Genomic DNA, 476243 nt, shown 5'->3' on the forward strand with positions numbered 1-476243 from the left:
TTCTCAGCTTTTACTTTAAAAACCTGCTATTAAAAATGAAATTATGTGAAATGAAAACACAACAATTGTCATGATTATAAGGGAGTAATCTGGAATGACTTTATAAAAGATGAACTGTGAGCCAGAAAAGTGTCTTTTCTCATAAATAAGGAGATCTGCAGGTGACAACTAGATTTGGTATATGCTTGCAAATAAGCATGGGCTAGTGAAGAAATAGCCAATGTGATCTATATTAAATCCACTGGGGTACAGTGATCTATATTAAATCCATTGTGTTATATAGGGAAGCAGCAGTTGTGTATGTTATAATTTTTGCTCTTTTACCATTAAAAAAAAAAAAGGCTTCCCACACCGCATTTTTTCCTTTTGTAAGAGAGATTCTAAGGTAAGGGGGAAAAAATGGCAAAATGTGTGCAAACTCAGATTAACCAGGAAAGAGGTTAGAATGCTCTTTCTTTACCACCAAAGCACTAAATAATTTCCAGGGTTAAAAACTGGGGGCTGTTGGGTGGCAGGATGGACAATCCAATCTAGAAAAGGAAAAATGTAAAACCCTGACAATAGGTCCAACAGAATGGTGTAGGGCAGGGGTTGACAAACATGCTCTGCACAAGGCCAGATATTAAATATTTTAAGTACGGTGGGCCACACAGTCTCTGTCCCAGCTACTGAGTTGTGTGATTGTCGAGTGAAAGCAGCCAGGCAATATGTAATGGATGAGCATGGCTGTGTTGCAATAAAATATTATTTTTGGATACTGAAATTTAAATTGTTTATGATTTTCTCATGGCACAAAATATTAATCGTCTTCTGGGTTTTTTCAACTATTTAAAAATATTAAAACAGGCAGTGGGCCCCATTTAACCCATGGGCCATAGTTTGCTGCCACCTGACGTAGAGACCTCAACATGGAAAGTTTTTAGATAATTAATGAAAGACCAAAGGAGAAATTAGCAATGTAAGAAAATGCAGTTTCATTACTTTGCTGGAGGGTTATTTTACAAACAATAGCTTGAACTACTAAGAAAGGGAGGATATAAAGCAAATGTAACCAAACGACATTTGCAGGTTTTAGTTTATACTATTTTCTAAGATATTCTACTGCGCCCCCCGACCTTTTCTGGCTTGTTGCAGATGTGTGTTGCCTCCACGAAGGATTGTCACAGCCACTAATACCAGAAACAAAGGATACAACTTTCAGACATAAAAGCTTAAAATCATTCGGAGCAGTTCTCACCCCTCACAATTTGCCTGGGTGGAAAGAGGAAGAAGTGATGGGAAATTCAAAGAATTTTATACTTTTCCCTGCATCTCTGAAAAGGAAGAGGAGGAAGGTGCACTCTGGGGATTGATGACTGAGGAGAGCCTGGAAGGTTCCATGGCTGCAGCAGGGATAGGTGGTTGCAGTGGCACTCTGCAAAGCTCACCCACCAAAAGCCTAGGAAGTCACATGGCGCCCTGGGAGGAGAGAGACTCTAACCATCTGACATAATGGATCAAGAGTGAGATTAGGTCTCTCCAAGCCTGTCAAATATAGTCTTGAAATCCAATCAGAAAAACAAGAGTTACATTCATCTTCCACATGTAAGTTTGTGGCATAAGAAACATATCCACTTTACTTACATAGTTCAACACTCAGCTCTCTGAGTGTTCCCAAGTCCTCAATGCTGTTGGGGTAACCATATCTCCATCACATACAGAGCAGGAAACTTAATTGCATATGCTGACATCTTCTAGAATGCTTCGAGTGAATGTTTTCCTATTATTTCCTGCTTCTGCTGAATTCTTGAGTTCTCTCAAGTCTAGCTTCTTCTGGCTGTTCTTTTTCGCCATCCCACATCATTCCCAAGGCAGAACACAACCTTTTCCCTTTATTTTCTCAAAATACCATGGAAAAAAGACACCTCCGTGTGGTATACTGCTTTCCACTGAAAATTCGCAGTTAACAGTGTAAGATGGGGGAGGAGGAAGAGGAATTTTACGCTGCAGCTATTCGGACACCCCTGTTTTTCAAACATCTTTGGCCACAACATGGCACTTCTCTCTGGCTGCCTTTTACCCAACTCTCTGTCACTTGGATACATTCTTTCTTCACCTCTTACTCCCCATTCTCTTCTCATTCCCTCCTCCCCTTTCACCCTTTTCCTTTTACGTTACCCATGGAAATTCTAAATAATTCTTCATTAATTCTTCATTAACAGAACAGTTTTGCTCTCTTGGTGTTGCCTGTAGAGTATCCCAGCTCGACCCACTATTAAAATAATGCTCTTCCTCTGCTACACGGATTAATATGACCCATTTCCTCAGCATGGAACTCTAAGAGAGTTATGTCTTCTCTGAAAGCTGAAATCAATTGCATAAGACTCTTCACTCTCTTGAATAGCAGAAATTGTAGGAAGAAACATCTCCATTCCCCTGATATCTCCACCCCCAATCATCAAGAATGGGTGGTGGAAGGGGCGCCTGGGTGACTCAGTTGATTAGGCGTCTGCCTTAGGCACAGGTCATGATCTCAGGGTCCTAGGATCAGTTGCATGGTGGGCTTCCTGCTCAGCAGGGAATCTGTTTCTCCCTTTCCCTCTGCCCCTCCTGCCCCCCTCTCTCATAAATAAATAAATAAATAAATAAATAAATAAATAAATAAATAAGAATGGAGGGGGGGTGGCTAAGTTAGTTTTTAGGAGCCAATCTTCAGTCCAATCCCATAGTGGAGAGAGGTACAGAGACCCTATCCACTTTTACAGATAGGTCTTGTTGTTTTTGTTGTTGTTGTCCTTGTTCTTTGTTATACTGCCCTCGTCTTGTCATTTTTAAAAACATTCCCACATGATCTGGGGCCATCATTGTCCTCTGCAGTAGTGATTCTGTTTCTGGTCTCTCAGAAGCTTCTCATGGACTGTGTGTGTGTGTGTGTGTGTGTGTGTGTACTGGGTGAAGGAGTTGTAGGGCACTGGGAAGATGTGGAGACAAGGATTCTCCTTACAATGTTATGGTCCAGGTTTAGGTTGTCCTCAGCCACTGCTGGCTTGGGTTTCCACTCTTTGTCTCTGATTAGCAAAATCCCTGCACGGGCTGTAATCATGTTCTAAGGCTGGGAAACACCACTGCCTTTTGTAAAGCTAGTGAAACACTCTAACAAGTGGATAAGAGCATGTTTCTAGAGCCAGACTACTTCAGGTCATATCTTGTTCTATGTGACCTTGAGCAAGTGGTCACCTTCTTCATGTCTCAGTTACCTTGTTGACAAAATGGAAATAAAAATAATACATATCTCAAAGGGCTCTTATGAGGAGTAAATGAATTAATACACGGCTCAGATAGTACCTGGCTCACAGTAAGTGATTTATAAATGTTTATACTTATTACATTTACAAAGAAGGTTTTGTGCTAATATTGACTTGGGTCTCCATGTTTTCAGAATCTCATTCTGCACTTCCATTTTAGCATAGATTTCAAAACATTCATACCACAGTCGATTGGCTTTAAACACAGGGACTACATGACTGCCTCTGAAAATCCACACTGAGGCTAGATGACTGCAGGAAAGAAATTAGATTTTATCTTGTTGATTATGGAACACCACCAAGCCTTTTCAAGTAGGAGAATGTTGTCACATTCGTTTTTATAAAGATAACCATTTTTTTAATACTGTGTAGGAGATGGTCTGCATGGAAAGAAACTGGAAATAGATTGATCAACTAGAAGTTACCAGTGTGTTCCACTAAGGGGATAAGGACATAAATTAGGTGTCAATGGCAACAGGGCTGCTGAAGAGAGTTTGGCATTTAGAAGGTAGAATCCATAGGACTTATGAAGAAGGAAATGAGGGATGAGAGAGATGAATGATGTCTGATAATGCCAAGCTTTGAAACTGGGTAAATGGATAAATAGTGGTTTTACCAACTCCTTATGTTCTCTCCAAGGGAAGAGGGGGAGAGAAGAGGAAGACACCATAATGACTTCAGTTGGAAGCTAGTGGGCTATTGGACAAACACTTTCTGGAGTTACAAAGACATTTAAGAGCTGGAGTTAAGTATTTGGGAATTGGTAAACACTAACATTCGGTGGACTAGCAGAGCAAGAATAGTCCACAAAGGAAAGATGGAAAACCCGGGGGGACACCCAGAGAACTAAGAGAGGTGTTTTATGAAAGCATATGAAAGAATACATTTTGAAGAAGAAGGAGCAGTCAGAATCAGTGAGAAACTACTATGAGGAAACATGCAACCTTGTTATGAGCAGTTGCAGTCAAAGGAAGGGGTCAGGAGTCACTGGCTTTGGCTGAAAAGCTAATAGGAAATGAGACCCTGGAGTCCGTGAGTGTAGATCACCCTCTTTACAAAGCTTGGTGGAAAGGGAAAGAGAGAAAAATGGAGGGTGGGTAGAGGCAGGAATAAGGGAAGTTTTCGTTTTCTAGGGTTTAAAAGAATCAAGCTTATTGGGCATAAAGGGGGCAAGACTGGAAGGAGGGGGGGACATTAAAAATGAGAAAGGGGAAGGTAATTATTTTATTTTTTTAAAGATTTTATTTATTTATTTGACAGAGAGACAGCCAGTGAGAGAAGGAACACAAGCAGGGGGAGTGGGAGAGGAAGAAGCAGGCTCCCAGAGGAAGAGCCCGACCTGGGGCTTGATCCCAGAACTCCGGGATCACCCCCTGAGCCGAAGGCAGATGCTTAACGACTGAGCCACCCAGGCACCCCAGGGGAAGGTAATTAAAGAAGAAAGGAGGGGCTGGGATTCAGAGCCCAGGTGGAAGGAATAGACTAAAACAAGAAGAGTTAATACCTACAGAAGCAACTCCCCGCAATGGGAGGCGGCATTGGAAGATATATACCCCAGGGCTCTGGTCACAGGAGGGGGAATTTCTGATGTGGGTTTCTCAGAGGCCCAGTTATCTAAGGCTATAGGTCATTCACGAGGCACCCTTTATTGGCCCTTCTCCCTGTTCCAACTGACTTCACTACTCCCTCACTTATGCTTCCTGGAATCACCACTCAAATAAACTACTTGCATTCAAATCTTTGTGTCATTCTTTGCTTCTGGGGAACCCCAGTTTCAATAGATTGTGAGTTAGAACATTATCTCAGACTTTCTAATTCCAGGTCTTGGGCTTTTTCAGCCAAATCATACTTTATCATGGCCCAAATTGAAGTTGTGCATTTTGCTTCTCTGTCTTTGTCCGTACCAGTCGTGCTATGTCATTGGATGAGGAGTCTAGCATAAGGACCTTCTCAGGAGAGATCTGTGGAAACAGTAGAAGCTGTCATCGTGTGTCACTCTCCTTCACTTCCATTGTTTCTGAATCTGACCCTTCATTTTGCGGGATAGGTGGATACATTATATCTGTGTCTAATCCTTCATCTATATCTAAAGTGACATCTACATTTTTATCTACATAAATGTCTATATCAAAATCTATATATATCCACATTGAATGAAAATAGATGTCAGCCAGGGCGGGACAGGCAGTTGAGATATGAATAGGAGCGAGGAGGTGGTAATGTATCGGAGTTCTTTATTGGTTTCTGGCTGGCTAATTTAGGCAAAAGTGAATTTATTGGAATTTACTGGAGAATGTGCGACTCACGAATCAAAAGATATCTGGGACATCAGGCTTCAGAATGAACGGGAGCTAGGGGAGCTATGGAAAGCCAAGTAACAGAAAGCAAGGAGCAGAGAAATTGCGTCATAACCTGAAGCGTCTGGCCACCATGCTGGTGCCTCTGCTCTTTCGGGGATGAATGGCTTTCCTTGGGTCTCTCCTTAAAGGTGCAAGATCTGTGGAGAAAGCACTGAACTTCCTCATCCTACTGCCCACCAGTGTCCCTGATGGGGTCAGAAAAGATCTAGCCATTTTGGCTCCTGCTTTGGAAGTGCTGAATTATTTTCTCCAAAAGTTATGGAGAAGCCTCAGCTAGAAATAGAACTGCTATTGGAAAGGAGGAATAGAAGCCAGGAGATAAAAGAAAAGAAAATGTCAACTGCAAATCTCATCAGGTAACAAGACAGGGCTATTAGCTGGGGCTGCTTACTGATTGCAGACGACATAGGACAGGTCGTTGGTAAGTGAATAACCGTAAGAACCTTATAATCTAGAATGCACAAGAATCCTTGGCTGTAATATGTATAATATAATATTTAAAGGACAAACTGAGAAATATGGGGAAAAATTGAACTAGGCTTTAGTAGTGGAATAAAATGATGGTAATTAAAATTACCTTAGAGCAGGAAAATAATTATTCACATTTTGCCGTGTTTGCAGATCAAAGTTGACTATCACAGACCTTCTGAGAAAAGCTTTCAGCAGGCTGAATGAGCACCATGGGCGAAGGCACAGAAGCGGAGAGTACAGCTTGTGTTTGGGAAATGGCACATATCCAGTCTGGCTGGGGTGTAGGGAACATGAGATTGTTCAGATATTTTCTTGTGGACCTGAATTCTTTTAAAAGCTGGACAAATCTTTTTAAGATAATTACCTGCTTTGCAAAACAGCTTTTAATTTTTACTTAGCCTTTATGATCAAATACTCAAAATCTGATGCTGGATCTCACTGATCGAAGTTCATACTCATATTTTGGCCTCTTGTTCTCTTTTATTTTTAGTAGTCACTAAAAGGAATTAAAGGGCAACTGACATATTTGTACACCAATGTTCATAGGCATTATTAACAACAGCTAAAAGGTGCAAACAACTCAAATGTCCATCATGGATGAATAGACCAAACGCGGTCTCTACTTATAATGGGATATTATTCATCCTTAAAAGGAAGGAAATTCTCACACATGCAACAACATCGATGAACCTGGAAGACATTGTGTGAAGTAAAATTAAGCACAAGATGACATATACTGACTGATTGCTCTTGTGTGACGTAGCCAGTGTAGTGAAATTCATAGAGACAGCGAGTCAAATGTGGTTGCCAGCATCTGTGGGTGAGGGGGAAGGGAGTTAATATTTAATGGGGACAGATTTTCAGTTTGGGAAGATGAAAAAATTTTAGAAATGGATGGTGGTACTGGTTGCACAACAATTTAAATGTAGTAATGCCACTGACCTATACACTTAAAAATGGTTAGAATGGAAAAAAAATGGTTATAATGGTAAATTTTATGCTGTGTATATTTTATCACGACTTTTTAAAAAGGCAACCAATAGTCTTTCTCACTGTGTCACCAAAAACGTTCAGCAATAGGAACTCTTTAAGGTATCTGGAATCTGTTTTCCTCCCCAAAGCCAATGAATAATTCTTGCAATTGCATCCACCGATGTAGTGGAAATGGTGAAACACCATCTTCAGATCCGCCCTTCATGCGAGAATTTGTGCCCTGTTACCTGGTGTGTGTGGTGAACAGTCAGGCGCTTTAGGGATCCCCTTGGCTGTGGAGAGCCACCTCCTGCCAAGGGCTCTCCTCTTCCTTGGGCAGCCCACACATAATGATCCATCCAGCTGGGGGTAAGGCCCCCCCCCCCAAAAAAAGAGGCAGGAAGAGTAATTTACATTTGTTTTGCTTCAAGTAAGGATAGCTTTCTTCTCTACACAATCTGACCCCTCAAGTCCTGGCTGCCTTAGTAACTCCCTGATGCTTTCTTTCAGATGGTATTTCAGTATCCCTCTAATCAATCCAATTATTTTTTAAAATCTTATCTAACTTTCCAATGTTGTGCTGCTACAAGCTCTTTCATGATAGATTAAAGCAGAGGTTTCTGTTGCCTTTCTTTATTGGAATGTGAAATTCTTGTTCTGCTAAAAGTATGAATGAGGGGCGCCTGGGTGGCACAGTGGTTAAGCGTCTGCCTTCAGCTCAGGGCGTGATCCCAGCGTTCTGGGATCGAGCCCCATATCAGGCTCCTCCACTATGAGCCTGCTTCTTCCTCTCCCACTCCCCCTGCTTGTGTTCCCTCTCTCGCTGGCTGTCTCTCTGTCTGTCAAACAAATAAATAAAATCTTTTAAAAAAAAAAGTATGAATGAATTTGGCAATGTTAGAAAATGATTTTAGGAGCAGAGTATTGTTTCCATCTATACTCACTGCTTCTCTACCTCACAAGTAATTATAGATTATTAAAAATCACTTTCTTCCTTCCCATCTAAATTACCAATATCTTTATAAAACTATTAATTGTCTGTGTGTATCTACTGCTGCCCCAATCTCTATCAATAAAATCACAGTCCTGATCTTGTTTCAAGAGAGAGGGAAATGAAAATTTTTTGCATGTCTTCTTTGTATTAGGCCCTATAGTAAGCACTGCATGTAAGTTACCAAGTTTGATCAAATTATCAAGTTTGAATATTTATAGTATATGCCACTACAGATACAGAATTTTATTGTTCCATGAATAATAAATGTTCCTGTGTGGTATGTACATGCTGGGTGCTATGGGTATAGAAATAGGAAAACAAGTCCCTGATTCCTCTTATGTGGAGAGAAACTCCAGTACACAATATAGTGATGTACAGTGTAAGACAAGTAAACACATAGGAGAGAATGTAGTCTAGGTGGATGGGGCTGGGGAAGAACAGGTTCCCAGGAGAGTCCTGTGTCCTTTCTAGAGGGTACATAGAAATTATTGTAATAGGCAAATAGAGGACTGGAATATACATATACACATACATATATATACTCTCAATAATAACAAAAGGGCACATATAATGTGGTTAATTCACTGGTGAAAATAGTCAAGGGACATGAGATATTAGGCTTGTCAGGCATCGTCATTGGACGAGACAATCTTCTACTAAACTGGATGGATCCTCCTTTCTTTATTCTTTAGATTCCTTGATTGGGTAGTAGAAGAATGGTGCATCCTGGGAGTCACTGCAACAGTCATGTTTGACAAGAATCTTTCCCCCAAATCCATCATCTGTGGGTAAGAGAGCAGAGGTATAGCCCAGAGGTGTGGGTGCTATATGTCTACGTAGACACTGGAATATAGGTGACTGGGCTAATTGGATTCTTTCTCCTAGAGATGTGGAATTTGTATAGAAAGACACAGCGGCTAAAGTTCCAGTGAAACTAAAACATTTTAAGAGCTGCCTGCTATAGAGTAAATTGAAGAATTCCTCTTGCTAAGGTTTTTAGAGCTGTCCTTATACTGCCTTCCCTCAGCTTGCTTGCAGCAGCCTGTTATTGATTCTGTTACTTACCTCAGCATCCCTCTAATAAATTAAAAAAAAAATTTTTTTTTTCTCAAGATGGCTGGATAAAGTTTATTTCTTTAGCTTGCAAGCAAAAACAAAACAAAACAAAAAACAAAAACCGACGTAAGTGAATTACTCTGAGATTGACCCTTAACATTTCATAACCTTTCATTGTTCGAGGTAGGGACAAGGGGTCTACTCTAAAAGTTCTAGAATTTTCCCTCACTATCTCTAAAAAGGAAGCAGGAGAAAAGCACTTCAATATCAGAGGATCACTTTAGTGTATACTCTTGGGTCATGCACATGTGAGTCAGGTCCCTATCCTTTGTTTTTGATGTAGTCTTAGTTATTGGTAAAGTAATCCAAGTATATTTTAAATGTAAAATTTCAAAAGTTTAATATGCCAGCTTCTGGTCTCAAATGTACATGCAGAAAAATAAGTTCATTGTAATGAGCCATGTGTGGGCTAACCAAAAAACGAATCAGAATGTGTGTGTTTTTGTACACAATGAACTTTTCTTTTTCCTCAGCAGATGTACAGTTATTTTGAAGTGAAAGCAAGGAGCAATATCTCAGGGCACTGTTTTTAGGTGGTCTTATCTTTTCTAAGAAAAAAACAATAAAAGGTGAATAAAAAATAAGGACAAATTTTATACATTTTTGTCAAATGTATATTTTTAATTCTCTGTTAGTGTCCAGAAATTTTGTCAGAACAGTTAAAAACCCTGGAAATTCCACTTTTAGATGTGGTCATAAAAGTATGAATTATCACGTGTTTTCCTATTAACTGGAGAATGTTTTAAGAGGAGATAATATTTAAGAATTTAAAACTTGGTGGGTAGAAAAAACACACATCGAGGTTGGATTTATGTGGATGAGTGAAAGAGATTTACAGCCAATTTATTAAAGAAAGCAGAGAAGTCACACTGTGGAGCAGAATGAAAAAAGACATCTTGTGTTACTGTCCATCTCTCCTATGTGTAAAGGCATATTTTAAAATGTGACTTGACTTAACATGAACTTCTGTTTTCTTTTTTCTCTTACATATTTTTCACAATATAGTTGAATTTCTTCTTCATGTGTTAAGTGTATAGAATCTGGTTTCTATTAGAAATTAACATTTATTTGGTTGCAGTTTTTTTAATGACGTGATCTTATGGGGAGATTCTTCTTTAATAAGAAAGATGTTATTTTTCAGAGGCATATAATATATGCAATTCTGAAGTTCTTGCATACACAATGAAAGAGGAACAAACATTCCTCAGCCAGAGCTCTTTGTATTCTTTGCAGGGGAAAAAATTGAATAAGAAAACGTCTTTTGCACTTTTCTGTGTTAGGGGACAAATTTAAACTTGATTAGATCCCAGAGGAAAGAAATTTCAGGTAGACAAGATACCTCTGAAAAGAAGAGTCATGAATAAGCTTTTCATTTTATCTTAACTAGTATGCAGGGAGGGCTGCTGTGCAATCTGAAGGTACACATTTCTGGGGATCTGTCAAATGTCTACCAATATTACTTTTTACATGCTTTGCGTAGCAGGCTTAAGGAGCGAGCAGTCCAGATTTGAGCAAAAGAACACAGGATTCTGGGACAGAGTTCTCCAGGAAACAACTGCATTGGGAAAATTCCTTCTCAGGGATTTGGGTTTCCTATCTGGGATCCTGTAACAGCTGGAGTTCAATCAGAAAAGCAGAGCCTCTAGAATATATCAGGGATGACCTTATGCAATTGTGGGGGCTGGTGAAGCAGTCTCTAAAAGCTCGTTTTTTCTTATATGTTGCTGGAACTTCAAGTATGCAGAACAGGTAAGTGGGAAGGACAGATGGCTGGCTGTAAGGGCAGCAGGAGCTGGAGCCCAGGAGAACGGACTGAAACTTCTATCAGTTCTTACTGCCTCTGACCTTGGTGATGTGTGTGTCCCATAGGAGCTGAACACTTTGGCATGAGCTGGAGGAAGATCCAGGGGAAGGCAGAGCAGTTATAGGCCTGACTGAAATCTTTTGCCAACAGGATGAGCCAACAGGTAGGTAACAGCACAGGAGAGCCACAAAGACAGCTGCCTTTGTTTCTGCCCTTCAAACCTACCAGGAGAATCTCAAGCGTGGCCGCCCCTAGGGAAACAAAGGAAAGGGAGTTCTGGGAAATGTAGTTTAGCCCCGCCACGCTGACACATTACAAAGCCTCCCCCACTTTTTTCTTGGTTGTTTTTCCTTGTCCTGCTCTTGATTGATTTTTGCCCTTATTTTTCTAGATCACATTGTCAGAGTCTTTCTCAGAAAGGCTATGTAAAGGCAGTTTTTCGGTTTGTTTTACTTCTTTCTTGTCTCAATTGTCTTTATTCTACCTTCACACTTGATTGCTAGCTTGGCCGTGTGGGGTCCTGATTCAGAAAATATGAATTCACTCCGAATTCCTAAGGCATTCTTTCTGTGGAAAAGCATGGTGCTATTCTGAGTCTCGGTTCTTTTTATGTGATTTCCTTCCTTCTGGAAGCTTTTTGTAACTTTTCACTAGATCACTGTTCAAAATTCCATCATGATGTGCCCAAGGAGTGGGCGCTTTTTGTCTTTTTTTTTTTTTTAATTCATTGTGCTGAACACTAAATAGGCTCTTTCAACTTCAACTCCTTCATTTCTGGGAATTATTTTTCTATTGTTTCTCTGAGAATTTGCTCTCCATCGTTTCCTGTGTGCTCTTTGAAAATTCTGTTGGGTTTGCATGCTTGACTCCCTAAATCAAACCTCTAATTTTCTTATTGATGCTCTCCTATTTTTCATATCCTTGTCTTTTTATTCTACCACCTGGAAGGTGTTCTTAAGTATATATTCAAATCCAATCAGTTAAATTTTGGGTTTTGGTTTTGGTTTTTAATTTCAACTATTTAATTTCTTTGGCGCCTCTCCCATCTCAACAAAACAAAATCTGTTCTTTACCCCCACTTCCCCTTATAGCAATAATACCCCTATTGCTCAGTCCCCCCTCACACCCTTTGCACTAGCTGGTCTCTGCCTGGACTGTTTCCTTCCTCTCCTGTTCCAGGTATCCCCATGCCTTACTTTCTTTCTTTTTTTTTTTTTTTAAAGATTTTATTTTTATTTATTCGACAGAGATAGAGACAGCCAGCGAGAGAGGGAACACAAGCAGGGGGAGTGGGAGAGGAAGAAGCAGGCTCATAGCAGAAGAGCCTGATGTGGGGCTCAATCCCATAATGCCAGGATCACGCCCTGAGCCAAAGGCAGACGCTCAACCGCCGTGCCACCCAGGCGCCCCCCCATGCCTTACTTTCAAGCCATTTCAGTGGAGCCTTCCCTGACCCACTCTATTTAAATTTGCATCTCCTTCCCCCACCCACTTCTTAGTCCTCTCCCCTGAGTTATTTTTCTTCACAGAATATAATAGACATCACTTTCTAACATATTGTATAATCTATTTATTTTGTTAAATGTTTACTTCCCCATCTCCCCTAGAATGTAAGCTCAATGAGGGCAGAGACTGGTCTGTTTTGCTCATTGCAGTTTCTCCAGCATCTAAAATACTGCCTGGCTCATAATAGACCCTCAATATTCCGTTCCTTGGTTCCTTCTTCCCCCTACCCTTGTTCTTAATGTCTGTTTTTCATATCGGAGTAATTCTTCCAGTGTCTGGTGATCCTTGGTTGTCTCTATGTGACGTGCCAAAAAAGTTTACCAAAAGCTAGCTTTATGTTCATGGATGGAGTTTGTGGACTGCTGAGTTTTAATATATTTTAATGGGAGAGCTGGCACATCTGTAGAAGGAACCACTATATTTTAGTATCATTAAATTTTTTTTTTCTATGTGGCCATTCCATTTCTCCCAAGAAGAATTCTTGTCTCCTGTCAAGAAATATAAAGCTGTCTGACAGCAATCTGGCTTGAAAAAGGTGGTTAGGCACACTATTTCTTTCTTTTTTTTTTTTTTTAAGATTTTATTTATTTATTTGACAGAGAGAGAGGCAGCGAGAGAGGGAACACAAGCAGGGGGAGAGGGAGAAGCAGGCTTCCCGCTGAGCAGGGAGCCCAATGTGGGGCTCCATCCCAGAACGCTAGGATCATGACCTGAGGCAGACACTTAATGACAGCCACCCAGGAGCCCCTGGGCACACTATTTCTATCCATATTTTAGCTCATTAAGGCTTAACTTCTCTGTTTATGGCTCCTGCCCAATATTCCTGATATCCACAAATGAAATGACTTTCCAAATCAGATTCTTGTAGGAATAAAAGATGGGCAAATGGTAAGTGGTAAATAAATAAAGGGTTATATGGGGTAAGAAAAGGCTATTGGGTCCAACTATACTTTGTATATTATTTCATCAATTCTGCTGCCCTCTCCCCATTTTCAGCCTTTACAATTGCCCTTGAATTTTGTGCTTCCTGTAAAACTTCTTCTAATAAGTTGTAGTCTCTTATCTTCTCATGTATCATTTCTGTTTGAATAGACAATGTAGATGAATGCCTTTTTATTTCTTTGTTATCATTTTAAAAGGATTTGGGGAGAGAGCACAGATAAAAGTGTGTGGTCAGTCCATCACATTTAACAAGGTTTTGGTAACAATTTTCTGTTTAGGTACAGGCAGATCCATATTGATCTTTGGGAGAAAACTTTTCTTTTTCTTGGTGGGTGACACCTTAATGAGCTCTTATTATACAAAGTACAGCCCATATTATATTCTAAAAGGGAAAATTTGTTGATGTAAAAAGCAAAATTTCTCTGCATACTCCCATAAATGGTTTTCTTTAATGTGGGCGTAGCTATATCACCAGTGCTTATGACTTGATTGGCTGGGAAGACAGAATTTTCCCCCTTCTTATGAAGAAGGAGAAGAATGAAGGATAGGACATGGTCAAGGATACTTCTGCACATGGGAGGTTACATAGCCCCTTCAATATGGGAGTAGTTTGGGTCCGTGGATGAGATGGGAGAAGGCTCATGGGGGACCTCTGTGGAGAAGAGAAAAGTCATCCTTACTATCCCTGTTTACATTTTCCTTGTCTGCATTATAATTTCCTGCCATTATCTCGAACTTTCAGAACAGTTTTGCCAACATCACAGCCTATTAAAAGCTTGTGTTGGGCTTTCAGAAAGGGGCTTATGACCAAGTCTAGGGTAGATTAGGGAAGAAGAAGGAGAAAGTAGCCTTTTCCCACAACCACCACCTCCATTTCAAAATCTACCTGGCGGCAACAGCAGCATTTCAAAAGACACCACCATGATCCCAGAACATTAGGAGCTGGCCAGGAAGAGAGCAACAATTTTTTTTACATAATAATATGGGTTTCCCCTTATATAATGTTATGTATCAATTATATCTCAACTTAGAATAAAGTTTTACTGGATAAAAAAGAATACTAATACGAGTTTTCCAACTTGATAATCAAAGCTTATATCAAACTTGATATCAAAGCTTACGTAGCTTACAGTAGCTTTGTCACTGCTTGCTTAGAGCACCAGAGGAGCTGTGAAGGGGTTCTTAACTTATCGGACTCTGTATCCAAGTCTCAGCTCGTTGACTCATCCATTACATGTATTTATCAATATTGCCTAGTTTTCCAGGAACTCCCCTAACTTTGATATAAAACTTTAATCCTCATTATGTTCTAGGGCCGTTCCATGTAGATAATAACAAACAAGCAAAAGAGAAGAATTTAGGGGCAACTGGGTGTTGCAGTTAAGCTTCCGACTCTTGATTTTGGCTCAGTCATGATCTCAGGGTTGCGGGATCGTGCCTTGCAATGGACTCTGAGCTCAGTGCGAGAGTCTCCTAGTCCCTCTGCTCCCCTCCAACCTCTCTGCTGCCCCCACCCCGCCCCTGCTTGCTCCCACACACACTCTCTTTCTCTCAAATAAATAAACAAAATCTTAAAAGAGAGAGAGAGAAGAATTTAAAAATGGGAGTGGATTTTAGGGATTATTTGATCTAATAGCTTTCTTTATTTTATAGATGAGAAAATTGAGGTTGAGAGAGCCGTGACAGCATGAATATCCACGCAGTTCTCTCGGTTTTTAGTAAATTGTTTCCACTTGTTTGACTATACCATTCATACTGACATGACATGGATTAATTAATTCTGGAGCTATTTACTTAGCATCCATTAATGTTAAGTTTTCACTACTTATATAGACAACAGAAATAGGGTGATTCACTATAACATTGGTTTAGCTTTACTAAATTTAAAATGCTTTTCTATAGAAATTTCTCAGACCTATGCTATGTGAGAACAAGTTTTGTGTTCTTTGAGGACTCTGCCTGAGATGATATCTAAACCAATATTTTAAGAAGTTTTATTACCTTCCCCAGAGGAGGCTCTGTTAGTTGCCTGGATGAAGACAGTTCTTGATGACCTCTTTGCTTGATACTTATAATATGCTCCACTCTAAATATTTCAGTAAAAGGCATGTTTTGAGTTTAAGATGTGATCATTGTATTGAGAGCACAAGATTTTGCAAGTTCTATAAAAGGTACATCTCCCTGAGTTGGGAGTAAGGTTGGAAAATATAACCATCAGAAATGTATGCTGGTAGCATACACGAACGGATGTAAGATCAGTTTTCTGAGTCTAGCTCACAATGGGGCTGAGAACAGACATGTTTGCTGCTTCAGCCTTGAATGGACTGGACATGGGGAGAGCTGGAATTAAACCTTCCCCCTGGGACCGGGTCAGGTATAGATAATGGGCAGGTGTCCGATCCAGCAGACACAATCCAGGGTTCAGAGTGTTTGGAAGACAATTGTGGTATAACTGATGTATGAATTGAGAGAGTTCTCTGAATAAAGTCTTTCCAGAGAAGAAGGAGAGAACTTGTCAGTGCTCATCTAATCCTGCCCAGGAGCCAGAGCGACCTGATCTTGGTGCAACTGTAGCTGTTGTCCATTGGAAATATTCTCAGGCCAGTTAAAGAAAGTATATCTAATTGCTTTACTTTGAAAAACAAACAAACAAACAAACAAAGCCTCTAAGATTATCCAATAGCCATTATTCATGTTCTTTGTGCACCCAAGCTGCTTTTGACTTGCTCTCCAGGCTGATTTTGCCCACCCGTGAGGAATCTTCTGTGCAAATTACTAAACAGATCGTCTAACTAAACAATTCTCTTTTTCTAAATTAATGTGTTAGCTTTTCTGTTTTATATGTCCCTTAGAAACTGTTGAATGTAAGTTAGTTCCCAGGAAAGGAATCACACTTCGGGTAAGTGCATAAAATCCAACTTGTAGACAGGCTAATTTGAGACGTCAGCCTTAATTATCTCACGATTCCGTTCAGTGAAGCTGTGTTAAAAACAAACAAACAAACAAACAACAACAACAACAACAACAACAAAACTCTGCCTTAAAGTATGCATGTCAACTCTTCTGTTTCTGGTCCATCTCCTCCAACACTGAATCCAACCTGCTCCTCTTACAGCATTTCCTCACACTTCTTTTCAGCCAGTGATCTCAGGTCCCATTCTCATTTTATAGGTTTGGTACAGTTGGGCAAGTTCACAAATTGACTTTTCCTGTTGACAATTCTTCCCCCATGTTCTATCAATATATCTGTGGACTAAAGGAGTAATATTTCTCCTGGGAAGCTCAGTGTCTGTCATGCTTTCAGAAAACATTGACCCTAGATTCTGTCCTTACTGTCTGATTAGCTTTTTCCAGATTTTTCTTTAGGCAATGAGTCGGGTCAAGTCCTCAATAGACAGCATTATCCATTTTTAATGGTGAAGAGCACAGATTCTCCACCTGACTATCTTTGAATCCTGGCTCCACCTCATGCTACTTGTGTGACCTTGGGCAAGTTACTCAAACCTTTGTGCCTTGGTTTCCTCATTTGTAAAATGGAGATGGTAACAATATCTGCTCATAGGGCTGTTGTGGCTGAATGAGTTTCTATATTTACCATGTCTGGCACATAAGTGTGCCACATGCGAGAGCCATTGTTATGGCTATTACTGTCCCTTCTCCGAGGAAGTGAGCACAGGGGGAAGGCAAAAGGGATACAAGGAAGAAAAATATAGGTTTGTATTTCAAAATATTTCATTTTACCACCAAGATAATTATCAAATCAGCCAAATAATCCCATACTTTTGTTTTTGATTTTTAATGCCAGCAGCTTGAAGTCTCTACAACTATGAATGTATAATTTCCACTCCCGTGTATGTAAATCATTTTGTCAGGGAGGAAGACTTTTCCCTTCAACCCCTCTATGTTCTTTGACTAGTCTAATAATTAAATTAACAGAAGACAGATTAACAGGAGAGAAACAAATTTTGTGTGTATGAGACCTAAAGACAGAGACCCCAAAAGCAGTCAGGCAGTTGAAGCTTGTATGCCATGATGAGCTAAGGAGAAGTGGGTAATGGTTTGGGGCATCAAAGGGGAAGACCAGAAGTCACAGGAAGTTGAGTAGAGCAAATGTTTGACAAACAAATGTTTGCTGTGCAATGCAGATATGTCTTTTCTTTTCATTTCTTTTCTTTTCTCTTAAAATATTTTATTTATTTATTTGAAACAGAGAGAGCATGCACAAGTGGGGTGGGGGAGCAGAGGGAGAGGAAGAAGCAGACACCCTGCTGAGCAGGGAGCCTGGGATCATGACCTGAGACAAGGCAGATGCTTAACCCACGGAGCCACCCAGGGGCACCCAGATATATCTTTCTGACAAAAAGTTCTCTTTGGTATTAGCTCCCTCCTGGAGACCCTCTAATTAAATTCTTTTAAGCAGTTAAAGGGAAGGTAAACAGCTCTTGTTTAGTTTGTTGAGCCTTGATATCTTCAGCTCAAAATAATCCACACGTCAAAGTGGCATATTTGGGAATCACGTATTCTGCGTCCCCCCAACTTCAACCTAATTGTTTGTCTTTCCAGTAAATCATCAGAATTAGCTTTTTCTTCATCAACTTAAAATTTCCGAGTGAATGGCAGGAAAATGTTTCATGGAAAGGTCAAACACTGGCAACACTTGGGTGCAGAAAACAACAAACAACAGAAAGAAAACACAACTTCTGTATTTTACTGGAATCTGAGTTAATAAATAGGGATCACAGAGTGAATAGCAAACAAAAGCTTCGGTTACATCAGAAGAAAGGATGAACCTGGATTTCCGGTCTGAAACTATTACTCAACCAGTGGAGCTAACAAGTCGAGCGTTACACATTCGAAAAACCTCTAGAGTTTAAACAAAAGGAACAACTCGTTCAGGGTATAAGTGATGTGTACAGATAAATTTCGTAATTTTGCACCTCAGGGAATTTTTGTTTTCCTTAAAGATCAGCTAAGCTGACCATTTCATCTTGGCAATTGTTAGTCACATTTTTTGTAACTAAGAAAAATCAGGCTTCTCTCCATATTGTAATTGAAATGACATTTTAACCCACATTTTTATAGGTAAAACTTTATTATCATGAGTACTATAAAGCAAACCTTTAACTGAAATTTGGTTTTACTTAATCTTCAAGTATTAAGCATTACCAAAGTTCAAGTACAAAAATTCTCCAGATGAGCACAAAAATAAGGGTTAAAAAAATCAGAGGTGTGTTTTCATGAATATAAATTATTAGATCTTTCATAAAAATTCATACAAATAGGAGAAAAAATATCTGAGTACTCTGATTTGTCATTGAATCTCCGTTTTTAGCTTTCCTTCCAGTTAAACTGATTTCCTCATTTATTTGTTTCTGGATTAAAGCCAGAATCAACATTGTCCCTATTTCGAATCAAATAACAGAGAAAATTACAAATTCTGAATGCAGTCAGAGAATCCTGGGAGGCCGTGTGGCAGGACCCCGTCTGAGCTGTGTCTCTGACACGTTTTTGACTTCAGGCAAGGTATTTAACATTTCTCTACTTTTGACATAATTGTAATAATGCTAGTTGATTTCATAGGTATAATATTACGCATAACTCAGGAAACAACCATGGGCCTTTAGGAGAAGTCAGGTTAATTAGAGAAAAGACCACCTCTGCAACTTGGAAAATAAACTTAGAATTATATCTCCTTTCCACTCCTAGCACATTTTGAATGATGGATGGGAATTCGATGTAGATAATAGGATTTGCAGTTTTAATATACAAGATAGAAAATAAAATGGACAATGTTAAAATTTCCATTTCAGAAGTAAAATCTTCAGAAATGCTTTTCTTTATTTCTATCTTTTGGGAATCAAACTTCTTTAGCTTTTTAAGGCTTTCACTGAGAGTAAATGCTTAAGATAAATAACAAGGATACTGTTATATTCCATTTTCAGAAAAAGGAAAAAAAATTTGAAAGAAAATGCCTAAAAGGAGCTCTAAGTCTGTGTTAATGGGTAAATTTTTAAGTAACGGTCTTACATTAAGGGTGTAGTTTCCATTCATGAATGCTAACTTACTAAATATGTTTCTTTTAATAGCTCTTTCTTATTTCTTTTATCTTGTATCCTTTCATGATAGCTTGCTTAAAACACCATTTAAAAAACTTTTTACATTAATATGTATTTTTGTTTTGTAATTGCTTTTAAAAGTTATGTATCAGCTATACAACATTTCAGTTTAAAACTTAATATTTCTGCCTTTAAATTTAATTCGCTATATGGGGCGCCTGGGTGGCACAGCGGTTGAGCATCTGCCTTCGGCTCGGGGCGTGATCCCAGTGTTATGGGATCGAGCCCCACATCAGGCTCCTCCGCTATGAGCCTGCTTCTTCCTCTCCCACTCCCCCTGCTTGTGTTCCCTCTCTCGCTGGCTGTCTCTCTGTCAAATAAATAAATAAAATCTTAAAAAAAAAATTCTTAAATTTAATTCGCTATCAACTAACTTAAAAAAGGTTTTAGTGGGGGAAGAAATTGGACTTTAAAGACTTAGAATAATTGATATCAAATAACACAGTATGTCAAAGAATAGCCATTTGAAAACTATTTTAATTTTACAAAAATTGAAAGTTTTGAAACAGCCTACAGCCTGAAACAAAAACATTATAAAAGAAATACAACTGCATAGTGAGGAATAATCTGATACGACTTTATCAGAAGCCAGATTTGCAAAATAATAATGGTTTACAATGATGAATGATGGAGACCAGACTCTAAAAGTATTTGAAATAGCCGATACCTAAACATTTCTCCTACATTGTAGAACATGTTTAGAATTACAATTACAATGGGTGGGGGGTTGCCTGGGGGATTTAGGCCATGATTTCAGCTCAGGTGATGATCTCAGGGTCCTAGGATGGAAGCCTGTGTCAGGCTCTGGGCTCAACGTGGAGTCTGCTTAAGATTCTCTCTTTCCGGGATAAAGAAAGGGGGGGTAATCAGAAGGGGGAATGAAACATGAGAGACTATGGACTATGAGAAACAAACTGAGGGCTTCAGAGGGGAGGGGGGTGGGGGAATGGGATAGACCGGTGATGGGTAGTAAGGAGGGCACGTATTGCATGGTGCACTGGGTGTTATACGCAACTAATGAATCATCGAGCCTTACATCGGAAACCGGGGATGTACTCTATGGTGACTGACATAATATAATAAAAAATCATTAAAATTAAAAAAAAAAAAAGATTCTCTCTTTCCCTCTTCCTCTTCCTGTATTCTCCCCCACCCCCCCAACCCACCTCACTCGTATGTGCACTCTCCCTCTCTCTCTCTCAAATACATAGATAAATCTTAAAAAAAAAAATAATTATAATTGGGCACTGAGGAATTTTAGATGACTTGAGATATTCTCAGGAATTATTCTAAAGATTATCAAATTAATATAATGACTTTAAAATATATATTTATAATGACATTTGGAAATGCCTTATTATTCAAGTAGCTGCCAGACTAGAGGGTGCCTCCTTTCTCTGGGAAGGATCAGATTTGATTATTTTAATCGCGATGAGATGGAAATTTCAGGACACCAAGAGACATAGCCTGCCAAAACATTTTATTGGACCTTTATTTTCTACCAAGCCTCATGTATAGCAGTATGTATACGTGTTATATAATCTCCCAGCATCTCCCAAAGCTCTTTCAACGTACACTGTCTCTTATACAAAAGCCAGAATCAGACATAGATGTAAGACCATAATTTGTTTTAAAGCTCTTTAAGTTTTTAAGAAAATTTATTCATTTCTGTAATAAAGCACTTGACCCCACAAATACAGAAGGGAACTTGATGAACCAAAGAAAACATACTCATTTCAACAGACAGCATAAAAGCAAAGTCTGGAAGGCACAAAAATTTCATGACTTGGAATTCTGGACTCCTGAATATTTTATCTGAGAGCTGGAAGTGGATTAAAGCAATGAAAATCTGATTACTATTACACAGGAAAAATGAGACGTTATTTTTACTACTGGAAAGATAAAGGAAAAATCCCAATCAATAACCCAGTAAAATATATTGGTTTATATTTTCAGTCAGAAGAACAATTTGAATCAGAGTCACAAATAAATGGTATTACATCATATTGTTACACTCATTTCCCAGGTTAATGTGAATATACTTAGTGAAAGTTAATTTTCTTCCTTTAGCTACATAATTTACCGTCTCTGAGCCTTGTTTCCTGGAGTGGTGATGATGTGTGGATGAGCTCACTTCCTTTATTATAGTTTGACCATGTGTAGTAGCCTCATGGAATAGTGTTTTCTTTTTTTTTTTTTTAAAGATTTTATTTATTTATTCGACAGAGACAGCCAGAGAGAGAGGGAACACAAGCAGGGGGAGTGGGAGAGGAAGAAGCAGGCTCATAGTGGAAGAGCCTGATGTGGGGCTCAATCCCATAACGCCGGGATCACGCCCTGAGCCAAAGGCAGACGCTTAACTGCTGTGCCACCCAGGCGCCCCTGGAATAGTGTTTTCTACTTCCAAAGTCTCTTCATGTGTTTTTTAAAAATATTTTTATTCTCCATCTTCATTTTCTTTTGCTTGCTTATTATAAACAATTATTCTTGCTTCTTATTTCCTGTAACACTAAAAAAATTTACATGTTTATGACTCTGCTATTGATTACTTGTTAAGAAATTTCGATCATGTGGAGGGGTAATTTTTTACTTTTTATGACTTGAACTTTATGACAAATTTAAAAATTACATAATAAATAACCATAAAGGTACAAATGAGATTTTAAAAAATAGCAGCAGAGCTATTGTAATTCTACTTGGGAAATATATTTATTACCAACTGAAAACTTTGAGTCAAACTAATAATTTATTATGAAATAAGTCTGATAATAGCTTTAGCCCATTAAGATAGCCTAATTTTAAATATGTTAGGTTTTAAGTTTTCAATTATTTCTTTTCTCTTGGGATTTTATAAATTCAAATATCTCTTTAAAACCAACATAAGCTAGCACACACCACAATGCCATATTTGCAAATCAATACAAACTTTACAAAAGCCATAGTTTATTAAATGTTCTCAGTCATTGCTGAAGGAGGGGAGATGATGGAGGGAATCTGATAGGGACATCTAATAAATTCAGCAGACAAAAAGAATTTGATCTCGGGCACCTGGGTAGCTCAGTTGGTTAAGCGTCTGCCTTGGGCTCAGGTCATGATCTCAGGGTCCTGGGATCGAGCCCCACATTGGGCTCCCTGCTCAGCAGGGAGTCTGTTTCTCCTTGTCACTCTGCTGCTCTCCCTTTTTGTGCTCTCTCCTGCTCAAATAAATACATAAAATTTTTTTTTTAAAAAGAATTTTGTCTCTAATAAATAACTGTAAAATTACAATAATGGATGCTGGGAAGCTCTAAAATTCTAACTTCAATTCATAAATGTTCTTTGCATCAATTCACCAAATATTTTGTCGAGTACCTGAACCAAGTTGAATCGTGCCCCGTAAGTGGTAAATTCGATCCTAACTCTCATTACCTGTGAATGTAACCATATTTGGAAATAAGGTCTTTGTCAATGGAATCAAGTTAAGATAAGGTCATATTGAATTAGGATGAGCCCCAATCCAATGAGCTGGTGTCCTTGTACAAAGATGGAAATTTAGACACAGGGATACACAGAGGGAAGACAGCTATGTGAATGTGCAAGCAGAGAGTAGAGCGCTGCTGCCACACACCAAGGGATGTCAACGATTTCTGGCAGCCACCAGATGCTAGAAGAGGCAAAGAAGTATTTTTTCCTAGAGGCTTTCAGAGGAAGCATGGCCATAGGACTCCTTAATTTCACACACCTATCCCCCAGAAATGTGACAGAATCACCTTCTGTTGCTTTAAGCCATCTGCCCTGTGGCAATTTGTTACAACAGCCCTGTGAAACTGATACAGTACCTTTCCACTAAGCACTGGGAAATAGCAGAAATAAAAAGGATTAAGTCCTTCATTTCATGGCACTTACATTGTAGACGGCAGTGGTGTGGGTAGACCATAAACATACATATAATATTTCATTATATTTGCATGTATTTTTCAATTTCTTTAGTGCCTAGCTGTCCTTTTCTTAATATATTAGGTTGAACCGTAAGAAATGACGTACATTTGAATGTTTTCGACCTACAAAAATGGCAATTTCATACACTTCAAAGTAATACGCATAATACATCTCTAGGCATTTGATTAGTTACTTTGTATGAGGGGAAACATACAACATTTGTCCTTTTGTGTCTGGCTTGTTTCACTTGACGTAAGGTCTTCAAGATTTATATTTTATTGTGTGTATATATGTCTTTCTGATCATCCATTCATCTGTGCATGGACATTTGGGTTGTTGTTCACACACCTTTTGTCTGTTGGAATAATGCTGCTATAGACATTGGTGTGCAAATAACTGTTCATATCCCTATTTTCAATTACATCTTTTTTTTACAGTATGAAGTTTTATTTATTTTTCTTTTTAAAAAGAGATTTAAAAATATATTTATTTAGACAAGTAATCTCTACACCCAATGTGGAGCTCAAACTCATGACTCTGAAGTCAAGAGTCACATACTCTTCTGAATGAGCCAGCCGGGCAACCCTAAAATTAGAATTTTTAAATCATAATTTTTTTTTAACGAACAGTAGAAATTTATTTCTCGCAGTTGTGGGGGTGGAAAGTCAAGATCAGGGTAACAGTATGGCTGTATTCTGGTGAGAATACTCTTCCAGGATGCCCACAGCCATTTTCTCCACTTATCTTTATTTATTTATTTTTTAAAATTTTTTTGTTATGGTGTACTATATTTTGGCTAACTGAACATAATTAAATTGTAATTTTATCACAATTTTATATAGTACTGAAAAATATGTTAAGTGAGAGAATTAGCAATAGTATTAAAGTCTAAGGACAATTACCGCTTCTATTTTGCAAAAAGGTAATTCAGAAGATGGGCAATGTAGCAGAAAACACTGCCCTTGAAGTATTTATGATTCAAGTATGGAAATACTACATATATTTTATAAACAATGAAGACAAGCTCAAGTCTTGCATAGAGAGCTTCTCCTTTTTGATGATCTTTAGAGAGCACCACTCATCATCTCAGCTTTTCCTAGGAAAGATCAGTCTTGTTTCCAATGAATTATTTTACTATTAATTATACTATTACTATTTTATTTATAATATTTATTAATTAATAATATTATTAATAAATTTATAGTGTATAATATATTGGTAATGCATAAATGTATAATTTAATGATATAATTTTATTAACGTTTATTAATAATAATTTGTGTATTAACAATTATTGAAATTTAGTACAGACAACAGTAGATACGTTGACAACCTATATTGTTTTCCCATGTGATTTATGGAGTACAGTCATTGAAAGTAATTCAATCTTTTCTTTTTTTGTCCCATTTTTTTCTGTCTTTCATTCTGACGGAGGAAAGGAAGAAACATGTTTTAGGGATTGTTGTATTTTTTAGGCCTTAACTGCCTATAATTACATTTAAATGAACAAGAGTATACCACTGGCATAGCTAAATCCGTAAACCTTACTCTAACACTGTTTGACTGCTATACCTAATTTGAAAGGTGGAAATGTCTCCATATCTAAATATATACAATATATCTAAAACAAATTGTTATAACTGTAGTAAGAATTTATTCTTCTGTCGGCTTTCTTTTTTCACAAAGAGACTCTTGACAGATGGACCAATGGTAATGACAGATCCTTCCAAGAACTCCTAGGTAAAAGAAACATGAGACTACCCCCACGATGGGAATGAAAATGTGTTTGTTTATAACATCAGATGCCTTGGGTTAGGGTACTCATTTCTATCTGAAATTTTGCTAGATTTGCAAATATCTCAACATCTGCAATGCAAAGTTGAGGACACTACTGTATTGTAAGTAAGGCTCTTTAGTGTAGTTTGTGTTGGCATCTTGAAGGAGATTACTTTGTCTTTCATGACAATAGTAAAAGCCATCTAGAAAAGTTTTAAAAATACAATTCCAAGATTACCTTATCAATTGGAAAATATTAATACATATACATTTGTATTCATCTCCTCAATTTGCTCATACTTCTCTGTTCTTTGGCAATTCTCTTCTCACTTCTCTCCCCTCTAAAAACTCGGAGGGGTCAACATTAAAATCATATCTCTCAGTAATCAGTCTTAATGTAAATGGTTTGAACCATCCCATAAAGCGCCACAGGGTTGCAGATTGGATAAAAAGAAATGACCCATCCATTTGCTGTCTACAAGAGACTCATTTCAAACCCAAAGATGCATTCAGACTGAGAGTAAGGGGATGGAGTACCATCTTTCATGCAAATGGACCTCAAAAGAAAGCTGGGGTAGCAATTCTCATATCAGATAAATTGGATTTTAAACTACAGACTATAGTTAGAGATGCAGAAGGGCACTATATTATTCTTAAGGGAAGTATTCAACAAGTGGATATGACAATTATAAATATATATGCCCCCAACAGGGGAGCAGCAAGATACACAAGCCAACTCTTAACCAGAATAAAGAGACATATAAATAAAAATACATTAATAGTAGGGGACCTCAACACTCCACTATCAGAAATAGACAGAACACCCTGGCAAAAACTAAGCAAAGAATCAAAGGCTTTGAATGCCATACTCGACGAGTTGGACCTCATAGATATATATAGAACACTACACCCCAGAACCAAAGAATACTCATTCTATTCTAATGCCCATGGAACATTCTCAAGAATAGACCATGTTCTGGGACACAAAACAGGTCTCAACCGATACCAAAAGATTGAAATTATCCCCTGCATATTCTCAGACCACAACGCTCTGAAATTGGAACTCAACCACAAGGAAAAATTTGGAAGAAACTCAAACACTTGGAGACTAAGAACCATCCTGCTCAGGAATGACTCGATAAACCAGGAAATCAAAAATCAAATTAAACAATTTATGGAGACCAATGAGAATGAAAATACAACAGTCCAAAACCTATGGGATACTGCAAAGGCAGTCCTAAGGGGGAAATACATAGCCATCCAAGCCTCACTCAAAAGAATAGAAAAATCTAAAATGCAGTTTTTATATTCTCACCTCAAGAAGCTGGAACAGCAACAGAGGGACAGGCCTAATCCACGCACGAGGAAGCAGTTGACCAAAATTAGAGCTGAAATCAATCAAGCAGAAACCAGAAGTACAGTAGAGCAGATCAACAGGACTAGAAGCTGGTTCTTTGAGAGAATCAATAAAATTGACAGACCACTGGCAAGACTTATCCAAAAGAAAAGAGAAAGGACCCAGATTATTAAAATTATGAATGAAAAAGGAGAGGTCACGACGAGCACCATTGAAATTGGAAGGATTATTAGAAATTTTTATCAACAGCTATATGCCAATAAACTAAGCAATCTGGAAGAGATGGAATCCTTCCTGGAAACCTATAAACTACCAAGATTGAAAAAGGAAGAAATTGATTTCTTAAACAGGCCAATTAATTATGAAGAAATTGAGTCAGTGATAAACAACCTTCCAAATAACAAAACTCCAGGCCTGGACGGTTTTCCTGGGGAATTCTACCAAACATTCAAAGAAGAAATAATACCTATTCTCCTAAAGCTATTTCAAAAAATAGAAACAGAAGGAAAGCTACCAAACTCATTCTATGAGGCCAATATTACCTTGATCCCCAAACCAGGCAAAGACCCCCTCAAAAAGGAGAATTACAGACCGATTTCCCTAATGAATATGGACGCCAAAATCCTCAACAAGATACTTGCTAATAGAATCCAACAGTACATTAAAAGGATTATCCATCACGATCAAGTGGGATTCATACCTGGGATGCAAGCGTGGTTCAATATTCGCAAATCAATCAGCGTGATACATCATATCAACAAGAAAAGACTCAGGAACCATATGATCCTCTCAATCGATGCCGAAAAAGCATTTGACAAAATACAGCATCCTTTCCTGATTAAAACCCTTCAGAGTGTAGGAATAGAAGGTACATTTCTCAATCTCATAAAAGCCATCTATGAAAAGCCTACTGCAAATATTATTCTCAATGGGGAAAAGCTGGAAGCCTTTCCCTTAAGATCAGGAACTCGACAAGGATGCCCACTCTCGCCACTATTATTCAACATAGTACTAGAAGTCCTTGCAACAGCAATCAGACGACAAAAAGGGATCAAAGGTATTCAAATTGGCAAAGAAGAAGTCAAAATGTCTCTCTTTGCAGATGACATGATACTCTATATGGAAAACCCAAAAGAAGCCACTCCCAAACTATTAGAAGTTATAGAGCAATTCAGTAACGTGGCAGGATACAAAATAAATGCTCAGAAATCAGTTGCATTTCTATACACGAATAACGAGACCGAAGAAAGAGAAATTAGGGAATCCATCCCATTTATAATAGCACCAAAAACCATACGTTACCTTGGAATTAACTTAACCAGAGACGTAAAGGACCTATATTCTAGAAACTATAAATCACTCTTAAAAGACATTGAGGAAGACATAAAAAGATGGAAAGATATTCCATGCTCATGGATCGGAAGAATTAACATAGTTAAAATGTCCATGCTACCCAGAGCAATCTACACTTTCAATGCTATCCCGATCAAAATACCAAGGACATTTTTCAAAGAACTGGAACAAACAGTCCTTAAATTTGTATGGAAACAGAAAAGGCCCCGAACCTCCAAGGAACTGTTGAAAAGGAAAAACAAAGCTGGGGGCATCACAATGCCGGATTTCGAGCTGTACTACAAAGCTGTGATCACAAAGACAGCATGGTACTGGCACAAAAACAGACACATAGACCAATGGAACAGAATAGAGAGCTCAGAAATGGACCCTCGGCTCTTTGGGCAACTAATATTTGATAAAGCAGGAAAAAACATCCGGTGGGAAAAAGACAGTCTCTTCAATAAATGGTGCTGGGACAATTGGACAGCTACATGCAAGAGAATGAAACTTGACCACTCTCTCACACCATACACAAAAATAAACTCCAAATGGATGAAAGACCTCGATGTGAGACAGGAATCCATCAAAATTCTAGAGGAGAACATAGGCAACAACCTCTACGACATCGGCCAAAGCAACCTTTTTCATGACACATCCCCAAAGGCAAGAGAAACAAAAGATAAAATGAATTTATGGGACTTCATCAAGATTAAAAGTTTCTGCACATCCAAGGAAACAGTCAGAAAAACTAAGAGGCAGCCCACGGAATGGGAGAATATATTTGCAATTGACACTACAGATAAAGGACTGGTATCCAAGATCTACAAAGAACTTCTCAAACTCAATACACGAGAAACAAATAAACAAATCAAAAAATGGGCAGAAGATATGAACAGACACTTTTCCAATGAAGACATACAAATGGCTAACAGACACATGAAAAAATGTTCAAAATCATTAGCCATCAAGGAAATTTAAATCAAAACCACACTGAGATACCACCTTACGCCAGTTAGAATGGCAAAAATAGACAAGGCAAGAAACAACAATTGCGGGAGAGGATGTGGAGAAAGGGGATCCCTCCTACATTGTTGGTGGGAATGCAAGTTGGTACAGCCACTCTGGAAAACAGTGTGGAGGTCCCTTAAAAAGTTAAAAATTGAGCTACCCTATGATCCAGCCATTGCACTACTGGGTATTTACCCCAAAGATACAGATGTAGTGAAGAGAAGGGCCATATGCACCCCAATGTTCATAGCAGCAATGTCCACAATAGCTAAATCGTGGAAGGAGCCGAGATGCCCTTCAACAGATGACTGGATTAAGAAGTTGTGGTCCATATATACAATGGAATATTACTCAGCTATCAGAAAGAACGAGTTCTCAACATTTGCTACAACATGGACAGCACTGGAGGAGATAATGCTAAGTGAAATAAGTCAAGCAGAGAAAGACAACTATCATATGATTTCTCTCATCTATGGAACATAAGAACTAGGATGATCGGTAGGGGAAGAAAGGGATAAAGAAAGGGGGGGTAATCAGAAGGGGGAATGAAACATGAGAGACTATGGACTATGAGAAACAAACTGAGGACTTCAGAGGGGAGGGGGGTGGGGGAATGGGATAGACCGGTGATGGGTAGTAAGGAGGGCACGTATTGCATGGTGCACTGGGTGTTATACACAACTAATGAATCATCGAGCCTTACATCGGAAACCGGGGATGTACTGTATGGTGACTAACATAATATAATAAAAAATCATTAAAAAAAAAAAAAAACTCGGAGGGGTGTCTTTTTTTTTTTTTTACATTGAAAACCATTTTAATGTCATAATTAAACCTAATTTTTTATATATTTTAATCTAAGCTAATATTTTATTTATTTATTTAGAGAGAGAGAAAGAGCGCGTGCACAGGCATGAGTGGGGGTGGGGTGGAGGAACAGAGAGAGAGAATCTTAAGCAGACTTGATGCCCAGTGCGGAGCCGACATGGGGCTCAATATCACCACCCTGAGACCATGATCTGACCTGAAATCATGAGTCGAACACTTAACCGACTGAGCCACCCAAATGCCCCAATATAAGCTAGTATTTTAAATGTAATTCAATATATTCAATACAAACTATATATAAAAGCATCTAGTGCACACCGCACCCGGCATTAAGCAGGCACCCCATAAATGTTTGAATTTTAAAGGGTTACTAAGATCACAGAGTAAAAGATCAGTTTTCCTAGACTAAGTTGCTATAAATGATATCATATGAATGTTTAAAAGGATGACTAGCTGAAAACTGGATCTCCAAATGCTTAGCAGAGCTTTTTGCAATGACTCATTGCATGTGTTCCTGTATTTGGTCTGACTGCTTCGCCCGCTTAGCTGTGTGATTTACACAGCACTCCACTTCTTTCTGTACATGTCGGTTATTTTGTTTACGATGTCAGATGAAAGCATTAGTTGTAACGGGTAAATTATACATCTTCATGGTAAATTGATTGCTATAGTTTCTCTCTCTCTGTTTTTTTTTAATTTGAGAGAAAGAAAGAGAAGATGAGCGGGGGAGAGGGAGTGGGGAGGGTAGAGAGAGACAGAATCTTAAGCAGGTTCCACACTCCGTGCAGAGCTGGACACAGGGCTCGATCTCATGACCCCGAGATCTTAACCTGAGCCGAAATCAAGAGTTGGACGCTTAACCAACTGAGCCACCCAGGCACCCTTATAAGTGTTTCTCTTTAGACTGTTAGGTAAATGCAGATACAGAAAGAAACTTAATATATACCTCCCTTCAGAGAGAACTCCTTTGAAAGAAACACGCAAAATTAAACCTATATCTCTCCTGTGTGCATGAATGAGGCTTGCCAACCGGTGGGCTTCTTTGGAGAATGATCAGGGAAGGACAAAGCTCTTCTGTTGGAGAATGGCCCAATGTTAGCCTCTGACGACCTTTTCTGTGAGCCTATTCATTCCTCCAGAGAGGAATCCCATGGTCTCTGGCCTGGAAGTGGTGGGAGGAGTAGACAGCGGGCTGCCTGGCTGCCAGGACAGAAGTATCCTTGTGTGTGTGTGTGTGTGTGTGTGTGTGTGTGTGTGTGTGTGTAGGTGGGGGAGGGATGTTTCAACCTGAAGAACAAAGTACTCTCCCCTGACCTCCCTTGTGCCTGTGGTCATGCTACCCAGAGCCTCTCTGGTTCAACCTTAGTGGAAAGCAAGCTTTGTTGTTTGATGGGGTGAGAGAAACAGTATTCATGGGCTGCTCCAGGTTTAGGTAAAAATCTGAACGTCAGCTTGTCACCTCCAACCCTGCCTTGAAGCTAGCGGATGCCTTCAGGCCTGCACCCAGCTGGGGTGTTGCAGTGCAGCTTAGCTTGCTTCGTGTGAGGCTCCCCTCTGCCGCAGCTTGTTCCCCAGTTTTAGCAGCCCTACCAGCTCCCCCAGGTGCTTTTTACATCCTACAAACGTGTTGATATCGCATGCCAGGTGTTTTCTCCACTACCTTTCTCATCAACCTTGTCAATTCATGTATTCTCCATTTTTCTTTACTCCTTTCTAGTGGGTTTTTGTGTGAGAGAGAAAATAAATTCATGTGTTCAATCCAACCAAAAGTCTCTACCCCCTTCCTAACGCTTATTTTCAAAAATACACTTAGCTCATTGTTTTTCCCTTGACCAGGATACACATAGAGAAGGCAGGAGGAAGTATTGTCACTGCAAACAGACAAGTTTTTTTGGCAAAGAAAGGACATTTTTCCCTTCTGAGAAATTTTTTCCTTCCCAGAGAAAATGTTCTGCAGAGACAACTAACCTTTTATTGGGGTCACTGTAACAAGTTAGATGCTAGATACAGCAGTTAACAAGGTAGGGTCTTGGCTTCAAAAATCTTATTCTAAGCAGTTAGAGAAAGACATGCAAAAAACTGACCACATGATAATTTCATTGCTTGGCACGGTGCCTGGAACAGAGCAGGCATGCAAACAATGTTTATCGTGTGGATAACTGCTATTTTGGTCTGTAAATATAGTATGGGTCACAGTGGAGGAAGTAATTAATTTTGTCTTGAGGGGTGGTCTGGCCAAGTTCAGTTTTTATATTTAATTACATATGGTTTCACATATACTTAATTTATATTGCCCATTTCCATTTTAATAGTGATTTTCATTTCTTGCTTGAAACATTGCCTCACCAAGGCCGCCATGTTTATTCTCCCACAGCGTGTAGCACAGTGCGGAGCAGATAGCTGATAAACAGTAAAGGCTTGCTAACGTGGCCATTCCCTCGGATTGTCTCTGCTTCAGGGCAGCTGTCTCCTCTCCTGTCAGGTTCACCTGATGCTCCTTTGGAGAAGTGCATGACTCAGGGACAGTTGAGTCACAGCCATGTTCAGGAGCGAGGCTGATGTTCACTGAAGAAGGCCAAGCGGGAGGGCCCGAGTTCATCTGTGCTGCCCATTTCCCTGAGTGTTGCAGTCCTATGTAGATCACGAGGCAGGCCTTGTGGAGTTCAGGTTAAGGGCATGGGCCATCAAGGTGGAAAGCCTTCTGCTCAATTGCTGTGTCTTCCATAAACCCGTTGTGTAATCTTAGGGAAGTGACTTAACCTCTTTGATCTATTCATTTGTATCATGAGGATAATAGTACTTGCCTTAGAGAGTTCCTTGAGAATTAAAGTACATGCTTATAAAATACACAACACAATTCTAGACTCATAGTAAAAAAAAAAAAGTCAGTCAGAAGTAAAATTATAGTTATATCTAGCAGACTCTTTATTATTCTCTGTAATGCATAAATTTCACATACTCTAAAAACTCACATTCTATTTTACAGTGCTTTGCAAGGTGGCCATGCCCGATATTTATCACTGAATTTAGGTGTCTTTCCCATTCTGTAACTGTTTTTGTTGGCCTCAGGAGGACTGAGAACTAACTACTTTGTTCTAATAGACTTAAAATTTTTTGTATATTACGTCAAATCATTGCTTCCCAAACTTTGCTGAACATTGGAATCAGCAATGTTTTAAAAATTCCATGCACTGAGGGCTTCAGAGGGGAAGGGGTGGGGGACTGGGATAGGCCAGTGATGGGTATTAAGGAGGGCACACGTTGCATGGTGCACTGGGTGTTATACACAAATAATGAATCATGTAACACTGCATCAAAAACTAAGGATATACTGTATGGTGACTAACGTAACATAATAAAAAATTTTATTAATAAAAAAAAAAAATCCATGCACTTGACTGCCACCTTTAGACATTCGATTGAATTCCTGGACATGGAGATTTTTTTAAAGGTCCCCAAGTGATCCTAAGGGGCAGTAAAGTTAGGAACCCCCTTTTTAATTACATAAAAATTGAGAAATAGATACATGAAAAGACCTAGTGGTCATAGGTTCTATAAGAATAAAAATAGGCTAACAAATAATTCAGTTGATTCCAGTTCGTTTCTGGAAACCATAGGTGTAAAATTTGTTTGAAGATTATGCAAATATTTCTGCCCTACTCGGCTCCTTAGCTTCTAAAATTTATGAAAAATCATCACTGGCAGCATACAGAAGTTATTTTGAGGATGAACAAAATTTTTCCTCAAGACTCATAATTCAAGAGTGATTTTATTTTATTTTATTTTATTTTGAGAGAAAGAAAGGATGCGCACAAGTGGGGTGTTGGGAGCAAGGGGAGAATGTGGAGGGCAGGGGAAGAGAGAATCCCAAGCAGGCTCCTCCACGCTCAGCACAGAGTCCAGAGTGGGGCTTGATCTCAAGACCTTGAGATCATGACCTGAGCCGAAATCAAAAGTTAGACCCTTAACCGACTGAGCCACCCAGGCACCCCTCAAGAGTGATTTTAAAAAAATCTCAATAAGTGGTAAAGTGAGTTTTCCTCTATGACTTTAAACAGAGCTTAAAGATTTATATCACCTTGGTAGCTTGCCTATCCATTAAGACATCAAGAAAAACAATGCTTATCACGTCCTAGAGTTGTAATTTTTTTCTTTTAAAAATAAAAGCAGTCTTCCATATGTAAAATGAGTTATTGTTCCTTAGGCACTTATCCTATGTCAGGGTATCTAAAAGTATTACATCAAAATTGCCACAGTCCTGTCAGGTAGAAATTACGATTTCCGTTTACAAATCAGGAGCATTTTAGTAGGTGGCCTGAGGGTGCACAATGAGAAGTGGCTCGGCCAAATCATGGCGCCAGGTCTTTGTGTTTACAGAGCCTTTGCTTCGTCTGCACAAGCAGTATGCTACCATTAGGACACTCGAGCAGAGGCAGAGTCCCTTCTCAATCCTACTTAAGGTAACAGAGAGCATCGTTCTGTGTGAGGGAAGTGTGGGAACATCCAGGAGAATTTCCTTGAAGACTCAGACTAGAGATGGAGCTGCGTCTGACAGCCCGGATCACGTTGGAGCCTGAACTCAACCCTGGTCTTGTGAAAAAATTCACAGTAAAGAAGTTTCTGAAATTTCTTTTGTTCTTGTAGTTGTTTCAGGGAGAAAAATGATGAAGATGTTCAGTTTCATCCTTGTCACCACCGTTCTGGTAATGGGCCGGGAGAGCTGGGTAAGCTCATTTATTTATGTATTTATAAAACCTGCTTTGACCTGAATTTTCTTTTATTTTGCAGAAAACCTTTAGTAATTTGTCACTGAAAAAATTAATGAGGGGAAAATATAAAAAAGGTTTGTGTAAGCACCTGGCACATAATAGGCACGTAGAAGTGATGTAATTTTTTCCCTCAAAGTAAAAACTAGTATTCCCAAGAAAGTAAAATCTTTTTTGAATTTACTGGGGCTATTTGGGTAGTTAAATAATGTTAGAAACTTAAAACGATCCATAGTAATTAAAATTGACCCGGGGCTTTCCCAGTATTGAGCTTTCCAATATTGAACACTATTAGTGTAAACTAAACAAATTATGTGAAAGTAATAACAATGAACTCATGCCTTCTTCCATTCATAAATAAAAGGGAGAAAATATTCATTTGCCCAAAGTTCTGGGGGAGAGAAAACTCCTAAATTTTAAATAAGCTCAATAGAACCACGCATGTGGTCTCATAATGATTGAAGATACCCACCCTGTACTTTCAGCTATTTTAAATCACACACTGCAATTTATATTTAACTAAATTTAACACTATCACAACCAATTTCCACCTATTAGAAAGCAGTACAGGATTCCGGACACCATGAAATGTTCTCGCTGTTAATTTTTTGAACTGGTGGGAATCAGGGAGCTAAGCAAATAACTCAATCAGAGAGGATAAATCACGGAGTGTTGAGGAGAATGCACCAAGAGCAAATTAGAAATGGTCCTCGAGCCAAGAGAGATGCAATGACTCAGACTTGGAAATGGGGAGAAGACCTGGACCACCACTTCCCCATTCTCTTGCTATGTGACTGCCAGTTTTGAGGCTGAATTTCTGTGTTTACAGCACAGGTCTTCACAGGAAGGAAGTGTACCTCTTTGTCCTAAATAGGGTGGGTGTCTAGCTGTGCTCTTCTGACCACCTAGCAGAGGGCCTGGAATGTAGTGGGTCCTCCTATTTATGGAATGAATACAAGGCAGTATATAAAGATAGGAACCGAAGGGCAATTTTAAATTGGGGAATCTATCTGATGGTTGTTTTAGGAAATGATGTGTATAAAGGTAGAAGTGGAAAGCAATCACACGTGAAAATTCAGAATTTTTCAAAAGTGAATATTTGTACTTATTACTGGAGATCATGACATAAGTTGCAAATAGAGACGTCAAGGTAAAAATGGAAAAATGGCAAAAACTGGTCTTTCGTCCTTTTTTCCCCACTCTACCTCTAGTAACTCTTCCAGCACCGAGGACTTTATTGAAGCTTCTGGTCTCAGTACCTCTTCCTTGGAGTCCCATCCCTGCAGCTCATCTTCCCAATTAATTCCCCGGCACGTTTGCTTTCCCTTTGGAAAGTTCTCAGAAGCCAGCTTAGAAAGGAGCTGATACTCTTTTGCATCCAATATTCTTATGTCTTTTGCCCTTTTAGAGAAGATAAACGCTTAACTGGAAAACTCAGGCTCCTCCCTTCCCTTTCTGAAGTAATTGCGGGAAAAACAAAAAATAAGCAAAAAGTTAAAGTGACTTCAGTAGAATTTGCACAGTAGGTGGGTGAGATCCTCAAGGATATGAGAGTCTAAACTAGCACCCCTTATAAAGGTGACCAAATGTCATCGGATTATAAGTATTCCATTAAAATTTTAAAACATTAATACCAGAAGGTCATTCAAAAGCTTTGTTTATTTTAGGGATTGACACACTAATAATGTGCAATGATGCCATTGAAACCTTACTGTCAGGAAAGCATTTAGGTGGCATCACAAAGAGACTGAGAGTAGGGATCTCGAACTGGATTTGAATCCTGACTCCTCCTACCTGCTGGAAAATTCCTGAGCAAGTTTCCTCATTAGGATTGAGCCAATTCCTCCCTCCTGGAATCATTACGAAGATCGAATGAGACAAGTCTAAAGCTCTTAGCATAGTCATTCAGATTATTTTATATTAATATATAATTTTTTAAGTTTAAACACTTTACCATAGCCATAATTACTTATTCTTCAAACAACAAATAGTATCAGAGCTTTCAAACACTTTCTGGTTAGAATAATATTCTGAAATGGGGGTTGGGGACAAAATTGAATCATTAATTTGCCCAACTAGTTAGGAGCATTTATTTCCCAATGAGAATGAGATGTACATCACTTTGCAGGCTCTTGAGAACTGCCTCCAGGAGCAGGCACGGCTCAGAGCCCAAGTGCACTTGCTTGAGACCCGGGTCAAACAGCAACAGGTGAAGATCACGCGGCTTTTGCATGAGAAGGAAATCCAGTTCCTTGATAACGGAGAGGAGAATAATGCCATTGACCTTGGAGGCAAGAGGCAATATGCAGGTTCGAACCTATTTTCCTTACGTGTTTCAGGAACTTATAGCATACACCCACGTGCAATGGTGGTGCTCATTATTTGGTACTTTCGGTTTTGCTAAAGAGCTTTTCCTATTCCAATAACAAGCAACATGAAACATTATACCAAATTTAAGTGTCTTCTACACATTTTATCCTTTTCTCCCTATAACCTCTGCAGGGGATATTTAATACCAATGCTAAATATCTCAGAATTTCTAGAATTTAATGAGAGATCAAAGACAATAGATTGTTTACTTGGTATGCAAATAACAGATGATACCTTGTGAAATTTTAGAGTCGAGTTTTGTTTTTATTTGTGTATCATTTCTTGTTACATTTATACAGTTTTCCCTTCTGAAACTGTTATGTGCTTTAGGGTAGTAAATAAGGTCATAGAATAAAGAGGCAGGGAAAGAAAAAGGATCATAATTATTTAGGGAAATACAAGAGCTGCATGTATATTTTATGGTTTGGTAATTTTCCTTTTGATTGGGTCAGTGTTTCCACCCAGAAACTAAATGATCTTAGACTGTCAACACATTGCACGTATCACTGCACGTAGCATTATTCCTTATAGAAAATCATGCACTCGCCTTCCTCCAAGCATCTTTTAAAGTAAACAAAGCATAGCTGTCAGAAAGGAGAATGCCATCTAGAGAACTTTGTTCCTATGTCTGCTCTAGCTTCTCCCATGATGTATTGTAATTTCTTTGTCCATGCATCTGTCCTGATCAATTAACCAGAAGCTTCGTGAGGCCTGGGATGATGTTTCATCATTCTTTCTTCCCTCTTGCCTATTCGAGTAACTGGAACATAATAGAGCCCCACATTTATGAATGAAAGCAAGGTAGTACTTAGAGATAGGAAGCGCTAGGTAAGCAAACGTAAGTTGGAAAATAGATCTGACGATAACTGAAAAACTGTAGAGGCTGAAGAGATTCCAGGCTGATGGAATAAAGACATCTTTACTTTGTGTTTCTAAATATACTCATCAGGGTAGGAGATAAGAATTGTGAGAGGGGGTGCCTGGGTGGCACAGCGGTTAAGCGTCTGCCTTCGGCTCAGGGCGTGATCCTGGCGTTAGGGGATCGAGCCCCACATCAGGCTCCTCCGCTATGAGCCTGCTTCTTCCTCTCCCACTCCCCCTGCTTGTGTTCCCTCTCTCACTGGCTGTCTCTCTCTGTCGAATAAATAAATAAATAAATCTTTAAAAAAAAAAAAAAAGAATTGTGAGAATCTTAGAAACTATGCTGCACCAAAATGCTCCCGTTTTCTTTCTTTACCGGGAACTTAATCTATTTCTGGTCAGACTTTTGTCCAGGGGCTCCTGACACTCTGTTGTCCAGCCACCTGATCCCTTACCCTTGATTCTTGGAGTCCAACTGCCCCTCCCCCATTTCGGGACCAGAAGGAGGCCTGCGGTAGAGGGATTGGCGTGAGGATGGCCCATGGCTCTGCGGCATGAAACAGAGAGGAACCAAGGCCAGCTCGGGTAAAAATGGGCTTGGGAAACAAAGGCACTGTCTGAAGCAATCTCAGGGCAAAGAACCAGGAACTAGAACGTAAGAAGAGAACCACGGTGATGATTAGGCAAGACTGAAAGAAGGCTCAGGAAAGCAATCGAACAAAAAGCAGAATCAGTAGAAATTCCTTGAAGACGGTGATTCTGAGCCAGGCCTACCCACTAGAATCAACTGGTGAACTTGTAAAATGCTGATGCCAATAAAAGAACCATGAAGAGTCTGAGATTTTACTCTCTTTGCAGCCTAACAAGTTAGCCTGTCACCGTTTCATGGACGCCGGCAGAAGAAAAGAGACTCCCGGGTCAGGAATCTTCATGTTCATACCAATATCCCTTGCTTGCAAATACCAAGGGAGCCCAGTGGAGTAATCCAGGTGGAGAATGTGCAGGCAGTGGGCTGTGACACAGCTGAGGAGCCCTGAGCTTAGGAAACATCAATCTTTTATTATGGGTTACAAGCAAATTGGCCCAGTCTTTCCTCCTTTGCAAGAGATGTTATTGTTATGGAAGTGGACAGAAACTAACCTGTCATCTGCTCTAGAGGGAGACACTGTCTCTATCTTCTAAGGCTGTTTACTATACAAATATCCCTGAAAAAATTAGTCCAGAACATGAACTCTGGTTGCAAAATGTGCTGAAAGGCAATGACCCATGGAAAACTGTATACATACAGTGCTAGGTTCCACTCCAATTAAATGAGAACCCCTACAGAACTGAAAAGGGGTTGTGCTTTTGCGGATGGGTGTGGATGAGATTGCTCAAGACCAGAATCAGGTCAGGCTTCTTCCCAAATTTCTTCTCACAGGCTGAGGAGAGATCAAGATTTCCCAGGGTCACCTAGTGGAAGGCTTTGCTTCTTTTCAGGTAGTAGGTAGGGTATGGCGGCAGTTCAATACCCTTTTCATTTGATGATGTTTGGGGTCAATTGTAATGTGGTCAGTTATCCACTTAGCAGGGTTTAGCTACCTATCCTGAGACTGTGGAAAATGTAAGATGCATATGTCAGGGTAGGATCTCAGTGAGTTAAGTAAGCCAATCATTGTTGATAATGGGGTCAATTCAGAAAAGGGGGGTAGCCAGAATAGCCAAATGGCCGTTTGATTGATGACTTTGTCTTATGGGCTGAGTTGTACCCCTCCCCCCATTAATATGTTGAAGTTCTAACCCCTAATGCCTGTGAATATGACTATTTGGAGACAGAGCCTTAGCAGAAGAGATTAAGTTACAATAAGGGCATTAGGATGGGCCTCACCAATCTAACTAGTATCCTTATAAGAAGAGACACCAGCGACACTGGCACACAGAGGAAAGACCATATGAGGATACAGCAAGAAAGTAGCCATCTGTACACCAAGAACAGAGGGTTCAGAAGAAACCAACACTGCTGGCACCTTATATGATTCCAGAAGTGGTACACGGCTAATCTCAAGGTCAAGGAACTTGTGTATGCAAGAGAAGTATCATTATTCCAAATTCCAAACTAAGCTCAAAACCCAGGGTATCTATTCAGATACAATCTGAGCAGGTTGTGAACACAAATTCAAGTGTCCAGTCATGTCAGGAAGCAGGTGATTGGATGTTTGTTACTAGCACTGTGCAACCAGTCATGGGAAGAATGATGTTCAGGAGCTAAAACTCCAATCCCTGTGTCAGGAGTGCTGGGTGGAGACCTTGGGAAAGTCACCAAGGAATAAGGCAGAAATCAGTTAGTAGGAAATGGAAATACCAAGGTCAGAGGAGGACCGACTGTATAAGCAGGAATTGGATGGAAGAGTCACATGGACAAACCATTATCGTGTGTGTGTGTGTGTGTGTGTGTGTGTGTGTGTGTGTCTGTCTGTCTGTCTTATAACATTATCGCACATAGAACAGATGATAGACATTTTCTGGTTTTGGATATAACATTAAAAAAAAAAACCCAGAAGTTAGTAGATCTGTGTCGTAATCTTCATGTATGGCAGAAGCATTGAACCTGGTTTCAAATTCCAACTGCCCATCTTGCTAGCTGTAGCTTTGGGGCAAGTTACTTAACCTTTATGGCCCTCATATTCCTCATCTGTGAAATGGAAATGATAAGAATGCTTCTTAGTTGTAAAGATTAAGAGTTAACGCAGGTAACATGATTACAATAGCATTTAGTACAAAAGAAGCGCTCAATGAATGTCAGCTCTCTATCCACATTATTATATACGCTCTCCCTTATTTTCACAGGAGCGAGCCTACTCACCCCACCCCTCAAGAATCCTGCCCTCCCCAAGGAACCAACACACTCTCTTCTTTTAAGTTTCCTTCTTAATGTTGCCTGACTGCGGAGGGGCAAAGGGGGGGGGGGCAGGGGGCGGGTAGAATGACTAGAGCAGGGCGAGCTCTAGCATTTCCCCGCATGCCCCTGAGTGGTGGCTGGGCTCATGCTGGCCTTTCATTGAGCTTAGCATGTGGGGACATCGTGTCTTTGGTTCTCCGCTTTGAGCTCAGCCACCATTGTGGGACAAGAGGGAAGTCTGTTTGGCAGGCTGTCATATCACTTCGTGAAGCTTAAACTTTCGGCCTTCCAATGTGGCTTGCTTTCTGCATGATCAGAGAAAGTATTCACCTCACCCAGTTTAGTGTAGTGTTTGTCAGAGGGCAGGAAATCTTGGCCTCGCTCTAGTATTATGTAAGTATCCAAAAATCCCTTTTTGTTTTTTAAACTCCCATGAGCACAGAGCTTTCTAAGCCTGTCCTTGCCTGCCTATTCTCCAGAGAGTTGAGTGGGTCGAAACATTTTGAAAATCATAGTTTGAAATACCTCGTTAATGTTTTACACCCTACATTGCTTGAACTTCCTGGTATCACAGTGTAAATCACATTTCCCCAAGGCAGGCTCCTTATTTCTAACTTATTTCTTATGAGCAATTTTGCTACTGGTGCTTTTTTGATGTTTTTTAACTTGTTGGGTGGTTTTTGTTCTGTTTTTTGCCTTTTTTTTTTTTTAAGTTGAAAGCTTTCCTCTGGATTTAAGCTGTGTTTGGTTTTTTCCTCTGGGAAGAAGGAAAAATTTTTTAAAAACACAAACAAACTTGCAGTTGGCATAAAATAGAAACAAATAGAAAATGTTGGCTGCAAATGCTATATTCACAAAGTTTTCCAGAGCAAAAAGTTATAGTTAATCATTTCCATATTTGCCTAGAAAATAGTCTGAAGCTTTGGAGTCTTTACTATTCAGCTCTTTGGTAGGAGATTATATGTAAGCAAAGCGCTCCTTCCTTAACAAGGTTAAAATCTGCTTACTTTAATGAAAAGTGTTGTACGACTTACTTGACCACAAAATGTAAGCTTTTGAACAACACAGAACTAATTTTAGGTAATGCTTTTCTTCTTGTTTAATTGCCAAAAAATGATTTTTTTTTTTAAAAGAATCCAGCAGGGCTAAAGAATGGGCTTCTGAATCTTAGAAATAAATATACAAATAAAGCCCAAATCATTACAAAGAGGAACATCTCAGCAATAGTATATGATTGGTCTCAACCTGGTGAAGGTTTTTGAAAGGGACGAAGTTCTTTATTTTCTTTTCTCTTCTAATTTCTATTGCCTATTCCACCAATTTAATGTGCAATATATTTTATTTGTAACAAAACAGAGTTGTAGAAAATTTGGCATCAAAACAATGAAAATGAAGAAAGAACTTTAAAATATGCTAACAAGATAGAATTATCCAATCAGGAACAGAATTTTTTTTTTAAAAGGAAGGAAATTAACAAAATGATAAGAGTAACACGTGAAAGTTGTAATGTTAAGTTATAGCGTTTTTTACTCAAAAATCTGTAACTAGGTATTCTTGAGACCATCTCTTTCTAGTGGCCTCTACTTCAACCAACCTTTAAACATAGCTCCTAGCCATGAAACAATAGTGAAGTCCATACTTGCCATATTCTCTAAGTGTGTACCTATCAGCCTAGATAAGACCCAGTGGCTATTAATTTATCCTACCCTCAAGTTATTTAAGAAATAGATATTACTTTTCGGTGACAAATTGGTACCTGTGTTTGCTTCAATAGTCGAAGAGATATCATGGCAAAGAAGAACATAGGGATAAAAGTAATAGCAGAAGCTTGCAGTTTTTAGCAAAAACATCTAAGAATGCATGGAGTGTTAGAAATTTCAGTGGGTTAGTAAAAAAAATCTGTTGAGACTGGGAGGTTATAAGAATCTAACAAGAAGATTACTATTTTGAATTCATCTCCAGATGTTCAGAATGATCTGTAATGTTTTAATCAAGATAACCCATATTAAATTATTTGTTTGAGGTTACATTTCTACTTTCATTTTAGCTTCCTAGGAGAGATAAGTTCTAATATTCTGTCATAGGAGGCTATAAGTTCCAATTAAATATACTGTAATTAACTGAACATATATAATTTTTAATTGTTTTCCACAAAAGTAGAAATGAGAAACCAAATTCCTATTTTATTTTCATGATCATGTCAAGGAGTCAGATGATAATTAAATACTAGGAAAGGAAATAAGACTTGCCTACTATTTACTGCAAGATGTCCAAGATGCAATTTTAAAAAGCTGATTATCTACACCATGTGTTTATCTGTCTCCATTAGTATTGAGTAATCTTATCCAGAAGCTCTCATGAGAGGGAAAAAAAAACACATAACAAGTGTTACATTACCTTGTTTTGCAAACAGACTGTTCGGAGATTTTTAATGATGGTTATAAGCGCAGTGGATTTTACAAAATCAAACCTCTCCAGAGCCCAACAATATTCTCCGTTTACTGTGACATGTCTGATGGAGGAGGATGGACTGTAATTCAGAGACGATCTGATGGCAGTGAGAACTTTAACAGGTGTGCTAATTATGACATAAGGGTTTATTTGGAGTAGTGTGTGTGAGATTCACAACAAGTTTAGCCTTTTTATTATATCCTGAGGTCTATAATTAGAATTTCACTCTCTAAGTAAGAATACCGAAAGTGCATTTACTAACTGAGAAAACGTTGGGGGTGGGGATGGTAGTTGGGAGGGGTGGGCACCTTGGTTGCTACAAAGGTCCTTTAGGATTTTGCTAAAATCAGTGTTCACTTTAAATTTTTTAGAGGCTGGAATGACTATGAAAATGGCTTTGGAAATTTTGTTCAGGAAAATGGTGAATATTGGCTGGGTAATAAAAATCTTCACTTATTGACCATACAAGGTAAGTTTTGCCTGTTACCAAATTCACTTGAAGTACAATTTAAAAAAAAACACTAAAATGTTTTTCCCGAAACCATAGGCAATGGAACCAACTCAGTAACTGCTGTGTTTTGCAGATGGCAATGATCCCTTTTGGGCAATAATCCCCTTTATACAATATGGCCACTTAAAAGTAGGACCAGAGGCAAAGAAACTAGATCTGCACTGGGAGTGGGAGATTTCTCATATATTTATTTTCTATTTCTGGAAAGGAAATGGAATGTCATCATCCTTCTTTTTTTAATGCCTCGAGTTCCTCAAAATATCTATACTGGGTCAGCTCTCTATTGCCATGATAGTAGTATGTAACGGGCCTCTTCTCGATTTACTGGTTTAAAGCCGCAACCATTTATTATTGCTCACAAATGTACAAGCTGGCTGGACAGTTTTGCTCATCTGGGCTGCTGATCTTGGCAGGGCTTGCTCATGGGTCTGTGACCAACTTCCTGGTCTGCGGAAGGCTGGCTGCTGTAGGTTGGCCTCAGATGGAATGATCTGGCTCTGCTCTATATGGTCTCGTCTTCCAGGTAGCCAGCCTGGAACTCTTCAGGCAGAGTTCCAAAAAAAGAGAGGGCAAGTACGAAAGTTGCTTGAGACCTAGCCTTAACAACCGGCACATGGTCATTTTCACTGCCTTCTTCTGGTAAAAGTAAATCACGAGACCAGCACAGTTTAAGGGAAAAGAAATGGACTTAATGGGAGGAGTTACAAAGTCACATTGCAAAGGTTGAGGTAAACAACTGGGGCATTGGGGCTGTTTTTGCAATCAAATACTGTAACAAATGTCCTTGCCTCCATCCCCCTCAGCTTTTATTTGGAAAAATTTCAAAGATACAGCAAAACTGAAAGAAGAGTCGACCTACCACCTAGATTCTACACTAACATTTTAACTGTTTTTATTATTTTAATCACATACCTATCCATCCATTGAGCCATTTTATTTTATTTTATTGACACATTTCAAATAGAAGACATCTGAACAATTTCCCCTGTGTCCTATGTCCTGCCTGGGTATCTTCTACTAGGGTTCAATATTTGTCTAAAATATCATTAGTTTGATGAATTTTCTAAGTTTCTTTTTCCCATGTTCATTTACTCCAGTTCATTGCCTTCCTTGCCTCAAGTGTAAGTCTGGGATTGTAGACAGCCTCATTCGGGTCTGATTCAGAATGTTTTATAAAAGGCAATTGTATTGCTCAAGAAAGCGTACTACTATACCACACCGGCAATGCATTAAACACAAAAGCAGGGGTTTGCTTGTTTCATCCAAGTTAAGGAAAGTGATTGGTGTTTCTATACTCATAATTCAAAGGTGAGATTATAATTATAGGGGTCTTTGAGACACCAGAATAATAGCTGGAGAGGATAGATAATCTAGAAGCCTGATGCTTTCTTTGCTTGTCCTTCTTGTGATCAATGCTCTAAATTTACATAAAATTTCCCTTCCTTCAATGTATTTATTTTCCTACTTTGGAGGGTTTTATGAAAGATAAAACACTTACCATACCTGCGCTTTTTTTGCACGTTAATATTTATCTGGTTTCTTATTGAAACTATGAAAACTCTAAGCAGTAACCCTTGGATCCTTCTAAATACATAACGTTCAAAAGTATTATCAAATTAATATTAAATGCTTATTTACTCAGATGCACGTCTCCAACACATCTCCTTCCCCTTCATGTTTTAACTGGTTTTCAGGCTCCTACTCTCATGACAGCAAAAATGTGTTTATCAGTCCCAGGTTTCACAACCAATATCACATTATCCCAAGGAAAACCCATGCCTTTGCAATTCTTTAATTGTGAGAGCACTTAAGGCTAGTGAATTTCCTCAGAAAATAGCCTTATCCCCATTACATAAGTTTTGACTGGAAATGTTTGCAATAACATTAATTTAGGAATGGTCTGTAATTGCATTTTTATTTACATGTTGACCATAAAGATATTAAGATGGTTACCTGAAACATTGAGTCTGACTTCGTATTTCTTCAAAAATGCGAAGTATTTATTAGGAGAGTTAACTTAGCCTGCCTTACTGCTCTATTCCACTTTACAGTCTTGGCTCAAATAAACTTTATTGCCTTTCCATAAGATTAGAGGGGTCTCTTCCAGAATCCCACATCAGAGAGCTCCATGGGAGGGAGAGTCTGTGGGGCTAGAGCGCCAGGGCCAACAGAAGTCCACACTCCTCCCCACTCGGTAAGAGCCAATCCAGCATTCCCTGCCCAAACAGCCCTGAGCTTGTTTCCAGGACCTGTTCATGCCTCTTTTCATCTACCCCCCTTGAGAAGATTGTGTTGCTGGTACACACACCCCTGGGCCTGAGGGGAGGTAAAGCGATAGCTTTTAGTATGGGTATAAATAGAGCTTAGATGTGCAGCCTGGAATGTCCACAAATGTGGACAAGACTCCTTTCTGTGCGTGATGGAGATAGAGATAGAGACAGGAAAAGAGGCAGACCATACACGAGACCTGTGTGATGGGGTCCAGAGGGTCTCTCCCCCTGGGCCTCCATGTTCTGGCTTGGAACCCCAAGGAGACTAAGATACTAAATTCAAACCTGGTCTTATAAGTCATTGTGAAATTTTATTTACCAAAGTAGGAGGATAGAACATATACTATCTAACATTTAGTTTGATTTATAACTTTCTGGTTCCTGACAAGAGTTCTGTTTTTCAAAAAAGAATAGTCTTGTGATTCACAAATGATGGGACAATGGAGAAAAGATCACTTGAAGATACCAACTAGTTCAATTATTATTTACTTTTAAGAGCAACATTCTTACTGAAAGTAAGAAAAAGAAGATAAATGTTTAAACTTCTTAAAACTTCTTGCATTGTTATATATATATATATATATATATTTTTTTTTTTTTTGAAAGAGAGAGAGACAGAGAGAAAGATTGAGAGAGCATGTGTGAGCAGAGGGAAGGGGAGAGGGGGAGATAGAATCCTAAGCAGACTCCCAGTATGGATCCCAATGTGGGACTTGATCTCATGACCTTGAGATCATGACCTAAGCTGAGATCCAGAGCCAGATGCTTAACCACTAAGCCACCAAGGCACCCCTCATTGATAGATTTCTTAATCTATTAACTAAATAATGACTTGTTTTCTGTTGTTCTTTGTCAAGTGAATTGCACTAGCTTTTACCTGGGATGGATCTGTAGAAAATTTCCACCTTTAATATTGTGTCTCTAGCTATTTTCAAGTAAAATACACAATAAAATGTTCATGTTGTAAATACAAGGGAGACACTGTTTGTTCTTTGAAAGCTGACTCATGGCTAAAGGAAATGGTTTAAGTAAAATAGAGCCATGAGTTGTTTTTAAACCTCTATAAATCAATGTCATCTCACACATCAGAAATATCCTATCATTTTTTGCTTGTTTTTTTTTTTTTTCAGGAGACTACACTTTAAAAATAGACCTTGGAGATTTTGAAAAAAATAGCCGTTATGCACAATATAAACTTTTCAAAGTTGGAGATGAAAAGGTACTCAAATTTTCTAATAAGTAACATCATGAATTAATGTGTAAAATATAAACCCTAAAGTCAGTGGAAACAAATAGATACAGTAGGACCTGTTCTTTTGTTTATTAAATAAACATATTATTAACATTAATTATCAACACTAAATTAACACATTAGAGTGACAACTGATAGGGGAAGTTTCCTCTTTTCCTCTAGAATTCCTATGAGCTGAATATCGGGGAATATTCTGGAACAGCAGGAGACTCCCTCGCAGGGAATCTTCATCCTGAGGTGCAATGGTGGGGTAGTCACCAAAGAATGAAATTCAGCACACGGGACAGAGATAATGACAACTATGAAGGAAACTGTGCAGAAGAAGATCAGTCTGGCTGGTGGTTTAACAGGTTTGCATTTTACAAACATAGTTGTGATGGCGTTGATAATATCTCACTGGTGGGCATTAATTATAACAGGTGAGGCAATGTTGTCTTCTTTATAATACCGGTATTATTATGTAATCATCCTTATTAGAATTCCTCAGTCATGAAGTATTTTTGAGGATTTGTTCATTGTGTGCATGAATAAGGCTTGAAAGGTGTTATAGAAATAAATCAAATTACTACTTATGTGAGGATTGCTTGCAAACTGAATTATGGGCAAGTTATCATAAATAGTTGGCCACAAATTGACATGAAAATATAGAGAGCATTTATACAGGAGAAATATTTTCAGCTTTCTAATAACCAGCTTGGTCTTTGCCTTCTCCTACCATATGAAATGACCATGTTATTTGTGTAATTTTTACTATGTAAAACTACTTTTCAATCACTGTGACTTGTATTAAATCATTGAATCCAAGCTCCTCCCAATACAGAAATTTCCTCTACAATATTCCTGACACCTAAGTCCACCCTCTTGCTGAATACTTCAGTGTTACTTTATCAGCTAGCTCATTACATTTTTTTAATTGAACTCAGTTTTTCCTTTTACTAACTTGCAATCGGTCTTCTTATATCTTGCCAGATTTTTTCCTCAGTAGTTAATAGAGCAACTGTAATTCCCTTTCAACAGAATCCTTCAGGCAATGGATGAGAGGATATTTATTGTATTCCTCGAGATTTTCTCGTCTCTAGGCCAGATACTCTTGACCCCTTTAACTGTTCTCCACCCAAGATGGTTTCCAGATAGCTCCCTTCGTTGTAATTACAAAGTTTAGGCAAGAAAGGAAACTTCATACAGTCTTCCTTAAAACTAACTTGATGGGTCTGCTATGTCTGCGAAGCAGATGTGCTCCAACTGGTAGGCAGTACGTAAGTTTTGAAAAGCTTTTCTCTTTAGAAAGCAAGGACCACCTCAAAATGTCTGGCCATTTTGATTTTCCATTATGGAATCTTCAGTAAGTTAGTGTTTCTGGAGTGTCAGATTTTCCATATTATTGAAAACGACCCATTAAGTTCCACCATCCCAATTTTAACTTTATTTTTGTGTTGTAAGTACTTTTAAAGCATTTTGCAGTCCTCTGTCTTATTAAGTGGAGGTCTACGAGGCAAGGCATATATTAATTTTCCCTGAAAGCATGAGAGTCTTCTCCAGGAACATCAGCTATTGTGACGTGCTGATTTTATTTTATTTTTTAACTTATTTTATTTTATTTTTAAACAAGGAAGCCCATTTGGAGGCTCCAGAATGGTGATTTTTTTTTTTAAATTTTATTTGTTTATTTGGCAGAGAGAGCGAGACAGCCACAGAGAGAGGAACACAAGCAGGGGGAGTGGGAGAGGAAGAAACAGGCTCCCAGCAGAGCAGGGAGCCTGATGCGGGGCTCGATCCCAGGACCCTGGGATCACGCCCTGAGCCAAAGGCAGAAGCTTAACATCTGAGCCACCCCGGCGCCCCTGTGACGTGCTGATTTTAGAGTTGTAGATTCTACGGAGAGACAGCTAGTTGTAGGTAGTGTGATGTGTCGAACTGAAACGAAGTGGTTGTAAAAACAGTATTTTCTCTGGATTTTGCTTTTTTAAAAGTTTGAGTCCATTTAATTTTTGGTCACTTGTGAAGGAACCGGAGCACTTAGAGCAATGAGAGAGGACGGGGAAACAAAGGTATCTTTCCTTCTTAGCAAACCAAAGAGGATGATAGTCTTTTCCCTAGTGGTTTTCTTGTGCTTTTAAAGGCCATCTTTGTCACCTTCTCTTCCTCCTCCTTTTTCCTCCCCTGTCCTTCTAAGTTAGCATTGTGTAAAAATTACCAGCATTATGTAAAACGTATCCATAATTCACTAAGTTGCAAGATCCCTTAATGTTTGATTTTGAACATGACCATGAACCTACCTCGTTGTCTGGCTGCCATGGTGTCTAAAGGACAACCAGCACATATATTAACATGGGCAAATAAATGATTTACTTGACTTTAGCTATAAGGGTTCAGAGATGACAAAGAAAGGCAATTTGGTAGCTGGGGCTGCCGAAGGGAACCCTTCATTATCGTTGAAGCCAAAGGAGATGAAAAGTCTGTACAGGTGGAAAATCAGTAAAGCTGGAGAAAAAGTCAATTGTTCCAGAAGCTCGGTGCTATTTCTACCATGCCTCCTATTCCTCTTGTTTAATCCTATCATCCTCTTCCTCCTTACCCTCTTTTTTTTTTTATCCTAAAGTCCTAACTTACATGAAATGTTGGCACTTCATAATTATCTCTCACCTGCAAGACATTCTTTCTCCACATAGCAAACCGGTCACTGAGTGTGGATGTCGTCTCTGCTTTGCTCATGCGAGTGCTCACAGCTACTTCTTCACCGACGGAGCCCCAGCCAACTCCTCACCTAGTTGCAAGTTCAGGCTATTTCAGAAACGGAAAGGTGTTGGAAAATTGGTGTTAGAATAACTAAGATTTTTTTATGCTGACCATGAAGTTAGTTTTCCTAATGGGATTCAAATCACAGACCCAATAAAAATTGTATATATAGTAGATGTCTCTAGGAAAACAGCGATAGACATATATTCTGAAGGCTCAGTTTAGGGTATTGTTTTTCTAACATTACTTTCCATACAGTTTTAAAGACACAGTAGGCCTTTGATACTTGCAGATTCAGCACACACGGCTTTAGTAATACCAAGTTAATTAGGAGACTGTCCGGGTGGGCAGCAAATCACTAAGCTGGTTAAGTGATCCACGCCAAAAGCTCAGCATCTATGGATAAATTACACGCTTTTTTTGATTCAGTAATTTAGGTACTTTCCATTGATTATTCAGAACTATCCCTTGTGAATGTTCTCCTTTGGTCTTATTATCTGCCATCTTTTCATTGGTTAATCAGTATGTAACAGCTCATTCTTAACATACACAGGAAATTATCACACACTCTTAGTTATACACATCAGGGACAAAATTTACAGATTCTAAAGGAGGAAGTGGGACATTTTAAAATTTATGATAAGCCAACCCACTTATCTAGATTGGAACAATATATGTTAAAAAATTAACTCGGCAACTCGGACGAATGATTATCAGTTAATTGCTGGGAAAACGTTACATGGTGGTGTAGGTTTTGTTTTCCTACCCTTGAGGTTAAAATAATGGACATGTTGGTGATTTTTAAAGGGGGAGGAAGGGAGTTTGCAGTACAAAAGCTATGTCTTGGCAGCAGATGGATGAACACGTAAGTGTAAATTACACAGGGAAGCTGGCAAGAGAGCGCCCTGCCACACCTGGGTTTGTGAACCCATATCACGCTTGCAAAGGCTGAAGGTTACAAGGTCGTGTTTTTGTTTGCTTGTTTTCCCTTTCTCTGTGTAAAAGCGATTAAGAACAGAAATGCTTCTTTTACAGGACCCTTCAGGTGACCTGGGTTGTATCCTAAGATTTGTTATGGCACTAAAATCCATCAGTTGAAAAAACCCATCTGTTGTAGAAATCTCCTGGCTTTTGGAAATTAATCAATATTCCCTTGTCTGAAAAATGGCAGGATTCATAGTCAAAATGTTTTTTATCGTTTGCTAGCCAATAGAAGGTTTTAGGAAGGCGACTTTTCTAGGCTGACTGTTTTGTGTTTATTTTTCTCCCCACTAGGTGTCACTCCGCAAACCTGAATGGCTTATACTACGCCGGCCCCTACACCGCTAAAACAGACAATGGGATTGTCTGGCATACCTGGCATGGATGGTGGTATTCTTTGAAATCTGTGGTTATGAAAATTAGGCCCAATGATTTTATTCCAAATATTGTTTAATTTTTCCCTGGTGGGCTTTCTTTCTGTAATTCATTTAGGTTTAACTTGATTTGAAAAATAGCACTTCTGAACATATACACGCTTACGTGACAATGGTAACTGTTACGTGTTCTGCTTTTCATTCCTACTTACCTTGATTACTTAATGCACTTTCAGTACAGCAAAAACGTGTATTCTTCAAATAAATGTAGATTATTGAATTCCTATGTGCAGAAGGTTATGATAAATGCTTATGTTGAACAAAAAATAAAAAGCACAGACTATATAACATGTCTTGGGTAAATATATAATAAATTAAGTATAAATGCAGTTGAAAACACACATGAAAAAAATCCAGTAAGTAACAGATTGCCAAATCAACTGCATAGACAATAAATATAAGTTAGGATTTCAACTCAGGTCTCTGACTACAGAGCTGGAACTCATAATCACGATTTAGGGTCTTAGTCCCTATAAAACATTACCCTGTATTTTTAGGATGTTTGTGTAGGTTAGACACTTCTTTTAGAAGCCTTGTTTTAATTCTTACACAAGTCCTGTGAGGTATTGTTATCCCCCCTGTAACAGAGGTGAACTTTCGTGGATCTGAGATTTTGTGACTGCTCAAACTTACAAGCTAATAAGCCAGGGAACGAGGACTCAACTCCAAATTCACTCAAATCTTATCCCAAATCCAATGTTTTGCTACCACGCTGCCGCTTATGCGGATAGAACTTGGATGAGTGAGGTGGAGGGAGAGAACCTTTCAAGCGAGAGGAAAAGTATGAATAAAGACAAGGTAGTCTAAAAAATATTTGAGCGCCAACTGTTCAAGCCCAAGTGAAGCTCATTTTTTAAAAGAAAGACATGCACAAACCATATAATCAGAAAAATATAAATAATTTTAAAAGCTGATTAGTATAAAGGAAAAATATGTTCCTGGGGAAGGTATAGCAGGAGACCTGACCAGGCTGGTGGGAGGAGATCGAAAAATCTTCCCGGAAGAATTAACTTTTTGAGTGGAGATTTTTAAGCTAGGTGTATGTGGGATATCATTGCAGGCTGAAGGAAACCTTGTATAAAGTACACAAAGTAGGAAAGTATGAGGGGAAAAAAAGCAGGTTAGACAGGCAATAGAGTTTAGCGATCCTTAAATCTTTAAACCAAGGATTCTGCCACCTGATAGCTGTGTAACCTTGGGTAAGCTACTTAACTTCTCTGAGCCTCAGCCATCTCATCTGTAAGATGAAGATTATGATAGTGCCTGCCTTACAAGTTTAGGTTGAGGATTATACAAGTATTTCAAACAATACCTCGCGCAGAGTAAGCAGTGAGGAAGACCTATGTGATTATTAAGCCACGTAGGCATTCAGGGACAATAATAACGGATATCTCGAATAAAAAATCTTAAGGTTAGTTGTACTTTATCCTCGAACCAGTGTTTCCCGAAGCAGTGCTTCTCAACCTTTAATGTCACACATATTACCCGGGGTCTTATTAAAATGTAGATTTTGATTTGGGGCTGGGGCCTAAGGTTCTGGTTTTTAACGAGGTTTTCAGGTGGTGCAGACGTTGCTGGTCTAGGGATCCTTTGAAAGCAACGATGTAGGAAACTGAGTTCTATGGGATCGTAATAATACAGGAAGAAAAGGGCTCTTTGATCAAATGAGTTTAGGAAATGATCTATTGAACAAAATTAAATAGAGTTCTTCTTTTTTATAGTCTACGGTGCATTCTGAAGCTCTAAGAGAGACATAATGTTGCATTTTTACACATAGTTAGGAGTGTGGTCAGCTCTGGGTATAAATCACCTGACATGGCAGTCCAAACAAACAGGGATGTGTTCGTCTTACTCAACAAGGACTTGAAGGTAGAACATTCTGTGCTCTGCAATGTGGAAGCTGGTATCTCTGCAAATCGCTTTGCTTTTCCCTCAGAATCACAGGTCGTTCACTGCCGTTCCTGCTTCAAGTCCGTGTCAAAAACAGGAAGAGGGGTGAAGGGTCAACATACTTTAATTGGCCAGACTTGTGTTACATGGTCACTCCATCTGGAAGTAAGATCACGAAACAGAATATTTAATTTTACAGTCTTTAGAACACACAGAGGAGTGTCTGCCGTGACTCCTGGATGCTCGTTTTTTTAACGCAGGCTTGTGGACACACTGTTTCATGCATCAAACTTCGGGAAGGTATAAATAATGGGGAACCAGTGCCAATTTTAAATATGGGCATTATTTGCTCAAGTAGTAGCCTGAAGAATTCATTCAATTAGGAGATCAAAAGAAGAAAAGCTTTTAAAAGAGGGGAAAAAATGATTCCACAGAAAAGCGGGAGGGTAGCTACGCAAGTATAATGTTACATGAATCTCAGGAGAATAGTTTTTCAATGCAGAAGGGATGATAAAAATTTTTTAATGCCATACAAAGATGAAAGAGAAAGCATTTAAATGAAAGACCACTGGATTTAGTGATAATGTTTTTTGTGTTTTTAATTTCAGTGGACTAGGGAGAGACTAGCCAGAAGCCAGAAAATAAAAGCAGTTAGAATAAAATAGATCATTTGAGGAGTTGAGATATAAAAGAGGGAAATAGGACTGACTGGTTTACCCGAAGCCAAGATATGAGGAAGACCCCAGTCTAAAATAATGTCCTCTGAAATATCACCACTAGGGAGTTATTTACTAGGCTTTATGACTTTTTAAATGCAAATATGCTTTTAATTTATAGCAACTGATACACGTTAAGGCCAATAAACCCATGAGTGCTTTTCGTGTTTTTGTTTTTATTTATTTATTTTTATTTTTTATTTTTTATTTTATTTTATTTTTTTTTTTTAAGATTTTATTTATTTATTTGACAGAGATAGAGATAGCCAGCGAGAGAGGGAACACAAGCAGGGGGAGTGGGAGAGGAAAAAGCAGGCTTCCAGCGGAGGAGCCTGATGTGGGGCTCGATCCCATAATGCCGGGATCAGGCCCTGAGCCGAAGGCAGACGCTTAACCGCTGTGCCACCCAGGTGCCCCTATTTATTTATTTTTAAAGATTTTATTTATTTATTTGACAGAGAGAGAGACAGCCAGAGAGAGAGAGGGAACACAAGCAGGGGGAGCGGGAGAGGAAGAAGCAGGCTCCCAGCGGAGGAGCCCGATGTGGGATTCCAACCCAGGACCCTGGGATCATGCCCTGGGCTAAAGGCAGATGCTTAACAACTGAGCCACCAGATGCCCCTGTTTTTGTTTTTAATAGAGCAAAGTATAGAGAAAATGCAAGAAGGCTGATTGCCTGACACGAGCAGAAGGGGTTTCTACCAAGAAACAAAAAAATATTTTTTAAAAAAGAGAGGTGCTATGTTCCTGAAACCTGAAAGTACCAACTTCACAAATTTGCCCAAGATCAAGAGTTTCAGAAAGGCTGTGAATCGTAAAATGAATATCCATCCATAAAGCCCAAAATCTCCTCTTTGGCCAGCACAAAATTAGTTGGGGAGAAAGACAAGTCAACCTATAGGAATCATACCAACTGATAAACAAGATGGTTTAACATTTGGCTGTTGCCCAAGATGATTACTGTCAGACCATTAGGAACTTGAATTTCACCTTTGCCATTTTTTTTAGGTGGCAAATTACATCTCCGTGCTGAGTGTTCTCCTCTCTAAAATGTGAATAATAATATAGTTGTCGTCTTGCGAGGATTAAATGAGCTAACATCGCGCTGGGCACATACAGTAGTCCTCCCGTCTCCACGGTTTCCATGGCTTCAGTTCCCTGCGGTCAACCACTGTCTAGAAGCAGATGATCCTCTCCTGAAGGATCGTCAGGTCACTAGCTGCCTAACAGCCATCACAACATCTAACCTCATCATGCAGGCATGTTATCATCTCACAGCATCTCAGGAAGAAGGCTGAGCACAGTACAGCAAGCTAGGTTGAGCGAGACCACATTCACATACCTTGTATTAAATTCTATTGTTATAATTGCTCCATGTTATTAATAATTGTTGTTAAGTTCCTACTGTGCCTAATTTACAAAGTACACTTTATCAAAGGTATGTACGTATTGGAAAAAAACAGTCCCCATAGGGCTGGGTCGTGTCCACAGTTTCAGGCATCTGCAGGGGGTCTTGGGACGCACGTATACCCCATGAATAAGGGGGAACAACTGTATGTAAATATTTACTATGATGTTGGTGATGATGGCAATGCTCATGAAAAACAGGAAGGTAAAAAGGAAGATGGAAATGGTGAGTGGGGGTGTTCTGTGACCTTCACCAAAGGTTGTAGGTGTGAGAAGAGAGGTGGTCAAAGGTTTTCCAGTGTAGATAGCATATAAAAGGAATTACGACTCTGGGAAAACCGTATCTTCGTGAGCTTAGCAGTCCAGGTTCTTAATATTACTGGGATTTAAAATCCTCAAAAAAGGAATACCTGGGTGGCTCAGTTGGTGAAGCTCCTGCCTTTGGCTCAGGTCATGATTCCAGGGTGCTGGGATCGAACCTCTCATCAGGCTCCCCGCCCTGCGGAGATCCTGCTTCTCCCTCTGCCTCTGCCTGCCGCTCCCTCTGCTGGTGCTCTCTCTCTCTGTCAAATAAATAAAATAAAATAAAATAAAATAAAATAAAATAAAATAAAATAAAATAAATAAAATAAAACAGATTTAAAAAATAAATAAAATAAAATAAAATCCTCAAAAAACCCCGCAAACAACAACAAACAAAAAATGAGGGGCCTAGTGGCTCAGTTGGTTAAGCATCTGACTCTTGATTTCAGCTCAGATCATGATCTCTGGGTCCTGGGATGGAGCTTGACATGGGCCCTGTGTCAAGCTCCGTGCTCAGTGGGGAGCCTGCTTGAGATTCTCCCTCTCCCTTGGCTTCTGCCCCTTCTCCTGCTCTCACTCTCTCTCAAGTAAATAATCTTTAAAATCCTCAAAAATTAGAGGTTGACACCTGTTATAGATACTGTCTTGTCCCATGGTCTCTAGAATGAGCCCAGGAGAACCTTAGATTTTGACGACGTGCCTCAAGCTCCTTGCAGGGAACAGAAGGTCTTCCCCTTTCTCCTTTCATTTGATGTGGCTCAATTTTTATCTATTGTATATTTTTGGGTTCCAGGCAACAATTCGTGATTTTTTTTGTTCGAAAAAAAAAAAAAGCTTTCATCTCTAAAGAATGGTTCAGACTTCTCCCTTCATTTTATTTATTTATTTATTTATTTATTTATTTATTTATTTATTTAAGATTTTACTTATTTATTTGACAGAGAGAGAGTGAGCACTAGTAGGGGGAGCAGCAGGCAGGGTAGAGGGAGAAGCTCGACATGGGGCTCGATCCCAGGACCCTGGCACCATGACCTGAGCCAAAGGCAGACGCTTAAAGACAGAGCCACCTAGGCACCCCCTCCCTACATTTTATAAATCAAGAAATTTCCTGCATTTTTCAGATGACAGGTATTTCTGAGAAGGACTCTGTTACTCCCCTGACTCAGATGAATTAACAAGCATTGTAAACCCAAGGCTGTACTCTGTGTTCTCACGAATGTTGGCATTTCATTTAGAATACTGCCTTAAAAAGCATATACACCCAGTAAAAACTATGCTCTATGGTGGGCAAGCCCAAGACAAGCTGCAACCTTTCAAAGAGGATAAAAGACGGAATTAAGCATTCAGTCATAACAAGCCAACCTCGTCTCACGGAGAAAATGACATAGGGTATTGTCTCCTTAACTCCTGGGGTGTTGGCACTGTTTGCAGTTTCTAGGCCTTTCTAATTATAGATGTGCTGTGTAATATTACCTCCACCCGTACCTATAACACTAACAATGTTCAGCACTTGGCATTATCAAAGACTTTTCCAGCTTGAACTAATTAATTCATACAATTCCAACCATCTGGGACAGATAGTATTATTACCCAGGTTTAACAGACACAGAAAATTTCAAAAGAGGTTTCTCCAAGGTCACATAGCAATCGGAACAGGGCCAAGAGTATATTTTAGAAGTACTCGCTTTTTACGTTCATTAGAAGGCCCAACATTACACAGTGTAGATTTAGGGGTAATTTGATTTCTTTTCTTCGGGGTGTTAGACAGATACTGTTTTGTTCGATACTAGCTCGCTTTTTGGTTTCTATTGTAGCTTGTCTCCCGAATAGAATGATTATACCCTAGGAATTACCATGCACGTCAAAATTCTTTGGAATACCAGGCAGTTTTGGAGCAATTAAAGGTAGCTAACATGAGCCAGCTATTTCAACCCTCTTCCTTTCTTCCTCTCTTGCACCTGTAGTATCTCTTTTCAGTTGAGTGATATTAGAACACAGAGCTCTTGCAATGTAAAATGAAACCTCGGGAAAGTCAGTTATAAAGGCTTCTCTGTCCTCTTCTGGGAGCCAACCAACTAATTCAGATTCTTGGGAAATCGCATATTCCTCAAAGAAGGTCCTTTAGAGATAATACCGGCTTTTTCATCACTAGTTTTAGACAGATTAAAAATAGCTCATGTTTCCCTAGTTATGAGAAAGTTAAATTTGAAACAATACTAAGTAACTCCTGGGTGGAAAATCACCACCCACTCCCTTGCAGCTTTTCTGCTGGTCTAAGAGCTGTGATTTGAAAGCACATTATATCCTCCTGTATTTTATACTCATGGTGAGGAGGCAGGAAATCATATACTTAGAAAAAAAATATATATATATATGTATACCTTTCCAAAAAGTCAAAAGCTGATAAACTTATATAGGCAATGATTATGCAAAGTAAGCAACGTCAAGTGAAAATTGTATCTTAAGAGCTCCATGTTGACTCGGACCAGTAAGACCAGCAAAGAAATTATTCTGAAAGTTTCCAGAATATGTAAGGAATTTGGTGAATATGATTAAGAACTTTTTCTAAATAGGGATCTTTCAAAACCCAAGTGCAAAGAACATCTGCATATTGTTTATATATGAGTCAGCATCTAGTAGGATGTGTAACTCAGCGGAACTGGGCGTTTGGAACGATAATGTGTTTTACGCTCAAGGCTGTTTTCAATATCAAGTTGGAGGTCTGGGCCACTTAATTTTTTTTAAAAAAGATTTTATTTATTTATTTGACAGAGATAGAGACAGCCAGCGAGAGAGGGGACACAAGCAGGGGGAGTGGGAGAGGAAGAAGCAGGCTCCCAGCAGAGGAGCCTGATGTGGGGCTCGATCCCATAACGCCAGGATCACGCCCTGAGCCGAAGGCAGACGCTTAACCACTGTGCCACCCAGGCGCCCCTGGGCCACTGAATTTTTAACAAGTTCCATGAATAAGTCTGATTCACCCCAAACTCTAAAGATCCTTGGTGGACGTCCTTCCTCAGCACTCTTCGCCTTCAGAGAAGCTGAGCAGTTTGATATATTAGTTTCAGCTGAAGGCTCATCTTCTAAGATTAACCTAAATGGAAGAAAAGTCTATGAGAAAAGTTCAGATCTATATTCTCACAGTTTTCGGAAACAGCAAGAGCAGCTATGCCGTGGCGATCACGGTACGCAGATGGCTCTCAGTGTGCTACCCCAGTTCTTGAGCTCCTCCTGACAGCAGGTGGCCTGAGGCGGGGTGCTGAGACAGCCGTAAGCTCTCCACACTCCTGCCTTCGGTCAGCACGCCTGGATCAGACGACCCGCCGAGGGGCGTGATGCCCGCTGTCCCTCTCCTTACGTCATAATTTAACAAAATACTAATACCTGGAGCTCACTGATGACTTTATTTTTTCATAAGAAAACATTTATCAAAGTTCAAACAGAGGTGACACACCTTTCTTTACACCATAGCAAGAGCCTATTTAGAGACTCAAACTTTTCCATGCTAGATGCAGGCCCAGAGGGATTTTTGTGGTTGTTGTTGTTAAGTGCGGGGCAGTCTATTTGGCCATTTTCAGTTATGCTTTTTTTTTTTTTCCCGTTATATCCGTAAATAAAACCTGTCCAAACACAGTCTTCCATACCAAGATGTGACAAGTCCTCAATAAATAATTCTTTCTGGGCCAGACAGGGCTTGAAAAGATAAAGATTTAAATATTTAAAAATAAAGATTTGTTCATTTTCCCTAAAAAATATTTTGTTCAAATTTCCTAAAGTAACAGGAAGAAAACATAAGAAGCCTTCTTCTGTATTAGGAGGGGATTTTGCACAGTGGTTGATGGAGAGTTTCCAGAGGTGGCTGGATATGAAGACACTCCTGTTTGCTTTTTTTTTTTTTTTACCACTGGTGTTTATTTGCAGGAAAGGGAGTACCAGACCTGAGGTCCTTCTGAGGGTGGCTATGAGCGGGGTTCTGTCATCTTGGTAAGACACTGAGGCCACTGTTTCCAGTACAGCTTGGGCCTCTTCTCCCTGCCTGTACAATGTGGGTCCTAGCACGGGGATTGCCTCTAATGGCCCACAGACAGCTTTGTGGGTCTGCTCCTACTACCTCATGGGTAGGATTGTACTAGCTTTGTTTACAGTTCAAAGTTACAGTGGCAAAGGACACCATCCATAGTCAATTTTCTTCACAGATCAAATCCTAGGAGAATCAAGGCTTTTCCTCTCCTGTCTTTGTCCCTTCCTCTGTAAGAGGCCAGCCTGGTGAACTCCCTAGACACTGACTGAGGCCTTCATGTTCCACCACTGCTTGACATTCTCTGCCACAGCTGCTCAGTCTTCAGGAAGGCTCCATGTGTGGGCCTGGTTCAATCACTAAGAGCTGGTCTTGGGTCCTTAGTCCTTTAGGTAGTTTCTCTCTTCTACCTTCTCAGATGTTGATTCACTGATGCCTCATAAGGTAATAGTAAGGAAGGCCTGGAATGTTTTCCCTTCCTTCTCAGGTAATGGAAATGCCCTTTAAGCAACAGCTTTATTTATTTTAGTTCTAACTTTACTGTTGGGAATTTCTGGACAGAAAGGAAGGGAGCATTGGCAGGATGCATCCTGTAAATCACATCAAAGACACGGACACCTCCTTTTGCAGTGTTCCATATCACCCTAGTGCACACGAGAGCTCGTTGTCAGAACTTGTTTCAACATTTTCTATTAATTACCATTTGAAAGTATTGCTCTCAAAGCTAAGCCGGAAACTGAATATCGACTTTGCAAAACTGAGTAGAATTTAAGGTCCTGAGGTAGCTGTTCCTCTGTGTTCAGTATAGCAGTTGTTATCAAAGAATACAAATTGACAAAATAAAATAAAATCACTAAAAAAGAGTATGAAGCGCCTATAAAAACACAAACAACATAAATAGAACATAAATAGAAATAATCTCCTAGACCCCCAGTGTTTAGTTTAAGCTCAGATTCATTGCAATCTCCTGAAAGCTATGCTTGTTCTCTAAAGAAGTTTTCTTGGTCCAGACTGTTGGATAACATGTAACTGCCAAGGGAGCAGAATTCCCTAAAAGTTTCCAGCATCAAATTTCCTTGGAGCAGGTCCGTACATAGCTCTAAAGCTTCTAAAGCCGATGACTTTGCCGTGGCGGGTGCTGACCGTCCGCTATAAGCCATCCACATCCTTACATAATGTTTCCAATGGTTGTACAGTTGGGAATATACATAGGGTATACCCTTGATAAGCATTTGGGTTTAATAAGCCCTTATCTTGATGCTGATTAGATCCAAGCTTTACAACCTTTCGGCTGGATGTTTCGGTATAAGCAGCACTCTAAGAAAGAAGATGGGCATATTCATCTCTGTGGCCTTTTTCTATCAAAATTTTCATGTGACATTATGGGACAGTGATCTTTGCTAACTACAGTTACCTTTAAAAAGCAGTATAAAATGATTGATTCAACGTTTATTTGGCAAATGCATTTTAGTAACAGATATGTTATTAGTCACTACAACAAAATAAGGAAAAATTAACCTATGCAGAGTTCATAGTCGAATGCAATAACACAATAAAATAATTAGAACAAATTAGAATAAAAACACAATAAAATAATTAGAATGCCTTTGTACTTTGTCTTACAAAAGTAGTCTGCACAAAATGCTATGGAACTTGCAAAGAATGAGCTACTAATTAGACCTGAATTGGGACAGTGAGTTGGATAGAATTAATACATGTTATTCACAAAGACAATGTAGCTACAAATATAAGCAAATATGACCTTGGGGTCCCTAATAGAAGCATAATATCTAGAATCAGAATAGTAGATATAGGTAGTGACTACTTTGAACCTATCCAACTATTTATGGAATATTGGGTTCAATTGGGGGCCAAAATTAGAAGGATATTAATAAACCATAAGCTGATTCAGAAGAAACCATCCACAGTGAATAAGATGAGTAATATTTAGCTCAACTGGTATATCCAGAGAGAACTTTAGGAGAAACATGCTAGCAGTAGGCATATATGTAAAAGATTTTTATGAAAAGATGTGTTATGCTTATTGCACAAGACCTCAAGAGTAAAATAAATAAATTGATTAAAATATATGATGGATGGAAGCTGAAAATATGCCAATTTTGGCTAACATTAAAAGACTATCCCAGAATCAGAGCTATATAAAAGATAAAATAATCTGCCTCTTGAGTTCATAAGATAACTCTCATCATGGGGTTTACTTAATTGAGGGTAGGAGTTTTATCGACAGTATTGCAAATGCACCCAAGCATTAGCTGGGTAGTTAAACCGAGTGACCTTTTTTCTGTCTCTCCCAAATCTTAGATTTTATGATTTGGAGTTGTGGTTTTAATATTACACATTATTTCCAAGGCATAACAAAGTAGATGAGTGTTCTTTTAATCTCTGCCTTTTGATTGTCTTATGACCAATGCATGACAGTAGTGGATGATAAATGAATCACTTAGCAAGTGACAGTCTTAACATGCTCTGCTAAGGTCTTGGTGATTAATAATGAGATCATTCTCTAACACCCAGAGTATCTTATGGTTCAAAACTTTGAGGGGAAATAAGCAAAAAAATGAAATCAGCATGTTGATGTTGAGCAAAGGCTGAGTTAAGGTGGAGAGAGAAACAGCACCAAGAGAGGCAAATCATGGAACGAAAGGTATAAAAACCCTTCAGCAAGAACAGGAATACAGTTGACACTTAACGTGGTGTTTACTAAGTGCCAGACGCTGTTCCTGGTACTTCATTTCTGCTTACACATCAATCCTCCAAACAGCCCTATGAACTAAGTTTTATAATAATCATCCCCTTTTGATGAGTGAAAAAACATAGGCACACAGAAATTAAATAATAATGCCTAAGATCACACAGCTAGTAGTTGATGAACTGGGATTTGAACCCAAGCTTCCCCGCTCTAGAATTCACACACTTAAAACCTATATAAAGAATCTCTAAGCTGAGGAGGAAGAAACAAGTCGTAGAGGAACAAAGAAGTAAGGGCAAGCATTAAAAAAAACAAAAATCTAAGGAAAAATGAACTAGTAATTCCAGTTCTTTAAATTCCACCTAAAAAAGGTAAATAACCATTATACACGAATGTTTTGTTTAAAATCAGGGAATATTTTCATAATGAAATTCTAGTTTTCCTCTGTTAGAATCGTTTTAACAAATTCACTTTTGACTGTCTTTGCACTTGCCAATTGCTACTCCTGGATCTGACCTAACACCACAACGATACAAGCCTGGAAGGATTTCCTTTGCAATTATCTACAGAGACAAAGGGAAAAAAGCACCTCTTTTAATTATCGGCTCTATACCAAAGCCCAAACTCAGCCAGGATGAATGAGAATTCAGGCACACTCAAATGCAGAGCAGTTAGAAAGGATCGTCTTTCACGTGGCTGGTGGTGGGGGGCAGTAGAAGAAAGGTACGCTATCCAAATGCTATTCCTCCGGGTAAGCATTAATCTGCACCTGCTCCTATGGGACAAGAGAATATAACATTCAGCCCTTTCTCTGAATCCTAGATATTTCTCTCCCATGAATTTGGTATAGGCAGTGTAGAGTGGGGTAAGAGCTCACAAAAAATCTCTACTATTTCTAATGTGCTGGCCTTGCAAAAAGTTTAAGCCATGCCATTATGCAGAAATTTTAGCTTCTCCCTCCTACCTACATGGCAGGATGCATCCTGGAACCTGAGGGTAGGAGTTGACTGAATTCTACCTTTACCAGTTACATTTGATGTGTCCCACATTAGTTTTACAGCACGCAGCATGATACACCAACGTGTTAACATTCATAGAGACATCACAAAATTTTTACTTTGGTAGATGTAATCTTTCAAGCAATTTCTAAAAGTCTGTTAACTGAAATCTTGTGGGATGTACCTTAATTAAGCCCTACCTAGAGCCACTGCAACAATAAGCAAATGAAAGTCCAAAGTAAAAACCCCATTGTTACCTCTAATTCAAGTCCAAATGTCCAATCTGTGTTACGTTCTGAGTGAAGAGGGCAGAAGGACGGGAAGGGAGAGAAGTGGCCCACAGGGAAGTCTAGGAAACATCTAAGGGCATCTGCGGGCCTTAACCATGTGTCATTTGTTTATACAACTTGTATTTTAGAATGTGGAAAACCATAAAATCTGACAGAAAACCCCTAATAAGAGTCAAAGCTAAGAATTTGTGGTCAATAGGGGCGCCATGTGGGAGAAGAGGGTGGGAATGATTCCACTTCCTCCTCCTCCAGATTCTGACTCACAAATTTAAAGTAATTAGAAACAATCATTACTCAATAGAAAAAATATTCACTGTATATTAGTTATTCAAAATTCTCCCCAGAAGCTCCAGTGAGGCATTACACATAATGCTATGGCTGAAGCGTGACAGCACCACGTCAATTCCATATTTTGCAAAGTCAACTGTGGATCCTTCTGACTAGGTTAATATTCAATCCTTTTTCAGTCTTTTAATCTTTCCAGAGCTAAAAATTATTTAGCGTGGCAAAGTATATTTCATAATGTTAATCAGAGAGATTGGTTTTGTTTTCCTTTTTATCGAGGGGTAACATATATCCCGTTAAGTGCATAAACCTTAATTGTACATCTTGATGAATTTTCATTTGTATTCGCCTGTGTCACAACCACCGAATTCAAGAGACGGCATATTCCAGCACCCCAAAAACTCTGTTATGCCTCTTCCAGTCAATTATCATTCCTCATCTTCCAACATTCAACACAATCACTATCTTAATTTCTATCACCATAGTTTTGCTTGTTCGTGAACATATAAAGTTATATGTGTGCATGTATACACATATATGTATATACACATATATGAACATGTGTGTATGTGTATATATACAAATACATAGACATACATACATAGAGAGAAACCAGTAGAGTAGGTACTAGTGTGCCTGGCTTCTTTAACTCAACATTTTGGCAGTGAGATTCACCCAATTTGTTGCATGCAAAGGTAGCTCATTCCATTTTATTGCTTGTAGGATATTCCATTGTATGAAGATACTACAACTCACTTATCTGTTCTGTTGGTGAGCCTTTGGTTTGTTTTCAGTTGGGTTTATTATGAATATATCTGCTATAAACATTCTTGGGACATTGCTAGGTATGCCTTCTGGTGGGCAAAAACATGAAATTTTCTTATGTATACACCGGGTTCATAAGATAGGTATATGTTTAGCTTTAATAAATGCTGACCGTTTTTCAAAGTGGTGTTTCAATTCAAATCTCTGCTAGCAACGTGTAAGAGTTCTACTTGCTCCATATCGTCACCGACAGTTGGTATCGTCAGGTGTTTTGTTGTTTTGTTTCTTTTTAACGTTAGCCGCTCTGATGGTTATGTAGAGGCATCTCGATCTGGTTTTTTTTTTTTTTTTTAAAGATTTTATTTATTTATTTGACAGAGATAGAGACAGCCAGCGAGAGAGGGAACACAAGCAGGAGGAGTGGGAGAGGAAGAAGCAGGCTCATAGCGGAGGAGCCTGATGTGGGGCTCGATCCCATAACGCCAGGATCACGCCCTGAGCCGAAGGCAGACGCTTAACCGCTGTGCCACCCAGGCGCCCCTCGATCTGGTTTTAATAAGACATTTTTCTGGGGACTAAGAGGCTGAACATCTTTCATATACATACACCATTATGATCTGTTGGATATCCTCTTTCAGAATATGCCTATTCAAGTCTTTTTCCCGTTTTAAAGTTCACATGTTTATCATTTTCCTGAAGACTTTGTATATTCTAGCTAGAAGATCTTTGTTGGGTGTAGGGTCAGCAAATATTTTCTCCCAACTTATAACTTGCCTTTTCACTCACTTAGTGCTTGTTTTTTGATGAATAATTCTTAAAGTTAACAAGTACAATTTATCAATCTTGTTTTTGTGTTTAGTGTTTCTTGTGACTATTTAAGAAATCTTGGCCTGTAGCCAGAGGATGATGAATTTCTGATTAAGTACAAGTATAAAAAGGATTATCCAATCATTCTGAAGCTACGGTGCTTGATTGTTTAGTGGTTATATTCTAAAAGATAACAATTTCTATGGAAAAACAAATGAGCTTATGAAGCATTCCCTTTGATTTTAGCTAGCTAAATGTGTAGAAATCATCTGACATTCTTGATAGTCACTTCCATGTCTCTGTCAAAAAGACAGGAGATAACAAGTGTTGGCAAAGATTTGGAGAAGAGGGAACGCTTGTGCACTGTTGGTGGGAATATAAATTATCACAGCCTCTGTGGAAAGCAGTATGGACATTCTTCAAAAATTAAAAACTAGAACTACCATACAATTTAGCAATCCTACTTCTGGGTATTTATCTAAAAAAACCAAAAACACTAATTTGAAAAGGTCTGTACATCCCTGTGTTAATTGCAGCATTATTTATAGTCAAGAGATGGAAACAACCTGTATCCAATGATGGATGAACGGATAAAGAACATGTGGTGTGTCTATGCGATGGAATATTTTTCAGCCATAAAAACAAAGGAAATTATGCCATTTGTGACAACATGGATAGAACTGGAGGGGATCATACTAAGTGAAATAAGTCGGATGGAGAAAGACAAATACTCGATGATTTCACTTATATGTGGAATCTAAAAAACCAAGGAAAACAAAAACCTGAGCTCATAGGCACAGAGAACGGATTGGTAGTTGCCAAAAGCAGAGGGTGGTGGGTGGGAGGACGAAATGGGGTAAGGAGGTCAGGAGGTACAAACTTTCAGTTATAAAATGGATAAGTCGTGGGGACGCGATGTACAGCGTAGTCACTGTACTTAATAATACTGTATTGCATGTTTGAAAGTTGCTAAGAGAGTAAATCTTAAAACTTTTTATCACAAGAAAAAAAATGTGTAACTATTTTTGGTGATAGATGTTAACTAGACCTATTATGGCAATCATTTTGTAATTTATACAATTATTGAATCGTTAAGGTTGTTGTACACCCGAAGCTAATATAATGTTATATTTCAATTATGCCTCAATTAAAAATGTTCGGAAAAAAAATTTACCAGAAGCTAGGAAAGAGTGTGATGCCCAACATAGAGATATTGCCTGGGCTTAACAGCCCTCTAGCCAATGATCTTATGGTACAGTACTACATTGTGCAATCGCCTATGAATATATGTTTTCCTTACATTCACAATAACTTGTATCACAGCAAAATATTAAAAAATAAAAAGAACCGAAGGCCATTTATATGTTGGAGAAGTTCCTTAACCTCTCTGGGCTTCAGTTGGCTGTTTGGAAATGGGGATGATGATAAGAGCACCTATCTCCTAAGGAGGTTGTGGAGCGTAAATGAACCCACCTAAAGCACTTAGTAGAGTCCCACGAATATCAGACATAGTTGTTACCATCATAGAACACCAAACCTGGGGTAGTTATAATGATGCCCACTTTTACTTTTATTTTCTTTTAAGATTTATTTCTTTATTGGGGGGTGCAGAAGGAGAGGGAGAGAGAATCTCAGGCAGACTCCACACTGAGCACGGAGCCCAAAAGGGGGCTTGATCTCATGACCCTGAGATCACGACCTGAGCCACAACCAAGAGGCAGACGCTTAACAGACTGATTCCCCCGGCACCCCTGTACCCAGTTTCAGATGAGGACACACTGTGAGGGAAGTTAAGCTTTTGACCTTAGCAGTAAATCTTGTCTTCAAGCCCACATCTGTATTTCGTGGGCTTTGGATTCACCATGTGAAAATGGTACATTGTTTACTGGACACTGAGCAGTGACAGACCTGAATTTGGGTAAAAATTAATGGGAAAAAAATGCAAGGGGTACCAAAACTTGTCACAACATTCTCTGAGGTATACTTTCTATGTCATTCACTGTTAGGAGAAACATTTAAACGAATCATCCCAAAGGGACTCTTATTTGTTTAAACTTGATGCAAACCTTGACCGCAGAGCAGTATCCTCTCCGCCATTGGGTTATTCACAATAAATAGCTCATTGCGGGCCTGGCGTTGCTGTGGGGATCACCGGGAAGACCTCACAGAAGCTAGGTGCCGAGACGCGTTATCTCTAGACCCTGTCACCGTGTAGACTTCTAAAGTTTTGCTTATGTTTTCTATAGCCTGATTTCTAAGTTATCACACGTTTTTATTTCTGCTTTGGAGCGTGAGGGGGTTTTCTACAGCACCGGTGACTCGTCGCTGATGGAACTGATAGGGCAGTGATTCTCAAAGTGTGTTCTCCAGACCAGCTGCTGCGTCACCTAGGAACTCGTTTGAGATGCAGATTCTTAGGCTCTATCCCAGAACCTGTGAATGAGAAACTCTAAAGTGTAAGGCCATGTCACGTTTTTTAACAAGCCCCCCCCCCCATGATTCTGATGCGTGCTAAAGTTTGGGAAGAATGTGCTGGAGAAGGATTACTAGCTTACCCACTTAACTGTGTGATGTAAGTTGACTTATTTATTAATAAATTGAACATCAAATCTCCAGAAACCATGCCAAGAATAATCATTTTGTTTGCAGTCATTTGATTTCGTTTGTTTATCTGCTTTTTGGACTACATAACTAACATGAATAAAATTTTAAAAAATACAAAAGAGCATACAAAGAAATCTCTCCGCTTTACTCTTTTGTCCTAGAGGTGAACCATGATGAAATTTGTTTTATATCTTTCCAGGGTTATTTTAAACATATTCTAGCAAATAGGTGTGTTCCTTCCTTGGTTTCTTTTCTGCACAAAGTATAAGACACTCTATACACTGCCCAAAGGCAGCCATCTTTAACAGCGCTCAATGTATATAGTTTCAACATTAACTTTTGTGGTCTTTTCCGTATTTTGTAAAAGAGGATGTGCTTTACAGAAACTTCTTAAATTAAAGATTTGTTTTACATTTATGTGCTTCCATTAAACAAATTCTAATGCTGTACACTAACAATATCTTTTTATTTGATTTTCAAATATCCCATTTAAATGATCAAATATATAGAATTATCATCACCAGATTTTATTTCTCCTACATTATATTCAAAAAGCTCAACCTTCTAGAAACGTCAAGGCTTCATCATGTATAACTGATTTAGTTTTCAGGTTTAGATTTGAACCATGTGTTACCGATTCGATAATGCTGGAATTTATTCCAAATTATGCTGGAGGCCACTTGCTTTTAACTTCCTATTTAGAATTATATTGAAACTCCTTTTTGAATTTACTTTTATTCCATTCTCCCATACCTGGCATAATGCCAATTCATTTTTTACTAAAACATGAAACCATATTCTCCGCCTTTATTCTTTTAGCAATATTGTAATCCTGACACTTGATCTCTGCAAGCAATTATCTGGTTTCTTCAATTCTCCTTTTAATATTCTTTGAAGGAGTCAAAATATTTAAAATAGCCCTCTGGTCTGCACCAAAACGTTCCCAGCTGTCTCAAAATATGAACCCAGTTATACCAAGGGACTTATCTCTTGAAAATAAAGCACGCAGGAATGGTTCTAAATTCCTTAACTTTGAATTCAAGGCCTCTAATATTCTGCCTTTTCAGAGATATCTCCCCTCAATCTCTCAGCTCAATAAAGATTGTGTCATTCTTAGTTTCTTGAATTTTGATGGTGTATTTCTCTTTCCATGGCCTCATGAAGGCCATTCCCCATGCTAGCCTGTCAACTTGTTTGCTACCCATATTTCAAGGTTCCACCATGTGACTGAGATGCCCTGAACCCCTAACAATACTACTGCTTCTTTGTAAGTGGGCATATTTTATCTCACTGGGCTTTATAACCACCTTCTGAGATAAAAGTTGTAAACGTCCTTACCCCATGTTACCAACAAGGAAATGGAGGCTTACACGGCTTAATCCTTCTTCTGGACTCTTCTGAGTTGACAAGCTGTTCCACACACTTGGCACTCACTCTACACTACCTCATAATATTATCTTTCTATGTGCATATGACTTGTCATCTCAGCTCAATTTCCTTAAAAGCACACACTTTATCGGACTGTCCTTGGGTTCTCCCCCCTGTGACTTAAACAGGAAAGGAACACAGTAAACATGAGTTGTTCGAATTATGAGGATCAAAGAATCCTAAAACTTTGAGCAAAAAGGGAGCCTTGCAAATCACTTAATGAGTACTTGTGTGTTTCAACAGGTTTGAGTTTACATAGCCCTGGAGGTAAGAGGTACAATGCCCCTCATTTTTATTAAAAGATTTGAGATTAAAATTACCTTAGTTTTAAATAAATGCTGACATAGGATGATATGAAATGTGAAATTTAAAGAAGTTTTAAGATGAATCATAAAATAGATTTTTAAGATGAAACATGAAACTTCAAAGAAACTCCAGAGAAATAGCAGAACTGTAATTGGCTGCTTCAGGCTATCCAGACTTTTAGGGGCTAACTTTTTTTTTCCTCTTCTGCAGTTGGTGTTATTTCCATTGAAAAAGTTGAGAAGCATGAAGTGTAATGTTAATTGAGGCCTGGAGAGGGTAAGCAAATTGCCCCAACTCACACATTAACTCAACCAATATTGATTCAGCATCTGTGGCTCGGTGGCAAACACCAGGGCTAAAATAATGAGCAAAACAGACAAGGACACCCACCTTATAAAGTTTGTATCTAAGTGTGGGTGGAGGGAAGAGAGAGTCATTAAATTAATATTCAGTGTGTGTAACCCGCATAACCAGCCACTCTCTTGGTTAGTGCAGTGGAACATATCAAGTAAAGACAACTCAAATCTATATTACAGCCTTTCCAGAAAATACCCAAGGGAGAGTCCGTTCTTATTGCACAACCAAACATCTGAAGCAACTTTTCCTGTATCTAACATTCTCAGTATGGCTTTCAGCAGCTGGTCACTGACAAAAAATTAACTTTCCCAATGTTCTTCCTGACCTTCAGCCTGAACGGCTCCTAGCGCTTTCACCTCACGCCTCATCTCTCTTCCCATCTGTTCTTTTCTTTTTAAAATTTATTTAAATTTAATTTAATTAACATATAGTACATTATTATTTTCAGAGGTGGAATTTAGTGATTCATCAATTGCATATAACACCCAATGCTCATCATATCACGTGCCCTCCTTAATGCCCATCACCCAGTACCCCCATCCCCCATCCCCCTCCCCTTCTGCAACCCTCAGTTTGTTTCCTATAGTTAAGAGTCTCTTATGGTTTGTCTCCCTCTCTGTTTTTGTCTTATTTTTCCTTCCCTTCTCCTATGTTCATTTGTTTCTTAAATTCCACATATGAGTGAAATTGTATGATATTTGTCTTTCTCTGACTGACTTATTTTGCTTAACATAATACCAGGTTGTTGCAAATGGCAAGATTTCATTCTTTTTGATGGTTGAGTAATATTCCATTATGTTGCAAATGGCAAGATTTCATTCTTTTTGATGGTTGAGTAATATTCCATTATGTATATAGTGGAATATTATATGTAATATAATGGAATATATATATATATAATATAATGGAATATATATATAATATAATGGAATTATATATAATATAATGGAATTATATATAATATAATGGAATAATATATAATATAATGGAATAATATATAATATAATGGAATATATATAATATAATGGAATTATATATAATATAATGGAATATATATAATATAATGGAATTATATATAATATAATGGAATATATATAATATAATGGAATTATATATAATATAATGGAATATATATAATATAATGGAATTATATATAATATAATGGAATATATATAATATAATGGAATTATATATAATATAATGGAATATATATAATATAATGGAATTATATATAATATAATGGAATATATATAATATAATGGAATTATATATAATATAATGGAATATATATAATATAATGGAATTATATATAATATAATGGAATATATATAATATAATGGAATTATATATAATATAATGGAATATATATAATATAATGGAATTATATATAATATAATGGAATATATATAATATAATGGAATTATATATAATATAATGGAATATATATATATATATCTCACATCTTCTTTATCCATTCATCCGTTGATGGACATCTTCTTCCCATCTAGTTTATCCTCAAAAATGAAGCTACCTTCTTATAAGAAATTTCAGTGGTGGTGGTGGCGGTGGTGGGAAAAAACATGCAATCTCATGACTTGATTTTTGTACCTGTCACTTTTTTAATCCACACAGCATGGTAAATGTCAAAGTGCAAAATACTTGACCTAGGCTGGGGAATTAGGGCAGACTTCTCTGAGAAAGGGACCCATTAAGCTGAGCTCAGACTGTTAAAGAAGTATTAACCAAGAAAAGGAGGTAAGAACATTCCAGGCTTAGGGATCACAGCCCGTGAAATGTCTTGGGGGGAAAAGCATGGAACTAACAACAGGCCATCGTGGCTAGAATACAAGGTAAGAGGGTGAGGGGAAGAGGCTGGAGCGGGAGGCAAGGTCCAGTTTTGCAGGGCCTGGGGACCATGTTTAGGATTCGGCCCATTTCTCTGAGAGCAGTGAGACATTATCAAAAGGAAGAAGGGCAAAAATGGGATCAGATGTTTATTTTGATGCAAAGAATTGATGGAAACGAGAGTTTCGGGAGATTTGCAGGAAACTCTAAGTAGACTTCTGGTGAATTTAAGTCATGCCAGAGTTGATGAAGAGAAGAGTAAAGATTCAGAAGCTTGGGGCACCTGTGTGGCTCAGTCAGTTAAGCATCCAACTCTTTATTTCAACTCAGGTCATGACCTCAGGGTTGTGAGATCCAGCCTCGCATCAGGCTCTGTGCTGAGTGTGGAGCCTGCTTAGGATTCGCTCTCTCCCTCTGCCTCTCCTTCTCTTTCTCTCTCTCCTTCTCTTTTTTTTTTTTTTTAAAGATTTTATTTATTTATTTGACAGAGATAGAGACAGCCAGCGAGAGAGGGAACATAAGCAGGGGGAGTGGGAGAGGGAGAAGCAGGCTCACAGCAGAGGAGCCTGACGTGGGGCTCGATCCCACAATGCCGGGATCACGCCCTGAGCCGAAGGCCGGCGCTTAACCGCTGTGCCACCCAGGCGCCCCTCTCTCTCCTTCTCTTAAAAAAAAAAAATCAGAAGCTCTTTGGGAAGAAATGGTCAGGACTTAGTGCTTGATTGGAAATGGGCGCTGAAGGAGAGAGATATCAAGGATAACGTCCAAGCTTCTGGCTTGGGCAACTAGATGGATAATAATAGATGTTGAAATAGGAAAATCTAGAAGACCAAATTTTGTGGAGAAATTTTAAAGGTTAAAATAGTTTGATGAGACAGAAAACAAAAATAGTGATTTGCTCCAGCAGTCACGAAGCTTCAGAATTGTTTACTTATTCTTGCTTGGTTTGCTTTTATCATTTCATGTCATCAATAACCACTTAAGAAACACATACCAAGCACTTTGAGTTTACTTGGCTATTTTTTTTTCATTGCTTCAAAGAATGATACACAGATAGTATCATTTAGTAAAATTGTAAGTAAGAAGCAGGTTTTGTTCTAAATTTCATATGTTGTACTGGGAAGGTAAGAAGCAGGTTTTGTTCTAAATTTCATATGTTGTACTGGGAAATGAAAGCATAAATATTATCTATGTTCACAAAAGGAGTAGAGAAGAGATGTTGGGCTGTCCGTAACTGTATAACAAATCACTCCAAGGCTTAGTGGCTTAAAACAACTATATTATTTTATTACTATTTTTCATGATCCTGGGGGTTGACTGGATGAATGTAGCTAATTCTTTAAAGTTTCCTGAGTCATACGTTTGGCTGGTAATATTTGGGCTTTTGACTGGAATACCCACATAAGGCAACATGTCAGCCTCTCCATGTGGCTAAGCTTCTGCACAGCCTGGGAGTTGGGTTCCACCAAGAGAACTGCCAGAAGCTGTATTGTCTATCACCCAACCTCAGAAGTCATCTAGCAACACTGCGATACTCACAGGCTTGCCTGGATTCAAGGTAAGGGAATGCAGTTCCCATCTCTCAGTGGGAGCAGTGACAACTTCACTGTAAGATGAGCACGGAGGGTGGGAGAAGTTTTTGTAGCCATCGTGGGAAATACAGTCTTCCACAAAGATAAATATCCTCTTCTCTACTGGCTAATATCTACAGCAGAACTTGGCACTAAATAAGTATTGGCTCAATGAATGAATAGGTAGTTAGAGAAAGATATACCATCTTCCAAAACTGATTCATGTTTATTACTTTTCACAATAAGCTACTTTTTATCTGGAATCTTTCTTCAGTATAGAGAGAAGTGAATGAATGCAAAAAAACTTAAAATTGAATAATACTATACAACTATTCGTTTAGCTTTGACATTTTTCTTCAAGATTTTAATTTCTATGAAATAATTCCTAAATTGTTTTAATTTCAAATATTTCATTTTGTTTTGTGGACAGAGAGTAGTTAAAATAGTGTTTCAGGCTTAATAATGGCACTCCATGTCTTAATGCGCCAAACCTGTGACTTCACCTTATATGGCAAAAGAGACTTTGCAGATGTTATTATGATAAGGATTTGGGGAGGAGGAGATTACCTGGAAGATCTCAGTAGGCCCTCATGCGATTTCAAGTTTTCTTGCAAGAGGGAAGCCGAGAGATATTGGACCACAGTAGAGGAAAAGCCAAGGCCACTGAGGTTGGATGAATGCAGCCAGGAGAAAAGGAGAGCCTGGAGCTCCTAGAAGCAAGAGAATCTTCCTATAGGCTCTAGATGGAACCACCCCCACTAACACCTTGACTCCAGCCCTTTAAGACTTAGTTTGCACTTTCAACCTCCAGACTATTGGAGAATAAAATTGTGTTGTTGTAAGCCATAGAGTTTGTGGCAATTTGTTACAGCAATAACAGAAAACTAATACTGTCAATAAACTAATGAAACGGAAGAAAAATAGTTTGCATTTCAAATAATTCAAACCTGTATGTTCTTCTGCTGACATAAATAGGCGATTGATATGGTAAATTAAAATGCTGAATGAGGGGCGCCTGGGTAGTGCAGTGGTTAAGCATCTGCCTTCAGCTCAGGGCGTGATCCCAGCATTCTGGGTTCGAGCCCCACATCAGGCTCCTCCGCTAGGAGCCTGCTTCTTCCTCTCCCACTCCCCCTGCTGTGTTCCCTCTCTCGCTGGCTGTCTCTCTCTGTCAAATAAATAAATAAATTCTTTAAAAAAAAAAAAAATAAATAAAATGCTGAATGAAGATTATGCATATTAAAGTGAGTACATGCGGTTGTAAAAATTTTTCTTTTGAGATGGCTGGTATAGTAATTAATCTTCATCCTTTTCAAGTTACAAGTTCCTGCCTTTAAAATCTTAGTTATAGTTTTAGTGACGTCTTGCCTATGTTCCAGCTCTAAGACTAAGATACATGGGCCAAGAGTTACATAAACGTAGATGACCACATTTTGCATAATGTTTTATTTTAAAATAATTTCAAACTTACAGAACAGTTGCCAGAATAATGCAAGAAACTTCTGTAACCCTTCACCATATTCACTCTCTCCATTTTGCCCCATTTGCATGCACACACTCTTTCTACACACACACACATACACACACACAATTTTTTGAACCATTTGAGAGAGTTGGAGATATTTTTCTCTTTTACCCGCAAATACTCATGTATATTTCCTAAGAATACAGACACTCCCTTTCATAACCACACTCAAAATTTCAAAATAAAGAAATTAAACTTTGATAAAATGCTATTATCTAACACAAAACGCATATTCAAATTTTGCCAGTTGCCCCCAGAGGATCCTTTCGTAGCTACAAGTTCTTCCATTCAAGCATCCAATCCAGTAACCCTCACCGCACTCACACACCACAGCTTGCAGATTCCCCTCCTGTGCGAGGCTTCCTTGGCCTCCCTGTCTCCCCTCACCGTGGCACTATTGACAAGTGCAGGCCAATTACTATGTACGGTTATCCCTTGGTTTGGGTTTGTCTGGGGTTTCTTCCTAGTTCGGGTGCACAATACAAAGTGCCTCAAAAAGTGTATCTCAGGGCATCAAATCAGGAGTCCCTTGATGTCAGGTGGTCTCAAAGTTGATGATGACCATTTTGAAGTTTTTTTTTTTTTAAGATTTTATTTATTGGACAGAGATAGAGACAGCCAGCGAGAGAGGGAACACAAGCAGGGGGAGTGGGAGAGGAAGAAGCAGGCTCATAGCGGAGGAGCCTGATGTGGGGCTCGATCCCAGAACGCCGGGACCACACCCTGAGCCGAAGGCAGACGCTTAACGACTGCGTTACCCAGGCGCCCCTGGACTCAAAACTTTCAACTTTATTCAGTAGGTTATAATCCCATTACTATGTTAATGTCCAGTTTACCCCAGTGCTGGTCAGTGGGAGCTACTTCAAGCCAAATTCTAAGTCCTTTTGATTTGTGCTCCTCTTATTTTGACCATACCTTTACAGAGACAATAAGATGTTCCTGACTCATCTTGCACTTTTCTTGCCCCAGTTTTGGAACCAGCGTTTCCCCAAGGAGTTCAGATTCTATTTAATGGATAAAAGGTAATTAGAAACAATGATCTGGGTAAGTGGTACGCTCTTTGCTAAAAGCTCTTCTGGGCCTTGTGAGTGGCCATATCTAGGAAATTATACGCACATGTACTTATCCAAATATATATATTTAGATTTCTTTCCACATCTGTAACTATCTGCGTCAGTAGCTTAGTCAGTTTGGGCTGCTCTAATACATTACCGTCTCAGCCTGTGTGGCTCAAACAACGGGCATTTATTTCTCACAGTTCTGAGGCTGGAAATCCAAGATTAGGATTGAGTTTTTGGTGAGAACTCTTCCTGGTTTACAGACATCTGTCTTCTTACTGTGTCTTCACGTGGCGAAGAGAGAGGTAGCTGGCTTTCTGGCTTTCTTATAAGAGTACTATTCTCGTTCATGAGGGCCGCATCATGATGACCTAATCACCTCCCCAACCCCAAAGCTCCACCTCCAGATATCATCATATAGGGATGAGAGTTTCAACAATGAATCTGGGGACAGATGCAAACATTCAGTCCACTATAACATATAAATAGATGTCTAGATATTAAAAACCACGACTTACTATTTGTATCTCCAATCCAATCCAGTACCACAGGGTACAGTTCATCCTTCCCCTTTCAATATTTCTAACTCCCTTCACCAAAAATGAGAAACCTGATTTTCATTATCCTCAATATATTTATACAGTTGCTCAAGTCTAGAAGACACAGAGAGCAGTTTTGGAATTGCTAGCCCACTGAGAAACGCAACCCTACTAGAGTTAATATTTGTTTTGGGTCCTCTATCTTTGAGGTAAAATTTCAATGCCACGAAATGCACAAATCTTAAGTGTACTGTCTTAATCAGTTAGGCCTGCTCTAACAAAGTATCATAAACCGGGTGGCTTATAAACAACAGAGACTTGTTTTTCACAGTTCTGGAGGGTCGAAATCCAAGATTAGAGAGCCAGCACGGTCAGGTCCTGGTGAGAGCCCTCTTTCTGCTTGCAGACTGACTTCACCCTGTATCCTCACATGGTGGAAAGAGGGTAAGAGCTGTCTGGGGTCTCTTTGATAAGGGTACTCATTCCATTCATGGAAGGCTCCACTCTCATGACCTAATTACCTGCCAACTGTTCTACCGCCTAACAGCATCACATCAAGGGTTAGAAGTTCAACATACAAGTTTTGGGGGAACACATTCATTCCATAACATACACGATTCGATGAGTTTGGACAAATGCATCCTCCCATATAATCCACACCCTTATCAAAATTTAGAGCATTTCCTTATACTTCTTCCTGATTATCACCTCACCAGAGACAAATGCTAGTTTTTCTAGTTTTGTTTTTTTTTAATCCTAGATGTATTTTTTCAGTACAGATTTTTTTAAACTATTCAAGAAATTCATATAGGTTTCATATGGTTCAGCAATTCCACTTCTGGGTATATACCCAAAGAAAATGAAAACACCAATTTGAAAAGATCTATGTACCCTATGTGCACTGCAGCATTGTTATTATAGCCACGATATGGAAGTGACCAAGTGTCCATGCACAGATGAATGAATAAAGAAAATGTGGTGCATACACATCTCTCCCTCTATCTATGCACACACACACACATAGATGTGTATATACACAATATATATGTGCATATATACACGTGCGTACATACACATAATGAAATACTACTTGGCTGTGAGAAAGAATAAAATCTTGCCATTTGTGACAACATGGATGGACCTAGAGACTACTATGTGAAGTGAAATAAGTCAGACAAGAAAAGACAAATATTGCATGATTTTACTTATATGTGGAATCTAAAAAAAACAAAATGAACAAACAAAGCTGAACGGAAACAGATTCATAAATACAGAGAACAAACTGGTGGTTGCTACTGGGGAGAAGGGAGGGGGATGAGTGACACAGGTGAAGGGTATTAAGAGGCACAAACTTTCAGTTATAAAATAAGTAAGTTACAGGGATGTAATGCACAGCATGGGGAATATAGTGAATAATATTGTAATAACTTCGTATAGGGACCGATAACTACCCTTATCATGGTGAGCATTTTGTAATGCCTATAAATGTTGAATCACTATGCTGTACACCTAAAACTAATATAATATTCTATGTCAACTATACGTCAATTTACAAACCATGGAAGTGGAATCATACAGTGATACTCTTCGTATCTAGGTTCTATTTTTCACTGAGCATAATGTCCAAGACTCATCTATGGTTTCAGGTGTTCTTTCCTTCTGGTTAATTTCCCAGTGTTTAAATCTACCACAATTTGCTTATCCGTTCACCTATTAATAAACATTTGGGTTGTTTTCAGTTTTTGATAGCAATGAGTGTTCTTGTTCATGCCTTTTTCATTCTTCTTTGGTAAAAATTTAGGAGTATAGTTTCTGAGTCATAGGATAGATGTATGTTTAACTTTAAAAGAAATTGCCAAATCTTTTCTAAGTGGTTGTACTATTTTGCAATTTTTGGGAGTTCCATCACATCTTGGCCAATATTTGGTATTTTCAGTGTTTTTAATTTTATCCATTCTAGTTGGGTATGGAATGGTAGCTCATTGCAGTTTTTTAAAAATTTTATTTTAATTCCAGTACAGTTAATATACAGTGTTATATTAGTTTCAGGTGTACAATATAGTGACTTAGAAATTCTATACATTACTCCTTGCTCATCATAAGTGTACTCTTAATTCCCAACACCTATTTCACCCATCCCCCCCACCTCCCCCCTGGTAACTGTCAGTTGGTTCTTTATAGTGAAGGGTCTGTTTTCTTGGTTTCTCTCTCTCTCTCTCTCTCTCTCTCTCGTCCTTTGCTTATTTATTATCGCAGTTTTAATTTACATTTCTCTGATGACCAATAATATTGAGCACTTTTTTTGACATTCATAAAACTTCCCTTGTCATGTGTCTCAAAGTTTTTTATCCACTTTTTTCTTGGATTTATGTCTTTTTTTTTTCATGTATTTATTTATTTGAGAGAGAGAGCAGGGGCACATGTGTGTACACCCGCGTGCACACACACTAGTGGGGGGGACAGAGGAGGAGGGAGAGGGACAAGCAGACTCTGCAGGCTGAGAGTGGAGCCATAATTGGGGCTCCATCTCGGGACCCTGAGATCATGACCTGAGCCAAAACCAAGTGTTGGATGCTCACCTGACTGAGCCACCCAGGTGCCACTTGGATTTATGTCTTTTTATTATTGAGTTGTGGCACTCATTTTAAAATTCTGAATACAAGTCCTTTGTCAGATATATGTTAACATACATTTCCCATTTTAAGTGTCTCTTGGTAAGAAGTTTTTAATTTTTAATTTTGAGGAAGTCTAATTCATCAGTTTTCTTCTATGGTTGTTTCTTTCTCTGTCCTGTCTAAGAAATCTTTCTCCCCCCAGGTTTTGGCAATATACTTATGTTTTCCCTTTAGAATCTCTGTAATTTATCCTTTATATTTAGGTTTGTGATTTATCTTGAACTAATGAGGTAGAGGTGGCAGTTCTTTTGTTTCCATGTCGATATTTAGTGTTCCAAATAATTTATTGAAGACTTCCTGTCCTCACTGAATTGCTTTGGTGCCATTATAAGTGTGACTTTATCATATAGTTTGAAATCCAGGAGGATGATAGCTCCAGTGTTGTTCCATTTTCTCAGGATTGCTTTGGCTATTTGGGGTATTTTGTGGTTCCACACAAATTTTAGGATTGTTTCTTCTGTTTCTGTGAATGGGCACCTTTGTCCAAAATGAAATAACCATATAGGTGTTGGTCAATTTCTGCTTTTTATTCCATTCCATTGATCTGTTCTGTTGCCAGTATTACACATCTTGATTACGATAACCTTATATTAAAAATTGAAGCTAAGTAGTTTAGCTCTTCCAGCTTTGTTCTTTTATTTCATTATATTTTGCCTATCCTAGGTCCTTTGCATTTCTAATAACTTTTAGAATCAGACTGTCACTTTTACCAAAACATCCGCTGAGATTATGGTTAGGATTGCAGTACATTTCTAGGTCAGTTTGGGAAGAATTGACATCTTAATATTGAGTCCTCCAAAACATGAACATGGTGTATCTCTACATTTATTTAGGTGTTATTTAATTGCTCTTATGAGTATTTATAATTTTTAGCATTGAAGTTTTGCATATCTTTTGTTAAATTTGTCCCTATTTTACATTTTAATGCTATTTTTAATGGAATTATTTTTTACTTTGATTTTTTAAATTGTTTACTGTTAGTACACAGAAATACCTTGAGTCTTTATATTCACCTTATATCCCGAAACTTGCTAAACTCACATTTAGTTTCAGTACCTTTTTTGTAAATTCCTTAAAATGTTTCATATAAACAATTATATTACCAGCAAATAGGAATCCGTTTCCTTCTCTCTCTCAATTTTTTAAAAATTTCCATTTCTTGTTTTACCAATAAAATAGAAGTAAAGGGAGAGTAGACATTTTTGCCTTGTTTCCATCCTTGGGAGAGGAGCAGTCATTCACCACTGAAAGGGTTCAAAACATGCTGCTTCCAAATACGTCACTTTGGCATAAGGATTATTTTGAACCGAAGGCAACTGCGAATCAACAGATGGAAGAAAAATCCTCTGCCCTCCCCTTTTGCCTAAGTGCAAGACATAAATTTCCCTTTATGAAGATATCATTGGCATAAACTTCTTCCCTCCCTCCCCTTGTCAACTCTTGAACGAGGATGAGGAGAGCAACTCTTATCACCAGCCATGGAGGGCGAGAATGGAGATGAGGTTGCATAAAATAATCCTTATCTCAAACTAGTTTCCCCCATATACATCCTAGTTACTTTCCCACAATTCATCAGCCCTAGAAGCCCAAACCTCCTTTCCTTTGTCTAGTCATTTCTCCACATTATTTTGCACCTTTGTTAAAATGGTACATAAGAGTCTAGCCACTTCTTTGAGTTTTCACTTCTTTTCTGTGATGCTCCCATACACATAAAAATGTGAAAATTGATGAAATGTGTAAGGCTTTTCTCCTGTAATCTGTCTTTTGTCAGTTGAATTTGCAGACCTCAGTCACTACCCGAAAGGGTAGAGGAAAAGTTGGGGTTTTTTGTTCCCTCCATCCTCGAGTGTGGTATTAGCTAAAGGGTTTTCATAAATGCCCTTTATCAAGCAGAGGAAGTTCCTTTCTATTCCCAGTTTGTTGAGAGTTCTGTCCTGAGTGTATCTGCTTTATCATGTGCCCCAAACTCTGTCCTTTAACTTTCTAAGCCATTAAGATTATATTTCTCTACTTGTGTTCTAGCCACTCTGCTTCACAGAAACTGGGCCGTGTCTTTAATGAAAAAGCCATGCATAGTAACCTTCTTTCAAGAATTGACTTCCCTCTAGTTTCTACCCGCTTCTGGTCCCTTTCCAGTACCTTCAATTAGACATCGTTTAATTTTTTTCTTAGCGTGTAATTGTTTTTCTCAGCAGGTCTGATCTGATACAAGCTACTCTGCCACTAACATAAGTGAAACTCCAAATGTTAAAAAGTATACTTTTATGTTCAGTGTAGTTGGGAAAGCCCTGAAAAATATGTCTTGTTCCATTGCTTATAGCTGACTGGGTTCCTAATCACTTGCGTATGCGTGAAGCAGAGAAGGAGAAGGAGAGCTCCCCTAGGAGGTCAGGGAATGACACTGGAAATGGTTTTGATTTCAAGTGCTTTGTGGACTCCTACTCTGTCCCCAGTTACTGAATGATTAGTTTAGGGAAGTGTACATTACGGACAAAGTTCGTCATTAAAATAATTTGTTGAAAATGTTAAGGGAATGGTGGTGATGGAGGAAAAGGTAGGATGTTTCATAGGTTACTTGCAATTTCAGATCACAACCAGAGTAAGAAAATGAGTTTATGAAGTCTAAATAATAAAATAACTGGTTAAAAGAGTAATGAAATGGGAGAAAATATTTTATATGAATTTCAAATCATTCTTACCTATTAGCTCTTTTAGGACAGGAACTACATTTTATACATTGTGTTACACTTTATACAGTGGACTTTTTAAAAGCACACAGAGAACATAGTATCCATTTAGTAGATATTTTGGGATTCGTTATGATAAAAGAAAATGACACATCTTAAACTTATAAAATGTTATATCTCGATTTCATCTCCATTAAACCGGAAAAAGGAAAATGATTATTACATGTACCCATGTATTTGTTTTCCATAATAATAATTGGCCTCTCTTAAATATTTATCACAACAAATACGTGATTAACATATTCGGGATTGTGGGGGGCACTATTTTATTTAAATCCACTTTATGGAAGATAAGACATACTGAACTAAAACCAAAGAGGGGCTCTTCACTGGAACATGGATAAATCTGTGATAACTGTCCCGTAAAAAAAGCACTGGGTCTGCTTGGACGGATTATATAAAGCACAAGTTCAGGTTTAAACCAGTTGTAAGTAAATCTTGATGAAAGGACTTCTCAGTTAAATAAAACTATTAAGTTCTTTCTCAAAGAAGGCAAAACTACACCTGAAGCCCTGGCTTTAGGTCTCGCCAAAGACTCCATTCTTCCCTGGTTGAATAACTTCCTTTTAAAACAATTAAAATCATGTCTGGTAAAAGAATGCAAAGTTATTCTGTTTCTTATTTTAATATTCTTGTAAATAGACAGCATTCAGCTACAGTTCAGTATCATTCAAGGTCTTCATTAATAATGAGAGTACAGACTAGATAAAAAAGATCTAAGTTCTAATATTCCACTTTTGAAGCAAGAAGAAAGAAAAATACTTGCCAGTCATGGAGTAAACCCAAGTATCTTTCAAAACTATTGAACCTACTGAAAGCTTTTCCTAAGGACAACCTACAATCGATACAAAAGGCACTGCGGAAAATGAATATTTAATGATCAAGAAGCCAATATGCTGAATGTGAGGAATAATGGCTTAGGAAAGTAGATAGAAGGATTTTATTACATTGGAGGATCAAATGAATAACAATTAGTCTAATGATGAAACCTTTTAAGTCTTTGCTTTATGGCTATTGTCCTGAAATTCTAGTCATGGGTTTATTATAAATCCTATTTTCATGGTCCACTAAGCTTCTCCACATGCACACAGATAATACGAACTCATTATTAATCCACAATAGGTCCATGAACCTAAGATTAAATTTAACATTATTATTATTATTATTATTAGGCTTATCGTTTTTACCTCGGGTACAAAACAGAAGACATACTGACAGCCTACAGTGTTTTTAAAAAGCTGTTTCAAAGACTTCCCAGCTTCCAGTTCACCTTGGTCACTGAATGAAGGGTAGGGAATAATTCATCAAGCCGCAACAGAGAAGTCTAACAGGTCAGGCTGACCTGGGAACAGTCAACCTACAAAAGGCTTGAAATCAACCCAATTGGAAAAATTTCCCCCTTTAAAAGCAATACTTTTGTTAGTCCATTCCCTTGGAGATGAAGTGGGCAGTCTTTTTATTCCATGAGGATTTTTTTCTAGAGGTTCTAACCTGTTTTTCAGAGGGATCCACTCAATTTCCTCGAAGCCTTAGGATTATCTGGGCCCAGTGTGTATGGTGTCTCTGTGCCAGTTGATGAGTTGGGGAATAAGGAGGGAGATGACTCCGTTGTGTGTGTGTGTGTGTGTGTGTGTGTGTGTGTGTGTGTGTGTGTGGTGGGGGAGGTAGCTATGAAAAAGCCTCTCTTTTGAATCCTAGAATATGCTTACTGTATTATTATTCTTTCCTTTCCCTAAGTAAGTTTTGTGAGAGGTATGTTTCTACTTTATCCTTTCAAATTCTATATTCAACAATTCATTGTTTTGACTTCTTGGAATGCTCTTGAAATTTTCAGTTCTTACTTTTCTTTTTTTCACACTAGAGAAATGAATGAGGATATTTACAAGAGATGTAAGGCCTAAAATTTGGGGGCAAGTTAAAGCAACTAGCCAATAGAAATCATCTAAACTATTTTTAAGGCACTGTCACTTTGGAACAGTTAAGCTAAGCTGTGTAACCTAGAGTAATTTATTTGACTACTCTGTGCCTCAATTTCTCTATCTATAAAATAGAGATATATAGAGTATTACAAAGATCAAATAAAATTAATAGATGTAAAAACACTCAGAACAATGCCTGGCAGAAGGCAAGTGTTCTATAAATATTACACATCATTATTGTAATTGTTGCATTTTCTTTTTAGAAAAATCTAATGAACAGTGTTATGCCATTTATGTCAATCAAAATCCTTTTCTGCTATAGGTCAATTTTATTTCTATATTTCTTTATAATTTTACAGTGTGATCATGGGTTCAAGTTCTTTTATTTTACTTTATTTCATACAAACATATCCATGCATTACATCTTCCAGTTACTTGTCATTCTAATTTGTATATGGTAATATATGATGGTTTTACTTATTTAAATATTTTTTGACATAATAACAAATTAAAAAAAATTTTTTTTAGCATTTGTACTAATGTTAATTCTCCCCATTACAGGTAATGCTTCATTGAAAATTTTGACATGTTAGTTTTCCTCCATCAAAAGAGAGGGAATGGGTAATGGGTCAAAGAACATGTTATAGATTACCCTGAAGGAAGATGTAGCCATTTTATATTTCTACCATTAATATATTAAGCATATGTTCTGCCTCTTCCAAAGACTTGTCAAGATCGGGTTTTATAATTTTAAGATTTCTTTCTTTAGTATGTTTGTCAGGGAGATTTCAAGTTGGGTGGGTTTGCCTTTTTTATTTTTTTCATTTTCAATACAACTGTAATTTTTGAAAAACATGATGATTTAGTTTAAAGTTTCTTGAATGTATACTTTTTGACCATTCATAAAGTGGAAAGTGATTTCTGACTTACACAACCATTGATTTTCTCGTATATTCTTTCTCTTGAGAGAAATCTATTATCAGATTCTGTCTGTAGTATATTTTCCTTTAGAAATTTTCCTTTATAATATTTTTATTTCATATTTTGTTGCATGGAAATTGAAAGTTCTGAAAACACATTCAATGAATCTATCATACTCCTGGTAATAACCTTCATTCATTTCTCCAGTGGTTAGAAGTACATGTTCTCTCCACAGCTGGGATAAATAAGGTACTCCTCAGTTTTTAAAAAATTATTTTATTCTTTGATACAGCTGGAATTTATTGTAGTGTTTGAGTCTCATGTGTTTATATATCTAAGTGGATTCCTTCCAACTTGTCAGCCAACAATTTGGAAGACAATGTATTAAGCGGTTGTCCTTTGCCCTATGTTTGTTTTGTCTCTGTTTTAGGTCAGGGTCATGTTTCAAAGTATGATAACTCAATTCCATATGATTTTGATCACTGTTGCAGTGTGTTAAGTTTTCCAACGAGGCTGGATCTAGGCTAGGCTGAATCTATCTTTATTACCTACGAACATGTTTTGATACTGTCATCCATTTACTTTTCACTAGTAATTCCCATAGGAATTTCAGTTGTCCTGCAATAAGTCTATATATTAAAATAAAAGATATTGATATCTTTACTTAGTTTCTCTAAATAAACATATGGCATAGTTCTTTAGTTATGTTTTTAAATTTTTTTCCATTAGGATTTATTAATAAAAAATACCCAGTGTTTCAAATCAAATTTATTCCAAGGTATTTAATGCATTTGTTAATATGGTAGGTTCTGTTTTCTAGTTGTGTATGATGACTAGTTTTTTTTTATTCCATTGAAATTTTACGTATGCAACCATGTAACATGCAACGTCAGATCCATTCACATTCTCTAGGTAGAGATAGTGGTGACAGGATTACCTTATTACATTTGTTTTTTGAGTAAATTGACTCAAGTGTGAACTGACTCTATTGTTTCTTTGTTAAGGATCTTTAACAACAGACTGTACAATTGATCCTGATCCTTTTCATCTAAAAATTACCATTAGAGTTAAAGTTGTGTATTATTTTTGATCTATGCGTTTGGAACTGAAGCACAAAAGCAGATCTAACATGGAACTAAGAAGAGTTGTTATCATTTATAAAGTGGGTATAAAGATATCTACTGAAGGAGCACCCAGGTGGCTCAGTCAGTTAAGCCTTCAGCTCAGGTCATGATCCCAGGGTCCTGGGATTGAGCCCTGTGTCAGGCCGGGCAGGGAGCCTTTTTCTCCCTCTCCCACTGCCTGCTGCTCCCCTGCTTATGATCTCTCTCCCTGCCAAATAAATAAAACCTTAAAAAAAGTACCTACTTAATAACCCAATTAAAAATGGGCAGAAGATATGAATAAACATTTTTCCAAAGAAATATAGAGATGGCCAGGGGCACCTGGGTGGCTCAGTCAGTTGAACACCTGTCTTCGGCTCAGGTCATGGTTCCAGGGTCCTGGGATCAAGTCTCACATCAGGCTCCTTGTTCAGTGGGGAGTCTGCTTCTCTTCAGCCTGCCGCTCCCCCTGCTTGTGCTCTCTCTCTCCCTTTGACAAATAAACAAATAAAATCTTTTAAAATGAAAGAAAGAAATATAGAGATGGCAATAAACACATGAAAAGATGCTTAACATCACCGATCCTCAGGCAACTGCAAATCAAAACTGTATGGTGACTAACATAACATAACATAACAAATAAATAAAATATTCTATATTTGCCCAAGTGAAAAATAATATCACCACTGTCAGATATCACAACGGTCAGAATGGCTAAAATCAATAACACAAGAAACAAGAGGTGTTGGCGAGGATGTGGAGAAAGGGGAACCCTCTTGCTCTGTTGATGGGAATGAAAACTAGTGCAGCCACTCTGGAAAACAGTATGGAGTTTCCCCGAAAAGTTAAAAATAGAAGTAACCTATGATCCAGCAATTGCACTACTTGGTATTTACCCAAAGAATACAAAAATGCTAATTCAAAGGAATAATGCACCCCAATGTTTATAGCAGCCTTATCTACAACAGCCAAATTATAGAAACAACCCAAGTGTCCATCAACTGATGAATGGATAAAGAGGATTATATATATATATATATATATAATGGAATATTACTCAGCCATAAAAAAGAATGGAATCTTGCCATTTGCTAGACATGGATAGAGCTAGAGTATAATGCTAAGTGAAATAAGTCCATCAGAGAAAGACAAATACCATATAATTTCACTCATATGTGGAATTTCAGAAACAAAACAAATGAGCAAAGGGGGATAAAAAGAGGGAGAGAGAGAGAGGCAAACCAGGAAATAGACTCTTAACTACAGAGAACAAACTGATGGTTACCAGAGGGCAGGTGGGCAGGGGGATGAGTGAAATAGGTGATGGGGAGTGTACTTGTGATGAGCATAGAGTGCTGTATGAAAGTGTTGAATCACAATTTTGTACACCTGGAACTAATATTACATAGTGTGTTAACTAACTAGAATTTAAATAAAAACTTAAAAATACCCTCTACTTAATAGGGTTGTTATGAGTATGAAAAATTAACATATGTAAAGTGTAAAATGCCTACATAATGCATGGTACACCATCAAGAGGTTGTGGTGATCATTAGATTGAGTCAAATGAAATAAGTATGGAAACTACTGGCAAAATATCTGTATACACATAATAGTCCTCAGATAAAAGCTGGTTGCCTTCTGCTTTTTTGCTTTTCTTTCTCCATGGTTCCCTTTTAGCATCCACAGGGGGTTTCTGCTAACCTGTCTAAACATTTTATTTGAGAGCGAGAGACAAATTCAGAGACAGGAAAAAAGATATAACATATGTTTAATGGGAGTACCTAAAAAAGAAAACCAAAGTAGGAAACAGAATAACTACCAAAAAAAACCAAAAACCAAACAAACCAAAAAAACCCCCAAACCAAACCAAACCAAACAAAAAACATACAAAAAAACCCCATAATCAAGGACACGTTCCTGAAATGGAAAAAAAAAAAAAGGAAACTTTGAAACTATTGAAGAGTTACACTAAACATTTATAAAAATTGACCCAGCACTAGCAATATCAATATATATTATAGTTAAACGAGATTTTAAAGGGAAAATATATTGTGGACATCCAGACAAAAAAATCCACTTATAAAGGAAAAAAATCAGATTTGTTATCAAACTTTTTGACAGCAATGATTTAGATGGAACAGAATGGACTGACACATTTAAGATACTCAAAGAAATAAAATATGAATTGAGGATTTTCAAGGATAAAGACTACATGCAAAATGCTATTGCCGTGCCCAAACTCAGGGATAGGGTTCACATGAGGACTTGCTGAAAAATTGACATTAGAACAAGCCTTAGATAGCCATAACATTGAGACATATAGACATATGAATTAGGGATAAACATTAAACACACAAATACACATAGGTATGGATATGTAGGTAGGTGTGTGTATGATAGTATAGCTGGACTAAATAAGGATGTGTGAGAGTACAATCTGTAATGGCAATGCACTTGACAATGTAGATAAAATACAACTATTAACAGCACGGAAAGATAATAGGAGTAGCAAATACAAAAAAAAATTAGTTGTTTTCAGTGATCTTATTAGCGCTGCTATTAATGGTGTTATGTTCTGGAGTCTTGTGTGTGCATCCTGTGTGATTAAGCAAATTAATAGTTGCATAATATTCTAATTCTGTCACCTCTTTTGTCCTTGGAAACCAAGATTCTCGGTGTGGAAAGATTACAAATAGTCTAGGTAAAGATATAGACAGTAGGTAACAGATACAGATAGAGAATATTGCCCACCTCTGTCCTAGAAATAGTGACTAACCTAGTATCAGTGAACTTCTTTAATACCCAGATTGTGGTCTAGGAATACCTTTTACCACTGAAAGAAACCAGATTCTTAGAGAAATGGCTAACTCCAAGTCTGGGTCAGGAAGTATACATGAGAATCCTGGAAAATATTGTCATCTCAGATAGTAAGGAAGTTCTTAAAGGTGACTAATATTATATGACAAGGCCTTAGGAGCCAACTTAAAGAGGTTCTCAAAGCCCAAAGATGAGAAAATTTATTAACTATAATGGATTGAAATACGTGAGTTCATAGCTGAAACAAAAACAGCGACCCATTTAGTTACCTCTGCAGGATTCCAGGGAAACAACTCATTATTCTATTAAAACTGGTAAACGCAGGGAAAGAACTGAGTATTTTTCCTATCTTTCCTATATGAAGTATTCCACTGGGTAATTATATAGTACAGGAAGGTATGTTTCTTGTTATAGAAATATTCCAGCTAGAAGTTCCAGGGTGGCTCAGTTGGTTAAGCATCTGCCTTCAGTTCAGGTCATGATCCCAGGGTCCTGGGATCGAGCCCCATGTTGGGCTCCCTGCTCAGGTGGAGCCTGCTTCTCCCTCTGACCCTCTCCCCCTGCTCATGCTCTCTCTCTCAAATAAATAAATAAAATCTTAAAAAAAAAAAAGAAATATTCCAGCTAATAGGTGATGACAAAATGACTGAATTATTAATACCATTCTTTTGCAAACTCTAATGAAATCATTATTTTTTTTTTATAGATACGGAATTACAAGCAGAATGGTTTAGAAGCCACTGATCTACTCACTTGAACAGTTTAGGCATGAACTGAAGGTTGAAATGAGGAGGGATGACAGGCCTTGGTATCCTGGAGGGAATGATGTCTTGGGAATGCAAGTCTGTCCATAGCCTCAAGTTCATAGGTCAATGGGAAGGGAAATGAGTCTGATCAGAAATTCCAAACATGAGCTCATACACAAATCATAAACACACGGATAATAAGTCCATATTTTATCCTTACAACATCCCCATGAGATCTAAAGAACTAATTTTATAAAAGAGAAACAGAGACCCAGACAAGTCAGGTCAATTAAAATATATCTAGGTGTCAAAACTAAATCTTCTAACTCTAATCTGTGTCCTCAATGTTGGATTGATAATGGTATTTTTTTGTTGTTTGTAGTAGATGTACATTCCTTTTTAAGATTTGTAGACAATACATTATTTTTCCTGAGTTAAACAACAAATAACATTTAGCTGTGGGTTTCTAGAGCAGATAGTCAAATTGTAAATTAGTGGGGATTAACCATAATATTGTAGGTACTCAAAAAGAGATCAGAAGTATACTTAACCAATATAGATAAATCTTTGGTGGTGTTCAATTACTGTCCTGGATCAGCAACCTGACTTCTCAGTGTTCTAGATACCCAAAGATAAGATTGTCTTACTTTCTGGTAAGTAATCAGGCACTGACTTAACAAAGTTGGCACACTGCGATGAGTTTTAGGCTAACATAGTTTAGCCCTACTCACTGTTTGGAGAAAATAATGATGATAATATTTTCATTGGCTCTTTTCTGAATTGCCAGCCTATGTTTAGAAGAGTGATTATACTCTGAGGAATGCTTGTGTAACAACATGAAGGCTAATTGCTGTTGTTCCTACCTAAGTCATGATTTGCAAGCATTTGTTAGAATCTAGAGGACTAAGCCCATTTGACTGCGTACCATTTGCAAGGGGGAAGATCTCAGTGTCAAGTATGGATCAGGAGCTATGAATCAAGACCAAAAGTTGCAGAAAGAATGCATGAAGAGTCCATCAGTAGGTCAGGCCTGGATGCTGGATACCAGTCACAACACATCAACATTGAACCCATTAGGCTTCATGGATATGCACTCTTTGCACTCTTTTTAGAGGATCGCTGATCAGTCAGCAGGGCCCAAGGGGGATGGAGGCAAAATGGAAGGCTTCCCTCAGCTCCCTAAGGGCAAGAGAACAAGGCCAGAGGCATAAATTAAAAGCAAAGTCAAAAAGTCTAAGTAGACTGTGATAGTCTCAAAGGTATGAGACTTCAAAGCCACAGACTCGTTATTATATTTGTCATGAAGCAATAAATAATTTGAAATTGAAAATACATCCCCTTTTTTAAGGGAAGACTCCATCTGATTGGAGCAAAGATTAACCGATTCCAAGTGTGACACAGTTATGATTCATTGTCAAGAGTAGATTACGCACACCAGTAGTTTCTTTAGTCATGGCATTTTAAGCACTCAAAGTAAACATTTGCAAAGTGGTTGCATAACAAACTGGTGGTGTTATATTTTTCTTAATTTCTTCCTGATATGAAAAGGTCAAAAGTAGAATTGCAGAACAAGTTGTTTGTGTGTGAGCTAAGATAATTTTGGCATCATGCTATAAGAATGGTTCCTTCTACAGAGTCTATAAATGGAATAGAAGGTCTGCTGCAGATGCCTGCCACAGTTTGGGAGGATGAGCGAGTTTCTCAGATGCTCTCAGGTCACTCTCATAAGAGGAAACTGTACTTCCCTATTATTGCTACGGCTCTGAACTTGCAACAGGAAACTTCTTTCTTGAGATACTTGATTTACAAATCTGATAGTTACCCTTCTGGAATATTGATGGGAAAGTCTACTCAAGTCTTCAAGTCCACTGGGAAGAAGGATGGATAATTAGAAACCCAGGAGTTATTTGTGAATAAATCAAGATCATTGGCTGCTCTCATGCTGTTTTCTTGCAATCATTGCTACAGGGAGTTAGTACATGTATTTGACCATGCATGTCCTACCATCTTGTCATGTCATGTGGCTATTTGCAATGTATGCTTTCTCTCAACAGAAATAAGAAACGGAGTCATCAACATATTACAAAATTCCAGCATTGTGGGTCTTCCTCACTTCTACAGTTCTTCAGCACCTATCAAATGGTTGGCTGACGAGAAAACTTCTGGAATGTTGTATAAAAACAACTGTGTCTCACTCTGAGCCAAAGGATTTGTGGACATGTTAGAATTTTACCATGAGCATATCTGACTTTCAAAAGCATATATGAAAAAACTGCTATATATACAAATGTCTATTTACAGTCAATCCTTGATCCATTGTGCTATTATAAGGCTTGATTGATATTGGCTTGGTCCCTGACTGGGTATATATTTCTGAATTGAATTTTATGATAATACTTTGGTTTTTATTCAAAGCCACTATGAAAAATAAGCACATGAACTTTCTTACAGTATTATGTACAATATATTGTTGTTTTCCATTCCAGATGTCTTGATCTGAAACATGGATGAAAAATTTTTCTCTTTGAAATTAGTGCTAAGAAGAGCTTTGCTTCCCTTCAAGAACTATCAGGCCCTTTTGGAAATAGCAGTTACATAACTGGTTGGGGTACTTGGCTACCAGGAAGCTCAGTGGTTTAATTTGGTTACTCAATGGTATGTTTACTCTCACCTGTATGTTTTCCCTTGGATCCTAGTATATACTTCTAAATATTTATTTTTTTAAATTTACTGTGCCTGTCTTTTGGAGTTATTCAAATCCCTCATTCAATGAAGTGCTGGTATAAGGAAATATAAATAAGTAAGAAATTTTTAAAAAGGGATCAAGTTTGGGAATAAAATAAAACGATGCCATGGAATTGCCATGGAATTACTTCCTCACTATTTAAACCAATGTACTGCAGTTTCCCCTTTGGGAATTAAGCCTGGAACTCTTTTCTTCGTTTCTGATTGAATGCAACTTTGGGAAAATTAGCTGAAAGCTCTACCCCAGGGAGATGTCAATGTTAATAAAATTCTAAGGCATTTGCTAAGTCATTATTTTCACCATAATCACAGCATGTTAGAATTTTATGTGCTGAATACTTTCTTTTTAAACTAGAGAAGAAATAGTTTGAAAGCGTCAATTAAGCATTTTTCTTTTTTCCCCATTAATGTATGAGAAATTTGACAATTTATTCGATCCGTAAGTGAAATTAGTAGGGAGAGAATTTTAGTCATTCTTGATGGCAAAACTTCAAGTAGTGAAACATTTTAAAATATTGGAATGGGTACTGTTATTTACATTGTTCGAAATTCAAAAAATACAAAATTATGTCTAGTGAAAAGCTTCTCTTCAAAGCCTGCCCTCCAGCTGTCCAGCTTCCTTCCCAAGATGCCACCAATCTTAGCAGTTTCTGATATGTCTTTTCAGAGATATTTTATGCTTATACAAACTTATATATATATATATGTATTTACATACAAGTGTATAATTATCCCCTTTTAATAGAAAATATAGCATACTATTAGATAATTGTTTTTCATTTTTAAAAAATTGTGCACATACTGTATCTTGGAGATCATTTCAGAAGAGTACAAAGAGCTTTCACTTTTTTTTAGTTTTTTAATTACTAGAACACAGAGCAGTACTTAACATTGCCACGTAACACATTGTTTAAATGAAAATTTTCTTTTAGTTTGTTTTTTTCTTTTTTTTTTAAGATTTTATCTATTTATTTGAGAAAAGCAAGAGAGAAAGAGAGAGCACAACCAGGGGGAGGGACAGAGGGAGAGAGAAGCAGACTCCCCTATGAGCAGGGAGCCTGATGTGGGTCTCGATCCCAGGACCCAGGGATCATGACCTGAGCCAAAGGCAGACGCTTAACCAACTGAGCCACCCAGGTGCCCCTCTTCATTATTTTCTTAAGCCTTCATGGGATGTTATTTATGGCTGTTTCATAACTTACCAGTCCTTTATTAATAAACATCTATATTTTTTCAACTTTTGTTATTATAAACAATGCTGAAATGGATAAGCTTATACACATCTACCGTTTCCTGTGTGTTGTAAGATGAATTCTTATGTGTAGACTTACTGGCTCAAAGGACGTGTGCATTTATAATCTTGTCGGGTAGTATGAATTGCCCTCAATGGAATCATTCTGATTTACATGCACATCTGCACTGTGACTGTTTCTCCACACTTTGTGAGCACACAGTGGTTATCAAACTTTCTCATCTTTGTGGTTCTGATAAATGAAAAAGTGTTTTCTCAATGTAGTTTTAATTTTCATTTTTCTAGTGTAGAAAAAAATTATGCTAATTTTTTTTTTTTTTTTTTTAAGGACAAAGGACCCCTAAGTTATGTGGAGTATTATCTGACCCTTAATACTGTTCCTGGAGTCTGTAGCAGGTTAACATTGGAGTTCAGAGATCAAGAACATGGCAACATGCCCAGAACCAAGATGGAAAGAAAAGTCAGCAGGCCCCATTTCAAGCATATTTGCCTTGACAAAGTCCCTGATGATGTCCCTAGAAGGTAACTTCTGTTTTTATGTGCATGCAATTAGAAGCTAAGTTTCAGATTCCCCAATGACCACGAAAGTTGCTTCTAATTACTTAGGAGAGGTGTTGTTTTTTTTTTTTCCCCTTTGCTTCGATCTATCACTTAGAAAAATGAAGTAAAACAGGTTCCATATTTATAGCTAAAACTAAGCCACACAATAGAACTGTAGGGGGTTGGACCGAATCATCTGGGTCACATGAGGGTTACAAAGATTAAATGATATGTTTAACACTAGGGCTATTCTGTTTAGGAAGAGGCATGTTGCTAATTAGCATATTTGCCTCTTGACTTGCAGTATAACTATATCAGTGCATTTGTTTTTTTTTGTTTTGTTTTGTTTTGGTGTTTGTGCGTAAGGGAGAATCGTTCAATGGTGTTTAGTGCTGTGTCTCTTTAAAAATAATCATATGCCTTTTAAAGTCACAGATATGTTAGTTACATGTCTGTCTTTGCAACAGGTACTTCAAAAGCAAGTTGGCACGCAATACAATAAAAAGACTAGATCATGAGTTAGGTCGGATGGGTTTGCACTACCTCTCACTAGCTGTGTGACCCTGAGTAAGTCCCTTGACCTTTCTGAGTTTCCATTTCTTCAGCTGAAATATGGAGATAATAATCTGACCTATTTACTCTGGGTCTTGTTGAGGAAATACTGGGACATTGTATGTGAAAGGGCTTTGCAACTGTAAACAGCAATACATCTATTAGTGGATCTAATGTTGCTAGCATAGAAAACTTAGTCAAATACAATATCCTCAGATTAATTCTCTGAAAAAGCCTCTCTTCAAAAAGCTTTTAGCAAATCCAAACCTGTTGATTATCTTTTTTTTTTTTTAATTTGGGCCCAGGTTGTCTGACACTTAATGGCTCAATAATCTTACATCTCTCGTAAGTGGAAAAGCATCTTCAGAGAAGCGTTGAATTAAAAATACGTCTATAGAAGAAAATATTTTATGAGCCTAAGAGACAGCTATGGGTGAAATTCGTTCAGTTTAGCAAAGAAGAAGGACTTCATTCGTGTTTAGAGAAAAGTGGGTCGGGCCTCGTTGATCTCCCTGGTGTTGTATTCTTTCCACTTATTCCAAGAGCTAACAGCTGGAGCTCATTTCTTTAACCTTTAATAGGTGTTTGCTAATAAACTTCTTAGTAGTACGAAGATAAAACAGACCAGGAGTCGGACACTTACAATCAGTGCTGGTTCCTAGCAAACCTCCGCCCTGATAATTCTGCAACCTCCCCACTCCCTACCCCCACTCCTGGCCCGCCCTCGCTGCAATGCCCCGCGGCTAGCTGGAAGCCGGAGAGCTCGCAGGGATAACACAGGGGGCAAGAGCCGGAGTAGGCAGAACTCCAATCGCCCTCGGGGACCTGCGTGGTCTAGGGACGCGCAGTTCAGCCAGGTGCGCCGGCAGCAGCCGCGGGGCGCCCCGTTGCACGTGGCAACAGGTGCAACTCAGTTCCGGGCTGACGCCGGGGGCGTGGGGCGCGTCTGCATTTAGCCCAGGAGCGTGCGGGGCTTCGGGACCCGGAACTTGGAGCGCCAGAGGAGGGAGCGAACTGGCTCGCCGAACCCGCCAACCTGCCGAGTAGAGCGGAGCGGAGCCCAGCGGAGCGCGGCGGGAGTCTCCTGGGCCTGCGTTCAGAGGTACAGTCACGCGCGTCTTTCAAGTTTCTCGGGGCGCAGCCCACCCCGCCCCCGAAGGCCGCCTGCCCTTTGTCTCCAGCAGCGAGGTGCAGGCTGGGGCAGCCTGGAGGGGGTGGCAGCGGGCGAGGGGGGCAGAGGCGGCAGAGCTTTTCTATTTACAAGTTTCCAGAACTCCCCGCCCTTGCTCCACCCCCAGCGGCTGGAGAGGCGGGGAGACTGGGGCGCCCGGGACTCCGGGTTCCCGCCTGGCAGCTGCAGCTGCCGCCGGCGTGCGGAGGTGGGGTGAGGGACGAGCCCTGTGTCCCCAGGTGCAGACGTTGCCCGCTGGGCACTGATTGCACCGCGGGTCTCCGGGGTGGGCCTGGAGAAACTCTGCCGGGGATCGGGAGGGCGCCGGGGCTCTCGGTCCCGGTTTCCCCAGCTCTGCGTCTCTGCTCCCGGGAGGAGGAGGAGGAGGAGGAGGAGGAGGAGCTGCGGGTAAGTGCGGAGTCGAGAAGACTCCCTCTGCCCAGCCTGTCCGCGGTGGAGATCTCGGGTGGGGGTGGTGGGGGTGGAGAGGACATCGTGAACGCGACCGTCATAGGGTGACGGAACTAGCTTTGAGGGAGGGGGCGGGTATTTCAGGGGCTTGGGTGCCAAGTTGTGGGAGAAGCGGGGAGACGACCCCAGTGGAGCGGAGGCTGCGGAGATCCGGTCTCACGTGGGGTCAACGCAGCTGGTGTGGCAGGGACGGATGCGGATCGCAGTAGCTGTCACCTTGAAAGTGACCGAAGGGGTTTACAGTAGGCTCAGACTGACGGGCAAATGCTTGCAGCCGGAAGCCGCTCACCAGATACTTGACCCGCCAGGGCCCAGTAGTCCCAGCCTTCTCGCGTTGCGGTTCGCTTGGGCCCATTCTCTGCATAAGCAGTCAGGGCTGAAATGTGGCGTTAACGAGGTTGCTGCAGTTCCCAAGGCCCTCTCGTCCCGTGCCTTACTACTTCCTGCGGCTTACTTGTGCTTTCCTAGCTCTCTAGAAAAATCCACTCCTAAGGAAAGACACCTGATTGACTACTACTCTCCAGTAATTATGGGACTTATTACCTTAATTTTTTTTTCTCCTTTTCGTTGTCAAGATGGACCGTTTGCAAATAACGAAGTGATTTGTGACTTTGATAATTTATTTTGGAGTAAGAATAGAGATTCGTTTAGCCCGCATAAAGTTTCACCTACTCTGTTAACTACTCTTGACTAGTAGTTTGTGTGCTAAGAAAGGAAATCCAGCGTGTTTTCTTTGAATAAAATCAAAGTCTTAGGCAAAACGTAGGGAATGGCAGGGTTTTTGTTTTGCCAGGTGATGGGATTTCAATCATCAGCACACTAAATCTCTGGCCCTGGCGTGGAGGGTGGGATGCCGGTGTTAGGAGTGGAGGGAAGGAGGAGAGAAACTGAAGGAGGGAGGGGAATAAAAAGGAAAGGAGTCACTGCTTCCTGGGAACCTATGACCTCCTTAAGGAGTCTAGATACACCCAGATAGCAGTGTGTGGTTAACCCGAAGAGAAACTGAAGAGTTTGGAAATGCAATATGGTAGACCAGCTTCTTTTTCAGGGATAATTAGGGCAGGAAATGATGGACAATTTAAATTGAACCAGCGATGCCTTATTTGCATAGTGCTTTGCAACGTGTAAGATGCTTTGTGTTTTTTTTCCCCTTCAATACAGTATTCCATAAGGAAAGTTATACAAAGAAATGATTAGGAATATTTATCCTTAAAAAATTAGTGGAAATGAGTTTAAAATAATATACATTATTTATTTATGCCAACTTTTCCCTCTTTTAAAAATCAGCATTATGGAGAAAATAGTGCTTGCGGAAGATCTGCACCTTTTAATTATGTATCAGTAATACATGGTTACGATTTTGGATTATTTCATAGGGTTATAAAATTCTAGCTAGATTTCTTTCTTGATAGTTCAGTTATTAGATGGAAGCACTTAGAAAGCATGCCATGTAATAGCCCTCCTCTGTTGGCCTTGTTCCATGTATGCTTGCTGTATAAAAATGCGTAGATTAAGGAAAAAGTATGAATTAAATAATTCCACCACCCAACTATAACCACAAAGTTTTCTTCGTGCTTGTTAATAGGTTTATTTTTTTACAGTTATGTATTTTATACAGATATACTGTTGCATGCTGATTTGATTGATTGATTGATTTTTATTATTTTTTTTCCCCTGCTTAACCTGTGAGGAAAAACCTTGGAGGAAAAAGTTCTCCAAGAGTGTTACTTTAGTGGCTACATAATATTACATTATATAGAGGTAACAAATTATTTATAAGCTGAACTTTTATTTCCAATTACTATTACATACATACTGTTGCAACAAATATCACTTATAAAACTTATCTACAGGGCTTATTTCCTTAGGATGCACTCCTTGAAATACAGTTTTTGGCTCAAAGATCTCTTGATACAGAGGGACCATTTGCTTTCCAAAAAATGTTTTACCAACTATGATCGCACCAACGCTCTGAGAGTAACTATGTTACTATATTCTTGTTAATATGGGGATCATTCCTAAAAGGAAAAATAATTCTTCCACCTTTGTAAGTGAATAGTGCTTTCTTGATACCTAAATTTCCAGTTCTTTAATTGCAAATCATGAATACCAAAAAAATTTAGTTATTTTTCATTTTTATTCCCTTTTTTGTGAATGTAGTACCAATTTTTTTTCTACTGGGATATTAGTATTTTTCTGTTTATAAGAATTTTTATGGATTGATAATAAACTCTTACCTTTCATATTGCAGTTTTCCCCCCATGACGTCTTGGCCTTACAAAGACCAATACCATGAGTTTTTAGTGGTTTTGACTTAGAGGTGTTCTATACTTTAATGTAGCCAAGTCTATTGACTTTCTCAAAAACAAAATTAACACTCTTGTAGCTTAAGAACTAGGTGACAGTGGCAGACTTTTAAAAGAATCTCCTCTCTCCTCCCCACCAATTCTGAGTAAGATTCCTTTCAAATCCATTACCAACAACCTCCATGTCCTGGAGTAGAGACCATTGCAAACCGGATTGGGTTTGTTGATAAGAAATAGTTGTGCCTAATGGCACATTAGGTATATACCATTAGGAACAACATTCTTCAAAATCAGAACAAAGTTTTAAATCCCAGGGGATAAAGATGTTTCAGAACTGGTGTTCTATGATTAGGTAAATACATGATTAGGCTTACTATACATTTATTTTTATTTGTAGTAGTAGTGTCTTGCCAGATTGTTTGTTCAATCATTATTACAGCTCATACTGAGTTGATGAGTCTTTTCTTGATGTCTAGACAGATGTATATGTAGTTTAAACTCTTCCCCAAATTTTCAACACTATTTACAGATGACACTATTTGAAATGGGGAGGGGGAGCTTCTGATTTCTCAAACTTGAGTTATCTTTCCATAGTATGGAAGGTTAAATATACCCCGAGGACTTTTAAAGGCCTTGCTGAGAGTGTTCTGCATCTTCTTAGGGCCCACAAATAAGCCACCAGACCATATATGAGCCCAGAGGATAAGGCCGGTGTGTGTTGCGTGTGTTTTAGGGCATGTAAAAGTGAGCCCAGACTTTGGAGGCAGGTGAGCCTACCAGGAGGTGACCTCCCCCACTTGCCTGGCAGGGACCTGGACAGTGGTGGCTGTGGCTCTCGGAGAGGTGAGGAATGACTGAGGATGAGTGATCCCATGTCACGGGAAAAGGATTAGGGCAGATGGGGTATGACTTCACCAGCCTGAAATTTTTTTTCAGAAAAGCCTACTTTAACCAGGGTTTCCCATACTTGACTTCAGGAAATCAGTTATAACTAGTAACTGATCTCGCCTGGCAACTACTTCTTCTAAAGACCTATTTTTCTGAATCAAGTTTATATAAGACTGCTCTGATGATAGGTTTCTTTTGTTCTTGTTTTTAAGAAATGACTGCTATTTTATTTGAAATCAGAAGTTATTACTCTTCTAAGTGGGCATTTATCCATGATAATAATGCTTGACTTTTTCTTATTCGCTTGGCTCAAGATGAAGAAGACTTTTCCATTTTGGGGATGACAGATTCGGGGGCTAATCTTTACTATGTAGATAAGTACAATAAAACTTCATTTTCATACACCATAAGGTATTTTGCCCTTTGTGATTGCCCTGGTGTATAATGTTTCCACAATCAAGGATGAGTGGGTTTGCTCAACAAATAGAGTGATAAACAAGGCTCAATCTAGAGGTGTTCGGTAAATAGCTTTTAAGTACTTCAGAATTCCATTTTCGCACATATATTTTTGATTCCAAAACAACCTTAGGCATTCATTAAAGCTGGTAGGTTTTCCATAGGCTGTGGAGTAAGCCTGATATTGAAGAGAAAATAGTTAAAGATAAACTGTATTTACATCTTGCTAATAGGCTCGTGTCTATGCTTATCAATGTTCTGTGTACATATTGCGTGAATAAAAGTAAAAATCACACCTCCTACCATTATTCTCACATAGAAGTTTTATTTCATTTTTGAAGTTGTAAAACTAAATGGGTTTGAAGTCGCTTAGTTTCTTTTGAGGAGACATGTTTACTTTTTAGTAGGTTGACTCCATTCTCTTTGGGCAGTGAAAGATCACGGGCAGGTTGTGAGCTTCCCAAACTAGCTGCAAAGGGCAAAGCAGTTGCTGGGAAATTACTTCCAGGTATCGTCCATTTTGCCGGAAATTGTACTGATTTCGTGTTTCAGTAAGAGTTGTGCTAAGTGGGAGGGCAGGTCTGGCTAGCTTCCTACCATGTGCACACAGCAAAAGCAAGAGCAGACTGGGAAGAAAATAGGCTGTGAAGACATCAGGCTTAGGGGTAGGATGCCATGGAAAGAGGGGTTTAAAGCCATCAAATTCCTTATTTTCACTCTTTTAAATTCTTGTAAATATTTGTACCTCGTCAATTTATATTTACACTCTGTAAAGAAAATGAAATTGGCACTGATGTTCGTGGGCCATTCAACCATGATTCAGCTGACCCTCCATGATTAAAACATTTCAGGACGTGTGTGTCCTAAATTGGCTTTGAGAAAGCATTCTTGAGAAGAGTAGGAAGGAGATGTGTAAAAATATATTCTTGTTTAAATAGATGTTTAAATACGAGTAGAGCTTATATAATGTCTGTGGCTGTGTTCACTGGAACAAAAATAGAAGCCTATATAGAGTCTTATACAAAAAAATAGAAGCCTCTGCTGGCCTTATATGTATATAGATACAAGCCATATAGGAGCTGACACTGAAACATGGACTTAGCCTTTCTCCCAACCTTTGTGTCCAGTCAATTGAGTTGCATTTCCCAGAATAACTACCAGTTAAATCACCTCATGCTACGCAAGCCTGTTTTTAGTTATATAGTAAACTGCTATACTCTAGTCCTCTTATCTTAGACAAATTATGGAATTGAATCATATGTGCATATTTCTACTAACCTAACTCAATAGACTGTAATTCAAACCAGGGTTCTGGAATTCCTACTTGTTGGTGAGGGAGTCAGAAGGATTGGAGAAATGAGAAATGGGTTAAAAAGGGTAAATTTTTCTATTTGCAAGAAAAATGTGCCTGCTTTATTAGATCTCCAATCTAGACTCTGTGTATAATGCAGTCATTTATGCAGAGCACATAGTTAGGATTATGTTTTCATGTTAAATGATAAATAAAAGGCATGAACAAGGATCCTTGCTGTTAGAATCTGAAGTTTGATAAGCCTCAGACCATGTATTGAGCCCTTCCTGTGGGCCAAATACTGCAAGGTAGTAGGGCACAGACGTGGGGAGAAAAATTGGCTCTGGTTTTCAGAGAAGTCAGCAGAAAAGTCCCGAAAGTACAATTTTGGAAATGGTAGTGTTGAGGGTCCTAGAAATATCCTTCCCAGATCATGAACATTGTGCCACATGTTAGAAATTCTACCTGCTACCTTGACCAAATTTTGGTAAAGCTAAGGCTGTTGTGACGTGTTTGGTTATCCAAAGACTCTTGGTTCTGAATCAGGGATCACGTTTCTCAGAATTGTCGCAAAGCAGGATGCTTAGCAACTGCAGTCTAATTTCGCTTGTATGCTCTGGATAATCCTCTTAGTGACCTCTTCCAACCTGTTTTTGTTAAAACTGGTAAACATCTTGAGGACAGGGCTGATACCTTATGTTGGGTACATTGCACTTTTATAATTATTTGTACCAGATGGAGCCTGGAATAAACTGTCTAGAGCACTAACGGCATTTGAGTTTGAAATTCTTTCCTCTGTCAGTCACAGCTACTAGAAGGTCTTTTAAGCCGGAGACGATAATTTACTTACTGCTTTGCTAGACTTTCCTCTGTCCTGGCCGTCATGCTCTTCCCCTCACTGTCTGTGATCGACTCAGCCAGCAGCGCGAGGCCGCTCCACCCGTGGCCCCATGTCCCTCCGAAAGCCGGTGCCCTTAGGCGTTAGGGTGACCTGGGGCTGGAAGGTGTGAGCCTCCTAGTCCTTCTGAGTTCTAATTTTGTTTTATTACGAAGTGACATTCTCAGAACATCTGCAAACCCATGTGCAAATACTTGTACAGAATTAATTCCACTTGTGCTAAGTTATGACATTCTCCATTTGTGCAGTCACAAGTTGACAATTTCTCAGATGGACTTGGGCTGTTTCTTGTTTAGAGAAATATGTATTTACGTTTTAAAAAGTAATTCAGATGCATTTTCAGTCTGGGATTGCTGTTTCTCTCTTTACATTTAATAAGATTTGTTCCAGAGTAGTTTTGTGTTTTTGTAGAACTTTTTGATGGCCCACAAGACTTGCTGGCTATTGAATATACGCTTGAGAGTTGACTTTTTATTTAATGCTTAAAAACTCTTGATAGTGCTTTATGGAGATACTAACGGCAACTATGCAAAGGAATTTACTAGTACATTTTACTTCCACTACAAGAGGAGTCGGTCTATCAATAAAACGCGAACGGAGATAGGGAAAATACTGCGTTTCCCTTTTCGTGAAAAACTTCAAATGATTTTAGATTGCAGGTATGACTGTTAGGTTACAAAATGGCTGTATCTTGTTATGCTGAACACTTAAAATTTGAAACCTTATAGGTACATAATCAAATGAAAATTATTTTCTACTTAAATAATGTAAGTACAAGCCTCCAGGACAGGGTAATGCTTCTTTCCCCCCTCTCCTTAATCTTGTTTTTATTAAGTTTGGAATAATAAGAGGTATTTCAACATTTGGCTAGATTTTGCTCACTCTGATGTCCAGTTTGAAATCTCAGAGACATACTTTGTTAATAGAAATGGAAAAAGTGTTACTGGTATCCAGTACGTTTGGTACAGGAATATAATGGGGAGTGTACAGACTTTAAAATATGACCCCGCTGGGTTCACGTCTGAGATCTTTGGCGTTAGCCACATGGATTCAGTAAGTTACTTTCTTCCTTTTGCACCCCTGTCCCCCCACAGGACCGTGGCGATAATAACCTGTTGCTTGGGGTTATTTCTCCACAGGGCCAAATATATGGCACCTTTTCTGATTCATGGCTGGGAAGTTTCATTTAATTTCCTCGGCTGAACTTTGAGAGGGCGGTTGCTGGGGTGTGCTGAGCGCTCTGCGGGGAATTAACTTCCAGGCACAGGAGCCTGATAACTTTCCTTCGTGCTTAAAAAGAATTGGTTTATACCAGTAACGGTTGAGAATATTTATTCTTGGACTCCAGCTTTGTTACCTTTTGTTTTCTGTGGAGTTCCAGTATAGGGAGTTGCTGATATTTTGTTATATTTGAGCTGTGTTTTTTTTCTTGTTTTTTTAAATCAAAATAGAGATGAAAAATCCAGAATTGCATCTCTGTGTATGTGTGTGTGTACACACGCGCACACACACGTGCACACACACACGTGCACACACACGTGCACACACACGTGCACACACGTGCACACACGTGCACACACACGTGCGCACACACACGTGCACACACACGTGCACACACACGCATACACACACATACACAGTGGTCTTTTATTAAGGTGCTTAAAAACATACATAATTGTATGTTTTTGGGTAGTGCCTTGTAAATAGGACATTAAGGACCTTTCTGTTCAGTTAGCACACCAACCTGTGAAGTAGAGGTCTATCCTATTATACATGAGGAAATTGACTGGAACAATTTGGATAAATGTTTTGTATTACGATGAGTTAAGTTATAGAACCAGGACTAGGACCCGGTCTTCTCTCTTGGTCTATACCACACTCCTGGTAGGCTACCGATACTTGACTATTTTTCATGCCCTAAAGAATAATCACTATTGCTAGGATTTTCTGCGTATGGGTGCTGAAGTGGGATCAAAAGCATCACTGGTTTGGGTATATAACATTTCAGATGACGTTGCTTGGAATTATGGCATGTTATTTTTCCATCTTCTAACTGCAGAACATAGAACGTTAAAGCCTGTAAGCCACTAAGATGAGAGGCACAAATGGAAAATTGATAGTTACAGACACTTCTGTGACATTTTACAGCTTTTACAGTGCTTCAAAGAGAACCGAGTAAGATCCTATCAGTCCTCTGAATCATTTGACTGCACAATAATACATTGTGAAATGTACACCCTTTACATTTAGCAGCCCAGGGTCATGTATGTTGAATAGGAACTAATACTTGTTTTTCTGAAGCCCTTTTTTTCTGTAGAAATACTGAATCCTATTTCCTTTTTTTAAGCTACATGGAGGCAGGTAATTCTTGGGCGGATGGGGTTAATCCCAGGTAGAAATTTAACTAGGAGGTGAGGCCTGGTGTCCATCACAACGAGGAAGAGAATGTCCCATAAAACCATAGTTACACCCTGAGTATCAGTCATGGTTTCTAGCCCTAAAGGTCAACAGTTCTGTATTACCAAAATGACTTCTAAGGAATGTACGGTGTTAGGATTTGACAAGTAGGCCATTTTAGCGAGGTTGGCTCTTTCTTCCTTTGGCTCTTTGGGCTGCCCTTGGAGTTAGATATATACATACACTGACCTTCTGTGAAAGAACTCTTACTTGCAGGTGGAAAGCCTAACACAGGTAATGATTTTCCAAGTAAAAGGTACAGGAAGTTGATGTTTAATGAGGGTTGGGAGATATGGTGTGAGATGCCAACTTGCGTAACCACACACACACATACTGACATTTTTCAACTGGTCTTGGCAGGATTCAGATGGAAAATTATTTCCTTTTAGCCAAGTGGACTTTGAGGAGATACGGCAACTGTCTGATTCTAAACAAGGAGCTGCTCATGGGCATTTAACACTTTCAGGGAGAGAATTCATTTTAGCTTAAAACTGTGCCTGTGTACGCAGTCTAGCCCCATTTCCCTCCAACAACCTGTGCTACCTTTTGGGTAATTCCTTTACCCAACTGTGTACAACTTAGAAGCAAAAGAATGCAGAGTCTTCACGTCAAGTTCTTTCTTCAGCCAAACTGCAGTCCCTGGTGGTCCTTGACAGGCATTACGTGTGAATGGTGGTATGGTTTTAGTTGTTTACTTTTACAGGGACAGCCCTTTCTGTATGGACTCAGTGGTCTCCTGGAACTCAGTCTTACTGTGTTTGACTCTCCTACTTCTTACCGATGGTCATGAAAAAGCTTAATTGATGATGGAATTCATATTGACAGGATGATGTAATCTTGACAAGAACAAGAATACAATTTTGTTCACCTCTCTATCAGGAGTACTTGGAATAGTGCTTTTATTAAGGTGCTTAAAAAGTGTTGAAGGAATTCTGACCTAGACTGAGCTAATATTTTAGATTCTCAGAGGTCTCTTGGTTTGAAACTGTGGGTACCGGGTATGTGGTCCTAAACTGCTTTTCAAAGTGATTGCTTACGTCTGGGGCTATAGTGCCCCGACAGGGTCGTGGGCAGAGACCTACTTCTCTAGGAGGGTCTAGGTGAATATAGGCAGGAGCTAACAGTAGAACGTAAAACTGCGTAAGTAAGGCAGGTTTGATGTCCACAAGGTCAGATCAAAATGGTGGTTGGTGCAGTCAGCATGCAAGATTTTCACTAGGGTAGGAAGGATTAGTTGGAAAGTAGATTATAGAACAAGAGCCAGGAAAAACGTCTTTAGGTCCGAAATGAGTTAATAGATGTGTTTGGGAACATACATACTGCTGTTTACTGGCCACATGAAATGTGAAAAGAACATTTTTTTTAAGATTTTATTTATTTGACAACACAAGCAGGGGGAGTGACAGGCAGAGGGAGAGGGAGAAGCAGGGTTCCCACTGAGCAGGGAGCCCAATGTGGGGCTCAATCCCAGGACCCTGAGATCATGACCTGAGCCAAAGGCAGATGCTTAACTGACTGAGCCACCTGGGTGCCTCCCAAATTTTTTAACTGATATAAAATTAAGTACCATGCAATGCACTTAGGTTAAGTGTATGAATAGGAGTCTTGATAAGTAATCTTCCTCTGTGCAACTGTTACCCCCTCACCACCACCCCCCGGTCCTAGAAAGTTGCCTCGACTGAATGAACAAGTTGCTAAGTTCTGGTCCTAAAGTGAGGATAATAATAAAGCTTGTTTCACAGGTTGTTGACTGTATTAACAGTAGCAACTAACAGTGTGTGTTAGAAAGTTTCCAAAAATTTCATTTAACCTTAAAACAACCTTACGAAATGGGTTGTTACCGTTGCATCAATTTTTACAGAGGAGGAGAATGAGGCCAAGAAGATTCGACTTGTCCAAGCAAGGCAGGTAGCCCAACAGCTGAGTAAATGAGGGCGCTCTCCATGAGTAATGCATGCCCTCCACGTGTGAGCAGTTCTACGGAGCTGGGTCTGTGGCTAGCAAATGTTGGGGGACCTTCTTGGCTATGGGAAGGAAGGGGGAAAGAGACCAAGAGTACACATTTAAACTGGGTTTTAATGTTGATTTTATTTATTAACTATGTTTCTTGGGCAAGACACTCCATGTCTGGGAAGACCTATAAATAGGAAAGAGGTGTAGAAAGTCATCATGGGACCTGTCTGTGCTATGGGGCTGTCACCGGGGAGGACATCTGTGAGAACATTTTGGGGACTTGGAAGTGCTCTGTGCTGATATCGTTTTCTCTGTAGAAGAGGTAGCGCCTGCTCCAGCATCCTGGCCTCACGCATGTCAGAGACTGTGGGCAGACAAGGAGGGATTGCAAATGTGTCAGAGAGACGTCCCCACTTGACAGTCTTGCTGGGCCGAACACTGTTTACACAGCATTTTCTGTCACAGGTCTCTTTGACATTCAAAGTCTTAGTTTTCCAGCTATTATATCAGCCACCCTCCACAATATTTTAAGTGTCCTTAGTGGCAAAATTAAAACCTGACTTTCTCATGTTGTCCCTCCAGATTTTTGGAGGGGCAGTGTTACTAGCTGATAGAATCTGAAAGGGTCCGAAACACCTGCCTGTTCCTCATCCTCAGTCCAAGCTTGCTCTTCTTCAGGGAGCTACACTCGATCATTCTCTCCATGTCCACACCAGTGGAGTCCACCCCTGGGGTTCCTTTAGGCTGGGCTCCACCTCTAATTTTGCAGTTTTTGTAGTTGTTTACTTGTACTTTCTTGTCTTAACTATTGGCTCTTTGAAGGCTCCTCAAACACAGGGACTGTGTTCACCATTGTGTCCCTAGCAGAGCAGCTGGTGCGTGGTAGGCAAGTAATCAATGTTTGTTAAATGAATGGAAGTTCTTGCAGTAAAAGGTCACTTCATGGCAGGGATACAGAAACAGGCAGGGTGGTACATGAAGAATGCGACCCCCCCCTTAGCTTTTCTGGGATGACTCGAGTACTGTTGTAGGGGGTTCCTCCTTTTGTAGCTAATTGGAGGTTCTGAATATTTAAAAAAAGAATTATCTCCTGCTTGAAAGTCTTTATTATTAAGGGAATAGTTGTAAAAAAAATTGGTAAGGTTTGGATAGCTAACTATATAACATCTTGCATTCATATAACGGTGGGAATAGAATTTTTCTAAACTGTAAGTGTGAATTAAGTTAAATCACACGGACATTTTAGGTATAAAAGTTAGAAAGATCTATCCCAAAGGAGAGATGTTACTTTGGTTAATATCTGATTAAAATACTTTTCGCAGGGGTCAGAATCATTTAGAGAAAGGCATGAGTAGATCCTAAAATTCTTTACTTTAAAAAACTGGACTGTTGAATTCCACAGATATTATTTGGGGGAGCATGAGTAAAACATTTCCCTCCCATTTCTTTTTCTTTCTTTCTTTTTTAAATTTAATTTATTTATATGACAGCCAGTGAAAGAGGGAACACAAGCAGGGGGGGAGGGGCAGGAAGAGAAGGCTCCCATCAGAGCAGGGAGCACGATGCAGGGCTCGATCCCAGGACCCTGGGATCACGCCCTGAGCTGAAGGCAGACACTTAACGACTGAGCCATCCAGGTGCCCCTTCCCTCCCTTTTCTAAGTTCAAATCCTCTTGCATCCATCTCTGCCTTTAAACTCAGGGCCAGCCGGTCATGCCACCAGAGCCCACCCATCTGTGCAAATGGGAGCAGTGGTCCTGGCTGTGGTCAGTTTGAGATTTCCAGACCATAACTGAGCCACATGTCGCCATTAAGGATGGAGTCCTCCTATTACTGAATTATTTGAGGATTTATGGCTGAGGGTAGTCACTTCTGAGTATTGAAGTAGTCACTTCTAAGTTTTGATTGACTTTGATGTGCCATTGATATTAAAGGCTGTTGCAGTCAGGCTGTGATATAATTGGTAGCCAGACTTGGATCCTTTTCATGAAGCTAAAGACTTTGCATTAAACACATTAATGCCTTGCAAATATAAAGCCAAACAAAGCCCAATTTGTGAATTTCCAAATTTTTCTATAGTATAACAGTATGCATATTCAATGTCTTTAAACAAATTATACAGTCTATTCCTCTAAGTCTATTGAGGACGGATTCTAAGATCCCATAGGCTCCCTCTTCCTATACTCCCTTCTGAGAAGAAAAAAAAAAAGTAGCTAATTTTGAAACAGAGAGATTTTGTTCTGCTTATGAGGTTAAGGGAGGGAACTTGGCTGGGCTTCTTGCTTCCTGAGATCATGCTATATTTCTTGGTTCTCCTGGCACATTCCCACATTCAGCCATCCTAGATCCCCAGAGTAGATGGAGAAGAGGACATGTGACAGAGGTGTGGTCACCTTGAGGGACAGAGATTCCCAATAAGCAGATGCCACAACCAGAATCAGTGAGTGAGTCTTTACTGGTTGGTTCCCCCTCTGAATCAAGCTTGTCTTCTTAAATACTAGAGCCCGTGTCTTGTCCTTAACATTTTCATGAGGTCTTCATTTGATGTTATCAGGAGACATCTGGAGAACAAACATTTTTGACACTGTCAATCTATGGGTTCAGAAAAGATGGACAGTTCTTTACAAAATCCAAGATGGGGGATGAATGAAGGCAATTAATTTTCATGTGACTTGATGCCCTTGGTGGAAAGGTACAAAATGAAATATATGAATGTGTTTTTTCCCTTTTTTTTTTTTTTTTGGATGTGCTCTCCCTTGAAATTTCAATATTCAAACCGAGTTTGAGGTTCTGATGTTTCATTTTAGTAGTGAGCTGGAGAAACCAACCAAACACTGAACTTGAAATTTGCCTTACTATAGTTGTCTTTAATAGAGGCATAGCAGTGATGGTGTAGAGTGCTAACTTCAGATATATTTGGTGTTTCTGGTGGGCCTGTACCAATTATAGACGTTATAGTGTGTGGTTATATTTATAAATAGCACAAGGAGACACTTACCTCCTATTATTATACCATCTTGGTATATTCTTTTTTTGAAAGGTGACTAAAATTTTCTTTGAACGTTTTTATCACTACCTACCTCTTCCCAAGGTCAGCAAATCCAAAATCTGTGTTGTTACTGGACATGACATTTGAGGAGGAGAAAAAAAAATCTCAACACTGAATTGCTTTAAATTTTCCAGCATATGGGTTAAAACTCTCATAAAAGTAGGAAATTTTAGCTTTTAAAAAATTTTATTTTATTTTTTTTCCCCAATGAAATTATGGGTACTATAGATTGCATGTCAGGAATGGGAATCCAGCCTTGGTTGGGCCAAGTGAGGGCAGGGGGTGGGTGGGGCTATAGAGGTCACGACCTCGCTGTGCTTGGGAGGGTGTCCTCCTTTGTAGCCCTTGGGAGATTCTTGCAGTGGAGTGTTGTTAATCCTACTGGGACTTGCCTGGCTTCTGAAGGGTTTCTCACTGTCTCATGATTACCTAGGGCCAAGTTAGGAATCAGAGGGGCCGCTGGCCTAAAAATAGTCACGGTTCGGGAGGAGGCACAGTGCCACTGCTCCGTTCTTGCTGCCAGAAGATGATGCCACAAGGAGACAGTCAAATGGGGAGTGTGTGTGTGTGTGTGTGTGTGTGTGTCTGAAGACAGGTGTGAAAAGTGTAGAGGAGCGTGAATGTTTTCTTTCTGGCTTCTATAGGGGGAGATAAACATTTTAGAGATTGACTTTCAAAAAACCTTAGAAACAGTAAAAGCAAATATGGGAGGTTATTCTTTTTATGATGCTGGACTTAGTGGGATATATTTCTAGATGTTTCTAATTTGTAAGAAAACATTTTGTATTTAATGTTGGTCACAGATTGTTGAGGAATGGAAACAGTGATGTGCCTTGTTTCCTATAGTGCCTGAGAACACAAAGTGAAGCATTGTTTGAAAATTTGAAGATGACAGGTCATTTAAACAATTTTATTTTTTACTTTAAAAAAAAATAGCCATTATTTCTCCTTTTTTAAATTATGTTAGTTACCATACAGTACGTCATTAGTTTTTAATGAAGCATGGGACAATTTTTTAATCCAAGTGTAGTTGACGTACATTATTAGGCTAGTTTCAGATGTACAACGGTGATTCAACGTTTATATATTACGAAGTGATCACAATAAATCTAGCTAACATCTGTCACTATGCAAAGTTGTTGCAATATTAACTATATTCCCTGTGCTGTACATTGCATTCCGCGTCTTCTTTTATAACTGAAAGTTTGTACCTTTTAACCCCTCTTCCCCATTTTACCTTTCTCCCTACCTTGCTCCCCTCTAGCAACCACCAGTTCTATGTATTTATGATTTTGTTTCAGTTTAGCTTTGTTTTTGTTTTTTAAATAACACATTTATGTGAAATCTTTATATTGTCTTGATCTGGTTTATTTCACTTAGTATAATACCCTCCAGTTCCAACTATATTGTCACAAATGGCAAGATTTCATCCTTTTTATGGCTAAGTAATATTCCATTGTGTATACCCCACACCTTCTTTATCAATTCATCTAATAATGGACACTTCTTCGGTTGTTTCCATATTTTGGCTATTGTAAGTATGCTGCAATAAATATAGGGGTGCATATATCTTTTCATTTGCTATTGTGAGTATGCTGCAATAAATATAGGGGTGCATATATCTTTTTTTTTTTCCTTTGGAAAAATACGCGGAAGTGGAATTGTTGGACCATATGGCAGCTCTCAATTTATTTTGAGGAACCTCCACGCTGTTTTCTATAGTAGCTACAGCATTTTGCTTTCCGACCAACAGTGCAGGAGGGTTCCCTTTTCTTTACATCCTCACTAACACTTACTATGTCTTCTTGATACTAGCTATTCTAACAGATGTGAGGTGATATCTTTTGGTTTTGATTTGCATTTCCCTATTGGTTATTGATGTTGCATCTTTTCACGTGTCTGTTGGCCATCTGTATATCTTCTTTGGAAAAATACCTATTCAGGTCCTTCGCCCATTTTTAAAATCGGATTGTTTGTTCTTTTGGTGCTGAGTTGTAGGAGTTCTTTATATATTTTGGATATTGATCCCTTATTGGATGTATCATTGCATATATCTTCTGCCATTCAACAGGTTGCCTTTTCATTTAGTTGATGGTTTCTTTTGCTGTGCAAAAGGTTTGTTAACTTGATGGGGTCCCACTTACTCCTTTTTGCTTCTGTTGCCCTGGTCTGAGGAGACAGATCCAAAAAAACATTGCTAAGGCTGATGTCAAAGAGATTACTGCCTATGTTTTCTTCTAGGATTTTTATGGCTTGAGGCCTTATGTTTCGGTCTTGAATCTATTTTGAGTTTATTTTTATGTATGGTGTAAGAAAGTGGTCCAGTTTCCTTCTTTCAGGTGTCCAGTTTTCCCAGCACCATTTTGAAGACTTTTTCCCCTTGTATGTTCTTGCCTTTTTTTGTCCTAGATTAATTAACCATACAAGTGTACATTTATTTCTGTGTGTGTGTGTGTGTGTGTGTGTGTGTATGAGAGAGAGAGAGAGAGAGAGAGAGAGAATGCCAAGCTGTTTTGATTACTATAGCTTTGTAGTATAGTTTGAAATCTGGTCTTGTTATGCCTTCAGCTTTGCAATATTGCTTTGGCTACTTGGGTTCCTTTGTAGTTCGATTAAAAATTTCAGGATTATTTGTTCTAGTTCTGGGAAAAAATGTTATTGGTATTTTGATAGGGATTGCATTGAATCTGTAGATTGCTTTGGGTTGTATGGACATTTTAACCATATTAATTCTTCCAAGCATGAGCACAGCATATCTTTCCATTTATTTGTGTCAACTTCAATTTTTTTTATCAGTGTCTTATTTCAGAGTACAGGTCTTTTACTTCCTTGATTAAATTTAATACTCCTCGGTATTTTATTTTTTATGCAGTTGTGGACCTATACATTTAAAACTGAAGTTTCTGGAAAGATTATTTAACATACTAACAACACTTTGGATACATTTGGTATACATTTCATGTTGAAGTCATACTGGTTAGGAGAAATTTCTGTAGATAATCTTTTCTAATGGTAGCTGTTTTCCGACTAGGTATGAGAGATTCAAAACTTAGTATTTATTTTCCAGTCTCCTTTTCTATTTAAGGTGAAACCAGATTACTTCAGATTTTTAAAATTTCTGTGGTCAAAAGATGAAGAGCTTTGTTTTCCCTCCCAGCCTCCAAGGTGACTGTGGAGGTCTGATCAGATAAGAGGCAGAGAGTATTTAGTTTGAACACATTGATTTAGGGATGGATGGTCATTGATTTTGTTTTGTTTTTGTTTTAAGGGATTCTTTCACTGCATCTGAGTGTTGATTACTAAATTTAAGCAATATTCTCTGATTTAGGGGTAACAGGAGGACTCTCTTGACTTTGAAGGTATTTCTTGTTACCTTCAGTGCAAAGGCTAATGTGTTGCTAATTGTTGTTCTATGTCAGTAGGTCCATTTTTTGTCTCATGAGGGCCCGGGGCTTTGAGAGGGGATTTGCAATGAGCTGAGAACTCACTCTGATTGCTTTGTGGAGAATGTGTTGTAAGGAGGCAAGAGGCTAATGATTTACTCAGTCCTTCAGGAGAGGGAGATGGGTGTCTTGAACCTGAAGTAATAGTGAAGGTGAGAAATAGTTGCATTTGGAATATATTTTGAAGGCGGTGCCTATGTTACTTGCTGATTCCCCTCTTGCCCTCTCATCTCATCAAGGCTGACCGCTAGGTTTTTGGCATGATCAGCGTGGGCGCATAGAGGCAGCTTTTATTGAGAGTAAGGAACACTGGGGCGAGAAAGAATTTGTGTGACTCTAGAAGCCTGGAGTTCTTTTAGATGCAGGAAGTTTGAGTTGCCCATTAGGTATGCAGATGCAAATGTTGAATTAACAGTTGGGTCTTCAAATCTGGAGCCTTGGCGAAAGATCCAGACAATGAGATGCTTGTGGGGCTTGCCATCAAACAGAATGTATTTAAAATCAGATGAATGTAGGAAGAGAAGGGAGTAAGAGACTTGGGCCATGAATTACTCCTAACATTAGGAGGTTGGTCAGAGAAGCCTGCAGAGGCATTTGCCAAGGAGCAGCCTGTGAGTTGAGGAGGATAAAGATAGGGGAGTGCCTCTGAAGTCAAGTGAAGGAGGTGTCTTGGGGCTCGAACCCTGCAGCGTGAAGAGTTTTGAATACCAGGCAGAGGACACTTTTGTTCACTTCTTGGTAAGTAAGTGTGTGTTTAGTGATCATTTAGAATCTTCATAAACTTGAGGAAACCATGGTAAATTCAGCCAAGATTAAAAACAAGTACAATACATCTCTTGAAAACACCAGGACATGAGATTTAATTACCCTTTTAGGCAGTCTTATGTCAGGGAACTGTGTACATTCTGTTCATCACTTTTGAAATATCAGCAGTGGATGGGGGAGCCATAATACTCTTGAGGGCCCCCCAAATCCACAGCATTTTTTTGTATCTGGCCACTACCCCTACTGCCGTTTTGAGAGCTTCATTTGCTTACTTAGGAAGCCCCATCCTACATCATATCAAAATAATAAAATATAACCACACTTCATATATTTAAACAGTTGAGTTGCTAGTGAGTTGTTAACTGTTGTTATTATTTTTTTTTTTAAGATTTTATTTATTTATGTGACAGAGAGACAGCGAGAGAGGGAACACAAGCAGGGGGAGTGGGAGAGGAAGAAGCAAGCTCATAGCAGAGGAGCCTGATGTGGGACTCGATCCCGGAACGCCGGGATCACGCCCTGAGCCGAAGGCAGACGCTTAACGACTGCGCTACCCAGGCGCCCCAACTGTTGTTATAATAGTACATCTAAAATCTTTCCCTGCGTTTCCTCTTCTCTGCTACTTATTCCTCAGGTCTCAGCTAAACACGTGACTGGCTCAGAGACCTTGACCCTATGATAGCAACCGGATTGCCTGTGCTTTCCTTCACTGACTACGATTTCTGTTTGTATCGTTGTTTTATTTTGTTCTCTCTGTAGTAACACCTACCAGAGTGTTGGGCATATGTGGGCACCTGATAAATGTGAATGAATGTCATCCAATGTTAGAAAACACGTGCCTCAGTAGCTTTGGTTTGGTTTCCAAGCTTAGTGTCCTTATTTTTAAGACTAACTGAGGTATCCTTACAGCAAAAATTGGCTTTTTAGGTGGGCAGTTCGTTGAACTTTGGCAAATATATCATCAGCCACCATCAAAAAAATAGAAATGTCTATCATGCGGTTTCTTTGTGTCCCTTTCAGCCTTCTCCCCTGACTCCCAGGCAAATGCTGATCACAGTCTGTCTTTATGGTTTTGTCCTTCCAGATACGATGGAAAGAGCATTACATGCCTTTTGTGATGGCATCTTTCACTTAGAGCAACATCTCAAACACACAGGCCGTTTGTATCAATGGTCTCCGAGTGGTATTTCATTATATGGACGTACTTCAGTTTTTCTTATTCAACCACTGATGATGGACATCTATGTTGTTTCTAGTTTTTGGCGATTTATTAGCTTTTTCTTCCTGGTTTTAATTAGTAGACAGGAAATTAAAACAGCATCAGTGACCCACAGCCCACGAACCCCTATTCATGTCTACTGTCTTCATTTTCCCATGTTTGTTCTAGACGTTTTGCATGGTTGTAATCCTAAAACACCCATTTTTCCTAGTTTTATAAACTGCATATTTTTTTTTAAAGATTTTATTTATTTATTTGACAGAGAGAGAGACAGCCAGCGAGAGAGGGAACACAAGCAGGGGGAGTGGGAGAGGAAGAAGCAGGCTCATAGCAGAGGAGCCTGATGTGGGGCTCGATCCCATAACGCCGGGATCACGCCCTGAGCCGAAGGCAGATGCTTAACGACTGCGCTGCTCAGGTGCCCCTAAACTGCATATTTTTTAAATGGTTGCATTTCATTGAGTCACTGTAATTTTCTAATCCGTTCCTTGGTGACATTCAGTTTGTTTCTAAGTCATCACAGTTGTAGAAAATGTGCTAACCATCATCTACAGTGTTCCTATGATAAATTCTTGGCAACAGTTTAAAACTCTTAATTGAAAGTAATAGAAATCAATTCAAGCTAACCGGGTTAAAAAATGGATAGGTGTTAAAAGGGTATGGAATATTTCTCAGAAGTTAATGTCAAGGACATTGTCTGGAACCAAGTCAGGTCGGTCATTCTTATTGTTCATTTCTGCTTCTCTTGGGGCTTGGGTAGCGTTCTCTCTGCAGAGACTTGTTTCCTCTGCTCATGAGCGCATGGCAGGAGGAGGCTAACTCCACAGTGCTGAGATTTATGTTTTCCAGTTCCAGGGACTTCCACAGACACACTGTGCCTCCCTAGCTATTTCAAATCCAAGTGGTGGGGGAGAGACAGTCTGACCCCATTTGAGATAGTCGTCCACACCAGGACGATTCACTGTTGTTCTTACAGTGGAGCCCACCTCAGTGAGTGAAAAGGAGACATTCTCTGAGAAAGGGGGTTGTTGTGAACTAAGCCTACACTCAGAGGTTCCCATTCAAAGTAAGATTACACAAAATCCATTTTATGACATTCAAGTTGCTTTTCAAAAGGGTAACTACAATATGGTCTCAGGAAAGAGTTGGGAGTATTACATGTATCTATTTTTTAATATTTGTTTTTACATATTAAAAATCATTTAGGTACCTGTTTCCACAGCTCGTATACTACGATTGGAACAATACAGAGGAAGATGAGCGTGACCCCTTCCCAAGGATAACACGCAACTTCATGAAGCATTTTGTCTTTTTATAAGCTAAGGCCTGGGATGTAATGTACAGCATAGTGATTATAATTGATGCTACTGTGTTGCGTGTTTAAAAATTGCTTAGAGAAAGATCTTAAAACTTCTCATCACAAGAAGTTGTTTACCTCTTCTTGGTTTTGATCCATCTCCTATTTAATGGCTAGCTAAGAAAATCTGATTTATTAGCATTTATTGAATGCTCGCTTTATGTTATGCATCGTGTTTGAGACTTCTGTAATACAAGGAAGTTCACGAGACGGCTCTTATTCTTGGAACCATGCAGCCAGGTTGAGATTTACTTAACCCTGGAGGAGTTTCTTATTAAGTGGTCCTTGAGTGGGAATGTTCCATATATAGGTAGTTGTGTCAGTCTGTCTGGAAGTAATATCCACACTGGTGCTAAATGGTTTGGAGGGCTCGTAGGAACCGCAGTACCTTGATTTAACTGCCTGTCTAGAAACCTGTTCCCAGGGTGTGTGACACATTGTGAGGTTATGTGTTTTGTGCTCACTTTGAGTTTTACGCTCTTCGCTGGAGCCCCCTAGGCTGGCCAGGCTGCTCTACCTGGAGTCTGCAGGACTCCCCCAGTGACTGCTGGCCACGGGTCCCACTGGCTGTCCTAGCGCCCCCTTCTTAATTTTATTTATTTATTCTTTATTTTTTTATTTTTTAAAGATTTTATTTATTTATTTGACAGAGATAGAGACAGCCAGCAAGAGAGGGAACACAAGCAGGGGGAGTGGGAGAGGAAGAAGCAGCCTCATAGCAGAGGAGCCTGATGTGGGGCTCGATCCCACAACGCCGGGATCACGCCCTGAGCCGAAGGCAGACGCTTAACCGCTGTGCCACCCAGGCGCCCCCCTTCTTAATTTTAAACAACTTCATCTAACACTCTTTGTCAGCAAATGCACTCTGGTTACTATCCTAATTGTACCCTTCTCTGAAATCCTTTATTTCGTGACTTTATGTTGGTACAATGAGAATTTAAATAAGATTTTCACAATGAAACTCACCAAGTTAAGGTGTCTGTTCACGTGTATAAGTGGATTCTTTGTATGTGATGGTCTAACTCAGAAGAGCTTCTCCCTGGCAGCCGGGTCGTGCCACGGTGGTCAGCATGATGATGCATGCTAGGGTGTAGACCCTTCTATTTGTGGGTTTAATATTTGAGATACCGGATAGTTATGAGGCAGCCCAAAATTTGAAGACACGTAATACTGTATTTTTCTCCTATTCTATAGATTAGGAAAGTTGAGGTTGCAATGAAGTTATGCTGTTAGCTCTAGTTCTTCTGGTTTGTGGTCTGTTTTTGGTTTGTTTGTGGTAAAATATACGTAACATAAAATTTACCATTTTAACCACTTTTAAGTACATAGATCAGTGGCATTAACTAAATTCATAATGTTGTGTAACCATCACCATGATCTAGTTCCAGAATTTTCCATCAATGCAAACAGAAACTTTGAACTCGTTAAAGGCTAATTTTCCATTCAATCTTCCCACCAGCCCCTGGTAAACACTATTCTACTGTCTGTATGAGTTTGCCTATCTTGGTACCCCAAGTAAGAAGACTGCTACCATATTTGTCCTTTTGGTCTGATTTATTTCATTTAGCGTGTTTTCAAAGTTCATCTGTTTGTAGCGTGAGTCAGAATTTCCTCCCCTTTTTATGGCTGAATAATATTCCATCATATTTATGTACCACATTTTATCTATTCATCTGTTGATGGACACTCAGATTGCTTCAGCCTTGTAGTTATTGTGAATAATGGTGATGTAAACATGGGTTTACACATATCTGTTCAAGCCCCTGCTTTCGGTCCTTTTGGGTATATACCTAGGAGCGGAATACAAGGTCATGTGGTAGTTCTATATTTAACTCTTTGAAGAGCCACCAGATCATTTTCCACAGCTGCTGCATCATTTTACATTCTGACTATGAATTTGAGTGCGTTCCAATTTCTTCACATCCTCACTAACATTTTGATAATAGCCAAGCTAATGGGTGTGAAATGGTATCTCATGGTTTTGATTTGCATTTCCCAGAAGACTTTTGATGTTGAGCATCTTTTCATGCACTTATCAGCCATTTGTACGCATTCTTAGGAGAAATGTCTTTTCAAGTCCTTTTTTTTTCACATGGTGTTAACATTTTGAATTAAATTTTCTGTTCCTTGGTTTCATTTCATTGTCCTAGATACTGGCTTTCTTATGTGTGTACTAAGATAGTTGGATTGAAAATGGGGAAGAAAGTTCTCTGCTTTGGTGGAAGATGTTAAGAAATGACAGATCTAAAAAAATTTTTTTTATTTTTATTTTTTAGAGATTTTATTTGTCAGAGGAGAGAGAGAGCACAAGCAGAAAGAGTTGCAGGCAGAGGGAGAAGCAGACTCCCTGCTTAGCAAGGAGCTGATGATGCAGGACTCGATCCCAGGACCCTGGGATCATGACCTGAGCCAAAGGCAGATGCTTAACCGACCGAGCCACCCATGTATCCCGACAGATTTTTTTTTTTTTTAAGATAGATTTATTTATTTGAGAGAGAGAGAGAGAGAGATAGTGTGTGTGTGTATGTAGGGAGGGGGCAGAAGGAGAAGAGAGAGAGAATCCCAAGCAGACTCCCCAGTGAGTATAGAGCCCAACATGGGGCTCAATCTCATGACCCTGAGATCAGACCTGAGCTGAAACCAAGAGTTGGACTCTTAACTGACTGTACTACCCAGGTGCCCCTGACAGATTTTATCTTTGAAGCAAAATTTTGCTCTTGGTGTTTTCAGGTGGGCTGTTTCCATACACAAGGAGTAGGCAGGAGACCACCTGTCTGACTGGAGTGAGGAAGGCCTGAAGTCTTATGTCTCATTTGGGATTGTAAAGGGAGGAGAAGGAAGAGGCAGGGTGGAAAATGAAATTCCTTCCTCTTTCATCTCTTTATGTTTTAGAAAAGCAGAGAACATTCTCTCATTTTTTTTCCACCCCTCTTCCTCTACTCTCTTCTGACTCCTGAGACTGGAGATGATGGCAGTAGAGTCAGGTAGCAAAGTAGCTTCTTTAATTCTCTTCTGTGACTGTGTTTTGTCCCCATTGACACAATGCCCTAACTGGTGTTCAGCTGCTTGGTCTCCATACATATATTAAGTGTTAGGGGAGTGTTTTTGTTACATTATAGATTAAATGGGCTTTAGTTTGGGGGCTAGCCTGGGAACCTAGTCATCATTAATCCCATCTCTCTAGGAAAATGAATTTTGACTTGGAATAAATTTCCAAATGAGCTTTGGAGGATAATGTGCTTGTAAGTTGAGGACTGCCTGTCCCAGCAGTGTAGCAAGGGGGTGTGATGAGGTGCTTGGGGTGGAGGGAGAACATGTATGTGCAGGGGCTGTGGACTGGGTCAGACCCTGGGCTTCGGAATGAGCATGTTAACGTCTGCATCCCACTTGCCTATTGTGTGCTTTGTGACTATGTTTCCATCTTAGAAATTGTAGCCGTTGATAACACGTGTGTTATGTGGGTATAGTATCTGAGTGCTGGTTGACTCAGAGTGATGGGGGAGACGTGGGAGTTTTTCCTCGAAGTGCCTGCTGCACGTGTGTGCTACGTCAAAGTGCAGCATCTTACCGAAGATTTCCTTTGTGCAGAGAGGCCCTGATGCAAGCACTGGGCCTTCTGACTTGCTTCCAGCGTCTTCAGAGCACGTCCAGGCGTCTGTGATAACTGGAGCCGGCTGAACTCTTGGTGAAGACCCTTCCCCCACCGCTGCACCTGGACTTGCTGGTCTCTGGCATCCTATAACGTTTTAAAAGTTGGGTTCAGAGATGTTAATTTCCAGTGATGTCTAATTCATTATTTCTGCTTCTGGGAGGACTTCTAGTCTTTCTGTATAGGATACCGTGTAACTTTTTTCCCTCTTGGGTTCTTACTGGCATGTCAGGGAATAAAGAGAGGTTAAGTTTCTCAACCCAAGTTAACTTTGTGAATCAAGTAGGGGAAAGGGGGGCAAGTTCCGAGTGTGTTTTGCACATGCCTAGGAAACTGGAAACATGATTTAGTTTCTGGTAGGTAGTTTGCCTTTCTCAGGAACGTATTTGTGGAGGTTGAATCTCTTTCTAATTCTCTAACATGGATTAAGCAGTCTTGTCATATAATCTTTGCATAGTTCCCACACCAATACTTTTTCAAGACCTGTGTTGATTTTTGTTGTTGTTGTTGTTTTCTTTCTACCTCTCTCCCTTTGATTATTTGTGACGATTGGCAGGTGGTTGTGCAGTTTCAGGAATTGGGAAAACTGCTATGGTGCTTTACCCCATTGAGTAACCAAATGTTTTCATGCCTAGATAATTTTTATCACTGACAGATACCGGGTTAAAAAATGTGGAACATAGGGTGTTTGGTTTGGGGCCTAGGTTCTCTTTGTAGAAAAATGTCATCTGTCTTGAGACCCAGTTGAGGACTGAATGTCCTGGCTCCTTATCTTAATTGGCATCAGCGATGGTGGCCACAGTGCTTCCCTCCTATGACATTAATGCAGATGACGCTGGCCTCAGGACCAGATGATTTTGTCTCAGCAGACGCACATGGCAGTCATAATTACAAATCACTATCTCCTTTGTGGTGTAGTCAGTGGGAGATAAAGAATAAGGGGGGTTCGGGTTTGGGTAATGCAAGTGAAATACTCTTGTTTTTGTTTGGAGCTTTGGGACACAGACTGCTTAATATGTTACATAGGTGTGGGATGTCTTTGGTCGTTTTTTTTTTTTTTTTTTTTTTTTAATGAGTTGTTTTCTGTAGGTTTGTCTCTAGTGTGTGCAGGTTTTCCTTTTAGTATATTTGATGTTCTCACTGCAGGATTTGTCTGTTACTCAATGCCATTTCCCCTAAGACAGTTGAATACACAGTGTTAAAGAGGATAAAAATTTGCTTATATCCTAAATGCACCATTAAAGAGCAGCTGAAAATAAGAGTTGTGATCCTGGTTGTGTCTCTAAGCAGCTGTATGAACTTGGAAGGCCTTAGGGCTCTAAGGGCACTGTTACCATCCTCTTTATTTTTTTAATTTTTTAAAATTGCATAATAAAATTGTATTTTAATGGAATGGTTTGGGCTCAAGATTCCTCCATAAACCATCCACTTTAATGTAAACGTACTGCTGCTGAGTTTCTTTTCTGTAGAATGTGGTGTGAACGGTGACCCCTAGAGTTGGGCCACAGAGGCACTCCTAGAAATCCTAACTTCCTCCCTAGACCACCCTATTCTCCTAGAATAAGGTTGCATAGAATGAACTAGATGCTCTGAGCACCGGAAGTGGTGTCCATCGTCAGTATTAGCCCCTCTTCCATGACTGGGCCCTGTTTCCAGGAGAATTGTAAAATTATTTTTGTTAAGAAAAGTAGTGTTTTATTTCCAGAGAATTGATATAATTGTTAACAATAGTATTGCTCTAGGAAAATGAATTTTGAATTAGAAAGCATTCCCAAATGAACTTGGGGAATCACCTGTTTCTCCGTTGGGGACTGCGCGCACCCCCTCCTCCACGCAGTAGAGCTCAGGGTTGTGTGTGACGTGCGTGGGGTTGAAGGAGGACACGTTAGTGCAGGGGCTGCGGCATGGGTCAGAGCGTGGGCTCCAGCACCAACAGGTTTGCACCCAGGTCCCACTATTGGAGTGTTTGACCTCATGTGTAGACTGCCTGCCTGCAAGACTTGCTGGCATTATTTCGGTTATCTGCATGGGACAGCCTGTTGTCGGGATTTAAAAGGCATTCATTTCAGGGGCCTGTATTGACTACGGGGAGAAGTCAGCTTCAGTGACTCCAGTTACTAGTAATGCTAAGAGCGGTTACACTGGCCCAAGATTTCTAAATCTTCCAATTTCACTTTCTCTGAAAGAAATGTTGATCCAAACAATGCAATCTGTAAAGAATGGGTTTTCCTCCACTGGAGTGTAAATATTTTTAATATTTTGGTATTTAGATAAGATTCCCAAGATGATTATAAATATTTAAATAATTACAAAGCAAATTTATATGTAAGTTCCTTATACATAAATCATCTCATAATCCGTGAGCACTCAGAATTTCCTGAGTTTAAAGGCTATGAAAATCGTCAGTTTTTAGTATAGGAGGTAATATTCCTACACTGATAGAAAATGAAAAATCAAATTGAACTTAGATCAATAAAGAGTATACCTTAAATCTGAATTCCTATTGTGATGTGGGTACATACTTAAGACGTTTCCTTCAAAACTTTTTTTTTTTTTTTTTTAAATTCAAGTCACTGGAATATTCTGGGTTCTTTAATTAAGAAGCAGTCACCCGGGGTGCCTGGGTGGCTCAGTCGTTAAGCGTCTGCCTTCGGCTCAGGGCGTGATCCTGGCGTTCCGGGATCGAGTCCCACATTGGGCTCCCTGCTCTGCTAGGAGCCTGCTTCTTCCTCTCCCACTCCTCCTCCTTGTGTTCCCTCTCTCGCTGGCTGTCTCTCTCTCTCTGTCAAGTAAATAAATAAAATCTTAAAAAAAAAAAAAAAAGAAACCAGTCACCCTAGGGGCGCCTGGGTGGCGCAATCACAATCGTTAAGCGTCTGCCTTCGGCTCAGGGCGTGATCCCTGCGTTCTGGGATCGAGCCCCACATCAGGCTCCTCCGCTAGGAGCCTGCTTCTTCCTCTCCCACTCACCCTGCTTGTGTTCCCTCTCTCGCTGGCTGTCTCTGTCAAATAAATAAAATCTTAAAAAAAAAAAAAAAAAAAAAGGCAGTCACCCAGCACCAGTGAATGCTGATTTAATCTGACAAGCTAAAGTCCCTCCTATTTGCAGAGATGGTCTGGATAGACCAGTAAGTTGCTTGCTGTACAGAACTTTGTGTTTGGTCTTCAGTCTTTCTGTAAGTGATGTACAATATAACCAAGAAACATCTGTGTACAAGTGTCCCCCCCCCCCCTTTAAGCTTCAGACAAGTCTGTGATGTTTTGTTGGCAAAGAGTCCAATGAAAATTCTTTAGTTTGTTGGTGGTGGTGGGGGGGAGACGTTACACTCAGCTGTGTTACTGCTGCAAGACCCAGCTGGTCTTTGAATAACCGTGGTCTCCTGAGAGGATTCATTGAATGGTCTGGTGTTTGGATTTCTTTTAGTCTACTTGCAGTTTCTGCTCTATGAAAAAGACAGTTTCTTATGTACAACCATGAAGTATTTTGTTTTGGGACAAATAACTTGAATCAGACCTCTCAATTTCCTAGCTGTTGATTTTGATGTTCTGAGGAATGTAGGTAAGTTACCTTAATATAACTGATTTAGGGCATTCAAATTAAGCAAAAACTTGAGTTAAGTTTTAGAAGTGATACTTTTTTTTAATAAGCCATTTTTAAAATTTTACATATTTTTCATCCTCTTAGATTTTGTGATATTAAAATATCCCTACTTCAGGATAAATCTGAGAATATGTAAAAATGCAAAGATTATTATGAACAAATGTGAATACACTCTTACCTATTTTTTTTGGAGAGGAAGAGAGTTAAGTCTGGTGTGCCGTGTTTTGTGCTTATGTTGCCAAATACCAAAACTCTAAGCAACATGTAAAAAAGTTTATATGTTGTTAAAATGGACTATGGTCATTTTATGGTTATGTCTGCAGTAGCATGGAGTGTGGTAGAAAATTATATGTACTTTAGTTTACTGTGTCATCTGAACTATCCAGATGGTTAGTTTTTTTGGTTGTAGCTTATGGATCATGCATAAGAATAAAGAATAAGTGAATGAGAGAGAATGGAAGGGAGGGGAAGAAGGAAACTTAGAACTACTTGAATATTTAAAATGCTTTGAGTATGTTTAACCTGGCAATTTGCCTTTTACACTATTTTAGCAACAAGGTGGGAGGATTGGGGGAATGCAACCTTGTTATTGATGTTGTCTTATGTTTAAAGAATACAGGATGTCCTGAAACATAGTTATTTGTAAAAGGCAAATGTTGAAACACTTGACTTAGTGAAATTACTAAGCTTGCAGGAATGCGGTGTTAAGAGTTTGTGAACGTGTAGGGTTGTCCACATGCTGGTTTTGAAGCTTTAGGAAATTCTGAAGCCAGAAAATCTTGAAATAAAAGTATTTTTGGAATAAAGTCCAGGAATCCGAATTCCTGAGGCTCCGTAGGTCAGTGAATTGGTTTTGTGTTGACTCTGGAGGTGGACTCTAGCTAGGTGCTTTTCTTCAGGGGTGGTGTCGTCGTAATCGGCTCGGGGCCTCACTCTCTCTACCACCCTGAGAGGCTTTTAATTGCATGGGGTGAATTATCTAAGACTGACTGCACTCTCTGGTTAATGGGGTAAGTCTGTTGGAATGCCAGTTCTCATAAAAATGCGACCATAGGCTTAAAATAAACTTTATTTCCCCACAAGATTTAATCAGAATATAAGTTGTTTTTTCTTTACTAGTGTAAAAATCATTATTTTTCCTTGGAGGAATTTTTTTTTTTTTTTTTTTTTTTTCTGGGATGTTAAACAGTTTTGAGTACTTTGCTATGCCATCTGGCCACCACCACTCCCTCTTACCCGCCGGTGGTCTCGAACTGGGGTAGTTTTCTTTGTGTTTTGGTTTGGTTTGGTTTGGTTTTGGAGATGAGGGGCTTATATCTACTTTTAGGATACTTGCAACATTCAATTGTTCCTACGAAGATATTCTAATTAGTGAAATGCAGGGCCTTAAGGATATTTTAAATACAAACCTCATGTGCTTTTGAGGATGGATGAGGAAAGAGAATGATGAATTTTTGAGGTAGTTTTAATTGTTTTACCGTGGCATACGCAACGTTTCTGTGATAGAGTTCATAGTTGAGTAGTATTTTCACGTAAAAACCCTTAAGTCTGGGTGTTTTAGAAAGAAGTGAATTACTTTTCCTTGGCTGACTAAACTAAATAGCATCTGTCTCTAAGCTTAATATTAATTTTAACCTAGACCTCATTTGTCCTTTGAGCTTTTATTATTGCTTGGAGTGGGAAAACAAAAACCTTTTAGCACCTTTTAGTTTAAACAAACTAAAGAAAAAAGCACAGAAAGCTCTTGGGTTTAAGCTTTTAGTATAAATTCCCTTTTGTGTCTACCTAACGTGATTACATACGCAGCTTTCCTGTACTGTCTGTTGTAGTTTCCTTCTTAAAATATTAATATAAGTGGAACAGTCTTTTGAAATCATGTTTTATTTAACACTCGTTTGTTGGGCACTTAATGTGTGCCAAGCTCTCTGTGGCTCCGTGCAGAAAACAGAGGTGAGCCCTTAAGCTTTGTCTGGCATGGCGTCTCCTCCCACCACTGTGTTCCGATCCATCCCAGCAATTTCTTGCCCTTGGTCTTTCCTCACTGGGACATCTTTCACACTTCAGCCAACCCAAAGTGTTCACATCCATTTTAACAGTGTTGGCAGACTCCCGTTGTTCCCAGAATAGACTGCAGAACCTTGAACTTACCCGCCTGCTGCCCTGGATCCCTCCCACAGCCACTTTGAGCTTCTTACTCTTTCCAATCAGTGTGGTCATTTCGGACATCAGCAGTACAATTCCTTCTGACAGAATTGCCTGTCTTTCCATCTCTACTTGATTCCACCCCCCCCCCCCCACTTCCTTTGGCACACGTAAATCTCCTCTCAGTCATGGTATGTTGGTTACCTCTCTTGTATATGGCACTCAGCTTGCTGCAAACACAAGCATTCCCACCTCAGTCCACAATAGCCCTGGCCCCTAACTGTGCTCTGGCACGTGGTAGACATCAAACACATGTTTCAACCAGTATCCCGGGTTATATTCATTTTGTAATTTGAATAGCGCACGATTTTTGATTGAATACAAACTTCAGTCCAAGTTCCAAAAGAACAACTGCCATTAATCACATGTAACATGGGAACCATTCAAGGAGTTTTCTTCATTGATAAGTAAAACCAGACTTAAAATGAGCTTGATTGATGATCTTTATGAAAACGAAAATTTTTTTTGTTATCAGAATGATTCACAGTGATCCATGAGCTTTCCTTAAGATCTATAAGCTTACCACCATAGTTGTCATAACTAGTGCATCTGGGGCTTAACTGCGAAAGGACTGTTTTCTTCCCTAGATCTAGCCAAGTACTTTCAGAAGATAGATCTGAGTTGAAGCCATCCTGGTTTCTAGAAAACCTCTATTAAGATGTAAATAGGTAATCACGGAGATCTAAGTACAAACCCATTCTCTTTTCAGTGAAGAGCAGTGATCTGTGAAGGGGGCCACTGGGTCTCTGGTGAGTGTGGCAGAGATGGCCATTAGCCTCTCAATCCCTATTTTTTCCCCTCTTTTATACTGATAGAATCTTGAGCAGGGTACAAGTAGCCTGTATTGGTGTCCTTTTCCCAGCCTGCCTTGTACACAGGTGTGGCCATGTGGTTGGGCTACGGACCCTGGAGAATAGTGTGCTGTTGGGGAAGTAGCTTCCATACTTGTTGCCTTTGCACCCTGCTCAACAAAATGCAGAGGGTGCTATTTTGGGCCATAGGTTGAGGTCATGCACAGCGGAGGAATGAGAAAGGTGGAGCTGGGGTTTCTGACAGCTGGGTCACTTAATCCTGGACAACCTATGCAGACGTCTTCGTGAGACAGAAATAAAGTTTGGTCTTTTGCCACTCCAGCTGAGGTTTGGTCTCCTGTGGCTAGACTTTGAATCCCAAATACTGTAGTATGCTTTATGACTTCGGACAGGGAGTGTCTAGACCGGAGAAGTAGGAACTGCCTAGAAACATGGTGCATTCTCTGGAGTTGTCAGAGATTTGGTTGATTACGGTCTAAGAGGATTTAATGTCGGATTAGTGTTAAGATTCCATGGATTGTTTTTAAGGCTTCCTCTAACCTGAGACTCATGACTTTGAAGTGTTCAGTTTTGTGTTAATGAATGACCGTATTTCATCATTTCTAAAATAGACGTTTCCACACGGGAATGTTTCTGATATTAGGATGTGTTTCGCATCCTAATATCAAGACAGCCTCTTAGCTTTGGCATATAATGACAGCAGAATTTGATATTGGACCTGATGGTCTGTAACCATCCCCCAAAGTAGCTAGAATTAGCCACAGAAAAATGTTGAAGCATGAATACTGGCTTAAAATGAGCAGGTTCCAGGATTCCTAGTCTGAGCAGTAGCTGAAGAAGTGCCTTGATTTAGGTTGGGGAAATGGCCACTTGCAGCTCAAGTTTGTAGTTTCTTAATGGAGCCCAGTTGGTGGTCTCTCTTGGCTTTTCCTAAGGTTCAGACCGAGAACAACTAAGCTGTTCACGATGTAAGGAGGAACTAAGAGCAGCCTGATTTGGTAAGATGATTCTCTCTGGAAGGAGGAAACAAGATAGGTAGTAAAGGTTTGAAATAATCCTTTTATATAATTCTTTAGTTTGTGTTATGCTCAGAGTTAAGACAAGTAGTGCTAGAGGGATTATAAAAAAGAACAGCTCATCCTTTACTCTCAGAAGCAGTCACTTTCCCTCTCCACTAATTATATTTACTTCTATATATTAAATAAAATATGACTGTAAGTATTGGCTCTGTGACCCAAGCAGTATACAATTTTATTTTTTTTTTGTATTTTTTCCCTGTTTGTTTTCTTTGAATATATGGGCAGAAATAGATCACATCCTCCAAAAGCACCCTCAGATTTCTCTCCGTTCTGTTTTTCAACTGTTTGAACTTTCCAGTGTTTACTAGTTCTGTGTTGTTCCCTTATTGGACCTCTGACTTCCTGGTGCTGTCTGGGCTGTTTGTCATCCAGGTGTAGGACACAGGGTCACCCAGGTGTTACCGGGGGATTCCTTTTTCCTTTGTCCTCTTGGATGACACTCATACCTGGTTTACTTCCTCATTCTGGTGGCTTTCATTCTTAAATTCCTGAGAAAGCGTGTAAGAGGTAAGACTGAGGTTTCTTTGCCTAAATATCCCTTTATCAACACTCCTATCTGATGCACAGTTTGGTTCCAGTCTGAAAATGCTTTTCTCTCAGAAATTTGAATATAATGCTCCATTGTCTTCCAGCTTTCCGGATTGTAGCAAAGTCTGTCATTCTGATATCTGGTCTTCCGCGTGTCCTTTTTTTTTTTTTTTGGCCTCTGGAATGTTTTTCAGCATAGCCACTAAAAGATGAGTACAAGACCAGACTGCTTCGCTTTGTCACTTCCTAGCTACTATCAAACTCTTATGCCTCAGGTTCTCTTGCGTACAATGAAGATAAAAGCACTTTATACCTCTCAGCAGTTGTTTGTGGATTATATGAGAATTCATGTGAAGCGCTTAGAAAAGCTTTTTGTGCGTAAGTTACATCTATTAGTTGTTACCATCTAGCTATTCTGCAGTGTCACAGTGATACACCGTGTCAGATCTCGTTCATTTATTGTGCAGAACAGACAGTGCACCTCTTTATTTTGGAGACTTTGTCCTTCGGCTCCGGGAAAAATTCTTGTATTATTTCTTTGGTTATTTCTTACCACGAAACTTTTTTTCCATGTTCAGTTAACACTATCAGTTGAATGCTGGATCTCTCGGATGAAGCCTTAATTAAAGGGGAAAAAAAAAAGCAAAAAAAAAAAAAAAGCGCCCTTCTTTTGTACTCCTTGGGCATGTGTGTCTTTAGCTTAAATTCTTAAACTATGTATTCTAAAAATTTACAGCTTTCATGTTAATTTCTGTACATTCTTATTCTCTGCTTATGTTACTTAAAACATCCTGTTTTTTCTTGAATATGATACACGTTTTCAAGATAGTAATGATCCACCTTGCCTGCCTTGCCTCCGTTTTCTCTGAGAATTTTTTTTTTCTTGTTTTCTTTCATACCAAAGAATGTCCTCAGATATTAAGTTGATGCTTGGCTTCCTTTTTAAGATTGAGTTCTCTGGACTCAATTTAGTTTTTGCCAAGAATGATGCTCTCATTTTGCCTATGGCTCTCAGCCTGATTATAAGCTTCTTGTGGAGTGGAGCACAGGAAGTAGGCTGGTAGTCCCACGATTCAGTATGCAGAAGAATTTCATTACATTTCCCTGTGTGCACCCCCGTGCCTCACCCTCAGCCTCCCCTAGATCTAGGAGCTCTAAATGTGGGATGTCTAATCAATTTCTTCTAAGATTATATAGCTGTTCACTGAGTGGGAATATTTGTCTAAATGTACAGGGTATTGGTAGGTACCTGGCGATAAGGGATGTCCAGTGGATCCGTGTAGAGAATTACAGGTGATCTCCCTGTAGAGGACCTGTTTCTCTCCACCTTCTGTTATTCATGTGTCCAAATTCCAGGGTCATTCTGGGGTTCTGCAGTTGTTTTGCCTTGCATCCTGTGGTATGTTCTCTGTGACCTTGTTTGACCTCTCTGTAAGTCATTCCTGCTTTCAAATATTGAGGTTTGTGATTAAAGTGTCATATAATATTGGATTCTTTTTGTTTCTTAGTTTTCTTCCTATGCAAGACAACAGATACTTAAATTTATTGTAATGACTTCAAATTAGGAAACTTAAGTATGCTTGCAGCATGTTGTTTTAACACTGTGGAAAGAAGTGGAAAGACGACCTTCCTGTTTTAGGAAGTCTAGGGAAAGGTGTTACTGTCCATTTTAGTTACAAAGTGAAACATTTTGGAAGTGCTATTTTGTTGATAACATTGTAACATAACTTCGTGTATCACTTTTGTATGACTCTGTGCATTGCACTCACTAAACAACCATCATACCCAAGGTTAAATTTGGCATTTGAATCCTCCATAGCCACTGGTGAGTTTTAAATGAAAAGAATTTGTTGAAACTTTGAGCGTAAGTGGGAGTCTGTTTTGATTTTTGTTGTTAAATTTGTACCCATTGAAATTCTAAACTCAAGTATTAGAACGTCTTCTTGCAAACATAATAAATCTTAAGGACCCAGGTTGTTGAGTGATTTTTCCTGGACCCCATGGGATATCAGGACCTCCAAGATTGGCTTAGACCAGTGAGAATGTACTCCTGAGCTGGGTGGCATCTTTTCCTAAATTACATGGACGGGACGGACACCTGTATGAACTCAGGTTTCTGTCAGCCGGGAAGAAGGGCAGGATGCATCATAGGTAAGCACCTAGTAGTGGCTGCTGTAGATCTGAAGTTCCGGGAGCTTGGAGGCATAGGAGCCCAAGGAAGGCTGTAGCCTCATGAAGAAGCTGAATGGAGGAATGGGGCCTGTTTGTGGCCCTCAGATGGGTGGGATTGATACATTTTCACATTTCTTCTGTGTCTAATCAAGGAAGGGGATTACTTGTGTACTGGGTGTACTTGTGCGTGGTACTCCGGGGACACTGAATCACCCATCAGTTGCCAAGTTTCTGATCTTGTCCTTAAAATTGCAGATACTGATAAGATTTGTTTTTGCTGGGACGCCTGGGTGGCTCAGTCCATTAAGCGTCTGCCTTCAGCCCAGGTCATGATCCCAGGGTCCTGGGATTGAGTCCTGCATCGGGCTCCTTACTAAGCAAGAAGCCTGCTTCTCTCTCTGCCTGCCGCTCCCCCTGCTTGTGCTCTCTCTGACAAATAAATAAAATCTTAAAAAAAATTGATTTTGCTAATAAAATGTGCTTTCAGTTTTATGGTCTTGAACATCTATACCAAACTTGTTGAATAAATTCATTAAAATGGTGCCTAGTGTCAACTATTCTCATATTGCCTCTAAAGTCAGAATTAGGCTTTTTTTCCCACAAATGCCAGCACTAATCTCTTCACTTACACTCTGTGATAAGATTATTATATAGTATAACTTTTGAGGATTGATGGGGGAGGATTTGTGAAAACCAGGAGCCAATTTTTAGTGATATTTTTCATGTTTGTTACTGGGTCATTTAGGAGTCTTGTGGTACCTGGTTTTATGATTGGGTGTCTTAATTAAGATAAATATTAATTGACTGTACCCAGAGAGTTGAAACTACACTGTTTTTGCACTGAGTAACTTTGCTGAGTCAAGAAATAAAAATGAAATAAAAAGAAATACATTCTTAAATGAGGGTATACTGCAGGGGATTGCTTAAGCTGATGCATTAGAGAAGGGACTAGAGCAAAGGTGAGCATACTGTGGCCTGAAGGTCAAATCTGGCCCACTGCCTGTGTTTTATTGTTTTGTTTTTGTTTGGTTTGTTTTTTTAGGTTGTTGACTGGAACATGCCCATGCTCATTCACTTACTCATGGTCTGGGGCTGCTTCCCCCCACCCCCCCCCCCCACCCCCAACACCTGAGTTGAAAGAATGCAACAGAGACTGTATGGAGCATAAAGCCTGACCTACTTACTGTTGGGCCCTTCCTGAAAATAGGTTGCCAACCCTTGGACTAGCTTAACATATGAAGATTTCGGAAGAAGCAAACTTAAGAGGATTTAAGAAAAAAAAAAATGGAACAAGGAGGTTTTTTCAGTGTGTAGAAGATGCGTTATCAATTACCGTTTGGGTATAATTTTCTTCCATATCAATGCAAGTACATAGAAATTACCTTTTTTCTTGGTTTTAGATGTTATTAGCTTGTATATCTGGACACTATCATATAAGAGGACAGGGCAAAGGGAATGAGCTACTCTATTTGTATGCACAAGAATTTGTAGATCTTACGGTTTTTTCATATTTAGGAAGTGCTGATTAGAGAATCTTTTGTTTTGCCAAAACAAGAGATGCTAAAATGATGGAGTTCTTGATGATTATTCCTTTCTTTCAAAGTAGTTATGCTATTATTTAAGAATATAAATTGTTTCTCTTCCCTGCCTTCCCCCCCAAAAAAACCTCTTAAAAATAGGCTCAAATACTAATTTAATTCTTGTACTCTGGGAGTGGAGTCCAGAATTGGTCATTCTGACTGGTGGACAATCGTCTTTTAAGCAGTGATTCAGGGACCCAGACTTCTTCCATCCTGTGGTTCCACTTGGTTCGTCTGTGTCAACCTACGTGAGGAGGGGAAACCTGGGAAGGAGTATATGTGAGTTTTATGGTCCAGCCCTAGAAGCGGTACATATGATGTCTGCTTACATTCTATTGGCTAGAACACATGGCGTTTACCTGGGAGAGAGGCAGGAAAACACTGTCCGTGTGCCAGGGGATAAAAGAAAAAAAAAAAGGAAATGGGTTTTGGTGACCAGCCAGTTTCTGCCACAATTACTGGTCAGTACAATCACCTCCCATTTTGAAAGCAATCAGATACCGGTGACAGAAGCCTTCACTTATTTTTTACCTTTTTTCCTTTTTCTTCCCTGAATCCGTGAGTCCCTGGTAAGTGATCTCCGCGGAAGTGGTGTAGTTTGCACGGAGGAGCTGGAATGTCGCTCGGGGCAGATCTTAGTGAAGAGCCTGTTTTGGTACGATGTGCCATATACTGAATATTGACATAATTCACCCATGTGAACCTTAAAAGTAAAACTGCCAGTTATTTTTACCAGCAAAAGGTGGGTCTGTTCGGGAATAAGAGAGAAACAAGCTGTGTCAAAACTGTAGGCAAGTCCAGGGAACAAAGGAAAGACACACTTTTTTAAGGAGAAAAGGGGTCCATTGGGAAGGCTGTTAACCGAATCAAAGTCCATTAGAGGCAACTGGGCATTCACAGTGCGGTGGCTTCTCCTTGGCTGACCTGTCGCCCCGGGAATGGGGAAAGCCGCTCTGCTTCTGGCTGGCGTAGTAGAGTGGTACGTGTGTGCACGGTCAAGTATGTCTTCCCGAAGGGTCTGTCTATGGCAGTAGGGCATGAGATCTCCCTCTACCAAAGCCTCCTGACTTCATCTTAGTGAGACTTCCCATTCCTGACTTTCCCACCTGTACTGGAAATTCATTCTTCTGCCACCTTAATGCTTGGCACAAGTATTTCCAGTTCTCCCACTGCTGGGCAAACTGTAAGATGGAGCTTTCCAGCACTGTTGGTTGAGTGTTGTCCTGTGGCCTGCTTTGGTGAACAGTGAGCCCAAGTAATGTGTGTCACTTTTAGAGCTTTAAGGAGCTTTAAGAGTGAGTGGGCACTTGGCTGTGGTCCTTTCCCAGTGTCTGGAGATGGTGGAAGTTTTTGTTGAGATGAAGTCTCCATCAGCCTGACTCTGTGGTTGACCATGGGTCTGAGCAGGGCTCCCTGCCAGAACCCCCGGCATTTGCATTAAGCCACCGAAGTTCCTGGCGGGTTTTGCGCTGCGCCTATCCTGACGGGGAGAGGGCTTCGTGCTTCAAGATCTTCACCCCTTTAGCATTTAAGGATCCAAACTAACCTCGTATTTATAATAAAAAAGGTAAATCTCTTTCTGCTTGTTAGTTACTACCCACGTAGGCATCTCCCAAGATAAAGATACTTTGGAATTTATACCAAGATTTTCACCTCCTTTCCCCCCCCCCCCACTGACCTTCATCTTTGAAATGAAGGACTTTTTAAATTTTTGCTGCCTTTACAAGTGATGAGAGAGCGAGCGAGCTCTGGAGGGAATCTATCTTATCACTACCTGTACAGCTGGGGTACAGGTGTGGGTGAGGGGAGCAAGGATGGAGATCCTCTCACCATCCGGGCAACATAGAGCAAGAAATCACTTTCTCTAAGGGGAGGGTGGAGAGTAATGACTGTCTCCACTCAGCCCATTAGAGGAAGGAGGATTTACCAGGGGCCGTGGCTGTAGCCAAGGAGATGTGCTTTCTGACCTTTAGGGCCCCATGTACAATGCTGGCTGTAGTTCTTGTAATTCTGGGGGAGATAGCAGTACTCCTGGGCAATAGTTATGTTCCCTTATGGGTTAAAATGTCATGTATAGGCTCTCTGGGATCCTAACAATTGTTTAAGTGTTTTTTTTTTAAATAATGGAAACTGTGTTCTGAATTCTAAACAACCAATTCATAAAAGGACTGGAACAATGCACTAATTTTCTACGAAGGGAGTTGTGCTAGTTTGTAACAAAGCACCACGAAATGGGTGGCCTAAAACAACAGAGATTTATTCTCACAGTTCTGAAGACTAGAAGTCCAAAATCAAGGTGTCAGCAGGGCTGTGCTCCCTCCGAAGCTTCTAGGGGAAGATGCTGCTTTGCCTCTTCCTCCCTCTTTTTAAGATTTTATGTATTCATGGGAGAGAGAGAGAGAGAGAGAGAGACAGAGAGAAGATGAGCAGGCAGGAGAGGGACAAGCAGACTCCCCGCTGAGCAGGGATCCTGTCGCGGGGCTCGATGCCAGGACCCCGAGATCATGACCTGAGCTGAAGGCAGCTGCTTAACTGACTGAGCCACCCAGGTGCCCCTACTCTCTTCCTTGCTCTTGGTAGGTCTGCACGTTCACTGGTTGTCAGCATGACTCCAGTCTCTGCCCTGCCTTCACGTGGCCACCTTCGGGGTGTGTCTGTGTCTTCCCAGGGTACTATTCTGTTTCTTCTCTTTGTATAAGGACTATAGTCCTACTGGATTAAGGCCCACCCCGCACCCTGATGAACTTATCTTAACTTGATTACATCAGTGAAGATCTTCTTTCCAAAAAAAGGTTACATCCATGAGTACTGTGGGTAGGATGTCAACGTATCTTTCTGGGAGATAACAGTTCAACCCATAGCAGGAGTTGAAAAATACCTTCTCCAGTATACTAAGTCCGTCCTGCTTCCCAGAGAGGAGGAAAATCCCTTAAATCATGATTTTTGTGAAATGGACTTAATTACAACCATAATGAAAAGATTAATTAAAAAATGGGCAAAGGACTTGAACAGACACTTCCCTAAAGAAGATAAGCAAATGACCCATAAGTACCTGAAAAGATACTCCACATCAGGAATCCTGAAGCAAACGTAAACCAAAACCACCAGGAGATCCCACCTCACAAACATTCGGGCAGCTATTTTCTTAAAAACAACAGCAACAACAGAAAAAACAAGTGTTGATGAAGATGTAAATAAATTGGAACTCTGCATTGCTGGTGGGGATATGCAGTGGTATAAATGCTGTGGAAAACAGTTGTGGTTCCTCAAAAAATTAAACATAGAATTACCATACGCTCTAGTAATTCCTTTTTGGGAATATACCCAAAAGAATTGTGAGCAGGGTTTTGGAGATAGCCATCCACTGATGTTCATAGCAACATTATTCACAATAGCCAAAGGGTGGAAGAAATCTAAGTATCCATCAGCTCACGAATGGATGAACAATGTGGCATATACATAATATTACTCAACCTTAAAATGGAAGGAAATACTGACACATGCTACAACATGGATGAACCTTGTGTTGAGTGAGATAAGACGGTCACAGAAGGACAAAATATTGTATGATTCCCCTAAACTGGTACCTAGCTGGAGCAGTCAGATTCATAGAGACAACAGCAGAATGGTGGTGGGTATGGGTGATGAGAGAATGGGAGGTTATTGTTTAATGGGTACAGAGTTTCATCTCAGATGAAAAATTCTAGAGATGGATGGTCATTAAACAGTATTGTTAATGTACCCTTAGATAGCATTAAGTACAAATAAAAAGAATCGTACACAGATTTTACCACAATAAAAAAGTAGACAGAAAATAGATTTAAGTTAAGAATTAAAAATAAAACTGTGTAAAACTCACTGACTTGTCTGGTAAGTAACACCCCTCTTCTCAATCTAGGTTCTGGACCAATGGAGAAATAGGACAGAGTAAGGTACCTGGCCTTTGAATAATCAAGTCATCTCTGTTGAAGGCTATTTGGGAGGTGAGGGCTTAGTGTGAGAGATCAAGGAGCTCCCTAACAGCACACCCCAGAATTTGGTCCTCCCAGTTAGCACGGGGCTGCTCTTGGAGGTGCGGAGTGCTCCTGTGCTCCCATGGTCCCCATGGGTTGACTCCTCCCCAACAAGATAGTGGGAGGAGCTCAGCCAAGCTTGTTCTGTTTATTGTTCTCAAATTTTCTAGTCAGATACATTACTGTACTTCTTTGGGCAGGATGAAAATGTCCGATCCAAGCACAGAATGATATACTGAACTCCTCCATTAAAAGAAGCATCAGGTTTGGGGGAAGAAGCCTTCACCTGCAACATCCCTACTTCTTGTTCTCTTAACATATCCTACTTGCAAGTTAGCCCATAGTTAACCCATGCCTCCTATTCAAGAGTTGCTGCCCAGTGGTTTCACTGTCCCTTTGGGTACTCTACTCAGACTTCTGCTGAGCAGTGGAGATACTGAAGGCTCTGGCAGTTCATAACCTCAATTCCAAGGCTGCTTGGTGCCCAGGGCTTAAGTTTGCTTTCCTCTTTTCAATCTCAAATGATCTACAGCCGTGTTGTCTTGCATAGCTTTTTAGAGGTGTGTAGTGAGATCCAATGACAAAGTTAAGGTGCCAGGAACATAGTGGTGCCTAAATTTGAACATAAACTTCTGTCATGTTCCCAGGGAAATATTAATTGTAGGATTGTCTAATTTTGCAAGGTCAAATATGTTAAAATCCAAAGAAGTTAAAAGTTCAAGGTAAAATTCTCTTGGCCCTTTCATACATTCATTAATTCAACAAATGCTTATTGAAAGCCCACTCTGGGTACTCTTCTAATCACCGGGGATATTTTGGTGCATAAACAGACACCCCCCCCCCACCTCCAGCCTCCCTCCCCCCACCAAAAAATCCTGCCTGCTCTCCTTGAGCTGACTTTCTAGAGACTTCAAGGCAAAAAAAAAAAAAAATAAATAAATCCAATTCCAAGAAGCATATCTTACCAGGTTCTGTCAGGCTAAAGTGTTCTTGAAGCCTGGTGGTGGTCTGATTGTTCTGGAAGCTGTAGGCCGGGGTGCTTCACAGGAAGGCTATCTTTGCATGGTTTCTGAAGTTGTGCTAGTTCTCAGCCCCCCCATGTGTGAAGAGGACACAGGTGATCACAGAACAGTCTTTTTCCCTTCCCTTTGCCCCCCAAATCACCACATTTTGAAAACAACCCAATCCCCTCCTACTGAAAGAGTAATGAAGGGTAAAATGACATTCTTAGAACAGAGTCGATTGTGTTCCCGAAGGCCGCCGTGCCGTGCCGTCTGGGCCCCTGCCTGGTGCCGTACCTTCACTCTTGCACAAGAAGCCGTTTTCAGGTTTCTGCCCCCAGAGCTAGTCCTCCTGCCTCTTGCTCTGGATGAACTTACATCTAAGCAACCCGACTCCTGAGGGAGATCGATCTCTAATATTTAACAATCTAGTCAAGTGCTTCTTGGGGACGTTTGTTGTGTTGCGGTGTGATTGTGTGTGTATGTGCACACGTACACAGTGTTGCAGTTCTTGAGTCCTTGGAAAATCCATGTGGATTCCAGCTTCTCCCGTCCACCACTACCTCCTTGTCCTCAAATAGAGTGGAATTGGGTGACTTACTAGCCTAGCATTGCCTATAAGACCTATTATTAACGATTGAAAGCTGGGAACATTCTAGTTTTCTAGGGCACACAGAAATCTACTTTGCCGTTTTAAGGCCATAAATACTGTGTTGACCACCAATGTCCTAAAGGATCTGTAAAGATGTTGTTGCCTAGAGTGTGGTTGTGTCTCTCACTGGTGCCTGCCTACCAGCTAGCTCTCTGCTGTCTTACTGGGCTCATGTGAAGCTTCTGCTCTCTGCCCCCACCTGCCAGGGGTAGTTCAAGGTATATCTGTGTGGCCTGCGCAAAAAGGCTGTCTGCTAAAAACCTGTGCTTGTGCCAAGGCCCACATGGCTTTAGTTTAGATGTGTAGCCCAGGACTTGTTTCCTTCCAGTTGGACTTGTGCAGTCCTCCTTCCATGGAAACGGCCCCTTACCTACGGACAGAGTTGCCATGAGCTGGAGTTTCCTACTCAGATCAAAAGGATGTATGGTCTTAAGCTTAAAGTTTCTTGCCCTGCCTGTGCTACTTAAAACCATCGTCCTCCCTGAAAAAGTGAGCTGGGTTGCAGGATAGAGGCTACAAACCGCCAGCGGTTAAAAACGTCTAACCTGTGCTTCGAACAAAAGTGCCATCTACCTTGGGGCGCCTGGGTGGCACAGCGGTTAAGCGTCTGCCTTCGGCTCAGGGCGTGATCCCGGCGTTATGGGATCGAGCCCCACATCAGGCTCTTCTGCTATGAGCCTGCTTCTTCCTCTCCCACTCCCCCTGCTTGTGTTCCCTCTCTCACTGGCTGTCTCTATCTCTGTCGAATAAATAAATAAATAAAATCTTTAAAAAAAAAAAAAAAAAAAAAAAAAAAGTGCCATCTACCTTGCTCATAGCAGAAGCCCAGATGACTCCACGAGAGTTTTGCTCTTGCAGACATTACTCCTTGTTGATTTCTCATGGTTTGTTGCCTCGTGTAATAGATTTACAGTTTTGAGAGGACCCAATAAAGAGTAACTCCTCTTGGGGCTGCCTGGGTGGCTCAGTCGGTTAAGTGTCTGACTTCGGCTCAGGTCGTGATCCCAGGGTCCTGGGGTCGAGCCCTGTGTGGGCCTCCCTGCTCATCAGGGGGTCTGCTTCTCCCTCGCCTCCCCCCCCCCAACTCCCTCGCTCGCTTTTGTGTGCCTTCTCTCTCTCTCTCTGTGTCTCAAAGAGCTTAAAAAAAAAAAAACAAACTCCTTTTCAAGAGTGCTAATTAGGAGTGGCTGAAGTGGTTTTTAAAATATATTCTCCTGAAATGGTTTGTGAAAAGCCACTGCCCCAAACCCCACATGCTTCCTTGGGTTGCTGCAGCCACCGCAGTCCTGTCCTTTCTGGATGGTTCTGTGGACCTCCCCTGTGATCCCACACCTGAAGGGTGAATGCCTGGCTCCCCAGGGCTCTGGCCTCCAGGACTGTGCTCTGGGGCTGCGGTCAGCACATGTTCAGGCTTGCCGGTTAACCTTTGTGAGGAATATTCATGACTTTTTTTTTCCTTTTGGGTTATGAGCCATTAAGAAATAAGAGAAAGAGTAAGGCACATATTATTATGGATGAGATTGTAGATGAATTCTAATTGCATATTCTATAATTATAGAATCTTAGCCATAATTATAGATGAATTGTAGATGAAAAGTAGTTTGATGGACAGGGCTATGTTTGAGACACACACTGAGCCATCACTGCAGAGCAATGCTCCTTTCCGCTGTGGGGACAGAGCCTGCTCCTGGGGCAGGAGAGTAGAGCTTGTGCTGTGGGTAGCAGGGTTGGGACTAGGGTCGGGTGAGGTGAGTGAGGCACTGGCCTCAAGTCGGGAGTGTAAGGGGCGCCAAGAAACCTTCAGTGATCAAGATAAAAAATATTTAGCATATTATTATAAACTGAATTGAACAAATGTATATATATTTTAATGAACTATATATAATATATATATAAAATATATATAAAAATATATTTAAAACAACTTACAGGGTAGGGTTGGTATTCCTGACTTTCCCTTTGCCTCAGGCTCCAGTATGATTTAAATGGGCACTGTTACTGATCGTCTTAAATTTAGTGCCAGAGATGAATGCCACTTACCTCACCCCATTCCTGGGCAAGGACTGAATCCATTAATCACTTTATTTCTCCTGGGTGGAGTGAGTAAAAGGACAGAACAGGGCAGGAACACTACACTAACTGAACTCCCTCCACATGTGGATTTAGAAGCAACTTTTTCCATGACTATAAAACTTCCTGATTTCCTATGGATGGGAATATTCACTCTCAGAGAGGAAAGGACAAAGCCGACATCAGGGTTCAGGGGTAAGGAACGTCTATCCACAGTTGGATGTGGCGGTAGCTGGCTCGGACAGTCCACGAATTGTATTGACAGACTCCACTAGACAGGCGTTCTTTTTTCAAAGCTGTCTGCGACGTCCTCGTGGCTCCACGGGTGGTCCGTGGACTGAGAGCTCCGCATCACCAAGGAGATGGAGAGAAATGCAGAATCTGAAGCCCCAACCCAGACCTACTGAGTGGATCTGCATTTTTCACAAAAGGCCCAGTTGTATGTAACGTCCAACTCCGTAGTGACGCTTCCATAGCCGACGTTTTGAAAGCCGTTAAGCCAACGCTAACTAGCCTCCTGCTTAAATGGCTTCCCTGGAAATCCTTATGCTCTTAGGAAACCGACTACTTGGTGTGCTTTTTCTTGGTTCTGACGGGTAAGATGTGCTTTACTAAATTCTGCTGGCGGAGATTGAGTTTGTCAGAAGGTAGGTTGCAGGAGCTAATTTAAGAATTCAAAATTAAACTGTGGAAAATGGTACTATGATGAGGTTTAGGGGTAAAACTTTTTTTTTTTTTTAATATTTTTTTATTATATTTTGTTAGTCACCATACAGTACATCCCCAGTTTCTGAAGTAAAGTTCGATGATTCATTAGTTGGTATAACACCCAGGGCACCATGCAATACGTGCCCTCCTCACTACCCATCACCAGCCTATCCCATTCCCCCACCCCTCTCCCCTCTGAGGCCCCCAGTTTTTTTCTCATAGTCCATAGTCTCTCATGCTTCATTTCCCCTTCTGATCACCCCCCCTTTCTTTATCCCTTTCTTCCCCTACCGATCTTCCCAGTTCTTATGTTCCATAGATGAGAGATATCATATGATAATTGTCTTTCTCTGCTTGACTTATTTTACTTAGCATCATCTCCTCCAGTGCCATCCATGTTGCAGCAAATGTTGAGAATTCGTTCTTTCTGATAGCTGAGTAATATTCCAGTGTATATATGGACCACAACTTCTTTTTTTTTTTTTTTTTAAAGATTTTATTTATTTATTTGACAGAGATAGAGACAGCCAGCGAGAGGGAACACAAGCAGGGGGAGTGGGAGAGGAAGAAGCAGGCTCATAACGGAGGAGCCTGATGTGGGGCTCGATCCCAGAACGCTGGGATCACGCCCTGAGCTGAAGGCAGACGCTTAACCGCTGTGCCACCCAGGCGCCCCTGGACCACAATTTCTTAATCCAGTCATCTGTTGAAGGACATCTCGGTTCCTTCCACGATTTGGCTATTGTGGACAATGCTGCTATGAACATTGGCGTGCATATGGCCCTTCTCTTCACTACGTCTGTATCTTTGGGGTAAATACCCAGTAGTGCAATGGCTGGGTATAGGGTCTCAATTTTTAACTTTTTAAGGGACCTCCACGCTGTTTTCCAGAGTGGCTGTACCAACTTGCATTCCCACCAACAATGTAGGAGGGATCCCCTTTCTCCACATCCTCTCCCGCAATTGTTGTCTCTTGCCTTGTCAATTTTTGCCATTCTAACTGGCGTAAGGTGGTATCTTAGTGTGGTTTTGATTTGAATTTCCCTGATGGCTAGTGATTTTGAACATTTTTTCATGTGTCTGTTAGCCATTTGTATGTCATCATTGGAAAAGTGTCTGTTCATATCTTCTGCCCATTTTATGATTTGTTTATTTGTTTCTTGTGTATTGAGTTTGAGAAGTTCTTTGTAGATCTTGGATACCAGTCTTTTATCTGTAGCATCATTTGCAAATATATTCTCCCATTCCGTGGGCTGCCTCTTAGTTTTTTTGACTGTTTCCTTGGCTGTGCAGAAGCTTTTTATCTTGATGAAGTCCCACAAGTTCAATTTATCTTTTGTTTCTCTTGCCTTTGGAGATGTGTCATGAAAAAGGTTGCTTTGGCCGATGTCGTATAGGTTGCTGCCTATGTTCTCCTCTAGGATTTTGATGGATTCTTCTCTCACATCGAGGTCTTTCATCCATTTGGAGTTTATTTTTGTATATGGTGTGAGAGAGTGGTCAAGTTTCATTCTTTTGCATGTAGCTGTCCAATTGTCCCAGCACCATTTATTGAAGAGACTGTCTTTTTTCCACCGGATGTTTTTTCCTGCTTTATCAAATATTAGTTGCCCAAAGAGCCGAGGGTCCATTTCTGGGTTTTCTATTCTGTTCCTTTGGTCTATGTGTCTGTTTTTGTGCCAGTACCATGCTGTCTTTGTGATCACAGCTTTGTAGTACAGCTCGAAATCTGGCATTGTGATGCCCCCAGCTTTGTTTTTCCTTTTCAGCAGTTCCTTGGCAATTCGGGGCCTTTTCTGGTTCCATACAAATTTAAGGACTATTTGTTCCAGTTCTTTGAAAAATGTCCTCGGTATTTTGATCGGGATAGCATTGAAAGTGTAGATTGCTCTGGGTAGCATGGACATTTTAACTATGTTAATTCTTCCGATCCATGAGCATGGAATATTTTTCCATCTTTTTGTGTCTTCCTCAATGCCTTCCAAGAGTGATTTATAGTTTCTAGAATATAGATCCTTTACATCTCTGGTTAAGTTAATTCCAAGGTAACGTATGGTTTTTGGTGCTATTGTAAATGGGATGGATTCCCTAATTTCTCTTTCTTCAGTCTCATTATTCGTGTATAGAAATGCAACTGATTTCTGAGCATTGATTTTGTATCCCGCCACATTACTGAATTGCTGTATAACTTCTAACAGATTGGGAGTGGATTCTTTTGGGTTTTCCATATAGAGTATCATGTCATCTGCGAAGAGAGACAGTTTGACTTCTTCTTTGCCGATTTGGATACCTTTGATCCCTTTTTGTTGTCTGACTGCCGTTGCCAGGACTTCTAGTACTATGTTGAATAATAGTGGCGAGAGTGGGCATCTAGGGGTAAAACTTTTAGCCCCTTGCATAGTTTGAACAGAAGGGAGAGTTTATGAAGGTGTCGGTAACACATGCTGATGATTTTTTGTTCGACTTCTTTATTTTTCACTTCAGAATAAAATAAAATTGGTAGCTCAGATATTGTACATATGCAATGTACAGTGTACTTTTCTGTTTTAAAATAAGTTCAAGACCCGGTAGCCTGTGGGTTTTGAAGCCTCGAGAGCTTTAGTGGTGTGATTTGTGATTTCATAGTAACTTTAAGAAGAGCTGATATGATCCTAGGATTTGAAAGCCATAACTTACAGCTGTGTTTGTATTCAACTCTGATGACTGGTTTGCCATATGTTGACAAATAAGGAGTAAAATTAAAGTTTTTTGTGGCTCTGAAGTACTGAAACTAGTTTTAACGTGTGGCTTCTGGAAACCTTCTTTATTTCGTAATTACCATATGAGGTAGCAAGTTTATCTGTACTAAATTCAAATTACCAGCTTAGACATTACGGGTAACAGGCAGATGTAGAAGATACCTACTGATATATAAGCCTCTCCTGAGTTTATAGTTTAGTCGGCGGATAAGCACACAACTATTGTATAACCTACTAGTAATGTTGTAGCCACCAATTTGGCTGAGTCATGCAGTTTGTCTTCCAGCTGGTTTTCTCACTTGTAAAATGAGGATGTTTGAACTAGATCTTTAAAATACTTCCTAGTATTAATATAATGACAGTGAATTCAGTTGTAAGGACTTAAAATGATGTCTTTTTAGGTACATCTGTTCAGTGTAATAACTGATGGCATTTCTACCTTTGGAGAGTAAACAATCATTCTTCTTACGCTAAGATTTAGAAAGTAATGTTATTTTTTCCGAAAGTGTTGAAATAGCTCGAATCTTACACTGGTAGTTCTTTTCAATGATCATTTCTTTTGGTACAGATGAATTTTTAATCTTACAAATCATTATAAAAATGTATATTTTGGTAAACTTTCTATTCAAGAGAAGCTAGTCTATCATGTTCTCAAACCTTATTATGTAGGGAATTTGTTCTCTCTCATCCAAAATGTTCTCTGAGAAAGATCTCTTTATTTTCCCGAATGTGGCATTCTTAAAAAGGAAACTTGATCATTCTACTTTGTTCTGGTAGACAGTTGTCTGAAAGACAACTTGAGAGATTAACTCTTTAGATGAGAATGATTTATTCCAACGTTTTTGCCTTTTTCTTTTTTAACTTTTGATTTTGCTTTAGTAAAAAATGTTGCCCAAATAGTAACTTTCAAGGTGTCACAAATGACATTGCAATTATAGACCTACACAGACATTACTTTATGGGTCAGGTGAGATATCAAAGAACATGAGTCCAGCATGTAGTAGAAACTTAGGTACTGTTCTTTAAGTGAGAGAGGAATGAAATTGGCCATCAGACAAAATGGCTAACTTTCAACTTTTCTGACGAAATTCCTGAGGGAATCCTGGTCAACCCTTTCCTGACCATGGCTTTATCTTCATAGTGATGACTTGAAACTATTTTTTTCTTTGGTGAATGTTGATCTTCCAACTATTTCTGGAACTGATAATCTTAAGACTTTTTTAGTATCCAAATCTTTGTACCACAAATTCTTTACTCTTAGCTACTAAGGTAGAAAACACTTCTGTAAACTTATTTCCTATTAAAACTCTCCTGAAGTACTTCTCAATGCATTTTGTGTGTGTGTGTGTGTCTCTCTCTCTCTCCCCGGATAGCTTTGCTCACCTAGTTTGGTGGTTTTTTGTGAATTAAAAAAAAAAAAAATCACAAATCCAAGTATACTAAGCAGTCATGTGAAAGTTGGAATGGTTGATGGGTTCTTTACGTTTTCCTTACTCTTCGAAAACTACTGACTTGTAAATCTAAAACATTTAAACTTTAGTGGAATTTCACAACCATTAGAAATATTTTTATACTATAATGACCTGGAAAAATACTTGAGAAAAGTGCTGAATAAAATACATGAACTTTAAAACTCAGGTCATATATTTACTATGCACATATGTCAATGTGTATATGTGTGTGTGTGTGTGTGTGTGTGTGTATATATATATATATATATATATATATATATATATATATATATATTATAAAGAATCTCCCCCTCCCCTTTCACCTAACAATTTGGCAAACTTTATCAAGAGCCTTTAAAAAAAATCATATTCTTGGTAACACTTGTATTTCTAGGAAGTTTTTCCAAGGAAATAATCACAGGTAGTCAAAGATTGCAAAAAAAAGTTTAGTGTTACTTATAAAGGAGAAAAACTGGGGAAAAAAAAAATCCCTGAATGTAGAATGTCTGTATCCCATTAAATATTTGTATTCTATTCATTTATTTAAAAAAATTGAAATGCCTTCACATATGAACCATTTATTCTGTTTTTATCAGAGTCCTTTTGTTTTTAAGAATTTTTTATGTGCTTTGGAAGAAGGAGCTCAGGTAGTAAGACTCCTTAATTGAACCTAATGACTGTGTCTATGTAGACAAATGACGTCTATGATTTCCAGTAAAAGCTTCTGTTTACAGTGCTCGTATTTTTTATACCAGAATCTCTTAAATGGATACTGACTTTCAGGAAAGAGACTGGTCTAACATATTTACTGCTTCTTGGAATTATATTCCACACACGTAAGTCTAAAAAATGAATAAATATACTTCTTGATTTAAATATTTAGTTTGAACATATTTTATACCCCAGGATTAAAAGAAATTAATTTGTGTCTCAGCAAAACTTTTATTAAGGTGGTAGCCACACAACTATTCAGTGATTTGTTTACTGACTTAAGAACTATGGTAGAAGTGGTCCCTGGGTGGCTCAGTTGGTTAAGCATCTGCCTTTGGCTCAGGTCGTGATCCCAGAATCCCGGATTTAAGCCCCAGTCAGGCTCCCTTCCTCTCTCTCTCTCTTTCTCAAGTAAAATCTTAAAAACAAAAAACTATGGTGGAAAAACAATAAGTAATTGATATTTTCCATCAGTATATAAGTCATACAGTCCTTGTTTTAGGATTCAGTTTCCTTTTGTGTGTGTGTGTGTGTGTGTGTGTGTGTGTGTGTGTGTGTACATGCATGCTATTGAGCTGAATATTGCAGCCTTTCTTTCTCCCTCCAGTAAAGGCTGTTTTCAGGATGCATGGCCAGAAACACACAGAGCACTGTTTGCGAATATGCAGATCCTGTCAGTTCTTCCATGGTTCCTATTCTCCCGGTTGTACTTAGGTCACTGAAGTCTGATTACAGAGAGAGGATTACAAAATGGAAAAGTGAGATCTCTTAATTCACAAATTTACAGGTTACAGAATGACATTCCCCCCCCCCCCATGTACGTTTTATTCTTTAGGATGGAACAGTGACCTCTGATTGACAGTTAATACCAGGATTAGAAAATCAATTCAAGTGAACATGTATTTCTGTGACTTATTTGCAGTCTTCTCTTGAGCACTTCAATTTGACCAAAAACATAATCAGCTTTTAGTTATTTGCAAAAATCCTTGATTTGAAAGCTTTCATGGGTTGTTTTCTGTGATTTTTGTAAGTGTACAATTCAGTATTTTTCAGTACTATATTTATAGTATTGTGCAACCATCACCATAATCTTACAACATTTTCATGACTCTCAAAAGAAACACCATCCTAATTAGCCATCACTGCTCATTCCCTTCCCTCTTACCCTTTCTCAGCTCTAGAGAATCTCTAATCTACTTTGTCTCTACAGATTTGCCCATTCTGGATATTTCATGTAAATATAATACATACTAGGTAGTCTTCTATGACAGGCTTTTTCCACTTAGTATAATATTCTTAAGTTGTAACACTGTATTCATGTTGGAGATGTATCAATACTCCATCTTTTTTTCTTGCTGATTGTTTATTCTGTTGTGTGGGTATACAACATTTTGTTATTTATTTACCAGTTAATTGATACTGACTTCTACTTGGCTATTCTGACTAATGCTTCTATTAATCATGTACTTTTGTACACGTGCTTGTGTGGGCATATGTTTTCATTTCTCTTTAGTAGGTACTTTAGCATAGAAATCCTGTGTCATGCAGTTTAACATTTTTAGGGACTTCCAATAGAGTACCACTTTATTAAGAATCAACAACTTTTTCCCCCCACACTTTGAAATGTTTGAGAAAGGGAATGAAAACAGGGCATTGGCATTTCTCTTTTCCCTAAGTCTTCATTGATCTTCAGCTCACTTGTGCGTTCGGCAGGTCTGTCTGGTAATCAGTCTCCACGGAAGTAATAAGGGGCACTTCTGAAAATGAAAAGGCATAATTACTAATTATGTTGGAACAATAGGCATAAATTGGGACTGTCCTCAGCTAATTAGCACCAATGGTTAAGCAACAAGAAGGAAAGGCTACTGTTCGATTGAGTTTCCTTTCCTTGTCTAGCAAATAAGAATCAATGCGAGTATGGAGGCGGTATCTCCGATGTGAAGTCAGTCACAGTCTCTGTCTTCTGCCCCATTCCCTCAAATGAAAAAGCGTCTTTGAAAGGAGGTGATACTTGAGCTAAAGATATCTTTACTCCTATCCACAGGTGTATGTTCCAAATATAAAAATAAAGTGATTGAAATTAATCAAGCAGTGACTTAGTAATTTTAATAATACTTACTTGAATTGGTCATTTTATTTTCTTCCAGGGAACAACAAATCATTACAACTTCAAAGCGTCTTAGAAACTTTCAGCTGTGCTAAAACTTAGGAGGGCAATTTTTCCTTTCCTCTCATTTAAAAGGATTTAAAGAAGAAATAAAATGGCAGAGGTTTAAAGTTAATATTCAGGATGAATGATGATAATTCAGATGAGAAGACAGAAGATGAACTGCAGTCCTTATTTATCAGTGATAAAAATGGAAACACATATGTATACAGCCAAAAATCACCACATACACAAAACTCTTCAACCAATAATGTGAACTGGAATTCTGCCAAGCCAGATGACATGGTGGTTGATTATGAAACCAGCTCTGCTGTGGACATTGATGAAAATCTCGCTTTAACCCCTCAGTGTGTGGAAGTACTCGATCACCAGAAGTCTTCAAGTGAGTTGATTGCTAAGGAGGTGTCCGATATCCATAAAGATTCCACACTTCAGTCTTGTGCACACGCTGTAAATACAGAGGAGCCCAAGTACCTGCCTAACAATTGTCATTCCCTAGAATCCTTTCAGGACCAGAGTCCTGAGACCTCTCTGCCTTTTGTGTGGAAACCCAACAATGACGATTGGCACTATCCAGACTACCCTACCACCTTGGAGCTAAACCAAACATTTGACATGACAGGCGGTCATGTTAACTGTACCTTTATAACACATCATGCCATTGAAAAGAGCCAGTCTTTGCGTACCTCTGAAAATCTGCCAAGTGGCAGGAGGAGTGGAAATCCATCTTTATCCTATTCCATTCATACATCTTCCCATTCTGATAACATACACGTGAGAGAAACAAATTACGACCAAGACAGCTTTGAAACTCCGCAAGCCACAGCAGCAGAGGCTCAAGACACAACTTACACAGCATTTTCTGATGTGATGCAAACTGATATTGTTGTTCCAGATACTGGCATTCAGTGTCCATATTCTTTAGGACAGGTCACCAGTGACTACACAGATGGGTCACAGCAAAGACTAGTTGGAGAAAAAGAGATACAAGCTCAAACACCAGTTTCTGAGGGCATGGATGTTCCCAATGGGTCTGTATTACAAGAGCTCTTTTGTTTATCTAAAGATGAACCAATTAGTGAGACACATTCACAGAGCTCATATGGGCAAGAGGAAGTGGGCCCAAATCTACGAGAAACAGTGTCCAATTGTCTTATAGATGATGAATGCCCTTTACTGGTGCCAGCTTTTGATAAAAATGAAGCCCAAGTGCTGAACCCAGAACATGAAGTCACTGTGGCTGAAGACACACAAAATGCCTCTAATGACAGGGATTTGGAAACCCAAAATCATACCATTGAATTGATACTGAGTAGCCCACCAGGACAAAAGATGGCTTCGTCAGTTGAATTGAGTTGGGATGCAAATGATATGGTCATTAGCACAAATAACCCAATTTGCATGTCAACGCCAGTCCTAGATTCCCCAAATGCAACCTTTTCTATTTCATCTACTGAAGCGACCAAGAAATGTAGTAAAGTGGAGAAGAGTCATCGAGAGCTTAGAAATTTACCAAACTTGAAGGGGGCACCTGTGAACATGTCTAAACCTAATCTAGGAAAATTGACAACTAAAGTGAATACCCCTGTAGGCAGCAAAATTAGAAAAACGGAAATTATAAGTTACCCAAGACCAAACTTCAAGAATGTCAAAGCAAAAGTTATGTCTAGACCAGTATTGCACTCCAAAGACCCTGCTTTATCAAAGGTCACACCCAGACCTCAGTTAACCAGTGCCTCATCACCCTCATCAGGGTCTTCCTCAAGACAGTTGACAGCTTTGAGCAAAACACCAAGGTCTGACTTGAATGCAGATACAAAAGCAGAAATCCTAATTAACAAGACGCATAAGCAGCAGTTTAATAAACTCATTACTAGCCAGGCTGTGCATGTTACAACTCATTCTAAAAATGCTTCACACAAGGTTCCAAGAACAACATCTGCCATGAAATCGAATCAGGAAGATGTTGACAAAGCAAGTTCTAATTCAGCATGTGAGACTGGGTCTGTGGCTACCTTTTTCCAGAAGATCAAAGACATACTCCCTGTTAAAATGGAAAGCACAGAATGTTTGGAAATAACCTATGCTTCCAGCATCAATAGGAATAGCCCTGAAAAGAAGGGTGAAAAAGAAAATGGGACATCTATGGAAAAACAAGAGCTAAAGAAGGAAATTATGAATGAGACCTTTGAATATGGTTCTCTGTTTTTGGTAAGTGAGATTTTTTGCTTGCTTCCGGGAAGGGTGGAGGAAGCTGAGAGATGTATTAGCAATCGATTAACACAAATAGTCAATAACATGGCAGACCTAGCTGTGCAGATTTGCTTTCAGGTGTTAATACATTGTTCAGTAATTCTTTGTCTTGTAAGTTGCATACGTTGGAGTGTTAATTGGTTACAATATAGAAAAACTGCATATGGGGGGAAATCAAATGCAGTATTTAATTGTGTACCAGGGTTCCTTTTAATAAGGAAAAAGAACAAGTTGCTTTAATATTGTGGCATCATAAGTTATTTGAAGTTAAATATCTGATTATATTTTACACTTACCAAAAAAAAAAAAAAGGGAGAAGGGTTTGTTTATGAACTTTAAAATGTTTTGGGCCACATTTAAGAAAGGGCAGGGCCAGGGAGAGCTGGTAAACCGTATCAACATAAAAATAACTCCTTCTCTTCTGGAGGAAGCTGCTCTGGGAAGTGGAGCCCTGTCCTGTGAAAAGAGGGGCTGGAGATTCTGCCTCTGATCAGCTAATGCGAATTTGGTGAAATGGTCTTTGATACCCAGAGGTGAAAGGGTTGGCCTAGTGGATGTCTGAGGTCTCTTGCAGCCCTAACCTATTGATTCCTGATATGTTAAAATAAACAAACCCCTTTTATTCATGTATGGTGAAAAAGCAGTCTGTTGTCTGTAGCACCTGTCACATATTTGACGTGTGTGTGGGGGAGGAAGAAACTAGACAGTTCCATTTAAGCAAGAAATTCACATGCAGTTTAAAGATTGTTTTTCTTTAAACATACCTATATTGTTGTCAATAGCATGAAGACAGACCATTCTTGGGCTTTGTGTCCTTGTCCCTGATTCTTGCAGTAGGGACTTAACATGTACTTCTGGGCCCACATAACGCTTTCCTTGGGCGTCTGTCCTCTGGGCCAGGAATGGAGCTGGGCACCAGGTAGGAAGGCAGATGTGAGACATCTGGGTTCTCTGTGGAGGGGGGAGTGAAGGGGTGTCTCATGTCTGAGGGGAAAGAAGCACGTAGGGTGGAGTGAAGGGTCGAAGGGCTGTTTTAGAAGCCTTTTTAGGGTGTGTTAGGCAATTGTTAGATCCTTTTAGGAGAAAAGTTAGGAAAGACTGGATATTCCTGAGGAATATCAGTTTAGAGATGTTTTGGCATTTCTAACTTTTTGGAGGGAACAGCGATACCCCACGATGATGTCTAAACTAATGCCATTGGCTCTTTCAAAACTCGGATTTTATTTTTAAGTTCTTTTCAAGTCAAATGTAGGGAACTTGTTTTATATCACTTATAATTTGATGTTTTGCCAAATGAAATGATAACCTCTGGTAATTCTAATCAACATTCTTAGTTTGGTGTTTATAGAGCTACATAAACATAACACATTTATTCCTCCTTGATTTACGGGAGGCTTTCATCATGTATCAATGTCTAACTACCAGGAAAGCGAGCATAAAGTTTCTCTAAAAAAAACATTTGCCATAAATATAAATCGGTTGTATAATTTTGAAGTTAAAAGCATTTGTGTGTGTTGAGTAAATATTAGGCTTTCGTTCTTCACACGGGAGACATAAAGCTGTTTTTCAGGCTCATGTTGAAGCCAGGTGATAGACTCATCGAGTTGAAATGAATCCCGTCCCAGGACATCTTGGGGAAGGAAGCACTTTTCATTTCTGGAATCTTGCTTAGGATTCCCATATTTTCAGCACAGACACTAATCAAATGGTATTAAAAACAAAACAAAACAAAAAAACACTTGGTTCTTTACCCATGTCTTAAATGCATTTCCCTCCAGTAGCACTGGTTCACCTCTTACACATTTTCACGTATCTTGCAGAAGGGACAGGGCCAACCATTGCAGACCACAGGCTCTGTGCTTACTGCGGAGAGCTGAGTGAGTGAACATTTGCTTCATGCTGACTCAGACTCCCATTTCTTGGTCAGTTAAGCAGTACCTAAAGGTTCTAAATCTGCCCTGGATCTGTGATGAGACAATACTGGAGGGACATTAATTTTCATTGTGCCCTGTTGGTCTGGGGCTAAATTAGGCCTTGAGTTTATGGAATTCTTTTTTTTTTTTTTTTTTTTTAAGATTTATTTATTTATTTTAGAGCAAGAGCATGTGCTCATGTGAGTGGGGGGAGGGACACAGGGAGAGGAAGAGAGAGAATCTCAAGGAGACTGTCCATGGCTCCTGCAGCCCCACGTATGACTGGATCTCCGTTCATGACCTGAGGCGATATCAAGAATCAGACACTTGGGGCGCCTGGGTGGCTCAGTCGTTAAGCGTCTGCCTTTAGCTCAGGGTGTGATCCCAGAGTCCTGGGATCGAGCCCCACATCAGGCTCCTCTGCTGGGAGCCTGCTTCTTCCTCTCCCACTCCCCCTGTGTTCCCTCTCTCGCTGGCTGTCTCTCTCTCTCTCTCTCTCTCTCTCTCAAATAAATAAATAAAATCTTTAAAAAAAGAATCAGACACTTAACCGACTGAGCTACCCAGGTGCCCCTGAGTTTACTGAATTCTTAAGTTGCCCACAATCTCACAGTTGTTGGGTCAGGGTTTATCCGAAATTTCAGAAAGGTTCTTATTTGGAGGAAGGAATCTGATTTTAATTTGATACAAGTTGAGTGAAGCCACCTGTTACAGAGGTTCTGTGTTGGTGATGGTGTGTTAGTTTGGTAAAGGGACAGTGAATCACCTTGATGCCTGCTCTGGACCACTTTGCTCAGGTTTTGTATGTATATGTCATTAAGTTTTTCCTGCAATATCCCGGTGCTGTATACATTGTCATTCACTCTTTCCAGTAACAACACGCCAGTTGTTAGCCACATTTAAAGACTTCAGAGAGGCTACTTAAAACACACACAGCTGGGAAGTAGGAAAATAGATTCAAACCAAGGGCTCCTGACCAGAATCCTGGCCCTTTCTGCTTCATACACCACAGGCTTTCAAAATTTTGCAGAATGTTGGCTTGAAAGGCAGAGTAAATCTGATTTAACCAGCTTACAAAAGTAAATCTTTAACAAAAGTGTGGTTTACTTTTTAAAAGATTTTCTCTGAGGGATTACCTTAACCGACTTTGGGGTAGAGGTAGATTTTGTGGTTTGTGTATAATCGCATGCTTTTTCTGGACAATTTGGGACAGTTCTCTTAGGATATTGCCTTATTATGTTTTTTTAAGTAACCCTGTAAATACTTTAAGTTTTTATTTTAATTCCAGTATGGCTAATACATGTTATATTAATTTCAGGTGTACAGTATAGTGACACAACAGTTCTATACATTACTCAGTATTCATCATGATATCTTAATCCCCTTCACCTATTTCACCCATCCCCCACCTCCCCTCTGGTAACCATCTGTTTGTTCTCTATAGTTAAGCATCTGTTTTTTGGTATGTCTCTCTCTCTCTTTTTTCCCCCCTTTGCTTTTTGTTTTGTATCTTAACTTCCACATATGAATGAAATCATATGGTATTTGTCTTTCTCTGACTGACTTATTTCACTTAGCATTATACTCTCTAGCTCCATCCATGTCATTGCAAATGGCAAGATCTCATTCTTTTTATGGCTGAGTAATGTTACATTGTATATATATACCACTTCTTTATCCATTCATCTGTTGATGGACACTTGGGCTTCCTCCTTAATTTGGTATTGTAGCTAGTGCTGCAGTAAACATAGGGATGCATCTGTCTCTTTAAATTAGTGTTTATGCATTTTTTTTGGGTAAATATCCAATAGTAGGATTACTGGATCATGGGGTAGTTCCATTTGAGGAACCTCCCTGCTGTTTCCAGAGTGGTTGTACCAGTTGGCATTCCCACCAACAGAGCACGATGGTTTCTTTTTCTCCACATCCTTGCCAGTGCTTCTTATTTCTTGTGTTGTTGATTGCAGCCATTGTGACAGGTGTGAGGTGATATCTCATTATGGTTTTGATTTGCATTTCCCTGATGATGAGTGATGTTGAGCATCTTTGCATGGGTCTGTTGGCTATCTGGATGTTTGTGGAGAATGTCTGTTCATGTGTTCTGCCCATTTTTTAGTTGGATTATTGGTTTTTTGGGTGTTGAGATTTATCAGTTCTTGATATATTTTGGATACTAACCCTTTATCAGATATGTCATTTGCAAATATCCTCCCATTCTGTAGGTTGCCTTTTAGTTGTGTTGATTGATTTCTTTGCTGTGCAGAAGCTTTTTATTTTGATGTAGACCCAATGGTTTGTTTTTGCTTTTATTTCCCTTGGTTTAGGAGACATATCTAGAAAAATATTGCTACTGCTGATGTCAGAGACCTTTCTGCCTCTGCCCTCTTCTAGACTTTTTATGGTTTCATGTCTCATATCTAGGTCTTTAATCCATTTTGAGTTCATTTTTTGTTTATGGTGAAATATTCTTTACTCCTTTGTTAAAGATTAATCGACTGTCATTGTGGGTTTATTTCTGGGCTCTTTATTTTATTGATCAGAGTGTGTCTATTTTATGCCAGTACCATACTGTTTTCATCACTACAGCTTTGTAATATAACTTGAAGTCTGGAGCTATGATACCACCAGTTTTGTTTTTTGTTGCAGGATTGCTTTAGGTATTTGGGGTCTTGTGGTTCCATACAAATTTTAGAATTGTTTGTTCTAGTTCTACTAAAAAAAAAAATGCTGTTGTGTGTCCCCCCCCCCCTTTTTTTTTAAAGGTAAATTTATTTGAGAGAAAGAAAGCATGAGCGGGGGCAGGGGGGCAGAGGGAGAGAGAATCTCAAGCAGACTCTGTGCTGAGCGAGGAGCCCAATGTGGGGCTTGATCCCGTGAATTTGAGATTGTGACCTGAGCCAAAACCAAGAGTCGAACACCTACCTGACTGCACCACCCAGGTGCCCTGCTATTGGTATTTTTTCATTAGTCTGTAGATTGCTTTGGGTAGTATACACATTTTAACAACATTTGTTCTTCCAATCCATGAGCATGGAATGTCTTTCCCTTTCTTTTTTCATTTTCAGTTTCTTTCATCAGTGTTTTATAGTTTCCAGAGTACAGGTCTTTCCCCTCTTTGGTTAGATTTATTCCTAGGTATTTTATTATTTTTGGTGCAATTGTAAATGTGGTTTTCTTAATTTCTGTTTCTGCTGCTTTATTAGTGTATAGAAATGAAACAGATTTCTGTACATTGATTTTTGTATCCTGCGACTTTACTAAATTCATTTATCAGTTCTAGTAGTTTTTTGGTGGAGTCTTTAGAGTTTTCTATATTTAGTATTCTGTCATCTGCAAATAGAGAAAGTTTTACTTCTTTCTTACAAATTGGATGCCTTTTATTTCTTGTCTGATTATTGTGGCTAGGATTTCCAGTACCACGTCAAGTAAAAGTGGTGAGAATGGACATCCTTGCCTTCTTCCTGACCTTTGGGGGGGGAAAGCTCTCAGTTTTTCACCATGGAGTTTGACGTTAGCTGTGGGTTTTTCATAGATGGCCTTTATTATATTGAGGTATATTCCCTCTAAACCTAGTTTGTTGAGGATGTTTTATCATGAATGGATATTGTACTTTGTCAAAAGCTTTTCCTGTGTCCACAGAAACAATGATATAGTTTTTATCCTTTCGCTTTTGTTTCCCTTTCTCTTCTTAATGTAATGTGTCATGTTGATTGATTTGTGAATATTGAACCACGTTGCATCCCAGCAATAAATCCCACTTGATTGTGGTGAATGATTTTTTAATGTATTACTGGATTTGGTTTGCTCGTATTTTGTTAAGGATTTTTGCATCTATCATTGTCAGAGATATTGGCGTGTAGTTCTCTTTCTCTCTCTGTCTCTCTCGTTTGTGTGTGTGTGTGTGTGTGTGTGTGTGTGTGTGTGTGTGTGTGTGTCTGGGTGTCTTTATCTGGTTTTGATATCAGGGTAGTGCCTCATAGGATGAATTTGGAAGTTTTCCTTCCTCTTCTAGTTTTTGGAACAGTTTGAGAAGAATAGGTGTTAACTCTTCTTTAAATGTGTGCTGGATTCACCTGTGAAGCCGTCTGGTCCCGGACTTTGTTGGGAGTTTTTTGATTAGTGATTCAGTTTCTTTGCTCGTCATTGGTGTGTTCAGATTTTCTAGTTCCTGCTTCAGTTTTGATAGGTTATATGTTTCTAGAAATTTATGTTTCTTCTAGGTTGTCCAATTTATTGGCATATAGTTTTACATAATTCAGAAATACAGTCTGTATTTCTGTGGTGTTGGTTTTTATTTCTCCTCTTTCATTAGTGGTTTTGTCTATTTGACTCCACTCTTTTTTGAGGACTCTGTCTAGAGGTTCGTCAATTTGATCATTTTAAAGAAATATCTCTTGGGCACCTGGGTGGCTCAGTCGGTTAAAGCATCTGTCTTTGGCTCGGGTCATGATTCCAGGGTCCTGGGATTGAGTCCCGCATTGGGCTCCTTGGCCAGGGGGAGCCTGCTTCTCCCTCTGCCTGCCGCTCCCCTGCTTGTGCGCTCTCTCAGTCAAATAAGGAAAATCTGCTTAAAAATTAAAAAAAAAAAAAAAAAGCTCTTGATCAGTTCTATTGGATTTTTTAGTTTCTGTATCATTTATTTACGCCCTAATCTTTATTTCCTTCCTTCTGCTGGTTTTGGGTTTCATTTAGTGTTCTTTTTCCAGCTCTTTCAGGTATAAGGTTAGGTTGTGAGGTTGTTTGAAATTTTTCTTGCTTCTTGAGATAGGCCTGTGTTGCTTTAAACTTCCCTATTTGAACAGCTTTTGCTGCATCTCAAAGATTTTGGACCATTGTGTGTTCATTTTCACTTGTTTCCGTGTAATGTATTTCTTCTTTGATTTCCTAGCTGACCCATTCATTGTTCAGTAGCATGTTATTTAACTTCCATGTGTTTGTGGTCTTTCCAGATTTTTTTCTTATGGCTAATTTCTAGTTTCATAGTGTTGTGGTCACACAAGATGGATGGTATGACTTCATTCTTTTTGAATTTGTTGAGACTTGTTTTTTGGCCTAATGTGATCTATTCTGGAGAATGTTCCATGTGCACTTGAAAAGAATGTGTAGTCTGCTGTTTTAGGGTGGAATGTTCTGAATATATATGTGTTAAGTCCATCTGTTGTATTATGTCATTCAAAGCCATTGTTTCCTTATGGATTTTCTGTTTGGATGATCTATCCATTGATGTAAGTGGGATGTTAAAGTCCCCTACTATTATTGTATTGGTATCCATTAGTTCCTTTGTTGGTTATTAAGTGCTTTATGTATTTGGGCGCTCCCTTGTTGGGTGCATAAATATTTACAGTTGTTATTTCTTCTTGTCGGATTGTCGCTTTTATTATATAGTGTCCTCCTTTGTCTCTTTAACAGTCTTTGTTTTAAAGTCTTTTTTTTTTTTTTTTCCATGAAAGGATTGCTACTCTGGCTTTTTCTTTTGACTTGCATTTGCATAATAAATGTTTCTCCGTCCCCTCACTTTCCATCTGCCTGTGTCTTTAGATCTCAAACGAGTTTCTTGTAGGCAGCATGTAGATAGGTGTTGTGTTTTTAATCAACTCGGTCATTCTGTGGATCTTAATTGGAGAGCTTGGTCCAGTTACATTCAGAGTTACTTTTGACAGATTTGTATTTATTGCCATTTCGTTATTTGTTTTGTGGTTGTTCTTGTAGTTTTTTCCTGCTATTTCACTTCCTCTCTTCCATGGTTTGCTGGGTTTCTTTAGTGATATACTTGGATTCTTTGTATATCTGTTTCTGGTTTGTTTGGATTTGCGGTAAACATTAGGTTTGTGTAGCATCCGCATATAGCAGTCTACACGAGATTGATGATCGCTTAAGTTCGAACCCACTCTTTACTCCTCTCACCACGTGTTAGGTATGTGATGTCATATTTTACAGCCTTTTATTTTGTGACTCCCTTGACTGTTTTTTAAAGAAATACTTATTTTTTTACTTATTTTATGTTTCCTACTTTTCATATATCTCACTTTTTTTCCCCACTCAATTCATTTTAGTGGTTCTTGTAGGACTGGTTTAGTGGCCATGAACCCCTTTACTTTTTATTTGTCTAAGAAGCTCTTTATCTCTTTCTATTCTGAATGATAGCTTTGCTGGATAGAATGTTCTTGGCTGCACATTTTTCCCTTTCAGCACTTTGAATATATCATGCCACTGCCTTCTGGCCTGCAAAGTTTTTGCTAAAAAAATCTGCTGATAGCCATATGGGGTTTACCTGGTGTGTAACTGTCTTTTCTCTTGTTGCTTTTAACATTGTGTATCACTGGGATGCCTGGGTGGCTCAGTTGGCTAAGCATCTGTCTTTGGGTGGGGTCATGATCTCGGGGCCCGGGGGTCGAGCCCCACATCAAGCTCCCTGCTCAGCGGGGAGCCTGCTTCTCCCTCTCCCTCTGCTCTTCCTCCTTGCTTTGTGCTCAGTCTCTTTCTCGGTCTCTCTCTCGGTCTCTCTCCCTCTCTCTCTCGGTCCCTCTCTCCCCCCCCGCCCCCCCCCCGTCTCTCCCCCCTCCCCTCGGTCTCTCCCCCTCCCCCGCCCTCTCTCTCGATCTCGCTCTCTCTCGATCTCTTGATATCTCTCTCTCTCTTGCTCTCTTTCTCTCTCTTGCTCTTTCTCTTGCTCTCTCTCTCTTGCTCTCTCTCGCTTGATCTCTCTCTCTCGATCTCTCTCTCGATCTCTCGATCTCTCTCGATCTCTCTCTCGATCTCTCTCTCCTGCTTGCTCTCTCTCTCTCTCTCTCTCTCTCTCTTTCTCAAATCTTTAAAAAAATGTTCTTTATCACTACTTTTTGCCACTTTAATTACTGTGCATCTTGGTTTGGGTCTACTTGGATTGATGTTTTTTTGTGGGAATCTCTGTACCTCCTAGGTCTGGATATCTGTTTCCTCCCCCAGATTAGGGAAGTTTTTACCTATTTCTTCAAATTTTCTGCCTTCTTTTTTCTTTTCTTCTGGGATCCCTATATTGTGAACGTTATTATACTCGATGGAGTCCCTGCGTTCCCTAAGTCTGTTCTCACTTTGCGTAATTGTTTTTCTCTCAGTTGATTGATTAGCTTTGGTAACTCTGTCTTTCAGGTCATTAATTCATCCTCTGCTTCCTCTAGCCTGCTCTTTATTCCACAAGTGTATTTTTAATTGCAGTTATTGTATTCTTCACCTCTAATAAGTTCTTTTTGTGTTAAGGCTCTCACTGATGTCGTCCAGTGTTGTCTCCAGTCCAGTGAGTATCTTCATGATCATTACTTTAAATTATTTATCAGGTCTATTACTTATCTCTGTTTTGTTTAGGTCTCTTGCTATGATTTCCCCTGTTTTTTCATATGAGACATAATCCTCTGTTGTCTCATTTTTGCCTAACTCTCTGGGTCTGTTTCTGTGTGTTGGAAAGCCAGATACATCTGTTGCTCTTGAAAGCAGTGGGCAGGGCCCACACTTTAAATAACAAGGTCATGTTGGTCCCCTTCACGGGGAGCTCTCCGCTGCCTCCAAGACCAGGCCTGCCTGCATTGCTTCATAAAGTGCATGCAGGTGGGGGCAGGGTGCTGCAAGCTGTTCCTTTGGGTCCTCTTCCACTGGGATCGTGTGGATCGTGTAGCCTCTGTGGAGACTGGAGGCCAGCCAGGGTAGCTCTGGGAAGTATGGAAAGTGAGGTCTTGGTGTCACAAGCTGTAGGTGCCATTCCTTCTCCACAGGGGACACTCAGCCATTGAGGACAATGGCGCTGCCCACGGCTGCTCCATGAAGTGCATCTGGGTAGGGGTGCAGATTTAACAAGGTGCATGTGTCTTCTGAGGGAGGTCGGTGATGTAGTCTTGGCGAGGTTTGGGTGGGCTTCCGAAGGAAGGAAACCACAGCAGCAGGACTGAGGTAGGCCCAGCTGGAGGGGGCAGGGCATGGTGTAAGCAAGTTTAGTAGTGAATGTTGGCTGTTTCCTGAAGTCAGCTTTGTGATTATGCTGGAGGTGGGGTAGGGAAATGGTGCCTGCCAGCTCCTTTGTTTCTGGAGAAGTCCCTCAGGGAACTCTGAGATTAGTAACTAACTTTCCCTCTTGTATATCCCAGAAAAATTTCAAACTGCTGCTTCTAAGCTATATGTCCTCAGGCCGTCTGTTCTGCTCTCTCTTTAAGGGTGAGGACTCAGCTTCCTATAGCCCTCTGGTCTCTCCCTGAGCAGCCTGCTGATTCTTAATGTTCCAGGCTTTAAGTTCTGCTGGTTGTAAGAACTCACAAAATCAGCCCCTCTGATTTTCAAAGCCAAATGCTATGGGGATTAGTCTTCCCCATGCAGGCTCCTTGGTGTGCTGGTCTGTTTCTTGCTCCTCTCGTGTGCTTACAGCTCCCTCCCTTCTGTATCCAGAATCTCTGTGTTTAGCTCTCCACCATGTCTCTGCCCTTCCTGCCCTCTTTAATGTGATCTCTTCTTCACATTCAGTTGTGGAGTTTGCGGTGCTAGTCTTCAAGCACTTTCTGGGTTATTTGCCCTGACGCGAGGGTTATTTATCTAGTAGGGTCTGTGGGATGACGTGAGTTTAGGGTCCTCCTACTCTACCATCTTCCCTGGAAATCTTGCTCTATTTAATTTTTAATTCACCTGGTGTGTGATTTCAACTGTCAGTAGCATGGGGCCTTACATGTCTATGTTGGAAATTATCTACTTGTGACTTATGAAAGAAAGAAGGGTACCAGTGGGAAATACGTGGCATAGATGTTAGGAGTATGTTTTTAGAGTTACATATACTTTCAGATTAGCTCCATCATTCATTGGGAGAATGATATCGGGCAAATAACCTAGTCTCTCTGAGACTCAGTTTTTCTTTGTGTAAAAGGGGAGAATACAAATACTGGCTTATAGTGTTGGAATTCTTCTTTGAATAAAGCTCGGGGTCTCGTTTCCTGTATGCAGAATGGGAATATTTATTGGCTGCCTACCGTGTACTATATATGATGGTGATTGTTGGGCTACAGAAAGGAAAGATACTACTGGTCAAACCTCATCCCTGGTGTGGTGGGTAATATTAGAAGACCAAAAGGGGGTGTTAAATATTAAGTTGGGAGCGTATATAAGCTATTGTGCTGCGGAAGGTGGGATGGTGTGACGGCAATGAGGAGCGTTGTCAAGGATGGATGCTAGGGGAGCTAGCACGTTAGCCACTAGTTGGGGCTCCAAGGGCAAGTATGAATGGGAAGGGTATTCTAGATAGAGGAACTAACCTATACAAAGATGAAGCACGAGAAGATATTCTCATTTAGGGGAACTAGTAGTGAGTATGATGGGATCCAGGAATGTAGAACTGTGAACATCAAGGAATAAGCTGAAGGAGATAGCGGGTGTTGCTAGATCCAAAAGGGCTGGGTGTGCCTTGTTAGGAGTTGACTTTATCTGGAAGACAGAGGGAAGGCTGCCTAACCTAGTTTGGCCTTTAAGGAGATTACCTAAGCAATGGAGTGAAACATGAATTGAAGTGGAAGCTGGTGAGCCCAGAAATCCTGAGAATGTAGTTTCAGTAATCCAGGGAAGAAATGATGCAGACTTGTGCTAAGGTGGATGCAAAAGGGAAAGAGGACTGTCAGGAGTTTAGGAAGTGAAAAAGGAAGCATCTAGAAATAGCTTTCATTGTTTATGTTGGGTGCCTGGATGTGTTGTGGTGAATGCGGGAAGAGGTAACTTTTGAGATGGGTGGGTAAAACGAGTTTAAAGTTAGAAACTGCTTCCTATTCTTCTGTAAAATGGGGTATGATAAAAGGAATAACTTCTGGGGTTATGAAGATTAAATGAGTGGAAACATGTATTTTGAACTTAAAGTATTATTCTGTAAGGGCTATATGTTGACCTGTAAAAACAATAGTAATGTGATTACTCTTGGCATTGCTAGGTAGAGGTGCCAGAAGGATGCCAAGCGGGCAGGTAAAGAAAGAAGCTAAATGCATGGGAAACGCAGGAGAGTGCTGGCTAGGGCACGTCAACTGCAGATAGAACAGGGTGTAGGTGGCGGCTGAAACAGTGGACAAGATCACCTAGGGAGAGCATATTGTAAGGAAAGGCCAGGGTCAAGTTTAGGACCCTTGGGACAACTAACATTGAGACGGATCCAGAGGAGGAATAACCAGATAGAAGGAAAACCAAGAACATGCTGTGTTGGAGAAATCAAAGAAAGATGGCGTCATCAGCATCAGATGCTGTAGGAAGGGCTACAGGGAACAGATTGAAAGCTGTAGCTTGACATTAGCTTGTGGCTCCGGTCATCTTGGGAATAGTTCCACTGATGGACACAAAAGACCGATCATGATGGACTGAAGAGTGAACTTTGGAGAGGTTTAATTCCTTCATACTAAAAATGAAAATTAAATATCCATCTGGCCTATCTGCATAGACAGAAATTGTTGCATTGACATAGCGCTACCGGAAGTGGTATGAGGAAGGTGTGATCTGGATTAAAATCTCAACTATTTTTTCGCAGGGCTCTGCTTCAAAAACTGCAGCCACATCAGGTAGGAATGTATCCAAGCCTGACTCCTCCAATTTGAGGAAAACACCTGGTTCAAAAGCCAAAGCGGGGCCTTCTGTTTCCTGTTTGAGGCGGAACAGTGACAGTAGAAATCTCAATTCTGATCGGGCCGTATCTCCACAGAGGATCAGGCGTGTGTCCAGTTCTGGTAAGAGTAAAAGAAATCAGTTGTGCCGTACAGCAGTTTGTGAATTATTTGGATGTCAAGTTAGGTCAGAAAGCAGAAAGACAGGTTTTGGTTGTAAAACTAACACATTCGTCACTACAACATTTAGGTTTTTGTGGATCAGCATGTTACATAGGAAAGGTAGAAAAAGAAGTCACAGACACAGCTCTGATCTTTGAGTAACATAAAGGCTGGTTGGACAAAGATAGGTGCATAAAGCAACTTCTAAGTTCTTAAGAAAAATAAACAATGGGTGTCTGTTATATACAAATAATTTCAAAATTAGAATTTTTAAAAATGTTTAAGTACTTAATAATACTCAAGCGTTATGTACTAGACTCATGGTGGGCCCTCACAGTGTGGAAGGAGATTAGTTTTTCCTTGAGTTTTACTGAAAGATGTATTATAACTTTTCAGGGATGTAAGAGTGACTAAGAAGTTAAACTTTGCTAAGATGAACTTTTATTTTTGTTGGTTTATATTTTAGAAGTAGTAGTTTCAAAGTCCTGTTAGGTTTATGAAATTTGAGTGCTCTAAGAGTAGCTGTTAAGTGTCTTACTAAAAATTTGGCAGATGGACAGACCTCTCTGGGTTACAGATCAGAACAGGAAATGGAAAAGTCAGCCTGTTTCGCAGAGACTAAGACAAAAACACTGCTAGCCATTCCAGTCGACTGAGAACACTCTGTGGGGAACACCCTTTATTTTAACAGGTACAACCTTGTGCAAATTAAAGGCATGCCCAATCAATTTAGAAGTAAGTTCCCTTATAAAAATAGTGACTACCATTGAATGGTCTGGAAAAAAAAAAGTATCTCTAGAGTGATGTGTCAACACATGTGAGAACATTTAGCCGCAACTAACAAAACCAAGCAGATCCCAGAGGATCTGGTTACTTCTCTACACCTTGATAGTTTCGGGTTTTATTTTCTAATTCTATTTTGAGGCCTCCTGCGTGAGAAGCCTGTCATGAGCAGACGTGTTTCAGGGATGATTTATTTAGATTCAGGCCTAGCATTAAGATCCTGAGGTTCTGAGGAGCAAAGCCAGGACGCAGTATGGGTGGAGAAAGAGGGATCTGCAGCACATTCCATTCCCATCCCTGGAGGAGCTGAGTGGGAAGAAAGAATTCGCTCCAAGTCGTCTTCATTGGGGAGAAAACCAGAAGAGGAGCAATGATCCTGGCTTTAGATATTGCCACAGTTAGGGAGTTGAGGCATAAGTGCGATCAAAGCTTTGGTTCTCAGTGTTGACAACAGGGTAAGGGGCGTGGTAGTTGCCGGATGATGGGGCGCTCCCTTCCTGTTGGGGTGTTAGGAGCACCTGCGGCTCGGTGGCGCCATAGAGCTATGGCCGCGGGCACCATGGCGTCTGGGTTAGGAGCCCTGCGTTCTGGTAATGCTCTGGCACCAATGAGCTGCGCACCCTGGGCTGCTTGTTTACCCACCCTGGGCCGCAGCCTTGCGTTGTGAAATGTGAGGGTTTGAGAATGTAAGGACCTGTGAACTTTTACAGTCCTTATCTTTCCAGGGGCAGGTTGGGGGCTTGCCTACCTTTCTGAGCAGTGGCTACTGCTAGTCAGATTCTCTGGACCGCAGGATGCTCAAAACCCAGAAAACCTGAAGGGCGCATACTCTCAGGAGACTAGGCCTGTACCCAGGGGGTGCAGTGGTCCCCGGCTCCCTGGGGCTCTGTTCTCAACGATTTCACTTAGCTGTTGTCAGTCGTGGTACAGGGGCGGATGGTCCTCCTTCCGATGCATTGTTACAAAGCCAGGAGTAGCCTCACACTAGATCGTAATGCCTAGATCATTCACCTCAATCCATCTCCTCTGAGTGTAGGCATTTTATCACCTCACATCGTCGTAGGAAGAGGGGTGAAGGTATTTTGAGGCAGACCACGTTCATATAACTTTTATTATAGTGTATTGTTATAATTGTCTTATTGTTGACCTCTTTCTGTGCCTCATTTATAAATTAAACTCGATCATAGGTATATATGTACAGGAAAAAAGCGGTACACATAGGGTTTGGTACGATCTGTAGTTTCAGGCATCCACTGGAGGCCTTGAAACGTATCCCCTGCGGATGGGAGGTTGGGGGGGGCAACTGTATTTTCAAAAATGTGATTCTTTTATGTAGTTGATCAGTTCCACCAAAGAGTTAAGCATTTTTAAAGTCCCTTTTCTGTGTACTATAGAATATCCTGCCTTAAGAGAAAAGTATGTCTGTTTACTCTTCATGAAAAGACAAGGACATTTATTGAGCTTTTATTAACCTGTATAAAGAAACTTGATAACCAAGTTATGTGTTCAGAGTTTTCAATCTGAGTTAAAAACTAAGTTTTCTTTTACCTGGTGGTCTTCTGTATAGAAATGGAAAAAAAAATTAACCAGAAACTTCATGGATTCACATTTGAGTTTTTATTTGAACTGTTGGAAGACTAACTTGACTATGCTGTATTAAAAAAACACACACACAAAAAAAAACAAAAAACAGCAACTAGCTTGTTTGGATGCTCACAATAAATCGAAAAGTGTTTGTTGTGGGGGACAGGAAATTCAATCACCACAGAGTTAAAAGTAGAGCAGAAGATCAAGGAGCAAAAACAATGTGCCCTCAGATCCCGGAGAGTGTGTTGCCATTTACCGTACAATGTGGTGTTTGTGCATTAGAAAATTGAAACCAAATGGACATCCTCTGTACTCTGTATACCAGGTTACTCTCCTGAAAGGTGAGCAGCAGGAATGTTCCAGCGGACAGGGGTTTTCAATAAATCCTTTCAGAGAACGAAGTAGAAAACCAGATCTGGACTTGAAATAGCCCTTTTCTTGAAGCTTCGCCCTGAGTATGAGAAAGAATTGTGATTCAGCCCAGTGGAGCTCTTGCATTGTCCTTATCAAAATCTGGAAATGGTAATGTACAGCATGACCATAGCTACCGCTGCTGTATGATCTCTATGACAGTTAAGAGAGTAAGTCCTCACAGTCCTCATCCCGAGGAAAAAAATGTTTTTGCTCTTTATTGTGCCTATATGAGATGATGGATGCCGATTAAACTTTGGCCACCACTGCACAGTATATATAAGTCAAGCCATTGTGCTGTACTCCTTAAACTTACACAGCGGGTATGCCAAACAGACCTCAATAAAACTGGAAAAATAACTTTAAAAAAAACCAGGAAATTTGTATGAAATCAGATTATGACTGATGACAACAAACCAGATTCAAAGTATCTTTGTTTAGAGTATGTGTGTGTTTTAACCACTCCAATTAAATAAGATGCGCTGGTGAGGAAAAGTAGGATAATAGTAATTATAATGCCAGTGATAGCAGCGCACCCTTACAAAATGCTTACCAAGTTTTAGGCTCCGTCTTAATCATTGCATAAGCGCATTTAATCCTCACAGTAGTTTTCTAAGGCTTATCCTCATTTTACAGGAAAACATTACATAGAAATTAAGTAATTTGTCAAGGTTACGTGGCTAGCAAGTGGCAAAGGTAGGATTCCGACCAGGCGGCAGGGCTCTGGAGCCCATTCCCTTAGCCTTCTCATTATCGGTCTGAAGAACTACTCTTGGGGCACTTGGGTGGCTCAGTCGGTTAAGTGTCTGCCTTCAGCTCAGGTCATGATCTCGGGGTCCTGGGATGGAGCCCCGCGTCAGGCTCCCTGCCCAGCGTGGAGTCTGCTTCTCCCCCGGCCTCTCTCTCTGCCCCTCCCCTCTGCCTGTGCATGGGTGCTCGCTCTCTCTCTCTCAAATAAATCTTAAAAAAAAGAAACAACCCTACTCTTAGTATGACTATGAGTTTTGGAAAATTAAAATTCTCACACTCAGCTGAGTGGTTTAGAAATTGTTGTTTCTCTTTTCAGGCCCTTGGCTTAAAGTTCTCTGTCAATTTACCATCATTTAAAAGATGTTGTTATATGGCTACTGCAAATTCTGCTGAGTAAATCACTGCATAGTTAAATACTTCATGATTCACTCAGGCCTCTTCAGACCTATCTGCCACCCTCTTCTGAAGGCGATACCAGTTCTTATCAGGTTTTAGATTATAAATGTGTGTTTTCCTTCGTACAAAGCTGTAATTGCCCTTCCGGTGACCAGGCTGAGCAAGGTAGGATTCCGGAAGTAGGCAGAATACACTCCCTGCCCTGCGGATCGTGTAACCTACCTGGGGAGGGCAATGCACGTTTATGGCGCAACCACAGAGCCGCACAAAAAGGGTGTGTAAAGGGTGTGGAAGAGGCCCCGAAGTGCTTTAGGACTCTGGGGAAAAAGAAGAATGTTCAGGGGTTGGTCTGATTATACCAGAACCTGAAGAAAGGCCTCATGAAAGAAATAGTCTTTCGTTTTTCTTCTGGAGAAAGAAAAATAACATTTCAAAAGGATAAACCTTTGCTTTAATTCAGTTTACTGTGGGTTAATAAAATAAATGCCTCTCAAACCAGGAGTACATCCCAAACTTGTAATGACTTGTCTAGCATTATAGGTTGCTGAGCTTTCTTGCTAAGCTGTTTTTTCCATAGTTGTTTTTTGTAAACAAATTTTGTCTATTTAGTGTTAAAGGGAATTTAAAATCATTTCAATTCACTGTTACATCCTTTTAGTCTTTTCTAGGTGAGAGTTTGAGAGAAATAGCTAGCAGAATTATGAGAAGGATACTCGCTATAAATTCTTAAAAACTAGAAATTATCCCCAATAACTTATTCTAAAAGCTAACTTTAATGTGTTGGTTTTGATGCTCCTATATTTGCATTTAATTAAAACACTTTTTAAAGAAGGTATCTCAAGTTTTGTTGGCATAACGATAATAGTCATAGGAGTGTTTTTGAGCACTGATGATGTGCTATGCTCTGTTCTAAGATTTTTAAATGCCTTATTTCATTTCCTCTCACAACTCATGAGGTGCATAGACGGGTATACTCATCCCACTTCTGCAGATGAGGAATTTGAAGTTTCGAAACCTTCAGTAACTCGCACAAAGTGACACAGTTCATAATTGGTGGAGACAGAAAACAGAACAGGCAGTCTCTATGCTCTTAGCCTCTATAAATATACCCAGGAGCCCAGCACACTGACTTCCTCACCTAACAAGTGTCTAGTGAGTGCCTGCCTGTTCTGGGAATGAAGACAGGTACAAAACAGACACACGCTTGCCCTCGCGGAGCTTGAATTCTAGTCAGGCACATCAGAAAATTAAGTAAATAAAATGTTTAGAATGTAAGATGATAAATGCTGAGGAAGAAAGGTGGTGAAGGGAGTTAGATCTTAATATCAGGTGGTTGAGAAAGGCCTCGCTGAGCAGGTGAGAAATGAGCCAGTGCCTGAAGGCTCAGAAGGAGGGAGCCATTAGGACATCAGATGCCAGGCCTTCCCAGGCAGAGCAAACCGTGAGTGCAACGATGGAGGTGAGGCAGCGTGGAGGGGGGTGCTTGAGGGACAGGGAGCTGCCTGGTGGTGCGGTGGGGGACCAGGGAGTAGGGATGAGGCCAACCAAGTGGGGTCTTACAGGCACCTGGGAGACAAGTGTCTTCTCTTTTACTCCTTCCTGACATGACCACTGTGTGTTCTCGATCATTTCCCAGGCATTCCACTCAGTTCTCACTTGGCAAGTAATTCTGGAGAAGATTATTTTATAGAATGACCCATGCATGAGGCTTCATAGGTCACTGTGCACTTTTCTCTTACTTTATGAATTCAAGAAAAGTTTTGAGAGCCAGCTATGGGCCAGGCACGCCACTAGATTCAGAGAATGTAAACATGATGAAATAATAGGTCCTTGTCGTGATCTCACTCATTGGAGGCTGAGCTGGAAAGGGGTGGTGAAGCACATCATTTGAATGTAAATTCTTCATTCTTCAAACTGCAGCTAACCTGTCCTGGCCTCTGTGACATTTTGCGTTTATTATGCTGTACTCTGATTATTTTTGTGCATGTCTGTCTCCTGAATTGTGAGGTCCATAAAGAGAGTCCAGGTCTTGGTTATTTTTATGTTTTTCGGGTCTCAGCTCAGTGTACCTGTTACACAACAGGTGTTTAAAAATGTTGTCTGGCCTGATTTGAATGGAGACTTCTGTGAAGTACTGTGTCCAGAGCGCAGAGAACACCCCTGACTGGGCCTAAGGGCAGACTGGAGAAGAGCGATGACATTTGAACTGGCCTTGGAATGTGCCTGTAGAAGTTTGCCAGACCTGGAGAGTTGCTGGCATTCCCAAGGGTGCAAATGGAGAGTTATGACAGGGTATGGTGCATGTGGAAACACTGAGGGCAGGTCGGCATGCCTCGAGCAGACCCAGTGTTGGGGTAAGTGCTGGATGGGCCCCCACGGTGGTTGAGGTAGATCTGCTCTTTTGTAGTCGAGATACAGACTTGTAAGAGTTGTACCAGTATGTGGGAAGAGGAAGCAGAGTGAAAATATTAAAAATGTTTTGGAGGAAGAGCGTCTGGTCAGCTTCTGTTGGCGGCGAACAGTCTCATGTGTCTCCTCAGTTTGCTTGTTGGGTGGCCATGAAGCAAGACAGAGAAATAGAGTAGTAAGCAGAGGTTCTCAGGAGATGGATGGGTGTAGTTGGGGGCATGCTGAATTTGAAGAGACCAAGAAGCCCCTCAAAGGGTGTGTGGTTGTTTGAGGTTTAAGACAGTCAGAATGTGTAGAGGGTAAGGAAGCCTGTAGGAAAAGAGCTGATAAAGATCAAAGCAGCGGGGATGGCTGGCGATTAGCTCACGGACACAGCGGAATGCACCCATTGCACAGACAAGGAAGTCTGAGAAATAAAGGAGATGCAGGAGTGTGTCCGTAGGGACCCATTCGGAGGTGGGATAAGGAATTTTGAGAGTCAGATGTCAGAGTAGCGGCTGTGGGTAATGGGCTGGGCAGCTTCTTCCTTTGTATCTGCCAGCTCACTTTTCTGAGGCTAGGTGGTGTCTCTGAAGTAAGTTTGTGCAAAATCCGTTCATTTGCTTATTTTTGGAACCTTAGAGAAGGACATAAACTTAAAACGATGATCAGTTTTGAGTCTCAGTGACCTCATTGCTCAGAGTAGCTCTGCTGCTGAACTTTGGCTTCTCATGAGCCCGGACGCTCACCAGGTGCCTTTTCCCACTGTGCTTAGGAGCCCTGTGAGTTCGAGGGGAGCTCCTTCACCACCAGATAAATGAATCTGTTGACAACCTATGAAGACCCTTGTTCATCTTTGTGTGGTAGCTGGGGAAAGGATGCAACCCTTCTAAGTCTTGAATTTATTATACCTTTAGTTGCGGGACACGTGTTCCCAGGCCCGTGACTGTGGAAGTTAATTTTGTCTCCACATGAAGCAGGACACATCTTTCAAACACACTTGCAGAGGCAGGTACGGACAGTATCACCACGAACACTGGGCTTCTGTGCAATTCAAGTCCTTGTGAGAACCTTGCTTTATGGGATGTTCTTGTTTCTCTGTCAAATTACCACCCTCTTAATACTTGCTGTGTTTTTGTTGTGACTCACCTGTACTACTGTGACTTTATTTCCACATTTCCTCTTGAGTTTAAGCAAATGGTGCTGGTTACACGGAGTTGTTTCTTGTGCCCTCCGAATACAACCTCGTCTTGGCGAACTCAAGGATGTGGATTCTCAAAGTCACATCTGGCGGTACATGAATGTAGAGGGTTACCGAAATTCTGTGTTCTGGAAGATAATTCATGCACGTGACAGTTTGGGAGTGTATACTGTGCAAGACATACTGAGGACCCAGAGGAATTGTGGGATGAGTAAGACATGGTGCTTGCCCTCAGCCATTACCCTCAACTAGGAGAGGTAATGAGTTCATCCCTCATCACAGGTGTCCTTAGGATACTTTAAAGAAAAAAAAAAACTGTAGGATCTCAGAAGAGGGTAAGATTACCAATACCAAAGTTTGCCGAAACTCTTTTTTGCTAGAATATAGGTAATTCTATAGTATGACCAAGGTACACCCTTACAAATGTCAGTACCAGTCTTGGTTTAGTGTTGATGCTTTCTGCTATTTTAATTTTTTCCATCAAGACCGCAGAACTACAACTAAGAAGAATACATCTGGGTTGAAATAATTTTTAGGACTTAGCTGATACACTAGGAAGTAGGAATGAAGGGACAGTTAGGGTTCAGAGTATGGAATATAGAGATTGAAGAGTGAGTCAGTAAAGGTAATTGGAAATACAGAAGAGGGTGGTGGGCATTAGGACCCAATCCATTGGTGTTCTGGCAGTCAAGGGGCAGATGAAGTCCAGACAGAGCCAGGTCTGTCAGTGTCAGGAAAGGAAAGGGAGAGGCATGGTCTCAGGCAAGGTAAACCTTATTTTACCCCTCTGGGATCTTGAAATTAACCAGTTAATTTGGAAGGCGCATCAGGTTTCTGCTGCCCCCTTTCCAGTAGGCTATTTTTTAAAAAAAGATTTAATTTATTTATTTTTGAAAGAGCGTACATATGCGAGTGTGGGAAAGCGTGGGGGAGGGGCAAAGAGAAAGGGGGAGAGAGAGTCCCAAGCAGACTCCCTGCTGAGTGTGGAACCCCACCTGGAGCTTGATCCCAGGACCTCGAGATCCTGACCTGAGCCAAAACCAACAGTAGGACAGTTAACTGACGGCGCCACCCAGGTGCTGCCTGCCCCCAGGAGGCTATTTTGAAAATATGACCCTTTCAGTAAAAAGTAGGAAAGAAAAAAAAATTCCCCTAATCTCATCAATGTCAAATAGTTTTTAACTTCATAATTAATAACTATTCAATGCCTTTTCTTTTTGCATTTTCTCATGTATGTGTGCTTAAATATATTTAATGGAGACAAACAGTTCCTACTGTTTCAGAAACCCCACACCTAACAGGCACTTAATGAGTTGATTGAATTTCCTGTTTCATTTAAAAGGTGTGGTGCCTACTTTCCTAGATTCTTACGTTCTTATTCTTTATATGATTTTCAATGACCTTATAATATTTCATCATCAAAACGTGCTGCCATATATTTCTTCAGACTTCTTTGAACATTAGGGGGTGTGTGTGTGTGTGTGTGTGTGTGTGTGTGTGTGTGGTGTGTTTTAAGATTTCTTTTAGAGAGCAAGAGAGTTAAGTGTGAGTGGGAAGGGCAGAAGGAGAGAGAATCTCAAGCTGACTCCATGCTGAGCACAGAGCCTGATGCAGGGCTCGATCTCCCGATCCTGAGATCACGACCTGAGCCAAAACCAAGAGTCAGACTCAACTGACCGCACCACCCAGGCGCCCCTTTGTTTTGTTTTTATAGTGTGTGAAAATTCTACACTGAAGAGCTTTGTACTTAAATAAGAGAGCTGGTCAGATAAATTCCTTGGATACATTCCTTTAGATGGAATCAGAGGGTGTGAGCATTTTTAAGACTTTTGATACATGTTGCCAAATTGCCCTTCAGAAACAGCATTCAAGTCGGAGCTCCTCCTCTGAGTGTGCAAAGGTGTTTTCCAACAGCCTTGCCAGTATTTTGACATTACTAACACTCTTCCCAAATATTTAATGTTGCAGAAAGTGCAAAACGGTATCTTATTTTAATCGGCATATGCTTGGCACTCAAATCTTTATTGAATAAGTATAGACTCGGGGATCAAAGTGCCGAGGTACAGAAGTGGATACAAGATCTAAACATGCCCTCCTTCAAGTTACAATCTGGTGGGAGAGACCGGTAATACAGAAGTAGAAGTATATAATAGGATGCTTGATCATTTAAAGTACTAAAGAGGGGAAAATACTAATGCAGAGAAGGGGGAATATGAAACGTTGGGGGTTGTTTTGGGAGAGAGAGAAAGAGAGAAATTTTGGTTAGTGGGACCAGGGAAAGGCAGCTTTTGAGTAAAGGCGAGAGGGCGTCAGTCACAGGAGTGTCTGGGGGAAAACCGTGCCAGGCAGAGTGGAGGAGAGCAAGTGGAACGACCCTGAGGTGGGGCTTTACTGCTGTGCTCTAGGAAAGCAAGGACTGAGGTGAGGAAAAGTTCAAACAGTGAGGTTTCACAGGTAGCAGAGAACCAGATCATGTACAGTCTTGAAAATCCTAAGGATTTTTGGCTTTTAACTAAAGTTAAGACTAAATTTTAAAAAGGTTAACTTTTTTAACATTTAACTAAATTTTTGACAGGGTTGCTTGGATACCTTTGTAGAGAATACATTGAATGGGGGTGAGGGCTGGTTCAGGGAGACCGGTGAGGAAGCATTGCTATAATCATGGCGAGAGATTGTGACTTCTTGGGCTGGGGTTGTGGTAGTGAAGAGAAGTCAGGTTCTAGATAGGCGTGTTAAAAGTGAGGTTGACAGGATTTGCTTAGATGCAGAGTCAGAGATGACTCTGTGCACTTTGTGGGTGAACAATGGAGGGATAATGTTGCCTTCCACTGAGATGGGGATAGATGGTCGTGGCACAGATGTTAGAAGATGGATATCAGGAACTAAGCTATAGAGATATTAAGTTGAAATGAATAACTTGTAAGTGAAGATGTTGAGTGGAAAGTAGGAGACACAAGTCTAGAGTCCATAGAAGTCTGGTCTATGGATACAGATTTGGGATTCATCAATATTTAGATGGTATTTAAAGCCACTAGACTGGATAAGACCACCAAGAGAGTATGCAGAAGACAACAGGTCAAGGGCACCACTGGGGAACTCCCTAGAGTACTCCAAAATACCCCTGGGGTACTCCTAAATTTTACAGGGCTAGGGAGATGAGGAAGAAACACACAGGAGACCAAAAAGAAACAGCCAGGAAGGCAGGAGGGAAGTCAGTCAAGAGTGTTGTTCTGGAAGCCAAGTAAAGAAAACCTTTCAAGGAGGAAGGAGGAATCAATTGCATCAGATGCTGAGAGAGAACATGGTAGTTAAGAATGCCATTGGGTTTAAACCAGTGGTTGTGTGTTTGTTTAATAGGAAGTCTAGAGGTGGTAGGTCTAGGTTTGGTGATTCAATAATGTCATCTTTCTGTCTTTCCACTCTTCCTGACTCAGCATGTTGTTTTGACAGTGACTTTTCAGTTGAAATGTGGTTGCTAGGAGTTCCAAGTGCCAAATCCTCCTGCTACTGTGTAAGAGGCTGAAGGTGAGGGACAGCATCCCAGAGATGAGGCCTTCTCCTGGCATGGGTGTCTGTCTTTATCGGGGAGGAAACGTCCTATTCAGCATCTTACCCCCTAGCACTCGTGTCTTTAAGTCTTATTGACGCAGACCAAGTTGCCTGGTCACTCCAACTTGAAGAAAGATTGGGAATGCAAGTATTAGGCTTTTTAAATCTTCCTATAGCATGTGAGCAATGGAAATGGGGATTAGGGATGACAGCTAGGGAGCCAGGAAAGACGCTAGACACAATAAGTTTAAACATTTTTAAAAATTGTATTGACTATTTTTATTTACTGTTAGAGCTTTCGCTCCCTTACATTTTGAGGCATATGATTCTTTGTTGATTTGATATTGTTCATTGTCCTTTGTCTTGTGTTTTATTATTTGCCTTTTTATTTTTTTGGGGGGGGATTTTTTAATTTTTCCATTCTTATCTGGTCAAATACATGTTTTCCTTTAATTTTTCCTGTGTTTTCATGCTGAAGACCTTCTCTATTGAAAGAGTTATGGTTAATTTGTATGGTTTTGTTCTAAACCCTTTATAATCCAATTTTATTTTTTTGTGGTGTGTGTGTGTGTGTGTGTGTGTGTATGGTAAGACTAGTGGCTAATACTTAGGTCACTTACGATGTGCCAGGTATTATTCTAAGCATTTTAAAAATAAAAACTTATTTAATCTTTAAAAGAGACATAAGGTGAATATCCCTATAATCTTGCGCATTGTTTCATATGAGAAGTATAGGCACAGAGAGGCAAAGTAAGCTGCTCACAGCCAGTGTGTGCTGGAGCTGGGTTTAAAACCTCGGCAGGCCGGCTCCGGATTGTCCACTTTTGATCACTACATCATACATACTGCTTCTCAAATGTTATTTTATTTTTTGAATTTGGTTATTTTAATACCACAAATGAATGTCTTATCTGAGAAAATCTCCCTTATCCTATTCTAAATTCTTATATTTCTAATATTTATATACCAGTTTATTAATCTGTCAATATAGTTTTATGCCAATAATAGACTATTTTTATTTTTTAATATCCTATAATAGCTAATAGCACAACTTCCTTTTTTTTTTTTTTTTTTAAAGGTTTTATTTATTTATTTGACAGAGGGGGAGACAGCCAGCAAGAGAGGGAACACAAGCAGGGGGAGTGGGAGAGGAAGAAGCAGGCTCCCAGCGGAGGAGCCTGATGCGGGGCTCGATCCCAGCACTCTGGGATCACGCCCTGAGCCGAAGGCAGACGCTTAACGACGGAGCCACCCAGGCGCCCCACAACTTCCTTTTTTTAAATGTGATAAATATGTTATATAAAATTTACCATTTTAACCATTTTTTAAGCGCATGTTCAGTGGTATAAAATAGATTCCTTTCGTTGTACAAGAGTCACCATCATCCCATTTCCAGAACTTTTTATTTTCTCCACCTGAACCTCTTGATCCATGAAACACTAGCTTCCCACTCTCCATCCACCCAGCCCCCTGGCAACCACCATTCTACCATCTGTCTCTGAATTTGACTACTCTAGTGCCTCACATTAGAAGAATCACACAATAGTAGTCCTTTCATGAGTGGCTCATGGAACGTCTTCAGGTTTCATCCATGTTGTAGCATGTGTCAGAATTTCTTTCCTTCTTAGGATGGAATAATATTTCATAATACATATGTTCCACATTTTGTTTATGCATTCACCTGTCAGTGGACAACTTGGGTTGCTTCTCCCTTTGGATATTATGAATAGCATTATGGACATAGGTGTGCAAATACCATATGCACATGGGTGTACAAAGATCCTCCTTTCATTTATTTTGGGTATATACCCAGAAGTGGAATTAGTGGATCGTATGCTAGTCTATTTTTATTCTGGGGTGGGGGGGAAGGCCATACCATTTTCCAGAGCAACTGCATCATTTTACTTTCTACCAGCAATGTGCAGTGTTCCAAGTTGTTCACATCCTAGCCAACACTTGTTATTTTCTGTTTTGTTTCTATAATGGCCATTCAAATGGGGGCGATGTGGTATCTTACTGTAGTTTCGATTTGCATCTCCTTAATGATGAATGATGTTGAACGTCTTTTCATGTTTCATTGGCCATTGTGTATTTTCTTTGGAGAAAGGTCTATTCAAGTACTTTGCCCATTTTTTTTGCCCCATTAATCAGAGTTTTCTGTTCTTCAGCTGTAGTCCTCTCATGTTTATGTTCAGAATTTTTGGCTATTTTTAGTTACTCTAAGCTAATTTAAATTGTTTTTTTGAAGTTCTCCCAAATCCCTCTTTAAAATAATCACATGTGGATTTAGATGGGAATGCCATTCAATTAATATATTAATTCAGGGAAGAACTACATGTATATTATCAAATCTTTGATGTTCCTCATTTAAAAAATTTTTCCATAATATCAGCACTTTTTGATTATTTATAGAAATAGTGTGTGTATGTGCATGTCTCCATGCACAACTACTTTTTATTGCTAAAGGATCTTTTTTCCCGTTTTTCCTGTTACATCAAAAAGCTATTGTTTTACAGTATCGATTTTGTAAGCAACTTACCAGGTTTATTTACATGGTTTTTAGACAATAACACTAGATATTGAAGCTAAATTTTCTTTTCTTTTTTTTTTTTTTTAAGATTTTATTTATTTATTCGACAGAGATAGAGACAGCCAGCGAGAGAGGGGACACAAGCAGGGGGAGTGGGAGAGGAAGAAGCAGGCTCATAGCGGAAGAGCCTGATGTGGGGCTCAATCCCAGAACACCGGGATCACGCACTGAGCCGAAGGCAGACGCTTAACCGCTGTGCCACCCAGGCGCCCCTGAAGCTAAATTTTCTAATAACTACATTAGAGTTAATGAGAAAAGTTGGTCCTTTTGGGCTAAGTAAAAATGAACCTGAAGCCACAGTTTTGAATATAATTTATTGCTCTCATAACATTATTATTTTTTTTATTCCTTTGGGTAGACTTATGTTAGCTTTATAATAATTCCCAGCTACTGTAGATAATTAATATAAAGGTCACTTTCTCTATAGAGTTGTGCTAGAAGAACCCAAGTTATATTATAGCTACAAACATATTCTTATGTTTTGTATTTTAACTGTGTCTATTTGGCATTTTCTCTTCCTGACTAGTTAATGGCCCTGCCTTATTGATACTTATTTTATTTTCTAAAATACAATAATTTATATTTTGAGCTATCTATATTAATGTGTAGTTTCTATATTCTAGCCTGGCCTCAGTAATGATTTCCTTGCCCAGTGAAAATCCCCACGGCCTCTAGCCCTGGCAAGTGCACTAACCTCTTAAGCTCTTCTCTGATTTCAGACTCGATTTCAAACTCTTCCCTGCTGGTCGCTGGCTGGTCAGTTATGCACACTGCCACAGCTTGATCAAGCCCCGGGGGCAAATGCCAAGAAAGCTGCAGTCCCCCGCCCTCTCCATCTTCCCACCACATCCCACCCAAAAAGGTTAAGGGCTGAAGTTCTTAGCCTGACCTTTCATGCCGTCCTGAACGGTAAACTGTCTACCTGTCCAGCCTCATCTTTTTCTTCCCCATGACGTCTGCACACCTAATAAGCCACACAAACCACAATCCTATTAAAAATTTTTAATGAGATACCACGTATTCTCTAGTATTCATAATTATTACTGGAAACATTTGGCAGCAATTTCTATAGTAAAATGTCACGTGTTTCTAGTACCCGATACATTTGTGCTTTGTGATTACCTTACTTTGCAGTTAACCTTACTATGTCGGCAAGTAAATACTTGTGTAGCATAACCCCTCCTGGCAATCCGTTGTCTAGATTTTTATTAAGATGATCTGTGCCTTCTAATATAGGTTTTGTGGGGGAGGGTTTTGTTGTTTGTGTGGGTTTTTTTTTTTTTTTTTTTTTTTTTGGTCAACTCCTTGAAACTTCTTCAGAACACTTTAATTTCATCAAATGTAAAGAAGAGCAGCTCATTTTGTTCAATGCAGAATAATCTCGTGACAAACATATTAAAGCTGAATATTCATCCTGGTCTAGTTCAGAGTTCAGAGAGAAGAACTTGCTTTGACGAGTAGCTGTTTCTGTGGCCTGGGAAACTGCTCTCATTACTTTGAAGGTGTTTTGCAAGCTTGTGGGACTCACCTTCTTTCCCAGCCTTTCCTTTAGGAACAGAAGAGGCCAGGCTGGAACTGAGAGAGGACACTACATACCTGTGAGTGCCCTGGGAGCTTTCTCCCGGACAATGAATCCTTTAACGTAAGTGTCAGAACAAAGGAGTACCATTCAAGAGTTCATTCTTCAGCTTTAATTTCCAGTCCTAGGAACACACCATTATGGTCCCATGAAGAACTTTCCAGTAGCAAAGGGACTGTGTTCACAATAACCATATAAAAGCATCAGTTAAGCCATTGATTTCTGTGTTGTTGTTTTTTTCTTAGTAAAATTAAAAGGAATGAAGTGCCTCTGCAAGCATTAGGTATTCAGGAATAAAAATGATTAGAAATACTTTAATTGTTGATCCAATTTATCCTTTCTTGGTTTATCTGTTTTGAACATCTGTGTGTGTGTGTGTGTGTGTGTGTGTGTGTGTGGTGGCAGCCATTCCACTCTTTTGTTGTTGTTGTTGTTATATGTTAGTCACCATACAGTACATCATTAGTTTTCGATGCAGTGTTCCATGATTCATTAGTTGCGTATAGCACCCAGTGCACCACGCAATACGTGCCCTCCTTACTACCCATCACCGGCCTATCCCAGTCCCCCACCCCCCTCCCGTCTGAAGCCCTCAGTTTCTCTCCCCGGGGCATCTTTCTTGGTTTCTTTATCTGTTTTGAACATCTTTATCTGATTAAATATTTGACTCCACTGACTTTAATAATATCTATTAGTGTTTTAATGTTTTATGTTAGCTTTTATGATAAAATATGCTTATTATAAAAAAATTCACATGGAGTAATAATCACACAAAGTGAGGGGGGAAGCATATGAAAGGTGAGGAGAAAATTGCCCGTTTCTGCCTTTTTCCTTCATTTTTCCTCTGTGTCCTACTGTGCTATATGTTTCTTAACAGCCTCATAAAATTCTGGTGTATCTTCTGGCATTTTTCAATATATAGGTAAGTATGAGCTTAAAAAATAGGGTAATGTTAATATCTTTTTTGCACTTAATCATTTTATTAGATCTTTAGTTTTACAAGGCATTCCTTAATGATGTTCTGCTGTTAAGTACAGTACATTTAATCGGGTTTTCCAAGGTGGGTATCCAAGTACATTGCTTGTTGATGAAGCCATACTTCAGACCCCAGTAGACTCTTTGTGTTACTGTCTAAGGCCAAGAGCAAATGCGATTCCTTCCATGTTTTCCCTAGACAAAAGGCGGTAATAATTACAGGGTCAAAACAAATCTGTTGTCTGTGTAAGATTAAGCTAACAGCAGAAGCTTAAAATAAACCACTGAGGCCAGTAAGTCATCGGCAGGTAGATCTTAAATCTTGATGGTTTACATCTGGGAGAGGTTTCATGCTGTGAAGCGAATGGGTAAATACTACGCTCAGAACTGTAAGAGCAGTCCTATAAGGATTTCCTTGTTTAAGAATTTGGTTCTCAGGTTACTCAGTCTCTCAGCCCAATATTGCCATGTCTTTTCATATTAGTTATGATGCATACGTTTTACTGCTTCTTTATATGAAGTCCAATTATGGGTACTTGAGGTCAACTTGGCTCTTCAGTTAAACATGAGGACTGTTGGGATGCCTGGGTGGCTCAGTCATTTAAGCACCTGCCTTCGGCTCAGGTTATGATCCCAGGACCCTGGGAATGAGTCCCATGTCAGGCTCCCTGCTCAGTGGGGAGACTGCTTCTCCCTCTCCCTCTGCCTCTCCCCCTGCTTGTGCACTCATGCGCACGCTCTCCCCCTCTCTCTGACAAATAAATAAAATCTTCAAAACAAAACAAAACAAAACATGAGTACTGTTGGTGAAACAGTGAAACACGTTGGTTGTATCTCCACTGTGTTTACATTGCTCTAGGGGAGTCCCCTTCTAGAAGGAGGAGCTCAGGTGGCCTCCAGACTGATGCTGCTTTCCTTCACCTGATGCTTCTGTTCTGTAGCCCAGTAGAGGGAGCTCTGGGCTGGTGGTAGTTTGCCTGCTTTCACTGCGTATGTGTGTGAGCCGAGGACTCACTGTCACTGCTCAGGTGTGTGAGCCGAGGAAGCCATTTAACTACCCAAGTAGCTCTCTCATCTGTGAGCTGGGAATAGTAATGGCAGTGCTTGGTTAGGATTGTTCTGAGTTTCAAAGGAGATAATTCTGTGGTGAAGGAGGCTCTGTTCAGTACCCTTAGTGCACAGGAGTCAGACTCATGGTCTAATGGGGAAGACATTTGCTAGAACTACAAGTTGCCATTAGGTGGAAGGGATGAGGCTGGGTGGGAGGGACAGCGAGCCTTGTGAATGGGGAAGGGCAGGTCAATCACAGGTGGACAGGGTGACCTTGCTTCTGATGCCCGGCTGTGTGTTGGAATCAGAAAGCGTGCAGGTCTGTAGTAATTCTGAGGCACACTGAGAAATGTCTATAAACCCACGATGCTGTCAGAAACAATGCTATCAAACATCCCTTTCTGAAAAACAAGTTGAGTTTCCAAACTTGTTTAGCCTTGACTGTACTGTGGTTGTAGCCCAGAAATATTCATCTGTTACTTGCTCAACCTTACTCATTGTTTCCGATTATGATGAAGACTCATCATGTTTTGCTGTCAAGGGGCCATAATTTAGTAACTGTATATTCCAAAAGATTGGTTTCTCTGTACCTCCAAAATCAAGTAAAACTGGTGGCTAAATGTGAGTTTAAAAATCAAATGAATATTTGAATATCTATTACTTGCTAATTATTATAAGGACTATAAAGAAAAATGTCTCCTTTTATCTAGTTTATAGACTGTTTGAAGAGTCCATTAATACTAACAAAGAACAAATAAGCTTGTAAAAATTAAGTGTTTAATGATTCAGTCTAGATGAGAGAAGGCATTATCAAAATTTATTTACTCCTGGCCTTTGAAAAAAATTTTAATAGCTATTACTATCTCTATAATTCTACATCTATTTTTTTCCAACTTGATTGAGGTCTAATTTGACATTAAAAGTGGAAAGACCTTTAAAATGTACATTGTGGTTATTTGATATACATTATAGAATGATTTTAGTTGTGGAATTAACGTATCCCTCACCTCACGTATTTCTCTTTTTTTGTTGAAGACATTCAAGTTCAGCTCTTAGCAAATTCCAATTATATAATGGTCTTATCAACTACAGTCACCATTTTACACTAGTTCCCCAGACCTTATTCTTCTTACAGCTAAACATTTGTCCCCTTCCACCAACTTCTCCTTATTTCCCACATCTTCCTCTTGGCCTTACAATAAAAATTCATTCCACTAATATTTATTAAACCTCAGTCCGTGCTAGACACTTGGGTAGGTCCTGAGGGACAGAATGGAATCAGGTCCTCTTCCTGTTCTCAGGGACCTTAGAGAGTAGTCCCAGAGCCCTACTGAAATAGATGTTGTCGTGGAATCAGGTGTCCATGTGGTAAAGGGAGGCGTGGTCCATGGTACACAGGGGAGGGTGCCCTGGCACAAGCAGTTTAACAAAGTAGGTCTGATTCTCAACAGTGCTTCTCCTGCTTATGTGTATTCAAATCACCAGGAGATTTTGTTAAAATGGAGGTTGTGATTCAGTAGCTCTGGGGTAGGGGCTACAAATGTGTGGCAAGGATTTGAAAGAACTGTCAGCTTTGTATTCACCAGGCAAGGTAGGGGACTAGATGGAAAAGATGCTAGTTCATTCACAAAGATGGATATAAGCAGAATAGGGTAAAAAGGCCTGGAGAAATAAAAATAAGGGGTGTGTGTGTGTGTGTGTGTGTGTATGGGAGCATGGCAAAGCATAATGGGGGAGAAGTTGATTGGAATCAATCCTAGGACTGCCATTTACACCTTTAAAATTAAATATTGAGAGGATTAAAAATAAGATCATTCTGCAGATAATGGGGAGTCAAAAATTTTAGACGGGGTCATGACCTTTTTTTTCACGTTCAGATCAACATCGTGGAAAGGGTGGAAGCACAGGACTTGAGTCTAATTCAGTGTTGAGGCAAACTATAAGGTGGTGAATGAGGATTTGTAGGATTTGGATTGAGAGGAAGAAGACCTCTTTGAAAAGAAGCGATGTGCCTCGTGAATTAGAATCGTACTTCCGGGTGACAGAGAGGAAACTGCATTGATTGGAGCCCAGCACACACCTGCGGAAAAGAACAGCATGTGAAAAGGAGTAATGGGAAACTTCACTAAAATGAAATCGGAAGGTTGGGCAGGCGGAGCTCCCTGCCCAATAACCAGTCTGTTGGGAGCAGTACCAACAAAAAGACTAACTTGAGAGCAGAGACTGCTTAATTTTCCCAACAGTGGGGAGGAAGGCTTCCTCCTACCTGCCCCCCTGCAACAACCTAGCCAATCAGACACCGTCACAACTCACCCAATGAAAAGCCACTATACTTCCAGCTCCCAGGTTACTCCAGTGGGCTTTTTTTTTTTTTTTTTTTTTTTTTTTTTTTTTTGCAACAGCCTTCCCAACTTCCCGCTGCCCTTGCCAATGTTGGACGGATTTGCGGAGGGCTTTGCCATAGCTTGCTGGTCTTGAGTTGGAGTTCTCTGCTATCCCCAAATAAACTCCTCTTTCACTAATAAACATAACTGGAAGTTTGATTTTTACAGTTAACAAGTACAAGGATAAGGCTGGAGATAAGAACTGCAATGTGGGTGACTTTACATGCCAGATCTAAGGAGCTTAACCTTGGTTTTTCTTTATTAAGATGAAATTTTTGTGAGCGAAATTACTGCACTCCTACAAAGCAATGAGCCGTACTTCCCAGAAATATTACTTCGCTCACTTATGGGGCCATTGGGGATATAGAACACCATCGTTTTTGTGTGAAGTTCTTTTTCAGCTCTTCATATTTTTCAGTGATGTAATGCCCGTAGTGTTGAGAGTCTTCATGTTAGATTATATGGGGATGTGGGGAAGAAGGGACAATGCCAATGCTTTGAGGCCAGGAAAAAGGAAAAATGGATTTATAATTAGCGTAAGGGAGGAGGGTATCAAAGTGTCAAAATTGAAACATTCAGCAAAGAATTTAAAATGTGAGGGGCATTGGTATGCAGAAAGAAGATAAGTCTTAGGAAAGTAAGTGAGAATTTGGGATTCATCCACATGGGCAAGGGTTTGAGTAAAATAAATGAAGAAGATTCTGCAGGAGAGATGGGTATGAAGAAAGTTGTAAAGATTGAACTTGGGAAATGCCCATAATCAGGTAGCAGGTGTGAGCATCAGGATTGTGTGATTTCAGATGTGCCAGAGATTATGAAGCATACATATTTCATTGCTAAATGGAAACACTTTTGCTGCAAGAAAGAGAAGTTTGAGTGACATTTAAATTTGGCAAATAAGGAGTCAAGATGAAGAGGAGATGGAAAAAATAACCCAGCGCCACCTGGTGGTAGGGATTAGGCATTAAAAAATTTTTTTTTCCTCCTCAAATTGAATCTTTCTGTTTTGGTTTTTAAATTTTCATCTTTCATAGGGTAGCCTAGTGTATGAATGGGTCAGTTTGCTTACCTTTTAATCAACGGTATGAGCGGAAATCAGAGCTTTGATTTTAACTTTGCCAGAAGCCCCTGTGTCACATGGATCTTTTGATCTGTCTGTCACGCAAGACCTGAGTTAATTACTCCAGCTTACGCGGTTACAGCTACCCTTCACATATCCTGATCATCATCCCTGCTCTTTTATCTCTAAGTCATCAAAAAAAAAATACAAAAACAAAAACAAAAACCCACATCTATGTGAAGATTGCATGATTCTGAATATTCAGTTTTTGCTTTGACTCAGTAGTGCAGAAGATGAAATTTCTAAGGTTAAAGCTTTCAAAACGAAGTAGAAACTTTTTTTTCCCTTTTAACCCCAAGGAAAACCTACGTCCTTGAAAAATGCACAGCCGTCTCGGGTGAATTTGCCTAGACCACTTCCTAAATCCAAACCATCTTTGAAAAGTTCCACGCTGAGGAGGACGGGAAGCGCCTCCTCTATTTCCAGCACCCACAGCGATCTGAGCACTTACAGCAATCATTGTAAGTTGGTCTTCCGTCACGCTTCTGGGATTGTTGCCACTGTAGGTATAAGAAAAGACTAATATGCTACAAATAATTATTAGAATTTTGATTCTGTGATTTAGGGGAAAATAGGAGCGCTGCTTTTCCTGTGGACTTTCTCAAAAAGTTTGGCAGGAAAAGCAAATTCTTCAAATGACATTCTTTCTTGTAGAATATGCTATGAAGCACTGAATATTTATGTGTCGAGGGTACCCGGTATTTTTTTGCATGGTGAATTCTGAAGTGTATCATTTGAAGCAATGGTGTTTTTTGGTGTTTAAGGAAGGAAAGCGATCTAAGGGCTGTTGGAACCCAACTGGAAATCAGAATAGAGAGAACTTCAGTGTGATTTGCTTTATAAAAGACTATATTTTGTAGATGTATGTTTTATAATCTTATATTTTGGATGCTAGAGTCAGTGTGATATGACTAGTATAACTTCAAGCCTAATTTTAAGTAATTCAAACTCAATATTTCTAAGGTTTTGAGTTCTGTTTTCTGTGTATAAAATGGGTGAATTAATTGAGCTATCTTTTTCATTTGAAAGACATATTTGGTCTTAGTATTTGATCATTTCCTTTCTAAATTGCCTCACAAAATAATTAACAGATGTATTAATTTGAACAGCTGCGGAGTGTCTCCTGTGTACAGGCACCGTGATAGAGGTTGTGAGGGATATGGGGTATAGAAGAAATGATCCTTATCTAAAAGGTAGTTGAAGAGGATATTGACCTGGATAACTAGAATACCATGTAAATAAGATTATTAAGCGTGGGGTGGAGAGGAGGACAGTTCTCTCTGCTTTAAGGAGGGATCATTTTGTTTCTTTCTGGTGCGGGAACAAGGGCAGAGTGGAGTCCTAGTTACTGAACCTTCTGGGTGTGGAGAGCAATTATAAGGTTGCCATACATTCTTTTTTTCTTTCTTTCTTTTTCCTTTCTCAATTAACTTCTGCCACTGCCCTGATTGTATATATGAGGTGAGCGAGTGAGGCTCAGAGAGGTTGTCACTGGTCCAAGGGCACTCAGCCAGCATGGGACAGAATTGAGAATGTGAATGTGTGGAGGGTAAGGCGTTGAATTAATGGCTGAATTAATGAGCACATTTCTGAGAGGTCACTTAGCAGCAGTCGCTTGGCTCACGTGATACTAAGTAGCTGTGTCCTGGGAGGCTGGGAATATTAAAATGTGTTACTTAAAAAGTTTTATTATCTGGTTATTATTTCGTTTTTCAAGTTGTGGCATAAAATAAGAAAGATTCGCCTGTAGCCAGGAATGCTCTCTCAGTTTGAAAAGCAAATTCACACGTGTCGTATTTTAAGGCTATTTCCCTTGCAGCTTTCTCTGCTTGCGGTGTGAATTTTAAAAACAAGCTGCCAACGCAGCATCACCCGCGAGCTCTCAGAGGGCCGTGTAGCAACGGAATTTGTGACACTTGGAAGCAGACACGTTCTGTAGTGCCGCTCTCCAGCCTTTTCCATTGACAGCCATGTTGACTTGGCCACCGTTTCAGGACCGTGCCTGACTCTCCTAAGGAGGTTGTAAAATGCCTTTGTCCGTTCCTTTTTGTCTCGTAACAAAGGAGTTTACGGTATACCCGCAGAGCCCGTCTAGTGGGCGATGTGTCCCCGTTGCAGATTAAGCATTCAAATCAATGAGTCTTTTCTTAGTTTGATTTGCTAGCTGGTTTAATCTGTTCTGTGTAGTGCCTTGGAGCTTACGGATTTTTTTTTTCTCCCTCCCTTCTAATTCACTAAGAGCAAGCATGAGGGATAGGAGAGTGAACATGGCTGCAGTTTTTCCTGCTTAAGATTGCTTTGACCTTTTTAAATGACTGTACCAGGAGGATTTCGCAGTTGTACAGAGACGGATATTTCTTCAAAAATATTTATCAATTCTACACTCACCCCACCGGCTGGTTCAGAGAGGCACTATGATGCGACCTTATTGACACTGCTGGTCCTGGGATCCTACAGCCTTTGTATAGTTCCTTTGTTAGCCACGCTTACTGGGAAAAGAAGTAGGTCGACGATTTCTGGTTTGATTCTTTTCTTTGTAAGCATGCTTAAATTTTATTCAATAAATTGATTTAGCATCTCTTGATTGTTTTTATAATTTGTAATTTGTTGATCGTAATATTGGCATATTTACATTTAAGTTGTGAATGGTTCTAAATAGAGTCAATTTTATTCTGTATTTTCTGTGTTTTCAGACTTAATATAATTCACTAGCGTTGTCGATATGCCGGGTACATGAAATTACCTTATTATTAAAGACGATTTGGTCTCATTTCTGATTAAATAACCAGTATTTTTGTGTATGCAGCTTATAGTTGTGTGAGTATAGAAAAGTATTTTCCTAGAATTAAAACATCACTTGATTATTTTATTCATTATATTCAAAGACATTGAAGATGCGTACCTTTTAAAGATGACCTTAAAACATGAAAAAATCATTTTGAGCTGAATTTTTTTCCTATTTCTGATAATGATAGGTCATGTGAGGAAATAATCTTTTGATCACCGTTTGGATTCATACTGAGTTAAGCATTTAAACCCCTTTCAGGAATGTGTTCTAGATTTGCTGCTCATTTCTTTGTGATGTGATATTGCTAGTGACAACGTTTAAGAACTTCTGAGGTTGCATAGTACTGTTGTAAAATTAGCTGCTGGTTTTTGGTACTTTGGAATCCTATAGAAATAACATCGAGTTTTAAGACAAATGACTAAATTAAGGCTTTTGAGACAATAAATTTCTCTTGGAGCTTTTGGCGGGTTCTTTCTGTGTGCTTTTCTATGCATAAAAAAATTAAAAGTTAAGATAGTGATTTTCTTTTGGATATTAGCCTGAAACGTTGCACAGTAGCCTCTATGTCAGCTATTCTCACGTATAGAGATTAAACATTCATAAGCTCTTTCAGATTCCGCTAAGGTCCAATTTTTAAGATCATCGGATGAAAACGTATATTGTAGGTCTTGAATAGGGTTGAAGGTTTGAGGGGCATTGTGTAAGTGTGGAAGGAAGCCTTTAGTGAGTGTATAATTTTGCCCCCTTACCGAATGTGAAATCCAAAGGCTTCCTTCTTCCCAGTTAGCCACACACACACTACTGTGGTTTTTTTTTGAGACACATATGGCGAGGGGGGAAATGCAAGAGGTGCACACCAAAGCTGTTTGTACTCTTTTGGAATTTAGGAGAACAGGGGGGCAGCTCAAGAATTGGAGTATTCTTTACCTTCGCCATCATGGCCAGCCCTGGCTCAGCCAGTGTGATACACAGAAAAGGGCGTTCACCTCAGATTCAGCCTAGTTGTCCTGCCGACTCCTGGGAAGGCTGATGATCTTCCTCTCTTAGCCTCAGGATCCTCCCGTGGTGAATGGGAGGGCAGTACTACATCATCCTTATCCTCGCAGCAACACCTGTTTTTTTCTTTTTTTTTTTTTTAATATTTTATTTATTTGACAGAGATAGAGACAGCCAGCGAGAGAGGGAACACAAGCAGGGGGAGTGGGAGAGGAAGAAGCAGGCTCATAGCGGACGAGCCTGATGTGGGGCTCGATCCCATAACGCCGGGATCACGCCCTGAGCTGAAGGCAGACGCTTAACCGCTGTGCCACCCAGGCGCCCCAGCAACACCTGTTTCTGACCACTTCGATTTCCTGCACTACAGTGAGATAGCGTCTAATGGTTTGGAAGGTGGGTGTTTGAGTTGTTGAAGTGGTTAAGCTGATAGAAGGGTTCCTTTTATTTACCCACAGTCTGATGGCAAGTGAGTATTGTCTCACCTGCCAACACCGGTCAGTTGGTCAGAAGTACCTGGAGTCGATTGTTGAAAGGTTTTCCGGTTGCTTCCAGGTTCGGAGCAAAAGTTTGTGTTTGACTAGTGATGTCTGCCATAGGTGAGGAAGGGGATGAGAGGCCGTGGATATACTCTCGCCCCGTATCACACGCTTAATACTCACGTACATCCAAATAGACTATTAAAGAAGAAAATGCTATTATCTAGACTAGCAGTAATTTCGTTTTCATTTTTGCAGTCTTTTTCTGGGGTATATAGGAGACATTCTTGTTACTACACAGTTGAGTAACTTTGCTTTTGGAATTTGGAAGTGTAGACTTCAGTAAGCGACTTGATTTCAAGCCAGGCGGGCAGACGATCTGGCACTGGGTAGCGTTACACAGATGGACAAAAAAAAAAAAAATTTCAGAAATAAGCAGAATGACATAAATCAATAAACAAAACGAAAACTAATGTTAGCCCAATGCTAGAATGTAGTATGAAATGTTAGTTTTCAAATAGGTCTGGAATAGTGAAAAGCCCTTCTGTAATAAGAAAATAATTTCTTCTGCCTAGGCTTCTCTGAGAATCTCTTCGTATTCTCTTCAGATTCCATTATCTCTCTAACTCTCTTTTATTTGAATCACACTTGGATCATGGAGAAATGAAACTAAGGATTCCAGAGAATCTATTATTCTGGCATAATTGAGGCCACTAGGACCAAGGATCACAACAGAACAGGAGCGATTTTAAATTGTTATTATAGCTGCTGGGACCTGGGCGAGCACATGTGGGATGTCACGTATTGACTCTACAGACTGTCGCTCAGGGGTCGTGGCCCTGTGGCACTGTGCTGAGGAGGATTTTGAGGACGCTTGTGGCTTCAGTGGGACTATAACTGAAAAAACCCACAGCTCTTCCCTCCTGTAGTGGAAAAAGCCAGTCCTTCCTTCTGTGTGTCTCCTTGACTCTCACACCGCTGCCCCACTCACGACACTTCACTCTGGTTACCAGATGTGTGGCGGTTTCTGTCACAATAAGCCATTCCTTGGGACACCAGCTGGGTGGTCTGCAATCCTAATATTGTCTATTGGAGAGGGCAGCAGATCCCACAGGTGACGGGCTCACTCCGGCAAGAACACCCCCCACCCCTACAGTCACAAGTCCAGGTTGTCAGCTGTCCTTCTCACCAACCAGCTGTAGATGGGAGACTCTAACGAGTCCTATCTTGGGTATGGTAAATTTGCTAGAGCGGTGCACACAACTGAAGCAGACATTTACTTTACTGTCTAGTAAATGCCGATTTATTATAAAAGGGTATAACCGAGGATACAGACGAACATCTAGTTGGAATTGATGTGTAGGGCAAGGTATGTGGGAGGGGCGAAGAGTGTCCATCCCCTCTGCAGGTGTGCACCAACTCAGAAGCTCTCCATCTCCATTGTTTGAGATTTTTATGGAGGTTTCCATAAAAGGGCATGATTGATCCTTAAGTTCATTTTTAGCCCTTTTTCCTTCTCAAGAAAATGGAGGGCAGGGCTGAAAATTCCAAGATTCTAATAATGGCTTGGTCTTTCCAGTGACCAGCCCCCATCCAGGAACCCACGCAGAGTCACCTCATTGGAACAAAATACACTCCTGTCACCAGACTATAAGGATTTCAGGAGATCTGTGCTAGGAACTGGGGGCAGAAGCCTCATATGTATTTTCTATTATCTCACAGGTACAAAGTACCATATTTGTTTAGTGAGGGCCCTGTGAGAGCATATGTACCATTTCCAAACTTGATTTTCAAACCCACTCATTACATATAGAGAGGTGAAGGGACTCATAGCTAGGCAGTGGGAAAGTCAGGACCAGAACTCAGAGATCAGAGATTCCATTCCAGCACTTGAAATTACAGTAGTTACTATATTGGAACTTTTGTCACCAAAGAGTTTATCATTTGGATGTAATAACTCTGGACAAGGGAAAATTTAGATACCGTCAGGATATGTAACCAGCTTCCATGGTAGGGACTGAGAGGGCAGGAGAAATATTTTCAGGATATCCTTCAGGTGGGGTTTACTAGAAAGCAATGCACCGACAAAGAGCATTTAGGGAATGGAAAGATGTGTAATTGTTGGTCATAAACGTGTGTGCAGCTCAGCACATAGTTTGTCCCCACCATTTGTGACCTGGGAAAGAGTGAAGGTAGGAAGTGTGTACAATAGATGATCAGGAAGAGAGAGAGAGAGAGTGTGTGTGTGTGTGTGTGTGTGTGTGTGTACGTGTGTAAATGTATGTGTATATGTGATTGTCTCTGGTCAAACTCAGAAATTTTATTCTTGTATATGGATTTTCACCCTCCCATGTTACGAAGTTGACGACAGATCTGGGGCTGGATCCAGGGTTTACACTGAGCCTGGAGAGTGGCAGTCTGTTTCCGGGACAACACCTTCTGTCTGTGTGTGACAGAGAGCCAAGGGACGGGAGTATTGTGCCTCATGAGAATTTTGTCTTGTGCTTTAGTGAAAAATCCTTTTAGTCTGTTCTTTGGAAACTGAAGGTCTTTGTTTTTAAAGCCGAGCAATGAAAAGTGTGAATGAATTTGGGATCATATGATTTTATATTAGGTCTATAAATTAAACTCAGTTCAACTTTTCAAAATCTAAATAGGTGACTTATTTGCTGCTGATGAATTTAAAAAATGTTTCAAGAAAAGTAAAACTAAAATCCAGATGGTCGGAATACGTGGTTAAGACTTGAATAACATCATTTACTTTCTTTTGGAATTTTAATTTAGCAAAAGCAAAAATGCTAATTGAAACCCAATATCCACTTTATATGAAAACCTGAAAGATATGCTCTGCAAATTTTTGTTTCTGTTAAGACTGTGAAGTTCTTTCCCACCCATCCTTAAAAAAAATTATGTTGAATTTTATAATAGAAATATCTTCAGTACTATCATTTATATTAGCCTCCTGTAATTTTCAGCTTGAGAAAGACCAAGTCTTTGGGTTCTGGAGAAAGAGAATTGGAAAGAAGGATAGGAAATGGACAGAAACCTCTCCATAGGAGGAAAGCCTCGGTGTTGATCTGACCTAATATCGGAAATGTTTTATGGGAACAGGAAGAATGAACAGATGGCTCATTGTAGAATGACTTAACATAGATCGGGAGAATAACAGCATGTCTTTACAGGTTTAGCTGTGACATCTGTAAACACTGTTCTAGGAGTTAGGATAACCTGATGAAAAATTTCTGTCTTCAAATTTATAACATAGTTATAAATAAGGTAGAAGCTCACCCTTTTCTAATGTGAGATGAAGAAAGGAATCAAGGTTGGTAATAAAGAAATTTATGATTATGTGTTGAGTATTAGAATAGAACTTGATGCTTAAAACTAGGAGTTGAACATCATTGAGAAACAAACAATAAAAAATCCAGTCTGGGTTGGTGGCAGGGAAATTAATCTTGGGAACCAGCTAGTGAATGAGGACACCTGTAGATTTCCCCTCTGGCCCAGTGAGTCTATGGTTATATAAAAATGCCAGTAGTTCGTATGGTTAACAAAGGAACATGGATAAAAAGATTAACTTTTGTAGGAAAAAAGGACCAGAAAACTCCAAGTTTTTTGTTTTGTTTTGTTTTTTAAGATTTTATTTATTTGGCACAGAGAGGGAGTGCACCAGCAGGGGGAGTGCCAGAGGGAGAGGGAGAAGCAGGCTCCCCACTGAGCAGGGAGCCTGACATGGGACTCATTCCCAGGGTCCTGGGATCATAACCTGAGCTGAAGGCAGCCACTTAACCAACTGAGGCACCCGGGCGCCCCTCCAAGTATTTTTGTTTCGATTTTTTTCCCCCCTGAATATGGAGAGAAAAGGACCAAGTGCTGGGTTTATGCTCGTGAGTGTTGTGTAACATGGTAATCTCTTAGGATAAGCAAAACAGTAATGTTAAAAATTCTTAGGAGCTAAGCTTCTGGACAGCGTACTGTTTCAAAGATGACTCAGTGATAGAGAATGGTGAATTTAGAACAGTGTTTTAAGGAAATACAGTTTTTTTTCCTTAGGTCATTACTGCTGATTAAAAAAAAAAAACAATGAGGTTTGAAACCGTTTGTTTTTTTCTGTTTTGTTTCGGTCTTTACGTGCTGGTACTATTTTTCAAACCCTCACTCTGAGGGTTTTGATGCTTCTGAGATTTTAAGATGTAGACTCCCCCTGCCCGAAACACTGAAACAAATGATGTGTGTTAAATTCCTAGAGTAGCCACAAAGTCTACTCAACCAAATACCCTAGCAGAGGAACACTATTTCCTAGGACCTCATTATGGATCAAATATACCTTCAGTGAAAATATGTGAAAACACTTCCTCATTTGGAGTTCAGAGTGCAGGAAATAAGCCATGTTCCTTTCCTTGTCCTTTTCCCTTTTTCCTGCCCCAAGTACAAATACAAGTCTTAAGGATTCTATAGAAGAATCTAACAGGAAGCCATAAACATGAAAAAGAAATGCACAGTTTTGGAAGAACCTGTATAAATACGGCTACACAGTTGCCTCAAGCAACTGAAAGATACTTAGTTTTTGTTTGTTTGTTTTGATTCTTAGCTTTTTGATGCCGAAGGGTTTTGGTCATTACTGGGCAAAAGCAGGAATAAGAGGAAGCAACACACCTACTTCAGACTTTGCTATAATTGTTTCTCCATGGTTTCAGATGGTGGTTCTGATAGAAATCAACCAGCTGTGATATGCAAACAATGAATCATGGAACGTTATCTCAAAAGCTAATGATGTACTGTATGGTAACTAATGTATCATAATAAAAAAAATCAACCAGTTGTAAACGATCACTATTACTTTTCAAAGCTGTGTTCTTTATTCTGAAGTGTCACTGTCCACTGATGTGCTAAGTTTATCTTTTGAGTCCTAATGAAGAACCAGAGGCAAAATCAGAGACTGTAGTAAAGTGGCAGGGGCCCTTTCCGGGATTCATGGGCCTCTTACACCTGACGTATGGTATTTGCTCACTTAATTTTCCCCTCTTTTACCCTGGCATGTTCCCTGGGAAATAGTGTTGGTCTACTTCTGTGGCAGCGCCCTTGGCCTAATAACCATAGTAGACTCAGAATTAGAGGCACAGCCTGAGCAAAGCCGGCGAGCACCACAGTTTCTCCAAAAGTTGTTGAGTCTTTCTTTTAGTGCCTGGAAATAATTTGTGTTTTCTTTCTGAGAGGATTCCCATGTAAGCAGGAAAGATTGACATGCCATGCCAAAGACGGTTTTCATTGTTGAGGTGGGATTTGCTTTTATGTTTTCGCTTTGGGGCTTAGGCACCTCTGTTCCAGGGCAGATAAGGGAATTCCACCTCCTGGCTGGAGCAGGGGAGGAACAGAACCAGATCTCAGCCTCGTAGCTACCGAGGAATTTGTACGTTATTGTTCTCACCTTAGTAGCACAGCTGGCCGCCTGGGTTTGTTATTATTGGATTATTGACGCATCTGCCTTATCTTCCTGGAGATGGGCACTCTTCACAGCTGCACCTTGGGCGTGCTTAGTACCTGGCACAGATGGCCATAGAATTTATCTTCCAGCTTTTATTTGGGATGAAACTCAACTGGCCAGGATACATCAACTTGGATTATGCCAAGATGTATGGTCACTTTGTTTTTTTGTTTTTGGGGTTTTGTTTGTTTGTTTTGTCGTTGTTGGTTTTGGGGTTTTTTGTATGGTCACTTTGGATGGGTGTGCATTTACCTGCGTCCCTGGGGACAGGAGCGCTATACCTTCAGTCTTCGTACTTCTAAGATGCGGTGATGGCTGGCACGTGGTAGGTACTTAGCACTTGTTGATTCATGAAGGAAGGAATAAGTTGTGGAAAATTCATGCTATATTTCTCTATAACATAAAATGTACTCTTCTGTCTTACTACAGCTGGAAGTGCCGCTGTCATCAAGTATGAGGAAAAACCTCCCAAGCCAGCATTTCAGAATGGTTCCTCGGGATCCTTGTATTTGAAGCCTTTGGTATCCAGAGCTCATGCACACTTACTAAAAATTCCTCCAAAAGGTATGTTCCTCATTGCAGAGAAAAGAGGGAAGACAAGACTTTTTAGTCCTTATCTTGTAGAAAGTTAAATTTTGGCAACTAGGTGCGTAGTACATCGAACAGTTATTTACAAAGAGTCTCTCTGAAAAAAGACACGTAATAAATTTTTTCCAGCAAAGGAGCTCTTCTTCCGAGAGTCCGTGGGTTCTGTAGTTAAGACTTGATGCCTGTAAATCAAGAGATAAAACACAGGCATAAGGTAAACATAAACGAGGCTTCCAGAGTTACGTTATTCTAAGATAACATTCTAGAACGATGAGATAGAAATGCACAATTTACTTCCCACCTTTGGTCCAAACCGTGTTCCTTTTTTCTGTTCTTTCTCTTCTCCTTCTTTGTATCACTCACTAGTAATTGCCGTGGCGATGAAGGAGAGCTTTCAGGCTTACCGAATATGTGGTATATACTTAACAGGCGATTTTTCCGTGCAGCTTTATCACCAAATCTGAAGTGGATCTTAAGTACGTTAGAAGTTGGATTCGTGCTTAGTGAACTGAAAGACTGCTTCACTGAATGAATTACGAATGAGAAACTTGAAGCAGAATGTGTGACCCATATTAGAGGTGGTGTGTGTTTTTTTAAGGAAAGTATTTTATTTACACTACTAGTAGATCTCAGCCACTGTAGTTACTCTGGGATATAACCATCTTATCAATAACAGGAAAAATATTTTCCAGTATTTCAGTTTTAACAGAGTGAAATTGCTTAGTTATAGAGTAAGAAACAATGAATGATTTTGGGAGGCAGGGGAGAAATAAAAAATACGTATATCCTTTACCCTGATATCTAGGTTAAGATATAGCTAAGGAATTTTCTTGATTTCTGTTAGTCATAAAAACAAAGGAAAAATAGATTGCAAATATATTCTTAATAGACAATTTCAATTAGAAAACAGGAGTTTAATGAAAACAATACAGTGGTTTGTGTGAGTGAACTGATAAGGAGGCAAGAGAAGTATTCAAAACTGGACAGATAACATATTGTCAAATGTAACTGAAGGATATCTGCCTTGGTGACAGCATTTACAAGCAGCCATTCGACTTTCACACAACTCAGTTTGACCTTACCTTCAAGGGAAACACAAGTCAGTAGGTTATGATCCTGAGTTGTAGTTAAGAACCCCTTTTTTTGGCCTGTAAGAATTAGCCTTTTTATTTATTTTTTTAAAAGATTTTATTCATTTGACAGAGAGAGAGAGTGAGAGTGCACAGTCCGTTGGAGCGGCAGCCAGAGGGAGAGGGAGAAGCAGGCTCCCTGCTGTGCAGGGAGCCCGACAGACAGACAGACAGACGGCGTGGGGCTCCATCCCAGGACCCTGGGATCATGACCTGAGCCGAGGGCAGATGCTTAACACTGAGCCACCCAGGCACCCCTAGCCTTTTGATTTGCTAATTCCTCTGCGTTTAACAGTGACTGAATGTGGCAGTAGCCGCAAGTGGTACACACCCTCGTGCTTTTATGTCGGGGGAAACACAGACCGGTCCTCCTCTGTTCCATCAACTGCGAACAGCTGTTGCATTTCCTCCACTTTTCTCAGGGCGCGGGGTGTGCACTCTCCTGTGTCTCGCTTCTTACTGGGTGGCCTATCGCAAGAGCCGTTTCCTTTTCCATGGCTATGCCATAGTCTGTCTTCCAATTCCATAGTTCCTGGACAATTTCTGACTTTTACCGTGGCACATAATATTGAGGTGAGCGAACATTTTCGAGCGTGAACATTCATTACTTCAAATTCCAATGACTTCTAATGGGGTATCCCTGAAAGAGGGATCCCTGGTGAAACTGTCTGAATCTTCGTGAAATTGTTAACATGGTACTCAGTACTTTTCCAGAAAGGTGTTAATCTGGCACAGCAGTGTGAGAGTGTCCATGCTGTTCTTCCTTCTCCACGGTTGTGTGTATGTATGTAAAGAATCCTGTGGTAACTTGAGGCCAACCACCTAGTGAATATTTATCAATGCTTTCTCTTTTACACACTACTAAAGAGAAAATGGGCATAAATATTGGCAAAAAGATTCTTTGGTGTGCCAGCAGGTTCTTACCTGTCCATGGTCTTCAATACATTTCTAATGCGTCAGATGACCCTTTGCTGGGATGACGTTCTTGCTGGAAGGACATCAGTATGTGAATCTGCGGTTTTTATGGATGGTGATAAAGCCGCAGTGTCTACACCTACACCAGTCACTGAAAAGGGATGTCAGACTTCGATGCTACATAACTTCCAGAGAATGGGAACTTCGTGATTCCACTGATAACTTTACGGAATAGAGAATTCCAGTTTTCTAATATGTCTTGCTATTGAATTTGCAAGCTTTTATGTCATACACATTTTACCTGAGTAGGAATGATTTGCATTTATAATGACCACATATCTTTTTAAAGATTTTCTCTTTCTTTCCTTTATTTCATGCGAGTGGGCTGTGGGAGGGGCTGAGGGAGAGGGAGAGAGAATCTCAGGCAGACTCCTGAGCATGGAGCCTGACACGGGGCTGGATCTCACGACCCTGAGATCATGACCTGATCTGAAACCGAGAGTTCGATGCTTAACCAACTGAACCACCCAGGCGCCCCTAATGGCCACATATTTTAAGAGATTATGGTCTATGTGAAATTCTACAACTAGAATGTGGCAGCTGTTCTAACTGGTAATATGCAGGTGATGATGTTCTAGAAATGCCAATCTCTGGTCAAGTAGAAGCACTCCTAGTTTTCTTCTAGTGACTTATCTTTGTAGCTCTGTATGTATTACCACTACTTGTATTTTGGTCATATTTATTAATGCATAATTGACAAAACTGTAGTACGTTTGGTGATTTGATATACATACACATCGCGAAAGGATCCCCTGGTTGTGTTTCATGTTGTGTCAGTTTGGAGAAGAAGCTTAAGTATTCTTTCCTTCCTAGCTGAATAGGATGTGAATTGGATTTAATGCCTGGCAATTTAGAAATCACATGTTAGTGACTTTCTTTCATAAATGACCTGCCTTTTTCCTCTGTCAGCAGTGGAATAGCATAAACTGTAATATGGGTGCAAATTCAGTACTGTTAACATTTGCACTCTGGCTGAAAAAATACTCTAGTTTTCCTATCATATTTGTGACAGTGAATTCATATCACCCTTAAACTCTCATCCTGATGTTATTTAGAGTATCATTTTATACCTAGAATATACTTGACGAAGTTGATTATATTTCAGTGGTATTTCTCATCTGGAACCTAAAATTTAGATAATGGATTGTTTTTGAAAATAATTTTTTGTTTTGAAAATATTTTTTGGTTTTTGTTTTGAAAATATTTTTAAATGGCAAATTTTTGTGTGATATTTCACTCAAAATGTGTATTTTACAAATACTTCTTTTATTTTTTAGGTTCCTCAAGAAAAAATCTATTTACAGCTTTTAATGTGGGTAAGTGGCAACTTTTAAATATGGAGGGAGAAAAAAGAATCTTTTTGTAAAGTCATGTTATCATTGCAAGTATTTAAATATATTTACAGTGATTTTTTTTTTCCTACTGTTTTCCTTAAAACAGAATTTCAGGTTCGTGGCATAAACTTAACTCTTTATGAGTTGGACCAGCGTAGGTCAAAACTTGGTCAGCCTGATTAACAAGCGATCTGACACAAAAAGACGTTTTATTAATAACAGGCAATTTTAGTTTTTTAAAATGATATTTTTAAAATGTGATCTAAAGTGGAGAATATACTTTTTTCTACAATAAATGCTCTTTTAAAGTTGTATAGTTTCATTGCTAAATCTCAGTATCAGGTTTTAACACCTTTTAACAGTTCAGTTTAACATTTTCCTGTTCTTTTTTACACTTCTACTGAACAAACTTGTATCTGTCTTTAAAACAGCTTCACCCATTTGAAGCACAACTGGGACCTGAAAGTTTTGTCTCTTGAGAAGCCATAAAGATTCATGAAATGTATTCACTACAGTTCCTACACTTGATCTATAGTAATCAGGTCCCCATATACTACTGCATTCTCTAATTTAATATTCATTTATAAGACAGTTATGTGGCTTCTAAATGCATCGAAGATTAGAACAGCAGTTTAGAAGGGATAAAGGTATTATAGCACATTGACTACAATTTTTCATGCTTGTGACAGTGTTCAGTGCTAAGGATACAATAATGAGCCAGAGATGAACAAGGGCCTTCTCTTCAGGAAGCTAGGCAGGAGGTAGAAGTTTGTGAGGCCCTATATTTAGGAAGTAATTAAAGAAAATAGGGTTGGTATATTGATAAAGGGAATAACTAATATCCTTGATGTTTCCAGGTTAATCAAACAGGGATGTGTGAGGGAATTACATCACAGTTGTTAACCTTTTGTAAGTTCTTAAAGCTAGAGAAGACTCAACCATCAGAGTAATTTAAATTCTAAAGGTTCCCGATAGCCTGAGTTTGAATCTATTTTTACTAGATCTTTTCTAATTAACACACACACACACACACACACACACACACACACACACACACTATTCTATATATACTGAGATTTTTATTTTCTTTTAAAGTAAAGAAAAATTTAAATTTCTGGTAATCCTGGTATTTGAGAGAAAAACAGAGCTAATATGCTGTAGAATGATTTTATGTTAGAAAATCAGATAACCTTTAATAGGAAGCTAGACGGTATAACTCTATTTAACTGAGAAACTTCCAGAATGTTTTCCAAAGTGACTGTACCATCTTACATTTCCACCACAGTGTATGAGGGTCTAGTTCCTTCACATTCTTGCCAACACTTGCTTGATGGTTATGAAGTGGTGTCTCACTGTGGTTTTGATTTGCATTTCCCTGATGGCTAGTAACGTTGAGCATCTTTACATGTGTTTATTGGCCCTTTGGGGAAACATTTATTCAAAACCTTTGCCCATTTAAAAATTATTTGTATTGTTGAATTGTAGGAGTTCTTTATACATAACCTGAGTTACTAGATCCTTATCAAAAAGACGATTTGTAAATATTTTCTCCTGCTCTTTTCGCTTTCTCATTCTTTTTTATGGTTACGTAATATTCCATTGTGTATCTATACCACATACCTTCATCCATTCATTTATCGATGGACACGTAGGTTACTTCCACTTGGCTATTGAAAATAATGCTGCACTGAACATAAGGATGCATATATCTATTCAAATTAGTGTTTTCATGTTCTTCAGCTAAATATCCAAAAGTGGAATTGCTAGATTGTATGGTATTGCAATTTTTTATTTGTTGAGGAACCACCATACTGTTTTCCATAGTGGCCGCACCAGTAAAGGTTCCCATCAATCGTGCATGAAGGTTTTCTTTTCCTCATATCCTCACCCACACTTGCTATTTCTTGTCTTTTCAATAATAGCCATTCTGATGGGTGTAGGGTAATATCTCATAGAGGTTATGACTTGCATTTCCCTGCTGATTAGTAACATTGAGCATCTTTTCATATATCTGTTGTCTATCTGTTATATGTCTGGGAAAATGTCCAGTTCCTCTGCCAATTTTTTAATTGGACTCTTGGTTTTGTTTCGTTTCGTTTTTGTGTTGAGTTGTAGAAATTTTTCATGTATTTTGGATATTAACTCCTTATTGGATATATCATTTGCAAATATCTTCTCCCATGCAGTGGGCTGCCTTTTCATTTTTTTAATGGTTTCCTTTGCTGTGCAAAAGCTTTTTAGTTTGATACAGTTCTAATTGCTTAGTTTTTCTTTTATTGCCCTTTGCTGAGGAGACAGATCCAAAAAAAAAAAAATCTTGGTAAGACTGTTTTCTTTTAATTTTATTGTTTCAGGTCTTACATTTAGGTCTGTAAACCATTTTGAGTTGACTCCTGGTAACGTTTTGAATAAAGGTGATGACCATGGGCATCCTTGTCTTAGTCCCGCTCTTAGAGGAAAAGCTGTGAGCTGTGGGTTTGTCATATATGGCCTTTATATGCTGAGGTATATTCCCTGTATACTCATTTTCTTGAGAGTTTTTATAATAAATGGATGTTAAATTTTGTCCATTGCTTTTTCTGCATATATTGAGGTAATCAATAGATATTTATTCTTCATTTTGTTAAGGTGTTGTATTGTGTTGATTGATTTGTCGATGTTGAACCACCATTGCACATCTGGAATAAACCTCACTTGATCATGGTGTCTGATACTTTTAATGTACTGTCGAATTTGGTTTTCTAACATATTGTTGAGGATTTTTGCATCGATGTTCACTAGGGATATTGGCCTGTAATTTTAAGGCTACTATTTCCTTATCGATTTTTGTCTGAATGATACCTGCTTATGTAAGTGGAGTGTTAAAGTCCCCTGCCCTTATTATACTATTTTCAGTTTCTCCCTTCATGTCTGTTCATATTGGCTTTATCTGTTTAGGTACTCCTATGTTGGGTGCATTGATGTTTATAATTTTTAAATTGTTTTTGTTGGATCAATCCCTTTATTATGGAATTCCCTTCTTTATTAGTCTTTGTTGTAAAGTCTACTTTGTCTGATATAAGTATTGCTATCCCAGTTTTCTTTTTGTTTCTATTTGCATGGTATATATTTTTTTCTATCCCTTCACTTTTAGGATGTATGTCCTTAGGTCTGAAGGGATGGGTCTTGTTTTTTCATCCATTCAACTAGCCTGGGTATTTTGATTGGAACGTTTAGTCCATTTACATTTGAAAAGTAACCATTGAGAAGTATGTATTTATTGCCATTTTATTGTCTTCTGATTGTTTTTATGGTTCTGTTCTGTTGCCCTCTACTTCTCTTGCTCTCGTCCCTTGTGTTTTGATGATTTTCTTTAGTGTTCTGTTTGGATTCCCTTCTCTGTAGTTTTTGCTTCTCTCTTATAGGTCTTTGGTTTGTGGTTACCATGAGATTTATATATAACACCATATATATGTGTGTATATATGGCAATTTATATTGAGTTGGTAGTTACTTAAGTTTGAACATTTTAAGCACTACATTTCTACTCCCTCTGTGTTCGATGTACTTGATGTCATATTTTACTCCCTCTTATTTTGGTATACCTAAAATAATTATTGTGGATACAATTGACTTTATTGCCTTTGTCTTTTAATCTTTATGCTATTTTTATAAGTGATTGGCCCACTATCTTGACCGTATGTGTGCTTTTACCAGTGAGAATCTTTTTCTTTCATTATTTTCTTCTGGCTGTGACCTTCCCCCCACCCTTAATATTTATTTATTTATTTTAGAGAGAGAGTGAGCATGTGTGCACAGGGGGAGGGGGCAGAGGGAGAGGAAGAGAGACAATCTCAAGCAGAATGCAGAGCCTGACTTGGGGCCAATCCCAAAACCCAAGGTCATGACCTGAGCCAAAATCAAGAGTCAGCCACTTTACCAACTGAGCCACTCAGGTGCCTCATGACCTTTTCTGCTTAAAGAGTCTCTAACATTTCTTGTAAGGCCAACTTCACGGTGATGCACTCCTTGTTTTGTTTGTCTGGGAAACTTTTGAGCCCTCCTTCAATTTTGAATGCTAATCTGGCTGGGGAGAGTCTTCTGGTTGTAGATTTTTTTCTTTTCAGACTTTGAATTTAGCATGCCACTTTCTTCTGACCTGCAGTTTCTGCTACAAAGTCAGCTGATACTCTCATGGTGGTTCCCTTGTACGTACTAGTTGTTTTTCTCTTGCTGCTTTTAAGATTCTCTCCTTATCTTTCATTTTTTAAAAGATTTTATTTTTAAGTAATCTCAACAGCCAACACGGGACTTGAACTCACACCTCCGAAATCGAGAGTTGCGTGCTCTACCCACTAAGCCAGCCGGGTGCCCCTCCTTATTTTTCATTTTTTACATCTCACTGTTAATGTGTTTTCTTGTCAATGTCTTCGGGTTCATCTTGTTTGGGGCTCTCTGTGCTTGCTGGACCTGGATGTCTGCTTCCTTCCCCAGGTTAGAATTTTTGAGCCATTATATCTTCAAATAAGTTTTCTGTCTCTTTCTCTGTCTTTTCTCCTTCTGGGACCCCAGAATACAAATGCTAGTATGCTTCATGTTACCTTATAGGTTTCTTAAACTACCCTCATTAAAAAATGTTTTTTTCTTCTTGCTGTTGAGCTTGGATCATTTCCACTCCTCTGTCTTCCAGGTCACGAATCCATTTTTCTGCATTCTGTAATCTGCTGTTGATTCTCTCTAGTGTATTTTGCATTTCTGTTATTGTATTCTGAGCTACGATTGGTTTTTTTTTTTTAATGTTAGCCATCTCCTTGTCGAGGCTCTCACTCTGTCCTCCATACTTCTCTTGTGCTAAATGAGTTTACGAACGTCATTTTGCTTTCGTTATCAGATAGGTGGCCTATCTTTGTTTCATTTAGTTCTTTTTCTGAGGTTTTGTCTTGTTCTTTTGTTTGAAACATACTCCTGTCTCCTCTTTTTGCCTGACTATCTATGTTTGTTTCCATGTATTAGGTAGATCGACTATGTCTCCTGGTCTTGAAGGGTTGGCTTTATGTAGAAAGTGTCCTATGAGGTCCAGAAGCACGTTCTCCCCTGGTCATCAGAATCAGGCATTCCGTGGTGTCTCATTTTTTGGGTCGTGTGTTCATTCCTCTTTCATTGGATGACTTCTCTTGTTGACAAACTGATGGGTGGGGCTGGTCCCCCTCCAATTCCTGGCAGGAGCTGCTTTAGCAGGGCATCATTCTGTTTGAGGCTGCCTGCTAGGTGTTGCAGGTAAAAGCTTCTCAGTTCGTGTGGGGACACTGGTTCCATCTGGGTTCTTCTGCTGGGTGAGGTAGGGCTGGAGCCACTTTGTCTTCTCTTACAGTTGTGTTGAATATGGCACATCCATGGAGGAGTGTGGGGCAAGGCAAGTGGTGCTGGTACTGTAGATGGGGAGTGTCAGAACTGGTACCCACCAGCGTTAGGCCAGCTAGACAGGAGGGCAAGAAATGGCACCAGCTAGCACCTCTGTCCTGGAGAAGTTCCTGCAGATCCCTGCCCCTTCAGCACATACCCTGAAATTAGCAAATCTCATTCATGTATGGCCCAGGTGCTTTTCAGACTGCTGCTTTGCTACGTCTCAGAGCAAGTAAGTTTGTGCACAGGCCTTTTAAGAATGGAGTCTTGGTTTTCTGTAGCCCTCCAGTTCTCCCAGCATTAAGCCTCATTGATTTTCAATGAGGGACTCGTTTCTGGGTGCCAGGCCTATCAGGGCGGAGCTGCCCAATGTGGGGCTTGAACCCCTTGCTTGTCAGGGAGGATCTCTAGGACTGTGAAAGCCCTCCTGCTGGTGTATTGTTGTGCTGGAGGTATGGGTCACATAGAAACTGTGTCTCCGCCCCTCCTGCCCTTCTTCATGTTGCTTTTCCTTTGTATCTTTGTAGAAGAGCTGTTCTTCTAGTCTTGAGGGCATTCTCAGAGAGTTGTCGTATATGTAGTTGAAGCCTTGGTGTGTCTGGGGCAGGAGGTAAGCTCAGGATTCTCCTACTTGGCCACCTCGATCCTCTCTCCGATTCTGATGTTCTGTGGAAGAAGCCATTGATTGGTGCAAGGTCATGAAGATTTATACCTGTATTTTCTTATAAGATTTTTATACTTTAAGCTCTTAGACTTAGGCCTGTGATCCATTTTAAGTTGATTTTTGTAAATGAAGTAGAGGGTCCAGCTTCCTTGTTTTACATTTCAATAGCCAGTTGTCCCTGCATCTTGTTGAAAACATTAATCTTTCCATCATTGAAATGTCTTGGCACCTTTGTTAAAAATAGTTGCCTGTAAATGTGAGGATTTATTTCTGGGCTCTCAAATCTATTCCATGGATCTATGTGTCTCTCTTTGCTAATACCACACTGTTGCCTACTGTGGTATATAATAAGCTTTCACGTCAGGAAGTGTGAATTTCCTAACTTGTTCTTTCTCAAGATTCTTATGACTATTCTGGGTTCCTTGAATTTCTATATGAACTTTTGGGTCAGTGTCCATTTATGCAAAGAAGTCAGCTGGGGTTTTGAAAGAGATTGCGTTGACTCTGTAGATGAATTTGTGGAATACTGCCATTTTTACAATGTCAGATATTTTGATCCATGAATGTGGAAGGTTTTCCCTTTTAGTTAGATCTTCTTCAGTTTCCTTCAATAACTTTTATAGCTTTAAAAATACAAGTTTTGCAGTTCTTTTGGTGAGTATTTGTATGCAACATTTCTATGCTTCAGAAGGTGCTGTTGATATTGGTCACAATAAAAGTACTGGCTAAATAAATCTAATATGCCTGTCTTAATCTCAATTAAATCTGAAACACGGAAAGGCGTTCTTCATTCGTGTCTCAAGTCTATAATCATGTAAACTGTTATAAAGGATATTTTTTCTGATAGGCGTAGTAAATGATCCCAGCATATTATCCCTTTTCTATAATAAACTATTAACATTAGGCATTTTTCCTTTTCACAATGTTGGACTGACATCATGCCTTATTTCCAAAGCATATCATTGGCCCTTGATGTATCAGTAACCCTTGACAAGTATGGTTATCAGATTAGCAAATTAACTCCTGATTAAATGAGAAAAGAAGTGGAAATTATGAATCATGTTGTGGTTTTCTTTGGCAAAGCCTTTTTCTATGGAGTAGAAATGAGGTATAAGAGTCAGAGAATTCCTGTCTCCGATTAACCCTTAATAATCAATGTTGTAATAACTGCAGTGGAGAAGATGTGTTTTAAGGGGTCTGCATTACAGTTTAATCTCAATTATGTGGCATGAACATGTATTTTTTTCAAAATTCATAAACATGACTTTTCCATTCATTTTCCTAGTTGATGGTTACTTATTTAAGACAAACCCAGTATTATGATGAGCCACTGAGGAAATGTCAGTGTGTTGGCTTTTAGAGAAGTAGCTTTGATGTTGAGTTGTGTCCAAATAGCCAATGACCTGGGGGTGGATCATGTAACGGCTTTGAGATAGTTTTTTTAAGCAACAAATAGTGGTGAAGATTAACCATCTCTTCATATTCTTTTGCTTTAGTAAAATGGTCAGTTAATTGTAGCAGTTTGCTAAATCCTAAAAATTTTAGCATGTAGAGGTTTAAATATCACCCCTTAGCTTTTTTTTTTAATTTTTGTGATTTTAAATAAATCCAGATAACTTTATGTCCTGTTTTGTTGCTTAACATGAGTAATCACTTCTGTTGACTATTACATTTAGCATATGCAGAAACTTTTAACTATTCCTCTTAAATATTAGGGGTACCTCTATCACATACATAAATGATTCTATGATGGGCAGTTCTCACTTTCAAAGTTTGGGGAAACTTCTTGGGCTAGATTCTTGAAAGTAGTTTAAGTAAATCAAAACCTGTGTATTTGTAGTCCTTTCACTCGAATAACTGAGCTGTTTTCCTAAAGCCCCATATCCCTTTATACCATGATTGCAACAGGAGTGTTGGCTTCACCGTACTCTGGTCAACACGGGATATTATTTTTAAATTGTGGCTAATGTAATAGTGAAAAGTGTATTTCACTGTTTTAGCTTAACTTTTCATCAGTTATTTCAAAGACCCTTCCATTATTTCTTAAGACAGTAAAGAGGAGCAGAAAGAGAATAAACTTCTGAGGCATTGAATACTGGTTTGAATCTTAGTCTTGCCACAATCTGCTTGTGTCCTGACCTTAGGCTGGTTGCTAAGCCTGTCCACGTCTCAAATTTCTCATTTGGGAATATGGGAATATTCTAGGAATAATCCCCAGGATAGGAGTAATTTTGACTTCATAGAATTGTTGTATAAAAAGCTCTCACATGGTAGCTGCTTCTGCTGCCAGGGACGGTGATGATGAGAATTCCTTCCATTGTTCTTAGGATTCTAGTGGCTTATTCTGAGTTCTTTTGCAGGATGCCGAATTATTTTAAATCTGTAAAGCAGGCAGGAAAAGCCACTTAAAGGGGCGCCTGGGTGGCGCAGTCGTTAAGCGTTTGCCTTCGGCTCAGGGCGTGATCTCGGCGTTCTGGGATCGAGCCCCACATCAGGCTCCTCTGCTATGAGCCTGCTTCTTTCTCTCCCACTCCTCCTGCTTGTGCTCCCTCTCTCGCTGGCTGTCTCTGTCAACTAAATAAATAAAATCTTTAAAAAAAAAAAAAAAAAAAAAAGGAAAAGCCACTTAAAGTCCAGAACCATCCTCATGGGGACTAGCTGCCATAATTTATTTAAAGAATCTGATGCTAAAAGATTTTAGCCAACATTGATTCTAAATAAAACTTGGTTCACTGTTTATAAGGAAGATGTCACACATACCACATACTATAATTACCTTGGTTCTACCGCACATTAAAGCTGTTTGGGATACCAAACCTTGAGAGGTGTATTTATCCAGCCCCCTGATTGTTTTACACAAGATCATCAGGCTCGGGAGCCATGGTGTCTGGCTTGGAGACTAGAAAATGCCCTGCTCCTTACATACCCATTTACTAAATACAGCACAAGAAGATAGCGTTGCTCTTTGTACCCCCTATTTCCAAGTGTTGGGATACAGTTGAGCGTGGCAAACTTGCTCTGATGAGCTAATACTGGTGTAGCCAGCATTTCCCCTGGTGAAAAAAGGGATGAGCCTGTCTTTCAGTGTCTGTTTATGATTATAACTTTTATCCTACTGAAAAAGCATTTGTTTTGATATGTGATAAATTTAGTGTTTAACATCAGGGAAAAGTGTAGATTATTTAGCAAATCTTTTTTTTTTTTTTTTTTTAAAGATTTTATGTATGTATTTGACAGAGAGAGACAGCCAGCGAGAGAGGGAACACAAGCAGGGGGAGTGGGAGAGGAAGAAGCAGGCTCCCAGCGGAGGAGCCTGATGTGGGACTCGAGAACGCTGGGATCACGCCCTGAGCCGAAGGCAGACGCTTAGCGACTGCGCTACCCAGGCGCCTGGATTATTTAGCAAATCTTGTTGGGACAAAGGCCTTCTTTTCAGCAGGAGCGAGGTTCCTACTTCACACACTACATGCAAAAATATTCCATGTCGATGGAGATTTTAAACAAAAAGTAGAATAAGAGTGCTAAGGATATAGACTTGGACAGAGAAAAGGCCTTTTTCCAGGAATATTAGTACAAAAGAAAAGATTAATAATTATGACAACAAAAGTGTTAGACTTCCCTTTTGTCAAAAACATTATAAACATGGTGATGGATGTTAACCATAAGTAGATTTATTTGGTGATTATTTTTCAACCTATACAAGTATTGAATCATGTTGTACACCTGAAACTAATATGTTCTCTGTCAGTGATGTCTCAAAAATTATAGACAATGTTAATAGCACACAACAAACTGGGATGAGATATGTAACACATTTATTCCAGAAAGGACTCTTACAAACCAACCAGTAAAGATGACCCTGCAATAGAAACGTAAATGGACAGACACAAAATAAAAAGTATGAAGGGCTAGGAAACATGAAAATATTTACAAGTGGCTCATTAAAATAATGTGCTCTCAGTGCTTGTATGTTTTTAAGGTAATAGCTGGTGTTGGTGAATGAGTGAGGAACAGGAACCACGTACATTACCACTGAGGGTAGATAAATTACAACAGCCTTTCTGGAGGCACTACGGGGACATAGAACAAAAGTCTTCTACCCAGGAATTCCATTTATCAGTTTGTTTAAAGGGAAAATACTGATTTTTTTTTTTTTTATGTTTTGCCTTTCAGAATTGTGTAGAAGGGGGGAAGATTGGAAACAACCTGAATGATTTAAATAACACCCGTTTAAGTTAAACCACTTGTTTAAATTATGTTCACTGACGTTTCAATGATAATTTTGAAGCCATTAAGAAGCAATATAGAGGGTTGGCTAATGCCTTGGAAAGATAAGTGAGAAGTTTTTAAGTTTACGAAGTTTATTAATCTTGTATTAAGTTTAAAAATTGGTTACAGAACATTGTGATGTATAGGTAATTTAACTTTTATTTTTTTTTTAAGAAATATCCCACAGTGAAGGTGAAGATGGGTGTTTGTTTTTAAAAACATTTTACATGGATAAAACATAACGTCTTACATTTTTTGGAGACCAATGAACTAAAAAGCAATGTCACTGATCTTGGAGAACTTATAATCTTATCGGTAGGTGGAGCCTAAATTTTTTTATAATTGTTTTATGTGAATTTTAAAATATTCACAATATAGGCACTCTTCTTCCTCCTAAGGAAGAGGACATTCTGGAACAATTGGACCCAGAGTTGAGCTTCCTACAATTGGAACAGAGATTTGAACGTAAGACCGTAAAGACTACAAGGCATAAAAATAGAGAAAATGTGGCAGTCGTGTGGTGTTAGGGAAAGCAAGGAGATAAACATTAAGACGGATACACTTGGTGTTAGAGTTCTAGGGAAGATCGGACAGACGTGTTTGGATCCCTGGCGTAAATTTTAATCTTCTGTAGATTCTTCATGATCGTCAGCAGTAAACACATCGGTCCTGGCGTGGTTGCACTTCCTAGCGTCTAAGCAGCCCTGCACAGCGTATGCTTGAATCCTGTCTAGAATCGTAACATCATTGTGTTCTAAATGGAGTCTGATTAGCCACCCGTGCCGCGTGCACACGCACACACACCCGTGTGCACACGCACACACACACCCGCATGCACACGCTTCCACACAGACTGCAGTGGAATCTGGTTCTCTTGAATGTACTAGGATACTATACCATATTGACCTGCCAAACACACCCTCTATTTCATATCTTTTTTTGTTTGCATATTAAGCCTTACTAAAGACTTTCCACCATTTAAAAATTTTTGTGTGTGTCATTAATAGAAACTTGGCTTATTCTGTACCCTTTTTACAAAGCTATTCTGTCACTTCATCTTACTTAAGAGTCTATTTTTTTGGACTCTGTGATCTTTGTTTTAAAAAATGGGAAAATAGAGAAACCTATGGCAAAGAAACTGAAAATCCTGCCTACTCCAGCTCTCAGCATTGCTGACATTTTTGTATACTTGCTTCAGTATTTTTTTCTTGTTCTTTAGTATTTTCTTATTCTTTAAAGTTTAAATTTTAAATCATGATTTTGTTTTTCCACTTGACATCCTAACACAAGCTTTGCCGCCCCTCATAGAAATTCATCTTATTCCTAATTTTCATAACTGTAATAACAGTGTTCTTGGGTAACAAAAGCTCCTTAAATTTTTGTTCACTGTCCTTGGTGATCTTTAGATATTCTCTTCAATGAAGACTTTGTATAATAACAACGATGGGCACTGCTCTTTACGTACTTCTCCTGTAGTTGGTGTAATTTCAGAAACTATGCTTGTGCACAAGTGATTACTGACCAAATAAGTAATCAAAAGAACCTTTTTGAATCAATTTAAAAATCCATGCTTCTGGATGCCTAGGTGGCTCTGTCGGTTAAGTGTCGGCCTTGGGCTCACGTCACAATCCCAGAGTCCTGGGATCGAGCCCCGCATCAGGCTCCTTACTCAGCGGGGAGCCTGTTTCTCCCTCTGCCTGCCGCTCCCCCTGCTTGTGTTCTCTGACAAATAAAATCTTTAGAGAAAGAAATAAAATAAAATCCGTGCTTCCTGGTCCACCCCTCCCCAAAGTTTGTATGTTATAAAAATAATTTTAACTCCCCAATAACCTCTCATTCAGTTATTTAAAAGAGCGAATACATATAAAATGTTTAGGGGAGTACCTGGCACCCAGATTCTGAGTTGGCTGTTACCATTCGTAGAAAGGCTCACTTGCGCTCGCTTGCCACCAGGGGGCAGACTGTGTTGGGAAAGCCGTGAAAACCCTGCTGGGACTGTAAGTCTTTTATCTAGTACGCCTTCTTTCGTGTGTGTGTGTGTGTGTGTGTGTGTGTGTGTGTGTGTGCGCGCGCGCGTGCGTATGCATGTGTACCTGACTGCACAAGCAAGGACTACTCTCTGCCTTTTGACTTTCTGACTAGCACTGTTTTTTATTCTTACAGTTCCTTGTTCTGTTTAAAAAGGTCATTAGGGACGTTTACTTCTGGTATTTATGGTACAGCTTTAGCGTAGTTAAAGTAAAAACTTTTAATGACTGTGATGAGTTGGTGGCACGTTGCTAATTTCTTCTTTTGGGTAGTCTAGGCTAAACGATTTCCCTTTTAACCAGGATAATCTAGAGTTTGCTATTATTTCACAAGAAAAAACAAACAAAAAACTGCATGACATCTGAAATGGGGTGGTATCCGGTCTGGTTTTAACACCAATATTTAATTTCATTCTATTTATGATTGTAATGCTGATTGATATTTTAGTTGTTACAAGTTTTTTTGTGGGGGTTGCAGGGGGGAGGTGGTTATGCCATATTCATATGCAGAATCTGGGAAAAGGGCGATTGTTTAATAATAAAACTGTGATAGAATGAAGAGGCAACATCTCAGTGTAGCTTTTCTTTAATTCCGTGGTTATTTGTGGTTCTGTTGTCATGGGTGTGATGTGTTTTCAAGATCCATCCTGTGTGTATCAACAAGTTGTACCTTTCCCACAGCTAACCCTTGATAGATAATTGGGTTTGTATCTCTTACTGACAGCTTCTAAGATGGCAGGCTCTGGGATTGAGGAAGAGGGAAAAGGAATTATTCAGAATGTCCTTTCCTGCCCATCTTCTTCCTTCTTCACACCGTAAATGCTCCATAGACTTTCTAAAAAACCGTAGCTGCTCCCTGAACATTTTAATAGCATTCAATAATAGGGTTATTTACAGCTAACGTTCTCTACATTTATTTCTAAGTCTTGTTTTCTTAAGAAATCTTGGAAACAAGCATAGATCCTTTTTTGCACATTGTTTTCTTTTTTAAATGAAAAAAGGGTTATTGGGTTATTCCTGATTATTAATATTACCTTTGCTTAAGTGAGCATGTTGCAGGGTACTTTTCTTCCATCCATACCTTCATCTTCCTTTAGTTTTTGCCATCATGTTTTAATGTACTTTTACAAACTACCAAGATAAACATTTAACAGATCCCAATAAAACAGATCCTAGCTTGTTCATAGTCTCAAAACGTTACTGTGAGAGGCCACCCGATTTTCCCTAAGTGCAGTTGATAAAGCAGTAAGTGTCGTCTTGAGAATGTGGCCTGATTAATTTTATTCCTCTGAAACTATTATATTACATCTGGTAGAGAAATTGCCTTAACCTTTTTTGTTGATTAGTGAGGTCCTCAGAACATGACTATTAAAGTTGAATCTTTTACCGATCTGTCAGTAATAGAAGTTTTATTAAAAACCATACCTTGGAACGTCTATTACTTTTTCTATAGATTTACATACAAAATATTCGGAAAAAATTACGTGTTATCAGTATGAATATAATTAAAATTTTTTGAATCAGAATATAGATGACTAAAAAGAAATCTTAATTTTCTCCTAATTCCTAGATAAGCATTAAGTGCTCAAAGTAGTTAATTTCCGTGAGCAGTCCTTCAAGTAGTGAGAGAATCCGTGACATTATTGGTTGCTATATAAAGCTCCTAAGACCACCCACTTTCTCCTCCCCTTTACCATCTCTGATGAAAACCATAACAACCCCGAAGCATGTACAGTGTGATGTAATTCAGAGGCTGCTTCCTGCTGAATCTGCTAACAGGAGATTTTAGTCAGAGGAAGGGTATTGTTTTGGCAACATCTGGAAGTGAAAACGGAAGCCAGGAACACTTGGCTAGCTCTGGGCTTTTTTCTTTTTTTCTTTTGTGTATGTGCAGTGGAATGACATTTGCTATGTAGGCATGTTTTCTCCCGCTGTTACTTCTTGGCTTTGAAGAGTCCTGAGTTTACAAAGACAGTATGTGAGAGTCCCTGGAAGCCGTTTCTTCTGTGAAGTCGTTCCACCTGATCTGAAGACATGTTGTTGTCTCCCAAATTCTCCTTATCCACCATTCACGTCCGACTGACTGCCAAAGGATTGCTTCGAAACCTCCGACTTCCTTCAGGGTTTAGGAAAAGCGCTGTCATTTTCCATACAGGTTTGTCTTGCCTACATCTCTGTGGAGTGGTGCGTGGGGGACATCTTGATTAACTTGCAGCTGCTTCTCAGAAATCTCCTAAGGAGCTACGTCCTTGAGGAAAGAAAGCTCTGCGAGAACGAGGCTTTCTTTGTAGAAATAGACATTTTGCTCTTAACATTTCAATACACGAGCGTCTGATGCTTTGCTTCTGTGTGAGGGGATGTGTGTCTGCTTTGTTTATAGAGAGCAGAAGTGTTGTCTTGGTGCTCCCTAGCTCTTTTCTGACACCAGCCAGATCTGTGAAAATCAGCACCTGTTAAATGACATTTTACTTCAGATGATTTTGGAAGTGGGGAGTGTGTAAGATAGTATTTCTCTTGTCCTTCAAGGAGGAGACGAAATGAGAGGGTATCTATGGTTTTTCATGTGTACTTTCTCACTGGGATTATGATAGGTTAGTTTAACATTTAAACGATTTCTAAGTTATAAATATTTCCAAATTTAAACATCCTGGTGCTTGTGGAGAGGTAATAAGTGAGACACAAAGCCAAACAAAACTGAAGTTGTCCCAGCGTCCTGGTGAAAATGTTTGCAATCACAAAAGACTACCTCTGATATTTATGCTTGTACCTGCTTTGTATTCTCTGTGCCTAAGATGGAAGTCCATGCAGTGAGGATTCTAGGCATCTGTAAACCTGCGTGCCCACTTGTAGGGGATTCAGTTAATTGCCTCACATTGTTCGCTTTTGTTCCAGATAACAGTTGCAGCTATGGTAAATTATGTTGATTTATGCTGTAAAAACAAGTGTGTCATTATATTTGATTCTGGCTGGTTAGTGTTGACTGTAATAGGACTGAGTATGTAAACAGATTTTTTTTTCTTGTTTCTTATTCATGTCAGCCCTGATGTGTCTTGTTTTCCATCTCTGTCCCTTGTGATTTTTTTTTTTTTTTCCAACGGACTCTTCTTAGTTTTCCCAGAGGCATCTCCCTTCCCTGTGGGATATCTCTCATTTTTTCCAGGACCTTCTCCTCATGTTTCATAACTCCCCTTGACCTGTCACTGAAGTCTGCCAGCCTTTCCCTCGGCCTGAGCTGGCAGCTGAAGGTAAATGAGGTGTGAGGAGGCAGAACAGTGGCTCTCTCTCCCAGCCTAAGTGCCCCTGTCATTTTTTTCTACCTTAAAAGAAAAAGTGAAGAAATAAAAGGGTGTCTTGTACTTGCAATAATCTGTATGATCTAAAAGAGCTCCAGATAGCGTTTAACTTAAAAAAAAAAAAAAATCTGTGCTCCAAGTAAAAGAGAAGGTCAATCTGTACAGAGGTCCTGTAATTCCAAGTGAGCTTGTGTCTTGCCCGGGCCCCCTGCCCTCTCTCCAGAGGCCACCACTCTCCTGGGTGCTTGCAAAGCCTTCCAGTAACTTGCTCATCATATGTAAGCCTGTGTAGATTTTTATAGACTCTTTGGTTATAAAGGAATGGTAGCGCGCGTGCGCGCGCGCACACACACACACACACACACACACACACTCTTCTATAGCTTGCTTTTTAAAGGCAATATATCTTAGATTTTCATGTTAACACATGTTTATCTACCTCTGCTTTTTAACAGTCATGAGTGCCATGATCTATTTAACCAATCTTCTTCTGGTGAACATCTTAGGTCATTTATTGTATTTTTGTGAAGCAGGTGAATTTCCAAGGCAGCTTAAGCAAAAGACAAAAGGCTTTTATTATCAGACTTTGACTAATAGTTGCTCTTTTAGGTACCTTTTGTTTTTGGAATTTCTGTAAAAACACTTGGCAACATTCTTTTGGCTGCAGTGAAATTTTTGGAGCCTGAGTGTGCTTAGAAGGGATCTAGTTTACCTTCTCTGACACCAGGAAGTCAGAGGCGCAGAGAAGTGAATTACCGTGCTCAAGGGCATACGGGGGGGGGGGGGGGGGCAGAAATGGGATTAAAACCTGGCCCCTCTGTTTAGAACTCTTGGCTTCTAGATTTTCCTGGCTGTGACTTCTGCTGTAATTCTGTTCTATCTGGTGAATAGTGGTGATGAAAAAAGAGGCTTTTTTTTTTTTTTCCCTGTGTGGGAAGCATTTAAAACTTACGTAAAGAATATAATTCTACTTATCCCCAGTAAGAATCTTTTGTGAGCTTATCCCGTATTATGTAATTTAAAGGTCTGAGACATTTCTCAATGAAATGAAGTCCCTGCATGGATTCTTATGGGCTATAAGCTGTAACTCGTGTTTGTATTCTTAATAAAGTGAGTGCTGTTGGCCTTGGTTGCCAAAATGGCAGCGTGCTGACCTGGATTCTAGAACTAGATTAGTGGCTTATTGTAAAAACAAATAGAGATTTCAAAGGATGGAGTCTTAGATTCTTACAACCAATTAGTCGTGGATAAATGAGGAAGAATAATGATTCAACCATGACTGATGTTATAAGACAGGAGAAAGGAAAAACATGGTGTCATGAGTATTAACTGAGTTTGGGCGACAAGGAGAGAATGAGTTTGGATAAGATGAATTTTCAGGTATAATACATCCAGGGCTTTTCAATCTATAGCCAGAAAAATTCATAGCATTTGAGGTTAAAAAGGACCTCAGAAATCATCTCATCTGATTCCTTTATTTTGTAGCTCTGTGTGTGTGAGCAATTGAGGTCATTCACTTGGTTACTAGCAGAACTAAGGCTACAACCCCAGGCTCTTGGAATCCATATCTAGTACATGTGACTCTTGATCTCAGGGTTGTGAGTTCGAGTCCCATGTTGGGTGTAGAGATGACTTTAAAAAAAAACGTTTTAAAAAAGTGTTTAAAATAAGCTCTACGACCAGCATGGGGCTTGAACTTAAGACCCAGAGATCAGGAGTCATGCTGTACTGACTGAGCCAGGCAGGCACCCACTTTTACCTCTTTCCAGACTGTCTTTCACATTGCAGGATTCGTTCATTCGTTTCATAAGTGAGTACCTATTAGACGTGGTTCGATGCTAGATGCGGAAAATAGAACCAGGACTAAGTCACACATGGCTCCTGCCTTCACACGGCCTATAATGAAACAGAACATCAAGTGATTACGGTAGGGCACAGACTGGATGCCCAGGTAACCCCTAGCAGGTGAAGCTAACTTTTTCTAGGCCTTCCAGAAGTGCCGGTTAAGCTGGACTCTCAGGATATGTGGAGTTAGCCAAGAAACAAAGTGTTCGAGGCAGAGAGAGCAGCATGGGGAAGCCTGGAGCTAGGGAGAGGATGGCACCCTCAAGGAAACAAAAGAATTGTAATATGTCTGAGCATAGACTGTAGACAGAGAGGTGCTAGCAAGGAGGGGGGCAATCACAGGGACCAGGGTCCCTTTCACTGAACCTCCCTATAGGGGCCACTGTGCTCCAGCATGTCGTTCTTGGGTGGCGCCCGTTCACAGAACGTGTTGTCGAATCCAGGATGTCATGGCCTCTGTAAATAGGGACAAGACAAGGAAAAGCGAATTTGTCAGCGTTCTGAGTGATGTTGCAGGATGTCAAGCACAGATGAAGGTGTCCGTGTCAAAGTGCTAATCTTTAAGACGTCCAGAAGTGATTTCTGTGGCTTGCCAAAATGCTGGCAATAGTCTCTTTTGCCAAAATAGTCATCTCTTATTTCAGAATTTTGCTTCTGCATATGGGTTCTAATTTCAAAAATGAGTCATGGAAAGAAAAGAATCTTCTTAGTTGAAATATTCCTTACCATCAGTTTTACCAGAATTCAGTTTTTCTTTCAAAATTTTCAGTGAAAATTTTGTGTTAGCTGGATACAACTGTATTAATTATTATGAAAAGTGCCATTTTGAACCTCATAGAGTTAACATTTTTTGATTGAGGTGAAGGCAGTTCACTGCACTTAGGTTTCTTTTTGCTGAGCTAGTGAGATTAAAAGCAATTACTATAGGGGCGCCTAGGTGGCTCAGTAGGTTAAATGTCCAACTCTTGATTTCTGCTCAAGTCGTGATCTCAGGATGGTGAGATCCATCGCAGAGTCATCTCTCCACCCGCCCACCCCCTCTCTAAAAAATAAATAAAAGCAGGGGCGCCTGGGTGGCGCAGTCGTTAAGCGTCTGTCTTCAGCTCAGGGCGTGATCCCGGTGTTCTGGGATCGAGCCCCACATCAGGCTCCTCTGCTGGGAGCCTGCTTCTTCCTCTCCCACTCCCCCTGCTTGTGTTCCCTCTCTCGCTGGCTGTCTCTATCTCTGTCGAATAAATAAATAAAATCTTTAAAAAAATAAAAGCAACTATTATAGCAAAGGGGAAGGGTGCAGTACATATATATTAATGAGGGGCAGAAGTATTGTTATTTTTAGAGCCAGTGAGGGAGGGCAGAGGGAGAGGGAGAGAGAATGTCACGTAGACTCCCCACTGAGCGCAGAGCAGAGTTGGGCTCAGTCTCAGGGTCCTGAGATCGGGAGATCATAACCTGGGCGCTTACCAGCTGCGCCACCTTAGGTGCTCCTGAGGGGCTGAAGTATTCTTTTTTTTTTCCCCCCAAAGATTTATTTATTTATTTATTTGACAGAGAGAGAGCGAGAGAGAGCCAGTGAGAGAGGGAACACAAGCAGCGGGAGTGGGAGAGGAAGAAGCAGGCTCCCAGCGGAGGAGCCCAATGTGGGGCTCGATCCCAGAACCCTGGGATCACGCCCTGAGCCGAAGGCAGACGCTTAAGGAGTGAGCCACCCAGGTGCCCCGGGCAGAAGTATTCTTAATAGAACAAGATATTTCATTTCCTTAAAGCCACATTGAAGAGAGCCATTTTGACTATTCAGTAAGAACAGGGCAGAATATGAATCAATTTAATGAGAACACAATCATCAAATTATGTTCGGTATTCATTTTTGAGAGCATCAAGAAGAATTGCTTTTAGCTGCAGTTTAAGACCGCTTAACTCAGAAGTAACTTATTTGTTTCACCTAAAATGTTGTTCGGTGGCCCAGCAACATCAGGATCAACATCTCTGTTTTCTTAGCTCCCTCCTCGTGACTGTTGCCTTGTGATCTCAGGATCGCTGCTTCAGGCAGGGGGAAAAAAAGAAAAGAAAATTGGGTGGTGCTCAGTCGCAAAGCTTACATGTCATTGTCTTACTAGCAGTCACATGGCTGGCTACCTGCAAGGGAGGCTGTGAAACTGAGTGCCTTCTCCAGTCTCCAGAGCACGCATGTACAAGAGAGGTTAGATAGAGCTTTTTGATAGTATCTGACCCAGAGAGGGTCAAACCCTTAATTCTCAAAAGCTGATATTAGCTGCTTATAAATAAAGGGAGTATATCATTTAACAAGTCTGATCTTGCAACAGATTTGGTTGCTTATATTTTCTCTTTCGTGACATGGATAGGTTTTGGTAACGGTTACCTATTTTGTAATTATTTCAATTAAACACTTTGAAGTCTCTTTGGACGTATAGATCAACATTTGATTTTGTTTTTTTTTTTTTAAGATTTTATTTATTCAACAGAGATAGAGACAGCCAGCGAGAGAGGGAACACAAGCAGGGGGAGTGGGAGAGGAAGAAGCAGGCTCATAGCGGAAGAGCCTGATGTGGGGCTCGATCCCAGAACGCTGGGATCACGCCCTGAGCCGAAGGCAGACGCTTAACCACTGTGCCACCCAGGCGCCCCTGATTTTGATTTTAAATGAAGTAATTTTCAGTGAAAATAAATTGAGAAAGAATGTGTCCATTTGACTATGGCTTTTATATACTGAAAATGTGTTAACGAAGGTTAATATTTTTATTTGTACATTTGTGGTAGGTGTTGCCAAGGTGATGCTAAATAAACTTGAATTTCTCTTTTGTTTCTCACAGTACAAAATTCAGAAGTCAATGAAGGCATTTTAGAAAGCTTCCATAAAAAACCTGACATATTAGAACTTGTGTGTAAAAAGTTAAAAGATTCAATCATTTGTAGATTACAAAAGACATCAAAGGGACCCAATTCAAGAATAACAGATGAGACACGTAGCCTTCCATCATTCCCTTGTTCCTGTACTGTGAATCCACATTCTTCTTTGGCTTCCTTGAAAGCAGTCTTTGAAGATCTTGCTGGCCTTTTGCCACACTGATAAGCCCTTACTGAGAACTGATGCTGTGAATGGAGTTAGGCTAAAAATATTTATAATAGATCAATGCTGAGCTCCCATAGCTGTGGTGGGCTTCGAGCTACAGCTTTGCTAGGACACTAAAAAGTGCCATTTTTGTTTTTAAAGATTTTATTTATTTATTTGACAGAGACAGCCAGCGAGAGAGAGAGAGAGAACACAAGCAGGGGGAGTGGGAGAGGAAGAAGCAGGCTCCCAGCGGAGGAGTCTGATGTGGGGCTTGATCCCAGCACACTGGGATCATGCCCTGAGCCGAAGGCAGACGCTTAACAACTGCGCCACCCGGGTGCCCCTAAAAAGTGCCATTTTGTACTTAGAGAGGTCTACTTCAGAAGGCAGTGCTGTGTTGAATCCATTTTCACTCATAATAGGTAATGTTTTGATAAGTTTTTTTAAGGATCGTATTTATTTATTTGTCAGAGAGAGAGGGAGCGCAAGCGAGGGGAGCAGCAGACAGAGGGAGAAGCAGACTCCCCGCTGAGCAGAGAGCCCGATGCGGGACTCGATCCCAGAACCCTGGGATCATGACCTGAGCCGAAGGCAGACGCTTAACCAACTGAGCCACCCAGATGTCCCATGTTTTGATAAGTTTTTAGAAGTTAGACATAACTCACAAGTTTCACATACCTGAAGTTTTTTAAAAACTACACTAAGTTGTGTTTTAATGTAGGAATCTGTTTTCTCACAAATACGGAAAGTACGTCATACATTACAGTTTGGAGTCGGATTCAGGATAAGAAGAAGAGTGTCTTTCACCAGGAGCAGCAACTACAGGAATATGGCAAGAAAATTTAGTAAATACGTAATTAGAACAATTGAAATATTCTGATTGAATTTTGGTTAATAGAGAATCACTCTATAAATAAAACAATACAGATTATAATACTTTGTGTTCGCTCTAAAGCACGTTTTAGAGTTAAATGTTTCATTGAGTACGCACATTATTAATTAGGTAAAAAAAGACGTCAGATGTGGTGTTAAATATTTCCAACATTTGAACATCAGTTTTCTGTATTTGTCTTAGGTGATATGTTGCGTTATTTTAGCATGTGAGAGTCCTTTTTATAAATAGCAAATATCCAGTGCTTGGGAAAATGAAGACTAATAGAGCTTTCTTTGGGTTGAGAGACTTGCCTTTTCCCCTTTGTTCCCTGGTGACCTGAGTTTGAGGCACCTGTCTCCTCAGTTTCTTTTCCTTAACTGGTCAGTACTTTGAGAATAAACTTCTCTTTTTTATTGTTTGTGTCATAAAAATTTCTAAAGTTGATTTTTTTTTTAATTGGCTATTTTTCCTTTCAATTGTGAGGTAGTCTGTGGTCCTTAATACACATTTTTGATCCACTTTGGCACATTGGGGCACATTTTTTCCCCCACACTCAGGTCTTAGGCCTGCATGCCCCTGGGTTCAGTCATGCCGTTTTCCTGGGTCTCCTGTTGGGCAACATGGGATTGCAGCAACACAGATGCAGTGGTTAGGGACACTATCAGTGGCTTTGAGTGAGCACGGAACCACAGGGGATGGCCTCACGGGCACCATGGTGACCTCATGTGAGCTGGCTCGCTCGAGATGTGAAAGTCAGAGAAGAGATAGCGTTCAAAAATTCCAGACTAGCAAATGCGCGTGAGGTAGGGACTGCAAAGGGAAGGGCCTTGTGGATGTTTGCTCTTGTTTTGGAATAAGTTCCTAATGGTGACAAAATATTATTCTCGGTGCTGTAGTCTTCTATGTGTTGAATTAAAAAGGACACCATGTGGGTCTATGTCACAATTACTGAAATCAAAAGAACTTCTTGGTATAAGCAGGCTTTGGGATGTCAAGCAGTTTTTTAGCCGCCTATTAATTTGGGTAAGTCAAAATGATCATTAAGACAAAAACAAAAAAAAAGTGCACACAAAGCCTAGAATTTAATATTTTAGATAGTTTGTTTAATAATAAAAGGGGGAAAGCCAGTACCAATGGCTGCTGTCTTGAGAAACAGCATGTCATTCACATTGGTGGGAACTCAGTGGATATATATTTTATTCCTTTCCTTGTGCTCTGTGAAAAGTCCTATCCAATTTGTTCATATCTAGTGAGTATAACAAGAGACACTTGTTTCCTCTTTAAGTTGAAATAAAAATTCAGATTTTTCCTCTACTTTTTTGATGAAATTTTGATGAAATTCCACTGTTTCTGATGAAATTTTGATGTTAGATGATTACAGTGAAAATGTTTATATTCAGTATCTTCAGAATTGTTAATGTTACAGGACTAAAATTGTATTACTTGCAGATTTTTTTTTTTTTGCTCTGTTCCATTTTTATGCTCTTTTAGTCCTGAAGTTCATAAACTTAACATTAAGGTGAACATCTGGATTATTTAGAGAACCAACAATCGAGGGAGGTGGTATCTTCTTAAAAGTATTTCTGGAGGTAATGAATTTGTTTTCTTTGTAGTTAGTAGTTCATTTTAAGAACATGAGGAATCTGCTTATTTCCTGCCAGCTACATGGAAAATGGTTAAGGTCAAGTTTGGATTTTTTTTTTTTTGAGGAAAAATTGTGTAAGCATAATTATTCTGAGATGGGAGTTTTTAATATGAATATACCTTCTGTTCTGTAATCTACTTAAAATTTTTTTAAAAAGTAATACAAATCATTGCAACAAATTCTGACTATATATAGTAATGACAAAATATTTTTTTTTAAGATTTTTTATTTATTTATTCGACAGAGATAGAGACAGCCAGTGAGAGAGGGAACACAAGCAGGGGGAGTGGGAGAGGAAGAAGCAGGCTCATAGTGGAGGAGCCTGATGTGGGGCTTGATCCCATAACTCCGGGATCACGCCCTGAGCCGAAGGCAGACGCTTAACCGCTGTGCCACCCAGGCGCCCCAACAAAATATTTCTGACAAACTATAGTAATGTAAAATTTTAAATGCTTAGGTGTCTTAAAGTCTTACCCTCCACCTCCAAAAAGAGTTAGCTTGGGTAATTTTATAAGTCTGAATACTGCTTTCCTGAGCTTGAAATGTTTCATGTAAATAAATACCGTACTTACTTAGAAGAGAAAAAATTATGTGTGGCTTCTACATTGTGATTACTATTCATTCTTTTAGAGTAAACCAATAAAGGAACACTACGAAGGTTAAAGTAAACTTAGGTAATAATCGAGGACCTGAATGACAACTTACACCACTATCTTGGTGAGATGATACAGATTACCACGGGTTTGCTCTTCCGTTGCTGCAAGTAGGAAGCGTGTGTCAGTACACTTGTGTCGGGGCAACATTCAGGACAGTCGCAGATAAAGAGCTGATTGCTCCTCAGGAAAATGACACTGCGGATGATTAAATTTGGAGAGTATTATGGAGCAGGTGAGTTTAGAATGGACCCTTTTTGGAGCCTAAAGAGCAGAGGTCAGAGAATGTCGTAAGGCCTTCCTCACTGTGTCCCACAGCAGACTCTTCCCGCTCTCCGCCCTCGCTCTCGTCCCCACGTGCGCATCTTCTCCTCTGGAGTTATTTCCTAGCTGGAAACTCGCGGCTCCACCTGGGCTGCCCTTGGTCACGAAGGCCGCCTGTTCTGGCCCGTGAACACACGCGCTGTTTCCTGCCTGTTCTCGCTGCCACGGACCCAGGGCTTCTCTTCCTGGGACTTCCTCCTGACCTCCCGGTGCACCTGTCCTCTCTTTCACGGTGCCCCCAGGCGCCCCGCTCAGCGTCGTCCTCTGCCGCCTCCATGATAAACCCTGGAGTGGCACAGGTGCTGTCATCCTGTTTATGCTTCAGCCGCCTCATCGTGCTTCAACTCCGGGAGCGTCCAGGGCCCCCAGCGCCTCTGCTGGCCTTTGCTGCTCATCTGTCTGCCACATGTGCAAATGCCCATGCAAACTCTGCCTCCTGAACCCTTTCCTGACCGCCCAGATCTGGGTGTTTCTCCACCTGGACTCTCACCGCATTCTTCACGCGATTCTGTTAGCTAATTACCACATCGTATTGCCGTTGCTGACGGCATCTCTCTCGCTGATGCGTCAGAGTTCCCTAAGAGCAGGGACCAGTTTGTGAGAAGCACATCCAATTGACATTTTACTGAATGAACAGTAGTCATTTGGGTGCTCAGAACTGGATCCTCCCTCATATTAGAACATGTATTGCCCAGTAGTTCCCATTGAATGCTTTGTCTCCATGCTCTATCCCAGGACAAGTGCCCATCATCCAATGCCTGGGAAATGGACTGAAGGAACTTATGTAGAGACAGGTGTCCCTTTTAAGGGTTTTGGGAGTGCTAGGTCAGGTTAAGTCAGGAAGAAGGGAATCGGTTGTCTGTCTAGCCTGCTGGCAGAGATGGAGAGGACCCTCACCAGCCCACTGGTTATTACCTACGTTTTATTGCCCCACATGTATTAGTTTTCAGTGCAGTTGGGTGGATTCTGTGAGAGCTGAACAGGAAGAGATGAATACCCTTGAGGGAACCACGATTCTGCCAAGATGCGGGTGGTCTTCATGCGTGCCTGTCCAACACCACCTTCCTCTACGTGCCTCCCTTCTCCCCCACAAGACACCGGGGCAGGTCCTCCCACCACCCAGCAAAGTTATCGTGGTAGATTTCAAACAATATTTAGTGAGCAAATGACCAGGTCAAATAGGTATACAAAAAAACTAGACAACGTTAGTTACTAAACTCAGTGTATAGTTTTGCATTTCGTGGAAGCCAGGGCAAATTATTCTTGCTGGTCTTGTCTCTTACTTGACTTTACTATTTGGGAAGCCAGCACATTCAATAAATGGCTTGTTTGACCTTAAGACGGATGTATCTTCAGCAGGTAATAGGTTGGTCCATGTCTTAATGGTTAAGTTTTTCTCAAAAACCTTTTTGTCTTGACATGGGGATCCATATGCCTGAGTTACTAGAGCCTGAGAAGGGGGCCTATTCCTCTTTACCCAACTACCTTCTTCAAGACAATGATAAATAAGTTCATTAGGCTGGTTTGAAATTTTATTAAATTGAGGTTTTAGAGTAGAAGGAACGAAGATAGCAAACAGTTATCCAATTGGTTTTCAAGTAAGCACATATCTTTGATTCATGACTTTTGTTTTCTTGATGGAGGTTTCAATATCATTAGAGTAAGTCCCAGGGCGATTGGATCAGACATGATATTGGTAATTATCTTGTTGATGAATGTCCAGATCTAGGTAGAAGGTAATATGCAATTTTAAGGGTTTCTGAGTAAGTTGTTTCTTTGAAATCACATGTCCCGTTAATGGATATAATAAATTATTTTCTATTTTTAACCACAGCTGGATTACCAAAATAGTAACATGTTAAAAAGGGGGACACAGGGGCAAGTTTGGTTCATATTTTGATTTTCTATAAATCATGGCTCCTGTAGGACTTAAGGGAAGCTATTTTTGAGTATTATGAAGTACCCTATTTATGAGCATTTTGGCTTTGGGCATCATTGGAGATTTTTGCATCATCTCTGATCTTCAGTTGGGCCAGGAGTGAGGAGGGCGGAAAGATGCTCAAACTCGGTCATCAGCTACCACGTGGCACGATTCTGTCCTTAGGGAGCACAGTATATGGAGCAGAAGATTGAGGTCACAAGTTGATTTTCAGCTCTAAGTAGAGGGCAGTCTGTTTGCTTATTTGCTCTTACGTTAAATTTTGAAAATGTGTACTCTTTGAAGAATAACGTGTCAGTGTTTTCTTTCCTCCTTAAATGTAAATGTATTTTGAGTTGTCACGTATAAAAAAACCTGTATTGTTTAGATTGTTGTCTCTATTCCCCAAGGAAGAAACACGGATTCATTTTTTTTATGGCTAGGAGTTAAGGGTTTAAGTGCTCAGAATTCAGTTTAGCCACCTTATTTATTTATTTTTTTTAAGATTTTCTTTGTTAGAGAGAGAGAGCGCATGCACAGGAGTGAGCTCGAGCACAAGCAGGGGAGCGGCAGGCAGAGGGATAAGCAGGCTCCCCACTGAGCAGGGAGCCCGATGCGAGTCGATCCCAGGAGTCGATCCCAGGAGTCGATCCCAGGAGTCGATCCCAGGAGTCGATCCCAGGAGTCGATCCCAGGATCCCAGGATCATGACCTGATCCAAAGGCAGACGCTTAACCAACTGAGCCACTGAGGCATCCCCAATTTAACCACCTTTAAAAAAATACTGTTTTAATTTTGAAAAGATGATGTGTTTACCCCATGATTAAAAAGTATAGAAAATATATTAGAACACCTCGTATCTGTCTGGCTCCTATTCTCTTTTTCTGAAAAGGTTAACATTGTTAGTACTTGTATGTGTATTATGCAATAATGTTGTGAATTTGGAAGCAAAATAGAAATGTGCTCTTATATTTTCATCATCACACAGCAGAGCATTCTATCTACAGCGCTCTTTACTGCGTTTTTCTCATTTACTGCAGAGCATGTCCTAGTTCTCCGTTACAACTGTGATATTTCCCTATATAAATGTACCAGAAGTTTGTTTAACCATCTTCTATATGGACATTTGGGTTGTTTTTGATCTTGTCCTTTGCAAACAAGTTTGCGGTGGAAGTCCTTCAGTCGATGTCATTGCACTTCTCTGTAGGATTCACAATAGTATAAATTCTTGCTGACCAGCTATGATTTCAACAGTTGATGCTAGGATGTGTTCGAGAAGGCGTATCACAAAGCTTTTATTGTTCTTAAACGTCTGTTTGTGTGTATAAAGTTACGCGGACAGACATGACCAGAATTGTTTTAAACATTTGAATGAGACTCTTGGTGGGTAGCATGGAAAACTGCCTCATGATGCACAGGTCTGACGATTTCAGTCACTGAGGCAGAGCAGTGCTGTGTTCCGGGGGGGGGGGCGTTTGAGGTCTTCCTGGCTGGATAGCTAAGAGCTCACGCTGATATGAGGGGCTCCCCGACTCTTGAAATGCCAGTTCTCCAGCCATTAAGAAAGCCTGAGAGAAAAGGCAGCTGACATGTGGACAGCTGGCTTTTACTGAAGCGCAGGTGCCCTTCCTCCACTAATTCCCTTGTTAGAGTCACACCTTAGCTCTGCAGCTGCAGGTGAAACAGTAACCAGGCCAAGCACAGATGAGAAGCAGCGGGGCACCAAGAGCCTTGCACGGCGGGGGTGCAGTCAGACTCGGGCAGTGGATGTTTTCCAGGGAGTCCCTTAACAAAAACTACCTAACATTCATTCTAGAGTGATCTTAGCAGCATTCCTAATGCAGTGTTGGGTTCTAGAGTGTACATGTCCTGACACAGTTAACAGTTCCAAAATATGGAGGATAAGACTTCTATAAGCACAGATGCCACTTTGTTACAAAAAGCTAAAGCAACCAAAATAAAATAAAGGAAATATATAATCACCGATCTCACTTGTGGACTTAAGCCATCTGAATCCTCAGCAGCAAACTAGGAAACAGCTTACACTGTTGGACTGACATATCTGAAAAAATTAAGTTTGTTTTGGGGGATGGGGTGGGGTTGTGAAATGGGTGAGCAAACTTCCAGTCATAAAATAAATAGGTCATGGGGATGTAACGTACAGCATGGGACTAGAGTTGATAATACCGTATTGTGTATTTGAAACTTAAGAGAGTAGATCTTTCAAGTTCTCATAAAGAAAAAAAAAGTTGTAGCTATGTCTGGTAATATGTTAACTACTATTAAGGGTGATTATTTCCCAGTATATACAAACAGTGAATCATTACATTACACATCTGAAACTAAATATAAATGTCAGTTATACCTCAAAAAAAAAAATGGGGAGGAATTACATTTCAGATAGTAAAACAAATTTTTTAATTAAATAATATATCTTAGGAATTTGAAGCCACTATGGCTTAAGAAAAGTCTTTAACAAAATGAATCAAATTAAATAGAGGGTAGTAAAAGCTGTGATGGTTTCAGAGGCCTAATATAGAGTCAGCAAATCCAGCTTGTATTTCCTAAACACTTCAGTGTGGACTGATTCTTAACATGATATAGATGTATTATTTTAAAATCTATGTACATTGAGAAACATAGCTGATCTTAAACCAAGAGAAAAATAATGCTATCTCCTTTAAAATAATGTTAGAAATGGAATTAACCATTTAATAAGAAAAAAAGATATCAAGTAATTTATCCAAACAATATTACTAGCAAATACTTTATAGTAAATTGTAAAAATACAATGCAGTGAAAGAAATTTAGTTTGCAAAGAAACCAACATAATATGTAGCTATTGCCTAACTTTGGTATAAGAAATAATTTGAAAGAAAATATAAAATCTGGTGCTATAAAAAAGGGTACCTGTATTTTGAACCGGAAGGTAGAAAAACAATGTTTAATAAATTAAATTTATCTCCCTATGATATAACGTACTAGAACCTGACCAGTGAAATTGGAAGTCTCAGTAGGCAGGAGTTTTAAAGAATTCTTTCTTCAAAAATGTTCATATAAAATATTTACATCTCAGATTTTGTACATCATTATAACCTAACAGTTTTAAAACTCTGATATTGTGTTAAATAATAAAGTTAATTAGCATAGAAATTCTAGAAAGAGAATCAAGCATTGTTAAGGGGGTCAGGGAATGATAAGCTCAAAACAATCTATCAATAAATGAATATTTCAGTAAGTATTATTAATATGGCATATAGCAATGATGTCAGGAGAATGAATTTTATATCTGCAGTATGTTACAGGAAATGGTCAAAGAGTTAAAAGCTGTTTTTGGCTGTTCTGTTTGTATAAAGTTATATAAACTATAAACTTACATAAGTTTGTACAAACATATAAAACACAGATGTTTATCTACGTGTAGGTTTATTGAAAGGAAGAGTCACCAAATACCAGGTGTGATATAATAAAGTAACATTTTGTTACAATTAGTGCACACATGATTGTTTTTAGCTTTATATTACGTCTCCACCCCATCTCCACTTCCCAAGGTGGGTGGAAACAGTAGAGAATGGGTGTTGGGGCTAGGTTCTGCCCATCCGAGCATGGGCAAGTCCTTCCCCTTGAACCTCGCTTTCCCTCTGGAGAGTTTACTGGGTGGATGAAAGTGAGAATACTTAGAAGTAAAACACTATGTAATTATTATATGTTACATGAGAAATAGAACTCCTAAGAACCTTTTAGGAAATGACATAAAATAAAGGAATACTAATTTCAGATATTTGGACAAACTGTAAAATATTTAGATTATTTTTCATTAATTCATTAATATGTGACTCTATATAAAGTTCTCCCTTCAGGACTTTAGTATTATGGCTGTGAACTTGGTTGCTTTCTTCATCTGCTTTGGCAATGACAGTGCTAAACAGCTATTAATGATTACTAAAAAAGACTGCTGGACAAATTTTCCCCTTGAAGTATTTTTTTTAAAAGATTTTATTTATTTATTTGACAGAGAGAGACAGCCAGCGAGAGAGGGAACACAAGCAGGGGGAGTGGGAGAGGAAGAAGCAGGCTCCTATCGGAGGAGCCTGATGTGGGGCTCGATCCCAGAACGCGGGATCACGCCCTGAGCCAAAGGCAGACGCTTAACGACTACGCCACCCAGGCGCGCCCCCGCCCCCGAAGTATTTTTAAAACACAAAAGATATTTTAGTCATTTTAGAACAGTGAATTATCAAGTATTAATACAAATGTGAATTGTTTAACCATAGAAAGTACCATAGAAAAAGAGAGCCCCCCCCCCATTTTTAAAGAATATATTGAATGCTTTTTGTCATTGGTTCTTGGAGCATGAATACTGAGGTTTATTTTCCTTCAAGAAATTACTCTAGTTTTCCTCCCCCTGAAAAATTGGAGAAAATAATTCCTGTCTATAAAATTTTCTTAGGCTGGTTTGTTGCCACAGAATGTGAATGTCGTAGGGAAGGCCTCTGAGAACAAGGGAACATTTTTTTTCTTAGTTTCTTGTATCTTTTTTTCAGATTTAGTTTTGTTTTGATTAGTTGGCCTACTTATTTCCAGAAGCTAAGCAGCTTGTTTTGTGTTCTTCCAGTTCTGTTTGATATTTAAAGTGACTGAAACATTTGGACTAGTCCCACCACGGAATAGTTTTTCATTTAAAATAGAGTAATTCCCAGGATACCGTGGTGTAGAAAGCGAATAATCACTTAGCACAGCATCTTAGTTGGATTGGAGTATTAGTATGAGCTTAAAAAAAATACATAGGCCATTATTAGTACTTGGAGAGGAGAAAAACAATAACGCTTGTGTTTTGTAGAAAATGGAAAAGGACAGTCAAAAGTATAATACTTTGAGCAGTGAACTTAAGGGGCAAAATGTGAGTAGATTTCAATACACATAATGATTTACTAGAGATTAAGAAATGACTCATCAGCAGTATAAATCTTTGTAACGATCAGGCCATCAGGAGGAAAGGGTGAAAAGTTTGTAGAAAATGTATGGGAGGAGGGAGAGGCATTAAAAGTCCAATCACTTGTGTTTTTTCTTTCAGCATATGTGATCAGCATATAGAGTCAGAGGACTTGTCGCAGCCATGTTACTGTACCAATTTACCTGGAAAATTAGAAACTGTGATATGAGCATTATTTTGCATATAATTTTCATGCTTTTGGATTGCTAAATCTGTTTGTTTCACATACGTAATTCTCTGCCCCATATAAATCTTTTAAAGTCAGAGCTAAAGACATTGTCTGTGTTTATAAATTCCAAACATCTACATATTTGATAAATTCCTGTTCTGATCCATATGCTTTCTTTATGTAAACATAGCTCAAATGCATTTCTGTGGCTTATCTAGTTGTTTTTGAACCCAGATGGTAATGATTATAAAAATTAAAATCACATATTTTCCTATGTATACTTATTCCTTTTACAGTTGAAAAGGGCAGGCAAAAGAATCCCAGAAGTTTGTGTATCCAGACACAGACGTCTCCAGATGTGCTGTCCTCTGAAAAAACACTTGAGTTGGCTCAGTATAAAACAAAATGTGAAAACCAAAGTGGATTTATCCTGCAGCTCAAGCAGCTTCTCTCCTGTGGTAACGTCAAGTTTGAAGCATTAACAGTTGTGATTCAGCGCCTACTCTCTGAGGTAAGGATGTCTGCCTCTAAATAGTCTCTCTCATTGAGGTGAGGGGTACAGGGAAGGGGGCAGTGTTCATGCTCTTGTCTTGGGAATACTTTGAAGTTAATGAAGGGTAGGAGCAGATATAACTCATCCAATGATGCTTTGTCAACTCACTTGATACCTGAGTCACTCTCTACAAATTTGGGATCGAAACATTTCTCCTACTTTCTTTTTGTTTCCAGAATCACATAGACCAACAATGGCATAAGATAATTGTTATATACATCTCCAGCCTATATTAACATTATCATTTTTTCACTTCTTTTTTTGTCTAACTGTACATAGCTTTCCATATTACCTTTAGTTTAATGCTTTGAAAAATGAGATAATTTTTATGGGTCAAAGAACACTTCTGAGGTAACTCCCAGTATGGGTCTGGGGACTCTTGAGAATTTCTGTCCATTCCTAAAATAGTTTGTGGTACAACAAATGCAAAACAGATTTTCTTTGCTTGCTTATTCTTCCCTGACATTCTTCAAGGACGTTAGTTTAGGGATTAGTTAAAATTCATTGAGAAAACCAAGTTTCTGTGAACATATGCTACTGGCCTACCAACAAAAACTGCAGTTATCTAAGGGGAAACACTGGGATGAGATTACACTTCAGTTCTTCAGATATTTTTTGTAAAATATTTATTTGTTTGAGAGAGAGAGAGAAAGAGAGCAAGCACATGCGCGCTTGAGCTGGGGGAAGGAGCAGAGGGAAAGAATCTCAAGCAGACTCCCTGATGAGCAAGGAGCCTGACCCAGGGCTGGATCTCATGACCCTAAGATCATGACCTGAGACGAAATCAAGAGTCAGACTCAACCTACTGAGCTACCCAGGCACCCCTCTTTAGATGTTTTTTAATCACAGTCTGAAAAGATGGGTATTACATAACATCTCGAGAAGAAAACTGTTCCGTTTTCTTGTTCTGTAGTTCAGTTCAACCCAACAAACCTATGTTCCTTTTCTACAGAGGCTACTGTGATACCTTTGCCAGTCTGGGACAGGGGAGCCAGGCCCTTGGTCAAGCCAGGCACTTGGTCCGTGCTTTTGCAAGTTACCAAGCTAATAGTTAAGATCAATATTTGATGAACATTTTACAGCTTTGTCCAAAAAAAATTTTTTGAGAGGGAGATGGAGGCATTTACCTAGTTTTTATTGCAGTCGTATATAGTCCTGTTTCTCTTTAATATGTAAGGAAGGAATTGGAAAGCTGGCTTATATAACCAAGTAAGCTAAATTGGAAATGACATAATGTCAAATGTAGGAAACAATTAGTTTGTTTTGTGGTAAACAAATTACTTTGTTTTACTCTATCTAGCCTAACCAACCCCTCGTTCAACTCCTTTCCCTCCCACGTGAGATGAGTTGAGTGCCGTGAGCCCTCATCCCACAGTGTTGCTCCCCTTTATCCCCACTTTTCCATTTGTACTGATGCCAACGTTGTTCGGACTCTGGATAACTGTGCACTGGATTATGATAACTTCTTAACTAGGCTTTAGGCCTGCACTGTCTTCACTATGATCTACCCCAAGCACTGCTAACAGATTCATCTTTCCAAAGCACTCTACTGATTAAAACCTTCAGTGGTTTTGCCATTGTCTACAGCTGACCTGTCCAATATGGTATCTGCTGCTTTATGACGCTACCGAGTGCTTGAAGTGCAGTAAGGCTAAGTTAAGATCTGCAAACAAGCATTAAAATATACACATGGATTTCAAAGACAGTATGAAAAAGGGTGTAAGATACCTTGTAAATAATTTTTCTGTTGACTATATGTTGAAATGATAATATGCTGGATATACTGGTTTAAATAAAACACATTAAAATTTAATCTTTTAAATCTTTAAGAAATGTGGCTCCTAGGAAACAAAGTATATACGTGGCTCACATTATATTTCCTCTGGATGACTCTGGGGTATAACTTGGAATATAAGACTCTATAGTTCGACACGAGCTGCCCTTTTTAGCCTCACCTCCCTGCCACTCTGCTCTAGCTGTATAATTAGTGAGGCAGAGGAGAAGCAAGAGGGATATAACATTTGTTGAATATTTACGAAGTTCTAGACATTCTTTTTAAATCTTGTCCAAAGACACAAGTTGGAATTTCCTAAGAAGAAGATGGAAGTATAGAGCAGACAGCTACTTAGAGGAAGAGCAGGACTTGAACCTGGGTCTAGGACGCTAGGAACTCAAAATTGCCTGTGAACTTCCTGTACTTTTTCATCCTTGGTTCAAGTACCATTACTGGGCTACTGCCCTTCTCCCTAATACCTACATGTTCAGCTCTTCGAATAGCATCCCATCATTATCTACATTTGATTCACATGAATTCATTATATGAGCAACCAAGTAGAAAATGCAAACTGAATAGGTCATGCAGACCTGCTTTCCGTGCCCCTCAGTGAGGAAAGGCCCAGGAATGGATGTGAGATGAAAGACCAGTGTCTGCTCTTTTTTTTGGTTCCTACATCCCTCACGTGGCATGAATCTTCCACAGTCCGTGTGATCCTGTTGTTTCAAGATACCTTTTTCCCCCATACAACCTGGCCTGCAAACACAAACCAAACACTTGATCAGATGCCCAGTTAGAGAAGGAGTAGATCAAACACTAGAGGAAAAACCTCACTCAGTTGGACATACTGACAGATGTTTCGTTAGTCTACGACAGGGCAAACTCTTACTGAGTTTCTGGGATACTTTGACTGTATGTGAATTTCATCTTGCACCTGATTTAGGTTTTAATGCCCATTTAATTGTGACTCCACTGAATTTCTTAAAATTCAGCTCAAAAACTCCCTCTTCTAGGGGCACCTGGATGGCTCAGTGTGTTGAGCGTCTGGCACTTGGTTTCGGCTCAGGTCACGATCTCAGGGTCATGGATCCAGCCCTGCCTCTGTCTCCACGCTTAGGAGGGAGTCTGTTTGAGGATTCTCTCCCTCTGCCCCTCCCCCTGCTCGCACGCATGCACACACACATTCTCTCTATCTCTCTCTCCCTAAAATAAATAAATCTTCAGAACAAAACAAAACATCTCCCACTTACTTCCTGGCCCTTCTAGCTCTATGTTCTGTCTACCTTCTGGATTCTAGGAGCACTTACATTTCTCTGTCACTCTGTACCTTAAGTTACAGATAACCATCTGCACTTGTTGCTTTTTAAGACCGAAAGCTCACTGAGAGCAGGGTTTGTGTCTAGTTCTTTGTTAGGAAACCACCCCAGCAGCCATGGCAGGGCTTTATACGTAACCGACATGCAGTCTATACCTGAACGAACAAGTGAATGGCCAGGATGGACTCCCAGATGGAAAGATGAACATAGAAAGTTGTTATGTAAATGTTCTTTGCTCTTTATAACCAATCAGCAAATATTTACTGATTGCCTAATGTGTACAGGACACTATTGTAAAACAGAAAGGAAAGACATAACCAGGGGAAAAGTTAAGTAATTCTTCAGAACAATATTCCTCTTAACCCTTTGGTTCTCTCACACCCATGTAGAAGTGATTGATTGATTGATTGATTGATGTAAATTGTAGGTGTAGCCTGATCTGTATATGCACATATATCTTATTGCTACGTTTTTCTAAATGGTTTTAGAGCATTAGAATATGGGTAAGAATGATTATAGGGAATCCCAGAACTGTGACTTATTCTTTTGTTGCAAGTCTGTTTAATAACAATAATTCATTATGTATAAGTTCTAATAAGTGTCTCATCAATTTGGAAACGAATACCACACTTTCGGTTTCCCAGAGGACACACTATTGCTAGTTTTAGTTTGCTCCCACTCTTGGTTTATCCTTGCATAGTTGCACAGTGTTCTGTACAAACAGCCAAACTGAAGTCCAGCCGAAATAGCACCCAAATAAGGTGAATTTGGAATGACACTAACAGTCTACTATAAGTAAAAATGTCTCAGAACAAAAAAAATGTGGACGTGATTCATTGTGTGAGTGGTGGGGAGGAGGTCAGAGACAGCACACATCTGAGCCATGGATCTTTTCTGCAAAACCCCTCTGTGCTGTTGATGCTTTTCCATAGCTAACAGAATCAGGCCCACTGATGGGACGGCAGCCAGACACTAAGTGCCTGTGTCCCAGGGACTCCTAATTAAATTAGAGTGAATCTATTTTTTCCCTTGGAGCACTTCATATATTTAATGCATGCATAGAAAAACATATTTCTATCCCGATACCCACCTCTCTCTTTTTTCACAGAGTGGAATTCTGCATGTTAAAATCAAAGAGGATTAAATAAACTTGTTATCCAGATTATAAAGAGTTTATCATCTAGGACAGAAACACTGGTTTAGGAGCAGCTGAATACAAAGAAACAGGCAATTGGTATCTAAGTGACAAAATGTGTTTTTATCATCTACAAGTAAAGGATAGGTATCTTAAAGGACAAGCTCCCAAAGAGAGTCAGGCAGAAACTGACACCGTGGTGTGGACACTGCAGTTGGCATTTCACGTAGGATATTGGGGGAAAAAAAAAAAAAGCCCTTGGTTTTTCCATTATCCTGTACTGCTTCCCCCCAGATGAGGTCATCTGCCTTGAGTGATGACTGAAGAATTGAGCATAGACATTTTAGTTCTATCTAGGTCCCAAGCTTCTTTAAAAAAAAAAAATTATTTGAGAGAGAAAGAGAGCAAGTGGAGAGGGGCAGAAGGAGAGGGAGACGCAGACTTCCCACTGAGCAGAGACACCCCCCCCCCTCGCCCCTGCCATGTAGAGCTTGATCCCAGGATGCTGGGATCATGACCTGAGCCAAAGGCAGACACTTAACCAACTGAGGCACCCAGGTGCCCCGGTGCCAAGGTTCTTGAAGGCAAGAACCATGTCTTAAATTTCTTTCATGTTTCTCCCACCATTTTAAATGGTCCTTGATTAACTGGTACAGAGCAATAACTTGCCAATCAATTCAGAAAGATAAATATCCTCTCTAAGCTTTGGGGGGACGGAGATGGTAACTGTGATTGACATTGAGGTTTGTATAATGGGTCAGGTAAAGACCACACATTCCAGATTGTGGAGGTGGGACATGTGTGGCAAGTGTGACTTGGACGGAACAGGAAGGAGTTGGGAGTCTAAACAGGATCTGGATGATTGAGGTTCTTGGAACTAGGGTAAAGTTTCTTTTCATGTCCTCCATGGAATACTCTTTTTGAGTGAGGGCATTTATGTGTACAAAGAATAGGGAACATGAATCTAGCAGCCCTCTGCAAGGTTGTATGGGGGGTTGCTCTCACTAGTGCAGGGATGCATTGGTGGAGATCAGAACTGGGGTGGAGGTAGCACTAGTAGAAAAAGTGTGATAGACTCAAGACACATTAGGGAGAACTGACTGACTTTGGAACAACCCATTTAGACAAGAGACAAGGATGACCTCATGGCTTTCCTGTCACTGTGTACTCGCATTGACAGAGTTTGGAAGACATCAGTGGCTTCTGGGCATTGAGGACAGGAAGGTTGAGTGTGGTAGAGTTGGGGAAAATATTCACATGTTCAGTAAATTCCTGGTCCCCAAAATCTCTCTAGGAAGCCAAGAGATCACATGGTATGTATTTGTGTTAGGATGTAAATGTTTTCACAAAATTACTCCTGGAAACTAAATACCAACTTAATTTTTTAGTCCTCACTTTTCACATTTATGAAAGTTTGATAAGTGATTTAACTTCTTCCCAGCTCTGCCTTCTACTAACAATTTAACTATTGGAAAGTGAATTTTAAGCAAGTTCCTGAGTATGTTGCAGGATTGCTCGTGGATATTAAGCTGTCTTTTGGTTTTCTTGACATGGAGTGACAAAGCTGGCTGATATTTACTTGAACTAGATTACTAAGCAAACAAAATTAAGGCTTAAGTTTAGGAGATCAGGAGAAGCATGTATTATATGTATTTTTATATGCTTTTCTTCCAATTTTATCCAGATTGATTTTCCTCAAAGTTTAATCTCTGCATTAGAAAACTCATGACTTGATTATTTTTAAAAACCTGGACTCACTGATTTGTGATTCCAGAACAACTTAATACTGCACTTTAAAAATCAAGCATTTAGAGTACCATTAATGGCAAAACGTACTCAATAAAGAAGTGTTCCTTAAATTGCAATCACTGTTAACTACCCATGTGACGGCGTTAGCACTTCGTTCGTCAGCTTCCTCGGCTCTTTAGTGAGAGACCACCACAAAGTAAAAAGCAAAAGCTTTAGAAGATGTCTGATCTTCAGCTCTCAAATCGGCATTTCACACTTCCCTTTAAACACCAGTGGACCATGTTCTAAGCGTTCAAATTAAATTTCGCGGCAAACACCATTCGTTTCATTGTAATGTCATTTTAAATTGTAAGTCACCAAACACACACTCGGATTGTTCCCCTAGTTCATAGGCTCCTTTAGCGTACAGGTTTTGGAGAACAAGTTTCTCTTTTCTATTAGTAAGTGTGATAATCTAACGACCTCAATTAAAGAGGGGGACTAAAAAGGCTCACAAATCTAAAAATAACTCCATTATCCAGGCAGAGAAGGTCAGTTTTTCTTTCCACTGCACCAGCTGATATTTAAGTAAGTGGCCATCGATCAGTCTAATGTCTGGCTCTCGTTTTTCATAAATGAAGGGCTGTGGCTTTAAGTAATCGCAGGCTGCTTGTGCCAGAGGCAGAGGCTGCAGAGTCAGCTTCTGCCAGGAGAGAGGCATACGGTAACCTGCAGGACGTGAAGTAAGCCTAACCGGGGACCAATGGCGCTCCTCCTGGTAGAGCTTTGAATGTAGGCAGACCCGACTGGTGGGTGGTGTGGCCACCTGTGCACTTCTTGGACAGTGCGGGGGGTGGGGACAGTTGGAGACAGAAGCTGGAAAATGGGCTGCTCCAGCAGCAAAATGTGCCTCTATCCTCCATGTGCAGCAACAAGGGTAATTAGTATTTGCTTCTAGTGTGTTTCTGGAAGAATGTCAGGGACTGAGGCAGAGGTTGTCTGGAATTGGGGGGGGGGGAACGCTTTGCATGACAAGCAACTCTTGCCTGCAAAAGACTGGGTCTCATGATCTCCGCAGTTCTGTGATCAAGATGCGGCAGGAGCTCCGTCCTGGGTGACCCTGGCGAGGGCATTTTCAGAGACCTTTGAATTCTGCCTTTTCCTTAGTTACGCCCTGCTGGTAGGGAATCTGCCTTTTAAGATAATTTCTTATTCGTCCGTGTTTCTTATTCGTGTATTCATGTGTGTGTGAGTGATTGCTTTGAGTTGCTGGTAACTTGGAAATTGTTCTTTTTTGGAGGATAAATAGTAGCTTTTTTGATACTGAAACAGTTGCCTGATTTTCATTGATTTGTTTCTCTAACATCTCCTTACAATTATAGCTGATCTCCAATTAAATAATCTTTAGAAAAAATAATGTGGAGCTGAGTAAAATTAGTTTAATTTTGTCTTTTTTTAAAAGGATAGTTTTTTTGCCGTAGCTATGTAAGAAACTTGCATCTTCCTTTTAGAAGGATTGGCCTTGTAACAAAACTTTTTTATTTGCAAATACAGGACAAAGTGCATATAAGTGCATATGTTTAGAACATTAAATATTTATCTTAAACTGATTAGTGCTTTATTGCCCTTGGAGGAGGAGAATGTATTAAGTCTTAAGCATGCATTTGCTGAAAGGTTCTGTGGCTCAGCAGTGAAGACAAAAATAAATAGTTTTAAAAGTGCCATGCAGTGCCTCCAATGAAAGTTTCACGAGGACCTGAGAAAATAAAGATTTTTGAAACATGAATTTCCTTAACAACTAAGGGACATCTGTGTTTTTTTTAACAACACAAACTGTTGGCCTAAATGATTCATATCTTGGCTTCTCCATTCTGAGTCTCATTTTCCTGGTGATAACAAATGTGTGTCTTACTGAAAGGGACCCTCTTGAAAACATTAGTAACTTGATGTGTGTTTTCCGCAGCGGGAGGAAGCACTGAAACAACACAAAACCCTATCTCAAGAACTTGTTAACCTTCGAGGAGAGCTAGGTAAGAACTTTTTTTTTTTTTTTTTTTTGCTAAGTTCTACAGGATGAGGGGACAACTGGAAAATTTGGTTTTCCTATCTGCACTGTGGCTGGAGCCGCATGCTAGCAGTGGTTAGCTGTCCCACTCTGGTATCTGTGCAAACACTTACTATCGACATTTCTTTTGAATCTTGGCAGCTTGACCTCAAGTTCACAGAATTCCTGGCACTGATCTGACTAAGCCTAGCAGAGCTTCTGATGACTAAAACATTGCTCTTCCTGAAGACAGGGACAGAGTGATTTTTGTAATTGTGTGGGTTCCTGTTAAATAATCCCGTCTTTTTTTTTTTTCCTTCTGAACCTCTTTCCATATTAAAGAATGGTGAGAAAATTCCTTCTCTGCTGATAGCAATTACATTACACTCCCTTGGGGCACTTTGCTAGGAGTATACAGAAAAGAAGGATGCTGTGCGTTCAGGGCGGCCTGTGTGGAGGAGGCCTCTTCTGTGCTCATGTTACAATTTGAGCAGGGCTGATGGTGAATAAGGACCCAGTTCCGCTGGTAGTCATGTGTCTCTGATGTCCGCAGCACTCGGCACCCAGGGCTGCTCTTCCCAGGCTGAGGTCAGTTTTGGTTCTCGTCTCTCCTGGAAGCGTCTTCAGGGTTCGTGCAACAGAGACAATACTGCCTTTCCTACCTCAACTGCTGTGTTGGAGTGGGCCAGCTGACTTGGGATCCCCCTGTCTGCCACGGACACCTCAGCCCTAGAGAATGAGCTTCCTGCTTTAGCTTCAGCCAGGTCTGGAGTTGTTCATTAAAAGGCTCAGTTCCTTGCCCTGTGCAATTTTCTGTGTATGCAGACAGCCTCCTCTTAAAGTGTGAGTGGCTCTGTGTATAAATAATGCAAAAGCAACAGCCAGAGATGAAAACTGTGTTCATCCAGTTCTAGAAGAAGCTGCCCATTTTTCCTTGGACAAGACCAGAGTTTCAACATTGTCAATATAATTTGCTGGACTTGAAGTTTTTCTCCCCCCCCCCCAACAAAGGCAAAGATCAAATAGCAGTGAATGTGGGGCCATGACTTGTCTCTGTGTTCCTCTTGTCTCTTCCCCTCCCAACGGGAGGCAACCCCAAACTCCTGGCTAAACTTCCAGGTTTTTAATACCTAGCCAAGACATCATTTTCTCCTGACCTTATTTTAGGCTATGGAAATGAAGAACTCTTTATAGAAAAGTAATTTTAAAACATATGGAACTTCAGGACCCCGAAGACTTGCGAATTCTAGGGAAACATTTCAAGGAAACCAGAGCTGAGAGGCAGGCTTCTGGCTGTGGCATTCGAGGCTTTCCACCATGTTACCTAGACTGTTGTCCTTTTGATTACCCAGATGACCAACTTAATTTGCTTTTGTCTGTGCCTTAAATAACGTAATGGATCTAGAGTGAGCAGGTCAGGAAAGAGGCCTTTGTGTGTGTGTGTTTCAGAGTTCATTATGACCCAGTGGAGGTGGAGATGAGCCTACCTGACGGTTCACATTTCAGCCTCTCCCCAAGATGAGGCAGAAGCGCCAGCAGAACACTGTGCTCATTCATGCTGCTTGAATGGGGGATCCTCTTTTTACCTTTTAGTGGAGAGCACAATGAAATAATTCGAATTGGGACCCAGGTCCTCAGCACCTCCAGTTGGGCACATAGCCTGACAGGAAATAGCCGACAGTTTGTACCCATTCTCCCCCTTTTCCATTGGTGATAAGGAGGTGTGCCCTGGTGTGCTTTCACCACCGCTGGCCAAGTGTCCGGATGCAGCGGTTGGCCTGTGCGTATCGTTTGGTCTCGCAGGTGGGAGCCGGGTGAACCCGGAAGTAGAGGACTCTTGTCTGGGGAATGGGTGGGATGACAGGGGAAATGTCAGTCAGGGAATGTATTGGTGCTCCTGTTGCATGAGGGAGAACTGCTCGAGTAACTATGGAAAGCATTTGGGGAATGGTTTCAGTCATGTGAGGGGAGAGAAGAGAAGCCTTTACGTAGTTCTTCTGATGGAACAGCCCAGGAAGAACACTCCGAAAGCTGCCGGTGGGATTGTTTGTAGCGTGAGCTGAGATGGAAGATGATAGATTACATAGCAAAGTTGGAAATGCAGTTGTTAAGATTTGAGGCAGTAGTATAAAGTGGTTAGACTGGTCACGCTGTCCGGGTCCAGATCTTCAGTGGCCGGGTGATGTGGGGGCAAGTCACATAACAGGTCTTGAGTCCCAGTTTCATTTTCTGTCACATGGCACAAATCATTGTCTTCCCAGTGGTGGTCGTGAGGATGACATGAAGTAACTCACTGTAAAGTGCCTAGCACCAAGTGTTACCTACTACAAATAGTAGGTATTCACATGTGTGCAGTTTACAGCTGTGTAGTAATTACCCACATTTGCAATTTTGTGAGGGCATCGACTACACTGCAGGAAGGAGTTGTAATTAGACCAAATATCATTAGAAATCCCTCAGGACAGGTTGTTCTTTTGTTTACAGACTCCAGTGGCAGTGAGACATGGTGGATGCCCTCCCGACACAGCAGAAGGGCTTGCAATGTGGAGTTCGCAGTGTAGGATTTTGCCCGTGTATTCCTAGCGAGGAGCTGCCTCACTTCTTTGAGTCTAGTTTCCTCACTGGGGATATGAAGTTAATGTGTATTTGGCTGGATTGTCATGGAGCTTGGATAAAATAGTAATATGTGTGAAGCAACTGTCATAGTGCCTGGTCTACCACAGGCACCTCAAGAAGAGAGAGAGCTGCTACCATCACCATCATCCAAGTATCCACCATTTCTCTCCAAAATAATGGGGGCTGTTGGTGTCACTCTCCCACTGGGTACTGTTTCTTTCTCTTCTCTATGAATATTGAGGCAAGCTTCCCAAACTAAACTGCCAAAAAATAATAATAATAATAATAATTATAAAGGACAGTTGAAACTCAGGAGCACTGAAACCCAAGTAGAGTCTGTGATAATGACCTTCAGAATCTGCCTCCAACTGTCCCCTCCACTGACTTTCCTGTTGTTTCACTGGTTACTCTGACAAGTGTCCTATACTTCCAAGTTCACCCAGCTGAGCTTGGAACAAAACCATGAGGCTCCCCTCCTTCCAGTGAGTCCTCAATACTTTTACCACCATGTGTTTATTGTATCTTGTGTTTTCTTGTTGTCTTCAGATAGTAAATTGCTTCATTTCAGAGATTCTTTTCTGCTTCCTATGGAAAAAAAATATATATATATGCTTTCCATTTTCACAAGTAACTGATAAATATATATGGGTATTTGAAGTATTTGAGGGTTTTAAAGTTTCTTTTTACTTAAGGACATTGTGTGGAAATTACAATTGCGAAGGGAGAAGAAAATAGCCATAGTTCCAGTACCCCTGACAGAGCTTTTATTTTTGCATATTTTCTTGTGTCTTTGTATGAATATATATGACTTCGTATCTTGACGTTTTTATGAAGGTATGACTTACATACAATGGAATGCTTATTGACAAACACATACGTTCATATAACCTACACCTTCATCAAGGTGTTGAAGATCAGTGTCCTCCCAGAAAATCTCCTTATGCTCCTTTCTGGTAGACGACACCCCCGTTCCCCAGAAGCAAACACTGATCTGATTTTTATCATGTAGGTTATTTTGTGTATTCTAGAATTTCATAGAAACATACATTATGTTCTTGTTGTGTCTGGCTTTTTTCACACAGCAAAATGGTTTTGAGATTCATTCATGTTATTTTATATGTATTCTGATCCTTTCAGCTTGTGTCAAACACTTTTCCATACTGCCCCTTAGTCTTCATTATGGTTTTGTTGAATGACTTGGGAAAGTCTTAGTGAGTGGATGTTGCTTGGCTTTACTCACCCCTTTAGTGTTGGAATATAGCACGGGTTTCATTGTCTGCTGTTATCCCATCCATTCCCCTGGTTTCAGCTACAACCTGTAGGGTGATGATGCATAGATTTATTTTTCTAGTTCTCTCTTGCCCAAGCTGCAGATGTATTTTTCCCAGTGAACAGCTGCCTCCAGGAGAGCCAGTCTGGTATAATCAGACCTTTCTGACTCCCAAGCGCCTTGCTTCCTGAATGCTCTGCAGTGTCCCCTCATTCAGACCTGTTTCCCTCAAAGTCTGTTCATCATCTTGTGCAGTGACATCATCACTCACTTATCACCCAAGCTCACAACAGGTGTCACACGCCTTTTCCTCTGTCTTCTACATGATAGCAATCTGTGTTCTAAGTATCGCTTGGGTCTGTCCCTCCTCAGCCTTCTGGCTGCTGCTGTTCTAATTTAACCCCCAGAATTGCTCACCCCAAATATATTCCAGTGGTCACCCAACAGGTCATCTTGCTCCAGGCCTGCTTCTGTCCTCTCCACATGCTCCCAGGACTGTGTTTAAAATAAATCTCACATCTGTCCTCTACTGGACATTTTTAACAAACATAAATGACTTCATTTGGTCTTTGGCAAAAAGTCCAAATTACTATAGCTGCCATGTATGATTTGACTGGAACTCTCAGCCCAACTTCATGATGCTGGGACACTCCTTTGCCTTTCTTCACACCTTCTTCCCCTTCCTCACACCCAGCCATGGATCCATTCATACCTCTTTGGCAAATGATATCCTCTCTGCTTGAAATGCTCTCTCCTTTTTTACTGCCTTTCTGTTTTTGCCTCTTCAACTCCTCACTAGCTACAATACCTAGCTAAGTTCTAATTAAAATACCGTATCATCAGTTGAGTTTTACCTAATCTTTCTTTAAAAAAAAAAAAAAATTAAAAAAAAAACATCCCCAGATTCCGATGTAAAGTTCAATGCTTCATTAGTTGCGTATAACACCCAGTGCACCATGCAATACGTGCCCTCCTTACTACCCATCACCGGTCTATCCCATTCCCCCACCCCCCTCCCCTCTGAGGCCCTCAGTTTGTTTCTCATAGTCCATAGTCTCTCATGTTTCATTCCCCCTTCTGATTACCCCCCTTTCTTTATCCCTTTCTTCCCGAGTTTTACCTAATCTTTCAAGCGAGTTAATTGTGCATTCTCCTGTGCCCTTCAAGAAGCTCCGTTCTTAGGGTTGTTTCTAGACCTCTTCTCACAATCCAGAGCCGTGAGCCCTTCAAAGGCAGCATCCCCTTCACATTTGCAGCTCTACCCGCTGATACCTCGTGCCTGGCACTTACTACTTCAGTGAATGAATGACTTTTGTATTCAAGATAGTGACTAGGGAGAGTGGTTTTATTCTTATAATATTCTAATACTCAGTGGTTTTCGTGTACAAACGTTTTCCTACAAACCATTGAAAAATAACATGCATGTTTTTAGGAATGAATAATAATAAAGTCAGGTGAATTATAATTCTCTTGGAAACGTTTTATGCCTGACAATTCCAGTTAGATCATTTTGAAAGTGTCAGCCCTTGAAATAGATGACAGTTCAGTTTAATGGTCTGTATCCACAGCAAACATTTGGCCTCTGAGAGAATAAACATGTCATTCTGATTTTTTTTAAGAATGTGGTAGATCAAAACCAGTCTAATAAAGAACCGTAATTATAATCTTTGGGGGTTCCTACTGTTTTTTTGTTAATTTTAATCACGAGAATCACATTTTTATCCAAATTAATGAAGAAAAGGTATTTTTTATTTCAAAGTTTTTAGCCATCAGAATTAATAGCTTATGTACATCTCTTTTAGGGCCTTGCATCTATTTTTATTTAAGGTTTTTTTTAAATCCTACTGAGACTTAAATATCTGCTCAAATGAACTAGATTTCAAAACCTTGAAATGCCTTTATTCACAGGCATTCGTGTAAACTTAATATTGTTTGTACTGAGCTGTTCGGACAATCCACATCTTTTGTATACGTTTGTCCTAATTGTTTCTATTTAACGACACAGATGGAATTTGAACCCTTAGTTCACTAAGACTAGTTGATTGTTTTTCTGTGTGTATAAAAATTAAGAGCTGGGAATGGCAGTAACATCGTTCCCAACAGCAATATTTAGCTCTAAGTCTACTGGTTAGTGTTTTATTAAAAGACAGGAAAGGGAAGGGGGAAGGAAGGAAGGAAAAGAAACTGAGGCTTAAAAGTGAAGTAACCTTCCTAAGGTCCAACAGCTAGAGAGCAAAGTGCCTGGATAAGGACCTACGTAGCATGGGTAGGTCCAAACTCCTGTTCATGGTAACAGGGAAAGCATGATGGAAATATTTGAAAGATCAGAAAATCATGTGATATAAACACTGCTTTGCATTGGTAACAACTTTTGGAATCTTTTTATTCGATTCAAGAGTTCAGGAAGTACTGTCAGATTAAAATAGGACTTGTTATTATCAGTTAGGGAAAAGTGACTTGGCTCTGCCAGAGGCGGTGTATAAATTGTCTCATCAACACTTGACTGGTGTCTATGAACTTGAGGCTCCCGCACACCTCGTGGAGTGTGTTAATTCTTTTATTAGTTTTGTCTACAGTTGTGACTTAACAGGCTGTGTGTTTAAAGTAATTTTAAAACTCTTTACAGTTAAGTCACTTTGGAGTTGCAGAATTTGAAGTGGGCTTTTAATGAAAAAAACCGTTAATATAATGAAAACCAACTGTATACCAACAGAGAATTCCTTCTCTCACTGAGTTGATCAAGGATCGTTTAGATACCACCTCAGACTTAGCCCATTTTCCCCCATCCCCGGGGAAAGTCCATGGCTGTGTCTTTAAATAAAAGGTCCCGTTCTGGGGCGCCTGGGTGGCATAGCGGTTAAGCGTCTGCCTTAGGCTCAGGGTGTGATCCCGGCGTTATGGGATCGAGCCCCACATCAGGCTCCTCTGCTGTGAGCCTGCTTCTTCCTCTCCCACTCCCCCTGCTTGTGTTCCCTCTCTCGCTGGCTGTCTCTATCTCTGTTGAATAAATAAATAAAATCTTTAAAAAAAAAAAAAAAAGGTCCCGTTCTGTCACCTGTACAGATACACAGTATTACCAGGGGTATCTGTTTTGAAAGCCTGTGGAGTCCTCTTGTTCTGTTCCTTGTCCTAACTTGTCCTTGTCCAGTTTTGATCGGTTCTGTTTTGACGAATGTCATTTGTCCAGAATGAATGGTGGTTCTCGGACTTCGCTGTGTCATGAAATAGACCAGGTTAGAGTGCTGATTCACAGTTCTGACTCAGGTGGCTTGGGAACGGAGCCCAGCAACCCACTTCTGATGACCGTGCAGGTGATTATCCCGTGGGTGCTCCGTGGAGTATATTTTGACACTGCACTTGCTGTCCAGAAAGTTGATTCTTTTATTCAAAGTATATATGAATCAAATAAGCACAGTCACAGAGTAAACAGTAATGCCAAACAGCACCAACTGAGCTGAGGCCGTTCCTTGTACATCGGCTTTCAGATGAGCATTAAATTTACTGTTTTGATTTCAGTGTGATTTCTTTGAAGTCCTAACCGATTTTTCTCAGGCCTGAAGCTTAGAACATTATGTTGGTTCCTCAGCCAGGCTCGCATCTCTGAGCCACTTTCATGCCTGAATGTTTTCAGTAGTCCATGGAATGTTGCTGTTGTGATTATGAGAGCATCTGTTTTGCAGCATGTCGTTGGCCAGTGAGTAAGTTGAAAAACAGCAAAGCCTTTTCAAAGACTTGTATTGGCAGGGAGAGTCCAGGAGCTCCGTGGAGGCCCAGCTGGCACCTCTGTACCCAGACTGGCTGGCTGGGTCAGAGCATTTTCCCCCATTCAAATAAAATTTTTTTTAAATAATAATTTTTTATTATGTTATGTTAGTCACCATTCAAGTAAGATTCTGTCAGAACTCATCAGTGTGGGGGGATAAAGAAAGATCTTTTTTTTTTTTTTTAACCTGCCTTATCTTATCTTGCAGTCTTTTTAGCTTCCATAAGAGAACAAAGCCTTAATACTCTCAGACATCCATTGCGTGCATGGATTAAATTATCTCTTAGCATCTCAAGTTGAGAAGAGAGCCATGCAGATGAAGTTCTGTGCCCTGCGCTGTGGAATCTGCATTGAAAACGTTCAGCAGATTGGCGTCCTGGACCCAATTCTGCCCCTTCAGTTCCCTTGCCAGTAAAAGGAGACTTAAGATAATATCTCTTTTATTAACTCAGAATGCTATTACATGAAATCATGGGTGCGAGAGCACTTTGTTGAAGTACGAACTGAATTTTAAAAGTAAGCTGGTCGGAGTTATGGGAGAATTGAGAGCACAGGCATTTTGTAAAAGCAAATTCCTAATAAGTCATGATTCGCGAGAGGCTTTTGAAATCAGTTCATGTTGATTCATATAATTCCCAAGAGCAACCAGAAAGCCATCTGTAGCTCATTTTGAAATTTAGAAGACGACCATTGTCTGCCGCATGACTGCCAGATTTCTTGGTCATGTGAAACAGTAGTACCTTTTGGAAAGGACAAGAACTGGAGCTCTTAGGAGTCGCTGATCATTACACAGGTAGTTTGTGAAAACTTGCTCTACAAAATCCTCACCAAACACTAAGGTGAGCAGAACAGGTGGTATTTGTTCCTGCCTCGCTCACCAGGAAACTGATAGGCGGAAAGTTGGAATTTCCTGTGGTTGGAGAGCCTAGGTCCCTGCCCTTTGGTTTGTAGGCTACCGGCCCCTCCACCACGTAGCGATTTACTTCTTAAAATTGGCATATTGATGACTTTATTCATCTATATCGCTATCTCCCATTTTAAACAGACGAAACCCTGGTTTAAGAGAGTAACCTACGTAGTCATTCACCTTGGGAGTGTGTCATGAGCGGATATCCCTTGGTAGAATAAGAGTAATATTATGAAGTAATTATGCTACTATGGTAAAAGATAGTGTTCCCATTCATGGTTCTGGGGCTGGGGTACAGGAGAAGTAAGATAAGATATATATTTGTTTCCCCTTTACTTTTATACACAGTTGGGAGCGTATTATACACGCATTTCTGCACCTTGTTTTTTTTTCCACTTAACAATTCTTAAAGTTCAATACATAAAGAATTGTATCAGTCTTTTTAAATAGCTATTAAATTGTCTTATTTTTTTTTAAAGCATTCCATTGTTTTGATACACCACAATTCATTTAACCAGTCCCTTTCTAGTGGACATTAGGTTGTTTCTGATGTTTTGCTGTTACGGAAATGCTCCAGTGGAAAACCTCAAATGTCCTTCATTTTATATATGTGGGAATATATCTGTGAGATAAATTCTTACTAGTGGAATTGCTGGGTCAGTGGGCTATGCAGAGAAAACACGACAAGCCGAAATTGAGGCACATTCTAAAAATACCTGACTCCAAAACTGTCACGATTATGGGCAGGGGACGGGGGAGGGAAGACCCACTCGCAGACCAGAGAGGATTCAGGAAACGTGACAAGTAAATGCAGTGTGGTATCTTGGATGGGGTCCTGGAACAGAAATAAGGGACAAAGTTTGGAGTTGAGTTCGTAATACTGTACCAGTGTTGGTTTCTTAGTTTCGACAATGTCCCTTGGTAATGTGCAATGTTAATGTTAGGGGAAGATGGGTGAGAGGTATCTGAAAACTATTCTCTCTTTGCAGCTTTTCTGAAGATCTAGAATTAATCTAAAATTTTTTCTTAAAAAAGCATTAGTGGGAAAACTGGTGAAATCCAAATGAAGTCTATAGTACAGTTACTAGTATTGTTCCACTGTTTAAACCTTAATTGTGACAAATGTCTCATGATAATGTAAAATATTGACATTTGGGGCAGCTACGTGAAGAGTGTATAGGAACTCTGTGTACTCTGTACAGTTTCTATAAATCTAAAATTATTCCACAATTGAAATTTTTTTTAAAGCAAGTATACTTCCCTGAGAAGTATGTGCTTTTTTTTCTTTTCAAATTTTTATTTAAATTCTAATTAGTTAACATATAGTGTAATATTGGTTTCAGGAGTAGAATTGAGTGATTTATCACTTACATATAACACCCAGTGCTCATTACAAGTGCTGTCTTTAATCCCCATCACCCATCTAGCCCATCCCCCACGCACCTCCCTCCATCAACCCTCAGATTGTTCTCCATAGTTAAGAGTCTCTTATGGTTTGTCTCTTGCTCTTTTTTCCCCCTTCCCCTATGTTCATCTGTTTTGTTTCTTAAATCCCATGTGTGAGTGAAACCATGGTATTTGTCTTTCTCTGGCTGACTTATTTCACTTAGCATAATACCCTCTAGTTCCATCCACATTGTTGCAAATGGAAAGATTTCATTTTTTTGATAGGTGAGTAATATTCCTCTGTGTGTGTGTGTGTGTGTGTGTGTGTGTGTACGTGTATACACACTACTTCTTTTATCCATTCACCAGTTGATGGACATTTGGGCCCTTTCCATAATTTGGCTGTTGTTGATAATGCTGCTATAAACATCAGGGTACATGTACCCCTTCGAATCTGTATCTCTGTACCTTTGGGTAAATACCTAGCAGTGCAATTGCTGGGTCATAGGGTAGCTCTATTTTTAACTTTTTGAGGAACCTCCATACTGTTTTCTAGAGTGGCTGCACCAGTTTGCATTCCCACCAACAGAGTAAGAGGGTTCCCCTTTCTCCTCATCCTCGCCAACATCTGTTGTTTCGTGTGTTGTTAATTTAGACCTTTGACAGGTGTGAGGTGGTATCTCGTTGTGGTTTTGATTTGTATTTCCCTGATGATGACTGATGTTGAGCATCTTTTCATGTGTCCTTTGGCCATCTGGATGTCTTCTTTGGAAAATGAATTCATGTCTTCCCATTTCTAAACTGGATTATTTGGTTTTTGGGTGTTGAGTTGTATAAGTTCTTTATAGATTTTGGATAGATGTGTCATTTGCAAATATTTTCTTTCATTCTGTAGGCTGCCTTTTAGCTTTGTGGACTGTTCCCTTTGCTGTGCAGAAGCTTTTTATCTTGACGAAGTCCCAATAGTTCATTTCTGCTTTTGTTTCTCTTGCCTCTGCTGACATGTCTAGTAAGATGTTGTATGTCCAAGGACAAAGCAGTTTCTGCCTGTGTTCTTTTCTAGGATTTTGATGGTTTCCTATCTCACATTTAGGTCTTTCATCCATTTTGAATTTATTTTTGTACATGGTGTAAGAAAGTGGTCCAGCTGAGAGAAAGGACTGAAGGTGTCCAGCACTAAAAGCAGGTGACTGACTTCCCAGGTGGCCAGAAAGAGAGAGGGACCCAAAGCAGGCAAGAAACATTGGACACAGGCATCTCTCATCTTCCTCATAGCCGCTTGAGGAAGGGTTGGCACCCATAGCACACCTACCAGAAGCACCTAGAGACAGTGTGTCTGTACAGTGGGGGAATGGAGTCCTTTTACTTTCCTATTTACCTTTCCTTCCTGTCACAATCTCTTATGGCATCATGAAAATTTATATGATTTCCATGTGACCTTACCTCTTCCTTTTTTCCTTTTTTATATTTTATGTCTATTTTAGATAAAATCATCTAGAAGTTGGGAACGTTCTGTTGTACCCAATGTTAAGAGCAATAGGAGTAGGAAGTGAAGGTTGGAGGTGGGTAGGTACTATAGTGCCCTAGCATGTGTGTGTGTGTGTGTGTGTATTTATGTTTGAATACTAGACAAGCAAGGCTGCTTTTTAACGGTCACATTCAGTCATGGAACCCCAAGCATGCCTTTGAGGACTCTTCAAACACATTTGAACCGGTGGACTTTTGCAAGGCCAGGAATACTCGTAACAGCAATGCTTTACTGCGAACTGACTCTGGTCAGGCACTGGGTCCGGTGCTTCACATGTATTATTGTGTTTAATCCTGCAGGGAAGGTGCTAATATTCTCTCCATTTAAAAAACGAGGAAACGAAGGCTTAGAAAACTTAAGTAATTTGCTCAAATCACGTGGCCGGTAACTGGTGTGACTGAGAATTGAACCTAATTATTCTAGCTGTATTCTATTAGGTCATTTATTTATGTTCCTGAGGATTAAAATATTTTGGGTTGTCTCATGATGAAGCATGCTACTCAGATACAAAAGAAAGCTCTGTATCATTAAAGAATATTACAACGGTAGGGCCATGGTTGTGTAATGTTTTTCTCTGTAAACCGTGCATTTACCAATCTACAAAGGGAAATGGGTCTCTACGAGATGGAGAGAGTACAAGTCTAACCCTTCCCCCTCTTAGCAAAGGCCTAATTAGGTAATGGCTGTTCTGCTCCTCGGGGATAATGGCTAAAGGACCCAAGAGGAATCCAGTTCTGTTTTTCAGAGGTTATAACTGACTGTGACATTGGGCCTTTGCTAGAGGTCATCCAAATAATTATATGAAAAGGGAAAATGTTGAGCATCTCACCACTTTTTCTGAGATAGTTTTTCCTTGCTTGGTTATGTGTGCTTAGATATGTGGTTCCTGTTCTGTCGTTGGCCTAGAACTCTCTGCAGACATGATTTGTCCCAGGGTGAACACGTCAGCTTCTGTCCCATGGCCTTCTGCTTTAGGGATGATCTGGTAACTGAGTTGGTTTCTTTCTTTCCTAATTCTGAAAACTCTCTTTCTCATTCTAAGGTGGACTGCTAGAGATAGCTTTTGCAATTTACCAGTGTGTGTACAAAAGTTACAGTTCCTTGGCTCTTCTGTAGGCAGTGGTCTCTTGGCACCCTTCACTCAGACGGGCTTCTAACAATGGTCTAATAGAACAGATTAAAACATCAGGACAAAAAGATTACTTTGTACTCTATGAATTTTGTATTTGTGCAATAACTCCTTGAAAACTATCACCTAATACTGTGAAAACTCCTTGCTTACTTACTCAAAATCCTGCAAGATCTCCTGTTTTGTTTTAAGCATTTGTTGGGTGCCTGATGAACTGCCTGAAAGTGAGCGGAATTCTGGGGAGTAAGAAAGGAGGAGACAAGGCTGAGCCCAAGGAGTAAGAGCAAGCTCAGGCGGCACTAGAAATCACCCCTCAACTGTCACAAGCACAAGGGCAAGTCCATGACTAGAGCCACAGGGGTCACATCCATCACCCCGCCCCCCAACAGTGTGCGTCTGGCAGAGAGGAGCACTCAGAACCCTTGAGACAGTGTTTACATGGATGTCCTTTAAACAAGTACTTCATGAGTCTTTATGCCAAATGAAAATGTTCCTTCAGGAGCCCAGGCCAGTTAATTCAAAGTAAAGCTGTTTGTGTGAGGGGTGATTTCAGCCCAGCTGTTGTGCACACAGCACAGCAGGCCGTAGCAGAGCAAAGGTCTGTGCACAGCTGCGGCTGATGTCACCGCCTGGGGCTGGGCCTGCGCTTTGGGTTGTTGGACAAACAGCAGGCAGTAAATCCTCCCTCCCCGGTCTGACCCATTTTTCCCTTCCCTCTGCCTTCCCTTCACGTCGCTCACAGTGGCCAACAAAACTGAAACACTTTTAAGCTTTGTTTTGTTTTGTTTTGTTTTTTTTTAAAGATTTTATTTGTTAGAGAGGGAGCAAGAGCAGGGGGAGGGGGAGGAGCAGAGGGAAAGGGAGAAGCAGGCTCCCTGCTCATTAGGGAGCCTGATGCGGGGCTTGATCCCAGGACCCTGAGATCATGACCTGAGCAGAAGGCAGACGCTTAACTGACTGAGCCACCCAGGCACCTCTTCTTTATTTTTATTTTATTTTGTTTTCTTTTTAAACAGGAAACACCCTGTCCAGTGGCTAATGTGAGAGGATTTCCATATATCCGACTTGATTTTGAAGTCTGATGTACCATAGATATACATTCAAACCGATGGTTATTTCCTTAGAAACAAATGTGTTAAAATTCGGCAGATATAGCATACTGTTAACTTTATGTAGAAGATCCTCTAGCTTTTGGTTCACTTAGACATTTGTGTCTCTGATAGGAGCATTCAGATGGGCTGGCATCGTACTATTTTTTTCCTGATATTTGAAATTCCAATGGAATTAAGTGAAAAGGCTATATGAAACCGAGATTGCTCTGACTAGAAAGTTGTTTGATGTCTTCACTGCTTATAAAATATTTTTCTGTTGGCTGCTTTCATATAGAGTTCTAATGTGGAATTCGTACAGGGAAGCTTGTGGGGCCATCATTTTGTTTGTGTATGTGGGAAGGTTATGGAAGCTAATGTGTGTACTTGACTAACATTTGCCTTTTTAAATTTTTTTTTTCAAAGATTGTATTTATTTGAGAGAGTACAAGCCTGCACTAGTGGGGGAGGGGGCTGGGAGTGGGGCAGGGGGGTTGGTGCAGAGGGCAAGGGAGAAGCAGACTCCCAGCTGAGCAGGGAGCCAGATGCGGGGCTCTATCCTAAGACCCTGAGATCATGACCTGAGCCCAAAGTAGGTGCTTAACCGACTGAGCCACCCAGGCACCCCTAACATTTGCCTACTTCAATCATTTTTTTTTTCACCTTTGGTAAATAATTAGTACACTAATTTCACCTGTATTGAATGTCGGGGAAGGAAGCCTGGAAAAGTCAAAAGTCAAGCTTCCTGAGAAACGGTGGAGATCTTCCAGGATTTATTATGCTGTGGGTGGATATATATTTATGTGCAAATTCTGCAATGTATTGTTAATCATTATGTGTTTTCAGTAGTCGAGGTAAAGAGTAAGATGCTCCAATTTTAAATTATGCTTTCCAGATTACTTTGCCTTCAAAAATAGTAACCTTTTGATATATTTATGTTGTAGCTTTTAAAATGTTTTTTCTGAAGTTGGTATGCGCTGGTGATTTGTGTTCAACATATTCTCATACTTTGTTCTTATTACTGTATTTTTGAAATCAGCTCCAATTAGGTAGAAGCTTAAAATCCATTTATTTCTTCTCTCTGATCTTCCCTGTTCCCTCTGTGTCTTAGCTTCTCCCTACTGGCTGGCCATCCTTAGAGACGTTTCGGCCAATCAGAGCCTCCTCTCCTTATGGCCTCTGCACTGATTGGTCAACACACAAAAGGGTGACCCTCCCTTGGAAACCCCCGTTTTTCTCAAGTACTACTGTTACTTCTTGCTAGATGGTTGTGTGAGTTTTGTTTTTTTTGTTTGTTTTGGTTTTTTTCATTTCCTTCCTTCCTTCCTTCCTTCCTTCCTTCCTTCCTTCCTTCCTTCCTTCCTTCCTTCCTTCCTTCCTTCCTTTTTGGTTTGGGGGGTTTTATTTTGCTGCCAGCGACCATTTCCTCTTGTTCTTATTTATTGTTCACGTTTCTACCATTACATTTGAAAATCTGGTCAAGAGAGAACGAAGTACTCTGAGAGTACTGTGTTAATGTTTCCAGAGTCATCGCAGCCATGCGTGAATGTGATGAATTTAGGACATTTAGCAGATGAAATGTCTTTTTCATCTCTTTTTCAGTCACCGCTTCATCTACCTGTGAGAAATTAGAAAAAGCCAGGAATGAGTTGCAGATAGCTTATGAAGGATTTGTCCAGAAGCTAAACCAGCAGCACCAGACTGATCTCTCAGAGCTAGAGAATCGGCTTAAAGAATTTTACACCGGGGAGTGTGAAAAGTTCCAGAATATTTATATTGAAGAAGCAGAGAAGTATAAAACTCAACTGCAAGAGCAGGTGTGTGCCTTCGGAACCTGAGCCTGTTCCTGGTTGTGGCCATTTGTTTAAATTCTAATTGATGAAGACCTTCCTTTGAACCTCTCTTCATTTAAATAAGTGAAAAGGGGGTTTTCAATTAATTTTTTTCTTATCATTAAAGCAATATTGATGAGGGGAAGGGGGTAAAAAAAACCTTTATCATACTACCTGGAAGTAATCCCTCGGTGAGCATTTCGATGTTATACCGCTAAACGATTGGTTTGCATTTCTTCTAAAATGACACTGAATAATCCATATTTTTCATGTAATAATGTATCATAAGTTTCTCTTTAATTTTCTTGCTTCCTTTTAAAATCAGTTCTCCATTTAGTAAGTATTTACTGAGTACCTATTATATACCGGGCACAAGCTAGGGGCTGAGGATATAAAGACCAATATGACAGGCATGGATCGTACGTGGTCCTATCACCATGAGACATAATGTCAACCTTATGATGAGCTTGGCCGTTTGCATCGGTGAACCCTGGAGAGCCTGTGTGTTGGTGTTCCTGAAGGGGAACAGAGTGGAGAATTGGGAGGGGCAGATCCAGGTTGGACTGTTCTTGCCATGTGTTGGGCAGCCCTTTAACTTGAACGCACGCATATGTGTCAAGTCTCTAATACTGCTGCTTATTACTCAAGACTTAATTTTTTGTTTGTTTTTTTTTTCCTTCTAGTTTGACAACTTAAATGCTGCCCATGAAACCTCTAAATTAGAAATCGAAGCTAGCCACTCAGAGAAAATCGAATTGCTAAAGAAGGCCTATGAAACCTCCCTTTCAGGCAAGAATGCTTTTTTTTTTTTTTTTTTAATAGAAGCAGATCTACTGGAACAGCGTGATATGTTTTAAAAAGGAAATGATTCATAACTTTCCCTTCCAGAGAGTACCCTGTGGTATTCAGTTTGGAGTGTTTTTGCTCTCTTTTTGCATTGTTCATTGTTAACAGATGCCCTTTTCCCCTTCGGATGCAAATAATAGTTCATCACAAATGCCAGCCTTTTAAGAAATAGGATGAACTTTTAAAGAACCCAAAGGCCTTTTTGGTAGTAGTTGTTCTTTACCGCCTGAAGTCCTGGGTAGTTAAGGGGGAATGGGATAGGCTGGTGATGGGTACTAAGGAGGGCACGTATTGCATGGTGCACTGGGTGTTATACGCAACTAATGAATCATGGAACTTTACATCAGAAACCAGGGAGGTACTGTATGGTGACTAACATAATATAATAAAAAAAATTAAAAAAAAAAAGTGTTAGTTTATATCCTGGCCACAGTAAAGGATCCGTGCAAGCAACACTTGCTCGCCAACACTCTTGCACACCAACGGTGCCGTGAAATGGTGATGGCACTTGTGTCAACAAAGAATATTTTCTAAATTATTTTATCATGATTGGAAAGGCTGAAGTAGAAGGAAAAGAAGGAGCCATTGCTTTAAGAGCACAAAGGGTAGCGGAAGTTGTTACACTTAGCCCCGTGCACCCCACAGAGGAGCCTCTGAACTGGCGGGCTCACCTTTGGCAAAGGCCTTTCTCATCAGAAAAAGAGAGTTGTGTGAAGTCAGAGATGATAACGTGGAAAAGTGACTGGCCAAGAGTAGATATTTAGTAAACATTGTGGTTCTTCCTTCCTGCTAGAATTGGGTTTAATTTTAGACTTCTGTTTGGTTCATAAAGAGCAAATGGAAGAGCACACAGGAACTCCAGAGCAGGGGGGTGAAGGCCAGTGTTGGAGGCGCCCTCCCCTGAGGAGGGTGCTCTGTTCCCTCTGGCCTCCGGGAGCCTCTGTGCTCTCCATCATAAAATGGAAATATCTGCCCTATGCCCCTCATGGGGCTAATTTGAGAACAGATAGCTTAATTCTTATAAAAGCATCTTACACATATAAAGTAACATAGTCATACTGGTCCGTAATCAACTCTTAGATCTACACGCCTTAACGACTGTAGAACACAATGATCTCATGGGATGTCATTGCCTCCAATCCCTTCTTTCCAGAAATCAAGAAAAGCCATGAAATGGAAAAGAAATCACTTGAGGACATGCTTCATGAGAAGCAGGAATCGCTGGAGGTGGGTCAGTCTCACTTACCCTCCCCCCCAAAGACCCCATTCCTGAGGTTTGTGTGGTTTGGGTAAGGTTTCTGTGTACATTTGCTCTGTTTCTGGTGTCTGCTTGTTAACTTGTGCTCCACATCTCATTGTTTGTTTTAGAAACAAATCAGTGATCTGAAGAGTGAAAATGATGCTTTAAATGAAAAGTTGAAATCAGAAGAACAAAAAAGAATATCAAGAGAGAAAGCAAATTTAGTAAGTCGTGTGCGCTTTTCCATCACTACTGAGCTCTCTTCTGCTCGGCTGTCTGTGAGGGTCAACCACATGTTCGGTAGTTAGAGACGTGATAACGGGTTTGGAATCCTTTCATATGTTGCAGAGTGATTTTTAAACTGGCTTCTTTGTTTACTGGTGGCTTTTTAGAAATCCCAAGAACTGACATACAGAGGAAGCCCAGTACCTTGGAAGTAGTCTAAGCTGGTAACTACAGGAAGACAAGAAAACTGTCAGCGAGGGTCAGGGTTTCACGTGAAGACTACACTTTTTTTTTTTAAACCAACTGGTATATTGAGATATAATTGACATACCACAACATTCACCGTTTGTTAAATGTGCAGTTCCGTGGTTCACAAGTTGTGCATTGGTCACTGTTATCTATTTCCAGAACATTTTGTCACCCCAACAAGAAACCCTGTACCCATTCCTCCCCACTCCCCAAAAATCCCCCAGCCCTAGGGAACCACCAGTCTACTTTCTGTCTCCATGGATTTGCCGATTCTGGACAGTTCATGTAAATGGAATGTTCTGTGTGGCCTTCTGTGTCTGGCTGCTTTCGCTCAGCTTATGTTCCCAGGATTGATGCATATTGTAATATGTGCGTGTGTTTCATTCCTATTTATGTCTGAACAATATGTCATATAGATAATCCTCACTTTGGAAAAGTACACATTTATTTCGTAAGCTCAACTTTCTCTTGCAACTTGTATCCTTACTCACCTGGCCCCCACCTTACTTTTGAGAAAAAAATTTCTTTTCCGTTTCTGTCTTCAGTACCACCATTTTCCTTCCATATATTTGTGCACGGAACTGCAGAAGCTAAGCTCTTTTGCCACTTAAAATCTGCCAGCTCGGAAAGTGCTTGTGCAGGGGTCTCTCAGTGAAATCTCTTGCGGATGTCTTTGGACGCCCTCTGGACATTTGAATACAATTAGATGAGATGAGGTCATAGCCAATGAAACTTCAAAGCTATTTATTCTGGAAGATTCTTAGACAAAGCAGCAATTTCAAAAAAAAAATCTAGACTTAGATGCAGGGTGTAAACCTTACAAGTGGTTCCAGGAACAGATTGTAAAGAGCTTCCTGGAACTGCAACGACAGAAGTCGGCAAAGGTGTGGTGGGAACAGGGCCGTGAATGCTCGAAGTTTAAAAATGGATAGAGTAAATGGTACTATCTCCTTTTAACAAAAATGAGATATGGGGGTTTTTTCCCCCTAAAGATAACAAATCCTGTGTCAGAGGATATGAGTATTTGAGGCCTATGAAATTTGGGGAAGAGCCCTGGATTTGCAGGCTTGGGTGTTACGCCCACCCTGGCCCTTTCCAGCTCTGGCACCTTCCTTGAGCGGGTCGCCTGCGTTGTGGAATCACGCTCTCCAGTGGAGTGAGGGGTTTGCATAAGTAATCCCGAGGACCCATTCCCTGATCTGCCCTAAGGATTGGTCCAGAGGATTAACCACTGCCCCAAAGTATAGTTGGGATGATCGCCCCGCTGATGCTTGTCTGAGAAAGTTCCTCATTAAACATCTGATCCATAGATCTTGCGCTGTTAATTGGTAGGTTTTGGATAGTACACTTGGATTTCCAGAAATCAGGGAGTCAGGACTCCACCCTGGTGGTGTACTCTAAAAGGATGTCTCCCTTATGTAGTGTTTATTTTGCACAGAATTTTAATAGTGCAAGTGCTATATGCCATATAGGAGTGGGGTGTCACAGGTCAATATAGTCCCATCATAAAAAAATCCCAAAGATGCAGAACATTATTGTCTCTTTGTGGTTTTCCAGAGAGCTCTATAAACGCACTGCCTTTTCATTCCTGATCAGTTACTGACTTTGTTGACAGAGAACAGTTGTTCCCTTTTCTCCCTCCAAACACCAGGAAAGGACTTGCAGTGGCCTCGTCTCTGGCCAGAGTTGTTTTGTATTGTAAGCAATGGTTTTTTTCTCTTCCAGGAAAATACTCGGTGTGACCAATGTTTTCCCATGTTAAGTTCCTGATAAATGAGTGAAATGTTTATTTTCAAAGATGAAATGTTTTATTTCATTCTTATAACCAAAGACTTTGAGATAAATTACTGTTCTAGAGAACCCTTTTTTCTGCCTCTGCGTCTGAAGCTGCTTTAAGAAAGTTAGAAGTCTCTTGCTACTTGTTTGCCCGATTTCTGAGTGTAATCAAAGACAACTTCTATTAATTTAACCACGTGTGTTAAATAATCAGAGCTGTGTTCTGCTGTGTCTCTTCCAGAAGAACCCTCAGCTCATGTACCTGGAGCAAGAGTTAGAAAGCCTGAAAGCCGTGTTGGAGATCAAGAACGAGAAACTCCATCAGCAGGACATCAAGCTAATGAAAATGGAGAAACTGGTATGTTTCTTTCAGAGTTTACCCAGTAGAACAATGTCTGCGTCATAGGAACTGAGCAAAATCAGTACTTTAATATATCACCAACTCTGAGCTGGGGTCTTACACCCCAAACAGTTGAATATGTACATGCATCACATTAGGGCAATTCACTTTGCTATCTAAATTCTTCCTCTTTCTCGGGAATTAGAATGTGACAGAAGAGGCATGCTCTCATAAAATTAATCTGGTTGGACAAATGCAAACATTATGAAAAATATGAATGAAGTGGAGTTTGTGGCCTCTAGGACAGAACGCTGATGGCAGCCAGTGACAAGTTGCTGAGAAGTCCTTGTCTGAGTGGTGTGCCCAGCCCCGCAACAAGGCTGCTGGGAGCCAGGAGTCTGCAAGTAGGCAGGGTTTGGCAAGGCAGCTTAAGTGACCCCAGCCATTGCTGTACTTTGCCCTCGACTGTGCCAGCTGCCTCACTGTGCTTGTCCCTTGTCCCCCAGTTATGAGTGATTCATTGTTGAGTGACCGGGTGCCTTGTTCAAGCCCAAACCAGCTCTGGACAACAGGGAGCCTGGAGGCCACTCTTTGTTTGCTTTTTTGTTTGGGTTTTGGCGTTTGGTTTGGTTCCATTTTCTTCTAGAGACACCATTACCTCACTGTGGAGAGAGGTAAGGGCTAAGCCCCCACCGGGATATATGGGCACTTGGAATTGCCAGGCAATTTTGATTTTTCTTTTAAAGGAAGGAAAGAAGAATTCTGATGGTTTATTAACAGTCTATCTAGTATAGATAGCAGTTCCTGCCAAAGGTCATCCTGTTCCATCAAGCCTGATAACTCCACTGATCTCACAGTCACTGGTGATGCCGGTCACCCTGCTAATAATGTGTTGCCCCCTAGCCATTCTTGCATCCCAACTTTTAAAAATACCACATACATGGAGAACAGGCTCTGCTATAAAATTACCAACACACTGTAATTTTTGTTGACCCATAAATATTTTTGTTTCTTGCCATGCCCGAGAGGTATCATTGGCATTAGTTAACACTGGGTTGACAGAACAGGTAAACTCATGGTTACTTTATCTACAGGCATACCTCAGTGAACAATATTGAGGGTTTGCTTGCAGACAACGACAATGCCAATATTGCAATAAAGTGAGTCAAGTGCACTGTTTGGTTTCCCAGTGCATATAAAAGTCCGTAAAGTGTGCAATAGCATATCTAAAAAAACAAAAAAACAATGTATATGCCTTAATTAAGAAGTGCTAACTATCTGAGCTTTCAGTGAGTTGGAATCACTAATCACAGGTCACCATAGCAAATGTAATAATATTGAAAAAATTTGAAATATTTCCAGAGTGACCAAAATGTGTCAAAGACCTTGAAGAGAACAAATGCTATTGGAAAAATGGCACCAATAGACTTGATCGATTGACATGCAGTTGCCACAGATCTTCAATTTATAAAAACAAAAAAAAACCAAAAACAGAAATAAAAAATCCACAATACCAGCAAAGCACAAGGAAGTGGCATATAATAAAATGAGGTATGCTTGTATTTGTAAGCTCTGAGCCTTTGTGGAAAATAAGACTCAGAGAAAGCAAGGAGGCTTTCTCAGTACGAAAGGTTTGGTGTGAAAACTAGCTCTGCCAGTGCTTAGTTAACTGTGTGGCAATATGAGGGCTAGTTCCTGTAAAAGGAGGAATTGGATGAGATGATACTATCAGGCCAATCCCTGCCCAGTCTCTCATTCCAGATTTCCCCACCTCATGTGGGGAATTCCTTGAATTCCAAGGCTCCCTTTTTCTTAGTCTCATTTTTGGGAAAGTTATTCCACCTGACTGGCTTATCCCGAGCACTTTCTGGAAATGTTAACAGTAGCACTCCCAACCAAGAGTCATTATCAGAGTGGATTAGTCCTACACTGCAAAGACAGGGATTAGAATTAATTCTGACAGAGCTGTGATGTCACCGCCTCAGCGATAATAAAATCTTACCTTTAGAAAGTAATGGGATGTAATGAGCTCTTCATTATGTTAAGTGGTTAAATGTCTTCTGGGATTTTAGCCTTGAATCTGTCCCCTGATCCATTTGTTTCCCTTGAAAGTTTAGCCTGGGCAGGCCAGCAGGAGAACAAATGTACCTTCCACCGAACTGAGGAGGGAGGCTTTGCATAGTGAGTGCTCCTTGTCTGAATTGGTGCCCCACAAAGCTTGGTGAATCGGAGCTTTGTATGGCCACCCCGAGGTAAATGCTACAGAGAAACTGGAAACCATGTTTAAGGCCATAGTAGACATTGCCAAGAATTGTCAACTGTTGGCCTACTCTGAGTTTTCTTTGAACATGGGGATTTTTTTCTCCAGAATTTACTACAGGAAGCTGTAGTGCGGGCTAGCCGCTGTGGTCATTTTACCACCTTGACACTGGAAGAGGCACGCAGCCCCCGGTGTTGCCCGGGTGCACCAGTTCTCAGGGGCAGTTCTAAAACAGCGTATAAGTGTTGGCGTTCTCATTTGCACCAAGGCGGACAACAACACTGCGTTGGTTGACAAACTGAAGCGATTCCAGCAGGAGAATGAGGAATTGAAAGCTCGGATGGACAAGCACATGGCGATTTCAAGGTAAAAAATTGTCCTATTTTTCCTGAGCGCCTCCCTTCCTTGAACGACAAGTGTTATTTTCTTACCACACTCCACCCGTGTGGACTGTGAAATGGGACTGAAGTGGGTGGTTAAAACAGTTACTGACTTCCATGTGGAAAATAGGATTGGAGCCAGCGGCGTGGGCCACTGTGGTCTGTGGCTTACTGACCCTGAGCATGCTTTCAGGGAAGGAGCATCATAAGGCCAAGTAAGAAACCTCCCCAAGCGTAAGAGAGTCATAAGAGATGAAGAAAAGCTGTGGTAGGGTCACCCAGCCCACTATGAACTCCTCCCCAAAGGTACTTTCCCTTGGGCTTACTCTCACACTCCCAGTGTTTCTCCAGCAGCCCCAGGCAGGACCCCCTTTTGTTCCAAAGGGATTGTTTCAGGTGCTCAAATTTTAAATAGTAAGAATTTTTTCAAGTTCCTTTGAACTCAGATCCACGTGATTTGTGGCTTTTTTGTCTTTAAGGCAACTTTCCACTGAGCAGGCCGTTCTGCAGGAGTCACTGGAGAAGGAGTCCAAGGTCAACAAGAGACTGTCCATGGAGAACGAGGAGCTGCTGTGGAAACTGCACAACGGGGACTTGTGCAGCCCCAAGAGGTCCCCCACGTCCGCCGCCATCCCCTTCCAGTCACCGAGGAACTCCGGCTCCTTCCCCAGCCCCAGCATTTCACCCAGATGACGCTTTCTGGAAGCTGGGAGACTGTCCGAAAGCATTTGTACAGGTCTGCGGGACTGACCCTAACCACGCTCATGGGAGCAAGAACTACAGTAGTGGGCGTGTGAGGACCCCTCTGGAACTGCAGAGTCGCCACCCCCGAGGCTCCTTGGAGACTGGAACTCGGGAGGCAGGCTTGGACCCCGTCCAGGAGCCTCCTCCCCACAGATCTCAGAACGGATCTACACAGACGCTGTTGCACAAAGCACTTAAAGAACAAGAGGGTCTTGTTCGTTGCCTTTTTCACCTAGCATAAGGGGAAAAAACTCTCAGGGGCCTGTTAAGATAAAGATTTATAACCTTTATAATGTTCTTCACCACAGACACCTTCTGATTTTTGTTTTGGTCTGCGTGGGGATGTATGAATGAAACGGATGCACGGAGTGTCACGTGCCTGACGCTGCCTCCTTTGCTGTGTGTTGAAAGTCAAGTGCTGCATATCTCCGGGTATGTACTAATAATGGTCAGTGTACGCATTGCTGCAAAAGCCATAGGAGGAGGAACGATGGTCGTTTGACTTACGATTCTCTGCCACCACCTCGGCTCAGCCCTTGACCGTGGGGAGCAGTAATGGCAGGAAAAGCTTTGACTCGTCCACGTCTATACAGCTCTGCATCCTTCTGGAGTGACTTGTCGGCAGTGTCACTTGAAACTAATTTTTTCTGTAGATTTTTAATGTCCCCATGTGAACCTAACATGATACTACAATCTATTTTCTCAGGCTATGCGTAAATAGAGAACCCTAATTTTTCTAAAACTCTGTATAAAGAGGGCAGTACCAGTGCATCTGCCTTATTTTTACCTTGATCTGAGCTATTCCCACAGATTGAAACTATCTGCTCTCCCATTCTCCTCACTTCCCCCCTTCCTCTTCTCCACCCACCCCCCCCACTGCCCCACCTCTTACCAGAGCCACAAAAGCAAACCTTCTACCTCCTACCTACTTTTCTCTGGGACAAGGAATACGCTTTTCCAGAGCCAGCGCATCATCAAAGTGCCAAAACTACTTTCCAAATAAACCAAGGCCAGGATCTCCTAGTACAAATTTCGGGGAACCCTAGAGAGAAGGAAGAATAAGTCATTAGCTAGTAGAACAAGGTAAAGTAGGAGTCCTCGCTTATTGAGGAGTGGGGGGCAGCCCGTTGAAGGCAGTGAAGCAGTCTTTAGTGCAACGTTGGGGGAGGAGAATGCTAAGTTTCCGCGTGCCCTTTGAGGAATGCTTCGATCCTTGAAAAAGTAGCAGAATGGTCAGTCAATGAGTGGAAAACGCGGTATACACAACTCCCTCCACGCTGCACTTCAGTTTCTTTTCAGAACTTATTACCTCCCCCCATTCTAAGACTTTGGGCGGAGAAGTAGAAGGAAGAACTGTGGCTTCATCTCCCTCTCCCTGCACGTCAGTATTTACTAACCTGAGTCGCTGATGTCCGTGGCTATACAGGTAACTCCTATAGTGTAAGAATGGATTCGGGATGGTAGCGGTGGCTATTTGAGTCCTCATTTACGTGTACACTACATAGCAAACTGACCCTCATGATGCATGGCTGTTTTTATTAGTGATGGTGTCTGTAGCCTTTAATCTCCGACAGTTTATCATGTATGTAACCTTCCATGTTTGCTTCTGGTAAATGGGAATATAGGTTCACTGCCACCTCCTGGAATAGCTCTCTGCTTGCCCTTCTGAGTCGTTTTCAATGCCATTAGCCAAAGTTGGGTTTGCCGTCCATCTCCTACATGGGACATTTCGTGCTGTTCCTTGCTGTCCTCCATAGCATTTAGGTGTCTGGGGAAATCAGTCTTTTACATAGTTAATACAAATTATCTTCAGAGCATGGGAGGCAATAGGAGAGTAGATAGGAAACAAAACAGAGAACTTTAAGATTTTTTTTCAAACCAAATGTTTTTCATGTAGGATGCACAATGTTGGCACGTCATAAAAATATGGATATGTAAACTGTAGTTGTGCTGTTTGTAGTGATGGAAAGTGTATTTTACTTTGATCAAATAAATAATGCTGGACTATTCCATGTAAGAATTTCAACCTCTGACCTACTCCACCCTCCAAAGTGTCACCCACTTTTTAGCCCTTCTCAAGACCCAGGTGACCATCTGTCTCCTCTTCAGCTGTTTCCCAAGAGCTTCCAATGCAACGACAAAACTGGTCACGGGCTGAAATCAGGCTCTCAGAGCTAGACTGACGGGTAAGCTTCTCTGAATTCCCAGCTATGTATATTGGAGAAATTTGGGCTGATTTTAACAATGTCTGCTAGATAAGGTAAGAAAATGGGAACAGCTAAAGTCTAAATATTTTTAAAGAGGGTAAAAAAAAAAAAAAAAAAAAGCCTAAATGAAGTTGAGTCTTCCTTGATCTGGAAATCTATTTTATATTGAAAGTTAAATTTTTAAAAACACCTACTCTAGAATGACTCATCTAGAACTAGTACTTTTGGGTGCAGCAAACTGCACACAAACTTAAAAAGGCAAGTTTACGTAATTTTTTGATACCTTTGCTTGTATTGTAGATACAGTTGAACCCTGTATTACTCCATTTTTAGATCCTCCTGTGTCGTAGTGGTGATATCAAATAGAATCTTGGATAGTGAACCAAACATTGCTGCCAACAAGTCCTATGGATGTACTTCAAACCAACCTAAAAAATGAACAGTTAGCTCATTTTGTATTTTTTACAAAAACTTGCTCATTTAATAGAAATGAGGCTGTAAGGTTAATATCAATGCTTTTTTTTAATTATAAAAAGTAGAAATGCATGTAGATAGGTAAGCGATCAAAATACATGCTCTCTGCCAGAGGAGTTAACACTTCTATTATTAGACCGGATGACTTCCTTTTAGTTTGGATGTCTGGGTCTGACTCACAGGGCAGGGGGTGGGGTTTGGCACTTGACATCAGCCTCTGGCAAAACATTAGTCAAGAGAACCCCAAAGCGGGTCATGGACACAAATGAACTCTCCATCAACTCGTTATACTTCATTTTCCAAGTCAGGAAAACTCAACCGTGGTAGCAACCGTCGTCTCCCCCTGGAGATTCTGAGCAGTGCAAATGTAATATCCTACATCAGTGGTCTCAAAGTCTTCGATTGTCATGATGCTCTGGGAGATTCTTGTGGTGTGCCCCCGTCCTCTGTGGATCAGCCTCCAAGTGTCTTGAATTGTCACCGGCCTTTCATCCTGTTGAATAACACCCCCACGCACTGTAACTCAAGCCACAAGCCGCTACAAACCGCTCCCATTCCCCCAACACCGTTGCGTGGCGTTTTCAGAGCGCAAACTACATACTTATAAACGACTATTTGGTATGCGTAGCACAGGGGAGCTTTTATGCCGTATAAACATTATACTGTTCGGCACGCTCTTGCTGCTCCTCGGTAAGTGGCTACTTAATATAAAACGTATTCTTTGGAACTCCAAGAATGTGGAACTGGCATTAGGCAAAAAACATGGATAAAAATTTCCCCTGCTCTCCTCTTCACATTGCCCGCTCAATAGTTCTTAGTCACAGAATTTTAAAGGCAGTTGTGAATGAATAAGAGCTCCTCATTGTTCAGATGTGGGGGAGGGAGAAGTAGAAATAGTCAAATATGCCGAAGGACTCCAGTGGGGAGAAAAGTTGTACCCTGAGGCTGGATAACAGGATGCCCTAGATGACATAACTCCCTATTTCTAGAAAGTGAGATGGTCACTTTTAAGATGCTTCATCCAACTTTGGTGATAAGAATGTAGTATGTTCTGGGTTAGCTTAACATAACTGTAATATTACCAGTATTAATAAATACACTTTCTGCTCATAAAAAAAAATCTGTTGAAAATTACTGATGTCTTCAAAGTGTGACAACACTGTGAAAACACATACCTAGTCCCAGGAAACTACTTTTCTCTGGGGAGAGTTATTTTCACCAATCACAGTAGCCAATACACTTCGGGCTCAGGGGCTGAGTATGTCTTAGGAGGCTAAATCTCTTCTGGCAAGGAAGGGATTATTCCATGGTGATAGCAAAACAGGCGCAGGGGCTAACTGTGTGGTTGTTGCTCTTATGGAAAGTCTATTTTAAAATAATCTCTGGCCTCACAGCATCTTTTTGCCAGGGCCTAGGTTTATATACCCACTTGGTGACTGTCCTCACCATAGGGCATAGTTTGTATGGGGAGAGCCCTCAGCTAGAAACCAAGTGGCCTCCAATTGACCCAGAATTGGGGGTGGAGAAAGAGGGAGGCCCCCCCTCCTTTCTCTTTCAGGTCTCATCCCTGCTTAAGGCTTATGAAGAAAAATAACATAGAAAGAGGGTATGCTGAAGTGCCTAATGGAACCCACTTCTTTTTCCCTCTCCTTTAAAAGAAAGCTACTTGTAACTATACTGAAATGTCTTAGAAAACCAGTCAGCCCAGGCCCCTACATAGTTCCACACATTGCTTGCACTTCTTAAGTTCTGATCTCTTCACTTAGGAGTGGGGATGGGGGCCAAAACTGTGAGCTGAGCGAGCTGGCTGGGACGGGGCACAGCCCTTACCTTCTGTCCTGGATAGATCCACCTGAATTCTACCTCAACGTCAGGTTCTCCGAGGACCGTGCAGAGGACGCTGATGTCATCCCCACGTCTGACTTTGTTTGAGGATGCCAAGATGGTTGTTGACGGAGGGCCTCTGGGAACTGAAAGGAAGCAGGAGACAGGGAAAGTGAGGTGGAAATCCACTAGTATCACACTGAAGACAAACCTTGAGGTATATTCTGTTCTTTGAACAAAGCTGTAACGTTTCTGCCTGCCTTCTAGCTTCCCAGCCAGCTTCAGGCCTGGGCTCTCCCACCACTTCCGGTGTCCTGTGAAGCCTCCTCTTTACCTTGATGGTTGGAATGGGGTGGTCATCCAGGACTCCCAGGCCCAGCCATTATATTTACATGGGGAGAGGAGGCTCAAAGTTCTGGGAATAAGAAGGGGAATAAAGTTGAAGGAGAAGAAAGTGTGTGGGGAAAGAGCAAGCAGAAGGTAGAGAAGGGCAGGCTGGAAGGAGGGCAGCTGAAGGGATAAAGAGGAAGAGGCGGGTGTGTGGCTGTCCATCCTCAGAGGGAAGAGGAGAATGTCTGAATCGAAGGAAAAGAACATTCGCAGGAAGGGCACAAGTACTACATCTGTTTGGCAGTCTCTTTACTTCACAGCACTGCAGAAACAGTTCGCTGGGGTCAGGTCACTCAAGGAATTTTGAAGGCACCCTCGAGCAAGGCAATGGGCTAGGAGCTGGGACTACAGCAGCCAACAACAGAGACGTGGCGTCTGAGCCCTTGGGGACCTCTCTTCATGGACTGGAGGAGGCAGACAATCAGCAAGTGTACGGTTAACGTAAAACGTGAGTTGTGTTATGAACTATGAAGGAGAAGCCCAGCATGTTCTAGAAGCTCAGAATAGTCTGAAAACCAAGAAAGGCTTCCTTGCTTGAGGGAACAACATTTGAATTAAAATCCCCGAAGGGTGAGCTTAACAGGCACGGAGGGAGAAGCGGGGAGGCAGCCGCAGCCCGGGAATCACAGTGTGCAGAGCCCCCACCGGGAGGTGGACGAAGGCCAGGCAGGCTGCAGGGCAGGGAGGGCAGAGGCTGGTCCAGCTAGGCCCTTCAGTCCACATGCAGGATTCGACTAGGGGTCTAAGAGAAGTGGGAACCCAGTCAATGGTTTACACTGTAATTAGCTATTAGCTATGGTGTGGGAGATGGAGAGAGAAAGGGGAACTCAAAAGAGAGTTGCATTCGTCCCAGGAGGAAAAGATGATAGTTTGAACTTTTTTCTTGCAGTAAGGATGGGGAGAAACAGGGCGTGGAAAGTAGGATGTGAAAATGATTTGATGGAAAAAGTGCAAATACCTGGCAGGGAGGAGACAGGACTGTCAGGGTGACTCCCAGTCCTGGGCCGGCACATGGGTGACTATAGTGCCGTCCCTGAGACCGGAAAAGCTGAAGAACCAGAGCCTGGAGGAAGACCTGAGTTCGAGGCAGGGTCCATGCAGCATCCAAGTGCAGATATCCGGTGAAGCCAGCATGCCCAGATCTGGGCCACACACACTCACTTGGGAGTTAGCAGTGAGCAGACAGGAAGCAGAGCGTGGGCATGGCTGAGGCTGGCCGGGAGGAGAGCAAGGCCTGAGAAAGAAGCGTGTCTTGTGGACCTCCATCACTGACAAGCTGGGAGACGTAAAATGCTGACAAAGCAGAATGAGAAAGTTGGGGGGGAGAGTAGGAAAACCTGAGGCCAGGGAAGAGGCATTTCACATAGGCGCGGTAGAGTCTAATAGGGTGAAGGCAGAAACTTGTCTGCCGGATTTGAGGGCCTGGGACTCCCAAGGCCCTCAGCAAGAGCTGATTCGGTGGGACACTGGGGAGACAGATGAGGAGTGTGCAGGAGGGAAGGAAACGCAGGACATGGGGAGCACTCTCTCAGGCAATTTGGCTGTGAGGTGAAAGAAAGACGACCTTAGCCGAGGGTCGAGGATGGTCAAGGAGGGTTGCAAGTTACTTGGGAGCAGCATGGGGGAGGGGGGGCATGGCTACTGAGTAAGTCCCAGGGCGGAGAACAAGAGGCACGAAGGAATCTAAATTCTCATCTGAGAACTGTTTGTTATTGGGACACTCAGGCCTCTCCAGGGCTGCTCAAGCAGCGGCATCGCAGAATGACTTGTCCCCCACACAGACCCCTCACTCCGGTCATAGAAGAGATCTTGGAGGGAGAAAAGTCACTGTTGAAGGACTGTGGTACATGAAAAGGAACCATTTCTTCCACTCACCTAAACGGACTGGCGAGGGGGTGCTTTCTGTCCTGGAAGTCAGGAGAGGAAGCCCCAAGAGAATCACTTATTAAGGAAGGGGACAGTGTTATTCTGCAGTAGGACATCTGCTTGCTGCCTGCAATTGTGCCACCAGCCCAGAGCTGGAGAGCACTGGGAGTGATGGTACATGGGGGCTGCCGGGGGAAGGAGACTCAGACTGTGTCCCTGCTGTAAGTTTCTCATTCTTACATGCTCCAGAGTCGGGGGAACAGAAGGACATAGAGACGTCAAAGGCTATATCCTTTCCAAGAGCACATGGCAGATCAGAGCAAAGAGGTATGTGTGAATAGAAGACACCTTCAGCTGAGGGTCCAAAAGGAGGATGGGGTTGGATCTGACATGGGTGTACGCACCACAGGGGCTGCTTAGGGGTGAATTCCTTATCCATGGCAAGATGTGGGAGCCCCCGTCTGTCCCTTTGGGTTCAATGATGAGCCAGGGCAGTAAATACTACCAAGAAACAAATGCCTCTGGGCTGCAGCCTCTCCCCTTCTCCCCCAAGGTCAGCACCAGAGCAGGGAGAGGAGGGGAGGTAGACTGTCTCCCTCCACTGCTACAAACCCCCTACTCCAAGATGCTGAGGTCACCAGTGCTGCCTGTATGTTGGTAGACAGAGCAGGAGCGGACTTCAGGTCAAGTGTGGGGTTAACGATTTTAAATGAACAGTGTTAGGCACCCAAAGTGCCTGTTGGATGTAGAGTAGACTGAGATATCATTAGTGGACCTCACTACCCTTAGGAAAGCAGGTTTCAACATGGCAGAGTTGAAGGAAGTGGAGAAAAAAAAAAGTATTTCATATATGAATCCACTGAATTGAAACTCCTCACTAAAATGTTCACATTAAAAAATAGTTCCATTTTTAATGGAGAGATTTGAGCATAGTTCAGTTGTGTCAAGAAGTGGGGAGTGAGGTCAACTGGAAGAGACTGACTTTACCCATCCATGGGCTTCTCCAGTAGCTCTCGTCATGAAGAAAGGGCACAGTCGTGTTCTCTAGGGTGGTATTTCCCTGGACCGTGGGAGAACAGGTGGGCAAGGAGTTGAGGGCACCAACAGAGAGCACAGCAATGTTAAGCCCTGGACCCCACACTCGGTGGGTGAGGAGGGAAGGAGGGCACTGGAGAATGTGGGGAGGAAGGTGGAGGTGAGGATGGTCACAGAGGAGTCACTGGACATGGAGCTGAGGAAGGGGTGCCTGAGGTGGAAGGGATGAGGTGGTCAGTGAACCGAGCCTGATGAGCTCTAAATGGATATTAACGTCGCCCAGAAAGTGAAGAGACAAGGAGGACAATGAGCCAACAAAGGGAGTGACTGGAAAGGAGAAGAGAAAGCTGGTGGAGCCATGACGCTCAGAGGGGCGAAGCTTCCTAACAGCAGATGAGAGGATGAGGGTGAGGGAGTGGGAATGGGCACAAGAAGAACGTGACCTTGAGTTGGGGAGGGATGGTGCCCTTAGGAGACCACGGATTTTGGTTACAACAAAGAAGATGCTCTTATCACAGGGGATGTTCTAAGCAGTTGAATACTGGAGAATTGCTGATCCATCACACAGAGATAGTACCAGAGTGAGCAGTGGATGAAGGGAGTCAAGGAGTGTTGGGTCCCATCACGGGCAATTCTAGAAATAGTGGTACCACAGAAGAACCTTTAAGAACAGCATTCTGTGCCTCCTAATTTCCATCCATAGCTGGGAACATCAGTACTGATAGTAACTAGCTGGAAGAGATTAAACTCTAGGCAGTGGTAGGAGCTGGCTTACCTTCCACATAGAGCAGCTGGTACTTGACTGAGATCTGAGACTTGCCCCCAGCCTCCGCTTTGCAGTAGACCACCCCCTGGTGGTCAGAATGAGGTTGCAGATACACGAAGCCTCTCTTCACATCGTAAACAATGTCAGTTCCATTGGCAGGGATTTCCTTGGCAGGGAACTCCCTGTGGAGGGTGACTTTGGCTGACGGGACAGTCACTCGGCAAGGAACCACAGGCTGCTTGTCCGGGTTCAGGTAGACAACATCAAAGTAACTGGGGGAAGGTACAAAGAGTTCTCCTTTCTCTGCAAAGGGAAAGGCAGAGGTTTATTTATTCTGGAGAAACAAGGTTAAGAGTGCTTTAAAGATTTTTACATTCTCAGGGCACAGAGAGGGAACTGGCAATATACTCAGATACTAAGTTCTTAAGCATAGAAAAAGCTATTTTTTACTGCTTTTCCTTTTTTGTAAAAGAGATTTCACTTCCCATCTCCTTAAAGGAAACAAAAAAGTATTAGGTCAAGGACAAACCAGGCCCATGAATTAGCCCACTGAGGAATCAGGGAAGGAGACTGATTTCCTTATGTTAAGAGCAGTGTTAAGACCTGTGAACAATCTGATGTGTCTCTGGAGAAATTAGCCCCAAAGCCTATGCTTGTAACTGCCCATTGGGAATGGTTCCCCAGCACAGCAGAGCCTCTGAGAGGCCTGGCCCAGCAAGGGTGCTGTCATCCTCACCTGTCCTTACAGCCCAGAGGAACTCATTCCTGCCAAGGTCAATGGAAAGAGAATTAAGTAAGGGCAGACAAGGAAGCCACTAGCTCAGTTCTGAGCTCTGCTTGTCTAACACTAGGCTGGGAAATTCAGTCAGTTTCTTATATTCTCCTGTTTGCCCTGAAATCACTCTCCCTGTATTTTAAGTTCTAGATGATGGCATTTGATCCTACAGAAATGAGAGAAACAAGGACCAGCTTGCCCATACGTTCGTTCCTCAGGATAGTCAAGGGACTGTGGGTTAGGGTTTTGTTTTTGGCACGGGACATTAAATCCTTTGTTTTCTGGATGATTCTGTGAGGGAATATTATGGTAACTGCTAACTGCTAAGAGAAATCTTTGAACTTAATTATACTCCAACAATTGTTAAATTGTTTCCAGTGTTTTTCCCTACCATGTTCCTGAAACAATTAATTATTCTTGGCTTTCTCCTTCACTAGCCCTCTGGGTGCCACTGTCATATGATATTTTAGGTTGGGGACAGAATTCCTAGACACAACATCAAATGTCTTCATGGGCCAAGAGTTCTTTGGCTATGAGTGCCAAGTTCACGGACATGGAGGTCTTTCCCTGACTCTGGGATCAAGAGGGAATATGTCATGGCTCTGTGAGTCTCCATCTTTTCCAAGGCTTTCTATGGTGCTGGCGGATTTGTGTCACCTTCATGATAAATTGACTTCCAGGCTTAGTTAAGGGGCACCTTGGTCAATGTTGTATCTAAAACCCACGTGTTCCCATAGAGTAGAGAGAAGAATCTGGAGTGGTAAAGATAGCTTCTGAGCAAAAGTCCTTCAAGAATTTCTGATTGTAAGATTTAGAGGCAACTTTAAATTAAAGGTTTTGTAGAGGAAACTGAACCAATAAACAAAGCTAGTAGAATAAGTGCACAGTCCAAATTCCGGAACACAAAGATGTGGTCTTACGTTTTGTACTGTAAGTCTATGAAAGAAGTGCCCACACCAGTTGCTTTAACAAACAGAAAAAACATATTTGTAATTAGTCGATCTCATCTACCAACAACAAAAAACTTCCTGAAGTTCATTTTAAAAATTTTAGATTACATATGACCCTGCAAACATGTTTGTGGCTACTCAAGTAGACGGCGTTACTTTAAGAAAACTAAACACATGGAAATTCAGATTTCCAAAAATAAATAGGCTATAAATTAAAATCCAAATTTCAACAAACTCCATATTCAGTAAAGTGCTCATTAATATGGTTTTACTACATATCATTGGTGCCCAAGCCTTTGCTATGAGAAAGCCCTATTGCTGGTAATGTTCTTTTTTTTTTTTTTTAAGATTTTATGTATTTATGTGACAGAGTGACAGCCAGCGAGAGAGGGAACACAAGCAGGGGGAGTCAGAGAGGAAGAAGCAGGCTCCCAGCGGAGGAGCCTGATGTGGGGCTCGATCCCGGAATGCCAGGATCACGCCCTGAGCCAAAGGCAGACGCTTAACGACTGCGCTACCCAGGCGCCCCAGGAATGTTCTCCTCCTTGACCTGGGTGGTAGTTGCATGCGTATATTCATTTGAGGATAATTTATTGAGCTACTAATAATTTGTGTAGTTTTCTTTGCATATATCCTACTTCAATAAAAAATTAGAGGAAAAAAGACCCTCTGATAGCACCCCCCCATAAAGATTAGATATGTGGCAGCTGCTTCATCAGAAATTGCACAAATTAACAACAGTCAGAAAAAGGCTTCACGGTGTTTGCAAATTCTGGGAAACATGCAAACATAATGAATGCCAGACATTTCTCTTTGTGGGTAGCGAGGAAGCATATGTTCTGAAAGAATCAGAGCCAGCAGCGGGAAGCTCAGCTTCCGTAACAGCTCATCTTGGTTTTGCAAACCCACCCATGCCTGAAACGATAAATGCTAAACCTTCTACTGAAAAGCCAATTGGTCTCTTGGCTTGGTGCTGAGAAAAGAGAAAATGATAGAATGCATTAGGTCATGTCCCTTTTTGATCCAGGTTTCTTTAAAGTTGAAGTAAATATTTTGGCCTTCCTGTGACTCACTGAAGAGCTTCCCATAAATTAGGAATGAGGACCCGGCTCCAAAACTCCAAGAGAGCCCTTAACCGTAACGGGACATCGTGCTCGAGGGAGGTCTTCAGTTCAAAATCTCAATTCAAACCCCGATGTTCTAGGAAGATGTAATAGTGCGAATCACGGCAAGACATCTTCATTCTGCCATTTGAAATATGGTATCAGTTCTTGTCCAGAATAACAGGCTCTAAGGGCATGTGGGTAATTCTGCACAGCACATTCCAGAATGAGGATCACGAGGGATTACCGATGAACAACTGTTAGCAATCCTCCTGACCCACCAGTTATGCTAGCTAGTGCCCTTCTGCCTGTTTATCAAGCTACCCATCACCTTCCTAGAAGTGGATCAGGGCAGTAAGAACATTAGATCCTAGGTCAGAAGAACAGGGGTTGACTCTTTCTCCCCCACTACCCGTCATGGCACACTGAACAGGTCACCTTGCACTTTCAAGTCTCAGTGTCAGCATCATAATTTCTTTAACAGAGATGGTAAACTAGCTTCTGCTTATTTCCTGGGGGTGTGGTGATAATGGAATGAGATACCTGTGACTCCAAAATCACAGAGCACTCTGCTGGTGAGGAGCAATGTGGGAGGGAAGGGAAAATACATACGATTTTGCTAAAGCACTCACTGCTGGCCAGGGCCTACGATCGTTAGGGTCCCAGTAGCTAAGTCAGTGTAGGTGTGAAAGGTGGAGGGATTCAGGATGTAGACAAAGGTCATGAAAGTCCCTGTCTAGACACGAAGAAAGCATTCTGGCTTCACCCGAAACGCCAAGGCCAATGGCAGCACCAGGGGGTGGCATTTCTGAGATTCCCGAAAGCTGTTCCTCACCTCTGAACTTGTTGAAGAGAACATCGTGCCCCAAACTTCAGAGTGTAGACAGCGTGTACCCAACACTGCTCAGAGAAGAGGTTTCCCTCTGACCTGCACATTTTCAGGCACCTCCCTTAGCACAGGGATGGGGCTGGAGCCACAAGGGTCACAACCTTCAGGAAACTTCAGCTCACAGTACTCCTCAGAACAAATGTGAGGGGGCCTTTAGCTAAGCCTCCTCTGACTAGCAATGCTCCAGAAAGGAGGTCATCATCGGTCCTGAGAGCACAGTGACCGAGTCTGCAGCAATGCTGTCCAATCGAACTTTGTGCAATGATAGGCATGTTCTCTGTTTGCAGGGGCCACGAGGAGAGCCACCAGCCACATGTGGCAAAGGAACACTTGACCTGGCAGGTGCCACTCAGAAATTGAGTTTTAAATTGTTTAATTTTAAATAATTTCCATTTAAATCTAAATACACATGGGGGCACCTGGATGGCTCAGAGGGTTAAGCAACAGACTCTTGATTTTGGTTCAGGTCACGATGTGAAGGTGATGAGATGGAGCACTGAGCACGGAGCCCGCCTAAGATGCTCTCTCTCGCTCTCCCTCTGCTCCTCCCCCTCCCCCACTTGCATATATGCGCTCTCAAAAAATAATAAAAAATAAAGATTGACACATGTTTAGTGGCTGCCATATTGGAAAATGCCGGTACAGACTGTAGAATCAGACTGGCTTCAAATTCTGGGACTGCCACTGACCTGTATGACCTTAAGGACGTAGTTCATCTCTCTGAACCTCTACTTCTCCATGAAAGCAATAGAAATGATATCACGTCCTCGAGGGTTCCTGGGAGACAACCTGACAGAGCCTGGCCAACAGGGAGCGCTCTCATCGTCCTTATTAGATATTTGGAGACACTAACTCTGGGCCAAGTCCGGAATTCTGAAGAATCCCACCAACACACCAAACGGCTTACCTGTAAAAAAGATGTAGGTGGAGCCTGTTTTCGTCTCATCCCTCCCGCAGACGTAGCCGTGGCAGAGCTGAGCCCAGCAGCTGAACTCGCCCGTGTCCGCCGCGGTGGAGTTGACAAGGGTCAGCTGGCCATAGCGCTCGTTCTGCTTCACGCTGTCAGTAAAGGCAAAGCCGGCTCACAACCTGGCCAGGGACCTCGCAGCCCGCACTCTCTGCTCCCCTGTTCCCGCAGGGACAACCCTGCTGGCTCCTGGCAGACTGTCCTCTCTCAGATGGCACGCACTACTAAAAGCTTACTTGGGGGAACAGTGTTTGTAGGGGAGGGGAGTCGTCAGAGAGAGAAGCTTCTTCTAAAAGGAAGCAAATAATAAGTTATGTTTTATAACTAGAGGAACTTCTGGGGCCTCCCCTGAGTAACATCTCTGGTGCATTAGCCCCACAGCCACAGAAACTCAGCCACAAAGCCTTGGGCAGGTGTTTCGCTTTCAGCTTTTGCTTCTAATGAGTTCATTTAAACAGCAGTCGAGGAGCGCCTGGGTGGCTCAGTCTGTTAGGTGGCTGCCTTGGGCTCAGGTCATGATCCCCGGGTCCCAGGATTTGAACCCCCCCCCCCCGTCAGGGTCCCCACTCAGCGGGAGTCTGCTTCTCCTTCTGACCCTCCTCCCATCGTGCTCGCACGCTCTCTCTCTGAAATAAATAAATCTTTAAAATAAACAGTCAACATGAATGAAAGCACCTAGCATTATCCTGTATGCAAAATCTCTTGGATCAACAAGGATAAATCTCTGAATATAAGCTTGGAATTGCTGAGCTGCCACATTATTAAAATACAAATAAAAACTTTCCTTTGGGGAAAAATGCTTGGTTGCTAAGATGCTGAGCCCCAATTATGCAGCCTATGTCTGGTACAGTATTTAGAACTTTGGGGCACTTAACTTTTCCTCTGGCCTCACACACTAGTATTTCTCATTTTTTCATTTTATATCTCTTGTATTTTTATCTTCTTGCATGTGACTATATTTGCAAACTGCTTCAGTTCCTTCTGAAATGAGGAGAGACATAAATATTAACATTGAGCACTATTATTAGCGGATGATAATGGCGATTAATTCTATTATATTGTGACAGGAGGCCAGACGTATCAACGGAACAGACGTTCCCTGTGTCTTATGAGACTCTGCATGCAGGGTTGCCAAAATAAATGGTTTTGATCTGAGGATGCAGCTCCAATATCCAAAGGGCTCGCCCCTCTGGGATCCACGTATCTCTGTGATGTAATTGAGGTTCTCCTGTTGTACTTTGCGGCACCATCAGTGTGCTCACCGTGTTAAGTTTAGCACGCAACAAAATGTCTGGTTGGTTCTAAACGCAGCCCTGTTCTGCTTCATCACCGAATAGCTGCTTTGCCCCCCAGTTCTGCCAAGAGGAGCCTCCGAACTCCCACTCCATCAACTGCCTCCTTTCCACTGAACGGAAATCTCTCCTCCTTCAGGAAGCTTTTAATTAGAATCAACTCTCGATTTCTCCTAGTGACGTAATTAGCTCCTTTGTTTTCTACCCCTCAGATACCCAGAGCTTCCTGTTACTACAACGGATGGTACAAACTTTTGAGGGCGGGAACTGTGCCGTATTTGCTTTATATTCCCTAAGCACTGCATCTGTGCAGAGGACACAGTAAAGATTCCCTAGAAATGAGTGCTTTGAAATTGAACTGAACCACAGGGTTAGAACTGGAAAGAATCTTAAAAAGAAGGCACCCACCCAGTGATGAATGGAAAAAGAAAGAAAAAAAAAAAAGGCATCCAGCTCCCAGTACTTCAGATGAAGAAACTGAGTCTCAGAAGTGACTCTCCTGAGACCCACAGCCGGGGGACATTGAGTCAAAAACAAGTCAATTAAGTATGTGCGGAAGAGTCACCCCTTAGATAAGCAAATGCATGTAAAGCTCTGCACGCCAGGTCAGGTTGTCTTATTCTAATTACGGCTTAATCACATATAATTGCAGACTAGTAGTAATTACTATGAATACCACTACAACAGTGACACGTAATACATGCCCAACATTGGAGATAGCACAGCAAATAAAAAAGAGTGGACCTCAGAGGTATTACAATCCAGGTAAGGGGTTAAGACTAAGGTACATGAAAGGATCAGAGAATAACTAAAGGGGTATTCACAACAAGAACAGTAGGAAGTCTGAAAAGGGATTCATCCCTGTGGGTTGAAGAGGCTGAAGGCAGCTTTGAGGAGTGAGACAGGCTGGCCTTTGAAAGCCGGGTTGGAGTGGCAGGGGAGTGAGCTCACTTGCTCAGGAAACTACAACCCCAGGAGCGCTGGGACGGACCTGGTCTGCTTGTTTGACTGCACTGCCATGGCCTGAGTGCCCAGTGGGTAGAAGGCACTCAGTACTAATTTGAGGGTTTAATGCAATCATCACAGAGGAGACAGAGGGAGGGGGTGGGGAGTCACGGGGCATGTAGTTGCGAACAGGCAGCAGGGACCATCCTCAGGTTTGGAGGTGGAATGTGACAGCCCACCTTAGCCAGGGCAAGAGTGAGGAGAACAGGCGTAGGAGAGGCAGGAGGAAGAGGGGGAGGCTGAGAGCCTGTCACTGTGATGAACAGCAAGGCAAGTGCTGGGGCCAGGCTGGCTGCTGGCTGGGGACGGAAGCAAAATTCAGGGCACGTTTTCCTGGGGGACATATAGGACAGACTGGGTATGAGAGGTGGAAGAATTAAGACCACTTAATTTGTATTTCTCTTTGATGGGCAGAATGGGGTTTTAACCAACTGAGATGGAATCACTGAGAAGAGAAAGGAGATTAGAGTAGACAAAATAATAGATCCGCCCATGGAGATTTAGAATTTGTGATGAAATGTGGGGCACTGCAGTGTGGATGTCGGGTGATGTGGCAGTTGGAAGCACAAGCTGGGGCACAGAGGAGACAGCGCCGGATTTGTATTTGGAGGAGCTTCTATGGAGGAGTAGGAGTGAAGCTAAAAGAAGGGATGAACTCAACAAGAGAAAGCACAGGAAAGAGAGGATTGAGGACAAAATCTAGAGCCAAACTAGGGGCCCAACCGGAAAAGGAAACGTAGATAGAAGAATCAGGAAAGTATCATCAAGGAAGATTCAAGAAATGGATGCTTCAGGGGGCGCCTGGGTGGCACAGCAGTTAAGCGTCTGCCTTCGGCTCAGGGCGTGATCCCGGCGTTCTGGGATCGAGCCCCACATCAGGCTCCTCCGCTATGAGCCTGCTTCTTCCTCTCCCACTCCCCCTGCTTGTGTTCCCCCTCTGGCTGGCTGTCTCTATCTCTGTCGAATAAATAAATAAAATCTTTAAAAAAGAAAAAAAAAGAAATGGATGCTGCAGACCATCAGATGCCTTTAAGAGAGATTCATGACCCCCCCCCCACACACACACACTTCACTTGGCAGAATGAAAGTTTTTGGCAATGACCAAAAGGGTAAGTTCAGTTGTGAGAACAGAGCTGGCTTCCAGCGGATAAAAAATGGAAAGGTGGAGAGAAAACAGAGGTGGATGTCTTCCTAGGTGGATGAAAATATCTGACCACATTCCCTATAGAGCTCAGAACTGGGGTACAAAATCAGTATGTAATTGATAAACACCTTCTGTGGACCCAACATTTGCTAGCACTGTAGTGATAGAAATATAAGACGCCATTGCTACCAGGAAAGTCACTGGACACATAAAAATTTAGCACTTGAGAATAACCCTACTGCCATGAAACCTGCATGCTGTATCTTTAGCAGGATTGGGGGTGGAAGGAAGGAAATGCACTGGAAAACATTTCTGGATTTTTCCACCCCCTCTTGCATGCAAACAATATGAAGCAGGAAACAAATTATTTAGCAGGATTACAGTTTAAATGCCTGGATTTAAAATGTCCATTTCTTCTAATGGTCTCACATAGTCCAAGCAGTGGGCTACCCAAAGGGACGGACTACGACCTAAGGCCTCTGGGGGCAGAGTCTGCACAGTGAAATGGGGACAAGGATTCACTGAGCCCCGCAAAGAACTGGGGGACACTTCACATAAGGATGCTCCCCTTCTTTTATAACCACTTAACAAATCCCTAGGAATGGACTAGTAGGGTGGTGTAAAGTTTGACTGGAGCAAAAAGAGGTGCCCCCAAATTATATTTAAGATAAGCAGATTTTACCCTAATTGGAGGCAGCTCTGAACATCCCAGCACACCTCAGCCTAGATCTTTCTCTTCTAGACCTGGCCCACAGTGAGCTCAGTGTTGGACAAGTCCAAGTTTCAGAGTGTTTAAAATTTAGGACTGTGGGGCAACTGGGTGGCTCAGTCAGTTAAGCATCTGCCTTTAGCTCAGGTCTTGATACTGGGGTCCTGGGATCAATCCCCGAGAGTCTGGCTCCCTGGTCATCAGGGTGTCTGCTTCTCCCTCTGCCCCTCCCTCTGCTCCTGCGTGCTCGTGCGCACACACACACACACACACACACACACACACACACACTCTCTCTCTCTCTCTCTCTCCCTCAAATAAATAAAATCTTTAAAAAAAATAAAATTTAGGACTCTTTATGTGCAGGCACAGGTGTGTGTATGCCTTCCATTAGGGTCCTGTGGCCTTTACAAACAGTCCCTCCCCATCAATGGAGGCTTGAAGCTTCCAACATGTTGCCCATGCTACTCTCTTCTCAGGAGCGGGTGGGGGGGGGTGAGGGTGGGGGAGTGGTAAGAAGGCTATATCATGGGACATAGAAGAGGAGGCTGACAGCTCTCCAAGTTAGGGACCACTGTGGATCTCACCTGGGGCAGTGACCAGGTAATGATGGTGGGGTTCATGCTCCTAAACTTTCCGTAGACTCTACAAGCCAAGAGCAGGAGGAAACCCTGGATTACAAAATAATTAGTTAGCAGTTCTATAAATACTTAATGAGTGCTAATTCAATGGGAGGTTCCAGAGTGGAGAGTAAGGGACACAGTGTTATCTAAACAGCTTCCTCCTCTCAAGTTCTCCTATACAGAATGCCATGGAAGTCCAAGGAGGGTAACCAGGAAAAATTTCAGGGCTGAGAGAGTCTTGGGAGAAGAGAAGGATTTCAACATACACAAAGTAGCAGGCATGCATCCCAAGGGAAGGAGATCCCCTGAAAAGAGACAAAAGGCACTTTGGTGCATGGCAAAGAGATGTCTGGAACACAGGTGGACGGAGGTCTGTGGTGACAGGCAGCAGCACATGAGGCATATGGTCATGGACTTTGGGGCCATCCCAATGGGATTCAAACCCCAGCTCCACCAGGACCTTGAGACTCCTTAGCTGGAGCTCATGCCTTCCACAGTCCGACCACACCTAGTTCTTCCGACTTAACAACAACAGCTAACGCTTAGGACTTGGAGGCATTGCACTACGCCCTTTGAAGAAGTTCCAAGACTTAGAACAGTGCCGGGCATAGAGTAAGCGCATAATACATTTTGGATATTGCTATTATGATGACCCTCTAGTTCTCATGACAGTTAGGATAGAGGTATTATTGTTTTCTCTTTTACTGATGAGGACGCTGAAACTTAGAGAAGTATCTTGTCCACTGTTTTCCAAATGGGAACAGTAGGCTTCTAATCCTAGTGTCACGAAGACTCAGCTTAAAAATGTTTGTAAATGAAAGGGGCTTGGATTTCTATTCTACTGAAATGAACTGAAGGAATTTTGACTAAGAGATGGTGCCTCTAACTAGCTTGCAAATCCTATTAAATATGGTCACACACACACACACACACACACCAAAATACATGGAAGATTTAATTAAATTAGCTGAGTAATATTTGTGATATCCCATTTTCTATTTACGTGGCCAGTTAACAGTTCAGCAAGTAATTGAAGGGAAAAAGGGCAGGAAAACAACTAGTTATTAAACATCTACTATATAATGGCCAGCACCCAAGGCTCACGTTACTTTTTCTCAATCCCATGAGACGGAGATGATCAAACTAATAATAGTAACTAAAACTTAAGTCGTGCTTAATAGGTGTTAAGCCCTGTTTTAAGCCCTTTGTAGATTTTTTACTGATTTCATCCTCATAAAAGCTTTGGGAAGTAGGTGCTATTATCCTACCCACTTTGTAGGTGAGCAAATTTTGGCCGAAAGGCTAGGTAACTTTCCCAAGTAAGCATTGGAACCACAGGAGAAGAATTTGAAGGTTAGTTTAAATAACGTCCCCAGGGCCACTCAACTCTCAGAACCCAGATAGGCGGTGGAGGCTGTTGTCTCTGTTGACATAAAACAGGAGCATAGGGAGTAAGGGGAAAAGATGCAATCCAAAATCTTCCTCAATCAGCATTCACTTCGAAAATTAATTATTTAGCTTCCACCACATGCAAGGACCTGTGCCAAGCATCAAAGGAGATAAAGATTCCTGCGTATTTGCTTGTTCATATTTTAAGTGTTTGTACAGGGCCTTGTGTTTAAGCTTCTTTTTAAGAATGTGTCAGAAAATAATTGCTCCATGATATTCTGGGAATGGAGCCATATCAACAAAGCACAAACCCTGGGAAACAGACAGCTGGTAAAACATATCAAAGTTTCACAGTTTATGATTTTTAAAAAAAAAAAAAAGATGATGAAAAGAAATATGTATGAGAAACTAGTAGAGAACCAAATATGCAAAATGAGGAACAAAGCGAATACGGTTTCAATATCAAAAACTAAGCTAAAACATCCCTCCCTCCTCCTTTCTTTCCTTCCTTCACTCTTTCTCCCTCCATTCCCCCCTTCCCCCACCTTCCTCCCCCCTCCACCTCCCTCCCTTTCTTCCTCCCCCCCTTTCCTTCCGCCCCCTCCCTCCCTCCCTCTGTATGTCTGAGGACTATCCAAGGACCTACTCAAAGCCCTTGCGATACAACTATCATATTTCTATGCTAACAGATAATATCAATGTACATGAATGGGACTTAAGACTTTTCTACTACAATGATTTATGCCAGATTCTTCTATATTTTTAAAAAAGAAGTAATAGGAGTGGATCAAGTTGACAGAAAAGGAAAATCCTGAGCTCACCTCCCCTCAGAACACAATGAAACTACAACTACATACGGAACAACTATCTCTGAGAACAACTTACAGATTAGCAGAGCAGCTCCCAAACAACTATAAACGAAAAGCCACACTGAGATAGGTAGAACGGTCAAAGACTTGGTCTAGTCGGGACCCACACCCCTGTCACAGTGAGGAGGTACTCCCCGAGGAGTGAGGGGTTCGAGCCCCACATCAGGAGCCCCGCCCTGGGGACCTGAACTGGGAAGACAAGCCCCAGGAATGTCTTGCTTTGAAAACCAGCAAGGTTTAACTCCAAGAAAGCCAGAGACCATAGGAAACCCAAACTCCACTTTTAAAGGGCTTGCACACAAATTACTCCCACTGAGACCTAGCACAGAAGCAGCAGTTTGAAAAGTGCCTGGGTCATATGTGAGAGAGATTTAGTGACTAATTTTGGTGCATGGACTGAAGAGGCAGGAATCTATAGGAACTTTATCTAGAAAGGGAAGAGCTTGTAGGTATCATTTTATTTTACTCTCCATCTACCTGGCCCAGCGCTGGTGGGTGCCATTTCTGATACATGCCATCTACCTTGCTAGTACCACCCACCTCACCTCCACATTCCCCTGTGGACCCACCTGACCAGCAGATACCCCACCAAAGTGGCTGCCATTCTGCCACACCCAGGAGGTGGCCTTGGCTAGGACTGGTATGCCTCGATGAGACTCCCAGTATGCCCTGCCACACTTGGTGGGCAACCTTGGTGTGGACCATCACCCCTCAAAGTGAATCACATCCTGAGAAGGGGGAACCTGTCACACACACCAGCACAACCACACACACCAGCATAATCACAAATCACAGTTGGTCCTCACAGCTAGGGGCCATCCCTGTTCACCAGCAGCCCTGCAGCAGATATAGCCCAACCACAAGAAGGTGCATACAGATCACACAGGGGGCACCCCTGAAGTGCCTGGTTCTGATGACCCCAGGGGGATTGCTCTTCTGGGCCCCAGAGGACACCTACTGTATAAGGCCACTCCTTCAAGACTGAGAGACATGTCAGACAAAATGAGGAGACAGAGGAATATGACAAAACTTCAGAAAAAGAACTAAATGAAGGAGAGATAAGCAATAAGCAATCTACCTAATAAAGAGTTCAAAGTAACGGTCATAAAGTTGTTAACTGAACCCAGTAAAATAATGGATGAACACAGTGAAAAGTTCAAGAAAGGGAAATCAAATATTTAAAAAGAATTCATCAGAGCTGAAATTTTAAAAATACACTAGAGAGAATCAATATCAGATTAGAGGATGAAGAACAAATCAGTGATCTGGAAGACAGGGCAGTGGAAATCATCCAATAGTTTTTTTTAAATGATTTTATTTATTTGAGAGAGAGAGTGAGCACACAAATGGAGTGGGGGGAGAGGGAGAAGCAGACTCTCCACTGAGCAGGGAGCATGATGGGGGGCTCAATCCCAGGACCCTGAGATCATGACCTGAGCCAAAGGCATACGCTTACCCGACGAGCCACCCAGGGGCCCCTTCATACAGATAGTTTAAAAGACCTCTAGACAATATTAAGCATAAAACATTCACATTATAGGGATCCCAGAAGGAGAAGAGAGAGAAAGGGACAGAAAACTTATGTGAAGAAATAATAGCTGAAAACTTCCCTAACCTGGGAAAGGAAACAGACATCCAGGTCCAGGAAGCATTACCCTAATACCAAAACAAGGCAAAAACACTATAAAAAAAAGAAAACCAAAGACCAGTATCTCTGATGAACATCAGTGCAAAAATCCTCAACAAAATATTAGCAAACCAAATCGGACAACATATTTAAAGATCATTCACCATGATCAAATGGGATTTGTTCCCTGGATGCAAGGATGGTTCAATATATGCAAATCAATTCAACCTGAGACATCATACCAACATAAGAAAGGATAAAAAAACTTGATCATCTCAAGACATTCAGAAAAAGCGTTGGACAAAGTGCAACATCCATTCATGATAAAAACTCTCAGCAAAGTAGGTTTTAGGGGGAACATACCTCAACATAATAAAGGCCATATAAGACAAATGCACAACTAATATCATACTGAATGGTGAAAACCTGAGAACTTTTCCTCTAAGATCAGGAACACGACCAGGATGTCCACTCTCACCACTTTTATTCAACATAGTACTGGAAATGCTAGCCACGGCAATCAGATGAGAAAAACAAATAAAAAGCATCCAAACTGGTAAGGGAGAATTAAAACTTTCCACCAAAAATAATAAAACACCTAGGGATAAACTTAACCAAGGAGGTGAGAGACCTGTACTTCCAAAATGATAGAACACTGATGAAAGAAATCAAAGATGGGACTAACAAATGGAAAGATATTCCACGCTCATGAATGAACAGAACCGATATTGTTCAATGTCCGTATTACCCAAAGCAATCTACAGATTTAATGCAATCTCTATCAGAATAGCAACAGCATTGTTCACAGAAGTAGAAGAAATAATCCTAAAATTTGTGTGGAAACATGACCCCAAATAGCCAAAGCAATCTTGAGAAAGAAGAACAAAGCTGGAGCCATCACAATCCCAGATTTCAAGATATAATATATAACTGTAATAAAACAGTGTGATACAGGCACAAAAAATAGGCGCACAGGTCTTTGGAACAGAATAGAGAGCCCACAAATAAACCCACATTTACATGGTCAATTAATCTATGAAAAAGGAGGCAAGAACATCCAATGGGTAAAAAAGACTCTTCAACAAATGGTGCTGGAAAAACTGGACAGCTACACGCAAAGGGATGAGCCACTTTCTCACAGCACACACAAAACTAAACTCAGAATGGATTAGAGACCTAAATCTGAGACCTGGAACCATCAAACTCCTAGAAGAAAACATAGGTAGTCATTTCTTTTTGATATCAACCATAAAAAATTTCTCTAGATAGGTGTCCTCAGGAAACAAAAGCAAAAATAAACTATTTGGACTACACACACACACACACACACACAAAACCATCAACAAAACTAGGCAACCTACTGAACAAGAGAAGATATTTGCAAATGATATATCTGATAAGGAATTAGCATCCAAAATACATAAAGACCTTCTACAACTCAACTCCAAAAAAAAACAAACAACCTGACTAAAAAATGGGCAGATGACCTAAATAGACATTTTTCTAAGGAAGACATACAGATGGCCAACAGACACATGAAAAGATGCTCCAAATCACTAATCATCAGGGAAATGCAAGACAAAACCACAATGAAATACCACCTTACACCAGTGAGAATGGCCAGAATCAAAAAGACAAGAAATAACAAGTGTTGGCAAGGATGTGGAGGGAAAGGAGCCCTCGTACAGTGCTGGTGAGAATGCAAACTGGTATAGCCATTGTGGAAAACAAATATGGAGGTTCCTCAAAAAATTAAAAATAGAATTACCATATGATCCAATAATTCCACTACTGGGTATTTACCCAAAGAAAACAAAAACACTAATTCAAAAGGATGTATGCATCCCTATGTTTATTGCAGCATTATTTACAATAGCCAAGATACGGAAGCAACCCAAGTGTTTTATCAATAAACAAATGGATAAAGGAGATGTGGTATATATACAGAATGGAATATTACTCAGCTATAAAAAAAAAATGTGATCTTGCCATTTGCAACAACGTGGATGGACCTAGAAGGTATAATGCTAAGTGAAATAAGTTAGAGAAAGACAAATACCAGATGATTTCACCCATATGTGGGATTTAAGGCACAAAAAAATGAATAATGAAAAAAGAGAGAAACAAACAAACAAAAACAGACCCTTAAATACAGAGAAGAAACTGTTGGTTGCCAGAGGGGAGGTAGGTGGGGGGATGGGTAAAAGAATGAAGGGGATTAAGAGTATACTTATGATGAGCACTGAGTAACATACAGAATTGGTGAATGATTACATTATACACCTGAAACTAATATAACAATACGTTAATTATACTCTAATAAAAGTAAAACTAAAGCTGGAAGATTCTATGCTAAGGTGTTAACATTGCTTCTTGAGATTTTTAGTAACCTCTTCTTTTTACTTATCTATAATTTCTAACTTTCTAAATTATATAAGCATATATTATTTTGTAATAACAAAATAAAAACTACAGTAAAATCAAAGCAACTTAAAACTCTTACAAAACTTTAGAACAGATACTCTATAAATGTGTGATGGTGGTTGGCTCGTTTGTAGTTTAAAAATCTGGAGGCGAGGTTTTTTTGTTTTCGTTTTTGTTTTTTATCCTGTTGCCTTTCTAGCCTGTGGATTCCAAAAGGCAGGATTGGTAGAAATTTATCTGGAGACCCCAAAAATCCAGTATATTATTTTGCTCTGATTTTAAAAATTACTGCCAGTTGGAGTATAAAAATAATTGAGTGCAGTGTGACTCTGTTCTCAAATTTGCCTTGTTCCTCTTGCACAGGTAACCTGTCCAGGCTACACCACCTTCCTGGAGCTTGTACCTGCCTTCCCAGGCTCCTGGATCTCGTTCAGCCTCCCCTCTCACCTGTTCCCACTCTTGGCTTTGCTATTTTTTTCTAATGGAGCCACATTTCCATCTGTCATCCAGACTGAATCTTGATATCAGGCTGAATCTTGTTACCAATGACTCTCCGTGTTGTTTCTGTTCCCTACACTTTATCAACCAACAAATTGATCCTTCCAGTATAATATCTTCTCTATTCCCTTCAGATGTTCTACAAAACTGTCAGATACACTTCCCTAAAAACCATTTTTATTATTACCTCCAGCTTTACAATAACAGCAGCTCCCAGAGCAAAGCGAGTCAGCTGCAGTCAGCTTAGCTTGGTATTCAAGTCTCCCAACACGTTTGTTATTTAGCCCCTCTCCACACAACCAGATTCCTCATCTATCCCAAACATACTGGGTTATTTCCATCCTAGTCTTCAGCCATCTCTTTCCCTCTGAAAGCCTCTCTTATTTGCCATCTGGCCTAAACCTGGTTATTCTTCAGAGTTGTATTCTTAGAAAGATCATTTATGTACAGTGGCATTTGTAAAATGGTGATATTAATAAGATACAGGACCAAAACAGAATCGCTTAGGTTAAGTCCCATCAAGACTTAATACCTAGGGGCGCCTGGGTGGCACAGCGGTTAAGCGTCTGCCTTCGGCTCAGGGCGTGATCCCGGCGTTATGAGATCGAGCCCCACATCAGGCTCCTCTGCTATGAGCCTGCTTCTTCCTCTCCCACTCCCCCTGCTTGTGTTCCCTCTCTCGCTGGTTGTCTCTATCGCTGTCGAATAAATAAATAAAATCTTTAAAAAAAAAAAAGACTTAATACCTAAACTAACTGCAATTTCAGCCTCTTCTAGGTGTAGAATTTTTAACCAATCAATCTGGAACTTCCTGATCAGCATTAGTGAGGTCATCTGTATGACAGACTTCTTGCCATTCCCCCTGAGGAAAGGTAACCTTGCTTGAAACAATCCTTTCTCTTCTGTTGCTAATAATGTCCTTGTCCCCGCCCCCCTCCATTTCTGCTTAGAAAAGCCTTCCACTTCGTACAACTCCTGGGAGCCTCTTCTATTTGTTACATGAGATGCTGCCTGATTCACGAATCTTTGAGGAAAGCCAATTAGATCTTTAAATTCACTTGTTGAATATTTGTTCTTTAGCAGATTTAATGGCGTCAGTAGAACTGACGGCGACTTCTGTTGCAGGATTTCTTTCCCTTTAGTGCCCACATTTGTTGGTCATGCCGCTTCAAAGAATGAAGAAGTAGACCAGACAGAGAGTGGTGAGCAGCAAAGTTAAAGAAAGTGAAGTTTCTCGAGCAGTGGTACAAAGCTCCCAAAGAGGGAGGGGACCGGAGAGGGTTGCAGATTTGGCATTTAAATCTAGGGGTTCTTATGGGCTCTTTGGTGAGGGCTATTCTAATCTGATTAACCCTCCATGTGCCTGTCAGCCAGTCAGGGTTTTGTCCACGAGCTCATCTACCCATCAGGTGGTTGTTCACGTGGGAAAGGGTGGCGGGCTCCTTCCAGGGTGGTGTTTCCTAGCCTCTGGAATCAAGACAGCACAGCCATCATTGCCTTAAGGTGCGCCCACCAGCCGCAGGCCACTAGATCAAGCTCTTTGTTTAAATATCCCACTGGCTGTTGAGCCGGCCTCCTGGGCATGGGTTAGGCTACCCAAGGCCATTCCCTTCCTTTCTGTTACAAGTCGTAAGTCCTCCCAGTAGGAAGACGTAAAGCTAGGACACTGAGTAAAGCCTAGAACAACAGGACAAGCCCTTTTTCCTTTTAAGGGTAGTTTTCCTCAGGAAAGGGCCCCTTGTCCCTGCCTGCCTTTCTCCGACTATCCTTCATTACTTAGCAGCTTTGGGGACAACAAGAAACACAGGTGTGGCAGCCACAAACACTTTGAGTTCTCTTTCACACCCTTTCTGAGGACTATGGGTAAGTTCCTCTTGAATCTGAGCTCCCTTCGCTTTGTGTCCAGCTCCTGATCTAATTGGCTTTCCATAGTGCCCTATAGAGCCCTTGGTTCTCTCCCGAGATTCCACATTGAGCACTGCTGGTGGCAGGTGCAGTTCCCCATTTGCTTGGAATCAATCTACAGTCCCCATTTTTGGCTTCTGCTGGTTCAATCCTCACAATCTCCAGATTCCATATAGGGAAGTGTTGGTAGTTTTCAGCCACCAGTAGACTAGGTCCAACCTAAAAACTGCACTGGGCCTAGGATCTGGGCTTTAACTGGACTGGGTTCAATTTAAAAACCAAACTGGGTCCAGGATTGGGTCCAATTTGGGCAGAACTGAGTCCTGTGGGAGGCCTCAGTGAATATTACATAAGGGCTAGCTGCTAACGGAAATCTCAGAAGTCAAAAAAGCTGCAAATATCGGTGGGCACGGGTGGAACATTTAAAGGTTGTTGGAGCACATGTACCTTCAGCAGACTCTTGTGATGGACTCCCCTAGGTGTGTGTTTGGCTCTGGGAAACTCAAAGGCTAGCTACAAGAACTGAAATTCTTCAACCCAAAGAGTTGAGCGAGCCACCTTCCATCACATCTACGTTTATGTTTAAGAATTATAGTCCTGGAAGCTACAGTTATCTAGCAAAATGGCAAATTTTTACTAAAAATAACCTAGACTTGCAATGGCCTTTATGGGGAACATTCCAATTAGTCAGGATTGCTTATTTAAGAAATGCACTTGACAGCAGGGGATCCCAAGTTGAACAAACAGAACAGGATGCCTACTTTAACTGGTATGCTTCCAAAAGTCTTCAAGATCCCAAAATAACTTCATTAAAAGACCCATTACAAAAGGCTAATGAAAAATTAAAGACACAAGAGCTACCTAAAGCAAAAGATAGGACAGATGTGACTCCCACTTACTCTCATCTTTTTTTTTTTTAAGCCTGAGTACTCACATTTTACTAATTCTCTGTCTCAACTGCCCTTTCACTCTGAAGAGACTATCAGACAGTTAACTTTTAAAATAAAACTACTTGAGGTTGCAGACAAACCTCCTCCGGTAATCTTCATTCCTTGGTCAAAGACTGAATTAAGGGCCACAGTTAAAGAATTGTCTAAGCCTAAGGAGGAATTCCAAAAGTTTTTTGAAGAATTTAGAGTCATTATTGAGGCCTGTGTCCCCAGGGTGCCCAATCTGCCTGTCCACATGTAGGTAGGACCTGGGAACACCCAAAACGATGCAGGAGGCAAGATGGCAAAATCCTGGGGATGATATCTGAGATCCTCCATCTTTAACATCTTGGCGGCCAGAAAAAGCTCAAAAAATAGCAACAGAACTTTTACGAGCCATTCCTAGAGTCTTCCCTGCCTTCACCAATTGGTTTAACAGACTGACATGCAAACAAAAAAAGATAAATCCGCGGCATACTTTAAAACCCACTTGGAAGTCCTTTTTCTATGCCATTCAGGGTTCCATACAATAAATAAGTTCACCCAGCCTGCTCTAAACCGACAGCAAATAGGATAGGAAGCCACCCACCGGATTGCATTCGTGCCTTAGCAGAGCATTGTTTTTTATCTTTTATTTTTGTAAGTAGTCTCCACACCTAGTGTGAAGCCCAACATGAGGCTTGAACTCAGGACCTAGAGATCAAGAGTCGGTCTCCCAACCTACCAAGCCACGCAGGTGGCCCTAAACTAAGCATTTTGAAAGGACCCTGGAGCAAGACTGCGAGCAAAAATCCTCCAGTATTAGCTTTACAGCCACACCAGCTCCAAGGCCAGAGACCCAAAACAATACCTGGGCCTCCCACATTGCACCCTGTTAGGGGTCCATCAAAACACTGGTCCAAATTTTGATGCCTCCACTATGATCAATTGGAAGGAACACTGAAAAAGAGGCTGTTCTTAAAGGTCATATGCAAATCCTTCTTGAAAGCTCTATACCTACTTCTAAAGGAGGGTTCCCACATAGAACCTCCCACTATTGACTGGACTCTGAGGAATTTGCCAGAAACAATTACTATAGTAATTCCCTTAAACAACCACGGGGAAACTAAAATTAAAACTAATGGGAAAACTTGCCAAATTTTAGTTGATACTGGAGCTATGCTTTCTATTATAACCCCGCCCTCATAGCCGAACAAATCCTTCAAAGTAAAAAAGGTGTTTCCATAGTGCAGGATCGCCTAAAGTTCAGAGAGAATTTTTATCTCAACCAGTACAGATGACTCAGGGACCTTCGACTGAAAATCATCCCTTTTTGCTATGTGATACAACCCCAGTCTATTAGGTAGAGATTTCTCTGAATTAAAAGAGCTAGTATATTTTATGGCCAATGATGACCTCACCTTAGAATTTCCTGACCAACCTGACCTTTTATGTTCTCTACATTCTTTGTCATAAAAGAGGAAGAATTCCAACAAAAGTCCTCAAATTTAATTGAGGTGTTCAAAAGTCTGTGGGCTACTTCTAATATGCACATTGGAAGACTAAAAGTGCAGAATCTCTACATATTCAGATAGGTATAACTAAACCTCTCCCCAAAATATCTCAATAGCCATTAAAGCCTAAGGCCATACAAGGCCTCACACTCATAGAGGTGACTTAATCACCCAGGGGTTAATCATTCCCTGTACTAGTCCTTGCAACAGGCAGATCTTGCCAGCCCAGAAACCTAACAGGCAGGGATGGTAATTTGTCTAGGCTTTGAGAGCTATTGATAAGATAGTTACTCTGCCCGTAGTTTCAAACCTGGACACCCTACCTTCCCAAGTTCGATCAGACTTAAAATGCTTCATTATTGCAGACTTTTGTGAAATCTTTCTCAGCATCCCTGCAGACACTGAGAGCTAATATCTGTTTGCCTTTACCAGGAACAATAGACAATCTTCCTTGACGTCATGCCTCGAGAGTTCAGTGACACCCTGTTTTCTCAAGTACTTAGCCAAGATGTAAGCTCCCTCCAGTTCCCTGGGAAACTGACTTTTTTGGAACAGGGCAGTGACTTTTGCCTTGCTCAGTTACCAAAGAGGCACCCTTAGGAGACTTCATTTATTTGCAGCAATAGTTCGTTGAAAGGGACCCAAGACCTCTAAGGAAAAGTTGCAATTACCTCCACACAGTGTTCATTACCTAGGTCATGATCCAAGAGCTAACGGAATTCAGCAGTCTCCAAAAAGAATTAAGCTAATCCAGGAATTTCCTCGACCCACAACCAAGCAACAGCTTCCCGGATTCCTGGGGCTGGCTGGTTATTGCAGACTATGGGTTCCTAAGTTTTCTTTATTAGCTTCCCCACTGCATGAACTTACTGAAATTTCCATCCCTGAGTTCCTTCATTGGGAAGACAAACATGAGCAGGCTTTTATGAGGCTAATACGAGTGCTGTAAGAACCACCTGCCTTGGGACTCACTACTCAAAAGCTTCTACTTTATTTGCGCAGGAAAGAGGTCATCGAGCCCTGGGAATGCTCACACAAGAACACGGTAATAAACATAGGCCTGTTGCCCATGCTAGCATACAACCCGAGTAAGAAGTTCATGCCTACCTAGCCCAGCTGTCTTAAGGCCATAGCCACAGCTGCAAAGTGGGCGGAGGACTCAGTAGATTTGACCCTAGGAAATGGCATATATTTGCAAACTCCACATGCTGTCCAAAGTCTTAACTCTGAATTGATTCAATATTTCTCTGTAAGTAGAGTCACTTCCTATGAGATCCTTCTGCTTTCACCACCTACTCCACACCTTACGTGCTGCGACGTCCATAATCCTGCCCTGTTACTGCCTGTACTCGAGGACGGCAAGCCCCAGAACTGCGAGGGAATAGTGTCCCATTTTGGGACTGCTGATTTACGAGATATCCCTCTAACTGATCCTGATCTAATTTCGTTTGTTGATGGGTCATTCTGCAGGAATGAACAAGGGAATTTGCAAGCCGCTTCTGCTATTACTATGACCTACTCAAAAGGGGAAACCTCCTGGAAGCTAAAACCGCCCAACAAGCAGGGCTCCGCGTCCTTACCCAAGCATGCTGGTTACTGGAAGGACAGACTGGTAATATTTACCCCGACGGCCTGTGTGCCTTCGGTATTGTTCATGATTTGGGGATCTTAGGGCAACAAAGGGTTGGTTTTTTTTTTTTACATCTTCCCCGGGACCCCAAGGAAAAATGATCAACAAGTACATAATCTTCTGACTGCTATTCTTCTACTTTCTGAATTTGTTGTCATCGAAATCGAGGCTCACGCTAAAGAGACTGAGCCTGAACATCAGGGACTTTCATAGAGAAGCAGCGCCGACAGATCCTATAAAGATCGTAGTACATGTGGATCGAGTCTGTTCTGCTTTTGCAAAACATGACCCTCCCTCGAAGAATTTGGCCATCCTGCTGTCCTTGTAACATGGCAACGGTCTGCTCCTGAGCCAGAGAAGTTAAGATGGGTCAGCAATAACTATTATTAAATGACCAGCTGGGACTATGGGAAACCCAGGATGGCTGCTTCGTTCTTCCTGGCTCCCTGGCAAACCTCATTTTTCAGTTTAGGCATTTCTTCACCCACCATAGTGCATTTAGATGCCTCAAATTATGAATCGACACCAGTAGGGATGTTAGGAGTGAGTTGGACAGTTAAGTAGTCAGGGCCAGTGTCCCCAGCAAGAAACTACGGAGTCAGGACGGCTAAAATACAATAGCTTTGACGTCCTGTTTTGCAGCTTAGACAGGACCACACTAACGTTCTGCTCCGCGGCCTTTGCCGAAATGACTTCTGCAAAACGTCCTAACATCCACTATGCTATGCTCCATGTCCGTCCTTGAATTCATTCTTGTGACAAGATCAAGAAAATTTGCCAACTCCTTTGGGTCTGGCTGGGCCGAGTCCCCAGGGCCCAGGACGTCCCCAGTTCACCTGGTAATAGCTCTGTGACCATGACCAAGTTACCTAGTCTTACTATACTGTTTCCTCATCTGAGACATGGAGATAATCATAGTCCCTACCTCGTGGGTTATGAGAATTAAATTAGTTAGTAAATGTATGAGATCCTAGAAGGATGCTGGCACAGCCTATGTGCCCACAGATGTTAGGCGTTATTGGTGTGGTCCCGGTTCACACGGATCTAAGCTTCTCACATTCTACACTTGTTGCCTTTCTCACATAGTACTTTGCAGTATGTAACTTTCAGCTCCCGATTATTTCTATTGAAATGATCTTCCCAAGCAGAAACCATGTTTGTCTATCCCCCATAGCCTTCTGCCTGTCATAATGCTGTGCAGACGAGAGTTATAGGTGACTGAGCAGAAGAGAACAGAACTCAATGAGTGAAACTGAGTTGAAGGTTCTTACTCGTTGGCCCCATATCATCTGCCCTGAATTAAGTACAGGTGCCAAAAGTCATTTTCGAACTAGAAGGGACCTTAGGAATCATCTAGTTGGATCCTTCATTTTACAGAGATCAAGCGACTCGCCCAAGGTCACGCAGCCAGTTAAAGTCAGAGCTGGGAATGGACTCCCTGGGGAACAAAGTCTGGCATGCTTTCTACTGTGCACTGGAAAGGAAACCTGTGTATTCTTTCCAATACAGAACCAAATTCTGACCACATGTGTGACGTAGAGGAAGTTTCTGGGTGATGGTAGGAGATAAACTTAGCAGATGTCCACTCACCATGTGGAGAACCTCGTAGAAATGACAAATCATTGTTGTCATGTAATTCTGACCAGGTCATCTTTCAGACTTGGCAACCATATGATTCTGAGGTATAGGGATTATTTATGTTAACAATTCACATTACTATATTTCTGGCATCTAATCATAGTAGATAGAGCAAGCCCATCAGCACTTCTCTGAGTAGCATGAAAAAAAGATTCCCCAGCTCTGCTTAGCCCAGTGCTCAAGGCCACATCTTCAGGGAAGAGGAGTGGCAGAAGACAATGGAGCCAGCCTCCACCACCCTTGTTAGGAAAACAAGCTGTAGGGTATGAATCTGTTGGCACACAGCTGCAGTGAGTGTATTACAGCCGAGTTATAATAGTGAATGCAGAGCCCGTGGGCCAGGCCCCATTCATACCCTGCACAAGGAACTCACAGCAGAGAGAGCTCCACCGAATCTCCAATCTTGCTAACATTTTCAAGGTGCCCACTCACATGAATGCCACTTGGACGGTAAATCTGAACAAGCCTGAAGAAACAGACCGCCTTCTTGAGACCAGAGGGGCGTTGGGACTTGGATTCGAGCCTAGTCTACTTTTACTAAAAGCTGCACAACTTGAGAAACTCCTTAACCTCTGTGGGTCTAACCTACTCATTTATAAAATGTAGGATCCAGGCTGAACGAGCCGTTCCCCAAGCTGATGGTACAGGCTGATGCCTTGGGGAGGTTTTATGCTCTTCTTTCCACATCTCTCTCTCTTATCCTCAAGGCCAATCTCCTGCAATCAAATAATCACTCAACGAACTGATCTGCCTCTCTAGCCCTTGCTGACTGCTACCTTCTCTCCTTCCCATCAGCCCCCACATACTCACACTTGACTACAAACTGTCCATAGTTGCTCTGTCATTATATATGCTATGTGTGTCATTTATCCCACCAGTTCAAAAGCTTCTGTGGTCTGGACCACTTCTGTTTGTTTTTTCACGTATGCTTTCCTGACACAGCAGACTGTCTTTAGGCTACCAGTAATTCTATGTGGCACACGCTCTGCTCAGCTGAACACCTATTAGTCTCGAGCTGTGACACACTTGCCCTAGTCACCCCTTCTGCTTTTATACATGTGGTTGTGGTCCCCCGTCTTCCCCTCAGGATGGCCATCAGCTGGTCACATATCTTGTACCATTTCATGAGCCACCTATGTAAATAACGTATAAGGGCGTATTCTCTCCTGTCATTTTTGGTTAGTACACAGGGCCCCACATCTTGCTTTGTCCCAGCTACTATGTCAACTTCATAAAGAAGAGCAAGGTTCTAATGGGGAAGTGTGAGCTTGCACCATCTGACCTCCCCTTTGAGGCAAGTGAGGCATCATGGAACCTGGCTACTAGGAGGTAGGGTGGGGTCAGAATTAAGGCATGACACCGTAGGGTGTGATCTGGAAGGCAGAATCCAAGCAAAGTCAAGATTAAGCCCAAAAGACCATCTGAACAAAGGGTCTGCACAGTAAAACACCAAACAAGGGGAGGGGAGAGGATCCCGAGGCCCCAGGGCTGAGTGAACAGTTTGGGAAGGCGGGATGGTAGGAGGCCACCGCTGAGGATCTGGGCAGATTCCGCCCGACCCCTGCAGCCAGCGGCCACGCAAGAGGATATTGCTGTTAGGGGAGCGGAGTTCAGAACCTGGAGGCAAAGCTCTACGTCTCAGTGTGGCCGTTTTTATCCTGTGCCATTCTACACAGCTATGTGCCAGGGAACATAAAATTGCCCATTTTATAGTTTATCCTTTATTCCTCTTTTCTTGCTTCCTCTTCTGACATGCCTTGCAAAATGGCTTTATGTACATTTTGCATATTTAAATACCTGGCAGAAGATGATCAGGCTATGTTAACACCCGTTTTCAGTTTTTGCAGCACGTGAAATCCCAGGTCTCACACGTACGTATATTTTTTGTGTGTGGTGGGCACACATATTTTTTAAAGCAGGGCTTCATTTGTAAAACACAGGCAATCACTTAATGTCATCCTGGAAACAATGCCCCATTTTGCAACACAGTCTCCAAAATTATCATCAAAAGTAGTGCTAGGATACTCCCGTAGCGTCTTTGGGTTGGTGCATTAGCTCGACTTCACTGTAATCTTACTATATTTTAATAGTGTGCAACACCTCTGGGATAAACCCAGCTTTATCAGAATGCTCAAGAAATTAAGTATGTTGGTTAACAACGACATTCTTTTTTAAATGTTTAAATAAAAGAGCAGGAAACATTTTCCCCCAAACTGTGTGATTCACTTCAAGCCATTTCTCCACCTTAATGCCTAGCACACCGGGGATAGCTGGATCTTCAAGTACTCAGGACCGTGAGTCCGAATGTCAGTAAACACTCCATGGCATGACGGACATCTGGTGCCGGTACGAGATTGAGATAAGTGTCTACGATAATTTTTAAAAACAAAATTCCTGAAAAACTGCCTGTTTTCTTGTGATTTACTTCTTCTGGGTACAGTGTTCTGAATCAAAATAGCTCATCTTTATTGACATGGCTCACTGTGTGTGCCAAGCTTTACTTGCATGACCTCATTCCATCCTGACAACACCACAATGCAGTGGTTTCTATTATTGCCCTCCCCACCCATGTCCTGAATGGAACAGAGCTGTGTTTTTCTGCAACCTGAACACTGTCAGAACATCTAGTCCACCCAGAGAAGTCTTGTATCCTGCCACCCCCACCAATCCATCTCTGGGGAAATGTTGGGAGGCCTGGCACTGGCGCCCTTGAGTCTGGGAAGAGAGAGTGGTACCTTTAGAGCTGGATAAGCTTTTTTTTTTTTTTTTTTGAGTAGGCTCCATGCGTAGCAGGGAGCCCAACATGAGGCTTGAACTCACAACCCTGAGATCAAGACCTGAGCTGAGATCAAGAGTCGGATGCCTAACCAACTGAGCCACCCAGGCGCCCCAACTCTTCACTTTTAATTCAACTGTTTTCTGGGGTAGAAATCCATTTGAAGGTAAGTATCAGAGTTTGGTTGCAATATATGCTTCTATTTCCCACTGCGAATTAGACCCAAATGGCACATCTAGATAAATCCAAAAGCCAAGGGAGAGCGCCAGAATTTTCATGAAACCTCATCATTTGTTCTGCTCAGAAAATAAAGCAAAATGAGCTTTGAAGGAAAGTAAGTTTGAATTAAAAAGAAATCTGCACAACCATATGAAAGTACTTACTGCCTCTGAACTGTGTACTTAGAAATGGTCCATACACTTATAATGGTCTGTTTTGTGTCAGGTTTATTTGACTAACCTAATATAAATCAAAGAAAAAAAAAAGTCATCTTGCTCAGTACAACACTAGAATATTACTCACAATATTTACCAAAATCTGTGCAGATTCCTTCTCGACAGTGGGATTCTGCTGTTTATAAACACTTCTTAATGTCCTTCTCTTTTTCTTTTAAAATATCCTCCAGACCACACTCCTTCGTGAAGCTGTAAAGGATTAGACTGGCCTGGAGCCAGCTGTCTGCTTCTTGGGCTGCCCTCCCTTTGTGTTGTCTGTGGGTGGAGCCAGCAGTTGCCCACTGTGGTGGGGTGAGAATCCAGATGCCCTCCCTTCTTTCTGGAAGCTATTTATTGTTTTCAGACAAACCAGCCATCAAAGAGATCTCCTGTGCCCCACCTACTCCTCCCAACTTAAAGTTCTTAACTGGAAAATGCTAACATCCGACCAGACACACAGAAACATCCTGAAAGACAATGCCTGGGCGCTGATTTTCTAGGGAGGAGAGGCAGGGTTTCTTCACGACCACATCAGCCTGGCTTGTTTCGAAAGCTCTGACAATGCTAACAAGCGAGCTGAAGTCTACAGTGTCTGCCTGTTCTTACCCAACACTGTCTTATATTTAATCCTCATCCGGGCCACCTACCCTAAGATGCTTAGTTTCTTCCCTGGTTCAGCCTTGTGCCAAGATTCCCCTGCTCTAAATTCTGAAAGTGTATTATGAGAGGAATAAAATGTTTCCAGAAAAGATGGAAATGGATGTTGATTGCCTAGTAGAGGTTGATCAGATGGCCCAGAACATTCTTTTTTTTTTTTTTTAAGATTGTATTTATTTATTTGACAGAGAGGCAGCGAGAGAGGGAACACAAGAACAGGGAGTGGGAGAGGGAGAAGCAGGCTTCCTGCCGAGCAGGGAGCCAGAGGCGGGGCTCGATCCCAGAATGCTGGGATCATGACCTGAGCGGAAGGCAGACGCTTAACGACTGAGCCACCCAGGTGCCCTGGTCTAGAACATTCTTATATTGTTTTTTTTTTATAGGATCAATAGAAAAATCAAGTTGTTTAAATTTGCAAAGAAACATTAGGTCCAGAATATGTCTGTAGACCCCAGTTTGTGGACAATGGGTGTGAGGTGCATGGAGGGAGAGTGGGTACACCTGACACTGGGAAGTGATGTTGTGTTTGTCCTACAGGCAGTGAGGAATAATAACCCTCACGGTACGGTGTATCTCTCTCTATACTTTCTATGTGTGTCTGTTTATGAAGGCTTTAAGTCGACAACTCCGAATGCCCTTACATTTCACTCTAAATCCCTCAGCATAACCGACAAGGCCCTCTACAGGCTGACTCCTGCTTACCTTCCACCATCATTTCTCCATGGTCACTTCCTTTTGGCTCCACTACCTTGAGCTACCCCATCTTCCCCCAACACCCTCAATGTTCCAGGTGCTATACTCTCTCAGCTCTAGCCAACTCCTATGCTCTTCTCTCCTTCTGCAATTTTCTTATATTCTTCTCCTACCCCCTTCTTTACCTGGTTAACTCTCAGCCTTCAGGTATTAGCTTGAGTTTTCTCCTCTCTGACCCTGTGCTTCTGCTAACAAGGCCTTCACACAGCTATATATTAAAATCGCTTATTTAATAGTATCTTTCCCTATAGTTAAAAGCTCTACGGGTACAGATGTTGTGTCTATCTTGCTCACCATCGTATCTCCAGCATCCACCTAGCATAGGACCTTGAACATCATAAATGCTAAATTAATAATAACAGTAATAATAATAATGATTGTTGGAAAAGAATAACAAAAAAAAATTAAGGGAGAGTGGTGGTGGGAAGATGGGCGGTCAAAAAGCAGGAAAGTAGGAGGGGGGCAGGCAGAGGAGTTAGGAAACAGAACAGTCAATAAATGGTACCAAATACAGTCAGAAAAACAACCTTGCCAATTCCAGTCTCAAAAGAGAGTGGGGATCTATGTGATCTGGGGTGAACTGAATCTAGAATTAAAGTCTGAATCAATTTCAGCACCTAAAAATACAGAATCTTCACCTTACTGTTAGCCTCTGAAGCGCCAGCTAAACTCTTCAAGAGCCCAGCGCTCTGGGAAGACTCAGCAGGACTCAGCACTACCAGTGAACTTACCCTGGTGTGGGCACATGAGCTTACAGATGCCCACCCCTTTTTTATTTGTTAGGAAACAAATTCTAGACTGCTTAAACTATAACTTGACACTGTGACCACTGCGTAGCCTGCAAGAATGAAAGAACCATCAGCACAAATGTGCAATCCCCAACCAGTCTTCCTTTGAATTTTTTTTTTTTTTTTTTTTAACTGGTGAAAGGAAGAGAAGTGTAACGCAGCTGAAACCTGCCATCTAGTGGGCCTTCTAATGACATGGGTTTGCCAATGTGAAGGGAGTGAGCAGCACAGAACAGGAAGCCTTGAAGAAGCCCACAAGCACACATCATCTCAGGTCATCCCAGGGGGTGGTCAACGTCCACCTTTGAGGATGAGGGATCATTTATGGCCTTTTTTTTTTTTCAAAGATTTTATTTACTTATTTGACAGAGACAGCCAGCGAGAGAGGGAACATAGGCAAGGGAAGTGGGAGAGGAAGAAGCAGGCTCCCAGCAGAAGAGCCTGACGTGGGGCTCGATCCCAGAACGCCGGGATCACGCCCTAAGCCAAAGGCAGACGCTTAACGACTGCGCCACCAGGGCACCCCCATTTATGACCTTCTGACAAAGCTCTTCTTCCCAAGTAGCCCAGTGTAATGTTTTCACATTCTGATGTCCAAAAGGTTAACAGAGATCAATGTGAAATTTCAATCACTTTCAATCCAAAGCTATCCTAGCTAGGAATCAGTGCCCCCTTTGGGAAAGCATATTTTTATTTCTGTTTTGAGTCTTAATTTTAGAAATCAGATTTATAAGTACCCAAAAAGCTAAAAAAGAAGAAGAGGAGGAGGAGGAGGAGGAAGAGGAGGAGGAGGAGGAGGAAGAGGAGGAAGAGGAAGAGGAGGAGGAGGAAGAGGAGGAGGAGGAGGAAGAGGAAGAGGAAGAGGAGGAGGAGGAAGAGGAGGAAGAGGAAGAGGAGGAGGAGGAAGAGGAGGAGGAGGAAGAAGAGTAGTTAACAACAAATCTGTCTTCCCTGAAGCACCTACCTCCATGAGGCCGAGAGTGGTCTTTGGTCTGAATGCGTCCCGTGAGACACAGCTCAGAGAACTTGTGCAGAATAGCAGCTCTGTGTTGGGAACCAGGAGGCTGGGGTTTAAGCCTCATGCTTCTGCTCACCCGTTGTCACTCACGACAAGCCATCTACCTTCTATGATTCTCAGTTTCCTCATTTGTTAAAAAGAGGCCCTTAAGCTTAACAACCATTAAGATCCCTTTGACCTCTCAAGTTCCATGAACTTGTTCCAGAGTTACAGGTCTCATGACCCCAGGGGCCTGATTTTTGACCCGCTCTCTGCCCAGCGCCCAGCACTGTACTTGCGCCCACATAGCGATGGAGGGCCTGAGTGTACCAGTGAATAAGCCGATGCCATCTCTGCCTAGCCGACAGCCGAGTAAGGGACACAAACATAAAACAGTGATTGCACCATTGGTGATGAGGGCTTCGGTGAGGGTGTGTAACTGGGCCCAGTGGAGGGCGGGGACTGAGAGGACAGGACAGGCCTGGATATGAAGATTGGTGAAGAGCTTTTCCGGTATGTGCCTTACAAGCAAGAAGACGCAAATGGGCAAAGGCCCAGGCAAGAAGGAGACTGGCACATCTGGGCATCAGAAAGAGTCCACAGAGCCTGGAGTGTGAACAAGAGAATGAAGTGAAATGAAACAGGAGGGAAAGACAGAGTCATGTTGTGCATGGCCTTGTGGGCTGTATCAGGAGTTTCAACTTCATTCTAAGAGCAACAGAATTGCTCTATTGAAGAGCTTGAAGCAGAAAGGTGACAGGACCAGACGTGCTTTTGTGAAAGATTTGACTGCTATGTAGAAGATGAGGTCAGGTTCAAGATTGGGTGCAGAAAAGCTAGTTAAAAGATTACAGTGTAGTCCATGTAAGAGATAAGAGTCATTGCTGTCATGGTGGAAAGAAGGAAGATGCAAGAAACCATTGAATAGCATCATTGGTGCATCCAGTAGTAGTTGATTGGATGTGGAAGTAAAAGGGAAACATCTAAGAGGATTCCAGACTTTTGGTTAAGGACAACGAGGTGGAATTAGTGCCATTCACTGAACTGAGGGACACAGGAGGGTGATCAGGTGTGGAGAAGACGTATGAGCTCAGTTTCAGATGGTTCCATTCAGAGCAAGGGTCAGGCAGGGGAGCAGGAGATTCAGAGCTGGAGCTCAACAGAAATATTAAGGTCTGCCATCTGACCAATGGAGGGCATTTGGTAGCACGTAATGAGAAAAGAAAAAGACACAAAACCAACATTTAACATCTGGGAGAATGGATAATGCAGAGCTGGAGGAAGGGCCTGTGAGGCAGGAAGAAAACTGGGAGAAAATGATGCTGTGGCAGCCAAGAGCAGAGCGTTCCCTTCTGTTCAATGGACCTGGTGGGGCAAGTCACATGGGGATTGAAAAGAAAACTCTGGATTTAATGACCTTGAGTTTGGTGATTAAATGCATGTGGAGGGGCGCCTGGGTGTCTCAGTCCTTAAGCATCTGCCTTCAGCTCAGGTCATGATCCCAGGGTCCTGGGATCAAGCCCTGCATCAGGCTCTCTGCTCCACTGGGAGCCTGCTTCTTCCTCTCCCACTCCCCCTGCTTGTGTTCCCTCTCTCGCTGGCTGTCTCTCTCTGTCAAATAAATAAATAAAAATTTTTAAAAAAATGCATATGGAGTAGTGGGTCAGGTAGTCTAGGTGGAAGGTGATAGAAGAGGGCAATGGAGACGATGAGAGTAGAGAGAAACTCTTCCAAGGGGCCTGGCTCTGAAGGTAAGAGAGGAAGGTGGCTGGAGGGCACATGGGGGCCAAGGTGGGTTTTCTTAATATGGAGAAGGCTTATGGAAGGAATCCTGTTGAGAAGGGGAGGTTGACGATGCCAAACAGGGAGGCAATAACTGATATCTCAAGGCTCCTGAGAAAGCATGCAAGGTTGAGATCCAAGACACAGGCAGTTTGGCCTTAGCCAGGGGGAGGAACCCTTCCTCCTTGATAACTGTCAGAGTAGGGAAGGAAGGGATGTGATAAGATGAAGTCAAGGCAATTTAAGGGCTCCAATTTCTCAAAAAATTAGGTGAGAATTTCATTAGCTCAAAGGAAAGAGATGGAAAAGATCAGAAGTTTATGAAGAGAGGAAAAGTGAGCTCTCTAGAGAAATCTATCCAGCATTGCCAGACACAAGTGAAGTGACCACAGTCTAATGGCACCCATCTGGCCAGCTGCATGCTTTCCTCCATCAGTGTTCAGTGCCCAAGTGTAGGCAAGAAGTGGCTGAACAGGTTCATCTTGGGTTGGAAATTTCCAAGAAGGGATAAAGGAAAAACAGAGGGCAACATAACTTACTTAGGATGGATTCAAGAGATAGGTAGAAACAACAGACCCTGGAGACTAATGAGCATAGATGGGGAACAAGATGGATAAAGAGGGAAAAGTTCCTGGGGGTGGAGGTGGGGGTGTCAGTTGACAAAATGGCCCCATAAGGTGAAGCAAGACTAGGCTCTGAGATAGTGGGGATGGATCCAAGGTGGCATAGCACCCTAGATATAAAACATATTCACATTTTGTTGTCACTCCCCGCCGCATATGCACAGTGCACACGTTGGCGCTAAGTGTATTTGTCTTTGAATGTTGAGTGAACAAATGCATGCCCAGGAACTGGTTTCTGAAATAACCACTAAACCCCTGGGGAAACCAAAAACTATTTCCTGAGTTTTGGTGTGTGTCGGGCACTCTTCAAGGTGCTAGGAATCTCATGATGAACCAAGCAAACACGGTATTTGCCGACAAGTGGCTTACATTTTCATGGGGGAAGATGAACATAGGCCCCAGATTACAAAGAACTGATCAATTAAATGAAAAAGGAAAGAGGCGTACAATCCTTTGTGGATCTTCTATATTATAAGTTACGCTGTCTGTGCAACATTCCCTGATTTGAGTCTCGATCAGAATTAACTGTCCCAAAAGATCACTCGATGATCATGCTTGAGAAATATACACTGCTTAGTAACAATTAGTTACAATTTATCGAACATTTGCCATGGGCCAGGCAGCGCCTACTTTAGATAATATAAGCTCCACATTCCAGATGAGGAAAGTGGGTTCTAGGCAAATTACTGATCAAAGAGCACTTTACTGGTTAGTGGTAAAAGCAGGATTCAAAACTAGCTATGCCTCTGCCTGACCTCTCTGTTCTATAACCCTTTCCCTTTTCTGGTCAGAAGACTGAATTTGGACAAATGTGGTAGCATTGTGAACTTTGTTCCAGAAAGCTACCAAAATTGCTTAAAATGACCAGGCTTTGTTGGAAGCACACCTGGGGAGCTTCCAAACCCAAAGCTGTCAGAACAGTGGTAAGAACTCATCCCACAGAAAAAGAAAACACAAGATGAATATTTCTCTTCTATCCAAAGGTACCACGTTCTGGGAAAGTTGTCAAGAGTCAATTTGTTGAATCTCTGGTGTCAAATAAATCGTGATTTTGTTGTTGTTTTATATAGACTTATGACTAGATGTTTTTCAAATTTTTCACATTTTTTGGTAAGGTCCTTGGGGGCCCACATCTGTCTTTACTTTCATATAAAGCCCTGACTCTGCTTCAAATGAATACAGTTTAATGTTACAAAGTCAAAATGGGGCTTTCCAGCTCTTAGATATTTCTCTTCAACTCAGATTCATGTTCACTTTACTTTGAGTCCTTAAGATCTTTTCAAACATATTGTGGCCAATACAACTTTGAAAATACTTCTAGAAAATACGATATCTTCAAGGGCCAAATCATTTAGGTTTAAAATACCGTGAGTCAAAAATTAGCTGTTCAGAATGATTTAAAATAGCTCAATTCTGGTTTTACAACAAAGTGTGTAAATCTCACTTTGGAAATTAAATCATTTTAAAGGTACATGGTAGCAAATCTTTCCAGATCTGTCCTAAGCAGGGGATGTACACACATACTTTAAAATACACACACACACACACACCCCCCCATACCACTCTTCATCCAACCCAATATCCCTCAAGGAAAACTCTACACTATTTTATCTCCTGAAGCCAGAACATCTTCAGAATAAAATGTGAAAGAGTCTTAATATAAGAGGGTAGAGAGATGGAGAGGAATTACTTGTATATATTTTTATTTATTTATTCTTTAAGGTGTATGTGTCTAAGAAGGGGGAGAAGATTGTCTAGTCATTCAATAGCTAAAGCTAAATGCCAAGGACTCAGTTAAGCCCCATGAAAAACACAGATTAAAAAAAAAAAGGAATCCTAAGTATAAAGAGTGATCAAATGAGGATGCAGCCTGGGCCATGGGAAAGTGAACCCCAGGAGGCAGGACACAGCCTTTCCTGAGAAAGCCAGAGGCAGGCTGAAGTTAGCCAGGTGAAGAGGGGGCCCCGAGGGGAGCCAGGCACATTTAATGATCTTACAGGAGCCCAGGCTAGTGAAAGCAGAGATACTAATCTAGAGATTAGAGGTGACTCGAGAGAGATTCTGAGTTCAAGGAGGGTCTCATCAGTCAGGTAAAGATGTCGGACTTTATCCCCCAGTGGAGCCCTACCCACTAAGTAGGGGAAGGGCTTGTTCAGATCCACATTTTTAAGACCTCAGCCCAGCCGCAGTGAGAAGGAGCCCAGGGGGACATCTGGGTGTGGTCGGTGAGGGGCAACATGGGCTGGGGCTGCTGTCGGATGGGTTTACAGATTGAGAGGATGCAGGAGTATGAGGGGAGTTGGGGGGGAGGCAAGGATGCTCCCCAGTTTAGTGTCCCTGCCGCTGAGGGTGTGCCAGTGTCCTGGAGGGAGGGGAAGATGTGAGGGGTGGATGTTGTGTGGAAAATGAACCTGTCAGGAACACACAGAGTTTTTGATGCCTGAGATCCTCATTCTTTCACCATTCAAGTCATTCCAGACAATATCCTGCATTTCCTTTTCCTGAATCATATGAAGAAAAAGCTGGAAAGAATCCTAGAAATCATGCAGTCAGATCCCCTTCATTCCGTGCATGAGAAAATGGAGGAGGCCCACGGATTTCGGGGGAACCCCCACAAATATGCACTGGGTCCCCAGCCCCTAAGGCCCCGGGGTCCTCCCAGGACCCACTGAAGCATGCTCCATGTTCTTGCCTTTTACCACTTTCCCTAAGCATCACTTTAACCACTTTTCCTGCACAAGAAACCCAGGCTCCAGAAGGTACTCATTCGAACGTAGCGGTCTCACCAACTGAAACTGTGAACACGAACGAAACACACTCAAGAAAGTAAACACAAGCCAGAAGCAGCGGAAAAGTCCAAAGTCAGTGTAAGTTGACTTCTTCTCAACGTGCTTATAGGCATCTCCAGTTAGATTATTTCGGTTTTCATTATGATTACATAAAAAATAAGAGAAAGCAGTGATTGGGCTCATTATTTTTATGTATGAATTCTTCAATATCTATGCATCACGGTTTCAATTACTTGTCTTTTGGCTTCGTATAAAATTTCCCTGTTTTAACCCATGTGGCTAGTATTTGCAATAATTTTTTTAAAAAACTGGACAAAGAAATAAAACCTATGGCTTTTGCTCATTGAGCTTTCTTTTTTTTTTTTTTTAAGATTTTATTTATTTATTCGACAGAGATAGAGACAGCCAGCAAGAGAGGGAACACAAGCAGGGGGAGTGGGAGAGGAAGAAGCAGGCTCATAGTGGAGGAGCCTGATGTGGGGCTCGATACCATAACGCCGGGATCACACCCTGAGCCGAAGGCAGACGCTTAACCGCTGTGCCACCCAGGCGCCCCTCATTTTTTTTTTTTATAAGCTATTAGGGTGAGATGGTAGATGGCAGAAACAATGCAATATTTAACACTAAACCCTTGACCAACGCAAGTAAAAATACATAAGCAAGTGCTCACCTGAGGCGAGAGTCCTTAAAGGTGTCAAGATAGGTGGGATAACTCCATTCAATCTTGTTCCCTTTACATCGAAGCTCCAGAGTTTGCCCCGCCGTCAGACTCAGGGTGGCGGCAGGTTTCTGGAAGCGGCCTTTGTCCATCATATGTATCATTATAGACTGCGCCTTCGGTGTGACATCAGCTGCGTCCCTGTCCTTGATTTTGGGAATTTTGGGTTTCACCTTCTTGTTGGTGGGCTTGATTCTATTCTCTCCCGGCTCCTTTGGACGCTTGTTCTTGGGAGGCTGTTGGCCAGTAACTATACAAACGTGAGGAGAGAACAATGACTCAAGTAGTAACGAACCCGAGGAGCCCACACTTAAAGCAGGTGAATTTTTGACACTTGTCTCCTACATGAAAATTATTTTCAGCCATAATCATTACGTTCCCGGTTCATTCTTTAGTTGTAAAACAATGAGTCTCCGAGAGGGAAGGTATTTCAGCTTCAAAGATTTTATTCCAATTCAGCAAAATATTGCACATATGAACTAAAATCACACTTACCAAACCACAAGACTATTCCTTGTAGTTCACCCTTACAGTCTCTAAGGGGTCACAGCGAACGGTAGCATCAAGGCCACTCAAGGCTGTTTCCTGTCCTTGTGGTCTCAGGGCGGTCATTGTTCATTCTGAATTTACTGTTTAAACGCAGGAATAGGTCATCTCCAGGGAGTGCAGACACAGACTGCCCCATGAGCACACTCAGAGGAGTTCAAACCACTACACACTGTCTCCCAAATGAGCGTGCACAGTGGAGTCTGGGTGTATCTGGGTGGACGATGTCCATACATCATACAAAGCTTAGGAAGGAGTAAGTCCTAAACCTGTGCTCATTTATTTATTTTTATTTTTTAAAGATTTATTTTAGAGGGAGCACGCACATGAGTGGGGGGAGGAGCAGAGGGAGAGAGAATCTCAAGCAGACTCCCCACTGAGCGAGGAACCCAACAGGGGGCTCCATCCCACAACCCTGATCATGACCTGAGCTGAAACCCAGTTGGCCGCTTAACCCACTGAGCCACCCGGGAGCCCCAAACCTGTGCTCATTTAAAACTTCCACATAAGTTATTAAAAGCTCAAAGGTAACTGTAGCAATGGTTTAGAACTTAGCCAAAAAAAATCTTTTGGGGGGAAGATGATCACCAACATTGTGAATAATTGCTGGCAAAGGGTGATAATAAAAAGCTGACCTACTATGAGTCCATTTTATTACTGTTTTTCCTTTCTCTATAGACAATTCACCCCTTATTGCCTGCACCCGGGGAGAACGGCTCCCACTTCCCTTCCCTTGCTATGCCACTGGGCTCCAGAAACCTCAAATGCCCCACATGCCTGTACAGCCTTGGACTTGCACCCACCCAGCACGGATGAGAAGACCATGCAGTTACAGTTTCCCCTCTGTCTGCACGAACTCAAGGGCAACCTCACTATATACCCACAAAATTACCAAATGTCCCAACTTATAGGGCCCTGAGAGGTCATTTAGGTAAAATTCTCATGTTGTAGATTTAAAAAATTCAGGAGACCCTGTTGCACACAGCTGGCTAGTGGCAGAATGTGAGAGTAGAATTCAGGCCTTCCGACTCTTACACCAAGTGCTCATTTCACTACATATAGATAAATATCCTGTATATATTTTGAATAGATAGCTACACAAATCTTCGCCAACTGAGGGAATTACAGGGCATTTGTATAAAATGGGGGAAGAGTGATAAATCAGGAGAAAATCTTTTCCTTTTTGATGTTTTATTTATCTAATTCTATGCCGGTGTACTTAAGACTTGGGGTGGTCAAAAGTACAAAGACATTGAAATTGGGATCAAGAAATAGAAAAAGGTAAGTGTTGCAAGCTCTTATACCAGTGGGCCAAGCAGGAGACCAAACAAGGTAAGCCAAGCGGGCCTGGTGGGGCCATGCCTTCCCTAAGGGACAGCTGTTCCTCTTCGGCAGGCCCCTGCTTTAAGAGAGTATGTGCCTACTCTTGCTGGACCTAATACCTCAAAGATGATGGCAGAAATGCAGATTTCCTGATTTATAAATATCACAAATGCAGTTTTTAGAAACTTCATGTTTGAATCCCTGAGAAGTCAGGTAGTAATTTTCCTTGAAGGGGTGAGATGACCAGGAGGGGACGGGAGGGGACTTTCCAGGAACATTCTCTCTTGATCTGGGCTAGTTACAGGTGTGGGCACAGTTCGTGAGCATTTCATGGAGCCATACTCTTATGTACTAAAAATTCAGCTGATCTGGACTCAACTGTGTAATGATAGACTTGGCTTCCTTTGCATGTTGCCCTTCGCCCTTTGAAACAGGAGCCATTTTGATGCCACTTTTAGTTCAGCTGAGCCCAGACTCTGGAACCAATCCCACTCGGAACCCAGTATCAATCAACATCAACTCAACATGCTGCCTTCTTCGGGCTTGCATGTCTTGCTGCCTGAGCCCTGTTCTTTTCCATGACTTCAGGGCCAGTTGAGACCCCTTCTCCTTTCCCTAGGCCTGAGTCTCTAGTTATTTCCCATCCTTCCTCTCCTCTAGCTGCTCTGGGTCATGGGCCCTATGGGCCCTGCGAAGCTTCTTCAGTCCTTCCAGCGAGCAGAGCTGTGTTCTTAAGCACCGGTCTCTAAGGCTAGTCCCCAGTGCCTGCTGGTGAACCTGCTGTTTGCCGAGACTTCCCCTGATCCTGCACGTTTGGCTTATTTACCCCCAAAGTGCTAATGACAGAGGAGGGTGGGCGTTGGCACACATGCACATATTTCCCCAACCTTCTAGAAGAAGCACTGTAACCACTGGGAACATGTCAGATCAACATGAGCCCACTAATCCAGCAACGTCAGTTGTGAATGTTAAGTCTCAGTTTTGCAATAGAGTAAAAGTCATAATACTTTACTTAAGGTAGAAAATTAAGGTGTACCATTAGAATGTCCATCATCTGTGCCCCGCAGGCATTTCGATCACACCATGCCTGTGGGATTCATGGACTTCCGGGTTGAAGTCTAATTTGATGTGTCTTCTTTATCACGTAGCAGGAATCCAAGCTATCAGAAATAACCACAACTGTCTGCAAATGCTGTGGAATTTAGACAACCCGTCTTGACTTCTAAGCTCTCCGAGCCTGTGGGACTCTGCTACTGAGGAACATTAGATTGCCTAATTATGGATTTTATGCCTCCTGATATGTGGTATTATCCCTACAAAGGAATTTGACTTGTTCACCAAATAGACATACCAACTGATCTAACTGTATGGTTGGTCCAGCTGCCTGACGAATGAATTGTCCATGGTTTGATAACAATGACACTAAGTTACAAGAGCCAGCCTACTGACCCCATAAGATACCCAGACAGACCTGGGTTTGAGTGGTTCCCAAATTCCAAGTCTAACTTCTTGAAGAATATGACTTTTCTACCCATGTAAATTATTTTTGAAAGGTCTAAAAAAATTATAAATAAAAGTGAAAGCCCATTACCATTGCATTTTTGAGTGGATAGCAATATATTGCTATTTGAGCTGATAGTAATATATTTTGTAGAGAAATAGGTGGTAAAATTCACAAATCATTAAATAACATTTTGACTTCAGGTCCTAGCTGCCACTTACTAGCTGTGTGACACTGGGAAGTTATTTATCCTCTCTCTCCGTTTCTTCATCTGTAAATTGAGTTATATGTTAATAAGGACTATCTCATCGACCGTTGTGGGGATTAAATGAGTTAATACATTTAACATACTGAGAATAGTGTCTGACCCACAGTAAATAAGTGCTAGCTAAGTTCTACTTGCTATTTTGTGGTTGTCTTGTGATAAGGTCTCATGGTGATCTCCATGATAAATTTGTAATGGAAGCAAAGCAGTTAATCTTCTTCCTGATTTACCGGTGAAATAATTGAGATCACAGATGCCAAGTAGCTCACCCCAGGTCACTAAGAAGCTAGCAAAGAAACAGACTCTGGGATGCCAGTTCTAGAGTCTTCTCTCGTTCATGCTATTGTCCTTTGATTCACTATTGTCCTTTGATTCATATTATAAGTTTCTTTTCTTCTTCTTTTCTCCCCCCCCCCAAATCTCATGCAGAGCACCCTTGTATAAGTGGTTTTCTTGTGCGATATGCCCCAAGCTTTGACAAGAAGTTCCAAATCAAACAGACGATGATGCCAGGGAGAAGAGTACAACCTTCCCGGAAGGGCTGGTTATGCTTTTCCAAGGCATACATTAGAATCCCTAAGTGAAAAGACACTGGTTAAAAGCCTGTCTCCAAAATAAATGAATAAACGTTATAAAATAAGAAGCAAACAGGGTAAAGGACTGTAATCCTTCCGCACTAGTTGAGGATTGCATTCAAACCTTTAATAAAGGTGACTTAACTACTAACCTCTCTAATTCTATAGATTAATGTTGGAGGAATTAAAAAGGAAAAAAACCCAAATTCGCTAGCAGAATCACTGACAGATGCTCAGAGGAGGACTAGATATGAATACTGTCATTAATAAAAAGGTCTGTAGCTATTTGCCTTTTTCTCCCTATGGACAGTTAATGGTAAAGGTCTGGCATGAGGGTCGCATGAAAATAACCACAGTATTAATTTGTTGAGTAGCTCAGGGCTTCCCCAGTGAGTTATATAAACTGATGAACAACTCTAAGTTTTTGATTCCTCATGAAACACACCACAAGAATACATACACTTCCCCAAGAACAATGCTGAGAAGGTAGGAAAGCGATGACACTTGGGAGATGAAAATGTAAAGGTGAGAGGCTTTCCTTTCCTTACCCCCTTCAAGAACCCTACTCCAAAATACCCTCCTACCATTTCTCAAAGTATCATTTTCTTAAAATAGCAATTTCTAAGAATAAATACTTCTATTCCAGGACAAAGATGTAACTTTGACAGCTCCTGGCCAATTGCACCAGGTCGGTGGTCTCTGCCAGGACCAGAGCACCCCCAAAGTGGCTCCCACAGGACCAACCTCACCCAAAAATATGCCCATAGCAGCTGTGTTCCAGCCACAGCAGGAAGGCACATGCAGCCCACACAAGGTGATCCTGGAATGTCTGGTTCTGGCAACCAAGAAAGATTGCACTTCCAGGCCCCACAGGACACCCTTTACATGATGCCATGTTCTTCAAGACTGGAAGAGGGACCTAATCTACCTAAAACGTAGAAACACACACAGAGTCAGAGAATGAGGAGACAGAGGAATATGTTCCAAACAAAAGAGCAAGACAAAATCTTAGATAGAACTAAACAAATTGGAGACGTAATCCATCTGATAAAGAGGTCAAAGTCATGGTCATAAAGATGCTCATTGGACTCAGGGAAAGACTGGATGAATACAGTGGGAACTTCAACAAAGAGAAAGAAAATATTAAAAAGAACCAATCAGAGTTGAAGAATACAATAACTGAAATAAAAAATACACTAAGGGAATCAATAGCAGATTAGAACATGCAGAAAAATGGATCAGTGATCTGGAAGACAGGGTATTGGAAATAACACAGAAGATTTAAAAAAAATGAGGATAGCTTAAGGAAAAGCTAGGACAACATTAAGCGTACAAACATTTGCATTGCAGAGTTGCCAGAAGGGATAGAGAGAAAAGGACAGAAAATTTATTTGAAAAATAATGGCTGAAAACATTCCTAACCTGGGGAAGGAAACAGACATTCAAGTTCAAGAAGAACAGAAAGCCCCAAACCCAAAGATGAACCCAAAGGTGTCCATATCTAGACACAATAGAATTGAATATCAAAAATTAAAGATAAAGAGAGAATCTTGAAAGCAGCAAGAGAAAAGCAACAAGTTGTGTACAAGGGGACACCCAAAAGATTATCAGCTGGTTTTCGAGCAGGAACCCCACAGGCCAGAAGGGAGAGGATAATATATTCTAAGTGCCAAAGGAAAAAACTGCAATCAAGAATATTCTACTCCACAAGATTATCATTCAAAATTGAAAAAGAGATAAAGTTTCCCAGACAAACAAAAGTTAAAAGAGTTCATCACCACTAAACTGGCCTTATAAGAAATGTTAAAGGGACTTCTTTGAGAGAGAAAAAAAAAGTCATTAGTGGAAGAAAATGATGAAAGAAAAATCTCACCAGTAAAAGCATATGTATAGTAAAGGGAGTGGATCAACCACCTATGAAACTAGTGTGAAGGTTAAAAGTAAAATCAACTGTATCTACAATAATTATTTAATGGATACGCACACACACAAATGTAATATGACGTCGCATACATAAAACGTGGGGAAGGTAAAAATGTAGCACAGTGCTTTTAGAATGTGTTCAGACTTAAGCAGCCATTAACTTAAAATAGATTGCTATATAAATAGGATGCTATATATAAACTTCGTGGTAACCAGAAACCAAAAACCTACAATAGTTTTACAAAAAAACCCAAAAAACAACAAAACAAAACAAAAAAAACAAAGGGAGATTTCTAAACATAGCACTAAAGAAAGTCATCAAATCACAAGAGAAGAGAGCAAGAGAAGAAGAAAGGAACAGAGAGAACTATAAAAGCAACCAGAAAACAGTGAACAAAATGGCAATAAGTGTATATCGGTCAATAATTACTTTAACTACTGATAAATGCTCCAATCAAAAGACATAGGATAAGTGATTATATAAAAAAACAAGACCCATCTCTATGCTGGCTTTAAGAGACTTAGTTCAGAGCTAAATACACACACACACAGACCAAAAGTGAAGGGATGGAAAAAGATTATCCATGCAAATGGAGATTAAAAAAAAAAAAAAAAAGACCTGGGGTAACAATACTTATGTCAGACAAAAGAGTTTGTTTGTTTGTTGTTTGTTTGAGAGAGAGAATCCCAAGCAGGCTCCATGCTCAGCACAGAGCTGGGCAGGGGGCTTGATCCCATCACCCTGAGATCATGACCTCAGCTGAAATCAAGAGTCTGATGCTTCACTGAATGAGCCACCCACGGGCTCCCAGACAAAAGACACTTTAAAACAAAGACTATAAAAATGGCAAAGAAGGGTATTGCATACTGATAAAAGCATCAATCCAGCTGGAGGATATAAACATTGTAAATATCCATGCACACAATGTGGGAGCACCAAATACAAAAGCAAATTTTAACATACATAGAGAATTTCACAGTAATGCAGTAAGAGTAGGGGGCAAAAAGTCCCACTTAGATCAATGGATAGATCATCCAGACAGAAAATCAATAAAGAATCACTTTGAGCAACATAGTAGACAGACTTAACAAATATATACAGAATGTTACATCCGAAATCAACAGAATACATATTCTTTTCAAGTGCATATGGAACATAAACCAGGACAGATCACATGTTAGGCCACAAAACAAGTTTCAGTAAATTTAAGACTGAAATCATACCAAACATCTTTTCTGACCACAAAAATATGAAACTAGAAATCAATTATGAGCCAAAAAAAAAAAAAAAGCTAGAAAAAACACAAGCATGTAGAGGCTAAACAAAATGCTACTAACCAACTAATGGGCCATTGAAGAACTAAAATAAATAAAAAATACCTAGAGGCAAATGAAAATGGAAACACAATTTTCCAAAATCTATGGGATGCAGCAAAACAGTTCTAAGAGGAAGTTCATAGAGATACAGACCTAACTCAAGAAACAAGGGAAGTCTCAAATCTAACCTTACATCTAAAGGAGTTGGAAGGGGGGGAGCCCAAAATTAGTAGAAGGAAGGACATAATAAAGATCAGAGTGAAAAATAAATAAAATAGAGACCCCCCCCAAAAAAAACAACATAGAGAAGACCAATGAAACGAAAGTGGGTTCTTTGACAAAAGAAAATTGATAAGTCTTCAGCCACACACGAAGAAAAAAAGAGCCCAAATAAAGAAAATCAGAATGAAAAAGAAGTTACAACTGACACGACAAATATACAAAGATTCTCAAGAGACTACTATGCACAATGACACACCAACAAATGGTACAACCTAGAAGAAATGGGTAAATTTCTAGAAACGTACAATCTTCTAAGAATGAATTGGGAAGAAATAGAAAATCTGAACAGACTGATTATTAGTAATTAAATTGGATCAGTAACCAAAAAATCCCAACAAACAAAAGTCAGAACCAGATGGCTTCCCTGGTAAATTCTACCAAACATTTAAAGAAGAATAAATACCTAACTTTCTCAAACTATTCCAAAATATTGAAGAAGGATTGCTTCCAAATTCATTCTATGAGGCAACTATTACCCTGATACCAAATCCAGACAAACACTACAAAAAAAGAAAATTACAGGCCACTCTTCCTCATGAACATGGATGCAAAAATCCTTAACAAAATACTAGCAAACCGCAGTCAACAATACATTAAAAGGATTATATGTCATGATCCAATAGGATTTATTTATTCCAGGGAATCACGGACGGGTCAATATCTGCAAATCAATCAACATGATACAACATTAACCAAATGAAGGATAAAAACCAAAAGTTCATCTCAATAGATGCAGAAAAAGCATTTGACAAAATTCAACATCTGTTCATGATAAAAACTCTCAACAAAATGGGTATAGATGAAACATACCTCAACATAATAAAGCACATATGTGAAAAACCCACAGCTAACAACATATTCAATGGTGAAAAGCTGCAAGCTTTTCTTCTAAGAGCAGGGAGAAAACTATGATGCTCGTTCCCACCACTTCTATTCAAAACATTACCAGGAGTCCTAGCCACAGCAAACAGACAAGAAAAATGAATAAAAGTCATCCAAACTGAGGGGCATCTGGATGGTTCAGTCGTTAAGCATCTGACTTTGGCTGAGGTCATGATCCCAGGGTCCTGGGATGGAGCCCTGCATTGAGCTCCTTGCTCAGTGGGGAGTCTGCTTCTCCCTTTGCCCCTCTCCCACACTTGTGCACTCTCTCTCTCTCTCTCAAATAAATAAAATCTTTTTAAAAGTCATCCAAATTGATAAGGAAGAAGTAAAATTGTCTGTATTTGCGATGACATATTATATAAGAAAATCCTAAAGACCCCACCAAAAATACTACTAGAATTCATAAATGAATTGAGTAATGTTGCAGGATACAGCATTAATATACAGAAATCTGCTGTGTTTCTATAACACTAATAAACAGGCTGAATGTAAATTAAGAAAACATTCTCACTTATAATTGCCTCAATAAGAATAAAATATTTAAGAATAAATTTAATTAAGAAAGTGAAAGACCTACTCTGAAAACTGTGACATTAATGAAAGAAAATGACGATGACATAAAGAAATGGAAAGATACACCAAGCTCATGGATTACAAGAACTAATATTATTAAAATGTCTATACTACCCAAAGCAATTCATAGATTCAGTGCCATTCCTATCAAAATATCAATGCATTTTTCACAGAACTAGAATAATCCTAAAATTTAAATGGAACCACAAAAGACCCCAGAAAGCCAAAGCAATCCTGAGAAAGAAAAACAAAGCTTTAAGTATCACGCTCCCAAATTTCAAGTACGCAAGTATTCAAGTATTGCCACTTGGAAATAATCAAAACAGTATGGTACTGATACAAAAATTGACAAACAAATCAGTGGAACAGAATAGAGAATCCAGCAGTAAACCCTTATATGGTCAATTAATCTATGACAAAGAGGGTAAGAATATACAATGGGGAAAAACAGCCTCTTCAAGAAATGGTGTTGGGAAAACTGGAAAGCTACATGCAAAAGGATAAAACTGGACCACTGTCTTATACCATACACAAAGATCAAATCAATATACAAATTATATAAAATCAGAATGGATGACAGACCTAAATGTAAACTTGAAACCATAAACTCCTAAAAGAAACAGTCATCAAAACAAAGAGGCAGTCCACGGAATGGGAGAAGATATTTGCAAATGAAACTACAGATAAAAGGCTGGTATCCAAAATCTATAAAGAACTTCTCAAACTCAATACATGAGAAACAAATAATCAAATCAAAAAATGGGCAAAAGATATGAACAGGCACTTTTCCAATGAAGACATACAAATGGCTAACAGGCACATGAAAAAATGTTCAAAATCATTAGCCATCAGGGAAATTCAAATCAAAACCACATTGAGATACAACCTTACGCCAGTCAGAATGGCAAAAATTGACAAGGCAGGAAACAACAAATGTTGGAGAGGATGTGGAGAAAGGGGAACCCTCTTACACTGTTGGTGGGAATGCACGTTGGTACCGCCACTTTGGAAAACAGTGTGGAGGTCCCTTGAAAAGTTAAAAATAGAGCTACCCTACGACCCAGCAATTGCACTACTGGGTATTTACTCCAAAGATACAGACATAGTGAAGAGAAGGGCCATATGCACCCCAATGTTCATAACAGCATTGTCCACAATAGCTAAACTCTGGAAGGAGCCGAGATCCCCTTCAACAGACGAATGGATAAAGAAGATGCGGTCCATATATACAATGGAATATTACTCAGCCATCAGAAAGAACAAATACCCAACATTTGCAGCAACATGGACGGGTCTGGAGGAGATAATGCTAAGTGAAATAAGTCAAGCAGAGAAAGTCAATTATCATATGGTTTCACTCATTTGTGGAACATAAGGAATAGCAGGGAGATTGGTAGGAGAAGGAAGGGAAGAATGAATGGGGAGTAAAGAGAAGGGGGAAGGAACCACGAGACACTGTGGACTCTGGGAAACAAACTGAGGGCTTCAGAGGGGAGGGGGTGGGGGATTGGGATAGGCCGGTGATGGGTAGTAAGGAGGGCACGTATTGCATGGAGCACTGGGTGTTATACGCAAACAATGAATCATGGAACACTACATCAAAAACTAATGATGTACTGTATGGTGACTAACATAATAAAAAATTAAAAAAAAACAGTAAATTCTTAAACATCACTCTTAGCAATATTTTTTTGGATCTCTTTATAGGCGAAGGCAACAAAAGGAAAGATAAACAATTGAGACTACATCTAACTGAAAAGGATTGCACAGCAAAGGAAGCCATCAGCAAAAGGAAAAGGCAACCTGCTGAATAGAAGATATTTGCAAATTATGTATCTGATGAGGGATTAATATTCAAAATATATAAAGATGTTGCACAACTCAACACCAAAAAACAGTCTGATTAAAAAATGGGCACAGTACCTGAGTAGACATTTTTCCAAAGATGACATACAGATGGCCAATGAACACATGAAAAGCTGTTCAGCATCATTAACCATCAGGTAAACGGCAACCAAAACCACAGTGCGAGGGACGCCTGGGTGGCTCAATTGGTTAAACATCTGCCTTTGGCTCAGGTCATGATCCCAGGTTCTTGGGATTGAGTCCTGCTTCAGGCTCCTTGCTCAGCAGGGAGCCTGCTTCTCCCTCTGCCTGCTGCTCCCCCTGCTTGCATTCTCTCTCCCCTTGCTCTCCGACAAATAAATAAAATCTTAAAAAGAAAGATTTTTATTAAAAAAAAAAACCACAGTGAGATATCACCTCACACCTGTCAAAATGGCTAAAATCAACACAAGAAACAAGTTTTGGCGAGGAAGTGGAAAAAAAGACACCTTCCTGCACTGTTGGTGGGAATGTAAATGGGTGCAGCCACTATTGAAAACAGTATGAGGCTTCCTCAAAGTATTAAAAATAGAAATACCATATGATACAATTCCACTTTTGAGTATTTATCTGAAGAAAATTAAAACACTAATTCTAAAATATATATACACCTCTACATTCATTGCACCTTTAGAACAGCCAAGATATGGAAGCAACCTAAGCGTCCTTCGATAGAGGAATGGATAAAGATGTGCTGTATACACACAACAGAATAGCACTCAGCCATAAAAAAATGAAATTTTGCCATTTGTGACAACATGGCTGGACCTGCGGTATATTACGCTAAGTGAAAGAAGTCAGAGTTATGGACAAATACTGTAGGATTTCACTTCCATGTAGAATCTAAAAAACAAATGAACAAGCAAAACAGAAGGAGACTCATGGATATAGGAAGTAACCTACAGGTCACCAAAGCAGGCGAGGGGGGCAGGGAGGGAGACTATGATGTGGAAGCTTCCAGCTATGAAATAAATCAGTCATGGGGATAAAGTACAGCATAGGGCATACAGTCAATAATACTGAAATAACTGCGTAACTACAGCCATGGTGGTGAGCATGTCATACTGGATACAATGTTGCATCACTATGTTGTACACGTGACATTAATGTAATGTATGTTAACTATATTTCAATAATAAAAAGCTTACTTTAAACATTCTTTAAAATATTCATTAGAACAGGGCTGACTGCTCCCTTTTAAAAATAAATATAACTGATGCATATTAGCTCCAGGCGTACAACATAAGGGTTTGCTATTTGTATGTATTGGGAAATGATCACGGTCCTCTTGAAGCCTGGCTCCTAAAACACAGTGCTGCGTTTGTTTTTGTTTTTCTGTTGTTGTTGTTGTTACCACCTACGTCGCTGACAACTCCTTCTCAGTCTGTTTGGCAGCCCTTCCGCGCCTTCCTTTCCTGCCTGACCTGAGTCCTGAGGGCTTAATCCTTGCAACTCAGCTCAATCGTGTAGGACACTCAATCTCCAAGTGGCCTCACACAGCCCCCTGGGTACTAGCAGCATTTACATGCTGAGAACTGCTGCCTTGTCCTGTCCTGACTTTGCCTCTAAACTCCAGACCTGAATATTCTGTTGCTTACTCAGCTCTGCCACTTGGAAAGCTAGTAGGCATCTCAAATTGAAGGTGTCCAGACTGACCTCTGGATGCCCCTTCCGTCTGGCTCCTTCCCCAGTGTCCCTTTACCAGTATATGACAACTCTATTCACCCAGTTACTCAGGTTAAAAACCTCAGAGTCACACATGGCTCTTTCCTTTTTCTCCTAGGCCACATCAAATCCAGCAGCAAATCCTTTTGGCTTCGTAGAACCAGAACCCAGTCTGTAGGGAGAAGTGCCTACATCCACTGCGGCCACACTAGACCAAGCGGCTTTGCACACAGACTTCTAAAACCTCTCCCTATGTAAGCTCCCAGCTTCCCCTCTAGCACTCCTACCTTTGGAAACATCAATCGTGTCATGGACGCTCCTCTGGTCAAGACCCTCCAGTGACTTCCATCTAATTTAGAATAAAGTCCGGAGTCTTCCTGTGCCCTACTAGACTTTGCCATTTCCTGTCTCCCACCTATCAGTCCTTCGGCCGCACTGGCCACTGTGCCCTTGGCCTGCACACCTCTTCTTCCCGACTGCTGCCTGTGTATCCTCTGAGCAGGCCTCGGACTCTCCTGCCCAAACCACGTTCGCACTCCCCTCTGTGGCCCCTCCATCCTCTTACCCCACGTTACATGTTGACTTGTGCCCACAAAAAGGCACATTGAAGTCCTACCCCCTGGTACGGGTGAGTGTGACCTTATTTGGAAATAGGGTCTTGGCGGTTGTAACCAAGTTAAGATGAGGTCATTAGGGTGGGCTCCTATCCAATGTGCTGCTGTCCTTATAAAAAGAGACACATGGGGCGCCTGGGTGGCTCAATCGATTAAGCACCTGACTCTTGATTTTGGCTCAGATCATGATCTCAGGGTTGTGAGATCGAGCCCCGGGCTCAGTGGAGTGGGGTGGGCTACACTACTTCTGGATTCTCTCCTTCTGCCCCTCTCCCAACCCACCTGCTCTAATAAATAAATCAATCTTAAAAAAATAAAGAGACACACAGAGGAAAATGCCACATGAAGTCAAAGACACATAGGGAGCAGACCACCACGTGGCAACAGAGGCAGCAATCGGGGTGATTCAGCTACAGGCCCAGGAGCATGAAGGACAGACGGCCACCAGCAAAAGCCAGGAAGAGGCGGGGAGACCCAGCACGGCAGAGACAGCATGGTCCTGCGAACGCCTTGATTTCTGACTGCTAGCCTCTAGATCTGGGTGACAATCAACTTCTGTTGTCCTACGCCACCTGGTTTGTGGGACTTTGTTTCAGCAGCCCTAGGAAACGGATACGTCCTGGTTTTTTATCTTCATGCCGCTTAGCACTTCCTGATATTTCATCTCGTTTGTCCACTCTCTGTCCTCTCCATTAGATTATGGGCAAACAGAGTCGGGGCTTCTCAACGCTGTCCAGGGAGATGCATCAGTCCTCAGGACTCACTCGTCTGGCCGGCACGCAGCCCTGTCTCTCATTTTTGACTCTAAGGATCAGAGATTATTTTGTATGTCAAACATATGGGCCAAGATCCCACATGCGTAGAAACGTTATTTACGGTCCTAAATGGTGACAATTTTTACAATTCTTCTTTCGTTATAAGGATTTCTGAACTAATTTTTATACTCCTTTTCCAAGGAATACATTGAAACACAAAAATGCTACAGAGTCTTGGTTGAAACCTCATTGGCCGTGTCTCCCTCCCTGCGTCCTTAGAGATGCGGCTGCTTTCCCCATGTATCACAATAAATCTCTACAGTCTTCCCAGAGAGAGAACCTTCCACGGGATACAAAATAAGCCCACGAGAGACTGAAGAGCACATTAACATTGACCAAAGGTCTGGGGTAAATTCAACAAAACAGTAACAAATCCATGTTTATGGATATATTAAATCAATTAAATATTATATATTAAAACTAAGTATTTATGTAAATGGAAAATTGTTAAGAGCCTATGATTTTATACGTTTTTATGTAAAAACAGCAGCACCACATGAAGAAACACAGTGGCACGTATTCTACACAAATGCTGAGAATCCCACGCTGTACACCATGCCGGACTCGAAGGGGAACCTTGGGCTGTTCATTAACGGTCTTCATGCCTCATTATCACGCCACCTGAGTAGTATGTGCCCTTCCAGCTCCCACTCTTCGTGACAAGGAATAACACTACTTTCAAAAATGTCAACAAAGCGTTTCAGATTTAGGCAAGGCAAACTTCACTGGGGTAGAGCAGATTAGAGCCAATATGTGCTTGCAGGGCAGCCTCCTACTATTAGAAGACCTTTTCTAGAAATGATCAGAAAAGCAAAAGGCAGTGGCATGAGCTGAGTCACGGGCCTTGTGTCTGCAGTGTGTGCTTTGGGATGAACAGGCTGCAACATATTCCAACCTGCCCATCAGAGGTCGGCGCTGGAAGGGCTTCTGTATATGCCGCTCTCTTTGGCTGGTTCCTGGCCCAGCCAGCCCCATGATCACTCCAAACGGGAAAAAAACCAAAACAAGCAAAAAACAAAAAACCCACTCTTAATGGGTTTAGGAAAACAGTTACATAATTTAATGAAGCAGATTTACTTTTCTAATTATGGATTCAGTATTGTCTTGATAACTAGTCTACATATACTTTTAAAAACAAAGCCACAGTACTATTATCACACCTCAAATGTATCATTTATTATAAAATATCCTTTGTGCTCAACTTTCTCTGTCTTGTAAAGCTTTATTGTTTATATGAATTACATTTGACTTAAACAGATGCTAACTGATTCAGGCAGGTGTTTGCAATCATCCTCATGGTCTGGACATATATTGGCTGGGAAAGATCTGGAAGGCAGTGCATGGGTCTGCCTCCTGACCCTCAGAGGGAGGCATCCTGAGTGAACTGGTTAACCAAGCAAGTGGGCTATTTTAAGTTATTTTGTCTGGCCATCTCCTGCCCTATTCAAAAAAAAAAAAAAAAAAAAAAAGAGATACCAGATTCTGTATTTCTGGCACTTGAGCAGTGACATACAGGGACCTGCCAGGAGCCTTTTAGTAGTGCATTTTATAATGTGACCTCATACCAGCCGCTCTCTGGGCAGAGGACACGTTGCTCCTGGGGCAGAAGCATTGCCTACACTTGATTCAGCAAGTCTCTAGGCTGGAGAGTCCTCAGCTCAGCTTCAAGCCCCACAACCATCTTGGACTTTGCAAACTAGAATGTGGTTTTGGGGGGCAAATGCTTCCAGTTTCATGGTAAAATACAGGAACTGCTCAGGATTGAGTGGTGGATAAAATGTGAGCCAGGTTGAGGTGGCTCCAGAGTGAGATTGCATAACAGCAAAAGCTGCTTTCAAGCAAAACGAAGCAAAAATCCTGGCTGTAGCTGAGGAATTCCAAGGGAGGTTCCAGGATACCAGGATGGACCCAGGTGCCAAATGTACTGTACAAATAAATAACACTGAATAATGGAGCCAACCAAACGCTAAAGTCCTATATAAACATAGGTATAGATACAACAACAACAACACACACACACACACACACACACACACAAATAAAGCCTGACCTTGTGGTTGCAGGTCTAAACAACAGAGTGAGCCCCGGAAAGGCACACACTCAAAACAATAAAAAGGCACAAGGGCATCCATATGCTGTACAAAAATGCATTTTCTTCATCTTTCCCCCAATCAGTTAAGTGTTAACAGGTTTTTTATTAGGTAGGTCTTAGGGGAGTCAAGCCCAAGGCGGTATACGAAACAAATCAAGGACTGAGGCTGGCAGGAGGACGAGGACACTTCAAATTTTGCCAAAGAATCAGCCATTGCCTTGCTTGGGTGGCAGCCGCCCTCAGAAGCGGAGATCCGGGGAGAGCGCGCGCACGCAGAGGTGGCGGCGAGCCACCGCTCCCAGCTCCCGCCGCCACCTCCCAGAAAGACACGTTGACACTGGGGGCTGGACCAGGCGCTGGCAGGGGATGCTCGGTTTGCCCGCCAAAGCTTTCTGGGAGCGCTGGGGCGGTCCTAGTGGGAACCCTAAGGGAAGGGGTAGTGGCCACTATTCCCAGGGGAGCCCCGGGGAGGTGGAGAGGAGGTAAGAAGAGGCAGGTGCACGCGGCAGGGCCAAGGGCAACCCTTGGAAGGTCAAAAGTTATGGAAAGAGCTGGCTGGAGGACTGTCGGCTGCGGGAGGACCCTGGTTGGGGATCGAGGCTAAATGAAGGCACACACTGGGTCGTCCCCGCCCAGGGTCACTCACCTTCCCCGAGCGCTTCGTGCACGAGCAGAAGACCAAGCAGCAGCCAAACCTTCATCTTCAGGGCAAAGGGCTCGCGGGCAGAGGTGCTGGGACCACGGAGCACCCGACAGCACAGGGCAGGGGCGCAGGGGGAGGCGGCGGGCGAGGGGCGTGTCGGGGCGGGCGTCTGGGACGCCACAGCCGGAGGATTCGGTTTCATGAGGTGGAAACCAGTTTGGGGGAAAAGTTGAGTTTTTTCCTTTTCTTTTTTTAAATTCTGTGTAATGTGACCTCTCCTGCCCCCTGGCGGAGCAGTGGAGAGAGGCGCTTTCTCATGCGCGGAGAGGAAAGGGCAAGATGTCAATTACAACCATTCCTTGAATTTCTCCACCTGGGCGGTTCACCAAGGTCACTGACTTCAACGAGGCCCCGTGTAATCCTGCAGGTACTGATGGGGTCATATTTAACCATAATTATCCAAATGTCACCAGCACTCTCAGGCAGAGCCGTAATGCTCTGTAAAAAGTGCCCTCTAAGTATTTCTGTATGTTCCCAGGTCTGCCACTTGCGCTCACTAACAAGACCATTGCCCTCAGCGGTTTTCGCTGTTCCTCTGTGTCTGGCCAGAGATGGGCTCTGCAAGCAGCTCTGCCCTGCTGGGCACGGGGATCTCCCCTGCCGCTGAGATGTTAGAACCCTGGGCTCCCAAATGGGGAAGCTGGCCTTCCATCAGAAGGACCCACAGCAGGCCAGCTCCTTCTTCAGTACTCCGGCAGAAGTTTTGGAGAAATGACTCGGGCCTTTTTATTCAGAAGTCCCATTGCCACGCAATACGTGCCCTCCTTACTACCCATCACCAGCCTATCCCATTCCCCCACCCCCCTCCCCTCTGAAGCCCTCAGTTTGTTTCTCAGAGTCCAGAGTCTCTCATGCTTCATTCCCCCTTCTGATTACCCATAGAAGGAAAAAAAAAAAAAAAAAAGTCCCATTGCCCTGCACGACACTCAGGTGTGCGGGAGGGACTGCCAGAAAACAGTTCCAAGGAACAGCATCAGTGCCTCTGGTTCTCCAACACATAGAAACACGTCTTTCCTTCTGAGTCAACATCAGCACTTTGGGCTTCTTTTAAATGTACTACCTACATTCTCCCAGGAGGCTCCTCTGTTCTAGCAAACTCTTCCCCAGCCCCTTCAGGTTAGAAAACCCAGAGAGGTTCAACAGTGCTGAATGGACCCTTCTGTATGCTTACCAAAGTGTGATGAGGTAATTCGAAGGAAATGTAAATAGTTGTGCAAACCAAAATATCATTAAATGCTACATGGTGTAATGTATGTACTAATGGTGGCAAAGTTCAGAGAGGTGAAAAATCAGTGCAGGTTGGAGTGATGCGAAATCACAGCCAGGGCTCGACTTTGGTGAGCAAAGGAGGAAGTGGAGGAGGCAGGAGTGCATCCTTTCTGACTCCTTGGCTTGTGGTCAGGAAAGTGTGGGCCAAGACACAAAGCAAGACCTGGCCGGGTAGTGCTGACTGGCCAGGCTGGAACGGTAGCTTCGCCTAGGGTAATGTGGGAAGGAGACTGAAGCAATAGTCGGGTGCTGTGGGGGCTGTGGCGGGGTGGAGGATTTAGCGTTAATGTGCCCGTCCACACAGAGGGTCATAGGTTTCTGAGCTTGAGACTCCTAGGATCAAAGCAGCTTGCAGGTACATGCCCCCAGGCGAGGAGTAGGGTCTGGACCTCTAGCCCACTTCAAACATTACTATTCAAGTGAGCTTGATTCAAAATAACAGCACCAAAGGCAAGAAGTTCAGCACAAACCAGGGCTAATCAGCCACTTCACGCCAGAGGAACCAAGAATTCCACCTACCGTCACCAGCTCTGCTTTTCCTTGAGTGCGGTGGAGAGAACAGTTTCCTGGGAATACGAGAGACCAGGGTTCAGGTCCTGACGCCGCCATGAACTCTCAACTCTCCCTCAATTCCTTTCACCTCTCTAGATTTAAGCTCTCTCCGTGGTAGAGGGAGGGAACTAGAGGATTATTTCCACATGTGTTTACAAGGTGTGTCGTATTATGAAGGCGGAGACCCCAGTGCTATTGTAGAGTGGATACTAGTGGGAAGACAAGCCTTTGAACCACCAGATGGGATGTGTCGCCTTCTGGGGAGCATACGCAGGAGTGCTACATCGCCTGTGCTGCCCCCACTGAGCTCCCTTCTCATTCTGACTCCACGACGTTGCCAGCTTCGCTCTTACCTAGTGTTGGAGCCTGGGTTCAGTCTACACCTCTTCTCCCCACTCCCCGCGGTCGCCAGGTCTACCTGCTGACTGCATCAAGGCCACCCCTCTTTGCTGTCATCCTTCGCTCCACAGTCTCCTAGTTGGTCTCCCTGCCCCTCCTTCTTGCACCCCAACAATTCCAATAATTACATCTACCTGCAAATGATACTCTAAAAACCTAACCCAATTGAAACTCTTCAAAAGCCCTCCGGCAAGGCTGGGACTCCCAGGTTCATGGCCCTGCTGGCCTCTCCAGCTGCCTCTCTTGGTGCCACTCTCTGTCATGCCCTCCTCACTAACAGCACACTGCCCGTACCCACCCCCAGCCGTCAGGTAGATCCTGCTTCTGTGGCTCCCTCCGCCCCAAATAGCCGCCTCCCCTGTTCTACCACCTGCCTGCCCTCTCACCACGCCCCAAATCCTGGCTTCCATTGCCCTCCAAGACTTGGCTCAGATCTTGCCTCCTCCCAGCTGGGCTTAGCCCTTCTCTGGTAATGAAAACTTCTATCATAGCATTTAGAACAAAAGGCAGAGTTTAGCTGTGAATCTGGTTATGCTTCTTTCTGTTGCACTGTTCTATGAGTTCAAAGGTAGGAATTGTGTATTACATTTTGTATTCCACCACCAGTTTCTGGAAAGTAATAATAATTTGTTAGAAACTTACCTCTGTTCCAGGCAGTGTGTAACCACCGTTTCTTGTTGATCCGATCGACAAGCCTTAAGGTAGGCTGTATTGTTAGCATTGTCCCCATTTTGTAGGTGAGGGCACCCAAAGTTAAACTTGGAGCTAAGTCATAATCCAGGTTTTGCCTGACTCCCAAATCTGTGGGTCTACCCCCTCACTCTACTGGTTAAAATGAGCTGCTGAAATCACTACGAATAAAAGCTGTCAAACAAGGCCTGCCTGACCTATAAACTGGAGAGGCCACTAATTGTCTCTCTTAAGCTCCTGAGACTTGTGACTTGCCTCAATGTCGTGCAAGATGGCGAGGCAGCCAGGTGAGTGGAATTGCACACCATTCCATGGAGACAGGAAACACACACTCTGCTTCCCCTTTTGTAGGAGCTGGAAGAGTAGGTGGCCGCCATAAAAGCTGCCATTAGAAGAACAAAGCTGTACTTTTAATGAATTGTTAAAAAGCCGAATGCAGACTGGAATGCAGGTTGAGGATTCCCTGGGAGCCTCAGAGTCGAGGAGAGTCCAGCTTCACACGGGAGCTCTTTCCACCAGCCCCCTCGGGTTGTTGACGAGGAAGAGCGACCAGGCGGCCCCACACCGGAAGAGAACTGGCCTTAACGAAGAGCTGCGCTCAGTTGCTCCACCTGTGTTTTCTTTTATTTAAAGGAATTTTTTTCAGAATTATTCAATTAACCGACTTAAAGATACTTAAAACCTCCACAGAATTATATAGGAAGGAAAATGATAAGCATAATAATAACAACTTTTCATATCCCCTATGCTTCCTGCTAGTATTCCAGAGGCAACATGCACCCTGGCTTCATTGTTGTCCTGTTGGTAACTAGTTTGGTTGTTTAAAAATTCTTTTACAGAAAATACTGCAGTAACTATTGTGATCCAAATATCTTGATGCTCATAAATATTTTCTAAGATAGATACCTAGAAGTGAAATTATTCAGCCAAAGGTCATAACATTCCAAATTTTTGGTGAATGCTGCCAATTCAACTAAGCTGTCCCTGTTGACAGCCAATTCTGCTCTCCTCTGGAGCAGCCCCTCCCCCAGTCATGCTATTCAATATTTACAACCTGGAGGGTCTCATTATGCTCTTTCTTAAGAAGAGATTTTATTTACTTATTACTTATTTGAGAGAGAGAGAGCACGAATGGGGTGGGGAGTAGGTGGGGACACACAGGAAGAAGGAGAAGCAAGCTCCCTGCGGAGCCCGAGGGGCTCTCTCCCAGGATCCCAGGGATCATGACCTGAGCCAAAGGCAGACGCTTAACCAGCTGACTCACCCAGGCGCCCCTCATTATGCTCTTTTAATTCCCATTCCTTTTGTTACTATTGAGAATAAGCATTTTATCATGTTTTTATTAGCCACTTGTATTTGCCATTTTGAAAATTGAGTCACTTTTATTATTGTCTTACAGTAGTAGAATCTTAATATATTGTAGCTAGTAAGCTCGTGGGCATTATACATATTGCAGACATTTTCTTCTAATCCTTCACTGGTGTTTTAGTTTTGCTAATGGTGCCTTTCTTCAAACAATTACAACCAATGTTTACACAATTACATTTTCAGTAATTTCTTGCATGGCTTCTGGGTTTTATATCTCCTTAGGTAGGTCTTCTCTGCCTCCAATTATCCAAATACTTTCTATTTTCACCTAAAACTTTCATAATTTTGTTGTCATATTTGGTCTTTAAACCCATCTATAATTTTTTCTTTTTGGTTGTATCACAAGTTAGAAATCAAATATTATGTGTTTCCAGTTGGATGGTCAGTGTCACATTATTTTTGTTAAATGATTCATCCTTTTTCCATCTTTTTGACTAGACTTTTAGTGTGTATTAAATCACATACATACATGGGTCTGTTCTGTTCTATTCCACTGATCTCTTTATTTATACCTATAGAAATACTAGTCTGCTTTAATCGGTACTGATTTATAGTATGTTTTGTCATTTGTTTTGACCCCCATCATTGTTCTTCTGTTAATTATCACTGTACATTTTCTCTTCCAGATGAAGTTTGGAATCAGCTTGTCAATCTCCATAAAAACTTTATTGTGTTTTGATGATAATTGCATTGAATTCATGTTTGGGGGAAGAATGGTCATCTTTACAATATCGAGTCTTCCCATCCCAGAATGTTATAATATTAGCTTTCAACTTTTTCAAGTCTACTTTTATATCCCCATTATATTTTAAAATTGGTTAATGCTGGTATTAGGATAACAATTTTAGAATTCTGCTTTCCCAGGTTTATTTTGTATCAAATACTCTTTAGCTAAATGTTGTCTACCTAAGTGTGTGTGTGTGTAACTGCATAGTTAACACTTACTTAGTTATATTCACATAGTTATATTTTTTCCATGTAAGTCTTGCTTGTTAATAACAAGCAATAATAATGAGCAAGGCTTACTTCTTGTTTTTGCTTGCTTATTTGTTTTGCTGTTACAAGTAATTTCCCCCCGGTAACTTGTCAAATTGGTTAACTGGTACATCGAAAATAATTTTGGAATTCTGCTTTCACAGCCTCTCCTATATCACATATACTTTAGATAAATTTAGGTATCTAAACTTACCTGAAGTCTGTGTTAACAGGCTGAACTCTGTTCCCTCCTCCTTCCCAAATTTAAGTGTTGAAGTTCTAACCTCCAGTACTTCAGAATGGGACCGTATTTGGAAATATGGTCTTTAAAGAGGTGATTAAATTAAAATGCGATCATTAGGGTGAGTCCTAAACCAACCTCACTGGTACTCTGCCAAGAGTAAACATAGACCCAGGAGCAGAGGGAAGACCATATGAAGATACCAGAAGACAACCACCTACAAACCCAGGACAGAGGCTCAGAAGAAACCAACCCTGTCAACACCTTGATCTCAGACTTCTAGCTTCCAGAGCTGTGAGAAAATACATTTCTCTTGCTTAAACCATGAGTGTGCATTACTTCATTATGACAGCCCTAGGGAACAAATACTATCTTAGGATGGGAGCAAAAGTTACAAGAAATACAGGGGCTTTTCCAAGACATGTAGCTGCGTAATCACGAGCTTGTTATCCTTGAATGAGACAATCTCAAGATGACTGAATTTGAAAAAGAAAACTGCCCAAAGTGTATTTTTTATGGGTTGTATTTCGCTATAAAAACCCATTTGCTTCTTCTCTAGGGTGAGAAAGAATTATTACTAGAATCTCTGTTTTCCTTGGTCTTTTCCAGTCTTCCTTCAACAATTGCTGGAATATCGGCCAATCAAAATAAGTATTTTTCTTACAGCTCCAAGTCAAATACAACTTGAAGCCTGGTTTTGTAAGGCACGATTAATTTTTGTGTGTTTGTATCTGATCACCTTGCTGGTGGACCTCTTATTAGTCCTCATAGCTTTCCGCTGATTTTCGGGGGTTTTAGATAAATGATCATAGTACCTGCAACACCCACTTTTTTGTTCTTGATTAGCTGCTGCCTGTCTGCTCCCTCCACCTCATTGCACAACAGCCTTTAATGTTGGTCATCCACTGACCCCCAACCTCATGAAGCACAGAGTGCCTTGGGGATGGGACAAATTGGGAGTCCAAGCCTTCCTTGAACTGTCCGGTATTTCCTGATGTGGGGAGAGGAGAGGCTGAAAACACAGCAATGGCCTCTTAAAAATAGTGTCCAGGTAACCAGTGCCACCCTTGGGAGGAAACAGCATTACTTGAGGGACTGTGCCTTACTGCCTGTCTCTGAAGAGCAAGGACAACAGTCCCTCACAAATGTGTGGCCTCACAAATGACAAGCCGGAGAAAAAAGAGGAGTAGCAGAGGGGACGAGCAAAAATCAGGAAATGGAAGAGAGAAGTGAGTGGGATCGGGGGTGGGGAGTAGGCTACCCCTGGAGATTCAGGTCTAGAGAAACATCTTTCTTCCCAGTTGTCTTTAAAAGCACAATTGCTGCACATGTGTGTCTCATGGATGCAGAATCAGCAATCCCTGCAGGTTACCAAAGGCGGAAGTGAAAGGTCAGCACTTCCATTACGATTTCTGTGTTTGTGAGCTACTTTGTCTGAGATGTTTTATGGGATGAAATGAATCACTTTTTCCACACAGATGGGGACTTCTCAGTACACTCTCTTAGCAGTCCATGAGCTGGAGCCCTTCACCTGAAAAGCAAGCCTATCTGTGGCCTTCTTTAAAGGACACTAGGAGATGGTGTTCTTATCGCTGGGGTTTCAGGCTCGACCCACAGCCCAGACACAGTCCCTGGGGGATCACTGCCTTCATGTGACCACATGGTACCAGGGCAGTCACGGGCCACCGAAATCTAGTAACAATCCTTATAGCCAACAATCAGATAAATTAAGTTTTAGGCTTCTGCTTGGTAAATGTTTTGCTATTTTAGCTTGGTTTTCAATGCTGGCTAAACTGATACTACTAGTTTTCTTAATTCAACATGGGGTTCCCTCCAATTTACTAAAATCAATGGGAATTGAGTATATACACAAAGACGTTTCAAAATAACGAACTAATTCCAGAGATTTGAAATTTTAGGTAACGTTGAGCCATGTCAGAAACCTCGGACTCCTTCCTCCAGGTGAGGGGTTAAAGAGGGTTGAAGTTGGTAGCATTTCTTCGTTATGTGATAAAAAATGTGTTAGTTGTGCATAACTGATCACCAATTATTAGAGGCCATGATTTGGTAAGGGGAAAATTGAGAAAGGAGCTTCTTGTTGATAAAAGAGACAGTTGAGGTGGTAGGATCTCGGATGCGTGGTCCTGGGATGGCATGCTTCGGGAGCAAGAGCTATTTTTTAGGATATGCCATGTGGATTGAGGGTGCGTGAAAACATGTCTTTTATCTTAGAGGACTTGGTAGTCCCCATGTAGTCCCTAGGCTGCCAGTGAATATTTTTGATATTATAATCATTTTGGTTTAGATTGTACCACATTTCTGAGCTTGAAAATGTTCCCCAATTTTTTTAAAGAGAAGCGTGAGATGTATACTTTGGGTACGTGTGATACATATGCATACTGTATTATTACAAGTCGTATTACAATTTATTTAAAAAGTACATGGTCACATTAGAAAGCCTGTTTTACAGTGGTTGAAAGCAGCAATAGTTTTTATTACAATTCTAAAAAATAATCCAACTTTGTAAGTAAAAAGGAACTCTGATTATCATTTAAAACATTTAAATTCGAAATTACCCACTAAACAGAAAATCTTTACATTCAGACAAGTCCAATGTATCTGTTGGCCTTTACAGACATAGAATTTCTGTAGGGGTTTGGGCCCTATCAACAGTTTCTATTAAGTACAAGGACAATAAAATAGAGCAAGAACACAATGGGGCAGCCCTAGGAGACACCGAAGATGAAGAGCCGGTTAACCAGGCCTGGGCCAGAGAGCCCCACCCTGTTGGCAATACAAGCTCTCTACCAGCTGCGCTCGGGCCCATGCACTTTCTACTATAAGGGTCAGTGCCCATACGGGGGTCGCAGTGGGCCAGACCCTATGGTACCAGTTCCAGGAAGCAGCCATCCTTTCCACAAGTCATAGAAGTTCCTTATCATTGACCCTTGATGTGTCCCTGGGATATTCTGAAATTAAGGACCCCAAACTCCTACCTTGCATGTGAAGCCTTTCATTTCATATCCCACTGTCATTCCAAGACTCCACTCAACAAGGGAAGCTACGGATGCTTATACTTTGCAGGCTGCCCGATCCTAGAACCAGCCCAGGCTCTTGGTCATGATCCCCATGGGGCACCAGTGGTCACAGAAGGTCCTTTAAGGCCAGAGAATATGGCAGTGGCTTCAGCCATGGTGAATAAAAGCCCGGTATATTATTTGCAGCCAATAGGTTGCCAATCGTGTTGACCCATAAGAAAATGCACTTGAGATCAGTAAGACCAAACTGTGTACATATAAACAATAATGAATGTTACAAAAACCAACAACCACAAAAACAGAGCAGGCCTCTCAAAATCCAGAAACCAGAAATTCATTTAAAAGCATTTAAATATAATTATACAAAGAGAAAAAAAAAATCTCAGCTAAACAACAAAGTCAACAACCTTATTTCCAAATCTACATGGCTAAAAAATGACCTGTGCTGAACTTTGGTACTTTTTCCCTTGATATTTTAGAACATGTGAGAGAACGTAAGTAGAAAATGTACAGAGAAGGCACTAGCAAAAAAAAAAAAAAAAAGTTAATACCCCTCTCCCCAAAATTCACGCTCATCCTGTGAATTTCAATACTCCATGATGTTCACTCTAAACTTGATCCTTTAAAATTCTGTGGAAATGGTAGTTTGGCTGTTAACTTACAGTTTCTTGAAGCACATCAGGAGAAAATCAGGCAGAGAACACCATGAGCAACATCACGAGGGCTGGAATCTTGGCACAACGTTATCATGTGCTTTGTACTCTCACAACATGCCCTGATTTACGAAGACAGAGGCCCAACCCGCTCCTCTGGCATTATCAGAACTGGAGGGCAATAGTTTTCCTTATTCTCCCTGCCAAGCATTCAAATTAGTTTAGACAAGAACGTGGTAAGTAGGAAGTCTGATTCAAAATAGGTTTAACAACTACCTGTGAATACCCAGGACTTAGCAACTATTTTGGCTAATTTTTAAAATAAAAAAAGTTTAAAAAAATCTTTTATTCAGAAAATTAAAGAGAGGCTTTTGAATTTTAAAGGAAAATAATTCTGCAAGAGATATTTTCTTCTAACTACGATTGGTTATAGTAAAGTTTTAAATATATCAACGCTAGTTTTTCTTCAATGTATATATCCTAAATGATGTTTTTGGTGTTACGAAGTTTTCTTGATGTTTCTCTCTGGAGGACAATGTGAGTAAGCACTAATCTGTATTTCAGTATTTATCAAACGTCGTAAGTTTTCTCATAAATAGGGTTTGAACTTGAATTTGTGTAGCTACCTTTCTAAATGTAGGGTAGGCAGGGCCTTTCTATGGTTATTCACAAATCATCTTTTCCCTTTTTTGAAGAGTATAAAATAAAGGTGCTCTGATAGGAAGTTTCTCATGGAAAATATTAAGAAAACGTATTTCCTACTGTAAGAAAGAAAAGTAACTTAAACTGTTTTTACTCAATCACAATGAAGAGAATGTGGGGTATGCATTTTTTTTCATTTCTGGAGAGGAGTTTATAGAAGTGTGATTGATTACTGGTCAAATCTCTACAAAAACATTTCGGTAATCCTAAGAAAGTAAAAGCAATATTTTGTCCCAAAGGTTATGCATTCAGATATAGGAACAGGGAGGTGGTAAAAGAGCTGGTGGAACTGGCTTTTACTAATAAACACAGAGCAAGACAGAGATGTCAGAAAAGGTGCAAGTAAACAGAAAAACCCTAACACCTCCTACCCCTACTCCATTTCAGATTATAAAGCACCCGTTACAATGTACTAGAGTTTACTGATTCCACATTAGATACATTATAAATATATCTTTCTTAAAGAATCTATAGAAAATATCATACATATAAAATTGCTGTATATTGCAAAACAGTTTAAAACCTAAAAATTTTGTATAAGCATACCTATCAATATAAAATATTATGTTTTTTCCACATCAATTGGGTTTTTTTAATCCATACGATGGTATCGTTTCCAAAGCCCACCATAAACCCAACTGACTTATATACTATTTGAAATACACAGACATATACATATATATATATACACACACTCATACAGAGATATGAGCACACATTTGAGTCTTCACAGAAAAAAAAAAAAGCACAGTCACCGACAAAGCATCTTTTCATAGATCTTTGCGTTTGCAGTGTTTTAATGTGGAAAAATAATTTTTAACTAAATTCTGCTCCTAATTGAACACAGTGGGCATAAGAGTTTTAGCTGCTTACCACATTCTAAATAAATTTCTTGATTTCGTTACAAAGACTCATATATTTATATATGAAATTCCTTATGTTCCCTGTTTTAAGGGCCTATTCTAGATCAATTCGAGAATAAAAGGGGGTTCTCAGTGTAATACTATAACAACAAGGATTTAGGGTCATGCCTATAGTCCTTACAAAAATCTTTTACTCCTTGCGTATCCAACTCTTCCTGTCTGGTAAAACATGCTTGAAAGAGTATTCTGGGTTTCAGCTTTTACCATGCACCCTGGAAATTATGGAATGTCAGTACTGAGCTCTAGATCAGGGAGGCTCCAACACTAGCAGCCAGAAACCCAGGCTTTCTGTTTATCTGATATTTAATCACAATAAACTCTTGGTTGGACAGAACGATCACAACTTGCTTTTTAATTGGCATTGGTAAAATAGCTCATCTCTTGGAAGAGCTGTCAGGAAACAAACGTTTTCTTTGCCTTTGGATTAAGCTGGTCAACCGGTGTGCCTGATGACATTCATCTTGGGAATGTAACCCATCTATATGTAAGTATTTAGCCCCTAGCCTCACCTAGTAAACCATTTAATTATTGTAAGAAAGATAATTCATGAGAAGCAAAGCACACTGCAGGTAAATAGTTCACTATGAGAGAACCCTATGAAGTAAAATCTAGGAATTAGAGAATCTTACATGTAAAAACAAATCATTTACTCCTATAAAGGTCACTGTGTTTATATAGCTTTCATTCAATTAGGTTAATTTTTTTTTTTAGCTTGAGGTTTTAAATAATCATGTATTTAGTCCAGATATTTTATTCCCCAACCACTGGGAATGGGGTATTGACATTTAAAAATAAATGAGATAAAAAGTGCTAAACAATTTATGGGATGGGGGGAAAGGAAACATCCCTAAATGTTTCCAAAAGAATCATCAAAGGCAAATTAGAGCCAAACCCCTGAAACTGGCATAAATGCAATTTAATATCTGAATAGGCACTTTAAACTCAGACCAGGGACATTTCCTCTTCTTGTATCCCTTTGCTTTTTCCTCTTTGGCATGTAGTAAAGACGTACTTTGCTAGCACAGCCCCTCCTACCTAGGACAAGACAAACTAACAGAAACAAAGGAGTGAATTCTGTACCTGACGAGGTTTAAAAAAAACTGAACTGTGATTAGTAATTAAATAAAGGAGAAAAGGGTAAATCATCCCACCCATTGTGTGATCTGGAAGATTCTACTGGCTTATTTTATGTGACTTTATAGACAAAGATGCTTGGTGTCTACTTTTCCAAGCATTTGTCTGACTCTGATTTTCAAATATACCCTCATCGCTGCCATTTACACAAGCTTTCCTGCCAGGGGACTGTCTTCACTTTCTAGCAGAAAGGGTCCCAAATAGATCACACATACTGCTCTCAAGCCCCAGCCGGGACTCAGGGGAGTATATCTTTCACATATGGAAGGACCACTTCTCTCAAAAATGACAGCAGTTGAAAGGGGCGCCATGGGGGGGGCACGGAGCGCCACTCCCGCCCTGGGTAGCCAGGCAGCCTGTGGCTGAGGTTTTCGCAAACTGCCATACTTTGTAGAAGAAAAATCTGGATTAAACCCACTGCTGGCATTGATAAGTTACAGAAAAGGCTCATTTCTTATCCCCTCCTCTTGCTCCTGACCAACGACAGACACTGGGATGGGTAACTGCGTTTCTAGCATGTTCTAATAGACATTAATGACACCTAATAAGGAAAAGCCATGGTTATTTCCCCAAACACACCAGGCACGTACAAACCCTTTTTCTATTCAGTGATTACTTCCATTTCCGCATGTGCAGTATAAGCCCCCAATGAATGACACCATCAAAAACCGTAAATGCAGTAAGAGCGAGACACAGCCAACTTCTAACGTTCATATTCCCCAGCATAAACATACACACGTGCACACATGCTCCCACTATTGGGGGACATTCGTCGCTGAGGAGAGAGCTTAGGAGGGTTCCCTAGGTACACAATTCACCATCTGAGGAGGTGCTGTCCAGGTGAGTAGTATAAGTTAGGGTGAACTATGTCTGCAGCAAACCCACGGCAACCCAGCACGATGATGACACCTGTCTGGTTTACTCCGCGTAGGATAAGTACGGTAAGACTGTGGACCAGCTCAGTTCCTGCAGGCGTCAGCATTCGCTCGTCTTTTCATGGAATATGAAAGGTAAACTGAGGTTTCTTTGGTGCTGGTCATTTGCTTGAATGGCAGATTTTTCTTTTCCTGCGGCATTGGTGTTGTCTGAGGGAGTCTCTTCCTCGTCTTCTTCCTCTCTCGGATTACCCTCCAGGCTGTGTCTAATGCCATAAGCGAAGTAGATCAGGAAACCTTTCAGAGGGAAAAAAAATCCATGTTTTAAGTATGTCAGAAAATGGCTGAATATGGAAAATGTAATCTAGAATTTAATGGGGTTTTTCGCCTTCCCTTTCTGGCTATTTTAGGACAGAAGGCAAGTACAGAATACCCCCGCAGAAGGTCCCCGATGGACGCTTTTCTAGTAGAATGTGCTTCTGCATTTTTAACACCCAATCTTTGTAGAACGTATGTTTCTCTCAGCTAAGTGTTTTTCAGACATTTACATTGAAAAAATAATATTTATTTTCTCAAAACTCAATACTATACTTGAAACAAAAGGATATGGGGGGTAAAATCTCAAATTACATCCCAAACACAAGTGATGGGTTGTCAGAGTCACAATCAGATATTTTGGAAAACACGCCCTGTGTAAACAAAGGGGACATGGCTGTGCTTTACACGTGTTACTGTCACCAGGAGAGGCCAAATAGGGGTGCCTAGGTGGTTCAGGGGTTAAGTGTCTGCCTTCGGCTCAGGTCATGAACCCGGGGTCCTGGGATCGAGCCCCGAGGTGGGCTCACTGCTCAGCGGGGGTCTGCTTCTCCCTCTGCCTCTGTCCCTGCTTGTGCTCTCTCTCAAATAAAATAAAGAAAAAAATTTTAAAAATAAAAACAGGAGAGGCCAAATAATTATATACTAAGTAGTTGGTTATTAACACTCACGCTGATTGGGAATTAGAAGGAAAGGTTTTGACGTATCCCCACCAGATAGTTTATTACTTACATGTAGGCATTTTGTTCTGTTTTAGCTATAGATTTAAAAATTGGTGGAGAGTTTTGGGTTGATACGGAATGCTTTACAATGATCCCATCTAAAACAATGGGAAGTAGGCTACCAATTAGCGTTTTGGCAGGTGCAGTTATTAGGGATAATTCTACTTCCTCTCCTGTCCTCAAAGGTTTAAAGACCCAGCCCTCCCTGTGCTCAAATAAAGGTAGTACTACCATCACCATTTTACAAAGAAGCAGGCACAAAAACAGGGAGGTAACTTGGCCGAGGCCACACAGTGAATAAATGGCATGGGCGGATTCAAACACACGGCGTCTGGCTCCGAAGTTCACGCTCTTTTCCAAGATCTAGCACATTAAACCACAGTGGGCTACGACTGAGGAGAGAAGCAAGGGCTCGTGGAAAGGCAGGAAGCATGTTGAAGTTCTCTGCTAGATTCGAAAGACATTCTTCCGGGCTCAGAGGGGTAGAGTGAGTTCTACGGTTCTGTGCCCTGGGGTTTGGACTCGGCTGCCTGGCAGCATGTGGGTCAGACCCCAAAGCAACGGCTGCATGGTTACATCCCCAAGGGTGTGGCTGACTGGCAGAGATTCCTGTCAGGATCCTTGCGCTGAAGCAACAGAACCACCTACCAGAAGTGGCCACACTGACAGAAAGAGAGAACAAACTAGTGTAACCCGGGTAGGATGATAACCCGTGACCGAAGGCACCAGCCCCCCAATTACCTGGCAGAAGATGAGGGCTCCAAAATATGGGCAAAACTCTAGTGAGGGTATGGGGAGATGAGCAAAACTGACGGAGGTGAAATCTCCCATCATCTCAAGTGGATTGGTGGCTTGAAATTGAAACTGAATTAATCTCTAGCCAAAGCAAACAATTACATACCCAAGAGTGAATTAGGTTCATTCTTGCTAAGCCAACGGGAGGGCTGTCAAAGAGCAAACTCTTCAACTCCTCAGGTGACCCAAACCAATGCGGACTTAGCGCTCCTTTCTCCCTGCTTCACCTTACAGACATGTCTGCTCACATTTTTAAGATAAGTACTCAGTGTTTTAGTTACATCAAATGTAAACTCTCATTTTCTGACTCCATTTTCACATAGGAAAGGAATCATAATAAAAAAACCATGTAGTAGAGATATAAATAAGCTCACTCATGTTATTTAATGCTAAATCCCAAGGTTCAAATAATAAGAAATTTAGATAAGAAATTTCTCGCTATTAGCTCATTCAAAATGTCTTCAGAAAGCCACTGGGACACTAGAAAGAACTGGCTTTGGAATCAGAGCCTTGCACTGCCGTCCACAAATTCGATCCTTGACTTTTTTGGGGCTTTTTTCTCACCCATTAAGTTGGAGAAAATAGAATCTACAGGGTTTCTACAGGGTTCCTGGGTGAATTTAATTAAAAAAAAAAAAAAAGGTATCTGAGAACATTTGGAGAAGTAAGGACTCAGATGATCTAAAATCTGGGAAACAAAGCAACTAACAAAAACTCTTTATTTCCAAGAAGGGGGAGGGGATACATTTCTCTAATCACAGAGCATGAAATTGGGAAGACAGAACCACGGTTCAGAAAGCAAAAACATTAAAAGACCTACCGAGTGCCATCCAAATGCTAAATCTGATCCAAGTGTCTGCGCTCAACTGAACCATCAGGTAGATGTTCACCAGGATGCTGAAGGCTGGCAAAAATGGTAAGAACGGAACCTGAGGGGGGAAAATACCTTCTTAAATAGACTCAACTTTGGGAAGCACATTCCCCAAACTGTTTCGGCACAGTGACAACTAATTTGACATATGTATTTCACACCGTGTCCATAAGTTGATATTTTTACAAAAAAGGACAACCTGAAGAAAAAATCATTCTTGTAGAGCCTACTAACGGGAACGTCACAATTTACACTACTACAGTGTGGCCCAGAGCAATGGGATCTCTCCGACTGGATAGCATCTGCATCATCGCCAAGATGCAATTGGTATCAGGGTTTGGTTTAGTTTAGGGTTCACTGGTTTCGTTCAGGTATCAACAGGGCATGCCTCTGAAGTCTGGATATACATGGCCTCTGAGGGCGGACTCTTCCAGAAAGCTCTCTTCCAGTCCAAACCTGCTCCTCGTTCAAATCTGACAGGATAATTAGAGCAGACGGGCTTTTGGTGGGAATAATTTTCTTGAGAGAGGACTGAATTTCTAAAATAAAATATTCTACTTATTCTTTGATCCTACAGATTACTTGACAAGAAATTTATTTACCATTATAGAGAACGTGAAAGGAGCACATTTGAGTTTTTGAAAAGCCATGTAGGGAGAATACTTAGGACAGAAAGAACATCTCAAAAAATCGTGCCACTCTTGTTCTTTACTGGTTAACTGCATCAGAAGCGTCTTTTCTTCTTTTTCTTTTTAAAACAACTTACAAAACTAACACACCAGATAATAATGAGGATCTCGAACGTTCATTATTCATACCATGAAGGCTACTTTTTGCTGATTCTGGGGCTGCCTCCAAATGATAAGCACAACGGCGACGCAGAGAACGAGAAACAGGACGAGAAGAGCAATGCTCCACGCTTCTAGCCGGGCGATAGCCTGGACTCCGTAAGTGGTCAAGATGCTCAGGCCCAAAACAAGAAAGGCTGCAAAGGTGACACGGAGGTGACACAAAATCAGCACGCACGTCTCACTCAGACTCCCCCGGTTCAAGCAGTCTCGTGATAAGATGTCAAGTTCTTTCCATAGCTTCTTGGCCAAATACTACGATTTTTCATTTTCATTATGGGAAGGAATGGCTGATTGCACCGACGGAAGAACCACTTTCTTCCCCCCCCGCCCCCGGCGCTACCATCTTGCTTTTCCTGCCTGCGTGTCATCAGGGTTCTCCTTTGACATTCTCAGACTATATCGCATGGATTGATGCAATAATGTCAAGGAGACTTCCCGTTTTCAAATGGGAAATGGCAAGTCTGTCCGTTTCCTGCTCTTGTAAACACTGTTCATGCAAACACAGAATCAGCGATCTGTGTCTTTTCTCCCTCTTTCAGAAGGTGACGTCACCACTCACCCACCCTATTTCTGGCCATGATGTCTGCATTAGGGGTCCCTCCTCTGTGCTCTAGAGAAGCCTCTACTTCCCTTAGCTTGCCACCAATAATTCTGTTCCTCAAACCCCAAACGCAACAAGGACCATGTTTCTTGCCCCTGCAGAGTTCTCAACATGTTGATGGTGCTCAACGAATGTTGCTGACAATATGGCCGATTACGTAACTGTGAGTGAGCAAACAAGATGTTCTGTATTGCTCCTGACTGGCAGGTCTTCCTGGCCAGAAGCTTGCATGCAGGGAACCCCCTAACAGCCACCGAAAGGGACCCGCTCTGTACAGCTGCCACGCATCCCTCGGGGAACTTCTTCCTTTCTTCTTCGCTGACATGACCCATTTATCCTGCTAATATATGGTCTCAGCTCCTAGGACCCGTTAGGTGGGGATTTCAGGGCTCGGGGCAGTGGCAAACATAGGCGAAGACAAGGTTTTTGCCTTTTGTCCTCTCCCACATCGTATCTTCTCCACCAGCACACATCCTGGGCCCTTCCTAGTGGACGCAGCGCAGAGGACTTACCAAGAAATCCTACCAGAAAGCTCACGAGAGAAGACGACTGCTGTGTAGGCAGAGCTGAGGGGCTGACGAGGATATGCAGGCTGAGGCCGGGCCCTTGCAGCATGGTGACCTGAGACTCGCACTTCGAGGCAGCGTTGGCACAGGATCCCAGAGATTCTTTTTCGGGACAGCATTTGGGCTGCTCGTAAGGTAAGCCGGGCTGGTACCTAGCCCCAAATAAACGAATGTCTGTGTCTTTATTCTCAAACAGACGCTTGGCCCAAAGGAAGCAAACCTCAAAGTGAGAACACCTGACAGGGTCCCCGCTTGGGCAGTGAATTGACCCTTCTCATGACTCCCGCCCCGGAGCGGGCTGAGCCAGGCCACAAACCGGCTCCGTGAGATATCTGCAGCAGCCCTGACTTCCCTCTACGGTCATTTAATTGCAGGGTTACATATTAGATGCAGAAGGGAGTGACATTTTCACCTGAGGCAACTGTGACTACAGAAGGATTAGCCTGGAAATATCTGTGAGCAAAGGATATGCAGTTCCAGAAAACAGCACAGAAAGTCTGGTGAAGCAGCAGCCTCAGAATGACGCCCAGTCTTCAAGCTGGCATTCCACTGCCTCTGGTAGTCTGCCTCTCTGGCCTCACGTCCCTCAACTTCCTCTCTCAGTCCTCCAGCGGAACCCGGGCAAACCCCGTTCTGCCACCTGCCATGTCCCTTTATCAATTCATCCTCCTCTTCTCCAGCCTGAGTCAGCCTGCTTCACCTCCTAGGATCTGCCCCAGTGCCCCCACTGTGGTCTCTTTCCCTCAGAGCAGCCTTTACTTGAATTTAAAAGTAACATCTGTCCTCAGTCTAAAGAAGAAATAGGCTCACTGAGAAAAAAAAATACACAAAATATACAGAAGGAAATCAAAACCACCCACAATACTACAACCCAGCGTTAATCACTGTCAGCATTTCGGTAGAATTTCGGCCAGGCGGAAGTGCGCAGATGTGTATATCTACGCAAAATGACTTCTTCATGTAAATTTATGTTATAATTTAAATAAATTCCGATGCTGCATACAGCTTTGCTGAATTGGATACATTTCTCCATATAATTAAGTATAATTAAGAAAAAGAGTCTACCAAATAAATGTACCCTTATGTGTTTAACTGTTCTGCTACTGATATCCAGGTTCATTCAATTTTTTCCCGACGGTACATTACCTTTTCACATAAATATAAATATGTGTGTGTGTGTATGTGTGTGTGTACGTGTACCTCACCGAGTAAAATCTTTATTATAAAATCTTAGCAGTTGAGATACTGAGACAAAAACTATAATATTTTTAAGTGTTTTTATACATTATAAGAACTTGCTGTTCATATAGATTAAGCCAACTTATTACTAATTATCAACTGTATTTAATTCTTGGCTAAGGACTAAGTATGATTATTATACTTTATACTGATGTTTTTCTGTCCATGGCCTCTCACCTCTGTGAGACAACTAGCTCCTTGCAAACAAGGATGGTGAGTTCTAATTTTCTTTACTCCCTGGGCCCCACATGACACACGCCCTTCAGAACCCATGAGGACACTCACCTGAGGATGAGGACACTCACCTGAGGATGAGGACACACGCAGCAACCAGAGAGTAGGCTAGAAGAGTGCCAATGGACATCATGTCCACAAGTGCTTTCAGGTCAAAGAGAAATGCCATCACAGCTACAGGGAAAAGGACAGAATGGTAAAAAACCAAAACCAAAACCAAAACCAAAACCGCCTATGATAAAACTCCATACAGTTGATAACTTCCAAGTCAGGGACAACTGGCATTTTATGGTCCCAGTATCCATGATAAATCAAACAAACTATAGGAAATATATTTCTCACAGTTAAAAAGATGATCCTTGGGTCATATAAACTGCTAGTAAAACTTCAAAAACCCTCAGCCATCTATCAAGTATAAAACACATTCTACTTTGATCACTTAAAAAATATTGGCCTGACAAAGAGTGAAAATATTCTGTGACAGAATACTCCCCTTTGATGTTTCAAAAGGAAAACATGGCTCAGAAACACTGGCTATTTCGTTTTAAAACAACCATTAAAAATTTCAAACAGAAGAGCTTTCATTATAGATGTTACCTAATCATTTCAACGTCCATCCGCGTTTTGAGTTATGACACATACAAAATAAAGTAATTTCCAGTTAAATGGAAATGTTTCTGATAGAGGCCAAATTCTCTGCTGGTTAAAACTCCACACTCCAAGAAGACTGACTAGATTTGAGAGATCGAATCTATGTCTCACCCTCAAATCTCAGTAATGTTCTGAGACAAAATACACTTTTCCAGTTGAAGAGTGAACTTGCACTGAGCAATTTTTTCTCCATTGAAACATCAAATAGTGATAACTTGTCTATTATCCTAGGCAGAAACACTACGTTCCATTCACATGGTGATCCAGACATCTCTTAGCAAGCTTTCCATCTCTGTGACCTCAATTTATCTTTGATCCAATAATCCTCTGAGACAGGGGAAATGATACAGGTTTAACCAAATGCAGTGGCCAGAATTTGATTGTTTTTGACCCTGAAATCAGCAATTTCACATGGTTTGATGTGATAAGATTATGCTCCTCATCTTATAGACAGGCTGACAGCGTGGTGACAACTATGGGGGGGCAGTAGAGTTCCAGGTAAACTCTACCTGTTCCCTACCTCCCTGTGCTCTTTCTACAGGATCACGCAGTTTCTTTAAATACTATTCATGCCTCACTTTGAAAACCTTCCGTTGCTAGTATGCTTACACATTGGATTATTAAAATTTCAATATGCTTTGTAAGACTCACAAATAGCAAAATAAGTAGCCAAGACAGAAGAAAATGATTAATTATCCAGACAAGCTCTCTGATCTAAGCTAAAGACAAGCAAAGTAAGGCGAGGGAGTACAAATAACAAAAATATGGTATTTCAGAATGTTTAAAAAAAAAGCCCTCTGCTACAATTACCATCTTTTAGTTATTAATGTCAATATATTAGGCTGCCAAATTAAATTCTTTCTGAAGAAAGAGGGATACATTTTTTAAAGCTCTGAATACAAAACAGTATTACTGGGTAAGATTTCACTGGGGGGGGGCAGAAACATTTTTATGGAATAAATAAAATGTGTGATCCTTTGTCAAGATTTATAAACTCTTTTTAATAGCATAATCCACTGTTTAATAAAAAAATGGGCTTTAGATTATCTAGTGCAACCTTCATTTCATGGGGACACAAATCTAAGCACTAAGAAAATAAGGGCCTTGGCCCTCTGATGTATGTCTAATAAAGTGCCAGATTTATGAGGAAACATTTACAAAGTGAAGTTGTTGAGGCAAATACTTTCCAACTGAAAAAATACCATTTCATACATAATTAAGCATTAGCATTCTGTAATTTCCCCCAAATTCAGAGTCACAACCAAGTTATCACTTTTGGCTTGAATTTCTACTACCAAAATAGCATTATAAAGCTTGATGAAGTCTCCCTCTTGCTCTCTCTAACAGGACCTTTAAGGCCATTCTCTCAGTCTGTAGAATCTCTTTGAAAATTTCTGCATGGGATAAGAATCTGGCCAACGGCATTTTACAAACATGTTACGGCATCCCCAAAGGTGGGCATCTGGGAGTTTTTGTTTTTTTTAACATGAGTTAAGTATCAAAACCGTTGAAAGCAAAAATAGATTCCTAATGGGGTCTAAGAGGAAATAGCTGTTAGTAAGTCTTAGAGAACCGTGGTGGTCCGGGATGTGTGGATACCCCCACACCAAGGGCAGTGATTACCACAGCCAAGTATCAGTTACCCTGACATTTCTCACGCTTAACTAAAAATGAGTAACAATACAGTGAAGAACCATTACAACCCTCTGCACCTTTGTTAGAAACCCAAAAGGTTAAAATAATGAAATAGTAAAAAAAAAAAAAAAAAAAAAATCCCCAAGGCTCAGTTAAGAATGAATTTCAGTAGACCACCACCACCACAATTACCAGATCCCAATGCTCGTAACCTCATTTACCAGTGATTTTTTTCCCTTAACTTACATGCACAGCAAGCAGACCCTCTTTATAAGGCCATGCATACGCATAAAACGTTCAAGGCCAATGCTGAATAATCCTATGTTTGTAAAGCTTACCAGAAATGACCCCTGCCGTCAACGTGGCAGCAACTGGTGACTGCCTCTTACTCACTCTGCCAAGAAATCTAAACAGTAAACCATCCCGGGCCATGGCAAATAGAATTCGGGGTAAAGGAAACATAGAGCCCAGAAGACTAGAACAGAAAAATTCATAATCCACACGTGAGTTATTTCGAGTATTATTCTAGACAGGTACACACAGGTAAAGACCGGACACACTAAAATGCAGAACCTATGCCCAAACAATTCAAAACAGGAAAACATTCACAAACAAGCTATTGACCTTTAAAGATACAAAAACAGAAAACTTTGCATTTCTCTTTAGAATCCTTGATGAAGAAAAAAAAAAAAGATCCCCCTTTTCTTAAAAAAAGTCAACTCTCTCTCACCTGCCACCGCACCCGATGATAAAGTAGCAATTATTGGTGTCTTCGTTTTGGAATTGATTTGAGCTAGACATTTGAAAAGCAACCCATCCTCCGCCATAGCATAGATTACACGAGGCATTGGGAAAATGGATCCAAGAAGACTGAATAAAAAGCAAACACATGCAGTATGGCAGACACGTTCATGCAAGATTACATCTCAGAACAGAAATTAAGTACTTGTATAAAACTCAGCATCACAGCTATGATTACAAAGTCTTGTTATTTTTAAAACGTGTTATGATTGGGCATTTAAGAATATTTGTCAATATTTACCATTGTGCTACTAATTATTCTGTTGCAAACCTTTGCCCAGCACACTTAACCAGACTAAGAACAACACTGCGGGTAATTTGTGCATGCCCACAAATTATTACTGAATTAAAACTGAGTAATTAAGACTTCAGAAAACCAAACCCAATTGTATCATTAAGGCATTTTTAGTGGCCATAACTCAGAAATTAAAAGTCCTAAGCTGATATGAAATTAAAGGAGAGATTATGTTATTTGAGTGCATGGTACAGTCCCTTCATTTATTCGATAATTATGAACTTCTAGTATTTATTTTACTATTATTTTTCCTCACAGAGCCTGATATTTCTTCAAATTAGTAATAATACCCAGCAGCATAAGATAATCAAGAAAGAAAGGGTAAAAACAAAAACAAGAAACAAAAAAACCCAACTCACTGTAAATTCAGTACACAGAAGTAGCCACGATTAAAAGTCAGGAACAGGGAAGTTTAAAAAACGCTCTTTGCCTTAGATGTTTGAATTTCTTTTGTGTTTGCTGGTTACACCATTCCATACATGACTTAGTTATATTAAATAACCATTTAAGAGAAAATGTGTAAAATATTTTATTTTAAAAATTCATTTTTTTTAAATCTTTTGATAAAGCTGGTCGAACTTGGCCATGGATAAATCTTTGTCCATCTATCTTCTTAAGACCACGATGGCATGATGTCTTCATAGTTCAGATTTTTGAACGTACTTGAAATTATTCAGAAAAAACCTCAGGTTTCTCTGAGAAACCACTGGGGGTGAATTTCTAACTGCTGCTTCATATTATCTTGAATAGAAAATAAACAAGACTTTGAGAGAGAACAAAAGCTAGGCTGATGAATTATACAAAAAGATTGCTTTTCCAACTTTGGACTTTCAAAAACTTATTTTCCCTTTAAAAATTTAGCAATCAGGCAAAGAGATTAATTTTCTCTTGGTAAGAATGTCTTACGGGCTACCATGATATAAACTAGAATGAAATATCTTACGATCACATGTTAATTTGAAATGTGAGTAGCTCAGGGAACCTGAGAAATAAAATTCTCAAGTATTAAAACAAGTAGCTACTGCAAATCGGAGTACTGGAGATTCAACTACTCTTTGCTTTCCACACAGATATTATATGAACTTTGATTAATTTCAGAATAGTAATTTCTATTTCTATACCAAATTCATTCTGATGAGTACTAAGAGAAAAAGTCTCAGCATTATGCTGAACAATGCCATAGCATAGAGCTCCCAGTCACGTAGACACGATATTATTTTAAAAGACAGCAGAAAATGTCAAGTCTGCACCTAAGGTCTTGGCTGTCTGTAGCACTAGAAGTAATTCCACAGCCAGCAGGGAAACATGCTAGTATAAGCATCCTACCATTTTATAACACATACATATATAAATATGACATACGTTATGTGTATGTTTTTGTGTGTATCGATGACACATACATTTCTACCAAAGCTTGCACCATCCTCATCTTGAAAAACTGACTTTTAACTGATGGGTGATAAAGTTTTTATCACTTAAGATTTTTATGTGGCAATTCTAGTCAAATTATTCAGAGAAGACATAGTTGCACAATATATTCCTTATATTAAGATTATTTTTAAAACCTATACAAGCTATTCTTTAAACACCAACTACTTGGCGGTACTGCCAACAGCCCCTGTGTCAAAGGCGATGCGATGTACCTTGTTGACAGAGCACAGAGGGAACCTGCTGCAACAACATATTTGGCGGGACCCCATCCAACATATTCAAACGCTACCGGAAGTGGGCTTTTCTCATCCAGGAGGTAGTATGGCATCATAAGTGTTAAAGCTGCAGAGACCCCAAAGTAGGCCATAAAGCAAACAAGCAAAGAAGTCACGATTCCAATAGGAATAGCTTTCTGAGGATTCCGGACTTCTTCACCTAAGGAGATATAAACAAAAGATTTGCATCTTCAATGAAACATTAATGGATACAACATGGATTCTTCTTCTTCATATCATTTCACTCTGCTTTTGTCTTTTCTGTTTTCTTAGCTTCCTCCATATATTCTACGTGAAATTTTCTCTCTTCTTAAGACTACTATGCTATGACGCAAAATTCCAACTCCCAGGGGCAAAAAGAGAAAGCAAGAAATCATGCAGGTCAGTTTCCCATTTCTAGAAAGAAAAGACATGGTATACCAGCGCTATGGAATATTTCAGGGTAGTATGGCAGTCTTAATCCATTTGGAAAACGATTCATCCACAGAAATTAAATGACTATCATGGCATTCTGCAGGCTCTTAAATAGGAAGGCTTCCATGAATATGAAGATAAACATTTTCCACCCAGGGCATCAATTTCTATTAAACTCTGGCTTCAACACAAAAATAGTACTTGAATCTTTCTAAGAAGATTTGGCATTCGAAATGCCCCAAAATGGCCAATTACAAGGCGATACAGTAATATGAACCAGAAGAAGCAGAGAAGGATTCTGCCATGATTACTTTGTTGTACAAGATAAAGAGAAAAGGATGACCACGATCTGTTTTGCCCTACTAAAGAAGAGACAATTTGCGAGCACGACCATCATTTGTTACTCCTTGTGAGAGTACTGGAGGTTACTTCCAGACTGAAGGTTAAGGACAGTAGTTATGACTAACATGTATAAAATATTTGACAGCTTGCAGAGAATCTTTTATGTGTATCGGATCTTAAGTAACCTTCATAACAGGAGCAGGAAGGGTAGGTCCTAGCTCTCCCCATTTTACCAGTTCATGGAAACCAAGGCCCAGAGAGTTTCACAAGGTTTTTGTTTTATCATATACAGTAGGTGTCATAGCTGTGTCTGGAACCAGCCCATATCACCCCAAATCCCACTCTTTCCTTGACCCTCTGCTGCCACCCATGGGTAGTCCTGTAGAACAAGGAACACCTTTCCTTCTACATAGAACCAAGATGCTGCTCTTACCAGTTGTTGCAATGCAGTCAAATCCCACAAAGGCATAAAAGCAGGTGGCAGCCCCAGCCAAAGTTCCCGCAAAGCCATAAGGCATAAAGCCACCAGCCCCATAGATACTCGTTCCATTTTCAGAAGGCAGATCTCTAAGGAAGAGAGCAAGCACAATGCAAAGTCATTTTCATAGAAAACTGTTTCTTGGAAGGCTATTGTGTTCACCAGCTCTTTGAAGCTGACATATATAAAATTAAACATAAATTCTGATTTCCTCACCCTGTCCTAGGGAATGTAGTGGTGTTCCCAAGAACGGCACCCACTTGGGTTGTCAACACTCAATTGGAAGCTGATCAATAATAGCATAAGTACATGGTCCAGATCCACTCTGGCTAGAACTCACAGCCGGATTGTGAGAGCAGAGACACGCTATATGGGCCATGTTCTGAAATAAGGACATGAAACCTCCTCTTCTCAGGGAGCCTGGGTGGCTCAGCCTGTTAAGCGTCTGCCTTCTGCTCAGGTCATGATCCCAGGGTCCTGGGATCAAGTCCCTCTTCGGGCTCCCTGCAGGGAGCCTGCTTCTCCCTCTGTCTGCTGCTCCCCCTGCTTGTGCTCTCTCTCTCTCTCTCTCTCTCTGTCAAATAAATAAATAAAATCTTAAAAAAAAACAAAAACAAAAACAAAAAAACCCTCCTCTTCTCATGGACAGTTGGGCAGGCTGCACATTTAAATATTTTACTAGTAAGTCATTTGAAAAGATGAAATCGAATTCTCTAGGCTTGATTAATAATACTGAAGTTGAATATTTTATGACATGTTAAAAATTATATAAAACCAGAAGTTCCTAATTTTTGGCCTCCAAAGAATGGCTTCAAACAACATATATAAAGAAAAACATGTAGTTATGCCTCACTTCATTAATAGATATTTCTGTAAACTTATTTTATTTGCACATCAGAATATTTATATAAATCTTTTCCTTTTCTAAAGGAAAAACAAAGCTGGGAGCATCACAATGCCGGATTTCGAGCTGTACTACAAAGCTGTGATCACAAAGACAGCATGGTACTGGCACAAAAACAGACACATAGACCAAAGGAACAGAATACAGAACCCAGAAATGGACCCTCGGCTCTTTGGGCAACTAATATTTGATAAAGCAGGAAAAAACATCTGGTGGGAAAAAGACAGTCTCTTCAATAAATGGTGCTGGGAAAATTGGACAGCTACATGCAAAAGAATGAAACTTGACCACTATCTCACACCATACACAAAAATAAACTCCAAAGGGATGAAAGACCTAGATGTGAGGCAGGAATCCATCAAAATTCTAGAGGAGAACATAGGCAGCAACCTCTACGACATCGGCCAAAGCAACCTTTTTCATGACACATCCCCAAAGGCAAGAGAAACAAAAGATAAAATGAACTTATGGGACTTCATCAAGATTAAAAGCTTCTGCACAGCCAAGGAAACAGTCAGAAAAACTAAGAGGCAGCCCACGGAATGGGAGAAGATATTTGCAAATGACACTACAGATAAAGGACTGGTATCCAAGATCTACAAAGAACTTCTCAAACTCAATACACGAGAAACAAATAAACAAATCAAAAAATGGGCAGAAGATATGAACAGACGCTTTTCCAATGAAGACATACAAATGGCTAACAGACACATGAAAAAATGTTCAAAATCATTAGCCATCAGGGAAATTCAAATCAAAACCACACTGAGATACCACCTTACGCCAGTTAGAATGGCAAAAATAGACAAGGCAAGAAACAACAATTGTTGGAGAGGATGTGGAGAAAGGGGATCCCTCCTACATTGTTGGTGGGAATGCAAATTGGTACAGCCACTCTGGAAAACAGTGTGGAGGTCCCTTAAAAAGTTAAAAATTGAGCTACCCTATGATCCAGCCACTGCACTACTGGGTGTTTACCCCAAAGATACAGATGTAGTGAAGAGAAGGGCCATATGCACCCCAATGTTCATAGCAGCAATGTCCACAATAGCTAAATCGTGGAAGGAGCCGAGATGCCCTTCAACAGATGACTGGATTAAGAAGTTGTGGTCCATATATACAATGGAATATTACTCAGGTATCAGAAAGAACGAGTTCTCAACATTTGCTGCAACATGGACGGCACTGGAGGAGATAATGCTAAGTGAAATAAGTCAAGCAGAGAAAGACAACTATCATATGATTTCACTCATCTATGGAACATAAGAACTAGGATGATCATTAGGGGAAGAAAGGGATAAAGAAAGGGGGGTAATCAGAAGGGGGAATGAAACATGAGAAACTATGGACTATGAGAAACAAACTGAGGGCTACAGAGGGGGGTGGGGGAATGGGATAGACTGGTGATGGGTAGTAAGGAGGGCACGTATTGCTTGGTGCACTGGGTGTTATACGCAACTAATGAATCATCGAGCCTTACGTCGGAAACCGGGGATGTACTGTATGGTGACTAACATAATATAATAAAAAATAATTAAAAAAAAATCTTACAATGAAACCTGTGGTACATAATTATCACTAATTTAATTTTTGAGACTACCAGGTTAAAAGCAAAATGCATGGACAATTCTGCATATGCAACCAATGACATTCTCCCAAAATCAAGGCCTGAAAATTACTAAGAGGCTGAAAGAATGCAATGAAACCAAAGGGTTCTCCCAAAGGAAGAACTAAGTAAGGGATGCATGACTCAAAAAGACCCATTGTTTTGCAAAGGTGACAAAGCCTGGGAGGGGGCAAAGGGGAAGAGAGGCATCCTTCCAATGATTAGGATCTCACTTGGCTCTTCTCCTATACCTCCCGCACAGCCTGAAGCTGAGAACCAGCCACTGCTTGGCTTCAAATAGCTGCTCAACAGTGAGTGCACTTATGCATTTATGTCTGGGGGGAGACTGGGAAGAAGAGTCTTGAAATAGACCAGACCCTCGGAAATGTCTCCACAGCAAAAAAAAATGAAAACCACTGTTGCAGAGAAAAATGTAAGACAAGAGCAGGCAAATCAAAAACAAAAGAAAAATACATTCAAAATAAGAAGGGAAAAACCCAAATACTATACCTGGCACTCGCGGATATATTTTTGAGAAACTCTTCACTAATCTTCCAGTTTGCCACATTTCCTTTCACAAAACCAGCAACCATAACGAAGAGAAGGACCAGGACGTTAATAGCTGTGAAGATTTTATTCACCCAAGCAGATTCTTTCACTCCAAAAGATAAAAGACCTATGGAAAAAAGAAAGGGTATTTTAATTTTCTTTTTACCTAAGTTTTAGGAAAAGCAATGGCATTTTGAGGCAGTTACAGGCTTTAGGATATTGTTTTACCAGCATCCATGTATTTAACTTCCATCGATCCCTTTCTCTTGTGAGTTCTGACTCACCTGTCACAAGATCTCCTGAATACAACCAATTCCATTGCTGAAGGTGGATGGTACTCATGGCCCCGAGACACCGCACTCCAAGAGATCAATAAATCTACTGGCAAAGCTTTGGGGGGGGGGATTGGGGGAGAGGATCTTATTTGGCTCTTATTACCAATGGGTAGGTAGAGGTAAAGTAACTGAATTTTAATGCAATGCTGTTCTAAAAAAGTCACCTTAAGGTTCGTGGCTGCAACATTTTGAAAATACAAGCTCAGTCATTTGTCTGCTTCATAGTTACAGAATACAAAATTCTTCAACTGTCTCACCAAAAAAGATAAATTTTTAATTGATTCCCATTTTAATAGCTTCATTGTATATTCTGATTGTAAAAGTAATCTGTTTCCTATTCAAGTTATTTGAACACACAGAAAAAATAGGAAGGGAATGAAGATCAAATATAATCTCTTCTCCAGAACTCCAGGCGTGCACGCACATGCAGACACACAGACATATTTTCATGTTGACAGATAGATAACCTCATTTTTAACAACCGCATACTCTTCTGCAATATGAAAACACTAGAATCCCTTTTTTATAGACTCTCAGGGAGCTCTTAGTGTCTCACAACTATAAATAGTACTGATATCATCATCCTTTTATAAGTATCTTTGTGCACTTCCTAATTATTGCTTTAAAATAACATTTATAAGGTAATACCGTATCATGGATATGTCCTTTCATAAAAGGCTTTTGGTTCACATTGTCAGAAATATTCTCCAGAAAGTTTGGCCCAATTGAAGCTGCCCATTATTTTCTACTAGGTTATTCTATTTACATCAATTTGTAAGATTTATTTATAGATAATGCTATAAGCTCTCTGTCATGTATTGCGTATGTTTATCATTTACTTTTACTCTTAGGATTGACTTTATATATATATATATATATATATGGAAGTTTTAGAACATAAATTTTTCTTCTTTAGTTTTTACCTTTAGAAAGATTTTCCCCAATATTACCTCTGAAACATTTAACTGTTTCCTTCTAGCACTTTCATGACTGTATTTATTATATATACGTATGTGTGTATGTTTATTTCTTTTAGAGAGAGAGATAGAAGAAAGAGAAAGAGCAGATGCAAGTGGGGGGGAGGGGAGGAAGGAGAGAGAGAATCTGACGCAGGCTCCATGCTCAGTGCAGAGCCTGACTTGAGGACCGATCTCATGACCCTGAGATCATGACCTGAGCCAAAATCAAGAGTCAGATGCTTAACCAACTGAGCCATCCAGGCACCCCTATCACATTTTTACCTTTAATCCATCTTATATAGGATACAAATTATAGACCAAAGAAAGTCTACTTGTTACTACTGGGGAAAGGACGGTGATGAATTATTATGTCATGTATCTCTACTTGCTTCTTCCACAAATCTGTACCACCCAGGATCAAATAAGCAAAATTACCCAAGTAGATGAGGAAAGCTGAATTCCATTCTTCTACCTGTATAATTCCCAGAATTTTACAATAATGTAACTATAATGAGAGAAAGGACACTGCATGAACGGTATAATTACTGGTTCTGTAGCACGAGAAGCCACTCTACGCCTACACACTTTGGAAATACACCCTGTACACTATACCGCTATCTGCTTGGAAAATAACAAAGCTATTCTTGTGTTTTATGAGCGTTTCCCAATACCCCATGTGCACACTCTATTCTGGGATTAACGACCAATGAATATCTCATCTAAATACTGCAGACACTTCCATGTGTCTTTCATAAAGCAAGAGCTTCAGCTGACAAGACATTTGGTATTACAATATGAATCGAAATTTATAATCGAAGGTTTTCATCTTCGGAGATTCTAGGGACAAAGTTATCATGTGAGCTTAGCCTACATTTAAAGTAAAAACACACTGGTAAATGACATGGGGTAATGCTCCTGGCCAAGGCCTGAGTCCTGCCACGGACCTTTCATGATTCTAACTGTCACAGCTACATGCTTCTCATCGCTTAGAGATTAAAGCTGAATATGTTAAGATCATTGAAACCATCCCTAAATAAAACATGATGTAACTAATTTAATGTTAGCTAGGCAGTTTAGAAAGCAAAACAAATGAATTCTATCTCCTATTGAGAAACAATTGTTGTAATTTTTCTTGACATTACGGGTATAATGTCAAATATTTTAGAGCTATAAATTTTGTTCATGTTCCTAGCCCCACATAAAATATTTAATAAATGACTACATTTTTTAAGGGTAAAGTTACTTTTTAAGTCACAGAATTTTACAAGGAAAAAGTTTATGATAGAAAGAGATTTCTGTCACACCTCTGTAAGCAAGGGAGAAAATAACTGGAGACAAGGTTGGACAGGAAAACAAGGGGCAGAGTATCGAGCAGGTATCAGGTAGGAAGTGAGAAAACAGATTTTATTCTTAGTAAAATCCTTGAATGGTTGAGGCAGAAATGCAGGTGAGAATGGCAATCAAAATGGAAAATGTTTAAATAATTAAAACAGATGTAAGGTGGCTGCAGGGATTAACTATGCCTGCAAAATAAAACCACCTGCCATCTAAGTGCTTACTGTATACCAGGCAGGAAGTCTTTACAAGATAGACACTGATATCCCCATTTTATGGATAAGCAAACGGAGTCACAGAAAAATTATGCCATTCAATATTCCAAAGATACTGAGAGGCAAAGTAGGGCTGAAAACCTCATTGTTCTGATTCTAATTCCTGTGCCTTCCTTTCTAACCTACTATGCTCCATGACGGTAAAATATGGGAAAATTCTAGCAACAAGTATGTTTGTCTACATAATATCTACACTAAAAAAGGACAAGTGGTTTGAATAGACTTCCTTTTTAGCTAAATACCTACATTACATAGATGAAGGCATGAATAGACAGAAATTCTTCTAGAAATAGTATGCTTGCAAATATCCTTAGTGGTAGCTAACAAGATGAAATAATGCCAAAAATTATCCATTCTTCCTTATTGAAACTTCACTGCCATTCCTGCAAATCTCCAATTGGTATTATAATGATGTGATTTATCTTATTCTTTAGTGCATTACAAGTACCATTTGCTTAGAAGTGCTATTCCGACTATTCCACACAATTTAGATTTATTTTAAAAACATGTCTACCACATACGAAAAAACGTGATTCTAACCAGCGACAAGGCCCACAGATACGCAGCAGTAACCTAAACATATAAATATGCCACCTTGTCTCGGGAACTCAGTCCCCACGTCCAGTGGTAACTTGTTTTCCTGGGATAATTAGTCCGGCTCATTTCAGGGAGGAGTGTAACTGGTTTCCTTACCTGCTAGAAGTAATATAAGGCACACAGCAAAAAAGTCAGGATACTCTGCAAGGCCGGTATAATTCATCTTGAAGTATGTCCTGAAAAACTGGCCAATCTGTTTGCTAAGAAGTTCATCAAAGGTGCCGCTCCACGCTCTTGCAACACTTGATGTGCCTTTCCGAAACAGAACATTCAGAGAATATACAGGTCACTGGGAGAAGGTTAACATTACATCCTTGGCTACTCTGCTCTAAGATGAACACTGGTTACTTTGGACAGATTTGAAAATTTGAATCACATATAAAATTATCTTGATAATTTTCCAATTCTACATTAGTAACCAAATTCAAGTCCCCAAGTGTGGAATCAGCTGACCTTATCTGCATTAAAGACCCACGGTTTTTTGTTTGTTTGTTTTTAAAAGCATATTTCCAAACCCACTCAGGAGCATATTTAGAGATGAAGCAGAATCACTGAATTTTGCAATTAGGAGACATTTTAGAAGTGAGATAAATGGGACACACAGGGATCAAGTAATTCACTCATGATCACATGGTCACTAACTAATGCAGACCTACAAGGATCTGGGCCTCAGAGCACTAGCTCTACCATTCCACGCAACTAGATAGATTTTTTTTTTTTTTGCAACATACCTATCACATAAGATAAAATGAGATTCCAGCCAGTGATGAATGCCCACAGCTCTCCAACAGTGACGTAAGTGTACAAATACGCAGACCCAGTCTTGGGAACTCGGGCCCCAAATTCAGCATAGCAAAGGCCCGCCATCACGGAAGCAAGGGCAGCAATGAGAAAGGACACCACGATACTGGGGCCAGAATCTGCTTTGGCCACCTCTCCAGCAAGGACATAAACCCCAGCACCAAGAGTGCTTCCAACCCCCAGGGCAATGAGGTCCATGGTGGATAAGCAGCGGCATAATTTGGAATCTTCTAGACTGTCCAGAGTGACGATTTTTCTCCGGATCAGACATCGGGCAAAAGACAGGGCAGCTCTGCAGGGAATCATTCTGAAGATGGTAGCCTGGGGAAGAGAAGGGAGGAAGTTAGAAGCAGATCGGGAATCATCGTCCCTCCAAGGACTGGCCCAACTTCTCAACCCAATTACGGCACCGTTTTGTTTTTGTTTTCGTTTTACTTGTTCCTAGAAATGCAGCCTGGAGCTATCAGAGAGCAGGTGGAAAAAGTCAAAGCTGTGAATTTCTTAGGGTTCACTAATCATACATGGCCTTTTAAAAGGGACTGCAGCAAATGGCTTATTTAGGGAACAAAGGAGTGGAAGCTTTGGGTGATTCAAAAGATTTGCCACTGTTGCTCATTTGTGCTGCTGCAATTTTTAAAGATTGGCTGATAAAAATCTCTTCCAGGACACGGCTTATTTGTCCTCACTACAAACAAGGGGATGAATTACCTCATCTTTTTGTCAATCATTCATTCGACTCCTATTTTTTACGCCTTATGACGTGCCGGGGATTGTGCTAAGACGTATGTCTAGAATGGTGTGCTACGTGTTGATGGTCTCCAGCTTTATGGGGCTTGCAGTCTAACTATTGTCTGCAAGCAGGTAAAAGAGACCATCATGATGCATTTTCCGGCTTTTTCAAGTATGTCTGTTTTCATTTCGGTCTGTTTCATTTTAATGGGAAGCCATTTGAACCTTGAGAATAAAAAAAACTCCCCCGGAAACGTACTTGGGTTTTTCTAAGTAAAACTGCTATTCAACAATGCTTTGAGTGTGAATTTGTAGTAACACACACACGCTTATTTACATTTACTTGAGATTTCTAAATAAATAAATAAATAAGTCCCAAATCCATGCCAAATACGATGTGTTCTTTTTTTAAATGGAATGAATAAGGCAGATAGAGAAATATACTCCCCACACCCTACAGGCCCAAACAACTAACACTGAAAAAAATAATCAGGTTATAAAACAAAGCATGGATCCTAGTAAGGAAAAAATATATATATGTATTACAGTATAAAGTCTGAAGTAAAAAATGCTGAAATATTAACCGTGATGATCTTTGGGCGGGGGGCTAATTTTTGCTTCCATGTATTTCATAGAATATATTTCATATGGCTAATATATATTTCTAAATTATCTCTAGGAAACTGTACACCTTACGTGCAAAAGACCTATAAAAATTTAAAAACCCTACATGGTCTTGTCTATAGAGACATATAACTCAGCAGACAGGGAAAAAACTGAGGAATAGGGACTGTAATAGTATATGCAGCTTATCGGTCAACAAAATTAAATGTATTTAACTTTCAGAAGTTCAGAGTCATGCTCCCCACTTCTGCTGCACAATGATGTAGAGACAAAATGCTATCTCCTTCGGTCTCATTATATTCATTATCAATACCCTAAAACTCATGAGATCACAGCTTTGCATCTTCTCTGAAGAACTTAGAGCTTTTTATTTATAAAATAAACCCCTGAACATTTCTCATCCTTCCTATCTATAAAAAGACAACCATTATTAAAATTATTTTATTTAAAAAATAATAAATAAAATGAAATTTCTACGTTAAATCTAAATGACCTGATGCTGGTAAGAGACACAGACATTTCCGGGATATGAATATCCAGTTTCACACTAAATCTCATAGAGGAAGCTAACTCCCTGAACATTATTCACATATCAGTGTAAATACGAGTCCTTGACTTCAAAAGCAGCTATCTCAAAGAATGTAAAGAAAAATCCCACAGATACAGGAAAATCAGTGAAGGTTTCCTTGATGGTAAAAATAAAGTTTTACACATCAGTGTCGTCCACACCACCCGACAGAGAGCCGAGCCAGGCACTTCACAAATACTTGTTGAAAAATTTGCAAATACACATGACATCTCCAATTTTGCCAGTATTCTAGCTTCCAAAGTCAAAACCTAATACTTTTCTAAATCAAATGTGTATCAATTTCTACCTCTACCTAGCCCTTAAAGAGCTATTTCTCAGATAACACAACTAGAAGATAAGGCAGAAAGTGATACGCTTAAGGAAGAATCAGGAAGTGAAAAGGTGAAGTTATATAGACCAACGGAGATGAGGAGAGGGGAACTGAAGGCGTTTACTAAATGCTGACCTTCCGGAACATTCAAGTGTTTTTACACAGAGGTGTGCAGAGATCAAGAAGTAAGGGTCCCTGCCAACTGAAAAGAGCTCAGAAATGAAGAACCACTGAATTTTAGTAACGATTTAGGATCATGTGAGAATGGGGACACATCATCTACAACTTTGGGAAACAACTGATAGGCAAAATGAGGCATACTTGTTTGACATTTAACTAAATGAAATGCTCTTGATAAAGTACTTGAGGAACCCCAGAGTTTATGAATAAAAGATGCAAATTCTGCAGCGACTGCACACTGAAGGAGAAAGGATCTGGAAGGAAGCAAGGAAAACTAAGAAGAAAGGTGAATGGCAGGATTGTGGGGGAGCTTTTATTTGTTTTTTTTTTTTTTTTAATTCTTTTTTTCTGGTAATATGGCCACAATGTTGTTTGTGAAATTTCTAAAAAAACAAAGCAAAATAAAACACACACACGCACACATAAAATCCACCATAAGAATGAATGGAAATAAGCCAGCCAACCAATACTACATACCTCTTTGAAACGTTAAAAATAGTGAAAACTTTCATGAACATTTACCCAAAATCAATACGTGAGTGACCCTCATCTTGTCAATAGAAAAATGAATTTAATTTGCTTCCGGTTTACGTAGGAAGCAGAATGGTTTAAAGAAATGAATAGCTTTAATCAGATGAGATCTGATAGCTACTGCCTCTTTTGTATTAAAAATGGAAAGTATTTTATGTTCAGTTTTTCTACATTGCCCTGAGGAAAAACGACAAAGCTGCCATTTGTCAGGCACTCATTTGCTTTGAGTCACAGAAATGTGTACGTCAGAAACTCTTCTGAGAACGGACAGGTTACACAATGTCCCTCACAAACAGCCTCAACTACGCACACCTATCTGATAAAATACTGATTGCAAAAGCCATGACACAAAACCAACTTTGCAGAAATATAATGGGATGGGAGAAAAGCAACGTAAAAACATCCTGGGTCAACTGAATGAATCGTTATTAAACAAACGTATATTAAATCCTGGCAGGTATATCAAGCAGCGTTTAGTTAGTAAAGAAAAAAGAACCCTGTGCTTTTGAAAAATATGTTTTTTTTTTTTAATGATTTTTTATTATATTATGTTAGTCACCATACAGTACATCCCCGGTTTCCGATGTAAGGCTCAATGATTCATTAGTTGTGTATAACACCCAGTGCACCATGCAATACGTGCCCTCCTTACTACCCATCACTGGTCTATCCCATTCCCCCACCCCCCTCCCCTCTGAAGTCCTCAGTTTGTTTCTCATAGTTCATAGTCTCTCATGTTTCATTCCCCCTTCTGATTACCCCCCCTTTCTTTATCCCTTTCTTCCCCTACTGATCATCCTAGTTCTTATGTTCCATAGATGAGAGAAATCATATGATAGTTGTCTTTCTCTGCTTGACTTATTTCACTTAGCATTATCTCCTCCAGTGCCGTCCATGTTGTAGCAAATGTTGAGAACTCGTTCTTTCTGATAGCTGAGTAATATGTTTTTGTGGAGACAGACTGATATAGGAAAGTAGAATGGCAACAGGGAATGAGGAAGAAAAAGATAGTTGTACCTACTATCGGTGATAGAATTTGATATTTACGTATTTTTTATAACTTTTCCTTTAAAACGTTTTAAAAAGATATGCTCCTTAGGTGAGATGGTTATGATAACTTTTTTTTTAAAGATTTTATTTATTTATTCGACAGAGATAGAGACAGCCAGCGAGAGAGGGAACACAAGCAGGGGGAGTGGGAGAGGAAGAAGCAGGCTCATAGCAGAGGAGCCTGATGTGGGGCTCGATCCCAGAACGCCGGGATCACGCCCTGAGCCGAAGGCAGACGCTTAACTGCTGTGCCACCCAGGCGCCCCCACTCATACATATCCTTTGACTCAGGTCTGTATTCACTGTCTTTGCCTGGACTTTGGTGGGTTATCTCATCAACAAATAACGGTGCAGGGAGAATGTGCAGGAATTTTGAAGGTAATTCCATTGGTCTGGAGGGCACAGAGTTTTTCCAAGGGCGGACAATGATCCCCACCCTCACATCCACTGTGAGCTGTTGCTGTCGTGACTGAGGATTATTATTTCCTACAGAAATGTATAGTAGAGGACAATCTTCTAGGCTCTTGGAAGAGACTTTTGAAAGAAAGCTTAGATCTGAAATTGCTATTAACCAAGGGAGGGTTAGGAGAGATCTACAATGTACTCTCTAGCAAAAAAAATCTCTCAATGAATTTAATGAGCTCGAAGATCCAGTTAGATTTTCCCTCTGTCCCTTCCTCGCCCCTAACCCTAAGCATAATTGTTTCAAGACCCCCCTCCCTGATGGAGCCCTATTAATTCTTGCCAGAAAGCTTCATTACTTCCTCAGCAACTTGGAATCACCGCCTTCTCAAACTTCTCCAACCCAAGCTACAAACTTGACAGTAGAGAATTTTAGGTCAAGTATATTCCTAGCCCTGAGGATATGACCATGGCCCAGAGCAGACTTCACTTCAACTAACCACAGAAACCTTTTAGAATCTGCTAAATACAGTCAAAAGTCAATCCTGGATTTTCACTTGAGTTCAAAAGTTTGATGTAGTGTTTAGTCTCATAGAAATGGATCTTTCCTCTCCTCCCCTAAGTAAAGTGAAATCTCACACTGAATCCTCTGTACCAGTATCCCAGGCCCTGACAATAAATCTTACAGGAAAAAGCAGCTGCAGCAAGACAGTGGGGTGGGTCTTCCAACAAGTCCTCAACAAATTAGCTGCTCAGAAACCTAACCAATTTTTCCTGCCTCATCTGAGTTGCTAGTTTCCTGATGAGACAATCTGCCCGTTCAGTTTCTGGACAGACAGGGGGAAAGGAATTAAACCATAGAGAACTGGGATCTCTGCCCCATTGTGTTTTTCTCTCTTCTGAAATACAGCTTTGGGGTTTGCAATCTCCAAGTTCAGCATCAACGACATTTCTACAAGTTCAAAAACATATTTTCAAATTATATTGTAGGCTAAATAATTTAGTGAAAAGGAGAGGAGGGATAGGGACATAATACCATGTAATTATTGACTTTCATTCTTTTTACGTACGTTTAAGAGATTAATTTCTCAAAAAAATATATCGAAAACATAATGCAGCATAAGAGATCATCGAAAATGGTTAACTGTTCACTTTGGTTAGTAAAAAACAAACAACAAACCTTTGCATTCAAACCTAAAACCTTTCTTTTTTTGAAAAACAAAAATACTTCTTCATATACATTTCACTTATATTTATTTGGTCCAAAGCTAATATTTTCTCCAAATCAAATTTTCTGAACAATATCTTCTTCCAAAATTTTCTCCAGATAGGTGAACATAAATGTAGAAATAAGTAAAAATTAATGACCCAATCCAGGCCAATAATCAATGCAGCAATGACATTTATATTTTCTTTCCTTTTATTTTTTATTTTTTTAAAGATTTTATTTATTTACTTATTTGACAGAGAGAGAGAGAGACAGCCAGCGAGAGAGGGAACACAAGCAGGGGGAGTGGGAGAGGAAGAAGCAGGCTCCCAGTGGAGGAGCCAGATGTGGGGCTCGATCCCGGAACGCGAGGATCACGCCCTGAGCCGAAGGCAGCCGCTTAACGACTGAGCCACCCAGGCTCCCCTATTTTCTTGCCTTTCAGATCAAATCAGTACTATCAGGAAGTTAAACTATTTCAAAATTTATGATACAAAATCCAGACAGACAAGTATCTTTCCTGAGGACATCCAACAAAGGAACAGCTGAGACAGTTTGCAAAGGTAGCTGGTATGTTACAATGTGAACCCATTTCGTTTTATTTAGTAAAGGCAAAAATACAGGAATAAGGCATCTCTAGCTGTCTCATTTAGACAAATGCAGAGCAATTAGAAAACATTAAGTTTTCCAGGGGCGCCTGGGTGGCTCAGTCGGTTCAGCGTCTGCCTTTGGCTCAGGTCATGATCCCAGGGTCCTGGATTTGAGTCCCGTATGGGGCTCCCTGCTTAGTGGGGAGTCTGCTCCTCCCTCTTCCTCAGTCCCTCCCCCCCATGCTCACTCTCTTCCTCTCTCAAATAAATGAATAACATCTTTAAAAAAATACAAACCCAAAGCATTAAGTTTTCCAGCTTCAGTTTTTAGGGTTGGGAAAGAGGGGAAGTTAAAAAAAAAGAAAGAAAGAAAAGAAACCAGAGCCCTCAGCACCCTGGTAACTGGAGTATCTGCCCAGTCAGCACCCCACTTCCATGGTCAAGGATCTTGGTGGCATGCTTCAGCACCAGGCAGATGCCCATTCCCACTAGGTATTAGCAATCTCTGGCTAATAAATCACTCTGAATGCCAGAGGGTACCACCTGTTCCCTCTGCCCTGGCAGCTATGGAAGAAGTGTCCTCTGCTATGCCCTGTCATCTTATACGTACCATTTCCAGCATCAGGGGAGGCCCTGTCAAAAGTGATTTCACAGCCATCACAACTCTGTCAGTGCTATACTAATAAAACTGACTAACATTCATTCAGCATTTCCATGTGCCAGGTATTGATCTAAGTCCTTTTAGTGTATTCCTTCAAGAATCTCCACCATATCCATATAAGATCGGGACTCTTGTGAATCTCATAGCATAGATGAGGAAACAGAGACAGGGAAAGATCAAGACTGGAGTTAGGAAGAAAGGAAACCAGGCTCCTGGAATGATCAAGGCACAAGGGACTCTGACCTGCTCCAGGGTGAAGGGAAATGAATGGATCTCTGAGCTGTTCAGTAGGTGAAGGATACAGAATTTAGTGAATGTGGAATTTGGGCCCATGGCCTCTAGATGGTTTGTGCATCCTTCACTTAAGGAATAACAGAGGATGGTTCTTTCTGGCCACCCTGATTTTAAGATCTCAGTGGGACTGTCATGTGGTCAACAAAGCTCAAGAGCACAGGAGACAGGAGATACGAGAATTATCAGTACAGAGAGTTTGATTAAATGGACAGTATCACCCAGTGACAGACTGTACATGAGAAGGGAAGGGAACAAGACACCAAAGATCCACACATTTAAGGAATGGGAAGAAGAAGAAGAACCCATGGTGGGGGGGGGGGGCTGTGAAGAAGAGACAAGAGTGGTAGAAGGAACCAGAAATTCTGACCCAAAAGGGGAGTGAGCCTTTGAGGAAGGAAAGTGGTCAACAGGGTCAGACAGTGCTTGAAAAGAAGGAACAAATTATGATCTGGGGATTTAGTGACAAGTCTTTCGGGACCTTGACAGAAGAAATTTCTGTGGCTTTGTGAGTGTGTAAGCCAGGTGCATTGGACTGAGGAATGATGAGAGGTGGGGAAACAAAGACAAGTTCAGGTGGTTTTTCCAAGCGAACGACATGAGGGGCCCATGGAGTCAAAGGGAGACTTTGTATAAAGAAGGAATTTACTGTGTTTAGACTCTGAAGGGAAAGTGCCTGGCCAGACAGAGAGGTAGAACATAGAGAAGGGAGAATGGATCAAGAAGATCCTTGAGCTGTGGAAGACTGGGATCCAGAGCTGAGATGAAGAGTCAGGTAGAAGGAGAAATGGCACCTTCACCCAAGAGTCAAGGAGGACAGGGTAGTACAAGGCCAGACAAGTCTGTAGGCTAGAGGGTAGACTGCTGAGCTCTCATTCTATTGAGAACTCCTAAAATTCTGATTTTATGTGGCACATACAGTTGCCCCTTGAACAACACAGGTTTGAACTACACAGACCCACTTATGCACACATTTTTCCAATAAATACAGTACAGCATTATAAATGTATTTTTTCTTCCATAAGATTTTCTTCATAACATTTTCCTTTCCCTAGCCTACTTTAATGTAAGAATACTGTATATAATAGATACAAAATACAAAATATGTGTTAACTATACTATCTGTAAGGCTTCTGGTCAGCAGTAGGCTATTAGTAGCTAAGTTTTGGGGGAGTCAAAGGTTATACCTGGATTTCTGACTATGAGGAAGATTGGTGCCCAGACCCCCATGTTGGGGGCAACTGTAGTTTATAGATGACAATAAAAAGAAACAAACAAGTAATGTCAGAATGACTTCAGCAAAACTGTCCATGGATGATGGTTTTTTGCTTTCTTTTGATCATGGAAAATGTGTACTCCCATTCTAAACATGAAAAAATAAATGCATAGTAACTTTAAGTATATGCTTCTAGAACATAGTTAAAACTTCCATGTCTGGCTCTTTGCATACTCAGAAAACAGACACAGTAATATCTGGCACGGTGACTTCATGGAACAAGTTATTCTAAATAAATGAGTTTTCTAGATAACTAACATTTAAATCTCTAAATCATTGACTCCTGTTGCTCCAATCTTGCCACAATTCATTGATTCTCCTAAATGTTCCTGAATTCTATGGAGGCTATCTGCTGTGCTAACATGTGCCAAAGCTATTCACCTTCATACGACAGTGATGCATCTGGTATTCCTTCTCAAGGAATTGTTTAAAAATAAATAAATACTATTACCTTAATTCTGATTTTAATCCACTGTCCGTACAAATTAGAGCCAGCTCAAGGATGTCGAAGAATCCAGGTGAACTGGACAAACCCAGGCTCCTCCTGACTAAGAGCCATTGCTCAGGTGGGATTTTTGCACTTAGTTCTAGATCAGTAGTTGAATTTCAGATTAAAGAATCTAGCAGTACGGTCATGGACTAGGAGGGGTGTTAAAAATACAAGAAAGCTCTTTTTGTCTGAAGAAATACTTTAGAACACTCTGATTTCCTCTAATCGTTCCCTTTCCAAACAGCCAAAGTATCCCTCTCAAGTCACCACCCTGCACCCGCCCTTAAAAGCAAACTAATTTAATTAATTGTTAGAATTCAACCACTTTTGTTTCAATGCTAAGTAAAATTCCTTCCATCAAACTGTGGCAGAAAAGGAATTCAAGCTGAATTAAGATTCGTTCTTAGTTCAAGTTCACAAAATTTAGATGGATACTATGCTGAGTATACCCATGGTTTATGGTTTTGCTAGAAAGTCACCTCTTGAAAAACTGTCATTTTTGAAACTATATTTTCAATTTTGCAAAGCATGTTCTGATTTGATACTGTTTTTTTTAAGAGTTTTTATTTATTTGACAGAGATAGAGACAGCCAGAGAGAGAGGGAACACAAGCAGGGGGAGTGGGAGAGGAAGAAGCAGGCTTCCAGCGGAGGAGCCTGATGTGGGGCTCGATCCCAGAACGCTGGGATCACGCCCTGAGCCGAAGGCAGCCGCTTAACGACTGAGCCACCCAGGCGCCCCTGATTTGATACTTCTTAAAATACAGAAACAATGTGTCACCAGAGATTTTATTATTAGCATCTTGGCAGATTGTTAAAATACTGCTATTGGCTGAGAGGAGTTTGGAAGTTCATGTTGGCTTCAGATAAATCTGAATAAAACATTTCAATTCTGTGCTCAGAGAAAGTAATTAAAACAGTGCAAGTTCGTCATCATCATGATTTCGAGCTTCTAAGATTTAAGTTGAGAAGACAAAAACTAAGAAGAATTTTTTTAAACTACAATAACTTGAAATAGTGTGGTCCTCAACAGTAACGTCTGACATTCTTGTCACGTTTATATTCAACTTATTAATATGTCATAACTGCAAACAATTTCTCCAACTTAAGTTTCCACCAAACTTTTTCTTAATTTTTGTAATCTTATTACATAGACTGAATTCGACATAGCCATTGCTGAATGAACTTCTAATCTCTCTCTTCTAATTGTAAGATTAAGTCTTACAATTTCAAAAAGGAAAAAGGAAATGGTCTAAATGCAGTTTACATATATATAAATATACCACATCTTCTTTATCCATTCTGCAATTGATGAACACTTACAATGGAATACTGCTCAGTCCTAAAAAAGAATGAAATCTTGCCATTTGCAATGACATAGATGGCACTAGAGAGTATTATGCTAAGTGAAGTAAGTCAGAGAAAGACAAATACCATATGATTTCCCTCACATGTGGAATTTAAGAAACAAAACAAATGAGCACAGGGGAAAAAAGAGAGAGAGACACAAATCAAGAAACAAACACTTAACTATAGAGAACAAACTGATGGTTACCAGAGGGGAGGTGGGGGGGGATGGGTTAAATAGGTGATGGGGATTAAGGAGGGCACTTGTTGGGATGAGCACTGGGTGCTATATGGAGGTGTTGAATCACTACATTGTATGCCTGAAATTAATATTTCACTGTATGCTAACTGGAATTTAAATAAAACTAAAAAAATAAATGTAATTTATAAAGAAAATTCCAAGGGGCATAGGAATACAGGCAGAGGGAGAAAGACAAATACAATTGGCCATTACCATATAGTATACTTGTGGGTAAGGGAAGTACAGGGTACTGTGGGGACATACAAGAGGGGGCGCCCTGTTGGGACTTAGGCTGCCTGGGGACTTCCTGGAGGAGCCATGACTAATCTGATTCCTACCCATTCTCCCACTCTAGAAGTCATTGAAAAAAAAAAAAAAAAAGAAAGGAAAAGAAAAACGCCAAATACTGCTTAACTAGTCCTCAGAACAAAGCAGCATCCATAATCTTTAAAAACTAATTTTGAAATTCTGACAATTTATATAATCGGCCACTTTTAAAATCAATTACTTCAAAGTTCGACCCTTCCTTTTCTTTATTTGAAAATTTCTTTTTTTGGAAAAAGATCCTGAATTTTGTTTATATACTTAATAACTACTAAAGTCCTTTCCCTAATAAATAGTAACAAATCCTTAAAATAATCATGTTAATCTCAAAACTCTTAATCAGAAATTCCTGGAGACATCTATTTTGATCTTTAATTTCCAATAGCAATGGCCTAAGTTATTCTACAATTTAAAATTCAAATTACCCCATATTCTGCTAAAAACTTTACTTGGTAATGGCTGGTCAATGAGAGTTCCCTAAACAAGTAAATTATTTAAATAATGTGTGAAGAGTGGGCTCCAAAAGGAATATAATTTATAAAAACAAAAAGTATAGAGCATTAGAAGACCTGCCAATTAAGCAGAAATTTAAAAACACTTAGACAAGTATGTACTGCACACAGAGTTTCTCAAACTTCTTTTTAAAAATACTCATGTTTAATCTTTTCATCAGCCCCGATTAAAAACTATTATCTTGGCCTTCTTTTTTTTTTTTTTTTTAAGATTTTATTTATTTTTGTGACAGAGAGACAGCCAGTGAGAGAGGGAACACAGCAGGGGAGTGGGAGAGGAAGAAGCAGGCTCCCAGCCGAGGAGCCCAATGTGGGACTCGATCCCGAAACGCCGGGATCACGCCCTGAGCCGAAGGCAGACGCTTAACGACTGCGCTACCCAGGCGCCCCTATCTTGGCCTTCTTGCCTCTAAAAACCTCTATTAAGGGTTCTGTATTACAATGTGGCAATGGTCCACCTGGGGTGGTAAAGCAAGGAGAATGTAACAAAAAGGTAAATAAACTCCCTTCATCCTCACACCCCTGCTGTTCGCCGATGCTTTGCAGAGAGCTGAAGAGCTGTTTCGTCTGACCTTCAGAATGTTCAGCACCAACCCGCAGAGAGAGAACTATCACATGCGGGGCTGGGAATTCCAGCTCCGCCCAGGAAACCAGCACTGTTCCGTCCTAATCCTGACTTCCCGGGATCATGCCTGCAAGGGAAACAACCATCTGAAACCACGCTGTGCAGGGATTTGAAAAGAACGATTTTGGTCAAAGAGAGTTTCATGTCTGTAACTTTAAAGTACGCTTGGAAACGCTTATGAACATCGGCACGCTCCAAAATAACGGAGGATTATGAAAGACGGGGGGTGAGCTGCACTTCACTACTTGGGATCTATCTAGTTACACTGGTATCTAATGTGCCTCCTGCCGTCTCTCCAGCAACCCCCAACACCTGAGCCCGGGCTTCCTAAGCACCCCAACTGCCATGGGGTTCAGCCTGCGCTCTTCCTAGCCTTCTGTTTTGCTCTTCTCCACATGAACGCTGTAGTCTAGTTTGCCCACCGACGACCCCTTGCACGCTTGTCTTCTTGCCCACACACTGTGACACGATTTATTGGCCTGTGTGTTTCCAGTCAGCCCCTTGTCCTCTACGGAGGGTTTGTTCCCAGGCCCTCCGAGTCACTGCAGAAGACAGCAGGAAGGTTCTTTCTTGCCTTCCCTGTCAGCTCCTGAGTTTCCTTTGGAGTCAAAGAAGTAAAACACACACACACACCACACTTAAGAAACTAAAGCCAAGAAGCTGATGTATCTAATAAAGGGCTGGCCGTGGGGTGGGAGTGGGGGGGAAACAGGAGAACACTATAGCCTGGAGCAAGTCCACTGGCAGGGAGAAGGGGGGGCAGGGCTGGTGTGGAGGAAGAGCTGGACGTCCTTCAAGAGATACAAGGGAAATTCCCGTTTAGGTATCCTGTTGGCCTCTGGTCAGTGTTTCTTTGACTATGACCTCCCCCCATGGGACTGGGTCCTATGACACTTGGGTAGTGATATTAACTTTCACTTCTACTATGCACCCTGCCACTCCCTCCTTCCCCAGTGAAGGTAAAACTGCTTGTTTGGTGCCAAAAAGATTGCACACACTTACATATACCATCACTTCTAAATAGGATTTGGCTTAACATGAATGATTGGCAATTGATCCCTAGCAACCAATGGGATACAACAAGCCAAGTCAGGACAGCAGACAGAACATCAGGAAAAGGAAAGAGGCAGTTGTACCAAAGATGTGAGGTGAAGGACCCCTACCGCGATCGCTGCAGAGTGTCGGGAAAGACAAATGCGTCTAAATAATTAGGCAAAAGTTAGAATGGCAAGGGGCGCCTGGGTAGCGCAGTCGTTAAGCGTCTGCCTTCGGCTCAGGGCGTGATCCCGGCGTTCCGGGATCGAGTCCCACATTGGGCTCCTCCGCTGGGAGCCTGCTTCTTCCTTTCCCACTCCCCTGCTGTGTTCCCTCTCTCGCTGGCTGTCTCTCTGTCACATAAATAAATATTAAAAAAATATATGTCTTAAATAATTAGGCAAAAGTTAGAATGGCAAAAATTGACACAGCAAGAAACAACAATTGTTGGAGAGGATGTGGAGAAAGGGGATCCCTCTTACACTGTTGGTGGGAATGCAAATTGGTACAGCCACTCTGGAAAACAGTGTGGAGGTCCCTTAAAAAGTTAAAAATTGAGCTACCCTATGATCCAGCCATTGCACTACTGGGTATTTATCCCAAAGATACAGACGTAGTGAAGAGAAGGGCCATATGCACCCCAATGTTCATAACAGCATTGTCCACAATAGCTAAATCGTGGAAGGAGCCGAGATGCCCTTCAACAGATGACTGGATTAAGAAGCTGTGGTCCATATATACAATGGAATATTACTCAGCTATCAAAAAGAACGAGTTCTCAACATTTGCTGCAACATGGACAGCACTGGAGGAGATAATGCTAAGTGAAATAAGTCAAGCAGAGAAAGACAATTATCATATGTTTCTCTCACCTATGGAACATAAGAACTAGGAAGATCGGTAGGAGAAGAAAGGGATAAAGAAAGGGGGGGGTAATCAGAAGGGGGAATGAAGCATGAGAGACTAGGGACTGAGAAACAAACTGAGGGCTTCAGAGGGGAGGGGGGTGGGGGAATGGGATAGGCTGGTGATGGGTAGAGTAAGGAGGGCATGTATTGCATGGTGCACTGGGTGTTACACGCAACTAATGAATCATCGAACTTTACATAAAAATAAATAAATAAAAATTAAAAATTAAAAAAATTAGGCAAAGATTTTTTTTTAAAGATTTTATTGAATTGATTTGAGAGAGCTATAGCAAGAGAGAGCGTGAGCAGAGGGGGGTGGTGCAGAGGGAGGGGGAGAGCAGACTCCCCGCTGAGCAGGGAGCCCAGTGTGGGGCTCTATCCTAGGACCCCTGGATCATGACCTGAGCCAAAGGGAGACGCTTAACTGGTGGAGCCACCCGGGTGCCCCAAAGGCTTTTTTTTTTTTTTTTTTTGAGATATAACTGACACATCACATTGTATTACAAAGATTTTTCTTAAAGAATTCAGTTGTTTAATAATCCCCAGTGACATTTAATCTTAAAGCCTTTTTAATGCTCTTAAATTTTAATTATAAAGTATGGTAAATGTATTTTAGAAATCTTAACGTCATATTTGAAACCCTAGTGGATACTTCCTGTAGGAGACCTTGGAGGAAATCGTTCCCCATCTCGCCCCCTTTCATTGCTGATGGAGGGAGAGGCACAGAAAGGCCTTGTTCTCCCAGCATCCTGTTCTCTCCTGCGTAGCTCCCCCTGCTAGGAGAGCTCTTTCATAGAGCCCTCCTGTAACTCCTGCCCACCCTTCTCATTCGGCCCCAAGAACAAGCACCAAAAAGTCTTCTCACTCAAATAATTCTAAATGGCTACCATCCCAAGACTCCTCTCTCCTCTCAGGTAAATACGTGAATCCAAAGTACAACTACTACACTTTGAAAAACACGAATTTAAAAAATGACACTCCGAACAAGACCAAAGGAGCCCAGATGTGATCAAACAAGTATAGTCTCATTTGATTACTATCTTTTCCCATCCTATAAACTCAATTGATTCTTTGTTTTGTTTTTTTTATAGCCACCCCACGCCACCTCAACGCCGCGTCCAAAGCTCGGCTGGATTTGGCTCCTTGCTATCTCCTAGCTCATCTTCTGCATTTCCTTCATACCCTTAAGCTATACAGGTTTCCTTTCAACTTTCTCGGAACTCCAAGCCTCTTCCTGCCTCCAGGTTTTTGGCGCAAGTGTTTCTTCTTCCTGGAAGGTGACTCCTCCTCCTCTTAGCCTGGACAGCTCCCAATCACCCTTGATGCCCTCCCCCAAGCTAACTGCGGTCACCCTATTACTTGTTCTCATGGCACTGTATTTTTATGGCACCATTTCTTTATCATAATTATAGTCAACCACTTCGATGAGTAGCTTTTAATCCTTGTTATAGGTTGAACGGTGCTCCCCCAAAAGAGATGCTGAAGTCCTAAACCCTGGCACCTTATTTGGTGACCTTATTTGGAAACAGGGTTTTTGCAGGTGTTAGGTGCAGGCTCACTAGGGTGAGCCCTAATCCAATATGATTGGTGTGCTTATGAGGACAATGCCGTGTGAATGACACACATGGGGAGAATGCCGTGTGATGACAGACAGAGGCAGATGTAGCAGTGACGCAAGCTGAGGAGCACCAAGGCAGGAGGAGCACGGCCACCACCAGAAGCTAGAGCAGCAAGGAGGGAATCCCCCCTACAGCTTTCAGAAGGAGCATGGCCCTGCTGCCACCTTGGTTTTAGACTTCTAGTTTCTAGAACTGTGAGACAATAAATTTCTGTTACTTTAAGTTGCCCAGTATGTGGTACCTTTTTATGGCAACCTTGGGAAACTAATATGCTCCTTTAGACTGAAAGCTTTGTGAAAGAAAGGTCTCTATTTTGTTCCCTTGCTGTATTCCCCGTGTACTTACTGATATGGATAGGAGCACAATAAGCATTTGTTCAGTGAATGAATGAACCAGACTTGGTTTATAGACAACTAAAACCCTAGGTTTCTCTTTTCAAAGATACCGATGCAGATGGGTCATTTACAGTCCATTTTGTTTCACTGATAATTTTTAAAACCCAAATTCAGAATTCTAAATTTTATATTATTTGGGATTATATTGTATTATAAATCCATCAATCAATATACTAAGTACCCTACCTATCTTTATATCTGCAAATTTAATAAGCATATCTTCTATCTTAATCCAATGATAAGTGATTAAAACTGTTAGCCTGACAGGGCCAAGGGCAGAGTACCATGGCATGCCACCAAGAACATCCCTCCAAGCTGGTATCGACCCATTAATCAACACTCTGGGTATATCATGCAACCAACTAGAAATCCACATTTCTCTCCAGCTCATCCAAAGGTTATCACAACACACAATGGGAAATGCTTTCTGAAATCCTAATGCATTATGTTTAATCTTCCCAAATCCACCAGCCTAATAACCATGTAAAAACAGTATGGAGTCTATAAGGCATAACTTGTCCTTGGTGAACCCATGCCTTTTGGAAATCGTCACTTTCCAACTGCATACCACAAACTGCTAAGAGTTTACTGGTGAACCTGTCCAGAGCCCTCATTGTGGTTTCCAGGATCTACACTGGCCTCCATTTTGAAAATAAGGGTAACGGCCTCTTTTCTTTCTTCTCCCCCCTTTCTTTTCCTTCAGGGCACCTCCAAGATTACAGATGGTCACTCCACACTCATACCTACCAAGATTTTAATATCACGAAAAATCACTAAAATTGCTAACTAGCTGAAAGCGGCTAGGATTTCTCTCATTCATTTGGTTTACAGACTCCCTTTCAGTTATTTGTTCTATCCTTCTATTTGGATTACCACCTTTCTGGTAAAGAGAAAAGCAAAACAGGGATAGCTGGTCATTTAAGGAATGTTCTAAGATACAAGCAAATGATTTCCTTGCCACCAAAAGACACACATTTTATGAATATGACCAAAAAGTGTAGTTTGTGCAAATTCTTTGGACCTTCTAAACTCTCACTACGCACCCTCTCTATCTGGTTTATCTTATGCCAACAAAGACCAAGTTTGTTTAAGAATCTTTCACTGGAAGGTTTCAACAAATCCTGCTTGTGGGAATGTCCTTGTTTGCAAGCAACAAAACAAAGTTTCATCATCTATGGCTCTAGCACCATCATCTTGTTTAATATACTCCGAGCGCGAGCTCACATGCACCCAATCATCACCCGCGAAGCACACAGGATCCTACCACGATAATTTGAAGGTAAACAGCTCACTGTCAAATTAAAACCCGGGCAAACAAATCCTTCCAGATGATCACTTATGCCTTCCTCAGGACTTGCCAGTCCTACAGTTCATGCATCCAAACCCCTATCCGTGTAAAGTCCTTTTTCTAGGTCATTTTTCTCTTGAGTGTAAAGATGATTTATTGAGGAATAAGAAGCAAATGCAACAAATACTAATAATTATAACTATGATTTTTGGCTCCTGTCTTGTTTCACATTCTAGAGCTTTTTTTTTCCCCTTAAGACTTCTAAACACTTCCTTTTTCTTCAAATAGAGAAATACTCATCCTCCAAATACCCTTTCTAATGGGGCACAAAGAGCCTAGCACATCTAAGATACTCAATGAAGATATTTTTCAACTTAAAAAGTCAAGGCAACCTCCTTGGTGGGCTGAAAGGCTAACTTTAACACAAATATAGCAAAAATACCAGCGAAGTATGTGGAAAATGGCTCCATGTTAGATTACAACTTCATTAGACACACCAATAAGAGAGTCTAGCTCTGAATCATTCTTGATTCTTGCCCCAATCAATAATTTTTGGTAACTTCTCCGCTTCCAACAGTTAAAGTGCTATCACTATACAGCAAGTAAGTAAAGAGAAACTGGTCACCTATGCCAAGAACCGTTCCTAAGAGCATATTGTGGTGCTGTATTTTTCCCTAATGCAAACAGCATAGGAAAAAAATGTGAAAGTTACAACTATGCATAAATGCACACACATTTCAGCCAATTATTTTACTTATTCTGGAGGTTGAGAATGAAGGGGGAAGGAGTAGGCAAATTGCTTTTGTTCATTCCTTTGCAATGGTGATAACAACAAAACAATCATTATTGCCATCCTTCCAGGCATCCAACAGAAATTTAAGAGGGCCCTCACGCAAAGTTAAACACCTCTAGAAAATTCAAAGACAATCAGGTGTAGTTATATTACCACCCACACTCATTTAATCCTACAGTTAAGTGATAAAAGCAGATTCCTAAAAGCAACCCGGTGTAGGAAAAGCTTTAGAGGGCTTTGGAGGCAGGCAGGTGGGTGTTTACCTCTCAGCCTTTATCTTCTCACTGGTAAAATGAAGATATGATTCTCATAAGTGTGTTCTGAGGATCAAATGAGATAAGACATGTGTAGTGCTCACTACAAAGCAGGTACTCAATGGAAGGTAGTAGCTGTTATTAACTGATTTATTATAATAAAAACCAAAGACATGTGTTTGACATTCACATCTTGGAACACCCAATATAACCCATTTATAAAAGCCACTAATTTTTATTTTAAAAGATTTGTAGATAGATAGAAATTCAGATTTAGAATGAAATAGACTGCTCGTCTGTACTCTAAATTTTCAAGGAGAAAACGAAGGCCAGGGATGGATAGCTAATAGGACTGGCTTAGAATGCGGGTCTTTCCACTCCACCCAAGCTGTGTCAAAATGCAAAACATGAGAAAAAATGCGGGACACATATAAAACACAAATTAAAATGACAGAGACATATCTAAAAGATCAACAATTATACTAAATATGATTGACACATTTTCTAGTTAAAAGAGTATAGATTGAATTTTTTTTTAATTACAGTTCTATGTGTTACTACAGAGAAACATCAAATCAAAAGAACCTGGAAATGCTGGAAGTACAGAAAAAACAACCAGGCAAATGTGAGTAATAAATGAATGGAGACAGAAAAAACAAGTAAATAAATACTAATAAAATACAAAGCCGAGGTAGATATATTAACATAAGGTACAGTAGGCACTGAAAACAAAAACTTTATTAGGGGCATTACATAATGTGAATAGATTAAACTTGTTGGGAAATTATTCTAGATTTGTATGCACTAATCAAATAACTGCAAAATACATGAAGCAAAAATTGAGAGAATTATAGAAAGAAACTGACAAATGTATGCCCATAGTGGGAGATTTCAACTTCCCTCCCTCAATTGTTGGTGTTAAAGAAAAAGATTATCAATGCTGCAGGTGATTTGAAGGTCACAATTGGTTGGATTGGTTCACTTAAAATCAGTAATTAGAATATGCTATATGTCAGTCACTATTCTAGCTAGTGGTGATGGAGCAGAGAACAAAACACAGTCCTTACCCCTCATGGAAATCACATCCCAGATGAAGAGACAATAAACACTATGGAAGTAAATGCAGAGAACGGATATGCATAAAACCTTGCACCTAGCAATTAGACAATCCATACTCTCTGTAAGCCCATGAGAAACATACACAAAAACTGATATAACTTTAGACCATTTAAAGTAAATCTCAACAAATTTCAAAGGAAACCAAGTCATACAAATCTGACCACAGTGCAGATTGGTCAGTTAGATCAATCACAAATCCATTTTAAAACCCAAAGTTTTGAAATTTATGAATATACTGAAGAAATTCAGAATAACTTGTCTTGGTAGCTTTCACAGAGCTGCAGGTTTAGAAAATCTTCCAAGTTTTAAATGTCCTACTTGTATGAAAAGAACTACAGATAAGCTACTCTAGTAGAGTTGGGATGAATTTTTTAATATGTTTATCCCAGAACTTACCAGTTCCTTTCAGTGTTTTTTTAAACACTGTTCACCATTTAAAAAATGATCCTATGTGGAAAATTTAAACTTTTTTCATATCTTCATTTTGACTTCATTACCACTTTCTCTGTATTCATTAGGATTTAGGTTCAGCTGTCAGTGACAGAAAACCCCAGATAACAGTGGTTTACAGCAGGAGCTTATTACACTGACATACAAAGTCTAGAGGCCATATGCCCAAGCTCCTCTGGATCAAGAGCACATCAGGATGTCTTCTAGCTTGTTCTCCTACCATCCTCTCTATACAGCGCTCACTTCATAGTCTAAAGAGGATCTTCAGACTTCAGCTCCATATCTGCCTTCCAAACAGTGAGAAGCAGGAAAGTGTCTCAGTTAGTTTGGGCTGTTAAAACAAAATACCATAGACAGGCTGGCCTAAACAGCTAACATTCATTTCCCACAGTCTGGAGACTAGGAAGTCCAAGATCAAGGCACAAGCACATTCAGGGTCTGGTGAGAGCCTGCTTCCTGGTTCATAAATGGCTTTCTTCTTGCTGTGTCTTCATGTGGCACAAGGGACCACGGAGGTCTCAGGGGTCTCTCTTATAAGGACACTAATATCATTTATGAGGGACCCACCGTCATGGCCTAATCACCTCCAAAGGCCCCACTTCCCAATACCATCACGCTGGGGGTTAGGTTTTCAAAATATGAACTGAAGGGGACACATTCGATCTGTAACAGAAGGGATGAAGAGAAGACCCCCCCTTTTTTTTAGTAGGTTCCATGCCCAGCGTGGAGCCCAACATGGGGCTCAAACTCACAACCCTGAGATCAAGACCCAAGCCAAAATCAAGAGTCGGATGCTTCACTGATTGAGCCACTCAAGTTCCCCAACTCCCCCTTCTTTTAAAAGATACTTTGCAAAAGTCACAAAAGACACGTTTCTGTACTTGACTTTAGCTAGAATTAATCCAATGCTTCAAGGGAGTCTAAGAACCTAATCTTTATTTCAGGTGTTCATGGATATGCCCAGGTAAAAACTGGGAAGATGTGGAGAAAAACAGCCCTCTCTATTAGGTCATCTGAGAAAATGTAATAAAACATAGTTAAGAATCCTGTCCAGGGGCGCCTGGGTGGCTGAGTCGGTTAAGCGTCTCTCTTCAGCTCAGGTCATGATCCCAGGGTCCTGGGATTGAGCCCCACATCGGGCTCCCTGCTCAGCAGGGAGCCTGCTTCTCCCTCTTCCTCTGCCTGCCGCTCCCCTGCTTCAACACTCTCTAACAAAAGAATAAATACAATCTTAAAAAAAAAAAAATAGAATCCTGTCCAGTCTCTCCTCTCAGCTGTTTACCAGGTGGTACAAATGAGTGTGCAGCGTGCTTAGGTCCCCGTACGCGTACTCAGCCTTGCTTCACTGGGGCCAGGAGGGTTTTCAGTCTCTAGACCCTCAAATATAGTCTGGATCATTCTTGTCCTCTTGCCTAGAAGAGGTTCTGTTGCTGAAGACAACCTGTCTTTAAAGCAGTCTGATAGTCTATAGCTTCCATTAAGAGAACTTCAGTTAAAAGAAATCCCAAATACAATTTCCTGGGCACGGCCCACCAGGTCCTATCTCCCTAAGAAGGAAGCTGCTTGACAGAAAACTTTTAAAGTGGGAAATGAAAGCATGAAGAAACTTGCCTTCACATTTGGGTCTGATTTCTTCCTTTTACAACCCGCTGCAGGCTAACAATGTATCATTCTGGGCATGGACACAAGAAAGGAGTTGGGCTTTCTTCAAGGCTTTGCTTTGCGTTTTCCTCCTTAGCCAAGCATATCCTGGCACCCATGCTAATGAGGGACTTGCTGCCAGAAAGCCAAAGAGAGGCCACAGCCCAGTGCCACTTCTTCCAGGGAAGAGCCCCTCTCTGCGGCTCCTGGCACCACGTCTGGGCTGGGTCCTGCCATGGCTGTCTGCACAGCAAGGTCTGGCCCAGGGGCAGGAGTCTGGAGGCCCTCAACAGATGGCAATCCAGTACGGAGAAGACAACAGAACTCCCCCACTGTAATTCCTTAGCCAAGAAGTTCACACACACTAACAGGACAGAAACAGTGTGCCTAGAATTAACTATCAAGGAACTATCAGAACCCTGCCAAGTGAACCTGATGTAAATTCCTCTAGTCCTACTCTGTCCCCTTCCCACCAATCACAAAGAACAAACACAGGCCATTTACAGGCGCTTTTTTTTTTTTTTTTTTTTTTTTTTTTTTTTGGTGCGTGGGAAAAACACAGCAAGAAGTATGCCAAACATTGCCTAAATTCTGTGAGGCTTTCCCTCCATTTTTCTGAAATATAAACAAGTCTTTTGACCTCTCTCTATCAAAATATGCAGTATCATATTTTAAATATATTTTTCCTCAAAGGCAAGTAACCCAAAAAGGCTCAAGGATAACAAAAAAGACTAATAGGAAAAAAGATGTATTACCTTACATATATATTAGCCTAAATAATAACACCAGCAAATCGGTGGCAGTAAATATCATTATGGTACTATGGCTTCTTTCAAAATCAAATCATATCTAAGCCTGGAGTAGGTTCACAAAGGTCATTTTCAGAACACATGTTTTTGCTTGAGGTTAAAATTTTAAGTGACTTCAAAGCAGGTAACAGCATGTATTTGCTTCTAAGATACTTAATTTTTTATATATATATAGCATCTCTGTGGTCACAAATCAATACTGGAATATAAAATAAACACGCTACTCTATTTAAAAAGATCTCTCTCTTTGAAGACTTGGAAATTTGTAAATATGAAAATACTAAACTACTGCTCATGGGATTTCCCAATTATGCCCAATTACCTCAGTTTAAAGTGTCAGTGAGCATGCTTCTCATTCCTGTAGCCTCAGCTCATCCCACGGTCCTCACATCATAGGAGCTCAGTTACTCCTTGCTATGATTCTGACACCCCACTACCCGTCAAAATACAAACACCTTTTCTCCTCAAAGTCCAAACTGCGACCCCAATCTGTATTTCTAGCCTTATGCTCCTTACAATCAAATCAGTGAATACAAGTAAAGTGCTTAAAACGGCACCTAGCATGTAGTATGTACTCAGTAACTGTGAGCTATTACTAGTATTCCTCTTCCTCCTTCTTCCTTTCCCCTCCCTCCTTCCCCTTCCCTCCCATCTTACTTCAGTCAAGGCGAATTATGTGCTATTTTGCCAATAGGTCCTAGACTTTTCAGAGTCCTCTGCTTATGCTGTTTCCCTTCCAAGAATAACACGGTCTTCTTAACTTATCTCTGCTACTGGATCCCTTCCAGATTTCTTCCTCTTTCCAGGTCTTTTTCAAATCCTACCTTCTTCATGAAACTTCCTCTTAATCCCCTCAAGTGGAAGTGATCTCTCTTGAAGAGTCCATAATATCCTGTTGATGCCTCTCTGGATATGGCATTCATCACCCTGTGCCTAGCACACACACATTTGATAAATGTGCTGGGCAGAAACTGTGTTCTACGTATCTTCATATAACCCCTCTGGAACGTACCACACATCCCCTGAATTGAAAAAGTAATAAAATATTTTTAATTGTTTAACAATTTTTTTAATTTTAACAATTTCTGTGTTGAAGAAGTACTGACACTTTTTAATTGAAGAATTAAAGAATTTACATATACTTATATATATATTACTTATTGCAGCCAAAAATACATTTTCCATCTATCTCTAAACTCGATAGGACTATGCTTTGAAATACTTGATGAAATGTATGCCATAGTATGAAATTATCTTCCTTTGTTGATTCTTCCCCAAAACACATCTGCTCTTTGTTGTACATAACCTGTTTTAAGACTTAAAACTCATTTGTCACTTATCAAAGTTTCAAAATGGCCCCAATTCTAAAATCAACACCAAATAGCAAAAAACTAAATATAGCTTGAATATATATTTCAGTATGGTAATCACTAATAATTCCTTCTTATAGAAAACTCTTATTTCCCCCAATTCATTGTTGAGGAATAAAATGTTTCTTTCTATGAATGTGCTACTGGTAGACAGTGATGGTAGATTGGATCCATTACTAGGGTTCATAGAAAAAGAAGCAGAGTACTTTTCTTGGGTCAGTCTGGAAGGCTTTACGGAGAAGACAAAGTAGAGAATATTTAAAGCCATCAGAAAGAATCAGTTTGGCAAGTGGAATGTGAACATCTGGTTTAGGAACCTGGCCCCTCTTACTCAGAAGACCTAGAGAAACTCTGACCTTAAAGTGAATGAAGGGGACAAGATGCAGGAGCAGGGGAGAAAGAGAAAGAGTCTGAAAGGTTTGAGGCAAAGATGAGGGAGCCACAAAGTAACCGGCAACACGCACCTACGTATACGGCAGGGTCGGAGGCCAAAGAAGAGACCGATAACTCCATCTCCGTAATGGAGCCCGAGCTGGAGGCACGGGGCTGGAAGGAACAGGATTCAGAGCAAGCAACTTGCAATTACCATGGGAAAAGAAAATGGCAGCAAGAGTACTGCAACTGCTTCAAGAGAACTCAATCATCAATTTAAAATTTAAGAAGGGTCTTAGGGCACCTGAGTGGCTCAGTCGGTTAAGCATGACTTGATCTCACCTCAAGTCATGATCTCAGGGTTGTGAGATCCAGTCCTATGTTGGACTCTGTGCTCAGTGTGGAGCCTGCTTAAGGTTCTCTCTCTCCCTCTGCCCCTCCCCCATCCCACTCTCACACCTTCTCTCTAAAAAACAAACAAACAAACAAACAAACAGCAACAAAATTTAAGAAGGGTCCTGGTTAAGTTCCTGGAATGAGACACGTTCATAAAGTGCATACAAATAGATCACCTCTATGACTTTCACTTTTTTTTTTTTTTTTAAAGATTTTATTTATTTATTTGACAGAGATAGAGACAGCCAGCGAGAGAGGGAACACAAGCAGGGGGAGTGGGAGAGGAAGAAGCAGGCTCATAGCGGAGGAGCCTGATGTGGGGCTCGATCCCATGACGCTGGGATCACGCCCTGAGCCGAAGGCAGACGCTTAACCGCTGTGCCACCCAGGCGCCCCTATGACTTTCACTTTTGCTGCTAGTACTGATGTTCATATTTATCAAGGGCATCTAGGTTTCATGAGCTGGGCTAAGTGCGTTACCTACATTAGCCCGACCAAATTGCCCAAAACCCCTATGAGGTAGGTACTGTTACATTCCTTACTTTACAGAGAGCACCAAAGCATAGAGAGGTAAATACTCGCCAGTACCCATCAAAGTCAGGACACAAAATCAAGTCTGCCTGACTCTCCATAACAAAATATAATATGAGCATTAGCTTTTTAGAAGCAATGTCATAAAATCTCACGATTTAAAAACAACAACAAAAAACGAACTACTACTTCTTTTTTTTTCTCCCCTCTTTTTTGCTAATGTTTCTCTTTCATCGCGGCCCCTGAAGTTTTCGGTTGGTTTGCACCATCTACAGAGACAAGCACGAAGTTTACATTTCTTGCAGAACGGACAGTTTCCCAGGATGAGGGCCGGACTGAGGAAACAGTGGTGTGAGGAGCAAAGCGTTAACCAGCACGCCCCAGAAAGTGAAGCAGAGGCAGTTCCCTGCCAATAAATAGTGCAGTTATGAAGTACACATTCTAAACTGAGCTGAAACACTATCCAGAGTGTGCCTTAAGGAAAGAAACTTGTCCCCACAGCCTGGGTACAAGCCAATGGTAGCTAACAGTGACATCGTCGAGCTCAATATAGCACGCTCAGGAGGAACTCCAAACTGGCAGAGCTGCGGGGTACTCTTCCTTTAGTTCTGGAGGTTGTGTGGCACACAAAAAGAAAAAGGAATAAATATTTGGGACTATCAACTAGGGAGAAACAAACGATTCAAAGGGGGTTCCATTTTACCACAGGCTTTGAAATACGATAATAAAAAGGAATAGTTGGGGTCATGCACGGCTCTCCTATTAGGTTCTGGGTGCTCGACGTACGTTCCTTTATTAACCCCTCACAACCACCTCAGGGCGAACACGGTCTCATCTTCAGATGGGGCAACTGCTGCTCAGAGATGTTCAGAGACTTACCTAAGATCTCTCAGAGCTAGACTTGAACCTAAGGTTGTAGAGCTCCGACATCCATGCCCCCTCCGAGAAAAGTGCAGGATTCTAGCTGTTCCCTGACTCTCGGCCGCCCATCTGACACCCAACTGATGAAAGAAAGACAGTTTGAAGGTCGTCATTAAGATGTTACCAGAAATATACGTGGAACACTTTGGGATTTTAAAATCTTATCTCCAAAAGAGATTCACCCTTCAAACTCATGAACCACTACCACCTTAAGACTGAAAGTGTAATAATTATTAAAATATCAGCAATGGAGGAAAAAATTTTTAAGAACCAGGAAGAATAAATAAGCGTCATAACTTAGGTCTACATTAACATTTTTAACATACGTTAAAACTCGTTTCTTCTAGCTACAAAAACCTCCAGTGATCTAATAAAAGGTTTCCTGCAATAAAAAGCTGGGGACTTTTAGTGCTTTTAGTAAAACAGACAACATTTTCTGAAACACCATATTAATTTTATGATTTATCTAGTTCATTCTTTTTTCTTTTTTAAAGATTTTATTTATTTATTCGACAGAGATAGAGACAGCCAGCGAGAGAGGGAACACAAGCAGGGGGAGTGGGAGAGGAAGAAGCAGGCTCATAGCGGAGGAGCCTGATGCGGGGCTCGATCCCAGAACACCGGGATCACGCCCTGAGCCGAAGGCAGACGCTTAACCGCTGTGCCACCCAGGCGCCCCTATCTAGTTCATTCTTTACCCGTGTCTGAGGTCCTCAAATAACTAACATTCTCCATTCTCCCCATATTTCTAAATTCAAAACATTATTTCAAAACAAATGAAGTCTTTTGTTTCTACAAATCACATCTTTCATGTTTTCACTTTGCTTAGATTGTATCCCAAATGGCCTCTGACAATATCAAACACCTTTCCCTTCTATTACCAAAAGTTCTTCTGTGGCCTCATTTTGTGCCTGGGAATTAACTGATATAATTCAGTAGGAGTCAATGTTATTTTTTTAATCCACAGAAGGAATCTGGCTGAAGGGATAAAAAAGGGGAAATGAACAGAGATGTTAGATACGTATTTGATACGCCAGTCGACATTTTACATAGAATTCCCACTTAACTCCTTAGTGGCACAGAGCGTGCTGCTCTGTCTCCGGTCCCCTATTTCAAACCCCTCTTGGGTGCTGGATATGGGGGCAGGGGCCTCAGCCTCAATGTAAACCCTCAGACATAGAAGCTTCACGAGGGCAGAGTTTTCACTTGACTGCTTTGTTCATGGTGTATTCCAAATACCTAGAGAGTGCCTGGCACATAACAGGTACTCAAATAATCCCTGAATGGATGATTGCCACCATCTTTTTCTTAAATGTTGACCAAGTACATCCAGTTAAGAGTGACCAGGATATGGTAAAGGGTCCGGTCACCACTTGAGCAATGAGAACAGCAGCAGGTGTTTGAGTACAAAAAGCAGGGCTAGAGCTGGGATGCAGAGAGAACCCTGCTCTAAGCCCAGCCTATAAGCCTAAGACTTACCAGCCATGTGTCTGGGCAAGTCACTGGCATCTCCATCTTTCTGCTTTTGAAACAGAACTGCTACAAGGGTGAAATGAACGAGAAAGATGTCTGGCAAAAAGCAAAGAACTTACGAAAAATAAATTCGTACTATTTCTATGTTTCGCTTCTTTTAATTCTTGGGGGGAAAAGGACTTAGAAATGATAACTTTCTTTAGATACGTGAATGGCAATGTGTAAAAAGACAGTAACACTATCCATATTATACTAGGACACAAAACTCCAAATAAAAGATATCATACAAAAAAAGACTAAAATGCCGACCCAATAAAATGCATACCTCCCTAATAAAGCTGCCTACCAATAAAGGTGTCAGATTTCTGTCATTATTTTAAACAGAGAACACGTGATTCAGAATGATTCAGAAATTTGCAGAACCAGGTTTCGTTAAAAGGTATTAGCCAAGGTATCTGCCAACTCAGATTCTGATTTCATGATATGATTTCTTTTTTTATGGCTTAAAAACTACATTTTGCATGATTCTCTGCGTATGTATAAACCAGCAGTCAGATTACAGGTAGACAATCTACACCAAAGTCCATACCACCAAAAAATCTGTCATCTCAATCAACATCCTCGTCTTCACCCTCCTCAAAAAACGTGGCAATCATGTAAGCGCAGTGACGAGGGAAAAAAAAAAAAACCCGCAAGGTATGTCCTCAAAATAGTGATGACTTTGGAAAAGTGTCAAGGGGTATTACACCATTACATATCTGCTATTCAGATAAAATAAATATTGATTTGGTAAACCTTTCTCAAGTTTAAAGGTTCACCTGATGCAACAAGTCTATTTTCGGGCTAGCAACTATGATTCCTTTCTTTCCCTGTTCCCCTGTAGAGAATTTTACTTCACAACAGCACGTCCTGCCTTTCACGGCAGCTCTACCAATGTACTTGCAAAAACCAATGTCGTACAAGACCGGGAAATAAAAGCCCAATCATTGACGCTTTTGGACCAGACAACGCCAATGCTAAACACCGGAAATATCAAGATCACACACTAACAGGAGATTTCATCTTTCTCATTTCAGCAAAATTTATCAGAGTCTCCACTGCCTTTATCCTCATTACTGTTATGCTTCCAAGACTTAAGGTCGTTGTGATTCATGAATTTGAAAAAATAGCATCTGCTGGAAGATGAGGCTTTAACTGATCATCTTCACAAGACCACATTTTTGGCTGGATGAAAGGATAGTGAAGGTAGCCTAAGAGATGAATATAGGAACTCAGAAGCAGGGCAAAGACACTCTCCCCAGGCAAGACTGAGTTTTGTTCCCACTCAGAAGAGCTTTAAGAGGAGAGGGAGATCTGGAAAGCTTAGAAGTTTAAGTTATTCCAGAATTAGATGCAAGCAGTCGACTGCCATCCGCGGCTGCTGCCTACTGGCCAGCTTCTTCCTATGTGCGTTTTTAAGGGAAAAGATGTTTGGAATGGCTTTATATACAGTGTGTTCTGGCATATTTGAAGAGAGCTAGAATAAAAATAGGGTTTTTTTTCCTGGGCTGCATTCTCATGTCACATTGACTCCTTTCACGATGTCAGGGACTCTGCTGGGTTCCTTACCAGCCACTCCTCCCAACTTTCAACCTATGTTTTAGTGCACGCGGTATTTTGAAAAGATTGCTCTCGGGTTCACCACATACCTTAGTACTTTGCACTAACCGCTTTCATTCATTCGCATTACATGCCTGGACTCAGGGAATTGGGACTAAATCAGTGGGAGCCTCTGTGAGGTCAAGGAAGCTTCACGAATGTGCAGAGGGTTTTTTGCTCCCAAGCAATCCTGTAAGAGTGGAGCGTGTACACCCTTGATATTTACACGTTGTTTGTGGGTTGAGATAAGCTCAGGACTTTCTTTATTGACCTATGCTATTACATAGATGTATACAAGAGACAAGTGATCCTGAGAATAAATGGAATGTTTTAAATCTTAAAAAAATGAGGCAATATTTTAAACTTTTTGTGTGATGAAGGTAAAACACCTAATTTTATTTTTATGTATTTATTCGTTTAGTTTAGAGACAATTTGTAACTAGAAAAGCACTTTAACAGCTATTAGAATGGCTACTAAGAAAACCTAGAAAATAGTTAAGTGTTGGCTAGGATGTGGAGAAATTGGGTAATCCTTGGGCACTGTTGGTGGGAATGTAAAATGGTACAGCCACTATGGAAAACAGTATAGCAATTCTTTAAAAAAAAATTAAAAATAAAATAACCATATGATCCAGCAATTCCATTTCTGGGCCTATACTCAAAAGAATTGAAAACAGGGACTCAAAAAGATATTTGCACACCCATGTTCATACCAACATTATTCACAATAGCCAAAAGGTAGAAGCAATCTACGTACCCTTTGACAAATGAATAAACAAAATGTGGTCTAATCACACAATGGAATATTATTCAGCCTTAAAAACAGGATATTCTGACACATTACAACATGGATGAACCTTGAAGGCATTATGCTAAATGAAATAAGCCAGACACACAAAGACAAATACTGTTTGATTCCACTTATGTGAGGTATCTACCGTAGTCAAATCCATAGAATGATTATCTGGGATTGAGAGGAGAGGGAAAATAAGTTGTTCAATGGGTATGGAGTTTAGTTTTAAAAAATGAAAACGTTATATAGAGATTGGTTAGACAACAATGTGAATGAACACTACTGAAATATACACTTAAAAATGGTTAAGGCAATAAATTTTATGCTATGTGTATTTCAACATAATTAAAACATTATTTTGAAGAAAAAAGATTTTAAGAGTGTTGAGAAAGGCTATATATAGTTTATTCCAGAACAACCTGGGGTTCTGTTTTTTTTTTTATTTGAGTGAGAGAAAGAGAGAGAGAGAGAAGTGTGTGTGCAAGTGGGCGGGGGGAGAGAATCCCAAGCAGATTCCATGCTGAGAGTGGAGCCGGACGCAGGCTGATCTCACGACCCTGAGATCATGACCTGAGCCATAACCAAGAGTCAGATACTCAACCAACTGAGCCACCCTGGTGCCTTGGGTTCTATTTTTTTAATGTTGGATATTGGAGTGTATGTCTCTAGGGCTTAGGAAAAAAGTCATGTCATTTGTTACTCTGTTTTGGGTATAGAGATACCAGTAAGTTTGATCTAGAGTGTAAGTTCTAAAAGCTCAAAGAACATGTCCCTTTTTAAATTTGTGTCTGTGTCTAAGTACACAGAAAAGTTCTGCACTTGGTGGGCATTCTGTAACTACTGAGTGGCCATATGTTTTAAAGAGAAAAAAAATGAAATTATAAAGCTTAAAGTTTTCTTTGGGTCAATGAGCCAAGGATTTCATTTACTTAAAGAATGCCAAATAATGTCGTGCAATTGTTGGTTCCGTATGTCCCAGTTTGTCAAGAGGTTGCCCTAGTAGGGGCTCCAAGTCTCTAAACTCTAGCTTTCAGAGTCTAAGTTGTAAACGGGAAATTTTTTTCAATGATGGGCTGCCGTTGGGCTTTGTAAAACCCCCTATTTAGTACCTTGTAGCAGCAAGTTCATATAAAATGGTGGTTACCCTTCAAAAAGCTAATTTAAAATATGTTCTTCCAAGAGATGTCTTTTAAATGTAATTTTTTAAAAATATACTGATTAGGGCTTTAGAGACAGATATTACTTGAATACAAACCTAATTTACTGAATTCTATCCCCTGAATAATTTCTACAATAACAATTGTAGTAACTGGTAATAGCAGGATTTCCAAAAGCAGTAACTATGTTACTCTAATTCAAGTCATAAACTAGCTCCATTTATTTGGAAGAGCAATAACTAAAAGGGGTGACTCACAGGCAGACTTCTTGAGAAAACACATTGGCTTTTTTTTTTTTTAAAGAGCAACTACAAGGTGCTCTTCCGCACAAAGTTGAAGGGCTGCTATAAATGACGACACAGATTTTTCTTAAAAAGTTACAGAATTACCCTCCCCATATTCACTGTTCATTTTTATGCTCTGAAAAGGTTGCCTATTACCCTGAGGTCAGCATTTAGAGTAAAGCTTGAGGGAAAGGGAGTGTAGGAAGAGAATGAGGGACAGGAGGGAAGGTAGATGCTGACACTGGTTTCCCCACGCACCAGCATGCTCCCCAAAGCCTCTGCCAAGTGCACGTACCATGTTCTTCAAGGCTGACCTTATCCAAAGGAGAAAGTACAACCCACGTGCCAAGGACCGCAGACAGTTAAGGATGACACCCAGACCATGGTCTACAGAGCAGCTCAGCCTTGACAGCTGAGGCTCTGGTGAGCGCTAGGCTCAGGTGTAACTAGATAGTTTGCCCATTCACTTCCAACTAGAAGAAGAATGATAAGGGAGGAAGGGGAGGAGGAGGAAGGAGGAGGATGGAAAAGAAAAGAGGACAAGCGGATGAAGAAAAGGAGGGGGAGGACCAGGGGGAAGGAAAGAGGAGGAAGGGGAGGAAGAGAACTGAGAGGAGGACAAGAGGACCAAGAGAGGAAGGGGAGTAGGAGAAGGGAAGAAGAGTGGGAGGAGGAGGGAGAAGAGAACAAAGGGACGAAGAGGAGGAGGGGGCAAGAGGAGGAGGGAGAAGGAGGATGAAGAAGAAAAGAGGACAAGGGGACTAAGAGCAGTGGGGCAGAGGAGAAAACCTGGAGCCTGCTGTAAATGCTTCCTTGATTACAAGCTGAATTATCTTCAACAGCTACAGTGACCCCCGCCCCCCAGTACACCCCAGCTACATATCAGGGTCTCTAACATCTGAGTGGCATCATACCTGATACGGTCAGAAAAGACATCAAGAAGCTCTTGGTGGGAAATCCTAGGGAATAACAAGAATGGTCTGCTTGCTATTTTTCTTCTAGAGCAGGAAAGGAGTTTAAGGGATCTTCTGACGCTCTAAGTCCCTCTTTTCCTAAGCACTGCAATAGAGTTGGAAAAAAAATCAGCATTTACAGTGAATTAAGAGAAAATACAGATCTTTTTTCCTACAGCGATAGATATTCTCAGCACTTTGTTTTTAAATATGAAAACAGCATCATTTATGTTAGCAGTTAGGAATTCTGACTTTCTGCAGATATGTCTGCACACAATCTCTAGCTCACTCTTCCATAACACCCACACCTAAGCATGATTCTGCTTGGAGTGAACTGTACAGGCGTCTTCTGAGCCTAAAATCTCATAATGTATTAAAACTAGCAGTGCTGTCTTTGATGCTTTCAAAGGCATGGAAAATCCAACTCAGGAAATAATTTCAGCGTAAGTTCTGCTGAAGCGAACACTGGAGAAAAACTACTTTCTCTGACTTAAAACACTAACCTACATACATCATTTTGTTGGGGGCAAAAAAAAAAAAAAAGAATAAGGATTCTTGCATTCTTTTTTCACCTTTTATTTCACGCAATAGAAATGACACTTGGTTCAATAAGATGAGCACACTTCTTCCACTTCTTGAAAACAGCCTGAATTCTGATTCATGCACACAAAGTTAGAAGTGAAATTATATGGTTTAACTTTACTGGTTCCCCTGATCTAATAGGTTATGCATTAAAATTATGTGTGACGAAGTCAAGTTTTCAATTGAGCTTTCAACTACTATTGGCACCAACTGCAGCTGGTGTCTGCCTCCCCACTCGCCAAGTCACCCCCCGCGGCAGCCACATCATCCCGCCTGCGTCCCGGCACCATCACCTCCAGGTTTTGACGTCATCCAAGAGTTAAGCAACAACTACGAACGGGCTAGTGGATCAACAGAAAGTCAAACATTAGCGACTGTACCAAATAATTTCAAAATTGGGGGATTAGAGAAATGATGGGAGTCCTCGAGGCTTTAAGGTTTCAAATCCTTACAAAAATTAAATTACTATTATTCCAATGTAGTTCAATGAGATCAAAGTGCCTGCAGTTTTCAAAGTCACTGGAGCAATTTATCAATTTTGGAAGTAGTCGGGGCATGCCACATGCCTAGAGTTGGCGTTGTAGTAAGAATTAAAAAAAATACTTTAAATATTGTATAACTTTTGAAGTGGCAATGCCAGGTTTGTCCTTCCCATTTATTTTGAACTCTGTAGCAAAAAAGATCAGAATAATGTAAACATGCTATTCATTGTTCAGAAGGTTCATACAACCCATTTCAGTGAGATAAAATGCACTATCAACAGAAATTTTATGCAAAGTCTGCTCTTTTGTTTGGTTCACTGAACTAAGTGCAAACCATCTGTTACCTATGATAATCAGAAAAAGTAAAAAAAAAAAAAAATCAAACAGCTTTTTTTTTTCTTTCAGATAGCACACTAGCACTCCAAGCAGAACTTGCTTAAAAGCACCACTTAGAAGGTTTCAATCCTAATGACTTTAGATAGCTGAGAACCCATATTTAAAGCCATTTTATTTTCAGGTTAAGATTACATTTTTCCTTTTACTTTTTGAAAAGCAAGCCATTAAAAAAAAAAAAAAGTTGTTCACATCATAAGAATGCCACCACATGAAAACATCTTATTCAAATGTTAATTTCCAAGAAATTTTAAATACTAAAAGCTAAATTGTACTTTGATTCCCATTTATAAATTTTCTACCACATGATTATGATTTGCTTTCACAGAAGCAGAATAGTCTGATATAAACCAGTGCTGTTGCTATATCGAAATCTTGAAATCAAGTCTTGACTCTGGGCCTAGCTCTCCGAACTCAGATATATTACACCTCTTAAGATCTCAATTTCTTAACCTATAAAAAGAGAGGTCTAAAATGTCATTCTCCGGAGCTTACCTCCTTGTCTTCCAAACTTGTCTAGCACCGTGTTTGGCTGACATAGGCATAGTGCCAGGAGCTCAGAAACTGTCTGCAGCCAGGGAGGCTGGAGAACACTTCCAAAGCTTCACAAATTTTCAATGTATTGTTAAATTTAGGATTTGGAATACAAAACCAGCTATCACAACAGTACCTCACCATTTTTGCAGCGGTAGAACTAAATTTCTGGGATACCGAGCTTATACATGTCTTATCATCTAACAAAAAAAAAGTGATTTTGTTTTAAAGGTGAAATTGTTTCTCAGGAGAGTTTAAAACAGGCACCCGCCCAAGATATATTTTCAAAGCTCTAGTACTACAAATTTTATCAACACCCACTGTTGCTTCTCAATGGCATGCAAATGGGCCTTGTGCTCTTTTCTTGATGAATACTGCATACACAAGTCCCACTCCACCTACATGACCACGATGGCACCAACGTCATGCATTTAAAGTGGACTCTTCGCAACAAAACATTACAAACTGTAACCACTTATCAAGCAAGTTTTGTGAAAGACAAGAATTTCAGCAGAGAAATCCACTTTAAAACTCTGTTGTTAGGCACGTTATTAAACATCTGCAGGGCTGCTTTCTAGTCACTCTTGTTTTGCATGACCTCTTTAGTTCCATTAAACTGTACATTTATTACCTTCCAGAGCTTTCTATAAGAAGATCCACATCAGACTAACACTGAGCCATAAGGTTGGATTTCAAATGTCTCTCTAAAGATGCTCCAAATTTAGATAAGAGGGTGCTGACTAGTCCTATCCATTACATTTTTCTTACCATTTACGTATATATTTACAACTATTCAATTAAAGTGAACTTGGCTAAGTTTAGAATCGAACCTATTTCCTGGCGCACAGGCAGACCTAGAAATCTGTGGATCTGAGAATTTGGAAGAAAGAAAGATGGTGATGCTGGAGATAACTGATGTCCAAAGGGCTCCTCTGATACCAGGCAACTGCTTCCATCATGGCATAAATGAGAATGGTCATTATTGTGTTACTGTTATAGCTTTTAACTGGAGCTCCCCACAGCCACACTTACCTCTGAGCCTCTTCTCAGCTCCCCCATGGAGGCCACGAGCAGCCTTCCATCAGCAAGAAGAAAGGATGTATGACCCAAGAAGGCCCCATCCTGCCCCCAAAACATCCTCTCCTAAGATACTTTTACCAGGACTTGAAATGGCATCTGGATCACAGGGTTCTCATCCTGTGGGTTCCTAAAACCCTAGGTATGAATTCAGGGCAGCTTAAACTGCCAGATACATTACAGAAAATTACTGGCGCACTTGTATGTTTCACATATATGTGTGGTTCTTCTCCCTTCCATGAAAATAAAAACATAATCAGAATGGACAAAAGAAGGAGGGGCTCCTTCTCTACCAAAAAACTTAAAGTACCATTTGTTCAAATACAGTTGATTCAAATTGTACGAAACTTGTCATGAAACCTTTCACTAAAGACAGTAAGTCAATGCAATCTTTCCTTTTCAACCTGAATCTCTTTACTTCTCCCATTTGATTCACTTGTCCAATCTTCTAAGAGTTGGACAGTTAAATTTCAGACACTGCTCAAACAGCATGGACCTCAAGTTGTAAATATTAAGATGATTCTACTATGATTACATTAATACATTAAATGATTCTGCTACCTTCTCTTCCAGAAATGTTCATGTAAATTTGTAATATAGATTGAGCAGCCAAAGAGGAGAGGACTTGGTAGGGAAGTGACTCTGAAGACCCTCAAATTCCATAGAGATTAAACTGTGATCCACCGAACATCTCATTCACACGGCACATGCTCCCATGCCACAGAGTGGGGGCTCAATCTTTACTCCAAGCTGAAACGCACTGAAAAACTCAGCAGTGTTGTTTGTTTTAGGTGATGAACAAAGTGAACTCTCAGTAGGTTTGGGCTTGGATGACGTTTCTTATTCTTCTGTTAACTCCTTCAGATACGTCTAGGTCAATGTAACATGTCAAACCTGAGAAGTGAAATAGCAAACTCGCTTTGCTTGCTTGGACACAGCCAATGTGACTTCATTTTCTTGCATACACTGCCCTGGAAAAAAAAAGAGTAGGTTCCTAACATGGCCAAGACACTGCAGAGTGTTCATGAGCCCTCAGGATGGAGTGTCAAAGCTCACCCCTGGATCCTTCTAGGTCTCACGGAAACATCTCCTAAACAATTGCTCAAATAACAAGAGAATTAAAGAAACCCCTTAAAACTTGCTGTTGGATTCAAACACAAATGTAAAATTATGTTGTTTAATATGGTCATCAAAAGCAGAGAAAAAGTCTACGTAGACTGGCCTGAATTTACTGGACACAGTATTTTCTCAGAGGAAGCTGGTACAAACTGTCAGTACGTTTTCATTTGGATTTTTATGGCGTTGCAAACATCTTTGTAGACTCTGAGTCCCAGGCAAAAATAGTAAGTATCCTCTGCTTCAAGAGCCCAGGAACATTACAGAAGTGAACATAAAGTGAATTTCAAGAGGAAAAAAAAGTCACTCTCTAAAGAAAGCTGCCTTTCTGAAAGGGGAAAATATCATTTAATACAAATGTTCTCTATTTGAAGGAAAAACACAAGACATTTGTAAAGACTTTTATTTGCTAATTTACTTAGGAGAAATTTAAAGTATTTTTTATTCATATAGTATTTTAAAATAATAATACAATGAATATCCATTCACCATCCAACCCAAGAACTTAGAAATAATATTTATCGGTCACACGTGAACCAAGCAGTTAACGGCATGACAACAGTGTGCTACAAATGAATAATTAGGACTAATGGAATTCTGAGCACCTAAGGTCCCGTAAACAACTACCTTGTGAAGTAATTTTTACTTAGTAGAAATGGGAAGATTTGTCTAGTAAACTAAAGATGCAAATTAATTACTTGTCCTTCCCACACCTACCCCATCTCAGGAACAATCATCAGGTGTTTTTGTCTTTAATGGTATATTCACAAGAACCTTGAAGCCTGGAAGGTGAAGGTGTGGCACTCAGCTCCGTGTCCTCATGGAGACTTTCCGTGCACCACCCAAGAACTATGTCTGACAGGAACTGAAATACAGTTTGGGTTCAATACTCTCTTTAAAATTTTTTTTTTCTTCTACTAGGTCAACGGTAGGACACTAAACTACATGTGCCTTCTTCTCACAAAACAGCTCTTCCCTCTCTAACGGGGGATAGACAAGTATCTCTTCAGCTATCTGCACTTTTTGTCCATCCTTTGTCCATTCCAAGCTGAAAGCAAAGGCTGTAACTACCACTAAAATGGAGACAGGGCCTGCTTTCCTGGTCTTGAGCGGGTGTTCTGTGTGAGAAGCAGTAATGGGAGGATGGATGAAGACCTCTTACGATCTTTCTATTCTTGACGAGGCTCTGTATGGGTTTTAAGCTCATTAAATTTGCATAAATGTGCCATGCTTGCCAAACGCAACAACTCAACTGTTAGAGTGAGAAATTAAAATAATCTCATATTCTTTATTTGATTGCACATTCAGAATGGCTTTATTCTTCAAGATTTCCACCTAAAATATAATCTCCTAATGTGTTTTAACTTTTCTCCTAAGAGGAGTTTGAATTTACAGTTAAACATAATTTTCTAGAGGTCTGGGGTAATAAAGGATAAGCAATTTTACCAAACTAAATATTACTGCCCTCCTAAATGCATATTTTGGTGAATAACCGCTCAGCCAAACTCAAGTCCAAGTGACTCAAGTTTTACCAAAGAGCAACTAGAGGAAAAGGAAGATTGGCTTTAACAGCAATAACAGTAACTGTAATGATGATAATACCTAAACTGAATGGGCATTTAGTCTATGTCAGAAACACAACACATACTTTTTTTAAAAAGTAAAGTTTAGAATAGATTGTTATCTCTTGTCCTGATACCTTCAGCTCTCTGTGTAACTCAACTGGCAACTTTATCATTCTCTTTCCATTGTATGTTTACTTGTTAACTCCTTCACTGGGTGGTCAATGCCCAGAGAGCAGGAACCAAATTATTTATTCTTTGCTTCTCTACAGACTCTAGGTCTGGGCAGTAAATATATGCAACACATACTCATCCAAAATGGATTAACTAACCACTGTTCATGGAAAGCTCTAAATAGAGTATCTCATAAGATATTCTTAGAATCAAAATTATGAAGTCGTACTTCCCATTCCTAGGCAATCCTAATGTATCAAAACAGTATTCAGTAACTTCGATGCACACACAATTGCTGAATACTATGAATTCTGCATATGAGTTGTGGTAAATTTTGCATACTAGTTTCACAAAAATCAAATCCAGTTGTTTCCACCAAATGCATACCTTCCTTTGGAAACCAGACAGCAGGAATGGGGAGAGGGAGGGAATATAACCACACGCTTTGGGGAAATAAATACTGCATATGATACAGAGATGACTTCTCACTCCCACCACTCAAATTTTTTCAAATTCTAGAGATTGCAGTGTGATTTTTAAGAGTAAAAATTGAATTGCATTCTGAAAATCTGCCCTGAGCTCATATTGAGTGTAGAAAAATAAGGCTGACCATGGAAAGAGACCCCATTCTTCTGTAGGATTCAATACAGAGTCACTTAATTCCACTATCACTTAACTTCACTCTCTCTTATTCCACTAGTGATTGTCATCGTTTACCAACATGACAGCTGGATACCCAGAGCCAAGGCAAGAAAAGACCCTAACCAACTAATCTTTATCTCTAATGATCAAAGTACCAACTCCCATAACATTTTTTGGTCTACACAGAAGTAAAATGAATAAAAAATAAGCTTTAAGGTGTACTTTCTTTCTTTTTTTGAAGAGACAAGCATTTGTTTTTAAGTAGAACAGACCCACTTATCTTAAAATCTGAGCTAAAAAAAAGTGGGGGAGGTGCAAAAGTAGAAGAATAAAATGAAAGCCTCTTAATTACAGTATCATTCAGCATCCCTTGTGACATGAAGTTCCATCCACCATGATCACTAGGCTTACTAGGAAGTAGGCTCTGATGGCATAAACAGGATTGTATTACATATAATTGTATAAAGACCTAGGGAGGCTTCCTGAAGCCAGATTGGGTTAAGGAAAGAAAAGAATTTTCCCCAGAACTGTGGGAAAAACTAGCAAGAATCAACAAGGGACATAAAAATTCTTTGCTGTGTATTGTTCACAAAATATTCCAAAAATGAATACAACATAGGGCACTTTTTTTTTTTTTTAAACTCCTGAAAGAAAGGTTAAGGAATGTTCTTATATCATTTGCCTCACTGCCAAATCCCAGATTGGCTCACGTTCTGAAGAAATGTACTAGCATGCGGCACCAAAAAAAGGATGGATTTTGTTTTTTATTTATTTTATTTTATTTTTTGAAGGGGGATGGAGAGAGACATAAAATCAAATTTATAACATCTGCAGAATGAAATAATCACATAGGACATTGTAGCCTGATGATTTCATCTTGGATGTAAGAAACCCCAAGATTTTCAACAACGTGTGTCCATACACACCCAGAAAAACAGAACCACAGCTTTCCCTGAACAGAGAGAGCCAAAGTAAAATTCTAAATAGGAACAGAAGAGATACAACCTTTTAAATCCTTTTAAATAAAAACCACTTTAACTCAAATGTTAAAGTCAATACTAATGGTACTTACCAAGGAGAAGCTTAACTCAGGGCAGCAAAGGCCATTCCCAGAAACATTTAAAGTTTAAGAGTCCATATGCACAAGAAAAACAGTAGTACACTGCAAACTACCACAGATTAATATATGTTTATTAAGTTGGACAAGAAAAATTAATAGATAAATCATGCTTTGATTATCTTAACTGAGCTAGTGAGAACCTAGTCGGCTACTTAGAGCCTGGTGGAAATGAACCCCCAGCTGTTGGTTTGGTTTTGTCAATGTCATCTACAACATTCCCACAGCCACAAACACCACTTCTAAAACAATAGCCAAAAAGGCAAGTAAAAGAATATAGAAGAAGAATCAGGACGAATTTATTACTACCAGTAAGACAAAAATGCCAAGCGTAAGTGCTTTTGATGGTGGGCTAGTAAACAGCAACATCTCCGTATGTGAGAGAGTGTGTCCATGGTACTCAAGTCACCTGCGTACAGGTATTTCCGGTGTCCATGGTACTCAAGTCACCTGCGTACAGGTATTGTTATTTTATATAAAATTACAACAAAAAACTACTTGTAAATCCACCAATGAAGGGTTTCTCAAATGTAAAACTAATTGAAGAATCCCTCCAAAATTGCAGCTACACATTACTTTTGGTGGTCTGGTGCCTGGTACGGTAATTTTCGACAAAGGAATATACATTCAAAGACATACATAACACATTTTCTCAAATTTTTTCAATCAGTTGGCATTCACTCAACAATTAGACATACTGAGCATTTGTTATGTGCAGACATTGCATTAGGCAATAGAATGAAAAGTTATTAAAATAGAAGACAATGAAAAGAATGATTTCATTAGGTTTTTTTTAAAGTAAGGCTTTATCGGTGTGGTTTTTTTATACTCAGATTAAAGGTATAGAAATGAGTTAACCACACAGATTTTCCAAACCATTTAGATGAGTTTTATCACATAAGGGAAATTCTATAGTTAACTGAGTTTTTCAATATTCAGCTGGATGATAAAACATTCATATGAGGTACACAGTACTAAATATGTGAATATTTAGAAATATATCCAATTGAAAATGTCGCTTTTGTCCTGTCTGACATCCAGTAAGTGGTCTACAAGAAGCCAGTCCTTAAAAATCAACGTGTTCATATCATGTTTGTGGAAATAATAAAACAAATAGCAACATAGCTTGTTTTCAATATTCTGTCCTGAACGTTGGTCACCGAAGGACATCAAAATAAAACCAGCAGATGGCCCTGAACCCTTAAAAAAATACTTACATAGGTATATAGCTAGGGATATATGGAGAAGCAAGCAAAAAAAAAAAAAAAAAAAAAAAAAAAACCAAAAACCAAAAAACAAAACACCACAGAAGGGAAGACAGAAACTAGGCCAAACAGAGAAGTCACCAAAGGAAAACTATGGGAGAAAGCCCCTTTGAAAAAGTGGCTAAAAAGAGCAGAAATGGCCACAGATGAGGGCTCAGGTCTGGCCAGAAGAGCAAGAGAAGCGATGAGAACTTGAGCAAGGAGGCACGAGAACACAATAAAAGGTAGGCCAGGCAGAATGGAGACCAGGCACTCCCACTCTGCAAAGGTGAGCAGGTGTGTAGCAGAAAGCAAGACCTTGAAAATTCTTTGGGCACATGGGTTCAAAAAAACAAAAATATATGAGAATATAAGATGAAAAACTCCAGAGTAGTCTCAGACTTTTCAAACTCCAACAGTGACCTTGTCTCCACTCCCAGCCTCTAATTCTCTTTAGCAGACTCTAAGTCCAGTGATAATGATTAGAGACTTTGGAATCAAAAGGGCTTTGCCCACGACATGCTAAAGAGGCCAAAGATTCTACAAACTGAATCCCAGGAGATACCAGGCAGAGTTTTACTCTGGTCTCCAAGGCCATGGCACACCCTTAAAGATTAAAATGCCTTAAGGTAAATGGGTAAATGACAATCCCCGGTCTGGCACAATGTAGAAACCAAGTGAGGGTAAGGGAGAAAACTGGAAAAAAAATATCCTAATAAACAATGTGGCCTCCCAGTGTTAACCCAGAGTAGCCAACTAGGAACGTTTCAGTGAAGGAAAAAAATTAAAAATGCTATGCTCTGCACCAAAAGATATTTCATATCAAGCTTCAGCGCAACTAAAAGAAAAAAGGATTTAATTTACAAAGAGAAAAGGCAGCTCTCAGAAAGTACACATTTAAACTATTCTTTTCCTGTACATCCCATAGAAAAAGAGCACAAACACAATTGCTTGCAATTTCCTGGGGAGGTAATTATAAATGCTTATGGGGAAAAGAGGTAACTGAAGTTTTAAGGGCTGGCTGGGGCAAGGGCGCACAATTATCAGGTCAGAGGCCACATACACACTAATTTGACATGCCAGCCTCCGCCAACATTCAGTGAGCTCTATCTGAATAAAATCTGACGATATTCCCTCATTAAAAGGATGAATGTTTCTGCACATGCGACTAGATAAACCTCATTACCAGTCCTAAGAGTCAACGAAACGCTCTTGGAGGCAGTTCTGCATAAATGCATGAAAGTCTGAATAGGTTGAACCTTTTTACTCCTGAAATCTAGGCACTGTTTCCACTTATAAAGACGTGTAGGACTCGAGCGTATTTTTAAGGATCTTTAAAAGACCATCTCTGAAGACGTTACTCCCTGGCCTGGGTATACGCGTAAATGCGTGCCGGAAAGTTCTCCGGAGGAATGGATATTCCGAGGCGATAGGCTTGGTGACTGCCTAAGCATCAAGAATGGCATTTCCAGTTCGAAGCTGAAAACTGCATGAAATAGACTTAAAAGGGTATAACCCAACTCAAACGCGTTTAAAACTGCACCCATTTACTTTCAAGTACCCCTCAAGCACACACCATGACATTTTACCTGCCCTACCAGTCCCGGTCAGGTCTAGGACGTGAAAGGCTTCCAGAGCTCCAAGCGCTGTTCTATATTTAAACCAAGAATCTCTGAAAGGCGACTTCAGGGACCCCTCAGTGTGCAGAACGGGGGCGGGGGAGAGCAGGCTTGCCCTCCAGGAGTTGGGTGCTCAGAGCCCCCGGGACAAGAGTGCCTCAAAGGCTCCCGCAGAAGTGCCCGCCGTCTCCCAGCCGCTGCGACCCGCGCAGCTACGGCGGACGCCGACGCCTTGGGGCACACGCGGCTGCACGGGGTTGGCCAGGGCGAGGCGCAGCCCTCGGGACAGTGGTCCGCGGCGGCAGCCCCCTCCCGCCGCCCCGGGCTGTCCGTCTACGAGTCGCGGCAGCGCTGCCTCCGGGCAGCTGCGCGCAGCCGGACTCGGCCGTCCGCGCCCCCTCTCGACCCTTCCCCTCCGGCCCAGGCCGCCCCTCGCCGGCGGCCCCTCCGCGTGGCCGGACACTTGGCAACTTACTGGGGCAGTGCTAGGGCCGCGCCGAGGGGGCGGTGGTGGGCGAGGGGCTGGAGCGTGTCGGGGGCCGCGGCTCCGGGAGGCTGAAGGAGCTGCCGCCGCCTCGCTGGTCCGCGCGGAGAGGAGCGCCCGGGCCGCTGCGCCGCAGAAGGCGGGCTGGGCACGTGGGCGCCCCTCTGTGTAGCCGTGCGGGGGGCGGGGCGCGGGGCAGGGCGGTGCCGCCTCCTCCCTCCCCCGCGCCGGCCGCCCCGCGTCCGGACGGCCCCGAGCGCTCTGGCCAATCCTCCGGGTAGGCGGGTAGGCGGCGTCCGGCCGCTGCGTCGCCGGGTAGGTCCGCGGCCTGGAGCGCGGGCATTCGCGGGCTTGCGCTCCCCCGGCCCTGCGGGTGGGCGCGGGACGCGCGGCCGGCTCCTGGGACGTCGGCCCTGGGAAGCGTGGTTGCGCAGTAGGGAAAACGGAATTCCTGCTTTACTTGGAGCACCCAAGCTCGGGCGTTGCCAGAGCTTTAAGTGGAGTTCTTCCAAATGGGGTTTTGGTCCCCCGTTTACTTTTCATTCTGAGCAGAATTTGTAAATGAGAATAATAACATACCAATGATGATCAATAGAAGCTTTGTCAAATAGTACTAGTTCACCAATAAAAACCATGAAAGTTTATAAAAATGTGCAGTTGCTATTCTGAAAATTCCAGTAATGTGAATAGGTTGTCATGACAGTTTGAAGGTGGGCAATAAGAAAATGACATTTGTTATTTCCAAAAAAGCCAGAGCAAAAGTTACACAATCGAGGTTTCTCATACTGCGCTATTGTTTGCTTTAGGAGTCTCTGATAAGGCTGAAGTCACAATGTGAAACTGTTAATTTTAATCCGAAAGGAGGCAAAACATTGGCCTGAATTTAACAGTGAGTGTATACTGTTTGTTTGATAGAAAGATCTACCTTATTTTGTTTAATATTATGCTAAATATCTTTTTATTCATCTACTACTAATACTATTAATTTTGGCAAAGCGCCAGATTCATATTAATGCTTTACACATATACTTTTAATATGGTGTTCTAAATCATTCTTAACTTCTTTAACAGAATCCGATTAAAGATTTGGGACTTCACTCCAAAAAATGTTACATGTACAAAACCTCAATGACTATTTCCGGAGTTCAGCTACCTGCATGAAGCCATCAATGGACCTCACTGAAGAGCTAGAAGTCTAAAAAGTCTAAATAGCACCGTGACTGCAAGGATATTTATTATCTGTTCTAGTAAATGTCCTCAGTAATAGAGTTTTTATCAACATAAACTTAGTTTCACAGTATAAAACAGATTCCTTGTGCAACTAATCATTAATGATATAGAGGGAAATGATACATGTTGATCGTGACACCAAATTTACTCAGTCCCATAAGGGTTAGGAGGCATTGCACCAAGGGGTGAAGGAGACTCAAGACTTAAGAGACTTTGTCTAATTTCTAAGGGGCGAGGGACCTGATATAAAAATTTCCACTTTTTTTTTTTAAGAAACGCAAAGTTGCTATTTTAAATTTAAGAAATCATTTCCCCATATATTTGTATCTAAATACCCTCAAGGGACAGTCTGTGATGAGGTTGCACCACAGTGATTTTGAGATAAACTAATCTATCTGACATTTAGAAACTGCCAATTTAGTCAGAATACCAATCTTTGAGTTTATCTGATAATCTGACTATCTGATGTTGGTGCTTCCTGAAGCAAGAACCCATTGTGTGCATGTGTTTGAATAATAAAAACTATTTCATCTCTAAACAAAAATGAACAAGTCCTTTCTAATAAGCACAATGTTTGATAGCTATCTTGACGCACTAGAGTCTTTGACTTATGTATTCCTTTTCCTGTTGGAAGTTATTGATTAACTGTGAATCTCACGTCTTATTTTTGGTTGTTTCTCAACTTTTAAAATGTGCTTAGATGTAGAAAGAATGGAACGTGCATAGATCTGAGTCTTGAAGATGGACTCTGAGAGCTAAGGAAACTAGAATAGATAAAAACAAAATATTTGAGCTGGATTAAGCTATATTGACTTCATGTTCATCTGCATTTCCATTGCACGGCTCTGTTCCTGCTCCTTGGAATGGAATTTGCATCCTCTTCCCAGTTGAGTCATGTTTTCACCCACCTCGGTCTACCTCACCCTGTCTGGTGTACTATGCTTTTCACTTTCATCTGTCAAGCTTCCTCCTCAGGGATGAAACAGAAAATCCAATTTAGTCATTTTCAGCAGCCGGAGTGATCTGGGTGGTTGTCTTCCAAAGATTTCAGAAACATTTGTGCATCTGAACTGTTAAGTTTTATGAAATTGCAGGGAATTTTGAGGGACTTTTGTAGCTGAATAAATTCCACACCCTTTACTCCTACACTTGCCAAATACAACCCAAAGTAAACCTCATGTCCACAAATAAGCGAGTTACTTTAACTACCAAGACCTGAGTTGATTCTTATTAGCTCTAATTTGACTCCATTATCCCGAAACTATTTCTGTGAAGACAAAGTTAAGTCCCCCCCAACCCCCCCTTTTTTTTTCCCTAACTTTGGATACTGGATACTGTGTTACCATTGAATTGTCTTGACAGGGAAAAAGGATTGGATCTGAGTTCAGGCCACTAGAGTTTCTAGGGCTTTCAGTCCACTGTTGTTCCCCATTTCCCTTTCAAAAACGTGTAAAAAATTAAAGGCAGCTTTCCACTGGACACATTCCATATTTGCCCATCCCTAAAGATAAGCAATAAAATATTGAAAAAAATGGTTGGAAAAAAATAATAAGTCCTTAAAATGATAAATTAGATCTTAAATTCATATTTTTCTGCTTGTCTTTTAATGAAGACCAAATAATGGTTTCGCAATGGTTTCTCTGGTCTGCGTTGCTCTCCCTATGAATTTCCCTGCGTCCTGTCACTTGGCTTGTTTCTGGGGTTTCTTTACATTGGCCATTAATCAAGAATCACCCAGAGCTCCACCCGTGTTGTGCTGGTCTCTGTTTCCTTCTGCCAGGATTCTTGCTGGGACTGTATCTGCTGGAAAAAGTCAGCTTTCTCAATCCAAACATCTTCAGTCGGCCTGTTGGTCTAAGGATTGAAAACCAGGGGTTTGGAAGAGAGCTCAGCTAATATAAATCCTCTTTCTTCCTTCAGCCTTGACAAAGATTCTAATTGCTTTAGAGATGGCTTCCAGAGCCCGTCCAATGGATTTTCTCTGTTCTCATCTGCCTCAAATTCTCTCCTGCTTGCTGTCCCTTTCTGTGTTGAAATGGTCTCTCCTCTACCTTGACTTCTGTGATCTCTTCATTTTCCTCTTACCATCCTTATCACTTTTTTGTCCTGCTTGCTACTTATAGAACTCTTAAGATCAAATATTTGAATCATTCTTATCTCTATCTGCCTTCACAATCTTACGATCCTCAGGCTCAACCAATTTAATGGCATTGATCCCAAAAGCTACTTTGCCAGTCCTCATTCATCCTTGCTCCAAACTATGTCTCTGGTGAGATGAACTTGCCAGCACCTGAAATTACATGGTTGAAAACAAATCCCTCTCTTTCTTAGACTGGTCTCTCTCTCTCTCTGTCTCTGACTTCCATCTCACTATTCTGGTCCTCCAGGCTTAATACTTTTAGCTCTTGATTACTTGCTTCTCTCTTTCAGCTTTTATGTTCCATTGTTCACAAAGTTCTGCTACTCCTCCTCCATTTATTCTTTATCATGGAAACAATCCCTTCTCTTAATGTCTATGAATTCGTTTCCTTAATTTCTATCCTCATCATGTTAAGACATGCGATTGCAGTTTTCTAAAAAAAAAACCTTATTGATGGTAAAATCAAACTAAACTCCTATCATGTAAGTCTCCGTCAACTGCTTTAGTGAATTTTCTCAGATTATCACTCAGACCTGTGCTGTGTAATATGGTAGCCACTAGCCACATGTGGCTTTTGAGCACTTGGTTTGTGACTACACCAAATTGAGATGTGCTGAAGAGTAAAATAACACACTGAATTTCAAAGACGTAGTACAATCAAAATCATGTAAAAATGTCTCATTAATAGTTTTTCCATGTTGATTACACGTTGAAATAATGTTTGGGATACAGTGGGCCAAGTAATATATATTATTAGAATGATTTTCACCTGTTTCTTTTGACTTCTTTCCAATATGACTCTAGAAAATTTTAAATTACAAATGTGGCTCACATATTTCTGTTGGACAGTGTGGCTTTAGACAATCAAGAAGCCAATTCTGGGCTAGACACTATGCAAGAAATCAGAGGCAATTTTTAAAAAGGTAAGAATAATCTGGACAGCCCATTCTTCACAACCCAGCTGGCGAGACAAGACATTGAGAGTCATGGATTGACACAACCAGAAGGCAAACACTGAATGACTGAAAAAGAGTCCCCCTGTGGGAGCTTAAAGGAGTGAATGGTCAGAGATACCTTTTCTGAAGAAGTGGAATTTCAGAAGATGGTTGCAGGATAAATAGTATTTCTTTTCCTCAGCATAGAAGTAAGAGAATGGCATTCTGGAATAGAAGAGGAGGAAAGCACAGAGTGGGCCTGGGGTAAGATGTGTAGACCGATTCTTCTGGAATGAGTGCTGTATCCTGAAGGGACTTGGGTCCACATACTCTCCTGTACGTCGATGCACTCAATCACCTCCAGAATGACCTCCTGCCTGCTTTTCATGAATCTCTGTCCTTTCTTCCAGACTTTACCATACTCAAGACCTGAAGCTGGAAAATAAAGGTACATGCATGTTGCCAGTCAGATCTTTGCCTTGTTTCTGACCAAGCTTCCAGAAAGTGTGCTTCAAATGTACTCTTCTGGACAATGGCACAGCACGGTGTTTTCACTGAGGAAACATTCTCCTCAACCAGGTAATCCTTTGCATGGAGAGTCCAAGTCGTGTAAAGAACAGAACTCAGTGTTTATTCAAATTGCCACCTACCTAGGTTGACCAACCATTCTGACTTGCCTGGGACTCTCCCCATTTCAGCACTAAAAGTCCAATTCTCAGGAAACGGTTCAGTTCCAGGGAATTGGAGATGGTTCGTCCACCTCACTTACTCTGCCATATTCCAGTCTCTAACTTTGTTTCTCATTTCTAGTTACCGGCCTCCTGCTAATTTGCTTTCTCTGGCCGCAGCAGCGCTGACTTGACAACATTTTCTCTTAGCCTTGGTTTTGTGATTTCCAGGTTGGGGCGGAAGGTCACAATTCTTCATATTAAATTCACCTTCCATTTTAAAATCATGTCACTGCATACTGTAAGGAAGAAAGGTGTTATGCGCTCAATCAAACCCAGGAGGGATACCTCAGTTCTAACTCCGTCAGTTCCCTGTCCTCCTGGGATCTCTTCCTGGCACCTTTGAAGCCATGCTTCTCTAGTAAGCCCTATTCTTGTTTTCAAGGGCTGTTAGCTAAGGGGCAGCATCCAAATGAAGTGAAAACCCCTAGATAAGAAATTCAGAGAAGTAGGTTCAATTCCAGGTTGTGGCAGCAAAAGGGTTACATGGTTAAGAAGCCTCCAACTCCCAAAGGAGTAAAGGATAGGTGGTCGGTTTGAACTTTTAGGGTACTGAACTGAAACCTTTTGAATCATACCACCCATGTCACGGGCTCATAAAACGAGCTCATTAGAATCACCAAAGTTCTAGCATCGGTCTGAAAAAATATCTAAATTCCAATTTCCACTTAGCAACAACTTCTTGCACTGGGCTGTGAATTCCAAGTTGCAAAACGTGGGTCTCAAAATATTCATGTGGAAAATGTTACCGTCTAGCACCTTCCAGGGCTTCCTGGTAGCCTTGTCAAATTTTAATTCTTTGAGATCAAACAATGAAAAGTAAATGAACCTCTGGTGGTGGAGGCAAGGAAGGAAGACAGATAGTTGGTTCCTTGCAAAGCTTGGCTTTGATGTCTTTACCTGTCTGGCTTTGATTCACAAGATCCAGCCCCTAAAAAGCTCCATGCTTTGGTAATGTGTCCTAAGACCTCAGGGGCTGCATGCCTCAGAGAGGATATTTTAAAAGTTCCCGCCTGTTTTACTTTTGTATTTGGGTTGGCATGAATTGATGCCTCTTGGCTAATTAAGTAGTCTTTTTTCTCCCTTCTGTGTCCTAGACAAGCAGGCGGAGTCTGTTTTAATGATGAGCAGTCTGGTCCACCACACTCTTCATAACAAGTCAATGCTGGCTTACTCAGGCAGGGGGAGAACACCTGGCATTCTTCCTTAATTATACAGAAGAGTCGGAGCTGCTGGCTCTCAGGTGGCTTGTCCCCTAATCTCCACCATCAAATCAGACCCCACTGTTCAGGGCAACTGTGCATTTCCTCCAGAGACTTAAGAGGAAACCTGCCCTTTTGTGCTTTTGCATGGAGCCAGAGCCTCTTATAGGCAGGCTGAAACTGAGTAGGATCCTGACGTAATCTGGAGGGCCTGCCAGTTCTGCTTAGGTTAATTTTGATCTTTCCCCAAATTTCATTCTGTGGAAAAGATCATGAAATAAAAATATACAATTGCAGGGGTGCCTGGGTGGCTCAGTTGTTAAGCGTCTGCCTTCGGCTCAGGGCGTAATCCCAGGGCCTTGGGATTGAGCCCCATATCAGCTCCTCCACTGGGAGCCTGCCTCTTCCTCTCCCACTCCCCCTGCTTGTGTTCCCTCTCTCACTGGCTGTCTCTCTCTCTGTCAAATAAATAAATGAAATCTTTATAAATAAATAAATAAATAAATAAATAAATAAATAAATAAATAAAATAAAAAATAAAAAGGTCAGTCCAATTCTACCAATTATCTTTAAAAAAATTACAATTGCATACAAGTGTACAGTAAAAAGCACAAATTAATCCTGCTGGTTGCTGACTCAACTAAATGCATGATTTTGAGCAAAAAGTTCTCAATTGCATTTTTTGTTTTTTTTTGGTTTCTTTTTTCTGTGCAATGGGGATAATAATACTTTAACGTCTTCAAAAGATTATGAGGAGACATACCGGTGAGAAAAAATACTGTGAACAAGTTAAGTCAGTAAGGTTTTAGACTTTTTTTTTTTAAGATTTTATTTATTTATTTGACAGAGAGGCAGCCAGCGAGAGAGGGAACACAAGTGGGGGAGTGGGAGAGGAAGAAGCAGGCTCACAGCAGAGGAGCCTGATGTGGGGCTCGATCCCAGAACGCCGGGATCACGCCCTGAGCCAAAGGCAGCCGCTTAACAACTGCGCCACCCAGGCGCCCTGGTTTTAGTCTTTTTTTATATTTATTTATTTGAGAGAGAGAGAGAGAGCGTGCAAACGGACAAGTGGGGGAAGGGGCAGGGGGAGAAGCAGGCTCCCTGTGGAGCAGGGACCCAGATGCTGGGCTTGATCCCAGGATCCTGAGATCATGACCTGAGCCGAAGGCAGGTGCTGAACCGACAGAGCCACCCAGGCATGCCAAGGTTTTACTCTTGCATCAGTTCACACCCCCATTAGTTTAAACTTTGGATCCAGATACAATTTAAAGTTAAAAATCTAACTCTTAATTCTCAGGTTATACATGTAAATCATGCAATGTAGCCATTATCTTCAACATAACATTGAGACAAATAAAACAGCGTTTTAAAAACTGACCCTTTTAAACCAGATTAACCTGTCCAAGTAAGTCCCTCAACAATAGTTCTATCTTTGGTACCATCCTCCATGGTCAGCAGCAGTGACTGCCACAATGTGACCCGTGACCCCATGGGTTGGCCAAAAGGACTTCAGCATGCTGGTCATGCTCCTTCCCCCTTTTTTTTTCTTTCTTTTTTTAATTGAAGTATAACTGACAGACAACATTAGGTTAGTTTCAGGTGTATGACATAATGATTCAACATTTGTCTACATTGCAAAATGATCACCACAATAAGGCTAGATACCATCCGTCACCGTACAAAGTCACAAAAGTTTTTCTTTTGTGATGGGAACTTTTAAGATTTACCTTCTTAGCATCTTTCAAGTTTACAATACAGTAAACTTGACTGTTCTCACCATGTGCACATTACATCCCCATGACTGATTAATTTCATAACTGGCTGTTTGTGCCTCTTGATTCCCCCCTGCTTCCTCTTCCTCCTGGCCCCGTGTAGACCTTCTTTCTGGTCTTCTTACAGTTTAGAGAACCTTAGTGCAAAAAGTAGCTAGTAGAAGAAAAATAGGGGCTGAGAAAAAAAATCTTGAAATGACAACATTTTCATTATAGGCTCTCAGGTATGTCACGGCCTCCTCAGGCATGTGATAATTTTTGAAAGTATACAAAAATACATCTGTATTTTGTTAATAAATGCATCTAAATATGGCTCTCGAAAAAAATCTACGGTGCCCTCCAGTTATACTGCAGAGGCTGCGATCTCAGCCTTCTGGTGAGGCCAAGCAGCTAACACCAAAATGTGAATGCAGACGGGCATCAGACCATAATGGGGGGTGGGGAGGGGGGTTATGGCACTAAGGAAGCCCTCAAATGCAAAAATTTAAAAACACCGAGCCAGATGGCAATACACAAATACAGGCTGAAGTATACCTTAGGGCTGCCAATTTTCAACATCTGCTCTAAGGCTTACTTATATAATCAAGAAGTCAATTGAAATCATTTATCAAAATTATTTTTGAAACCCCATTCACTACAGGCTGAGTGGACATTTAATTTTCTGTAATATTCTAGTGGTATTCGCTTGAAGATACTGATTTATTTGTTGATTTTTAAGCAAAGGTTAGTGTAAATTTCTTTTAAAAAGTTGTATAACATTTCCCATGAGAAACCCCACTCGTCCGCGTGGGAAACTATACAACGGAGTTTATTAGCAGTAAGCTTGTGCATGATTATCAGAATCGCAAAGTGATCTTGTTTAACCGAGTGCATATTCTAATCCGCCTGTATGAATTATGTGAATAAAATCTTTGAAGCCTTGTTGGGGAAGTAATCTTGGCTAAATTGAACTTGACAGAGCCCCTTTATCTAGTTCCAATGTGATTACACTTTGAGGCACATATAGAATCACAGAGAATCCTGGTTTAAAATATGACTCAATGAGGACATTCCAGTATTAGATAAAGCAACTCAGGACAATGACAACTGCATTGAATAAGGGGAATTTAACATTCACTTTGTTGGGGGGGGGGCGTTTCAATTTGATAGACTGTTTCACATCATTTTATATTTAAGAAATTTGGGAGTGATATCTAAGGGAGTAAGCATTCATTTGACAACTGTATGTTATAGACCCATAAGGTTTGGTTGGTTGTTCCCTACATAACCACAGGAGGTGCCATTCATGGTAAAAGGCACCCCCCTATGCAGAATACAATTTACTCAGCCCTAAAAGTAACCTCATTGAGGATTCAAGAGTTAAGTAAGCTGTTCCGCATGGTACAATTCTCAAAGAACAGAAATCTGTCCTTTTAAATACCTAAATTTAAAGTGCCTGTGTGTCTCTGTATATATGTGTGTGTATGTGTATAATATTATATATCTAATATCATATACTTAATATATAATATAATATATATTAATGATTTTTATTTATTTATTTGACAGGGAGAGAACACAAGCAGGGGTCGCTGCAGAGGGAGAGGGAGAGGCAGACTCCCTGCTGAGCAGGGAGCCCAATGTGGGGCTTAATCCCAGGACTCTGAGATCACAACCTGAGCTGAAGACAGCCACTTAACCGACTGAGCCACCCCGGCGTCCCTATATTAATGTACAATTTCCTGGAACCTTAAAGAGCGTCTGGAGAAGAAATTGTCTTGTACCTTTGGTCAGGCTTATGAGCATATAAATAATTAGAATACTGTTTTATCATCTATATTATCCCCATGCATGGTTAATGACATCATCTTCAACAGCATTTTAAAGAATGTTATTGACTGGCTTTAAAGGAAAGACAATTTTCAAGGATCCGACCTTAGTTCAGAATTTCTCAGAAACAAACACTGAGACAAGGATTCGACTGCAAGAAATGTATATGGGAGGAATAAGGGCATAGGGAATAAAGACAGGAAAGAGAGAGGAAATAGAAAGTGTGTTATCAAGAGAAGTACCACAAGTGGAGTGTGAGCCTTTGGGGAACAGTGTTGATGGTGTAGCTCAGAATTATCTCACCGAGGGAGAAGGAAACGGGATATGTATGCACCACTTCTACCATCTTTGGTCCAGAGCTTCTCCTGGAGGCTGCTAACTCTCCCAGAACATGAGCAACCACGCTTTGATGGCCAGAGAAAGCCCCTACAGAGGCATGCAGGACACAGCCTTCCCTGTCTTTGTGATGGAGTAGCAGACCTATATCCTCATGTCAGCCACGGTTTCCCTCTGTGCTTCTTGGTCATCTGAAATAAGCAGCTGAAAATGACACGGGAGAAGATACGACTTAAGATTCAGTGGAGCCCTTACTCTGTCCCCTTGTAGAAGGATCCCTCTACCTTCCGGGAACCAAGACCTCTATCTCACCCTCCGCAAAAGTTGTGGGGGTGGGAAGCCCAAATTCCCCAAGTCAGTCCCTGATCCATGCATTTTAAATGCAGACACTGTGGCAGGAGAACTTGCTAGGTTAAAATGGACTGTGACGTGGATCACAGCTCCCGCATTCTACAGTTTTGCCAAGGATGTGATAGTTCTCTTGATTTATTACCATGGCTGATGGGGGCATTTTCAGGGACTTCCATTTGGCTTTTCTTCACATATGACTTACTCCGTGTAGGCCAAAGAACCAGCGTGAGGTAAGGTTTTACCAGCTCTAATTACAGTCGTTTCCATGACGCCCTCGGGCAACAGAAGTTTCTACTTGGTAGTTCCCTAGATCCACTGATTCTACTGTGAGATGAACTTGGGCCAGGACTCCGATTCCATCTACCATCTAGTGTCCGTGCACCCCCACTCTAAAAGGTGACCATGATGTAGGTTTAGATCCACCAGCACAAACGTTCTAACAACCGAACTTAAATCTGCTGAGGAAAGGTAGGAAATAGTTCAACACGCGCCTCAAAGTTATCTCACCCACATCAAGGAGAGCGGAGGTATGTACATACCAACTCCCTTGCGAAGACCTCAGGCATAGGATGAGGGCTGCTCTAGGAGGGGTAATTCTCAAGCCTACTGCTCAGGTACAGCAGTCTACGAGGGCAAGAAAAAGCCCTCCGTTGCAGGCACTGGCAGTTGCAGGTCAGTATTATGTGCACCACTGAAACAGAAATAGCCCAAAGGGGTAAGCATGAGACACTGACATTACCTCCTACTTTTAACTGATTTTTTTATTTGTTTTTATTTGACTTTATTTTTTATTGTATTTCTTAAATACTTTACAAACATAAAACTAATCGTGAACTCCTTTGCTTATGTCTCCTACAAAACTGTAAAACCTACCCAAGTTACAAATTAAGAGGACAGAAAATTTGCAAACCAATAACATTTAAATTCACATTAATTCAGTATGGGAGATAATATTCCGCTAAAACTAAAATGCCACGTGCACTATGACTATGATACTGACTGCCAAGATATTTGAGTCAGTCCTCCTTTATTTCATGTGAAGACTCAAAATTTTTCACCATGTTTTTCTTTTTTTAAAAATTACTAAAAGGGGGCGCCTGGGTGGCTAAGTAGTTAGGCATCTGCCTTCGGCCCAGGGCTTGATCCCAGCGTTCTGGGATCGAGCCCCACATCAGGCTCCTCTGCTGGGAGCCTGCTTCTTCCTCTCCCACTCCCCCTGCTTGTGCTCCCTCTCTCGCTGGCTGCCTCTCTCTCTATCAAATAAATAAATAAAATCTTTAAAAAATAAATAAATAAATAAAAATTACTAAAGGACTTTCGTTTATACAGTGAATGTAAAATCATTTACCTTCACTCGGCTCGGCTGGAGTGCATGATTTAGACGCTAAGCCATTCTCTTTGATTCTTAAGACCCAACTAAGGTGTTATTATAATGTAAACATAAATGCGAATTCTGGGAGGGATATGTAATTAAAACATTGTATGCTCATAAAGAACATATGGGAACATAATAAAAACATTATATCACATAGAAAGACACAGCATTGTTTCTCAAATTGGAGAACGCAGAGACTCCAGAGGAGAAACTGCTGTGCTGAACTGATAAGAGTCTTGTATCCATTCTAAGAATGTACAAACTAATACTGGCCAGTGTGGAAATTATGGTTACAGAATAGAACATGAATGATATAAACTTTGACAATATAAAAATATAATGTAACAAAGCCAGACCAGAATGTGGGGCTGAGAAAATGCACATGTCTAAGTGGAAGGGCTAATTTTATTGTTTTTCATAATAACATCCTAAAGTTATCTGTAGGTATCTAAAGGAACTCAATATTAATAAATAAGTAATAATAAATGAGTAATAAATAAGGTATCTAAAAGTACCAAGAATAGGGGCGCCTGGGTGGCTCAGTCAGTTAAGTATCTGCCTTCGGCTCAGGTCATGATCTTGAGGTTCTGGGATGGAGCCCCACATGGGGCTCCCTGCTCAGTGGGGAGTCTGCTTCTCTCTCTACCTCTGCTCCCCTCCCCGCCCCCACTACTGTTCTCTCTCTCTCTCTCAAATAAATAAAATCTTTTAAAAAATTAAAAAATAAAGGTACCAAGAATATCACACTCATATTGTGATGTTGAGTATTATTCCAAATTTGTAAAGGTTTTTATCATTTTCTTAATTTTGGAGAGATTTTTAAGAAACACATTTTTCTTTTTTTTCTTATTTATTTTTTTATTTTATATTGAGACATAACTGACATATAACATTATATTAGTTTCAGGTGTACAACATAATGATTTGTTATTTTTAATATACTGTGAAATTATCACCATAATAAGTCTAGTTAACATCCATTATCACACACAGTCACAAAATTTTTTTCTTGTGATAAGAACTTTTAAGATCTATTCTCTTAGCAACCTGCAAATATATAATACGTTATTACTAAGTATAGTCACCATGCTTACCTTATATCCCATGACTTATTTTTTTATGATGTTATGCCAGTCACCATACAGTACATCATTAGTTTTTGATGTAGTGGTCAATGGTTCATTATTTGCGTATAACACCCAGTGCTTATTACAACACGCGCCCTCCTTAATTCCTACTACCCGGCTACCCCATCCCGCCACCCCCGTCCCATCTGAAACCCTATGGACTCTGGGAAGAAACACATTTTTCAATACAGAAATACTCATCTCAAATTTATCAATTCTATCAGTTTTTCATTGCTAACTTTTTCTTTGTTTGAATTAAGGTAAAATTATACTAAAGACCATTAATTTAAAGGTAACACATACACCATGATCCTATTTTGTTTTTTCCATTTTCTTTTCTCTCTTCCTTTCATTGTTCTTTCAGCAGAGATAGATGGCTGGAATTATATTTACTTTTGACTATTTAATTTTAGCTATTTTATTTCTGGGTGATAAGAATATGAAGACTTTCAATTTTGTTTAGATTTTTTCTTGAATTTTTATAATTAAAATATTCTCACAAGAAAAAAATCAGAAAAAGTATTGGGAAAAATAGTGTAATCAAGCTTGATTGTCATTATTTTTAATTATGTCATAGCATCTGTACTAATTTAAAGATCAAGACATGTTTTTAAACCAATCCCGATTATAAACCAACCCAATTTCTAGGGGCCAAGTGGTCCAAGCACACTATTATATTTATTTTGTAACAGTTATTTTCAGCTTTTGGGTTTTAATTAATTGAGATGAGTCTCTTCAGCCCAAAGAAATGGAAAAGATCTCTTTTCATTATCTAGTTATGGTTAAAATCTGTTCCTCCTTGGGGCGCCTGGGTGGCACAGCGGTTAAGTGCCTGCCTTCGGCTCAGGGCGTGATCCCCGTGTTATGGGATCGAGCCCCACATCAGGCTCTTCAGCTATGAGCCTGCTTCTTCCTCTCCCACTCCCCCTGCTTGTGTTCCCTCTCTCGCTGGCTGTCTCTATCTCTGTCAAATAAATAAATAAAATCTTAAAAAAAAAAAATCTGTTCCTCCTCTACGGCTGACCCCATAGTTTTGAGCCCCTGAAATCTATTGCTATGATTAGAGCTTATAGAATTAACAAACCTGAGCCAATATGACCCTGTGTCAGGGTGATCCACCAGGAGTCACAAGACACTGAATGGTTGATCCCCCATACAGTTCTTGAAATGGAACTGGATGAAAATCAAAGCCATATAAAGGAAAAAGGCAGTTTTAGGGTAAATATGAGTTCAAACCTCAGACATGAATGTTGTCTATCCCATGGACAATTGTGTTTGAAATGTAATGTCCTAACATTCCTTGCTGATAAGTAGGCAGCAAGAAGAAGAATCTAGAAAGTCCATGCAACTAAAGTACTATTTGACTTGAAATCTAAAAGCTGCCTCAGCTACCCTATGATCCAGCCATTGCACTACTGGGTGTTTACCCCAAAGATACAGACGTAGTGAAGAGAAGGGCCATATGCACCCCAATGTTCATAGCAGCAATGTCCACAATAGCTAAATCGTGGAAGGAGCCGAGATGCCCTGCAACAGATGACTGGATTAAGAAGTTGTGGTCCATATATACAATGGAATATTACTCAGCAATCAGAAAGAATGAGTTCTCAACATTTGCTACAACATGGACGGCACTGGAGGAGATAATGCTTAGTGAAATAAGTCAAGCAGAGAAAGACAACTATCATATGATTTCTCTCATCTATGGAACATAAGAACTAGAATGATCAGTAGGGGAAGAAAGGGATAAAGAAAGGGGGGGTAATCAGAAGGGGGAATGAAACATGAGAGACTATGGACTATGAGAAACAAACTGAGGGCTACAGAGGGGAGGGGGGTGGGGGAATGGGATAGACCGGTGATGGGTAGTAAGGAGGGCACATATTGCATGGTGCACTGGGTGTTATACACAACTAATGAATCATCGAGCCTTACATCGAAAACCGGGGATGTACTGTATGGTGACTAACATAATATAATAAAAAATCATTATTAATAAAAAAATAAAAAATAAAAAAAATAAAAGCCTGAAAATATATAGAACCTATTTTTAGAAAAAAAAATAAAAATAAAAATAAAAAATAAAAGCTGCCTCAGCTCCAACTGCAAGTTCCCCCCAGTTCAACTGAGGTTAAATTCAGCCACAGAAGCTTACATGTCAGAGTGTACAAGGACTCGTGTCTGTTAAAAACGGCCCTATGCCTGGAATTCCCAGGTGCTGCAGCTGTGTCAGAGGAACAGACATTGAGTGGGATTTTTCTTGTTGTCTCAGAATTGCTGTTAAGACCCAAGCCTCAGGGAAACAGGGACTGAGTAGCCTACATTCTAGGTTCAGATACACTAGCATTTGGGGCCTGCACCTCTCAACCAGGGAGCCTAGGTGAGGGATGTGGGCTTAGGGAGGATGTGCTACTTGTGGGAAGGAGTTATTCCCCTCCTCCCCTAAAGCCGAGGATGGGGATGCCCCGGGAAAATCATTTCTAAAGTTTGGAGGAGAGATTAGCATTGACGTTTGCTGTTTAACATATATCGGATCAATAGACTGGGTAACGTGACAGAGGTCAGAGAAGGAATGTTGGTGTGGGACTGAGATGCTCAGGGGGGCTCAAATCCCACCAGATCCCTGGCTGAGTTCTTCATTTAAGAGGAGTACAGCACTTGACCTATTTGTGCCCAGGGCCCAGAAAAAGGCCTCACAGGGTAGACTGGAGACGCTGCACGGTAGTGTGGGGGACAAGGAGGTGGACACGTTAGAGCAACTTGATATGAGGTTACTAGCTGGTTGGAAGTTATCAGCTCTTGAAAGGGGCTCCCAATGACTCAGGAAGCCGCTCCACAGTGACCTCTCTTCAACCATTCACACCAAGACAGTGAGCTAGAAGAGCAGGTAAGGCTGTCGAGAGAAAAGGACTGCAACCTGGTAGGATATAGTAATGAGATGTCTGTCTGTCTCTGAGTCTCCAAAATCAGAAGTCCCTCTCATGCCTCCCTCTCTGTTTCTTAGACTGGTGACTCTGTTGGGGTGACGGGAGGAGCTTTGAAATAGATAGGAGATTAAAGTTTGAGTTGAAGTGGATGGGGACATCTGGCTAACATGGAGTCAGCAGGATCAGACTTACCCTCACTCCTGAAACTGTGCACACACACACACACACACACACACCAGACAAAATATAGGAAACAATGCTTTTTAAGACATGCAATTAAGCACATGAAAAGGTGCTCAACATTGTTGGTCATTATGAAAGTGCAAATTAAAACCAAAATGAGAGATCAGAATCACCAAAATTAGTAAGGAGGGCACGTATTGCATGGTGCACTGGGTGTTATACGCAACTAATGAATCATAAAACTTTACATCAAAAACCAGGGATGTACTGTATGGTGACTAACATAATATAATAAAAAATATTATTATAAAAAAAAGAATCACCAAAATTAAAAATATGGACGATTTCACATGTTGGCAAGGACTTGGAGGAACTAGAACTCTCAACCACTTTTGATAGGATTGTACAACTACCTTTGAAAACAATTCGGCAGTTTTTAAAAATTTTAAGCATATGCCTATCATATGACCCAGCTATTCCTCGATTAGGTATTTATCTAAAATTTTAAAAGCACAGGTGCCTGGGTGGCTCAGTCGGTTAAGCGTCTGCCTTCAGCTCAGGTCATGATCTCAGGGTCCTGGGATCGAGCCCTGCATCAGGCTCTCTGCTCAGTGGGGAGCGTACTTCTCTTCCTCTCCCTCTGTCTACTGCTCTGACTACTTGTGCTCTCTCTCTCTGGCAAATAAATAAATAAAATATTTTTCAAAAGCACAGATGCCCCTATAAAAACTTGTACACAAATCTTCACAGAAACTTTACTGGTAATGACCCCAAACTGGAAACAACTCAAATGTCCATCAACAGGTGAATGGATATACAAATTGTGGTATAACCATATAATTGAATATGATGCAACAAGAAAAAGACATGAACTCTTGGTACACACAACGACATGGATAAACCTCAAATATTTATGCTGAGTGAAGGAGACCAGACAACAAAATGACTGCATGCTCTTTAAGGGAAGAAGGGGATAAGAAAAGGTAGGAGGAATGGATTCCAAGGGGCAAGAGGAGACTCTGGGGAGTGATGGTTGTATTCACCGATGTTGGGGACAGCTTCACGGATGCTTTTATGCGATAGAATGTATTGAATTGTACCCTTGAAACATGCTCAGCTCATTCTATGCCAATAACACCTCGATAAAGCTGATGAAAAGTAAAGAACAGTAATGTGGCTATAGGAACTAAAATGAGACTGATCTAATCATCAAAGGCACTGAAAAGTTATGGAATCGGACTAAGAGAGAATTGAGTCCCTCCTTAGGCAGAAATGGAGAAGGCTAATACACACAGCTGGGGGGGCTGCTATCCTTTATATTCTAGTTTGTTGAAATTCAGTAAAAAATAGTTACAAAACCAGCCATTCACTTGCAGTCACCTAATGCTACAGCCAACCCAAGAGCCTCATTATCCTGTGCAATCTTGATAATGCAACGTTAGTTCTGCTAGTGCATTTTCAGGATCTCTTGGCCAATGTATCATGTGCTCAGGCTTCAGAATTAATCTCATTTCTCTTCCCTATGGGTTCTGAGACAGTCAAGAAACAGACACAGAAAATGGGATCAAAATGTTATCTCTGATTTATTATAACAGATTGGTGAATTAGCCTGGACCTAAGGTTCCACACCTTCACTTATGATTTGAATTAATTAATTTATTTATTTTGAGGAGAGAGAGAGACAGAGACAGAGACAGAGACAGAGAAAGAAACAGGGTTACGGGTGGGAAGGGGAAGAGGGTGAGGGAGAGAGAGAACGTCAAGCACACTCCCCACTGAGTGAGGGGCTTGATGCAGGCTCCATCTCACGACCCTGAGATCATGACCTGAGCCAAAATCAAGAGTCTGATGCTTAACTGACTGAGCCACCCAGGCGCCCCATGATCTGAATTTGTTTTATCAGCACCTGGACAGCTGAATTTCTTCCTTGCTCTTCTCCTCGCCCCTCCCCACTGCCAAGGCTGAGACAATTATAGTAGATTCACATGGAGAAGCAGGTGCAGAGAAAGAGAGAAAGATTCTGTCTGTTCAGGTACTAATACGGCATTGGGAGGAGATACTTGAGAAAATGTTTGGAGTTATAGAAGGAGTTAAATGTCATGACAAGCATCGAGCTGACCAATTGTCCTCGGTAAATAAATAAGTGGATTGGCATTCAGATATGAGGTTTTTTATTTTTATTTATTTTTATTTTTTTTAATTTTTTTTAGATTTTATTTATTTATGTGACAGAGAGACAGCCAGCGAGAGAGGGAACACAGCAAGGGAGTGGGAGAGGAAGAAGCAGTCTCCCAGCGGAGGAGCCCGATGTGGGACTCGATCCCGGAATGCCGGGATCACGCCCTGAGCCGAAGGCAGACGCTTAACGACTGCGCTACCCAGGTGCCCCAGGTTTTTGATTTTTAAAATTTTTTTGCTATGGTTTTTTTTTTCCAATTTGCTTCATACATTGCTAGTATCAACACTAATCTCAACACATTTTTTTTCAGCTGATATCTAGTTTACAAAATAGTCTTTAGCTGAAATGGATCTCCTCCCATAGCAACGTTGTCTAATACATTTCCTTCACATATAGGTAAAGAACTCCACATCAGTTGTTTAAGTATAAACTGAAATATGATAGATATGAAGACATGCACAGGATTTGCTCTTTCATTTTGAAACACATTGATGGATGCAAAAGTGTTGCAACATCTGCTTATTTAATCTAGGTGTAATCAACTCTATCACAAAGAGAACGTGGGGCGCCTGGGTGGCTTAGTCGTTAAGCGTCTGCCTTCAGCTCAGGGCGTGATCCCGGCATTCTGGGATTGAGCCCCGCATCAGGCTCCTCCGCTGGGAGCCTGCTTCTCCCTCTCCCACTCCCCCTGCTTGTGTTCCCTCTCTCGCTGGCTGTCTCTTTCTCTGTCAAATAAATAAATAAAAATCTTAAAAAAAATAGTGGACCATGAAAGCAGTTTCATAGATCTCTTTGGCTGACATCTATTATAAAAAGAAAAAAAAGAGAGAGAGAGAGAACGTGGGAGGGGGGATCAATTCAAATAGCACAGTTTACCTACTCCTCTGCTCAGTCTTTATTCCCCCAGTCAAGCATGTCATGGGGGTTGTGAGTCTGCTCTGCACTCCTTAGCTGCTCTCAGATCCCCTGTGTCTCACATCCCACTACACTAAGCGTGATTCTGTGGTTGAAAGGTACATGTATTTTGTATAACATGGTCCCTAAATGCAATCCATCTAGCTCACCCAGTGCCAACCAAAGTAGTAGTGATCCGTTCCAGTGCTGGAGGAAAACCTGATCTTGTATTTAGTAAGAGATAGTTTGTCTCTTGCGTGATGACCGTTGGCATCCCAACACCACCGTCCTAAGAGATTCTCAGGAGGAATGATTTTTCTTTGCCTTTTGTGCCACCTATTTACCTGAACCCCTAGATAAGATACAGTGCCTCTGTAATAGTTGCCATCCACCAGTGTTATTTAGTACGGAGATTTGGGGAGGAGAGAATTCTATTTTCTCCCAGAGCACACTTTGTGACTGGTCTGCTGAGCTTATTGACTTATACGTGAGGCTTACCTATCTTTGTTTCTCTACAAGGTACGATTTTGAATATCTTCGTATTTTGTTCTCTTCTCCGTCTTTAGCGACAGATGAATTTTATACTAGAAGGCATTGTTTTGTACTCTTCCTTTGTAGGTTCACCAAAGGGGTCATTGCACTTTTTGCTTTAATGATATGAGAGCTCCCATGGCTTTTTGCCACTCCTTGACAAAGTTTGAATATTAACAGTGACCTGGGGACGATGGGTGGCAGGGTTGTTAGTCTAATCAAAAAGGTTTCAGATATTCTTCAATATCTTTCTTATTTATTTCTGTTTTGTTGCTGCTTATACAAGATCATCTTTCATATTCATTTGTCCTAATTCATTGAACGAATATTCTATATTCATGCTGGTGTGCTGTGTTCTCTATTTACAGTTATGACTTTCCTTGGAATTAGATGTTTAAAATATTATGTACTTTTTCATAACTCATTCTTGGGCAGTCAATCTGTATTTGATTGGTTAAGCTAATAACAATATAACTTCAATAGAATTTATAACTTCACACTTTTACTTCTTCTCCCCCCTCACATTTGAGGTTATTGCTGTCACAATTTACTTGGTTTTTTTTTTTTTTTATTATGTAACTAGTAACAGAACATTGTAGTTATGCTTGTTTTGCTACATTCCTTTGTTTTAGTTTTTAAACTAGACTTGTAGGATCTGAGGAGACAGGAGCACCGGGAGAAAGCACAAAAGCTCCGTGCCCTTTCCCCTACACCTGATCCTACGCGTCCTTTCCAGCTGGCTGTTCCTGAGTTATATCCTTTTGTAATAGGCCGGTGATATAGTATGCCTGGAGGAGTTAAGATGGCGGAGGAGTAGGAGACACCGTTTTCAGCCGGTCCTCCGAGTCGAGCTGGATAGGTACCAGACCAGCCTAAACAACCACGGAACCAGCCTGAGACGCAGGAAGATGCATCTGGATCTCTACAAATGAACATCTCCAGCACTGAGTATTGAGGTACGAAGCGGGGAGCCATGAAACTGTGCACAGATATCGGAAGATAAACGGAAGGGGGAGGGAGCCGCCGCGTTCGGGCGCCGGGAAGCGGTAGCCACTTGCACGGGGGAGCGGGTGGGCTCACGGTCGGCACCCGCAAAACAGCAGACTGAGACCGTGAGCCGGGTGCGCGCGCCACCAGGCATCTCGCGGAACCCCGGAATCCTGGTGCGCTCACTGGATCCAGACTGAGACCGGGAGATCTGGGAGCGGGAGCGGGCGCGGGGCGGCTGGCGGCTGGCGGCATTAGAAACACAAAGGACAGAGACGCGCCGGCCCTGGAAGTGAGGGCTGGGACGCCGGGTGTGGGGCGCACATCCCGGGACGCTGCAGGGTTGAGCAGCACCAACAGAAACAGAGTTAAAGTGGCCAGAACATTAGTAGAGAACGGGCTGCAATCCTTCTGTTCCGTGACAGAGGCTGAAATTTGGCCGCTGCTGCTCTGACTCTCAGAAGAGGCACAGCAAACCGCCAGGGAAAGCCGCCAGAGAACAAAAGCCTGGAAATACCGGCTCAGGGAGTGCCCATCCCCATCCCCCCTCGCAGGGGACACAGAGACTCTACCCAAACAGGGCTGCCTGAGTATCGGCGCGGCAGGCCCCTCCCCCAGAAGGCAGGCTAAAAATCAAGAAGCCCACAACCCGAGGCGCATGGGTGGTGCAGTCATTGAGCGCCTGCCTTCGGCTTAGGGCGTGATCCCGGCGTTCCGGAAAGGAGTCCCTCATCGGGCTCCTCCGCTGGGAGCCTGCTTCTTCCTCTCCCACTCCCCTGCTTCTGTTCCCTCTCTCGCTGGTTGGCTGCCACATAAATAAATAAATAAAATCTTTAAAGAAGAAGCCCACATCCCTAAGATCCCTATAAAACAAGGGGCACGGCCTGGGACCCAGTCAATAATTTGGGCTCTGGAAACCCCGCAACCTCTCTTCATCAGAATGACAAGAAGGAGAAGCCCCCCCCCCAGCAAAGAAAAGACAGTGAGACTGTGGCCTCTGCCACAGAAATAATGGATATGGATGTAACCAAATTATCAGAAATGGAATTCAGAGTAACGATGGTCAAAATGATGAGTAGAATTGAAAAAAGTATAAACGAAAAGGTTACTGAGAATATAGAATCCCTAAGGACAGAAATGAGAGCGAATTTGACAGAAATTAAAAATTCTATGAGCCAAATGCAGGCAAAACTAGAGGCTCTGACAGCCAGGGTCGCAGAAGCAGAGGAAAGGGTTAGTGAATTGGAGGATGGGTTAATAGAGGAAAAAATGAAAATAGAAGATGGTCTTAAAAAAATCCACGCCCACGAATGTAGGTTACGGGAGATTACTGACTCAATGAAAAGATCCAATGTTAGAATCATCGGCATCCCCGAGGGGGTGGAGAAAAACAGAGGTCTAGAAGAGATATTTGAACAAATTATAGCTGAAAACTTCCCTAATCTAGCAAGGGAAACAAACATTCGTGTCCAAGAGGCAGAGAGGACCCCTCCCAAGCTCAACCACGACAAACCTACGCCACGTCACGTCATAGTGCAATTCGCAAATATTAGATGCAAGGATACAGTATTGAAAGCGGCCAGGGCAAAGAAATTTCTCACGTACCAAGGCAAAAGCATCAGAATTACGTCAGACCTGTCTACACAGACCTGGAATGAGAGAAAGGGTTGGGGGAGCATATTTAAAGCTCTTTCAGAGAAAAACATGCAGCCAAGGATCCTTTATCCAGCAAGACTGTCATTCAGAATTGATGGAGAAATAAAGACATTACAGAATCGCCAGTCACTAACCAATTTTGTAACTACGAAACCAGCCCTACAAGAGATATTACGGGGGGTTCTATAAAAGTAAAAAGGCCCCAAGAGTGATACAGAACAGAAAGTCACAGCCAATACAAACAAAGACTTTACTGGCAACATGGCAACATTAAAATCATATCTCTCAGTAATCAGTCTTAATGTAAATGGTTTGAACCATCCCATAAAACGCCACAGGGTTGCAGATTGGATAAAAAGAAATGACCCATCCATTTGCTGTCTACAAGAGACTCATTTCAAACCCAAAGATGCATTCAGACTGAGAGTAAGGGGATGGAGTACCATCTTTCACGCAAATGGTCCTCAAAAGAAAGCTGGGGTAGCAATTCTCATATCAGATAAATTGGATTTTAAACTACAGACTATAGTTAGAGACGCAGAAGGGCACTATATTATTCTTAAGGGAAGTATTCAACAAGTGGATATGACAATTATAAATATATATGCCCCCAACAGGGGAGCAGCAAGATACACAAGCCAACTCTTATCCAGAATAAAGAGACATATAAATAAAAATACATTAATAGTAGGGGACCTCAACACTCCACTATCAGAAATAGACAGAACACCCTGGCAAAAACTAAGCAAAGAATCAAAGGCTTTGAATGCCATACTCGACGAGTTGGACCTCATAGATATATATAGAACACTACACCCCAGAACCAAAGAATACTCATTCTATTCTAATGCCCATGGAACATTCTCAAGAATAGACCATGTTCTGGGACACAAAACAGGTCTCAACCGACACCAAAAGATTGAAATTATCCCCTGCATATTCTCAGACCACAACGCTCTGAAATTGGAACTCAACCACAAGGAAAAATTTGGAAGAAACTCAAACACTTGGAGACTAAGAGCCATACTGCTCAGGAATGACTCGATAAACCAGGAAATCAAAAATCAAATTAAACAATTTATGGAGACCAATGAGAATGAAAATACAACAGTCCAAAACCTATGGGATACTGCAAAGGCAGTCCTAAGGGGGAAATACATAGCCATCCAAGCCTCACTCAAAAGAATAGAAAAATCTAAAATGCAGTTTTTATATTCTCACCTTAAGAAGCTGGAACAGCAACAGAGGGACAGGCCTAATCCACGCACGAGGAAGCAGTTGACCAAAATTAGAGCTGAAATCAATCAAGCAGAAACCAGAAGTACAGTAGAGCAGATCAACAGGACTAGAAGCTGGTTCTTTGAGAGAATCAATAAAATTGACAGACCACTGGCAAGACTTATCCAAAAGAAAAGAGAAAGGACCCAGATTATTAAAATTATGAATGAAAAAGGAGAGGTCACGACGAGCACCATTGAAATTGGAAGGATTATTAGAAATTTTTATCAACAGCTATATGCCAATAAACTAAGCAATCTGGAAGAGATGGAATCCTTCCTGGAAACCTATAAACTAGCAAGATTGAAACCGGAAGAAATTGATTCCTTAAACAGGCCAATTAATTATGAAGAAATTGAGTCAGTGATAAACAACCTTCCAAATAACAAAACTCCAGGCCCGGACGGTTTTCCTGGGGAATTCTACCAAACATTCAAAGAAGAAATAATACCTATTCTCCTAAAGCTATTTCAAAAAATAGAAACAGAAGGAAAGCTACCAAACTCATTCTATGAGGCCAATATTACCTTGATCCCCAAACCAGGCAAAGACCCCCTCAAAAAGGAGAATTACAGACCGATTTCCCTAATGAATATGGACGCCAAAATCCTCAACAAGATACTTGCTAATAGAATCCAACAGTACATTAAAAGGATTATCCATCACGATCAAGTGGGATTCATACCTGGGATGCAAGCGTGGTTCAATATTCGCAAATCAATCAGCGTGATACATCATATCAACAAGAAAAGACTCAGGAACCATATAATCCTCTCAATCGATGCCGAAAAAGCATTTGACAAAATACAGCATCCTTTCCTGATTAAAACCCTTCAGAGTGTAGGAATAGAAGGTACATTTCTCAATCTCATAAAAGCCATCTATGAAAAGCCTACTGCAAATATTATTCTCAATGGAGAAAAGCTGGAAGCCTTTCCCTTAAGATCAGGAACTCGACAAGGATGCCCACTCTCGCTACTATTATTCAACATAGTACTAGAAGTCCTTGCAACAGCAATCAGATGACAAAAAGGGATCAAAGGTATTCAAATTGGCAAAGAAGAAGTCAAAATGTCTCTCTTTGCAGATGACATGATACTCTATATGGAAAACCCAAAAGAAGCCACTCCCAAATTATTAGAAGTTATAGAGCAATTCAGTAACGTGGCAGGATACAAAATAAATGCTCAGAAATCAGTTGCATTTCTATACACGAATAACGAGACCGAAGAAAGAGAAATTAGGGAATCCATCCCATTTACAATAGCACCAAAAACCATACGTTACCTTGGAATTAACTTAACCAGAGACGTAAAAGACCTATATTCTAGAAACTATAAATCACTCTTGAAAGACATTGAGGAAGACATAAAAAGATGGAAAGATATTCCATGCTCATGGATCGGAAGAATTAACATAGTTAAAATGTCCATGCTACCCAGAGCAATCTACACTTTCAATGCTATCCCGATCAAAATACCAAGGACATTTTTCAAAGAACTGGAACAAACAGTCCTTAAATTTGTATGGAAACAGAAAAGGCCCCGAACCTCCAAGGAACTGTTGAAAAGGAAAAACAAAGCTGGGGGCATCACAATGCCGGATTTCGAGCTGTACTACAAAGCTGTGATCACAAAGACAGCATGGTACTGGCACAAAAACAGACACATAGACCAATGGAACAGAATAGAGAGCCCAGAAATGGACCCTCGGCTCTTTGGGCAACTAATATTTGATAAAGCAGGAAAAAACATCCGGTGGGAAAAAGACAGTCTCTTCAATAAATGGTGCTGGGAAAATTGGACAGCTACATGCAAAAGAATGAAACTTGACCACTATCTCACACCATACACAAAAATAAACTCCAAATGGATGAAAGACCTCAATGTGAGACAGGAATCTATCAAAATTCTAGAGGAGAACATAGGCAACAACCTCTACGACATCGGCCAAAGCAACCTTTTTCATGACACATCCCCAAAGGCAAGAAAAACAAAAGATAAAATGAATTTATGGGACTTCATCAAGATTAAAAGTTTCTGCACAGCCAAGGAAACAGTCAGAAAAACTAAGAGGCAGCCCACGGAATGGGAGAAGATATTTGCAAATGACACTACAGATAAAGGACTGGTATCCAAGATCTACAAAGAACTTCTCAAACTCAATACACGAGAAACAAATAAACAAATCAAAAAATGGGCAGAAGATATGAACAGACACTTTTCCAATGAAGACATACAAATGGCTAACAGACACATGAAAAAATGTTCAAAATCATTAGCCATCAAGGAAATTCAAATCAAAACCACACTGAGATACCACCTTACGCCAGTTAGAATGGCAAAAATAGACAAGGCAAGAAACAACAATTGTTGGAGAGGATGTGGAGAAAGGGGATGCCTCCTACATTGTTGGTGGGAATACAAATTGGTACAGCCACTCTGGAAAACAGTGTGGAGGTCCCTTAAAAAGTTAAAAATTGAGCTACCCTTTGATCCAGCCATTGCACTACTGGGTATTTACCCCAAAGATACAGACGTAGTGAAGAGAAGGGCCATATGCACCCCAATGTTCATAGCAGCAATGTCCACAATAGCTAAATCGCGGAAGGAGCCGAGATGCCCTTCAACAGATGACTGGATTAAGAAGTTGTGGTCCATATATACAATGGAATATTACTCAGCTATCAGAAAGAACGAGTTCTCAACATTTGCTACAACATGGACAGCACTGGAGGAGATAATGCTAAGTGAAATAAGTCAAGCAGAGAAAGACAACTATCATATGATTTCTCTCATCTATGGAACATAAGAACTAGGATGATCGGTAGGGGAAGAAAGGGATAAAGAAAGGGGGGGTAATCAGAAGGGGGAATGAAACATGAGAGACTATGGACTATGAGAAACAAACTGAGGACTTCAGAGGGGAGGGGGGTGGGGGAATGGGATAGACCGGTGATGGGTGGTAAGGAGGGCACGTATTGCATGGTGCACTGGGTGTTATACACAACTAATGAATCATCAAGCCTTACATCGGAAACCGGGGATGTACTGTATGGTGACTAACATAATATAATAAAAAATCATTAAAAAAAAATAAATAAATAAACTAGACTTGTAAGTGAATTATGCACCACCGTTAATATTTTGCAGAATCTAACTATGACTACATATTTACTTATTTACCATTACCAGTGAGACTTACACTAACTTTTTATGTTTTTATGATGTGAAGTAGTGTTCTTTTACTCCCATTCAAAGACCTCCCATTAGCATTTCTTGTAAGGCAGGTCTGGTGATAATGAACTTCCTCAGCTTTTGTTTGCTGAGGAAAGTCTGTATCCCTCCTTTGTTTCTGAAGGACAGCTTCGCAGGTTATAGGACTCTTGGCTGATAGTTATTTTCCTTCAGTATTTTGAATATGATGACCCATTTTCTTCTGGCCTGAAAAGTTTCTGTTGAGAAATCTGCCTGTAGTCTTATGGGGTTCCCTTGTATCTAACTTCTCCTTTTTCTCTTGCTGCTTTTATAATTCTTTTTTTGACTTTGATTTTTGACAATTTCATTATAATGTGTCTCAGCATAGCTCTATCTGGGTTCAACCTATTTGAAATCCTTAGGGCCTCATGGATCTGGGTGTCCACTTCTCCTCCCAGGTTTTGGAAGTCTTCAAACATTATTGCTTTAAATATACATTCCACCCCTTTCTCTTCTTCTGGAATTCCCATAATGTGAATACTGTTTCTTTTCACTGTGTCCCATAAGTCCCACAGACTTTCTTCACTCTTCATTATTTTTTTCTTTTTGCTCCTCTGACTGTACAATGTCTAACATCCTAAACTCAGAGTTGCTGGTTCTTTTGTCTGCATGGCTGAGTCTACTTTTGAAACACTCTATTGAATTCTTCAGTTCAGTTGCTGTATTTTTCAACTCCAAGATTTCTGTTTTTCTTATTTTTCTTTTTTTTTTTTTAAGAGTTAGTTATTTATTTGAGAGAGAGACAGAGAAAGAGAAAGAGAGAGAAGAAGGATATGGGGGGGGGACATAGGGAGAGAGAGTCCCAAGCAGACACTGCACTGAGCAATGGAGCCCCATGTGGGACTCGATCTCACGTCCCCAAGATCACAAACCAAGCTGAAACCAAGAGTCAGATGCCCATTCAACTGCGTTACCCAAGTGTCCCATGTCCCCCCCCCCTCTTTTTTTATGGTGGTTATTTCCTTTCCAAACTTCTTCTTTTGTTCATAGTTTGTTTTCCTAATTTTGTTTTGTTACATGTCTGTGTTTTCTGGTAGTTCACTAAACTTCCTTAAGAGCATTATTCTGAACTCTTTGACAGTTCATAAATCTCCATTTTTTAGGGTCAGTAATTGGAGCTTCGTTAGTTTTCTTCGATGGTGTCATATTTATCTGATATTTTGTGGTCCTCAATTCCTTACATTGGTATCTACACAATTGGGTAATGGGGCTCTTCTTCCATACTTCACAAATTTAGTTTAGTAAAGATTGTTCTTCATCAGCTCGCAGCTCAGTTTGGGTTTCTGGGTGTGATTGCTGGTAATGCCCTTGGGCAGGTGGGACCTATGATCTATTATGGTCTATTTTTGGGCAAGGCAACTGTTTGAGCTCTGAGGACAGGAATGGGTTGGTTGGGGGGGGTGCCACTGGCTTGAGAACAGTTGCCTAAGACAGCTAGCTTGGTTCCCTACCCAAGTGAGGCTGAAAGATGGGCTCTATGGTTGGCTGGATTCTCTGGTTAGGCTTACTAGATGGTTGGGACTGGGTACTACATTTGGTATTAGATGAGAATATGAATTAGCTTCCCTATCATGGTAGGACAGAAGGACAGGACCCAGAGCCTATACAACTCCTTGTTTGGGAGCCTGAATCAGGCCAGAACATACACTGAATTCCCTAGTCAGGTGAGGACACGGGTTTTGCTCTGCAGATGGGGCGGTGGAGGGGGGGGCACCATGAGCTGGAGAGCCATGAGCTGAGCCCTACTGTATGTAGGGCTGTTGAATTGGCTACACAGCTGCCCCTATGTTTTGGTTATGCTTCCTTGTTGGACCAGCTGAAGGCTATATTCAGTGATTAGTAGGTCTATGGATTAGATTCCCTGCCCAAACACAGTGCGGAAGCAGCACTAAACCTAGTAAAGCTCTTTGTTGTCTTTTCTCAAGCCACTCTGCACCCCAAGTTCCCTGGCCAAACAAGGTCACTGACTTTGCTTTGCAAACTATTGGCTCTGCCTGCCTTTCTCTAGCCTTGAGCACTGTTGAGCTGCACAGCTTCCAAGAGTTGTTACCAGTCCTCTGGTCAGCTAGGACCAGAAGACACCCTCCATAGTGGGTAGGGTTGTGACTCCACTTCTTGCCTGGGCATGGGAAAACCGGCTCTAAGAACAAAAAAATTCCTTATTTGAAAATTTGAAGCAGGAAGATGTGCACTCTGCTAAGTTCCCTGGTCAGAATGAACCTCTGACTTAGTGGTACAGATGAGCAAAACTGCTGCTTGGGACTACTCCTTGGGCCCTACAGGTATGAACTCCATCTGCCAAGATCCTTGTGCTGGTTGTTGGAAGCGCCTCCCTCCTCTGTCATAATCAGATTTCTAGTAGTTGAACTCTCAGATTCCTCTGCAATCCCCATGGTGTGAGATCAGAGGGGCTCCCACAAAGTGACCCGCAATGCTGGAGAGGGCTGGTTGTACCCCCCGGGTTTCCTTTTCCTACTGTAGGAACCAGAGGCTCAAGAGAGCTGTGTTGGCTGTGTTGTGGTGCTGTGTTGGCCTGGGGGAGGGACAATGTGGTCAACATTTATTTAGCTGCTTCTACTACTCTCCTAATGCAGTCTGTCTTGGTCCTGTGGTCCAGGGGATGTTTGGCCTCACCCCTAATGTTCTAGGATTCTCTCAGTGGTGATTCATTCTTGAATATTTGTCAGTTGTTCTTCTTGTGAGGCAAAGCAAAGTCAGGAATGACCTATGTTGTCCCTGGTGTCTTCACTACCATGACCGACTATAAAAAGAAATCTCATCAAAGAAAAAAACCCATCCATGCATTTTTCTCCAGCCCATACTCTCCACTGAACTTTACTGGTGATAGAAAAATGAAATCTGCACCATTTTCAACACTCTAACAAGTATGTGCCTATGTGAGCAAGTCAGTGGATATTTTCAAGCTTGGATTAGATAACTTCTTACGATTATTTTTTATTATGCTTTGGTTCACTATTGCCTCCAAGAAAATGAGGCAAGTTGCAACCCAAGGTGTCATAGGGCAGTGGAGAACCTGGGATTTGTATTCTTGTTGTTCAGGGTTCTTACCGTCCATTGGTAAACCATGCTGTTGCCACAGAACCATTGAAAGCTAGAGTTTCAGTGGATCTCTGGCATTTCCCAGTGTATCTATCTCATTTGTCATAGAAGGAAATAGAGACCAGGGTAATTTACATTGTCTTTCCCAAGGGCATACCCCTAGTTAGTGGTGGAAGCTGGGGGGGGGGGCCCAAACTGGATGTTATGATTTTTCCATTCTCATTTTTCTCCTCGAAGTATCATTTTACTTCTCATAGCAAGTCCCATGACATTGCCTATATGTAATGTAGGAGAAGTCTCTGGAATTTCTCCAGTCAACTGGATGTCTTGACTCCAGGGAAGAATGCAAATGTCAGGAGAGATACACCACCAGTGCATCACTGCTCTTGTAATGAAGGTGGTAGGTGTCCTGTGGGTCAAGGTTGAAGCAGTTGGCAGGAGAGGAGTACCTGCCTCAAACATGCTTCACCACTAGACAAATATGGGATTTCAATACTGAGGACAACTTGTCCTTTAACCTTGTGATTTCAAACAGAGATGTGAGTGGAAATGTAGTTGAAGAGACAGCAAGACAATGACTAGGCATTTGTCAAAACCATTTGTCAACTGGTTGAAATGTGCCACAAGGCTGTACAAATACAAAAAATTAAGAACCTGGGGTACATTATTAGAAAATGTGAATTTTCTAATGTTGCTTTATTCATCTCTAATATACTTCTTGATTTTTCTCCTAAAGGATTAAAACTATGTCTTTTTAATGGTCAGGAGAGGTTAAGCTATCTCTATGGTTAGGTGAAGTTAGAAGAGAATATTACACGGAAGTCAACACTTTAAACAAAACTTAGGGAAAAAATTAAGTGAGGCTAAATTATTTTATTGTCCCATCTGGCAGCCCTGTGATTAGTGATGTCAGGGGGTGTGTGGAGGGGGTGTGTGGAGGGGTGTAGCTGGAGAGCTGCAATCACTGCTTTCTATCTGGTGTTGACGTAGGTGTCAAAAACCAGCTGACAAGCTTGATATTGGGCAATTCTGGTGATAACTTAGTTCAAGCTTCTGCTCTTAGGCAAACATCGAAGTGAAAAACAGACTGTATATATCCACCAGCTGGAAGACCCAGAGACTAATCAGGTTTTGGTCCATGTATAGTGTACATTCGATCTCAGCTGATGGTCAAGATGGGGCGGTGCAAGGGGTATATATATATATATATATATATATATGCTTTCTTGTTCAGAGACCTATCAATGACAAATTCCTTGCTTTCTACCACTCACTGTGGTTTCATGTGATCATGAAAATAAATGTTGGGTTAACATGAGATAATGTTTTTAGGGAAATACATAACAGTGGTAACCTGATTTTGTGAGTGTAGAAAGGAATACTACAACACCCCTGCAGGAGTTTGGATATGATAATTAGGTTTAATCTGCTGTGACAGCGGGGTTAGCTATAAAAAACCATTTCAAGGATCTTGTGTTTTTAGACTTCTCTGAAAAAAAGTAGACCTTTCTAAAAAATGATAGAGAATCCATACATACATAATTTTTTTTCCTTTGAGGTACAAATACGGTTTTGCTTAATAAAAAAAAAAGGTAATTCTGAAGTGCAGTTGATATATGGCTGGCACTTAAAAATTAAACTTTGTAATAAAGGAATAAGGAGTTACTAGGGTTTTGAGTTTCTTTGTCAATAAGCCTGAGGACTTAAAATGCTTCAAAAATTCTTTAAAGCAATTGCATTAGTCATTATCTGGTTCACAGAGAAATATGAGGCTTTTTAAAAAACACCATAGAAAGTAAAGAAAACTTCCATAGTCTACTTTCTAAGAGCTTTCGGTTGAAGATAATAATCAATGTGTCAGGAAAAAAATTCAATTATGAAACATTACAGCAAAATAGGGAGATATAGCAAGATCCACATTCCTGAACCTCCTTCTTTCAAACACAATAGTTGATTTTATATAAACATTGTTTTCTCCTATCTGCTCATTAACTCCTAAAGGAAAAAGATAGAGTCAACTTCACTTCTACTTAAATTAGCAAATTTGAACACAGAACTTTTTTTTCTTTGTTTAGTTTCATGTATTCAAGAGAACATCATAAGCCATGCAGTGGTGATCCATAGAGCCTGAACTTTAAAATAAGGCATATCCTCAAATGAGACAGTAAAATAGGGAAAACTAAAATTCAACACCTTGCCAAGTTTTTTCTAGAATCCATTAAAGGATACAAACGAAAAGAATTTCGCTGAGTTTGGTTGAGGAAAACACTATACCACGCTTTTCCCAGAACATGTTTTGACAACCACTGTTCTGTGTGATTTTTAGGCTTATACATATTTCAGAGCAAATGAAATCCATATGTTTCTGATTCACTTACACTCAACTCATCAAAATGTATTTGTAGGAGCTTCTTGAAGTCTGAGCAGCTTCTAAACCACACTTACCCTTGAGGAATAGAACTCAAAGGCAGAATTGGGTTGCACTTAACTATATACTTATTTTTAAACTATCTGAGGAATTTCACTGAACTCATGTGGCTTAATACATATTATTATGCTATCTTTTGGAAATAGGCGAGCAGTACAAAATGTTTAGCCAAATAAATCCTCACTATCCCTTCTGCCCGCTGCCTTTTTGCTTGCATCGTTTTTCAAGGCAAACAGAAGGAATTTGGCCTGCAAAGAGAAATCTGTTCTCTCCTCAAGGAACATAATATATTCAATTGCTTTTCTCTCTAATTTTTCATATAAACAACAATGCTTGTCAGCTGTGGAGTCAAGTAATTCTCATTTCTAGTTCTTCATTGGACTTTTATTCAGGGAATTTTGGTCAGAATTTGATTATGGGTTATAATAAACTTAAAGTGTTAGCCCCATGAAGGCATGAAGCCAGCGACAGTGTTCTTCAGCCTCGCCTTCCCACCTTGAGCACCAACAACTTTTGGAGGAGTGGGTATGTCTGGTTTTGTCAAGGTGACTGACATCAGCTTTTTGTTCTTTGGGCTTCAATAGAGGGCAAGCAGCCCTATATTTATTTATAGTAGACATGTGTTGGTGATAATAGAAAGACAAACCAGTAATTCTGATGTTGGGTTTTGCAGAAGATTTAAAATACCCTAACTGCTCAGATCATTATGTCATCAAAAATTCCACAATGATGTACTATATGGTGACTAACATAACATAATAAAAAAAAAAATTCCTCAGGCAGACTTTCAAAGCTGAAATCTTATCACCAAATGAGATTGAGGAGAGTTCCAAATAAAAAAAGTCCATAGGGTATCTCTACTCTGGCATCAGTAACAGTAACTCACCGTGAGTTGAGACCTCATGAGAGAAGTTCTTCCCCAGACAATGCTTCTAGGGTGAGGTGTTTCTCTTTTGCTTCTTCACCCACGTGCTGGTGGTTGGAGTTCAGCCCCAGTTTGGTCCCTTTTCCCCATTAAGCTTATTCCACAGATGACCCCACCATTATTTTGCAGTCCTGTCTAAAGGAGATTTTATCATGAAATTCTCTCCTCTCAGGAGGGCTTAAGGTGGCAGTGAGATGTAGACAAAAACAAAGTATTTGCAGTCAGATAGACCTGGGTTCCCAAAGAAACAGTGTAACCGTGGGTCAATGGTTCAACCTCGCCTAATTTCAACTTGGTTATTTCAAATGCAATTATAATAGCTAGCCTGAGGACTGTAATGCAAACTAAATAAGAAAATATACACGGTGCGTAGCACATAATTGACTTTCAAAATATTAGGTTTATTTCCTCTCTAGTCCGATAGCCCAAAGAACATCACATCCACCTCTACCCTCATATTTATTATTTCAGTACATACTTGTCATGCAGCAGTTATGAGCTACGCAGTCTGTCAGTGACTTGGATGCTGGAGTGCCCGTACGGCACATGACAATGTTCTTTTGGGGTTTCAAACTGAGTGGGAGAGAAACACTAAAAGCATTATACAAATGATTCACTCATATATGGAATTTAAGAAACAAAACAGATGTACATAGAGGAAAGGATGGAAAAATAAAATAAGATGAAAATTGAGAGGGAGGCAAATCATAAGAGACGCTGAACTCTGGGAAACAAACGGAGGGTTTGTTTGTTTGGGGGAGAATGGGGTAATTGGGTGATGGGCACTGAGGAGGGCACATTACGTAAAGATCACTGGGTGTATATGCAACTGATGAATCACTAGATTCTACCTCTGAAACTAATAAAAATAAATACATAATTTAAAATATTATGTAAATGAATATGTACTTACAAGTTACACCACACTGTGAAGGAAAAGTAGAGATCTGTAAGCACTGTTGTGACCAGATGCGTCTCCTGGCCAGCTGGCTTGTTTCCATGCAAATATCAGGATTCCTAACACCCAGTGCATTTTCATGATCCTAGCCACAGTCACATGCGACACCTGCAAATCATATTAGATTTTTATGAAGTAGGGATGGATAGCTACTTGTGTTTATCAGACATATATAAACACACAGAAGAATGTGGGATCCATATTAAAGCCTTGATATAAAGAGAGACTATCATTAATGTTTATTTATTAACACCTGCCAAATTACTAACAGATTTGCACCTAGAAGTATGATACACCTGCTTACGCTAAGGATAGCCAATAGGCAAGATCTTTGCTGTCAACTGAACAAAGAGTAGCCATCATATTTTCCAGGAAAGGCGGTGGGTTTTTTTGTTTGTTTTTTTGTTTTTTTGCAGTTTCATTGAGATTTCTCTGTATGTAAAAAATTGCAAGTATTTAACATAAGCATGTTGATGAGTTTGGACATATGCTTACACTTGTGATACCATCATCACAATTAACGTAATAACCATAGCCATGACCTCCAAAAGATGTCTGGTGTCCCTTTGCTTTTGTGTGTGTGAGAAGAACATTTAACATAAGATCTATCTTCTTAACACATTTTTAAGTGCACAACACTGTCCTGTTAACTGTAGGCATTACGTTGTGCAGAAGATCTCTAGAATTTATCCATCTTACATAACTGAAACTTTATACCAATGGAACAACTTCCCTCCCCAGTCATCCGGCAACCACCATTCTATTCTTCTCGTCTCTGTTTCTATGAGTCTGACTCTTTAGATGCCTCATGTAAGTGGCATTATACAGTATTTGTCCTCCTGTGACTAACTTATTTCACTTTGCTTAATGTCCTCCATATTGTTGAAAACGGTAAGATTTCTTTTTTTAATGCCGAATACTATGTCATTGTATGCGTATGCCACATATTCTTTACCCATCCATTTGTCAATGGACTTTCGGGTTGTTTTCGTATTTTGGCTAGTGTAAATAATGCTGCAATGAACATAGAGATGTAGATAGCTCTTTGAGGTAGTTATTTCATCTCCTTTGGATATATATCCAGAAATGGGATTGCTGGATTGTATGGTATTTCTATTTTAATTTCTTGAGGAATCTCTGTACTATTTTCCACAGTAGCTATACCAATTTGCTTCTCACCAACAGTGTACGGTGGTTCTTTTCAATTTTGTTGACCGTGATTGAGAATTCAGAAGTAATGTTAATGAGTGATGAATAGGGGCCTAGCCCAGCTCACGTGCAATTGAGTACCCACAGCAGAGCTAAATCATTATTGTTATTAGTGCTCAACTGAGTTCTGGGCCCTGTGAAATAGAAAGTCGAATGCACAGAATATCTTCTTCTTGATATTAGGCTGATATCAAGCCAACTTTAAAAACAAGCATTGTGATCTGTTTCTCGCTTGTCCTTCCTACTCCTCACACCAAACACCCAGAGCCGTGCTGCTATCCAAGAGCTAAGCACTCGAGCCTCTTCGAAGTGATAAATGTAAAAATTGCTGGTGGGAGGTTTTGTTTGTTTTGAGTATGAAAAAGTGAAATTATATTTAAAAAGCATAGAAAATGCAGAAAAGCAAAAAATCCAAATTTTCATACCAACACACCTATTCTTATACATTTCTGTTCCTTCCTTTTTGCATAAATGTAATGCAAACTATTTGGCATCCTGCTTTGTCCTTTTTATAACTTATATGCATTTTTCCACTTGCTATTTTGTGTTTTTAACCATCACATTTAATGACAGCTGGTATTTCACTGGAGAGATGCATGTCTTATGTCATCAATCCTCCCACTTGTGATGGAAAGTCAGATTGCATCCAAATTTTTTGTTACTGCAAATAACACCACGAAAAATTTCTTCCTGAATATAGTTTTCTTTTATTAAGGATGCTCTCTTTAGAGATCTTCAAAGGGAGACTTATAGGTAAAAGGCTTGGTAAAAATGAGTGCCAAGTTATTTCCCAAAAAGACTATCTCTTTGGAGTGCCCTTAGAAAGGTATGAGAGCACCAACTACACTTACTTCTTGCCCATCTTGCCTACTACCTGGTTTTTCAAAAACTTTCGATTTTGAAATATTTACAGCTTCACAGACATCTGCAAGGAAATGTAAAGAGAGGTTCTGTGCACCTTCACCCTGCCTCTTCCAATGTGACATCATGAATAACTATGGCATGTTTATATGGAAGTATAATATCTGAATCAGGAAATTGACACTGGTACAATCCAATGGCTTATTCACCACTTAAATTTGTAGTTAGTGTATGTGTGCGTGTGCGTGTGTGTGTGTGTGTGTAGCTGTGCAATTTTTTAAAAGATTTTATTTATTTGAGACAGAGCGACAGCAAAGGAGAGAGAGCACACTAGCAGGGGGCAGGGGCAGAGGGAGAGGAAGAAGCAGACTCCCCGCTGATCAGGGAGCCCCATGCCAGACTCGATCCCAAGACCCTGAGATCATGACCTGAGCTGAAGGCAGATGCTTAACCGACTGAGCCATCTAGGCGCCCGTTACTGCAATTTTATCACATGTGTAGCTTCACACGGCCACCACCACAATCATGATATGTTACTATTCCGGCAAGACTCCCCCTATTACACTTTTATAACCACACCCACCTCTCCTCCCCCATCCCGAACCTCTGGTGACTACTAATCTGTTCTCCATCTCTGTAACCATATTTTTTCAGTAATGTCACATAAATGGAATCTTACAATATGTATCCTTGTGAGATTTTTTTCACTCTTTATAACTTCCTTGAAGTTCATCCAAGTTGCTGCAGACATCGGCAGTTTGTACCTTTGATAGCTGAGAAGTTCATTCTATGGTATGCATGTACCATAGTTCATTCAGTCACGTACTCAGTAAACATGTTTGTTTAATTGCTGCTTTTGACTATTAAGAATAAAGCTACTGTAAACAGTTATGTACACGGTTCTTTGTGCAAATAAGTTTTCATTTCTTGGGAATAAATGCTAACAAGTGCAATTGCTGGGTTGTAGGGTAATTGGTTGATTAGTTTTATGAAACATTGCCAGGCTATTTTCCAAAGTGGCTGTGACATTTAACATTTCCATCAACAATGAAGGAGTAATGAGTTTCCCTGCATCCTTGTCAGCCGTTGCTGCTATCATCATTTTTTAAAATTTTAGCCTTTCTTCTAATTGTGTAGTGATATCTCATTATGGTTTTAATTTTATTTCTCTAATGTGTAATGATACTGACCATCTTTTCATGTGCTTATTTGATGTCAATGTATCCTCTTTGGTGAAATGTCTGTTCATGTCTCTTGCCCATTTTCTAGCTGAATTTTTTCAATGTTCAGTTTTGAGAGTTTTTATATGATCTGTATACAAGACCTCTGTTGGATAACTGATTTCCAAATATTTTCTTCAAGTTAGTAACTTTTATTTTTCATCTTTCTAATAGGGTCTTTCACAGAGGATGAGTTTGTAATTTTGATGAGGTCCAATTTATCAATTTTCCTTTTATGAACATAGATTTATTGTCAAGTCCAGAGCTCTGTCTAGTCCTCATTCCCAAAGACTGTCTATTTTTTTCTAGAAGTTTTATACTTTTTCATATTACTTAACTCCATGATCCATATTAAATTAAACTTTGCATAAGGTGTGAAGTTTAGGTTATAAATTTTTGTTTTTGTTTTACCTGCTGATGTCCAATTGCTCTAGCACATTTATTGAAAAGGCTATATCTCCTTCATTGAATTGCTTTTTCTCCCTTGTAAAAAATAAATTGAATCCATATATGTATGGATCTCTATCTGGGTCTCTACTTTGTTGCACTTACCTACGTGTCTATCTCTGCCAGTATCAAAGTCTTGGTTTACTGTAGATATACAGTAAGCCTTAATCTTGAGAAGAGTGATTCCTCCCAATGTATTCTTTCTCAAAATTGTTTTGGCTATTCTATGACTTTTCCTTTTCTAAATAGATTTTGGAATAAGCTTATCTATGTCAACAAGAAAACTTGCTGAGATTTTGATAGGAATTGTGTTAAATCAATAGATGAATGTAGAGAGAATTGACATCTTTATTATGTGGTATCTTCCAATCCATGAACCTGGTATGTCTTTCCAATGACTGAAGTCTTCTTGGATTTCTTTCATCAGTGTACTGTAATTTTCATTAACTAGATCTAGTATCTGTTTTGTTAGATTTATACATAAGTATTTCATTTTCTTTATCAATGGTATTGCATTTTTTAGTTTGATTTCCACTGTACATTGTCAATATATAGATATTTAATTTCTGTATGTTGATTGGTGTCATATGACCTTACTGAACTCACTTTTAAGATCCAGGAGGGTTTGGGTTTTTTGTTTGTTTTTGTTTGTTTTTGTTTTTTGTAGATTATTTGTTGTTTTTATGCAGCTAATCTCATTGTCTGCAAATAGAGATAGTTTTATTTCTTCCTTTTTAAACTGCATGCCTTTTCTCTTGTTTTCCTTGTTACCATGGCTACAACTTCCAGTATAATGTTGAATAACCATGGTGAGAACATACATCCTTGCCTTGTTCCTGATCTTATAGGGAAAGCAATCATTCATTCTTTCATCATTAAGTATGATGTTAGCTGTAGGTTTTTTGCAGATGATCGTTATGAGTTGAGGAAGTTTGCTTTGATTCTCACTGTTTTGAGGGTTTTCTTTTTATATCATGAATCAATGCTGAATTTTGTCAAATGATTTTTTCACATAAATTGACATGATCATATGATTTTTCTTCTTTAGTTTGCTGATATAATTGGTGGGTTAAATTGATTTTTGAATATTGAACCAACTCTCTATACCTAGAATTATTCTGCTTAGTCATGGTATATTATTTTTTTCATACATTGTTGGATTACTAAAATTTTGTTGGGGATTTTTGCATCCAAGTTCATCAGAACTATTGTTCTATAGTTTTTTCTGTGTGTTGTTGCTGTCTGGTTTTGGTATCAGGGTTATTATAGCCTTGTAAAAGAAATTGGGAATTCTTCCCTCCTCTTTCTGAAAGACCTTGTATAAAACTGGCATTAATTATTTGAATGTTTGGTAAAATTTTCCAGTGAAAACATCTGGGCCTGGATACTTCTTTCTCAGGAGCTCTACAAATTTAACTTCTTGAATACTTACAGAACAATTCAGGTTATCTATTTCATCTTGTCTGAATTTTGGTAGTTTGTGGAGTGCAGGAAAGGGAAGAAGGAGAAACTATTTGAGTAAAAGCAATAGAACATAGTGTTAAGCAAACTATACCTGGAAGTCAGCCCCAAACTAACTTCCTAATAGATACCATTTGTTACTTTTCTCACTAACAGAGATTCCATGGTCAGATTTTCCAAAGGATCTACTTTTGGTGTTTTTTTTTTTCATGAGCACGTATGACTAGAGTGGGTCACTGTATCATAGCTATTAGTCTATATGTGTGGTTCAGAAGTCAGTACCTATTTTTACAGTTATAATGTGCGGTGAAATAGGCTCACTACAAGTTTTGTAGCGGTACCCACTTCAAGGTACATGTAAACTTAGTCAGGTACAGACACAGGGTAATGACAGAAAACCCAAGTGTCTGGTACCCAATGAACTAAGTGGGAGCAACCCCAAATGCCTTAGAAACAAACAAATGCCTTAAAAACCAACTCTAGAAAATACACTCTTTAATTTCAATGTGAGAATATTGATTACAAAAAGAAAGAAAAAAGCTACAGTTCATTTCTCAGAGAAATTGATCTCAATGTTAAGGAAACTGTTGTTAATTATCAGGAGCAGCAAGTCCCCTTCCACTTCTTCCCCTTAGCAGTGGCTGAGAATCATGGCCAAGAGCTTCTTAACGCCACACCCTTGGAACCATGGTTGGAGGCTGTTCCAATGTCTCCAGCCTCTACGGGATCCATATTCTATAAACACAGTTTAGTCACTCAAACCTTTGGCTGTTTCATCAGATAGTTGGCAAGGTTGCTATTGGCTGCTCACAAAAAAATTCTGGTTTTTGAAAAGCACACCTGTTGACTTAGAATGGCATTTTTGTGTTGGGCTTTCATCTTGATCCCTTTCTAGCAAATATTCACTTCATGTTTACCCCCTCTTCAGAAATAGATCTGAACATCATGAGGAATCAATTTTGTTAAGCCTGCTGGAAGAACACAAGACTTGAGGATGTCAACCAAATCTCCAGGCCTGGGCATGAGTGGTCATTAGACCATCAAATAATCAAGGACCCAGCTTGTCACAAATACCAGCCAGGAACATCCAAAAGTTATCCTGACATGTATTAAAACTACATACCCATTACTAACCCCAGTTCTTGGTCAGAATGGCTTTAAGAAAAGAATCTAAATTTCACAGGTCACCATAATGGAGATTTTTTGTGTTGTTTAGTTTTAGAAGATTAAGACATGGATGAGTCCTGTAACTTCAAGCTACGCAACAGCTACACACATTGCAGGATTTGATCCTGTAACATTGCACATTAATAAGGATTTGGTCACCATATGAAAGTTATCAGACCTCTAAAACATGTGTTTCATTCATGTTTCTGCAGTTGTATTTAAGATTATTAAGAAATAAAATTACTTAAATCAGAGGTCCACTTCTAACATTTTTATTCAGACAATCTTTCGTTCTTTCCTGGACAGATTATTTGGTGTTGTTTTATACTATGGAAGTGAAAATAGTGAAACATATGTCCTCTAACTTTATGAACAAATTTTATTGTCAAGTAAGCTTTCAACAACATCTTAAAGCGTTCACAATATGTAGGAGTGATGAGATGAAAAACTGAATTTACTTCATATATCATCTTGCAGCATATGACAGCTGGAAAGAGGCATTGTAGACAGAAACTCCAGAATGACAGCTGTTCATGCTTAAAACTGCAAGGGAATGTTCCCAATTTCTTCTTCTATGAAAACATGTAGCTTATTTCAAGTTATCATTCTTCTCTGCATTTTGTAGTTCCTGAACATTTTTCAAGTCTGCTCTTCTGTCCATATTATTTTGCCTTTCTGTTCCATTCTGAGAGGTCATAAGATCTGGAGCGAAAAGATGCTTCTGATTTCCCCAGATGGGAGAACACACCAAGGACAAATGTTGCACCAGGGTTTTATCATCCCTTAAGTTAGTGTTTCCCAAACTTCTCCGAGGAAAACAATGACCAAGGCATGTGTTAAACACTCTAATTCCCAATCTGTGCCTTTGAAGAGTCTAATTCAATAGGCTGAGTGTGGGACCCCAGGCATTTTTCATTTTAATAAGATACTAGGATATGGTTATCCTCAGGACAGTTTGGAAAATGTTCAATTAAAGTAGGTTTTCTCACATTGTATTTCAAGAACCACCTTCAAATAATCAGAACCACTGAAAGAGATTATGAAGGTTGGGGCATCTGGTGGCTCAGTCGGTTAAGTGCCCCACTCTTGATTTCAGCTCAGGTCATTATCTCAGGGTCAGGAGATCAAGCCCAGGATTAGGCTCTGTGCTGGGCATGAAGCCTGCTTGAGATTCTCTCTCTCCCTCTCTCCTGCCACCTCTCTCTCTAAAAAAAGAGAGAGAGAGGGAGGGTGTTACGTTGTATCATGCCCAGCCAAGTAGGCAGGGGCTGGGGCTGAAGTTCCACCAGCCCTGCTGGTTAGGATATGCTTGCTGGCAAGAGTGTGCAAGGCCTAAAGAAGGAGAGCCTTTTAAATTGGTCTACTCAATTGATACCACATTGCACACGTGCCAGCAGCCAGCCCAGATAAGAATGTCCTAGAATGCTGGTTTTATACACAGATTTTTGAATCGTTACCTCAAATCTATTGAAAAAGGATCTCCAGATTGGGTTTGTATTTTAAACAAGCTCCACTACTTTCCACCACTGTGACTCTAATATGTATAAAATTTGGAGAACCACCAACAGGTTAGATCCTAACCCTTCAAAAGGTAATCTCTTTGATAGATGTGGCTCTGTATTCTTTTCACCTCTCATCTTTGAGGACTAACATCAGAAGTTGCAGGTGGCAATGAACAGAAATTAGAAAGGTTTATGGGACTCTAGTGTGCTAACAGCACAACTTGAAAAACCAGAGTTCATAGCTTTTCACATCCTTGAGTCCAAAAGCCCTTTATCAATTCCTAACATCTTTGGATCTGGAGCCTAGTTACAATAAACACTGCATATCCAAATTTGACTCATGTTGGACCTCATCCTACAATCATCCTGACCTACATTGCTGCGTCAACCCAGCACCTCTGTCTCCCTCATTTCCCTCGCAGTTTCCATACTTTACTAGATTCTAACCCTCATGTTCCAGTTGTACTGCAACTCATTTCAAAGTTTGTCTCTATCTCTACATGTCTTGTAAGGTCTCTGAACCCAACCTTCTCTGACAGTTCAACTCGTTCCTGCCATGTTGCCTCCCAATCACTGATTCTCTCTGCAGCCCTTTCTCCTCACCTGCTCCCTTCTCACCATCCAACTGGCTGTGTAACCTTGGCAGTAAGGATGCTGCCTCAGGACACACTGGTTTCCTGCTTGTGGTACAGAACAAACAGCTTCTTTGGATACTCACAACATACTAAGCCGTGCAGGGACCCCTCAGGCTCAGATATCTGGGAGCAGATGTTATTGAATTGATTTTTACTTACCTTCTCATTTAGTTCTGTGGCTTGGCTCTTGTTGCTGTAACGTGAGTCCAACACATTTCATAAGGCAGTCTGATTTAAAGCCTAGTGAAATGAGACACAGGAGAAAGAGCAAAATTGAGAGTCACCACAAAACACTTGTGATGAGCACTGGGTATTCTATGGAAGTGATGAGTTACTAAATTCTACCCCTGAAACCAATATTACACTACATGCTAACCAACTAGAATTTTAAAAATGTAGGCAACTTCCCCAGGACTTATTTATCTTAAAATGAGAAGTTTGTGCCTATGACCACATTCACCCAATTCTCCTACCTCCTAACCCCCTACCTCTGTTTACCATAAAAATGATCTCTTTTTCTGTGTGTGTGTGTGTGTGTGTGTTTTAAGATTCCACATATAAGCGAGATAACACAGTATTTGTCTTTCTCGGTCTGACTTGTGTCACTTAGCATAATGCTCTCAAGGTCCATCTACAGTTAACTCTGCTATATGGGGTACTTGAAAGCTGCTAAGAGACTAATCCTAAAATTTTTCATAACAAGGAAAATAAACTTTTTGTACTATGTGAGGAGATGGATTATACCAATGTCATTATGCTGTACACCTTAAGCTTATAAGTGTTATATGTCAATTATACCTCAATAAAACTGAAAAAAACTTAAGCAAATGCACTTCATATTTGCCTGTGAACTACACATAGTGATTTAAACACTGCCGATGACGTGATACTATATATGGAAAATCCTCAAGACTCCTCCAAAAACTATTTGAACTGATAAATGAGTTCAGTAAGATCTCTGGACACAAAATATGAAGACATAATTTCTATACCTTTTTATTCACTAATAATGGAGTAGCAGAAAGAGAAATTAAGAAAACAATCCCCTTTACAATTGCATCAAAAAAGAATAAAACACTTAGGAATAGATTTAACCAAGGAGGTGAAAGACCCATACTCTGAAAACTGTAAAACACTGATGAATGAAACTGAAGACGACTCAAACAAATGGAAAGATATTACGTGCTCGTGGATTGGAAGAATTAATACTGTTAAAATGCCCATACAACCCAAAGCAATCTACAGATTTAGTGCAATCCTTACCAAAATACCAACAGCATTTTTCACAGAACTAGAACAAGTAATCCTAAAATTTGTATGGAACCACAAAGACTCCAAACAGTCAAACCAATCTTGAAAAAGAAGAACAAAGCTGGAGGTATCACAGTCCCAGATTTCAAGATATTCTATAAAGCTATAGTAATTAAAACAGTATGGTACTGCCACAAAAATAGACACATAGATCAACAGAACAGAGAGTCCAGAAATAGACCCACGCTTATATGGTCAATTAATCTATGTCAAAGGAGGCAAGAATGTGCAATGGCAAAAAGATCATATCTTCTGCAAATGGTGCTGGGGAAACTGGACAGCTACATGCAAAAGAATGAAACTGGACCATTTCTAACACCGTACACAAAAATAAAGTCAAAATGGTTTAAAGACCTAAATGTGAGACCTGAAACCATAAAACTTCTAGAAGAAAACAGGGGCAGTTATTTCTTTGACGTTGGCCATAGAAACATTTTTCTAGAAGTGTCTCCTCAGACAAGAGAGAAACAAAAGCAAAATCAAAGTATTGGGACTACACCAAAATCAAAAGCTCTGCTTCCTTCTTTTTTAGAATATTTTCTAATCTTAGAATTTCCTTTTGAATCTTTATCTGAATTTTTCTTCCGACGCCTGTCTTCAAAAGCAGAGGATGTAAGTGCTAGTAAGTCTACTCACTTTGAGACACACTGAGGGATGGCTTTCCTATTCTCAGATTCCTTCTCTGTACCCCTTACTGCTGCTGCTCCTGCAGGCTGTAACCAGGCTCCTCTTGCTCCGGAGTTCAGATGATTCTATTAGACATGTCTGAAAAGGAAGACATTTCCCTTATGAAAGGATTTGGTCTTTTAATGTGGTTTTGCTAAACTTCATATAACAAGAGTCATAAATAATAACATCACTGGAGATCAAAAATAATCTTTAATCTTTTTATTTATTTTTATTTAAAAATTTTTATTGATGTATAGTTGACATACAATATTGTATCAGTTTCAGCTGTACAACATAGTGAGTCAGTGTTTATAGACACTACAAAGTGATCATCACAAGAAATCTAGCTACCGTCTGTCACCACACAGAGTTGTTACAATCTTATGAACTACATTCAATCTTATTAACTACACGTATGCTGTACATTACATCTTCTGTTGTATTTATTTTATAACTGGAAGTTTGTACCTTTTCATCGCCTTGCCTTTCTTCACCCGTCGCCCCATCCCCTTCTCCTCTGGCAGAATCTCTACCAGATTTTTCTCTGTACCTATGAGTTTGCTTCTGTTTTGTTTTGCTTGTTTATTTTGTTTAATAGCTTTCCAAGGGAAAAAAGAACTTCGATTTTGGGAAATCATCTGTTGGGAGACAAAAAACACAGCTGCAATCAATTGGTTCTCTCTAAAAACTGTTATCTTGTCATGAGATTGGATCAAGTTATCATTTGTTATTAGTCTATGATCAGTAGAAAATGACCATTTCTGAAAGGGAAAGGATACACATTTGGTTTATTAAGTGTCACGAATGAGGTGCACTGTTTTCTTCGATAATACGAAGTGAGGTTTTAGTCTCATGAAGCAATTTTTTTCCTCTTGAATTTGCCCTGAGAAAACTGTGTTATGTGTGAATGACCGCTGATCCCACCTAACTTAACCGGGCTTGAGTCATCCTTGCCGACACTACTTGATGTCAAACATCTTGTGACACAGGTGTCCTAAAAAGTTTTGCTAACTGATGTACTTTCAGTGGCCTTCAGTACAGAAATCAGTGAGTAAAAACAAGCTCTTAGATTTAAAGTGAGTCTCCCCTTGGAACAGAACCACCTGAAACTAGTCAAGGTTCTACACGCTTCAGTGACTGACTCATGTGACCGGAACGACACACCAGCTCAAGGGGTAATGTCACAGAGGAAGAGGAAGGTGTCAGACTCGGGCAAACTGCCAAATGCTCTTCTGTCTCCTAGCATTGTTTTCCTGTCTGCTTGTCTTTTAATGCATTTAAAGCCGTCGAGAGAACACTGGATTGAAAAAGAATTTCTCTTTTATTTTCAAGACGAGAAAAAGAAAAAATATGAAATCCCATAACTTACTCAGATAATTTGGAAAATATTTAATTGCTATTCCACACTGTGGCAGCTTGGATTACCGGGGGTGAGCAGACACTGTGGTAGTTTGGATTCCCAGGGGCGAGCAGCGGAAGGCTGGGGAGTGGATGGGATTTCATAGAGCATGGCTCCTGGTGTTTTCACTCAGCCCTGGTGTTCCTTCCTGAAGAGAAAGTAAATCAGTGCTCTACTATTAAAAGGGATTCCCAAAAGAACATACATAATTTTGAATACCAGGATTTACATTTGGAAAGCTTTAGAAAGTGGTCTGGTGCATTTCTTTGTTGGTTTAAGGAGAGGGTGAGGAGATAGTCAGGAGGGTTGTGGTTAAGGATTTTGCCACGATAAGAGGTGGTTTGGGATCCCCCCCCCATTTTTAAATCCCAGGTATAAAGAGATATGTCCTCAAATCTTAGTGGGTGGGGTTAGGAGGAGGAATGAAATAATGGCTAGTCAATGGTTAGTGTCAGGGTGCAGATAGCAATTCAAAGTCGGTAATAAGCTCATAAACATCTGGAATCCCCCAAACTCTCCTGGCTTGGTCACAAGAAAGACTCTCATGAGATTTTTCAATTACTTCCTGCTCTAACCAGGACATATACGTATAAACATCTTTTACCAAATGTGTCTTCACTTGCACTTCCAGGTGAAATGGAATGTGCAGGTATGATTAGGATATACACTAAGGCAACAGATTTCACATATTATTATTAGATGGTTATTTCCATAGCTTCTATTGTAAGCCTTTAGTAGTCAATAAGATCTATCTGGTAATTTATTTAAAATGTAATTTTAATAGAGCTCGCTCTCTCTCTCCCCCATACTTATTTATTTATGTATGTTCTTATTTATGAAAAATTAAGACAAGGGCAAAACATTCTGGTGTCCAGAGATAGGTACATAAAAATGCCACAATCTCTTCGTGTTTCAGGGAGAAAAAGTGTGGTAGCATATTTGAAGAGACCCGATTTTACCTTTAGTCAAACTCCCTATAGGAAATGATAATGGCACATTTTTAAGACTTTTTCCCACATTTCTGATAAACGAATATAGTGACTGACTTAACAGAGGGGGGGAGGAAGATAAGAATAACATTTAGAATGTCTGTATTTTTCTCCAGAGAGCAACTACTTAGTACTATGAAGAATGGCAAATATTAATATTTTCAGTTTACAGGGAAAGTCTGAAAAACCTATACCAACAGTTTCAAAGCCTAACTTCTGAGCCCTGAGTCTTTGCCAATACACAACATTTATTTTTGGCTCTGTGTGTGCTCACAGAGTTTGATTATACCGAGCTTTATGTAGCCTTTGATTTTTGTCCAAAAGGTTCATCCAACAATCCTAACGAGCTCCCCTTTCAGACACGTTAGTGGCCTTTGCATAGGAATTGAAACGTTTGCAGCAGTTTGGCTCATTTTAAATAAACATATAAAACCAATGATGGCAATTGAGAAAATACACAGGAACGCAGCTCTGGGGTCTGTGTCATGCAGCCATGATTCATCACTAAGGCAGTCAGAGTTCCCAGAGTCAATAATTTCCATTTTACCACTGGACTGGAAGATCGGGAGAGAGCTGACTTTAAAAATTAAGTTTTAAAATTTTGACATCTTATATTTGGGAATATTTTAGAAATACATATATCTTAAACTTTATCCTTCCTAGTTCCTAAAATACTTGGGTAGAAGAGATCTTACCAGTGAGAGAAAACTCCCCAGGGCTAACCATGAGGATGAGAGGTACAAAAACTTGATTATGAAGCCTAATCATATCTAGTTAATAAAGGACAAAGACATTTCTTATTTTTAAAAAAGGCAAAAATAATCAAACTCTGATTTTATTTTGTTCTAAATTTGCTGAGTCCAGTGATTTTTTCTTTTTTAAAGATTGTATTTATTTATGTGACAGAGAGACAGCCAGCGAGAGAGGGAACACAGCAGGGGAGTGGGAAAGGAAGAAGCAGGCTCCCTGAGGAGGAGCCTGATGTGGGACTCGATCCCGGAACGCTGGGATCACGCCCTGAGCCGAAGGCAGACGCTTAACAACTGCGCTACCCAGGCGCCCCCAGTGATTTTTTTCTAAGGTGAAGTATGAGTGACCCTCTACTCCTTGAATTTAATGAATGGTAGATTGTGGTTATTAATTTATTCAAATGCATATCAAAGAATTTTGAAAACGAGCAACCTTGCTAACTTTTAGTGCATTGTCCAAAAGGTGTGGGGCTCAGAGTTATTATTCAAGTAATGATTTCAATTTAGATAAGAAACAGATCTGAGAATGTGTAATCAATCTAGTAGAGGCATGAGGAGAACTGCTTGCAAGTTCCAGCCAATCACTCAATCGTCAGCTATGAATTATCTAGTTATGTGGCAAGTGTTATGCAAGGGAATGGATCTATAAAGATGAAGAATTGAAACCGAGTCACTCACGGTCCAGTGAGTGTCGGAATATGTAAGAGATTATTGTAATACACCATGACAAGAGCCATGAGAGAGGTATCAACTGGGTATTCTAAGAAGACAGGGGTCAGAAGACAGCACTTTGCTCAGGGACCTGGGAAAGTCTCCATTATTGAGGCAACCTTTAAATTAAGTCATGGAGGATGAGCAGGCATGTTCCTGATGAAGGAGGAGCTGTCATTCCAGGCAAGGGAATTGCCTGTGCCAACGTTTGGAACCCTAAAATCACCAGATCTTTTCAAAAAGCTTAATGTTGCTGGACTGTAGTTAGCTTATAGGTGAGTACAAGGTGGGAAATGGGATAAGTGGGTAGATTCTCCTATTATTTTCTTGCCTTATCCTTGTTGGTTCATTCAGTTTATAAAATTAGACTCAGTGATCCCTAAGTTTCAAAACTCTAAAATCCTATGAAAGGAAAAAAAAATCTGTTCTTAGTTGGAAGGAAAGAGCTCTTTGGGGTGAACAAGGGTGTGGGATTGTTTCCATGAAAATGAAGATTTGCAGCTGCCTCACACAAGCTACATTAACAGTAAAAAGAAAAAAAAACAGAACTTTTTTTTTTCTATTATTAGTATGTTTTGACATGTGCCTCTAGCACTCTTTGGAAGGAAACTAACAATTTTTCCTCCAATACTAAATATGTTTCTTTCCAGTTTTTTTTTTTTTTTTTAGAACTCCCTCAGCAAAAGGAAAGTTTTTGTCCTGGTCTCATTGTTGGACAGCAAGTGTGTATTTTAAAGCCAGGCAATCTACCTCTAAGAACCAATTAGTTGTCTTTTATAGATAGGTACATATGCAGGAAACTTAGAGTCCAACTTCTGGGTGGAGCTGCCCCATAATGAGATCTTTTTTTGGAAACCAAACTGAACCTCCAGTTATTGGGATGAGAGGAAAGACATGTAAAACTGATATCCTGCTAATGAGTGAAAGAAAAATGAAGAGAAAGCAGAAAATACTCCCCCACATAGCACATAATCTAAATTAAAAGTGTAGAAGTTGGAAAAATAAAAAATAAAGTGGCTTATGGAAGACAAAACCACTTGAGATTTTTTTAAACACATCATACTGAAAATTACTGTGAGTCACATTCATGGGGGAATGAAGGAATCTGTTGGTTACTTAAATAATTAAACTTTAACTCAAAGCCATAGAGACTTTAGCTAAACTTTAAATTTAAACTCTAAAAACAGACTACTTTTTCAAATGATATTTCTTTTGATTGTAGGTATACAAGTAGTTAAAGAAAATCAGAACAAAGCAGTTACCTGATGTTTTGAAACTTGGATCTCAGCTAATTTCTTTTATTTTACTCTCGAACTCCTAAATAGTACTTGACACATTTTGCTTCTTTGAGATCAATAAAGGCCACTGACTGTTCTGACATAAGCAACTTCACTCTGACACCTTTGCATTTGGTCTTTAGTGGAAAAATAAGCTCTCAGATCAGAAATCTTTTTTTTTTTTTTTAAGATTTTATTTCTTTATTTGACAGAGAGAGAGACAGCCAGTGAGAGAGGGAACACAAGCAGGGGGAGTGGGAGAGGAAGAAGCAGGCTCCCAGCGGAAGAGCCCGACGTGGGGCTCCATCCCACAACGCTGGGATCATGCCCTGAGCCAAAGGCAGATGCTTAATGACTGAGCCACCCAGGTGCCCCTCAGATCAGAAATCTTGGCATTTCCCTGTTCTCTCTCTACAGCAGACCTCCACACCTTCACCCACCCAAAGCTTAGCCACCCTTTACAACTGAAATCAAACCACCTCTCCGCAAAATGTCCACTTGATCATGTCTGCTTGAATAATTGCTTTCTGCTCAGAAATTCTTCTGTATCTACTACCCATAATTTAACTGGCAATAAGTTCCATGTTAGTGCTTTGATTATCCTGGAACTCTTGTACTGTTAACTTTCAGCACGAGCAGGTGTTTGTACCTAGGCCCCTCAGCTAGGTCATTGCTCCTTGAAGACAGACCTTTTCTTTTTGGCGACTTTACAGAGTTTAGTTCAGTAAATATTTGGTGATTTGAATAATTGATTAATGCAACAAACATTTACCAGGTACCTACCATGAAACGAACTAACATAGACCCTGAGTCTTTTTCTAGGTTTGTCGTAAAGGTTGACAGTAAACCCAAAGTCAATTAAATGTAAAAATCTTCATCTTCTATAGATAAGTTTCTTATTTTTGTAAGTTAGTAATTTGAGAATTTTTATTTAGAAAATAGGAGGAGAAGAAAAAGGAGGAGAAATTGAAAATTTTAGAGGGCTTAAAAAATCTGAATGTTTTCCATCTCTTTAACTGCATTACTATTATATCATAGATTTATGGCTAATGGTGTGATGACAAAAGGGATATACATTATTGCTCTGAACTCAGGGCTCAGGGACCCCCCGTAGCTCACGTGAACCAAATGTGAACCCCTGTCTGAAAAAATCTGGTGATTTATATGATGTCAGTATGTTGATATCCGCAATAACATGATGACCTGATCGACAGCCTACTAGAAGGGACAGAACATGGGAATTTAAGTTAGATCATCTGCTTTTGAATCTAGGTATGTTGCTTAATGAAGTTACTCAGCTTCAGTTCTTAGAAAACTGCAGATAATTATGATGATGATAATTATAGTGTCTGTCTTCTCAGTGTTGGTATAAAAAATAAAGGAGATAAGTGTAGGTGAAAGTAATTTTGGTTATGATTATAGGTGTCCTGTTGGCCCATCAACCCTCCACAATTCCTTCAACAAATATTAATTCATATCATGAACCAGTAATCAGATTCTCTTGTTAGATATATTAGGATTGTGAAACTCAACTAGTCATGGCAATTAAATGACAATATTGCCACATCATTTTTTGTTCCCTTTTAGATGAATGACTTTTTAAAGCTGTGCACAGGGGAGCTCTGACTCCTTGCTTCTTCATATTTTAAAGTAAGGTAGAGTTATTTAATCGTGGACTTATGTTTCTTATAATTGATTTTGAACATCAGCATAAAATATACTGTAAAAACCTCATAAAACAGAGGACATTTACTATATTTTTTTAAATGAGAGTTTTTAAATGCCTATAAATTATGGTATAAGAGATTGAGGTATCAGACCAGCCAATTACAACCTGTACAGTTAAAAAAAAAAAAAGAATTTATTTGGTAATAAAAGACTGGGAACAAAAAGAACTGGGACTAGGCACTATGCGTAAATTGGTAAATTTATTTATCACCAGAGTGGAAATTAGAAATTCTGAAACTACATGCATGCTAGGGTTGAACAAATACGTAAATAAATTACAGATAGTGGGAGCCAGTTTTCTCACTGTCAGATAAGAAAAGTAAGTAAGAACAGAAATTAGAATGAACCCTGTGGTCCTGGATTAGAGTCAGAGATATCGGTATGGATTCCTGTTTATTTTAATATATATACAAATAGATAGAACTAAAAGTAATTTTAGATATGTGTGTACATATGATTTAGGACACATACATATATTGGCTCAGCAGTAACATCCCAATTGCATAAGCACACTCAGTGCTCAGATTTTGATTTCTAACTATCATTCTTCAATAAAACAAACAGGCTTCTTGGAGAAATGGCTTATTCTAGGACTGGAGCATCTTGTAGTGCCAGGAAGTAAGGAAATGCTAAGGAAGAAGGATGAAGAGGGAAAGGAAAAGGAGGAAAAGAAGAAAGAGGAGGAAGAGAAAGGGCATATCAAAGGACTTAAGAGCTCCCTATGGACAAAGCTGGAATAATTTGAACAAACAAACAATGTCAGTATTGGGTTATAATATGTATTGATGAGTTCATACTGGTACAAATGATTAAGTAAATGAATGGATGAGTGAATGAGAAGGGAAAAATCTTCCTTACATAAGAATGTCAAATAATATATGTAGCTATTCCTGTCTCTAGAAGGTAGAGCTCAATCCTCCTACCTTTGAGTGAGGGCTGGATTTATTGACTTATTACCAAAAAATAGAGAATGGAAAGGGAAAAGTAGTTAACTATATGGAGGAGAAACTTGGTAGACATCTTAACTAAGTGATCAAGGCTAACCTCAGCATGTGGATATCACCCATCCCTGATTATCATGAGAACAGAACAGTGCCTCACCTCTGTGGCAGTCTTACTGAACACCTATAACCCAAGTGTGATCATGAAAAAAAAAAAATAAAACAAACAAAAAAACCCCAAACAAATCCAAACATGGGACTAGTCCAAAATGAGGTAAAGTCTACAAAATATCTAACTTCAAAAGTGGCCTTCAAAAATCCTGATAAACAAGGAAAAACTGTTATAGACCGGAAGAAAGACTAAAGAGATGTGACAATTAACTGCAATTTGGTTTCCTGAAACAGAAAAAAAAAAAAAAAGGCATTTTGTTAAAAAAAAAAAAGTGAAATCAAAATAAAGTCCGTAGTCTAGCTAACAGTTTGTTTCTTAAAATGTTCATGGTTATGTAATATGTTAACATTAGGAGAAACTGGGAGAAGGGGTAAGTGATATCTACTACTACTATCTTTGCAACTTTTCTGTAAATCTAAAATTAAGCCAAAATAAAAAGCCTGTTTTAAAAAACCTCCTATTTGTAAATAAAAAAAGAATGAGGTACTGATGCAAGCTACAATCTGGATGAACCTTGTAAACATTACGTTAAGTGAAAAAAAACAGGCACACAAGGCTGTATGTTTGTGTGCATGATTCTACTTGTCTGAAATATGCAGAAGAGACAAATTCATAGGGACGGAAAGTAGATTAGTGGTCGCCAGCGGCTGGGGAGAGAAGACAGAGAGGAAAAATAGTTAATGGTATGTCTCTGGGGTGGGCAGGGAACAAAAATATTCTACAACTGGTTGTGGTGATGGTTATACAACTCTGTGAATATACTAAGAACCATTGAATTGTTACTTTAAATAGGTGAATTATATGATATATGAATTATACCTCATTAAAACTGTTATTTAAAGAAATCTCCATGGGAGCCTCATCTGTGACTGGACGTTGGGGTTCAAACCTTCTCCTTTTTTATCACTATCAGTTTTTCTCCATTTCTTGGTTCTGCCTTTCTTTTTGTTGGTGACTCCCCCAGGCTCCATGAAGAACCTCCCAGTCCACATCATGCTTACTTCCCAGAAGTCCTGGTGGTAAGAGCCATCTTTGCCCCTATGGTCCCCACAAAAATCTCATCTCACTTTGTTGGTTCTGATTGGGTGATGAGAAAGTTCTTAAACCAAACTCCCTCTACATTGGTGTGATGGGGCAGCGATGAAAGGGGTGGGCTGGTTTGGGTAGTGTTGATAGTTACTTAGAAAAACAAATAACCGTACAATGGTTACCAGGGCAAATGTCAATGAATGCTGACAAACAGAATCATGTATATCTGCTGTAACTTTCCTGTTCCCTACATAGAAGTTGATAAAAACAATCTTTGACTTTAAGAAATTAATGGATTTCCCTTAAAAAAAGAAAAGAAATATCTATGCTCTCTTTTCTAAAGGTTTCTCTTAGTATTCAACAAAAACCACAAGAATAAGAAAAAAACCGCCTGTTTTTGAGATGCTCTCAAATGCAAAGGACAAAAGGGCTGGTGCTTTTCCTTTTTAGCAATTTAATTAGTTTCTTCAACTTCACCCGGGATGGTATTATATACCATCAACTATAATGCAAGCTATTTCAGGCTAGAAGAAAACTGTTTGGTACCAGGGCCAACAGCCACATGTCACTGTTTTAGATACAGATTAAAATCAGTTAAAATTAAATACAACAATTCAGTAGCAGTCCCACTAGCTCCGTTTTTGGTGTTCCATGCTCACACGTGACCGTCCAGCGGCTAACGTGTTGGACAATACTGTTGAAAACGATTTTCAGCATACAGGTCATTCTGGTGTGCAGCGATGGTTTAAGCTATTCTGCTTATTTCTAGAATTGTACCGCAGATCACATTCCTAAAAACATCTCCTATAAGACAACTTAATTGCACAGACAAAAGGCCATTCTGAGAAGCCTACAGAGAAAGGCTCATGATTCTTTCCTCTACTTACTACCCAGTTTTACGAGTTTGGCTGGCTGCTCTTTACTAGCTATTGATAACTCTCCCATCTAGGTGTGACATTTGAGTCCTCCATGGTCAGACCCCAGAGTGTCGCTCTCTAGTGAGCGGTCAGCTTCCTCCCCTACCTGGGTGGAAGGTTTCCTCTCAACACCACCTTGATCACTGGCCAAGGACTCTCCCCGTATGCAGCCCCTATGTGCATGCCTGGTTGGAGTCAAAGTAATTTGCTCCTGGTCACTGCTGCTGGGACCACAGATTATATATTTGAAACTGTCACAAGGGCTAGAACAACTATTACTCTGAATCTTTTTTTTTTAATTGAGATATAAGTGACATAAAACCTTGTGTAAATTTAAGGCATGCCGTGTGCTGATTGGTACGTATTTATATATTGCAATCTGATTACCACCTTCGCCATAGCTAACACCTCTGTCAGGTTACATAATTACCATTTCTTTTTTTGTGGTGACAACAATTAAGATCTAGTCTCTTAGCAGCTTTGAAGCTTATAATACAGTACTATTGACTACAGCACAGTGAATCTCTTATTGAAACTGGCAGATACACAAAAATCAGGCCTGGATTACCTTGGTCCCCTTTGTTGTTCTTGGCTACTCAGGAAACAGAGAACAATAGGGATCTGTGCATTATGACTTTTCAGTCCCCAGTACAGAGCTTTGTGGTTGCCTTCCCACAAGTGAGAAAGAAGAGCCGAGCAAACATACACTTTGTGAGAGAGAGAGAGCCTCTTGCTCTGTGCATAGGCAGGGAGGGGGGCAGGTGAGGACTGCAGCCAGCCCCAAGAAAACTCGATGCAAATACTGCTGTGGCACATTTCGATGGACAGCCTTGTGCCTATACTTTCCCTGTCCTGATACTCCAAGCTGCCAAGCCTGAGTTCTTTTCTATCAGCTTTTCCTTAAGATCCCAGTCACTCTGGCTCATACAAATCTGAGTCCCCAGAGACAAAGCCTTTGCACATTTCACCAGCAGCACTCTACAGAGGTGACACTCGACATTCAGGTGACACTGAATGACGTCAGAAAATCTGATCACACAATGAGCCTTTTACAGATCTTACTGTACAGTTTCACTTTTTCAGCCACACAATTCAAATGTGTAAAAGTCCTTATGAAATGACTGCTTGGAGCACTTCCAAAAATAACTTAATTTTTTATTTCAAATTATAGGATATTGAAAAATTGTAGGATATAGAAATAATTCAGATTTCTTTAAATAAATTATAATCATTAAAAAGGTTTTTGTAGAACAGCTTTACTGAGGTGTAGCCGACATGCACAACTACCATGTTTGATAGGTTTTGACATCTATGAAATCACCACAACCAAGATAACGACTTACCACCAAAAGTTTCCTTATGCTCTTTGTAATCCTTACTCTCCTCTCTCCACACCTTCCAAATAACCTCCTCCTCCCAAACCCCAGACAACCACTGATCTGCTTTCTGTCATTATAAATTACTTCAAATTCCCTAGAATTGTATATAAATAGAATTATACAGTATGTCTGTGTGTTGGGCGGGGAAGGGGTGGGACGTCTGGCTTCTTTTATTCAGCCTAAGTATTTTGACATTTGTCTGTGCTATGTGAGTTAATAGCTCTCTCTTGTTTTCAATTGCTGAGGATTATTCATTATATGGATATGCCACAGCTTATGTATACATTTACCTGGTAATGAACATTTGGGTTGTTTCCAGTTTGGGAATATTACAAAGAAGTGTGCTATGAGCATTCATGTACAAGCCTTTGTGTGGACATATGCTTTTGTTTCTTTAAATACCTAGGAGTGGAAGGGCTGAATCAAAGAGTAGGATGTTTGACTATTGGAGAAATCACCAAACTGTTTTCCAAGATGTTTGTATCATTTCTCATTTATCCCAGCAGTGTGTGAGAGTTCCACTTGTTCCACTTTGCCAACAGGTGGTAGAATTATTCTTCATAATTTTAGCCATTCTTCTAGGTACGAGGTGGCATTTGGTTATGGTGTAACCTGCATTTCTCTGTTGACTGATCAGGTTGAACATATTGTCATGTGCTTATTTGCCTTCCATATCTTCTGTGGTGACATTATTTAAATTTTCTGCCCATTTTTAATTTTTTAACTTTTTCCAGCTTTAGTAAAATGTGATTGACATATAACATTGTGTAAATTTAAGGTGTGTCCAATGTGATGATTTGATACATGTGTATATTATGAAATGTTTACCGCAATAGGGTTAGTTAACCCATTCTTCACTTCGCATAATTACCATTTTCTTGTGTTGTTATGGTGAGAACATTAAAGCTTTATTCTCCCAGCAACTTTCGATTGTACAATACGGTATTGCTCACTTAGATCCCCCAAATTTATTTTTATTTTTTATTTTTTTAAAGATTTTATTTATTTATTTGAGAGAGAGAGAGGGAGTGAGAGAGAGCATGAGAGGGGAGAGAATCAGAAGGAGAAGCAGACTCCCCGCTGAGCAGGGAGCCCGAAGTGGGTCTTGATCCCAGGACCTGGGGATCATGACCCGATTCAAAGGCAGATGCTTAACTGAGCCACCCAGGTGCCCCTATGATGTTTTTTTAATGGATTGTGTTTTTGGTATTTTATATAAGAAAACTTTGCTTAGCCCAAGGTCACAAAGATTTTTCCTATGCTTTCTTTTAGAAGGTTTATAGTTTTAGGTTTTATATGTAGATCTGTGATCCATTTTGGATTGAATGGTGTGAAGTAAGGGTCACAGTTTTATTCTGTTTGTTTTTGTTTGGGTTTTTTTTCCTTTGCACATGGATATCCAATTTTCCTAGCACCATTTGTTGAAAAGACTATTTTTTTCTCCACTGAATTGCTCTTGTACATTTGTTGAAAGTCAGTATATATGTGTGGGTTTATTTCTGGACTCCATATTTTGTTTACTCTATTTGTCTATTCTTAAGCCAATATCACATTGTATTGATGACTGCAGTTTCACGATTTGCAAGTTAGATATTGTAAGTCCTCCAAACTGGCTCTTAGTTTTCATAATTGTTTTGGCAATTCTAGGTCTTTTGCTAAGAATTGTAAAATCAGTTTGTCAGTTATACAGAAACAACCTGCTGGAATTTTGTAAATAAATTTGGGAAGCAACATAGTAATAATATTGAATCCTCCCAAACATGAAATCCTCCTAAACATTTAGTTAGGTCTTCTTTAATTTCTCTCAGCAATGTTTGTACTTTGCAGTGTATGGTGGTTACACTTTTTTTTTTTTTTTGGTTAGATTTATGCTTATTTCACATTTTTGTTTTTATTTTTTATTTTTATTTTTTTTAAAGATTTTATTTATTTGACAGAGATAGAGACAGCCAGCGAGAGAGGAAACACAAGCAGGGAGAGTGGGAGGGGAAGAAGCAGGCTCATAGCAGAGGAGCCTGATGTGGGGCTTGATCCCATAACGCCGGGATCACACCCTGAGCTGAAGGCAGACGCTTAACCGCTGTGCCACCCAGGCGCCCCTTATTTCACATTTTTAAATTTTATTGTAAAAGGTTTTAATTTCCAATTATTAGCTGCTGGCATATAGAAATATAATTAATTTTTGTATTGATCTTGCATCCTATATGCTTTTTAAAAAAATTATTTAAGTAATATCTATACCCAACGTGGGGCTGGAACTCATGACCCCAAGATCAAGAGTCACATGCTCTTCCAAGTGAGCCAGTCAGGCACCCTGCATCCTATATCCTTGGTAAGTTTGTTAGCCTAATGGGTTTCTTGTAGATTCTATGAGATTTTCTGTGTATAAAATCATCTTGGTTGCAAATAAAGACAGATTTAGTTCTTCCTTTTCAATCTTTAAATTCTTGTCCTTCCCTTATTGCACTAGTTAGAAACTCTAGTACACTGGGGCGCCTGGGTGGTGCAGTCGTTAAGCGTCTGCCTTTGGCTCAGGGCGTGATCCCGGCGTTCTGGGATCGAGCCCCACATCAGGCTCCTCCACTAGGAGCCTGCTTCTTCCTCTCCCACTTCCCCTGCTTGTGTTCCCTCTCTCGCTGGCTGTCTCTATCTCTGTCAAATAAATAAAATCTTAAAAACAAAAAAAAGAAACTCTAGTACAATGTTGAGTGAAAGTGGTGAGAGTGGACATCCTTGACTTCTTCTAATTGTTTTTTTAAATTTTTGATGTAAAGTTCGATGATTCATTAGTTGCGTATAACACCCAGTGCACCATGCAATATGTGCCCTCCTGACTTCTTCTGATCTTAAGGAGAAGGCTTTCAGTCTTTCATCATTGAGTATTTTGTGAGCTGTAGATTTTTTTTGGAAATGCCCTTTATCATGTGGAAGAAGTTCCCTTCTATTCTTGTTCTTTTAATCAGGAATGGATGTCAGATTTTGCCAAATGATTTTTCTTCATCTGTTGAGATGATAATATGGTGGAGTTTTTTTAGTCTATTAATATGGTGAGTTACATTGATTTTGGATTGTTAAACCAACCTGCCTACCTGGGATAAATAGGGCTTTTAAAACAGAGAAATATATCAAATTGAATTTGAGTTTAATTTATTTGACTACTTAGTGACTGTAGCACAGTTTATTAACTCATGAAAGACTAGTTGTTTTTCTAGCTATGATTGCTTTCGATACATCTCAAAAGCTGTTAATTTTTTTGAGTGAAATAACCTTAAAGCAGATAAAATTTGTAATGACAGTCGGTTTTCCAAGGCTAAATGCAATGTGTTCTTTTATTCAGTCTTCTGAAAGAAGAGATAAAGAAAATGTCTGAAGTGTCTACTTTTCATGAGCTGTTAGACATTTCCAACCACATAAGTTTTCAGTCTAGGGCAAAATATTTTGTGTGGTTCCACCTGTTTACACAGCTCTCTTTCTCCCACTCCATTTTGTGAGAACATTGGTTGGGAACTAGTGTAAATCAACTCCCCTTTGGAGTCATTTTCCCCAAAGGAGGTGGCAGGAACAGTGCTCTGGGTGACCCTGGTAGTCCACAGAGGGGACATAAAAAGATTGAGCAATAATACCACCCATTAGCTACTGCTTCCCGAGAGATATACAGGAAATGTTCATGATCAAATTTCAGTTGAAACTCAGGGCAGGAAATGACTTTTCTCATCAAAGGGGATTTAAAAAGATTCCCTCAGGCCTCAGAAGGCAGTGAGGCTGATTGTACTACTGAGCAACTTGACAAAGTGAGAAGACAGATAATGGGCTCTTGAGTTGGAGAGACAGAGCCAATCAGCCATCAGCCATTTTATTAACCAATAAATCAGGAGAAGTAGACTGGAAGGAATCCAAGCCCTCAAAAGAAAGGGAATGATCAAGATGTAACTTTCAAGGACATCACTCAAACATACAAGCAAAGACTAGGAATTTTTGCAAGACAGTGTCTATTAGTATATGATTTGGGGTTAGGAAGACCGAGGTCTGAGTACTGCCTGCACAATTTCTGATCTATGCCTCTTTTCGTTTTCTTCCTGAGCCCCTGTCAGTTTTCTTATACACATTATTGTGAGGTGAAGTACAAAACACAACTGGTACATAGTTGTAAAAGGAGAAAGATGGCATACCTAACCCAAAGTCACTTCTAAGGTCAGATTCTGTTCAATGGAAAGGTGCTTCGAGCTGTGAGGACCTTACTGGCTGGTACGTGGTTAGAGTCAGGGCTGGGGAGTGCTGACTTGCTTTGCAGGTTATGGAAACAGAGTTTGGAGTTCGCAAGGTGATCCCGGCGGAAGAAGGCACAGAGAAGTGTGTGCTAGTGAAGAAAACCCGAGAGAAGGAGGACTGGGTGAAGGGCCAGTGAGAAACCTTCCATGTTCAGTGCAACAGCACTTCAACAGCAGGAATGAAAGACGTTTTAAATGAAAAATTTATAGACCTTCCCCATATATTGAACAGGTATGCGAAACTATCTTTCTTCATTTCTCTATAATTAAACTAAAGTTTAATGGGTAGTGACAAGAGTAATCTTGATTCGAGGTTAGCTCAGATCCTCAGGGTTTAAAGCTCTGTGGATAATGGCTATCTTCTCAATCATTCTCATTCTCCCTCAACACTCTCCTCCTTTCTGCTAGGAGGTGACATAAGTCCCAGAAGGAAGAGAATTTAACTATCCTCCAGGTCAGGGGAAGAGGGTGCTTGGTACTCAGTCATCCCATGTCCATCTCGTGCAGCTGTTGAGCTGCAACTTAGCCCACCAGCCTCTGGATGCGTGTCCTGCTGCATGTCCTGAAGAAACACTGTCCTCCTGATAACCCTCCTGATTATCTGTTCATTGCAGGTCACTCTGAGTCCTGCTCACTAGGGCATAGATCCCAGTTCCCTCCATGTCCATTGACCTGGGTACCATCTCCATCCCCCTGTCAGGGCCACAGTAACTTTCTGCTGCTGTTCCCATATCACCCTGAGAATGCATGAGGTTGCCCTTGGACCAGATGTCTGGGCATATCTCTCAGATTTTCCTGGTGCCAGGATGGATGCAGAGACTCTGGGTCCTTTCCTCCTTTCGATTTCCAGTTGCCTTCCCTACCTGGACTCAGCCCAGGCTATCAGAAGTAGGGCCAGGGGCCAGAGACACAATATCCCGCTCTTGCTTTCTCTCCTCTTTGAAGTCCTTTCCCCCAGCCAAGAAAAGTCTTTTATCCTCTTCTTGTGTGGCTGGAAATGGGCTCTTCATCTTTCTTCTCCCTGTTTATTGTTTGAGGATAAACTTAATGTCTTCTTCCTTCTGTCTTTGACTCTAGATAATTAATTAAAGCTAAATTTCTGGAGTTCAGAAAACGTTTTTTTTTTTTTTTTCTTCCCCAGGTTTGTGGCTCTCAACTCAACCTGCTGCTACTCAAAGGCTTTTTGGTTCTGGTCTATATCTGACCTCTTAAGTGTAAATGAAAGATGTTATAATTTGCTTGAGTAGTGGGAAAAAAGATAATGATAAAAGAAAATATAAGGAGAGGGAACTTGAATTAATATTTCAAATATTATCTGCTACACTAACATGTGCTTTCAGATTGATAGTACTACTGAGTGATGTGACATAAGCAACCCTAAAAATCCTAAATGAGCATAAGCATGAGCAACCCTAAAAAAATCCTAAAAAAAAAAAAAAACCTAAAAAACCCTAAAAAAACCTAAAAATGATTGGTATTGTATATATATTCTCAAATATTTGGTTTGGTTGTTTTAGGTAGAAATAGAGAAATAGCTGAGTTGTAAGTCTAAGAGGACATACAATGGAAGAGAGGCAATGGGACGCCAGAGCCTGTGTTGACTTTCCTTCTCATCTAAAAATCCACAAAAATTTGGATTTTCATGAGGTATGGACTTGATTCAAGCCAATTTGATCTCAGAGAGTAAGTATAACCCAGCTGACATCTGAGAAACAGAACCAATAGGAGATCTATATTAGGGATAGATAGATAGATAGATAGATAGATAGATAGATAGATAAGAGAGATTATAGGAAATATATATATTACAGGAAGTATTTATATATAACTGCATAATCCTATTATCCTATATATATATTATATATCTATTCTATGTCTATAAATCTATATCTATACCTATCCACTCTTTATATTTAGGTCTAGATCTAGATAGATTTATTTTAAGGAATTGGCTCCTGTGATTGTCAGGGCTGACAAGTCCAAAATTTGTAGAGCAGGCCAGCAGGCTGTAAATTCCAGCAGGAGTTGATGTTGCATTCTTGATTCCAAAGGCAGTCTGGAGGCAGAATTGCTTTCTCTTCAGGGATCCCGGTCTTTTCGCCTAAGGCCTTCAACTGATTGGATGAGGCCCACCCACATTATGGAGAATAACCTGCTTTAATCAAAATCTACTGATGTAAATGTTAATAACACCTAAAAAATACCTTCACAGCAACATCTAGATTGGTTTTTGACCCAACAACTGGGCAGCTTAGCCTAGTTACATTGACACATACAATTAACTGCCAAAATTAGGAGTTTTGCTTTTATCTTCTTTAGAGAGAAGGACGGTGGGAAGCCTAACTGCCATAACAGTGTTTGAGCACCAATGTGAAGATGGGCGAGCCCCAGACTAAAGCAGCTTCACGAGAAAGTCTGTGGACTCTGCACTCAAGCAGAGCTACTTTGAGGCTCAGGAAAATGTGGCCCAGAGTTGGGAAGACAGGCATCCTCCCTACCTCTGTGGGAAATCCAGTATGGCTCTGAGCTGTCGAAATAGCCTGGAGGTGCCGGGAAACAACTCTGTTGGCATGGATGGTAACCCCCCCCCCCCACTGAAGGCTTCAGTAGCAATGAATGAGGTGCCCCCAGCTGGGGTTTTCATGACAGAGACTGGAGACCAGCTTGAGGAGGACAGGTGCTCCTGGGCATATCTGAGCCAGCCTGTAGGAATGCCTACACATGCCTGAAGGGAACATTTCTGGAAACAACGAATTTCTGTCTGAGCAAGTGGAGACAATGAGCCAGTGGAAGACAAATCCACAGGCTAGAAAGACCCAGAGACTTCTTGGTCATACTCTTGTTACTTTATAGACTATAAATTCAACTAGTCTCAATACAAATTTTGAGGATTTCGTAAGAATTTTTACAGGTACTGCCGTCTATATCTACCCACAAACTGTATGAACCCTACTTAATTATTAAAAACGAATCTGTGGCTCAGGCTGAGCAAAACCAGCTCTGCTCAAGGTATACTGTGTAGACGTATAAATGAGTGTATTAACTTTGCACAAAATCTGGTTTTTGGTCAAACTGATGGAGCTGTCTGAAGGTCAGCTGACTTAGTTTAATGAAGTTAAAAGAGTAAAATAGCTAGTTTTAAGATATGAGGTAAGATACTCATGATTTCTTAATTTTTTTCATGGATATAGAAGTGATTTTATTTATTTATTTAATAATAATTTTTTATTATGTTATGTTAGTCACCATACAGTATATCCTTAGTTTTTGATGTAAAGTTCCATGATTCATTAGTTGCGTATAACACCCAGGGCACCATGCAATATGTGCCCTCCTTAATATCCATCACCAGCCTATCCCATTCCCCCACCCCCTCCCCTCTGAAGCCCTCAGTTTGTTTCCCAGAGTCCATAGTCTCTCATGGTTCATTCCCCCTTCTATTTAAGGGACCTCCACACTGTTTTCCAAAGTGGCTGTACCAACTTGCATTCCCACCAACAGTGTAAGAGGGATCCCCTTTCTCCACACCCTCTCCAACATTTGTTGTTTCCTGCCTTGTCAATTTTTGCCATTCTAACTGGCATAAGGTGGTATCTCAATGTGGTTTTGATTTGAATTTCCCTGATGGCTTATGATTTTGAACATTTTTTCATGTGCCTGTTAGCCGTTTGTATGTCTTCACTGGAAAAGTGTCTGTTCATATCTTCTGCCCATTTTTTGATTTGATTATTTGTTTACCGTGTATTGAGTTTGAGAAGTTCGTTGTAGATCTTGGATACTAGTCTTTTATCTGTAGTGACATTTGCAAACATCTTCTCCCATTCTGTGGGTTGCCTCTTAGTTTTTTTGACTGTTTCCTTGGCTGTGCCTAAGCTTTTTATCTTGATGAAGTCCCACAAGTTCATTTTTTCTTTTGTTTCTCTTGCCTTTGGAGATGTGTCATGAAAAAAGTTGCTGTGGCCAATGTCAAAGAGTTGCAGCCTATGTTCTCCTCTAGGATTTTGATGGATTCCTGTCACACATCGAGGTCTTCCATCCATTTGGAGTTTATCTTTGTGTATGGTGTGAGGGAGTGGTCAAGTTTCATTCTTTTGCATATAGCTGTCCAATTTTCCCAGCACCATTTATTGAAGAGACTGTCTTTTTTCCACTGGATGTTTTTTCCTGCTTTGTCAAAGATTAGTTGCCCAAAGAGCCGAGGGTCCATTTCTGGGTTCTCTATTCTGTTCCACTGGTCTATGCGTCTGTTTTTGTGCCAGTACCATGCTCTCTTTGTGATCACAGCTTTGTAGTATACCTTGAAATCTGGCAATGTGATGCCCCCAGCTTTGTTTTTCCTTTTCAACAATTCCTTTGCGATTCGGGGCCTTTTCTGGTTCCACACAAATTTAAGGGCTGTTTGTTCCAGCTCTTTGAAAAATGTCATTGGTATTTTGATCGGGATGGCATTGAAAGTATAGATTGCTCTGGGTAGCCAGCAATTGCACTTCTGGGTATTTACCCCACAGATACAGACGTAGTAAAGAGAAGGGCCATATGCACCCCAATGTTCATAGCAGCATTGTCCACAATAGCTAAATTATGGAAGGAGCCGAGATGCCCTTCAACAGATGACTGGATTAAGAAGATGTGGTCCATATATACAATGGAATATTACTCAGCCATCAGAACGATTACCCAACATTTGCAGCAACATGGACGGGACTGGAGGAGATTATGCTAAGTGAAATAAGTCAAGCAGAGAAAGACAATTATCATATGGTTTCACTCATTTATGGAACATAAGAAATAGGAAGATCGGTAGGAGAAGGAAGGAAAGAATGAAGGGGGGTAAATTGAAGGGTGAATGAAGCATGAGAGACTGTGAACTCTGAGAAACAAACTGAGGGCTTCAGAGGGGAGGGGGGTGGGGGATTGGGATAGGCTGGTGATGGCTATTAAGGAGAGCACATATTGCATGGTGCACTGGGTGTTATATGCGAATAATGAATCATGGAACACTACATCAAAAACTAAGGATATACTGTATGGTGACTAACATAACATAATAAAAAATTATTATAAAAATATAAATAAATAAATAAAATCATAAAAGAAAGAAAAAAAAGATACTCATGAATTCAAATTCTGGTACCACCTTGACACCTCTGTGACTTGGATTAGTTGTTTAATGTTTTAAGTTTTGTTTCTTCCTCTCCTTATAGGTCTGTTATGAGCTCTGGCATAGAGAAAGGATTTAAGAAGTGGCAGTTGTTAATCTTATTACTGTCTACTTCATCTATCACCAATTCCATGCTTTTCTCCTTCAACACTAGCTGACATTTGTGAAAGTAAGGGTGAATTCTCTACTGTGGCTCTTAACCTGGGTGGGCCTTTGGAACCAGGGAACATTTGTGGATGCTTTGAAGGAGTGACTATTTTTGCTTGTCACAAGGGGGATTCCACTGGCACTTAAGTGTTCAAAGATCAAGGACAATAAATATCCCGCAATTTGTGGGTCAGTTTTGCACTCTGAATTAATCGTCCCACCCAAAAATATCATTAATGAGAAATGTAGTATGCCTCTCAACACAGTGAAATAAAGCAAAACTAAATTAAGCAAAAATAATTCACACAAAGCACTCACTGTGAGCTTTGAGTTTAGAGTTTCCAATGACAAGTGAAAGTTCTTTTTTTTTTTTCAGCTGAAAAAGATGAACATAAAGTGATTTTCCTGGGTAGTGTCTCTCATGTCATGGGAGAGACAGCCTGAGGAAGGTATCCATCTCAGCGGTACCATGTGCACTTCGCTACAATCCGGTTTGTAGGAGATAACCCTTCTTGGTGCCATGGGCACTGTGTGTGTATATGTATTTTTATAGCTTCTATTTATAGAGATAAATTTATATCGAAAGATTTTTCACTCTCCATAGTATTCTGTTTGATACTAATTTTTTTTTTTTCAGAAAAGGTGTTGCTTGAAGGATGAGGTGAAAGAGTGAAGGTAATACCTTGACTTACAAATAACCTACGTGACTTTAAAACAATCTGCACTTTTATCTAGTCCATAATGATGACCCCAATTGGCAGACTCTGAACTTCTACTTACCAGCTGGTGAACACACATTCAGAGGTGTCTCACAATGATGTATCAGCCAGGTAACATACTGCTTTATTTATTTATTTATTTTTTATTTATTTATTCGACAGAGAGAGAGACAGCCAGCGAGAGAGGGAACACAAGCAGGGGGAGTGGGAGAGGAAGAAGCAGGCTCCTAGCGGAAGAGCCTGACATGGGGCTCGATCCCAGAACTCCGGGATCACGCCCTGAGCCAAAGGCAGACGCTTAACCACTGTGCCACCCAGGCGCCCCAACATACTGCTTTAAACTAAGCTATTTTTTTTCCTGTTTTTTTTTTCTTTCCCCCATAAAAATCCTTGAATTGATTTGATTACATTTCGGCATTATTATAAATAATTAATAATAAGAAAGTGATACCAGTGACATGAGAATTGGAGCAGATGTAAATAATTAGCCATGATCAGGCATTTAGCTTTAGTTATAAGCAAGTATTTTTGAACTAAGTCTGTCAGGTATGTATTAAATTATGAAGGAAAATTTTTAAAAATGTACGAAATGCTAGAAGTAGATCATTGAGGTTCACATGTGATAGTTGAAGTGTGCTAATGGTGGCAGTGGAAAAATCTTTAAACTTCAGGATTGGGAATTAACATCGAAAACACTCCAGAGATCCGAAGGCTCAGGGAAGTTCCCAGAGCCACTGCCAACGCTCTGGCTTGTGGCACCTTCCTCTTCCAAAGCCCAAAGGCTTCAGGTGTCCAATTTTCATGCAATAAATATTTTAATGCAGTCAATGAACACTGTCACATTCTCCTGCTGGAACCTAGGCAATTTGTTTTCTAGTTGGCTTCTCCTCTTAACATTAAAACAAAATGCTTCGTTTCATGTCAGTGCCACCTCAAGTAACCAAAGGGAATTGAGATATAAAATTACTTTAGAAAAGTCTTTTTTTGTCTCTATGTATTTGCCCTATGTTTTGGTGTTTAGGGTAAGCATTATGTATCCTGCATAGAGACCAATAATATGAATTTATGCCACTACTGGGAATTTTGTAAATTTTTTAAAAGATTTATTCATTTGTGTGAGAGAGTGCGTGTGTGTGCAAGTGGAGGGAGGGGCAGAGAGAGAAGGAAAGGCTCTCAAGCAGACTCCCCGCAGTGCGAGGAGCCCTATGTGGGGTTTGATCTCACGATTTTGAGATCGTGACCTGAGCTGAAACCAAGAGTTGGGTGCTTAACTGACTGAGCCACCCAGGCGCCCCAAATTTTGTAATATTTTTAGGCTTTCTAGTAACGGAAGCTCTATTTTTAGTCTCTTGTGAGTCTATTGTCCTGCTTTGGTTTTGAGGGACTGTGGACATACGAAGGTGGGTCACTAAATATAAGGTCATGGGGAGTCGTTGTTGAGAAACCCCAACCCCTCCCTCTTCTCTTGTGTTCTTTAATTCAAAACTTTTAGAGTTTAAACAATGCTTTCAAAGCTGGACTGGGATATTGTCAGTTAAAATGGATTGATCAGTTTTTCTCAATTTTCAAAAAAAAATTAATAGAACTATCTCTATTCAAAATTTTTTTGAATTTTTGTTCCCAAGACCAAAATCAATGAACAAATGCTAATAAATATTACCATAAAATTCAGGTATGGATGAACTGAAGCTATGAAGTGGGTCTTTTATTGACACATTATTGTAGTTGAGATATTCTGCATATGACTGCAAAAATGGTTACATACATAGTTAAATATATGTAACCTTATATCCTGGTAGAATATTGTTTCGTAGTCTGCAAGACCATGGAATCTCCAGATGTTCTTTAACCTAGCAAGCTAAATGAGAAAGAGTTGAGATATTTATCCTCACGAGAAGTCACCTCTGTTGACTCCCCTCTCACTGAAGGCTGCTGGCCACTACTATTCCTGGGCTTGTGAAGTGCCCCCTTCTGCTTCTAAGGTGGAGGGAGGAGGTCTGTTTCTTTTTTTAAAATTTTTATTTATTTTTTAAATTTATTTTTTTAAAAGATTTTATTTATTTGATATAGAGAGAGCATAAGCAGGGGGAGAAGGAAAGGGAGAAGTACGCTCCCCGCCCCCCCACCGCCCCGAGCAGGGAGCAGGAGGTCTGTTTCTAAAATTCATGGTCAAGCCAGTCCCTATGTGTTCTGATGTAGATATCATGTTAGAAGTAGAAGTTCAATACAGTGTAAATAGTAGGACAATTAGTACCATCGATTGCATCACCTTCTGAGGGATGCCCCAGAAATCTAGGCATTATTTGTGAAGACTGAGCACTGTGCATCCTGCTTACCACATGACTTCTGGACTAGAATTCATTCATCAGTCAGTGATTATCCAAGGGGACTCCCTGCAAAATGGTAGAATGACCAGGGACAAACACTGAAAATAAACTTCATCTGTGGTTCTACCCGAAAATAATGGGATTCCTATTCCGTGCTATGTTCAAGCTGTTTTGTGCATCGGCGAGGCAGTCTGTGATGACCGCCAGATCTAAACGCGAACATAGGTGGTTCTCAACAAGTGCAGTCCAGAGCAAATCCTTGTTAGTTCACCGTTTTGAACAAATCTTGTTCCCTGCTTTTGTTTACAAAAATGTTCTCTCTGCCAAAGAAGAGAAGAATTTTCTTGCAGAGCCATCATTCAGAATTACTCATTATCTCCACGAGAAACCGTAATGCAACCCAAGAACAACTCTTACATTTGTTGGCCTGGCTATGAGTTCCCCCTTCGTACACATTTTGCCAATATTTAGCATCTGTATCTAAATAAAAAGAGGGAGGAGATTAAGGTCGGTTTTATTAATTATGTAAATCCTATGGCCCAAACATCAAAGGTGCATTTCAGATTTTTACTAAAAGTTAAAGATCAATTAAGTCATTTTTACACATCATTGGCTTTGAAGCACCACAGAACATTCCTACAAACTTGACTACACTTCATAGAAAAAATTTTGGGTTTTTTTTTTTTTTTTTGGTTGTAAAAGCAGCACTGCCAAGATCCTGACAACTCAATAGGGAGCACCCTCCTCTTTTCTTTTTCCAGCTATTGTTTTACAACAGGGATATTTGCTTTTATTATTTCCTCATGGAGAATAGGCCTGCTTTTATCCTTAAAAAAGGATTACTTCTCAGAGAGATTATTTTTGAATTGCAATTTCAGGAAGTATATACTTAGAAGGTCTCTCAACTCTTCAGTATCCAACTTATGTTTTGCTTTAAAAAAACAAAATAGAGCTTATTCTCCACAAAAATATTTGCTTCGAGTCACGACACTATGTCATGATTATTGATGATTAGTTTTGACTTGAAATGGCCTTTTAAAAATCATGTTCTTTACAATTTATTAAAATATGCACTGTGAATATTTATAAAATATATTTTTTAATTTAAATTTTAGTTAACATACAGTGCAATATTGGTTTCTGGAATAGAATTCAGCGATTCATCACTTACATACAACACCCAGTGCTCATTACAACAAATGCTCTCCTTAATAGCCATCAGCCATCTAGCCCATCCCCCCACCCACCTCCTCCATCAACTCTCAGTCTGTTCTCTATTGTTAAGAGTCTCTTATGGCTTGTTTCCCTCTCTCCTTTTTTTCCTCCCCCTTCCCATATGTTCATCTGTTTTCTTTCTTAAATTCCACATATGAGTGAGATCATATGGTATTTTTCTTTCTCTGACTGACTTATTTTGCTTAGCATTATACTCTAGGCTGTATCCACATCATTGCAAATAGGAAGATTTCAATTTTTGATGGCTGCATAATATTCATTATATATATATTTATATTTAATTTATATATTTAATTATATTTAATGTATATATTTAATTGTATTTAATATATATATATAAATATCATCTTTATCCATTCATCAGTCGATGGGCACTTGGGCCTCTCCATAGTTTGGCTATTGTTGGTAATGTTGCTATAAACATTGGGGTGCAAGTACCCCTTTGAATCTGTATTTTTGTAGTCTTTGGTATACCTAATAGGGCAATTGCTGGATTGCAGGATAGCTCTATTTTTAACTTTTTGAGGAAACTCTATCTCCTAGAGTGGCTGCACCAGTTTTGTAAAATATTTTTTAAAAATTAAAATCACCCACAAACTCACTACCCAGATGTAATTGCTATATCTGTATATTTCTTTTTACCATTTTATTTCTCTTTATTTTCACATATATATACACGCACACACATGGATTTGAAGCACACCTCAAATCACACTGTATATATAGTTTTGTATCTGGCTTCTGGGCTTAAAGTGTTGCTAGAAGCATTTTCCTGTCATTAAATATTCTTTGAAAAAAAATTTAAAGCTCATACAGTATTTCATATATGGCCACACATTTTATTTAATAATTCTATTTATTTTTGATATTTGTTGTTTCTAATGTTTCACTAATTCAAAATGTGACCAGGAATACTGACTGGCTTGGCACTGGGGCCCAGATGCTTCCAGATTGTTAGGTAAGGCAAATCCTGTCCCTTAGGGGTCCACTGGAAAATGATTATTTCCGTAGGAGCTGAAGAGCTTCCTGAATTACAAAAACTTGAACCTTGGACAGATATTCACTAACGTCTAAAGAATTAGGGAAGCCTGTGATGCTGGCTGAGTCCAAACCTACCCCCCAAATGCACCCAACAGAATGCACAACTGAAAATGGGATAAAAATGAAAAGCCTATCCCCGGACCGCAGGCAAAACTGGTTGGGGTCCTCGCCAGTTCATTCCTGGATGAGCCGAGCCCTGTGCATCTTTCCTGATTAGGGCTGCTGCATCTTCCAGTGCGTTTTACCTCTGGACAAGGCAGTGCCACCGAGGACATGTTCCAGAGGCTCCCTGAGTTCCAGACAATCCTCAGCACCTCCACTGTTTAGCAGCAGCCCTGTTTCCCTCTGGATACTCAGGGTCAGTCTCCAGGGCTAATGACGTCGCTCTTCTTTGGTGTGCCTTTGGTTTAATGGCATGACGGGCATCACAGCAATCTCAATTGCCAATTCAGTAAAACCATTGTTGTGTCCCCCAGTGGAAGTATTTCTACCTTCGTTTTTACAACCTCTAAACCAAAAAAGTCCAAAATTATAGTGTCAGGGAGCAACAAATAGTAAGTCTTTGAACACGCTTCACAATAAGAGGTGCTATTCCCATTTCCACTGCTGGTTTCTCGGACTCATATAGTCTACCTATCGGAAACAGACTATAATGCTGGAAACTCATTCAGAGCTTACACTCCATCTTGTAAGACATCACCCTACTCTTTGAAGGTGTTTATCTCTTAGCTGGTGTCATAACAGAATCTTTAATAGGTCATTCTGTGAGTTCAGGAGGTCAACAGCTACTGAGTAAATGCATATATGGCAAAACAATGAGTCCTCTGGACATTCGCTCATTTCTTACTTTTGTGTAACACATTTTGGGGAGGGTGCAAAGAGATATTTTGTGGGATACTGTGAGAGTGAGTAAGCATGAAGTAAGTCCAACAATGAGGTGCTGACAGAGGTATTGTGGGGAGGAAAGACAAATTCATTTTTAAAGTAAGTGTTTATTCTATTGAGAAAAAAATATCTGCTCCTTCCATAGTGAGAGGGGTTCAGTATAATCAACCTACCATACGGGGCGGGCTGTTTCACCGGGGATGGTGTCGTGGAGGATAAGGGGAAGGGAGGGGCTCAGCCGCGGTCTCTGCTATGGGTAGACTGGGCACCCGGAGATGGTGGTACTCAGATCAGAGTCAGTGAGGGAAGGCCACGTTGCAGAGTTCATATACAACCTTGATCCCTACCACGACTGTCACTCATATATGAGTCCCTAAAGTAGGCTCTGCCAGGGCTGGGAAGGTCTTGAGTGACTGACAATAAAATGGATCATCTTGTCCATAACTTATTGAGAATGTCGCAGTGTCACTGAGTCAGAAGACCTACAGTATTCATATAGGACAGTAATATTTTCATTCTCTGGGCTCATCCTGAGACATCAGTCCGTAAATATTTTCCTTAGTTCCCATTGCCAATCTCCAATTTTTTTCCTTCCGAGTTCCTGACGTTTGAACAAATTGGTGGTCACGTGCCTTAAACTGGCATAGATCTGTACACCTAGCCATCTGTCCTCGAGGCATATGAGGTTCCCAGGAAAACTGCACAGAGCTCTGTCCCCTGGAGCAAGTGCCCTCCCCTCCATTCGTGGTGGCTGGGGCCTGGGGCAGGGGGTGGGAAATAGGAAGTTACTGTTTTATGGGTACAGAGTTTTAGTGGCACAGATAAAGAGTTCTAGAAATGGACAGTAGTGATGATTGTATAACAATGTGAATGCACTGAACACCACTAAGCCATACACCATATACTTAAAGATGGCTAAGATTGTAAATTTTGAGTTATGTGTGTTTTATCAGAATTAAAAATAAATGAAAATGTTTTAAAATTAGTGCAAAGGCACCGTGGTGGGCCATGCCGGGAACCACGCGTGATTCCTCAACTGCAGCTTGCCAGAGGCTCTGTACCACATCCCTATCTGCTGCCGCAGGTGCCTTGGGCATATTTGGATCTGCTGGGGTCAAAGGCCACCATGGTAGGTGTGTTTCCACTACAACCCAAACCAGCTGAACAGCCTTTTCTTGCTCGAGGCCCCACTCAGAGCTGGCAGCTCAGTAATAGGTTCCAGCAAGAAGTGGTCGGGTTGCAAAGTGAAGCAACGTGCCTTTCACACTGGAGAAGCTATTTCAACTTCTGGGAAGTGACAGCTATGTCCCAGACCACTGCATCTCTCCGGAAACTTCACTGACGTGGCAGGCCCCTGAATTTTCCTAGGATGTATCACCTACCCTCTGACACATGAGTGCCTTGCTTGGGCACCTAGGGCACCTGCTACTTTCTGCTTATCAGATCTAATCAGCATGATGTTGTCAGTGCAGCGGGCCAGCGTGGGTTTCCTGGGAGAGTGGACCAATCAAGGTCCTTCGTGGACAAGTTGTGACAGAGGAGTATAGAAGCACGCTTGTAGATGAAAACAAACTGCTTATGATAATCTCTGCTTATTGGAATGAAAAGCAAGAGCTATCTTGGAAGAACTGCATCTGGAGGGAATACTGAAGTGAATTTGGAAACTTCAAAGAATTTGACAGATGGGAACCATAAGAGCAAAGACACAGAGATAAGCCGATACAAGATACAGAAAATGGTTGACTAATTGATACATTCAAAAAAATATTGGTGGAGCACCTACTAAGTGCTTTGTACAAGAGAAGGGCAGGATGTGGTCAGGCCTGAAATGACAGAGTAAGGAAATGGTACTTAATTCGGAAGGCCACTGGAAACCTCTCGAAGGTTTGTCAGCTGGAGAGGGCCATGATGGAAGTGGCTTTTTACAAAGATGAATCTGGCAGCAGAGGCTACCATTCCAGCCAGGATGAAGCGGTGGGACCTGAACTAGAGAAATGACTGGAAATTCAAGGAAGGGGGAGGGATCCGCTGAGGAAATGCCTGTGCAGGAGGGAAGCTACATAGATCCGGACATGGGGGCCAGCGAGAGGCATAAGCCAAAAAACCACCAAGCTTTCGAGCTTGAGTGATTGGGATCAATACGAGAAATACTGAGGTCAAGAGGAGGGTCTGGTATTAGGTAGAAGGTAATAAAATAGCTGGTCATCATTAGACTGAAGCATCTTGGGGGCAGGGGCTGTGACAGCTTTGGTTCATATTTTTATTCCCAATCTTTGGCTCAAGGTGAGCACTCAGCAAGTATTTGCCACAAAATATGTTAAATGCTCGATCTCACTGAGTTGTCACATCCACCCTAAGAAGGAGGTGTAATTCTCTATTTTTTTGCTATTGATTATTTTTTTATTTTGAACCATTTAAGGCATATAAAAATATAGTAAATACAATAAACATCCATATAGAGAGAGATCTACTCCTCAGCTTGAGAAACAAAGTAACACAGGTTTTATCATTATGCCCATCTTACAGCTGAGAAGCCTGAGGCCCAGAGCGGTTAGAAAACTGGCTTAAGGTCACACAGCCTATACATGCCAGAGCTGCGACAGGAAAATAGGCCTGTGCACCTCGAGAGCCCATGTTCTCTACCACACCTAGTTTGTGGCACTGGTGAAACCTCTGGGTGGAGGCACTTAGTACGCGGATGGAAACGTAATACAGAGGCAGAGAGAGAATTGAGGCCTAAAAATACCGATACGGGAATTACTGGCATCAAGATGCTGGTCGAAGGGATGGCCGTGGAAAGGCAATACACAGTCATAAGTGGTCTGAGGACAGCCTTGGACTTGAGCAATGTGTCTTCTTGGAAGGAGGACAAAATGCAAGAGACTATTTTAAACCTTGCCTGTTCAGAGAGTAAGTGCTGTTTTTATGCTGTTCTAGAGTTTCCTTTTTGGTTCCTAGAAAAAGGGCCGCGCTGCCTGCAATCCACGGAGCGCTTCCTCTCTGTAACTGGCATGGGGCGAGGCCAAAGAAGGCAACAATATTTTGCATCATTGAGTTTCTCAAAATCCTGAAGGGGAAGATGCTATGTTTTTGTTTTTTGTTTTTTTCCAGGCAGAACCCCCACCACAGCTCTGCTTCCGCATTGGGGTCTAATACATGTCTCTCTGAGACTGGGCTTTTCGGAAATATGTGCCCTCCTCCACACAGAACGTGGACCACGGAGATTCGACAGTGCTGAAGAGGACTGCATCGAGCTTGTGATCATTAGCAGTACTACCCCCTGAGGAAACATTTTTTTGTCTTCACTGCCAAATCAGAAGTTTGAGTTGCCTCAGGAGAAATATAAGTATTCCGGAAAAAAAGTCTTGCAAGTATTTGATAAGTATCCAAATCTCCTCAGGCCACTGAAGATCACAAGATTTTGGGAAAGTTCCCAGTTAATATCAAGTATTTGTTTAAAAATTCCTATAGCAATACCATTTACAATTAGAATATCTATGTGAGAAAAATTTCTTAAGATGTTCTCCAGAAGTTTGGTGATATACAGTAGAGTACTTCAGGTCTTGGCATATGACATACGTCCTTAGAGGTTTCTAAGGACGTTTTCAAGCCCCTTAAAAATATCAGAAACTCAGAAGGTGGAGACAGGATATTATGCTGACTCTCTCTGTAAAGCCAGGCTAGGCTAGTCTAGGCACAAAACTTAAACCCTTAAATCTCAGTGGGTTGATGCAACAACCACCACCACAAAAGCACGTTCTTTTCACTCAAAAGAATCTGCTGTGACTCTTGAGAGTAACTACTTTCCAAGTAATGAGTCGGGCAAACAGTCTTTTTCTTTCTTTCTTCATTTCACTCTAATGCTGAATAGTTTTGGGTCATAGTCACATCATATATTTAGTGTGAATTTACTATCATTCTTTTCTCTATAATCTTAAGATGTGATCTCCAAATACCAAGAGAGGGAAGAGGGGGCACCTGGGTGGCTCAGTTGATTAAGTGTCTGACTCTTGATTTCAGCTCAGGTCAGGATCTCAGGGTTGTGGGATCAAGCCCTTCACAGGGCTCCATGCTCAGCGGGGAGTCTGCTTGAGATTCTCTCTCTCGCTTTCCCTCTGCCCCACCCCCTGCTCATGCATGCTCTCTCTCTCTCTAAAATAAATAAATCTTAAAAAAAAAAAAAAAAAAAAAAAAAAAGACCGGGCAGAGGAAGCTGAAACGCCTCACCCAGGTTTTGCAGAACTTTGGCTCCAAAATGATACATGTCACTTCTTAAAACACACTGGACAGAAATAGCCGCATGGCTCCAACCAAGAGTAACAGAGTTGAAAAGTATAGTCTCCTATGAGCCCATGACGAACAGGAGAATTAAATAATGATGCAAACAGTCATATTGCCCATTTTTACAAGGTAAAAACCACTGAAATATGAGACACCAATGATAAAATGAGGACAACCACGTTGTGCCTTGGCAAGGGAAGAAGTAGTCTGATGAATACGCAGGTAACTAGATCTTAACCCTACTGTCTGATTTTTAGCTGGATGATGACAAGAGTTTTGCTGAAATACGCTTATTTCCCATTAAGGATTCACAAATACTACAGAAAAATGGCCATTTTTCAACCCATTGGGCAAAGGCAGATGTAGTGCAAATCTAGGTGTGCCTCCATCCATAAATTATGTAGCGTTTTAAGAGTAAGTTTTTTTTCTCCCCTTCTTACTTCTTGGTTCTGGGGCCAGATGGAGAGATCGCTGCTTCTTGAAGACTTACAGATGCAGCATTCACCCAACACTGAGGAAATGAAAAGCAGACCAACAAAGATGGCAACAGAGCAGGTGGAAATGCCAAAAGAAACTTCAAGAAGATTGATTCGCTTTCTGCATTTTCTATATTGATTATACAGAAAATAATGGGTAGACTCAGAATCATAGACTTAGCTCTTGAAGTTTGATATTTGGTGTAGATACCATTAGTTTCAGGTGTACAATATAGTGATCCAGCAATTCCATGCAACACCTGGCACTCATCACAACAGGTGCACTCCTTAATTCCCATCACATATTTCAGCCATCCCCCCCCCCATCACCTCCCCTCTGGTAACCATCGGTTCTCTATAGAATCTGTTTCTTGGTTTATTTCTCTCTTTTTTTCCCCTTTCCTCATCTGTTTTGTTTCTTTCATTCCACATATGACTGAAAACATACAGTATTTGTCTTACTCTGGCTGACTGATTTCACTTAACATAATACTCTCTAGCTCCATCCATGTCAGTGCAATTAATGTCAATATTTCTTAAGTAAAGGAGTGACTAGTTTCTCTTTTTGCCCTACTTAGGATCAACATAGTTAGCATTTCAATGATGTACTCTACATTCCCTCATGTCACTGCCCTCTAACTCTTGCTGTTTTGTTCAATCTCTTCTGCCCCACTGAGCGGGAGTTCAGAGAAGCAGTGAAACTTGGGGCTATGAGGTAGAGTAGGAAGAAAGTACAGAGTGGCCCTCAAGGGTCAACACAGTGTGTGATCTAATCTGAATACTGACAGGGGCTGAGGGACAAGTGGAGGGTTGGGTTCCCCCAGAGAATTATTAGGTCAAACTAAAATGTCTACTTATAGAGATTTCTTTCCCTATTATTTAAAATTATAAATTAACATAAATTATAAATTAACATAGCTTGTTCTATGCTAATTCACCCTGATAATTTGAATATAATTTTTGACTCACTTTAACCTAATGCTGATTTTATAGCTATGATAATGGAAGATGTATTTTTGAACTAATCTGGAAGTTTTTTCTTAAAATTAGGCCATTTCTATCATTCAGATTTATGTCTTTTCATGTACCAGTTAGTGTTATGGGTGCTTAAAAAAAAACCTGTGCTAATATGAAGGTCAGTTGTATGCAAAAATTACTCACCAAGTAAACTCTTGATTTGTCCACCAGTAGAGGGATAGAAGAGCCCTGAAATCACATAATTCCAAGATTATTATCCCATTCAGAAAGCAAACCCCAAATCGAATATAGGATTCCTAGTACTTATGGAACTTGGAGGTGGAAGGTCCCTTTAAGATCATTTAGGCAGATGACTTTCATTTTACAAATGAGGAAACTGAGGCCAATGAGTTGGGATTGGAGTGTTCCTGACTCTATTCCTGGTGTTCTTTCGTAAGGCAGAAATTATACCCTGGGTCAATTTTGTCAAATGCAAACATCAGTTTATCGGTTTATCATTCTCGTTCTAAGTGTCTCCCAGGGCGGTAGGAGGTTGAAATGCTACAAGATAGGTGAAAAATATCTGGAAATTTTAAAATAAATGTAACACTCTATTGATTAACCATTTATTTGGAAAGCTGCCATGTGCCTACCATGCATTGAACAACAAGAGCTAAAAAACAGAATCTCTACAGTTAAAGAATTTACAATCCAATTAGAAAGAGAGATGAATAAGAGCTAGGGAAAAAACTGAATGGCCATTATTCCAAGAACTATGTTGAGTCCTGTGAAATTTTAGTTATAGTGG

The 476243-nt window shown here is 40.5% G+C and overlaps 4 protein-coding genes, 1 long non-coding RNA gene and 1 other non-coding gene across 18 annotated transcripts; 4 read left to right on the plus strand and 2 right to left on the minus strand.

Annotated features, from left to right (window-relative positions):
- Nucleotides 1-18818: 18818 nt before the first annotated feature.
- Nucleotides 18819-51516, plus strand: FGL1 (fibrinogen like 1). Its single transcript, XM_045779357.2, has 8 exons — nucleotides 18819-18972; nucleotides 34431-34510; nucleotides 36681-36861; nucleotides 43075-43234; nucleotides 43484-43581; nucleotides 47024-47112; nucleotides 47308-47495; nucleotides 51157-51516. Exons 2-8 carry the CDS (start codon nucleotides 34448-34450, stop codon nucleotides 51314-51316), a joined length of 939 nt encoding a protein of 312 aa, XP_045635313.1. The 5' UTR covers nucleotides 18819-18972; nucleotides 34431-34447; the 3' UTR covers nucleotides 51317-51516.
- A 43984-nt stretch (nucleotides 51517-95500) lies between these two features.
- On the plus strand, nucleotides 95501-260384 carry MTUS1 (microtubule associated scaffold protein 1). Of its 8 annotated transcripts, none has more exons than XM_045779258.2 (15): nucleotides 95501-95840; nucleotides 147577-149807; nucleotides 162273-162468; nucleotides 183570-183731; nucleotides 193445-193579; nucleotides 196986-197024; nucleotides 228464-228678; nucleotides 236637-236703; nucleotides 252007-252221; nucleotides 252920-253025; nucleotides 254236-254309; nucleotides 254451-254546; nucleotides 256817-256930; nucleotides 259441-259538; nucleotides 260032-260384. In XM_045779258.2, the coding sequence occupies exons 2-15, from the start codon at nucleotides 147720-147722 to the stop codon at nucleotides 260243-260245; spliced, it is 3819 nt and encodes a 1272-aa protein (XP_045635214.2). In that variant the 5' UTR covers nucleotides 95501-95840; nucleotides 147577-147719; the 3' UTR covers nucleotides 260246-260384. The 8 variants fall into 8 exon arrangements, with proteins under 8 accessions (XP_045635214.2, XP_045635213.2, XP_045635215.2 ...); XM_045779257.2 differs by having other exon boundaries at nucleotides 95502-95840; nucleotides 256814-256930; XM_087856447.1 differs by lacking the exon at nucleotides 95501-95840 and adding an exon at nucleotides 96177-96317 and having other exon boundaries at nucleotides 256814-256930.
- On the plus strand, nucleotides 116312-116419 carry LOC123780448 (U6 spliceosomal RNA). The gene has a single exon (XR_006776414.2). It is a non-coding gene; the product is annotated as a U6 spliceosomal RNA (small nuclear RNA).
- A 2622-nt stretch (nucleotides 260385-263006) lies between the features above and the next one.
- On the minus strand, nucleotides 263007-322163 carry PDGFRL (platelet derived growth factor receptor like). Its single transcript, XM_045779264.2, has 6 exons — nucleotides 321941-322163; nucleotides 304987-305284; nucleotides 273483-273634; nucleotides 268868-269161; nucleotides 264808-264947; nucleotides 263007-263470 (listed from the first exon to the last, which is right to left on the minus strand). The coding sequence occupies exons 1-6, from the start codon at nucleotides 322137-322139 to the stop codon at nucleotides 263282-263284; spliced, it is 1272 nt and encodes a 423-aa protein (XP_045635220.2). The 5' UTR covers nucleotides 322140-322163; the 3' UTR covers nucleotides 263007-263281.
- A 7725-nt stretch (nucleotides 322164-329888) lies between these two features.
- On the minus strand, nucleotides 329889-398045 carry SLC7A2 (solute carrier family 7 member 2). 6 transcript variants are annotated; one of them, XM_087856449.1, is made up of 14 exons: nucleotides 397888-398023; nucleotides 386832-386976; nucleotides 366619-366738; nucleotides 354624-355014; nucleotides 353989-354144; nucleotides 350353-350518; nucleotides 347288-347421; nucleotides 346036-346258; nucleotides 344027-344166; nucleotides 341082-341184; nucleotides 339484-339689; nucleotides 338338-338504; nucleotides 337469-337577; nucleotides 329889-335113 (listed from the first exon to the last, which is right to left on the minus strand). In XM_087856449.1, the coding sequence occupies exons 4-14, from the start codon at nucleotides 354997-354999 to the stop codon at nucleotides 334917-334919; spliced, it is 1977 nt and encodes a 658-aa protein (XP_087712575.1). In that variant the 5' UTR covers nucleotides 355000-355014; nucleotides 366619-366738; nucleotides 386832-386976; nucleotides 397888-398023; the 3' UTR covers nucleotides 329889-334916. The 6 variants fall into 6 exon arrangements, with proteins under 6 accessions (XP_087712575.1, XP_087712574.1, XP_045635235.1 ...); XM_087856448.1 differs by lacking the exon at nucleotides 386832-386976; XM_045779279.2 differs by lacking the exon at nucleotides 366619-366738.
- A 60-nt stretch (nucleotides 398046-398105) lies between these two features.
- LOC148107635 (uncharacterized) lies at nucleotides 398106-399733 on the plus strand. Its single transcript, XR_015721971.1, has 3 exons — nucleotides 398106-398211; nucleotides 398703-398785; nucleotides 398968-399733. It is a non-coding gene; the product is annotated as an uncharacterized LOC148107635 (long non-coding RNA).
- Nucleotides 399734-476243: the final 76510 nt, after the last annotated feature.

Source organism: Ursus americanus, chromosome 27 (assembly GCF_024610735.1).
Source record: "Ursus americanus isolate L20-20 chromosome 27, mUrsAme1.1.p, whole genome shotgun sequence".
Taxonomy (NCBI): Eukaryota; Metazoa; Chordata; class Mammalia; order Carnivora; family Ursidae; genus Ursus; species Ursus americanus.

What these genes read in the sequence shown, in the direction of transcription:
- SLC7A2 (XM_045779278.2), bottom strand. Translation starts at nt 354,999, where the DNA reads ATGATTCCCTGCAGAGCTGCCCTGTCTTTTGCCCGATGTCTGATCCGG. An exon ending in TGACTGCATTGCAACAACTG is followed by an intron (nt 346,259 to 347,287) that starts GTAAGAGCAGCA and finishes ATATCTCCTTAG; the next exon opens with GTGAAGAAGTCCGGAATCCT. An exon ending in CTCTGTGCTCTGTCAACAAG is followed by an intron (nt 344,167 to 346,035) that starts GTACATCGCATC and finishes CTTTTTATTCAG; the next exon opens with TCTTCTTGGATCCATTTTCC.
- MTUS1 (XM_045779257.2), top strand. Translation starts at nt 147,720, where the DNA reads ATGAATGATGATAATTCAGATGAGAAGACAGAAGATGAACTGCAGTCC. An exon ending in TTCAGCGCCTACTCTCTGAG is followed by an intron (nt 228,679 to 236,636) that starts GTAAGGATGTCT and finishes TGTTTTCCGCAG; the next exon opens with CGGGAGGAAGCACTGAAACA. An exon ending in TAACCTTCGAGGAGAGCTAG is followed by an intron (nt 236,704 to 252,006) that starts GTAAGAACTTTT and finishes TCTCTTTTTCAG; the next exon opens with TCACCGCTTCATCTACCTGT.
- FGL1 (XM_045779357.2), top strand. Translation starts at nt 34,448, where the DNA reads ATGATGAAGATGTTCAGTTTCATCCTTGTCACCACCGTTCTGGTAATG. An exon ending in TCACTTATTGACCATACAAG is followed by an intron (nt 43,582 to 47,023) that starts GTAAGTTTTGCC and finishes TTTTTTTTTCAG; the next exon opens with GAGACTACACTTTAAAAATA. An exon ending in TCTGGCTGGTGGTTTAACAG is followed by an intron (nt 47,496 to 51,156) that starts GTTTGCATTTTA and finishes TCTCCCCACTAG; the next exon opens with GTGTCACTCCGCAAACCTGA.
- PDGFRL (XM_045779264.2), bottom strand. Translation starts at nt 322,139, where the DNA reads ATGAAACCGAATCCTCCGGCTGTGGCGTCCCAGACGCCCGCCCCGACA. An exon ending in CCAGCTGCTCTATGTGGAAG is followed by an intron (nt 264,948 to 268,867) that starts GTAAGCCAGCTC and finishes GCTTCCTTTCAG; the next exon opens with TTCCCAGAGGCCCTCCGTCA. An exon ending in GGATCTATCCAGGACAGAAG is followed by an intron (nt 263,471 to 264,807) that starts GTAAGGGCTGTG and finishes GTTATTCAACAG; the next exon opens with GATGAAAGGCCGGTGACAAT.